The following is a 576,716-nucleotide window of genomic DNA, read 5'->3' as shown; positions in this document are numbered from 1 at the left end:
CCACTATAGGACCCTTCCTCCCTGCCTTTCAGAGATACTGGTAACAGCAGTCTTAAAAACTCAAGAGTTATTTATGACTCTTCACTCTCTCATAGTTCTTATATTCAGCTGTGCCCAGGTGTAGCAATTTCCTTCTTCAAAATGTTTCTCAGCTTTTAGTAAGGTGGGGCAAGGCCTGTGTTTTAAAGTTAAGCAAAAATAGAGCAGGACATAACAAAGTTCAGGCTGTAAAGGGCTCCACCTTTGGGTGAAAACAGCCCCAAGGGCACAGGGCTTGGTGGGCCTATAACATCTTTATTAGCAAAAGGCTTGCTTTCTCTGGGCCAGTGCTGCCCTGCTTTCAATGCCCATTTACTCCCTCTTAACTGAATTGTTGTATCTAATGCCTTCTACTGCAAAGAAGGAAGCATAACCCTTCCTAGGCTTCTTGGGGTTCCAGAGCACCACATTCCACACCTAGGAATACTGCTTCAGTCTATTAACTAGATAACACAGGATGCTGCCATGTTTGAGTGGAACTGAGAGCAAGACAGGGCTCTGCAACAGCCTAGAAGGCAGTGCTCTGCCACTTGAACCATATGATCTGGCAGACACCAGGCTGATGGAGACATCAGCGATGAAACAGAGATGTAGGGTAGAGTTTATGACAAACCCAGTGGAAGACTCCAGGGTTCTGCAGCAATACCATTCCATTTGCAGTGGAGAATTACATAAACACCTTTTGAAAAAAATGGCTCTTCAAGTGCTACTGAGCCATGGTGGAAAACTGGAACGTTTGAGCATGAACACCAAAGTGATTATGCATGCCAAACCTTACAACATGAGCTGGAGCCTACTGAACATACCAAACTGTATGTCCAGCTTGAGCAGAGGGCACAGCAAGCTGCCTGAGCAGGGAGCCCAGACCACTATGTTAACCATCACAGTTTCACCAGCATCCTGCTCCCAGCTCATACCTCTGGTTGTATCAGGGGACAGAGCGGGAGTCCTATATGATCAAATAAAAGAGAAAAAAATGCCCAAGCTTTGTATACAGATGAACTGGTTTGGCATATGCAAGCCAAAATTTGTATGGCAGCAGTGTTACATTCCCGCTCAAGAGTGACCTTCAGAGACAAATGCAAAGAGATAATCTTCTTGCTCATATTCACTTTGTGTGAAAGGGGAAGTAGCTTGAGATGGAATATGCTCAATAAATATTTGGCAAACTGGGCTGAGTTGTCTACTGCATCCTATGATACACTGTGTGCTTATTTGTCATGGTCAAGTAACATGGCAGATGCAAACAAATTTTTTCTTTTTTACTTTTATCTTCTAATTCATAAAGCTTTCAGGGATTTGAATGTAACAAGGATGATCTTTTTGTTGGGTTCTTATTCATTAAAATGAGACACCACCTAATTCTTCCAAGTCTTTTGCAGTTTTTTGAGGCAGAAAATTTTCCATGCTGGGGAACGAAGACAAATTTGCATTTATAGCACAAGGAATTTTCACTAAATATTTCTGTCAGATGACTAAAGATGTGTTCATCAGAGCCAGTCAAATGTGAGCTGCTCCCCGTAAGGACAAGGCAGTTGAAACAGCTCATCAGCCCAAAAAACCACATAAAAGCCCTCACTGCAACTCTGAAGCCACCCACATAGCTGCCACCAAGCAATCAGTCAAGACAGAGGCAGGAACTAACTCATGTGGTGGCTAAAAGACTATTTGAAGAGCTTGGCAAAAGCTTGTCGATTTTATGAGGGGGCCTTTAGGATGAGAAACAAAAAGTAATTTAGATCAGCTGCCCCCACTGTGAATCAAATTTCCTGTGTCACTTTATATGGCTCTGCAGCTATATATAATGTTTTGCTCCAGAGAACTAATATAAATAGAACCATCCAAATGTACTCCCTAGAATGAAAGCAATTCCGATAGTGCCACTAGATAGATGAGAATTGTCTCTCTCCAGCTCGAAGAGGTATTTAAAGGAAAGAACTCAGGCCAATTGTTTTATCTCAGAAATGGGAAGAAATGCCTCAATAAATTTTCTTTGAGCATATTGGTGACAAAGTGCGCGAAAAGCTGACCTCGGTACTAAAAGCCTGACACATTCTCCACAGCAATCTCTCCCTCGGGTCTCGACGTAGCTTATCTCGTAAAGCAGAATCAAAATTTGAGGGAGCTGAAAGAACTACTGTAAATTCCCACTAAACCCTTTCTATTGTTATGAAGAGTCCCACAGTCATTTTTAGTATGAATTTTGGAGTGACTTGTAGCATTGTTTTCACACATTATGCAAAGACCCATGGAAGCAACTAAGACATCTACCTGCTTCTTAGCTTAGCCAATATGCCAATCTTAAACTTCCTCTTGGACATCCATTGTTAGAAGTTGTGCTGAAGCTTGTAGTGCTTTTATGACTGAAAATAAATGCAGTTGAAGATCAAGACTACAAACTTCACTTGAGACATAAAGTACATATTATGCTTCCCAGAAAATAAGACCTAGCCAGACAATCAGCTCTAATGCGTCTTTTGGAGCAAACATTAATATAAGACCCGGTATTATATTATAAAGAACTGGTCTTATATTATACTAAAATAATACCCGGTCTCATATTATATTATATAAGACCAGATCTTATATTAATGTTTGCTCCAAAAGATGCATTAGAGCTAATTATCTGACTAGGTCTTATTTTGGGGAAACATGGTAAGTAAGCCCTTCATTATACTGTTTTAGGAGACATGGAATAACTGAGTACTCTTCTACCCTCAATTTATACTCGTTAAAATATAGCAATTTTCCTTGTGCAGAATTTCCTCACCCCTTTGTTTTATCAAAGCATAAAAGACTCATTTAACAAAAGAGAACTAAGTATACAAAGCACAATCGACTTCATCCAAAGAGAATTTTTTTCACAGGTTCCTGTGGATATTTGTAATTTGTTTCAACTTAACACATACAAACATCCCAGTTTGTTGGCACATTAAACAACTGTTACCATATGTCTGACACAATTCTGGGGATAAAGAGTGAATTTTGAAAGTAAATTTGATTCTATGTGATGAATTGCTTTCATCGGAAACTTTCAATACAAGCACTTTAAATGCAAATTGCTAGAGGAAACTGGCAAATCCCTTACCAATAATATACTTCTAATTTCTGTTTAACTGCAAGCAACAAAAACAGTTGCTTTTTAAAGGTCACAATGGTTAAAATATAGGTGTGCAACAGACTATGGTTTTAACTGGCATTAGATTTCCAAAAGTGGAAATATTACGTAATAGCAAAAAAAAAAAAAAGGCGGGGTGGTGGCGGTAATAAATAGTATTTATGGAAAATTTACATGTGTCTAACAGTTGCGAGGCACATTACCTTGTTTCTGGTAAGCACACAAAGGAGGGTAGCAAGTCTAGTTACTAATCATAGTTATCAAAACATAGTACATTGTATTTCTTGGATGTTAACAGCAATGTTTTAACATTCTGTTGGTATTAATAAGAAATCTACTTTTTCCTGATATCAATTAAAGAAAATCTCCATGAGCTGAGACACAAATTTTTTAGAAGTATTGTAATGAGCCTAATTGTTCATGCCATGCCAAGAAAAAAGGGCACAAAAATAGTGCTTTGGCACTTTTTGGTTCAAGTAAATGGCAAAATGTTCGAACAGTTGAATACTGAGCAAAAAAAAAAAAAAGTAATAATCAGTATATACTGGGCATATATATAATTAAGGAAGAAATTCTAATTTTGAAGACTGGAGGTATTATTGGATACCATAAAGAGAACACCTAGGAAGTCATATGACATAACCTGAAACTATCTATACACGAAAGATGATGTTCCAGTTACCTACTGAAACATAGCAAATTACTCCAAACTTTAGTGGTTTAAAATAACAATTTACTATTACTATGTCTTACTCTTCTGTGGGTCAGAAATTTGGACAGGACAACGGGGGGACAGCATGTCTCTGCTCTACATTGTCTGGGGTCTCTCGCTCTCACTCTCTCCCTCTCCCCATAGCTTCTCCAAGTGTCTACCTTAGGTCTCCTCATAGTATGGTCACCTCAGGGCTATAAAGCTTCTTCTGTGGTAACTCAGCATCAGACCAAAGCTTCCAGTCTCTTGGAACAGCAACTCTGGTCAACCAGGGTCAAGGAGAGGGGAAGCAGATCACACGTCTCAAAGGGGAACATATCAAGAAAGGTATGGCCCTTTTTTGTCAAGATAGATAATAGAGACATTTGAAAATTTCAGGCATTAAAAAAAAAAAATCATGATTTCTTTTTAAAAATATTTCAGATGGGAAAATAATTCACCTAAGTTGTCCAGACAATTACATCCATTCTGAATTCACATGAATAGGCACATTTCAAAAATATCATATTGGATCCCATTACTTTTATCCTATATCTTTGCCACTACTATTTTGGTTTTCTATGTCCTTGATACTTAATAGCAATGATATTTAAAACATGATATTTTAATCCACAACAATAGCATTATTTTCTCCTGTGATGTAAAATAACCAACCAAGAAAGGCAATCTATTAGGAATACCTACTGTGGCTTCAAACAATCCTTCTGAAGAAAGAATGGTTTTGTATTCATATCAGCTTTTAAGTGGATTTTTTAGAAATGCAACATAGTAATTTAACAACAGAATAACAAATCTGAGTTTGAAGGAATGTTGAACCACTTGATTAAAGATAAAATAAATTTGTACCTACTCACAGTCCGAGAAATTATCTTAAAGACCACATACTATAAGACTAAATAAAGTGAAATCAAGTAACAGTGTAGAAGCGTGGTAATCTTTTGGCACTAGGACTTCTGACAGTGTGAAATCAGGACAGGTGGTTGAGTTTCATGAATGTATCAGGAAGCATCAGCCCACCCAAGCTCTCCCACCTAAGATTACTGGCTTGGCAGAGAGCTACCTGCTCTGCCTGATACTCAGTTTGGTTCAACGAATGTTTACTGAGAAACAGGTTTTGTGCCAGGAACTGAATATTAAATGACACGGTTGCAGCCCTGGTGGGAATTACAATCTAACGATGATTTTAGTTCCCATCATTCTTGCCCTTCTTGAAACAGACGCATGGCATCATTTTCCCACTCAATATGTATGTGTTGAGTGCTTCATCTGCACCAATTATGTGAGCCTCTTGTAAACAAAAACAAAGATGCCGTGGTTCTATGGGCCCTGTATTCGTTTCCTAGGGCTGCCATAACAATGTACCATGAACTGTGTGGCTTAAACAATAGAAATGTATTGACTCACAGCTACAAAGGCTGGAAATCCAAGGTCAAAGTGTCAGCATCGTTGGTTCCTTCTGAGGGAGACCCAGTTCCATGCTTCTCTCCTAGCTTCTGGTGGTTTTCTGACAATCTTTGGCATGCTTTGGCTTGTAAATCTCTACCTTCATCTTTACATGTCATTCCCTTTGTATGTGTCCAAATTTCCCTTTTCTATAAGGACACTTGTCATATAGGATTAGGGACCTACCCGACTCCATCCAATATGACCTTGTCTTAACTAATTACATCTGCAAAAACCCTGTTTCCAAGGACAGTTACATTCTGAGGCACTATAGGTGAACACTTCAACATACAAAATGTGGGGACACAATACAACCTATAACACGTACATAGGGGTCTAATTTCCAGAGCAACTATCTACTTTTCCCAATAAATAAAACAACTTTACTTCTATCTAAGGAAAACGTATGGACACAGTGATTACAAAGGGTTAGCCAACTCTCAAGTGCTGTAAGCTTTGTTCTGTACGTGTTCTGGGCAGGCATAATTTGGAAAAAAGAAATGTTTTACACAAAAGAAATCAGGAGGATTTCATTTGAGGGCCTGAAATTTACCCATTTGACAACTATTTATTGGGCATTTTCCTGGCCACTGAGGATAAAACAGTGAACAAAATGGACAAAAATCTTTACACTCATGGAGATTATGTTCTATTAGAGGAAGACAGAGAGAAAAAACAAACAAAGTAAGTAAGTCACATAGTACTTTAGTAGATGTCAAGTGCTATGACGGAAAACAAGACAGGACAAGAAGGATGGAGAATGCAGGATTTGGCGTGGGAGCTTAAATGTTCAACAAGGTGATCAGTGAGGTCTTACCTAAAAGGTGACAATGAAGGAGCTGAAGGCCATGAGGGAGCCGGCCGTGTGGATAGCTGATGAAGGAGTGTTGCAGGCAAAGGAAATAGCTAGTGGGATAGGAATATGGCTGATGTGTTTAAGGAAATAAAGAGGCCAGTGTGGCTGGAGAATGAGAGAGGAGGAGAGTGGGTGGTGGGTAAAGCCAACCAGATGTAGGAGGCAGATCATAAAGGGACTTTTAGGCCATTATAAAAATTTCAGCTTTCTCCACATAATGGAGGAACCCATTGGAAGGTTCTGAGCAGAGGAGTGACATGATCTGATTTGGGTTTTATTAGGAACAGTCTGGTTCTAAAGGAAAGGGGGCAAAGAGAAGCAGGGAGAAGTGCTAGGAAGCTATTGCAATAGTCCAGGTGAGAGATGTTGTTGGCTGGACCAGTGTCTTAGAAGTGGAGGGGGTGAGAAGTATTTGGATTTTGCACATATCTTGAAAGGAAGGCCAATGGGATTTAGGATGGATTGATGTAGGAGGTAAAAGGAAGGAAGGAAGCAAGGAAGCAAGGGAGGAAAAAAGGAAAGAAGAGATGATAAACTTCGAAATTTTGGCTTGTATCTAATGGCAAATTCTCTTCACCTTTCATTGTTGCCAATTAATTATTTTACCGAGGCCATCAGAAAACTATTGAACAGTGAAATCCACAAGTGAAAAAGCCAGGTAATCAATTGCTTTAGACTTGAAATTTCAAAAATTCTCTAGGAAGATGCAATTGGCTAAATCTAGAATGTGAGGAATTCCACAGAATAAAATATTCAGGTTCTTCAATAAATAAATTATAAGGCAAAAAATGAAAAGAAAAACACAAGGAAGGTGAACCTATAGATTAAAAGACACTTAAGAGACATGCCAATCAAATGCAATGTGTAGACCCTCTGGATCCAACTGTAAAAAAGACCAAGAATTTATGAGACAATCAGAAATGTAAACATTGATTTGCTTGATGATTAGTCATTTTATAATATTAAGGAGTTACTGTTAATTTGGTGGCATATAATATAGTTACCATTTTTTTAAGGAGTTCTTATTTTTGATAAGATGCATAATAAAATATTTATAGACAAAATGCGTTGTCTAGGATTTGTTTCATCAGAATCCAGTGGATAAGTATTATTCATTTTACTTTTCTATTTATTTCATGTGTGTTCGAAATTTTATATAAATAAATATACACACAAATACATCAATATGATATAATGACAACACATTAAAAATTGATAACATTATCAATTTTAAGAAAGGGGTGGCTGGAAGCAGGAATAAGGGAGATTCTTCCTTGCCTTTTCTATCGAATATCAAACCATTGAAATGTATTGTCTATTAATAAATACAATAAAAAATGTTAAACTGCTCAGGCAGATGTGTGGAAGGAGCTGCTTGTACAGAAGTTATGTCTCAGGACAAGCTGCTGCTGATTTTCTCCTTAAGTCTCCCTATTTTGATCTCCTGCTGGCCTCAGGTTGTCTCATGATTGCTCATTCTGAGGCCATGCTTAATTCAGCAGAATATAAGCCAAAATTAGAATGACTCAGAGAGCAGTACCCCTGAGCATTAGAACGCATATCATTCTGAAGCAAATTTTTCCATGCAAGTTTCATTGGATCAATTCAAAAACAGTGCTTGCATTGCAAGGAACTGTAAGCTACTATTAACATCTGATTTAGGATGGGGGCTTATTTTCCTAACCTAAGTGATAGGTTTATATCCTGGTACTCTTGGTGAGCGGGTGAGATTTCATTATATGACCACTGTGTATATTATGGAAGTAACATGTATGAATGCAATGAACACATTATATCTTATCTGAATGATAAATATATTTTATTTTATATAAAATGTCATGCTACTCAGCATCGCTCCATTAGCTCTAAAGTGCATTTCTTTTTATATCTTAATCACAAAGTCTTCTGAACTTTAACACTCAGAAACCAATTTCAAGGACATACATTAATCCAAAAAGTCTTCCAAACTTCAACGCTTTAACAAATAGCTTTTATAGAAAGGTGTGAGTAAATTACTTTTCTCACCCTTTTTTTTGGGGGGGGGGGTTCTATAATCAGCTGACGTTTTACATTTTTAATTTCTTGGTCTAGGAATTTAATCATGGAATAAACAAAGTTAAATAGACTGAAGTCGCGAACACTATTGGGGTTTTTTATTTGTTTCTTCTTTTTACCCAAATGTTCGTCATCATCTAAGTTGCTGTCGCTATGCTTTAGGACTGAAACTTTCCTTCCCTGCTTCAAGAACGGAAATAAAACATAGAAAGCAAAGTGAGCAGACGCCACATTTAGCTCTTTGGGTCAGGGTTTTTTGTGTGTCTGGCACAGCATCAGCATGTAGCTTGGTAAAGAAATTATCAGGATGTCACCTTCTAAAGATGAACTGCACAACTGTGTTAGTTACCAAAGCAAGTATAATGGCAAAAGTTCGTATGTGAGAATCAAGGGCTCTGCCACTAACTACCTTTACAAACTCTGGCTATGCGGTTTACTCCTTTCTGACATTTATTCTTCAGGGATAAAATGAGAGGATTTGACTGGACGGCCTTGAGAGTATTTTTAGCTTTTAGATTCTACAATGTCTAGCTTTTTAGAGAGAAGCACATGAGATTCTATTAATTTAGGATGTCTTCATTTTACCCTATCTTAAAATTATTTATGAACCTCTAACTTAGTAAACGGATTACTGTGTTAAGCACTATTAGTGTCCACTCGATATCCATTTCCCTTCTTCCTTACTAAGAGAACTCTGATTTAATGTATGTCAACACTGTATTCAGCTAAAACATGGGAGCAGAAGTTGCTGAGTGAGCCTTCCAGTAAAGCTCTTTAAAAGACAGTAGAAGCTCCTGGCAGGTATCTTTCATTCCGTGGCTTTTCTCTTCTTCCTGCCTGGAACTTGGACACAATACTAGAGGTGGAGCTGCTGCTATGTGAATACATGGCAACAGGCACAGCTGACCAGAAAAGTGTATTAGTTTCCTAGGGCCGGCCGCTATAACAAAAAACCACAAACTGAATGGCTGAAAAACAACAGAAACTTTTTCTCTCACTGTTCGGGAGGCTAGAAGTCAGAGAACAAGATGTCCACAAGGCCATGACTCCTTTGAAGCCTCTTGGGAAGGATCCTTTCTTGCCTCTTCTGGCTTCTGGTGCTCCCAGGTGTTCCTTAGCTTGTGGCAGCATAATTCCAATCGTTACCTCTGTTTCACATGGTCACTGTCCTGTATGTCTCTATCTATATTTTTCTCCTCTTATAAGGACACTAGTCATAGATTACGGCCCATCCTAAAGACCTCATTGTAAGTTGACTACATCTGCAAAGCCCCTACTTCCAAATAAAGTCCCATTCATAGGTGCTGGGCGGTAGGACTTCTGCGTCTTTGGTGGGGGACACCATTCCACTCACAAAAGTCCTGAGAGCATTCTGGAGCTGCTTTACCAGCTCTGAATTTTCTACCTCTGAACTTATTACATGAGAAAAACAAAGCCCCCAATTTGTTTAAGCCTCTCTTTATTCATAGTTTTTTGCATTCACAACAGAACTCAATTCCTAACTGACACAATAACTTCAATGTGAAGACTCTGGTCATTAAAAAAGGATTTGTCATGTGGAACCTATCAATCCAAAGGATCGCTTGTAATTTTTTTAAGACAGAGACCATTGTTCTCTTATTTAGAAGTGGGGCAATGGGTGGGAACTTCTGCTAAGCGAAGATTTTTCCAGCCATAATTTAAAGATCAAAACTGTTTTCATAATAGAGTTTGCCAGACACTGAAAAGGTCAATGGACATGTATTCAGCAGCCAAATTTAGGCCCTAACCCTGCCCTGGACTCACACCCATCTCAGATATGTCTTCATTAGTCAGCACTACATACCTCAATGAATAAGAACATAAATGCAGCTTTTGTGCTTAAGTTACCAGAAGCACAGGTCACCTGTCCAACACAATCAGGTTCAATTTTATAATGCTATCTTGCTGCCAGGTGTGGTGCTTGGAAATAAATGTGCCCAAAAACACTTCAAGCAGCCAACACTGAAATTTGTCTTAATTTTGAGAGAGTTGTCAGGAGTCCTGAGACCATTTTCATGGCATCCATACCAGGAACATAACCATGATTCATTCATCTTATTTATGGTCTCCGGCAGTGGGGACAAGCAATTACTTCCATCATCTCTGTTAGTCAGACTGTCCCGAATTGTTCACTTTACTGCTCAGCACACTCAATAAAGGCTGACATCACAGTAATTAGATATTCCTACCACTTCCTAAGAAAGAGGAGGGCAAAGTTGATAAGCCAGGACTTTTTATCCTTCCATTCTTTCTCCAAGGAATATTTATTTAGTAACTATTTTGTGCCAGACGCATGCCAGATACTGAAGATTAAACAAATAAGACAGAATCCCTACTTTCAAGGAGCCTACAGTTTAGTAACAGAGATAGGCAAATCAACTGTTAATCACAAGACACTAATATAAATGCTGTGATAGGATTAAGAACAGGGTATTGAGGAAGCACGCAGTCAGGATAATTAACTCCAGGCAGGGTGAAGTTTCCAATTAAACTGGCGTCAAATGTTAGACCTGAATGTACACTAGGAGTTAGCCAGTTGAGAGGGACCAGCACATGCAAAGCCCCAGAAGTAAGAGAGCACATGACATATTTGGAGACCGGCACAGAGTTTGATATGGTCAGGGGCAATGTGAAAAATATCTATAAAAACAAATGAAATGCGGTCTATATTCTGAAGGCATTGGGGAGCCCCTAGAACAGTTGTGAGTCACACAGTGACATGCTCAGGTTTGTGTTTTAGAAAATGTTTTCCTGACAACAGTATATAGAATGGATTAGAACAGAGCAGGACCATACAGTGAGAAGTCAGTAGCAGTGGGCTGTGGTACTGGTGGGGAAGGAGGAGTAGAAAGGAATGGACACACTTAGGAGTAAAATTGATAGCATGTGATGAGTTATCAGATTCAGCAGGCACCCAAGGATGACACCAAGATTTATGGTTCAGTTAACTGGTGTGTGTGTGGACTTGAGGAGGTGTTCTTAATACATTTCAAATGAGGAAACATGCTAAAAATAGTTAATTTTATAATATTGATGCTAAAAATCATATTCAGATTTCATATTAATATTGAAAATAACTGAATTCTGACTCTAATCAAATTTCTAGTATAATGATTTATTGAATTTTTTAATATGTGAAAAGCAAATTTATTTTAGAAACTGCATATTGAGGGGTGAATGATGAAACAAAAATACGTAGAGTTAAAAGTCATAATGCGTAAATCAATAGTTCTTAATTATTTTCAGCTCAATTTCCTTGAAAGTGACACCCTCTCCCACAGCTCAACTCCTGTGAATAGTCCATATAACCCTGTACCACTAATATAAGGCATGACAATATTTCTTTTTTGTAGAAAATGAAAAGGTGATGTTTTAAAGCCAAAAGGAGCTTCAGAAATAATAAACTATGGATTTTCTAGGTTGGAACTATTGTATAAAAACATTAAAATATTTTAAGATAATAAAATCTCAGAATACCATTATGCTGAAATATAGGAGGTACAATGCAAGGAATACATGTGTGACAACTACTGCAAGTGAGGGGGCCTCAGACACGGAGTTGTGTGGATTAACTAAGGCATTATTTGAAACTGGACACCTATCTTACACCACTCACAAAAATTAACTCAAAATGTATTGAGACTTACATGTAAGATCTAAAATTGTAAAACTCCTAGAAGAAAATATAAAGGAAAAGCTCCTTGACATTGGTTTTGGCAAGGATTTTTTTTGGATATGACACCAAAAGTACAAGTGACAAAAGCAAAAATAAATAAGTGGGACTATGTCTAACTCAAAAAGCTTCTGCATGTAAAAGAAAGTCAACAAAATGAAAAAGTAACCTACAGAATGGAAGAAAATATTTGTAAACCACATACCTGATACAAGGTTAATATCCAAAACATAAGAAACCCATATAACTCAGTAGCAAAAAAAAAAACAAACCCCAAATAATCTAATTTAAAAATGGGCAAACGACTTTAACAGACATTTTCCATAGTATATATTCAAATAGCCAACAGGTACACAAAACAGTACTCAACATCACTAATCATTAAGGAAATGCAAATTAAAACTACAATGAGGTATCATATCACATATGTTAGAACTACTATTATCAAAAAGACAAAAGATAAGGATGTGGAGAAAAGAGAACACTTGTACACTGGTTGGTGGCAATGTAAATTGGTGCCATCACTATGGAAGTTCCTCAAAAAATTAAAAATAGAACTACCATACGATTCAGCAATTCCACTTCTGGGTATATATCTGAAAGCAAAGAAATCACTTTATTAATGAGATATGTATTGGCACCCCCATGTTCATGGAAGCATTATTTACAATAGCCAAGACATGAATACAACCAAAGTGTCCATCAACAGATGAATGGATAAAGGAAATGGTATATAGACACAACGGAGTATTACTTAGCCATGAAAAGAGTGAAATCTTGCCATTTGTGACAACACGGATGAACTCTGAGAACATTACACTAAGTGAAATAAGTCAGACAGAGAAAGACTAATACTATATGATCTCACTTACGTATGGAATCTGAAAAACCAAACTCACAGAAACAGAGTAGGTTGGGGTGAGGGTGGAGTGGGGGTAGGAGGTACAGGTGGTCGAAGGGTACAAGCATCCAGTTATAAAATGAGTATGTTCTGGGGATGTAATGTACCACGGTTACTGTTGTTAACAATACTGTAGTGTATATTTGAAAGTTGCTAAGACAGAAAAGTCTTCAAGGTTCTCAACACATACATAAATTGTATGTGAGGTGATGGATGCATTAACGACCTTTAGTGCGGTAAACATTCACAATATATACATGTATCAAATCATCGCTGAAATATATGGTGATGGAAGGAGAACTGACTCTGGGTGGTGAACACACAATGGGATTTATAGATGATGTAATACAGAATTGTGCACCTGAAATCTATGTAACTTTACTAACAATTGTCACCCCAATAAACTTTAATTAAAAAAAATTATCACATTGTACATCTTAAACTTACACAATGTTTTATGTCAATTATATGTCAGTAAATCTGGAAAAATAAAACAAACTCCGAAAGAGAAGGTTGGAGTTGTGGATTGTTTGTCAGGCAGAAAAATTTTAAAGTGTCAGTGTCTCAATAGCTGACTCTTTTGGTTGGACCACTAGAATACCTGACTCCCCTTCACCCAACAATTACTCTCTCCTTAAAACAACCCAGCTTCCTAAGTGGAAGTTGAAATCATCCTAAAAGTACCAGGAATTTTCCCGAAGAGCAAATGCCCCATTGTGATGTTTCCCTGTATGGAAGAACAATGTGTACCTTTGATTTTATGACAACTGAAAGATTTATGATTTTTGCTTCCTGGAGAAACTAATTCAATTTAGTATTATTTCAAAATGATAAAAGTTATCAAAATATTCTCGATAATATGGCAATTTAAGGGTATTGACAGGATTAGACTGGAACATAGATGGCTCTTGTAGAAAAGGAAATTAATTAAGTAAACCATTTTCAAATCAATTTAAAAGCATTTATTAAACACACGTGTTTACACCTGTGAGACAATGCAAAGCACTGTCTCAGGTACTCTCCCCTCCCTGTGAGCAGGTGATAGTCACTGTGTTTGCAACCTAGTAGAGATAACAAACGTGTAACTAATAAAAATTCATGGTAGAAATAAAATGAATTCTATGATACTTATATAAGCAAAATATATTTGGGTCATCTTGAAAGGAGAAATTAACTTAATATTGAGGAAGACAGGGAGGAAAAAAGAAGAGTAACAACAGAGAATAAAATCAGAGTTTACCTCCCCCCACACACACACCATTCCCACTTCTCAACTCCTGAGAACTCCTCAACTCCCACTTCTCAATCACCTTCCTCTAGGATGTTTCAGAAAAAGGATGTTTGCCTCACATTTGTTCCTGAGTCACTCTCTTTGCAGCTGCTTCCGTGAGTCACTTGCTCCTTTCCACTGGCCTCAGCTCTGTTCTGATTCTCCATCCTGTTTCCCACCTGGAGGATCTAGAATTCCTTTTCTCATAACGTGATGATGGCCTCCACAGGAGGATATAAGATCACACTTCTCTTTGTTGCTTTTTATTTAATTTCCCACCACACCAATACAGAACTTGTGTGTATCTAATAGACTTAATTAAAGGGTTGGTGAAAACTAGGGAGATTTAAAATATGGAAGAAGAAAACTTAAAATTGGATGACAAATGTGATAGCTCTCATAGCCCAAGAAGAAAAATTGTAAGTCCTTTACAGGAGTCCTTTTTTTGGAAACATTCTAGCTCTTAACTTTGCTCCCTTACTTGAAGTCCAGCCTCTTCTTTCCCCTTCTAAGAATACCTTAGCTCGTTAGTCCTCCAAATGCAAATCCTTACTATTACTGAATAAACCCATCCTTAACCCTGACCCTGCACCTGGACACAGCAGCCATAGCAGGGCATTGTTTTAATGCGGAGGCTCAGAGGACAGCCACAGTGAGCTTTGCACTTAGAAGTCCAATCTCTCCTTTTGAAATTTCCAGACCAATCCATTGTGAATCTATCCTCATCATTCTTGCAGTTTTCCTGTTGGAGAGCTTTTAGACTAAACAATCCCCTATATCTTTCCTAGTAGAGTCAATACTTTTCAAAAATAGTACACTCCAAATATATATTAAAGAAGATAAACTCTCTAAATGTGAAGTTATCTGCCTGATATTCACCAACTCACACACACACACACAAAAGCGTTTTATAAGGTTGTGCCAAAAAGTTTTGGTTTCTTTTTCACACTTTCACACAATTCCCAGAGGCTTATCTATGCTTCAGAAATAAAACCTATCTTATCAAGCAACAGAACCACCTATTTGATGGCCAACAATCATTACATAAAATGAAGAAAAGCTTTCAAAGTTCTTGCTTTCTTTGGGCCAAGTAGAATTCATGGGCAGGCCTTTTCCTCCTAAAGATCTCTGCTGGGGTAAGAGAGACAATGAAAGAATTTCAATAGACACCAGCTGGTATGGCTGCCTGGCACACAATGACCCCATACCCTTCCTTAGGATAGTAGAATCTACCCCCTTAATCTCAGAAATGGACAGATGACCAGCCTGAGCCAATCATGGTACTTTACATTCTCAGCCATAAGAATTCATTCAAGGGTTGGAAACATGGTTCATGCCTGGCCAATCAGAGTCCTGCTCCAGGATTTTATAACCCTAACAATGAATGAGACAAGCCCCTTTTCCTCTATAGACGATGAAAGCTCAGAACTGACTAAAACCCTGTCTTCCACCATAAAGAAAGAGCCTCCCCTCCATAGTAAGACAGAATAAAACCAATGTACAATGGACAGCATAAATGATATTCAGAAGAGTATGCGAGTCAGTGTTTGAGTGCTTGGTTCCAGTCACTAAGGTCTTCACCATTGCTACAGTTCCTACAAACCATCCCTCAGTCCTGAGTTATTCCAGTATTCTATTAATTTACTTGAGTTTTACTTAAACTAAATTGAATTAAATTTCTCTTCTTGCAAATAAAATGTGTCTGAGGTTATACCCAGTCCAGACCAAATTACCTCCCCTAAGGGTGGGGATAAAGATAGCAAAGTTTCCCTTCTGGTAAACATAAGCAAATTCTCCATATGCAATAAGAAAGTCCTTCTCTGGCTCATGGCATTATTTTACATATAGTCAAATGTGACCCTTCAGAAAAGATTTTCTAATGTGCTAGTATGATAACACAGATCCTTTTAAAATATCAGTTTCACAATAGCTGACTCTTCTGGCTGGACCACTAGAAAACCTGACTAAACATCCTAATCAAACAGTTGTTAAATAGAGCTCTCTGGGAGGCCCTGGCCAGTCCTGCTGGCCCCAGACCCTTCTAATATTGAACCAATTGCATATGGCACAGGCTTGTATTCAGAACATAACTGCAATACATCTACACATATGATGTCTAAGAATTTTTGGGTAACTTACGGTCAGTGAAGGAAAATGGCGATGTAGCATACTAAGAATTGTACTTGAAATGAGTTTTATCCAGATGATAAAGTTTGCTAGAGGCTTTTTTTCTTCTTCCAGCTTTATGAAAAGTATGAAAAATTTTTAAAGTTTCATGATTGATGAGAAGTTTTGTGAACCTCTAATTAGGGCTTCCTCTGATCTGAGAGAACTAACGATGGTTGTCGTGCAGGGTCTCAGCTCCCACTCCCCGCCCAAGAACGCAGGACACGGTAAGGCCAAACAGGAACACCCACGGAGCCATAGATAGGGGAGTCAAACCATTATATTCTTGCTGGCGGCTGGGCTGGAGACACAGGAAGCAGGATCTACATAATCTGCCTAACAGCAGTCTGCGCTTGCCAGCCACCATCTTCTTGCTAGCTCCCATTTTTTCTGCTAGCATAGCCACAGCCGTTATATTAGTGGCCAATGGCTTACGGGTTACAGCTGACGGCCAACTAGCCACAGCTGCTGGCCATCTGATCACAGTTGATGTCCATTTACTACCCGAGCCAGTACCTTTCTATGTGAGGCCGAGAGCCTGGAAACTGCTTTTTGGGGCTTTGTCCCCACAATGGTCATGCAAAATGCAACTGCCACTAACCCAGCCTATCTTCTATAAAGAACAAGGGAGACTCAAGGAACCACATTTAACTAATATCACCCCGCTTGATCTTCCTGATGCATTGCTGCAAGTGTTTTCTTTGGGAGTACCACAGTAGCATATGACTTCTATAAGATTTGTGTGTCAATTCACAAAGCCTCTGATCCAGTCCTATGAAGAACTACTTCAAAGCCACAGAAATCAAGAAATACTGGGAACTGTAGAATCTAGCGAGGTCTTTATCAATATCTAGACCAGACAGAGTTGGGTAACTTTCTAGACATTCACCCAAGATCCTAGTTGTTACTAAGAGGTGAGAAAGCTCAGTGTCTACATTTTATACCTTAACTACAACCATATCCTTCAAAAGCAATATGAGTTATTAACATGTAACGCAGATGTCAGTTGAGTTCCATATTTCTCCAAAGTCCAGGGTCTGTTCCCGCATTTCTGGGAATTCTCGGCAGACTTTCAATCTCATTAGTATTTCCGGCTCTGAATGCTGCTTCCGCTGATTAGTTTCATTGACAGATTACCTTGCCATGTGGCACACTCTCCCTCTTCTGCACCACATTCGCCCAAACATGGAACTCGGCCACTCTACTCCCACAGGACCCCTGCTTACACATCCCCTGCATTCACACAAGGCGTTAATGTATATAGCAGAATTTACTCAAAATTTGGGACAGTGGAAGTGGGGTTTACATCACAGAGATAAAAAGTTCATAAAACTCATAACTGCATATTCAACATCTTAAAGGATTTTAAAGACACATCACTGTATTGCAGCATTAGCTGCTCTTTCACACTCCCTGTGGGCTCAGTTTCCCCCCAACTCCAGGAGTGTATTGTAGAGCAGTTCAGCTCTGTGTTTTCTTTGTCTTCAGCTACCCATGCCCTCAGAATGTACCTTCCACCCGTGTAGTTGATGGATTATTTCCCTAAAACAGATTCTGGTCCCAGATGTCAAGAAATTCCCCCCTCGTATATACAGAGTGAATTAAATCCCGGAACTGGAAGATTCTCAAGCATTCTAGCTTTCTTGTGCACTAAATTCCATTGGTTCTTCCTCTGGAACAATAAAAGCTCTCAACTTCATATCTCTAATATCTGGAGAGTATTGTGCTACCCAGTCCATTTGTTGCAGGTAAGTCCCACCAAGCAATCATAATTGTTACTATTCCCTTGGAAATTGGCCTATTAGAACATTTAGGTCCTTAATAACGCATAATGAATTAATTTAACCCCAGATTGAATGTAAAAAGACACATGCGCAAGAATGGAAAGGGAGTTAGATTTCTTCCTGCAGCAGAACATGTGGGATTGAAGAATTTAAATGACATCAGAAAACAGCTGGTCTCCGGATAGATGTGTTGTTCTCTAAAGTGATTAATAACCACATCATTTTGAACTTTGAAATGGCTGTTTTCCCAATTCCACAAAACCATTCCAGACAAAGAAATCGTTTATTTTCTATTTCGTTATGAGCCGTGGTATAGGGAACAGGCATCACGCCTCCTCTGGAAAGGATGGGTAATGAATAGTATGGCCCATGAAGCCATGAATCTGAATTCTTTCCTTTGAATCCAGAAATAGCTGGCGTGGGTTGTTCCTGGGCTTGGAGGGCTGAGGTTTTAATGCTGTGGCCTAAGGTCCCAGCTGCCTAAAGCCAATTCAAGAATGGGAGAATCCGGTGACATGTCGTTAGACATCTTTCCTCCTCAGAACTGAGGAGACGGTGTCAGTGGCATCAGTGATGCAGGCCTCAACTTTGTCTCTGTTCTCCAACTCCTCCCACCCCCAGAATCGGCTTCCACACCTCCTAGACTCAGTATAAACTCTCTTCCATAGCTCACTGTGCTCCAGCCTCAACCATCGCTGTGCAGTTCCCCCAAACACACCAGACATGTTCTGGTCTTAGCGTCTTTGCACCGCAACTTCTCTAACTGGAGAGTTTGTCCTTCCTGTATCCCCATGGCAGCTTCACTCACTTCATCCACTCAGAAGGGCTTTCTCTGACCACCTCCCCTATAACTGCATCCTTGGCATCCTTTATCCCTCTTCCTTCCTTTCTTTATAGAATTGCTACCTGATATTACAGTCATGCTGTACAACGACTTTTCTGTCAATGACAGACCTCGTGGACAATGGTGGTCCCACGAGATTATAATGGAGCTGAACAATTCCTATCACCTAGTGACGTGGAAGCCTTTGTAAAGTCATGACGTCATTGAGTAAGGCATCACTCATGTGTTTGTGGTGATGCTGGTGTAAACAAACCTGTCGGTTGTATAAAAGTATAGCGCATTTACAATCATGTACAGTCCATAATACTTGATAACGACAATAAACAACTATGTTACAGGTTGATGCATTTATGATGTTATACTTTTTAGTATTTCACAGTGTACTCTTTCTACGTATAAAAAAAGCTTGCTGTAAAGCAGCATGCTGTGTTACAGCAGCAGTAGCTCGTGTTTACTGCGTCCCTTGATTGCATCATTTTCTCTTGCTCTTGATTTGATCTCATGCTGCTTTGTACAGTGACATACTGTATAGGCTTGTGGCCTAGAAGCCATAGACTATATCAGACAGCCTAGGTGTGTAGCAGGCTATACTTTGTAGGTTTGTGTAAGCACGCTCTATGTGTTCACACAACAGTGAAATCCCCTGACAACGCATTTCTCAGAACGTACCCCTGTTGTCAATCAGCAATCTCTTCCATAGCTCACTGACTGTATATTGTAACTTACTGTCTGTTACCCCACAAGAAAATCACTGAGGTCAAGGAGTTTATTCAGTTCACCACTATATCTCCTGTGCCTAAATAGTGACTCTTACACAGCATATCGAATTAATGAATAAATGAACGAATGAGTGATACCCCTGGAAGAAACTGGATAGCTTAGTGGTTTAGTGCATGGACTATTGAGATAGCAAGTCTGGCTTGAGTTCTGGCTCCTATATTTATAAGCAGTCTGGACTTCAGCAAGTCATTTATCCTATCTCACACGATTATTGTACAGACTAAAGGAGGTAACATATGAAAGTCATTTAGCAAAATAAACATCATTGTTTTCCCATTGCTCCAGCACTCTTATTTTATACGTGAGGAACCAGAGGTAGACTGAGGCAGAGGGACTGGGGCAGCATTTCTAATCTCAAGGATATCTTGTGCAAAGAAGGAAACAAATCTCCCATTCTCTCATAAAGGCAGTCTCGACAAACATCAAGGCCCTTAAAAACATACCTTCTCTTTGATTGAACTTTATTTCTGCAAATATATCCCAAGGAAATGATCACCTATGTGGACAAAGATTTAGCTATACAGATTTTTACCAGTTTAGTTTGTAACAGCAAGAAATTAGTAGTATACTGAGTGTCCAATAGGGAATTGACTTGATAAACTGCGGCACAGCCATATGGTGTAATATTACATGGCCATTTGAAATGAAACTGTAGAATAGTTAATAAGATGAGAAAATGCTTACATATATATACTTAAATTTAAGGTTTGGGTGGTTAGAATCAGAATAAATTGTGTTTTCTTTGTGCCTCTCTGAATTTCCCATAATTTCTTCAGTAACTAGGCATTGTTTTCACAACCAGTCTTTTAAATAAAAATAATAATAGCTTGTTAGCATCTTCCCAATAAAGTGTTACTACATTTCACTGGGAGAACAATGAGAGACGCGTAAACTTGAGGAAGTTTCCCAAGTCCTGATGGAATGAAATTCTTTCCAAAAGGTCATGATTTGAAGTGAGCAATTCCCCCAAAGGCTCTGGCACACAGCAGATTCCAGAGTATTCCAGCTTTGGGACCATTAAGACCAACTGCTGTGTGTTTTGAACATCTATATTTCTCTGTATTAGCACATTTAACAGATGACTTCAGCTATGCTGCATTTTTAAAAACTAAATTGATTTATAGTATTACTCATTAGATTTAAATACAAGGTGATTCATCATTTACAGTAAATCTATGAGATAGATTACACTGCAAAATTCACCCCGGTCAGTGTGGGAGGCCTGCCTGGAAATTAAGAATGGGAAGGGAAATTGAAGGAGAGAGATTCCTATCCGTGATTTGAAATTTAAGCTTAGATAGCTATGTCAAGCATCCAAGCCTCAGCCAAAGAGGAGAAGGCATCTGTCACATGTGTAAGATATTCCACTCTAATAATAGCCTACGATCTCTTTTAGAACAGGTTAATGCCTTGCTTCATGAGGAAAAACCTCGTATGTTAAAATACTTTTAGGAGTATTTCCTTACCCCGTAAAATTTTTTTCACAATGTAACTGGACTGCATATGTGATACATGCAACAATGATTGGGTTTCTGCTGGTTAAATATAGTCCCAAACCAAGAGCATGTTTAGCTGGGGGCCCTCGCTAACCAGATGTTATTCCATTAATAGTGAGTGAGCTCATCCTTGGTGTGGAAGGTTATTCATTTGGGAGAGAATAATGAAAGTGAGACAATCATTACGTCACCTTTTCCTGTACATTATTCTCCCCTGCATCTAGCAAGTAGACATGCTGCTGTGTTCATCGTAAGCTAATTCACATTCTTGCTTTCTTAGGTCTACGTCAAGTGAATCATGGGGAAATTCTAGTCCAAATTAATTTTTAATATATTATCTGATAATTTACATTGAGAGTTAGACTTTGGGACTGTCTTTGTCTCATATTCAAGCATCGTGACTTTCTGACGAGTGATTACCTGCCCTTGACTCCCAGAGGCACTATTCTCTCTTCACACCTTTGCAAGGGTTCTCCTTTTCCTCAGTTGGCCTTTTGGGAGGCAGACTGCTGTTTCTAGAAACATAAAGACTTCTGAATAACAGAGTAAACTTTAAAAATAATGTTCATGAGATCATGTCTGTTTTTGTTTGAATGACTCATTTGGCACTATCTATCAAACCACAAGTTCAAGTTCAGAGTAAAATTGATTTATAGATAATATACTGTGTTTCCCCAAAAATAAGACCTAGCCGGACCATCTAATGCATCTTTTGGAGCAAAAATTAATATAAGACCCGGTCTTATTTTAATATAATAAAATTACATTAAATTGTATTATGTTAAATTTTTGCTCCAAAAGACACATTAGAGCTGATGGTCTGGCTAGGTCTTATTTTCAGGGAAACAAGGTAGCAAAAGAGGCAATACATATTTGTATATATACACACATATACATACACTTACACACATATACAACACACATATATATATATACATGTGTATATGTTTTATAGAAAAAGTAATCTTTTTTGTTAAACTTTTTTTAAAAAGTAACCTTTATGTGAAAATTTTTATTTTTTAGAAAAAACATTTATCAATTAAGAATCTTAACCCATTACTGAATTTTATTGCAGCTTTCTTTTATATATATATATATATATATATATATATATATATATATATATACACATATATATATATATATATAGTAACAACTCAGCAGCAAGCAATTTTACTTAATTTCTTTAAAAGGCTTTAACTTTCTGCCAAGGGCCTAAACTGATCTCATTTTTCTAGCGTCTTGTTTATCTTTCTAGAACAAAGAAAAGTGAAACATCTAATAATAACCCATTTGATAAAGCTGTCTCTTTTTTTTGTCTTTTCTAAAATTTCTTATTTATTTTATTGAGGTATAATTGGCATAATTTATATTAGTTTCAGATGTACAATATAATGACTCCATATCTGTATATGCGGCAAACTGATCACCACAATTAGTTTAGTTAACACCTGTCACTATATGTAGTTACAGAATTTTATTTCTTATGAGAACATTTAAGATCTATTCTCTTAGCAACTTTCAAATATGCAATACAGTTATTAACTATAGTCGCCATGCTGTACATTATATCCCCATGACTTATTTTATGACTGAGAGTTTGTACCTTTTGTCTCTTTTCACCCATTTCACCTCTTCCTACCCCCCACCCACTTAAGCAACTACAAACCTGTTCTCTGTATCTATGAGCCTGGTTTACGGTTTTTTGGGGGAGGGGGTTAGATTCCATATATAAGTAGGATCGTACGGTGTTTGTCTCTTTCTCTCTCTATTCATTTCTCTGAGCATAATACCCTTGAGATTCATCCATGTTGTCACAAAATGCAGGATTTCTTTCCTTTTTATGGCTGAATAGTATTCCATTATGCATATATACCACAATTACTTTATCCATTCATCCATCGACGGACACATAGTTTGCTCCATCTTGCTATTGCAAACAATGCTGTTATGAACATGGGGGTGCATATATCTTTTCAAGTTAGTGTTTTTGTTTCTTTCAGGTAAATAGTCAGAAGTGGAATTGCTGGATCATAAGGTAGTTCTATTTTTAATATTTTGAGGAACTTCCATACTGTTTTCTATAATTGCTGCACCAATTTACATTCCCACCAACAGTGCACATGGTTCCCTTTTCTCCACATCCTCACCAACACTTGTTATCCCTTGTCTTTTTGACAATAGCTACTCTAAGTGATGTAAGATGACATCTCATTGTGGTTTTGATTTGCATTTCCCTGATGATTAATGATGTGGAGCATCTTTTCATGTACCTGTTGGCCACCTGTATGTCTTTGGAAAAATGTCTGTTCAAATGCCCATTTTTTAACTGAATTGTTTATTTTTCTTGCTATTGAATTGTATGAGTTCCTTATGTATTTTGGATATTAACCCCTTATCAGATATATGATTCACAAATATTTTCTCCCTTTCTGTAGGTTGCCAATGAAGCTGTCTTCAGCTGAGGTCCCAGCACTGTCTCCTTACTTTCCCTCCTGCTGTCTTGAGCTGTTTAAGTCTTTCTGGCACATAAGTGTCTCAGGAAGAAAGTTGGGTGCCTAAGGAAATAATCGGCCAATTATAAAGCCTTCCATATTTTTTATTTCTATTATGTTCTTCCCTATGTTGGTCTCTACCTCATATCTGCTGTCTCCCATGCACATTTTATGCAAAGAGCACTGAATCAGGACTGTTAGGGCAGTTAACTCTACCACTTTCTCTCTCCCAACTTCTTTTCAGGTTTCAGAGTCCTCATGTGTAAAACTGGGATATTAATATCATAGGGGGCAAAAAATCCCAGAATGCATGGCACATATATACTCGTATTTAGTAAGTTTGAATAGTTGGGACGTGCCACTGGATCCAGGGCCACGTTGTGATTTTTGTGGGCCCTAAGCAGTTTTGCCTTCATGGACCCCTTCCTCCATTAAAATATATTAAAAGTTGTATTAGGTTGGTGCAAAAGTAATTGAGGTTTAAAAGGTTAAAAAAAAAAATTGCAAAAACCGCAATTACTTTTGCACCAACCTAATGTTTTATGACTGTGTTGTTATAAGGATACGTATATTAATAATATAAATTAAAATTTTTTCTTGACCTAGGAGTTCATTTATTTTTCTTCTGATGTTAAAGGAATTAAAACATTTTCATGGGCCCCTAAAAGTATTGTGGGCTATCAGCATTGAGCCTGGTAGGTGAGTCAGCCCCACCTGCATCACAAAATCTCTACCATTGTATCACACTTCGTTCTCTCCTCTCCGTCCTGGACAGCTTTTGTTGTTCCTCCCTTCTTCTCTCTGCTCTTCCTTTCTTGTTGATTTTTTTCACTGGATATAAATTGCCTCTTCTCCTTCTCTTGAACCTCTCTTAGGTTCTCCAACTCTGGTGAGTCAAGGCACACTTGCCAGCAGACATACAGTTTAAAGAATTAAAAGTATCTAAAACTGTCACGGGAGAGTGGAGGATGATTCAAGTTCAGTCCAGGCTGCTGTCCTCCAGCATTTCTGGAGATGCTTCTAAGTGGATCAGAACCACTTCTAAGTGGAAAGGTACATATGCAGGCACATATATGGAAAGGTTTCTGGAATTGTGTGCACCAAATTTTAAGGATTTTTTTTTTTTTTTAGGTTGTAGGCTTTGGGTGATTTATCTCTTTCTTCTTGGGAATTTCTATATTTCTCGCATTTTTTTAAATAAGCATGATTTTTAATAGAAAGAACAAAATACTAAAATTTAATTTTAATAAGGATCAACTACACTATTTTTCTAGAACAGATGCTGACCCAGATTCTATTTACCCATTCCAGAATAGTTCCTCGGTCTCCAAAGCACACCTCACTAAATCCATGGCCTCAGACAGTCCCTTTCCAGGAAGAGTCTGGGCTTGGCCACATGACTTACTTTTGCCAGTGGGATAATAGCAAATATGCTGCAAGTATAGGTTTAAATAACTGTTTTCTTGAAACTATGTTTTGGGTTGGAGATTAAGGCACATCTTCAAGAAGACTTTCATGTTTCTCTTAGTCAACACAATCACCGAAAGAGAGAAGTTGTTTGCATTTTTCTTTAACACATTTTTTATTTGCTATCATCTAAAGTGGAAAAGAACTTCTCTAAGTGCTTAAGTAATTAAAAGGGAGTTGTTAATATGTTGAGACACAATAAGTTGAATATTTTTCTCAGTGGGTGGCCTTCCAAATAAACACACACACACACACACACACACACACACACACACACACGTTCTGAACTAGCCAACCATATGGTCCTCATTTTCTATATCTATTTCTATCTATGTTAACTCAAGAATTCTACCACTGTAAGACGGCTGACTAACCTTTTGCCCCTGTTCCTGTCTCATATTAAACAGACAGCTTAGCTTGAAACATTTCTTGGGTGCTGTTTTCTTCAGTTTTCCTCACATAGGAAAAAGAGTTTGAGGCTAAATTACTTAGTAAAAATTACATTCGCATTATTTTTTTCTTTTAAGGTGTTCCTCTATCTCTGTGTTGTCTAAATTCTTTTCCTTTTGTATTTCATTTATTTAAGGCCATAATCCTACTGTCTCCTTTGCCACCAAGAAAGTAAAAAAAAAGGATCCGGAATGACTTTAGCACATGAAGAATCAGAAACAGTAAACAATCAAGCAAACAAGAGAGCCCACCATGGGCCTTACATCCCACTAGACATTACAGGAAGTTTTAAGTGGTTCCTGGCAAATCCGAGAAGTCTGCTGCCTGGGTGTCCACAAGCTCTCCAGTCTCAGGGTGGGTGGGACTGTGGAGAACTGGATAATACAAGTTCAGGCTGAAAGGGCAGCTGCTACTCAGCTCCAGCCAACTGTTGCCATGTGGGAATGTAGGCCCAATCTTGCCAGGTCAGCTAGTTTTTCCCAACAAGCTAGAAATTAAGATTTTTGTATGAAATCTCTCCGTTAAAAAAGTTGTCAACTAACTCAAATTTTTAAAAAATGCTATGTAGGCCAACAAATGTGCGGGCCAAATCAAATAAGTCTATAGGCCTGATCTGGCCTGTAGTCTGCCAGTTTGCACCTTCTGTTTTACAGTTTAAACTCTCTCGGAACTTTAAAATGCTTACCCCTCAAAATGACTTGGTGACAATTATAATGATCTGTGTACATTTTATGCGGAAAAATACCTTGACTAAGGATGCTTGCACATAAATTCTAAACAATAAAACCTGCCACTCCAATCATTTACTACTACAGGGCAAAATAACTACTTGACAGCATTTTTCATTTCTAAAGAATTATTTTGATATCATGTATTAGTTTGGTGCAAAAGTAATTGTGGTTTAAGAGGTTAAAAATAATTGCAAAAACCACAATTACTTTTGCACCAACCTAATAGATTCACCCTAAATTATGTATGTATCAAACTTAACATATGATCGAGTCTGTATCATCATTCCCTCTATACACACACGTAACATACTATCCCATAAAAAAATGACCTTTATAGAAGATTATTTTGGATTCCTGCAAAATTGTTACTGCTAGAAATAACAAGCGGTTGGCAAGGATGTGGAGAAATTGGAACCCTTGCACACTGATGGTGGAAATGTAAAATGGTATAGCCACTATGGAAAACAATATAGTTCCTCAAAAAATTAAAAATAGAATTACCATGTGATCCAGCAATTCCACTTCTAAATATATATATATCCAACATATATATATATTTTGGATATATATATATATATATATATATATCTTTTGGAGATATATATATGTAAATTTTTATATATTTTATATATTTATATATATATATGAATTGAAAGCAGAGTCTTAAAGAGATTTTTGTATACTCAGGTTCATAGCAGCATTATTCACAATAGCCAAAAAGTGGAAACCAAAGTGACCACTGACAGATGAATGGACAAAATGTGGTATATACACACAATGGAATATTATTCAGTCTTAAAAAGAAAGAAAATTCTGACACATGCTATAAAACATGGATACATCTTGAGGATTTTATGATAAGCGAAATAAGCCAGTCATAAACAGACAAATACTGTATGATTTCACTTATGTGAAGAGTCAAATTCATAGAAACAGAAAAGTAGAATGGTGGTTGCCAGGGGCTGAGAGAGGGTCATGAGAGAAGTTGTTGTTTAATGGGTGTATTAATCAGGGTTCTTCAGAGAAACAGAACTGGAAGATATTTAGATACATAGAGAGAGATTTTTTGAAGGAATTGGCTCATGTGATTATGGAGGCTGGCAAGTCCAAATTCTGCATGGCTGGTAACCCAGGGAAGAGACAGTGCTGAAGGCTGTCTGCTGATATAATTCTCTTTTACTTGGGACATATCAATCTTTTATTCTATTCAGGCCATCAACTGATTGGATGAGTCCCACTCCCATTACTGAGGACTATCTGCTTTAATCAAAAATCTACCAATTTAAATGTAAATCTCATCCAAAAACACTCTCACAGAAACATCCAGAATAAAGTTTGACCAAATATCTGTGGCCTGGACAAGTTGACATAAAATTAACCATCACAATGGGTATAGAGTTCCAGTTTTATAAAATGAAAGGTTCTAGAGATTGGTTGTAAATCAATGGGAATATACTTAACACCACTGAACTTCACACTGAAAACAATGGTTAAGGTGGTAAATTTTATGTTATGTATATTTTACCACAGTGTTAAAAAAGAGTCTTGGGCCTGCAGCACCAGCAGGATAGGTAAGCATCAAGGTCTTTGTGCTGCCAGAAAGCTCCACAACCACCAACAAGACCAAAAGTGGCATGATAAGCAATGCAAGAAAGCCCATGAAGACCACTTCATGTGGAAAGGGAATTTTGCTGGGAAAAAAGTCAGGGTTGAAGCCAAACAGCCAAATTCTGCCATCAGGAAGTATGTCAGAGTCCAGCTGATAACAAACAGCAAGAAGCTCACAGCTTTCTTCCCCAATGATGGTTGCTTGGACTTGGTAGAAGAAAACAATGAAGTTCTGGTGGCTGGATTTGGTTGCAAAGATCATGCTACTGGTGACATCCCTGGAGTCCACTTTAAGGTTCTCAGAATAACCAATGTCTCTCTCTTGGCCTTGTGTAAAGGCAAGAAGAAAAGACCAAGACCATAAGTTTTGATGATGCACACATGATAGTAATGAACTTTTATATACCCCCAAAGGTATATTAGAGAGAGAAATTTCCTTTCACTAATTACCAAAGTAAATCTTTGTTAAGGGACATTAGGGTACAAACTGAATTATATCCTAATTTTAGGGTTTTGCAAATGACCCCAAAAGTGTTCTTCTTAAAGCAAACTTCTATAAAAGTTGAAAGAGGAAAAAAAAGTTAAAAGACTAAATTATTATATCTTAAAAAAGCTATTTCTGGGGGAAGTCAAGATGACATAATCCAGGGATATTGCTTCCTGGGAACATAATTTTCCTCAGGTATAGAGGATACAGAGTTAGAGAAATAGAAGCTAATACGTTCCTTTGATTGTTTCTCTCAAATAACAACTTTTCAACTGCTAATAAAGAGCAGTCAATTCATGGCTAATCATATGCAAAGGACTGTAATTTTAGTATTTTGGTGAACATTGCTATGTATGTACACAGGAGGTAGACTTTGATCTAGAGGATAACCAAATTCGTGTTTCCAATGCATTTCAAGTAGATTTTCTGGAATTTTACAGTCATACTTGAGGATTTTTCACAAGGTAAGTGAAGTATCATTAAATGACTATTATGTTGACCTTAACTTGAAGACTCAGATCATTCATGCAGGTTTCTGTATTCTAGAGAAAGTCTTCTAAGTACAACTTTCTAAAACTCAAGCTTAACAGATGAAACAAAAGAATCCCTTCTTTGACCCCACTATAATTCAGCCATTAGTTTATCCTGCTAACAAGATTATGAGTAATAATAGTTCTCATCCTAATGTTGAGGGTCAAAGTACGATCATGGTACTAAAATAACTACCAATTATAATTTAAAAAGGCAATATAAATGCTAAATTCCATAGGAAAGATCAATTTAGTTTTTTTGCATTTTATTAACGATTTCTGTAATGACTCTCCCCCATGAAATTAGAGAATTAAATAAAGGGGATAATTATTGCCGAGATAAAAAGTGAGCATTCCTTCTCCATTAGAAGGTAACCCCTCCACAAGCCTTTCAGTTTCCAATAAAAGTTCTCACTCTTTGAGTAACTCCTTTACGCCTAAGTAGAGCAAGTCTGATAAAGTGATGACACAGGTGCTGGCTGAAATGCTGAGCTCAGCCCATTGCAATTTCAGATTTTTAAGTATCCCTATTTTGAAAAGGAATTTATTATTTTCTTTCATTTTTACTTGACTTTTTTTCTAAATCCTCAACTACAAATATAAACTTGGCAAACGAGTGAATCATGAATATGAAGGAAATCTCGAAAACCACGTAGCCTATTTCTCTGTTTCTGAGTAAAAACAAACTTTAAACTTAGGTCTACTGTGGGGACAGAGCCCCAAAGAGCAGTTTCCAGGCTCTCAGCCTCACATAGAAAGGTGCTGTCTCAGGTAGTAAATGGCCATCAACTGTGATTGGATGGCCATCAGCTGTGGCTAGTTGGCCATCAGCTGTAACCAGTGAGCCATTGGCCACTGATATAACTGCTCTGGCTACGCTAACAAAAAATAGGGGCTAGCAAGAAGATGGTGGCTGAGCCTGCAAGCGGGGAAGTGAGGGTTGTGAACAGTGTGGCTCCTGCTTCCTGTGTCTCCAGCCCAGCCGCCGGTGAGAATATAGTGGTATGACTCCCCTACCTATGGCTCCATGGGTGTTCCTTTTTGGCCTCACCATGTCCTGCCTTCTTATGTGGGGAGCGGGAGCAGTGACCCCGCAGGCCACCCCGCGTGACATCTACCTTTCAAAATGTATCTCTAGGGAAGGCTTTTCCTTAACTGTCCCCCCAGGTTAGGTTTCTCTAGTGTACACTTTCACACCATATGCTATTTCTCCTTCAAAGCACTTACCACAGATGGACCCAAATCATTACAGCAGGTCGTTGACTAACGTCCTTTCTGTTCAATGTCCTCTCGTGAAAACGTTGAGGAGAAAAAAAAAAAAATCCAACATCCGCCGGGGCCACAATCTGCGTGGAGTATGCGCAGTTCTCCCCAAGTCTACGTGGGTTTTCTCTGGGGACACCGGTTTCCTCCCACATCCCAAAAACGTGCAGGTGAGGTGAACTACTTCGTCTACACTGTCCCAGTCTGGGTGCGTGTGGGTGTGGGTGTGGGTGTGGGTGTGGGTGGCCCCGCCGTGGAAGGGAGGCCTCTCCAAGGTGCGTCCCGCGATGCTCCCTGAGCTGCCAGGAGAGGCTCGGGCCAGGCCACCGCAACCCTGAACTGAAAGAAGCAGGTTGGAAATCATTATCTTACTTGTTTTTATTCATCTTTCTTAAATGTATGTATAGCTCACATTTATTTTAATATTTAATATCAGGAGTATTTTGGGTCTTTATTTAGAAGTTTGGGGATGTTTCTATGACCAGAAATATGCTGTGGGAACTTACCTGTTGCTTATGTCGATTAGCATGTGGTAAAATTGGTTTCCTTATACATCGTTTCAATGGAAGTGGCAGTTTCCGAGACGCTATCCATGACGCTAAATGAGGACTTGCTGTACTTAAAGGACTTTCAGTTTAAGATGGCTGACTAACCTCACACATTCACCTCTCTTCCCCACTCCTCCCGAAAAGCCCTACTGAGATAAGGAAATATAGCAAGCAATACAAATAAATCCACGACAGGAAGGGTACCAATAGAGCAGAACAATATGGAATTTCTAGAAGATGTAAGCCAGGTAGGAGAAAACTAATGGAGGCAAGCACCCAGAAACCCCACGTAAGTGAAAGGGGAGACTTCTAAACCCAATTTCCCAGTAGAGAATGGGAATAAGCCCCAATCAGAAGTAAATGGGGTCAGTAGAAAACTGAGTCAGAGAGGCAGCTAGCTCATAATTAAGGGTCTGAGAAATACATGCATCAGCTTGCAAGTCTCAGAGCCACTCACTGAGCCTCCGCCCTGGGGGAAAACCATGAACACATTTTTAAACAGCCAAAGAAAATTAGAATTCTGATGAGGTGGGCCCCCACTGTAAGCACTGGGGCTAGAGAAGACAGGCAGTAGCCCCTATAAGTGACAACTACTTTGAGGGACACAGAACACTTCCACACAGAAGACAAGGTACCCAGCCACACTAAATAAGATAAACAAAAAAAGCGCTCATTTGACTACACTCAGTGCCCCTGGCCCTCCTTTCCCCGCTAATCATCACAGCTGGCTCCTGTAATAGGAATCTGTATTCAAGGCCAGAAGATCAAACATCTTCAAATACACATCAGCCAATATAGATCTTTTCTACAAATATAAACAGATAATTTAAAACTGCCAGACACTGGAATAAAACCAAATTGTTTCATTTTGTTATGTTATTTCATTTTACTAGATTAACCTCTGACAAAATAATACAGGAAATGGAGACAATTTTTAAAGCATATGATTTTTATCATAAGAGAAATTAAGAGAACGTTGCACCCATTAAAACAGAGTAGGCTACTGTGGAAAAGAATCAATAACAGTTCTTGGAAATAAAATTTGATTTTCTAAATTTAAAACATTTGAACTTTTTAAATAAAAAGATTTTCCCATGACTACTAAAGATGTTGAGCATCTTTTCATGTTTTTTGACCATTTATAGCTCCATTTCTATAAATTGCCTATTTATATTTTTTATATATTTTTTCCTCTTAGGTATGTGCAATTTTTATTATTGATTTATGAGTGCTCTTTGTATATTTTGTATACTTACATGTTGCTTGAAATATATGGGGCATTTTCTCTTAACCTGATACTTATCCTTTAACTGTCTTTAAGCATCTTTCAACATTCAGGAATTAAACATTTTATAGAAGTCACCTGCAATTATTTTTCTAATAGCTTGTGGACTTTAATTTTACTTAGGAATGTCTTCTTTGACCCTAATATAATCACAGAACTCCTTCTGATATAACTATAAGTATTAAAACCTTCTAATCTCACTAAACATTTTACAGTTTCCTAATCTGTACAGATAAAAATAATATCTTCCCTTACAGGGTTGTTGTGAGAGTGAATGAGAAGACACATGTAAAATATCTGGCACACATAGGCACCCAAAATATGCTTAGCTGTGGTAGCCTTTTCATGGAGTTAAGAAAATTCAGAGCAATGAAATAATGGGAACCTGCCAAGATCAAATACATGCAATAATACAACCTCTGCATCTTTGATTCAGGGCAACTAAACAGTCTTTCCTTCACCTTCATTATACCGTGTTTCTCCGAAAGTAAGACCTAGCCAGACAATCAGCTCTAATGCGTCCTTTGGAGCAAAAATTAATATAAGACCCGGTCTTAAAATAAGGCCGGGTCTTACATAATATAAGACCGGGTCTTATCGGGGAAACATGGTAGAAAAGCTTTTACTTTTCCATGACTTTATGTTAAACAACTATACAGACGCCTTGAAAAGAGCTTACCCATCCACCCTGTTGAGTGAGGAAGATTGGTAGGTGTTTGGGATTTGACTGTCGTTTCCTTCTTTTCCACCTCCTTCTTGACCTGTCATAGGGTATCTATGGCTTTGTCTTCCCCTCTCCTCACTTTGTCATTTTCACCCCTGACCTTGCTTTGAATCTGTTAGTCCAAATGCCATGTCCCTAAAGGTTGAGACACTGATGGACATGTCACTAGTGAAGGATCCAGGATTGCCAAACTAAACGGGGAAGAAGGAACACTTTTGATACTTCTCTGTCCCCTGATTCCTAAGTTTCTCGTCTCATTTTCTTTCATATAAGTTACTTCAACAGCTTCCTTGCCTCTCGGCCTTCCTACGCACCTCCGCTTCCCTCCCACACACATATACTCCATTTTGCTGCCTTAATGATATTTCTAAAGCAAAAACTGAGCATATCATTTTTTACTGAAAACCCTTTGGTGCCCTGCCACTCACTAGCTGTTTGACACTAGGAAAATATTTACCTTCATTGGGTCACTTTCTCCATTTGAACAATACACATAATAATGGTGAGCCATTGCTTTTAATATAAAATTTCAATATCTTAGCCTGACCTATATGAAACTGACTTCCAGTTTCATCCCTGGCCATTCCTCATTTTGCATTTTTCGGTCCAATCGTCCCAGTCTTCTTCCCATTCCTAGAACATAGCACACTTACTCTTACCCTATAATTTGCACATGCTGTTTGTTCTGTTTGGATAAATATTCTCCCCCCCTGCTCCCGTTCTGCCCACCTTCACTGACCAATTTTTTTTTTTTTTATATCTCAAGGTTCAGCTTCCTCCTGATCTAAATTTCTGACACATAATATGCTCTGAATAAATATTTGTTGAACTATTACTGAATATTGAGTGCACGTTATCTCATTTAATGTTCACAAAATTCCTGTGAGGTCCATTTTGTTATTCCCATCACTGTGGATGTTAAAACCAAGGTTCAGAAAGGTTGAGCAGCATGTCCAAAGTGATAGTTATAAGTAGCAGAAGCGGTATCCAAATCCAGGGGTGTCTGACTCTAAAGGTCAAGTTTGAGTGAAATAGAGGTTTAAGCGGGATACGAAGGAAGAAGTAACAATAAAACCAAATCTTACACATAAAGCTCTCAAAAATAAAGCCTTCTCAAGCACAGACTGCGTAGGTTTTCAGAAGCAGCACAAAATACTCAAAGCCTAACTTTTTTACCAGCTCCTAGAGAGAGATGCCAAGGGCCCCCCAAGGTGGGTCTCCTAGCCAACAAAGAGATGTGGCAACATTCTAGACAGCTCTCCCCAAGGATCACTCCCACTGGGTCGCTAGTATGAGAAATCAGGAATTAGAAGGTTCCTTTCAGACTGTTAGATCTCCTTTCTGTGCCACAAAGTGCAGCTCCATTTCTTTTTGAGAAGTGTCTCTTTAAAAAAAAAAAAAGCTATCATGATACATAACTTGACCAAAAATTTATCCTATTAGATTAGAAACAATTTATAAAGAGTATGCCATGTAGGTATCCATTTCTAGAACTTGGGCCAGCCTGATCTGTAGTCATAGCACAGTAAACGACATTATTTTAGTGTGCTCTCCATGGGCACAGATCATAGCTACAGAAATAAAATCATGGAACAAACATAGATCTTTATCTTTTCAAAAGATTTTAATGCCTTCTTCTCTGCTTGTCATAAGAAAATGCAAAGAGTCACATGCCTGTGGTCCTGTTAAGTTGGCTGGTAGCTTTTCTAAGTGGTTTGTTAATAGTATATATCTAACAATTCTGTAATGGTTTGTCCTCAGACCATGCTGACTTCAAATAGGGAAGAATGTAACTTCGTCTGAAGATGAATGATGTATAGAGGGCTAAAGAGAAGGTCAGGAGCAACAATTAGATATGTAGTAATGATGGAATGGTTTGAACACAAGGACTAGGAGTGAGGCACTCAAAACATAATGGAGAGAGAGATTGTGAAGTGAAAAGAGCAGGGGGAAAACAATGGATAGCATATATTACGGTTTGTGGGAGTGTGGGGAGGGATGGGGGCGAGAAATGTGGTGTGGGTGTGATATAAATATCTCTAGAAAGACTCACAAAACTGATTGCCTCTGAGAAATGGGATTGGAAGTACCGGGTTGAAGGGGAAGGTCAAGGGTAAAGAGTAGACAGTTTTGCTGTGTGTGTGTGTGTGTGATAACCAGGTGCATGTATTTTTACTTCAAAATAAAACAGAAATGCCCCACAAATGCAAGGCTCAGGAGTCTGGGGCACACTCAAGCTCAGCCAAGCTACCTTGGTTGCAGTCTATCAGAAACACGCCTGGAGTAGCTATACAACTTTTAGAAAATTAAGGCTTAAATACCTCCACTGTGCTTTGCCTGGAGAGAGCCTGCTGGCCAATATGAGAGCCAAGAAAAGAGTGATGGGAAAACTGAAAGAGAGACGGGCCTTGTGGAGCCAGGGAAAGTGAGAGTTGGAAGTCAAGAATTTATCCCCATTCAGAGGCCAGCCAGCTACCAAGGTCAGTGTAAGTCTCGGTCTCTGTCTGGTCTTTTCTGAGGAGTGGTGGAAGGCATTTCACACCATCATCATGAGGCAGCATCCTCCACTTCTCTCTGCTTGCCTGATAGCAAGTTTCTTATGATCATTTGGCTGCCCATGTGTCTTGTCGACAGAGAAAATATGTCCCAACCAGAAGAGGGAGGGTAGTGTGAGGGGTGATTCCAGTTCACCTTGCAGTTATGTTTTTTACTGCATTTAAACAAATAAAAGTCATTTGTATACAGATAATAGTTCTGAAAGAATTTTCGTTTATTTCCTACTCTCTATTAAGGCAGCTAAACCGTTAGGATTCATTGGCTCAGGGAAGATATGTGATAGCAGAAAACGGGGGAAAGGGTGTAATCCTTTTATTTTTGTGTTTCAAAAGTTAGCTCCTTAGAACTAAAAACCAGAAAGGATCATAGCAATGTTTGACAGCAATAAGAGCAGGCCTTCCCTGTCCACCTTAACTACCACTAGAAAAGGATTCTCCACATCCGGTAAAAGAAAGGAGAAGTAATAAGAATGTGACACTAGTATGACCTGAGAAAGGGAGTCTGTGCCCTGCTTTCCAGGCTGAGCACTGAGACATGAGCCAGGGCCAAAACCCCAGACAGGATTATGGAGTCTGATAGCAAGAGACCTGTGCCCAAGCCACTGGGTAGAATCCTGGGGAGGTAGTGTGATCCCAGAAAAGAAATATTTCTTTTATTTGTGTAGGTAGATCAGCGTCTAACCTTCAAGTAATTTTGGTGGGGCTACAGCATGCATCCAAGGGAGGCAAATAAATAGTTGAGAGGGTCTGGCTAGAATTCTAGGGTTGCACAGATGGGAACAAAAGATGTCTCTATGACAACCTGCCTGGACCAATTCAGGAGGAATAGATTTCCCCCTGAGCCCCTGGGTGAAGCCAGCTTTCCTCCTACACTGCACTACCACCACCAATGCTTTGCAATTGTGTAATCCACAAAACTATATAAACTTTTATAAACCTTATCAAGTCAGAACTCAGATACAATCCCATGTAAGGGAAGAGGCAGGAATCCAAATTGGCAGAGATTAAGTTTCTGCCATCCTGATGGAATGGCAATTCACAACATACATTTAGCTGAGTTACAAAAGAATAAAAGTTGACATATTTCTTGTGCATCTAAATATGTGGCCTTAGATTCATGCGCACAATACATATTATATACTTCAGCTTCCTGTGAGTTGGAGAAGTTGATCCAGAGCTACTTACATGCCGTATGCCATTAGAATGTTAATTTCCCCATCAGCCGAATAAGGATTTTAACATCCATTGTATGGGGTAAATATGAGTCTCCTATGTGATAATGTATATAAGAGGCCAGGCCCAATGAGATGCTCTATAAATACGATGTGTTCCTTGTGCCAATATCATCATTTCAATCAACATTCATTGAATATTACAATTTCCAAGTTTACAGCTGGTTAGCATTAATTATACTTTAGGTTGGCTGCTTCATGATGCCATCTTAGCATCTTAATCTCAGCAGTAAAATGTGCTCACATCACATGGATTACTTCTGGGAAGGGTTTCTGCGGCCGGTTAGTCCCACCCACTGTGTGTAGTTTCCAGTAAGCTTCAATCAAAGAGAGTGTCCCCTCCCTGACCTGAGCATGCTGTCATTTCCCAGTTCTTTTGCCACAATCATCTCGGAGGCCATTTTTTGGCATTCTAACTTTCTGTCCCTTATACATAAGCTAAGCCGTGGCCTGCTTGTTCCAGGTCCAAGAAATGTGTGCTGCAGGACATCTTTTCCTGTCGCCAGGTAAAGAGAAGAAGGAGCATCAGGGCAGGCTCTTCAGATACGTTATTTCACTCAATCTTTGTAATTATCACCATTTACGGACAAAAATCTAAGGCTCAGAGAGACTAAGCCATTTCCCTGGTATCTAAGAACTAGCAAGTAACAGAGCAAAACTTGCAGCTAAATCTGGAGATTAAGCTAAATCGGGAGGTTAAGCTAAATCTGGAGGGCTCCAAAACCCATGCCCTTTCCACCACATAACCACCCATGAAGGAAAGGATGTGAAGGGCAAGTATGATTTGTACCAAAATGATAGTTGATTGGAGTACATGGCCGGTAATTAGAGGTATTTGGAATTGTCACCAAAATACACACATGTGTTTAGATAGTAGCATGTAAACAGAGAGAGAGTGTGTGTGTGTGTGAGAGAGAGAGAGAGAGAGAGAGAGAGAGAGAGAGAGAGAGAGAGAGAGAGAGAGATCATTTAAAATTTTCATTGTATTACAGTCAAACCTGGCTTGACATTTAACTGTATAGTAGTAACAATAATGATACTGCTTTGTGTATGTCTAGTACTCAGCTTTCCTAAGTACTTTCACATCCATTATATGATTTAAGTCTTACAACATTCCTGGCAAGATATGCAGGAAAAGCATCATTATTCCCATTCTAATAAAAAGGCAAAGAGGCACCGACTTGTTCCACATCCTTTGGCAATCTCAGAAACACAGAGCTGAAGTTTTGAATGTTTGAAGTGTGTGTAGGCACTTCGAGTGATGGCTGGGGTTATGCAGAGGTGTGACCTCCTTTTCCTTGGTAAAGCAGAAAATGAGGTGTACCAGTCAGGACCTCAGCAGGAAACAGATGACATTGTCACATTGGATAATTTGAGATTTTAATAAAGGGACTATTTGCAAAAGAATGCTCAGAGTATAGGGAAACCACAAGATATCAGTTTGCATCACATTTTGCATCAGTGAGGAACCATCACCACACATAGGATTGAAGGTCAAGTGCAGGGTGTAGTTATTAGAACAGGTAGAGAAAGTCTGTGCAGAGAGACCACTTGACAGGAGCTCTGGACTTTGGCCAAGGGACACAGCCAGCCTGCAGTCACCCCAAAAGGAGGGGTCCAGGAAAATACCTTGATCTTACTCCACTTCCTCTTTCCCTCTGATCACTTGCTGGTGCTTCCTGTTGGCCCAATCCATCTGGAACTGTGGTTAATACAATTCAGCTTCTTAAGCCACAGCACAGGGAGCAAAGGGGTAGGGTAGATCTGGAGAAGCAAACAGAAGACACCCTGCATGTGAGTTTTTCTACTAAGAGTTGGAGGCCACACTAGAACCGTGAGTGTATCAGTAAGACTTCAGCTTACTTGAAATGATTACACAATAAAGCAGGATTCCTGGACAGGCTTCCAGTGCAGTCAGATCAGGAGGCTGGCTCTCTGCGAAGGTGTGAGATCGGGTCCTCCTGAGAGTGCCAATTCTGTCCTCCAGCTGCCTTACCACCTGGTAGCAGAATGGCTGCAGCAGTTCCTGATGTTGCATCTGCACAACACATTGACTGGGAAAAGAGAGGGGCGGGCTATATTTCAGCATTCCCAGTAGAAGTCCAGAGACTCACTCTGATTGGATTATTTTGGGTTCTATACTGTGTTTCCCTGAAAATAAACCTAGCTGGACATCCAGCTCTAATGCGTCTTTTGGAGCAAAAATTAATATAAGACCCAGTCTTATTTTACTATGACATAAGACCGGGTCTTATATAATATAATATAGTATAAGACTGGGTCTTATATTAATTTTTGCTCCAAAAGACGCATTAGAGCTGGTTGTCTGGCTAGGCTTATTTTCAGGGAAACTGGGTACTCAACTATAAACCAAACATTATGGTTAGAATATAAAATGCACCAATTGGTTTAGCTGAGGTCAAGATCTTCACCCCTAGACAAAGGAATAGAATGGCTTTCCATAAATCACCTAGATTCTGGAACAGAAATTGGAGCTTTGTGGGATGATTGAAGAGGCCACCAAGAAGTGCCCACTCAAGTAGAATTGCAGACCTGCCACTGTTAGTAAAGGGTGGAGTAACATGGGGCGAAGGCGTGTTTCAGTCCAAAGTTTAATCAAACAGTGGAAGCCTAATGTGGATTAAATGGACAGGAATTTATTTCACTCAATGAAGCAACAATGGGTAGGCCATCAAGGGTTGGTATAGTGGCTAAATGACGCCCTTTGGAACTAGGATTCCTTCCTCATAATTATTACCTCATGGTCAAAAGATGTCTGCGGCACTTCCAGGCTTCCATCCAACTTGAAGACAGGAAAAAGCAAAAAGGGGCAAATGATGGTCTAAAGGGAAAACGTGTTCACCTAGGGAGCTATTGCTTTTCTATTTGCAAAGGGAAACCCTTTACTTCATTAGCCAGAACTATGCTGTGTGGGCATCTCTTAGCCACCAGGGAGGCTGGGAAGTAGGGAGTTTTTGTTTTCTAGTTCAAGTTGTAGAAGAAGATAAGGGAGAAGGGGATTGGGAATTGTTTTGGAGAGCTCATGCATGGTCTCTGCCACAGGAATGATTGCCTAACAGCGCTGAAGGCCCAGCTGAGGCTGGAAGTCATAAATCTGTGGTGGAGCCAATCAGCAAAGAATCACCCACTTAACAATAATATTGGTTAACTGGAAAAAATGACAGCTTTATACTAAATTTCACTGATTCTGCTAACTACGGGCCAAATTTTCCTAGCAAAGAGGGCAGTGAAGCCAACCACATTAGACAATTCAGGAAAATTGTTGGAACAGTGCTGTTATCTCATTTTCAGAAAAATTAAGAGCAAAATTATAAACTAAAGCCTATAGTCTGTAACATATACCAACCCTAATACTGGTTGTTTTTCCAAAGAAGTTCATTCATCTAGAAAGGGCCTTTCCGTCTAGTTTAAAGACTACTAACAAAGTTTTAGTGCATGTCTAGATGTATCCAAAAAACAAACAAACAAAAAACTCTATTAGGGCAGGTCTGCAAAAGGATTCCCTTAGTGTATAGGTTCTCAACTTTTTTGTATTATCAAAACCCAAATGTTTTTTGTTATATAAGCATCTAGAACAGGGTCATCTCCAAAGGTGTATCTAATGAAATATAGCTCAATTAAGTGAATTTGATGTATATGCTTGTATAATCCAAATATAGCAATCTTCTGATCTTTGGATCCCCAGTGATACATCCGAAAAATTGACAAATTCAACTCCAAGAGCCTTGATCTTCACAGGTGTTCTCATGGAGCAGCTAAGAGAGTTTACCCCCAGTAACACACCATGATGTTTCCTCAGTCCCACAACACACGGCAGCTGCTGTCCCCACAGTTTTCTTCCTGTCTCTCTCACCTATTTCAGAAGAGACACACCCATGTCCTTATTCATGTAGAACTACCCACTCCTTTTTCTAGTCTCAAGCTTGGTGTATTTTTTCCACCAGTACATGAAAGGTGCCATCCATCTTCCCAAGCAAGAAAGGACCTTCTTTCTTCAACAAAAGAGTCAGGAAAAAGATTGATAAAGGTCAAATCCTAGCAACGCCGAACTCCAGGTAAGTTCTTAATATAGCTTCATATAAAGTACCAGCAACTTCCCACCTTTAATACATAATAAAGTACTGAAGCAAAAGCATATTGACTTATTTTCACATGGCAGTATCTGGCAAAAATAACCAGCATCACAGATTTCACAGATCTTTAATATAACATGAAAGAGGGAAAGATAACTAAAAAAATATGAAGCAACACCAATAGTTACATTTTTGTTAGCAGACCATGTGTAACTAAGAAGGGACGGCTGGAAATACAAATTTTAAACTCTTGAATTAAAAAGTATGTGTTCTATTAAAAAATGAAATAGCTCCCACTGTAAATGTATAAGAAAAGTTGTGCTTCATATAGCATACGAACTAATGAAGTTATTTTGTAGTTTATTGATATCCTTAGATATCCTTAGATATTGATATCCTTAGATATCAATAAACTACAAATCACTGACAAGTAAAATAAAATGATTTCTATGTAAATACAAAAAATAGGGATGTAAAATATAGCGGAAGAAATATAGTCAATAATATTATAACTATAGTCAATAATGTCAGGTGGGTACTAGACTTATTGGACAGTTACTTCATAAGTTATATAAATATCTAATCACTAGAAATACCTACTCATTAGTTGTCTACCTGAAGCTACTATAATATTATATGTCAACTGTAACTGAAAACTAAAACATTTAAAAAAATAAAAGTAATAAAATTTAAAAAAATAATTAGCACAATTAAGCTAACCAACAATTCCATTAATAACTGCTTCCGATCTCTATGCTTGTTAACAACCACGTGTAACAAATCCCCATATTTGAGCTGGGTTCTCCAGTTTACAAGCCATGTGATTTTGGTCAAGTCATTTAGCTTTTGTCCCTATCTCTGCTTCTTCACCTACTAACCTGAGACAATAGCATTTGTCCTATTATCTATTCTCCAGGTGGCAGATGTTATTTACTGACTATCCACATAGCATCTAGCAAGATGATGCTAGAGGCATTCGATACATAATAAAATGTCCGATGCTCACTCTAAAATATTTAGCTTTAGTATCACTGTCTATGACAGTATAACATGCTCCGTGGAATTTTAATTCATAGATAATAATAACAGCTACCATTCAGTGAGCACTTATGAGGCACTAGTCTGAACACTTGAAATACTTTATGTCATTTAATGCTTACAAGAGCCTGATGAGGGAGGTGGTGTCTCATCATCTTTATTTTACAGAAGACGAAACTGAGGCTCAAAGAGTTTAAATAACTCACTCAATCTCAGTTCACAGTAGAATTGAGTAGCAGAACTCGGAATGGAATCCCGGTGATAGAATTGACATGCCCTGACATTTCCTTGTCGTTAGACCAGTGATGTGGATAGCACTTAGGCAACAAATGTGTTGACTGCCTGAATGAACATATATAGATCCCTATGTTTCCCATAGTTAGAACATTACCAGCTTCCTAAGGCATAGATTGTTATTTTCTAAATGAAGAAAGGGAAAAGAAACTTCCTCATACCTCTAATAATTGTCATCATCAAGAAATGAGCTTTCAAGAGCAGACTTTTCCAGATAGGCAATTAACTCTTAAAAGACTAGATTATAAACTTTTAATTAATTGTGATGAAAATTTCCTAAAATATACCAAAAAACCCAAACTTTCAAGGGTCCGTGGACTGGAGGTGGCTACTTGATCCCTCCCCCCCAAGAACTAAGTTGGTCTGCCTTCTAAATTATCCTTTCTATTTTCTGAGTATTGCGACTCATTGTTCCTACAACTGTGACATACCTCGACGGCTTCTTTTTTTCTCTCTCTTTGCTCTTCTTTTCCTCAGAGATTATTCATTTCCTCTTTTCTCTTTACTCTCATTTGAAAATCTGGCTTTTAATAGACAAAATCCGCCTTTTTATTTAACTATGGAAGTAAAAATCACAATGAATTTCACATGCTCCTGTCCTGATGTTTATTTGCCTTTCACTCAACATCTTTGTCTCCCCTTGCCCAAGATTTGCCCCATTGGCAACAAAGACTTTTTTTTTATGGGGTCAAAACCTTAGTTAGAATAAAGCGGACCATTAGCACTTCATGATAATCCTTCCATATTTTATTAATTTACTTTCCCACTCTCTAAAAGGAATGCCATCCCTTATCCTTTCTCCTCAAACATTCAACAACTCCTCCATGTCAGCTGATGATCTCACCTCTAATTTTACTGAGAAAATAGAAGCAATACAAAGAGACCCTGCCTGATCTCGCACCACCAAATATATTAACATACGTGTGTCCACACCCACATGTCCTCTCTTTTTGCTCTCTATGCTGTGTACTGGGCTATTCTTTTTTTATGATCATGCAAAGCACTAATTCTCCCTTGAACTATATTAGAATTCAAATCTTCTAATACATTTATGCTCCAATGACTATTTTTCATTTACAAATTTTGATCACATCTTTAGTTTCATTTTTGCTTATTTTTATTCCATAATGTCTTGTTCTTTTTAGTAGAAGGGATTCCTTTCTCTCTTTGATCATCTCAATCATATTTATATTAAAATTGTATCAAACTATGCCAGAGATAAAACTGATTTTGTCTATAGTCACTTTACATTCCAATTGTTGATTCTGTTGGCTTTCTTTCTAAGCAGTAAATACATTCTCATGTTTTGGAATTTGGGTTTGCAGGCTCATATTGAAGCATTTGGAAGCTTTTAACATTTTTCTTTCTATCTCTCCCCACACCTTCAACTATGAGCTCATCCCTCTCTGTCAGCAGACCCTCCATCAAAAGCCAAGTCTTATAATAGCAGCTTGGAATTCCTGCCTAAGGTGATATTTTGGATTCTGCAAACCCAGTCACAGGGTTATTAGACAGCTTGGCTCAATTTTTGATTGTAAGATTGTATCTCGATACCCCCATCTCCCTAGATCCACAGCTTTCTAAAAGCCATATCTCCAAGTAAAAGTCATCTGGAGTTTTAATATCTCTTCAGCCTCACTCCTGACAAGGGAGGAGTTTTCAAATTGTAATGTTGGATCCAGTTTTCTTACGGAGCAATTTTAGTGTCCTTTACTTCCTCCGCAGCTGATATCCTGGTCAGGACTCTGTGCTTTCTGGATTTTCCATAAATTTTGTGGCTTTAGCCTATATACTTCAACATTTTTGTTCTATTTCTATCTGAAAGATGTTTGTATTATTTTTTGAACCTGGATTTATTAGGTTGGTGCAAAAGTAATTGCAGTTTAAAAGGTTAACTATAATTGCAAAAACCACAATTAGTTTTGCATCAACCAAATATCTTTATTGTTTTTTTCTTATAGGTGTCATCTTTTATTGTCGTATGTTTGGAACAAAGTGGGTTATCAGAGCTTGAACTCAGGGCCTGAAAGTCATACCCATATACTCTGTCTTCTCTCTTGTTTCTGTCAAAAGCCAGTGTCCTCATTTGTGCACTGAGTTTCATCCACCCTTACCTTCCTGAGGACTTTGCTCCTGCAAATATTACCCCTCTTTCTGGAATCATTGGTTTCTTCTCTCCTAGATAGTTTCCATCATCACACAAGGGTGCAATATCACCCATTTTATTTTTAAAAACCCCAAAACTCCTCTTGGACTTCACATTCTCCTCCAGCTACTTTCCATTTTTCTGCTCCTCTTTATACCAAAACTCCTTGAAAGAGTTCTTTGTATTCACTGCCTTCGCTTTCTCTTTCCTTATTCTTCCATCTACTCATTCCAATCAGGCATCATGCCTGAGACTGCATTATAAAGACATCACTTTGCTCATGTTAAGTTTGAGTTGCCAAGTAGTCATCCAAACAGAGATAATGAGTAAATGGTCTTGAGGCTCAGAGAGAAGAGTGCGGGGTGAAGATATTAATATGAGACCCTTCGATATATTGATGTTATGGCAGAGATCACTAGGTGCTTATCAAATATTCTTTCTCCTCTGTCTCCTTAGTACAGAACTTCAATCTTAGCTGCTAAGCATACTGCTGCCTGAAATAAAGGCCACAACTACTAGGCTCCCTCTCCGTGAGATGTAAACACATGACTGAGTCTACCCATTGAACTAACGAGACAAACATGCAAATGCACGTGTGGGGTGGGAGTTAAAGGTGCGTCCAAAAGGCTCCTTTAAAAAAGCAGCTCTGAGAGAGGTTCCTTTTTCATTTCCTTCTTCCTGCAATGTGTAGATGATACCTAGAGCTAAGTCAGCCATCTCAGATCATAAGTTGGACCTGAGAATGTAAGCCACATGCTAGAATGATAGAACAGAAAATCAGAAATAGCCTGAGTTTCTCGGACTATGTGGTCTGTCATGTCAGCTCTGAACTGACTCCTTCTGACCCCTAGTATGTGAGAGAATTAACTCTTCCGTGTTTAAGCTGTTGCAATCAGATCTCTGTTATCAGTAGTGGAAACACGATTGATTAGAGAACAGATGATATTTAAAGCTATGGAACTGGAAGAGAAATGAGTGGTGATTAAAAACAAAAGAGAACCACGCCAGAGCCTATAGAACTCTAACATCCATAGGAAAAAGAGGGTCTAGGAAAAGAGACTGACAGTGAAGGATCAACAAGGTAACAGGAGAACCAGGCCAGTGTTTTGTCTAGGAAGCAAGGGAAGAAAATATTTGAAGTAAGAAGCAGTAATTGATTTAGCAACATGGAGATCACTGGTGACCTGGACAAAAGCGAGTTCAGAGGTGTGGTGGAAAAAGCCTGATTTGAATGGGTATAAGAGAGAATGAGAGGCAAGGAAGATAGAAAGTAAAAGCAACTCTTTTAAGTGGTTTTGTTTCAGAGAAGAGCAGAGAATTGGAGCAGTAGCTGGAGAAGTAGACTAAAGGTGTTTGTAATAAGATAAGAAGAATAGGGTGTTGGATTCTTGTGGGAAAGATCTAATTTAATGATGTAAGAATGAGAAGGTAGAATTGTTGATGCGATATTTTTTTTTAAAGATTTTATTGGGGAAGGGGAACAGGACTTTATTGGGGAACAGTGTGTACTTCCAGGACTTTTTTCCAAGTCAAATTGTTGTCCTTTCAATCTTAGTTGTGGAGGGTGTGTTCAGCTTCAAGTTGTCCTTTCAGTCTTAGTTGTGGAGGGCACAGCTCAGCTCCAGGTCCAGTTGCCATTGCTAGTTGCAGGGGGCACAGCTCACCATCCCTTGCAAGAGTCAAACCAGCAACCTTGTGGTTGAGAGGATGCATTCCAACCAACTGAGCCATCCAGGAGCTCAGCGGCAGCTCAGCTCAAGGTGCTGTGTTCAATCTTAGTTGCAGGGGGCGCTGCCCACCATCCCTTGGTGGGAGTCGAGGAGTTGAACCCACAACCTTGTGTTGAGAGCCCACTGGCCCATGTGGGAATCGAACCAGCAGCCTTCGGAGCTAGGAGCATGGAGCTCTCACCGCCTGAGCCACCCGGCCGGCCCGCGATATCTTTGTTTAAATCAAGTTGCTCCCTGAGCTTAACTTTAATAATCACTTTAATTAATATTTTATTATGTTTTCATAACTAGCTATCATGTAGTTAATGTCTTCTAGTTCTCTTTTATTTAGGATAAAAAAGTAATAAACTCAGTGCATTAAAAAATGGTACAAATAATTACAGAAAAGAAATTTAAAGAGAATGCTTGATTAAAAACCAATTAAAATATATTACAATTCAAATTTATTTAGATTACATCATTGAAATGCTAAATGTTTCAAATACATACACACATAAATCTCCAATGTATTAGGAGAAAGCATGAGCTAAAGACAAAAGAGAGAGAGAGAGAGAAAAGTGCAGTAATTTTACTTTACGGTACGCTTCGTATCTAAGGATAGGAACTTTGATCTAGAGCGTATAAGGCATGATTTTGAGTTTATCTTTCCTAGGAATCATAGTAAAAATAAACAAATACAATTTTAAAATAAGATTACTGTCTTCAAAAAGTGCTTAACGTGCTACCCAGTATTAGATAAGGATGGGGACGATGGCAAGGTGAGTGTTGAGCCCTCAGTATTTATAACGTTACAAAGAAGCTGGAACTATATCAAGATCAGGCTGTGGATTCTTTAACATGATAATGGGTGACACCCTAAGTCTCTCTGGGAAGGAACTAGGGTGACCCCTGCTGGGGAGATGAATTGAGGAGCTCTCCATACAGTGCCAGGCTTAGGGTAAATAGGAGGTTGCTTGCTATTCAAAAACTTATGTAGGTGAGAATTTAGAATGAGTAAAGAAAAAGAATCCAAGATAAAATGATCGTGAAAAACAGGCTGAAGTAATTAGTCTTCTAGAAAAATAAGAGCAGAGATAGGGCAAAAAAGCCATAACAAGAAAAGAATCATGGGTCATGAAACTTGAAATGGGTCAATTAATATGGAGGTTTTGGTTCCAGACTCCCTGAAAGGACATTTGTGAATTCTCTAAATAACCTGCATAGGTCAAGAAACCCTTCTAGGAAAAGATACTAGTCTCTGAAATGTGCAAATGGTTAATCTGACACAAAGACTCTTGTAGATTTCTCATAACTTCAGAGAAACACTGGGATTAAAAAGAAGTCTGAGGAGAGGAGATGTTGAGAGAACTGATAACCCAAAGGATGGGAAGGATGGGAAAAGTGATGAGGTTTTATCAGTGTGCCATCAGTAACCCCTTGCACCACAGTTTATAAATTACCATAGCAAGTTATTTTAGTTTCTGTCTCACTTCAGACAGTTATACTTAATAAAGTAAAGGTGAAATTGAATTCAGAGAAAGAGAGAGAGAGAGAGAGAGAGAGAGAGAGAGAGAGAGAGAGATTAGTACTGTGAAATTAAAGACTTGATAGACAGGATTGTTAACCTGGGGTTTATGACCCAGAGCATTTGAGGATGGCTTTCAGAGGATCCACAAACCTGGGGAAAAATATATATATTTTTTATGTCTTCCCCAATATTTAAAATTACAATTAGGGGAGAGAAAAATTGTGTATAACTTACATTTTTATTAAAGCATTTTTTCATGCTATACAAGTAAAAGGCCGCATGCAAAGCAATGTACAGTTTGGTATAATTATCATAATTCGTGGGTTATACATTAATATCTACCAGGCCTTCCTCTGATATGAATTGAAAATGCGATATGTCATTATAATTGTGAACATCTTTCTAGCTATGCCTAGGAAATATCACACAAAAAATGTACATATTTATTCACGTTTTATTTGTATCACTGAACATAATGGAACACAGAAGTCAGAAGGCATCTTTTATGGCAAAAGCCTAACTTATGGAAGTGAAAGTCAACAAAGTTGAAGTGGTCCCTTACATCCTGAAAATACATTGCATGACCTGCTTATTTTGCCTAGGTAGAAGGTTCAATTAGAAAACATTAAAATTTTACCAAAATTGGATTTGCTCCAATACAAATGGTGTTGTCTTGCGTCATCCTGCAAAATTGCTTGCTGCATTACCAAAAAACTTTGATGAAGCAATATGAGGTCTGCCAATTAAGTTCGCAACTCATCCTAGAAAAAGTGCTACATACCTCATTGCTGACTATCACTATGGTCACCTTCAAAGTACTCCCCTTGGGAAACTGTGCCGATGCCAGCGCCTAGTCCACCCTTCAAAGCAATTTTGGAACTCTTTTTCTGGAATGGCCATCAGAGCTGTGGTCGTATTACACTTGCTGTCCTGAATGTCATCAAAATGTCTTTCAATATTTCCTTTAACTTTGGGTAAAGAAAGTAATCACTGGGGCCCAGACCAGGTGAGTAGGGAGGGTGTTCCAATACAGTTATTTGTTTTCTGGCTAAAAACTCCCTCACAGACAGTGCCATGTGAGCTGGTGCATTGTCGTGATACAAGAGCCATGTACTATTGGTGAAAAGTTCAGGTCGTCTAACTTTTTCATGCAGCCTTTTCAGCATTTCCAAATAGTAAACTTGGTTAACTGTCTGTCCAGTTGGTACAAATTCATAATGAATAATCCCTCTGATATCAGAAAAGATTAGCAACAGCATTACAACAAGTTCATGAACTTAATTGTCAGACCTTGTGAGTCTTGGAAATGGTTAAGTCCATTTGTGCCTTGGGGCAAAATTCAAAAATGAAAACAATGCCTCTGTCAACTGTTCTCATCCATTCCAGAATCACTCAACTCCATTCCCCTATTTGGAAGCTGAGTGTAGAGGAATTGCCATTTCTCTTCAGTGTGTATTGAAGTATTGACTTCCCTCAGCCGAGCCAAATCCTGGTTCCCATGTTATTTGCACAGGACAGCATCACATGAGGGTTTCAGAATATTTTGGGAGTCCTTTTGGAAAGTTCAGAGGCCTCCTGTGGTTTTGAAATTGTAAAAACTTTATTTGCCAAACAAAACTTTAACTCAAACATTGGTACTGGGCATGATTGGGGAACCAGCAGTCCTTGGCAACACTTCTGGGTTTTCTGCCTTGGTGAAGAAAGAAACTCCACACGTCATTCCTTTCCAGATTGTCTTGCATTAATGTCAAAGACAAATTATGAATAAAAATGTTATTTACTCACACAAAAGTCATCCATCTCTTTAGAGTCAGAGTCTTGAATTTCTGTCTTGTCAAGAAGTTTTGTTAGGAAAGCAGAATGAAGTTCTCTACTGCTATACAGAAATTCCCTGGTTCTTCTGGAAAGGTAAGCACTTGGAATTCGAGGCAGATAACTCATACTTGGCCTTAAGATCTCAGATTAAACAACTCTTCTTTAGGGTCATATCCCTCCGTTATTGGTTCTCATAGTAGAACCATATACTGTTCCTCCATAGTAATTTTATATTTGCAGTTGTGATTATTTGATTAATATCTGTCTTCCCTACTGGACTATGGACTCAATGACGTCAGAGACTAATTCCATTTTAGTTGATCATTGTATCTCTAGTGCATAGCACAGTGCTGGGCACACAGTGGTCCCAATAAATATTCAGAAATCCATGAATGAATGAACCAAAGAATAAATGGCAGAAAACAATTTTTCCACAGGCTTCCAGACATATGTGTCCACTTGAACACTAAAATGTGGCTAACTTTATGATAAGGCTTTACCTAAATTAAGCTAATTCTCACAACAATCTTATCAAATACCATATTTTGTCGTACATAATGCATTTCCATGTATAATGTGTACCCACATTTTTGGCCCAAACTTTCAAGGAAAAAAATCTTTTGTTTTAATTCAAATTTGTATTTGTTTACATTTAGTTGTTTGTTTGTTTGTTTGTTTTTTAAGGAGGGCACATCTCAAAGTGGCCCATGTGGGGATCGAACCAGCAACCTTGGTGTCAATAGCACCTCGCTCTAACCAACTGAACAATCGGCCACCCTGTGTTTGTATTTAAAGGAATTTTAGCGTTTGTTTTTTTAAACATATTATGGTACAGGAAATTTTATGTAACAAATAATTATAAAACACAAGAACAAATACAAGGTACAAGAAATTTTACGTACCACTAACAAATTTACGATATTTGTTAGAAGTCCAAAAGCTCTTAGTCGTTGCAAATTCGTCGTAAATTTAACAAAACCGATTATTGATGTGGCCAGTTGATTCAGTTGGTTAGAGTGCAGTGCTCATAACACCAAGGTCGCTGGTTTGGGCCAGTAAGCTGCACCCTCCACAACTACTAGATTGAAAACAACAGCTTGACTTGGAGCTGATGGGTCCTGGAAAATGATTAGTGTATTCCAGGGTACTATTTTTCATATGGATATTGTTATTGATTTCTAGAGTTACACTTTTAACTCATAAGCATAAATAAAATAATTAAAAACATTTATATAGATACAGAATTAGTACTACCCATGTATAATATACATCCTTATTTTTCCCTCACAAATTTGGACAAAAAAGTGTGCATTCTACACGGCAAAATACTGTAGGTACAATTACTATCCACTGCTGAGGAAATCGAGGCAAGTCACTTAAGTTTTCAGTGTTAGTAAGGGGTGGAGCCAAGCTTCATGCAGTCTAAAATTGGAGCCTACACTTCTAACTCAAAGTCCCCAATGTACTCACTATTAGGGTTGTTGCTGGAAAACTACTTACTCTTTGGGTATAGCTACCTCTGTGGAAGTTAAGGTTGGAGGTAGATATCTATGGAAACTTCAAACATCTGGGGGGAATTTTTCTATCAGCTAGAATCCAGAGTAGCAATTCCTCTGCAGGAAGAAACCTCTAGAATTGGAAAACACGGCAGAACTCTGCATGTTACCTCTGCTCAAAATACCATATAGATAGTATCAGTGGAGCAGATCTTGACTAAAATGACCTCAAAGAAATGGTACAAGTGGAATCCAACTCTCAACATGTTTGAGAATTCTAAGATTTTTTTGATTCAAGCCAATCCTCATCTGGAAAAACAAGCAATGGGACCTTTTGATTTCATCTGAAATACCTACCGCTGTAATCAGGGATTTCATAATTTACTGCCATTGGAGTTAGAGTTAAAATTTGTAGAATGTCAAATATGACAAGTATCACTATGCCAGAGACCATTCTAAAAGTTAAAAATTCTTATCCAAGTTTAAAAAAAAAAAGCCATGTACTTTTGAAATTTCCTTTCAAGCAGAAATTTCCTATTGAATTCCTTTTGTATTTTAAATACAGTCTGGATTTATTTTAAAAAATTTTAGGTATTGGTTACCATTTTTTGCAAGAAGTAAGAAAGATCCAATTACTTGTTTAATAAAAGGTTCTCTGTATGTTAGGAGAAAAAACATTGTATGTAAACTTATGTGGGTGCTTATATGCAGTTTGTGGAGGAAGTGGGAATCACCACCAGTCTGTAGTTTGGAACTGTCTTTTATGATTTTGTAGCTGAGAAGTAGATAATTTAAGGGGTGAATGTATGTGAGAAGAATAGTATTTTGTTGGAAGCCTGTGTGTAGATATTCTCCATAGGTCCCTCCAGATTCACTGTCTATCCCTCCAGCTCTTCCTTGAACCCCTGGCAACTGACATGTATGGAATACAGCATGACTCCCCTGCCTTCTGGCTTCTAGTTGGTTCTTCTACCTAAAGCCACACTCTTGTCAGCAGCCCCTCTCTTTCAGCTTCCAGTAGCTGACTCTTCCCGTGGCCCCGTTAGGCCTAGGGCTGGCCTAACTGTTTATACTAGGCCATCACCTTCTATTTCCCTTAACCTTGACCACATCTCAGTAAATAGTCTCTTCACTATAATCTTTTCAACGACTTTTTGACTATGTTTCATATTAGCACTCTGATGAATGCAGGCTGCCTCTCTCACTTTACCTAGTTAAGAGGATTTTTTTTAAGGGCTTAAAAAAAAATAAGAGATACATCACTAAAGACCTGATCCATGAAAGAAATAATTAATAAACTGGACTTCATGAAAATTAAAAACTTCTGCTCTTTAAAAGACAATGTCAAAGGGCCAGCCCAGTGGCTCAGGTGGTTAGAGCTCCATGCTCTTAACTCCAAAGGCTGCCGGTTGGATTCCCACATGGGCCAGTGGACTCTCAACCACTAGGTTGCTGGTTTAACTCCTCGAGTCCCGCATGGGATGGTGGGCAGCGCCCCCTGCAACTAAGATTGAACACGGCACCTTGAGCTGAGCTGCCACTGAGCTCCCAGTTAGCTCAGCTCAGTTGGTTGCAGCCTGTCCTCTCAACCACAAGGTTGCTGGTTCGACTCCTGCAAGGGATGGTGGGCTGCGCCCCCTGCAACTAGCAATGGCAACTGGACCTGGAACTGAGCTGTGCCCTCCACAACTAAGACTGAAAGGACAAAACTTGACTTGGAAAAAAGGCCTGGAAGTACACACTGTTCCCCAATAAAGTCCTGTTCCCCTTCCCCAATAAAATCTTTAAAAAAAAAAAAATGGCAATGTCAAGAGAATGAGAACACAAGTCACAGAAAGAGAAAAACATATTTGCAAAAGGCACCTGACAAAGGAATGTTATCCAAAATATACAAAGAACTTTTAAAACTCAATAGTAAGAAAACAAACAAGATTTAAAAAATGAGCCAAAAGACCTTCATAGACACTTCACCAAAGAAGATACAGAAATGACAAGACGCTCCATGTTGTATGTCATGAGGAAATGTAAATTAAAATAAAAATGAGATCCTACTACACACTTATTAGATTGGCCAAAATTCACACCACTGACAACACCAAATGCTGACGACGGTGTGGAGGCAAAGAAGCTCTAATACATTGCTGATGGGAATTCAAAATGGAACAGGCATTTTGGAAGACAGTTTGGTGATTTCTTACAAAATTAAATATACTGTTACCATAGAATCCAGCAATCATACTCCTTGGTACTTACCCAAAGGAGTTAAAAATTTCATCTATACAAAAACCTGTACATAGATGTTTATGGAAGCTTTATTCATTATTGCCAAAACTCAGAAGCAACCAAAATGTCCTGTAGATGAATGAATAAATAAATTGTGGTACATCTAGACAATGAAGTATGAGTCAGTGCTAAAAATAAATGAGATATCAAACCATGAGAAGACTTGAAGGACCTTAGATGCATATTACTAAGAAGCAGATCTGAAAAGGTTACATGCTGCATAATTCCAATTATATGACATTCTGGAATAGGCAAAAGTATGGGGACAATAAAAATTGTTAGTGGATGCCAGGGGTAGGTGGAGGGGAGAGAGGAATAGGCAAAGCAGAGAGGATTTTTAAGGACAGTGAAAATACTCTGTGTGATATTATAATGATAGGCATATTTAATTACACATTTATTCAAATCCATAGAATGTACACCAAGAGTGAACCCTAAAGTAAACTATGGACTTTAGTTGATTATGATGAGTCCATGTAGGTTCATCCTTGGAAAATATATACAGAGGGTGCCAAAAAGGGTGCCAAAGAAAGTATACACATTTTAAGGAAGGAAAAAACTATTGAAATTGTGATACTCAGTGTATACCGATAACAAAAGATGAATACAAGTCACATTTGACTTCAAGAAGTGCTCAAAGTGGTTAACATCAGCGTAATTTTAATGCAGTTTTTTCCTTTCTTAAAATGTGTATACATTTTTTGGCGCCCTCTGTATATACCATTCTGATAAGTGTGTTGATAAGAGGTGAGGCTACGCATATGTGGAGAGAGGGGATATATTAAAAATCTCTACCCCCCTTTCAATTTTGTTGTGAACCTAAAACTGCCCCAAAAAATGTCTTCAAAAGATTTTAAAATTATTTTTAGTAATTTAAGACTGAATTTAGTACTTGCTCTACATTTCTCTTCTACCACTTCTTCTTCTCAGTGTAATTGTTTTTGTAACCTGAATGACATAGGCTTTCTGCCACCTTTTGACTCACCCCTGCCCTCTCTCTCTATACCAGTGGGGAGGTCTCCAGAAAACACAATTGAGCGCCATAAAGCATTAATGAATAGTGGTGTCTTTAGAGATATTTTCTTGGGCAGCTGAAGAAAACGGTTGTATCAACCTTTCATAGAATAATTTCCCCTAAATTCCCCTCTTTTGGAATATCTTTCCAAAGTTCCTCCCCAGGAGCAGCTTTCTCATCCTCTCATCTCTCTCCAGAACTCACCTGTCTTTTCAGATGCTTGGCCCTGCCCCTCCCCTTCCCCCATCTCCACACATTTGCACAGCAAAACAAAGACAAGCAAAACACTGCTCTAACACTACTCTCCTTCCACCAGATGTCCCTGATGCTTTGTTCCACGGATGTGTCCTTGTAATGCTGTCTGAGGGGAGGTAGCAGTAGCTATCTATAATCAACTCCTTTTATTCTAAAATGATTCTCTGAACCGTTGTCACCAAACCATCAAATCTCTAAAGATTGTCTTGATGTACATTTTTTTCAAAAGAACAACAAATCTCTTTTCTGATAAGAAACTAATGGTCCCTCATTGCTAAAAAAAAAAAGAAAATTCAAACGTTTCAGAAATGCATAACTTATAAAGTTAAACGTCCCTTTAATTCTAATATCCATAGATAGCCACTTTGTTGGTTTGAGGAATGGTCTTCCAGGCCTTTTTCTTTGAATATACTAACCAATATTATTTTATTTCTTTTAATTTAAAAAAACAACAGACAATTTTTTTAATGAGCAAAAGATTTGAACAGATATGGATGGCAAATAAGCATATGAAAAGATACTCAACAGTATTAGTCATTAGGGAAATGGAAATTAAAACCACCATGAGATACCACCGAGAATCTATTAGAATAATTAAAATTAAAAAGTCTGACCATATCAAGTGTGGGCCAGGATTCTAAGACTGGGACTTTCATACACTGCTGATGGAATGTAAAATGGTACAGTTACTTTGGAAAACAATTTGACAGTTTCTTAAAAAGTTAAACATATTCGTACACTTGCCTTATGAGCCAGTCATTCCACTCTTGAGTATTTACCCTAAAGAAATGAAAGCATATGTTCACACAAAGACTTGTACAGAGATGTTTATAGACTTTCTTTTTTCTTTTTTTTTTTTTTAATTTTGGTACATGGTGACAGATAACAGTACAGTTTCATTCTTTTGCACGTGGCTATCCAATTGTCCCAGCACCATTTATTTATTTATTTTTTTTTTTTTGAGAGCCCACTGGCCCATGTGGGAATCGAACCGGCAGCCTTCGGAGTTAGGAGCATGGAGCTCTAACCGCCTGCGCCACCGGGCCAGCCCATAGACTTTCTTACAAATAACCCAAAACTGGAAGCAATCCAAATGTCCATCAACAGGTGAATGGATAAATAACTTATACTGTATCCACACAATGAGTTACTACTCAATAATAAAAAGGATAATAGTATTGATAATAAATATTGGTAATAAAATGATACTACTCAATAACAACAATAAATAATAATACTATAATAAATGATGAATGATACTACTCAATAATCATATACTAGTCAATAATAATAAAAATTACTGATATATGCAACAACATTGATGAATAAAATACTGAGTGAAAGAAGCCAGACAAAAGCAGTATGTACTGTTTATATAATATTTCCATTTTCTTAAAACTCTAGAAAATGTAAACTAATCTATAGTGACAGAAAGCAGGTCAGTGATTGGGTGGGAGGGAAAGGTAAGAGAGAGATTATCAAACAGCAGAAGGAAACTTTTGAGGGTGATGGATGTTTTCACTCTCTTGATTGTGGTGATGAGTTTACAGGTATAGAGATGTAAAAACTTACCAAAGTGTACACAAATATGCAGTTTATCATATGTCTATTATATCTGAATAAAACAGCTTAAAAACGGAAACAACACAAGACATACAAGTTTGTTATTTATGGTTCTCAGTGAACATGTATGTGATTTTATTTTTTTTATGTAAAGGAAATGAAGGGCATAATTAACATCAGTTGTACTAAACAAAATGCCCACCAATAATAAAAAACTATCTATTCAACGAATATGTTACCAAATGATCCCTCCCTTTTTTTGCATATTTCACTTGTGTGATCTATAAAGTTTCTTTAAAACAACCACTGACTTAAGATTGGTAAAAGTTTATAGTATAAATGGAAAAGTCAGTTGTTGCTTTCTCAGCTATTTCTCAATCTCTAATTTGTTTAATTCTATTTTTATCTTAAATTAATTGGAAAAGGAAGTGCTTATTGATATATATTTTTAAATGCTAGTAGTTTTGATGCCCATATCTCAAAGTCAGACAATCTGAGTTTGAATCATTGTTTTGATCACAGTTTAAATTGCCTAGCTTTAGTTTACTCAGTAACAAAAAGGGATAAAATGATATCTATATATTAGGGTTTTCATGAAAAGTAAATGTAATAATTCATATAATGTACTTATCATATAGTAAGTACTGAACAAATGTTAGTGTCCTTCCCCTTGTTCTTCCTACTAAGCAGATTATTTTATACCAGAACATAATTTGCTATGTAGGTAGTGATAGGAAGACAAATGAAATGTTTCAGGTAATCTTGGAGTGGCAGATGAAGCCTTACAGTTGAAGCCAGTGGAAAAAGGACCCACACATTTAAAGGGAGAAACTAGACACATCACCTCGGACATAAGTATGTTGATTCAACAGCCAGCATCCACCAAGAGCCCAGAGATTCATTGGAGAAAAGAATTCCTTCGTGGAATTCTTGAGGGGAAAGAACACTGCAGTTGCATAGACCCAGGATTGCAACAAGATCTCAATGCAGTGTCAAGTGACTAAGAATTCTTATGGACGCTTGTCATATGTCCCTCAGGTTTGGGGGCAGAGGCTGGTGCCTGAATGACCCTGACCGCAGGAGACTGATCTGAGCTATCAGCAACATCAGGGTAAGGAGGCAAGATAGGAGAGGGCCTGCCATCTGTTTAGCCACCAGTTAGAAATATTTTGAGTTGTAATGAAGCTAATAATGTCTCCTATCAAAATAAAAATTACTCTCACAAACTGAAGACAAATATATATGCATCTACGAGGTGAAAGGGGAGTTTAGGGTTTCATTGGATTTTTCATCAATGTTTATATAGTTCATACATATATGAATTAGAAGTAATTAAACATAAATCCTTAGGTGGTTCTAGCGGGAGGCAGAAATATTTGAATATGTTACAAAGGGAAAATATGTGACCATAAGAAATTATAATAAGATTCTTTGAAAGAAAATTATATTTGAAGGTAGGGGTACTTACATCCCCTTAACTATAAATAAAGTTTGTTCTGTATACAAATACAGGTAAATAAAACCTTGGAGGGTAATATCACTGAACTCATAATCTGTCGGTTTAGTTGAGTCAGATAATTTCTATGATCAAAAGAAGCTATTCTCTGTCCTCAGAACAAGTGAATACTTCTAGTGCCTTTGACATAAATGAGTCAAAGACGGCCTCTGTGTATTGGCCCTTAGTTTATTTCTTCACTGCAGGCGGAGCCAATCTCAAAAGCCCGTGGTAGCAAACTTAAATTGGTGTACATCCAATTATTTTATAAATAGCAACAGTCATCATTTTAACCTTTTTGCATAGCCCCAAAACGTCAGGTACTTGCAGTGGTAAGCCCCTAGGGCAATGCTGCCAGGGGAGCTCTCTCACCCAGAGACTCCACATCAGCCCCCTCTGTCATCCCTGTCTCCCCTGGGAACTGCCTTGCCTTCCTCGCCCTCTGAAAGGTGGCCCCTAGCATTAAGTCTCTGGATGACCTCAAGCGGTGAGGGACTTCCCGTCTCATGCAACCTTTTTCAAGTGCCATCCAATAAAGCTTCTGGGTTACTCGTCATCACCTTTTCCTTGATCAGCCCCCTATTCCTCAGAGCCCTGCATAGACTAATTACAAAGTCAGTGGAAAAATTACGAAACGCTGCCAATTAATGATTAAGATACCACTATAGAAAACAATACTGTGAGATACATAGGTTAAAACAGAATTAAAGTGAATAAATGTGAAGATTACTTGGCTTTATTAAGCAATTCGTGAACCAGACAGCACACCATCTGGCAACTAGAAGGGAGCCCGAGGGGTTGTACAAAATGGAAGTTTTTTAATAGGAAGAAGGATGGGGCAAACTATTGACCAAAGAAAAGAAAGGATGACTTTTAGACCAGGACATTTTGGGGAGGGAAGGAAATGGCAAGGGTTTTTATCATGCAGATTACCTCTTTATTCTTGGAGGGAGCGTGGTGGGGAAGTCCCACATGATCTATTACCTTCCTGGTGCTTGACCAGAAAATTCCAGACTGGTTGATTAAGATTACATTTCTGGGAAAAACTGAAACTCCGGTTAGATCAGGTATTAAGTTTAGATTTGGTATCATGGGCTTTTAGCACAAGTGATGCTTTTTGGGGCCTGTGATTTTCTCTTTAACACATTTAAAATTTATTTATTGTAATGTGAGACTATTAAGGAGAGAAAAAGTGTGGGAATTTTACAAAGATTCAAAAGATGTCAATTTGGGCTTAACAACCAAATATGTTTCAAACTTAAGTAAATTTTTCCTATTTCCACCATATATTCAAATGGGAATGGACCATGATCTTGGTTCTGTCATTTACTAATAGTGCAAACTTGAGCACTTTTTAAAAAATCTCTTTGAACTTTCAGTTGTGTACCAATAAAATGGTACACAACTAATCATACTTAGTGTGAAGTTATTGTGAGTTATTGAGAATATTATTTGAGATAAATGTGAGTACCTGCTACCTAACAGAGTTTTCTAAATTTGTTAGCTCTCCACCCTAGATATAACGGAACCATGTTATTTCTTTACAAGGGTCATATTAATATGTATTTTGATTTATGTCATTGATCTTTACAAATAGGGGAGTGTTTCAGCAATAATTTACTACAGAAAAAGCTAGCGGTTCCAGAGATAGAGGTGGTCCAAGTCACTTGCTTATGAAAAAAGTTCTGTTTATAGTCTCTCCCCTCCCCCTTGCCTTAAAAGAAGTCTTCGCACAATCAATGAGTTGAAGAGTTTCCTTCCTGCTGGCTTTCAGCAGTACTTTGGGTTCGTTTGGAAAACAATGTGGTCTAGTGGCTAGACAGAAGAAAGATCTTGGAGCCAGCCGATTCCGGCAAAGTGTAGAGGAGGCTAGCCACAAAATCACGCGTGCTGAGACCCCAGACAAATCCCTTGACCTCCCAAGCCCCAGTCAAACCCTTGACAACAAAGTGCAATGTGCTAGAGTCAGGCTCCCTTTTTCTAAGAGTAAAGCATCCGTTAAAGGGCCAAAACAGCTTTAGAATTAAAATATATATGTATATATCATTCAACAAAATGAACTCTGAATGCAGTAGCAAAAAACAAGAACGCAAATGTCGTTGTTTTGCGTCAAAATCCAAATGTCAGAATCACAGAGATGGCAATTCCCCCTATCCTTCCTAGCTGGATATTTGATTTAAGCTTCTATGATGCCAAGCAGAACCAGAAATTCTGATGTCTAACGTGTTGATTCAGAAAAATGAATGCAAGGGGCTCCTTAGATACAATCCAAACTTTTACTATGTGTGGGAGAGAGGATGGTCTAGTTTGCTTAGAACCTCACATTCAACTTCGAAATATTTTAAAGATTTTTGTTCTAAAACTATCTAATCCAAAGCAAAGACCTGGAAAATATTTGCTGCAGAAAAAGCAGGAGGTCAGAACTTAGAATCTGCATCCTCAAGTCTCAAGATGAGCAGCTTCCATAGTGAGTCATTCTGCATTCTAGGTCTCAACATTTGAATTCGATTTTAAGTCCATCAGGCTGTCAAAACATATACATATACATGCAATATCTAAAAATCTCAACAACACATAACCCAGGATCTAATGCCATCTAAAGGCAGCTGTGGCAAATTGCAAAATAAATAGGAAACTTTTCACTCTGGATACAAACATAAATGAGATGTTTTAGCTTAATATATTTCTGTATTGATTCTTTTGGAGAGGGAAAATAATTTTCTTTCTACCCTCCTAAATTCTTCTACCTGGTCTAATAATATTTAAATGACATACAGCAGATTAACAGGAGGAAATTGCACGGGGATTTCACATAAATATGAAAACTGCAAAGATAGCAGGTAATGAGGTATACATGTCATTTTGAACTAAGGAGGGGAAGTAGGGGTTTGGACTTCAAAGGGAAGTAAGGCAATTCACAGGGAGATGAAAAGAGTTAACGTTTAGTAAGCAAATGTTTATTGAGTCATCTTAAAACAATGGGACACAGAAAGGACTTTGCAAAAATGGGCTTTACTGGGTTCCTCCCTGTCTATCACCCCGAGTTCATATTAAGCTATAGTTACCTAAAATGATAGCTCCCTTCCTGGAGCAGGTCCTCTATCTAAATTCTTGTAGGCAGTTAGGGGGGAGGTCAGAGATTTTTTCCTGAGTCTTTCCTTTCTTGAAAAGAACCAGCTTAAAATAATATTCCAAAGAGGCATATTTTGGGCTTGCAAATTTTGTTCACTTTTAATTCCGTATAATACTTATTAAAGTCCATGAAACTTTTGTCCAAAGATTAAGCATAAGCAAAATTACAAATAACTAATCAAGAGGGAAAAAATATGAGTGTATGTATGTGTGTATGTTTGTGTGTGTTCAGCGTTGCAATAAATCAAACAAATATAATTAAAAATACATAGGGAAAAGTCTTTTTTTGTATGTATGTATGTATGTATTTACTGAGTGGGGCACTTTATTTTTCAAAAGCCTCAGACGTTATTCTATTATAAAGGGACACAGTGAACAGGTAGGAAACAGACTCCCCATGGTGAATTTCCCGATGGCTTCTGCAAGAATGATGGAGATGTTGATCTCCTGTGTTTTGGAGCACGCTTCATCTTATCCTCCTGAGATGGGATATTGGTGACTACTACCGCTTCAAAGCACGCGTTGTCAATGCCAAAAATGGCTGGGCCAGAAAAGATTGCCTGAGTCAAGATGGCATAAACTCTGTTGGCTCCCGCTGAGGGAGGTTTGTCATCTGCATGGCAGATTGTGCCACAAGAGTCAGCCATGTCATCCACTAGGATGGGTGACCTAATCCTTCACGTCTCCCACTAGCACCATGCGTTCCATTTCACTGGCCTTCTTCCATTTGTTGTGAGTCAAGGGCAAGTCCACATTCAACTGGTCTGCAATGGAGGTTGATGTAGATGATGTTGGATCTGCTAGCAGTTTCTGAGTGTGGGCCAGGATCGTGTCTCGTGAAGCCAAAGAACGGAAACACAGACCAGGGAGAGGGAAAAAGTTTTTAAAAGAGGATAGTTTATTAGAGGCAGGAGAAGAGGTCGCAGCTCCTGAGCTGGAGGGGGTCCCGAATGGGGGCTGCCCCATGACTGAGGCAAAAGCTCCTACTTTTATAACTTCCCTTTGCCTGTTTGGGGGAAGGGGAACTCTTTGGAGAAGGGAACTGTTTGAAGAAGGGAACTGGCGCCTTTTCGTGAAATTCGTCTACCAGCTTTGTTCTGCTTGCCCATCCTAAAGAAATTAACAAAGTAACCCACTCTTATCTATCAGATCTGCTCCATTTGTCAGGACAAAATGAATTTTATGATTAACCTGAAGGCCTTGTTACATTATGTCCAGGAGCAAAGGAGTGATTTCAAGACATGGAGTTTTAGAATATGGCTGTCTTTTCTTTATTCCACCAGGGACCTCCCTGTCTACCTAGGGACATACTAACTCTCCTATATCACTGCCGCTGAAGATTTTGATATTCGGCAACTTGGCCAACTATCCTAGGCACTCTTTGCTCAGTGATCACTGCTGCTGCTGAGACCCAAACTGAAATCAGCCCAGAGACTCAGTACTACTAATCGCTTTGCGTTGCTACTCAGCAAGGCCATCTTACCTAGAAGAGTCTTTTTAAAATTTATAATCCAGCTAACTAAAAGGTGGAAGCAACCCAAGTGTCCAATGACAGATTAATGGATGATAAACAAAATATTGTATCTCCCTGTAATGGAATGTTATTCGGCTTTAAAAAGGAAGGATATTCTGACCCATGATACAGCAGTGTTTAATGGGTATAGAGTTTCACTCGGCAAATGAAAAAGTTTTGAAAATGAATGGTGGCGATGGTTGTACACTTAAAAATTATTAAAATGGTAAATTTTATGTTATGTATATTTTACCACAATAAAAATATTTCAGTAGTGGTTTAAGCGGGATGAGATGCACTAGGACACTGCTGACAAAGTGATGTAATATTCCTGGAAAATATGTGATGATATGTAGCAAGAAATTCTTAAATATTTGTATACTTTGATTTGTTAGTTGTGTGTCAGGACTCTACCCAAAATATACATATCAGCGATACATTCAGAGTATAATGTACAAGGATGATCATCAAAGCCTTATTTACAATAGAGAAAAACAGAAAAGAGCTTACAAATCCTATATATAACAGAGGAATAGATAAATAAATTATAGAGGACCCATATAGATTGGTGGGTTGCATTTATAATCATGTTTAGGAAGAATACTTAATGCCATGCAGAATTAAATGGAAAAAGGGGGATACTTGTCTGATTTATTTTCGTGTATTTTATGTATTTACATTCTATTATCAGCATTTCTGTGTTAATTGTAAAAATGTTTATATATATAAACAATTTATGACATGAGAGAGTTGAATTAATTCTCTATTTGAAATACATTATGAAGTTTTTTAAGCAAAGTCTCAGAATACCTCATGTCACATAATACTAATGGCCAAAACTACATTCTGTTATAACTTGATGAGAAATCCATTGAGAATGTTTAAAAATTTTTAAGGCTTTTCTTGAGATGTAATTAGTTTCACAGAAAAAGTTATTTGGATATTCAAATTTATTAAAAATTCACAATCTATCTACCATTATGAGAAACCTCTATGAGTGAAAAGAGCTTACAAATCCTGTACATAACAGGGGAATTATTAGGCCCTATATTAATAGCCCTTAATAGATTAAGTAAGTTGTATCTAAAACCACCATCTCCTTTCAACCACCATTAGACTTTGCTTGAACCTAAAGGCGTGATACAATTTTTAGATTAACAAAAATCTTGTTCTGTTAAAATAAAAATAAGCATTTGGCTCCATGCCAAAGACAATGTTTCAAAATATTGATTGTTTTATTCAATTTAATGAGTATTTACTAAGTACTGTCTAGGTAGGTATTTGAAATACAGCAGTGAACAAAACAGATTAAAAATCCCTGCCCTCATAGAATTTACAATGTAGTGAGGAAGAAAAAAAACAAACAATAAGTAAAATATATACTATGTTAGATTATGGTAAGTGCTGTGGAAAATAATAAAACAGAAAAAAAGGATAAAAGAGTTTTGAAGGAAAATGAGTAGGGTGATAAAGGAATGTGATCTTTGAGGAAATATGATGGAATTGAGGGAATAAGCCATGCATTTGGATATCTGGGTAAAAGGTAAAGGGCATTCCAGACACGTGCAAAGGTCCTGAGGTAAGTGAATGCCTGTATTGGACAAAGAAGAGCAAGGAGGCTAGTATACCTGGAGCAGAATAAGCAAGAAGGAAAATCAGAGATCAGAGAGAACAGGAGCTCATATAGGGCCTGCCCTTGTCTATCATTATAAGGACTTTGGCTTTTGTTCCACAAAAATGCCTGGGAAGCCTGGAGACATAATAACTATTTGTGTTATTTTAATTTTTACAAATTGAAGATGTCCTTGATAGCATTATATATATTAGCCTATGTTTTCAGACTTTTTGACACACCTCTGCTCCACACATCTCATCCTACCACAGGTTAGCTTAGAGATGTTCCCATGGCAAAGGAACCAGACACCAAGTGGCAATGGGCATGCGCTTTTTCTAGTCTCTACTTGAAAACATCTCATTGATCAAATCAAGTCACATGGCTAAGACCAGTATAGAGTCCTGAGGCAGAAAATTCCATCCCGAATGGGAAGGTACTACAACGTTACAAGGGCATGGATATGGGAAGGAGTGAAGAAGTGGGGCTAATCATGAACACAACTCGTGGTTGAGAGGGAGTGGCTGCAGATCCTTCTCCTTTCTGAGTCAGATGATAACCTAAGGTACCTGCACTAGAGGACACCAATACTAGCATCTAAAACCCATCGTTCTTGTGGGACGTGGGGCTGTCAAAGAAAGGTACAGCCCAAGATGAAGATCAATCTATCTAGGTCCAGCCAGCAGGGAGAGGATGAATAAACAGAATCCTCAGAATGATTCCTTATTGAAAGAGAGCTGCTGGAAGAGAATTAAAAGTATAATAAGAACTCAAAAAGAGTTTCATGAACAGCACAAATGGACTAGGAATTCAGCATATTAATACAAGAGAAGATGTTTAAAGTTGACAAATTACAGGCCTGAAGATCAAGTGAAAGAGGTCTCAAAGCATAGAACAAAAATACAAAGAGATGGGAAATCATTAGGGAAATGAGAATAGATTTGAAAGATAGGTCCTAAAGACCTAACATATGAATAATAGGCATTCCATGGAAAGAAATAATGGGGAGAAAAAAAGGCAATAAACATAGCATAAGAAAATTTCCTTGAGCTGAAGAAAGATATGCAGACTGAAGGGACTCACCGAATTTCAGATGGTCTTAATCAGGAAAGATACATTGCTAGGCATATTCTAGTAAACTTGAAACTCTAAGTATTTTGAATAAATAAAAGCTTCCAGGCACCGGCCGGGGGCTCAGGTGGTTAGAGTTTCGTGCTCCTAATTCCAAAGGCTGCCGGTTCGATTGCCACATGGGCCAGTGGGCTCTCAACCACAAGGTTGCCAGTTCAATTCCTCGAGTCCTGCAAGGGATGGTGGGCTGAGCTGGACCTGGAGCTGAGCTGCGCCCTCCACAACTAAGACTGAAAGGACAACAACTTGAAGCTGAATGGCACCCTCCACAACTAAGATTGAAAGGACAAGAACTTGACTTGGAAAAAAGTCCTGGAAATACACACTGTTCCCCAATAAAGTCCTGTTCCCCATAAAAATCTTTAAAAAAAAAAAAGAAAGAAAGAAAGAAAAGCTTCCAGGAATAAATTTTTTCTTTGTTTTTTCTTTTTCTTTTTTACTTACAAAGGAAGTAAATAGAGAAACTGCCATCTAACTTCAACTCTGTAATATCAGAAGCTAGAAATTCATAGGATAACATCTGTACATTATTATAAAAAGATCTGAAACTCTAGGATATTTTACATATATTAAAAAATATTTGGCCAACTGGGAAAGAAAGTTAAATGACTTGGTGTGAGCGAGTCCCAGAGTACAGATAATGTGTACTCAAAGCAGCCAGAGGAGGCCATTTGTGAGAACAGTGGGAGTCACACATTATCCAGTCTGAAATATAAAACAAGGCCAGCATCTATGGCTGCAGTTCAGGGGTGGAGAATAGGCTAAAGAAGACCTAGCAGCTTGCTCTTAAGCCTCTTCCAATGCAGGGTAGCCTCATGTTTGCTGGAGAGAGGAAGAGCCATCCTTCACGGCTTGTTACCAATCTTTCTTATCCTTCATCTGTCATTGCTTCCAGAGTCATAACTAACTAGAATCAGATGCCAGCATGCCCCAGGGGGAGAATAGCAAGGCCTGATTCAGGAGGAGACAGCTCTATCCTAACATAAAGCAACACATAATAGCTGCACTATTATGGGCTCCGGTCCTTCAAAATAAAGGTTGTAGTCACCCAATCAGGTAAAGAATTCCAACAGTGAAGGCACTGGGTGAGGACAAGAGGACTATGGAATGGGAGGTGAAGGAAGTAATAAATATCACCTTTGACCTTGTCATGGTTACAGAAATAAGAGTTGTAGCACATATGCAAAAATACACACACACACACACACACAGACACACTCACACACAATATCTATCTATCTATCATCTATTTAATCTGTGTATACATATACACACCAGATCTTTTCTTTCAGATTTTCCCCCTCTCGCTTCCCCACTTTGTTGAAAGAGAATTGGTAGTGCTTAATTTTACAATTGAGTTCATAGGTCAATGTCAGGAGCCACATTAATGAGGATTGCACGTCACCTGCAGAACCTTGAGATGGATGCAATGGCTGATAATACTTCAGTCTCTCCTTGCTGAGAGGATGTCAGTACCTTTGTTTGCATGATGGATAGTAGCTTCATGTTAGGCAGAGCATGAAGTTTCTCTTCTGTTGATCTAAGGGTTAAGAATGGATGCTAAATAGCAAAGAGGCTAGATTCTCGAATCCATTCTCTGCTCTTCAGATGCTCTACTCTCAGAGCGTAACTATTATACATCTCCCAGTTCCTTCTACCGCTGGCTTCAAGGTAGGTTCAGCCTATGAGAGGCACTGGCAGAAGACTGAAGGACAGGAGGAGGGGAGAAGGTAAATTATTTGCAGCTCTGCCTCATGCAGCACCTGCAGAAGTGGTGTGTCACATTCTTGGTTTGGGTTCCTGCCAGGCAGCCCATTCTGTCCCAGCTCAGTGGGAAGCTGAGTGCCCCCCATTCTAGCCCATTTTCTGGACTTTGGTAAGTACACCTCCTCCAGTGTTCCTGCTTTGGCGTGGTGGTAGCCTAATCTCTGGGTTGCGTCAATGTCCTATGCCTCTGCTTTTCTATCTTTGGTTTGTGACTATTTAATTCTCTGAATTATTATCCCCTTTTGTAAAAGACCTTGAGTGGTTTTTGTTTTCCTGCCTAGACTCAAACAGAAACGTACATATATTTCATTATAAATGACCTCAAACTCTTTTAGAAATAGATAGGGGTTTTAAAAAAATAAAAGGTATTATAATTATCTAAATACTTAAAAGTTTATCACAGCCATCTCTTTTAAAAGTCACCGTTATTGATTTTATAACATGTAAAAAAAAACTTTGTCCTTTTGTAAATACCAAAGCCCTTTAAATGTAAGATGGTGTTATTATTTACATGAATATTATTGAGTATTTTTCTTGTAATGTGGCGAAGAAATAACCTTTTAAATTTTAGTCTCTTGATTTACACAATGGATGTAGATAATCTTTTGATGGATGGAATTCCATGAACCTACCCCAAAAAAGCATATTTCCCAAATTTTATATTTGACCAAGCTCTAAATATATTCTTTCAGGCATTTTTTTTCCCTCCTTGAAATTGCATGTGAAGTTGTAAATAATCCAGATGTTACTGATTTGTTAATATTTAAGTAATCAGCATTGTTTGGTATAAAACATTTGAAGGCTTATGATGCTTTTCAAATATCTTTATTCTTTTAAGACCAAGGTTGAGGACTGCCAAGGCTACATGAAACTTGAACTACGCAAGACTGAAGTCCAGTGAACCTTAGAAATGTTAAATTTGCACAAAGCCCAAAGCTAACTGATGTTTTCACATCTGGCCTTTGATAGATACCATGCCACCAAGGAAGAGTGGGTTATTTTTTGTTCTGTTTTGCTTTGTTTTTTTGATGGTTAATTCTGCTCTTGTTGAAGGTTCCCATTCAATCACAAATTACATTTTATGATTCATGATTTTGACCAGATGGCTTCAAGATTACACTGCATTGGCTTGCAAGAAGGCAGCCAATCATATTTGGCCTCTATTCTGAAGCAATGTTTATTTTCGTTTGTTTGTGTTTTTTTTACTGATCAAATGAGATAACCAGTTGCCAAATAATACCTATACATTTTTTCCCCCCACTTACTCAATTTTAGTAAGCTGATTACAGCCAAAGGTTTTTGAAGGATTTAAGCATATTGAAAGAAGAAAAGATCAACAGTATGGTGGAATGATTGAACACAAGTTTTTGAGTCAGTAAGACCCAGGTGTGGTTCCTAGCTGTGTCAGTTACATCAATGTCCTTCTCTGTAAGTGAAGATAAGAATAGTAGCAGACTTATGTAGCTGTGGTAAGTAAAAGAGCAAATATATGTGAAGAGCTGAGTATATCACCTGGCACATAGCATATCTTCAATTAGCTATTGCTACTCGTATTTTAATACATTTTTCAGAACCTACTTTTTCCATGTTAGAAAATTATTTTATACAAGATGAAAGACAGAGATGATAAGACATTCCTACATGTGGGTAGAACCAGTGAAACGTCTGTGGGTCAGTGAATAGTTTGTTCACCTGTATAACATTTTTGTTTTGTTTACCTTTATTTTTTTCCAAATAGTACATTTACATAGTTTGAAATTCAAAAGGTACTAAAAATATACAATGAAAGAACTCCCTTTCATCCCTGTACCCCATTTACCTTGCTTTACTCCTTGTGAGGCAACTAATTAATGTTAGCACTTTTCTGGTGAATCCATACAAGATATGTTATGCATATATAAACAAATATTAATATGATTATGATATGATATGATATGATGTGTTATGCACATACAAACAAATATTAATATGATTAATATGATAAATTAATATTAATATGATTAATATGATTTCTTTTGCATAAATAGTAGAATGCTATACAATTTGCTTGTTACTGCACTTGGCATTTTTGCTTCACAGTGTATTTTGCCTATCGTCCCATATTGATATGACTGCATAGTATTCATCTATGCATTGTTTAGCATATATGTATATGCTATACATGTCAGTAGGGTAAAGTCTGCATATCTGTAGGATAAATTCCCAGAAGACCTGCTGGGTCAAAGAGTATATGCAATTGTAATTTTAATGGTTATTTGCAAATTGTTCCCCATAGAGATCACACCATTTTATATATCAATGAACAATGTATGTGGACATTTAAGAATCCATTTTCAGGGTTAGAAACAGACCAAAGCTTCAGCTAGCTCAACAGTGCCTGCTGAGATCTGCATGTACTTTGAGCCCCAAGTCTTTTTTTTAGTGATAAGCTCCAGGCAGAAGCATATCTCAGAGAGATGTCTTTTTGTCTCCATGGTGACACCTATTTAGAAACTTCAAATTATTGTTTCCATGTTACAAAGTAAAAATTTTGGATTAAAACATTCTGCCCACTACATGTTTAAATAGCAAAGAGACAAGAAAAATCCTCATAGGCAAACAATGGTACACACACGTGCAAGGGAATTCTTCCTTTTAGGAATTTTCTTAGTATGAATTTGGGGGTATATTTTTCTGCTCTCTGAGGCTTTTTTCAATATGCCCTCTGACTTTTGAGAAAGACTCTAATTAGTTTTGTTTATTGACGGAACATGGAAACGGGACAGGTGGGAGTGGGGCAGTTATGAGTTTGCACTTTATTTTCAGCTCCTCTAAGGAGAGAATTTTGCTGGTGTGGACTTTGATGACTTAAATGCATTTAATTAATTAATTAATTTTTTTGCTATTAAGAATTAAGATTATAATAAACAGTGTTTTCCAAGGAAAACTGTATGCCTACTTTTCTCATTTTCTTTTCAATTAAAACAGTAATCAGAAAAAAAGAATTCAGCTGAGCTATTGGAAAAATCTCACAGGGCAGAGGTAAACACGATCCAATCCTTAGTGTTATGAGTTACAGGAAGAAAAGTCCCTGTAAGATAATCCTTCAAAAACATCAAAGAGGTGTTTCAGGTATGTGTGTCTTCCTGTCACTTGCGGTCCCTATGTGAAAATTTGCCAATTTGAAGAAAGGATTCGATTGGCTGTGAATGTACTTGTTTGCAACACTGAGCAGTTCATTTGTGAATGTGTGCCCATTTAAAGATTAACTGTCTTCTGCATGTGGGCTAAACCATAGGAAGGGGTTTAAAACAAAAGGATTCTTAGGGTTTAAGCTTTCACTAGAATCTCCTTTCACAGCATTGATTTTAAATTCAAATTTATCATTAAGTGAAGCCTAATTTAACTGGTCCAGCTTTCTCATGCTTTTCAGAGTGAATACTTTTCTCTTTGTTTCTTTATTGGTACAGAATTACTCTTTGAATTCTGTATGAGTTGTAATTTCAGTTAAAAGAGAAAGAAAAATAAAAGCAAAACTTTGTCTATTGTGTGATAATAACTCAAATCAGTTATTTGCCATACTTGAGAACAAAAACTTGACTAATATAACAAGCATTTTGCTTTCCTTCTATCTGTTTTGACATCATAAATACAGCTACTGAAACATTTTCTGATTGCAAGTAGTCAATACAGCCCCACCAGTCTTTTCAAACTTCTAAGAACAGATGTAGAGTTGAAGTGTGAATTACACTTACATGAATTACAATTACTTTATTTACATCAATAATAATCCTTTTTAAAAAGCTAATTAAAAACTCCATCAAGTACATTTTTATGGATAATTGCTCATAGTAGCTCTGGGAAAAAGGAAATTGGTTGGGTCAACTAACCAAAAAATGTTTTAAAATTAAAAGTAATTTTGACTTATGATCAAAAATCTAATAAACCCACACCAAAGATGTGGTAATAATTCAGAAAATGCTACTTCGTGTATCTTTTGTTCATCAATGCATAAATTTAATTTGATATAATATTTTAAATGGTCTCATTGTATATATCAAGAAAAAATTTTAAAAAAATAAGAGAAGGCAATTTGGCCAGGGGCTATTAAGACAAGAATAGCTATCAGGCTTACTTGCATATATTTGTTTTATATTTTTCTCAGAAAAATAAAACTAGCTCTAGTCACTGATTTTATTTCAAGACTATGTCCAGGGCTTCTCTTCACTGCAAAATAGTAGCGTCAAAGGCTAATCAGGCTGATGGGACCACATTCCAGACATTGCCCCCATCCCATTGTGTGTATGAGATTACACAGGCAGGTAAAGAGGACCCTATCTTGAGTGGATTCAGTCTTTCCATGTCTTCATAAGGAAAGAAGAGGTGGATGTTCCTACATGTTACAGCTAGCAGAATGTAGTCTTGTATTAGCCAGGATCCAGTCAGGGAAACAAACAAACAAACCACTAGGTATTTTAATGGGAGATTTTAAGTAGTGAATTGGTTAGTCAAGAATTGTAGGCCTAAGAAAACAAGAGCGGAACAGTGGTGTTACCCAGAGCCAACAGCAGAAGCAATAGCTGTATCTATGTCTGGGGAAACAAAAGGAAGGATAATGGGATTACTGTTCCCCTCCTTGGAGGAAGGGCCTCTTTGGAGTTGAGGATCAGTACTGAGAAGTGCATGTTGCCTTGCTGCTTCTGAGGGAGCAGTGAATTGGGCCTACACAGTCAGGGACTGCAAAAAAATCTGGAAAGATGTCTCTTCTCTCTTCCTCCCATCTTCTAATCTCAATCTATTGCCTCCTATTGGCAGAATTTAACAGGCAGGTGGCAAAGAGTCTGGGAAATGTATTTTACAAAGTCCGAGTCCTACTATCAGAGAAGCTATACAAGGGTCAATTTCGGGTTGTAGGATTCAGTTACTTGAATTTTTATAGAAAACGAACGAAAATGCTATGTGGCAATAAAATTCAGACATTCTTAGGTTACTCTGTTTTTGTAAAGGATTTTATAAGTTGAAAAAATTCCTGGGGCAGCTGGTTAGCTCAGTTGGTTAGAGCAGGATGCCAATAACACCATGGTCGCTGGTTTGATCCCCGCATGGGCCAATGTGAGCTGTGACCTCCACAACTAGATTGAAACAACTAGTTGACTTGGAGCTGATGGGTCCTGGAAAAACACACTTAAAATAAATAGAAAGTTAAAAAAAATCCTATTTATTGACTAGTTTACCAGAGAACTAATAAAACCACTAAAGGTATTAAATTAGTGATTATTTTCATGAATTATTGCAATGTATTTTGTCTCCCTAGTAAAGAGAAACAATAGAGTATTATCTCTATTACTTATTAATTGCTGTATAACAAATTATTCCAAAATGTAAGTGCTTAATACAACAAACATTTATCATCTCACACAGTTTCTGAGGTCAAGAATCTCAGAATTAAGAATCTGAGTTTTGCTGGATGGTTCTGGCTCCAGGTTTCTCATGAGGTTTCAGTCAAGATTTCAGTGAGGGCTACAGTCATCTGAAAGCTTAACTGGGTTGGAGGATTTGCTTCAAAGCTTTCACATGGCTGCTGGCAGGAGGCTCCAGTTCCCTACCAAGAGAACCTCTCTGTAAGTCTGCATAGGACCCATAACAGCCATCATACACCAAAGTGAGTCACCCATGAGAGAGGGAACTACGAAAACAACCAGAATGCCGAAAGTGTCCGTTATAATCTAATCACAGTGTGAGCTACCATTACTTTTGCTCTACTGTACTCTATTGATCATCCAGACCAACCTTGGTACAAGTAGAGGCAATTATACAAGAGTGTGAGTACTAGGAGACAGGGATCATTGGGGGCCATGTTAGAGGCTGGCTACCAGAATACCTAACCTTTTTTTTTTTTTAATTTTTAAATTTTATTTATTTATTGATTGATTGATTGATTGATTAGCTTCATGTGTACACAACACTGTAATAGTTAGACATTTATCATTTATACCCTTCACAAAGTGATAATCCCCCTCCCCCAATCTACTATCTGACATCGCATACAGCCATTACATTTCCACTATCTCTATTCCTTATGCTGTACTCCACTTCTTGTGACTATATATACATACACACATATATATATATGTATATATATATATATACATATATATATAATTATAGTAGACATTCATTATTATTCAGCTTCAGCTTCAGGTGTGCAATGCAGTGATCAGGCATCTACAGCATCCCTGAAGTGGTCTCCCTAATAAGACAAATGTCCATCGATACCCTATAAAATCTTTACATTATTGATTATATTCCCCAAACTGACTTTCGTATCCCTGTGGCAATCTTGTGGTTACAGATCGTGCTTTCTAATCCCGTCACCTTCCCCCTTATCCCCTCCATCTAGCAACCCTCAGTTTTTCCTCTATGTCTCTGAGACTGTTTCTGATCAGTTCGTTCATTTATTCTTTAGATTTCACATATAAGTGAGATCATATGGTATTTGTCTTTCTCTGAGTTATTTCACTGAACATAATGTTCTCTAGGTCTATCCTTATTGTTGCAAATGGTAAGATTTCATTCTTCTTTATGGCCAATGTTACTCCATTGTATAAATGTACCACAATTTCTTAATCCAGCCGTCTACCGATGAGCATTTCGGTAATTTCAGAATACCCAACCTTTTATTGGAAAAAAACTCCAGAAAAGTCTATCATTTTTTAAAACAAAAAATCCCATCCAGTAGTTTTTAGCTCCAAAGTTTGTCAAGCAGACTTGAAGTATTGATTGTGTATAAAAAAAGAAAGGTGATACATTTGTGTAAGATGAACTTGATTAATTTCATTAGGTTCTCAGTAGCATTGTATCTTTCAGGTTTTATTTGATTAAAACGTCTGCTTAAAGAGTTCTTCACTTTTGCTTGTCATAAATGGCTTCCTCGGAGTGAAGATTTTCATTTTAGATGTGGTTTCTTGAAAAGTTTCGTAAGTTAATGTTAACAAGTAAATATCCTTTGAAAGTGAGTTTCTGTAAGTTTTAGTCCAGTTTCACGTCATAGGTTCCTTTATCGTTGCCTGAATAGTGAGCTATATTTGGGGATTTGGCATACAGAGGGTCTGTCTTGGACTAGGTATCAAAATACCTAAAGGATTTCCTTAAACAGGCCCAGGGTCAGATACAACAGGTGCTTTACTTCTAATTTTGGAACCAGAAGCAGATAGTTTAGAGTGAAGCTGTTCTGTTCTCATTCTGTAGGAGTGAGGACAATAAGTAATTTTGTCAAGGCATCGAGTATAGAAAAGACCAGAAATGTGTTATTCCTTCTGATAACAAACCACATTTTTACAAGATAACATAGAATTTTGATGAATTCTGATAAAGGCCTCTGTTTTCTTAGTGTTTAAAAATTCATTTAAAAAATTTGAAAGTGGACTTTAGTGTCAGGTTCTATACTAGAATATTTAAATGACTTGCTCAGTCTTATTTTGATTATACTATTGTCAGTGAATTAGATTTTTGTAATGGAAAATAAACATATTGTAGAATTAATGATGTATTTGGTTTCCTTTTTTCTTTGTTTTTTAACTTTTGTTTATTTTAAGTGTGTTTTTCCAGGACCCATCAGCTCCAAGTCAAGCAGTTGTTTCAATCTAGTTGTGGAGGGCACAGCTCACAGTGGCCCATGTGGGGATCGAACTATCAACCTTGTTGTTAAGAGCACGGCACTCTAAGCAACTGAGCTAACCCGCCACCCCAGGGTTTCTTTTTTTCAAAGTATTTTAAAAGAATTGTAGGACTTTAGAAGACGGTGATATTACTTTGTTAAAAATATATGAAAGCATATTTAAATAAGATTAAAATATGGATAAAATAGAAAGTATGCTTGAAACACTATGAGTCACCCCAAATGAAATTATTGTGCAAATAAAAGCAAAACTTTTGACTTGAATGACTTTTTAAAAAATGAAAGCAACATAGTCACAAACGTTTCAATTACAAAGAAAAAAGGTTGATAAATTTTCAAATATGAAGTCCCTGGAAATATATTTATTATATATCCTCAAGATATTCAATGCAATCTTACCACGATATATACAGTATAGTTTCCATTAATACATACTGAATATGAGATTAGCTTCAGAAATTCTGATTGAACGAATATTAAATGTTAGGAAAGGCATGGTTTTCTTTTGGCATATCAGAAAGTCTGTTGCTTATAAAATGAATACTACAGAACCTACTCATTTTAGGAATTCAATATTTAAGCTCTACAGTTTAGGTGTTAACTTTCTTTGAATTTTTCTGCGGATTGAAAGGCAAACCGTGCTTAAAAAAAAGAAAAAGAAAAAGGAAAAAAAGACAAGCCATGTTGTAAGTAGTGACAAATCGCAGTAATTCTTTTTGAGTGAAATGAGAAGTCTATGTAGTGTAAATATTTTTAGAGAAAAGGTTTGCCTTGAAACTAGATTTTTTCTACAAGTGATTCCATAGTGTTTATTTCTCTACTACATGCACAAAATTTAATATTGGGACAAGAAAATTTATTTAGGTCACACTAACTTTTGTAGTCTCTAAAAACAGCATGACTGGAGAGAGAATCTTCAAACATCAAGACATCAAATTGAGATGCTCCAAGGAAAGTGAATACACAAGATGTTAATTGCTTGCACTGAAAGTCCTGAAAACAAATTTCTAGAGTCTTCAGTAGTTTGCACTGGACTCACCCTCTGGCCTACCTGTCCCCATTCCAGAGTTTGACTACAGGTCTAAACCTACAGTGACCCCCCCTTTTCCCTTCTTCTGACCCACCCCTAACCTGCACCAGGGCCTTGAGCCTGGAGTACATTTCATGATTAACTATGTATTTAAATAATTAGGATACCAGCTGCTGTTGTATTTTAACAAAATAAAATTCTGGTGTCACACACACGTGCTGGAGAAACGCTGGGTTCTAAACATAACTTGACATTCAACCTCAGAGGGTGGGAAGTTGAGCTGGAAACCTCAAGCACCGGAACCCATGGCAAGTCCAGTATGTTATCAAGCAACTAAAAGATGAATTTTTTTTAAGAAAAAAGAATTCTGACATTTTCCGACCAGTGGCATCTTTTTGTGCCGGGGTGCGCAGCTCCAGTGGAAGGGAGAACAAAAGTGTCTGGGGCAAAGGCATCCTCTTGCCCTAGTGCGTGAGCTGTACTTTGAATTTCTAAGAGGAATCAGCAGTTCCTGGGTGATTTATGGACAGTCCGTGTCGTCCTACACGGTGCCAGTTCCACCAGCCTTCGCCAATTAACTGTATTTTCTCCTTAAGCCGTTAAAGCCACCTCCATGGAAACGCTTCGAGAAGAGGGAGCGGGGGTGGGGGAGGGAGCAGACAGGTGCGCCCTCTGTTTGGGAATACACAAAGGGCCCACCCAGCCGCCGCCGTGTCCCTGGCAACTCCGCGCACTGCTCAGGGCGCGCACTCACGGCGCGAGCTTCTGCGGCGGCCCCGCGGGGCAGTGGGCGGGCCGGCGGGCGGCGAGGCGCGCGGAGATTACTGCGCGTCAGCTCGCCGAGACCCTCGTCCAGCTCGCGGACGCTGTGCCCGGGAAGCGCGAAGCGGAGTCCGGGGGCGCCCGCGCTGTAGGGACTTGTAGTTCGCGTGCCTCCAGGGCGCCTCCTCCACGCGCAGGCCGGCTGCGCGTCCCCGCCCGTCGCCAGCCGACTTCCTGCTGCCGACAAAACTACATTTCCCGGCATCCTCCCCGCGGTCGGGCCGAAAGCGAAAACAAATTCTGGGCTGCGAGGGTGCTGTCCTCCGCTGAGCGCCCCCACCCGCTCCCCGCCCCTCCGGCGCCCTTCTGCGAGGTGGGGAGACGAAAGGCCGCGTCTTTCTCTGTTGGCTTTCTTGGCTTCCAGTGTAGGGAGCGCGGGGGACGCAGGCGTCGTTTCACCTGAGCCGGCCCCGCGTGTGGGGGGCGGGGGCTTTCTCGCCTCACCCCAGTCGGGACGAGGAAACTTGGAGGGAAGACGACCCCCGGCCCAGGTGCTGAGCGGGGCAGCAAGGCCGCCGGGAAGCGAGTTCTCACTCTCGGGCTTCCTTTAATTTCCACGCGGTTCCCTTGGGCGCGCGGCCCCTCGGGAGGAGGCCGCGTGCGCACAGCCAGGCATCAGGCGGAGCTCCCCCATGCGCGCGGAGCGCGCGGACCGCTGCCTCCGGCTGCCGTCACCGCCTGCCGCCCGCGGAGCCCGAGCCAGCGCCGCCGCTCGTGCTAGGCCGAGGCGTTGAGGAGCCGGCGCCGCGGCCATGTGGGGCTAGCCCGCGCCGCGCCTGGCCTGCAGCAAGACCGGCAACATGGAGGCAGCCGTCGGCTCCCTCGACGGCGGGGACCGGGGCGTCTCAGAGCCCCGCGAGGACGCGACGCCCATGGACGCTTATCTGCGGAAACTGGGCTTGTATCGGAAACTGGTCGCCAAGGACGGGTCGTGCCTGTTCCGGGCCGTGGCGGAGCAGGTAAGGGGGCGGGGGGGGCGTGGGGGGGTCGGGGGGGGCCGGGTGGGCGAGCGGCTGCCGGCGGCCGTCCCCGCCGCCCACGTCCGCGCCGCGCGTGGCCCCGCGGGCGTCACAGCCGCGCATTGTAACGCCGGAATGGGGCGCTCGCCTGTCTGCGAAGCTGCGAATCGCGGCTCGAACGCCCGTGCGTGAAGTGGGTGCCGTTCCCGCAGGCTGAGAGGTGACGGGTTGCGGACGACCTGGGAGGCCTGCTGGGAGCGCGTGCGCGTGACTGATTGCGGGGACTCGGCGGAGGGTGTTCTTCCATCCTCTGTTCCGCATCCACCGGCTCCGTTTTGTCAGCGGAGCCTTCACACCCGTTAACCACAGGTTTGCTGGGGGAGGCGGCGCAGCGGGCTCGGCGCGCAGAACGTGAGCGTTTCTGCGGCCGGACTTTGGAGGGTGGCGTGGGCGCCGCGGGGGTCGGCTGACGCCGAAGGGGGCAACGTGCCGTTTGGGAGAGGCGAGCTTTTAAAAATGGAGAATGTTTGAAACTCATAGTTCTGTGGGTAGACCCCACACTTGGTTATGTTCCGCAAGGCGATATCGCTACGCTGAACATCGGCTACGTTTTAAAAGTGTGTTTTGGCGTGGGAAGTCGGAAGGGTATAACCGGGGGTTCTTGAGGCCCGTCTCGACCGCGTTTTCCCCGTTAATGGTCCAAATAACTTTGTAACACAATTGCCTAGGAAGGCATTTCTGACTTTTCTGGTAAGAGCGTATTCTGTGTTACATAACACTGTAGTTGGTAGTTACGCGGTTACCAAAACCCATCCTCTAGTGAAAAATAGCGGTTGAAATAGCTGAATAAAAGTTTCAGGTTACCTCCCTGGTGTGTATCTCGTACCTTGCAGTTTGCTTTCCTTTCTTCGGTTTAAGATTCCTCCCCCCGCCCCTCCGTGGAGTTTTTATGTTTCTGTTTTCTCATCTTTTTTGAATGCTAAATAGCTTTTCACAATTTCTATTCGTGAGTAAGTGTTTTACTTAACATCTGTAGACCAGTCTATTTTCATTTTTTTCAACGTCGAAAGGCCAGCCATTTATTTACCAGAGGCCCTCTTGTTCACATCCGTATCATGAAATTGTTTTTTTTTTTTTAAAACAAATTGATTTAACTGGTACAAACCTTTGCATTATATTGCAGGCATTGTCATTCAGACATTTTTCCCCAAATCAAGCTTTGTCTTTTTCAGTTCATTAGATTTCTCTAATTTTTAGAAATTCCGGATGTTTCCGTCTTGCCACCCACCCTAGTCATTACTATTCGTAGGTAAACAAGTCTGTCCCATTTGTGAGTTTGGGGATCTCCATCTGCCCTACTTCCTCTGCCTCAGCCTCCCTGAACTCCTTAGCACCTCCAGAAGCAGAGGGAAGAGGTGGAAGGGAATTCAGCCTCTATTTTTATGTGTATTAGCACTAGTGAGAGTTTGGTAAGGGAGGAGGGAGAAACAAATAGAAACAAGGGACATATGGCACTTACTTGGAGTTGGATTATCCAGATCCTACTTTATATTGAAGCAGAAAAGAGTGTCTCATTTCCAGTATTCCATGCCATGGATAATTGGTGAACTTATTGTACTGTGGATCTCTATTTTTAGGTAGAAATGGGTAAGAACTAGTTATACTGAAAACTCATTGGTAACATCAGATAAATCTCATTACAATAAGATGCAATAAAGTAAGTTAGGCATAAGGGACTATCTCCTCCACTTCTGTGACTGATTTTTAGTATACTGAGCTTAGAAAACTTTAATACCGTGACTTTTGGGGAAATTTCAGTAGACTTGAACTAACCATGTAGCCTTGATGGCCAATAACAAATTGTGTGTGTGTGTGTGTGGGGGGGGTGAAGTAGCAGCAACCTCAGGCTGCTCTTTAAAAATATGTACAAAGGATTTAATTTTTTGCCAACATTCTCCAAAAATATCAAAATAATTGAACATTACTAAGAAGGAGTCACAGTAAATAATCTGAATGGTGTCTGGAGGGAGTGGGGCAGAGACTTGAATTAGCAGTAGTCGTACCTCTCCAAATTACCTGATTTAGATAGGACCTTCCCTTTTTACACTACTGGACTTGGGCCTGCAGGAGGCCTGACCTGAATCAGCTTTGTGGCTATGGAGCTAAAAATAGGGCACTCTTTGAGGACTTGTTAAAGCAGTGTATCTGAGCCTTTCTCGGTGTTTATCACTATCGTTTCCCAAGTAAATATTGGAAAGCCGCCTATTTCTAGCTTATTTTCATGTGTATAATAATTTGCAGAGATATTTGTAATAACATTTGAATTTTTCCTGAGTGTCCTTGAACTTGCACAATATTAATACTTTTTAAACACTTGTCATGTATGTAACCTTGCTTCTCTTGCAGTGCTTGGCTTTGTAAAGCACCAGCACCCAATACTTTATGGAAGTTGCTGAGAGTTTTGCTTCTGAGTAACAGGTTCAGATTTCATGTGCTAATAAAATCTTTGTTAAAAGGAGAAAAAACAGTAAAAGGAGAAAAAACAGGAGCTATGCCTACCATCGTTTTTGATGGAAAATAAGCTTTAATTCATTTATGTCTGCCACCTGTTGCTAGGTAAATCACTTTAAGATTAGCTTCACTTTGCTAACTGCAGGAAAGCCATATCAGATGACACTGGTTTACTCAAACTAGTAATTCCTTGATTCATAGTGGTGTCCAGTATAGCTTCTGTGAAAGAAGTGTTGTTAACTATCATTTGTTGAATTGGCAAATTGTGTAATGGTTGTTTTTTCGTGTGGACAAGCCTTCCGGTGCTGGAAAGTTACCAGGGTATAAGGGTGTTTTTAAATATTTCTCAGGACATCAATGTAGGTACACTCAGTTAAGCTGAAAACCAGCTAGTACACTGAACATAAACTCATTGCTAACCTCACTAGAAATAGTGCATCTTCAGTGTATCTCAGTGTAAAGGGACATACTGTGTTACCCCGAAAATAAGACCTAGCCGGACAATCAGCTCTAACGCGTCTTTTGGAGCAAAAATTAACGTAAGACCCGGTCTTATTAAGACCGGGTCTAATAGAATATATAATACTGGGTCTTGTATTAATTTTTGCTCCAAAGGACGCGTTAGAGCTGATTGTCCAGGTAGGTCTTATTTTCGGGCAAACAGGGTTACTAGCTGTCCAGACATTTGTGCCTCTGGTTCTGTGACTATAAATGAGTCTTGGCTGTTACTTATCCAGAGACCTATAAAATGTGCAACTGGAACCTCCCTTTAACTTAATTCTCTGCTCACCCTGACTATAACGAAGAATCACTCAGTTGGAGCTGTAGCTTTTCTTAAAAGTATAGTTGGTGTACAGTGTTATATTAGTTTTAGGTGTACAGTATAGTGATTCAACATTTTCGTACTTTACAATGTACCTTACAACCCCTCTAATTCTAGTAATTATCCGTCACCATGTAAACTTCTGACAATATTATTGACTATATTCCCCTTCAATTTTTTCATCCATCCCCTCATCCCCCTCCCCTCTGGCAACTATCCCTTTTTGGTCTCCCTGCGTCTGTTTTTTTTTTTGTTTTGTTTTTTTAGATTCCACATGTGAGACCATATGTTTTTGTATGACTAATTTCCCTTAGCATAATACTCTTTAGGTCCATCTATGTTATTGCAAATGGCAAGATTTCATTGTATTTTATTGTTGCATAATATTCCATTATGTGTGTGCGTGTGTGTACACACATATACATAAACATGCGCGCACACCTAGGTGTCGATGGACACCTAGGTTGCTTCCATATCTTGGCTTTTGTAACTAATTCTGCAGTGAACACAGAGGTGCGTGTATTTTCGAATTAGTGTTTTTGTTTTCTTTAAATAAACACCCAGAAGTGAAATTGCTGGGTCATGTAAGTTCTGTTTTTAGTGTTTTGAGAAATCGCCATACCTCCATACTGTTTGCTACAATGGCTGCACCAATTTGCAGTCCCACCAACAGTGCACAAAAGATTTTCTTCACATCCTCGCCAACATCTTATGTTGCCTTTTTGAAAATAGCTATTCTGACTGATGTAAGATGATTATCTTATTGTGCTTTTGACTTGAATTTCCCTGATGATTAGTGATGTTGAGCATCTTTTCATATTTCTGTCATATTTCTGTTGGTCATAATTCTGTTGTCTTCTTTGGAAATTTGTCTTTTTATGTCATCTGGCTTAAAAAGTACTACTGTTTTTATATGTCATGCCATCTTTGTGGTTAGACGAAGAGGTGGGAATGAATAAAGATCTAGAAATTAGATAGGGAAATGGAGGGAGACTAATGTGTGTTGGTTGTGAGATTATTTTGGTGTGAAAGATAGAACTAGGTTGCAACTTAAATCTTAACAAAATGCTTAATGATGTGTTGCTTTTTCTTTTTAGGTATTGCACTCTCAGTCTCGCCATGTTGAAGTCAGAATGGCCTGTATTCACTATCTTCGGGAGAACAGAGAGAAATTTGAAGCGGTAATTTGGAATTTTAACATGTAATGGTGTCTTGACTTGTTCAGCCTTTAGAAGTGGCCTAGTGGGAATTTCACAGGCTGAATCTTAATGCAGGTTATGAAAATCACCCTATAAAAAAGAACTGCTTTATTGAATTTGCATCCAGTTATGTTCAGGTTTTTTTTTTTTTTTTTGGCTGTTTTGTGGTATTCATTTATTCAGACATTTAGAATGCTTCTATGACAGATAAGACACTGAGTTGTGGAGGATGGAAAGGTGACTTGGGCAGGATCCTTGCATATTAAGAGTGAGCTTTGTCTAACATGGTCAGAGAATTGAATGTTGTGGTTAATAGTTTTCTGTGATTGTAACCCCTATGAATTTAAAATATTTCAGACAAAGTATAAAAAATGCTGAGTATAGCTAATAACTGTGCCTTTTATTTTATCAGCAGGCATTACTTGCTTTTTAAATTTTTAGGGTTCATAATTGTGAATCACATCAGAACACTAATTATGTAAATTATGATTAATAGTTAATAGAATTTTATATAGCACCTTATTGTAATTTTTTAGTAGTATGTATAGAAGGCTATGAAAAAAGATGAGTGACTTATTTTCATTTTACGTTGAAAGCCTTATAGGATTTACTAGGTATTGGGTTTATGACTAGGATTATGTCATCTGACAACTTTCAATGATATTTTCCCCTGTTGACTGCCAAAAGAACATTTACACTTGCAAATAACTCAGTTCTAAGACTTAATAGGTAAATAGTTCTCAGTTTGGATGTGCTCTTGGGTCGGTGTTCCTATATTCCAGCAAAATAATTGTTATTGGTGACATTTTTCTGGATGCCATCTTATAAGATGGACAGTAACGTATTCCAGAGAGAAGAGTTACTTGCCTGATCAGGAGATACGAAAACTTGTCTTATAAAAAGAAAAGTGGTAATGTGGAAGCTAGATAGAGAGTTTTAGGTTGTAGTAGAGAAGAGGGGCATAAGTGGAGTGGTCTTTTAAGTATTTGAAGAAATTACAAGTGAGTTAGTCACTATTGGCCCCAGAAGGTAAAAACCTGTTGTTGATAGTAATGGAAATTGTTAGCATTGGTTGAGCACCTACTGTGTGCTTGGCATTGTTTTAAGTGCTTTGTGTGTATTTATTTAGCCTTTACTGTCTTGTGAGGTATAATCAGAGGTTGAAAATTTCAAGGAGGTAAGTTTCACTTTCCTTATAGTAATAAGTACCTTTAGTTTCTATTGGCCAGATTGGAAAAGCCTGTCACGGGAAGCGGGGGTGTACCCTGTGACCAAGAACGTTCAGTCATGGCCTAAATGAATGCTTTCTGATTAGAAAGGAGAATCTCATACTGGATGCAGGCTTGTGTCAGAATACTGCTTAGGTCTCTTCCAACTTTAAATGGTTCCTTGGGTTTTTTTTTTAAGTCTGTTAATAATCACCTAGTACAGAACAGTAGCCTCTGATTGGTGGGATATTTAAAATATGTAGCCATTTTATTATAAGTATATGTTGAAACTTAAGATAGTTTTTGGAAATTTGACAGTATACTATCTATATTTTTATTTTTTATTAGATTTTTTTTTTTTTATTGGGGAAGGGGAACAGGACTTTATTGGGGAACAGTGTGTACTTCCAGGACTTCCAAGTCAAGTTGTTGTCCTTTCAATCTTAGTTGTGGAGGGTGCCATTCAGCTTCAAGTTGCTGTCCTTTCAGTCTTAGTTGTGGAGGGTGCAGCTCAGCTCCAGGTCCAGTTGCCTCTGCTAGTTGCGGGGCGGCGGGGGGGCACAGCCCACCATCCTTTGCGGGACTTGAGGAATCGAACTGGCAGCCTTGTGTTTGAGAGGAATTCTCTCCAACCAACTGAGCCATCCGGGAGCTCAGCGGCACCTCAGGTCAAGATGCCGTGTTCAATCTTAGTTGCAGGGAGCAAAGCCCACCATCCCTTGTGGGACTGGAGGAGTTGAACCAGCAACCTTGTGGTTGAGAGCCCACTGGCCCATGTGGGAATTGAACCGGCAGCCTTCAGAGTTAAGAGCACGGAGCTCCAACTGCCTGAGCCACCGGGCCTGCCCAGACAGTATACTATCTGTAAAAGAATCTGAATATTAAAAAAAAGAGAAACAAAAAAAAGACGAAGATCCATGGGCATTTAAAAGATTTTTATAGACTGGCAGTGTACTTTAATGTTTTTAAGTGTATTACATTGCTAAATTGACTGGGAGTGTACTTTAAATAAAATTCAATTTGGTGTTTCAAACTTAAGTCTTTTAGAGCTTTCTGAATTAAATTAGTGCAATCGCTCTTAGAAAAACAAAATATTATCACATAGCTTGAATAAACTCAGTTTTATTTTTGTTAAAGTAACAATGATTAAGCTGTATTAGAAAATTTTTGTTGATTCTTCAAAATATTTTTAGCATTATTCTTATCTCTGTTTTTAGTATAACTGACCCATGATACAATGACTGTTCATATCTGTGTTAGTAAACTAATTTCTTAGCTAATGTTATCTATCTTTATTTAATTCTCTTCTACCCATTGGCCATTAAATTAATCTTAACGTACTGTTTTTTAATCATGTAATTTCTCAGTTCATAATATCACCTGTAGTGACCTTGAATTGTCTTCTCCCTCTTCTGAAAGTCCTGCCTGGGCTCAAAGCCCTCTGTAAACAGGTGTCCAGTTGAGTTCCTCTCTCCCTAGGAAGTCGCCCTGTTCCTTCCAGCCAGGTCACTCCTGTCTTCCCAACACGGTGCTGTCACTGCCTCCATCTGCCACGTTGTCCCTGTGCCCATCCAGATTCTGTCCAGGAAGCCTTTTCTGACAATGCTTCCTTCTGTAAATTCTTTTGTATGTCTGTAAATTCTTTTGTATGTCTATGATCTTCACTTAGTGATTTGTATTTTCATAATTAGATTATACATGTATATATATTTTTTACTATTTCTAATGTATGCTAGGTTTGTGTAAGAACTTAGTAATTCACAGTGAAGAGGTTAATTATTGTTTTGATGTATTCTTAATAGACTTTCTTTTTTCTTTTTTCAGTTTGTAGAAGGGTCATTTGAAGAATATTTAAAACGTTTGGAAAATCCACAGGTATGCAGTAATCTAACATCTTTTTTATATTTAAGATTAATATAGTATATAGAGGGGTTACAGTGAGTTACCCTGTTTCTTTATAAACATTTCTTAGGTATACATTTTTTTTATTAGTTTCAGGTGTATAAAACAATACAATGTTAGACATTTATTCCTCTCACAAAGAGGTAACACCCAAAGTCTTACTACCCCTCTGATATCATACATAGCTATTAACAATACCATTGACTACATTGCCTATGCTGTGATTTTCACCTTGTGACTACCATGTTTCCCTGAAAATAAGACCTAGCCAGACCGTCAGCCCTAATGTGTCTTTTGGAGCAAAAATTAATACAAGACCCGGTTTTATTTTACTACAAGACCTGGTCTTACAGTAAAATAAGACCGGGTCTTGCATAATTACAAGACCCGGTCCCATATTAATTTTTGCTCCAAAAGACACTTTAGAACTGATTGACTAGGTCTTATTTTCGAGGAAGCAGGGTATATATACAGAGGGTGCCAAAAATATATATACACGTTTTAAGAAAGGAAAAAACTTAAAATTGTAATACTCAATATATACCAATAGCAAAAAATGAGTACAAGTCACGTTTGACTTCTGCAGTTACAAGAAGTGCTCAAAGTGGTTACCATCAGCGTAATCTTAATAGTTTATGCCTTTCTTAAAATGTGTATACTTTTTTTGGCACCCTGTGTGTGTGTGTTTGTGTATTATAGTTGACAGTATTATTTTATTTCAGTTGTACAGTGTTGTATTAGGCATTTATATAATCGATGAAGTGATTCCCTCCAATAAGTCCAGTACCCATCTGATACCCTACGTAGTCTACAGCATTATTGATTACATTCCCCATACTGCATTTCACATCCCCGTGACTGTTTTGTGACTACCAATTTGTGCTTTCTAATCCCTTCACCTTCTCCTCCTCCCCATCTAGCTCTAGCTCTTAGGTATACACTTTACACGGCATTTAATTAGAAGACAGAGCTGTGCATTGTGCATTGGATATTGCCTAAGGACAGAGTCATGGTGTCTTTATTTTTGTTATAATGGCATAGATTGTGGCATAAAAGACCTAAAATAACAGTGGTGATGAATTTGATGATGCTCTGTTTGTATGTGTATGGAGCTAGGTGGACAGGGCAAGATTTTTATTTTATTTAATTTTAATTTATTTTTTTAGTTTCAGGTGTACAAAGCAACTTAATAGTTAGACATGTAAACCCCTCAGTAAGTGATAACCCACCCCGCAAGCTACTACCTCTCTGACAACTGATATTGCTGTTATAATACCATTGACCATCTTCCCAATGTTGTACTCCACAACCCGTGACTATGTATACCTATATATTTAGTAATAGTTGACATTCAATATTATTCTACTTCAGCTTTCAGGTGTAGAGCACATTGTCAGGAATCTACACAGTCTATGAAGTGATCCCCCTGATAAGTCCTGTGCCCATCTGGCAACTTACATGATTTTTACAACATTGTTGATTCTAATCCCCATACTGCATTAACTACCAATTTATTATTATTTTTAAATAATTTATTTACAGCTAAAGCCTCCAGTCTTTGTTTTTTTTTTTTTTTTTTTAAATTTTTATTGGGGAAGGGGAACAGGACTTTATTGGGGGAACAGTGTGTACTTCTAGGACTTTTTTCCAAGTAAAGTTGTCCTTTCAATCTTAGTTGTGGAGGGTGCCATTCAACTTCAAGTTGCTGTCCTTTCAATCTTAGTTGTGGAGGGCGCAGCTCAACTCCAGGTCCAGTTGCCATTGCTAGTTGCAGGGGGCACAGTCCACCATTCCTTGCGGGAGTTGAACCCGCAATCTCTAGTGTTTGAGAGGACACGCTCCAACCAACTGAGCCATCCGGGAGCTCAGTGGCAGCTCAGCTCAAGGTGCCGTGTTCAATCTTAGTTGCAGGGGGCACTGCCCACCATCCCTTGCAGGACTCGAGGAATTGAACTGGCAACCTTGTGGTTGAGAGTCCACTGGCCCATGTGGGAATCGAACTGGCAGCCTTCGGAGTTAGGAGCACGGAGCTCTAACCGCCTGAGCCACCAGGCTGGCCCTTAACTACCAATTTGTATTTCTTAATACCTTCACTTTTTTCACCCTGCCCCCAACCCCATTCCCATTTATCACCCTGATAGATCTAGTACCTATATGGCACCATACCCAGTTGTTAACAATATTATTGACTCTATTCCTTATGCTGTACCCTACATCCCCATGACTACTGTGTAACAACCAATTTGTACTCATTAATCTTTTTCCGTTTCACCCATCCTTAACCCCTCTCCCATCTTAAAGAAGTCCCTCTAAGATTCCTTGTAATACTGGTTTGGTGGTGATGAACTCCTTCAGCTTTTTCTTGTCTGGGAAGCTCCTTGTCTGTCCTTCAATTCTAAATGATAGCATTGCTGGCAGAGAAATCTTGGTTGGATGTTGTTGCTTTTCATCACTTGGAATATTTCCTGCCAGTCCCTTCTTGCCTGCAAAGTTTCTGTTGAGAAATCAGCTGCCAGTTTTATGGGGGCTCCCTTATAGGTGACTGCTTTTCTCTTGCTGCTTTTAAGATTCTCTGTCTTGAACCTTTGGCGTTTTAATTACGATGTGTCTTCGTGTTCGCCTCTTTGGGTTTATCTTGTTTGGGACTCTCTGCACTTCCTGGTCTCGTATGTCTATTTCCTTCACCAGGTTGGGGAAGTTTTCTGTCATTATTTCTTCAAATAAGTTTTCAGTTCCTTGTTCTCTCTCTTCTCCCTCTGGTATCCCTATAATGAGAATGTTGGTACGTTTGATTTTGTCCCAGAGGCCCCTTAAACTCGCCTCAATTTTTTGAATCTTTTTTTCATTTTTCTGTTCTGGTTGGGTGTTTCTGCTACCTTATCTTCTGCATTGCTGGTTGAATCCTCTGCTTCATCTAGACTGTTGATTCCCTGTAATACAGTGGTACCTTAGTTTTTGAACATAATCCGTTCCGGAAGACGGTTCGAGTTCTGAAACATGCAAAAACCGAGGCATGGTTTCCACATAGAAAGTAATGCAAGATGGATTAATCCATTCCAGACCTTTAAAATAAACCCCTAAAACTGCAAATTTAGCATGAATTTTACTATCTAATGATACCATAGATCCATAAAATTTATGGCGTTCATAAACCTAAATGTTCGTCAGTGGAGATGTTGGAAAACCGAGGAACCAGTGTATATTCTTCATTTCCATTATTGTGTCCTTTATTTTTGACTGGTTCTTTTTCATGATTTCCATCTCCATTGTTATGCTTCCAGTGAGATCATTCTCCCTGAGATCATTGAGCATTCTTTTTATTTTCACTTTTATTTTAAGTGTGTTTTTCCAGGACCCATCAGCTCTAAGTCAAGTAGTTTTTTCAATCTAGTTGTGGAGGGCACAACTCACAGTGGCCCATGTGGGGATCAAACCGACAACCTTGTTAAATTAAGAGCACTGCGCTCTAACCAAGTGAGCTAACCGGCTGCCCCATTGAGCATTCTTATAACCAGTATTTGGAACTCTACGTCTGATAGATTGCTTATCTCCGTTTTGCTTAGTTCTTTTTCTGGAGCTTTGTTCTGTTATTTGGGATGTGTTTCTTTGTCTCCCCATTTGGTTGCCTCCCTGTGTTTGTTTCTATGTATTAGGTAGGGCTCCTATGTCTTCTGGTCTTAGCAGAGTGGCCTTATGTAGTAGGTGTGCTGTGGGGTTCAGTGGTACAGACTTTGTGGTCACCTGAGCCACGGGCTCTACGTGTGTCCCTTGTGTGGGGCACTCCTCCTCTTGTAGTTGAACCGTGGTTGATAATTGCACATCAGTGGGAGGGACTGACCCTTGGGCTCACTGGTTGTGAGGACTGGCCTTGACTACAGTGGAAGGGTTGTTGTGCAGGGGCTGACCCTACAGAGCAGGATCTACCTCAGCAGGACTCTGGTGCCTGCCCAGTCTGCCCCTTAGGTGTGTCGTACTTGGAGGCAGCTGGGTAATGCTCCGGCTTGTTTTGAAGCTGGCCACTGGGGGTGCCAGCCCCAGGACCATCTTGGAGAGCATCTACTGTAGGTCTACTTCAGCTGTGCCCCGCGCCCCGTTCACCCCCGGCCCCCTCCAGGCCACCCAGCGGGAGCCACAAAGAAAGCCGCTGCCACCAGTCATCAGTGCTGAGCTTGGAAGCGCCTTGAGAGGCCATGCCACAAACGAAGGCTGGCTGCCGCTAATGCCACACTTAGGGCTGCTCATCCAGAGGTACAGGACGCAGTCAAGCCAGATGCTGCTTGTCTGGGTTCTGCGAACCTTTGAGAGACCCTAAGAAAGTCTGCAGCTTGAGCCAAGGCTGGCCGTCTGCATGAAAAAGCCTCTGAAAGCAGCCTGGGTGTGCCCAGAAGTTGGGCGGAGCTGGGTCTTGAATCGCCAGGGCATGGCAAACGATAGGAGGAGGCAGATATGGCAGTTACCTGCGTCTGCACGCAGGGAACGGGGAGCCCTCAGCAAAGAAACAATGGCCTCTGCCAGCGCCAGCTCCCCTGTCCAGGAGAAAGCCGCCTCTCCAGTCCCTGTTCCAAGCCAGACAGCTTAATTCCCCACTGTATGTCCTTGCCTCCTTTCCAGCTGCTGCCCAGTGCTGGAGCTCAGAGCGAGTGATTCTGTTGGTGGTAAGTCCTCGCACAGTCCGTTTAAGAGGAGCGCCTGTGAGTGCAGCAGTACTTGGTCTCACTCAGTCACAATCTACTGGTTTTGACAACCAGAAATTATGGGGACTTCTTTCTCTGGCACTGGAACCCTGGGCTGGGATCTCTCGCTCCCCTGGGGGCTTGGGAGAACCTCCACAGCCAAAATACTCCTCCCCATCTTTAATGGTCACATGCAGGTGTGAGACCAGCCCGTTCCGGTCTCTGCCCCGACCCTCCTACGGCGCGTGCTTAGTTGAAAGGCTTCAGTTTAGATTGGTTTTAGGCGATTCTTAATACTAGTTTTGTAGATGAGGTGTAATTTTGATGTGGTTGTGAGAGAAGGTAAGCACAGCGTTTACCTACTGTGTCATATCAGTTATCTCTGGACAGGACAAGATTTGATTGCCTCCTCATGTAACTGAGAAGACAAGGTTTTTTTATGGAGGTTCCATTTCACATGATGAGCTTGAGAATAAGGAAGAATAAAAGGATAGGATAGTACTTCCACACTAGGTCCTGACGCCACACTTTCTCAATTATGTTGAGGTTAAAAGAATATTTTTTCTGTTTATGAAACTAATATTCTCCTTGTGAAAATCCAAATATTGTGGAATGTCATATAGAATGCCATGTAGAATGTTCCATCAGCCCCAGAGGTAATCATTGTTAAGTTTAAAATGACTTTAGGAAAGGAAGAAGCTACAAAGAGGAGTCAGGTAGGGATGAAAGGGGATAATAACACAAGATCAGGGTGTTTGATCAATGACTGGGGTCTCCATTTGATTCCCTAACCCTAATTTGAGTGCTTGTTGTGGGCCAACATTTGTCGGTCACCCTGGGAATACAGAGGTAACTGAGATTTGAATGCTATTCTCAGGAATTTCCTTGTGGTGGGGAAGAGTATCTAATACAAGTGAGAAAGCATATGTTTCATAAGAAGTATAGATATGATGCTGTCGGCATTCAGTTTTATTTGCAGCTGTGTAGGCAAAGCAGGAGTTGGAGAGTGAGTTGGCATTTGAAGTCTGAATAGATTCTGAATAAGAAATGCCTGGGGTGAAGGACATTTCCAGGTACTGAAAATTGTGAGCAAGGCAGATTCAGAAAGCGGTCCAGTTTGTGTGGAGCATGGAGCTTGGGAAGGTAGGAGGTAGTGAGAAATAAGTCACAGGGCAGGCTGTGGGTCAGATCATGGGAGATCCTTCGTGCTAGGCCCAGCAGTATGGAGCTTATGCTTTAGGTCAGCATTTCTCAAAGTGTGAGCAATATATCATCTACCTCAGAATCACCTGAGATGGCTGTGAAAATGCAAATTCCCTGGCCTCCATTCCTGACCTGAATCAAAGTCTCTGCCTGAGGAATTAGGCATTGGGAAGCCTTTCAAGTTTTTTGAGGCAGGAAGTATGTTTTGTTCATTGTTGTGAACCAGAGAATAGTGTGTTGCATTTTTGTTGACTGACTGGATGGATGGATGAAAGAATTTTGTGTAAAGATGGTTTGGAGGTGGCTCAGACCAGAGGCAGGAAGATCAATTGCAGTGGTTGAAAAAAAATGTTTAATGCATGGAAAATGTGCACACTATATTAAGTGTAAAAAGAAGAATAAGTATACTATGACTTCAGTTTGGGAGAAAAGCACCCTCTGAATCCACTCCTGACCATGATTTCAATACTGAGTTTTGCCTATATACCATGGTCACAAATTCATTTTCCTGAAGTTTATATTTTTTTCTGTCTTAGTTTATCAGCATCTTTGAAGGCAAGCATTGTATATTGCTTTTGGAATTCCATAGTTATCTTTCAATTTGGGGTGCCTAATTGATAATCAATTTGTATGTGTTAAATAAATGTTAAATCTATGTTGTGTTATATATGTCATAGATAGGAAAGATAGAGACCAGAATGTTAGAAGTTCTAATTTCTAGGTAGTAATACTACTAGTGATTTGTAAAACTTGGTAACACCCCGTTGGTAGATTTTATTGCAGTCAAACTTGTAGAGATATAAATCACACAATTAACATATTTTAGTGTCTGTCATGTCCTTGGGTGCCAGAAACCATGGAGAAAAGGACATGTGAACAGACATTAAGATTCTTTAACTTGATTTAAGGTAACTTAAATGAGAGTTACTGGTCATTTATACATTTATAGAAAATAAAGGAGATGACAAAACCATTTATTTTTTAATCAGAACAAACTCCACAGTGTTATTTTATAGTAATCTTTGTGCAGCCTTTCAGGCTGTTGGACTGTGAGGGTCTGAAAAAGGATAGACATACTGGGAGAGGAGCGAAGGGCACAGAGGGAGAAATGAGGTAGCGTGAACTGAACTGAGACTGATCTGAGAGCCTGGGAGAGGAAGGAGGGAAAGGAAGGAAAGTTGATGTGATTTAAGTACATAGGACAGGTGCCTCTTCTCCTGGCTGCTGGATGGGAAGATTTTTAATTCTTATGACCCACCCCCCCTTTCCATCTTATCAAACTTCTTCCCCAGATGTTTTTGGTACCTTCTGAACAGTTGTTTGTTCTTCATTATTAGCAACATGTTTATGTCTTCATTCGTTTTTCTTTCTCCCTGATATATGGGATGTATGAAATGAAAAGAAATACAGTTGACGGATAAACTCCATTGCTTCATCCAATTCTCAGAGAAAGCATCTTTATCCCTTTTTTAAAAAAATTTATTGGAATATTGGGAACTGTGTGTTTCTCCAGGACCCAAGCAAGTCGTTGCCCTTCAATCTAGTTGTGGAGGGCGCAGCTCAGCTCCAAGTCAGTCGCCCTTTTTAATCTTAGTTGCAGGGCACGCAGCCCACCATCCCATACGGGAATTGAACCGGCAACCTTGTTGAGAGCTTGTGCTGTAACCAACTGAGCCATCCGGCCGCCCCATCTTTATCCTCTTATTTATGAAAGCAGTGGAACATTATGAAAATGCCTCAAACGTTTTGCAAGAATTTATTTTTGTCCACTTTGCTAAGGTAAAATTGGCATACAAGAAAATTCACCGGTTGTATGAATAAGTGTATAATTTGATGAGATTTGACAAATATATTTAGTGTGTAACCACCAGCATAAACATCATATGGGACATTTCCATCACTCCAAAAGGTTCCTCATGCCCCCCCCTCCCCTTTTTTTAAAGGAGGACTCAGCTCACAGTGGCCCAGGTGGGGATCGACCCGGCAACCTTGGTGTTATTAGCACCACACCCTAACCAGTTGAGCTAACTGGCCACCCCTTCTCATGCCCTTTTGTATTTACTTCCTTCTCCCACCCCTCTCAGCAACCACTGATCTGATTGCCAAGTTTCACCTTTTCTAGACTCAGAGAGTGATTAACAGTTTGTAGTCTTATGTGTCTGGCTTTTTTCACCTAGCATAATGGAAACTTTGAGATTCAGCTATGTTGTCAAATGTATTAGTAGTTCTTTTTTATTGGGAAGTAGTCACTAGTTATGTGGATGTACATAATTTGTTTATCCATTTACCAGTTGATAGATATTTGGGTTCTTTCCCTTTCTGGAGCTGTTATGATTAAATCTCTAAGAACATTTGCTTTTAAGTCTTTGTGTGGATGTATGTTTTCTCTTGGATTAATACCTAGGCATGGAATTACTGGGTCATATGGTAAATGTATGTTTAAGTTAATAAGAAACAGCCACACTTTCCCAAAGTGGCTATGCCGTTTTGCTTTCTCATTAGCAATATATGAGAATTCCAATTGCTCTACATCTTCAATACTTAGTATTGTCAGCCTTTTAAATTGTAGCTTAAGTTTTAGTGGTCGTGTAATGCTATTACTGTGATTTTTAATCTGCATTTCTCATAATGTTGATCTGCTTTTCATGTGCTTATTTCCCATCCATATATCTTCAATGGTAAAATGTTTAGATTTTGCTAATTTTTTATTATGTTGGAGGTTTTATTGAATTATAAGAATTCTTTATACTGCATGGGTATACATTTTGTAAATATTTTCTTCCAATTTATATCTTTTCATTTTCTTAATAGTATCTTATGAGGAACAAAAATTTGCTTATGACTACGAACATTTAAATTATGCATTTTTGATGTAGTGTATTTCATTGGTTAAAGCAGATCTTTGCAGAAATACTTTACTCTCACCCACTGTAAGGAAGTATATCAAACATCATAAAAAGTGTCGAGTAAATAAAATTATAGCCTTAAGGTAGAAGACAGTGGTAGAACATAGATGTTTTTTTTGTAATTTAAAATTGATTGGTTAGAGAAGACAAGAGGATATTATAACCATTGTTTACTTAACCACACTACAGCAGAATTTATTCTGAAGATTAAATACTTACAAAATGGTACATTATTTAAGACGTAGTATTTTGTTGACATGAGTAGAATAGTTTTCCATTTTTGAAAGTGATATAACTAACACATTTTGCATAAAGCAGATGTGCTTGTGATCTATGCAGACTGGTTTCAGTGAAGGATTTCATCTACACCAGAGGGTGTTGCTTGTAGCAGTTTATGAGAAGCCATGATTGTTAAGCAGAGACCTATTTTAAGAAATCTATTTTAATATATGGCACCCATTTCATTTTGAAAACCAGAGCCAACTTTTAAGAACTATTAAAATGAAAAGTCTAGAGGGGAGGACTATTCCTTGTCTGAGATCAAAACATTGTCTAAAATCTTTTCTCTATCTCAAATTTATTTCAAGGAAAGTGGCAGCATTCACTTACCATAGTTCATTATTTTTAGTGAGTGTTGATTACTAATTTCATTGAATACATTGTCGTGTAGAATACATTGTAATAAAAGATTTAATACAGAATGAAGAGTGAAAAATCTTTCATTTTCTCTTATCTTGAATTTCCTGTCTGCATTGTCAGTTTAAGATGTGTCCTTCCAGTTCTCTTTCTAGGAATGTACACATACATATTAAACATACCTTTTTGTTTGTTTTACACAATAGGATTATTTTACTATGACTTCATACTAGTCTTGAGTGATCTTTCCAAGTCAGTTCATACGGGTTTACCTCATTCTTAATGATTGCGTGTTGTTCCGTGCGTAGTGCAGATGAAACATAAGTTACGTAATAATTCTTTACCTATTAGTGGAATCTTGGGGCTTAAACTTTTTTTTTAAACTATTACAGATAGGTACAGTGAACGTCCATCTATGTGGACACATGAAGTATTTCTTTAGAATAGATTTATAGAAATTGAATTGCTGTCTGAAGAGGTAATGGACATACTCTTAAATTTTTATGTATACTGTTCATTTCTTTCTTAAAGGCATAAAGACTTACAAGGACTGTAGAATTTGTCTCATTTCAAAAACGATTGCTGGGACACTGCTCTGTTTCTGTCTTCAGTCACCCTGAAGATGAGACCTGCTCTTTTTTTCCCTTTCTGCTTTCTGAGTTCTGCTTCTATTCCACATCTCGTTTTCTGGGCACATACCATGTGCCTCGGGCTCTGCCGTGGGTGCTAGTTTGGAGGATAGAGCTCTTGCCTTCAAAAAATTCAACAAATTCTCAACTGAGAGATATCACTCCGTGGTCTTACCACACTAGTACTAAGGATTTTTTGCAACAGAGACTTGGGCTTTTAAGTACATATTACAGCCTGTTTTATAGAAATGTTTTTGTAATATTTATAATAATGAGCTTTTGTAGTTTATTAGATATATTGTGTAAAAGCATGTTAAGATATTGTTTAGAGGTATATTGTAAAAAGCATGAGACATTTATCTGCCAACTTTTTTTCTTTAATACAGGAATGGGTAGGACAGGTGGAAATAAGTGCCCTTTCTCTGATGTACAGGTAAACACTATAATAACATTAAACAAAAATAAAGTTAGTGGGAAATTAATGTATTCCATTATACTAAAATTATTAAAATAGCAGTTTTATGCATTGGTTGTGAAGTATATTTTCTAAGTTGTTTTTTTTTTAATTTAAATTTTATCAGTTAGGTTTTGACAGATATGTCAACTTTTAGAAATTCTAATATTCAAAATATTTTTGGAAAAGCGTACAGAAATTTTTCCAGGCCTACAAACTATATCACTTACCAGCCTTACAGAGAAATTATTTCCTATTTTGTCAAGGCTGGCATTAAATGGCCACTAAAATAGGCAAAACACACGTTATTAATTTTACTACTACTGACTAATAGAGGAACAGGTGAATGCTTTATTTTTTTCTTTTCAAAATGCTTTTATATGTTTCATCCTCATGATTTCTGGGTTTTGAGGCCTCCTTTTAGAATTATATCTGAAGTCACACATATGCAAATTTTATTTGAAATTGTATTTAAAAAATACTTTTATATAGGTATTTTACAACTTATTCCATTACTGCCTTTTGTTTACTGCTATATCTTCAGTGCCTAGACCATTGCTTGACACATACTAGGCTCTTGATGAATGAATGAATGATTGATTGAATGAATGATTGAATCTCAATTTATTAAATATATTCCATAAGAAGTAATTTCTAATGTTATTTTCAGGAAAGATTTTGTAATTTATCGGGAACCAAATGTTTCTCCTTCACAAGTAACTGAAAATAATTTTCCTGAAAAGGTAAGAATTTCTCTAAGTGTGTCCTAAAGAATTTAAGTAAAAGAACCACTCAGTTGCTACCTTGACCTCCTAAGCTATAATTTTAAAGTGATTTTTGGAAATATTTGTACATGAAGATTATTACCTAATGAGTTTTTTTAAGTTCCTGTTAATCATCGAGCCATACTATTTTGTATATGTTTTTCTCCACAAATCTCTTTGTTGGATCCTGTCATAACATTTTACCAAAGGGAAAAATATTGAATGTGATTAATTAGGTTATTATTGTTTTACATCAGTATAAACATTAAATAATAAAATAACTTGTGAAAATAGGTTCTGCTATTGCATCCAGAAGTACTTTGGTAATTGTGATATATTTACCATTATAAAGATAATTTGCTGGTTAAGGTGTCATTATCTATTCACAAAGCAGAAACAATTGAAAAATTATGTTAAGTCTAGGAAGAAAACTCAACTGACTCATTGTAAGAAAACTGTGTTAATTAGCTGATTTGCAATCATTCAGGCCAAATTGAAGTGTCTTATCACCATTCTAATGGTGGTTGGGAGGCAGGGAATTGAATGAAGGACTATCTGTGTAAAGACTTGGACTTTCCAAGGTGCTTGGCTCTGGATCTCGCCTTTCTCAATATTGGAATATGACATAATTAAACAAAATTTGTGTGCATTTCTTTTTGCATTAGTAATTGACTAGTTAGGAAGTACAGTTGACCCTTGAACAACATGGGTTTGAACTTCATGGGTCCACTTACACATGAATTTTAAAAATAAATATACATTCTGTCCTCTGTGTCCCAGAGTGTCACATTTGTGGATTCAGCCATCCGCAGATCAAAAACGGTATTTCCCATCCAAGGTTGGGAATCTGCAGGTGTGGAGAGCCAAGTATATACATTGTTCTGTACCATTTTATATAAAGAACTTGAGCATTCTCTGATTTTGGTATTGCGGGGGTGGGAGATGGGGATTGTGTTCTGGACCAATCCGCTGTGAATATTGAGGGAGGGCTTGTTAAGTTTTGGCGGAGTTAAAAGTTACATGTGGATTTTTGACTGCGCCCGGGGTCAGTGCCCCTAACCCCCACGTTGGTCCAGGGTTCACTGTACTTAAAACTATAAAGAAGCAGGAAAAAAATCTTTTGAGTCTGCTTCTTAAAGGTAAGCATTAATAAGATTTTGGAATATTTTCTTAAAAGCTCTTAACTCTTGTTCTTTAAATAGTTGAAATCATGCTGTTTTCATATATTGTATTTTTTATGATCCAAAACCATTTCCCCAAGTCATTAAGAACTTATGATTTAATGACTGTGGAACATTTCAGTATACGGATGTTCCGTAGCTGACTGCATTGGAGCTTTAGGTAGCTTCTAAAATATTTTCTGTTTAATTTTCTGTTAAAATTTTCTTTCTGTTTAGAAATTACTTATTAGTACTTCAGAGATATTGTAGGTAATAAGTGGCTATATAAATATCCTATGTGAAGGACTGAAAGCTGTCTTTTATTTTTCCCTTTCAGGTTTTACTGTGTTTTTCAAATGGAAATCATTATGATATTGTCTATCCCATAAAGTATAAAGAGAGCTCTGCTATGTGTCAGTGTAAGTATCACCCTTGTGTTTGTATAGGAAATGATATTCCTAAGCTACTCAGTCTTAACACAAACAAGTCAGGGCAAATATACTTTTGTATAAAAAGATATTTCTGAGAACCTTAGGTTACCAATAATATTAATACTATAAGAAATGGGGAAAAAAGCTAGTAGCTTGAGTTTGACTTGTAAATACAATGTTTTCCTTTCCTGCAGTCATTAAGTTTAATAATAAGGATTTGTATGTGTTTTTAAAGTTGGTAGTGTATAGCTTGAAAGCCTGAATGACCGAGCAAATCAAACATTTGATTGTATTTAGCTCTAGAGCAGAGGTTGTCAACCTTGGCACTATTGATCTTTTGGGCCTGATAATTCTTTGTTGTGGGAGAGGGCTGTTCTGTTCGTTGTAGGGTATTAAGTAGTATCCCTGCCGTCTACACAGTAGATGCCAGTAGATTGCTTCCCCATTGTGACAACCAAAAATGTCACCAGATTTTGCCATATATTCACTGGGAGGATAAAATGCTTCCTTCTAGTAGTTCTTTGCTTTATCTCTTATCATCTGTTCTGACAAAGTGCACATCACTCATACAAAGCAGTAGTTGGGCATATAACAGCTTTTTCCTCTGTTGTTAAGCTAGTGGTGACCCGTAAAGATAATGTGTAATGCAGATTTTTAAAATTGATCTCTTTTGAGGTATGAAAGTCTAGCTGTCTAAATCCTGGGTTGTTTCCACCTCTCCCAGCTAGTCAAAATCTGGACATTTCAGCTTTGGGAAGGATAGCTCATGGAGCCTATCTTCCTATACTTCTCAATGTCTGTGGTTTTGATGATATCAGGGGTAGAAGAAAGATGATCTGTGAGAAGGAGGTCTCTTCGGGGACTCATTTCGAGGGTGGGCACCCATTGTTGATGAATTCTTAGTGCCCTTGTTTTCATAAAGATTAATGTAGTAAAACCAAATGAGAGTCCTAAATTCTATATGTGAGTGTTTTTGAATATTTGGTCATGTATATTTCCATGTGTTTTTTTCCATTTTGTTTTTGTTTTTAAAGCAAAACAATTGTGTATGCTTCTTTCCGGTTGCAGAGAATACATTTTATAAGTTTCTTTTTAGTCCCTTATGAACAGTTATCTTCTTTCTAGTAGTCTTATTGTTTTCCATCCAAACCTCTTAAGGTTGGGCAGATTGTATAGCATCTATAATTCTCGGATTCCTCGTCTATACCATTAGAATAATTCCTGTGTGCTGGGATTAAATATGAAGATATGTAAAGGCTTAACACAGTATATAGAATATAGTAATCGTTCAATATGCATGTTTAGCTTTTATATTTGTTTTGCAGTTGTGATACCTTTTTATGTTATTGTTTTTAAAATTGCATATCTTATGAAATTATTTCAAACTAATTAACTGCACAGACAGAAATTCTGGCTGCTCTCTAGGTAAATTTCTGATTGAATTGTGTTGTTGACCATGAGATGTTGCAGATGTCTAGTTAGGATTTTAGAAGCCTGGGCAATAGACACAATTTTATGTTAGAACATAAAATTAGTTAATGTTGTATAACATCTCTCTCTTGTTAATTGCAGCTCTCCTTTATGAATTACTGTATGAGAAGGTCTTTAAAACTGATGTTAGTAAAATCTTGATGGGACTAGACACCTCTGAGGTAGCTGATAAAAACAGCAGTGAAATATCAGATTCAGAGGATGACAGTTGCAAGTAAGAATGAATTTAAGTTCTAAAATATCATTATAGTGCCATACAAAGAAACGGTTCAATAAATGTTGCTGCATGGTGTTGCCTGACGCATTGCAGTATTGTGATACTCCTAACAGAGAAATGTGCAGAAGTTTCTTTTTCCCTGCCACTAATTTTACCTAATCTCTATTATCTGTTTCTTTTGAAAATTGATGTTTTGGGTTGATAAGGATCTATTTCTATGTAATCTAGATGTTGAATATATGTATAATAGATTTGGTCCTGTCTATATGTGTGTATATTAGAAAATTTTAAGGTTAACCTGTCAATTGTTTACATATCCAGGGATGAAAAAGAGGCCATTTTGATTTACTAGACTTTATTTTATTGTTTTCTTTCTTAGATAATGCCACCTCTTTTTAGATAAAAATCCAAAGTTGGGGTATAAGTGTGAACAGCCTGTTTAGGTTGTGAATAGCACGTAACTGATTCTCTGAGGCTTATTTTCTTTTTCCATGCAGGACGTATAGGTAGTGGTTAAAAGCTTGGGCTCTGGACAGACATCTAAACCTGGTTTCAATCCTGGCTTCCTTGCCAACTTACTAGACTTGGGGCAAGTTACCGTATTTTGCCATGTATAAATAATGTGCACTTTTTGGCCCAAATTTGTGAGGGAGAAATAAGGGTACGTATTATACATGGGTAGTACTAATTCTGTATCTATATAAATGTTCTTAATTCTTTTATTTATGCTTATGAGTTAAAAGTGTAACTCTAGAAATCAATAACAATATCTGTATGCAAAATAATATCCTGAATACAATAATTGGTTTTGTTGAACTTAAGACAAACTTGCAATGATGAAGAATTCTTGACCTTCTATGATGCGTAAATATTGTAATTCTATGATGCGTAAATATTGTAATTACTGGTACATAAAATTTCTTGTACCTGTATCTGTTCTTATGTTTTGTAATTATTTGTTACATAAAATTTCTTGTACCATAATATGTTAAAAAATAAATGCCAAAATTCCTATACAAAAAGCAAGTATCTAAATGTAAACAAACAAAAATTTGAATTAAAAAATTAAAATGAAAGATTTTTTCCCCCTGAAAGTTAGGGCCAAAAACGTGGGTGCGCATCATATACGGGCAAAATATGGTACTTAAGTTCACTGAGAAGCCTCGATTCTGCAGCTAAAAGATGAGGATATATTAGTATTTCTTCAAAGGGGAGAATTTATAAGAATTAAATGAAATAGCATTTATAGTGCAGTCTATTTCTTAGATAGTGTGTCCAACATATTAGTTTTTATCAACAATTAAGAAGTTTGTATAAGAACCAAGTCTTTTCATTCCCAGTGAAGCTAAATGTATATTATTCCTCTTGCATCTTAAATAAGGAAGTATCCTATTTTGTTACATACTGTGAAACTAGAGAAAGAAATGTAATTAAGCCTTAGGATATCAAATCTTTATGAAATACTTAAATCTTTTATCTGTAGTTCTAGTCATTTGCTGAATTAAATTTTTCTGATCCTGATTGAAAATTTGATGGACTACCATGTCTTTGTATGAAAGAAATGAATCATTTAGGTTAGAATCTGGGTCTGCCTTTGTAAATATAACACTAGAAAAACACTAGAATAGACTAACTTTCCATAGATAGTTCTGCTTCATGGTTTTCTCCAGGCACCTGTCCGATTAAGACATGTCATTAGTCATAGAGGAAAGTTAACCAGGGAAGGTGTGCTTCTTGTGCTGCTGTTTTTCTTTTTATAGTGTACTTTTGCAGCCCTTGGAACATGGAAGCCTTTCTGGTTAACTTTCTGTTGTATTATTAAAATTTCCTTTGATTTATGTCACGTCTGGCTTAGAGTGGACAAGCCTTCAGTTATGAAACACTGCTACATAGTTATGGCAAAATAGATAGGTAATGAAGAAGGACCAAGGATGTCATTGTACTCTTGTTCCTGGATTCTTTTTGCATTCATATTGGTCAGTTCTGAAGTACTGGAAATTATGGGTGCGTTTTTAGTGTAGACTGTATATACTTGGGGTCTCTTAAAGATTACTGAGTTTAAGAGTATAGACTTGGAAATTGTCCTGAAAACTGGAGATTGATTTAAAGACGAATTGTAGGACAGAAGAGGAGTACAGGGAGCCTCTCATCACATATCCCACTAGACTTGCGATCACTCTGTTGGCAGCCTTGCCAGTGCCTTGGCCACCCCAGGGTGTTTGTACTTGCTGTCTGTCGCCTCTGCCTGGAATACTAAATAGCCAGCCATAAGCTTTGCTGTCTCACCATCTTTAATTATTTATTCAAAAAGACATCTCCTGTCGTTTCCTCATTCCACTTTTTGTTACTTGCGCCTATAACTCAGCACTGTCATTTTTTCCTACCCACCCCCCCATAGCACTTACCAGCATTTAACATACTGATTACTTAGTTTGTATCTACTCTTACTAGAATGTACATCTCGTTATAGTGGAATATTTTCTTTAATGGAGCTTCACCTATGTATTAAAAAAAGGGAAATTTTTTACATTGAATGTTTTATAAACTCATCTGCCCACCCAAATTTCTTTTTTTTTTAATTAAAGTTTATTGGGGTGACAATTGTTAGTAAAATCACATAGATTTCAGATGTACAACTCTGTATTACATCATCTATAAATCCCATTGTGTGTTCACCACCCAGAGTCAGTTCTTCCATCACCATGTATTTGTTAGCAAATTTCAATCTACATATGTTTTCTTGATTGAGCCAGTAGGAATTACTGATAAAAGTCTTTGACTTATCTCCCCTCCCAAATTACTGATAAAAGTCTTTGACTTATCTCCCCTCCCTCCCTCTCTCTCCTCTCTCTTTTACTGACACACACACACACACACACACACACACACACACACACACACACACACACTCCCTTCTTCTCCACCTCCCCATACACTTTACTAAAACTTGTATGAGCTCATTGGAACATAGCAGGGGTGTCCAAACTGCGGCCCGCAGGCCGACTGCGGCCCTCAATCCATTTTTACTTGGCCTACAGCAAATTCCAAAACTATATTTAGTTTACTTAAATAAACCAGGTGAGGCAATACGTACTTCACCTCAAGTGAAGGGCCCGGCTGTTTGTGTATTTTACCGCATATGGCCCTTGGTAAAAAACGTTGAAAAAAGTTTGGACACCCCTGGAATATAGCTTTGACTTTTGGAATATAATTGACTTGAGATTTTTATATGAGGTTTGACTAAGTTAATTGCCTGCAACACATTTTGTACTCCTAATTACAGTTACATGTCTTCCTTTGTAGGAGTAAAGCTACCACTGCTAATGCTGTGAATGGATTTAAAACCTTGTCAAGTGATCAGGTATTTTTTTTCTGTTAACAATGTAAGAGCTTATGAAATGGTAATCTTATTTTTTTTCCTCTTTTCTGGTACATTTTCAGTAGTCAGGAGCACCTACTAGTAAATTTTTCAGCAACTTTAATTTTTGAAGTTTTGTTTTGATTTTATTCTTACACATATCTCAAAAATGTTTTGCAAGCATTTCTGTGTTGATTGGACTTCCTGACTTTGTTTGTTTAGCACCTGAAAAACAATGGGAAATCCTCAAGCCTTCCTTTGTCTAGAAAGGTTCTTAAGTCACTCAATCCAGCAGTGTATAGAAATGTGGAATATGAAATTTGGCTGAAGTCTAAACAAGGTGAGTTTAAAAATCTGCATCTTACGTAAGTTTGCTTTGTGGCATTGAAAATAATTAAATCAACCTGATATTATACTGATAATTGTTTACAGCTCAACAGAAGCATGATTATTCCATTGCTGCTGGTTTACAATATGAAGTTGGAGATAAATGCCACGTAAGTGATTATATAGAAGAAAAGATTTTACTTGAAATCTTGTTCTAACAGGAACCAAGGAAACAGATCAAGTTTGAATGTGTTGTTAATTTGGGATTTCAGAATATATTTATAATATATACATTATAATGGTCACAAATATTTGGCATTTTAATCTATTTAAATACATTACCAAAATTGTATGTATCTAAATTTATCACATGATCTTTAAAAAGCAATTTCAGTCTTTGATACTGTTTGCTTCAAAGAAGTAATAACTTTAGATTTTAAGACAAAGTTTCATTACGGTTGGCAAATAATTTACTGAAATTGAATCAAGCTTGACATTATAGGTCAATATGTTTTGTTTATAAAAGTCATCCTGAAAGATGATACATTTATAATCTTTCCTGTTGAATTACGAGAGTGAACAAGAAGGAGTTTTACCATTTACTTTGAATAAACTACAGCTCTGGATTTAAGTAGCTCCTTAACAAAGGAAAATGTTGGATTAGATGGATTAGTGTTTCTTGGAGTGATTTTGTACCCTGTCCCCCCTCCATTTAGCAATGTCTGCAGACGTTTTTTTGTTGTCACAAATGAGAAGGTGCTACTGACATCTAGGTAGCAGAGACCAGGGATGCTGCCAGACGACTTAAACTGCATAGGACCTCCCTGCCCCCCAGGGATTATCTGATCCAAAGTGCCAACAGTGCCAATGCTAGAGAAACTGGATAATTTCCAACGTCCCTTTTCTGTCCTTTGTTTATTTTTTCTTAAAAAAAAAGCTATTTCCCAAACAAAAACAACCCACATACACAAAAATGTTATTTGGAAGATAATTTTCATCAAAAAGTGTTACCTTTAAAAAGCTATTTTAAAAGAGCCACTGACAAGCATTTTTTCTTGACATGTGGGGGAAATGCTCATTTCTTTTGTGATAAAGTGGCTTACGTTTTAAGTATCTGATTGACGAGGATTATATCTGGGCACTTTTAAGAGCTTAATCATGTTCTGATTCTGGGGTATTTGAAAAAGGAAGAAGAGGATACGATTCACTTATGTTCTTTTTTACGGGATTATCAGAAACGTGTTCTAATTACAGAACAGAATTGTGGGATCTTTTACTATGGTGCTTTGGGAAACATGGAAGACAACAAAAGAGTAGAACCAGGAGGGCTTAGGGCTCCCTCTCCCTCGCTACCTCCTTAGCAGAGAAGAGAAGATTGCTTATCTTACGCTGCATCATTTAAGCTGTATTTCTTGTTATTTCAAATCAAGCATATTTCCTTTGAGGTTGCAGTTGCTTTTGGTAAAGTAGATGCTGTTGATAAAGTAGATGGTAAAGCAGATACTTGTTTTAATTTTTTCCTTTTTAGAGTATTTTGTTTCTATTTCTCCTACTTGACAATTACACTCGGATAAAATTTAATTGAAATTTTACTTTGGAAACTGCTAGGACTCAAAGGTGACTTGCTTACTGAAGTAAGCATGTAAGATGTAGTTTAAACTTTTGATAAATAATGTCAGAAAAATCTTTTTTATTATTAAACTGTTGAAGAGAGGAAGGCGAAGTGTGTCCTGATGTGACTGGTGAAAAATGAAACCTCAGCTGAGGACTTTCACTAATAATAAAAGTAGGAGGTGACTCAAAGCAGTGCTGCCGGCAGTGTTCCTAGTGATCCCATGCAGTGATGTACAGGTGCCCTGTTTTGACTAGAAAGAAACCTAAGGGGTTACTCTTGTGTCACAATTTACTATTGGGAAATACCAGTTTTATGTTAGAGAACAGATAATGGATCCGTTTTTAGGGAGAAGATGGGTCACAGTTACCCACTTTAAATATTGGAAAAGTGAGAAGATAATATAATAATAATTGATCTCGTGTCCTTTATATATATCATACCTCCCTCATCCCATCTCCAGAGTCCTATGACTTTGGCACTATTATTAGCATCATTTTGCATGTGAAGACATTGAAGTATGAGATGTAACTTGCCCAAGGTCGAATTGCTGGTAAGTAGAAAAGCCAGGCCTGGAATCCTGGTGTGTATGGTGCCACAGCCCTAAGTTCAGAACCAAGACACGCTGCCTCTCTTGTTTGGAGCTTTAGTAGTTTGTGCTCCATAGTAGATTCAACTCCACTTGAACTGTTTAGAAAAACAATTTAGAACAATTTTGGAAGGGTAAACAAAAAGTGTTTTAGGTTAGAGGTACATGAGTCTGGGAAGTCAGAGAGACATACTATACACTCTTTTCAATTTAGTTTGTGTTTAACAATATACGTTTCATTTTCTCTTTAATGGAAAACAAAATAAAATTTAAAAAGTGATCATTCGAGCAAGAAAGCAGGTGACTGATCTTTCTGGAATTGTTCAACAGGTTAGGTTGGATCACAATGGGAAATTTTCTAATGCAGACTTTCAAGGGGTTCACTCTGTGAACGGACCAGTTTTGGGTGAAGAACTTGGAAAGAAGTATGTACTACTTTTCATCTAAAACACTGTCTTTTCCATTACCCTAATGTAATCACGAGAATTTCTAAGTGGCCCCGTTTATTTGCAAATTCAATTAAAGGTGTTGCCTATGTGTAGAAAATACATTTATTTACGTCTTTTTAAAAAACAGTTTGAATTCAAATTCAGTGTCTTGCATGATGACATATTTTAAATAAAAATACTTGTTTTGTTGCTTACTATTTAAAATGTGCCATTCTTCACAAAGGCATTTTGGGAAATTAACTGTTCTTAACTAAAGTGGGAGCTTTGGAGGGCAGGCACCATAATCATTTCTAATATTCAGTACTGCATTGCATGGAGTTAATTTTCAGTAAATGTCAAATGGAGTAAAATTTTATGGTTAACTTTCTGTTACACAGTGTTACTTTAGAGCACCGTTTGTTTCAGTTGCTGCTGCCTTTATTAGAGGCACCTAAACTTTATATGGAAAATTTCAATCATACGCAAAAATAAGGAGGATAGTACAATGAACCCCAATATACAATATACCCATCACCCTATTTCAGCAATTAACATTTGGTAGTTTTTTCTAATCTGTTCTCCCTAACCCCTTTTTTAAAAATAGAAATGAAATTGGAATGTCTCAAAAAATCTCAGATATCACACCATTTCTTATACACACATAGATGCTTATGTGTGTCTCTAACACCGTAAGGACTCCTTTCCCCAACCTTAACTACAGCACCACCACCACATCTAACCGGGTAGCAACCATTCCTTCTTTATCTGATCTTTTGCTTTGACTATATTAAGGCATTTTGGTCTTTTTTTTAGGTTAGAAAATATGCTTTTGATTTATGTCATCTTATTTGATTAGAATTATATCTGGATTGCTAAATACTTTGTTTTTAATTTGTTTTTAATACAAGAATTAAAATTGGAAATTATTATATAAGTTGCAAATAAAATATTTATGCAGAATTCTTTAATAGATACCCTTATGAGGAATACTTCAAGTTATTACAAGGTTTTTTCTTCCTTTTGAAGACAATTACCGAAGAACCTCAAACCACCTCCCTCAGAAAGCTGGAACACAGTGTCAGGGAAGAAGATGAAAAAAACTTCCCTTTCTGGACAAAATTTCCATTCTGGTAGGAGCACATCAAGTTATTCTTTCTTTGGGAGAGGGATGATAGTACATGGGGTTGTTTATAATAAGAAAATTATGAGGTATTTTTGGCTTCTTGTCACAGACGTGGATTACAGAGGGCCAAAGAATTCAAACAAGCCAGTAAAAGCCCCATCAGCACTACCTCCTCGATTCCAGCACCCTTCGGGAGTAAGACAGCATGCATACTCTAGTCATTCTGCAGGGTCACAGTCTCAGAAACCCACCAGCGAGCACAAAAATCTTAGGACACCCTCACAGACCATAAGGTAAACTTTCTGAATATAAGAGACGTAGAAATTAAGTGAGGGGCATTTCTTTTATTTGCCGCGTTACATGCTTTTGAGTAGTTATAACTTTTTGTTAATATACTTGTCTACAACATATTAAGAGTATTGTTAGTAAACTACTATGTGAGGATTTCCGTCTTTATAATTCTCTTTAAACACATCAAAGTAATGTTATACGGCAAGACATTTTTAGTTTTGAATAATTTTTTTCAAATGATTTGGTAGATCTTATCCTAGCCAAATCTTACTTCTGGCACTTAATAGTTTTCTTGGTAGCCTGTAATATATTAAATACTGGATTCCAAATTGCATTCCAATATGCTTGCTTCGGCAGCACATATACCAAATTGCATTCCAAATTCCTTGGAGGACCTCTCCCAACAAACAGAATTCTTTGGATGTTTCCCTTTATATAGGAAGTTAAGTCAACCAAGATGGTTGGTTTACTTTGTACTGGTAAGTTTGGATTGTTTGTGGTAATGTGTCTTAAATGGGGTACCTGTTTTAGGTTTATGTAATCACAAATACCAGCATTCCGACTGAATATCTAGAGACAGATGAGTTTCCGGGTCATAAATTTCTGTGCTGTGGATTTTATTTTTTTCCCTAATCTGCCCTTCTGTGTAGTTTATAACCCTTCATAGGTGCTTTGTTTGAGAGTGTATCTTAAGTGCAGGCTGTCCTTTTCATGTAAACTTGGCCATATTTCCTGTGGGCGCTGGAGCCATCCTGGGTTACTGTGACCAGTGCATTCCCTGTCCAAGCTCCCTCTCCCCAACTGTCTCAACAGCTGTGGCATCATCAGCTTATGTGCTTGCCAAGCTCTAGTCTTTAGTTCCTTTATTTCTGGCATTTGGGCATTTCCCCTTTCTTGGGAATGTACTTAACATTTTGTCATTAATGATAGTTTATGAAACATCTTCAAGATAGTTGTAGGTTCTTAGTCTGATGTGTTACCAGTACTTTGTTTCCTTTGCCTGGCGTAGCAAGGTACCACAAACTGGGCGGCCTAAAACAACAGACAGTTCTCTCATAGTTCTGGTGGTAGAAGTCTGAAATCAAGTTATCAGTAGGGCCATGCTTTCTCAGAAGACTTGAGGGGTGGTGGCAGGCATCTTAACCAGTGCAGGTAAAGTACCTAAGAGGTCTGACTTATTTTGAATATTAACTTTGGAAACCTAAAAATTTGAAGTAAACATAGGAAAGTCATAGGCAGAAATGAGATTTTAAAAAAAATTCTCATTTTTTTTAACAGACTAGGAAAGGAGCATTATTTTCCCTTAAACACAAGGATACTCTTCAGTGTCTTAAAGATTAAAAAAGGGGCAGCTGGGTGGCTCAGCTGGTTAGAGCATGAGCTCTAAACAACAGGGTTATTGGTTCCATTCCCCCATGGGCAAGTGAGCTGCGCCCTCCACAACTAGACTGAAGGACAATGACTTGGAGCTGATGGGCCCTGGGAAAACACAGTTCCCTAACGTTCCCCAATTAAAAAAATAAAAAAATAAAAGATAAATTATGTAAAAGATCCATGTTATTTGTTAAAAAAAGATTAAAAAATAAAATACACATAGACTACTGAATGGCTAATTTAAATATACTTTTGTTTACCACAAACTGAATTTATATCCAGTGTGTTTCTCGTGTTGTAGCCAGTCTTCCAGGAATTGATAGAATGATCAGGCAAGTGTGAAATGTCTTTGTCTCATTAGGATCCTTTTTTCTTTTATGTGTTAGCTATATATTACTTGGTATATCAAAACACTGGCAGAAAGCAGTGGCTTAGACATGAAGCTATAATACATAGACATAATACATATAATACATAGACATGAAGCTTTAGAGAATTTTTGACATTGTGACTGATTACACAGGAACCTAGTTATATTTGCAGTTAGTATGCCTTCTTTGTGGGTATGAGAGTGGATTTTACTAGTGTATATTGAAACAAAGTTAGGGACTGCTGCGGATCGGATATTTAAAGTAAGACTTAAAAAAGACCTAGTCAGAGTTTAGAATTTCATAGTCAACAGGCCACTTGATTTAAGTCCATTAGAGTTTATCTTGGCTTTCTAATATTTATCACATCAGTGTTGAATTTTTCTAGTTACAAAAGAACTGTAATGTTGGGCATGAGACCTTCATGACTTCTCACTTTTTCTTCCTCATTGATTTCATCTTTTCCTTTGGAGAAAATAAAATACAGAAACCAAGCAGGATTGCCCTGTGTGGTTTCATTAAGCAAGTGTTGAAAATGATAGTAAAGTAATATTGCTGAATATCTCTCCAGCTAGATGCAAATAGGAAGGATTTGATTCCTTCTCGGGTGGGTGAGGATAAGATGGATGTTTTTGAGCAATAGGCCACAGTGATGTTCTGTAACTTTCCAGACACTCATGGTATTTGCTGAGTCTTCCACCACTGGGGTTTGAGGACTGGTCTAAAATTATGAGGCTCCAGATTTGCTCCCCTGCTTTTTTTTCCAGTATCATTGGAGTTGGCATCTGCCCTTTTGGAATTAGGTTGTGATTTTAAGTTGGACTATCTGAGGGCATTAAGAGACTAATCTTTACTTTGAGAGTAAATCAGATGGTATTACTGTGTTCTTCACACTCCTTAGGATGATTCTGTCTCTTCCTATTGGGACAACAATAGGAGGGTTTTGGATTTTCTGTAGGTTTCTGAAGAATTTCATTTGCCACTGTTGTGGAACTGTTAGACATGGTAGAAATAGTATTAATATCGCTTGTACTAGTTACAAGCCATATAAAAGCATCAGGGTTATATTAATAGGTGTTATTAAACTCTATTCATGCCTTTTTTGTCATCCTTTAACAAAATTATGTTGAGATAATAGCAGTCTTATCTGTGCATCTAGTATTTAGCCTGGCACATTTTAGTTTTTCTTTTCAGCTTTCCATCTCCCTTGGTGATGTCATCAAAAATCAGGATAGTCCTGGTGTCTCCTTTGATCATTGCCCTTTACTTAGAACAGAAAGTAAAGAATGCTTTTAAGACCTAAACTAATAACGCTCTTTCTCTTGAAAGGGAATTCTTATGAAGCTGTTAGAATATGGAGTAAAATAAATACAGTGCTTACATTTCTTATCTGATGAAAAGTTAAAAAAACCCACATTATTTCTGTATCACTTGGAAGTGAGTTGTATTTTTCTTGTTTTTCACCTAGCTATTGTAAATTTATCTTCTTGACTCTGTAATGTAGGGTCATGCTACAGGAGCTTCCCATTTGCTGAACATTTATTGATCAGGTTTCCAATAGTTCTGTAATGTCACAGTGTAGCTAAATTAGTCAAATTTGTACTGCAAAACAGGTTATTTTATTTTAGGTACTCAATACATTTGTCTTCTTTTTTATGACAAGAATGTTTTATTTGACAGAAAACCAGATCGTGAGAGAGCTGAGGATTTTGATCACACGAGTCGAGAACCTAACTATTTTGGCTTCTCCCCAGAAGAGCGCAGAGAGAAGCAAGCTATAGAAGAATCTCGTTTACTGTATGAGATTCAAAACAGAGATGAACACGCTTTTCCAGCCCTTTCTGTATGTATAAAAGGAAATTATTGTTTGGAAATCTCTACTTAATATACAGTTGATCTTTGAACAGGGGTTTGAATTGTGTGGGTCCAATTAATAGCAGATTTTTAAAAATAAATACAGTCGGCTCTCTGCATCCCACCACCCCCTCTGGTTTTGCTTCTGTGGATTCAATGAAACGTGGAATCTTTGGATGTGAAGGGTCGACTGTATACTCTATGCTGTTTATGTAAGGGACGTGAGCATCCACAGGTTTTGGTATCTGCGGGGGTCCTGGTACCTGTGGATACTGAGGGATGACTAGTTAAGTTTATGCAGATTTTCGACTATGTGGGAGGGGCTTCGCATCCCTAACCCTCATCTTGTTCAAGAGTCAGCTGTAGTATTTATATTAAACCACAGTTTATAATGGTAGACTAATAATTTTTAAACTGAAGGGTACCTTAATGATCATGTAATTCCCCCTCCTTTTCACATTTTTCATGAGGAGGGTGAGTTCTAAAGATATTACTAGCTGGTGGCAGGGGTGAGGCAAGTAAATTGGTTAGCTCACTTCTAGTTTAGTATTTTCTTTTGAACTGAAACATGTTTATTTTGCTAGCCAAAGTAATAATATACAGTAGAGGCTCACAATTCACTTACTAAGCCACAGGTATAAAGTCAGGAGAGTCTTTTCAGTGTTCCATATTAAACACACCAGGACCTGGTGACATAATGTGTACAGTGAGAGCTGTTGTTCAGATTGTTTGCTCTCGGAGATGGTGGTACATGTGTTCCATGTGTCAGATGCTGGGCTGCAATGGATGTTTCTCTGATGAAAGAAATGTTCTCTACTTTTCGGTTTCTTAATTCTTTTGGGGGAGTCACAAGGGAAAACGGTTCTCATGTAGAGTGAAGTAAATGCCAGGTGAGGAGGGTTCATTGGCGACTAGGTGAAGTGTCAAGTCAGTTTCGGGCCCTGTGCCTATGGGCTCTTTTTCTCAACAGTGGATGAAATGAAATGAAATGTTACAGAAGGCTACCCAGTACATGGTGTAAAACTAATGCCCCCTCACCCCCAATTCTCTTGTCTACTGGCCTCAAATCATTTAGAGGTACGAGATGCTCCCTTTAAAACAGTTCATCTGGAATAATAGGTCAGTCTGGCACAGGTGTTGGGGCTTAGGAATTATTGGGAAAAGTGCCCACATCCATGTGTGAATTAGGCATGGTCTGTATGCTAAGTATATTTATGCGATATGTTATTTTTCCCATAACTTTTAGATAAAAAAACTACAAATCATTTAAGTCTGTACTAATAGCATTTTGTCCTTTTTCAGTTAGTGAATGGAACAAATACAACTACTGTAATGTGGGAATAGATTGTGAAATTTTTTGATTGTTAAAATGGAGTCTTACTCATTTTTAGACTGGGCAGTTTGAATCCTGTCTTGGACTTGGTGGTTATTCAGGTTTGTCTTCTAGAAAACGCCTGCCACAGAGGGCTGAGATCCTCTTCTCAGCGTTTACTCACAGTGCCAGAGGAGTAAAGGACCCTCTGATAATTTAGCTTAAAACCTGATTTATTCCAGTCCCTTTGTTATACCAATTAGAAGGTTGGATCTCAGGCAGAGCTTATGTGAATTGCTGACAGTAGCATTTCAGTGATAACAATCCTAGTGACTCTGTGTCTACTATTTGCACTGAAGTATCTTTCCCCACAAAGGTTTGTGCCTGTATAATGGCTGCTTTTGAAGTCTGTATGAAATGAACGGTGCTGTTCTTTGTGCAAAGAATGTAAATTGTAAGGTGAAGTTTTGGTTAAGGTGACTTCTTGAAATGGAGATATGAAGAAGTCTTACAGTAATTTAGGCCAAAGGTCTGATTGACTAATACTTTGGTTTAAATAATTAAATATGACCCTTAGGGCCTATTTTTTGAAGTTTTGGAAGTATACAGGGTTATAAATTTTGAGATTTTTAGTTGGACGTATAAAGACTAAGATTAATTACTTTAGTTCATATATGTGGGTAAATCTTTAACACAAAGTATTGGGTTTTGTTTATTTGAAGAGCTCATCAGTCAGTCAGTCAGCTTCTCAGAGTAGCAACCCATGCGTCCAGAGAAAGCCATCACATGTAAGTGATAGAAAAGGAAGCAGGCGGAGAATGGATGCCGAAGAACGAAAAGATAAAGGTATGTTATTTCATCATTCAAAAGCAGGTGCTAGAAATCTGTGTCTAAAGTCATACATTGCGAAGAGAGAACCCATTTAAAATCGCTAAGCAATTTGATGTCACATCACACTGTAGCAGAGAAACCGACTCTAAAGTTCACTGTGAATGTTATTCTGAAGACTGTATTTTTCGCTGACTAAACATGATTCATATGGTACTTTTGGTTTTCTGTCTTCCTATTTTCTTCTTCACGTCTGACTTGTGGCTGATGCTGTCCTTTTTATCTTGATCTGTTTCAGACTCTATCCATGGACATGCTCACTTGGATAAAAAACCTGAGCCAAGCACATTGGAGGTAAACGTCTTAAATACTAATTGCATCTTTTCTTTTTCCTTAAAATTGTGATAATATAGCAGGAAGAAGTAGAAGGAGAAGATGATGACTTCATTTATAATGGGGAGGTAGAAAAAGTAGAAAAAAATGATAGTGCTTGAGGAGAATTCACTCACAGATTGTAACCATTTCTTCAAGGGTACATTATGATGACTTACCTGAATTGGTAAAAAGTAGTTTTTACTCTACAGTAGTTTTTTTCTACAGTAGATTGAGATTTTCTTTTTTTAACTTTTTAAAAAATTTAGTTTAAGTGTGTTTTTCCAGGACCCATCAGCTCCAAGTCAAGTAGTTGTTTCAATCTAGTTGTGGAGGGCACAGCTCACGGTGGCCCATGTGGGGCTCGAACCGGCAACCTTGTTGTAAGAGCACTGTGCTCTAACCAAGTGAGCTAACCGGCCGCTCCTAGATAGATTTTTTAAAGGAAGAGTGTGCTGTTTGAAACCATGCCCCCCAATAAAAACATCCCATTATTTTGATGTGATAAAGTTGTGTAGGCAGTTACCTATCTTTTGAGGACCAGACGTAATAAGAAACAAAACACCTCAGCTGTGAGAGGGTATAGTCAGGTGCAGGTTGGGGGAATTGTGAAGGCAACCATGATGATCCTAGAATGTGAGTCTTTGAAATAGCAAAATTAATTTTTATTTTTGCTTTTAAAGAATATTAGCGATGAGAAATGTGCAAGAGTTTCATCACCATCAAAGTCAAAGAAATTAGAGTGCCCACCTCCAGCAGAACAAGTAAGTACATTGTTGCATCTGACACTGAAGGCTCCATTCTCAGGGTTTCTCAGCTCTGTATGTGGTCATTTAAAAACAAAACATCTACGTAGGAAATAGAATGTATTTTAGTATCATAGTTTGGGTACAGTTACGATTTTTCTTTTATAATTCTGTTGGTTAGTCTAGATTTTCTCAGTTTTTATTTTTTTAATTTTTTTTTTAATTTTATTAGGGAATATTGGGGAACAATGTGTTTTCTCCAGGGCCCATCAGCTCCAAGTTGTTGTCTTTCAATCTAGTTGTGGCCATTTTAACTCTTTAGTTGCAGGGGGCACAGCCCACCATCCCATGCGGGAATTGAACCGGCAACCCTGTTCAGAGCTTGTGCTCTAACCAACTGAGCCATCCGGCCGCCCCGAATGTTCTCAGTTTTTATTGAATGTTGTTTTATAATCACCATTTTTTGGACATAGAAGTCATTCTTCTGAATTATTTCATAGAAGGGAGGGGATATAATGATTAGACTGTAATGACAAGTCTAATCATTTTTAAATGAGAGAAATACACATTTAAAAAGCAGTGTCATCAATTTCCAAATCTAATGAAGGAAGCTGAGATCTAACAGACATTTTGGTTCTTGGTTTAGTGCAGGAGTAGAAAACGTTTAGTCCTTGCCTTTCAGTCAGGGTCCTTCACGTCAGTCAAACAGCATGTAATTTTTTGGCGTGTCTTTGTGTGAGGAGCTCTTCTAAGTAACTCATGAGTTTCAAGGTGATTTCAATGATTTTGCTTCCTTGCCTTAAAAGTATTGTGTTCAAATTAGGATTTGTTTCTGTCTCTACCAGTGACTTTTACAACTTTCGACAGTCAGTCCCTGGTTAGGATCAAATTTGTTTGTTAGAATTTTTCGCTACTTTTTATTTCCCCAGTCTCTTTAATCTCCAAGACCAGAAAGACCATTTATATACTGTGTTTCCCCGAAAATAAGACCTATCCGGACCATCAGCTCTAATGTGTGTTTTGGAGCAAATATTAATATAGTAAAATAAGACCGAGTCTTATATAATGTACTGTAAGACCGGGTCTTATGTAATGTAATGTATAACGTAAGACTGAGTCTTATAGTAAAATAAGACCGAGTCTTATATTAATTTTTGCTCCAAAAGACACATTAGAGCTGATGGTCCGGATAGGTCTTACTTGCGGGGAAACACAGTAGGTATTGCAGTTGTATAAAAGATAGACAACGCAAGGTACATTTGGTGGTTAAAACTAATGTTAAGCAAAATGAATTCTTGTGTTTTTCTACTCTCTCTTCTTGCAGAAGCCAGCAGAGCATGTGTCTTTGTCAAGTCCAGCTCCCCTTCTAGTTTCTCCAGAGGTACATCTAACTCCTGTGGTGCCTTCTTTACCAGCCACTGTGCCCGCCTGGCCAAGTGAACCTACAACTTTTGGACCAACAGGTGACATAAGAATTTAAAAAACCTAGTGAACCATCCAACAAAAGCCTTCTATGTCAGAGACTAAATAAATTCTCGAGTGAGACCTTTACCTCAGAGTAGGGCTGGGTATGTGGAGCCTCACAGAGCTTTTTGTGACCAATGCTTTGCTGTGTTTCTAGTGTGGAGTACCGTGTTCATTTGGTATTATTCATTGCAGATATGCCCTCCATGTCTCAGGAACAAGATGTTTGAACTGGTTTGTTGTCTCCACTGCTTGCTTTGGTTGCTCAGCACTGATGCCACAGTTTGCATACCACATGGGCCAGCTCTTTCTGGCCCCGTATTAAACCCTTTGCCAGGCTCTGTGTTTACACATTTGTAAGAGCTACTGTTAGAAGACATTGACGCAAAGCTTGTTTCCTGGCTCATTTCCTCATGTGTGTCCAGGAGGGTTCTTGGTTGATATAAAAAGCACTTCTTTAGATTGCTTTTTACCAGCTTTTTCAATTGTGCAGCATTCTTTACTTTTTAGCTTAACGTAAACATATTTGTAGAGGAGAGAATTATTTTCATCTTTTTATAGTCTTTTGATTCCTTTCCCTCTCTTTTGTAGGTGTCCCTGCGCAAATCCCCGTTTTGTCAGTGACACAGACTCTGACCACTGGACCTGATTCTGCTGTGTCTCAAGCTCATTTAACACCCTCTCCAGTTCCTGTGTCAATACAGGCAGTTAACCAGCCTTTGATGCCTTTGCCTCAGACACTGAGCCTTTACCAAGACCCACTCTATCCTGGGTTTCCTTATAATGAAAAGGGAGATCGAGCCATTGCACCATCTTATTCACTGTGTCACACCGGGGAGGACCTGCCTAAAGGTGAGATTCTTCTCCAAGTCCAAATTGATTTTATTTATCAAGTACTGATAACAGGTTCTGCTTACTGAGAAATGTAAGTAGAGGTCAAGGTAATGTTGCCGAGTAAGCCAAAGGACTTACATGGGAAGGACAGCAGAGATTTGGCTATTAGTCATTCACTCTCCTGTTTCAGCTTGTGTTTGATTGGATTATGTTTTTTGTATGTTTGGTGACTACCCGTGTCATATTTTTCAAAAGCAGCCTAAAACCATTTTGAATTCTTAATAATGTTAATAACCAGATAACTAAACATTTACTGAGTTTTCTCATTGCTGTTCATTACTTCGTCCATGAAACTAGAGAATGGATATAATAAACAGCGTTCATAATACTTCATGCAACAGTATATATCTTTTTAAAAAAAAATTGTCCCTTTGTCTTTTAAATGAATTTGAGTTGCAAAATTTCCTATTTGTAGAAAAACTGAAAGTAATGCAGTGATTCTCTCTGTGCTCTTTGCCTGGATTTTTGTGGATAATTCTGTTTTATTAGTCAGTGGTCTGATGTTTGAGTCTGTGGGTAACTGGCTTAATGCCAAGTGAATACGTTGGCTGATTGCCGATTAATCTTATGTTATTAATGAGTTAGGTTTGTGTTGATTTTACTCTTATTCCCCAACATTTTGACTTCATAATTTTTTAAACACCACAGAGAAGTTGAAAAAGAACTACAGTGAACACCTGAGTTTCATTCACACAGATTTAATAGAAATCAGATAAAAATCTCAACTTAGCCATTTTGAGACTTAGATGTTAGCACACACAAAATATTGAACCCGGAATTATCCTAGAGTAACAGCGCCTAGTTTTGGTTATACTACAGTTTTTATCTGTGTTATATATCACAGGCTAGAGAGTATTGCAGTAGTCAAGATTGTCTTTAGAACTCTGTTGTTTGAGGATAATGAAGAAAAGCTTTTTGAATATATTTATCATTTTAGTGAGTAATTATTTTCTTTATTTTCAGATAAGAACATTCTTCGATTCTTCTTTAATCTTGGTGTAAAGGTATTTACATTTAATCATTTTAAAGTTAACACTTTCAAATTATTTCTGGTTAAATAATCTTAACTCTTGTCAGTCATAACCTGAGGTTTACTAAACCTTATTATTTTAGAACTGCATTTTCAGTACTGTGTATTTCTTTCTTTTTGGTGGTGATTGAGGCTCCAGTTTTTGCTTAATTTTCCTTTTATTTGGCAGTGATTTAACTCAGAGTATATTCAGGAAATAACTTTGTCCCAGGTAGCCTAGTGGAAATGACCTCACTGAGAAATTAAGTGAACCATCTGGGTTTGAAGTTCTGCTCCATCACTTTTTAGGTTGTAGATCCCTCATTTGTGGAATGGGGATAGCATTTTCCATTTACCTCGGTGTTGAAAAGATCAAAGGAAATCACGTGAAAGCTCTCCTTTGGAAGGGGTATGTTCACTAGTAGAGCAGAGGTGTCCTTTGGAAAGTGGTCAGCCAAGAACTAGCTCATCTGAGAAAAAGGCTGGAGAACTGTCCTTCTCAGTGCTGTGCTGTCTCCTGGCTTGGATTCATTTCTGTGAACCCTAGACTGTTAACATAGAAAATGAAGTGCCCTTCTGTAGCCTCTGACAGTTCATAGAGGAGACTTGATTAATTGTACCATTCGCTGCATTCTGTTGCCTAATTTTGAGTTTATCTAGTTAATGTTGGCTCTAACTAAATTAGCCAGTTAGCTGGTCAACTTCCTGTGTGTGTGTATGTATGTATGTGTTGTTGTTTAGCTGACCCTTTGCAGGAGAGGGGTTTGGAGGGCTTCATTTTCAGTTTTACTCTTCTCTGCCTGGGAGCCTCACTTGAATCCTTGTGGAGTGCTCTGGGGGCCCCTAGAACTATGGAGTCCTAATTAACATTGGGGGTCATCTACTCCTGTCAGCATTTTTCTGGTAGAACAGGCCCAGACCAGTTTTCTGGTAAGCGTGGGGTCACTCAGTGAGCTAGTGGTAAAGCCAGGACATGAGTGCAGGTCAAGCTAAACAGCCAGCGATTTGAGGTCGTCGGAGCTGGAGGCTCAAGTGCTTGCTGGTCTTTGTTTTTGATACTTGGTATCACCCATATTATTTCTGTGTAGTTGTAGCTAAAGGATGGAATTAATCGTCACGCTAATTGAGTGGGTTCATTATATTATTGCCTGTCAACCTTTATATAGGACTTTGGCTTGGTTTCAGGATAGGACAAGGAATGGAGTTTCAGAGCAGTGGCTTAATTTTGTACTTTGTTTTCATGTTGAGTGTCACAGTAATCTAGAACTTGGACTGCACGTTATATGGTCTTTGCAGGCATGAGAAACTTACCCTGAGCCCTCTCTAAACTTTGTTTTGCCCCTTTTTGTCTCTTTTAGGCATATAGTTGTCCTATGTGGGCCCCACATTCTTACCTGTACCCTCTGCACCAGGCCTACCTGGCAGCCTGCAGGATGTACCCAAAGGTCCCTATCCCTGTGTATCCTCAAAATCCTTGGTTCCAAGAAGCTCCTCCTACTCAGAATGAAAGTGATTGTACCTGTACCGATGCGCACTTTCCTATGCAGACTGAGGCCACTGTGAATGGTCACATGCCACAAGCAGAGATTGGACCGCCGACATTTTCTTCACCTCTGGTTATTCCTCCATCTCAGGTGTCTGAAAGCCATGGACAGTTGTCTTACCAGGCTGATCTGGAATCTGAAAACTCTGGGCAGCTTCTTCATGCTGAATATGAAGAGTCACTGAGTGGCAAGAATATGTTCCCACAACCATCCTTTGGACCTAATCCATTCTTAGGCCCAGTTCCCATTGCACCTCCTTTCTTTCCGCATGTTTGGTATGGGTACCCTTTTCAGGGATTCGTAGAAAATCCAGTAGTGAGGCAGAATATTGTTGTACCCTCTGATGAGAAAAGAGAATTGGATGTACCCGTGGATAATGTGGAACTGGCTAAAGAAAGTAGTTCAGTTTCAGCACTAGGTGAGTTTCACGAGGTCAAATGTGAAGACACACATTCTCTCCCTGAAGTAAGTGTGAGGAGGCATGAAGGCCGGGCAGAGCAGTCATCCCAGACACCTCAGGCAGATCCGGCACTGGCTTCCCTCCCTCCAGTAGCAGAGGGAGAGGCTCATCTTCCGACTCAGATCCTAAACAGGGAGAGAGAAACTGTGCCTGTTGAACTTGAGCTTAAAAGGACCATTCCAAGTCTGAAAGAGAAACCAGAAAAAGCACAAGATCCTAAGACTGCTGCTGATGTGGTCAGTGGGGCCAATTCTGTGGACAGCAGACTGCAAAGACCAAAAGAAGAGAGTTCAGAAGATGAAAATGAAGTTTCTAATATTCTGAGAAGTGGTAGATCCAAGCAGTTCTATAATCAGATGTATGGAGGCAGGAAGTACAAAAGCGATTGGGGCTATTCTGGTCGAGGGGGTGGATATCAACATGGAAGAGGTGAGGAGTCCTGGAAAGGGCAGCCAAGCAGAAGCCGAGATGAAGGTTATCAGTACCATCGGAGTGTCAGGGGGCGGCCGTATAGGGGGGACAGGAGGCGAGCAGGGATGGGAGATGGCCACCGGGGACAACATACTTGATGGTTGTTGCTGCAGTGTATTAGAGCAGAAACCCTTTCTTAGGTGGAATGTTTCCGACGGCTTTAAAAAAATACATTAAAATGAAAACCCAAATTGGAACTCTTTCCTCCCCTCCCCTTTACCCTCACTCCAATTCTGGACAGGAGATTTTGGATATGGTTCAAGGGGGCAGGTGAATTCTTAGTGTTGCCATTTTTCTTTGTTCAATATTTATCGGGTGACTGCTCCCATAAAAAGTAGAAAATAAGTTTGTTAAAGTATTTTTTATAAACAGCTTAATATAATACATAGATTTAGTGTTTGGTTTTTTTCCTTATCTAAGTTTAATTTCAAATGTTGGAAATGTGTGCTTTATAGTGTTTACTAAAGTGACAAGAAAATGTACCATTTGACACACTATAGATTCAAAAACATAACATTGCACCAAATAGAAATGTATATTTTATTATGCAATGCCTTAGTCATAAACTGGGCTCCAACAGTTCTTAGCCTAAAACACTGTTGTCTTTTGAAATGCTTCCAACCCAAAGGCCTTTCATCTCAATATCTGTCAAACTTGAACAATGTCTTCTCTTTAATATTACACATGAGACAGCCTATTAACCTGTGTCTTAGAAATGTTGTATATAGTACTTTTAATATTAATAGGGTATATTTTTGAATTTTGGTATTTGTTGAACGTTGAGATCGCATACAACAGATGTTTAAGAAATAATAGGAAATCTAATGAAATGGCTGTTTCCACCAAGGATTCTTAGCACTGGTGTAAATATCATGGTGCCTACTCGAAAGAAATGTAGATGCTATGCATTTTGAAAATAATCTGCATCTATTAAAACTGCAGAAATTTTTTAATGCCACTTTAACACTAATGCACTGACAGATTTAATATTTTGTGAGAAGAAAAGTTAAAAATTTTTAGCTTGACAAGTTTCTAGAGTTACTGTGTTTTTTTCTTTTGCACCATTGTTTATGTGTATCACTTTACATTTGCATGTTCAATTTGTCACGGCTGGAACTATTGTACAAAAAAAGGATGATTGTGACTTCTAGTTCTTTTCTAGAGGATGCTGCTAGAAAATGGTTTTGCTTCGCATTTTATAGCTGTTACCCCTTGCGTATATGTCTCTTGATCATGCTCCCTCCCGTCCAGTCTTTGCAGTATTCGCTAGAAGTTAGTTCCTTTTGCATGTTGCACTCTGTTTTCATTTGGAGATTTGATTCTCTGAATTAACACAGTATTCATTCATCTGTGTTACACTTTATAAATGACCGTAGTTTGTATTTCTTATTTGTACATACTAATGTGAAAATCTACCCTTTTTTATGTTCTTTTGATCAGGAAGTTTGAGTGCTATGCAAATAAAGTAGTAATTTCTCTTTGCATGCCATGTATAACTAGCCAAAAATAGATTTTCTTTTTGAAGCAAATTACTTTAAAAGCAAATACAATTCACTTGAATTTGACAAACTGAAGCAGATGAGTTTTCTGGGTTCTCTGATAACCTACAGGAATGTTTGGATGCCAGCTAGGCTCAGTGAATCTCCACTGTACTGTAATAATGGTTATTTACCTCTGTGTTGTTTTAATTATCTAATGTCTGTGTAACTGCTGATTTGATTAGTGATTAGCATTTAGATGTTTTGTAACAGGATTTTTAGAGAGCACTTTGAAAGATAGTATTTTATGATGGTGCTAGGTAAAAATTTTAAAGACTGGGATGGTTGTGTGGAAAAGAAAAAAATTCTTGAGAGAACCTGTTGAATTTCTGTTGTTACCTTCTAAGCTTGAACAATTGGAGAAGATACTGCTTTTAAGCCATTTTTTTCTTAGTTAACATCAACAGTTGTTACAGAATGAGATTAGAGGGTCCTTCACTTTCAGCTCATGCTTTTTTTAATATAGTTTTAGCTCACCTGACAGTTTTTATGAAAATCACATTTAGATACAGCGACCAGATTTAAAAGTTCAGTAAGTTTAATCTCAGGAGTCCAAAAGAAATAGCTGTTTCCAGTGTCTTGTTTTATTGACTAGGATTTCATCTTCTCAGTTTCTTCTGGAAATGTTTAAAAATTGGATAGGAAAGAATACTGTTCATTTCTTCACTTGTCAGTCTGTCTTACCTCAGTTGAGTAACAATACTGTATAATTCCTGAAGGAAATACTGATTGGCTTCCTGTTTCCTATATTTTACCTCCATGACATGATGAAAGAGAACTTTACAGATGGTACTTTAGTCGGTAACTTCTGGAATAAAAGAACTCTGACTTTTGGTAATGAGTTTTTAAATGACCAGTTTTTGCATGAAGGTCAGTTTTTTTTTCTTTAGGTTTGTTTTAAATGTATTAGTTCAGGGGATTTTGCCTTACGCTGAGGTCGAACTAGGGCCAAGCAAGCTTTTGTCCTTCATTTTAACTGAGTCATATGGTTTGTTGACCTGAGATATAATGTTTCTATAAGAAAAATGCTTGGAAGTGAGAATCATTTGTATTTTGAGTTAGAAATTATGGAACTTTATTGTGTTATGATCATACATGTTTTAAAGAACAAATGTTTAGAATGACCAAAGCTCACCTGTTCTGTTTGTTAGTTGCTTTTGCTAAACTTGATTTTTGTCCCTTTCCTTTTAGTATTGTGTATATTTGTCCTCTCAGATAAATCTTCGGCTCCTGCTCCATGTACTTGTTGGCAGCAGGATGCTAGCATCTGTGTAACTCCTCACCTGTTTCCTGTATCCCATATGTTCATTTTCATGTCTGACCTAAGCTCACACCCTGCCTTGACCTGGCAGGAGTAGGTTTTCCCAACCCACAGTGCTGATATAGCTTATTTGATGCAAACTATATATATTCTTGTATTGTTTCCTTTGTGACTCAAGGTTGAAATCAAAATGCCTGTGAACTGCAAACTTGCTTATGATTGACTTGGTGCAATAAAGTTTCTTTCTAACCATTTCTGGTTTAGAAAACATTCAGCCATCCTAGAAACTGGCAATATTTATTTATGCCTCATTTATTTTACCTTCAGTTTTAGATGGGGAAACCTTAGTCTTTCAGTTATGGGTACTAAGCAAGGTCCATTTTAGTGTAGCTCAATAGAATGTATATTTGGCTACACTATTTCTGTTTACTGTATTTTGCTTCCAATTTAATGTCTAAATGCTATTGTTTTTGTTTAAAATCTTAATGGCTCAGTTCCAGTATGTCAGTTTCAAAGAACTAAGGTTTTACTACGAGTGTTAGCCATTTACTCTCCCATGAATTGGGATTTCCCACTAACTGGGTTTTTTTTCTCTCCCTGAAATACTAAGTTTTAGAAAATCCTAGAAGAGGGGTGGGTGCATGTCTTAATGCTGGGAAACAGCACCTTTAGAGTTGATTTTACTTGAATGGATTGAAAATTGCATTGTTACAGAGCTAGAGAAAAATTTAAGTATGAAAAATAATAGCCTTACACTGAGTACAAATAATACTTAAAAGCATGTGAAGATGTGATCATTCGTGATGTTACTTGTAAAAAAAGTATATATACATATCTTTTGAAGTGTTGAAAGGAAAATAGTACTTTATATTCTTTATCATATCACTTTTTGTAAGTGTTGACTATATTCCTGTTTATTTTTCTATGTTCTGTTTTGTAGCCTTAAGAAGTGTTTCAAACATACCTGAATGTATAAGAGTAAATGCCCTACATGGTGTGATGCTGCATTATATATAAAACTGTGTGCATATATTAAATTTTGTCTCTTGATTCTGCTTGTGATTCTTTGGTTCCAGGGTAAACCAAGTACTATAGCATATAGATCTTAAAAGAAATTTAGTAAACTTCTAAAAATAAGAGATGGTTTCCATGGTTTTTATCCAGTCAGAAGATAACTCTAGTATGTGCAACTAAAGACCACATGGGATATAAACTATGGGGTAGGTACTGTTGTTTTCCCTACTTTATATGTATGTAGTAAAACTGACAGACCAAGTAATTTAACTAAGGTCATGCAGCTAATAAGTAGTAGACTTTGGAATTGAACCTAGCTGAGTGGTTTTAAAGCTCTGCCATTTTTTTAAAGCAATCATTAAATGAAATAGGAATGTAGAATAACTAAAGAATAATTTAAAGAGTAGATGGCCATTTTATTTTTTTAAAGTTAGTATTCAGTCTTTGTCTTCTGAAGACAGATAGTGTGTAAGTTTTTTTTTTTTTTTTGAAAATAAAAGTAAACCCAAGTTTCTTACGGCTGTATTTCTTCATTAAATCAAGTCACCTAAGAATATTACTAGTCAGTACTTGATTAACCTATTAATATGGACTTTGTCTTAGAATGGCTTCTCCAGGAAGCAGAGCCTGAAACAAAGGCTTCATTCAGTACAAGGGTTAGATAGAAAGAAAGGTGATTTAGAAACAGGAGCAACAAGCTGGGAAGAAAGATAACAAGTTGTTAGAGTACGGTTGATTGCTGTATCACAGAACCTTGGGGGGATGAGAGGGAGAAAGGAAGAATGTGGGAAGGAAGCATTTATCTGTTAGCTAGCTATGTGAGTGCTAGTGCCTTTCCCAATGAGTCTGTTGAGAAGCCAGAGTATGGGGAGGAAAACAAGAGGGGTGTTCGTGTTTGAGGGAGTCACTTAAAGTGGATGGTATAAAAAGGTGAGACAAGACCAGTGGGCCACAAGAAGTGCCCTATCTAGGGTTTCGCTGTACAAGTTTTGTAATTAGAAAGGCCTGTTTTTCACTTTGAATATTTGTTATATTTTCACTTTGACTTTTAGGGTCTATGTCTGGGGAATAATAAAAGTAAACACAACTTCAGAGATACTAAATTTATAAATTTTAAGAAACTTCCAAGAGTGAATCATTCACTCAGAATAGTGAAGCTACAGACTGGTAAAAACGTCATATTATAATATTTTGGATTGATCTATGAATTCATTAGAAAAACGAGCTTCAAAGTCTAAATACATATTCCTGTGATTAAATTTTATTTTTCACATTTATAAAAATCTTACAAAGATTAAAGATGTAAATACAGAAGATGAACACTGGTTAATTAAGGCCTCCTGTCTTTGACTATTCTAATAACTGAACTGGCAAGTTACTGAGTTCTACAAAATTCTGTGTAGTAAGCTGATTTGTGGACCAACTGCCTTCAGATGCATGAGAAAACAATGCTTGTACCTACTCAGGGATATACCTGTCACTGTGTAACTTGTTGCATGCTTTCAGTAAGTTATTTCCTAAATTAGGAGTTAGTAAGAAATGTAAGTCCTTTATAATTTTGTAAGTTAGTGTACAAATCAGGCCAAACTGGAGATCAGAAACCAGAGGCACACACATGATGTGACACGAAGGCTGTGCTGCTGCATAAGAGATGGATGAATGGGTGTGGTTACTAGTCTCAGCTGAGAACTGTCTAGATACGGGCAACAGCCTTGGGTATATGCAAGGTTAGGAACTGGAACACATTTACATGAAAGCCAGGAGCACCCCACTAAAAATGACAATTATGGTAAAAATTTTACAGATAAGCCTTTTCTGGCCTGGGTTTCAGATTCTTAAAGGGAAAATAAACCACTGAGAATGTTAACCACATTTGTTTAGGTTTGAGGTCCCAGAATCTGCACACTAAGATGAAAAGGGGTTCCAAGCTGGTAAGATACTTGGGTCACCTGGCAGAAGCAAACTGAAAGTCTTTGGAGAGACAGACCTCAGTGAAGGAGCCAAGGGGACTAACAAAACCAGTTTGACTTAATAGCTTAAACAAAAAGTGTTTGTTTCCCTTTCATAAGAAATCTGGAAGTGGCTGCTAGCAGTTATGCAGTGTTTGATGTCAGGACTAGCATCCTCGTGGCTTTCTTGTCGCTTGTCACCTGAAGGAACAACACATCCACAAGCAGTACCAGATATGTTTCCTTGATTAGGAAAGCTAGAGGGCTTTCCGAAATACCCTAAGAGATTTCTACTTTCAACTTAGTGGCTAAGTGGGTCAACATGGCCATTCCTAGCTGCAAGAGAGACTAGGGAAATACGAAGAGGACTGTCATGGTTGTCTTAGCCTAATTATGACCCACCACCTGGGGCTGGGCATGCTCCCTACCCTACCAAATGGGCAAGGAACAAGTTTTGGAAAGGAAAGGGAGCATATCAGGCACACTACACCTTAGAATTGACACAGATAAAGCCTCACAAACTAAAATACAAGGAAACCAAGAGCAAAAGGTATCAGATAATCCGCAGTAATGGCAAGAGTTAAGAGAACAAGCTCTAAATACTTCAAAAGATTAAAAAGCAATGGAAGAAAAATAAAACTAACTTGATAATTCTAGCTGCTTCTCTAACGGGTTTTGCTTGTCTCTTCTATCCCTACTTTGAGCATGTAAAGACATCTAATTTGAATCTTGAAGGCACTCAAGTTCACTAGAACCTGCGTGTGTTCATCTTTTCCTTTCACTAATCTCTTCAGTGACCACGCTGATTTCTGCCTCTGACCTGACATGTATTCTGCTTTACATGGATTATCATTTATCATTATAGGTGCTATTTTTCCTGCCTCTCCTACCCAGAACAATTTCTCGTCTGAACCAGAGTGCTCATGTACACCAGGTACTGGGGTAAGGGCTTGACATACACGTATCTAAATGTTAATATAAATGAAATTCTAGAACCAACTGAGTAGTTACCCTGTCCTACTTTCTGTAAGTAGATTCACTCCTTCAATACAATAGGGAAACTGTACACTAGACGCCAATGAGAGATGTGTGACTGGACTTCAAGATGCTAAAAAAGTGATTTCTAAACAGTTGATATGTACAGAATACAAAATTCAAAGGTAATTGGTATATATGTGTATGTATACTATCAAAAATGTATACATATTTTAAGAAACTTAAAATTGTAATATATACTGATAAGAATATGAATGCAAGTCACGTTTGACTTCTGCAATTAAAAGAGGTGCTCAAAATGGTTACCACCAGCGTAATTTTAATAGTTTTTTCCTTAAAATGTCTATATACTTTTTTGACACCCTCTATATGTATGTCTCTTCCCTCACCCTCTATATGTATGTCTCTTCCCTGTTCTTTAACGAAGCTATTCCCAAAAGCATCGTTTCTTGAGTATCCTTTTGTGTATTTTATTATTTTGTGTGTTTTCATATAGTTGGTGGTGTAATACGTAAACTGTTGACCATGCTTTTTTGCTTAGAGGTTTTTTATAATCAGGACATACTGAGCAGTCTCATTCTTTTTCTGACATCGCTGCATTGATGGTGTGTTTGAGTTGGTAATACTGATTTTACAGAAATTTTTTTTCTGATTATAGAAACTAAGACTTCTGTTGCTATATAAAATTTTAAGTAACATCTAAATCCATATTTTAAAAATCCCATCTAAATAAAAATTACAATTAACACATATTCTATCATCAGTAAGTAAAAACTGCTCTTAGTATATCATAAGTATTTTCTTTAGGGCAGAATACAGCATCAGTAAATATAAATAGCTTTTGGTTTATTTTATTCAATATATTTGAAATAATCATTCACAAATTTAACCTATCTTTAAAAATAGGCACTACTTATTTTAGTATAATCCCATTTATGTACAAAACAAACCTTTTACATATTCACACTCAGGTAAGTGCACAGAAAAAACAAAAGGATATATATTATTAAGTGCAAACACTGGTAACCTTTGGGAGGGTAATGTGTAGTAGGGAGATAACTTTATTCCATGTATTTCTGTATGTTTGAGCTTTTTACAAACGTATTTATGGATTACATTAATTTTTAAAAGGCCTATTGGGGCCCAGTTAAACCATACTTTCCACTATTTGCATATTAATCAGAGCTTCTGTTATTTCAAGGAGCTCTAAAAGTCTGTTCAATAATTTATACTTTTCCTCTCTATTTTGCTTGCTCCATTAATTTAGTAAAACTCTTCCTCAGTTGAAGCATGTTAGTCCCAGTTCACTTATTAGTCAGAAGTATAATCGAAACTGGCTTCACACTACAGTTACCCCATTGTTCAAATTGAGGGACTCGAGACTTGGATGAGTTTTACAATTCTTACTATCCAAAACTCAAAAGTCAAATAGATGTATACAGTGTCCTCTAATGTATAAACTTAGAAATGAATATAGGAATATTTGGTTCCAGGGGACACTTTGTATTGCTAGCTGGGCACTTGTTTGCATTAATGTTGCCTTTAGATAAATGGCTCACATTTCTTGGCCTGCCCATCAGAAATGCTTGGAAGTTTAAAAAAATACAGATGCTTAGGCACCACCTCTAAAGATTTTGAGCCTGCACTTTTAAGGGAAGCATTCTTTAAAATGCTTTTTCCTAAATGTTGATCAGTGATTATATAAATGTATGTTTAAAGAATGACATTACCTTGAGAATTACAGAACATGGAATCTAATAGAATGCTAAAACAGTAAGTTGTAGTAAAATTAGGGTTTTTTTTCTTGGCGGGGATAAGGAGTACTGAAGTAATTTTTCAGTTTCAAAAGCACCTGAAACACTGTAAACAATGGCCATTTTCTGACAGTAGTGTTTTGTAGTAGTCTTCCTCTGAAAGTCTAAACACTGACAATATAGTGCAAAGACTGAAAACAACAAATACAATCCTGATGTTTATTTATCAAATTTCATCAGTGTTGTCTACGACCAGCTTTTAAAATAAGGGCAATTTCATTATACTGATATACTTGGCAAACCACGAAAGTACAGAAACTTTTTCCAAGATTCTCCATATTTTAAAAGGGGGCAACACTGGTCAGCATTTGGTACATGAATATGATACACCTATTGAAAATCTTCCCATACATCATGAAAATTTGGAGGTAATTAGTATAGCTTGAAATGTCTTCATTTTAGAATGTTATGCACAAAAAAGGGCCTTATCATCAAGAACAGAAAAGTGGCATTTTCTGTGTTCAGACTACAATTTACAACACAACTGGCTTTTGAATAAATTATACTTCAGGCTTCAGAATATGTGGGGCATAAAACCTGATTAAAGTTTTAAATATGACAAAAACGCTAATGTTTCTTTTTAAATCAGTATTCTCAGGTTCAGTCTAATCATCCAAGAAAAAGTAGTTTCCACTCTTCTTTTGTTCTACATCCTAAAAAATAAAATAGAGAAGCAACAAAGATCAACAGCATTGTCCTGTATGTAGGGTACTTCTACTCACAATATTACTCCGCAGTAATAAATGTGTGCTTCTGGATGTCCTGGGTTTGCCAGTCAGAGAGGCACGATCTACCTTTGCTGCCGTCCCTACCAGAACACCTCCCTTGGTTCACCTCAAGTAAAGCTCCTTTGCATAAAATGCCTTAATTACACATGAAATTTTGCTATATAAAATACTGTTTCCAGGAAAACTATTAGATTTCATTTTCACCATTTTAACTTTAAACTCCTGGTCCAAAAGGTCCCTATTGTCAGTTTGAGAACTGCCTAATACACAAAAATGCATATAAAACTTTTTCCCAGTACTATTTACTGACTGGCCAGTAATGCTCCATCTACCTACTTGCCTAACTGCTCCTTTAACTAGGATTAAGGTATGACTAAGATGAGTGGACATAGAGAATGACGAACAGGTATACGTGGGGACTGAACCACGAGGTTCTACAAAACAAAATGACAGTACAAAGGTCGTAATGCTTTAGAAGAAATTTTTAAGAAAATTAAGCCGTACACAGTAAGTGTTCCTGAATTTAATTCCTCTTTTCTGCTTAATATGTTTTTCAAAATGAGAAAACTCTTCACTCTTAAGTCAGAATTTGTCATTTCATTATCCTGGCCAGAGAAGAACATAAATCCTTTACAAACAAAATACATAGTGAAGGTTATGACCTTGTTGTCTCTGCCTTCCAAGAGCTCACAGTTTAGTAGCAAAGCTAGGAGTACAAATATGAAAATAATAAAATTTAGTAAATGCAACAGGTATGTATAACATACTTGAAAAGCTTCTAAGTATTAAGGATAATGGCAAAAGGAGTATGAAATGTAAGCGCAGCCTTTTAAGGAGGTACTGCAGGGGATACTAAACATATAAAAAGGGCTTTTTAGAGTTCATTCACTTTTTCTTTTTTTGAGCGACCAAGAGATTATTGCCTTCTAAAAACAAACCATATTTCACAGACTACATCAAGTGTAGGGTATACAACTATTGTATGTACCCCAAAGAAAAACTTTGCCAATTAAACTGACAAAACGTTTTTCCACTGTTTAGAATTGTATACTCATCAAAGGAGCTTGTTTGAACTCTACCGTTTACTCATGTTGCTCCTGTGCATGCACAGAAGAAAAATACATGAGAAACTGATTAAGGCATTCATACAAACTTGTTTCAATGAATTAGTGTCATCTTCCTGAAGGCATTTTAAATGGCAATTAAACTCCACACATTACAACAGTGGGTACAACTCAGGCAACATCAGCAGCTCTCAGAGAGACAACTCAGGCAGTGACGGCAGCTACATCGTAATCGCTGACTATAACACTTAAGTATGACACCAGATATTAAAATGTGAACAACATGACTTATAATTAATGAAATACACAGATTTTAATGAAACAGTCTTCCAATTTGAAACATGCCTTTCAGTTATTTGCACTGAGACATTATCCATAATTTAACAGTTTTTCTACGTACCTTAATTGAATTGAGTTTGTTTATTCTTGGCCTATAGTTGTTTGGGTCCCTTCTGAATGTAATTTCAAGCTGAGATAAAAATTTATTCATGCCAGCCAAAAGGGTCTGAGGACTAGGAGAGAAATAAGATCAACTGTGATTAAGTTTACCCCCCAAATTTGACTACTTTTTGGGATACAGTGTATCATTAATCACTATTCCTTCTAATTCCCCAATCATAAGTCACCTGATAATAGTATAATTAAAGCACATTATAAACTCTGTTCAGAAATGAGTTTACTTAGACTTTATAGTTTAGCCAACCAAACAGTATTTGCAAAACAAATAGTATTTGCAAAACAAATAGTATTTGCAAAACAAATACTTTCTGATCTGGAAAAAGAAACTTAAGAAGTACCACTTTAGAAAAACAAAAGATAGTTAATTAGGAAATTACAGAATTTTAAATCTGACATTTTTAGGGGAGAAGAGACTTTAACAGAAAAGATTATTAACTAGAAATTTGGTGCCAGAGGGAATATGTACAATGCAATGGTTTTTAGTAATAACTCCCTTTAAAATTTCTATGCTTTATTCATCTTTTTCACCCAAACTAGTTATTAAATCATGCCAAATCACATCACACGTGGAAATTTTAAGCATTTTGTAAATACAAAGGGAGCATCATTACTTGAATAAATAAGCTTTATATAGTCTAAGAACTTTCCTAACTCTCAGAGAAATAAGTAATTCTCAATAATTGATATAAAAATTTAAAGTGAAAATAAAAGAATTCTGGGAAGAAGTTCAGTAAGGTACTTTTATTTGTTGGATGAATTATTCAAATAGCAACTCCATTCCTCCCTAATATGTGAAAACATTATGTTGGAATCGCATGAAATTGCTGTTTTTATAGGTAAAAAATAGTTGAATACCAGTAATTTCAGATGGTTCAACCATACACAAGGTTTTAGCACTAAAAATTAAATTCCTCATAAATTGATTTGAATGTTAGACTTCTCTACATCACAAGTGCTCTCAATCAAGCCAGTAGGAAAAAAGGGGAAAAGGTAAAATCATTCATTTTAACTCTGCTATAGGTCAATACCAGATACGTTGGGTCTATTGTGAACTTTACCACTAGCAGAGTAAGTTGGGCAAATCATGTAACCTATGTGGACCTTGTTTTCTTTATCTGTCATGTAAAACACCTATGGTTTTCAAGGAATTATTTGCAAATCCAAAATCCTAATGTGTTTTGGAAATCCAAATGATATGGACAAAAGTTAACCTGAAAGAACAGGTGAGGGGCTCAGAACTCTGCATGCTTATCCACGCCAGCGCCCGCCCCCCTGCCCCCAAGTAAGGATTTCTAATACTGTAGCCTGAAAATTATTACACCCAGTCCCATACAATATTCGATCTGAATAATTTTGGAAGTCAGCATCATTTCTAGAATTTCTGGCTCTTCTTAAAAATTAAAATGGTATGAGTAATGTTTATAAGCTTATTGGAAAATTTTAAATAATTTTCTAATTGTTAGAGCTAATTATTAGGTTTGAGTATTTTAGAAAGTAGTTTTACCTATTTGCAAGTGTATTCTTAGATGGAACACCATCAAAAACGATGACTCGATCTGCTAGGTAGGTAGCCATGATGAAGTCATGTTCTACAACAAAGGCTGTCTTCTTAGCATGGAGTATGAAACTAAAACACACAATTTTGAAATCTTTTAGTTTTTATATCATCAAATATTTACATGCTATATTAAGCAGTGTATGCCAGTACACATAATCAAAAGTAATAGTCTTACAAACAGCACATTACCGTTTGACAACTCGAGCTGCCATCAATCTTTGTTCAGAATCCAAATATGCAGATGGTTCATCAATTAAATAGACATCAGCAGGTTTGCCCAAACAAAGAGCTAAAGCTACTCGCTGCAGTTCACCACCAGATAATGTCTGTACCTATTTGGAGAAGAAGTTTAGCAAACCATGTAGACATCCAATTTAAAGTAATAAAACAACAAAAAAAATTTGAATACCTCTTGGTCTATGATGTTTTCAATTTGCAGAGGCTTCATTACATCAGTCACAAATTGTGGGTGAGTGTAAGCATCTCTTATCTTTTCATGTAGTAACTGTCTAACACTTCCCTGTTTTTAATGGAAAAAGTATTGAAATTTTATTTCAGTATAGAACCAGTCTAAATATGAATTGTAACAAAGTTCCAGAGCAAAAGTATATCAACAGGCATAGATAGTATTTTTATGCTTATTTGTTATCTATTGCATGTTTTAAGATTTTTAAGTTAAAAATCCATCATGTCCAACACGTTAAAAAAAGCAATAATTTTAAAATCTGAAAATAGTAAATAATGTTTCAGGGGAGAAACCATTTGAGAACAGGAATAATTCTACAGGTCAATGTGGGTTTCAAGTTACCTTAAGCAATCAGATAGCACAAAATATACAATAGGGACGAATCTTAAGATGCTGGCTGGTTGTTTTTTCAAGAGAGGGCTGAGTTTAAGAACTTGAAAGGTAAGCTTATCTTATTTGAAGGTATCAATGACAAAATTTTTATGGTAAGCTACGCCATCTCAAATAGGCCTAACATATAGTAAGTGTTGAGGTACTGTGTGTAGATACTGCAGTTAAACTCATTACAAACACCTGCAGAAACCAAAGGAGATTGACTTCATGTTTTTAAGGTTCATCCATATTGCATCAGTATTTTATTTCTTTTTATGGCTGAATAACGTTAAATTTTATGGATATGCCGCATTGTGTTTATCCATTCACCATTTGATCGACACGGATTATTTTCCACATTTTGGCTACTATGAATAATGCATCTGTGTGCAAGTTTTTGTGTTCAGTCTTCATTTCTCTTGGGTTTACATCTGTCTGTGTAGGAGTGGGAATGCTGGTTCACATGCCACTATGTTTAATTGCCTGAAGAATTGCCAGGTTGTTTTTAAAGCGGCTCTATCATCTTGCATTCCCAGCAGCAGCACACGAAGTTCGTATCTACATCCCACCAAGGCTTGTTGCTGTCTTTTTGATTGAAGTCATCCCAGTGGGTGTAAAATGGTTTCTTACTGAGGTTTAGATTGGCATTTGCCTAATGACTAACGATGCTGAGTATTTTTTCATGTGCTTACTGGACATTTATGTATTTTGTTTGGAAAAATGTCTAGTCCTATCCATTTGTCTATTTTTACATTGAGTTGTAAGAGTTTTTTTCATATATTCTGGATACGAGTACCTTATTAGACCTATGATTTACAAATATTTTCTGCCATCCTGTGGGTGGCCTTTTTACTTTCTTGATAGTGTCACATGCAGCACAAAACACTAGGTTTTTAAAGGTTTATTTTGGAAAAGGATGCCAATCAGATTTTAAAAGCATTTTCCCAGCAGTGGAAATGAATCAAGGACTGTAGTCCTAATACCTTCTTTAGCTACTTCTGATAAAACTGTACAGAAACTAATTTGGAGAAGAATTTTGATATAGTGAAAGATTTAAATTACAGGAAGGAAGTTATAGGGTGTATGTGTGTGTATGCGTGTAAACAAACTTTAATAACCCAATAACAGAGTAACACTCACAGTAGATTTGGGACTGATTTTCTGTGGCTTATAACTGACATTTAGAACTGGTACTTCTCCTGCAAAATGCAAATAAATAAGACAGTAAATTTTAAAGATGTGGACAGTTTCAGTGTGGAACAGAGTAAAAGGAGTCAAGATTGTAACAGTACCTCCTTCATCAGGTTTAAGTCTTCCAGCAAGCATTCTGATAAATGTCGTTTTACCAGTACCTGGCAATGGAACATACAACAAATTGACTTGAAAGATGCTTCACATTTCGAGTAAGTCACTATGTACTACTGGGTTTTAATTGAGAAATTCGTTTTATTTATTTATTTACTTATTTTTGAGAAATTAGTTTGAAAGATACATACTGACACTACTGAATTCTGAAGGTTATAAAAACAAAACCGTAAACATTCATGATTCATCGCTCAAATATCATCCTAAATTAGAAGGAAGATAAACTAGTTAAAGCTTATAATGACCATTTTAATAAATGGTAAGTCTATGAAGTATAAGACGGGTTACTTTATAGAAGACTTATATTTAGCTAAAATATCAATGCACACAATTTATTAAGGTAGTATAGTATTGTCATGATTGATATCATTATAAAGTCCATCTCTATGAAATATTTAAGTTAACTGCAACCCAATTCAAAATTCCTCCATTAACTAAAGACTGATACATTGCAACAATCCTAAGTTTTCTTCTACAGTTTTGTAAGCTGTAAGTATACAATTCAAATATTTTTTAAAATCATGAAAGCAATGCCAGATATATGACACTCAAATTCATCTCATATTTATAATGGCAATCTAATATTTAAAAATGCTGGTAATATAACTATTTACAAAGGTAGACTAGTTGTAATTTAAAATAAGAAAAGCTCCAAATGAAAGACTGCATTTAAACTAGATTGCTTCTAAATTACCATTCCTTTCATTCCTAGTTTCTAAGATGAATAAATGACCTACCAATTTGTACACAGAAAAACCAGCTTTTAAAAACATTATTATTACCAATTATGAATCAAAATAACAAATAGGAACCTGCCAGTGAATGACAGTGAGATTAAGTCATAAAATGTGACAAAATGTAAACTACACTGAAATGTATGGATTCAATCCAGGCCCCAAGCTTATAACTGGATCAGTTTTTCACGGAGGAGTTAAAACTAAGTTACTAGGTAAATGGAACAGACTTTCAAATATCACAAAAGAAGAAAAACTTACCATTTTCCCCCAACATCACCATGATTTCAGAATCTGTAAACTCTCCTGCTACAATTGCTAGCTCAAACTCGCCCATCTTTTTCCTCATTCCGGGATATTTATACATACACATCTTTTTAACCTCCTCTTCATTTGCTGTCTCAGCCACTTTAAAAACAAGTGATGCATCTCTGAATCTCAAATTTTCTGTTGGAACGTAGCCATCCAAAAAAATGTTTATGCCTGTTGAACAGTCATTGACAATAGATTAGTAAAGATTAAGTAAAGACCAGATTTTCCACAGCAAGAAATTATTACATAAAAGGCCAAACCCCAGGTTCTCTTGGGAGCAATCTAAGTGTAGATTTTAAATTTCTATGGATTTATGGTAACACGCAGTGAAAACATGGTGTTTTATGTATCTAATGCAAGTTTAAATAATTCATGCACATATATGAGCCTATCACATACACACATACAAAGCATTCTTTCATTATGATGTGACTTTCTATAAGACTTTTCATCAGGTTTTGTGCAAAAATGCCATTTCTCCTGTGATTTTAAATAAAAAAATTGCAATTTTTCTCTAAAATTTTTTTTAAGTAGTAAAAACGTAATTTTTTCATAGATTGACAAAGTAATAAAATAGTTTAGGGAATAATTTTTTAAATAAACAATTTAAATTATGACTATTCATTTTCACGAACTACAATCATACATTGAAGTTATAATTTACTGCATTTTCCCCAGTTCGTAAGAAATTTATAATAAACTTCATTTTTGCTTCACTATACAAAAATAAACACTATGATCTAAACTGAAAGTAAACTTACATATTATACATGAGAATCCCTCCATACTAAAGTTAAAATCCATAAATGGCAGACACACAGAAATGAAAAAGTGCATTACTCAGGAAACAACAAAAAGATCTGTTTTTCAATGTTTCCTATATATAAAAGAGTAAGAGGCAATAGCTGAAGTTTTGGAAGTTCTTGAAAGAATGTCTACGAATGTTATTCATTTCATCTGGAACTGAGAGCCACATCAGGGAGCCTGTATCCTCAGCCTAGAACATAGGTGTTCTATTAATATTTGCTGACAGAACAAATGGATACATTTATTCTGCTCAAAGCAGAATGTTTTTTAAACTATTTAAAAACTATAAATGTAAGATTAAAAAATTAAAACCAAAAACTAAGTAAAAGCTTGAAGGAACCTTTGTGGTTATTTAGTCCCAGTGCGTAATTTATCAGGTAAGAAAATGAAAGCTCAGAGAAACAGGTGACTTGGAGCAAAAAACAAAAAGTCAGCCTTTACATTCCTATTGGAATGTCTGTCTTGTCAATATAAAAGTGAGTCCAAGTTTTATCGCATTTACAGTTCAGAGAGCTTTTACATATACTGCGTTAATTTTAGAATGTTAAAGGAAAGCAGAAAGATTAAGAGGTTTGTTACTTGAATTGTTTTAACAGACGAGGCACATTCAAACGATCCCATTTCTTCAATGGCACAGCCTCTGAATGGCAGTTACATAAATATGTAGCATTTATATAACCAGAAGACTGCCAGATGCCCACATCATCGTCATCACGACTCTGGAACTATTACAATCATATGGCACGGAGTAGGTGCTCAATAAATACTTGCGAATTGAGGTAAATACATAATTTATAATTTTTTTTATATTATTGCATAAGACTACTGGAAAGAAAAACTGGGCAATCTCACAAATTTTTCCTTAAAATATGCTTCTATTTATCTCAATGTACAAGAAAATAAGTGATAGCAATTCCTTCTCTGTATCTTCTATATCTATATCTTCCTTCTCTATGTCTTAAAATATTTATGTACTTTTTATAAATTAAAAAAGCTACTACAGCGTTTTTATGTAAAGTATGAAGTAATATAAATTTCTTTTTCCAAAAGTTTCTTAGGTATCTCAAAAATTATTCCTTACAGAACGTGGTATTTTTTTCAAGATATGGACTAAATATAAATAGTCCTTTTAGGTGTGTTAGATTGTCAACTTAAGGCATAGCTAAAGAGAAGGAATATGAAGTAAAATAAAAGCAAGGAAGCAGGGGAAGGAAACGGGAAAGAAATTACAACGGAAAAGGAGTCCCAGGTAGAGAGTGCGCTGCTTATCTGTCTCAGGAACCACTTAGTGGTGGGCTAGTCTTCACTTTTGTCCAATTGCTTAGGTAGGAAGAGACATGGGAAAGAAAAGTCAGAGAGGCCCTCTTTCCTGAAAGTTGAAGTAATGAACATATACTTACTATGCTATTTTATAAGATTTTTAGTCACTGAACTATAATATACTTCTAAACTCTTTTATTTGAACTACTTTCTTTTATTAGACTTTTAGATAGTCTTGGTTCACAAACTTAGGGTACAGATAATGTATACCACTTGTATATAACCTTTATATAATTCTGTTGAGTGATTAAATTCCAGAAGAGCGAAGTTTTAGATAAATAATATCAGAGTGATATATTAACTATTAGGTTGGTGCGAAAGTAATGGTGGTTTTTGAAATTATTTTTAACCTTTTAAGCCGCAATTACTTTCGCACCAACCTAAGACTTAATGTCATCATTTCCTAAGCATTAGAAGTACGAGAATCCGGCACGGTGAGAAGAGTTTTTCAGGTTACCTTCTCGTACACTGAAAGGCATCGTGACCACGCCGTACGCACTGGGCACCCCGTACAAGCAGCAGATGAAGTCCGAGAGGTAGTCCAGGACACTTAGGTCGTGCTCCACCACGATGATGTACCTGCAAGGCAACAGTCTTCAGTGCAGCCTCCACGTGGAATCCAGGCTGGACTGAATTACCACTGCTACATGATGGTTTTCTTAACTAGTGTCCATTTCAGGAAAATAGATATATTTTTAAAAAATTAAATGTAAAGACCATTATGAACCAAAAGCCGTTAAATAAGATTCATTATCAATGTTCATATTTCAAATTGTTTTCCTAAACTAAAAGTTAACATGAAACAGTTTATGGATATATGAAATACATGTTTTGCTATAAAGAACGTATTTTTAAATAAACTTTACAAAGCCAAAACAATTATTATCGACCAACTTATTCAGATGTAGTGTGGACCAGTGGCTCAGTTGGTTAGAAATCGAGCTCTGGGCAATGGGGCTGCCGGTTCAATCCCCACATGGGCCAGCGAGCTGCACCCTCAGCTCCTGGGTGGCCTATGGCTCAGCTGGAGTGCGGGTTCGACTCCCGCAAGGGATGGTGGGCTGCGCCCCCTGCAACTAGCAACGGCGACTGGACCTGGAGCTGAGCTGCGCCCTCCACAACTATGAAAGGACAACTTGACTTGGAAAAATCCTGGAAGTACACACTGTTTCCCAATAAAGTCCTGTTTAAAAAAATTTTTAAAAAATCAGATGGAGCCTAAACTGTTTATTATTCTGTTTAACTTATGCATTATTAAGCCCTTCTAAGCGTCCCATACTTGCTGTATTAGGGGATACAGAGAATATGACAGAATCCTTAACCTGAGAGCTTTCAGTGTAGCTGGGAAAGTGAATAGATATGAAACAACACCAAAAAAGACTATACAGCAAAATATGTTCTATATATAATAAAATCCAGGGAAGGTCAGAAAGGAAATAAGTGTGTCCTGGAGCACTTTATAAATGGTATGGGATATGATATGACTTTTAAAGTGACAAAAGTATTGCTAGTGTAGAAACTATTAGGCAAATAGTCATTAACATTTTTTTTAAGACGTTTATTATTGGGGAAGGGGAACAGGACATGATTGGGGAAGTGTGTACTTCCAGGACTTTTTTCCAAGTCAAGTTGTCCTTTTTTTTTTTTTTCGTATTTTATTGGGGTGACAATTGTTAGTAAAATTACATAGATTTCAGGTATACAATTCTGTATTACATCATCTATAAATCCCATTGTGTGTTCACCACCCAGAAGTTGTTGTCCTTTCAGTCTTAGTTGTGGAGGGTGCACTTCAGCTCTAGGTCCAGTTGCTGTTGTTAGTTGCAGGGGGCACAGCCCACCATCCCTTCCGGGAGTTGAGGAATCGAACTGGCAACCTTTGTGGTTGAGAGCCAGCGCTCCAACCAACTGAGCCATCCGGGAGCCTAGAAGCAGCTCAGCTCAAGGTGCCGTGTTCAGTCTTAGTTTCAGGGGGCGGAGCCCACCATCCCTTGTGGGAAGTCCAGGAGTAGAACTGGCAACCTTGTGGTTGAGAGCCCACTGGTTCACGTGGGAATCGAACCGGCAGTCTTCAGCCTTAAGAGCACGGAGCTCCAACCGCCTGAGCCACTGGTACGGCCTGTCATTAACTTTTATGCAGCACTTTATTCCTTTTCGACTTACTTCAAAATGTTCAAAAAGCAATGTCCTGTAGACACCTCAAACTCCAACTTAATTTATCACCTTCCTGTACAAATAAAATTTCTCCATATTTGTATTAATGGAATCATCATTCTTATTAAAAACGAGTCATTTTATTCCCAATGATATATTGTTTAAATTGTCAAGTCTGTGGCCTTTCTCAGCATCATCTTATGTGTCTATTTTATACTTTTCTTTCTCTCCCTAAATTCTAGTTCAGGTTGTCATTATATTTCTTCAAATATTGACATAGACCTTTGACAAATCTCGTTTTTTCAGGTCCCCAGACATGGCTCTCAGTTCTAAGTGAAATGAGTAACGTAGACTTTCTTTCAACTTTGCAAAACTTCAGCGACTATTTCTCTTACTTCATTTATATATAGGACACACTGAAAAATGGATCTTTAGTACCTAAATAATCCACTTTTCCATTTGTGTGTGTCTCCTAAATGGACTCCTGCCTAAATCTTCACCTGTTGAAATCCTCCTTACCATCCATCTCAAATCCTAACTTCTGTAGGAACACTCTTCCTAATATTCAAATGAATTTTCTTTCCCCCACTCTTGAACCCTTGTCACTCTGGCCCGATAACTGGACTTTATTATTTTTTGAGTACCCCTACAAACTTGCATAAACATCTTGAAGACAGACTGCAGTCTGCATTTCTATGATCTTTAGTCTTATGCTATGTACCAAACAGATATTTGATAAAGTTGTTGAATGGCAAGATGAAGAATTTGCAGTTATTTTAATTGGCAATGGGGAAAGTGGTAGGTTCTTAAACAGCACTGACCAGTAGAACTTTCTGTGATTATGGAAATGTTCTATCTTTATGTTGTCTCATATGGTAGCAAGTAACCACGTGGAATGTGGAACACTTAGAAAGTGACTAGTTTGATTAAATAAATGAATTTTTGATTAAAATAGCAACATATGGCTAGAGGCTACAGCACCATTCTAGAACAAGAGAATATAATAAAACATCATTTCAGAAAGAATAATCTGATAAGAACAACCATAGACTTTTTTAAAGGAAGCTAGCACAGTAATCCAGGTCTCAGGTAGTAAAAGGAGGAATGAAAAAAAAAAAGGAGGCAAGTTTAATATGAAAAAGAAATACTGAGGAAATGTTTGCTACCATGATGGTGGTCAGCATTAATACAAATGGAAAATACCCACGTGAGTCAATACTCAGGATATCCTGCCTTGTGCCTTTGTTGGCAATGTTCCATTATCTGGAAAAATTCTCTAATTTTTACCATTAAAATCTTCAAGGCCCAGTATAAGGCAGCATAGTATTAGCTAGTGGCTTTTAAGTTGCTTTGAAAAGAAAATGGGTCAAACCTCCTGCTCTCCCTACCTTCAAATGGAGCTATGCAAAGTCCAAAAAAGACTTAGATGAGTCACTCTTATTTTCTGAGGGTTTGAGAAGAAACAGAAATCTGCATCATGAAAAATCTATGCTGTGAAAATTTACACCCTATATTTTGGTTTACCTATTGTTTTTCAGTCTTACCGAAGATGCTCTTAGAGATTAAATTCTAGAGAATCTCTAGCATTATTTTTTTCTTTCTTCGATCAATCCTGTTTTATTTACCTAAGTATATAATCTCCAAAATCTTTTTAAAGCATTGAAGACTGAATGTGTGCCTTCATGTAGAATTTCCGGATGCAGATGTAATTCCCTTAACTTTTATCAATCACTCCAGAGAGATTAGTTTAACCCTATACCTAAAACTAAGCACATTTTTGTGAAAATGTCTACCTTAATCGTTTTCTTCACTTTGCCAATAGAATGTTTTGACATCTTATCCCTAGTACAATTAAGGTTACTGCTTTGTCATATGAAACTAGTGATTTGCCTGAACATTTATAAATTGAGATACATGTCACCTGGTTGTAAATTACTATCCTTTTCGTTCTCCTTTTTATTGTGGTTAGGACATTACTTGATAGTAAAAAAAAAAAAATGTGACGGTAGATGATTATAACTTTCATTTCAGCATAATAAAGGGATAAAAAATATTTTATGAAACAGAGCTAGGGTTTAGAACTGCTGACTTGACAGCTTGTATATTCTTTTCTTTACTAGACTGTGAAGTCCTTGAATATTGGGACTACGTTTTATACTCTTTAATTCCCCAAAGAGCCTTTCATAATGCCAAGGTCGATGTGTGAAGTGAAAATTATGGCCCTTTCGTCCAAGAAGATTGTTTCTTTATTGCTGATGCTCTTTAAGTTTCACTTCAAAGTATGTATGTGGATCATTTCCTTCTTGAATCTAAGGAGTCAAGATTTTCATTTCTGAAAATTTCTTAGCCATGACCTTTCCATAACTTTTATTTTTCAGACTTCTATGAAGATGTTACATAGTCTTCTCATTCCATTCTCCGTGTTTCTGACCCTCTGTTCTGTATTTTAGTCTCATTCTCTCTGCTGTATTCTGGTAACTTGCTCAGATCAGCTGTTAGTTTTCTCATGCTCTTTTTAGCTGTCCCTAGCCTTTCTAATTGGTCCAGTGAGTTCTCAACGTCACGACTATACTTTTAATTTCCAGATTTGTTCGCATTTTTTGAACATTTACTTATTGCTTTTTTTTAAATTGCTTTTTTTGTTTTTATTGGGGAATATTGGGGAGCAGTGTGTCTCTCCAGGGCCCATCAGCTCCAAGTCGTCCTTCAATCTAATTGTGGAGGGCGCAGCTCAGCTCCAAGTCCAGTCGCCGTCCTCAATCTTAGTTGCAGGGGGTGCAGCCCACCATCCCATGCGGGAATTGAACTGGCAACCTTGTTGAGAGCTCGCGCTCTAACCACCTGAGCCATCCGGCCGCCCCTCCGGAAGCTCAGCATTCCGTCCTCGATCTAGCTGTAGAGGGAGGAGCCCACTGGCCCATGCGGGAATCGAACCGGCCGCCCCATACCTATTACTTTTTTGTAGTATCATATTATTAGGGTTTTGAATCCTTCATTTGTGTTTTTAATTATTTTAAATATTATTTTAGAGTCTCTTTGAAAATACCACCTGACGTTCCCAAAGGTCTAATCCTGCTGTCTGTTGTGTCTCATTTGTAAATGGTTTCCTCCTGTCATTTATAACCCTCGATTTGAGCTCATGAATCCTGTGTGACTGGGGTTGAGTGCATATCCCTCCAGAGTGGTTTTATATTTGCTTTTACGTTATCAGACTACAGATTCTAGGACCCTCTTCTTTATGTTACTTTCTTATCACGGAGGGTTCTTAGACTCTCGTGATTATATAAATTTCAATTCCATGTGAGCTGCTGGTCTATGAATAGATCTGAGGGGGCCCATCCCTCTACTCCCAGCAAGCTCAGTGAGCGACACATAGAGGTTTTCTTGACATCTTCATGGGCTTTCCCTTTTGCTGATGAGAAAGCAGTCCTTTGAGAGTTCTGGAATTTTATGTTTCATAATCCAATACAAGGGCTTGCTTTTTCCCACAAGTGGTTGTTAAAGCCCAAGACCTATTAGAGCGACCAGTAAAATTCCTCCGGAAAGCCACATCCTGTCTTTTCTCTTTATAGTTCTCTCTTTGGTTTCTGTTCTCTAGGGATTTCTCTTGCTTTCTTGTAAGATCAGCTGTGTATTAAATCAGTCACTAAGGAGAGGCATAGAAAATGTTGTGTAGGAAAAAACCCTGCATTCTGATCACAGCTTTGCCATGTAGTAAATTTATAACCTAGGATAGGTGACTAGCTTTTCTGAACTTCAACTTCATCTGCAAATGGAAATACCAGCTAAAGAATTTAACTTAGAAGATTACTATGAGGCTCAAATGAAATAATGGATTTAGAAATTCTGCAAACTACAAAACCACCCTATAAATACTGGGTGTTGTGATTACACGATAGAGGTTATCAAGAACTCTCTGGTGCTCAGTAAGACTCTAAACTACCAGAATTACTCTGGTGATCCTGATAAATGTTCTAATTTTTTTTGTGTTTGAATGACATATCAATTAAAGGATCTGTTAAAGTTAAGGATCTACTTCCCAGAAACCCATTCATTTTTCCAGAATTTGCTTATCATTTCAGAGTATTCCTAGTTCCCTGGGAACAGGCAGGGCAGTAAATGAATTCTGCATTAAGAACCTCTGTTTTGGATAGAGGAAGGTAAATTCAAGTAGTAGCTCCAGAAAACCAAAATGGAAAACATACACATGTATATGAATTTATGGTCCCAGTGTTTAATCTTTAGAAATCTGTAAAACTCGCCAATCAAAATAATACAGGCATATGCCAAATCTGTACTCACCTATCTGGATTTATTAGAGATCGTATAGTAATAGCAGCCTTTAAACGCTGCTTAACATCTAGGTAACTTGAAGGCTCATCAAACATGAAACTATAAAAAAGAAAAGCAAATATAATAATTTGAAAGACAAATATGACATAATTCTATCTTGCATGTTATTTTAAAGCACTGTAATATATTAATAGTTTCCGATTTAACAACAACAAAAATCCCCTTTTATCCTAATGAAGAGTCCACCCTGTAATGGTAATAATCATGCTGTGCAGAGGACCCTCTGTGCAGAAACAGAAGAAATTATGAAAAGCAGGACTGCATATCAGGTCTGGGGAGAGACTCCAAGATTAAGCTAACTTACAAACTGTTACCTTCTCATGAAAAATATTCTGATATAGTCTGAAGAAATTCACAGGGCTTTCTTTTTAATCAACTAAAGTCAGTTGCATTAAAGCACATAACGTTTTTGGAAAAGAAGCCAGTGCACAGAATTAGAGACTACTCTGTGAAGAGCTAGCCTGCTTTGGATGCCAGAGCAGAAACGTGGAAAAAGATGGGAGCAATAAATATTTGGGAGGAGAGAGGTACCAGAAGGCAGAAGGGAAACTTGTCCTTTTTCTTCCTTTGTTGCTCTCACATGGCATATGCCATCCTGGTTTAGAGGTATTTAAAAAACTTAGTTTACATCAAAAAGCCCTGAAACCCATAAGCTGTAAAGTACTTATCTAAATAAATGAGTTTTTCCCCTGCAGGAAAAATAGGGAGAACAGGCGTGGATGCACAACTGTTTCCACATGTTATCTCCAAATTAGAATCCTAGGCACTACCGTGTTTCCGCGAAAATAAGCCCTCACCGGAAAAGAAGCCCTAATGCGTCTTTTGGAGAAAAAATTTATATGAGAGCAAAAGTAATTGTGGTTTAAAAGGTTAAAAATAATTGCAAAAACTGCAATTACTTTTGCACCAACCTAATATTTCTATTTCGCTCAAAACCACTGCTTTATTAGCAGCATTACAAATAAGACTCTAAAATAAGGATCGAGATATATAAAAGTTGTAAGTAACCTACATATCAGCTTTCTGTATGCAAACAACAGCACAAGCAAATCTCTGCAATTCTCCTCCTGAAAGATCTTCCACATTTCGTTCTTTTAGATGAGTTAAATCTACAGAGAACATAGAGGCATTGCATTTAATGTTTTAAGTTTTATTTCACCTCTTCAAAGCAAAACATATTGCATGTCATTCTGAGTTTGAATATTTCAGTTGAAAATTGTGTAACATAAAAAGTAAATGTAACAACTACTAGCAATTTTCCCATTTATTTCAATAATCCATATAAAGATATCTTATAAGTTCAGGGCCTATTACAACACATACATGATGTGGTAAATATACACAATGGAATACTATTCGGCCATAAGATGAAATAGTACCATTAGCGACATGGATGGATCTTGAGATTATAATGCTAAGTGAAATAAATCAGACAGAAAAAGTAGACAACCATATGATTTCACTGATTTGTGGTATATAAAACTGAAAACAACAAAAGAACAAGACATAAAAGAAACAAAAACTCTCTATAGACACAATAGTTTAGTTACCAGAGGGAAAGGGGGGAGAGGGGTGGTAGATGAGGGTAAAGGTGATCAAATATATAGTGATGGAAGGAGAACTGACTCTGGGAGGTGAACACACAATATAACATGTAGATGATGTATTATAGAACCGTACACCTGAAATCTGTGTAACTTTGCTAATAATTATCACCCCCCAATAAATTTTAATACAATGAAAAACAAAACACACATGAAACAAGCACTTACCAAGCTGTTGACATACAATGGCTTGTGTCTTTGTTTCATCCTTTCGGTCCAAAATAGACCCCACTGTCCCCTGCCATAACATACCAAAAATAGTTATTACTATTTTCTTTCAATATTAAAATTAAATCCAGTATTAAAATTCCTTCAATATTTCCTCCAATATTAAAGAGTTACAAAGTAAAACAAGTTTAATTTGAAATATCTTTTATATATCTATAAAACAAATTACTCCTAAAGTCAACTGACCTTTGCAGCCTTGGGAATCTGGTCTACATATTGAGGTTTGATAATAGCTTTTAGGTCATCTTCTAGAATCTTGGTAAAGTAATTCTGTAATTCAGATCCACGGAAGTAAGTCAAAATTTCTTGCCAATCAGGTGGATCCTAGAAATACAAGTATAATGATCTGAATTTAATTTAACAATAGAATTGCAAAGAGGATGATTATTATACAAAACAGAACACATATCCAAATAGTAATAGAATACTTCTGGCTTCTAAGTTAATCTTAAGATTGAGGTGGATTTAATTTCAAATCAAGGCATACCAACTCATAACAATTTAATGAAGCTCAGAATAATCAGTTAAGTAACATCAACAGATTTAAAAGGAAGAAGTTTTATCTACATAGTTTTTCAGCATTAATTCCACACATAAACTCGGAAAAAAAAAAAATCACACATACACTCTCCCTAACAGTCTCATAAAACCGACCCAAGGTATTCATTTTTATAAGGTGGTAATACATACATCATACTTTCCAAGGTTTGGCTTTTGTTTTCCTGCTAAAATTTTTAAAGCAGTTGACTTTCCAATACCATTAGTTCCAACTAATCCCAAAACTTCACCTGGACGAGGGATGGGCAACCTGTCATAAGAATACAAAAATAAAACTTAGCCTCAGGTAGAAAAGCTACATATGAAGAATGATGTATTTTAACACACTCGCACTCCATACACATCCATTAAGCTAAGGGATATATGCCAGATATTATTGGCTATTAGAAAAGAACCCAGCCAAGATCAACTTAGACTGTTAATTGTTAGAAATGCGCCTATGACAGTATTACTCCAAGTTTTATTCAATTTTCATTCAAAGTACATTCTAAATTAATAGTTCTTCTTTACAGGCTTAGTTTTAATGTATAACAGAAATGCTTTGGTAAAAAATTACACAGCAGGTGCAATCTCACACTTTTTTTTTTTGCCTGCCATTTACTTACAAGGAGAAAAGTGCCACATCAACCAGAAATATTCCACTTCATTCTCCCTGCTGCAGCAGGCCCCTTAAAGCTGGCAGGTTGAGAAATACCTTTTTATTAGTTAGATCTAGACTCCCAGATTCAAAATATTAGTGTTTAGTAGATTAAAAACTTCAAAGTACTCCTGTGATTTAACAATGTATGTCCAAGGGCAGAGTAATATTCTCTGCAGATCATGAGAGTAACAGATAAATAAAATCAAAGACAAATTTCCTCAAAAGTTATTTTGGGAATAGGGGTATTATTAACAACAATTATTCTCAACCCCAGTTGTGTATTAGAATCATCTGGAAGCCTTTTCAACTTACTGAGGTCCAGACTCTTCATCCAGTGATATGATGTAATTCAAATGGGCTGAAACCTGGGCATTAGTAGTTTAGAAAAGACACCCAGGTAATTCTAATGTCAGCCAGAATAAACCATTGACATATACAATATGATTCTGAATGATATTACAATATTGTATTTCTCTTTAGTGGAAGTATAACACAACTTTTTTCCAATTTTGCATTTCTCTGAAAATTCCAAATGTATTTTACTCTTGACTGAAGTAAAGAGGAATGTTGACTTGAAAATATACCTGTGAAGTTTGAAGGCATTGGCACAATATCGATGTGTTGTTTCTTTTTCCAAGTTGCTTGGTAAATTGACAATTGATAAGGCGCCAAAGGGGCATTTCTGTTATTTAAAGTAAAGAATTAATTTTGTGTTAATTTTTAGAAGTATACACATGACTAAAATGGATAAAGAACTTTTTATAAGCAATCTTCCAAATGTGGGAGTTGCACAAAGATGTAAAATATCGTTTAATTTCCTTTTCTTATTTACTAAAAAATGAAAGTTAAGTTCCTAGAAGGCAAGAATCTTATCGATTAATTTTGTGTTCCCCTTTGTGACTGCCACGATCCTAGGCATTTGATCCTAGGCATTTAAAGCGTGTTCAATTCTTACTGAAAACCTTACAGAACTTGAGGTTGTGTGTGTGTGTGTTTTACATTATAAGAGAAGGCTAAGAGGCAAGATAAAACATGGTTATTGAGTACTAAACGATTGAATATTCAGCCTATGACAGATGCCTTCCTTCTACTTCCTTCTTCCTGTCTTCATTTGCATCCTTTTCTACCTTGCAAAGTCCTTTAAGGTCATGGATTGTATCTTTTTTGGTCTATTCCTGTCCCCTCAACAGATAGCGTACCATTTACACAGAGCAAGGATTAATGTCTTTCTGTTGTGATTTTTAACCATCCCACATAAAAAAGATGCTTCATATTCCAACTGAGTAAATTTGCATTAAAAAAGTCTTATTCATAGAAAAACTTATTCAAGTAACAGTTGACTATCGATCAGATAAATGTCTAAGGAACAAAAATGGCAAGAATTGGAGGGTCACTTAAGAGTAGTAATATGACTAGAAAAATTTCTCAGGAGTACTGATAACTTAAAAAAGGTACATCCAAAGAGTATAACTCAGATCAGAGATCTGTTTAGCAGAACTGTTCAATGAGCTCAGGGACCAATTTGAAAGTCTCTGTGTATAAAGATTTCCGTGAATTCCCATTTTATAAGTCACAAGAACCAGAGAAATTAAAACCAAACAAAGCTCTTGTTTTCTTTCTTTTCTTTTCTTTTTTTTTTTTTTAATCAAACTGGCAACCTAGTGGTTGAGAGCCCACTGGCCCATGTGGGAATCGAACCGGCAGCCTTTGGAGTTAGGAGCATGGAGCTCCAACCACCTGAGCCACCGGGCCGGCCCAAAGCTCTTGTTTTCTAACAAATTACCACCCTTTAACCAAAACTATTAATTCTTTACATAAGATATTTTTCTGCCAGTGTAGTTACCTCCATTTATAGAATTCTCTTTATTCCACCAATGTACATAAAATGCTTATAGATGGCATGTAAACTTGTCTAAATCTACAAGAAAAAAAATATCCATACTGTTTACATGAAGTGCATTATAATCATCTTAGTGTTGGATGGGGTGGTATATACTACCCCACCCAAGAAAGACTCATCACATTAGTATTTTTACAGCCACTGAAGTGCATACCCCAAATTCTGGAGCCTCATGCTTCTATAGCAGTGAAGAAAGAAAAGAGTTCTTCATAAAGTGAACAATGTATTGTTCAAAATCAGATTTCCAGCACCCCAGAACATTAGTAGGTATATAATTAGAGATTAGTAAATATTTGCTGGAAGAAATGCTTCCTGCTTATATTTTCAGAACAAGGGAAATGCTTTCAGGTACCAATACCAATAAAATCTTCTGGATAGTTTACTAAGGATTCAGAGACCAATGCAAAATATACACAAGCCTTATTAGAATGAGTAACAGGGTGGTAAAGGTTGTTTCTGAAATATACTATTTACAAACAAAAATATTTAAATTAAGAGCTTCATGCACTGGCTCCTAAATATCTTTTATGAACTAAAGTTGGAAATTCATTCTTAAGTCAAAAACCCTAATAAAACGTTTTGATGCAACAAAAACTAATTGAAAAATTACACTATTGAAATAAACCTAACAATAGAAGAATATGTAATACAGAAGAAGTACTTAAAGATTAGGTTAAATTTAAAAATTCTGGCCACGTGCATTTACGACTTGAAAAAAAAAAAGTCTGTACTATGACTCTTATTTTTTGTATTCGTACTTCCAAAAAGTTCTGGGGAAGGTATGCCACAGAATTTCCTTCGTATAAAAGGGTAAAGAAAGAGAGATTAATTCTGGTTGGAAATGGCTTTATAAAATTGAGTATGGCAAGGATAGCTTTTAAATAGGGTGGTTTGATTAAAAAAGCAACAATATTAGATTATTGATATAAAAATACAATTTTCTTAAATTTGTATTCTTTATTGCTTTATATTTTTGCCTCTTTGAAAACAATTATAATGTAGTATTCAGAATTTTCAGATTTCATTTTCGGGTTACAAATTTGATCCAATAAATAAAATATCATACCTTAATACAAATACCACAACCAATACAAAGAGTTTCAGAAATCCATGCTATTTTGCTCTGGGGAGTAACCTCAATGCATAATTTTCCTGGCAAAGGAAAAGATAAAATTAAGCCATTTTTCCTGACATCCTAATTTTTAAAACATTACTATTAAGGCAATTATGATTCAAAATTTCCATACAGAAACAGATTTTCAAAAAACAAAGGCCACACATAGAAATACACTGTCTTAAATTAGTGCTTTGTGGGGATAGATTTCTGAATTTATTACATACATGAATACTCTTGTCAGGCAAGAAGGAGACGACTCTAAATTTTTATTTTGTTTAATTTACTACTGGGGAAGAAAATATGCTAGTAAAATTGTGGCCGATCTTAAAACAGTTTTATTTTTAAGCTGACTGGAATATGTAATTCACAAAATATTGCCTTGGAGATGATAATTTGACATCAAAGAAAAGAATGAAAAATATTAGCTAGATCAGTGAAGTTCTACAAAGGTATGTATTCATCTGATATACAGACAAAATTAAACTTGGTATTAGGTATATTAACCATAGAATTTCTGAAAGCATGGTAGACTATAATAGATGACATCTAACATTTCTTTTAAGATTCTGTAAGCCTATGTACCTCACTAGTATATTTAAAATAACAATTACTTTAACAGAGCCCTTAAAGACTACCAACAATTCATCAGTTCTGAATGGCTATAAATTTATTTAATCTTGACTAGATAGCAAAACCTCATGAACAGTCATTTTTAAGCTCTTTATTCTTGCTTTTTGATGTGAAAATATTATCAAATACAAACATTGACATTCATTTCTCCATGACTAAGAGTAAATATAGGATTTTGTAGAACAGAAAGAATCTCAGTAACTTGAACTCTGGTTTGATTTTATATTCAATAAAGTTAAAGAAGTAATGATACTTATATATTATTCTATAATTAAAAACAACAGAATCATTTAGTAACAAGCAATAAAATAAAATTTAGAACAAAATTTGGTCTTTACATTTCAAAGAAACGAATGGCTAAAGCTGAGAGAATTATGAAGCCAATTATTTCTCTTAAAATCTTAAATGATTCACAGAACAGCTTACCCATTCGAACAACAGGGCAACTCTTTTTGCACTCCTGCCGACATTTTTTAGGTTTACATTTGTCGTGGTTGACAATAGAAATTCTTGTTAATTTATCCGCCATTATTCTAAGTAAGAATATCCAGCTCTCCTATTAAATAAAAATGAACAAAATTATGGCACAATGTAACTAGTTAAGAGAAATAAGTCATATGCATAAAAGTTAGCTAGGAACACAAATTATTACTATATTCAGATATTATCTGGAACTATTAGGTTGGTGCAAAAGTAACTGCAGTTTTTACAATTATTTTTAACCTTTTAAACTGCAATTACTTTTGCACCAAACTAATAGTAAAAAAACTAGTAAAAGTAATAAAATAATTTAATAAAGTTGGGAAACAAAAATTTACATATATACTATTTATCAAAAAATTTATATGAAGAAAGAAAAACCACCATTTTCGACAGTCACGAAAAAAGATACAGGAATCAACGAGATATATACGTATGTCAGGAAACATTCAAAATACCACTGAAAAACATAAAAGACCTGAACAAATAGAATAACATGCTGTCTCAGGTTTTACAAGAGAATTTATACATTTAATCCAATCTCAAGGAAAAAAAATAAACTGGAGAAACCTAATCTAAAGCTCTTAATTAAAATGAAAAGGAGTAATAGCCAGGAAAACTGAAAAAGAGCAAGGAGGATGGGGGAACTTACACCTGGCAGATGGAAGAAATGATGCAAGCCCTCAGTAATTAACAGTGATCCCAGTGTGTGAATACAAAATAAAACAATATAGAGACCTGACATGAAAACTAACACATATGATAAAGGTGTTTATTCCCTCCCTCAAACAAATGTAAGAGGTCTTATCCATCTGATTATAATGACACTACTGATGAAAATGGCAAATAATTATTAAGGTGCTGACCATCATGTTAACAAACTAGAAAAAGTAAAAACGCATTTCTCTGGGAATTTGCAACACAGGTAGGATGAAATCTATGCTAAAAGCATTGAAATGAAAAGGAGAACAAGTGACTGCATCTATAGACTGCTTACTTTTAAAGCTTTTATAAGTCTTAATATTTAACAGTGTCATCAATTAGGTAGCTAAGGTCAAAGTGAACTTAGAAATCTTTTAAAGTGAACTTAAAAATCTTTTACAACATTGGGTTTGGTGACAGTTTTCTTAGAATGATGATTAAAGTAAATAATTCCAAAAAGTACCTTAATACTCCAGTTTTTTCCAATACGTACAAAAAGCTGAAGCCAAAAGATTATGCATCAACAAAGACATTCTGTTGGCTTTTTCTATCAATGACTGTGATCCTCAATCCTCTTTTTCTTTTTTTTAACAGACTGCTTTCCCTTGTAGACCGCAAACATTTCTCACACCTCAATATCATTAGGCTTGGAGAGGGGGATAAGAGATATCTTGTTCCTCAATGCTGCTTCCAGACTATTACCATCTTTCCCCTTCACTAAAAAGTCAGCTTTTGCCTCTCAAATCATCCAGCTGCTTCATTTACTGACTGTCAGATCACTCCATTCATTGAGGATTTCAGACCTTGGCTAACTTTCACAACCCCTGTCAATTCTTGGTGATTTCAATATAGTCGCAGATGATTCTTCATTAATAGCCTATCCTCTTAGTTCATTAACCTCTCTCCTCCAGTGGTCTTGTCTTTCACTCTACCTCTGCCCTACTCATGCCTTTGGTCAAACCCTTGACTTTGTCATTACCAATAACTGCAATCCTTCCATAACCTCCATTTCAAATACCCCATTCTTCAACCACCATTCCTACCTTTTCAGCTCACCCTTCTCATGTACAATCTAATAGCCCTTTGATTTTCTGCATTTCTCAGACCTACTATCACTATCCCTGGATTCTACCACATTTCCATTGTTCCTCAGCCCTTTGTAACTTCATTTCCCTCCACAACCAGCTAAAATTCTCTTGTCCATTACTTATACCCCTAACTACAATCCTGGTTAAAGGCAACTCTTTATCTGCATACATATAGCTGAAATAGGGAGAGAAAAAACAAAGCTATGCTGACTGCTGTCATCTTAAGTAAACACTTATGCCAAGCAGCAATCACACTATATGTTTTTCCAGAGCTAAATCCATTTGTACACTAAAAGACACCTAAGGAGAATGTTCCAACAATTCTTCCTGTCTTTCACATCAACATTCTTTCCACTGGCTTAGTCCCATCAACATTCACACACTCTGTTATCTGACCCCATCTCCCCCAATCCCCCATTGCGTTATTTTTCCTTCCTTTTATAGCAAGACTACTTGACAGAGTTGCTTATAGTCAGTGTTTCAAATTTCTATGTATTTTCTCTGCAATCCATTCCAAGCTTTAGTGCCTATCATTCCATCAACACAGCTTGTCAGGCCATTACTTGAACAGCTTCCCCACAGATCTCTTTGCTCCTATTCTTACCTCCTCCTACTCCAACCCTTGACAGTTCATTCTCAGTACAGGAGCCAGAACAATCCTCTTGAAGTGTAAGCCAATTCATGTCTCACTCCTCTACTGCAATGGCTTCCCTACCCAGTCTGAATAAAAGCCAAAGTCCTCAATATAACTAACGGGCTCTGATCAGCCTGTTAACTTTCTGATGTCATCTCCAACTACTCTACCTGTAATTTTGCTCCAACCACATTGGTTCCTTGCTGTTCTTAGACATGCCAGACATGTTCTTGCTTCATGGTCTTGGCATTTCCCTCTGCCTATAATGCTATTCCCCCTAGTGATTTGCATAGCTCACTCCTCCAGTCTTGAACGCTTATTTCTCAGTGAGCCTTCTCTAGCTATACTGCCAAAAAACACACCCAACTGCCCTTCTGTCCCTCTACCCTGCTTTGTTTTATTTTCTTTCTTAGCTCATTCTATAATATGACAAGTATATCTTTTATATACCGTGTTTCCCCGAAAATAAGACCTAGCTGGACAATCAGCTCTAATGCGTCTTTTGGAGCAAAAGTTAATATAAGACCCAGTCTTATTTTACTATAAGAGCAGGTATGGTATAATATCATATAAGATAATAATATCATATCACATAACATAATATATAATACTGGGTCTTACTATTAATTTTTGCTCCAAAAGATGCATTAGAGCTGATTGTCTGGCTAGGTCTTATTTTTGGGGAAACACGGTATGTATATATGATATATATACACATTTATCTGTATATGTGTGTATATATTTATATGTACATGTACATATATTCTCTCTACATACACACAGACAGTATTTTTCCCTCCCCAAGTAGAATGTACTCTGTCATGAGGGCAGGAATTTTTGTCCATCTGTTCATCCTAGTGGCTGGACCAGTGCCTAGCAGATAGTAGGAGCTGAAACATGTGAATGAATGAGAAAATAAATTTAAATCTTCCTATAGCTTATTACAACTTCAGAATCTTGCAAGTTACCAGTATTTCATAGTGACAATTATCCACTAAAGCATATATTAAAAAGAAAAAACTCATCCAAAAGGAGACTAAATATTTACTTAATAAACAAAGTTATGTTAATATGTTCACTTTACTCCCTTTAAAACCTTTAAAAACCAGTTAAGGTCTCATAAAGATTAGAAGAGGAAAAAATTAAATGACTTTTGAATTGCTATGAAAAAGCCACCATTCTAAAAGTGACAACTCCCCCCAAACTGAAGATTCTTTAGTTAGCTATCAAAATAAAACTGGACACTATACAAATTACTTGGTGAATGACTATGATGAATTCCCCTCTATGGGATAAATATTTTATCATGAAATTGCTTAAATGAAAATTTATTTCTGCCGAACTACTAATATGTTTCACCTAATATTTTAAAAATCAAGCGACAATAAGAGACAATTCTTACAGAAAAATAAAAACATACCAGATGGTTAATAAGCTGATCGACATAGAAAATGATAAATTATAATGCATTTAAGAAAAATGAATACAGATTCTTGTAGAACTGTTAATTAACTGTGTAAACTTATTAAATTTCTAAATTAGTTTCAAGAATTGGGGAGCGGGGGATTCCTACTCTCTTTTTCAGTGAGAAAGATACAGCACAGTAAAACTTGGAGGGGGAAAAGTATAGCAGATTCCTGGGAATAAAGAGGGATTGGGAGACGTTTCAGATCTGAAAAAGTGCGTTCCAAATCATTCTCAAACAATGATTCATCAGTCATTCTTCCAGCTGGGAGAAAAAAAGGAGTGAGGCATATATGAAAAGCAAAATTACTGTAATTCTGTGTAAAAGCATTTAAAAGACAACTGTTATTGACTGTTGCTAAATATCACGTGAAATATTCTAACCTATGATTATTGTAGGTTACTAGTCTTACAAAACACATAAATTGGGAATAGAGCACAACTCTGACTTCAGAGTCTTAAACTGAAGACATTTAAAAGGAACACTAAATTCATATTGCTTTCTCCACCCCCAACCCCAGCAATAATATTAAATGTTCTTCCTAAAAAATTATTTTATATAGGAGAATTCCACTAAAAAACAAAAAACAAACAAAAAACGCTTTGGTTCAAATACAGGTAAGAGCCCTTTGTTAATAGTAACAAAAGCATTATTGTCAGGTCGCTGGTATAGAATGCATAGAATGTCCTGAGGACTGCAACACAAATGCCTAGTTAGCGGTCCTGTGGAAGAGAGGGTAAAAGAAAAACAAAACATTGTTTTGACAGTTCTCACTCTTACTGACTGAACCGCAAAAAAAAAAACACAACACAGAAAAGAGACTTCTGTAGTTTATGGGACGTGGAAATCGGCTTTGACCGTCGTGCCTACAATGTGGAACCATTGAAGGGAAATACAGGCATTTTGAGTAAAGACACCACCCCTGGTATCAAGGAATTTAAATCAAGGGGAAAAGGAAAAAGTCACCACGGGGGAAAGTGCCGAATGCTATAAAAGCGCACCAAAAAAAGCTAAAGGCGGTCAAATTGGGAGACTGCCTGGGATGACACCAGTAACAGCCCAGCACGCCTTGCTCTAAGAGAAACTCAGAGCGACGTGTGACCGTCATTTCTGTAAAGGCGGGGAGCAGACAAGGAGCACTCCACTTCATGGCGGCAAGATGCCATGACTCATTCCACAACCACCAAACAGTGGACAAGGTCACGGCTTTCCATAATCAAATACGCACATGTGAGAATGCATTCATTTTACTGCGAAAGGGGAAGAGTGGAGATAGTAAGGAGGATGCCGTGAATTCGGAAGGTGTCCTCCTCTCTGGAAGGTAAAGGGCGGGTGGGAGAGGTGGAGGCTGCACCGTGGCAGAGATGGCATCTAGGTCCCTTCTCGTAGCCCGTGGCGGGGGTGGCGGGCAACAGCTGCCGACAGCCCGGTTGGCTGGGCCGGGGCACGACGCGCCCCCAAGCCCGAGCTGGCTCCGGCGCTCCGGCGGTTCCAGCTGTCCCATCCCACCGGAGCCGGCTGCCACGCGCCGCTGCCATCCCCATCGCCGTCACCTAAGGCCTAACCACACGTTCTCGGAGAACGTCCCTGCAGCCTTTAAATCGGCAGACCGCCGCCCACGGCCAAACCCCTCTGGGCTATTCACTTACCGGGAGAGAACGATCCCCTTGCGGAGAGGTGCGCAGAGGCCAAATCAGTTCTTGCCGTCACTTCTCAGCTACTCAACGTGTTCCTACGGGCTCCAGCCAAAATGGCGGTGCCCAGCCGCCGCCTCGCGCGTACCAGAGGGACGTAGTGCGCGTGCGCAGGAGATCGCCAGGCGGGACGGTGAAAACTGACGTCATTGTGCTGCGACGCCAATTCAATGTCGTTGGGGAAGCCAGGTTGTCCAGAGAAACTGAGTGGGAGTGGCGCGGAGCTGCAGGGAATCCTAAACCTTTGAGCGGCGGCGAGCCGGGTCTGCTGGCTGTAAGTGCGTGAGCTTTTCCCGACGTGGAGAATGGTTCTAGCGTAAGCAGATGGGTCTCTTCCCCAACCCCAACCTTTTCTTCTGCTCCCAATCTTCCGAAGGCCAGCGGGTCAGGAGGGGAGCGTTAGCCATTGCCCATGCTAGCACTTGTCTAGCAAGACCAACAGAGTCTGGTACAGACACTGCTCGCGGTGGCGTTCCCTCTGTGGCCTTGGCTCCTTCCAAACCTGTGGCCAGGTACCCAGTCTTATCCGAACTCCGTGTTTTATCCACTTGGTGGCGTCCATTACCAAGTCCTGCAGTTGAATTCTGCTCAGTGATGAGGGATGAGCCTTTTTTTTTTTTTTTTTTTGACAATTGGACATTTTTGGACATTTGACAATGATAGGACAGTCAGCTTGTATAGGACAGTCAGCTTGTAATAATGGCCAGAGGTGTAATTGTCTCATCATAGACCTTACTTAACTTGCTGGTGGCAAACACTTTAGTTTATGATTGGACCTATTCATCCTTGTATTCATTCAGCAAATTGCTAATTGAGCGTTTAAGTTTTAGGCTTTTATGAAGTTTACAGTCCAGTGACTCTTCTGTTATTTAGTGAGTATCCAGTGCTTGTGTGGGGATTAGGGAACAACTGACCTCTAATAGGTGTCAAGGAGATGATATACATAATTATTGGTTCAGATTTATAATAGCATGTATAACACTGTGCAGTAGCTGTAACTCTGCATTACGAAGCAGTTTTACATACTGTTCACTAGCCAAGAAGTATTTTTTTCACGTTTGCTTAGATTTACGTGAAAGCCAAAGTAAACTTTTTGTTTAGAATAGGCCAGTTATTCACTTCTAGATCTTGAAGCCATTTTTCTTACTTTATCTTCTATGGTAAGAGCACATATAAGTGGAGCTTTTGACAACTAGTGGGGAGATGTGGTTTTTCTCTGCATCGCTTAATGGATTATTTTAAATGGGGACCAATATTTACATATTCTTGGGATAAGAGTATTTCAATCTTCTGAGTTTTCTATGGGAAAAACTCAAAGGTCTATGCTTTCCTTTGAATTAAGAATTTTTACTCATAGAAGTATAGGACTATATAGCAGTACAGAATTATAGATCAAATCAACCTCTGACAGGAAAAGAAATAAAGCCCAGACTTGGCCAAAGTCTACGCTAGAAAAGGAGAGGCTGAAGCTAAAACCCTGATTCTGTGCCCTTTTTCCTATTATACTCTCCTCTTTTGCAGATCTTGTAAGTCATATTGTATTTTAGAAATTAAAAACCAAATTCCCAAGATGTTTTAATCACAGTGATTGAGTTATTTGTATTTGAGAATTAGATAATTAATATCATTCAATGAATTAATATCAAGGGTATATTAGTGATCCATTTTGCTATTACATTTTTATTTTTACCTTTTGTAAAAAGATGCTCAGGTCCTGGTATAATGTGGATGTTCTTTTTTCTACGTAGACTATTTTAAAAATGACCACACCAAACAAGACACCTCCTGGAGCAGATCCTAAGCAGTTGGAAAGGACTGGAACAGTACGGGAAATTGGGTCACAAGCTGTCTGGTCACTCTCATCATGCAAACCAGGTAAAACAAAACAGAAAAACTGTTTATTAAGAACTACTTACAGGTTCCTTGTGTTCTGGAATGACTTTAATATTCTTTTTGTTTTTATGCTTTATTTTAACTCTAAAATAAATGTATTTGGGTTGTCATTTGTTATGTATTTCTTCCCCAATTGCTTCACTAATATCCACTGCAATTTAACTGCATATGTCATAAGGTCTTCTCTGTATCTCTCCCTGTCTCTGCTGTGATTGAGTTATTTGGTTAGCATTTTTTGTTGTTGTTGGCTATTTTTATAGATGGGATTAGTGGGTGGTACATTTTCTTGAATGATTACATATCCCAAAATAACTTTATTTTAGTCTTGGTTGTGATAGAATTCTTGAGTGTCAGTCCTTTTTCTCCCGAAAGTTTGTGGATTCCATTTCACCATTTCCTTTTTTGTCATGTTGCAAATAAGAAGGCCTATGCCTGTCTCTCTTTTTTTCTAAGTAACTTGTTCTTTCTGTAAGCATTTAAGCTTTTACTATTTATTTGTAGGATTCAAGACTTTTGCTAGGTTATGCCAGCATACATATGTATCTTCTCTCATCTGTCTAACCTATAATTTTATGGGCATTTTCAATCTATAGACTCAAGTTCAGGGAAATATTTTTAGCTTTAGCAACTTTAATTATGATGTTACTGGTTTAGTAGTTGCTTTTCCTTCAGAAACTTGTATTATTTACACATGAAGACTCCTGTAGCCATCTTTCCTATCAGGCCTCTTCTATTTACCCTTACAATTCCTTTCTCTCTCCTTTCATCAGTAATTTATTGAGGTATAATTTACTTACAATAAAAGTCACCCTGTTTAGGCTTATAGTTCTATGAATTTTAACAAACACACGGTCATGGAAGCATCATCAAAATCAAATACAGAATATTTCCATCATCCAAAGAAATTCCCTCCTACCCCATTGTAGTTAATCTTCTGTCCCCTGTTCCCCAAACCCCTGACAACCTCTGATCTGTTTTGTGTCCCTCTGGTTTTGCCTTTTCCAGAGGGACATATTAAATGTAGTCATACTGTATGTAGCTTTTTGGATCTGGCTTCTTTCACTTAGCATAATGATTTGTGCTAAGTGAAGAAGCTATTTGTGATTTTTCCATGTATCAGTATTTTATTCCTTTTTATTACTGATTGCCTTTCCACTGTATGGATCTAATACAGTTTATTTATCTGTTCACCAGGTAATGGACAGTTAAGTTTGTGGTAGCCAGCTTCCAAAATGCTCCCAGTGCTCTTTGTCTCCTGGTATTCATTCCTTTCTGTCATTCATTCTCATTGTGTCCAGGTTGGTCTCTGGAGCGGTAGAATATGGCAGAAGTGATGGGATGTGACTTTTGAAACTAGATCGTAGAAAACATTGTGGCTCTGCCTCACTCTCATTTGGATTACTTACTGTGGGGGAAGCTAGCTGCCATTTTGTGAGGAAATTAGTGTCCCTGTGTGGAGGTTGGTATGGCAAGAAACCATGGCCTTCTGACAATAGATAATGAGGAACTGAAGCCTTTCGTCAACAGCCAGATGAGTAAGCCATCTTAGAACAGATCCTCCAGGTCCAGTCAAGTTTTCAGATAATTGTTTCAGATAACCGAACTTCAATGAGAGTCCCTGAGCCAAACTGCCCAAACAAGCTGTTCCCAAATTCCTATCCCATAGAAATTGTGAAATAATACATGTTTAGTATTTTAAGCTGCTAAGCTTTGAGGTAATTTGTTATGCAACAATAGTTAGATAAGGTTGCTTCCAGTATTTGGTGATTATGGATAAAGCTGCTATAAACATTCAGGTACAAGTTTTTGTGTGGACATATGGGTTTGTTTTTTGGGCATAAATACTTAGGAGTGGAATTGCTGGATTCTATTGTTTGTCTTTCTCCTTTTCAATCTATACTCGTTATTTCCTTGTTTTTCTTCCTGTATTAGCTACTACTTCCAATCTGATGATGCATGGGAGTGGTGAGAAGGGGCGTGCTTGTCTGATTCTTGAGCTAGTGGGAAAGCTTCTAGTTTCTCACTATTAAGTATGATGTTAGCTATTGTGTTTTGTAGATATGTAAAGTTGAGGAAGTTCCCCTCTATTTTTAGCTTGCTGATAGATTTTTATCTGAATGGGTGTTGGATTTTTGTCAAATGCTTTCTCTACATCTATTGATATGATCATATGGCTTTTCTCCTTTAGCCTGTTGGTGTGATGGATTACAGTAATTGCTTTTAGAATGTTGAACCAGCTTTACATACCTGGAATAAGTCCCACTTGATTGTGGCATATAATTCTTTTTATTAATACTTTATTTCAGGGGTGTCAAAACTGCAGCCCGCGGGCCAACTGCAGTCCGCAATCCATTGTTAATTGGCCCGCAGCAAATTCCAAAAATATATTTAGTTTACTTAAATAAACCAGGTGAGGCAATACATACTTCACCTCGAGTGAGTGGCCCGGCTGTTTGTGTATTTTACCGCATATGGCCCTTGGTAAAAAACGTTGAAAAAAGTTTGGACACCCCTGCTCTATTTGGTATATTTTCTTGAGGATTTTTGCATCTATGTTCATGAAAGATACTGTTCTTTAATTTTCCTTCCTCCTAAGTCTTTGTCTGGTTTTGGTATTCCAGTAATGCTGACCTCATAAAATGAATTAGGAAGTATTCCTTCTGCTTCTACTTTCTGCAAGAGATTGTAGAGAATTGGTATAATTTCTTCCTTAAATGTTTGGTAGAAATCACAAGTGAAACTGTCTAGGCCTGGTGATTTCTTTTCAAAAGTTATTAATTTTTTATTCAATTTCTATAATAGATTCAGATGATCTATTTCTCTTTGTGTGAGTTTTGAAATTTAGTGTCTTTCAAGGAATTGGTCCATTTTGTTTAAGTTGTCAAACTTGTGCACATAATACTTCTTTATTTCCTTTTTTAATTACCTCTGGGATCAGTAATGATGGCCTCTCTTTTGCTTCTGATGTTAGTAATTTGTGTTTTCTTTCTTTTCTCTTGGTTAGGCCAGTTAGAGGTTTATTGATTTTTTATTGACCTTTTCAAAGAACGTGCTTGTGGTTTCGGTGATTTTTCTCTATTAATTTCCTGTTTTCAGTTACATTGATTTCTGCTCTGATTTGTATTATTTCTTCTGCTTATTTTGGATTTAATTTGCTCTTTCTTATGTAGTTTTCTAAGTTGAAAGTTTAGATTATTGATTTTAGATCTCTCTTCGTTTATATATATATTCCATGCTGTGAATTTCTTTGTAAGCACTGCTTTCACTGCATTCTACAATTTTGATAATTTGTATTTTTATTCATTCTCAAATATTTTGAAGTTTGTCTTGATATTTCTTCTGTGATTCATATGTTGTTTAATCTCCAAATATTTGGGGTTTTTTTCAGTTGTCTTTCTGTTACTGATTTCTAATTTAATTATTTGTGGTCTGAGAGCATACTTTGTGTGATTTCTCATCTTTTAAAAACTTTTATGTGTGTTTTAAAGCTCACAATGTGGTCCATCTTGGTGAATGTTACACATGAGCTTGAGAAGAACTGTGTATTCTTGAGACGCTTGGATATTCTGCTGTCATTGGATGAAGTGATCTGTAAATGTCAATTTGAGCCAGCTGATTGATGGTGCTATTCAGTTCCACCACATCCTTACTGATTTTCTGCCTAATAGATAAAGGCTGAGATTCAGAAGCTAAAATTCCTTTAGTGTCCTTGTTTTTATTTCCCCTTTTATCTTTGGATTTCCCTAGAGACTCTAAATGGAGTCTGAGCTTGCAGTTCTTTGACTTGTGACTTCCTGATATTATATCGGACCCCTGCTGATATATGGTGGTAAGTTGGGAACAAAAGTGTTCTATAATCCTGTGAGTAGGTCTCTGTCATTTAGTGGGACTATATTCATGGGTGTGACCCTTACAAGTGCTTCTCGCCTTTTCTTCTCCCCCTTAGGTGAGACAGGAAGGCTAGAGGAGGCTGGAATTAGGCATATTCCCTCTCCATGTTAGTTAGGCTGTGGTAAAACCCATGTTGATTAGGCTCTGCTAAAACAGTGTTCCTTGAAGTCAGGCCTTTATTAAGGAAAACAGAATGTCCTGGGTGTATTTTACAAGGTTCACTTTCCCCCTCCTTCTGCAGGGAGCACTGGAATTTATTTTCTTTATGTCCCATAGTTTTTAGGTGCTCTTTTTTTTCCTCCCCCTACTCTTTTTTTCCCCCCTCTGTGTTTTGCTGTGGATATTTTTTTTTATTGGCCTACTTTCAAGTCTACTGCTTCTTTCTTTGGCTTTACTGAGTCTACTGAGGACTCTGTATTCTAAGGGATCTCTTAAAAATGTGTTGGATAGGAAAGTCATGACATTATAAGTGCAGTGTCATACACTGTACTGCATGTGACTTCTAGCTTTGGGTCCATCAGTGAAGTATCATTATATGATTATCATTTTACACATTAAGAATGACTACTATTTATTTATTTATTTATTTATTTATTTATTTATTTATTTATTTATTTATTTTTATTAGTTTCAGGTGCACAAGGCAAAGTAATACTTAGACATTTATCATTTATATCCTTCACACTGTGGACGCCCCTCCCCCATCTACGATCCCTCTGACTGACTACTCTTTATTAATGAGAAACAACATGAGAAAGTTAATTGTATAATCTTTACTTTGCTTCTCTATGGTCAGGTATTTTTCTGCTCAAGTCAGCAGACAATTGCTAAGTCTGTAACACTGTTGGAGATTAAAAGATAAAAAAGACACAGTCCTTGCTGTCAAGGAGTTTGTGATCTAGTGGAGGAATTATAGCTTTAAACTAGTCATTATTATACAATGTAATAATGTATAACTTCTGTTTAATACTTAATAAATGACAGGTCCCTTTCTAAGTACTTTACTGTTTAAAATAACAATTATCTCAATAAAGCCTCCAAAAGTCATATGAAGTATGCCCTCTGATGTCTTTTTATCATTTTCTAAGTAAGGATACTGTAGTACAGAAGTACTAAGTAATTTGGCAAAGATCACATAAAAAGTGGGAATGCTGGAATTCAGGCAGCAGGCTCCACCATGTCATACTGCTTTCCACTAAGTATTGGCTTGGTGCAGCGGTGGCCCAAAGGAGAAAGTTTGGCGCTGCTTGAAAGGATCAGGGAAGTCGTCTTGGAGATGATGCTTATTCTGCATGATGGAGCAAGAATAGGATTTCAAAAAAAAAAAAAAGAATAGGATTTCACTGAGTAAGGACATAAATGCAAGAGGAACTTTTGTGTTTTAAGTTTACTCTGTCTTGTCCTGTGTGAATTCTTTATGGTACTTTACACAGTATGTGCAAAAATGTGCAGCTTAGACAAAATGTGGCTCATTGAAAGAATTGGAGGTAATCAGTAAGTTGAGAACAGAGGGAAGTGGCCCAGGTGGAGCTGGCTAGTTAGAGAGAGGCCTGACCAGAGAGGCTTTGTTCAACAGTTCATACTTGATTGTAGGGGTAGTATGAGGCATTGAAAAATTGTAAGTGTAAAACAGTCAGTGTTTATTCACATTTCAGAAGTGAATATAAATATATACACAGTATATTTAGATGTTCTTTAAAAATTAAAGCCAACAACCAAGAAAACTTGGTCCTAATAAAAGCATTTGTGTGTGCAAGTGGTATTGCTTTTAAGACTTGAGGTCTGGTTTAGAGGACATAAGAATTCTGATTCATTTTGATTTCATCCTATTTACCAACCTTTTTGGACAAATACATATGGTAATATTACATTTTGAACATATAGTTCTTTCTTGATTGTGAGAACTTATTGTCCCTTGTGGTGTTTTTAGGATTTGGAGTGGATCAGTTACGAGACGACAATTTAGAAACTTACTGGCAGTCAGATGGCTCCCAGCCCCATCTAGTGAACATCCAATTCAGGTAATACATTTTTGAGTTTTTCAATTTGTGTATGCTATAAGTGGACAAAGAAATCTATTTTGCTTACATAAAGTTTAAGAACATAGAAATTATGGTGAAGTGCACTTAACTCCGCTTTTGGTAAGTCTCAGAGATTATTTTTCTGCTTACTTAGAGATTGTTTTCAGTGTACTCTGTCTTATCCTTTCCGAATTCTTTATGGTGGCTTACACAGTCCTCTTATATACATAATTCTCAAATATACATTTTCATATAACTTATTTCAGAAAAATATGCTTTGCTTATAACCCAATACAATGACTTTAATGCATTGCAGCGAGTACACCTGGAGAGAAGATTGTACGTTCTTTAGCTATAGACTATTCATATAACTTCTCAAATTTGTATTTCTCTTTTTTACATTATGTTATTTATTTATTTATTTAAATTTATTGGGGTGACAATTGTTAGTAAAATCACATAGATTTCAGGTGTACAATTCTGTATTACATCATCCATAAATCCCATTGTGTGTTCACCACCCAGAGTCAGTGCTCCTTCCATCACCATATATTTTCAAATTTATATTTCCATTTGGGAAAAAAAAAAAGATTTTGCCTTAGAACTTCTAAGGACATTTTCAGTTTTGAAATGCTTATTTTGGGGCGGGGGGGTAGTAAAGGAAAATAGCCATATGTTTATCAGTTGCTTTCAATTTATTCACATAGATGGAAACCAGTTAACTTGGTTATCTTTTTCCATTTATGCCATTCATTTTAATACTCTGTAGCATTGTATTTTTAGTTTGTTTTTATCTTTCTAGGTTACAGATGAGCAAATTTCTTATGAAAAAGCCAGATAATAAATATGTTATGCCTTGCGGGCTATCGAGTCTCTGTTAGAACTACTCAGTTATCCCATTAGAGCGTGAAAGCAGCCATAGGCAATGCCTAGTGACTGAATTTAGCTGTTCTAATTCAACTTTATCTTTCAAGAGTAGGTGGTGGGCAGGGTTCAGCCATTGGCTTGTAGCATGCCAGCTCCTGGCCTAGGGTATTAAATGTATACACTAGAAATAAAAACAGCAATATATTTTTTTAAAGGCTTAGAATACCAGGTACATTGCTAAATGCCTTACCCATTCATTTCATTTAACTATAGCTATTTTTAGTCCTTATATTGTAGTCTCAGAAGTAGAGACTTAGATAAATTAGGTAACTTACCCAAGGTCATACAGCAAATGAGTGGCAGAATTGCAATTTGAACACAAGTGCTCTGAACTGAGAACCTGTGCTTTTAACCATTATGCTGTATAGCGTAGGGTAAATCGCTTCTCTGAGACAACAAAGGATATTGCTTATAAGTTGTATAATTTAATTGTATTATTTTAGAATGGCAGGGATTTTTCAGCAAATACAGTTTTATACAGAAGTCCAATGTATTGAACAAAGAATAATAAAAATAACTTATTGAAGTAGTGAAGAACAGAAGAATGTTAAAAAAATATATGGAAAAGGTCTACTAGGTTGTTGTGTTTTTGAAGCTAAAGGCTGATAGTTTAACAGTGGAGATAAAAAAAAATTTTTCAAAAAAAAAAGAGAAAAGGTCAGGCCCTTCACACCATCTTTCCCTGCTGCCCTCATGGGGCGCGCGAACGTCCTGGCCGATGCTCTCAAGCGCGTGGACAATGCCACGGAGAGAGGCAAACGCCAGGTTCTTACTGGGCGGGGCTCCAACGTCATCGTCCTGTCGCTAGTCGTGTAGATGAAGCGTGGTTACATTGGCGAGTTTGAGATCATTGGTGATCACAGAACCGGGAAAAAAATTGTTTGAACCTCACGGGCAGGTTAAAAAAAGTGTGGAGTGATCAGCCCCAGATTTGATGTGCAGCTCAAAGATCTAGAAAAATGGCAGAACAACCTGCTCTGGGCCCATCAGTTTGGTTTTGTTATACTGACCACCTCAGTGGGCATCATGCACCAGGAAGAAGCAAGACGAAAACACACAGGACGGCAAATCCTGGGATTCTTTTTCTAGGCAAATAAAACGCCTCTGGACAACAACAACAAAAAGTATTTACTGGAATCTAGTTGAATGAAAACATTGATAGCCATAAATGCCATTGGCATTTAAAATACTTTGTACAAAAAATACCAGTACATGTATGGCCGCAAATTGCTTAAACCAAATCATACAAATTAATTTTCCCTCCTCTGCAAATGGCAGACTGTCTGTAACTTTTATACCTTATAATTTTGTAAAGTTTTAGGTTTTTAAAAAATATTAGTTAACAGTTGAACACTAGGCCCCCTTGCATGATTGCACTGCAATTTCAGCCTTACACTTCTTTGTAAAAAGCACTTGTGCAATTATTGAATAGTTTATTACATTTCTCCCTGATTTTTAAGAAGTAGAGTAAATGGAAAAAATCAAAGTGCTGAGGCCACTTAAAAAATAATAGATACTAAACTTAACAACTTAAGACAATCGCGACTGTGTTAGAAATCATTAACCTCAACCAGATATTCATTGGACTTCATGAATCAACTTCACATTGAATGTGGGAAAACACAAAACAAAACAGTGGAAATGTTAGAAATTGATTGTCAAAGATTATGACCAAAATATTGTGGTGTAATTTAGGATTGGGTAATTGAGATTTCTCAGCTCTTAGGAACCAACTTTCACACCTCCATTATGTAGCCCCAGCATTCAACTTTCTTCATTTGATTTTCTATGTGTTTTCATGAATACATTATGAAGTAAAGAAAGGACTTTGTGTATTGAAAAGAAATTATATTATGAGTACGCTTGAAAGAAGTTCAGTTTGGACTTTATATTTTGTTGAGAGGAAACAAAATATTTAACTCCTTAGGTTATTCTCGCCTTCACAGGGAAAATAAGCAACTTAATTCTTACGGCAGTTTCTCAGTTAGTTGAGCGTTTAGATTTTAGAAATAATCAGTATGTATTCATGATGCATCAGGGGTGAACTTGTAGTGCACAATCACAAAATAGAATTTACTTTTAGATGTTATTGCTCCTTTAAATCAGAGGCGAGTTCCTTCTTGCCCTGGGTGAGAACTCGATAAAGAACAGGTACTACATGTTTGGGTAATATATATAGTTCTCTGTTCATTACAAATAGCAAAGGATAGGTTAGAAATGAAAACATTCAATCCTAGCTAATAGTGAAATTAGCTACCGTAGTAGTCCTAGATAATAGTGAAATATTTGCATATATATATAATACATCCCTGGAAAAAGACTGCCAGGATTTTCCCTCCTGTGTGTTTTCGTCTTGCTTCTTCATGGCCCATGATAGCCTCTGAGGTTGTCAGACTTATAAAATCTCTTCTTCTCCCTAAGCTTGAGTCTGTTGCAAGTGGAAGAAGAAAAGGGTGGCTTACTTCTCTTCTCCTACCTTGCTTTTATTTGTCTGCTCCCATATTCTTAACTGTTCCTGAACTCTCCAGGCCTGCTAGTATGGAAATGGAGAAGGAAAATTCAGAATTGCGCTTCTATCTTGGTTATTTATCTAGCATGGGTGCTCTCTGCACTTGGATGTGTGTTGAAAGCTAACTGTATCTTATGAGTGCTTTTGTGGTGGAGAGAATCTACTTCCACAATTAGTTAATGCTTTGGGTGATTCACTTTGGTGAGGATGCATTCATCATTTACTCCTCCCTCAAATCCGAGGCCTTTGGTGATACCTCCAGCTTCCTGCTGAGGATTGTCGCCCCTTCCTAGCCAGAAACTGATATACTCTTCAGGTTATCAGGTTGATTAAGGAAGTTCCCTTCTATTCCTACTGTGCTTAGACTCTTTTTTATGACTAGGTGTTGGATTTTCTGAAATGCCATTTCTGCATCTACATATATAATCACATGTTTTTCTTCTTTAGTCTGTTGAGATGGTGAATTTCATGGATTTTTTTAAATTGTAAAATATACATAACTTTTAAAACTTTGAAGTACACAGTTCAGTGGAATTAAGTACATTCACGTTGTTATACAACCATCACTATTATCCATGTCCAGAACTTTTTATCATCCTAAATTGAAACTCTGTACCCATTAAACAATAGCTCTCTATTGTTTCCCAGCCCCCTATCAGCACTGTTCTACTTTTGTGTCTCTAGGTATTTGACTATTCTAAGTATCTTATATTAGTAGAATCATACAATATTTGTCCTTTTGTGTCTAGCTTAACTTAGCATAATGTTTTCAAGTCCATCCATGTTGTAGCATGTACCAGAGTTTCATTCCTTTTTAAGTCTGACTAATATTTCATTGTGTGTATGTACCACATTTTGTTTCTTCATTCATCTGTAGATGGACATGTGGTTTGTTTCTCCCCTATGGCTATTGTGAATAATGCCACTGTGAACATGGCTGTACAAATATCTATTTTGAGTTCTGGCTTTCAGTTCTTTTGTGTATATACCCAGAAGTGGAATTGCTGGACCAACTGATAATGCTATGTTTTTGGAGGTACTGCCATACTGTTTTCCATAGCAGCTACCATTTTACATCCCCACCAGCAATATGAAAGAGTTCCAATTTATCCAGATCTATGCCAATACTTGTTTTCTGGTATTTTTTGTTTTGTTTTTTTGATAATAGCCGTCCTAAGGGGTGTGAAGTTGTATGTCATGCATGGTTTTGGTTTGTTTCCATAATGATCAGTTATGTTGAGCCTCTTTTAATGTGCTTATTGGCCATTTGATACCTTCTTTGAAGAAATGGCTATTCAAGTCCTTTGCCCATTTTTGAATTGGGATTTTTGATTTCTTGTTGAGTTTTAGGAGTTCTTTATATATTCTGGATATTAATCCCTTATCAGATGTGATTTCCAAGTGTTTTCTCCCCCTCTGTGGGTTACCTTTTTACAAAAGTTTTTAATTTCGATGAAGTCCAATTTGTCTATTTTTTATATTGCCTGTGCCTTTGGTGTCGTATTTCAAATTGATTGGTTATAACTGTTCTATTTTATTGTTAGTTATTAATCTCTTACTGTACCTAATTCATACATTAAACTTTATCATAGCAATGAGACGCCAATTACATACAAGTAGTATTTTGCTTTATACTGTCTCATAGGCTACTGATATTCTATTCATTTGAATGAGGGGTGAGAGCTTTTTCTTTTCTATACTTCATTTTGGAGAGTTTCTGTAGCTATATCATTACATTCACTGTCTTCTGCATTGTTTAAACTGCTCTTAATTGCATCCAATGAATTTCTTCAGATTTCTGTTTTATGTCTAGAAATTCCATGATTTTAAAATATCTTTCATCTCTCTCCATTTTAATCTTTTCTTGAATTCTTTGAACATGTTTATTACAGACTATATTTTCCAGTTTGCTCACAACATTATTTCCTATCATACACGGTCTTCTACAACTTTGCTGCTACCTAATCAAGAGATGGCATCTCTGTCTCCCTTCTTGAAACTGATCAGGCCTTGTGGATTTCTTGCTTAATAGAGTATGGATGTTATGATACTGTTATTTCTAAGGCTGGTACATAAAAGGCAATACAACTTCTGCCTTGTTCTCTTTCTTTTATGTCATTCTTTCCCTTGATAGCCATGTATAATACTGTGAGAAAACCCACATGAAATGGAGAAGCCCATAAAGAAATGAACCCAAGCCCAAGGCCTCAGCTAAGCTCCCAGCTGACAACCAGCACCAACTTGCCAGCATATTAATGAGCTGTCTTGGAAGTCCATCCTTCTGATCTCAAGGCAAGTTGCCACACCTGACGCTGTGTAGAGCTTTCCCTTCTGAGCCCTGCCCAAATTCCAGATTCATAAACAAAATAATGACTATTTTTCAAAGCCACAAAGTTTTGAGGTGGTTTGTCGTACACCTGTAAGTAGATATTTATATTTTTTATTTTTAAGTCCTTTTAATTCCATCATCTCTGTCTTTTCCATATCTGTCTTTATTGACTGATTTTTTTGCCTCATTATGAATCACATTTTTAGTTTTCTGATTCTTTGTAGTACGTTTTGTTGCTGGATATAGTAAATTTTAACTTGTTGAATACTCGATTTTTTTTTTTTTTAAGGATTAGACTTTGTTCTGGTAGGCAGTTAAGTTAGTTAAGATAGTTAAGGATCAATTTGGTCTTTTTGAGGCTTGACTTTAAGCCTCTTTACAGTGGATCTAGAGTACCCTTTGCTCTGGCATGGGGGGCAGCAAACTTCTTTTAATAGGATAGATAGTAAATTTTTTAGGCCTTGCAAATTTTTTAGGCCTCATATTTTACACTGTTACAACTGCTCAACTTTGCCTTGTTGTGCAAAAGCAGCTGGGAACAGTGTGTAAGTGAATGGATGTTGCTTTGTTTCAATAAAACTTTATAAAAATAAGTGTCAGGCCACATTTGGCCTGTGAGCTGTGGTTTGCTGATCCCTGCTCTAGGACACCAGTTCTCCAACTTTTTGGTTTCAGTACTACTCTATAAACTTTTACTGAAGTCCCCAAAGAGCTCTTGTTTCATTTTTATGTCTATCAGTGTTTACCAGATTCGAAATTATAGCTGAGGAATTTTAAAGTATTTATTTATTCATCTAAAATTAAATGATAATTAACCTATTACATATTAACATAAATAACATTTTTTTGATGAAAACTAACTGTCTCTCCCCAAACCAACAAAAAATAGTGAGAAGAGTGTTATCGTTTTACTTTTTTGTGTATCTCCTTAGTGTTTCGCTTAAGACAAGACTGCTAGATTCTGCTGGGTTTCCATAGGGCTCACTGCATTCGTTTCCTTTCCCTCAGGACTCAGTCCTGTCCTGTCTGTTGTTCGGTGTCGGCAGTTTTTTGTGCAGGTTGTCTGTTTATTCTAGTTGTATAGGGTGGGAGCGTAAGTGTTCTGTAACAGTTATTTCTTCATGGAGAGACATTCGTGGCTTTTTATTTGTTTATTTTTAACCATTATGTGCTGTTTTGCATTAAGGTCTTGTATGTTCTATTTAAACAAGGTCTTTGTTGTCTTAGTCTTCAGTGAAAACTTTCACTTTGGCATCCTATTAGGATTGGTTAGAAGCAAACTTTTATACACAGAGGGTATTTTCCACCTTGTACCAGGAACAAAGAAGAATGTAATCATTCATATACATATATACAAAGAAGAATGTAATTGTATATATATGTGTGTATACACACACACACACACACACACACACACACACACACACACACACACACATATGGTTGCATATACAGAGGGTGCCAAAAAAGTGTATATACATTTTAAAAAAGGAAAAAAAATGTATTAAAGTTATGCTGATGGGAACCACTTTGAGCACCTCTTGTAATTGCAGAAGACAAACGTGACTTGTACTCATATTTTGTTATTGGAATATATTGAGTATTACAATTTTAATACAGTTTTCTTTTCCTAAAATGTGTATACGTTTTCTTGGCACCCTCTGTGTATTTGATTACATTCTGTTCCTGATTTATACACACATACACACACACGCATGTGTGCACACGGTGCCAAAAAAAATGTATACACATTTTAAGAAAGGAAAAAACTGTATTAGAATTGTACTGCTCAATAGCTACCAATAACAGAAGATTAATACGAGTCATGTGTATACTTTTTTTTGCACCTTCTGGATATATATATGTATATATATATACATATATATTTATATATATGTATATATATATACATGTTATATATATATATATATTCAATGTATGTAGCATATTAACAGGAAATAATTAACAGAATTTTATAACTATTTTTTTAGTTTTGTCTTGTACCTCAGGAGTTTGTAGTTGTTCTTATATAGTGTAGTCATACAGAACTAGGTTCAGATTTTGGCTCTGTGCTTTACTAGATGTGTAAATGAAGACTAGTTGCTTAGCCTAATCTGAGCCCCAGTTTCCTCATCTGTGAAGTGGGCACAATGTTATATTAAATAGGAATGAGAACTTCTGGTAATAGAGCTTCTAACAACAGTGTTTTAGACAGTGTGGAAATTGATTTCTTCTGCCTCTTCACAGAAGAGGAGCCTGGCATTCCGGGAGAGGTATGGCAGCCCCAAAGCATGTTGTGGACCCAGATTCCTTCTCTTTCCATTCCACTGTTCTTAGCTCATGGATTCTATCTAAAAGGTTGCATCATGATCTAAGATGTCTACTAGAATTTCACCTATCATGTCCATATCCCAGGTAACAGGAAGGAGAAGGCAGGAAAGGTAAAAGGACATGTGTTCCTTTTAAAGAAACTTGATAACACACAATCATTCAGTTTAAATCTTACTGGTCATAACTTAGTCACATGGTCATACCTAGTTTTAAGGGAAGCTGGGGAATATAGTCTTGCTGGATGTTATGAAGAAAGAAGGGATAAAGTGCTGTTAGGTTGGCAACTAGGAGTATTTGTCGCTCATGTCTTCTCTTGTAATGTCATGGCTTCCAAATCAGTTGAGAAGTTATTCAAGAGTCAGCAGATGGAGACCAAAATATCACCCTTATAAAACTGACAGAGGGGCTTATAGCTGCAGTGAAGTGTTTCCTACTATGAACCCTAGAATTAAACAGACTTACCCATCCAGTTATGAAAGTGCTAGACCAGGTAGAGCCTGTCCCTATTAAATTTGTGGCAGGAAGGAACAAAGCAAATGTTTGCTTTCTGTCAGCAGCTTTCTCAGCAGAAAGGGAATAATGGGTGAGGGAGTAGAGAAGCTGGAAGTGTTACTTACAGCACCCGAAATGGGGAAGTATTACTGCAATACTCCCTTCCTATAATACCTTATCCCAAGAGTTTAGCTGCATGTCTGACATATAGTAAGCATTCAGTTTATGGTGATTATTTTTATAATGATGATTTGAGCAATTTCAGTTGATGACACTATGTCTCATAAGCTGTGCAGTTAATCTTCCCATGTACACTGCTATTGATAAATAACATCATTTTCTATGCAATATTATTTTTTAAATTCATCATGAGATAAAATTTATAAATAATTAAAAAAATATTTTATGGGTACATTTTAGAGTAATAGTTTTAAACTTTTGGTTAGGTCACAGTTTCCTTTACAAATTTAATGAAACTGTATAGCATAAATTTTACATATGATTTCTCAGTATACATAGACGTTAGGATAAGACAGGGTCTAATATAATATAATATAATATATAATATAATATAATATAATATAATATAATATAATAAATATAATATAGTACCAGATCTTATATAAGACCGGGTATAATATAATATGATATAATATAATACCTGGTCTTATATTAATTTTTACTCCAAAAGACGCATTAGAGCTGATTGTCCGGCTAGGTCTTATTTTTGGGGAAACACAGTACAAACACCTACATGTTACTGTAAACTGGTATTAATGACTGTTGAATAAGCTAAGTACAATTACTTAGTAGGAAGGTGATAGTGGTTAAGATCACATGAGGCACATTTGAATTCCGACAGTGACCACCTACCAGCCTTTTGACCTTAAACCAGTTATAAACCTGAGTGTTGGTTTTTTTAAATCAGTGAAATGAAGGTGATATACCGTGTTTCCCTGAAAATAAGACCTAGCTGGACAATCAGCTCTAATGCGTCTTTTGGAGCAAAAATTAATATAAGACCAGGTATCCATATCATATCATATCATATCATATCATATCATATCATATCATATCATATCAATTATAAGATCCGGTCTTGTATTATAGTAAAATAAGACCAGGTATTATGTTAATTTTTACTCCAAGAGATGCATTAGAGCTGCTTGTCCGGCTAGGACTTATTTTCCGGGAAACACAAGGTTGAGGAGTAGATGAGATGTAAAGCATTACCGCTGGGCCAGAGTATTCATTCATCTGCTGTTTGCCGCTGTTGCTGTTTTTATAATGATTAGTGTTATTATTTGCCTTTCTAACCTCACCCTGATTATCTTGTAGGTTCCAGTGACTAACTTATCCTGAATTTCATAACTTGGAGATAAAATTATTCGGAGCATAAAGCTTGGTCCTTTCATCTGCTTTTGTTAAAAGAAAAAAAAGTCCTTAGGAGTAATCTTCATGATCTTTGATCTCTCTCTAACAAGAAAGACCTTTCACTGCCTGCCTCTGGCTCATCAGGGGAAAAATCTTTTATATGCCCTTCAGAATTTCCCCTTCTTCCTTTGCTTTCTCTCATGTCTTCTTCCTGGCCCAGCAGAAATAGAAAGATGTCAGTTTGATACCTCTGGCCTTTTGAAAACCTGGTAATGGTATTTATCCTGTCAGCGGTTCCTGGGTATTTAGCGTTTTACATCTTCATCTGTCTTTATTATTTGAGGGAAAGTCCTTAACTTTCCCCATCCCTTTCTGATGAATAGCTTGGCCTACAGAAGTTTGGTCGTCTCATAAGAGCTACAGATCCCCTGCTGGTTTTATAGGTTGACTTTTGACACAGACTACTTCTGTTCAAGGATCTCATTGTTACTAAGTTAGTGCCAGTTTATACCAGAACTTAACTTTTAAAGCATGTTTAAATAGACTTCTTAATGGTTTTTCTGGTTAATGTTCAAAGTGTCTAATTTTTTTTCTAATGACCAAAATAACACATGCTTATTTTAAAAAATTATTCAGAAAACATAGAAATCTTACAGGAGAAAATTAAGATCTCCTATAGTTCCACTCCCCGGCAAAATAGCCACTTTAATTGTTTTTGTATAAGTCTGTCTAGGTCGTTTTCTATACATTTATATAGTTTTATAGGCCTTTAAAAAAACATTGTTTTTCCTAAAATGCGATCCTTCTGTATATATTGTGTTGTAAAATTTTTTTCCCTGCTTTATATATATGCGTGATTATTTTAAATGGTTGTATAGTATTTCATTGAATGGATATATTATAATTTATTTGATTAATTCCTGTTGAGATAGATATTTAGTTTGTAAGTTTTCAGTAATTTAACCACAAGACAGTGAACATTTTTCTGCATCCATTTTTAAGTAGTTGTATTATTACTGTGTTTTAATGCATTGTTAGAAGTTGCAGTTGTGGATCAAATCTGTGTACCAACTAACTGGCTATGAAAGTACCTTTTTCTAATCAAATTTGGGTATTAGCTGTCATTTAATTATTTTGCAATATGATAAAACTAACGTCTATGTGTGTTTTAAATTCTATTTCTTTGATTCTTAGAGATTGAACATATTTTCATGTTTTTTAGTCACTTGCATTTTTTCTGAGATTTATTTTCTCTTATGTAGTTTTTGCTTATCTAAATATGTATATTTTAAAAAACCGCAGAATTTTATTGCATTAAGGAATAGATGATACTTTCTACTTAAAAAAAATGCCTTTCTCTTTGCTGGACTTAATTTCTCAATTATTAACATAGGAAATTAAGTGAGTAACTAGTAAAGAAAACCGAGCTTGTGAGAGTAATTTCTTAGTCTAAAATGCAAATGAAGATTGAAGTTCTTAATTCTTGTTTGTACTCTGAGGTGCCTATTTTGGCTTAACTTTTCCTTCTTTGCTTTAGAGAGCAAGTTCTAGATAAGAGATGTGTGTGTAAATAAAACATATTATCTATATTTTTATGTATTCTTTGCTTTCATCGTTAAAAGTAAAGGACGTGGAAACTGTTGATTTAAATACTCATTTTAGCAGACTATGATTTTGAAAATCAGAAGATAAGATGTTTTAGATATAATCTTTCCACATGATAAAGGTCATGTTTTTACTTTATTACTTTTAGAAGAAAAACAACGGTGAAGACCTTATGTATTTATGCAGACTACAAATCTGATGAAAGCTATACTCCAAGCAAGATCTCAGTCAGAGTAGGAAATAATTTCCACAACCTCCAAGAAATTCGGGTATGTTTTTCAAATTTTAGAACCAGTTATCCTGTAACTCATGCTCTTTAGAAGATAGTTACATTTAACATTAGATTATAGAAATTAAAATGGTATTATATAAAAGGAAAATTGTTGGTATTTAAGAAAATATTTTTAATTTTTTTACAATCTGTCCATCAATCCATCTAATTTTTATATGTATTTCAAAGTAAGTTGCAGCTATCTGTACATATTACTCCCAACACTTCAGTATGATAGATAACTGGAGTTACTAATATTTGCTTAAAGTTCACTTTTTAAGGTAAAATTTACATAAAATTTGCACAAATCTTAAGTATATTATTTGGTGAGTTTTGACAAATGCATATGTCTGTGTCACCCCAACTCCGATTAAGATATAGAACATTTCCGTTACCCCAGAAAATTCCATCATACCCTTTTCCAGTCAGTCTCCATTTCTATCCTACCCTCAGAGGTAACTTATTCTGATGTATGTATGTATGTATGTATGTATGTATGTATGTATTCATTCACTCCTAGAGCTGTTTGCCTGTTCTAGAATGTCATATAAATGGAATCTTAACAGACTGTAACTTTTACGTAAGGCTTCGTTGACTCAGCCTGAGTTTTTCAAGATTCCGTCCATGTTGTTACATGTATCACTTCATTCTTTTCCATCCCTAAGCTGTGTTCCATTCTTTGACTATACCACAATTTATTTATCTTCTGTATAACTTTTGAAGCTATTAGGATAGTGCTTTTGTGACCTGAATTTTACCAGTTTCAAAATATTTACATTTGAGAGGTATTTTCAGTCATTTTGAATTATATACTTGTGAAGTTTAGGCCCTTAGCATTTTTCTTGTCAGAAAATCATTGAGCTCAAATAATCATCAAAATCTTTTAAATTAGTTGGTTCTGAGAGATCTGGGAAGCATCTGTGATTTTTGAAAGATTTCCAGTTAATTTGTGTCCTGGACTTTTATTTGACTTAGTGTATATATATAGACCCTGTCTCTACATTTTCTATTTATCTCATGATTGGATCACTCTTATTGAGAAACCCTTTGAGAGTAGAATTGCCTTGTTTTGGTTTAAAACTAAAGCTTTACTATGTAATTCCTCAGGCAGGTTGAAATATGTGAAACACTAGAAACAATGTTTTGATCCAAGATACGTGTGGTATATATTTGAAATGTTCGCTAGATGTCACTGTTGTCCTTTAATTGCTAGTCTCATAGCTGAGTTAGGAAGTTCAATGCCTCAAGCAGTGTTAAGTTGTACTAGTTTTTCGTATATAAACACAAAAATTCTTTGATGCATTTTGGGAAATTTACATCTTCACACATGATTTCTAGATTTATGTGTTAAATATATGTCTAATATTGTGTTGTAAATTGGAGAACCTTTAAATGTTATTTGGGCCATTGTTGGAATACTTTTAATCTAGTCTTTGCTTCCGTTATATCATTTAAGTGCTAAACATTAGCCATACAGAATAAGGGCTCTTTTAGGTAGTCTCTTAATTTTATTCTAAGTGTGTTTATATTTCTGTGTAGTGACCACATAGCCTCATGAGACCAGTAATACTAAATATTACCAGGTGATAATGTAAGTTGTTTTCCTGAAAAATGTAATGAACATACTGCTTTTCTGCCACAGTTCTCACTAAGGAACCATAATTTTTGGATTTTCCTTTAAAATATTAGTGCTGCCTTTGCAACTCATGATATAAAGGACACTTCATCTTTTAATTGCATATCTTTATATGTGATTTATTCTGTTTACCTTTTTTCCTTTGTAAGTTAAAGAAATAAGAATTTGACAGCACTTTATTTTTTAAGGAAAAATAAGCAAATCGTGTTTTTGTTTGTTACATTACTCCTCTATAAGATTGAAATTGTTATTTTTTAAAAAAAATCTTTGTTTCTTCTAACTCAGATACTAAATGATTAAAATAGTGTGAACTTTTATGAGGTTTCAGAGCCATCATTTCATTAGTTATAGGACTGATTTAACTGAGTGGAAAATCCAACTAAATCTTTTTATATTTTTCCATGGATGTTTGCCCACTGGAGGGTGTAGTGTGTATTGAAGTGTTTTAATAGGTTTTCCTTTTTTACTAGAAATTATGGATTTGTTTACTTGAAGCACTCTAAAAACCTATTTTCTGTAATTTTATTATTGATTTGAGTAATAACTTAAAAAAAAATTTAGTTCAGGGTGAGAAAAGTTAATGGCTATCCTACTTATCCCAAAATCATTCTTTTTCTATGTTTTCCTTCATTTCAGTTATGAAACATGAATTTTTATCTAGATCTTTGTTACATTTATTGAAAAATCTCTACAAAGAGATCAGGCCCTTCCTTTACTATTCTAGAATACATATTTTAACCTCTCTACATGAGAAGGGACTTAAAATGGAAGTGAAGTTTAGACTTCATGCTTAATGGCTATAAGATACTAAAGCTGGGTTTGGCCAGAACATTTTGACACCAAAGTTGAATTTATTTATGTGGCTCATTCTATCTTTTTCTTGTCTTCTTTTTTCAAAGTCATTTATCCTATACAAATCGGAAACCAACAACCTAAGAACATTCTATAAGATTGTTTATGATATATTGCTTCTAAACAAGAGACTATTTTTAAATAGAAGTGAGCTTTAACACTCATTTACATGAGTCTTTATGTCATTATCTTTTCAGAATTCTTTATTTTAATTGCGTTACTTTTATGTTGGAAGTCAGGTTGATGTGTTCAAGATGTTATTCAAGAGAAGTTTTCAAATAAGGATATAGGTGCTTTTTAAATTTTTCAATCCTTTGTATTTTAGCATTATGTTTTGGTTTTTAATGTTCTTTTCCTTTGTTTTTAGAGCATATGTGAAGGAGATTTTTTTGTTATTTAGAGTGAGGAACCAAATAATACGGTATCTCAGATGTGACCATGTTTTTTTTTTTATTAGTTTCAGGTGCACAAGACAAGGTAATACTTAGACGTTCATCATTTATATCCCTCACACTGTGAGATGTGACCATTTTAACATTTTAGAAAACATCTCCAGTTTTGTCTTCCCTCAGAACCCTCTCCCCAACCAAAATCTGCAGATGCCCAAGTCCCGTATGTAAAATGTGTGGTATTTGCATTTAACCTATGTCCATCCTTCTGTATACTTTAAATCATCTCTAGATTATGTATAATGCCTAACATAATGTAAAGCTAGGTAAATAGTTATACTGTATTGCTTAGGGAATAATGACAAGATAAAAAAACTGTACATGTTCAGTACAGTTGCAATCATCATAGGCCTAACTACAAAGTATATGTAACTTTTTATTTCCCCCCAAATATTTTCTTTTTTTTATCCCCCAAATATTTTCAATCTGTGGTTGGTTGAATCCATAGATGTGGAATCCGCAGAGGGTATTTTTCTTTTTAAAAACTATTGTAGAAATGTTTACTTAAATGTAAAACTAAAGCGGTTTATTAGACACGTAGTCACAGCTCTCAAAATTATTTCTATTCAGTTCTATGAAAAATAACTTCTTAAGGTTAAGTAGATATTTTCAGCGTATGTGAAAGTTGTCCTTTGGTTCATTGTTAGCATTTTGCTTCTAAAATTTGTGGCCACCAAAGGATAAAACATTGAGGGAGTACAAGATTGAGCACTTAAGTGAATTTTAAGCCTTGTTTTTTTCTGTCTTCAGATAATAAAGCTATTACTGAGTGATTTTTTTTTTTTTTTAAAGCGGTGGCTTGAAACAAGTCTTCAGTGTTAAGAGAACTGTAATGATACTTGCCCTTTCTTCCATGTGGGTGAGCCTTTTGGCTCTCTACCTTGTATATTAAATCAGTAGCATGGCAATGGGAGTCCATATATGGTACTTTGACAGAAGTGGTTAATAAGTTAACTTTTGTTAAAATAACATTTACTATTCTAATTTGAGCTCCATTAATGTATGTGGTAGAATAAGAAGCTGCAGACCAAGGCATTGACTATACCCACTGATCTTCGAATCTACTGGTATTGACTTTCTTATGAGAGGCCTATTTTAAACAACTTGATATAAAGTGGAATGATTTAGGCAGTATCTACAAACATAAATTGGTTTGATAAGAGAGAGTGTTTAATTTATTGAGCCTTTGGAAAAAATGTTTTTTATTGAATTTAACTAAAAAAATATTACTTAAAATTAGTTTTTATAACTAACTTTAGAACATCTTTGAAATGAGTATAGAGTGTTTGGTGTGATACACATAATTTTTAGGCCAGATATGTTTATCCTGTCTTAAAAGTAACATATGCACTTAAAAAAATTATTCATAATTATATACATTACTTATTTCCAAAATGGAGTTGAGGTAACTATGCATTTGGGCTGTATTTCCTTTTGAAACTAAAATGTTTTGCACAATAGGATGTCATAGAGAAATATTCTGTGTCTCTTTTTTTTGACCACCAAGTTAGACTACACATTTTTTTTTTTTTGACTATAGATTTTTAAAGAGATGAAGCCTGGCATTCCCATACAAGACTTTTTTCGGTAATATTTCTATTTAGGGCCTGCCAAGTGCCAGCACTGTGTTAGGTACTGGCATACAGCAAAGATAGTCACTGTTTCTGCCCTTAAGTACTTCGTCTTCTGGTGGAAGAGACAGGTAAATAAATGTCAACAGTTACCATAGTAAATACATACAGTGGGCTGTGCGAACGCATGGAATACTGGAGCAGTAGTTTAAACAGTTTTTCTCAAAGAGGTGATGGTTCAGCTAAATCTTGAGAAACATAAAGCCTACTCAGGTGGGGAATACAGTGGAGGCATTCTGAAAGGGGCACAGTGTACAGTAAGGTGTGGAAGCGTGAGGTCATGGCGTCATGGCGGAGCTGCAGGTAATTAGGTATGCCTAACGGGGGAGGGGGGGGGAGAGGGGGGAGTGCTGGGAAGACTGGAGACGTATTCATTCAACACATTTATTGTGATGGTAATGGTAATGTGGCCTCTGCGTAGAAGGAGTTTACATTCTTGCAGGGAAGAAATATGTAATTGTTACAGTGAAAATATATATGCAAAAGTCAGATTGTTCTGTCAGACTTCTAGGGAGTTTAAATGAGGAAACATTGATAAAGTTTAATCTTGGGAATGCTGGGGCTGGAGCCATGTGAAGACCAGGTAGGTAATACCCAGGTGAAAATTGTGAGGATTTAACGAAGGCTATAGGTTTAACTAAGTTGGGTTCAAGGATGTATCTGAAGTAGAATCAGAAGGATTTGTGACTGATTGCTACCCTGGGTACTCGGAGTATGGGGAGGAGGTTCAAGTAGGTAGAAGGGGACATCTAGAATTCTTATCAGGTTTGGCAACTGGTTGAATGTTGCCATTAATCTGAAATGGAATACGGAGTTAAGCAACATTGGGGTGGGGTCAGAGATAACAATTAAATTAAGCTAATGAGATTAATTTTTGTCACTGACTTTTGGTATCTTTTCAGATGGAGGGCTTTTCAGTGGATAGTCCAGCATATGGATCTGAACCTGAGGAAAAAAGTCTAGGTTAGAGGTGTAGATTTGGGAATCATCAGTATGTAAAGTAGAAGCTTAGGTGTGAGTTTGATTCATTCGGGGAGTGTGTATAATAGAAGAGTGCCAGGGCTGGAACTGTGAAAAGCTAATTTCAAGCACTGGGTAGAAAATGATTATCCAGTGAAAAAAACTGAGAAGAACTGCACGAGCTAAGAAAATCAAGAGAATATGATATCACAGAGGCTGAGAATGGTCTGAATATCCAGTTAGGGACGGAAAAGTTTTCTTCACAAGCCTGTTACATGTTTTTTAACAGGCAATTTATTTAATGCAATTCTGAACTAAGGCCGTCTTGCAAGTAGTTTAATCACTCTTTGGAGTAATAGACTCTAAATTTATAGATTTGAGACTAATGAAATTATTTGTTTTAATAGCAGGAATTCCAACTTTTCTTACCATAGTATTTGTTCCAAGTAAGAAGATAGTGAAGGAGATTCTTGTTTTGCTTCATAATGCTTTGAATCAGAAGGTTTTGTGCTGCTGATGCAAACTTAAAGTAAACTTTGAAGTTGATGAGGTTTCTTTCAAGAGCATTGTGCTGTAAGGTCATTTTTTTCAAGTGCTCTTTTGTAGCAATTATGGATGAACTGCACTTTTTCTTGTAGGCAGTGTGACAGTAGTAACAGCGAGGGGCACAGAAAATAAAAAACAGAATGGAAAAACCTTTTATTCAACCCTGTGGCAGGATATATAATACAATAGAAATATGTACTTTACTTATAAAAGTGAAAATGACATGGCTTTAGAGAGACAGATTATCAACTCCTTTTATATAAGGAGAGTCTACTGAGCGAGTGTGACCTGCTGAACAGGGTAGGGTGAGCACTTAGTTGAGAATCTAGCATACTGTTGAAAACAATAGGCATTTAATAAAAAGTTGTCAAATAAATATGTTTGCAGTCAGTCCATAGGTTTGTCACTGACCCTTGCTTGTTTACTTTGCTTCAAATAGATTATCTGGGCAAATCCAATTCCTTCTCACAATTTTTAATTGTGATTAAAAAAAAAAACGACATAAATTTGACCATCTTAACATTTTGAAGTATAAAGTTAAGTGGTGTTAAGTATATTCATATTATTGTATAACAGATCTCCAGAAGTTTTTCATCTTGAAAAATTGAAAATCTGTATCCATCAAACAACTCTCTCATTTGCTCTCCCCTCTGCCCCTGGCAACTACTAGTCTGTTATACTTCATTTCTATTAAGTTGACTACTTTAGATATTTCATATAAGTAGATGCATAAAGTACAGTAGTACCTTGGTTTTTTAACATCTCCATTGATGAACATTTCTGTTTGCGAACGCTGTAAATTTTATGGATCTACGGTATCATTAGATAGTAAAATTCATGCTAAATTGCTGTTTTAGGGCTTGATTTTAAAGATCTGGAATGGATTAATCCATTTTGCATTATTTTCTATGGGGAAACCACACCTCGGTTTTCGAACGGTTCAGAACTTGAACGGTCTTCCGGATGGATTACGTTAGAAAACCGAGGTACCACCGTGTTTGTTTTTTTGTGACTGGCTTATTTCACATAGCATAATTTCCTCAAGGGTCATTTAGGTTGTGGCACATGACAGAATTTCTTTCCTTTTTAAGGCTAATATTCTATTGTATGTATATCCCACATTATGTTTATCCATCCGTCTGTTGATGGACACTTGGGTTGCTTCCATCTTTTGACTATTGTGAATAATGCTGCCATGAGCATGGGTGTGTAAAATCTCTTTTTGAACCCCTGCTGTTAGTTGCTTGGGGTATATACTCAGAAGTGGGATTACAGGATCATACAGTAGTTCTATTTTTAATTTTTTGCCTCTGTTAGAGATACGACTCAAGAAATGGGCAAGTTAGAAGCAAGACTTGGTGCAGATAGATAGTGATATGGAAAGGATGGGTAAGGTGAAGGGCCATGTACAAACTGAAGTTTTAAGGTTCGAAGGATGTAAATTTTATGGGAAAAGGTAAGGTGGTGTAGAATGAATAGAGTCAATGCAAGAACAAAGACAACCGAGAGAGAAAAATAGAGTTGAACAAGTGACTGGTACTCCCAATATTCTTCATTTAGTCATCTCTAAATGAAGATATCTGGTTCTTTACGTTTTCCAGGGTTCCCCTGGGCCTGTAAACTTTTTAGTAAGCCCCTCTTCCTGTAGAAACTTTTGAGTGAATCTTTATTCTTGGAAACTAAAATGTTTGATTAGAACAATCTGATTAGAACAATCTTATTGAAAATTACCTGCTGAAGTAGCAGGAAAAAAAAATCTTATTGAAAATTACCTGCTGAAAAATTTTATCATAATTTTAAAGTATATCTTAATCTCCAGATATTAGAGGCAAATAGTTGGTGTTCTTGATGGGACCAGTGTTGCATTCAGAAGAGAAGAATCAGCATGTCATCATTGATTTAGATTGGATTGACCACCATAGAATTGTTTTTGAGTAATTGTGTTTACCATTATTTGTGTTTATTGTTACCTCTACTATTTATTAAACACTTTCTATAATACATGCATGTCACTGTGCTAAGCAGTCACCACTCACTATTTCATTTGGTCTCTCCAAAGCTCCATTGGTGGTTAGATGTTATTACTATCCCCATATTCAAATAACACTGACACTTAGAGAGGTTAAGTGAACCTCTTGCTATATGGTTCACTCTAAATGTGAGAATGTTGGAGCTTGAAACTTTAGGAGTAATCTATGAGATTTCATCAAAAAAGTTAGGTGCTAAGCAGCGAGGCAGGTAAGGTAACACCAAGAGTCCAGGCGTTATCCAAAGGGACAGCTTCTATTTAGTTTCAGCCTTTGCTGCCAAATGGGAATGTAGGGCCAGTGTTGCCAATTACATTTTTAAAAGAGAAATCAGAAACCTAGATTTGAATGTGAAATTTCCCAATTTTTAAAACGTGTTGGGCAAACATGTTATGTCCGCAGGCTGAATGAATGTGGCCACAGGGCCACCAGTTAGCAGCGTCTAATCAAATACAAGCCCCTTATTTTACAAATGAGACAGAGAGGCTATGTAAAGCTACCCAATGTCACATAGCAAGTCAATGTAGCATGGAGACAGCATGCAGTACATATTCCTTCCATTTTTTCCCTTAAAAATCACTTTAAAGTTGCCAAAACATTTCTTTACGTTTTTAAGAAAAATTAAAGTGCGTAGCTGAGGAAATGAGCTAGTGGATGATGGGATAGATTGACTATAGATTTTTGAAATGTGTTTAAAAATTGTTTACTTTTTAAATATATTTTATTGAAAATTGATTGATATTTGTAATGCTAATGATTTTGGCATAAACAGTTGTACGTCTAGACAGTGGTTGTTATTCACTGCTAAAAAAATGCTCTGTCAAGCCATGAAAAGACATGGGGGAACCTTAAATGCACATTATTAAGTGCAAGAAGCCGATCTGCAAAGGCTACATACATACTGTACAATTCCAACTAGGTGACATTCTGGAAATGGCAAAACTATGGAGACAGTTTAGATCAGGAGTTGCCAGGAGTTGGGGGTTGTGGGAAGGATGAATAGGCAGAGCACAGAAGATTTTTTTTTTTAAACACACCTTTGTTTTTAATTAAATTTTTTTATTGGGGAACAGTGTATTCTTCCCGGACCTATCAGCTCCAAGTCAAGTCGTTGTCCTTCACTCTAGTTGTGGAGGGCGCAGCTCAGCTCCCAGTCCAGTTGCCGTTTTCAATCTTAGTTGCAGGGGGTGCAGCCCACCATCCCATGCGGGAATTGAACCGGCAACCCTGTTGTTGAGCTTGCGCTCCAACCAACTGAGCCACCGGGCCGCCCCCGCAGAAGATTTTTAGGGCATTGAAACTACTCTGTATGATACTGTAATAGTGGATATGTGTTATTATACATTTGTCCAAACCCATAGAATGTACACCACCAAGAGTGAACCCTAGTGTAAACCCCGGACTTTGGGTGGTAATGATGTGCATGTAGGTTCATTAGTTGTCACAAATGGACCACTCTGGTGGGGGATATCAATCGGGAGGGGGTTATACATATGTAGCAACAGGGGGGTTATGGGACAGCTCTGTACTTTCCACTCAATTTTGTTGTGAATCTAAAACTGCTCTAAAAAGTCTTTAAAAAAAAAAAATACAGGTATTCCCTGCTTTTTGAAAGTATGAGTTCTGCTGCTTCGCTTTTACGAAAGACACACATTAGTACTTGTTTTCACTAAACAAAAGAAATCCGAAGAGGATTTTCACATTTAGGAAAAAAGGGAAAAAGCGGAAAGAGGGTTCCCTGTTTGTTTTGCACAAACCATTATAAAGCCAGCAGGCACCCTGACAGCGAGAGTGGCCCCACCAAGCTCCTTCCCCGAGAACCACACTCAGCATCTCAGTAACAAGCCGCCAGAGCTTTGAACTGCGTCTTTGAGCATCTGAGCTTTACGTTGATTTGTTTTGTGCATCCGTTAGCGAGACGTGTCCTAAGGTATCAGACAAGCCTAAGGGAGCTCTTAAGGGTGTTACACGGAGTATAAAACTGGATGTCAGTCAGTGTTCTGATAGCGGTGAATGAAATACAGATATGTGTGCGTTGAACTTGCCTGCGTCTACCATTTGTACTATTGACACTCAGACAGAAAGAATCTTGAAAGCTGCCGAAGTTATTCTTTATTCTGCTAGTGGCAAAGTGGTCTCTTTTAGTCTGCCATTATGCATTGCTTATTTTATTCAGTAATAAAAAATGGAAAGTCTGTTGCTTGAGTTGACTCAGTGGGGGTACAAAACATGTATTTATCATGTCATTCCTGATTTTACTATATATTACTGTTATTTAACGTTTTATATTTTAATGGGTATGATTTGGCAGGTTATTTTTGGGTCTGGGAATGCTCAAAAAATTTTCCATATAAATTAATGGTAATTGCTTCTTCGCTTTATATTGTCATTTGGCTAATGAAAGCTCTCATAGGAACGCTCTACTTTTGCATAGTGGGGGACCTGTGTAGAATAATATGCTCAACATCTCCTCCCAGTCACCCAGGATAAGAAGTTTTCTGAGGGTTTGACCGGCCCATTGAGCTCAGATAATAATTATAACATGCTGGCAACTTCTGTTTTGTCTGCTTCTTCTCTGAGATTACATATTTGCTGCTAAGCAAAGAAGATTTCATAATAATGAGTACCCCAGGTTTTTGGTTTTTGTTTCTGTAGGAAAACATCTCTAATTTTATAATAGAAATAAAGTAATTATAATAGAAACTTATAGCCAGTAACTACTAAATACTATTTCAGTATATTAATATATCTATTTTATCTGTATTTAGAAAGCACATTTGAAAATATATAGATGCTAACTCTGTGAATGTTTACTCTAAATAGTGTTATTTTACAAAAAAAATCAACAGTTAAAATGATCTTACATTCTTTAACTTAATGAATTTCAATTTTGTATGAATTAACCTAGATATTCAGATACAGTAAACTCTGAAATTGAGGAAAAAGTACTCTGATTATTTAATGATAGTTAGTATCCTTAGAGTAAATTATGTTTTTTAGTATATCATCTTTCAAGATCCCATTTTTGCTTTTCTCTCATTTCACTTAATTGTAGTGAATCTGGCCAGTCAATATATGTTGTTTACATATAGTGTCTCTTTTTATAATAATGATATACAATAACTGGCTTTTGATTTATTCCTCTAATTGCAGTTTCTTTGAGATTCATGAGAAAAATGTATAGCCTTTAAAAAAATATTGCATGTATTTTAATTGTCCAAGTATTACACTCACTTTAAATATAATTGCTAGAACCTCAGAACTTAATCTGAAAGCTTTATTTTACTATGTTTTATGAACGGCAAAACTTGTATAAGAAATGACTGTGATGCCAATAGTCTTAAAAACGTATTCTTAGATCTTCAGACTATTCTTCCAAGAGTCAGAGTTCCTATTTTTTCTTTTTTCTTTTGGGAACTGCTTGAAAGACATGCATGCTCTTTAGCTGTTATAAATATACTTTGGCTGTAATATTTCATTAAATTGCTTTTATAGACTTTCTCTTTAGTGTTAATCTATAGTCCTACATTGAAATGCATAAGAAATTACGAAGTTTGTTATTGTAATTCTGTTAGAAATATTGTTGAAGACAAAGTTCACTCTATCACAAAGTCACCTTTTTCTACAGAGCCAGAGTAAAAATTTTCTTCAGATCTGAATTCAGGAAAACCAAAATGCTTTTCCTGAATTTCTCTCTCTCTCTCTCTCTCTCTCTCTCTCTCTCTCTCTCTCTCTCTGTCTTTCTCTCTCTCTCTCTTTCTCTCTCTCTCTCTCTCTCTCTCTCTCTCTCTCTCTCTCTCTCTCTCTCTCTCTCTCACACACACACACACACACACACACACACATTTCTCCGCTCAAGAACTTTCAATTTAGGAACTTTGATAGATATGAAAAACCTACCTATTGTGAGGGGGCAGCTGGGGAAGAAGTATGTGAACCCTGTTAGTTACCAATAGATAGTATTAGCAGTTGCTTGTGTAGTTAATAATTTCCACCTGTGATTAAATAGACAATACTAGATCTGTGGAAGCTAATCTGTTTGTAAGAAGAAGAACCTGTGGATTGTATCAGAAACAGTAATTATGGGGCCAGAGTTCCAAAGAGCAGTTCCCAGGCTTTCGGCCTCACATGGAAAGGTGCTGGCTCGGTTATTAGATGGCCATCAGCTGTAATCAGATGGCCATCCGCTGTGGCTGGGTGGCCGTCAGCTGTTACCAGTGAGCCATTAGCCACTGATAGAACTGCCGTGGCTACGCTAGGGAGTTGGTTGGTTGGTTGGTTGGCAGAGAAGTGGACGGCAGTTATGGATCGTGTAGCTCCTGCTTCCTATGTCTCCGCCAGCGAGAATATAGTGGTATGACTCCCCTATCCATGGCTCCGTGGGTGTTCCTTTTTGGCCTCACCAAATCCTGTGTTCTTGTGTGGGGAGCGGGAGCAGAGTCCCTGCATAACAAAGATAGTGAAGGAGCATTTGTTTTAGCTTTATTGAGGAAAAGGGTCCAAAGAAAGGTTAGTTCCTAAATTGATTCTACCCTAGCAGCCCACTTTCTGCTATGAGCATGTGATTTTAGAGAAGATAATGACTAAAGGGATTGTAATTTATCTTAGGAGAATCAGGTAGACTCATAACTTGCCTCTTATCATGGCCCAAAGGTGATAAGCCCAGGTTAAATATGATAAGGAAGGCACTTTAGGGAATAAGAACAAGCTGAGGAATAAAAAGAAATCTCTGCCTGCCTTCACTGTTCTACCTTAGTATTTAGGTAGCTGCTTCCCATTTAAGGTAATAAAAGGATAAAAAGTCAATTTTTTTCTCAGCTAGTTTGTAAAATCTATTTGTTAAACGTTAGCTTTATCCATTTAAAAAAATTGTCATTTCTCTGAGAAAATTAGTGAAGGTATTGAGAAGTGTTCTTGGCTTTAAAATAGTGATTTTGTATGAATAGCTGCTTTGTGTTGAGAGAGAATTGTCTAAGGCAAATATGGAATTCAAATTTGAAAATTTTCTGTTGACTGAGATCAGGATTATCGGTAGCATGGAATTATCATGACTCACTGAACTCCATTTAACCTGAAGTTGTAGTCCTTTGAAACTTGCTGCTATTTCCCCTAGAATCATATTGTACTCACCATTGAACGGGGAGTTCTCTAACCTTGACTTATGGGGCAACAATCCAGTCTGTTTCATAATCTGCAATCTGGGTTTTAGATATCCTACTTAACGTGGGACAGAAGGACGAGACCTAGCCAAAGGAACATGTTTCTAGATTGTCTTTGCCACATGCTGTTGTAATTGTAGGTTTTGGAGTCGATCTGATCACAGTTGGAATCTTGGTACTATCAATTCTTTATTTTGTGATACAAAACAAATTTCTCTGTTTTTTGTGAGCCTCTATTTATTTTCAAAAATGTCAATCATAATACCTGTCTTGTTTGGGTGGTTGTGAAAATTAAATGAGATAAGCTGTGTAAAGCATCTGCGGTATACCAAATACGTAGTAGGTTTCTCAGTCAATATATGTTTATGTCCTTCCATACTTCTTTTTTCCTTTAGTTTTGTAATGACTGCTTGCTTTATCCTTACTCATACATGACTACACAAGATCAGGACGTGTGGGATAAATGTGTCTTCTCTTTATTGTTATGTTCCAGTAATAGACAGTAGATAGGTTGTCTTGTATTCAAGTTCTGCCAGATCTAAGAATGAAGTGGTTTTAAAAAAAATTGATGTTGATATTTGGCATTTCAATATCAATTGTCCAAAGTTGGACTGAGCATACATCCCATGTAGGTTTTCTAGTTTTTTGTTTTTTATTTTACTGCAATTTCCATTGGCATTGGGTTAAATATATGGATTTAATCCTCTGAAACTAGAGTAGCAGTGGCACAATTATTTTGTGCCTTATGGAAGGGAATACTTTACCAGTTTTAATCTTTCTGATATGACCCATTTAATAGCATAAAACCTATTGCATCACATGTTGCTCTACAGTGTCAAAGTATTAGACCTCTGTATTAGCTAAGGTAATAGTTTACTAACTTGGATACTTTCTTTGGTTTTTGCGTCTGTTCTTGAAATTTTTGTGTCTGTTCTTGAAATAAAGGCTCATGGCCTTTATTTTTATGTGATTTATTTTTTTAAAAAAAACAAAGCTGATTTAATATTGATTACTCTGAATTCTACTTCTTAGCCCTAATACTTTCTCTGCAGGGTATATTCTTTTAATCTAATACAATTTTTTAAAGCCATAAAAACAGATTTTATTCAGTACTATTGCAATAGGGGAAAAGAGACCTCAGTATAAATGGGGCTCAATCCCAAAGACAGCATAGGCAAGTGGAAATTTATAGTCTAAGAGCAGGGGGGCCAGTGGATGAAAAATTACTAAGAGGAAATATAAGGGGTAAGGGAGGATTCTAGCGGGATCTTTCTTTTGTTTTTTAAACTTGGGAGAAGACATTTATTTACTTTCCCATGTCACCATTCATTGATCTTACATATCTCCTCAGGAAAACATAGCACTAGTGAGTGACTACTGTATCGTATGGAGAACTTCAATCTTTGGTCACAGCGTTAAGAGCTCCTGGTTTTGATCCCACAAGCTCTCTTTGAAATGACCTATCTAGCGGGATCTTTGATGAAGACAGGTTACGTGATCAGACATCACCTGGAGGATGGTGGAGGATGAAGAACCTGATCGGATATCGAGATAAACTAATACAATATTCATAGTAATAAATTTATAGAGTAGGGGATATAAGTAGGCGTTTTTAAAAAATGTTATTTATACACACCTTAATGCCATGACTTTTAGTCAAGTCAGTATATTTCTTTTCCTTCTTCTCCTGCCTCCCCCATCCACTCCAGTTCAAGCCATTGTTTCATTGTTTCTCAGTCTAGTTGCATAGGATACAGCTCCCTGGCCCATGCTGGTGGTATTATGAGCCTTGCACACCCCCACTCCCCTTGAGGCAGTCGGTTTCCAGTCGTTGGTGAGAGGCTCACGGCAGATCTCGCTGGCTGCTGGCCACTCACCTGGCAGTACATGGTAGCCCACGGCAGCACACAGCAGCCTGTGGCAGCACACAGCAGCCCACGCCGACCTCCAGCTGCTCACAGCAGCCCAGCGTTAGGAGCACGGTGCTCCAACCACCTGAGCCACCTGGCTGGCCCTCAAGTCAGTATTTTTCAACAAAGCTCTGTCTATCCTAATTGCACAAATATTTTTGCAGACATTTCCACTAAGCAGTGAATTAAGCCCTGAGAGTCACTCTAGCCAATCTGAAGGCTCCCCTCACCCGTAGTAGTAGTCATTGAGTTTTGGAAATGCACAGGGTGTGCTCCTGTTCATAGACATTTGCTTTTAGAGCAATTTTGCCTAACAGTTGAACAAATTGCTTGAATTTGTAAAGAAAAAGCAGGTAATTACAATACAATTTCGCTAGAATATATGTTAAGTTGGCTCACTAGATCAAATAGTTTAAAAAATATTACTATATGAAGATGTTACTCAACTTATTTTTAAAAATCCTTTGCAAAGAAATTGATATACCTTGATGCCTGTGGTATTCAGACAACTTTTCATTTCTTTGTGGCCTAATAGACTTAATAGGACTTAATAGACAATACTTTTGGCTTCGAAACAGAGTAATGGGTTGACAGTTTGGATGAGTTTGTGTATATCTGGGCAGGTACTATATGGGAGATCACATATAGATTCGTATACGTGACAGTGCATTGGGGTTGGAAGTGATAAGAAAAACTGGAGTATTGTCTTACTGTTAATAAAACGTTAGGGCTGATATAATTATGTGCCTGTCAAAACACCCTTGTTCATTCATTCATCTTCTAGTTGTTTTTCAGTAATGATTGGACATCATTCTTTTACAGAATGGTTTTGAAGTTTGATAGCACTCTATGATTCAGTTACTACAAGATGCTGGGCGATGGCTAGAGATTAGCTCATATTTTTTAGGCTGAGTGATGCTGAAAGACCACAATTTAGCAAACTAGACAGTTCTGGTTTCAAATCTCAGTTTTGCCACTTATTAGCTGTGTGAAACTTGGGAAGCACATTTAGCCCCTTTGAATTCTGAGTTTCCTCATACACAGAATAGTGATAATAGTGCCTGTTTCATTGGATTCTTGAGACTAAGTAAGATAAAGTTTGCAAAGTACTTGTTCACAATATCTAACAGGCAGTAAACACTCAATTACTGTAAATTCTCTTTTGTGTTTTTAAAAAGTAAATAATAATTGACAACTTAAAGATTTTTTTAATACTTGAAGTAAAATTCAAATTTATTTCTACATTAGCTGTTGGGAGAGTAGTAGTGCTTTCTGCACCTTGGGAGAAATTTTGATAAGAGCACTGGAAATTGCATATTAAAGGCTTCTCATATTCTGTATTTGTGTAAACCACATAGGCAAATGTAAGCATAATAGGGGATTATTGTTTTTGAAACCTTCAATATTTTTATGGTGAACTTTCATAAAATAGAAATGACATAACTTGTATACCATAAATTACAAATTAATTCAGTTTGAGAAAAATTGATTACTTATTGATTACTCTGAATTCAGATAATATACCACCAATTTGGGGAAAATTACATCACTGTGGTATGTTAAAGTGGTATGTTAAAATCCCATTAAATACCAGCATTGTCATGTTTCTGAGGTTAATTGGCTGCATTCTGTTATAGGTTGTGAACGGTCCCACTGGAATAATTCACCAAGTTATCAGGCAGAAAGACTAATAGTTCACAAGACTAATTGACCTTGTCAGTATAATAAAAACACAAATAAAATTCTTTTTGCCAACAGCATTGCAAGTGAAAACCCCAGAAGAAACTGTTATGTCCTGTAACTATCTTGGAATGCTATGATTCAGTTAGCAGACTGTGGGTAGAGGTGGGTCGTGGTGGATGGGAGTTGAGGGCAGGGAAATGGGAAGTATAGGAGGGAGAATTTTGGAGGGAAATTAATCAGGCAAATGTTAGAAATACAGCCTTAGAAATGATTTTAACCATCTTGAATCTCCAAAAAGTAGTGTATTTTCACCCTTCTTGTTCTGTATCTTAAGCCCTATGTATACATTTGAGTCATTAATGCAATGAACTCTTTCTCAGGTAAGAACACAACTTTGACAAAAATGCAGTTCTGAGATAAGGATGCAGCATGTTTGTCACCCTGCATCTTGCTTCATTTACCAATATAAGACAAATATTGTCTAGAGCACCATTATATCCTTGAATCTAAAATGGCTTTTGGTTGGTTCGTTGGTTGGTTGATTGGTTGGTTGAGGTTGGGATTTCTGCCAGAGTGGGGGAAGGGAGGAATGTTGGGAGGCGACACACAGAACAGTCACTCCATGATAAATTTTGACAATTTCTCCAATTTCTCTCTCTCTGTCTCTCTCATCTTGTTTTTTTTTTTTTGGGGGGGGGGTGTAATGATGAAAACCGTGTATTTTGTTAAAGAAACCCCAGAGTAATATATCAATCTTTCTTAAAGAAAACAAATGTTTTTGAATGCTTTAAGAAGCTTAGTGAACCAATCAATATCAGAGTTTGGCCTTTAAAGGGGGGTGTGGGGGGAGAGAGAACTTTAGCTTAAAACTCATTTGGTGGCTATAGGTCCCCAAAGTTAGCTATGAGAAACTGTGCAGCAGATATCAGCCTTCATTGGAATACTGTAGGAGGGTGATGACATTCCTGTTGCAGTTTCTTTTTTAAAAAGGTATCTTTTACATTGTAAGCAAACGACAATCAAATTAAGTGGGCTTCAAAAATAGTAATAAAAAAGATTTATAATGGAAAGAATTGATGGTATATTTCACCTAGAGTAAGAAAGACAATGTGTAATAAGGGATTTTGTGGTTTTACAGCTCACTGCATGTGTTTGAAAGCTGTTCTCTCAGCAACGTGGGTGGCAGGTTATGCTACCATATAATGTATTGTAGTTGGCTCTCCACACTTGTCAGGGTTAGTGTTCAACCATTCGGAAAATTTTCCCATTGTTCTATCATGTGAACCAAGACTCATGTTGAATTCCCAATAACTTACAAAAAAAGGTTTAATTATAAAGTTTGAAATTTGATTACATCTTATTGTTTTAATACAGTGCTATGTATTTAATATTTTATCTACTATTGCAGTTATTTCTCAGTCAAAAAGATACCAAATCAAAACCTCATCTTATTCTTTAAATAGGTTTTACAGAAATCTGTATACTGAATCTTGCTCTTTTTTCAGTATTAACACTCTATTTCCATCTTAAGCATTTTGCTTTAGATGGACCATGGCTCTTGGCAGCTAGTGCATTTTTAGCAAATAATACTGTTTCTAGTAAGAGTTGCAGAGAAAAAAAAAAACTTAGTGTGAGGTCCTTGTAAACTGAACCTTTGGAACATTACTTTATTTCTTTTTTCCCCCTTTTGTGCGTCTTCTCTATTTGTGTAATGGTTATAAATTACATCCTTTGAAAAGAAGAATTAAAAACATTTTGTTTTGTTATTTTTGTAGTTGATTTTTTTTACCTGTTATTTTAAAGATACACAGAGAAATAAGCAATTATGGTATTGAAATTCCATTGTGCCAGCACCTCCAGAGCATAATCCAAAAAAAACAGAAAGCCGCCTGCTGGGGTTGTCTGCAGTATGCTTGTGTGAACATCAGTGTCTGCCGTTCACACATCATTTTTTTACTGAAAGTTCCTCTTGGAATAAAGACTCTGTGTTTTCTGAGTGTAGTGAAACATTCGTTGGTCCTTATATGTTAAATTTGTGAGGATTTCTGTTTATAGGATTAGTTGTCATAGATTTATATTCCATGATTGTCACTAGCACATCAAGAAGTAGAGAAAAGGCTTATATGTTTATATACTATAAAATAATGAAAAACTTTCAGTATCGAAGGTAAGAAATAATGAGCTTTTGTTGAAGATGTATATGAAGAAGGATTGATTTAAATATTGACTTTTGCCCTTAAAATCTATTTTATTTATAAAGTGAACTGTTTCTTGGCTAGATGAATATAAAAATATAAATTTGTCCTGTATTTCCCTTGAAATTCAGATCTTAACTATGATAGATTCTTGACACTATTGAGTTAATTTTTTTCAACTGACCTAAGTAATCAAGGAATGTATTAGAAAGTATATTTATGGATCCTTAGTTAATTTTAAAAAATGTTTTTATCTTATTTACTTCATTTTTATTGTTATTATGCTGCTGGGTACCATATTAGATACAGATAGCAAACTTACAAAATGTAATCCACTGTGCTGGCAGTCTGAACCTTTCACTCAGACTCATAAAACATCAAAAAGAGAAAGCATTTACCAGATAATAGGGAATTTCGGTTTTAAATTTGGTGAAATCAAAGTTGATGCCCACAGTCTCCTTAAAGGTTTATTTGAATCGTTTAACATCATTTGTTTTTTTCTTAGAAACTTGCACCACAGAAGTTAATAAAAGAGTAAACACATGTCTTTGCCGAAACTAGGTTTTTACCCATTAGAACTATTTTTCATTGAGAGATAATTTCAGGCTTGTTTGTTTCTGAGTTTTACTCTGAGTTTCTTGACCAACTAAAATGTACTTTTACATTTCATAATAATTGTATCAATCTTTTAATTATTGTTTCTTCTGATTATTAGAATGAGATTACTGTCTGTGTGGGACCAGTCATTACATTTAGTCAATAGGTCTCGTTAGGCAGTGACGCTTGCTAATCTCTCACCTGGTCTCCTCAGTTTGCTTTTTATTAGTCTTAACCTTTCTTCAGTCCTATGTATAGAAGAGATTGCCACTTAAACAAGATATATCTCACATGCGCCTCCTGGAAGGGGAAGTAAAAGCATCAAGTCCTTAACATTCTAGTTTTATAGGGGTCTAAGATGCCTGCATCTCCTGATTGCCACGAAGCCTAATTGCTCACAGGGCAACCTGGCATGCTGCCATTTCCCCACTGGGCTGTTGGTTGGTACTTGTGAATAGAACAAAAATGTCTTTGCTTTTTCTACTCACTTGTTGCTGACTGCAGTTTTAGGAAACAAGTTAACATTTTTCTCAAAATGATAGTAATTCACATCAAGATGAAGTCAAACTTCATAATATCTAAGGCATAAGTATTAGAGTTAGTTTAGTGCTTTTAAAATTCATGTTAAATAAAATTTATTACTTCTTACTCCAAATATTCATTTTGTATAATTCCACCTTAACTATTCTAGACAGATGTTTTAGATTTGGATAAATACTTTTAAAAGTAAATTATGAGGTGGATTTTTTTGTACGTTTTGTACTTTTATAAACAAATTTTGTTATATATATGAATTATGGGACCAATGGAAATCACAGATCTTGCAAGCAAAGTGTGCGTGCGTGTGTGTGTGTGTGTGTGTGTGTGTGAGAGAGAGAGAGTTCAGCTGTTTTGAAAACCTGTCATTGGGAGTACTAGAGATGTTTGCATTCAATTTTTAATATAACAGGAGGTGTATATTGAGTTTTCACCTCTGCTTAGACCTGTAACAAGAACTTCATGTTTTCCCATTGTCATCCTTTACGTCTAGGTACCATAACTATTAAGAAACAATGAGTATTGTGAGACTATTACATAATTGAGTTACTTTCTTCTTTTCTTCCCAATTCCCTTCAGAGTTCCACATCTCTTTAAAGCATATACAAGATTATAGATTTTTGAATTGCCAATATTTATTCACTTGTACTCATCTCAGTTATAGTAGTCTTGTTTTGATTTTGGACAGACATACTTTAAGACTATTTTATTACTTTGATATTCAGAGTCAAAGCAGGGAAATTACTTTCAAATCCTGACTTCATCTTTCACCAGCTGCTGGGTAACCCTTAACAAATTACATAACCTCCCTATGAACTTCAGGTTTCTTAGGGAGGTGGTGTTGGGATGATTAAAACAAATGCATATTACGTTCCTGGCATATGGTAGCAGCTCAATAAATGGTAGCTGAAAAGAGCAAAGCCTTGAAAAGTGGTAATGTTTTTATAGGCTGTAAAAGCACCCACTAGTATGCTTTCCTATGTAATCTCATGAAATTGGGGCATTTTAGGTACACAGAACTATTGGATATACATTTATATTTTTGAGTTGATCAAGATCCAAGAGCATGGGCTTTGGAGTCATCTACTGGAGTTTGAGTTTTATGCTCTTGCACTTGACTATGAACCTTGCAAAGTTAGCTTCTCTGTGCCTCAGATTTCTTGTGTATAAAATAAAGATGAAAATAGTCTACATCATAGGGCTGTTGCAAGGCTGGATTAAAATCAGTACTGTTAAAACAATGCCTGGCAAAAAGAAGTGCTCCAAACATGTTAGTTGTTGTTAACTATTATTATCTTATAGGAAAGATCATAAAGCCAGAAAACTCGAATGTAGTCAGCCTTAATTAATGGATATCTCTTTCATCCACTTCTAAATAATTCCCGTTACCTTTTTTCCAATCCTCTTCAGAGCTCCACATCTCCTTAAAATGTATTTAGGATTATGTTGCAGTTAGAATTATGCTTTTTATTTATTACCTCCATATAGAATTGTGATACCCTTGCAGTAAAAATCTTTACAGATCTCCTAATCAAATGTATCTGTTGACTTTGTCACCTACTTCTTAAAAGTCTTGCCTGAATTTTTTTTTATGTTTTCTTTTTATTTAAAAAAACATGTTTTTTAAAAGATTTTATTGGGGGGAGGGGAACTGGACTTTATTGGGGAACAGTGTGTACTTCCATGGCTTTTTCCAAGTCAAGTTGTCCTTTTAATCTTAGTTGTGGAGGGCGCAGGTCAGCTCCAGGTCCAGTTGCCGTTGTTAGTTGCAGGGGGCGCAGCCCACCATCGCTTGGTGGGAGTCGAACCGGCAACCTTGTGGTTGAGAGCTCGTGCTCCAACCAACTGAGCCATCTGGCACTGGCCCATGTGGGAATCGAACCGGCCGGCGGCCTTTGGAATTAGGAGCATGGAGCTCCAACTGCCTGAGCCACCTGGCCGGCCCTGAAAAGATTTTTTTAAAGTCTTCATTGCTATACTGAACATTTTTGAAAGAGGTAATTGGGTCTCCATGTATCCTTCTGCTTCAACTGGATTTTTAAAATAAGCAATTATTTACTTAGTTTTTAAATGATTTATATAAAAAGCATTTTATAGTGATTCTTTGGGATCTTAAATTCCTGATTCCCCCATCTATTTTTCAGTGGTTTATAATCCAGCGGTAGGCCATCAAACAGCCTGTTTCCTTAGATATATTACTGACATGTATACCTAAAGACTATCTTTAACTTTTCCTTGTTTTGAGTATTTATTTATTATCGAGATTTATGGTCATAGAATGACAGTATACGTTTTTGTTGTACCTTAAAAATTATGCACATGAAAAGTCTACATTTGTTTGTATTTGCATAAGGTTTTCTCATTACTACTGCACATACTTTTTGTTCTAGGATAAAAGAAATTAATGTAAAATGTCAAGGAAATATACATTCATTTATTTTAGAGCTCATTTAACAGCAAATTGTAATTTACCTAGAATATCAAGGACTTGGAAAAAGCTAAACCTCTTTTATAGCAGAAGTTCTGCAGCTGTGTGCTGGGGTTTCTGTAGTTGTTTCTTTTGTGTGCTTAGCGCTCCCTCCTCCCCAAAGTTCATAAAACACACATATACGGTTTATATGCGTATATAACTTTTTTTAACGTAAGGAATAGAACTTTATGAGCATCCCAGAAGGAGTATGCCCTTGTCCCTTCCCTATCACAGCCCCTTCCCTACCCTTTAGAGGTAACTACTATCCAAACTTTTTGTGATAATTTCCTTAGCATTTTAATATTTTTACCACCCTTTTAAGTTTAATTTTTTAAGTTTAAGTATATTTATACTACCGTAAAACGTGTACATAGGTTAAGTCTGAAAGGACTGCAGTAAAATTTATAAGAAATAGCACTTCTCTCCCTATCCCATATGCCCTGCCCACTCCTTGGGAGCAATCCTTAGTTATTTTAGCCTTTTTTTTTTGTTTTTGCTTCCATATTTCTAAATAACATATGTACACAGATATCTGTAATAGATATGTACAACTCTAAATAATATATATGTACATATCTATATTTAAAGACATGATTTAAAGACATGATATCTTACTATGAAACATCAGGATTTAGCTCTTCAAGCCTGTTTCTTCTCTCATTACTTCCCTTTCTTCATCTTCCTAGTATAGTTTTTTTTTTTTTTTGTGGCATTTGCTGAAATCGTTATGCACATTTTCATTATTATGACCATATAAGTATTGTTTATATCTGATTCATGTCATGTCTAATCATTAAATTTTCTTTTTAGGCATTTTATTTTTCTGGAATTAATACTTGCCTCGTTTTTTTCTTAATTTTTAAAATGTTATCAAATCATCAATATAGCCCTAATTCTCTGATAGATCTATAAAATACCTCTTGCAACAGTCACATATAGTTTCTTGGTTCCACATTTTTTTCTTGGAAACATCCCTCCTGGACATGCAGCTCAAATACTGTGTCAGTGTCAGTTCTATTAGAGAAGCAGAGCACTAGTGTGTGTGTGTGTACAACATAGATATAAGTATGTGTATATATATGTGTATAGAGGGGTGGGTCGCAGTATGTAATAAGGGATTTTTTACAGGGATTTGACCTTACACAAGTAGGAGTTGGTTAAATAAATCTTTAAAGCTGTTTCCATGTCTGATGCTGGAGCTTGAAGTCAACAGGCCTGGCTGCTGCCCCATGACAGAGAGGTGAGCCAGCAGATAGTGACATGTGTGATCTACAAGAGTGCTTACTTCACTTGAGTGTAAATAGCAAAATGGCTGCTACTTCACTTCTGTCCTCCAGATCTTGCATGGAAATATCTCTTGTGTCCCACCCAACCAGAAACATGCAAGGAGGGAATTCTGGGAAATGTAGTTTAGGCTAGCCAAGGTGATACATTACAGAGCCACCACAGGTGGCCTAAGAATGTTTCTCTCAGATCTCTGAGCCTAGGGAGTAAGTGACTGATGGCCCAGCTGCTGCTCTCTGTAGTTCATTACCACATTAGTGTCCAGGCCGTGCCTTCCACAGTCTTTCCCCAGCCAGTGAGTGAGCACAGCAGGGGTACTAACCACAGGCTAACTCCTGGAGACTCTGGAGTCTCCGGACAGGCTGCCTGGGCCAGGAGTCCCTGAAGCCCTGCCACACTTCCCCTAGACCTGCACTGCAGTCTGACACGGGTCCCCCCAACCTTCCTTCCGTGTCTCCTTCCCCTGGGCTCAGACCTGCATCACTGTCGGACAGCTCTGCCAGGCTCCTCCGGCTCCCTCCCCATTTTCTCTCACAGACGTTTCCCCTAATACATTACTGGTATGTCTGTTCATGTCTTGGTGTCTGTTTCTTGGAGGACCTGAGCTAACAGCTGTCTCCTCAAGACATCCCTTCAACATCATCCTGGGAATTCCCTTCACCTTTTCTTTTGGTAGATCTCTTGTTTCCTGGATCCAAGGTCTTCATCTTTCTTGATTTACTTCCTTTTTTGATGGAATGTATACTCCGCATGGGAGTAAAATTGTTGAATCCTTGCATGACTGAAAACTTTATTTTAATCTCACCCTCGAGGGATGATTTGGCTGGGTATGGAATTCTTGCTTGGAAATAATTTTGCATCAGAATTTTAACCACATTCTCCATTATCTCATAATTTTCAGGGTAAATGTTGAAGAATACAACGTCACTTTTGATTTTTGATCCTTTCTTTTGAGTGTGATCCGTTTTTCTTTGTAGAAGCCTATACTTACTCTCCTTATGCGTTATGTTCAGAAATTTCACAGTGCTATGCCATACGTGTGTGTGTGTGTGTGTGTGTGTGTGTGTGTGTGTGGGGTTGTGGTTTTTTTCACTGTGCTGTGTGCCAGTCGATCCCATCAGTGAGAAGACACCTGTGCTTCAGTTCTGGGAGGTGCGCTTATGTTCTTTGATATTTTCCTTCTTCATTTTCTCTGCTCTCTCTTTCTTCATATTTGTTAGCTGTAATACCTCCCGTGTTGAGCCACTAATTTTCATACTGTACCTTTTGTTTCCTATCTTTGAAGCAATTCATTTAATTTCAGTTAATTTAAAACAATGTGCATGCACACACGACAGATGACCCATTTTAAATGAAATACAATTACTATCTCTTTGCCATCTCTTGATCTTTGGGATATTTTCAGAGTCAGTTTCCTTTACAGTATAAATTTATTTTTACATTATTGCAGATTATATAGCTGAAGTGTAGGTGAAGGACTAGTCAAGACAAGGCTGAAGAGGTAACCAGGGACCAGCAGTGGTTCTAGATCTGTACTGGTCCCTCGCTGGTTCCTTCAGAAGTTGTCTCTTAAAACGGAGATATAAAATTTTAAATCATCAGCGTATATCCACTTGACAGTCAGACAGTGATACATGTCTGAGACCAGGGAAAGGAACTAGGTACCTGAAGTCATGGGTCTGGCTTCAATTATATTGGATAATTGTCTAGATTAAACTCTGTATTGTGAGACTTAATTTTAGGACAGAACTAGGAGGAAGACAGCACTTAAGGAACAGGCAGAGGAGTCTCCAGAGAGACAAAGAAGAGATGAGAAATCAAAGATGAGAAGAGAAGAGGTAGGAGGAATACCTGAAGAATGTGAAATCACAAGAGGCCATGAGAAGAGAACATTTCAAAAAAACAGGTTTCATCAAGTGATGTAGAAAGGATAAAAAAGTTAGAACAAAAAGGATCCCATGGATTTAGCAATAATGAATCTTATTACCTTTCAACTTTCCTATGAGGAAAGCATAAAAATTATATGGGAATAAAATAACCCTGATTTTATTTTTTGTCTACAAAAATGACAATTTCGTATGATTTACTTAATAGTTGGAGAAGTAAAGGTTTAGGAAGGAGAGGTAATTTGCTTAAACTCAAGACTAGGAGTGGTAATTCAAATATCGGTCTTCTTTTGGCATCGGATCTGATGTTCGCTCCTCTGTACTACGTATTTTTATCTATTGCTGTTTATTGATTATTCATTTACTTAGGTAAGACTTTTAGCCTTCCTTTTACAACAAAACCAAGGCATAATTTTATTATGTATGTATACATATTTTATATTTCTGGTTTTCTTTTTGATAATAGTTAAATCTGGTTAATTTGGGAAGTCTCTTTTTTTGTTGTCCAAAAAGTTTTTTGCAATTTCTTCATAACATTTCTTACTATTTTGGGCTTTTGGTGAAATTATTTTTTTTTAATTGACATTGACTTCAAATTAATTCAGAATTGTTCATGTAGGTCAGTCAACACTATATAATTCTTCTCATTTGTTATGCCTGTTTTTTAAAAACAGGTTAACTTTTAAGACCAGTTAAGCTATGCAATCTTAACTCTTCAGGGACTCTTTCTGGAGTAAATTTCTCTGTATAGAAACTTGTTCTGACTTGTCCAAAAATGAATGTCTTGACTACTTGTAGGAGGAGTGACTGATTTTGACCTTAAAGTCACCTTCGTAGGTGGTCGCCTTCTTCACTAGGGCAAGAGAGCTTGCTTTCCATACTGAGCTCTTTGAGTCAGATTCTGTCTTTCTTGTTAAGCTGCTTTTGTGGTATCCTTACATTTAACACATTTGGAATTCGTGAAGTTTCTTTTGGATCATATTAAACTTTCTTTCTGTACAAGTAGGTCATCATTGCTGTAACTGGTTCTGTTCCCTCCTAAGTGAAAGGATGGTTAAAATTCCAGAATCTGCTGCTTCATGTGTCGACAGTTCTCATTGAGATCCTGTAGAATATCATCGAGTCACAGCTATGGTTAATGAACGAGGAGAAGGTAGTGAGAATAGGGAGCAGGGGACAACTTTTGTGAAGTAACTATCAAGTAGTTGTTTCTTCTGTCATTTTATTTTCCAGCGATATCTGATTAGCAATACGAAAGGCCATGTAAACAACTTCATATCTCTTATTTGACATGATTTTTGTTGATGATTTTTTTTTCAAAGCTTTGTTTATGGTGGAGTTCATACTTTAATCAGTGTTTTCTCGGAGGGGTACACCTGTCCTTAAATAGAGTAGAGGTAGTGACTGATTAAATTGACTAAAAATCATGGTCACGTAATGAAATGAAATGTTGAAGAAATGCTTATTTCAAATTAACACTAGGAATTGTCTCAAACACTCATAAAATCCTAGACATTTTTTAGTGTGGAATTTTCACCAGCCTTATATAACTTTTTAAATATTCATTATTCATCTGCCACCCTTGTATATTACTTTTTTATTGCAGTGTAACAAAGTACTATGAACTTAGTAGCTTAAAACAACACATATTTATTTATTTTTATTTTTTTATTTTTTATTTTTATTTATTTTTTTAAAGATTTTATTGGGGAAGGGGAACAGGACTTTATTGGGGAACAGTGTGTACTTCCAGGCCTTTTTTCCAAGTCAAGTTGTTGTCCTTTCAGTCTTAGTTGTGGAGGGTGCAGCTCAGCTCCAGGTCCAGTCTCCGTTGCTAGTTGCAGGGGGCACAGCCCACCATCCCTTGTGGGAGTCGAACCGGCAACCTTGTGGTTGAGAGGATGCGCTCCAACCAACTGAGCCATCCGGGAGGCAGCTCAGCTCAAGGTGCTGTGTTCAATCTTAGTTGCAGGGGGTGGAGCCCACTATCCCTTGGGGGACTCGAGGAGTTGAACTGGCAACCTTGTGTTTGAGAGCCCAGTGTCCCATGTGGGAATCGAACCGGCAGCCTTCGGAGTTAGGAGCACGGAACTCTAACCGCCTGAGCCACCGGGCCAGCCAACACGTACTTATTATCTCATAGTTTCTGTGAGCCAGGAGACTGGGCATAGCTTAGCTGGGTCCTCTGCTCAGATCTCACAAGGCCGCAGTTAGGCTATGGTCTCATCACAGGCTAGAGTGAGGAAGGATCCACTTCCAAGCTCACTCAGGTACATGTATTTTTAAGCACATAATGTCAAGTATCCTATATAGCTTAGCATTAATTTCTTCATCTTTAAATGTATATATCTATACTGAGTTACCAGTTATTTTCTGTCAATTACAACCTTCTCTTACTATCTTTAGTAAACCATCTTACACATTTTGTGTACAAAACTATTTTTAAACTACAATATTATATAAAGCTTTATGTAGATCTTGGTCAGGCACATCATTAGATAAAATCCAGAATACAGTAATAAACTGTATCAAAGAACTGTTCTGACAGGGAATTGATATGGCAAGGTGGGGGTCACTGGTGACTTTTACAAGATTGGTTTCAGTGGTGGGGACAAAAATTCAAATAGGAAGGGGATAAAGGTAACTAGCAGGTGAAAAAATAAAAAACAAAACAACTTTTCAAGTGCACAAATATATGGAGAAAGGAGCCAAAATGGGAGATGGTAGAAAGAATAAAGAGGAATATAGAAAAAAATTATATCTTAGTGGTGATGAAATTTTCATTTATTGAGGTCCAAACCTGAAACAGGAGAAAAAAGTTATTTTGACAAAATGTTGCCTTTTATTAATTCTGTTTAAAATATAAAAAAATAATTTATGTTTTTGCTTAAAATATATTAATCTTTTAATCACTTACAAAAATTAAATTTATACATACTGTATGTACTTGAAATTTTTTAAATCTATGAAATAACAAAATATGGCAATATCAGAATAATAACTTTTTAGAGATGACTCTTTGAGAATTTCAAACTGGGCACAGGAGAACTGAAGGAGATACATGAGTTGGTGTTTGTGACTTCCAAGCATTATAGTTGATGGTGAAGCCATTGGAGAGATGTTAACAGCTATACATACTTTGTAATATACTTTTAGTGATTGAGATCAAGAAACTTTATGATATGTTCCAAAGAAATAGTTTATTAATTGTATTTGTTGAATAATTTGTTGAACATTTATAGTTCTGTATATATTATGCCAAAAATTATATATGCTATAAAATCTTAATACAACTTTTAATACACTGGAGCACTTAAAATATAATTACTCTAAAAATAACATTGTGTCTGTCAGAAATATGGCTAAATGTGTCAAAAACATTCTATTAGTAAGGAGTTGAATATAGGACCTTAGTTTTACTTCTTGTTTATCATTGAGATATATTATTGTACATTTACCAGGAGAATAGATTATTTTAACCAAAAGTACTTTCTCCCTCTAAACTCCCATGCATATCTATTAAAATAGTTTCCTATTTTGTATAACAAATTACTACAAGCTTAGTGGCTTAAAACAACAAACATTTATTATCTTACAGTTCTGGAAGTAAGAAGTCCAAAATGGGTCTAATGGATTAAAATCAAGGTGTCAGCAAGGTGGATTCATTTCTGGAGATTGTAGAGGAGATGTGTTTCTTGCCTTTTCTAGCTTCTAGAGGCTGCCTGCGTTCCTTGGCTTGTGGTTGTATCACTCCAATCTTTGCTTCTGTCATCACATCTCCTTCTCTGTCTATACTTCCTTCCTCTTATAAGGATCCTGGTGGTTAGGCCCACCACTGTAATCCAGAATAATCTTTCCATCCTAAAATCTTTAAGTCCCTTTTGCCATGCAAGTTAACATATTCACAGCTTTGGGGCAAGGATGGTGGATATCTTCCTATTGCATCTTTCTTCTTTTATTTAGAATCATTGAATATCAGAGCTGGAAGGGACATTGGATGATAACTTGTTCAATCCCTTTACTTTATACGTGAAGAGATTACATGAAGCCAGAGTGGATGTTAGTCTGCCTCTACTTTTTTTTTTCCCCACAGTTTGGAACAAGGCCTTATTTGTATTTTGTATGCTTAACTTTACTTAGAACAATACCTTGAACATTTTAAGTATTCAACAACTATTTGTGGCCTGAATGAATAAAAGCTTAATGATAGAAACCAGATAAAGTCCCTGAAGCACTCATTTTAAGTTATTGCTAATGGAAATTTGTAAAATGCTACTGACCAAAAATATCCTGATGGGTAGAGATTCAATTATTCTTATATTTTGTAGTTAAAAGGAGGAAATCATTCAGTGTTAAACACAATTACCTTTTTAAAGATTATGGTTCTCTTCCCCATCTCTACCCACCCTCATTTGCCATAAAAAACGAAAAGAAGGAAAAAAGAAGAGAAAGAATGAAAGAAAGTAAAAGGAAGGAAAGAAAGTATGGAGGGAAGGAAAAAAAGATATAGTGGCATTCATTTAATTGTTTTTCTAGAGTAACTCATGGAATCCTGATTTTTTGACACTCATTGCCATTTGATTATTGATAAGATAAACCTGTATTTTCTGTGATGCATATAGTCCATATGTGTTCAGTAATTAAGATAACTTAAAAATCAATATTTTTTTAAAACCTACTTCATAACTTTAGGAAAATTTTTAGAAACTTCAGTTTACTTCACCCCCCCCTTCATCCCCCTCCCCCACCCCAAGTCCAAGTCAAGCTATTGTTGTTCTTAGTATAGTTGTGGAGGCCGCAGCTCTCTGGCCCATGTTGGTATTATGAGCATTGCGTGTTACCTGGCTGAGCCAGTTGGTCACTGGCCGTTAGTCGGCCACTCACACTGGCCACCAGCCACTTGCGCCGACCTCTGACTTCCGGCCCCTCTTGGCAGGCCAGCTCCAGGCTGAGCTGCTGTTCACAAATCTGGTTGTAGAGGGTGCAGCTCAGTGGCCCAAGTGCAACCTCTGTGTTAGGAGCAGAGAGCTCTAACCACCTGAGCCACCGAGCCGCCCAGCTGCCCCTCAGTTTACTTTGGACTTACAGTTTTCTTTCCCTTGTTAAAGGACAGTTGGACTCTTCATTAAAACAAAATTAAAAATTAAAAAAAATGAGTATTTCTTATTGAAAAACATTAAAAATCTAGATTTCAGGTTTAGATCATGATTCAGATTAGATAAACCACTTACTATTTCCAAGGAAGAAAGCTTTGTTTGATGCTTGTTTAACGAATGATTTTCTTTTGTCAATATTCTCATAATTTATATAGAGTCTGATTGTTATATGAGTTAGGGTGTGTTATGCATGGTCCTTGAAATAAAATATACAAGAAGCATAATGTTAGACTGTTTTCCTGCTTGTGTCAGCATGGTCTTCCATTGGCTATGTATATATATATATTTTTTTTCTACATGTCTAATTGTAAACTCGTGTGTTATACAAGTTTCTATAAACACTAAGACTGCATACATGTTTTTTTATTTTACATACTAAGATGGTGCATATAAAGTGCTTGACAACTGTAAAAATGCACCATGGTAAAAGTGCACAATAACTGGTAATGGTTATGTCATCATATTATTCTTTTAGTGAGCAAGATGTTAGTTTTAAGTCAACTTTATTTTTATTCTATTAAAACATTTTAAAAACTTTGTTCTATACAGTTGACATACAATATTGTATTAGTTCCAGGTGTACAACGGGTGATTAGACATTTGTATAACTCATGAAGTGATCATCCTGATAAATCTAGTACCCATCTGACACCATACATAGATAAATCAACTTTTGAGTGTATTTCATTATAATAAATTATATTCATTGGGTAGAAACCTAATATGACTTTTCTTTTCCTGGCAGCAACTTGAATTGGTGGAACCAAGTGGCTGGATTCACGTTCCCTTAACTGATAATCATAAGAAGCCAACTCGCACATTCATGATACAGATTGCTGTTCTAGCCAATCACCAAAATGGAAGAGACACCCACATGAGACAAATTAAAATATATACACCAGTGGAAGAGAGCTCCATTGGTAAATTTCCTAGATGTACAACTATTGATTTCATGATGTATCGTTCAATAAGGTGACGGAAAACAACAAAAGTCATTAAACATACTTTTTCTCTTGTCAGTAAATACTATATCTGGTATCTTTATTGAAAAAGCATCATTTTATAATGTTTGAGTGCATTGAAAGGGATTTTATTATAGCTTTAATAAATAAATTTTGGATCATACTATCTTTATTTTCTTTAACATATAATAAACCTCAATATTTTACATTATTGAAAATGGGTTTGAAGCCAATCATTAAAATTTTCCTTATACCAAAAGAACCAGTTGAACTGAAAATTTTAATATATATATGTATATAATTTTTTACTAACCAGGTCATTATTTCATATAGTGATCATGCATTAAAGCAATGATTTACTTTATGCTTGGGAACAAACCTATTTTACCAATAGATATTATCTTTAATAGGCCCAAATTATTCTTCTCCTCCTCCTTTTTCTCCACCTCCTCTTCTTCCTCCTCCTTCTCCTCCCCCTCCCTCTCCTTCTCTCCGCCTCCCCCCCTCGTCTTCCTTCTTCTCCCTTCTCCCCCCCCTCCCCTTTCCTCTCCTCCTATGCAGACGAAGCTTATTCTTTTAATACTGGGCCTTTATAAAAACTGTCAAATTAAGCTCAGCATTAGGTGTCTGATGAGAGCAACTCTGATTTGGGGAATATAGTTAATTGTGTCATAATTACTTCCATGAAATACTTTTAGCCCTAGGGTTGTCTATATCCTGATATCATGGCAGAGACTGCCAGTATAATCTGTTTATTCTAATTCTAGTGCTGCAAAAGAGTTAGTTTCAAATTTGTGTCTGACACTGAAGCATTCCTGAGGGATAATATGTCTCATGAAAATTTTAAAAATGTTTGAAATTATTCTTTATATAGAAAAAGATACTAAAGGAGCTTAAAAGTGTTCTTTTTCCATGGTTTAAAGTGAGTAGACTTAGTTCTGTGTACCCTTTTCTATACCTGTTACTTTTTGGGAGGAGGATTATTTAGCCACAAAACTTCCCCAGATTTGGGAAAGATTCCTTGGTGGTTCTTGTATCACTGGATAGACTGAAGTCTTAAATAGTAAAGTTTAAAAATAATTATTTTTGCTTTATTCTAGCAAAGTACTAATTTACATGGATACTATAAAAAAAGTTTTCACTTTTTTACTCAGCAGAATCCCTGCTGTTGTTTCTGAGTTTCACAAAGATTTCGGCTTGTGAATTTTGTTGTCTGAAGAAGTGTGGTAGGTCACCAAATGGTCTGTAACCAGACTCTTTTGGGGTCAGCAATTAATCCTACTATAGATGTGGGATACTGGGAATGGTAGAAGAGAGGATTAAAGGAAAATACATGGATAGGAATTAAAAGCTAAGGAGAGAATTAAGAAAATTAGAAAAGCAATATACACTAGGCACTAGTGTAGATGTTTTGCCTTTTTCAGTCTGATAAGGAAAACATTCATGTAAACAAGAGTCTTAGTATAAGAGACAGATAATTCTAATAAAATATAGGAGATTTTATTAGTAATGTTACTACTTGCTATTTTTTTAAAATTTGCTTTAAAGAAAAAAGGAGGAAGACGAATTATTATTTATACGAACCAGTCTGTTATCTCCTACTAATAATTTTGCTAAGAGACTTCTACAATTAGGAGGGATTAAGAAGAATGTTGAGAAAATCAGTATGCTTTCTACTTTCTTTATTTTTCATATACTAGCTGGCTGGCCACCTTATTAGGCATTGAAAACATGATACCTGAGGTTTATGGAAATAATGCTATCCCTTACTATAAGCATTACTTAAAGATAGACGATTAAAGCATAATTATCTAAAGCAGTTGCATTTCTTTTTTTAAAGTACAGATTATATATCTGACATAGGATTTGTATCTAGATAAAGAACTCTTACAACTCAACCGTAAGAAGACAGTCCAATTAAAAGTGAGCAAGGAAGACATGATTTGTAAATAAGCATATGAAAAGATGCTGAACTTCATTGGAATTAGTGAAATGCAAATTAGAACCATAATGAGATACCGTTTCACAACCATTAAAATGACTCCAATTAAATAAATGATCACAGGGGTTAGCAAAGATGGAGGAACTGGCCTTCGTAGTGCTGGTGACAATGTAATGAATGTATAACCACTTTGGAAAACCGTTTGATAATTTCTTAAAAAATTAAACGTATACCTAATTATGTGACCCAGCCATTCTACTCCTAGGTATTTACCCAAGAGAAAAGGTAGCATATGTTCATAGCGGTTTTATTTGTAATATCTCCAAACTGAAAACAATCCAAAGTGGTATATCCATATAGTAGAATACTACTCAGCAATAAAAATGAATGAACAATTAACACTTGCAACAACATGGATAAATTTTTTTCTTACTGTATAGGATCTGAGAATCAAAAACTAAGATTGAAAAGTCATTTTAACAGTTAATAAAACGATAGCACATTCACAGATTCATTTGTAATGAGTATACATTTTTGAGTATTAGACAAACTGTACAATTCTAAGATTTACATTTTTAAATTTCACATTTAATTTAAGTATGAGACACTTTTAAAATCACTTTATTAGCTGAGGAAGTATTGTCACAAACTCTATAAATGCAAACTGGAATTTTAAAACACAGCAATTCATTGAGCACTAATAAATACATAGCTCTAAAAAAAAAAGAAAACTAATAGGTACTGGGCGTTAAATTAGATGTAATAAGGAAACCAAGATAAATTTGATGCAGACTTTACTTTCCAGTTCCTTACAGTCTACGAGGGGAAGTGATAGTTCTCTAAACAGCCAAGTCAGAAATGAGGTAAGGTCTCTAACTGCTGAATGGGAGTGTAGAGGAGGAGACAGAGCTGACTTCCTGTTCAGGAAGACTGAGGTGAAGCTGTGTGTGACACTGTGGAGGAGGGGGAATTTTGGAAAGCAAAACTATTTGTAATAGCTAGTTATTCACTTTTCAAGCCTATTTGGTCCAGATTGTCATTGTTTTTATATGCGTAACAACAATTAATTTGAAACAGATGATTTATGTGTTCGGAATCCAGTGATGTTTTGCAGTTTTACTCTTGTTTGACAGGTTCCAACGATTAAAACAGACAAATCTTGAAAAATAATTTTAGACACCATGCCTTCTGTTCTTTTAGCCATGATGACTACTAATTTAGTAGAGATTAATACACTGCAGTGTAAATTTTTGAGTATAAAATTTTATGAGTCAAATACAAATATTTGACACATTTCTAGTGTTTTAGAAAATTGTTACTGCTCTAAAATTCTCAATAAGATGTTGGCTTATGTATTTTTTATTGGATTCTTGATTATTAGTTTATTTTATCAATTACCACTTTAAAATGATAAGATTTGCAAAATATATTACATTAAAGCATTAGGGAAAATAATGCTTTGCAGTTGTGGTTCTATGTGGACACTTTTGCTTTGTGGATCTTTTACATCAAGATTATCTTCTTTTGTCCACGTTGTTCTGGCCTTCCCTACTATAACTGTAAAGTGTGGTGTTTGGAAATTTTTCCTGGGCAAGGCTGTTGATCAGCCTTCCACAAGGAAGCTCTGTGTGCCTTATGGTCTGCATTTACTTGGATCTGTTTCTGTGCAGTGGTGTCTAGAAAGCCTTAGAAAGAGGACCATGATGAAAAAGAAATCCTCAGGGATTAGTTTGTGAATAATCCATGATAATGATTTATTAACAATACAAACCTGAAGGCTAATTAATTAGAAAACTCCCCCCCTATAAATCTAAGAAAATGTCTATAATCAATGGCAATTTTATATGAAAAGTTGAAATTAGTTCTTCGTACTATTAATCTATTTTTCAGTTTTATCTGAAAGTATCCCTCCTTTATTCCCACCACCATTGTTCATCTTTTGTCTTTTCTGGTTAATAGAACCAAATTGCTATTTAGCAAACATAAGCAAAATTATAAGTCGACCAGTTTAGGAGAGTTCTACTTGCTTATGAAATCTTTTTCTGAGTGAATTTCTATTTCAGGAAATGGTATTTCACATCATGTATAATTTAAGCTCTAGGATTTATCATCTCAGTCATTGTTTAAAAAAATTTTTCATAGGCCACCCCCCCAGCACAGTCATTTTAATTGCTGCGTTTGTGGCAGTCAACTTTCCACTGATGCAGTTCAGTGATCATCATAAGATGTTCTTCTGTTAGGCATTTGCTTTTCTGATGTTGAGAGCAAATTACGCTTCTCCCCCTGTGGTCCTGGAAATAACTCCCCAAACTGTTTTTATAGACTTGCTTCTAAGACTAGCTCTCCTCTGTACCCTGGCATTCATCTATAGCTGGACATCCAGATTTTAACAGATCATTTCCTGTTAGTACTACAGCAGTATCAAAATACTGATCACTTACCAAGAAGCAAAGTATCCAAAAGACTGAAGCAGAAAGTTCAGCCAGCTGTTTGTTTTCAACTGTGAAAATTTATAAGAATCACATGTTAAATGGATATGGAGACAAAACAAAATTGAGGGTAGCCTCGGTAAAAGGAGAATGATAATAATCCATTCAACTGTTGTTATAACATACTCAGGTGCTTACCAAAGACAAAGCAAGGGAATTTTCCTATTTATTTTAAAATAGTGCTTATTTTTTAAGCATTTAGTAGCTAATAGGAGATGCAAAGAACCTAGTCTTCAGAAGTTTTCTTTCATTTTTTTAAGTCATCTGGTCTGTTTAGAATTTATCAATTGTTTGGTGTAATTTTCTGTAATTTTGGTGTAATTTTGACTCCTTGCCTTCATCTCTTCATCCTCAGTAACCCATCTCACCATTAATTATCACTTTTAGTTTCACCCCATTCACATCATTCTAGGCCAATTGCGGGAAGCTCCCAGATGGACCATTAGTCTTTATACTAAAATAAAAGTAGCCAAACAGTATTTCATCATATGGCTTTCTGTAAATATCTAAACTAAGTCCATATTATTTAGATAAATCTATCTGTATAGATGAAGCTGAAGTCCTTTGGCAGCCCTTCAAGGCCATTCCTCTCCCCTACTTTCTTTTGTTACTTTTTTTCATTCTCAGATTCTCAGACTTTCTGTTCTAGCCAAGCAAATATGCTTGTCTGTTTAATGCACCCTCATTTTTACCTTTTTATATGTAACATCTAATGGCCTTTGATCTTGTCACTATTCTACCAATGAATACCAATGTCCTGAACAGAAAGGAGCTCAAAAGTCATTCCGTCCAATGCCTTTACGTATTCGATTTTAATCCTATTTTTGTTCACTTTTTCATTCTAATTCCTCTCAGCATCTAATGTAATCTGCCAGTACTACTATATTAACATATGAATGTTATACTGTGTATATTGCTAACTCTTGAAGACAAGGAATCAGTCTTATTTTCTATATTTGCATTATTACATTTCTCAACATATAGTAGGCATGCAGTAAATACGCGTTGCTTTTCTAAGATCTTCAGTTGATATCTCATTTTCATAAAATCACTGTCAGGATTACATTTAGCTATGAATGATAGAAATTCCTACCACAGTGACTTAAGTAAGTTTTTATATTTCTTGTATAGTAAAAGATGTGGAGATCTACGGTTGCTTGATTGGCCCAGCAGCTTAATAACAGCAGAGACTTTCTGAGAACTTTTAGGTCATTTTCTCATGGTCAAAAGATTGTTGTAGTCCCAGCTGTGACATTGGCACTTGAGAGAAACGAGAAGAGTAGCGTTGTCCATATCTGTCCTCCTTTATCAGAAAGGGAAAAGTTCCCCAGAATTCTTCAGCATACTTAACATCTATCTCATTGGTCAGAACTGGGTCGCATGGCCCCCTCTGTCTGAAAGGGAGGCAGGTTTGTCTGGGAAGGCAAGGGGTGGGATTGTCATTGTTGACTGAGGCGAATACTGTCTTCTAGGGCTAAACACATTGTCTCTCTGGGAAAAAAACCAAAAATAAAAAACAGTATGCAAGGAAGAAGGGAGAATAGATATCAGGTGGATAATGAACAATATCTGCCCTACACAGCCTTTCTAAGCCTCAGCATCTTCAACTGCAAACTGGAAATACTCATAGCAGTACATCTCAGAGGATAAAGTGGGATAGTAAATGTAAGCACTTAGCCCAGTGCCTGACAGATAGCAAGTATTCAATAAAAAGTAGCTGGCATTTGGTTGTTATTATTTTGTCTTTGGTTCATGTAGTTTGATCCAAGGAATCTATGGGGGAGAAATGGCTGTTTTTCCCTTCTCCCTCATGAGTTCTGCTGGATTTGGGAAGATAACTGCCAGTTCTGGAACACGACTGCGTGTATGGCAACCTTGGAATCCCTTTTTGAGCAGCTGTATTATGTCATCTGCTATATGTTGACATCTCACTGTAATAGCAATTATGTAGAATTTTACCACACAAAACAAGAATTTCTAAATTCTGCAAACTGTTAACAATGAATGGGGGCTAAAACACCTCTTTAGCTAGGTTAACTACATTGTCCTTTTGAGCCCATGCAAAATACCGTGTTTCCCCCAAAATAAGACCTAATAAATAAGTTGCAGACAATCAGCTCTAATGCGTCTTTAGGAGCAAAAATCCTAAAGACGCATTAGAGCTGATTGTCCAGCTAGGTCTTATTTTTGGGAAAACATGGTATCAAAACTGTTTCTTGCATTTTTCTGTCTTACTCAAAAAAGAAAACATACCCGATAAAACTAATGTTGCAAGCTGGCATAGATGTTTAACAACTCTTAAGTTCTGGAAGACACATGCTCATTACCAGAAGTAGGAAATAAGCATCATGTGACCAGAGAATCTCCAACATACTCTTACTACATCTAACTAGTTCTAAGCCCTTACTAGGCCCATACTTTTGATTCTAGTTCTGAATTCCTCAGCTGCATATAGCTACTTCTCGTTTCTGTTCTTTCTTGGCCCTTTGGAATTTCATGATGAGCAGTATTTTTCTAGCTCCAAACTTGCCGCCTCTGAGTGTACTCTCAGGTCACTTTGGGTAAGTTTTCCCTTACTTCGATCAACTGAACAGAAGTCCCTATTTTAGACTATCTCTATTAAAATAACATATTTGATCATGTTAGTAACACTGTGTCAATGAAGAAAAGTAAATACACGTGGCATATGACTTTCACTAAGGCTGGAAAGCATGCAATACGTTTCATAAAGATAGGAGGGAGGAAATAATCCACAGTGTCATTTTTTAAATAAGGATATTTGATTGCTCATCTCTATCAAATAAAAAAAATGTTTACAATGCTGTGGTCAATTGCATTACATAAAGTTTCCGGGAGAAAAACACTGCATCTTTTTCAAACAGTATACACTGTTGAATGCCTTATATCCTGTGCAGAATACGAATAAGTAGAAAACACGTTTCCTATTCAGAAAGAATTTATAGTCTAACTAATGATGGTTAGGGACACACAGAGGTATTCATACTCCATGCTGGTAGGATCGAGTAAAACATAATAAGTATTATTTTAATAAAGGCAAATCTCACCGATGGTCAGGAAGGTTCTTATGAATGAAATTCATGTATGTAGGGGTATTTGAAGAGGCTTTCCTAGGTTCTGTGCAAATTGAGAAATAGTGAAGAGGAAGACCAAAATCTCACCTTTTTTCTTGATAGATGACAGATTGACAGGTGTGTTTTTAAGTCTTAGCTAATTTGAGCGTCTATCTCTGAGATTCTTGTCATAGCTGGTTGCACTGAAGGGTGGGAGCTCCCTCCAAGAAGGAGCATAGAGTCACATATTCTCAATTATTCTTCCTATATTTACCAATCAGATGTTTACCTCCTCAGGAATGGAGCACAGGGCCGGAGAGAGGCTCAGTGTAAAGGCATTGAGCGTCCTTCCAGTTATTGGTCATCAGGAGTCGAGAAGTATTCCTAAATTTACACTCTGGTTCCAGAGCAATGTGTAGATTTAAGGGGAAAGAGATGAAATGGGAGGACATTTTAGGCAAGGAAAACTACCAATTTGTGGAGGAGTTAGGAGATTATAATATTCAGACATCAGTACAACAGGATGGTACTACAAGTAACATGTGACATCCTTAAGTTGCAGGATGGACAAAAAGGTAGGGTCAGGTGGAGTGAAAGTTTAATCTTTCCTTGTTATGTATTGGACAACTGTAGTTTTATGCCCATACCCTTATATAATTCTTCTATTTAATGCTGTATTAAAACTTTGGAGGCTTAAAGAGGCAATATGGGTAGCCTAACACGCGCTACCATTATAGGTTGTGAAAGAGACTGGACTAAACGCTGTTTTTTGAAACAATTTTATGTAAATCAAAACATTTAGTGAATATTTGTCACATGTAATTATTTAAGATTAGGCGGTGTAGAAGGCTATCAGAAAGTTGCCTGGGTAAAAAGTTGGGTGGGAATCTGTGCTTTCCCAAAGCACATTCCTTAGAGGATGATGCTCATGGAATCATAGAAATGTCCACCCAATTTGAATCCATTGTTCCAGGTTTCCTCCTTCCATTCCAGAGATTTAGATAATACATGGCATTCTTAGAAAAATCCACTTGTAAGCAAGACCGTCAGAAATCATACACAGCTCCAAGTAAAGCTCTCAAGTGGCCATTACAAAAATATTTGAGTTCTTGGAATATGTCATGCTGTGTGTTTAAACAAAATCATCATTAGTAGGAACACAACTTGATTCCATTGGGTCCAATTTGTGCTTGTCTTACATCTAATTACTTTTGGATTCAAAATAAGAAAGACTTCTCTTAAAACTGAAGAAGTCTTCAAAACAGTATTATTCACACTATCATCCCTTTTAAACATGTCAGTGGAAGCATGAAATCTACAGTGATATGAAGAAACAACGTAGTGTAAGCGAAAGTTTTTTGTAGATACTCTGTGTAGCTAGTGAATGTGATGAGTAAACATTTTAATGGAAAGATTCTGTATGTGAAAATTTTTCTCTATTGCCAGCTAAGAGGAAGTAACACATTACTATGGGAGTTATAGAAGCACCTGACTCCTATCTACTGTAATCTTTGGCCAATTTTGTCAGCCTTTTGTGTGTGTGTGTGTGTGCGCGCGCACATGTGTGTGTATGAAGCATAATGTACATACAGTGAAGGGCACCAAGCACCAACTCAATGAATTAGGTCAAAGTGAATACCCATGTGCATGCTGAGTCTCTTGGAAGCCCTCTTCCTGTGCCGTCTCAACCACCATTCACCCCTCCTCTCCAAGGTTAGCCTCTACTCCAGGTTAGATGGTGTAGCTAAGTTTCAACTATGTGTAATGTATATATTATGTATATACAAATGGACAATATATTTTCCTTTTTGTTGGTTTTCTTTTACTCAGCATGATTTTTGTAATATATATCCATGTTACTGCATGTAGCTATCGTTTGTTCATTTTTACTGTTACATATATAGTATTGTAGGAATATATCATAATTTTTTTCATTCTGCTGTTGTTGGTTATTAGAATTTTCAGTTTGAGGCTATTACAAATATTGCTGTTATGAAAATCTAGTACCCATCTGTTGACTCATATTGCATGTGCATTTCTGTTAGATATGTACCAGGGGTACTAAAAAAATGTATACAGGTGGATACTTTGGTCAACGTTGCTCAAGCAGTAGTTCGCTGTAATCAGAAGTGTCTGGATGCTGGTAACCACTCTGAGTACCTCTTGTAATTGCAGAAGTCAAATGTGACTTGTATTCCTCTTCTGTTATCGATATATATTGAGTATTACAATTTTAATACAGCTTTCCTTTCTTAAAACGAGTATTAACTTTTTTGGCATCCTCTGTATATAGGAGCCAAATCTCTTGCTCAAAGGGCATATGTGTACTCATTTTTTTGGTAGATAATGCCAAATCACTTTCCAAAGTAGGTATACCCATTCACTTTTCCACAGCAGGATATGAGTTGCTGTTGCTCCAAACACTCACCAGTCTTTACCTTTGTTGGTCTTTTTAATTTTAGCCATTTTGATGAGTGTAGTGTTATTATAGTTTTAATTTTTCTATCCCTAATAACTAATGAAATCAAGCTACTTTTCATATTAGTTGGAAATTTGGATAGCTGGGAAGTATTGTAGTCTTTTGTTTATTTAAAAAATTTGTCTTATTGATTTATAAAGGTGCTTCATATATTCTGGACATAAATCGTTTGACAGTAATGAGTGTTTTTACTATCTTATCCTACTCGGTGGTTTGCCTTTTCATTCTCTTAAAGATGGTATCTCTTAATGAACAGAAATTCTTATTTTTAATGTAAAACAATTTGTTAATCTTTTACATGACGTTTAGCGTTCTTTTGTGTTCTAAGAAATCTTTTTTCATCCTGAACATCATGAAGATATTCTTTTCTATTATCTTCTAAAAGTTTTATTTGCTTCGTTGTTCAGATTTTACACCTACAATCCACCTTAGATGATAGGAGTTAATTTTCATATTTTTTCTTTTTTATGTGGATATTCAATTGACCCAGTACCATTTGTTGAAAACTCTTTTCTCAGTGTTCTGCAATGCCAGTTTTGTATTCACGTATTCATATGGGTGTTGTATGTTTTTGAGCTCTCCAATCTATTTAATTTGTCTATTCTTGCATCAGGATCACACTATCTTTATTACTGTTGATTTATAATATTTTTGACATGAGATCAATTTCTCACAGCTTGTTCTTTGTTAACCGTGTCTCAACTATTTTTGGCCTTTTTCATTACTATATGCATTTTAAATTCAGCTGATCAGATTATACACACACACACACACCAGATAGAATTTTTATTGGGATTGCTTTGAATCTATAGATAATTTGAGAACTGACGCTTTTACAGTACTGAGTCTTCTAATTTGCACAAGACTCCATGTATTTGAGTCTTTAGTATCTTTCAATAATATTTTATAGTTTCCTAGGAAGACATCTTGTACATCTTTTGTAGATTCCTAAGAATTTGATATTTTTTGATGTTATTATAAACGATACTTTAAAAAAGGTTAGTTTGGTTAATTGAAATAAAATTGATTTTTGTATCTCGACCTTATATTCAGAAACTTTCCAATGTACCTCTTATTTAGAATAATTTTTCTGTAGATTCTTTTAGATTTTTTACACCCCTAAGTAATGGCTATTTTATTTCTTCTTTTCCTTTCCTTATATCTCTTGTTTACTTTTTTCCTCATTGTATTAGCTACGCCCTGCAGTAATGTATTATACGGAAGTCTGAGATGTTAAATTGAACATCGAGAGCAGACATTCTTACCTTGTTTCTAATCCCAGTACAAATCTCAAAATCTCACCATTTTCAATGATGCCTTAGTTTTTTTCCAAGAAACCCTTAATAGAATTAATGTTAGTCCCTTCTATTTCTAGTTCATTGAAACTTTTTGTTTTTAAATCATGAAAAAATATTGAGCGTATAAAATGCTTTTCTTGCATCTATTGAAAGAGCCATATGATTTTCTTCTTTATTCTATTATTATGTTGAATTATTTTGTTTGATTGTTGAATGTTAAACCAACCATTGTCCCTGGAACAAATCCAACTTGGTTATAGGCATCATCCTTTTTTATGAATTACTGGTTTGCTAAAAATTAGTGTAGGAATTTTTTATTAACGTGCACCAAATGGTTTTTGCATTGTGAATGCGATTGGCCTGTGATACTACTTCTTTGTACTGTCCTCTACATGTTTTGGCAGTGGAATTACTTTGGCTTCATAAAATGAATGGGGAATATTTTGTTTTTGTTTTTCTATTTTCTGGAAGAATTTGTGTGAGATTAGAATAATTTCTTACTTATAAGATTCACTGTGAAGGTGTAATTATAGGTTTGATTTCTAACTCTAAGCAGATGGAGAACTATTCAGATTTTTATACTACTTCTTTTGTAATTTTTGGCAATTTATATTGTCCTGGGAGTTTATCCATTTCATCTACACTTTCAAATTTCTTGATACCAAATTCTTCATATTATCATTTTATAATCTTCTAATGTCTATAGATCTGTAGTTAGATCCCTCATCATTCCTGATGTTGGTTATTTGTGATATCTTTTTTCCTCTTCATTAGTTTCAGAGGAAACTTAACCAATTTTGTTAGTCTTTTCTAAGAACCAACTTTTGGCTTTATCTTCTGTATAGCATATACCGAGGGTGCCAAAAAAAATGTATGCAAGTGGACACTTTGGTCAACGTTGCTCAAGCAGTAGTTCTCCGTAATCAGACGCTGATGGTAACCACTTTGAGCACCTCTTGAGTATTACAATTTTAATAGTTTTTTCCTTTCTTAAAATGTGTATACTTTTTTTTTGGCAACCTCTGCATTTGTTCTATTTCATTAATTTCTCCTTTTTATTATTCTATTTCTTTGGGCTTAATTTGACTTATTGTTCTCAGTTTTTGAGATGAATACTTAGATTAATGGTTTTTAGCATTCTTTTTATCTAAAAACGAAGAATATGCCCTTAAAACTGTAAATTTCCCTTCAAGCACAGCTTTAGTTGATCTTACATGTTTTTTGTTGTTATTTTTGTTTTTGTTGTTCTTTTTTTTTAGATTTTTTTTAATTATTGGGGAAGGGGAGCAGGACTTTATTGGGGAACAGTGTGTACTTCCAGGACTTTTTCCAAGTCTAGTTGTTGTCCTTTCAATCTTAGTTGAGGAGGGTACAGCTCAGCTCCAGGTCCAGTTGCCGTTGTTAGTTGCAGGCGGCGCAGCCCACCATGCCTTGTGGGAGTTGAGGAGTTGAACCGGCAACCTTGTGGTTGAGAGCCCGGGCTCCAACCAACTGAGCCATCTGGCATTGGCCCATGTGGGAATGGAACCGGCAGCCTTCAGTGTTAGAAGCCCGGAGCTCCAACCTCCTGAGCCAACAGGCTGGCCCCGATCTTACATGTTTTGATACAAAATTATCCGTTATCATTCAGTTAGAATATTTTCTAATTTCTATTGGAATGTTTCTCTTTGACCGATGAGTTATTTAGAAGGGCATTTCTTAATTTTTTTTAGAAATATATGGGGATTTTCATTGGTTTCTAGCATAATTACTCTGTGGTCAGGGAACATTTTTTGAAATTTGTTGAAACTTGCTTTAATAGCCCAGCATATGCTCAGTTTTTATTAATGTTTTATAAAAATCATATTTGGGGTACAGTGCTCCATATATATTAATTAGTTAATCCATATTCTATGGATTTTTTTGCCCACTCGTTCTATCAATTAATAAGAAAGTTATGTGAAAACCTTATATATGATTGATGATTTTTCTACCTTTCCTTAAAATTCTGTCAATTTTCTCTCTATATTTTATGGGTACTTTATTAAGTACACATTACACACTTGGAATTGTTATAACTATCTGATGAATCAAACCATTCATTATGAAGTGTACTTCTTTGTCTCTAGTAATTTTTTTTGTCATAAAATCTACTTTGTCTGATTTAATAAAGCTATACTAGTTTTCTTTTGATTAGTGCCTGAATATTATGTCTTTCTCCAGTCTGTTACTTTCCACCATTTCATATCTTTATTTCCTGTATGTTTTCTGTCATAGAATATAATTTTTGATTTTTACTCATTTGACTCTCTGGGAGGAAGAAATCTATGTGGCTAATTTGGAAGATACTGCTTCCCAAACCAGTGCAAATAAACATCTAGGAGAGAGGTGAGAGAAAACTTTAGAAAGATCATTTCTGGCCAGATTTTGAAGGGCCGTTTAATATCGAGGTAAAATGTTTGGCCTGTATCTTTCAGGGAACCATTGAAGGGTGTTTTGAACAGGTGGGTGAGTGACATGTGTTATAAGAAGGTCAAATCAGTAAGATTCAACTGGAGCAAGAAGTACTGGAGGCAATAAAGATAGGTTCTGAAACCATCTTAATAATGTAGTCTCTAGAACAACAGTACTTGATGTATGGTAAGCTGGCAATAAAATATTTGATGACTAAGTAAAAAACCCAGGTGTCATGTGCTGAGGACCAGACAGGAATGAGGCAGTGGAAATGGCAAGAAAGGACTGGAAATATAAAAATAGACAGAATTCTTTAGGTTAAAGATAATCAACAGATATTTAAACCATGCTGTCTGTATTATGTGGGGTCCTCAGAATAATAAATTAAGAATGGTGAATACACTGATCATTAATTCATAAAGCATTACAAATAGTTGAATATAGGAAATAATTAAAAGATTTTTCCTCACCAACATCTCTTCCAACGTTCAAACTACCGTGTTAGCTTTGATGTATAGACCCAAATCCTGCAAATCTTATATACGTATTTGCTTGCTGCCCATCAATGAGTTTGCAGGTACTTTTGAGGAAAGAACCTCAATTTACACCTTTCCAAGAGGGGGCCATGTTTCTCTATAGTCGCTAACTATTAAGTGCATTCACGTCATATTATTACGTAGTGCTAAAATAATTCAGTGGCAAATAATTCAATGTTTCCTATTTCTGGTTTGGCCTCATCTTCCCTCCAAATGCAGTTATTAATCTTTCCCTTAACAGCTGCTTACCTATTTCTCATTTTTATGTATGTTAAGAAATGCAGAATTTGTAATAGTTATCAGAATTTTAGGGAATTTTGGACGAAAAGTTAAAATATGTGATAATTCTTTGAGTCATAATTTTTTAGTAGTTTCTATCAGACATTTCTATTGTGTTAATTTCTTGGGTGTTTCCATCTGCTGTTTTTGGCTGCTGAGTCCACTTAGTATAGATTGTTTTCTCTTCTATTTTAAACCTTGGATTGTGCGTCTATCTTCAGTAGGTCTTTATAACATTCCTGTGCAGCTTGGCTTAAGAATGTTCTTTCCGGAGAGTTTTGGGTTTACTTCTATGTACACTCACTCTTTGGGGATCCCTGGCTTAGGACTTAGTTCTTTGTGATTTCTTACTGTGCCTTGCTAGACTACATCTGACATAAATTCAGTCCTCACTGTTGTGCCATCTTATGAATTCTCAAGTGACTTATTTTCCCCACTTGGAGCCCAAGCACAGGTAAACAACTTTGCCTATTGCCAGTTGTCTTGTTTTGCTAATGGGCAGATTTTCTCCCCCTCAACTGAGAGTTTAGCCCTTCCACTTTAATGTGGGGATCTTGAGTTCTTATCTCTAACCCTTTGCATTCCCTTTAAAACCAAACTCTTAGATTGCAACCACTGCTCACTACCTGCCATTGAGGTAAAAACAGGGTAGCCTACTCATTTGCCAGTTCAGTTTTCAGTCGCTTCATTCTTCCTGACACCTGGATATTTTTCATTTATGTGCACTTAGCTGTGCAGTTTTTAAAAGAATGTGTAATTTTTCTCCAGCAGTTCTAGTTGATCTAGCAGGCGGGTTTTTAATGTATAGTCTCCCATATTGCTGAAATTCAAATCTTGAATTCTTTCCATGTTTATACAGTTTTATTCTCCCCATGTTTCTAAATATCCTTGGGTTTATTTATTTTATTTTTATTTTAAAAAAAATTTTATTGGGGAATAGTGTGCTTTTCCAGGACCAATCAGCTCCAAGTCAAGTCGTTGTCCTTCAGTCTACTTGTGGAGGGCGCAGCTCAGCTCCAAGTCCAGTCGCCATTTTCAGTCTTAGTTGCAGGGGGCGCAGCCCACCATCCCATGTGGGAATTGAACTGGCAACCTTGTTGCCGAGAGCTTGGGCTCTAACCAACTGAGCCATCCAGCCACCCTTATTTATTTTTTTTAAAGGGCATTGCAGTTCACAGTTGGATTGGCCTTAAAATGGCATATTTTCCCTCTTTTGATTTAATAGAAAAAAAGTACCTAATTCTGATATCATTAGACTGTGCCACACCATAAATTCAAAGGGAACAATTAGCTCTAAAGAGTCATAGAAAACTAGTCCTTTTATCTTGGCCTGAGAGAGTAACCTTGATAATACATCCCATGTGAATAAATAACACCAAATTCAGTATGGTGATTACCTCGGGGTGCATGAGAAAGAGGAATTGAGAAATGAGGTGGTGGGGGGATTAAATTACATTTGTAATGTTTTATTTCTCAAGGTAAGTAGTGTATATCCAAAGGTTTATTATATTCTCTACATTTAAAACAGTGTCTGGAGTATTTCATAGTAAAAATTATTGTAAAAGGAATTATCACCATAAAGAAATTGTACCATATCTTTAATTTCATATAACAGAAGATACACATGGCATCTGTCATTGTCATATGCTTTTGTCAAGTGAAAAGATAATTTTCCATCCTAAAGAGGTAAAGCAGTAAGCTGTTATTCCAACTACTGTTAAGATTTAGTTATTTCAACATTAGACTCTGTTTCCTCATGCTTGTTGAAGATGTATTATGACTGACCACAAACTCCAACCTTTCCAGGGGTCATGCTGTTTCCCGCACGGGGAGTAATTCTAGCATTATTCAGAGTGGCAACGGGATAGATCTGAATCATCTTCTGTTCTTAAAATGTCCTTTTAAGTGTTTTTGCAATCAAATTCTCTGCTGCTTTTTTTTCTATGTTAATTACAAGCGTTGCTGTTTAGTGATCTTGTTTCACTCACATATTTTAACACTGAAATGTGAAAGAGGAAAGAAGGGTTGGCATGTAGAGGGACCCAGGTTCTTTCAAATGTTGACTTAGGCCTGGCACTCTTACTTGATTCCTTGCAAAGACTGCCTCTTGTCCTCACAACAACATTAAAAATAGTTAAAATAGTTAACATTTACTGAGTGCTTTCTTTATGTCAGTCATTATAATGAAGAATTTTTTATGTATTGTCATGTTTAATCCCTATAATATTCCCTATAATTATCATTATCCCCTTTTTAAAATGAAGGAAACAGTTTGATTAATTCGACTAAGTTGCACAGGCCCTAAATGACTAAGTTGAATATTTACTTATAAGTAACTCCGAAGTACCTTTGTCTATCTGTAGCTAGCTATTTATCAGTCATCTATCATCTTCTATATCATGTCATCCAGTATTGCATATCACATACTAGAAATGATTTAATATTACTTGAGCATCAGAAAGAGTCATGTAGATCAGGGGTGTCCAAGCTGCGGCCTGCGGGCCAACTGCGGTCCGCCATCCATTGTTAATTGGCCCGCAGCAAATTCCAAAAATATATGTAGTTTACTTAAATAAACCAGGTGAGGCAATACGTACTTCACCTCGGGTGAGTGGGCCGGCTGTTTGTGTATTTTACTGCATATGGCCCTTGGTGAAAACCATTGAAAAAAGTTTGGACACCCCTGAGGTAGATGTTATGAAATGTTGGTAGCTGATTTCTATTTACAAATAGTTGATAAGAGGAAAATACAAGGAATTGATGAACAGTCAAAAGAAAGCTGGGTCATCAGGATATGAGTGGTTAGCGGGCAGAATACTTGTCAGAATAAACTGCCCATGGCTGTAGTGGAATACCGACTGGTATTGATGGTATGTGTGGATAAGATAGGTGTGTGGCCTCTGGCTTTATGTTTTCTGTCATACCAAAGAACATGAAAAGGACACTATTGTCCTGGGATTCTCACCTTTGACCTAATCAAATAAAACCTTCCCTCCCCGTATCATTACAGTTAGGAGAGTGGGGAGGGGATAGGCAGGACGGGGACACAAAGATAAAGAAATATGAAGATTAAATATATGGTGATGGAAGGAGAACTGACTCTGGGTGGTGAACACACAATGGATTTATAGATGATGTAATACAGAATTGTACACCTGAAATTATGTAATTTCTTTAACAATTGTCACCCCAATAAAAAAATTAAAAAAAATTAAAAAACAACAACAAAAAACATGAGTGAGGAAATCAAAAAAAAAAAAAAAATATGAAAAGTTGACCAGGCTGTGTTGTTTCCTGTGTCTTCACAGATTAGGTCCATTGCTTTTCAGAAAGAGAGAGAGAAGGCAGATTGGAGGGATGGATGGAAGGACAGAGGTGGAGAGGAGGAAAGATTGATTCAATACAGAGAAAAGTATTCACTTATGTTTCTTTCTGTGACTACTTAGAGAAGATTCATGCGTGACTATTTTGGGATTTAACTTCGAAAATACATCAGTGTGATTTAATGGAACTAAGCCTTGTAAAGAGTAAGGGATCTCTTTCCCCCACTCTTTCTTAGAGAAACATATCTCTAAACTTACTCTTGAACTATTGTTTCTACTGCATACTGAGGCTTGTGTTTTATTATTTTGGCCTTGTGTAAGTAATTCTGGGCCTGGGGCACTTAGATACTTAGGGGCCCTTCATTGGATTAGCAATAAATCACAAATGAATTAGTATAGTCTCAATGAAATAATACTTCATCTATACAATTTACTATTGCCATCTATATGTGGTCTCATCTAAATCCTACTATGATACTATAATAATTATTAATAAAGTAGTAATAACATTGGCTCATAGGACCCAGAGGCATAAGTAGGGGTGTGAGCAGATGTTTTCTTTTGCCTTCGGAATTTTACAGGTGTCCAAAGACATTGTAAAGATGCAAGAAGGGGCCAATCTAAGGACAAGTGCCCTGGGGAGGCCAATAAATAGCTCTGCTTGCTCAAATATTTTGCTGCTTTGTAGTTAAAAAAAAAAAAAAAATCAGTAAATTAAATTGAAATTAGGGCTTGTGGGAAATTGCGAATCTTTTTTCTTTATACTTGCTTAGGAAGATTCAAGTATTTTCAGTGCTCTCCCTGATGCCGGATTTTGAGCTCTCTGTTGTATGATTCCTTGGGCTGCTGCTAGCTTACCTTCTGTTTCTGATGAGAACAAGTAGGACTTTTACTGGGAATCTTTTGCAGTCCTTTTGAAACATTTTGGTGAAAATTTCTTTTAAAAATGTATTCTGGTTTCTGTACACATCACAAGAAAGTGAATTATTCAGACATTTGGTAAAGCCGTTTATTGTTTACAGAGAACCATGCCCATTGCCTCATTTAGATGCTTAAGGCAACCTTGCCAGGTAGATAAGGCAGGTGTTGGCCCCAGAAGGCAGATGAAACTGAAACCACAGGTAGTAAGTGACCTAGGTCTTCCCACTCCTAATGCAGTGCTCTTTCCTTATTTTGACTAGTTTCATGACCAAATGCCAATATAAGGGCTTCATTTTAATAAGGATTCTTGCGTTTTCATCTCTGATATTAACTTTTTGAAATTTTTTGGCATCATTAGAATAACTGTTAATCAGAGGGACAATTAATAGTTGATAACTTCTCAGTCAGTTCTCACTGACTTTGCTTTCTCTCCCTGTGTATATTCTGGGTCTGAAGTGTAGGATCAAGAGTGAATGGAGCCCTCATACTGAACAAACATTTAACTTATTGCTGCTGCGTGGTAAACATCGAGTAAATTGCAGCTTCAAAGATCATTTCAACATGATACAGAAGGAGATTCTTAATTCAGAATCATAGGATTTCAATACTTTCTTCATTAATGGGAATGATGTTGGCTGCATACACTCAAATCACTTCTTTTTACGACTTGGGTGCTCTGTGTATCCTTGTGTGGTCCCATATGAGTAGTGTTAGCCTGAAGTGTGCTACGCCGATGCCCAAAGGTTGTGAACTCGAAACCACTGTGTTTATTTTCTGAGAATCGGGTCAAGATTAGCTTAAGCAGAGGCACCAAATAACCTTGGATCACAAGCAAAATGGGAAATAAAATATATTTTATACTGCATCTTTACAGATGGATTTCTCAAAGAACAGTAATTAACTGTGGGCCCAACTGGGGATACATTTTTAATGATTTGCAGGTAGTCTAGAGAAAAGATTAAAAAAAAAAAAATTCCAGTCCCAACTGCTCTTCTAAAATGGGCTAAGAACTATAGCAGTGAATTAAAATAACCTGTGAATTTTTCTAACCAAAATAAAAATACCAGTTATGAAATATTTCTTTTACTCTTTGCCAGTTCTTTAATAGTCCATTAGGTATTTCTAGGAGGTAGAGTAGTTGAAATGAAAATTTGAGCTCAGAAACCTGAAAGGCCAGAATCTTGAATAAACTGACTGAGGCGAGATAGAACTAGGTGTGAAAGGAGGCTTTTTCTGGGGTAGATTTGCCTTCAAACCGGGCATGTGTTTCATTTGGAATAGTCTTTGAAAGTTCCAGGAATCATTGAAAAAAGAGGCTCAAGAACTTAGAAATAACTAGTTTAATCCTCCTGCAGCCTAAGAGTAGGCCACTTCACGGAGAAGGTATTCAATTGCTTCTGTATGATTTAGCGAAACTATTCTGTCCTTTTCAGATTAAAAGTTGTCACTCAACTTGGTTAAAGAATCCATTCTTTCAGCCCACTCCTTCTCCCCATTAGAACCTTGTTATAAAACCGGATGTCTTGTATACGACGTCTCTTTTGCCTGACCCAGAAATGATTGAATGTGTTATTCTTTATGTCATTGTTTATAGAGAAAGCCAGAATGAATATCTGGCCTTTACACTTTATTTCATTTCAGCTTCATACGCCAACATTTAAGAACATTTTAATCTTTCTGTTGCTTGCACTGGAAATGCTGGTAATAACATGGCTAATAAATATGATTAGTAATTATGTCCGACAGTGAAGCTGAATATAGTTTTATTCTGATACATTTTCCTCTAGGAAGTACATAGGAGTGATTTTCAATTCCCAGGTTCTTTTCAGAAGAACTAGGCTTTATTTATTTATTTTTTAAACCCCTTCACTACAGTAAAAATAGTTAATGGCCCCATCTTTTGTGGCCCCTTCTTTTGTGAGGCCATTTACATCACAGGGATACTGGCATGGTATTTATTCTCTGTAGATAGCTTAAAAGACGATGCACTTATATGTGGCATTACTTCATTAAAAAGAATTTCATTCTAAATTATAACTTTATTCTCTTTTTTAATGACTGCTTCTTTAAATAGCCGCCATTCCTTGTTTCATTCTTTAAATACCATTCTAAAGGAGTAAAGCTAAAATAGGTACCTTCAGCTTTTTTGTACCACAGAGATTGAAAAGAAAAAAGAAATCAAATTTCCTTGAGGCAAAAATTGGAAATTTGGCTTTGCTCTGGGTTCTTCAAACTACTAGTTACCCAAGGAAAAAAATGAGATAGAATTGTGGAATGTTAGCTGTAAAAGCCATTTAGTTTAATCTCTTTGTTTAACAGTCAAATAAACTAAGGCCCTATTGACCAACTAGTTCTCTAGTAGATTATATAGATGGGTGGTGGGGAAGTCTGTGGGGATTTCTCTTAATTCAGAGTATTCTGTAGAACCCCGTGTATTTGGTTGGATTTGGCTTGGGAAGTGGTGAAAGAAGGGAAGCTAAGAAAAAACAACCCATGACAGGTTTATGGCCAGCTCATTAAATTAAATCCTTTGCTTGACACTGTATTGCTTTCTTTGCTGGGTGTGGATTGACAGGTATTGATGAAATGTCTTAGGTTCTAATTCAAAATGCCTGGTGGCAAATTATAACTTTGACAAGTTGAGGTTATCAACAAGCCACAGGGTGAGTCTGTGGACTCCAACCTGCAGCAGCCATTCTACTGTCTCTAGTAAGCTTCTGTGCTTTTAACAGGGATGCACTTGATCTCTTCACCCGCAAGGACTAGATTAAGTACTTCAGTAAATATGCCATTAAGATACTTTGTTGTACTAAGCCATTAATACTCACCTCAAATACAGTGTAAGCTGAGGGCCTTCAGCCACCCAAAAATCATGGCCTACAGAAATGCCTAATGCTGTATCTACTTTCATACTTCATTATTAAATACAATTTAAAAATTGCTTTGGAAGTAATTTTTCTGTTGGTGTGAATAAAAATCAGAATGGAGAAAATAGCAAATTTCTTTTTAGGTTCCTCTAAATGATTTCCTCTGCTACCATGTCTACTTTGTTGGGATTCCGACTACATTAATTCCTTGACCTTGGACCTGTGTCTAACTACAGGTTTCAGAGTACCTTTTTCACTGCCAGCTAAGCCTCTTTGAGATTTCACTTTCTTATTGAGGAAGCTAAATTGGAAGCATTTTAGAGATGTGTACTATGGATGTACTATTTATGTTTGTTGTCTTGATATTTTATTTCTTTTCTGGACATAATTCTCATGATAATAGAATAACATGGAAATAGAATTTTAATACCACATTGGGCCCAAGAAATCATTTAACTCAGGTCTTCATTTTGGAAATTATAGATCAAAGACATGAAGGAGACATTCATATTGTCTTTGCTATCTTAAAGGGATGTGGTTTAAATTCTTTTCTTAAAAATATAAATGTATTTATCTTCTCTAACCCTTAGTCATGATTTGGTTATCATCACCTTCTAGTGATTGATAGGATGTTTTGGGTGATAAAACTTATGTCCAGAGGGATGACTTAGCCAAAGTCAGAGATTGAGGTAAGGTAGAGAAAAACCTGGTGTTGAATTTCCGGGTGCTAGTCTGCGGAGGGCCCTATTTTTTAAAAAATGTAAGAAATTAAAAACCTGCTTTTTTCACACCGATCTTTACTATTTCATCTCTTTCAAGAAAGACTTCTGAGAAGCCAAATACAACCTGCAATTTTTGTAAAACCACCCTTCGAATGGAGTGGTACATTGACTTACTAAGTTTAGATAATTTTATAAGTTATTTGTCTTTTGTGGGGGAAAAGCAGTGGTTATGATTGATTTCAGTGAAAGACTTTAGGTGAATTGGCAGAACCAATAATGAATATGAATGCAGGAAAAATATTGTCCATGGAAGACCTCTTTGAAAGGAACCATAGTAGTACTAATTTCCACCAGTGTAAGAAGTTGTCTACCTGACCCTTAGAATCATATGATGATCTCTGTATTCCGTAGACTCAACTCACCTGCTAAACTGTGATCTAGAAGCTCTTATCACTAAAAGCTTAAATAAAACAAAACCAAAGGCCACTGCTCTTAAGTAAATGCTTTTTTCCCCAGTTAGCTCTAAGGATATTACTAACATGATGAGTAGGTTTTGGTGTAATCTACTGACCATCATTCTCTTTATTCAGGAAAAAAATAGTTAAAAATAATGGGAGGGTGAAATCAGAATGGTGGAATAGGTATTATCAGCCTTAATATAAACTAATGAATCAATGTGAGTTTGTTCCTTTTCGTAAATATTCAACTATGCAAATCCCTCCAAAACAGTAAAATGATGGAATTGTGGATGATGTTTTTTCACAGTAAGCAGGTGTTACTTTCATTATTTCAACTAAAAAATATCAGAAGTAAAAATAATGATTTTTTTTATGGTGATTTTTTTTCTGATCAGATCACTTTTTAGTTTTCTCATAAGACCAGGTAGGTGTTATAATACCACTACTACATGTTATTTCATTTCAATTTAATACATTTTCAGGAAACCTAGATACCAGGAATACAACAGAGATTGACAGTCACAAGTCAACCTTGTGAAAACGTTTTAATACTCATTTGCACTGTCTTTTCCACTGTATCTTAAGTTCTTCCAGGACAGACCATGTCTCGCTCATCTTTGTATCTCTAGTTCATAGGACAATGATGAACTCACTGAAGATCTTGTGAATGAATTAAGTTCTATAATTCTGAGTTTCTTGTGAGTAGGATAAATTCCAATTCTAAATACTTAACACAGGGTAGTGTCCTAATTTGGTATCATAGTCACTCATGTATAAATACAGCTGTTAAATAAATGGGGGAGGACACCGCAAAGCATAGTAAATAGAGTATGTGCTCTTCTCGATGCTGATGACAATGTTTTATTAACACAAACCAGGATTTTCCTTTAGATGCTGCTGAACCTGTTGCCTACTCTCTGTCAGAACAGTTTAACATCAACTGTGCTACAGCGAAAACCATTGTATTTGACACACATTCTCCAGTATTTACATGAACAATACTAAGTAACCCCATACAACAGGTCAACTCATTCAGCTATTGGAATGTATATTTTGCAGCTAACGTACCGGGTGCGTCCATCCCATCGGGATACAATTCTAAGTGAAAAACAAAAAAAATGTAGACATTCACCAAAGGCCAGGCTGAACTGCTTTTATGGTCCAGGCAGCCAATTGGTAGTTTTTAGAGTGCCTGATCTAGGAACCACCCCTCCTCCCAGCTCTGCAAAGAGGATCCTAAGCCCTCCTCACAGCCGGTTTGCTCAAGATTACTTGAGTCTTTAGATTCTGAATAAAGCTGCCAGCTGCCTTGACAGGAAAACAGATAAGAGAAACATTCCTGAGAAGAGGGAGTGGCCTGCGATAGGAGGGAGTGGGGTGGAACTCCTGGGGCAGCTGAAGGGATGAAACACCCACAGAACAAGTTAAGATAAGTGAACAAAGGCTCCCCAGAGCCTGGGTTGAGATAGGATAACAAGGGGAGACCACCAGGATGGTGGGTGAGGAGGATGGCCAAGGGAGAGGTCACTTACTGTGCCTCAGGGGAGGATGACAGAGAGAAGGGCTCAGCTGCCTAACCGGTTTCTGCCTTGGATCTAGGGGCTCACTCTCAGGGATGTACTTTTGCTTCTGCCGTTGGGCAATTGATCTAAAAGAGCAGAGACACCTCTGAGAAGAGTTCTCAAGCTGTGTAAACAGTAGAGGCACATAAGGGAGATGCTGCTCCTGGAGGAATTACTGCAAGTACGAAGCCTGGTAACAGGTAACACCAACCTTCCAAACTTCTCAGACCCAAATGATCTTCCTATTTCATGGCACAGAACCCTAGTGTCTCAACTGAACATTTCACCTGAGTTTTAGAATGGGGTCGTTGCTACTTTTTGGAAAAATAATTTCGCCCTGTTTATAAGGAAAACCCCCATGTCCCATTTCTGCACAGAGATGGAGAATGTCAGGGTTTTAGGAATTTTAAAAACATAAGGTCGGCTGTGTCACACATGGATCCCTGATATTAAATGTTTGGCTCTTTTTAAAAAAAAAAAAAATTGTATTTAAGTGTTTTTCCAGGACCCATCAGTTAGTTCTAAGTCAAGTAGTTGTTTCAATCTAGTTGTGGAAGGTACAGCTCACAGTGGCTCATGTGGGGATCGAACTGGCAACGTTGTTACAAGAGTGCTGTGCTCTAACCAATGAGCCATCCGGCCTCCCCACTTGGCTCTTTTTTAATGAGCACTATGGATTGTTGACATCTCAGACACTAGTAGAGATTTCAATTGTGAAATGACAGCAATTTGCTTGTCAAAGCGTGGCTGAAATACCTATTAGGTTAAAGGGATCTTAGGGTGGAGGGCCAAGTAAACTCTATAGAAAAAATTTTTTGTTTCAGTGGAAAACTATGCCTCATCTATAGCATACCCTTCCAGATGATCAGATTCTAGCCCAATTCATTGTCATTGAGCCATTTTGTACTCTCTGTAAATTGTAGGTCACTGATAGATAATGGACATTATGTTCGATCAAGTAGTGATTTTAATTTACTTCTCCCCTGTGGATAAACTATAGTTTTGTCCTTATTTGCAATTCATCTCACTGTTCTTTTAGTCCTTATAAATTTGTGCTCTTTTGACTTTTCCTTTGAATTGTTTATAACATCTGATTCCCTCGTATCATAGGATTTAAAAAAAATTCTTTATCGTGTTTATTTTTATAGGTTTATGGGAGCCATGATTTTACCTTTGTCTGGAAATTATCTTTTAATAATTCTCTCTTTTGCTAGCCTCTCAAAGCACTAGTTCTTTATTAGGGGTTACAAGAGAATCTAATATTTACATATTTTACAAAATGTTCTTGAAGTGAATCTCTGAGTGACCCAAAGAATCTCTGAGGCAAATTTGTCAGAAAGAAAATTACGCCCGCTTAGCTCAAGCCCCACACTAGCCTGGTATTTTGATTGTTTACCTTGACATTCTGGTGTTTCTCCATGCCTCTGTTCTTTCCTTATCATCCAAATGCTTGTGAGCTGTTCTATCTCTGGAGAGGTCACTTCAGGGCTTCTGAGCATCAGTGACATGAAGCTAGCCAGTTCCTGCCTCTTCTGGCACATTGTGAACTTCCGTAGGTTCTTTTTGAAGAAGGTGGACTATATTAATCCCTAAAATCATTGCTTCCCGCCATTTTTCTGCTATCAAATTGCCAAAAGAACTCGTTTCCCCTGATGTTCAACATGACTAATTTTATCTAAAAATGACCTTTTCAGGATATAAGGAACTGTTAAGAATTATAAAGGAAATTTACTTTACAAATTTTGCTCACGTGTGTAGTATTTTTGGTATTGTGTTGTGACTTGGTTACTAATATTTGCAGTTTAGTCGATGCTTACTGAGGCCTACTATGAGCTAATCACCATGCAAGTACTCAGCTGCAAGTAAAACAAATCCTTGTCTTCAAGGAGCTCACAGGAAAAAAACTTACATGCACAACTAACCGGAAAATAAGTGTGAGATCACTGCCGTGTTTAGCAGTAGGAACACAATGGGAGAAGCAGAACGGGTCCAAAAGGTGAATATAATTGCTTGGTACAGAAACCTATTAAAAATTTATAATTGAAAAGAGTTGAGAGTTGTCCAGTCTCTTCCCAGATGAAGAAACCAAGCCCCAGAGATGTTATATGATCACAATTCATCTATAATATAAGCACAGATCTGTATTAAAATATGTGATAGCACTACGATTCAATAGCAAATACATTTCACCTCTTGAACTGTAGCTGCTGTTTTGTCAATACGGTGAATTAACCTGCAAAATGTGTTGCTGTGTTTCCAGTCTACTTGGGAAAGCAAAGAAGTCATTTGTAAAAGTCTTTTGGCAGGCTAACATCTCAGGCCTGGAGGAGAATGTCTCAAGTTTTTCAGGGTAGCCCGTTATCTGCGCTGTTGTCTTAGTGGCAGTCCTGGAAGGTCTGTCTGGGCTAATGGGGACAGCCTAGTAGCTGTGGAAGTGGTGCTGGTACCGAAACGGTCAGTCTCCTGGGCTGACATGAATTAAGTGGAGTGAGGGCTGCAACATTTTTGGCTGGGGTTCAGGGTGGGTTCCTATCCAACAGAGCTACGGTGAAAACCAGAAGCTGGGCAGGAAGCCATCAGATCAAATCGTAGCTCAGTTCCCAGAGGTCCCAATTCACCTCCAGGAACCCTGGATAAATGACTTCCAGATTCTGCTCTCTCATGAGAAGAAAGCTTCCAGCATATTGACAGACTGAGCCATCCTCAGCTCTAGGCTCAGGTGGGGAGCAGTTAGGAGGAGTTGGAGTAGTCAACGATTGACAAGGATAGACACTATCTTTCATAGATTTGGGATTTCTTATAAAAATATACCTGTTGATGGTAGAAAATACAGAAAAGGATAAAGAGGAAACGTTAGAATTAACTATGAATTCAGACTTCCAGGTCTCTCTCTCTCTCTCTCTCTCTCTCTCTCTCTCTCTCTCTCTCTCTCTCTCTCTCTCCATATATATACTGGGGGGGGTGCCAAAATAATGGATCCAAGTGGACACTTTGGTCAACGTTGCTCAAGCAGTAGTTTGCCGTAATCAGAAGTGTCTGGATGCTGATGGTAACCACTTTGAACACCTCTTGTAATTGCAGAAGTCAAACGTGACTTGTGTTCATCTCTTGTTATCAGTATATATTGAGTATTACAATTTTAATAGTTTTTTTCCTTTCTTAAAATACATGTTTTTGGCACTCTCTCTCCATATATATGATTGAGGTGTGATCAAAACATATGGTAAATGTTTAAATAAAAAAAATTTATTACAGCAAAAGACACATTGCCATTAATCCCCCTGACAATACTCCCTCTTACACTGAACACACTTAACCCATCGTTCTTGCCACTTTCTGAAGCAGTTCTGAAGTCCTCTTTTGTGAGTGTCTTTAGTTGCACTGTTGTGGCTGCTTCAATGTCCTGAGTCGATTCAAAACGTTTACCTTTCATGGTCATTTTGGCTCTGGGGAAGAGCCAGAAGTCGCACAGTGCCAGATCCAGTGAATAAGATGGATGAGGACACGCCGTAATGTTTTTATTTGACAGAAATTGACATACCAGAAGCAATGTGTGACACAGAGCCTTTCTGTTGTGATCGCAAAATATGGTGAATGCTGCTGCCGAGTGCCATCCAATGGAAAGGCAGGGATCTTCAATATAGGAAGCAGCGCATCGAACCCCAGTAACAGTGTGTCACAAGTTTCAACTTGTTCGGTGCAGTCAGGTGTGAGCTACAGTTGAGAGAAGGTGTGTTTTAATGTGTGCCATAAGTCATCCTCAATCGTGACAACACTCCATATCACACGTCATTTCTTATATACGTCAGTTTCTGTCAAACAAAAACATTATGGTGTGTCCTTATCCACCTTATTCACTGGATCTGGCACTGTACGTCTTCTGGCTCTTCCCCCAAGTCAAGATGATTTAGGACATTGAGGCAACCATGACAGTGCAATTAAAGACACTCACGAAAGAGAACTTCCAGAACTGCTTCAAAAAGTGGCAAGAACGAGGGGATAAGTGTGTTTGAAGCAAGGGGAAGTATTTTGAGGGGGATTAATGGCAATGTATCTTTTACTATAATAATTTTTTAATTTAAACATTTACTGTATTGTTTGATCACACCTTGTACTTTAGGGATTAAGTCTCAGGGACCCTAGAAATAAGACTTTATTGACCCTTTCAACGGGGCTCTACCATAAATGTGATGGCCAGTCACAGTGTCTTTCCATTCCAAATTTTAAATGCCAGAGAGAGACAAAGAGAGGTGAATGGCCAAGGTCATGCAGCTGCATGGCTACTGGACCCCACCCCTATAGCCATGAGCCATTCCCAGAGATAGAGAATCTTGGAGAGGCAGGTACCATTACAAAATTTGCCTGCTGTAATTTTCAAACAAAAGTGGTCACATTTTTCACTAATAATTGGACATAGAAATATGAGAAGAGCCTATTTCTAGTCTCTTCCCTTCTGTAGTCCCTGTTTCTCTGATTTTCTTTGTTGCTATTTCTCCTTCACAGAGAGCATACATTCTAATGATTTTAGCAATTCACATTTTGCTGGTGACACCCAAATGTACTTCCAGCTTGAATCTCTTTTCTGAGTTCCCCCCTCATACCTCCAAATGTTCTGTCACTACTTAAAGTTCAATGCAGCCAAAATTGGGTTCATCATATGTCCCTCCCAATTTCTTTATTTCTATCAAGATGTTACTGTTTTCCATGATAACTAGCATCTGTGGCTCCATCTTTGTTTTTCAAATACCAAATCCTGAACTTTAAAATGTGAATTTCTTTAATCTTTTCCTTCCCTCCTTACTGCCAACTAGAGTTCAAATCTTTATCCACTCTACTTTAGATCATGACCTGTAACCTTGCCACTCTCCTCCACCTGTCCAATCTTTCATTGCCGTGTAGATTTTTCTTAGACTCCACTTGTATCATCCCACTGCCCACCTCAGGAAATATTTAATATTATTTCAGGACATTTTATGTATAAGTCTGAGGTCGTCTCCACAAGATATCACTGGTAACTCAGAGATCCCCATTGCCAGTGATCTACTTAATAACTATGTGAAAAGAACATTTTTGTACAAATATTCTATGAGATAGGTAACCAACTCTATTAGAAATAAATAGCATAGTGTTGCCATAAAGAACAATATGTTTCACATAACCATTAACCTATAAAAGGAAAACCTGTTTACTCACACCAACTCTTCCTGACACCAAATCTGTGGGTTTTCCACAGCATGCAATTGTGTAACTCCCTGGGTACCAACTGGCTATTCTATAATTAAATTATGACATTACCTGTGCAGACCCCACAGAGAAAGGGCTCTGGCCCACAAGATTCCCCACCCCCCCACTTTAAATGGTAATTGCAAGTCCGGATTGAGACCTGTGCTTCTGACTGACTGGCTATAAATCAGAATTTCCCATGACCCCCAACTCAAGTTTGATAATTTGCTAGAATGGCTCACAGAATTCAAGAAAGTGCTTAACTTCCTAGATTCCTGATTTATTATAAAAGGATACAACTCAGGGACAGCCAGATGGAAGATATGTGTAGGCAAGGTGTGGGGGGAGTTGGTGCGAAGCGTCCATGCCCTCTCTGGGCACCCCCCCCCCCAGCACCTCAGTGTGTTCAGCAACCTGGAAGCTGTCTGAACCTCCATGGTTAAGGTTCTGAATGGAGGCTTTCCTATATAGCATGATTGATTTAATCATTGGCCATTAGTGGTTTACTCAGCCTTCAGCCCTTCTCCCCTTCCCAGAGGTGTGAGGGGTGAGGCTGAAGGTTCTGACCCTCTCATCACCTGGTTCGTTCCCCCGGCAACCAGCCCCCATCTGGAGTCTCTTCAGGAGCTCACAGCCCCCAGTCATCTCACTAGCATGCAAAAAGACACATTACTTCTGGAGACTCCAAGTGTTTTGGGAGCTGTAAGCCAGGAAACGGGGATAAAGACCAAAATATATATTTCTTTTTATATCACAATATAACATCTGTTAATTTTAATTTTTCATTTTGAAATAATTTCAAATTATTTCAAAATAAAAAGTTACAAAAATCATAGAATTTCCATATGCCCTTTACTCAGCTTCCCCAAATATTAACGTGCTATAAATATAGTACAATAATCAAAACCAGGAAATTAGCATTGAAACGATATCAACTAATAGACATACTTTATTCTCATTTTGCCACTTGTCCCATTAAAGTTCTATTTTTTTTGTAATTTTTTTTTTTTAAGATATTACTGGGTAAGGGGAACAGGACTATATTGGGGAACAGTGTGTACTTTCAGGCCTTTTTTCCAAGTCAAGTTGTCCTTTCAATCTCAGTTGTGGAGAGTGCCTTTCAGCTTCAAGTTGTCCTTTCAGTCTTAGTTGTGGAGGGCGCAGCTCAGCTTCAGGTCCAGTTGCCATTTCTAGTTGCAGGGGGCGCTACCCACCATCCCTTGGGGGAGTCGAGGAATCTAACTGGCAACCTTGTGGTTGAGAGGATGAGCTCCAACCAACTGAGCCATCCGGGAGCTCAGCGGCAGCTCAGCTCAAGGTGCTGTGTTTAATCTTAGTTGCAGGGGGTGCTGCCCGCCATCCCTTGCGGGACTCAAGGAATTGAACTGGCAACCTTGTGGTTCAGAGCCCATGCTCCAACCAACTGAGCCATCCCGGAGGCAGCTCAGCTCAAGGTGCCGTGTTCAATCTTACTTGCAAGGGGCAGAGTCCACCATCCCTTGTGGGACTTGAGGAGTTGAACCGGCAACTTTGTGGTTGAGAGCCCACTGGCCCATGTGGGAATCGAACCAGCAGCCTTCGGAGTTAGGAGCATGGAGCTCTAACCGCCTGAGCCACCGGGCCGGCCCTCTTTTTTTTTTTTTTTTTTTTTTAATTTTCCTTGGGGAATATTGGGGAACAATGTGTTTTCTCCAGGGCCCATCAGCTCCAAGTTGTTGTCCTTCAATCTAGTGAAGGGCGCACCTCAGCTCCAAGTCCAGTCACTGTTTTCAATCTTTAGTTGCAGAGGGCACAGCCCACCATCCCATGTAGGAATTGAACCGATAACCTTGTTGTTAAGAGCTGACACTCTAACCAACTGAGTCATCTGGCCCCCCCTAAAGTTCTTTTTATGGTCCAGGATCTAATCTAAGATTCTCACTGCATTTAATAGGCATGTCACTTTAGTTTCCTTTAATCTGGGACATTCTTCAGGTTTTCTTTGTTGCTCCTGATCTTGATGTTTTTGAAGAATTCTGGCCAATTATGCTGGTAGAATGTCTTTTGATTTGGATTTGCCTAATGTTTCCTCATGTTGAAACATGCATGTTGAATTATGCATGTTTGGCAAGAATACCACCAAAGTGATGTAATATCCTTCTCAGTGCTTCATACCAGAAGGTACATGATGTTGATTTGTCTCATTACAGGTGATGTTAATTTTGATCACTGGGTTACGAAGGTATCTGCAAGATTTCTGCACCTAAGGTTGCTATTTCCCCTCTGTGATTAATAAGTATTTTGTGGAAAAATATTTTGAGCTATGTAGGACTGAGAGAGGGCTCTAAGACTAAGGTGGGAACCAGGGTGGTGATGGTATGCCCACATAGAAGAGCATTCCTTGAAGGAAGGTTCTCTATGAGGTAAAAGTTACAGAAAAGTCAAATCAATTGAGGACTGAAAAGAAACCAGCAATTTTAGAAGATTTGGAGGGTCTTAAATAAGAACTCCTTTAGAGTAATGTTGCAGGGGGAGGATTGTGCAGATCTAAATGTAAGGGTTTATGGAATGACCAGGTGAGGAAATAGAAGAAGCTACAAATTTGGTAAGTAGGGGAGTCATGAGGGAATACCGTGTTTCCCCGAAAAGAAGATCTACCCTGAAAATAAGCTACAGTTAAGATCGTCAGCCAGACAGACACATTTAGTACATTATGACAATGTTCCAAAAGAAGATGACATGACTGTATTTGAATAAAAGTAGATTGCTGTACATGAAAAAATAAGACATCCCTTGAATATATGCCCTAATGTGTCTTTTGAAGCAAAAATTAATATAAGACCTGGTCTTACTTTTGGGGAAATACGGTATCTAGTCAGACAGTGATGGTGTAAAGAACGTCAATTCTAAATTCTACATATTGTCCTCATCTGTTAATCTTTTTCAGTAGAGTACTGAAGCAAAACATTAAGAATCCATTTGCTAGACTAGACAAAATAAGAAGGAAGTTTTTCTTTTCAAGGTATTTCCTTTTGTTCTGCACAGGTAGACCACAACTCTTTTGCATCTGAATGAACTTTGATGTAAGTAGTAGCACTACAGCCTAGACCCTAGACAAATGCAAAATTAAGTTTTTTATTTTTCCTTTTCTTTTCAAGATTTGTTTGCTTTTCAGCCCTAGTATTTTTTATAATCATTCTTTTGAATATTTGGAGGGTTGACTAACTGTACTTATCACTTTATAATATGCAGAGCAGGTGTGTATGTGGACATATGAGCTAGAGATAGAAGAGTGTGTCTAAATGCTAAGTCAATTAACATTGATCTGGTTCATAGTGAAGCATACCATGTTATAAGAAAAATAAATATAACTTAAAGGCAAAGAAACACTAAACACCCAGTTAATTTATGGTGAAGCATACTTAGTTTATGATTTTGGTTAATACATACTTTAACTAGAACAGTGTTCTGCACTCATTTTTATTAAATACTGTAGGTGTTTGCTGGGGCATGAGGTAATAACCCAAATACAATTAAAATGACCATAAAATTAGGGTCTCCACATAGGTTCCCAAGGATGGGTCTGTTTGAGGCTTCTAGTCATCAGCATTGGGTGGTCTGCTATTGGTGCATGATACCTAAATAGAGCTTTTTCCCCTTAGGTCTGTAAGGTGTTAAGGTGTTTTTATAAAACCCCATAAACCCTCGTTAAACACTTTTTTTTTCATAAAGAAAACTTAAATCTTTATTTGACGTGTTTTCTGTGGCACTATTTTGGCATTTTAACAAGTCCTTTAAAGAATCACTCTAATAATTGCATACACCTCTGGGGTGGGGTGAGGGGTATTTATTCAGGTTTTTGTACATCAAACTGCCTGACCCACTAAGCAACAAGTACAGAGTTTTGGCACATTTTAATTTAATAAGGAAAAAAGATCAAAAGAATCTCCAGGTGGAGAAAGTTAGGCTAATTTCGGTATTGCATATTAACTGATTGAAAGGAAGGTTGGACTACTGACTGAATTAACTATGATTCAAACATATTAGATTATTTACTACAACAAGGGTTTCCCTAAACACTATGAAGGAAATAGCGGCACTTTTCCCCACCCTGACACTTCTCGTTCCCTGTCCCTGATTTATATTTTCTCCATAGCACTTATCACCTTTGAACACAGTGTATGAATTTTGTTGTATCTACTACTTTTTGTCTGCCTGAATGTAAGCTCTATGAGAAAGGGACTTTTGTCTTTTTGTTCACTGTTGTATGTTAAATGTCTAGGACAGTGTTGGCATACAATAAATATTTGTGGAAGTGAAGAAGGAAGGAAAAAAGGGAGGGAGGAAGGGATGGAGGGAGGGAGGGAAGGAGGGAGGGAGAGAGGGAGCAAGAGGAGGAGTGAATGATTAAATTACATTTCATTTGAGTTCCAAGACAGAGCATGAACTTCAGCTCTCTCAGAGTCCAGATTTCACATGCGCGTATATTTCTCTTACTTAAAGATCTTATTTCTCTCTCCTTTCACTCCACATCTTGAATCACAAAATTTTGGCATCATTAGGAATAATATTTGTATGTTATAGGAATGATATGAGGTCAGACCATGGTTTCTTGATGATGTCATGAAGTAGTATTGCATATAAATGCATTTGCACTCTAGAATTTCTTCCAAGTAGAAACAGGTGGTTATGTTAACTTTTTTTTTTAACTTTAAGAGGAAAAATACCCAACTTCAGAGCAATGCTGATATTTGCAGCCTCTGTATTTCTTAAAAATATGTAAATGGGGAGGACGATTCTGGGAAGATGGTGGAAAAGTTAAGTACTAGATAGTATCTGTCTTCTCACCTAGAAAAGAATTGCATTGGCATAATCTATCTGATGTGACTATTTTGGAACACTGGAGTCTATTGAAGTCTTGCAGCTTCTAGAGAAAGGGTTGGCCAGTTAAGTGCAGTTAATTTCAATCAATTTCAACTCTTAGCACAGTATAGATCCTTCATCTCCTACTCCCAGCCCAAGGCACTCAGCTGTGCATGTAATCCTGGAACAGCTTACAGGAGCCAGGGTGGGCATTAAGGACCCTGTACTCTAAATATTGAAAATCTGTGTGTGTTCTTACTGCTGCTTCTGATCATGGAAGTGCAGACACAGAGGTGGCCAGCCATTGTTTCACCATCACCCTCCATTGTTACAAGCCTCTTCCCAACTGGCTCAAGTGACTTTCAGGGGATTTAATGAGTGGGCACTCCCTTTTTGTTACACTATCCCTTCTTTTTTTCCTCCTCTTTTGGGAGCCAGACATTAAAGACTAGGACATTCAAAAGCAGCTGCATATCCAAGGGAAATTAGAAAGTCATGCACATGCCCAAGGAACAGCTCAGCCTCAGAAAAGACCTGCGAAGACCTTATATTTGTGCCTCAAGCTGATCCTCAGCAAGAAAACAGCCTACAACAATGAAAACAAAACAATAGTAAACACTTGAGGAAGGAGAAGACTCTGGTTTCAAGAGATACCACATTATTAGATTCAAATATCCATTTTTTTTCAACAAAGAAATCTCAAGACATACAAAGAAACAGGGAATTACTGCCCATTCAAAGGAAAGAAATAAACGAATGGAAACTATCCTTGAGAAAGACCAGCAGGAAGACCTATTAGACAGACTTTAAAATAACTGTCATAAAGATGCTCAAAGAACTAAAGGAAGATCTGGAGAAAGTCAAGAAAACAATGTATGAAAAAAAATGGAAATGTCTTAAAGAGACAGAAATCCATCAAAAAAGCCAAAAATATTCAAAAGCTCAAAAGTACAATAACTGAAATGAAAAATTCACTGGAGAAATTCAAAGCAGATTTGAACGGGCAGAAAAAGACTCAGCAAACTCGAAAATAGGACACTTGAAATTATGAAGTGTGAGGAACAGGAAATAAAAAAGACTGGAGAAAAATGAACAGAGTGTGAGGAACATGTGGAAAACTATCAAGTGGCCCAACTAACAGTTTGTGGGAGTCCCAAAAGGAAAAGAGGGTGATAAAAGGAAGGAGAGATTGTTTAAAGAAATGTCTATCTTATGCCTGTCCCATCATTAGATTTTGGAAGCCCATTCACATAACTTTTCTGGTTTCATAGTTTCACAGCTAAAGAGGAATTTTGGCTCATTGTGAACTTTACTTCGAATCTCACCTATATATGATTTAGATGATATTCTAGATTAGACTTTGGACTTTAGACTTTGGAGTTGATACTGGACTGAGTTAAGATTTTGGTGCTCTTGAAACGGAATGAATATATTTTGCATTTGAGAAAGACTTGAGTTTTGGGGGCCTGGAGAAGAATGTTATGGACTGAAGGTTTGTGTCCCTCCCAAATTCATTTGCTGAAGCCCTAATTCTCAGTGTGGCTGTATTTGGAGATGGCATATCTAAGGAAACAAAGTTAAATGAGGTAGTAAGGGTGGGGCCCTGATCCAACAAGATTAGTGTACTTATAAGAAGAGACACCAGAGGGCTTATTTATGTTCTCTCTCTCTCTCTCTCTCTCTCTCTCTCTCTCTTTCTCTCTCTCTCTCTCTCTCTCCCTTTCCTTTCTTCTTTCTCAAGAAGAGTTTATGTGAGCACACAGTGAGAAGGTGGCAGTCTGTAACTCAAGGGGAGGATTCTCACCAGACACCATCTCTGCTGGCACTTTGATCTTTGACTTCCAGTCTCTAGAACTGTGAGGAAAATAAATTTCTGCTGTTTAAGCCACCTAATCTATGGTAGTTTGTTATGGCATCTCAAGCTAAGACAAAGACAAATGAAAATCAAAGCACAGCATACCCAAACTTTCGGGATACAGTGAAAGCAGTGCTAAGAGGGAAATTTATGGCTATAAATACTTACACTAAACAACAAAACAAAAAAATCTCAAATCACCAATTTTAACTTTACAACTTAAGGAACTAGGAAAAGGAGAATAAACTAAACCCAAAATTAGTAGAAGGAAAGAAATAAAGATTAAAGCAGAGATAAATGACAAAGAGAATAAAAAGGCAGTAAAGAAAATCAATGAAATCAAAAGTTGATTCTTCAAAATGATCAACAAAATTGAAAAACCTTTAGCTAGCTTGACTAAGAAAATAAGAGAGAAGATTCAAATTACTAAAATCAGAAATGAAAATGGAGACATTACTACTAATTCTATAGAATTAAAAGGATTGCAAGAGAGTACTATGAATGATCGTTTGACAACACATTGGATAACTTAGATGAAATAGACAAATTCTTAGAAACAGAAAACCTACCAAGACTGAATCATGAAGAATTAGAAAATCTGAGTAGACCTATAACTAGTAATGAAACTGAATCAGAATCAAAAATCTCATAAGAAGAAAATCACTGGATCTGGAAACTTCACTGGTAACTTCTACCAAACATTTAAGGAAGAACTGACATTAATTCTTCTCAAACTTTCCCAGAAAATTGAAGAGGAGGAAAAACTTCCTAACTTATTCAATAAGGCTAGCATTACCCTGATTTAAAAAAAGAAAAAAAGAAAAAAAAAGCCAGAGAAAGAAACTACAAGGAAAAAAAAGTAAGTAACATACCTAAATGTGTTATGAACCTTGATGCAAAAGTTGTCAACAAAATACTAGTAAACTGAATTCAACAGTATATTAAAAGGATTATACACCACCATGAGGTGGGAATTATTCTTAGAGTACAATAATGATTTAACATATAAAATCAACAATGTAATATAACACATTAACAGAATGAAAGGGAACGTAATCCATATGATGATCTTAATTGATGTAGGAAAAAACTGCTGTAACAAAGGACCACAAACTGGATGGGTTAAACAGCAAAAATTTATTGTCTCACAGTTCTGGAGGTTAGAAGTCTGAGATCAAGGTGTCAGCAGGTGTCTTCCTCTGAGGGCTGGGAGGAAGACTGGTTCATGCCTCTCTCCAGATTTGCTGACAGTCTTTGGTGTTCCTTGGTGTGTAGGAGCACCTCCCCAATCTCTGCCTTCATCTTCACATGGTATTCTACTGCATATGTGTGTCTTGTGTCTAGACTTCCCCTTATAAAGATAACAGCATATTGGATTAGGGGCTCACCCTATTCCAATTATGACCTTATCCTAACTTAATTAATCACATCTGCAGTGAACCTGTTTCCAAATCACATGCTGAGGTAGGGGGTTAGGACTTCAATGTATGAATTCTGGAGAGGACACAATTTAACCCCTAACACCACTCTTCAAATTCCTTCTTTGTTTTTAGCACCTGCATATTCCTCATTTTAAATGTATAACTCAGCTATTTAATTTTGTTTCATTGGACTATTTTATTCATCATAGGTATGTATTTGAAGTGAGGGGGCAATGTCCCACATCAGCACAATCCACTCATTGGCTGGACTTTTGTCCTTCCATGACTTAAATGGTGAGAAAAAATTCTATAAGAGTCACCAACTAATATTTTTTTTTAAAAATTAAATAATTAATGGCATAAACAAAGGAATAAAAATTTTTAAAAGATACTATCAATAAAAAAGGGTAGATTTCAAAAATAACTGAAGAAAACTTTTAGAAATCAAAAATATAGTCATTGTAAATACACAACACAAAAGATAGATTAAACTGTATGTTAGACACAACTGAAGAAAGAATTAGTAAAATGAAAGATAGATCTAAGGAGCTTACAAGGATGCAGCACAAGGGGTGGGGAATGAAAAAGTAAGAAAGGGGTTAAAAACCATGAATTTTAATTTAAAATTACTTTAATTGCAATTTAAAAATTAAAATGAGATTTAATATTGGCTTCGTTAGGAGTTCCAGAAGAGGAGTTGGGAGGAATAGAGAAAACTGGTGATTCCCGTATATGAAGAGATAATTTTTCAAAATTGAGAAAGGCATTGATTTAGTAAATGCCAAATGTGGCTAATTCCTAATTAATTAGGAGTTGACACAATTGGGTCTTGCTTTTCCCTATTGCCTAGGGATGAAATTCTTAAGGAAGACCCTTAATTTTGTGTTTGTATTTCTGGGAAAAGACTTTGTTGGCGAAGAGGTTAAAACTACTGGCTGTGAGGTAAAAAGACCTGTCTGAAGACTTCTCACACTTTTCTCCATTTCCAAATCACATTACATTATAATAATACAAGTTATGCCTTTTTAGTTATTGAATGATATATCATCAAAATAGACTTTCTTGCACTTGTGCAATTGAACAGGTTAATGAATAAAATAATGTTACGAATTCAACTTTCTCATCAAAGAACATTTAGAAAATTGTTTAGACTGAAACTATGGCCATACATACTTAGGGTGTGTTTTATAGTGCTTAACTAGTATGTGGTTCTTATTCTGAATGTAATGCTTGTTTTGAAATTTAAATAATAAACAGTATTTTATACACATTTTTGCTTAAAGTCACATTTTGTCATATTTGGCTGCAAAACATATGGTGGAATCCGCACGGTGCCTATCCAGTGGAAATATGAACAGGACCACACAAAATGATTCCACTGTGTCATTTTGTTCAATGTGGCTTCACGAAAATAAACTCTTCTCACCACAAAAACTTGCTTGTCATTTCCCACTTTTTAAAGAGATCACTTCTAGATTCCTTTCCAGCGTCTTATCCCTTTTTTAACCGTTGTCTACTCTAAAGTGACTTGAAGATTTGTTTATTTTCCTTTGGGATCCCTCATTCTTCATTTTTACCACATTTCTAACTATAAAATGCATATTATTAAAACATGTTGAGCCTTTGGGATAGTTTGATGTTGGTAATGTAAGATTTTTGGCTCATTCATTTAGAGTTTTGTGGTATTTGTATTTTCAGTATATTTGATATTTTTCTACGTGTTTTAACTTTTAGAAATTTTCTTTTAGCACATAATTGAGGACTGACTTCTCAAGTCTCCAGAACATTCAACTTAAACTTAATTCAGCTTTCTTTTTTAGCCTATTTATGAGACTGTATTTGTGAGCATTTTTATCCAGGAATCTTAGATTTTTCTTGATGCTAACCCAAGATACAGAACTTATCTTTAAAACAGGCATGAATTATTTCCAGATCTTCTAAATAGGTGGGAGGCAGAGTAATAACATAATGTTCCTTGCATAAGCAGAAGAGCAAGATGTGGGCAATCATCATAGAATCTATTTCCAATCATTCACAGCCTATACTTTCTAAAGGGTAATATCCTCAACAGGACACAGTATTCTAATAGGAATTTGGTACAGAATACTGTTGAGGGGGACTTTACATGCCTATCATCATTCATTTTGATATATTCCTGTATCATATAAGTTTTCATTGGTTTGTTTCTCGACTTCAGCACTATTGAAAATTTGGATAAGATAATTCTTTGTTGTAGAGAGCTTCTGTTGTGTGTATGATGTATAGTAACATCCTTGGCTTCTATCCAGAGATGCCAGTAGCACCCTTCCCAAGCATGATTGTCAAAAACATCTCCAGACTTTGCCAAATGTGCCCTGTACAGCTAAATCATTCCCTGGCAAGAACGACTGGTTTAGGGCATTATGTTGCTAACTTATTCTGCTCAAGGTCAAATCTAGTCTTGCCCCTTTATCTCCCAGTTGTTTTCTTTTGTACTTAAGGTTTACCTGTCAATTGTACTTTATTCTGCGTATGAATTATTTATTTTAGTTTCTAAATATATATGTATTTTTGTCTCTACATTTTCCACCTCATTTTGTAAGAAATTTACCCATTTCATCAAAGTCATCTGAAATTCTTTTTTAATAGAATGCAAACAACTGCATATTTTCAATTCCTTTTTTCTGAACACTAGTAAAGATAAGAAATGTAAGGTTTTCCTCCTATGAAACACAGCTTGGAAGGTTTCTCCAAATTGATATTGTATCACTGATAAATGCCCTTTGATTGCAACCCCCCATATCAGTCTTTACCTTCTTTAATGTACATGTGACCCAAAACCCATTTTTCTAAATGTCTTTAACTTTGTTTTGTGAAACAATCAAAATACCGTATCACAATTAGGAGAGATTGCATCTCTACTTCATCTCTCTTTGGTAGAAGCAATTTAATTAAGTCTTCCAAAGTTTCTTCTTCACACAGTCACCCTAGTTGCTTGCTAGTGATTGAGTGGAATAATTCCTGAATTATACAGGAGAGCACTATACAGTCTGTGCTATTTTGTGAAATGGAGTATACGGAGAATGGCCAAGATCTGTCAATCAATGCCCTTTTTATAAATCATGGGTGGTGAGAAGTGGCACTTCTCTTATAGATGCACAAAACCTTTATGATTGGGCATAGTTAATCATCTTTTCTCCCAGACTTCTTTCATCCCTCCCTCTCATTCTTCCTTCATGTATTTATTGTCTATTTACCTATTTATTCAACTAATAATTATTGATTACTCGCTATGTGTCAGACATCGAGAGTACAAAGATGAAAATAATAGGGACCTAGCGTTCAAGGAGCAGGAAGACTGATTTGGGCATTGGTTGGGGTAGAGGAAGGCAAGTGAACAGTTATTTCTACTGTAATATGCCAAATGTAGTGATAAAAGGGAGCACACCATTATAGGAGGGGTGCTGCCAGGGTGTGCTTCTCAGATAGAATGATGCCTAAATCCAGGATTAAACGTGGAATAAGAATTATTCTGAGGAAAAAATGGGACAGATATTCCAGATGAAAGCGGTGGTATGAAAGGAGACATGAATGGGAAAACTCAAATGGTTCAGTATAGACGGAAAGTTATCCTCTTTGATCAGAATTAACTTGAAGACAATTGAATAAACTAGAAGACCACCCATGATTTACGTAAATACAGTTAGTATCCATAGCTCATGACCTTTTTTTTCCCCCTCCCTAATTTCTACTTGTAATGGGAATGGCTGAAAATTGCCACATCATTTTTGAGTGAATATTTCTTAATGGAGACATAGTTTTTCTAATGGAGTATCAGCAAGGAAAAAAAAAACCTGTTGCTTCACATAATGATTCTGCTTTCAAGTCAGCATTAGTTTATTGTCATCTTTCCTTATGCTTTCAATACCACATTATGCTATTTTATACCGATATATATTTTTAAACTTTTATTTATTGAAGTGTTTTTTCCAGAATCCATCAGCTCCAAGTCAAGTAGTTGTTTCAATCTAGTTGTAGAGGGCGCAGCTCATAGTGGCCCATGTGGGGATTGAATCAGCAACCTTGTTGTTAAGAGCAACGCACTCCAACCAACTGAGCTAACCAGCCACCTCCTATACCAATATTTTTAATTAAGTTATACCTAGTGTAAAAAGAAGGCAGCCACTATATAATCACTGTTTAAATCCCAAGGAAATTAATGCTTCCTTTCATTTATTCACAATTGCTATGCTTTCCTTCCTAAATCTTTTTTCTTTTCTAAATTCTTATTTTCTAATTAATTCTTCCTTTTTCTCTGGCCTTAGAACTCCTGCCTTATCTTACCATATCTTGTTATACATTGGACTAGACCATGCTTGCTGTTCTCTAAAAGGATGAAGAATTAGATTACAGGGCATAAATAATTCTCATGTCTGCTTGCACATGGGCAGAATCATTTCTGTACCAGTTTATTATTAGTTGAGAACAAAAACTAATCTTGCTCATCTTCATTTAGTAATTAAAAAAAAAATTAAACCAAGACATTGATCGCTAGCTCAAAATAGGCAGCAGTGGCTATCATGCACTTTGCCGATAAAGAAAGGGGTGAAAACAAGAAGCGAACTTGTAGAGACTCTGTATAGCAATAATGAAGCATGATGCATTGAATTGACTCTGGGAACATCAAGGATATATAAAATATCCAATTAGACTTTCAAATGACCCTTCTTATAGTTGAAAAACTATGATACATATCTTTTTAGATTTCAGTGATGATATAGTTAGTATATCTACAATTTGCGTTGGGAAGATGCAATTTGCTGTCATAACAGAAACTCTCCTTGATATCATAAGCATGCACTGCAAAGCCTCTCTTGGGAAGAATTGGTTCACGCTGTTAGGCATCAATATGTAATGGAGCCTGAGAAAAGAAGTAGGCAGAATTATGGTCCCCAAAGACATGCATGTCCTAATCTCTGAAACCAGTTAATATGTTATATATATGGCAAAGAGAATTAAGGTAGAAGACAAATTTAAGGTTCCTAAACCACTAATCTTAAAATAGGGAGATTATCCTGGATTGTCTGGGTGGGTCTGATGTAATTGCTGGGCTTCTTAAAAGTGAAAGTGAGAGGTAGAAGAAGAATCTGTGTCAGAGAGGTGTGATGTGAGAAAGATTCAACCGGCCATCGCTGGCTCTGAGGGTGAAAGGAGGCTGCAAACCAAGGAATGCAGGCAGCCTATAGCACCCCACAGGAAAGAAAATGGAGTCTCGCTTAGATTCTCCAGAAAGGAATGCAGCCTGTTGACACTTTGATTATAACCCAGTGAGACCCATTTCAGACATCTGACCTCCAGAACTGTAAGTTAATAAATTTGTGGGGTTTTTTAGCCACTAAATTTATGGTAAATCGTTATAGCAGCAACAGGAAGCCAATACACAATTATAGAGAGAGAGTTGAGATGAGATGGAGGATTCATCCAAGTGGATTCAGCCAATACCCCAATTCTCTTATAATTAAAAAGTATATATATGTGAGAAGAATTAGAGTATTGGAATATCAAAGAAGATCTCTTCTAACTAGACACATACACCCTTTGGTAATAGCAAAGTCAGATTTGATGTAATCTAAATGCACCTGATTACAGTGCTTGCATTTTGCTAAATTCAGTGAACTATCTTCAATCATTTACTGAATTTCCTACAGTCGATTATTTTTTTTGCTGTTTTATTAGGAGGAAGAAAATATGGCCAACGGAAACCTACTGACAGCTGATTTTTGCTGATGCTCCGACCGTCACTGGATCAATCATCATACACTCATGGTACGTGATGAGTTCAGTATTTGCTGTTTGGAATTTTTATTGTCCTGATACTTTCCTATGTTTTATGGAAATACTGATATATAGGGTTGTGGTTTAGTAGGAAATGTTAGTGTTGTTTACTATGGGATACCCAAAGAATGACAACACGTGGAAGGACTTGGAATCCTATATCACTTCCATACAATTGGGCATAAAAACTGACACAGACATTTAGACTCGCCAGTGTCACTCTCCTCAGCTAACTCATCCATGTTGCTAATATTCACCCCACTAAATATATGTGCAATCCATGACGTTCTATTTCAATAACAAAGTGAGAACTTTCAGTTATATGGAACACACTTATTTCTTAGCATATTACCTTTCAAGAAAAAAAAAAAGCATTGAAGAAATCTTGCTTTGCCACTAGTATTCTGTTGGCTCTGGACTTGACACGAGCACCCTTTCTGGAATGTCAAGCAATTATTGATTTTTGCACTTGTATATCACAATAAAAACAAGCTCCTGCTTTTTCTTTTAACTCCCATTTCTACATTTTCATTGCAGGAAATTGCTAACCTAGGTTCATGATGGCTATGGTAAATTGATTGAAATGTTGATCCCAATTCTCTATCCCTACCTGTCATAGTACCTTTTGCAATATGATCATAACATCTTACATCAAGAGGTAGAGCAGGGGTGTCCAAGCTGCGGCCCGCGGGCCAACTGCGGTTCTCAACCCATTGTTAATTGGCTCGCAGCAAATTCCAAAAATATATGTAGTTTACTTAAGTAAACCAGGTGAGGCAATACGTACTTCACCTCAAGTGAGTGGCCCTGCTGTTTGTATATTTTACCGCATATGGCCCTTGGTGAAAACGATTGAAAAAAGTTTTGACACCCCTGAGGTAGAGTATATTTCTTAGCCCCTTGAATCTGGGCTGACCTTGTTACTTGCTTTTGTCAAAAGAATGAGGCAGTAGCAGCAATTATGAGATTAGGCCTTAAGAGGTTTTGAGCCTTTCAACTTTCACTTGGAACACCTGTCTGTACATGAGACTAAATCTAGGCAATTTGCCTGAGGGTGATAAACGGCATGAAAATGAGCCACGGCGTCCTATCCTCCAGGAGCTAGAGCCCAGAAGGATCAGCATCACCCATAATTGACATCTGACTCACCCAAGAGGTAGGGGGAGCCCAGATAAGACCAAAAGAATTACTTTGTTGAGTCTAGCCTAAATTGTTGAGCCAAAGAATTTTCAGGTAGATAGTGTTGATTTAAGCTATTACATTTGGGTTGGTTTGTTATGCTGTCAGTAATACCTAACTGATGCAGTAGGTTTTATGGAGGTTTATGAACTCTGAAATTTTGTGTAAAATTTGGTGTGTACTCGTATGTATGTTTTTCTGGGAAGAACTTTTAGCATTTAGCTATTCTCACACAGTTGTGGTCCACAAAAGTTTTACAAATCATTGCCTTATTGGGGTAGTAATAGACTTAGTCACATGCCAGATGTCAGACCCATTCATCTCTTGAATAAAACTACTCAGATTCTGGTGAAGACAACTTTTGTTAGAGTGAGAGTAAACACACACGTGGAAAAAAACAAAAAAACAATTCATGTGTGTATGTGTGCATGCCTATGCACCCTTTTGTTAATTGAACTGGAAATCTTTGGATCTCTTTTCTAGATAGTATGTCTAACATACCTTGATATCACCTGTTATGTAGTGCGTAAGTCTTTTGTGCATTACCTCTGACTAAATGCTGGAGTATTATATTAAAAGATAAATTTTAAATGCTAATGCCAGGCCGGCCCGGTGGCTCAGGCGGTTAGAGCGCCATGCTCCCAACTCCAAAGGCTGCCGGTTCAATTCCCACATGGGCCAGTGAGCTCTCAACCACAAGGTTGCCAGTTCAACTCCTCGAGTTCCGCAAGAGATGGTGGGTTCTGCCCCCTGCAACTAGGATTGAACATGGCACCTTGAGCTGAGCTGCCGCTGAGCTCCCAGATGGCTCAGTTGGTTGGAGTGCATCCTCTCAACCACAAGGTTGCCGGTTCGACTTCCACAAGGGATGGTGGGCTCCGCCCCTGCAACTAGAAACGGCAACTGGACTTGGAGCTGAGCTGCGCCCTCCACAACTAACACTGAAAGGACAACAACTTGAAGCTGAGTGGCACCCTCCACAACTAAGATTGAAAGGACAACAACTTGACTTGGAAAAAAGGCCTGGAAATACACACTGTTCCCCAATAAAGTCCTGTTCCCCTTCCCCCAATAAAATATTTTTTAAAAAATACTAATGCCCTAATTAGATTGCCACTACAGGTTACATATATATTCTTCTTTGAAGTGTTTGCTGTTAAAATACCTTATAAAATACCTCCATGGTTTAAGATAATATCTTTCAACCCTTGCCCCTTCTATCCTAGTTCTGATTTGATAACCTCCCCTCCCACTTCATTGACAAAAGGTATATCATCAGAGGGAAACTTTCTCAACTCTTACAGGACGGCAATTGTGTGAACTAAATAAAACCTGTAACACGTGACCGATTGCTTAACCAACAAAACTAATGGAAGCTTTAGCAATTGTTTCATTGTTATAACATTGAAAAGTTAATACGTGTGTGTGTGTGTGTGTGTGTGTATATATATGTATATATATATATATATATTCTTTTTTATATTGTTCTGTTCTCAAGGTGTTGGGCATGTCATTTCCATCTGACAGCTGTGGTGTTCTTTGGTGAACCCAATACACAGGGCTCTGCTTGAATGCGTAGCATGTACTTATCTACCATGTGCCAAGGCTTGAGAGCCGTACATTTTCCCCAAACTCAGATCTTCTGGCTCATTGTCAGTCAAGTCGTGCCAGAGCTGCTAGCCAACAAAAGCATATAGGGAAAATAAATTTGTCATAGGAAAAGTACAGAAAAGCGATCACTTTCAGGCAGGACTACAGTAAGAACACTGTTAGGCTGCATTTCACTAATGTTAAAAACAAAATGCTTTGCCAAATATCTTTAAATTGTGTGTGTGTGTGTGTGTGTGTGTGTGTGTGTCAATTAAAGCACAAGTGTTTGGATACTTCCACCATATAGTCAGAACAAAATTCAGTTACACACAGAAAACCATAGACATTTGCAAGAGTTATTTACCCAGGAACCAAGATGGTTATATTTTAACCCTTCCCCCACACCTGACCCAACGTGTTTTTGCTAGCCAGCTCCCAGGTGTAAGAGATGGGGGTAGGGCGGTGGGGGTGGTTTGAATTTCAGTAAAGCATAGCAGGTGTAATGGTGGTCTCAGAGAAACACCTCCTTTCTTTCCGCAGAATAACAGGTCATTTCACTGAGAAAAGAGCTGGGTTTTCTCCAGCACTTGCACCTTATAGCTTCAAATACATACCACATGGGGAGGATTTCCAGAAAACTACAGAATGGCTGCTATAAACACCTAGTGGTGGGGAGTGGAGGTTTCTGTCAGTTCTTTGTCTTTTCTCTGAGGTGGAACATAATAGTAATAATGTTATGCTCCTTCTTTTTGGTTCCAAAATTACTTTGATGTGCATATAAAAAGATAAAAAGGAGGTATGGCAATCTACAAAAGATTGATGTTCTAAACATTTAAATACTCTTTTTCAAAGACAACATTGTCTACTCTGTATGCATCAGATTATAATAGCTTTGTCACCCAAACATACAGAATGGAATAGGAATAGAAATCGAAGGTGTCCTTCAGATGCCGTATTTGCCACAGAAATCGTTTCTGACATTGCTATTGCAGGGACTTGGCAATTTGGTGGCCTCATATGCTGACGCTGTGAGGACGAGGTACCTGAATTTCCTCAGTGAGGTAATGGGAGGGGGCCAAGCAGGTGGTGCCTACCACTCAGTGAAAAAGAAAATGAACCCCACATAAAGTCTGTGCAATTTCCCAGCAGTCATGAGAGTCTCTTTGCTCCTTCTATATTCCCTAAGTCACGTGTCCCTTTGTTACATCTGCACCCTTTCTTTCCCCCAGCAACGTGGTCCTTACTGTCCATTTTCACTTGATATTATCTGTGTAAACAATTTGGATTCGCAGGATGGGAGAAACACACTGTGTTTTTCCCTGACAGCGTGTCTCCTTAAGGAAGGCTATGTTTATTACACATTATCCTCAGAAGGTGAACATGATTTAGGGGTTGCTGCTGTGCTTGTCCTGGGAGCTCTGTGTTGGAATGAAAAAATCCCACCCATAGAGATTAGGCACAAGTTGAGCTCTGAAGTTGCATGCTCTGTTCCCTTTTATTTTTTTCTTTTTAAGAAAATGTTCTCAAATTTCCCTCTTGTATTGACCCAAGATAGTCTTTTGAGCAACTTATAATTTTTCAGTGGCCTCCACCCTCTGTTTTTGGATTGCTTTTGTTTTCTAACTCATGTAGCCACTTAGTTATTTACTCATGGTTCAAGAAGTGTCATAAAGCAGCAAAGTTATTTGCTAGACATACGTAATTACTGACATACACACATAAAATATATACACATGTACACTTACACACAAATTCATCTCCAAACGGATTCTAAGGTGGCAGGATTCTAAGAGAATCCACAGTTGGTCTAATGTGGCTAAACTTGTTTTGACAGTTGCTTCCTTTAGCAAAAAGAACATTTAAAAAGTTTCTATAGTAGATGAACCCTGATAATTTTTTCTTAAATTATTTTGTGCTGTACAGATAAAGCTCAACTATTCTTAAAATGTACCTAATCTGTATTTCAATTCACGATTTACCGAAATTTTAAGTCTCAGCTTCTTCCCTGGTTTGTACAGTTGTCTACAGCTTAGAAGCAAGAGTACAGGCAAAGCCCCAGTTCCCAGTACAAACTTAGGTCTCTGCACTGTCATTACTGACTCTAAACTTGATCTGAAATCCAGGGATATAAAAATGTTCACATTTATGTAAAGTTGAGGGAATCGTATGTTTATGAGCTATATTTTAAATGCCATAGAATTTGATATTTGAAGAATTCTATGGTAAATCTCTCTCTCTCTCTCTCTCTCTCTCTCTCTCTCTCTCTCTCTCTCTCTCTCTCTCTCTCTCTCTCTCTCTCTCTCTCTCTCTCAAGAATTCTCACTGAATCTATTTTGGGTGTAGATCCAGACCTTCCTGTATTATTGGCTTAGGTGACACATACCTCTTATACGGACTCCTTTCCTCCTAGCCTATGATATCTATATAGTGAGTTCCATTTTATTACTTAAAATAAATACAATACTCTAGCATTACTTCTGAAACTTTTGCCATAAAGTACCCTCAGTGCTAGAGAACATGAACATTAAATTCGTCTGCCTCGGGGAAGTCTAGGCCTCAGCTCAAAGTGGTCTAAATCACGTTCGGACTTTCTTTGAACACTTTACCTTCCATATTAATGCAACACTTATGCTATGATTTATAGTAAGCCCTTGCTTCTTTTAATTTAAAATGTTCTAGATGACTTACCACTATGTAAAATCGGTGCCATAGGATGAGATGCCGTGTTCATTCTGTTCCATCTAGGTTGCTAAGGCAGCAAACAGAATTCTTTATCCACTCACTCATTAATATATTTAACATTAGCAAATGTTGTTGTTTTCCCCTGGTTTTGTTTTGTTTGTTGGTTGGTGTTTTGTTTGTGTGTGTGTATGTGTGTGTGTGCTTATTGGGTTTTCAGCACTCTGCAAGGTGCTAGGGAGAAAGAAGGCAGATTCTTCAGTTATCTAGTAATCTAGTCAGGGAGGATAAACATGGAAACTTATAAATATAATAAAGCCTATCAAAGCTATGATTGAATTGTGTAAACAACACAGTTCGACCCCAATGCATGGGGGAAAGGTTGTCAAGCAACTTTCACAGACAGAGGAGGTCACATTGGAAACTGAGTAAAATGGTCACCAGGAGCAGGAGAAAGGACATTTTAGACACAGGAAGCCACCTGAGAGGCATCCTGGAGGTGTGAGAGGGTTTGGGTTTCGGGACATGTTTCAGTGTGACTGGTGTGTGAGGGTGCAGGAGGAGGGCAAAGCGATAAGGTTCGAGATGTAAGTGGAAGCCAGATCATGGTGGGCTGTCTGTATTGTATTTCCGCGTGGATTGTAGCCAGTGAGGACCCCCTAAAGAGTTTTAAGGGACTTACATGATCAGTGTAGCAGCAGAGTGGATGACAAATCGATGAAAGTGACTTGAGGCAACAAGATGGGTTAGGTGACTGTAACAAGAGCCCAGGTACGAAGTGATACCAGCTTGAACTGAAGCAATAAACGTCAGGTGATGATGAAGGTACATACATGACAGATGTTATAGAGATAGAATCCACAGGACTTGGCGATCAATTTGATATGGGAGTTTAGGAGAGAGGATAATAGGAAGAGAAGAGTTTAAAATAACTCCAAGTTGTGGGCTTATGGGACGTGAGTTTGGCCTCTGTGGTTCACACATTACAGAAGGATTCCTACTGACTTCCTCCATGACTGAAGTATCCAAACTTCTCTAGATTCTGCTACCTCTGCTGTCAACCCGCCTCCAGCTGAGGTCCTTGATTCTGCCCCGACGTTTCCAACTCCAACTTCTCCTAATGCAATGCCAAAGTTTTTACGCAATATCTTGGTCATTTCCTCTTTCCTTCTCTAAGTATATAGCTGTCATGTGGCCAAACAGTTGCTAAGGGACAGGGACTCTGCGACTGCTGGGCTTGTTGGCCACATTCCCATAAATACAGTTGATAAGGAAAGACTGAGTCAAATGCACTGAGACAGTTGCTTGCTCACGGCACAGCAGGCAGACAAGCTTCCCATTTACATCAGTTCCTCTGGTTCCCCGAGTCTTATGGATAATGTGAAGGAGACCAAGTGAGTGCTAAGCATACAGGCGTCTGGCAGAGCCCAGAACTCTGTGCAAAGGGACTCGCCCATCTTTTCAAGAGGCCTCTAGCAAAGCTGCTCAGCCTTTATCCACGAGGGAGATCTTTATTTTCCTGGTCAGGAAACGTGGGTCCTCTAACCCAGAGAGAGACACACTATCTGTATCTTCCAAAGTTGTTTGCTGTACTAACGTCCTTGGAAAAGTAATCTGAGCTAAAAATGCCATAAAGAATTGTCTCCCAACAATAACTCCCATTTTCACCAATTGCTGATGGTGGACTCCATGAGTTTGATTTGGGGATTACTAAATTTGAGGTGTCAATGGGGTTGTTAAAATTGATACCCCTCAGCATAAAGCCAGTAAGCAGTTGGCTATATTACTTACAGTGCCAGGGAAAGGATTGTATAAGAAATTGATTAGATTTTCCTCCATAGGGTTTGTAGTTAAAGCCATGGGAGAAGATGAGTTTATCCAGAGAGCATGTACTATATGAGAAAAGGCTTTAAGTAGAAAGACATTAGGAATTATCAATGTTTACATTGGTTGGGAAAACAGAAGCAACAGAAGAGTTTCAGAAGGAATGGTTAGAAGAGAGAAAGAGAACTAGAAGAAAATTACAACTTGAAATTCAAGAGAAGGATACATTCCCAAAAGGGAGGAGGCAGTAATATCAAATACAACAATGAAATCAAATGTGATGAAAGAGTCCATTGGCTTTAGCAGTGTTGAGGACAGACATGACCTTTGCAAGAGCATTTCAGTGGAATGGCAAGTAGTGAAGTTTGATTGAAGCAGTATGAAGCATGAGCGGGAGCTAATGTGGAGAGGGCATAGAGCATGCAGACTGTTTTTGAAGTGCTTACCTACAAAGGAAAGAGAAAGGGGTATAGAGTTAAATATACACACACACACACACACAAAGATGGAAGAAAGTTGCAAGGATATATGGTGAAAAGGAAAAGAGACAGTAAGTAGAAGACTGAAAATACAGGAGAAAGAACTAATTGATACAGCAAGATCTTCCTCTGGCAAGGAAGGTATATTAAGTTCCTATGGTATATTAAACTTCCATAACAAGTTACCAAAAACTTGGCTTAAAATAACAGAATTGTATTCTTTGATAGTTGTGGAAGGTAGAAGTCTGAAATCAAGGTGTTGGCAGGGCTGCCTCTCTCTGCAGCCTGGGGGGTTGAGGAGAGCCCTACCTTGCCTCTTCTAGCTTCTGGTGTTTGCCACCTTTCGTTAGCCTTTCTTAACTTATGGCGTCATCACTCTACGTTTGCCACCATCTTTCTGTTGACTTGTCTTTTATGTGTTTGTGTCTCCTCTTCTATTTTCAATCTCCCTCTGCCTTTCTCTTACAAAGACACTTGTCATTGAATTTAGGGACCACATGGATAATCTAGGATAATCTTCTCACCTCAAGATCATTCACTTAATCACTTCTTTGAAGACCCTTTTTCTAAAAAAAGTAACATTCACAGTTCCAGGGATTAGGATGTAGACATATCTTTTTAGGGACCACCATTCAACCCACTACAGAAGGGATCAAGAGTGAAGGTAGAGGGATGAGTTCGGAACTGGAAATGGAATATGAAGCGACTGGGGAAATGCAGTTAAGATAACGGATGTAGGAATTGGAGTTGGTGGGTCAGAAGATGAAAGAGTTCTCATCTGGAAGCCTCAAATTTCTCTACAAAGCAGGGGACAAAGTCATCTGTTCAGAGGAAAAGCAGTAGGGACAGACCTGAGTATAGGAGGAAGATGAAATATTATAAAAGCTGTGAATATGGGAGAAGTCGACAAAGAACTGGTAAAGGTGGGGGAGCTAAGGCATTGGTGACTGCGTATTTCTAGATCTTACATTTGTAGATTTGATCAAACCTTTACACATCTCTGGTTGTATTTTTCATCAATAGAGTGCACTGAAGCAAAGCAACTACAACAACAAATAAAACAAAGCAAAACAAATGCCTATGAAAATGAAGCACAGTCTGCTTGGTCTAGACTAGCCCAGTGGATTCGCTGCTTTCTCATCATGAAACCCAGGGAAACTGATGGTGACTAACACATGGCCAGAATTAATGTGGGAGAGAAGGGAATGAAAGCCTTCAGTCATGGGGAGATCCATGGGGAGCAGGGCAAATTGAGCTGCATTTTCTTTGGCTTCTGATCTGAAGTTTCTCCAGAAAAGGCTTTTCGAGGAAATGAGAGAAATGCCAAGAAGGGGAGTGTGCTAAATGTGGGGCAGATAAGCCTGAACATACTGTGCTCGTCCAAACGATCAAACCATAGGAGCAAACTTCAGTCTGTAACTTTAGCCTTAGTATCACCTAAAAAATTTAACATGGTGGGTATTCACCATGCACCAGCCCTGGGTTGGCCTCCATGTTGCCCGAATTCACATTTGGTGGAACTTGTGCCAGAATTGATCTAAATGACTCCAAGCAAGTTCCGATCTCCAGTCTTCCCACTGTGTGTCATCAAACCCATGTCCAAATGGCCAGACAGTTTTAATGTGATGAGAAGAAGGGATCAGACATTTCTCTGGCATCCTTCATGTATAAGTTCATGAATTTAAATGGAATCTTGATATTTGGATTAATGGTTCCAGAGATAAGAGATGAACAGGAATTTTGTTTTCTAAGTCCATGATATTAATATCTTGGTTCCTCAAGTTCCAAGCTAAAGCGACGTGGGATGTAGTGTACTGCAGTTGCCAGATTTCATATTACGTACCGTATTTGCCGGCGTATAAGATGACTGGGCGTATAAGACGACCCCCTAACATTTCCACTCAAAATACAGAGTTTGTTATATACTCGCCGTATAAGACTACCCCCTCTTCCGCACACCTTCCACACACCAAATAACTTTCAGTTTAAAATTTGCATCATACTTCTTTCTTTTGGCTGGTGCCATGATAGGGATGATAGGGGTTTGACTGGTCGACATTTTCTATGCTGTACTGTACAATGGTGCAGTATTGTGGTTGGCTGTTGGCTGTATACAAAGCCTGATTTGATTGGTCCCTGCTCCCTGTTTGCCCGCCCTGTCACTATAGCAGTCTGGTCCACCCTTGCATTAGCATCTCCCTGGGACCTCACTAGTGCGCAAGTGCAAGCTCTTCAACATTCTAACAGGCACCATGATAGCGCAAAATCGCGAATCTTCAATGCATATGTAAAGAAATATACGGTAACCCGAATTTACCACACTCGCAAAATCGCACACAGCCGACCATACACCCAGTATGGTATCGCGATTCGCGATTTTGCGCTATCATACTGGGTGTATGCTCGGCTGTGTGCGATTTTGCGAGTGTGGTAAAATCGCATAACAGCAAAATCGCATAACAGCCGAGCATACACCCAGCAGCGCTGCTGATGCCTGAACGGTATGTGGAATGAAGTGGGCGGGCATCGGGAGGCCACTATGGCACGGGGCAAGCACTATGGGCAGTCTATCTGAAGTGTACCTGGCGTATAAGACGATCCCCCCACTTGGAGGCATATTTTTCGGGGCCAAAAAATCGTCTTATACGCCGGCAAATACGGTATATGTACTCTGCAGGCACCAGGAGCCAAAGGAGTGACTAAATATACCTTATAGTAGTGCTTCTCAAACATTAGTGTGCATATGAACCTCTTGGTAAAATGTAGATTCTGTAGGTTTAGGGCGGACCTGAGATTTTGCATTTCATACAAGCTCCCAGATGACACTGATGCAGCTGGTCCGAGGATGTATTTTGAGTAGCAAGATGTTAGGCTATTTAAACAACTTAGAGAACACATACACGGGATCCAAAAAACATGAGGATTGGTAGCTATAATATTAGAAAAAAATCATAGATGACAGCAAGCTATAAATGTTTTTCTTATATTTTGAGGAGGTCCATTTTTTTTTCAGCTGCTCCGTAAGTCTTCATATTGACCATCAATCCACTTAGCTTTCTCAGTGGTGAGTATCCAGCAATCAAAAGGAGCCAAAATATGTACTCTAAAGATAGTGAGTGAGAAATTTCTTAGTTTTGAGGTTGAATGAGCGCGGTAACTGCGTCCCTAAGATGTATAGGGTTTTTCTTTTCGTTTTCTTTTCTGTTCTTTTTAATATTAAACCTCATGAAAAAGCTGGACAATCTCTTGAGAAGGAAGAGCTGTTTGTTTTTATAATCAGGATTTCAATAGTAGTTTTGGAGCCACTTTTACTAAGATTTATTAAACTGCTATCAGATTTAGCTATCAGAGAGGACCAAATTGATTCCTCATTTAGCATCCATTTTCTCTTCCTTCTGTTCTATCAAAAATGAAATTTTGTGAAAGTACCCACTCTGCACCCCCGAACACCATGGAGCCATGTATTAAGGATAACTGGTGCCTCCCTAGGTCCAGCAATGGGTCTGATTTATTTAAGGGTAATCCCATTTCTTTTGCCAGTGGTGGTTTAGGAATGAGATGTGGAAGCTTCCGGGGGAGCCTCCTGGACAAATTTTCTTGCACCTAAGAGAGATCCACAGAAGAGAAAAATCCATCATCTGTGTTTTATTGGGACACATGTTCCAGAACTGCTGAGTCATCTTGTAACCAGCCTGAGAATAAAGTGGGCAACAGTTGAGAGGATAGAACTAACATCTTTAGCCCCTGACTTAACCAATCCGACAGCCCTCCCTCTTCCTGGACCTTTTGTTATGTGAAATAATTTCTATTTTCTAGCATTCTGGCTAATTTGTTTTGAGATCTCTGTTACTTGCAACTGAAAGCATCCTTCTTTTTATCTTCACACCAAATAAAGTTGAGGAGGACAAGACCTGGAGAGCACCCATCTCTGATTAGCTGCTCTTAGAATCCTCAGGAGGATTGCAATGTAGTGAAAATGTATAACCACCCTAATAAAGCCATATAAACTCAATTTGGTTACTTTGAAATAACCAACCACATTGATTTTCCTCTGCTAGGTGAATAGAGGAATTTCTTTCATTTAACTTTTTTTTTTCTCAAAAAAGTATTATTTAAAAAGTCAATTTTCAAATTACACTGATAAATCTTAGAACTGAGCAAGTTTTTAAAGCATTGATTTATTTATTTTTATTTTCCATTTTATGTATTTTGGGTGGCTTCTGATGAGTGGCCCTAGATTATTCATGACTGCTTCTACTGTGAGTAGGTATATTTTAAGAAAAACAAGTCACCAGCCACTCTTTCTGCACGTCGAACACACACATCGCCAGAGTGGATACTGTACAAACATGAAAAATTAGAACTCACATTACAGTTGAGGCTGCTGCAATGCTTTGACACTGGCTTCTCCCAAAAGTAAATAGTCTTACTTTGTTGATCATTTTTTTGTTAAAACTCCATTTGTGAGTGTTGTGAAACATTAAATAATCTGGACATTTGCACTGCTGAAGCAAAGGAGTCGAAGAATGACTTCTTTATAATAGCATATGGCAAATCTCTCTAATGAGAGACCGTGAGTCTCCTACGTGTGGTACTTGACAGCAGGTGTCTGGAGAAAATCCTGCAAACATTTTCAAGTATACTGTTACTGGCAATTGGCAAGAAAAGGTAAAGATCTGAATGTGGAGGATTGAACCAGAAAGGAGAATAAAATGCAAAATGATAATGAAAGAGAGAAAGAGAGAGAGAGAAAGAGAAAGAGAGAGAACCCAAAAAACCCCAGCTCACCAGCTTGTTTCTGCATTAAGGAAGTGTATAAATAACTCCATCAGAGGGCACTAAACATGACATATTACCTACACGGAAGAGAAAGGTCTTATTGTGCTCAAGCCACTAAGTTACCTAAGGCTCCTTTCTCAATAGAGAATGGATACAAGTGACTGGCTCACGTCAGTGTGGAGTTTAATTAAACCACTCAACGCTGGTCTGCAGAAGCTGAGAATGAAATTTATTGGGGGAAAATATTCATTTGGACAAGTTTTACATGAGATTTTTGCATCCCATGCTTAATGTCAAATGCAGAGCTGTCACTCATAATTGTGTTTTTATGCACTGAACAAAGGCATGTGGTCCAAAAGGTGAGTGGGAGCGGCAATCAAAGCCACACTGCACTTGCCAAGCTGAAACCCTGGCTAAGGGCTGGGTACCTTTGCTGGGAGTGAGGTCTAATTTTTTCATTCCACAAAGGTACTTTCTTTAGTTAAGCTCTCTGCTCTCAATCTTTTACGAATTCACCAAATGAAAGAGGGGGCATTTTTTTTTTTTTAATGGTGCTTTTTCTAATTTATCCACCCAGTGAGGAGACACCTTTTCCCTCTTTGGCAGAAAGGCACACACAGCTAGCAGCTACCCTGTTCAAGAAGTAAGATTGAGTCTCTGCTCCCAAAATTGGACCATAGGAAAAGACTAACATGGAGGGTTATTGGGCATTTAGCTATGATCTGTAGGCAGATAACTCTTATACTTGGAGCACTTTTATTATTGAAGGGTAGATGTGGTCTTATTACCTGCTTGCTCGTCCAGGAACTGGCCTAGTCTGCTGCTGAAAGTTAATCCACTGCAGAGGGAGGAATAGGCTTGTGTCCCTGAAAGGTAGACTCTATAGTCCTACCCTTCCATTGCCACCTGGTTTTGGTCTTAGGAATGCAAAGTGAGAAGAATTAATGGGGAACATTTTTTCTCTTATTCCATTGGACATATTACACTTTATATATGACCAGGGAGGGAGTGAAAAAAACAAAGCAATCAAGAACAAAAAGAAATCACACAGAGTCTGCATTTTCTTTTTATCAAAGTTTTACTGGGGATTTTTAACTCATTTACTAATCCTCTTGCTTTGTCAACATCAAGAGACAAAAACATACTCCTCAAGTAATTCTATTCTTTATCAGTGTGGTTGATTTTATTTTTTCTCCAATTATTTTCTCCCCTTCTCTTGTGAGAAAATTATACATTTTGTACCCAGCAGTTCCCAGCCCTCAAGGGGTATTGTTCTTTGCCCATTGCTAGGGGTTTTGGCCATGTGACTTCCTTTGGCCAATTATATTTGAGCAGATGTGATAAATGACAGGAAATGATTGGCTATAACACTGTCTTCCATGTGCGGTGAGGGTGGATGAGCTAAACAGATGGGCTGCTTCTCCAGCCTGGGTCAGAGTGAGAAGTCGTGTGGGGTAGAATCACTACCTGCCTGCAACCTACATGTAACATGAATGCTAAAGAAACCTTTATTTTATAAGCCTCAGGGATTTGGGGGATCAGTTGTTATTACAGCAAAGTTGACAAGGTACCAGGAGTGAAATGCTGCTTAACAAAAATTCTGAAAGATGTGGCATAGGCTTCTAGCCAGTATGTGACAAGAAAACTTTAATTAAGGACAGGAAAAAAATGACAATCTATGATACGGAGTGATGAATATCTGGTTTAACGCTGTCACAATAATTTGAAGGCAGATAATACACTTAATGTACGTGTGACTTTAGGTTAAGTTGTGGTAAATAGAATGTCATTATTGTGCCATGGTTGTTATTAGATGTGGTTGACAAGTAACTGTAAAGAAGAAATGAGTTCAGAAAAGAATTGGCCGAGTAGGGATGAGAGGAAGAAGAGAATTTAGAAGTATTGAAACTTGCAGGGTTGAATATGCTACTGTTTCTCTTACCTACCAATAAAAGATAAAATTTAGAAATGTACCTAGCAACAGAGGCCAATTAAGACTCAATCTTTGGTTGAAGAATAAGTCACAGGGTGTGCCTACCCTTGTTTAAACCTGTAAATGTATTAAGTTGTCCCCCTCCACACAAATAAATCCTTTCTGCTGGACAGAATGGCTCAGAGAAAAGAGATAAGAGCATGTCTCTCCAATAAAAAACCAGTAAGCTCAAACTGCTTGTAAGGAAGGGGGGGGGGTGTCTTGAAAAAAGTTATAGCTGTGGCTATTGGCACATGGATCTAACTGGAATCAAATAGATATAAAGCCAACTGCATTTTTGTGGTTTGAATGTGTGTGTGTGTGTGTGTGGGTGGTGGTGGTGGTGAGGAGGCTGTCAAAAGAGCCACCAGCCTAAATTTAAAAGGACCATGACTGTTCAAGACCAAAGCCAATGTTTGGGTCCCCGAATGTCTAGAGGCAGAAAGCAGGCTGAGAAAAATGCTGATAAAGACTCTTAGGAGCTCTCTTTTTGACTAGTTCCCTCCTCCCCACCCTACTCTGGCAAGAATTCCTCCCTTCCTTGATATCTGATCACCTTCAATATCTGATCAAATGATTCCTCATCTCCCACCTCTGCTATCTGATCACAGCAGCTTGCCTTCAGCAGAAATCCTCTTATCCTTGGATGGCTTCCTCTTATAATTTACATCCATTGAGCCCTCCTTTTGCTCATTGACTATCCTTCCAGTATTTGGAGTCATATTTGGAGTCGAGCCCAATTTCTCTCCCTTATAGTCTTGACACTTATTGCAAATGTCCCGAATAGTCTCCCTTACCATTTTAACAAATGTCAGAATCATTTTTTCTTTACCAATGCTCAGTCACAAAGGAGGGCATATTGTCCAGTACAATGCACTCAAAGAGGACAATGTAAAAGGAAGGGCCTTTTAGAAGTTGGAGCCAAGAGTCACAGAGGAAAACGGACTAGAGAATTACTTCCAGAAAGCAGAACTGGAGCCCAGTCAAGGAACATTTTCTCCCCACAGAGGAGGACGCCTTTGCAACATTGGCCCAGGGCATGGTAGAATTGCTGTTGATAAGTGACTGCTCCATAGCAGTCATCTCCCATTCTTCCCCTTTCTTAAGGGTGTTCATTGCTGTTATCTTACTCCTGAGTTAATACCTTGCTTAAATAATTGTGTTTTAGTCCCTGTGTCTCTGAAGGAGTAGACATATCCCGATATGAAATAGAGACTATCAAGTGTGCATTGATAATGGCATGGAATTTTGCATGCGGGGAGGAGGAAAGCAACTCTTCATGATCCAGACGGTGAACTGTGGTAGATTGTGTCATTGTCCCCCCACTATTTCTTCTCCCCTTCCCTCAAAGAAGATTATTCATCCTCACCCATTGCCATGTGATTTGCAGTAACCCTCCCCATCCCACTCTGCCACCACAGGAGGGGTATATATTGCGGAATAAGTAGACCACCCAAATGAGAACAAACAGAGGCTATTTATTCAGAGTTTGCTATATAGCAGGGCAGTCAGCCTCCATCACTTGCACTTGGCAGAGAGTCAAAGGCAGCAGGGAGTGGGAGAGCTATTTTATAGTGAAAGAGAGGGAAGGCTTCAGGTAGGCTGATTGCAGGTCCTGGGCCTGGGGAAGCTGGCGTCAGGCTCTCTGGAAGTGGGGGATGTGGTACGATTGGTCTGAGAGCACAGTTAGCTTTCTCTAAGTTGATCCTGAGGTTGATGCCGCAGTGAAAACAACCTAGTAGCCATTGGCCAAGTCCTGACCATTTGGGGTCGAATGCTACAGAGGTTGTGGTTTGGCTTCCTGGGCTGAGCGCTGCCGAGACTGTGGGTCAGAGTTTTAGTGCATACGTCTGGCCATTATCCACTTGCATATTCTGTCTCTCCACTTCTCTGTCTCCTTGACATCAAGCTTCGCAATGGGATTTCTTTGGCCAGTAGGATGTGAGTGGGCGTGATGTATGCCATGTTTGAGCAGAAGGTGTAAGAGCCATTGTGTGTTTAACTCTGGCCCTCTTTTCCCTCTGTCATGAAAATAGCATGTGCCACATAGGGACTGCTTCTTTAGCCTGGGTTCCAGAATATGGAGCAGAGTCTCAGCCTACCCAGTGCCAAAAACACAGCTGCAATGGACCTGGAGTCCATGTGAACTGTCAGTGAAAAAAGAAACCTTCGTTTTATAAGTCATTGTTAATTCAGGTTTGTTGTTTATGCAACAAAGCTAATTAATGCTCTGGTTTGGATCAGAGAAGCCTCTGTTAAGAGATGGTTTCACTTTAAGGAAAATCTAAATAAAGGGTTCAGGGCATGTTTTTCTATAAGAAAGAAAATATCGACACCAACGGATAATAATATTAATAATATTGATAATAGTAGCTACTATCTATACTTAGTGATTTTGAACTCTTCATATAGTGATGTGAAGCAAATGTAATTCACCAGAATTCCTCTTTTAAAAGGAGAGCTGTCTTTGCTAGAAAAATACTCTGATGACTAAGTGAGACAGGGATGGAGGTGGAGGTGTGGGCAGAACTACGCTTACTAAACGGAGGGAGGTTTGTTATTGTTGTTGTTGTTGAACCAAAGAGGAAAGAGGACTAGGCAAAAAGGCAGACAGGAAGCGGAAACAGGGAGTGGGGAGGAGACCTCAGGGCAGCAGGGTCCTCTCCGTGATCTCAGGTACATCTGTGAACTTTGTGCGACATCTGTGTCAGGAAACCAGGGGAGATTGCAGAGTGGCTGGGCTTCCCTGTAGGTTGATATGCTGAGGTAGCCTGGTGGGTGCAGAAATATAGAAGTACGTTATGGACATGAACCACTGGAAGTTACAGAAGTTGTGGGAAGGGCTTTCAATTGTCACAGGTTGGAGAGTTGGGCCAAATTCAACCAGTGTTCTAAGTCTCAGAGGGCTCCTGCTGGTAATAAATTATATTAACAAAAGCCTACGTGTAAATATTACTCCCATATCACTGATGAGGAAATTGAGACCCACAGCAATGCTATCACTTGCCTTAAATCAGACAGTGAGTAATTTGAACAGCTGGCATGAAGTCTGATATGAAGTCTCCAAAGGCTATGCTTTTGGTTCTCTGTGAATCTTTTCCATGCTAAACTTAAATTTTGATGATACGTTTGCAGCCTCTCAAAGATTTTTTATGAAGGTAATTATTTATGGAAATCTTTACTTAAATTTTTCTTTTATTATTGAAATTCTAGCGATGTGCCTTTTAAATGTATTCAACACATCTTTTTAAAAACTGCAAATTGTTTATGTCACCTCTGGCTTAAACCCCTGTAGAGGTGAAGGATCGAGTTCAACTTCCTTGCCAGGGCACCCCTGCCCAATCTCACCTGGGCCACAAGGTCCCTCGCTCCAATTTCAGCTCACACCACACTCTGCCTCTGTCTGAATTCCAGCTGCATTGGCTTTTTCAAAGGCACCACTGTAGTCTTGCATTTACCCTTTTCCTAGAAGGTTCTCCTCACTATCCCTATCCCTTTGTCAAAAAAGAAAAATCTATCATGGAACTAAGCCCTACTCATCATGCAGATTTCATTTTAAATGTTTCTTCTTCAATGCAGCCTGTCCCAACAGCTGCCACCCCTCCAGATTAGGTCATGTCTTCTTGTCACATATTCTCATAGCTCTTTGTCCTTCTTCTTCATGAGTACTTATCTTGGGTTGGAACTATAAATCTCTGTGATCGTTACTTGAACGAGAGGCTGTAGAATTGTAGTGGTTGGTTATAATGTGATGAGGTCACGTTGCCTGGGTTCAAGCCTCAGTTCTGTCATTTGTTGACAGGAAGTGCCTGGCCCAGTTACTTAAGCTCTCTGCGTCTCATTTTTCTCTTCTCTAATGGGCATGATATAATAGTACCTACTTCTAGGAAATCACTGTTTCTCTATATTCCCACAAAGAACACTTCTGACACAGGATGTGTGTGTATCCCTCCTCCCCCCAATAATGAAATTCAGTTCTCTGGTGGAGACTGATGGATGTCTTACAATTTAACTCAATTATGATAGTAACTGCCCAGAGTTAGTGCAGACCCCACAGGGTAAGGGCTGGGTCCCACAAGACTGCCTGCCTTCAGATAATCGCAAGTGGTGTGTCCCCAGGTTACCCGTAATTGCTGTCTGAAACCACAAATCAGGGGTTTCCACAACCCCCTCCTCAGGTTTGATAGCACGCCACAATGGCTCACAAAACTCCAATAAACACTTACTTACATTTACTGGTTTGTTATAAAGAAGACAGATGAACAGCCAGGTGAAGAGGTACCTAGCAGAGATCTGGAAGGGTCCTGAGTGCGGGAGCTTCTGTCCCTGTAGAGTTGAGGTTAGCCAACCTGGAAACTCACCAAATTGCTTGCTTGGTTCAAGAGTTTTTACAGAGCTTTAATCTCCAGCCCTACCTCATCCCCACCCCTTCCCAAAGATTGCTGGCTGGGCTGCAAGTTCCAACTCTGTAATCACATGATCTTTTTTGTGACCAGCCCCCTGAAGAGACTGTAGCATAAGCTCATGTGTGATCAAAGGACTTATTATGAAAAGCAAAAGACACTCCATCACTCAGAAATTCCAAGAGTTGTAAGAACTCGGTATAAATACCAAATGCTATAAGAAAAGATGCTCTTATCACCCTTATTACTCAGGAAAATACAAAGGTGTTAGGAGCTCTGTGACAGGAATCAAGAATGAAGACCAAATCTACATTTCTCATTACACACTACTTCATAGGGATATAATGAGAATGAAATGAGTCAGCTCTATGGAGTGCTTTGTGTAAAGGGGGATCACTCTCAAATTTAAATAAAAAACCGACCTACTCTTAAAATCGGTTACTTGGAGTTAAAGCAAATTGGAAGACAACTGGATTATCGCTACAGTCATCTTTGAAGTACTCCCCTTGGGAAGCTGTGCACAGAAGTCAGCACCTAGTCCACCCTTCAAAGCAGTTTTGGAACTCTTTTTCTGGAAAGGCCATCAGAGCACTCATCGTACCATGTTTCCCCGAAAATAAGACCTAGCTGGACCATCAGCTCTAATGTGTCTTTTGGAGCAAAAATTAATGTAAGACCCGGTCTTATTATAATATAAGATCCGGTATAATATAATATAATATAATATAATATAATATAATATAATATAATATAATATAATATAATATAATACAATACTGGCTCTTATATTAATTTTTGCTCCAAAAGACTCATTAGAGCTGATGGTCTGGCTAGGTCTTATTTTCAGGGAAACACGGTAATAGACTCAGACATAAATATATCATTTTGTAATACTTCTTTCTTATTTGAGGCTGAATAGTATGGTCATTAAAACATGAGTTTAGAAAAGGATTTCAATATTCACTGATCTATTTGATGAATTATGTATAATAATTACTTGTTAACCAGTATGAACAGAAGGTTATTGATGTTGAAGATCGAAAACTTAAAAGATTAATAATAAATTTAGTCAAGATAAAATATGTTGATAGAGTGTAGAATGCAGTTTTTCATTTGTTTAATAGCATGAGCCACATGGTACCCCAGATCTATCTGTATTGGCTAACCTCATTTTTTGTAGTCTACAGCTATAGCCTTTTGCCTGCCTAGAATAGCCAAAACAATTTTTAAGAACAATGTTGTAAGACTTATCCTATCAGATATCAAGACTTATAAAAATTAAGACAGTGTGGTACTGTTGCAAGTATAGAAAAATAAACAATCAAACAAACTACAGGACCCAGAAAAAGACCTTTGCATATGTAGAATTTCAGAATAGGACAGTGGTAACATTAAAATTAGTGGGATAAGGACAAACTACTTAACAAACAGTTCTGACATAACTGGTTATCTATATGCAGAACATAAATTGCTGTCTCCTATGTCTACAAAAATAAATTCCATATTTATTACAGAAATAAAAATGGAAAAACTCAAGACTTTTAAAAGAAGACATAGGAAAATGAATTCATGATATGTAAGAAAGGGTTTCTTAGATAAGAAACAAAAAACATGGAAAAGCTTGATGAATTTAACTGTATTAATGTGGAAATTTTTTTGTATAGCAAAAGTAACATTAGTAAAAAGGAAAGGTATGCCACTAGATAGAAGGTATTTCAATTGCACAGATTTAGTATCCAAAATATATGAAGAACTCATATATATCAATAAAGAAATAAGCAGTTCAATAGAAAAATGAATAAATCATATTACCAGACAATTTGCTAAAAAATAAAACCAAATAACCGATCAACAGATGAAAAATCAGTCATCGGGAATTACAAATTAAAAAGAGATCCTTTTTTGTACCCATCAATTTAACGAAAATTAAAAGTGTTACAATAACAAATTTTGGTGGAGTTTTCTGATGAGTATGTAAATTGGACAACAATTAGGAGAACATTTTGGTTATATACATATATATTCCTCATGACCCAACAATTACATTCCTGGGTATATACCCTGGAGAAACTTTCACATGTGTGCTTTGTGTCAATCAGGGTCCATTTTCAAGGAACCCAGTCTATTCTAGCCAGATGAGTGGAAGGCATTTATGAGAAGTTTGTGAATGGCTTTGGAATTAGTGAAAGGGCTGAAAACTAGGTTGTGCTCTCAGGAATGACTCCCCCAATCACAGAACTGGGCCAGCAAAGGAGCGGCTGCCTTCTCTGTGATCAGGAAGCTGCTGGCTCCAGAACCACATTGCTGCTGCCAGGGTCAGAAAGTTGTCACAGCAGGTAACTGTCACAGTCAGGAAACTGCCACGATCAGAAAGCTGCTGCTCTTGCTGCTGGATGCAGATCAATGCCATGCCTGCTATGATCCACGCCAACCAAACAGATATGCTGCTCCGGCTCGTGACACCTGCAAAGCTCACGACTAGCTGCTGGGACTCGGCCAACCCGCCCTCTGTGATCACGCTCCTCAGAAGAGAGCACAGAAGCAGCAGAAAAGCAGGTTCTGCCTCACTTCTACCTTCCCAATCTTGTTAAGTTCATCTGATTGGCGGAAGCTACAACGCTTCCAGAAGCTGTTTGTAAAGGCGAAGGGGAACGGTTTTTCGCTTTCTAGTTACATATGAATCTCAATGGGCAACAGACCACATTGCTCCTTGATGGTTATTCAACACACCAACATGCCCCACTTCCCTGACTTAGATTTCCAAACAACAGCATAACAAAAGCTTCTCTATCACTCATACAAGTAACTCACTCATCTCCATCCTAATGGGGGAAAACTCAAGTCCTTGCAATCCTTGCATCTAATTCTGGAGGTTACTCGTTCCTTCTTTATTTCAGTTACAATTCTATCTTGATCTCCAATGACCTATGGACTAGGATGTCAGGCCCTTGAATTTTTAGGAGGTTTATCTTCTACCTTGTAGCATACATCTGTCTTAGGAATAAATTTAGGGTAACTGCTACTCCTTGTTCACCAGGTCCTATCACTGTCATCACCAGCTAGATAATCGGGGAAGGTGAGATAATAACTGACTAGAGTTGGAGAGTTAATTAGCCTTGAGGCAAGATGGTAATGGTGCATGCCATCGCTCGCCTATGCAGTTGAAGGGCTTCTGGTGTGTTCTGCTTATTGGGATAGGGATAGAGAGTTGCTAGATCAATAGCTGCTAATCAGGTGTTTCTCAAGTCATTCCCCAATTAAGCTTGCATTATGGACTGGATGTTTGTGTCCCCCAAACTTTGTATGTTGAAACTCTAACCCACAGTATAATGGTATTAACATGGGGCTTTGGAGAGGTTAATTAGGTTTAGATGAGGTCAGGAAGGTGGAGCCCTGTGTTAGGATTAGTGCCCTTCTGAAAAGAGGAAGAGACTGGAGGTCTCTCCACCGCCCCCAGGGGAGCATAACAGCAAGAAGGCAGCTGCCTATAAACCAGGAAGAAGACCTTCAGCAGACAGTGAAACTGCAAGTCACTTTGTTCGGAATTCTCAGCCTCCGGAACTGTGAGAAGTAAGGGTCTGTTGTTAAGCCACACAATCTGTGGTATTTTGTTATAGTAGCTTGAGTTGACTAAGCCAGCTTATGATAATCCATTATCATGCTCCAAGAATGTCTTCTGCACAACCAAAACAAGAGAGTGAAATGGGGATATAGGAATCATCATCCTTGTAGCTTTCAGATCTTTGAAGGTGTACAAATCTGTGATTCTTTCTAGAGATGTGGTATGACCTTTTGTTTGCTATTGTGTAAAAGAGTGATAGTTCCAGAAGCTTATTCTTGGCTTTCCTAACAGAAATAATAGCCATACTCCACAGGTCAGGAAGCTATAGTGAGGATTCTACTTGTAATTTTATTTTATTTTTTAAAATCTGTGTACACGAATAGAGAAATAACCATCGATGTGTTTAAGAACACATCATTTATCACTTGACCCCAATAAGTCCCCCTTCTTTATAGTACCAATATAGAGACACAGTACCAACATAGCACCCCAGGGATTAGCATTTACTCAGAGCCAGGATCCAATGGTTCTTTAAATAAAGATCTGCTGATTCTGGTGGTGAACACACAATGGGATTTATGGATGATGTAATACAGAATTATACACCTAAAATCTATGTAATTTTACTAACAAATGTCACCCCAATAAATTGAAAAAAAAAACCATTACGGAGCAAAGGTTCTAAGAAGACTTAAAAAAATTTTTAAATTATAATAAACATGAATATGAAAATCGCAAAAATATCTAAAAGACTAATAACAGAGGCACAAAATCAAACGTACAATGTAGCCCTTTTCAAATAAAGAGATGATAAACAGGATAATACTTTGAAAATATGTAAATTACATGAATATCCTCGGAAGTTTAGGCCAACAATGGGAAAATACCCTTAAAAAAAGGTCTACAGACATGAATTACACCATTAGGAAACTGAAAACTTACAAAACTTCCTGAAAACACTGGAAAACGTTTAAAACTGACTGAGAAAGAGCTCCTGAGGTTAGGGAAAGATTCACAACAATTTGAGGAGGCAGATACCATTGTTATCTTTATTTTATAGATGAGGAAATGGAGTCATAAATGTTAAGGAACATGTCCTAGGTCACATGGCCAAAGTAATGAAAGGGCTGAATTCAGGTACTGTTGACCCACAACTTGAGTAAATGTTCCATCTCTGACACACTTCCCTAAATTGTTCTTAACAGCTTTTCACTCAGGTGCTGCCTAAGTAGATTCCTCTCTTCCCCCTAAATTCCACCTTCCAGACACATGCACCTTAAATGTTTTATACCATAGGAGATTTCTTCCATCCAGGGAAGAAAGTCATTCTCAAATATCAAGTTGAAGATTAGTCGCTAGGTGGCAAGAGGAAATTCTAATTTTACTCTGGAATTCAATAAAATTTATACATATGCGCACCCACAAATGTATTAAATTCTCTTTAAAAGGAGAATTTCTGAGTATTCGTTTCACATTATTCACAGAGTCTGGTGAATATAGTCTTTTAAAAATTCCAGACCTATGTCTCATTCTGTTTTGTGGTTTGCATAACTGATCGATCACTTCTGAAATTACTATCTGAAGCTACATTAAGGAGCCCACCTCAGACTTTACCGTCTAGTACATTTGTCAGAAAGAAAAACTTCTGGCAAATAGCAAAGTGCATTCATGGAAATATTATGTTTTCAAAAAGCAAACAAATACAAGCAATGAGACCTTGGGTCCTGGGTCAAAGATTTGGAGTATTTTGTGCATTGTTTTCATGGGTGTAGGTCAAAGGCTGTCTATTTTAATAGCTTTTTTTAGAGAGATTACAAATGATTTCTCTGAATGCTGACAGAGAAGGAAAACTCACAGAGGCCCTTTACACTCAACCTTGGCTCAGCAGCAGTAGCCAGGGGGGGTTAGAGGTTGCCGTAGCAATGACCTGTATTTCATAATGCCTCCCATCTGTCCACAGATGTGTGAGTTTGCTTAAAGGTTTTATTAGATTTTTATTATACTTTCATACAGCTCCAGCCCCTCTGCATTTGCCAGCCTGGGTGCAATTTCTAAAATACCTAATCCATTAGCTATTCAATATATGCAGATATATATTGAGATATGTTCTCTGACCAGGTCCCTGGTGCCATTTGGTTGATACTAACACATGTTTCATGGTTATAATAAGCAGGATTCATAGGGTAGGCATTGCAAGGCACTTGATGACGACGACGATGACAGCGATGGTAATGTCTGTCCGGATCAGCTTGGTGCCAAAGGTTGTCAGTGAGAGTTAGTGTTCTGTGGTTGGTAATACTAATCCTACTCCAATCCATTATAATTTGGTCTACAAGGAGAGAAGACAGAAGGAAAACAGCAATAGCAACAAAAACAAAACAAAATAAAAACAGTTTACAGCAACTCTGCTCTAGTTCAGGCTGCTATAACAAAACTGTCACACTGGGTGGCAGATAAACAACAGACACTTATTCCTCACAGTTCTGGAGGCTAGAAGTCCAGGATCAAGGTGCCAAAATGGACGGGTTCCTGGGAGAGCTTCTTCAGGGTTGCAGATGACTGATTTCTCCTTGTGTTCTCACATGGAGGATAGCAGAGAGGGGAAGACGGCTCTGCTCTCCGTGATTCTTTCAAGGGCACTAATCCCATTCACGCATCTCCACCTTCACGACCTCATCCAATGCTATCTCCCAAAAGCCTCACCTCCTAATACCATCTCATTGGGAGGTAGGGTTTCAACATGAATTGGGAGGGTGGGGGTAGGCCACAAACATTCAGTCAATAGCAAAATCCATGTACATATTTTTTTCACTCATAAAAACGAGTTAAGTATATTTTTTTTCTTTGCAACCTCATTAATAGTTTAGCCTTGAGAGAATTAGAACTAAGAGTCCTCTCATTCTGACACTAAGGAGAATAGCCCTTTTCATCCATCTGAGATGTCACTACCATTTATTGCTTGGCAAGCCCAGTGTTAGAGTCTGACCCTTTTTACTCTCCACAAGAAGAGCACCATTTCTGTCTTGCTCACACCTCAGCACCCAGCATGTGGTCTGCCCTCAGTCAGTATGCACGTAGTAGATGAGGGAACCAATGTTGGTATTGGGTGTGTCTTTTCCAGCTGGCTCATGGTTACTGAATGCTTGCTGACTGAATAGATTTCTAGGCTACTGTCAGCTTTATATTTTGTGGTAGAATTTTAGTTAGTCATAACCACCATTTGTCATGAAAAAATGCAATCTTGGAACTCCTTTGAGATCCTGAGAAAACTTTCTACTGCATATTAGAGATTCCATGCTGGATAATAGTGGCTTTCTTAGGCTGAATTATTCGTATGGTTAGTTGGAAAGGTCTGTATACTAAAGCTGCATGATTTTCATCTTTTGATTTAGAGATAGGATTTGTCAGAGACTAATTTTATCCCTTAACTTAAACTGAGAAAGCTTTTTTTTTAAATATATATTTTTAAACTTTTATTTATTTAAGTGCGTTTTTCCAGGACCCATCAGCTCCAAGTCAAGTAGTTGCTTCAATCTAGTTGTGGAGGGCGCAGCTCACAGTGGCCCATGTGGGGATTGAACCGGCAACCTTGTTATTAAGAGCACAGCACTCTAACCAACTGAGCTAACTGGCCATCCCTGCTTTTGGGTTTTTAAATATCCATTTCTGACAGCCCTCTATCAATGGATGGAGTTTCTCTTCTTTCAGTTGCATAAGCAACTGTTCCATTCAGATGCTGTTTGTGAATATAATACATTTTCAAGTTGTTTATTCCAGTTCAAAATGTGTTTCACATATATAGAAAGGTCAAGAAATAATCTCCCCTCTTTTATATTTTAGCATGTGCAAAAATCATTGTGGTGTTATCATGTGATTTATTGTTTCATTTTTATTTAAAAGGAAAGCAACAATATTGAAGATATCCAGAAATAGCACTCATTTGGCAGATAGGTCCCTGATTTTCTAGTTTTGATGCCATGCTTCTATGTGCCAAATCCAGTCAGAAGAGGTGAAACAATTTGCAGGTTCCAGGGAATGCCAGTGTTTCACTCACATTGGGTAACACTAGGAAGGATAATTTCCATACATGAAGCCAATGTTGATTGGTCCAAAAAAAGCATCCATGAGTCTCAGGCCCAAAATAAGGCATTTGGTTGTATGAGAGGATGAGCCCAGCAGTTGGTAACCCAGCAGGAGATTCTTCCCTGAGAAATTGTGATTATTTTCACTTGTAAGGAAAGAGACAAATGAATATCATTTTCAAATCTCTTTCTGACTAAACACACCAACCAGAAATGCATCTACCTACATCATTTTAAAAGAAATCCCGTGGGGCTTTGACAGCATGGGAGCTATTTCATTGACCTTCTTTCACCAAATGTTTCTCACACTTATTTGCTCTCTATTTTCATGTTTATAAAATGTGTTCCCAAGCCCTTTAGGATAAAATCAACAATAGTGCCCAGGGCTCCAGCTAAAGGTTCCCAGTGGGAGGGTCTGAGCCTTTTGTTCCCAAGGATCTAATAGAGTGCGAAGCTCACACAGAAATGGGAGGACCATTCAGCTAAAATTAAAGTCTTTGTCCCTTCATTAGTTGAACTTGAACTTCGCATTTCTGAAGTTCTGCTAGGTTACTTTCTCTAAAATTCTGATTTAATCAAGGTGAACAGGGAGGCTCATTAAAATTGCTCCCTCTTATTTTTAGAGAGATTGCAAAATAAATCCCATTTGTGTAGTGCAGCTAACATTCCTGATTTTTTTTTGATGAATTTTTGAGAAATTGATTTGAACCTCGAGTGTACATTATTTTTAATCATTAAAAGGTTTTTTTTAAAAAGAAATGTGACAGATTTCATTTATTTTATAAGTTTATTGACTTAGCCCCATTGGGAAAGGGGAAGGGTCAATAGCTGGGTCTTTATGTGATTAATGAGTTAATGTGATTAATTAAAATTTAATTTTATTACCTTTGATTAGGGAGAACTATTGAAAGTGGGAGGAAACTTTTGACTGTAAGTTTCATTATTGGTTTCCTTTCATATCAGATTTGCTATATCTTATTTCTAATATGAGCTCGTGTCTTGTGTAAAGTTAGAAAAAAGTGAGAAAATTAAAATACAGTGATTGAGGGTATGCAGATAGGCAGCTCTTCCATCTGACGATAGAAGTTCCTCCTCTTTCTCCTTCCTTTATTGCTCCAATCATCAAAACATAGGCTCTCAGTCCTCTATTATTTTTCTAAGTGAATAATGGTAGGGAAAATTAAAGAAAAGCCCAATCAACTGAAAAGTAAATTTCTTTTCATATTTTTTGAGGTTTTACTATATTTTTGCATGACATAGAACTCTGTATTACTTAACTCTGGATGTGTAAATTCTTGCTATTCACAGCAAGAGGTAAAATTCCATAAGACCCGCCAATTTTAAATGAATTAGATATGTAATAGGCTGTTACTATTTTATTACTCAGGTCAGAACAGATGTTTAAGGTGATGATGGTAGATAGGGGAAACGAACTATGAACATGCCACTGGGTAAATTCACATCAAATTCAGATTTTAAAAAGTGCAATTATATACAAACATTGATTTGTCCTTAGCCATGCCCCACCAAAAAAAAAAAAAAACTTCAGAAAATACTTAGGAGCTACCTATTATGTACAGAGCCATGGCAGAGTACTGTGGGAATAAAACGATGAATAATGCATAAGAGCTTACTTGTAGTGGGGAAGAGATAATGACTTATAAGCAGCTATAGCAAGAGGCAAATTATTCCATTTCTTAGACCTCTTCTCTGACTCTACCTAGAGAGTCACAAATTCAGATGCCCGGAGGGAGCAGACAGATAAATAAAATTAGGGAAACCAATGAGCGCGGTAGCTAACTGAAGGGCACGCGGTCTTTGTAAAGGTAGCCTTCGCCTGGCAGTTACCTCTAATTATTGCCAAGTGGAAACATGAGCCCACTGTTGCAATCTCTAATTTTTCAAGAGAAGCTAGAAATTGATTTTTTTTTAATGAAATCTCCCAATTTTTAAATATTGTCAGATAACAGTGTTTTTAAAAACAGTGCAGGGCGAACAAAAATCGTTTGTTGACTGAGCCAAAACCAGGCTGCCATTTTCGAACTCGACTTCTTTCCCTGTCTTCTGGTTGACTTCATCCATTGGCATGGGCTGTATGCCTGTAATTTACAAATTAGATATATCTAGATAGCCATTGATGCTAGAGGATCCCACTTGGGTAGCTTTTGAAGGTATCTCTTAGTCTTTCCATTGTTATCCTTGTTGCTCTGAGGAGGTGTTGGTTTAAGTAGCATTGATCTGTGTGGAGTTGGTGTGTAAGAAACGTGGGCAGGATGTCCCCGGCATGGAGTAGAGACGTATCTGCATTTGCAGTCCAAGTGGCAGAGCACTGACGTCAGCTGCAGCTCTGGCTCATGGGACTTGCTCCAGGTACTGAGAAAAGGCTGGTGATTTTTCTAGCACCGTGTGACCAAGGCGTGCATTCCTGAGATGACCTCAGTATTTTCCTGGTTAGAACATATGTATAACCCTCAATTTTCTCTCATGTGCTGCAGTTCCCCACTAGACACCTCACATTACTCAGATGCGATGGTCTGTAAATCCCAAATCCTCAGCCTTCACTGTTTTTGTAGCTCAAGGCTTGCTGCAATCGGACATGTCCAAAATGGGATTTAAAAAAATCTCTGATACACTCAGTTTGATATTCTCTCCTTAGTGAGTTTTATCACCATCGCTATCTGTGCAACCAAGAAACATCATCTCAGATTGTTTCCTCCTCTCTGTTCCTGGTAAGTAGGTCCTGATGATTTTGTCTTCTAACCTCTCTCCTCTACATCTCAAGACCATTGCCGGAATTCAGACCTCCATCATTTCCTGCCAGCTTACTTATTTTTTTCTCCAAGCAAGTCATTCTCTTCTATGCCACCAATGACTTCTTCTAAGATGCAGTTCTTACCATATTTTTCCCTTGCTCAAAAACTGTAAGTAGTGGATCCTTACAGTTTTAAAATTCCAATTCCCTAGCTTGGAGTACAAGCTATTATAACATCTTAACCTAAGCCTTCAGTTTTATCTTTCACATTGTACCTTATTCTGCAGCTGCACCAGCCAGTTTGCTTTTCGTTAAATAAATCAGGCACTTTAACTTCTGTGTTGTACCTGCCTTCCCACTGCCTGAAGGGCTCTTTCTTTCTATGGGACTCCTTTTCACACCTAGAAAGAATAATTTCTTTGAGAAAGAAAGCCTCAGTATTCATCAGAAGATTTAAAAGTTTTCTTCTCTGTTGCCATACTGCCTGGTATGTGCTTCCGGTATTGGATGCGATGCATTTTATTATAATTTTTAATAAATGCATCAATATCTTTGACGACTGCGCTGCATTCACCTTTTTGGAGGCGACCAACTCACTTGCGAATCTGATGAAAACTCTGAACTCCACTTCCCCCAGGGGAAAAAAACTCGAGTATACAAGCCAGATCTCACATAATTTCAGAGAAATTAAGATCTCTTCAAAGTCTATCGGTGGGCCCCAAATTAAACAACTTTGTCCAAGAAGACGAATTTTGAAAGGCTATTTTTTTGTGGTGCCTGTGTAGCTATGTGCTCGTGTACAAACACACACATGTATACTAAAATCATTGTATATTTAACTTTTGAAAAAGGATTAGCAAGTATCATAACCTGAAATATGTAGAAACACCTGTACATTCATTCATCTATAAATCAAACCCCAACATGGAATAACATACTTTAATTCTTATTTCTTAAAACTTTAGCAATTTTTTTCTATGTTGACAAAGGAATATACCTTTATTTGTTGCCAGATTGTTTTACATATAGTATTTTGCCATTTTAATATAGGGAAAATAAAAAATGAGGAGAACCCAGTGGAATGTGTTTTTTTGTTTGTTTGTTTGTATTTTGTTATTAAATAAGAAATCTCAAAGCAGGCTTCTACACATCTATCAACAAGGTTAATAAAATTTCTCAAAATAATAGATTTGGGTATAGCATGACTTTAAACTGCATGTAAAATTATAGAAGCTTTCTGCTTTCTTTTATGTTACTTAAATATTTTGCTAATTGTGATATGTTCACATTCTTATTATGTATCTATAGAGAGATTCTTTATTATGAAAGTGGATATAACTATACATTTTAAATAAAGTAAATTTTTTTGAAAAATTTTAATTTACTTATTTCTAGAAGTAATTTCATGGTCTTTTTCTTTCTTTTTTTTTAAAACCTCACATTATGGCTGAGAAGTAAAATTTAAGTGGCTTTAGCTTCGACCTCTTCTTGTTTTTGGCTTGTACTTGGATTATTAGTATTATCTTCAATTTGTGACTTTTTGGTAGGAGTATTTTTTTTTAATTCATTTCGTATCTATTTTGTTACATCTTCAACATCTGTATTTTTTATAATAGCATTATTACTTTTGTAACTGAAGTAAATTTATACATAAAAGTAAAAATATTGGAATAAATACCATCATTTTGAAATCCTAACATATTAACATAAGAGTGGTAGTCCTGCCTTCTCTTTTAATTTCTAATCTTTTTTGTCTTTACTTTTCCATTTCAGTTGCTTCTTCCTTTTTTTATTAAATTAGTTTCAGTTGTACAAAACAATGCAATAGTTTCACCCCTCACATTTCACCCCTCACAAAGTGATACTCCCCCTTCCTCTCTATTTTTCACTCTCTTCCTTTTATCTGCTTCAGGCTCTTGCTTCTCCTTTCCTGTATTGGTATGAAGTAAGGTTGTGCTGATTTTAAGAACTGTTTCATTTGGATGTTTGTTCATTTATATTGCATCTGTTCTACATAGCCAGGGAGGTGGAAAACAATTGCCCACTGTACTGGATAGCTTCCTCCTTCTTGTGCCGTTGAAGCCATTTGTCCTCAGAAAGCAGCTTTGTTTTTTCCTTTTTTTTATTATATATATATATTTTTTTATTTGTTTCAGGTGCACAAGACAAAGTAATATTTAGACGTTTATCATTTATGTCCCTCACACTGTGGAGCCCCCTCCCCCCATCCATTATCTCTCTGACATCGCCGTAGGAGTATTTTTAAGCCGCCCATTCATTTTAGGAGATTAAGTTTCATGAAAACAGTTAATCTGTGTAAGAACATGTGGACTGCGACGTATTGCCATACACCGAACCGATGAGGGCACCTGTGGTGGAGACTGCTGCCTGTTTCTTGGGCCCATAACCAGGTGACCTTTCCTGGCCTCCCTGGTGGTTGGATGTGGCTGTGACACTTAAGTTCTAGCCAATGGATGGTGAGCTGAAATAATGCGCGCCTCTTCTAGGCTGGGCCCATAAAAACCCTCCGAGGGCTGGTTCTCCATGTCCCGTCTACCTTCCGCCTGGAAGAGATGTAGATAGTCCGCTGACCACGAGCCAAAGGTGGCAGGGCTTCATTGACCTGAATACCTGAATGACTTGAGCTATCCTGCTGATTTGGTCACCAATATTTACCTGAGCCAGAAATAAAGTCCTACCGTGCTGAGCCATGACTACATGTTAGGTGCACTGATTACTGCAGCGCAGCTTACCTGTCCGATGCAGCACCTGTCACACCCTCAGGACTGTTGAATTCTCAGCCTTCCTTCAGGAAGACTCACAGTCGGGGGGGGGGGGGGGGGGGGGGGGATATGTGACCGTCCAAATCCGCACCAAGTGAGGATATCGTTCTCATTTTAACTGTTAGTGAGGCTAGTTTCTTTCTTATTGTTTAGATAAAAAGTCAATAGAAACAGAAGTCCTAATATTTCTTCCTGCATCCTGGAATATGTTGACTTCACTTAGCAAACTCTTGCTTAGGAAACTTGACCTTGGATTTCACATTTCTGTATTGGGTCAACTTTTAACTGCTACAAAATGACAATGTAAGTAAGAGTCTGGCATTGTAAGGAATACGTTCATTATTCCTTAAGAAGAGGACAAGAGATCTGATTCTTAGTCTATGGGGTTTCCTGACTGACCCTCTTGGCCATCACTTAATTTGCTACGTGGAAAGAGTTTCAGTGTTGCTACCATTTTTTATTTCTTTTTTTCCTTTTCCCTTTTCTTCCTCTCTTTTTTCTTTTAGTTTCTTTCTTTCTTTTTCTTTCACTCTTCCTTTTCTTTTTTCTTTTTTTCTTTTGGTGAGTGATGGGAAATAGAGGTACACTTGAGTTCCAATTCCATTTGCTGTTAGCCTGGGCAACCTGATCCATCCCAGGCTCTCTCACTGGGGTTAGTTTTTGCATGTGAAAGAATGTTGCTGCAGTTAGCCTTTTCCCCTGCCCTCCCACCCACGGAATAAATCACAAATGCAGAAGAGAACTACAATCCAGTTGATACGCTGCCACTAAATAGTTTTATCCTATTTTCCTGGCCCCTTCCCCACCTGCCCATCTTCGTCGTATATGAATTGATATTGAGCAAAATCTATAACCACCCAAAACAGACGGCACTTTTAAAATGAGTGGAGCAGGCTGGATCTCTACGCTCTGGTTGACAGAATTAAAACTGATGGGAAAGTAAAACATTACTTCAAATGTTTGCTTAAGGACCAGGAAGTTGGGCCCAACCCCTTTGTATTGCCAAATGTTTCATGGAGCATCGTAAAATCAAATTCTCACATCTTGTTGTCCTCCCATTAGCTCACATTAAACTGTGGCAGCCAGGCCAGCCCGCCTTGGTGGTTTTCTGATTTGTGGTTTGCACTTGGCTCTCCTCACAGGCTTTAAAAATGATTTTATTTTGTGAACAGTCGGTGATAGTCAGACTCTAGAGTAAACTTGCCTGGGCCAACATTTGCAGTAATAACATTTCACATTATCAAGAGTTTCCTGAAGGACTGCAAAGAATGAAAACAAAGCAGAGCTTTTCTGGTAGTGGATGTTTTCCTTCAGATGCTGGTAACCTCCCGCGTGGAGAGGCTGTGAATTTAGGCTTTGAAGAGCTCCTCACAAACATCTATAGTTCTGTGCCTTTAAGGTGAAACAGGAGAACTGGAACAGATTGGGGTTTTCTTGTGCCCTAGCTTGTTGAATTTGTAACCGATTCTCCCTTTTTCTTTTCTTGGGTGGTTTTTCTGATTATCTTGCTCCATCTTTTTGTGGTGTGGGAGGTGAAGGGGGGTTGGCTGGGGAGAGGTTGCCCTGGGGCAGGGGAAGGAATGTTGAGTTTAGGTACTTCCATCTAAATATTCCAAATAAGGACTTTCTCAATGCTCTGCTGAGCGGTTTTCACCAAAAAAAGTGCTGTTTGTATAAGGAAATGAAATGAAAAAAATGTATACTTTATTCTTAATAAAGTATACAACTGGTTTCCTAGGTAGTTTGATGGCGATAGTAATGATGAAAATGATAATTATGATTATAATGATTTATTAATGAAAAATAAATTAATGAGCTTATAGAATGAAAAATGAATGTCAGATAGGTACCCGTTACCTTGAAGTGTTTGAAAATCCAATTTCTTTTATGTTCAGGTTTTTTTATTGTTTATTTTTTAAATTGTGGTAAAACATACATAAGAAAATTTACCATTTCAACCATTTTTAATGCAGTTCAGTGGGATTTAGTACATTCACATGTTGTGCAACCAGCACCACCATCCATCTCCAGAACTTTTTTCGTCTTGCAAAACTGAAACTCTGTACCCATTAAACACTACCTCCTCACTTTCCCCTCTCCTCAGCCCCTGGCAACCACCATTCTGCTTTCTGTCTCTATGCATTTGAAATTGTCACTAGGTACCTTGTATGAGTGGAATCATAGTGTTTGTCCTTTCGTGACTTATTTCACTTAGTGTCTTTAAGCCTCACCCATTTCGTAGCATGTGTCAGAATTTCCTTCCTTTTAAAGGCTAAATAATATTCCATTGTATATAAATACCATATTTTGTTTATCTATTCATCCACTGATAGACAGCTGGGTTTGCAGACACTTGGGTTTGCAAACCCCAATTTTATCAATGGGGTTTGAATGGCAAGGACTAATGTTTTGGAGAGAACAAGTCCAATATATTTCGGTTTGAAATTCTGATAAGCGAAGCCAGATGGATAAACTATATCAATCAATTCACCAACATCTATTTACCGGAAGTCGTAAGTGACCTCTTTCTCTCTTTAAAATATAGTCACAGTCTTTTATTATTACAAAAATATGTCATTGTAAAGAAATTAGATAATACAGAAAAGTATGAAGAGAAATATAAAGGACACTTATAAAATTGTAGCCCTGTTGGCACTGTGAATATTTGGGGGTCCATTGCATCAAAAATGATATTTTAAATGTAAACATGGTGGATATAAATTTAGATAGGGATTTTTGAAGTTTTACAGCACTGGGAATATACTCACATGTTTGCAAACGATGTTTCTTGGTGTATATTGGGGATATAATAAATGTAGTATTATTTTGGTAGCTTTTAAATATTTTAAAGTACTGGACCCAATCTTTATATGAACTCTCAAAGTACTAATTTATTTTTTTTTAAAAAGGGATCTTTTCTAGTTAGAGTGGGCCAGAGAAGTCCAGAATTGTATCCCTCCAAAGATGTTGAAGACCTAACCCCCAGGACCTGTGACGGTGACTTACTTAGAAATAAACTTTGCAGACGACCAAGTTAAGATGAGGTCATTAGTGTGGACTCTAATTCAATATGACTGGTGTCCTTATAAAAAAAAAAAAGGACAATTTGGACACAGAGACAGAGGCACACACAGGGAGAAGACCGTGTGAAGACGAAGGTAGAGGTCAGGGTGGTGTATATACAAGCCAAGGAACACCAAAGTTTGCCTGAACACACAAGAAGCTAGGAGAGAGGCCTGAAGAGATTCTCCCTCACAGCCCTCGGAAGGAACTAACCCTCTGGATACCCGGATCGAAGATTTCTAGGCTACCGAACTGTGAGACAATAGGTTTCTGTTGTTCTAAGCCACCCAGCTTTGGGTACTTGCTATGGCAGCCCGGGGAAACTAATACAGAGTTCTTCACTAAAACAACATGATTGAAAAACCACTACTTTATACTGTTACTTGAAAAGCCTGCCGGCATTCCTCTGTATGGAAGTATATAATCTACTTAGTCATTCCCTTCTTAATGTACATAGTGAGAGCGTCCCAATATTTTAAAGAATAATGCTGTGAACATCCTTTTAGGTCAGTCTGTGCATATCTGCCCTGCTCTTCTCCTTAAAATAATTTACCAGAGAGGGAGTTGTTGGACGAAGTGATAGGAACATGTGAAATTTTGATACTTACTGCCAACATGCTGTCTAGAAAGTTCGTACTAATTTATTCTCCCACCCATAGTATCAGAGCATATACATTTCTCCACATCTTCACTGGGTATTGTCATTCTTCCTTTTTTAAAATCTAAATTTAACTTTAATTTTTATCAAAATAATACATGCAGGTATTTAAGTAAGTGAATGTGTTTTACAAGACTCACCACAAAACCCAGCGGTCCTGGCCACGGCCCTCTCTGTCCCTCTCACTGTTCCGTGCTATCACTTTCAATGCTTAAAGCTGTTTCTTCTGGTTTTCACATTTACATTTCTAAATGACATGCTTGTGCTCCTTTTTATTTGTTTTTCAATTTTAGATATTATCTACTGACTTCCTATTATGGAAGATAGAAGAATTCACTCTCTTATAGGCACAGCCCCTCCCCTCACCCCATGCCCCTAAGCAGGTTGTATCACTGTCGTGCAGGGATTCGAGTCCCGCTCCCCACATAAGAACGCAGGACATGGTGAGGCCAAAAAGGAACACCCACGGAGCCATAAGTAGGGGAGTCATATCACTATATTCTTGCCCGCGGCATCCGCCTCTCTGCAATCCGCTCTTGCTAGCTCACCCACCATCTTCTTGCTAGCTCCCATTTTCTGCTAGCGTAGCCACGGCAGTTATATTAGTGGCCAATGGCTCACTGGTCACAGCTGACGGCCAACTAGGCATAGCTGATGGCCAGCCAATCACAGTTGATGGCCATTTACTACCTGAGCCAGCACCTTTCTATGTGAGGCTGAGAGCCTGGAAACTGCTCTTTGGGGCTCTGTCCCCACAAACACAATTTTGGTTAAATCAATATTCAGAGTTTACATTTTACATTATGATGACTCTGTGTATTGTTTGCAATTGAATCATATAGTAGACTATAGTTCCATTATTTTTCTCAAATAACCCTTCCTCCTGAGGTAATCGTTAACTCGTTTTTTTCTTTGCTTCATGTTCTAGGTACCTATCACTAATTCATATGAAAACTTTGCCTGAAGTCTATCTCTTCTCAATACATTTAAACATGATTTTGTCCCTTTCTTTTTTTTCACCCGCCCCTTCTCCCCCCACCCCCGTGGAATTATCTTTCCTGTAGCCATTCAACCTCCTGCTCATTATTGTATAGATCTGTTGCACTTCTATCAGCCTGGATTTTCTTTCACCATAATTCTGGGGCTTTCCTTTGCCTCTCTCCTGTGTTGGATCACCTGTGTCCTGGATCATATGTCTTTCTGTTTCCTAATTTGCTGCCTTGCTATGGTGGAGTAGTTCCTGCTGAAGAGTTACAAGAGTGACAGAACCCCTCACTTTAATGGGAATGCGCTTTATGATTCATCGAAAGCATTATGTGGGTTTCTGGCAGTGTCTTCTATAATATCAAGTTGCTTAAGAAAAACTTTTCTTATCAGGAATGATTGCTAATCTTAGGGAAACTCCTTTTCATTTGTACTGAGATAATGATATAATTTTTTCTTTAAATCTCTTAGTGTATGAATTATACTAAAAGAGTAAGGTTAAATTATCTTCCCATTTCTCTGAAAAGACTACTACTGGTTCATGATGCAATTCTCTAATGCAATCTTGGGTTAAAATTTCTAATATTTTATTTGGGATTTTTGCCTCTATTTGTCTCTGAATTTCTTGTTTTGTTTGTGGATGTTTTTTCCCCTCTCTATTATTATCTGGTTATGATTCAGTGTCATGCTATACTTGTAGAATGAACTGAAAACTTTCCATCTTTTGCTATGTCTTTAACAGTGTAAATTATACAGGAATTATCTGTTCTTTGAAGGTTTAATACAATGTACCCATAATATTTTCTGGGCATTGTACCCTTTTTGGGGTTTTTATTTTCTCTTAAATTTCTTTTATGGTTTATTAGTCTTTTCAGGATTTCAGTTTCTTTTTGAGTCAATTTTGGTAACTCAGTTTTTCCTACAAAATAATCAATTTCAAATAATTTTCCAATTTGTTTGGTGTAAATTTGTATTTGATTTGCTTCTAATTAAAAAGTTATTACATTTTTTCTCAATCCTAATGTTGATTACTTAAGTCTCCTTTTATCATGATCACATTTGACAAGTTTATTTAATTGCTTTTTGTAAAGAACACTTATCAAAAACTAGCTTTTTCATTTGATTAATCAACTAGTTATTTTCGGTTTTTATTTTAATATTTATTAATTTATGTTTTTAGCTTATTTGATTATTCTGCCCCTCTACCCCAACTTTCTTTTTCTTTAACTTCTTGAATTGATACTTTATTTGTTTTCAGGATCTTCCCACCCTACTTCCAAAATGCGAGTTTTGCTTGATATTTGCATCATTGATAGATTCTGCAAGGGTATCGCTATAATGTATGCCAATATCAATATAAATATTCTTTTTAATTCTATTTGTCTTTTTTCTGTTTTTAAATGATATTGATGTTTATACTCCAGCATTAGTTTTCTAGTATATCTTTCTAGTTCTTTGCAGTAAATCTTTCTGTCATTTTCTTTTATGAATATCTATTACAATTGTCACATAACTGGTACCTGCTTCCTTTCTCTGCAGTTTGAGATTTGCTGTCTTTTAGTATTATAGTTAATAATATGTTTGGATTTATTGTTCCATTATATTTCCATACATTTTTTTTCTTCTTGATTTCCTGCCATTGTCTTCCAGCATCTGGTGTTGGTGAAGAGAAAACAAATACCAATCTGATTCTCATTTCTTTGTGAGCAACTCCTTATTCTATTCTGGACACTTTTAGGATTTGTTCTTTATGCTTGTTATTCTGAAAATTCACCCGGATGTGTTTAGGTATTCTTTCTTCATTAATTCTGAAACTTGAAAAAAAAACAACTATGGATTTATTCCTTTGGGTAATTTTTTTCTTTTATTTTTAAATAATCACTTTCATTCTCTGTTTCTTCAGGAATTCCTATTAGACAAATATTAGAGCTCCTACATTTATCTTCCATATCTCCATTTTTCTACTCACAGATCTTTGTGCTACAGTATTGTGTTTTAGGATAATCTCTCGTCTTAATCTTCCAGTTAAAATATTTGATATTCATCTATGCCCATTCTCCTATTCAGTCTACATATCAGTCAATAATTACATCTTAAATTTCCAATTGTTTTAAAAATAATTTTATATTATCTTTACCATTACCTGTTTTATTTATGGATGCAATATTTTCAAATCTCTCTGAGAGATTCTTTTTTCTTAAGTTTTCTGATATCTTCTTGAGGCAAGCAGGCATTCAGCAATAGAAGTTTCTGCATCTTCCCTCGTGAGAGAAAGTGCACATTGCTGAGCCATACATCACTTCCGCCTTTGCTATCAGAGCCAGTGTGTTTCTATGCCCATTGAGCAAACCCTAGGGTAGCCAAGGAAAGAGGCAGACTGAAATTCACAGAACAGGTTTTGTCCCCCCAACTAGGTAGGATTCTCTTCAATGAGTTACATTTGGTGAGCACTCATTGGACAACATATTCCCACTCTGCCATTTTAAGGAGCCCATTCACGGGCCTTTTCTCCAGAACTTCTCATAACCAGTGCTCTAATTTTGTTCTATTTTCAACCATGACCCTCTGGCCAAACCATTAGCTGTTGCCTGTGAACTGCTGTGGATCTGTACCTCTCTCTGTCTCTCCTTTCAGGCAAAGTGGAGAACTAGGTATGCAACTGAAAGTTTTGCCCATTGTCTGTTTATTTCTCTTTCTGATTTTCCTTCTACTGGGCTGACAGTTTTCCTTCTACTTCTAACTGGGGTTTTCATATACAGCAGTTCAGTTTTGGCTGGTGCCAGCATATCTTGCAAAACTGTCAACCAACCTGACATTTTTTTCCTTCTGCAGTCAGTTGGTGTAGGCAACTCCTCACAAGGCCATGGATATTAGTTTGAGGAGAGGTTGCAATGCAGTAGGAGTGGGTACCATGGGTATCTGAGCCACTGACTTATGTAATTTCAGAATCTGCTTGTACTCAGTCTTGCATACAGCCTTTCCAAGTATGCAACTTCATGGTTTTGGCATCAGGCACCACCATTTTTGATTGGCAGGTCACTTACTATTCCATGAGCAGACACTTTGTCATTACTAGGACCCCTAGCAAGCCAGAAACTATTCCTTGAAATACTTATTTACTGAAGAGAGTATAGCTTGCTCCAACACTACTATTTTTCTATCAAGGCTTGCTGGAGGACTCATATTGTATCTGCATATGTAGCAGATACTTTAAACATCACTAGATACAAATGACGTAAAGCCAAAGCTGCGTGAACTGCAGCCTGGACCAGCTATAGAGCCTTCCCTTACTCTGAACCCTGTTCAAACCTGACCGCTTTAAAATGTATTCAGTTTGACAGAAGAGTGCATTAATGGCCCCAGTTAATGGCCTACATTTGTCCATATACTTTAACGTGTAACTTTCTGGTCCCTTCCTAGTCTTACTCTGGGCTTGGCCATGAGACTTTCTTTTAAGAAGAGGCTGAAAAAAGTGCTTGTATGTTTCTGCTCCTTTCCTGAATCCTAAATTAGGCTGCTGGGAGATGAGAGACCATGTGGAAGAGAGCTGAGTTTTCCCAGCTGTCACTGTCCTAGAAGAGCCAGTTCCCAGTGGACTCATAAGAAATAATAAATGACTTCTATTTTAAGCCACTACATTTTGCAGTGGCTTGTTTTGCCTCATTATTGAGGCCACAGATAACTGATACTCCTGGTAAGTGGATAGGAGCAGCACACACATATGTGGCACCTACATGCATTGACTCCAAACTTAAAAGAGGCTACCAAACACTGCCTTGTTCATAGCAGCAAAGAGGTCAAGGTACAATGACTTATCTTTCACTTTGGGGGAGATACCTCTCTCTACATGCCTGCAGACGACTTGACTCCTGAAAGCTTCCCTGAAATTTTCAATCTTGTTAGATGGCACTGCTGTACAAAGCTGGCTTCTATCTCCTTTCTGTCTTTTCAATTCCATGAGAGTACATCTCATTGATGGCATCTACATACTATGTAAAGCCTTAGCTGCAAAGGAGTCTTACAAACATAATATTCAGCTTTCCGGATCTTGAAATATGAAGGCAGGATATAGAATAGAAAGGGCTGTGAGCAGATACCAAGTACCAGTAGAAAATATTTAATTCCTTCATAATCTGCATCTTGAGAAAACACTGCTAGACTGAATTTACCTTTCTAGCCTTACACTCAGTTTTCTTTTTACATATCCTTTTCCCCAGCCAAACAGGACCACTGGTAAATCTGTGACCATTCCTTGTTTGTACCCATCATACTAAACTGTTTCCTCTTTTCAGTCCTGCCTGTTAAAATCTGTTCAACTGTCAGTACTGTCACCAAAAACCATTTCCGTTAGTTAGGCTTTATGCATACCTCCAGAAAGAGATGCTTCCACCCTCCTTTAAAATTCCTTCATGTTTTATACTCCTCTCATGATACTCCTCTTATTTCATGTGGCATTATTGTAATATTTATAAATTTCTAATCACCTTACTTTGCAGTACCAAGACCTTAGAAATAGGGATCATTTCTTGTCATCTTTATATCCCATGTAAGATTAATAAAGTATGTGGACAATGTGTTTGCTCAACGAATATTTGTTGATACCCGTGTATCCAAAAATACTCTTATTGTGCTAAATATCGAGATGAATATGTACCCTTAACGAAGTTTATAGACTGCTCAAATTGAACAGAATCTCAGCTCTATACTTTCAAAGAAGACAAAGTTTATACTACTTTAAATGGGGCTACAATTAGTGGGTTGAGTTCTCTTATAACCTACTGGAGCAAGATTCAACAGCAGTAGTGTTGGGAAAAATAATGGAACTTATTCCTGTAGAACTCATTTTTCATGAATAACTTTTGGCTATAGGAAGTACTTGAACCATAAGAAAGACTTCATAAATACTCACACGTTTGCTTTACTTGCTAGCCAGTCCTAGCTTAAACACAGTGAAAAAGAAGCTTTTGGCTACGTTAGTTATGATAGGATGTACTCTGTCTTCTCAGTTCCTGCAGTAAATGCAGATGCCTGGTGCATGTTGTTTTCCGAGACAAGTAACTGGTGAAATCCCTTCCCAGCTTCCGTTCCTTTTTCTGATGGAAGATAGTCCTGATGGATTTTGACTCCAAATGGGCCATCTTTAATTGAGTTAGCTGTTGACTTGACATTCACAGGGCTTTTCCTCTGCCATGTTCTATTAATAGGGGGAAATGGGTGGAGAAGAAACCTCTTGTGCCATATTCTATTCAGCTGCTTGTTGTGCTTTGGGAGATGGAGGAAGCCAAGAAGGAAAGGGAGAGGTACAGTCTGTGGTGATTGAATCCACCAGACTGTGGGTATATAAATTTCTCTGCTGTATGCCTGAGTGAGACTGATGTTTTGCAGGCCCACATAGGATGATCTCTCTATATGAAAACATGGATGTCAAGTGTTGTATTCAGCCATGAGCGATGACTGCCCTCTGTTGTTTCCGAATTAGGAAAATGGAGACTCCAAAAGCTGGGTGCCAGTGGAAAAATCAACAAATATAGCTGTCACTGAGGAAAGCAGTTCAGCAAGATTTTTGTTTTACTCTTTGCCAAACTCAACTCACCAATGTGCAGGCTACATATGTTTAGAATTAGCAAGTAATGTTTTATCCTTCATTTCCCCATTTCCCATCCCCCACTCTTGATGTTGCTTGTCCAAAATGGAACTAAGCGTCCAGGCTTCTGAGGTCACCCATCTCTCAATACAGATGCAGTGGAAACAGCTCCCTCCCAGCTTAGCTCTGCCCACTGACCACCTTGCTTACCAGCTCTCATTAGGTCTGGAGCTGTTTTATTTTCATAGCTCTCTGGAGGGCTAATGAGCTTTTAAGAAAAACACCTGCAGCAACTCCAGATTCTACACAGCAACCTAAGTTTTCAGAGAATGTTTTCAGGAGTACCTTTTGGGGGGCAAATCCCTTGCCCAGATAAATGGAATTGCGGCTACGAGAGGACTTCATCCAACATCCACATTCACTTCTTTTTTTACTGATATGCCCAAGCTCTAATGCCTTCATTTCCCCTTCATTTACAACAGCAAAGCCTCCTTGACCAGAAAAATAAATGTGCAGTTGGCAAGAGCTGAATAGAGATCTGCTTAAATGATTTTTAATTTATGTTAAAATGCTAAGAGCAGTTTTCCAGGTCCCCATGAATCCCTCACAAAATGGAAGTGTTTCAAAGCCTACCTTTAAAAAAGGAACTAAGAGATTTTAAAACATTCCTTTTAATTTTAGCTGCCCCAGCTGTATCTTTTATTCCTGCTCTACTGGGATCCGGCTACTTTGGGGCTGATACTTAGCTATGTTTATGGTCAGGAAGCCGGAGACCTGTCTTCTATTCTTGCCTCCAAAACAAAAAGAGGTGTGAGTTTGAGCTTATCATTTACTCTCCATACCTCCACTTCTCTTTTAATACAATGGACAGTGACTTGATTTAATACAATGGACAGTAAAGTATTTAAAGAACCATAATCATGTCCTTAAAAACTAAGCATTTCTCAGTGTTTTCACATTTGCAACATGTACTATTTCTTTTGATTGGTGTCTTCTTGGAAAGAGAACACAAACTAATTGACAGTTTGAACTGTGCACTCTTGATACCCTTGATAGTTAATGGCCTGATTTTTAAACCGGGTTGACTTCTGTCTGCCACTCAAGATGCACCAAGGTTACAAAAATTGTTTACTGGACAAAGATACAGTCATGTAGGTACACACCAGGAGATAAGTGCTAAAAAAATTAAAATCATCTTAAATGTTGAAACTAGGGTAAAACATGTCCTATTTTAATGAAAATTTATAGGATTCACTCTCCAAATGAATAGAAATATTACCTTTTTAAATGATTTTTATAGCGATACCACTCTATTACTTAGGATAATAGTCATTGACCATTCTTCTTCTTCATTGAGATGGTTAATCATCTAATGCATTTTTCAGTTTTTAGATTTAGACTTTTGCCTAGCACTGTGCTAAGTTCTATAGAAAATGCTAAAGACATAGAAGTCTTGTCCCTATGGTATTCATAGTTTAGTTTCAGGCACAAGATGAATGTGTGTGTGTGTGTGTGTGTGTGTGTGTGTGTACAGAGGGCGCCAAAAAAATGTAAACACATTTTAAGAAAGGAAAAAACTATTATGTTGATGGTAACCACTTTGAGCACCTCTTGTAATTGCAGAAGTCAAAGGTGACTTGTATTCATCTTTTGTTATTAGTATATATCAAGGATTACAATTTCAATGCAGATTTTTCTTTTCTTAAAATGTGTATACATTTTTTTTGGCATCCTCTGTATGTATACACACACACGCACACAAAGTTAGACAATTAAGTTCTCAAACTCATCCTAGAAAAAGTGCTACATACCTCATTGCTGAATATCACTACGGTCACCTTCGAAGTACTCCCCTTGGGAACCTGTGCACCAATGCCAGCACCTAGTCCACCCTTCACAGCAATTTTGGAACTCTTTTTCTGGAATGGCCATCAGAGCTGTTGTATTACCTTTGATGTCCTGAATCTCATCAAAATGTCTTCCTTTCAATATTTCTTTTATCTCGAGGTAAAGAAAAAAGTCACTGAGGGCCAGATCAGGTGAGTGGGGAGGGCGTTCCAATACAGTTATTTGGTTACTAGCTAAAAACTCCCTCACAGACAGTGCCTTGTGAGCTGGTGTTGTGATGCAAGACCCATGAGTTTTTGGTAAAAAGTTCAAGTCGTCTGCTTTTCCTCACAGTCTTTTCAGTGCTTCCAAATACTAATCTTGGTTAACTGTTTGTCCAGTTGGTACAAATTCATTGCGAATAATCCCTCTGATATCAAAAAAAGGTTAGCAACATTGTTGCAACAAGTTCGCGAACTTAATTGTCAGACCTGGTGTGTGTGTGTGTGTGTGTGTGTGTGTGTGTAAAACACAACTGATCAGTGTTAAATGAGGCATGGTGATTCTAAATATAAGCAACTGTGGAGAAAAACACCATGAAAATGTAAATGATCATGAAAATCTAAGACTGGCTGGGTAAGAAAAGGGAGAGGGCATTTTTGGATGTGAAAGCAGCAGGAAAGACAAAAGGGAGGTGCTCTTTAGCCTGATACTCCACTCTGTAGTAGGCATGTGCACCTAGATGGCTCAAATCTAAACACTGAGCTGCTCTCTGAAACTCTCTGTGTTCCAGAATTCATCTAATGACATTCGCTGGACAGGAAGGACACCAGTATCCAGCCAGTTTCTTACCAGAAAACCAGGAGTCATCCTAAATTCTGCTCTTTCTCTTCCCTCCTACAGCAATTCTGCCGTCTCTCTGCTCTGGGGCGGGGATGCTCATTGCCAAGAACAGATAAGCTCAGCATTGTTGCTCACCCTGCGCCTTCCTAGTCATTTCACTTCTTCTCTTTCATTAGTTCTCTTTGAGAGGTTTGTCCTGAATTTCTCATCTTGGCCTCATGTTTTCCAGTCGGTGAACTGATTTAGATTGACTACTCACCTCTAATTAGGCACTTCCTGCATTAAAACTTCTGGTTTAGTTTCCTCACATGGCGTTCCCTCTCTGCCCAGCCGAGCTAGCTGGGACACCAGACTCTGGCTACGGTCTAAGCTTTTCGGATCCTCTCTTGACCCTTCCTACTCTATCTGCCTTAGTTTACATGCTCATCCTCTTTTACCTGGTGTGGTAGATTGAGTTAATATGTTCAGCAAATCTTACTGTTCCCTTCCACACCCTTTGGGTGCAGATTCCTGCTGTGTCCCCCAGGCATCGAGCTTGGCCATGTGACCCTCGCAGGTGGGATGTGGGCAGAAGGCTTAGTGTGCTAGCTCCTAGCAGAGGCTTCAGGAGTCTTGCCATGTTCCTGCCTGCCTCCCCGGCTCACCTGCCATCCAATGGAAAAGCATGGCCCATAGAAGCCCTTGCTCCTTTCTCATAGGTCCTGAGATGAAAGAGCCATGGAGCACACACAAATCCCCCTCGAGTCTGGAGTCACGCCCAGCCCAGTGCGGCTCAGCCCAGCTGAATTAAAACCAACCCACAGCTGACTCACAGACCCATGAGTAAAAAATAAATGTTTGTTGTTGGAAGAAGGTTTTGGAGGAAATGAATATTTGTTGTTGTGAACCACCAAGATTTTAGATTGTGTATCAGTGTGGTAAAGCTTGACACATATCAAATTTTCACAGAAACCTCCTACCTAATCTCCAGCCTCCAGTCTTCCCTTCCTCATATCTACCCTTCACTTTGAATTAAGTGAAAACTCTTCAATAGTTCCCATGTCCCGCAGGATAAAAATCCAGTATGAAATAAAAGACGTACTTGCCCAGCCTTACCTCCCACTATGTTTTATCTTGCATTTTAAGCTCGAGCCATATCTAACTACCCAATATTCCTATAATTCACATGTCCTTCTCTCTCTCTCTCTCTCTGTCTGTGTGTGTGTGTGTGTTTTGTAAATACTGTCAAGTCTTGGCCCCAAACCTCTCCTCGACCCCCTCCTTCTGCCACCACCCATCCAGCCCTTTCATCTGCAAAACCCTTATAAGGTTTAATGTTGCCACGTCTGGAAATTCTTCCCTGGCTTCCCTTACACTCTCAAAACAATTTGCACGATTCCATAATAGCACACTTTGTTTTGAAAGAGATTACTTTTATACCTCTGTTTCAGCTAGATTCTGAACAATTTGCTGATAGGAAGTTTTGTTGCTTCATCTTTGCACTCTGAAGATTTAGTGTTGTTTCAGGCATATTTCAGGTGTTCGATAAAGGAAGCAATGAATGTTTAGTTGACTTTGAAGGTGAATTGGCTTAATGTTCCTAATCTATCTGGTTGAACCATTTTCACTTAAGCTACACCATGAATTTGGATTACCCCATCTCTCTCACCAGGATACTGTTTCTCAAACTATACTTGAAACATTAAGTGAACACTCATGTTCCTCAGATTAAGTAATAAAGCATTCCTACGTTCCTAGCACCCTCCTTTTTCTCTTACCAGTCACTACAACCTCTTCCCAGAGATAAGCACTGTTCTGACTTTCATCACCATAGATTTGCTTATATATAAATGGAATCATAATATATACCCATCTTTGTGTCTGGCTTCTTTTGCTCAACATTATAATTTATGAGATTCATTCAAATTATTGTGTACAGCAGTAATTCATTTTCACTACTGTATTGTACTCTAAACATAACATAATCTATTTGTTCATTCCACTATTAATAGATATTTAAGTTTCCGGTTTTTTATTCTTATGAATAAAGGAGCTATGATGTTTTTGTTTGTACTTTTTGGTGTGCATATATGAATTTCTGTAGCGACTACATAAACCCAGGAGTGGAATTTCTGGGCCACAGAGTCTGTATATCTATAGTTATAGCTGTATCTATCTATCTATCTATCTATCTATCTATCTATCTATCTATCTATCTTCTATCTATCTATCATCTATCTATCTATCTATCTATCTATCTATCTATCTATCTATCTATCTATCTATGTTCACTTTTGGCAGAAACTTCTAGATTCTTCTCCAAAGTGACCATACCAGTTTATGCTCCCATCAATGGTGTGTGAGAACTCCTCTTATGTTACACCAACTCCTGATATTGTCAGGCCTTTTAATGTTAGTAATTCTGGTAGACATGCTATGGCTTTAATTTATTTGCCTTTCACTGGTGATTAATGACATTGAACACTTTAAAAATAAGTTTACTTACCCTTTGGATATCTTTTGTGAAATCCCATTTTTCTATCAGATTGCCTTTTATTTATTTATAAGAATTCTCTGAAATCAATTTGCAATATTTTCTATACTATGTTTTGTTTCTATCTTCCCAAGAGAGATTGGCTTGTAATTTTTCGGTTTTGTTAAAACCTTGTCAGGTTTTGAGTAAAGTTTATTCTGGTCTCATAAAATGAGTCGGAAAGTGTTCTTTTCCTATTCTCTGGAAAAGTTTAATAAAAAAAGTTTAATAAAAGTGCTGTTATTTCTAATTTCTTCTTTAAGAGGCTGTATACATAGTGCTTTAGTAGTTGGACCCTGGAATCAAACTGCTGAGACTGAATCCTGGCTTCGCCACTTTCTTATCATGTTGACCTTGGGAAAGTTATACCATGTTTCCCCATGTTTCCCTGAAAATAAAACATAACCAGAAAATAAGCCCTAGAAGATTTTTCAGGATGACATCCCTTGAACATAAGCCCTAATGCATCTTTTGGAGCACAACTTAATATGAAACCCGGTCTTATTTTCAGGGAAACACAGAATAAGCTTTGTGTCTCAGCTTTCTCATCTATAAAATGGGGGTAATAAAAGTACCTCCTTTATAAAGTCAGAATCTAATGAGTTTTACATGTAAAATTCTTACTATCGTGCTAGCATATAGAAGGAGTTTAATTATTATTATTTATCCATCTAATCAATGCTTTTGCTTATGGCGTAGTCTTTTACAGAAGCTGAAGCTGTATTCTCTTTATGGTGTTGGTTTAACAGCAAGCCTTCCATGGGTTGAGGAAGTAATAACCTTTTAAAGGGAATGCCAAAATCAAATTCTTCTTCACACTTGGCCTTTTCTCAGGCATTTTTTTCCTCTCCTTTTTCTCTATTTTGTGAAATGTCAGGGAAGAGACATAAGAAGCTTTCTGTGGAAATGGTACCCAGAGAAAGACACGGATCTTAGTCATGGTACTTTCTTGGGGTTTTGGCAACCTCCTAGGTGGGTGTGGGTCCTCATGGCAAATATTCCAGTGGTTAGAGGGGAGTCAGGACTTTGATTTTCACTGCCTGGGTAACTGACCTCAGAGATCCTCAGTTTTTCTTTTCAACAAAAGGAAGCCCAGCCTTCCCAGGGTGTGGTTTGAATTCCTGATTTGGTGGTTGTCAGGGGCTCTGAAAATACCATGCAGCTTTAAAGCAATGATAGAGTCGTTACTATGCAAATCTTTTTTTTTTTTCTTTCAGCCTTTGTGTCACTAAAATACCACTTAAGTGGGATGTCTGTTTTCATCTGGCTTATATCTAAGATTTAAGACATATGGCTCTCTGATTAACTCTGAAACCATTAACACCACATCTTCATCAGAAAAACCACAGAAATTAGGGTTAAACGGGGCCTCCTGTGATTTTCTCTATTCTTTTTCCAGCTTTACTGGTTTCTCTCTGCTTCCCCTGCATCTTCTTTCTGTCTGCTTTTCACTTTGGAATAAATTACCCATTCTAGACCTCCAATACCTCCTCCCACCCCAGTGTACATACATTCTTCCTCTTACACGGTTCCTGATGTGTAGGACTTCACATAGGCCGCGCTCCGCTGGTCCTTCTTTCTGAGCAAAGGAAAATAGATAACAGTGAAAAGTACTGTGGATTGCCACTGTCGACAGGTATCGGTCAGAGTTGCTCCTCTCTGCACTCCATGCAGCACCAGCAATGTTTGCCATTTCAAAAAACAGTTTTCATAATCCTGTGCTTTTACTGAACCTTAGTCGTTTGAAATTCTACTTATCTTTTGTAGTACAGATCAAATGTCAGCTTATTTGTGATGTCATACTGGTGTCAGCATGAGAGGATGGATTTTGCATTTTGTTTATATCCCTATTGTAATATTCATACAGGTCAGAGACTTTTTTTTTTTTTTTTAAAGACCATAGGCCCAACATGGAATCACTTATGGTAAGCCCCATGTCACTAAACCAAGACCTAACTTAATTATAGTTTCAACTTTCCCAGAAATGGAATCTTAAGCCAGTCAATCAGGAATCACCTTATCAGCACTAGTTAGGTGATTTGCCTGATGGGCCCCTGACATCCCCTGAAGGAAAGCGACCTTGCAATAACCAACCTGCTTTTTGCCTAGTCAATGTCTGATTTATATTTGTCATTTCTTGTTCGGCTTCTATCTCTGGATTTTTCTCCTGGTTATGTGTGACATTCTTATGCTTCTTTGCATGCTTGATCATTTTCTTACTGGATTTCACACACTGAATTTGACATCGTTGAGCTCCTGATTTTGTTGTATTTCTTTAAAGAATGTTGTGCTGTGTTTTGGCAAGCAGGTAAGTTATGCAGGTCAGTTTGAGCCTTTTAAGTATTGGTTGCTAGGCTGAGTTTAGAGCAGTGCTGGTGCTAGTTTAGCACAAGTATAAAGTTTGACCTTTCTGAGGTCCCTATTGAATGTTCTCCGTATTATGAAGTTTCTCCACTCTTTTTGTTGGGCTGCAGGTATTCTTAGCCCCATTCTGGGAATGCTTCTTGTCTACTGTTTTCCTACCCCCAGGCTCATGGTGTTGTATTCCACAGATGAGAAGATCAACATTCTGACAAACACACCAGAGGACTCCTTTGCAGATCTTTAAAGCTGTCTCTTTACAGTGTCCTCATCTGTGGCACTCTGCTCCATAAATTCTGGTTACTTTGCCTTTCGTGACCTCTAATCTCTGTCTGCTCAACTCTGTGAGGACACTAGGCCATGTATAATCCCTTCCTAGAGCCACCTAGAAACTGCCACCTAGCGGAAAACCAAGAAAATCATAGGGCTCATCTTGTGTGTTTCTTTCTTCTCGGGGATAACCGGCCAATGCTGCCTGCTGCCCACTGTCTGAAAAGTGCTGTTTCATATATTTTGTCTAGTTTTTTTTTAGTTATTTATAGTGAAATGATTTCACTATATATGAGAGCGATTCTCATAGCCCTTCCATGATATTTTTGTTTTCTATTAACCACATTTAAACACCATTTTATTCTTTTCTCTTTTTGGGGCAATGAAATTTTCTTTGTTTCATAATTTTATTATATGGGTTCAGAAAATGTCCTATTCTTCTAGTGGTTACCCTTGAACTTAGGGTTCTTTTAGTGAGGATCTGTGAATCAGAGCCACCCCATACACTGCACAGGATGTGCACTGAGCAACTCCAGGAAAAACTATTCATGTGTACTTAGTTCGGCAAAATTACTGCTGGTATACCTTAGGATCTTTATATATCAGATCATACTTTTATTTTTTCTGGCTGTTGAATAATCATTTGGATATAGAATGTTATGTTCTAGGTTATCCCTTTAGATATTTAAAGATCTCACTCCATTTTAAAAATAGTCGCCTATGTGACTTTTGGGATGTCTGATATAAATATGATTCTCTTTCCATTCTAGATAGAATTTAGTGGCTTTAGTTTTTATTTATCCTTGATGTTCTAGAATTTCAGTGCCAGTACTCAAAGTATAGATTTTAAAACACTTGTTTTTGCTTGGCAATCTGTTGGCTTTTTCTGTTTGAGGACCCCTGATGTTCTGAAGTTCTGAGAAAATGTTTTTGCCATTATTACTTTAGTTTTTGCCTGTCCTACAAGCTCTCTAGTATCTCCTTTTGAAAGTACTACTAAACAAATGTTGGTATATCTGTATCTGTTCTGGTCACTCAATTTTTTTCATTAAAAAAACATTTTATTTTGTTTTTTGCTGCATGCTAGAATTCCCCAGCTACATTTTCTAATTCTGTAGTTCTTTAACTCTGTCCTGTTGGTAATTATCCCATCTATAGATTTTTTTTGAAAGCATTTTTATTTTCAAATAATTTTAGGCTTATAAAAATGTTATAAAAATAGCATTTCCATACGCTTTCACCCAGCTTTCATTAATGTTAACATCTTACATAATCATAGCACAATTATCAAAACTAATACCGGTACAGCAATAATTTTACCAGTTTTTCCACTAACGTCCTTTTTTAGTGTTATGTTCCAGGATCCAATAAGGATCTCACACTGGATTTAGTTGTCATGTCTTTTTAGTCTCCTCCAAACTGTGACAGTTGTTTAGTCCTTCCTTATCTTTCATGACCTTGGCACTTTTAAAAACAGCTTTGTTGAGGTGTAATTTTCATACAATAAATTGAACATATTTAAAATGGATAATTTGATACATTTTGGCATATGTATACACCCAGGAAATCATTACCACAGTTTAAATAATGAACATATCCATTACTTCTAAAGTCCAAAATCTCCACATACGCCGTTAGAATCCCTCCCTATCGTCCCTACCTATTCAACAACCACTGATCTGCTTTCTGTCACTTTAAATTAGTTTTAATTTTCTAGAAATTTACATAAATGGAATAATAGGGTATTTTTCTGGTCTGGTATTTCTCTTTTTTTTTCTGGTCTAGCTTCTTTCTCTTAGCATAATTATTTTGAAGTTGATCAATGTTGTGGTGTGTATCAGTAATTCATTCCTTTTACTTGCTGGAGTATTCCATTATACTGATACACCATAGTTATATACTCAGCTGTTGATGGACATTTGAGGTTGTTCCCTGGTTTTGGTTATTAAAAATAGTTTCTATGAACATTCCTGTACAAGTTTTTGTATGGATATATGCTTTCATTTCTGTTGACTAAATAGATAGGAATGGAATGTCTTGATTATATGATAGATGTGTTTAACTATTTAAGAAAACTGCCAAATTGTTTTCAAGATGGTTGTACCATTTTAGATTCCATATAGCAGTTTATGAGATTCCCCCTTTTCTCACAACTTCGCCAAATTGGTATGATCAGTCTTTTAAATCTTAGCTCTTATAATAGATGCATAATGATATAGTACTGTAGTTTTAATTCACATTTCCCCAGTAACTAATGAGCACCTTTTAATGTGCTTACTTGCCATCTGCATATCTTCTTTGGTGAAATGTCTGTTCAAATATTTTGCCCATTGTTTTGTTGTTTTTGTGTGTGTTTTCTTATTATTGAGTGTTGAGTGTTCCTTAGTTATTCTGGATTCACGTCCTTCCTTAGTTATATGTTTTGTAAATATTTTATCCCAGTCTCTGACTTGTTTTTTCATTCTCTTAACAGTGTCCTTCAAAGAGCAGACATTTTAAATTGTGATGAAATCCAACTTATCAATTTATTCTTTTATGGATCACGCTTTTGATGTCTTACATAAAAAAAACTTTACCTAGCCTAAAGTCGTGTAGAATTTCTCCTATGATTTTTTTAAGAAGTTTTATAATTTTAGGTTTTATCTTTAGATTTATGATCCATTTTAACTTAATTTTTTTATATAGTGCAAAGTATAAATCAAAGTTCATTTTTTTCATTTAGATGTCCAATTTTTCCACCATCATTTATCAAAAAGATTATCTTTTCTCCACTCCGTGGCCTTTCTACCTTTGTTGAAAATCAGTTGTCCTTGTATTCGTACACGGGGACATTTATAGTTTTTAATTTTAGTAATTACATATTTAATTTCCAAGATTTCTAATTTTTTATATCTGCCTCATATATGTGCACATTACTTTTTCAAATATTTCTACCATTTTCATAAAAATTATACATTTATGTAGTTTACAGAATTAAATGATTCTATATTGTTACAGAAAAATAGTAGCAGATCCTGCATCCGGTCGCACATTCTTCCACCCAAAGGAAACTAATTTCTTCTAGTTACTTGTTTTGTTATTTCATTTTTATGTGTCTAATAACATGCTGTATTGATACCTCTTGACCCCAGTTGTAGGCATAATCTATTCACTTTCCTTGATGGAGAATGAGGATTTTACTATCTTTTCTCCCCCTTGTGTCAAGCATATATACATACTTTCTAGCCTCAACACAGTTTCTCTGAAGAGTTTTATAGTTATTTTCTTCAGAGCAATATTTATTGTTTTGGTCATTATGAATTTATAGAGGCTGTGAAGTAACCTATGACAACTGCTTGTGTCTTGTGCACTCTGGAGTTTAATAATTTTTTTTGGGGGGACGAGGGTAATTTGCTTAGTTTTCTATCCTGTTTCCCCCAAAGTAAGACCTAACAGACAATCAGCTCTAATGCATCTTTTGGAGCAAAAATTACCGTAAGACCCACTATTATATTATATTATATTATATTATATTATATTATATTATATTATATTATATTATTATAATTACTGGGTCTTATATAAGACCCGGTCTTATTTTACTATAAGATTTTTGCTCCAAAGACTCATTAGAGCTGATTGTCTGGCTAGGTCTTATTTTCTAGGAAACACAGTAGGTATATTTCCAGCTTCAAACACTGCCCATTGAACATCGCCTGATGTTTAGACATAACAATTTCACCTTTTGGAAGAAATTTCTCTCAAGCCTTTTACAGGTTCTAATATGGACAGGTTGCCCTCTGTTACTTCTGAAGAGAGGTCATTCTAGGATCCTGGCACCATCAATTTAAAATTCTTTTAGGCTCTGAATTTCTTGTTTCTGAAATCTTATGGATTCCTTTCTTTTTTTTTTCTTTTTTCTTTTTTTCTTTTTAAAACACTTTTATTGGGGAATATTGGAGAACAGTGTGTTTTTCCAGCACCCATCAGCTCCAAGTCAAGACGTTGTCCTTCAATCTAGTTGTGGAGGGCACAACTCAGCTCCAGGTCCAGTTGCCGTTTTCAGTCTCAGTTACAGGGGTCACAGCCCACCATCCCTTGTGGGAATTGAACCCGCAATCTTGTTGTTGAGAGCTAGCGCTCTAACTAACTGAGCCATCCGTCCGCCCCTCCTTTCTTCTTTTACTCCTTCAGCTTGGTAGAAAATAGCCTCTAATAACTTCCTCAGAAAGGATCTATGGGAAATACATTTATGAGATCGTGCATGTCTAGAATATTCTTTCTTCTACCCTCATATGTTATTGATAGTTTCGTTGGATATATATGTCTAGGTTGTAAACCCTTGTCTTAATAATTTTGAAAACCATTTATTGATTGTCCTCTAGATTCCAGTGTTGCTTATAAACACTTGGAAGGCTTTCTGATTTCTAAATATTTATATTTGTCCTGTTTTTTCCTCTTTGCAGTCTGTCAATCAACCTTTCTTTGTTTAGCACCATTCCCCTGCTTCTGTTTTCAGTGATAACTTCTGCATCAATCCATGAACTTTTTGGAGATTCTGTGGGATAATTAGATTGGTATTGGCTTTCTCTACTGGTAGCTTACGATATAGTCTTCCAAGGACAATTATGTTCCTCTTGTCCAGTGGCTTTCTAGCTTCATTAATTTTGTAGTCTCTTCTCTTATGCTCCTCGTTTTGGTGGATGTTTGCCTTAAAAAGCTGTTCCTTTCATTAAGTTTCAAAATGAAACAAAGAAGATATGCGTGCTCAATTTGCCGTGTTTACCCAGCAGTATCCTGTTTTAATTTTTTTTAAATTGATGTATAACATATATACAGTAAAATGTGTAAAATACACTAATTTTAAGTTTACAGCTTGATACATTTTTACATAAATTTATCCATTTATCTGTCTAATCATTTGATAAATCAAGATAGGAAACAATTCGAGCATCCCCTCAAGTGTTTTTGTGCTTCTTCTCTGTCAGTATCAATTCCCTATAGTAACCCCTTTTCTGACTTCTGTCATTTTCAAATAATTTTGCTTGTTATCTCAATTAACAGAAAGGTAATTATTACATACTCTTCGGTTTCTGGCTCACTTCACTCAGCGTAGGGTCGAGTGATTCATCCGTGTTGTTGCCTGTGTCAATAATGCCGGCGTGTGCTAACGCTTGTTCACAGTAGCTTGTGATCGAGTGCCTCTCTTTCCAGCTCTGTTTTCTATGATTTCATGTCGATAACTTGAAATAGGCCATGTTGGGAGTATTTACACCACAAAAATCAGAAAACACTACCAATCAGGACTTTTTTACCTCTCTGGAGAGCCAGTTGTTAATTGTTTATAAACACATCACTGCGGTAATGTTTTTCCTTGTACTGCCGTGGAGCGTTCCACCGTATGACTGCAAGTTACTTATTCACAATCTAGTTAATGGATATTTTGGGTATTTCTAGTTTCTGCCTATTATGACCAGAGCTCCTGTGAGCATTCTTGTTCATGTCCTCTTAATAACATATATATTTATTTCTTTGAGGTATATACCTTGAAGTATAATTACTGGGACAGGGGATGGGTAAATATTTAACTTTAGGAGATAGTGCCAAACAGTTTTCCAAAAGGGGTTGTACCAATTGATACTCCACCAGAAATCCAATTGCTTCATGTTATTAACCCTTGGTTTTTCAGTGCTTTTCAATTTTGCTGGAGGTGTGATGGGTCTTTGTGGTTTAAATTTGCTTTCCCTGATGAGCAATGAATTGAAGCCCCTTTTTATATATACATTAGCCATTTGTATATCTTCTTTTATAATACATCTGGTCATTTCTTTTGCCCAATTTTATATTGTGTTTTAAAAATATATTCTGTATATAAATCTTTTGTTGGATTTTTGTGTTGTAGATACCTTCTTCCACCCTATGACCTGTCTTTTTACTTACTGGTATGTTTTGATGAACATAAATTCTTAAGATTAATTGCATCCAATTGAACATTTTTTTCTTTTATAGTTAGTGCCTTTTGCCTATTGCTTAAGAAATCTTTGCCTGATCCCAGGTCATGAAGATACTCTTCTATATTTTCTTCAATCTTTCTTCAAAAATTTCTTTTTATGCTTTTACCTTCTATAGTTATGCCTACGATGAACTCAAATTAATTTTTGCTTATGGTATGAAGTAGGCATAAAGGTTCACTTTTTTTCCCATTTAGCTATCCAATTGCTCCCGAATCATATACTAAAATGATTATCTTTTCCCTAGAGAATTTCAGTGACTTTTTTTTTGTAAATCATTTGATTGTGTGTGGGTGGGTTTAAATATAATTCTTTTTTCTGTTCCGTGGGTCCAATATCACACTATCTTAATTCCTGTAGCTTTATATTAGATCACGCAACATGATAGTATTATTCCTCCCTATTAGCTCTACTTCAAGATTGTCTTTCTACGTCCTTTAAATTTCCTTATAAATTTTAGATTCATTTGTCAATTTCGAAAAAAAAAAATCCCTGCAGGGATTTGATTTTAAATTTCATCGATTGCATAGATAAATTTTGGAAGAATTGAAATTGTCATAATCTTGATTGAGTTCTTCCAATCTATTAACATGTTGCATCTCTATTTAGTTTAGATACTCTTTAAGTTTTCTTTAATATTTTGTAGTTTCCAGTGCAATATTCATAGCCTTTTGTTAGATTCATTTCTAGTCATTTGATTTTTTTAAATACAATTGTATGTAGTATTTTTAAAATTTTAATTTTCCAGTTGTTTTTGTTAGGTCATAGAAATACAATTAATTTTGGTATATTGGTTTTGTTTTCAATGACACTCTAAAGTCACTTATTAATTCTAATAGTTTGAAGCATATTTTGGATTTTCTCTCTATATACAGTTATATATTTCTGTATATATATATAAAGTTATACAGTTATATATGTATATACACACACACACACATTCGTGTCTTATGCAAATGAAGACAGAGTTTTTCTTCCTTTCCAATTTTTATACCTTTTCTTTCCTTTCTATTGCACCAATTGGAGCCTCCAGATCAATGTTGAGAATATGTGATGATGGTTCACATTCCTGTCCTTATGACATTACTGGTTGTCATCACTGAGGGGGTGGTGCTTAGTAAGTGGTGCTTAGTAAGTGGTACTTAGTAAGTAGAGGCCAGAGATGCTCCTAAACCTCCTACAATGCACAGGCCATACTTCACAACAAAGGATTATCCAGCCCCAGTGTCAACAATGCTGAGTTGAGAATCCCTTGTGTAAAGGAAAGTAGACTAACATCTCATAAAGCTTAGAGCATGGCTGCTGATATTTATAACCTCGACCCCAAATCATTAGGAAAACATTAGCTTATGATCAATGCACTCTAAAATGTTAGGAATTCTAGAAAGATTTATGCAAAAATCATTAAGATTTGCAATGATTTGGGACTTAAAGACATGTTTCAGTTGTTTAAAAAATACGTTTATGTGGAAGGCCTCATTGCCAAATTGTGCCAAATGTAAGAAGTATTACAGAAGGAAATACTTCTTTACAATTTTTATATTGTTCAATGATAATTTAAAAAATATTTCTGGCTTTGATATTTGCACAAAGAGACTGTTTTTTTGTTTTGTTTTGTTTTAAAAAAAAGTTCTAAAACAAACTGCGGTTTGTACTTCAGGGCCTCAGTGAACATTCTTCCTCCCTATAGAGATTTTTTTTACACAATAGTGGGCCCGGACTCAGCAGCATCTGGCTATCAGCTGGGAGCTCATTCAGAAGGGGTTTCTACTGCAGACCAATCATCCCTTTCACTTTCAGGGCTGGGGCATGGAAGAGCCAACTAAATTTGGAGTCATTGCAGCATATTTCTGGAATTCATCTGCATGTGGTAGAGTAGGGGAGAGAAGGTGGCATGGAAGGCAGTTATGCAGAAGTTCAGGAAAGGATAAAATGTGCTGGAAATAAAACAAATAAGCAACATCTGGAAACTGATTGAAAAAAGGCAACCACTGAAAGCGCATCTGGGGAAGAGAAAACAGGACCCAGATTGCCACAGATCTGTAAGGATCAGGAGCTTAGAGAAAGTTCTATTTAAAAAAAAAAAAAAAAAGACCATGTGGCCTGGTGACATGCGCCAGGAAGCAAACAAATATGGCTTGGCTTCCTGACCAAGAAATCTCTATCTGTATTTCAGCATGCTTTCTGAGCTGTAAAATATGTGCAGGAAGGAAGCCCAGAAGAGCCAGAGATTCCAGTGGTAAGGAAAGATAGCACTGCTTCGGCAAAATTCAAAAAGGTTCTGAGCTGAATGTAAATGGTTTCTGTAACTGACAGGTTATTTTTTAGGGAGAAATAAGCAGATTTTATCGTTCCTTTGATCACTGTATTCATTTCTTTACATTCCACCCATCTCCTCAATGAAATGTTTTCTTGAGTCCTGGATCACAATATCATCAAGCTGCTTGGATGACACAGGCTTGTAATGTGGCATAAGTGTATTTCTCAGTATGTTTATAACTGAATAATAGCCACGTTGACACCACTGGTCATATGCCATGCTATCACAACCATGCAGGGCCAATCATAATTCTCTCCATCCATCTACAGGATGAGGAGAGTCAAGCATTAGTCACTGGCTCATTTAAGTCATGGAGAAATGAATGTAGAGTGCAATCTTAAGATACAAAGTGAGTCTGTCTTATCAAATCTCCACAGGTGATGCAGTGGAGATTGCCAGAGCCGCTGGCTGGTGTTTCTTGTGGAGACTCAAAGCTAGGACAGAAGAGCTGTCACTGTTAGGACTGTGATAGGACTGTTTGTCAAGAACCTGGTCGTGTTACTCAGAAAGCTCACAGATGTCTTCCTCTTATAGTATTTTCATTGTTTGTTTTCGCTATCTCTTTCCTTTAGTTCTTTTGAGAGAGGAACCTTGGCCCACTCTATAATGCTGAGCCTTGAGGTTTAAAGAAGAAGGGACACTATAGCAGGTCCTTGAATAATGTCATTTCACTCAACGTCTTTTTATCATAAGGTTGATGAGATATCTAGGAACTTAACTCTTTTTCATATCAATTAGCCTGTGGTAAAACTGGTTTCATTATACATTGTTTTGCTTAAAGTCACACAACCAATCAACAAAATTAAGTGAGGACTTACTATATATTATAGTCCATATTATACTAGTCTGTGGAGAGGAGGATGGCAGGGAAACCGTCTATCCATAAGGCATTTTGCCTATAAAAACAAAAATGACACAATACACAGACACCCTATTATGGGTTGAATCCCTCCTATCCTCAAATTCATATATTGAAGTCCTAACCCCCAGTACCTCAGAATGTGACTGTATTTGGAGATAGGCCCTTTAAAGAAGTAACTAAGTTAAAATGAGGCTGTTGACATAGCCTACAACAGACGTAGGCTGTTGATGTTTCTAATACGACATGACTGGTGTCTTACAAGATGACAAGATTAGGATTGGGACACATACACACAGAAGGAAGAGCATGTGAGACACAGGGAGAAGATGGCCATCTGCAAGCCCTGGAGAGAAACCTTAGAAGAAACCAACCCTGCCGACACCTTGATCTTGGACTTCTAGCATCCAGAACTATGAGATAATAAATTTCTGTTCTTTAAGACACCCAATTTATAATACTTTGTTATGGTAGCCCTAACAAACTAATACACACATATATATTTTAATGTATGTTTCTAGATAAATATATGTATTTCTCCAAGTTTAAGTGAAGTATTAGACAAATACTGAGTATTGTAAAGAAAACCAAGAGATCGTACCAAGTAACCCTCACAAATTTTCTTCACTAAAACTGGGCAGACAACTGTGTGAATTCACCTACCATGATACCCATGTTATCTTAATTTGAGTTCCCATAGAAAATCCACACACTGGGATTAAAATGTATGTAAGTTATTTGGGAAGTGACTTGAGGAAATCATGGTAGGGGAGTAGAGAGGTGAAACAAAATTTGGGTTAGAAAGCAGGCTACCATTGTAGGCACCAGAAAGTTTAGGGAGAGGGCATGGAACATGCCTCAGAGTTGTCACTGTGAGGCAGGTTGAGTATTTACCCAACAAATCCATTCGTTATGGGTTGAAAGCTGTACCTGTGAGGGGGCTAAATGAGTGGGCAGAAAGAGGGAGGGGCTAGAAGTAAGAGAAAGGATGTTCGAGGTTCCTTTGACTTCGGAAGGCCAGTCCAGGGTATCTGAATTTACCATCCCACTAAGATGGCACACAGTGGGGGAGATGTAATCTCCCACAGGAAATTAGTATTGTTAGGAAGAAGGCTCCTGGGCTCACCACTTTAATTTTTTTTCACACACACTCTGAAATGGTAGAACGCAAAGTTTGCATTAGATCAGTGCTTCTCAAATTTTAATGTGCCTGCGAGTCACCTGGGGACCTTGTTAAAATACGGATTCTGATTTGGTAGATCTGGGGCAAGCCTGAGATTTTGCACTGAGCAAACTCCTAGGAGGTGCCTTCGCTGTGAACCTATGAACTACACTGTGAGAACAAGGCATTATAAAATTGTGTGTGTGAGCAATGGTTTGATGCTTAGGAACATCTTTTTATTTTTTATTGTTAAAAGGTCATTTAAATTTTCTTTTTTTGAAATATAATTCATATTACAGAACTCACCTGTTGAAAGCATACAGTTCAGTGGCTTACATGTTCACAAGGTGGGGCAAATATCACTATTATCTCGTTTCAGCACATTTTCATCCCCCAAAGAATCCCCATATCTGTTAGTAGTCATTCACCATTTCTTCCTTTCCTCAGCACCTTGTATCCACCAAACTACCCTCTGTCTCCATGGAATTGCCTATTCTGGACATTTCATATAAATGATATTATGCAGTGTGTTACCTTTTCCTTGACTGGCTGCTTTAACTTAGCATAATGTTTTCAGGCTTCATCCATTCAGTGCCACCTTGAGATTTCATACCTTTTAATGACTGAATAATATTCCATTTTAGAGACAATGTCACATTTTCTTTATTCTCTTATCAGCCAAATGACATTTTGGGTTGTTTCCAGGATTTTTTTGGCTATGATTTTTAATAGCGGTGCTATGAACATTTATGTACATGTTTTTGTATGAATGTATTTCAAATCTCTTGGGTATATATCTAAGAGCAGAATTGCTGGATCATATGTTAGCTATGTTTAACTTTCTGAGGAAGTGCCAAACTGTTTTTCACAGAGGCTAGCTACATTTTACACACCCACCAGCAATATACTCATATGAGGGTTTTAATACTCCAAATGCTCATCAACACTTGTTAATATCAGTCTTTTAAATTATAGTCATCCTAGTGGGTGTAAAGTGCTATCTTATTGTGGTTTTTATTTGCATTTCTCTAATAATTAATGATGTTGAGCATCTTTTCATTTACTTATTGCCCATTGACATATTTTCTTTGGAGAACTACTCAAATCCTTTGACTATTTGTAAATTGGGTTATTTGCCTTTGTATCATTTAGTTATAGGAGTTCTTTAAGTATTTTCAATATCATTTGTTGAAAAGACTTTTCTTTTCCCCATTGAATGGTCTCTGCAACCTTGTCTAAATCAATTGACTATAGACGTGTGGGCTTGTTTCTGGACTCTCAATTTTATACCATTAATCTGTATGACTATCTTTACGCTAGAACCGCACAGTCTTGATTACTGTAGCTTTTTGTAAATTTCAAATTAGCAAGTGTGAGTCCTCTAACTTTGTCCTTTTACAATATCATTTTGGCTATTTTGAGTCCTTTGCATTTCCACTTGAACTTTAGGATTAGTTTGTTTTAATTTTGTCAAAGAAACTTCCTTTGGGCTTATTTTGCTCCTTTTAAGATGAAAGGGTTAGTGATATTTGAAATCTTTCTTCTTTCCTACTACAGTAAGAAAGTATAGTATAGTAAGGCTTTTACAGCTATAAATTTTCCTCTAAGCACTGCTTTAACTACCTCCATAAGTTTTGGTATGTTGTGTTTTAGGTTCATTCATTTCAAATTGTTTTCTAATTTTTCTGTAATTTCCTCCTTGAAATATTGTTTTTTAAAGAATGTGTTGTTTGATTTTCACATGTTTGTGAATTTTTCAAATTTGCTTCTGTTATTGATTTCTAAGTTCATTCTATTGTGGTTGGAGAACATACTTTGTATGATTTCAGGCCTTTTTAAATGTGTTGATAATTTTTTTATGTCCTAACATACGATCTAACCTGGAGTATGCCTCATGTACAATTGAAAGAATGTATATTCTACTATTGTTTTGGGTAGTTGTTCTAGAGATCTCTGCTAGGTGTAGTTTGCTTACAGAGCTATTTAGGTCTTCTATTTAATTGTTGATCTTTTGTCTAGTTGTTCTATATATTATTGAAAGTGGAGTATTGAAGTTCCCAACTATTATTTTTGAATCGGCTATTTCTCCCTCCAGTCTAGTCAGTTATTGCTTCATGTATTCTGGTGCTCTGCTGTTACGTGCAGTTGTCTTTTAAGTAAGATAAGGAGGAAAAATGAGTTATGAACAAAATATGATTTATTCTTTTATTTTTACCCATGTAGTTACCTTTACTGGTGCTCATTTTTCTTCACCTACATTTGAGTTACTGTGTCCTTTAATTTCACCCTGAAGGACTCTATTTAGTATTTATTGGTTTCACATTTATTTTTCTCAGATGACCGTGTAACCATATATGTGGCTACACAAATCATTAGAAATGACTGATAAAATGATAAAACAATAATTACCTCTTGTTAGAAGAAAATATTTCACATTCTTTGGAAATACTATAGTTTTTTTTATTTTAAACCAGATTTCAAGGTTCTTTTGTTTTTAAAACACACACACACACAAATTCTTTTCTGTAAAAGTGATGGAAAAACCCTTCCTGAATGTAGCAATACAAATAATTAAATTATGAAAAACACTTCAGTCTTAAATTATGAAATAAATTCTTTGTGAAATCAAATCTGGGTCTGTAAATAATGGTGTTTGTTTTAAAAAACTGAACAAATAATGGAAAGTTTGAATAAAAGCACAGAACATAATGCTTGAATATTGAAGCGTAGGATTTTCTTTCATAACTCTTTTCAAAGTGTTTTATACATATTAATTTAAACCTCAAAAGTGTTCATTGGTAGATCATTTATCCACAAGTGTTTGCTAACAGATCATTTACCCCAGAGATGGGAGATGGAATTGAAGATATAACGAATGGAGTCTGGAATCATAATTTTCTTACCAGAAGCAAATGTTTCCCTCTGAAGAGTCCTGGACTTTTAGAACAAACTAGTAGGCATTTGCTTAATAACTTTTGCATTTAATCATAGACAAACAAGAATCTAAAATAGGCTCTGGCATATGGCAAATGTGTTAAGTGGCCTTTCATCATAGAAGCATGCTCGTTTGCAGCGTTCAGTAATCCCACTCTATTTCTGATCATGTCCATCACAGACTCTCATGTTTCCTCGGCCATCTTGGCAAGGAGGCAAGTTCACTCCTTCAAGTCACTGAGAAACTGATTGCTGCCATAACACATCTGTTGATAACACTGGGACCAAGCATGCATTGTAGGTCGTACTCAACAATAGTTCTTTGCTCAAAGCCTGTCTGGAACCTTCCTTTTCAGCTTGACTCGTCCGGAAGTTTTCTCAGAAACTTAGTCGCTTTCTGTGAGGTCCGGCCACTAATGATCTACCTTACTGTTCAGGTAGAATATTTTCCCTTAGCCAACTGAAGAAACCCCTTCTAAAAAGTGTCTTCCTGCTGAGCTTTTGGAGGATTGGGTGCCCACCACCAGTGACAGCTAGAATGGATTTGGTTTATTTCTTCACTCTGTGGAATCCATTTTGAAAACTGTCAACCTAAGCAGATTCAGAGAATGATTGCCATCAACTATTTGTGGATTCCACCCATTGTTCTGAGGGCTTGCATTGAAGTCTTTCCCATCTTGTATGTGATGATGCATTTGAACAGGGAAGAGTAAAATGACTCCTTTCAGTGAATCTGGACACTTTATGAAAATCAGCCAACCCAATATGATTTGTGAAGGGGAATCTTGCTGATAGAGCAGCTATTTTTCTCAATGTCTCTCCATCCGGCAGGTTACCTGAGGTCTAGTTTATTTACTTCTTCCACGAGGTGGCAGGACTTTTAAGCAATATTGTAAATGTGTCCCAGAAAGTTCTCTTGTTCTAACAGAGAACTTAGAATTGCCAACATTTGATGCAGGTCAAGGAGTTTAACTGGATTATGCCTCTGGGTTTCTATGATGACCTTGCTCTACATTCCTCCCTGTAATGCAGTTTATTTTTCCAGGCAAACATGCATTAAGAATGTGTTTTTGCTTTTGTCATCATGTCTCAATTGCAGAAATGATTTAAATCACAGATCTTTGAAACATCTGTGGTTTCTTGTTCTCAGGAGGAAAAGGGAGTGCATTCTGGACTTTGAACCGACAGGGGATAAAATCTTGCATTTCCATCTAAAATGGCAAGGGAGAAGGATGGAATGTTGGTGCTGGTGGAAGAAGGTTGTAGTGTTTGGGCCTGAATGGAATGAAAATACCTAAAAACAAATAACAGGAATGATGAGAGGTTGTGGCAAATACTACAAATGTAAGAGAAAGTGAATTGCTTCTGTGCATTAGGATCTTGTGGATTATTGGGTTCAAATTAAGTTTTACTTAAATATCATCACTGAATAATGGCCATTTTAGCCCATGATTCAATGTGAGAGGCATTTAGGGTGATCCTGGCTAATTGAGAAATTAGCCGGGATACTTTAGAAATCTTGTCATCAAATACAAGTGGAAAATATTTTCCCAGCTATCTGAAAATAAAGCAGTGAAAAATGAAAAGGTCAAATTGCCATAAACCCTTTGGCTTTTGTTTTGGGCAGTTGTGAATCGCATCACTCACTCTCAGATAACTAGAGCTTGAATTACATGAAATAAGCCTTTGGAATTAAGTTGATGGGTGGTCTTTACTTCAGTTTGTTACTCTGGCACTTGGGTACCAATACTTAATATTCATGATTAAATCCAAGGAGGAAAATGCTTGAAATTACAACCTCTTTTTGTGTTTGGAGAAGAATCTAGTTTCAGTCAAACTTTTCATTTAACTAAAATGTTGTAACCTTCCTTAATGGAGAAGGGGTAGAGTTCCAACTACTATTAAATGTTTACTTTTGGTTCACTTGCTGTAGAATGTGACAAGTTTGCAGATGTGTTTCCAATACAAAGACAAGGAACCCTTTTCTCTTTTCCTCTCTCCTGCAACACAAAACCTCACAAAAATCTACATACTGCAGATACAGCTGTTGGGAAAGTTCAGGCACAGAAACTCCCCAAACATGTAATCTATTGTCTCCTCCACACTCCTGTGAATGTCTGGCTTTCACAGACAGGTGCCCTTATTTATAAACACCTTCCATGAAGACAGCCAAAGATGTAAGGTGTGCCTGTCAGGGTGAGTGATGGGTGCAGTATGAATGAGTTAATGGGGGGGGGATGGTGGTGAGGTGTAACCTGAGCTCTTCTAATCCCTTGGAGCAGGACACCTGGAAGCTCCTCCTGCTGGGTCCCCCCTCCACCCCCCCCACCCCTACCAGCCCCTGGTTTTGTCAGATATGCAAAGGTGGAAAAAAGTAAATAGTGTGTGTCTATGGAGGGAGGTTGGGATGAGGACAGATTTGGGGAGTTCAATCCCAGCCAGTGAACTTCAAAAAGCCTCTCATCACTGAAAACAAAGCTACCACGGCGTGGTTCTTTGATTTCACTTTGGTGGTCCTTGCACTGTACAAGGCGTGCCTTTGACCCATTGCCCCTGCCTCCGACTCTTTTGCCTCTTGAAACTCTCTGGGTTGAAGTCAGAGTGAGGTAGGGAAATATTTGAAAGTAACTACCAGTGTGACGTCTACTCAGCCTGTTATGTAATTCCTTTGGTGACTTTTGAAGCATCGATTGGACCTTCCACGAGGGGGATCATGCATTGGTTTTTGTACTTGCAAAATAAGAATCTTCTCTTCTCCTTTACCTTGAATTTATGTTAGTACTCACCAAATCCAGTAGTTTGAGCCTGACAGCGTCAATAGTATTATAATTACATGCCTCTGTATGCAGTTTATCTTGAGAAAGGAGACTTTACTTAGTTATCATTAATAAGCTAATCTTTTCTAAGAGGCAAATCACTGTATAAACAAGCTCGTATGTTGTAGAGGAAAGGCTTAGGAATTAGGCACATTTAGTTTACATTTCTGTTCCAGCATTTACTATAAGTGATTTTGGATAAATGATTATACTTCTTTGTGCCTTACTTTTCTACCTCTGTAAGGTGGGGATATTAGTATCTCTCTTTAAGTGCTGTGATTAGATGAATCAATGGATATTAAACGTGAAGCATTTATTCTGATGCAGAGTGTAGGCTCAGTACATGCTAGCTTCTTCCTTCAGCAATTTGTGGTGAAACCTGTCTTAAAACAAGGATCAACCATGGAGCAATGCCTCCAAAATATTATCTTCTTGGTTGATTTTTAATCACCGTGGAAAAAGGTTCCCTGGATGCATTTGTTTTCTGCTGTTTTCACTCTCTCTTGGAAGAAACTCTGGTTCCACAAAGCAGCAAAGACAATATTTGGTGGATGGGAAATAAACAGAAACATGAGTAGTGTACTGATCAGGAAGATTTTTGTTTCTGGTCAAAGAATTTTTGTTTACCCTCATTAATACCCATCTCTAGATAGAAGCATGTGCCTTTTTCCACCCATGTGACAGCCATTTTTGAAGATATTGATGTACTCTTGCCTGTTTAATAGAAGTCTAATTTCAGGAATAATAAAATAAGAATATTAGAGCTGCAAGAAACTATCTTTATTATTAAAATAGGACATTGGAGAACCCAGAAGGAGTTTGAGAACCTAGAGATGCCACACATCGGGTTCACAGTAGAGTAGGGATTAAAATCCGGATTATTTGATTTTTAATCCAAAGCCCTATATTTTAGAAAGGGTATTTCATCATAAGCATTTGGCTGGTTTTTCTCTCAGTTGCTGCTCTTGGTTGACTGGAAAGATGAAAGCCAACATTAAGAACATAGGCTTTTTTACTGGTTTTCCAGTGATCCTTTACTGATTTGAAAGAGAGGAGGCAGGTGGATTCAAATTGGAAAAAAGTAACGAGAATGGACTCTCTAGGCTGGAATTCCCGCAATCGTTTCTGTTTGGGACAAATATTGGAATATTGAATCTTGAGTTTGTCATTTATTCTACCAATAATGATAAGCACAGATTCACTGATTTGAAGAACAATTGGTTAATGTAATTTATGGGAAATCAGAAGGTATATTTCTTTCTTTTTTTTTAAATTTTTTATTGGGGAATATTGGGGAACAGTGTGTTTTTCCAGGGCCCATCAACTCTAAGTTGTTGTCCTTCAATCTAGTCGTGGAGGGCGCAGCTCAGCTCCAAGTCCAATCGCCGTTTTTAATCTTTAGTTGCAGGGGGTACAGCCCACCATCCCATGTGGGAATTGTACTGGCAACCTTGTTGTTGAGAGCTCGCTAGCTAACCAACTGAGCCACCCGGCCGCCCCTCCGGAAGCTCAGCGGCAGCTCATTGTCTTCAACCTAGTTGTGGAGGGCGCAGTTCACTGGCCCGTGTGGGAATCGAACCGGCCACCTTGTTGTTCAGAGTTCTCACTCTAACCAACTAAGCCATCTGGCCACCCCAGGGTGTCTTTTATATGGGTTTGCTTTGATTATTGTATGAACTAAATCCTAGTGAGAGTTCTCAGGCTTTATAACTATTGAAAATGAACAACCAGTCTCTGGCTGAAATATCTCTAACCTGTGTTCCGCATCTTGTTCCAAGAGCAGTATACCCTGCCAAGCATACCGGATGGGACATCTGCAATAAGGACTGGAAAGGAGAATTTTGCCCTGAGTTTGAAGGTGTTATTTTTCCCATGGTTTGATTTGCCTGGCATTCTTTGCCTGGCATTTTTTCCTTTTCCTTTGCAAGGAAAGGGAGAAAAGAGGAGCGTTAGTTGCTGACGAAGTCAACAGGGCGCTGAGGCTGGTGGGGTTTATTACTTTTGGCAGATGGATGGTGTGATGTGGTTTTATTTCCTATTTGCAGAGCCTTTCTAGAAACCTGGGCTCTGTTCTTTAGTGAGTCCTCCTTGTCAGCTTATATATATTTAAAGAGACAGAATGGAAGTCCAAAAGAAGGAAAGGAATCCTGAGAAGCAGATTCTTAACGAGAACAGGAGACCCCACGGGAAAGCAATGGAATCAGAAGGGATAGAGTGGAAAAATGATCATCAGCATCTGAACATTGCCTTCTTTCCAGTGTAGAATTTGCATGGGTTGTGTCTCTCTTAGAGCCCAATGTAGATAATAGTGATAACAATAGTTTCAATTACAAATCACATGTGCATGGTACATCCCAGTTTAAAAATGACTTGTTTGCATGCATAATTTCATTTAGATAAAGAAGGTATGGAACACAAAGCGAACTTTTTGAGCATTCATATTAAAATCCTAGGGCTCTGGAATGACGGGCCAGAGTGGCATAGAGGAGGTGGACCTGGAATCTGGTTTTATTTCATCTCAATCATTAAAGCCTTGAATAAGGCATAAGCCCTACCCACGCCTGTTTTTCTAATGTTGCATAAGATAGCATTATATTAGATGATCTCTGGAATCCTCCTGGTGCTAATATTCTACTTCTATGATCCATTTCCCTGGATGGAGAGAAATGTTCATCTTAAACAAGGCACCCTTTGAATGGTGAAAGGCTCACTGCTCTTTGAGGAAGCCCCTTATTGCAGCAGCAGTTTTTGGGAGGTTTACAAAACCATTATCTTTTCAAGCATGCAGCTAGCTAAAAAAATACTGCTTTCATCACCACCATTTCTGTTTGGAGATGACAAATTCTCCCTGACAAGATGTAAATGGGAGCATGTATTGTACATATTGTGTAATTACCCCACAGTTAGTAACAAGTCTAACAAAAACAACAGTCACTTATTGGATGCCATAAGCTAAGTCTTCTTGAATGTAATTCTAAGCCAGAAATAGCTCAATCTGCACACAGGAATATTGTTATGTTACTTAAAGAGAAGTGTCTACATGGCCACGCCAATGCAGGAGAATGAAGAGTTGTGCCTACAGACAGTAAAGGAGAAAGCTAGCTGTGCTTCAGCAATGATCTGGTGGGGGCGGAGAGGGAGAGAGAGAGAGAGAGTTTGTGTGGTGGCAATGATTGGAAGAACAAGTGTTACGAATTCAGAGAGTTAAAAAATACAAAGGTGGAAATCTTACTTTTTTAACTTGGGACATGATTCTTCTACGCTCTTGTACCTTTTACACACACCTGAAAAGGAGATCTTAAAACCAATGAGAGCAACCTTAAAGTGGCATGAGAGAAAGAGGGAAAAATCCAGTGAGAATATTTCTTTAGTAGAATATCAGTTTCTGGGTTTTGGGTTTCTAGATATATTTCTCCTTGTACATATCATTGGGAGCTATATCTTTTTCCCCATGCCTACTATGTGCTTTTTTGGTTGTTGTTGTTGTAGCTTTTTATTCACTTAAAGGATTCTGTCTCGTAAGCAAACATTTTTAGAATAAACTTTTTATTTTGGAGTAGTTTTAGAATCAAAGTTGCCAAGATGGTACAGAGTTCCTACATTGTCCTCACCTCGTTTGCCATGGCACGTTAGACAAAACTAAGAAATTGACATCGGTATGTTGCGATTAACCAAACGCCAGAGTTTGTACAGATTTCACCTGTTTTTCCACATGCCCCTTTCCTGTTTCAGAGTACCACGTGGCATTCAGCCCACTCTACTTTCTTAGGCAAACAGAAGGATCTGGGGAAAGACCCACACATACTTTGAAGAGGTATTGACTTTGATCTGAATTTTCCTCATTGTTCTAGACGTAGTGTTGCACAAGGATGAGCTGGAGTCTGCTTTTGTGACTGGGCCCTGACAGACCCCAAGATAGGTTTGGCTCCTCCTTCTTGATAGTGCCAATTGCAGGTCTCCGCCAGGGAGGGCTCTGGTCAAGCTGTATGCAGTCTTACTTACAGATAACGGGAGTCATTTAGCATCAAAGCTGCATCTGGGACGGAGGAGACGTGCTGCCCATTCAGAAAACGTAGTTTTTTCACAGGGCTTTGGTAGTATTGAGTAAAGAAGTCTTGGGGCCTTTATTTATGGCTAGCCCCCATAACGATACGCCCCATGAAGCAAGGGATTGTTTCTGCTCTGGTCACTACTGTCTTCCCAGGTCCACCTGGCGCCTGACCTAAAGTAGGCTCTCCATCAATATTTGTTGAATGAACAAATGCGTGAAAAGGTGAGAAGCTGCAGAGCCACAGGAACACCAGCAGAGACAGGGAACACTGCGGTTGGCAAAGGAAGGGCGTTTGGCCCTCTCGGTCCCCACCCAGGTGGCCTTGGCAGTGAGGAGGAAGGAATCCTCCCCAGTGGGGGGCAGTTTGGAGTTCTTCAGCTGTTCTTAGCTGGAAGGCTCACTTCACTACATCACACCTGGCTATATTTCAAAGATTAATGAACAGCGTCTTGTCAGGTTTAATATATTGCGCTTGGGGAGTTTACTTTGACGATGTAATCATAAATTCCCTGAGCTGCGAATTATACCTTAAGGACTTAAATGAAGTTCTAGTGAGAACCAAAGAAACAGGAATCACCGTAAAATGTAAAAAGTGCCAGTTTTGAGAGAAAACTGTAAATTTTCTAGGACATTAGGTTTCAAAAGAAGGATTACACACAGACTAAACAAAGTAGAAGTCATAAAAATTTAAAGACACCACAAAACATAACAAAAATAAGATCCTTTTTAGTTATGACAGAATTCTAAAAGGAAACTTACACCAAATTATGCCACCCAAGCAGAGCCATTAATTAACCTAATGAGAAAATATGTTCCATTTCCATGGCCAAAGCATGTCAGGAAGCCTTTGACATTTTAAAATAGGAAAGAAAAAAGGAAGAAAGGAAGGAAGAAAGAAAGAAAGAAAGAAAGAAAGAAAAGAAAGAAAGAAAGAAAGAAAGAAAGAAAGGCAATTGCACCATTCTAAAACATTTTAAATATTGACTTATCAGTTCCAGAAATCTGAGATATTCTTGATAATATCCTCAATGACCCTTTGGGGAAATTTTTGCAATAATTGCGTAAATGAAATGTGGATTACAAAAGCAGTATTGGGAAAAAGAAGTTGGAGTCAATGGGCTAGTCAGGAAACTAAGGATCGGAATCTTCAGTGGAAGAGCCCCTGACCTGTAGGCAGAACGTCACAAGATGAGCTTGAGCATCGTGGAGAGAGAAAGCAATGATCAGATCCCCTCAACCTTTTTTCCCCCCCACAAACCTACATTGACCTGAATAAAGACTCAGGCAAAGCATGGAGATGTAAAAATAAGTATTCTGAAACAAAACAATAACAACGAAAGTTCCAAAAGCCAAGCCTCTTTGTGTGTCTCTAGAATCAATAGTGATTCTATTGATTCCATGATTCATGTTGCTTATATTCCAACCAAAGTTGTTTCCTCTCTGCATTGCCATTCAGTCTCCCTTCCTCTTGAGCCCTTTTAATGTCCCAAATCTCTCTACCTGCTCTTAGCCTTGAGCTTTGTTATGAGTACAGAGTGATACGTGGGCAATTCACAGACACTCTTTTTTCCATCTGAGAATGAAGATAATATTATTTCCCATATATTTTGAGAGTTTTTTCAAGGATTAGTGAGGTCATATGGGCAGAGTGCTTTGAGGTCTTCAGATGAAAAGGGCTATAGGAGTCTAACGTATTATTAGTCAGCATTATTCAAATGCTGCTCAGGCTTGTACTAGCACAGTTATAGTTGAGAAGGTATTAGTCAGGGGTTTATGTATTTCTCCCCAAGATTACTCTTAAAACTGAAATTGCAAAGTGGTCCCAGTTGTGAAAGTTGAAACCAGAGTAGGTACGAAGCCTGAATCACAGGCGTCCCGGGTGGTGTTATGTGGCCTGGACAGGCTCCAGGTTCCACCTTCTCCGGTGACCTGTGGGGCAACCTGCCCTTTTGCACTTTCAGAGGTGATAGACAGTTAATAGGGTCCTGGCAGCCCTGGAAATTTTGCCTCCAGGTCTGAGGTCAGAGATGTTTTTTCAGCCTTTGCTGGGACGGGAGTCTCATTCTTCCTAGCCTGTTGATCTGCCAATCATGTTAGGAGGTCATGCATTTGGCCTGCTCTATGGGAGTAGAAGAAGTGACTCTTGAGACCACCATTTTCCATCTGAGATGTCAATGAGCTGTCTCTCTACCCGCCCCCCTTCAGCACTGGAAATGTTCACAGATGTGCCTGGACTCTAGAACTCCTGGATTCCTTGGCCTGGTGTCCATACCTGGGCATTGGGAGCCTGGGCTTCAGGGTTTGGGACTTTTCCCAAGGTCGTATGATTCAACCCGAAGGTCTTTAAATGAGGGCTGAAGGGATTAATCTTTTAAGTGCGAAGAAATGCTGACGATTTTTATGTGGAAGTTGCAACTTGGTGATGAGGATGAAACATTTTGAAATGAATTTAAGCTCTAAACTCTAGATTTGTGTTAAATACATCAAACGTACTGATTTTTAGAGTTGATTATTAGATCAAAGTGTGGAGACAGTGGCTAAAATTCTTTAGTTCACCAGGGTGAATCCTGATTTTGTCTTGCTTCTCCAACTTTGGGGTGCATTAGAATCCCCTGGAGAGCCCATGAAAACACTGAGTGCTGAGCCTCACCACTGAAGTTTCTGATCCAGTAGGTCCCAAGTGGGGCCTGAGAATTGGCATTTTTAACAGGCCCCCAGGTGATGTTGATGCTGGTGGTCTGGGGACCATGTTTGGGGACCACAGTGCTGGGGGCATGGGCTGTACAGCCTGGAGTCTACACTAGACTTGTAACCCCAAGCATGGTCCACATCACGTGGGAAGCCTGTTAGAAACGTAGCGTCCCAAGCCCCACTCCAGCCCTAGTGTCTCTGAATCTACATTTTGTAAGGTGCTCAGGAAATGAGTATGGACATGAAAGTGTGAGAAGTGCCACTCTCAAGGCCCCTGTATATTTGTTTTTATCCAGTAACCTGTGAATTGTTCTGAATTTCCAGGATGAAAAGATCTCTGAGTCACATAGCTTTCAATCTGCCTACAGCTCTGATTGATTATGACCGAACACTCCCTGAGAATCATCTTAGCACAATGTAGTCTAGGGTTTTACTCACCTGTCAACTCATGTCTCATCAAAGAGTGGATCAAGGCCTATAACAATGGCCAATGACCAAAATCCAATGGCTTAAGTACACTGACAAGCTTGCTTTTACCCACAGGAACTAAAGGCACAAGGAAATACTCTTATACTTCTGTAATTATGAATGGGGTGACTCCTTGGGAGCGAGAACCCCATGAACCAGACGGGAGCGCATGGCTGTCCACCTTTTAGCCCTGTTGTACAATTCGGTAGAGCAGAAACACCAATGCTGCTCTTGGCAGGGCTAGCTGCAGCTCTCCCTGTGTGAAGGCAGGTGTTCCACATCAAATAACACTGCCCTGGACCTGAGAAACCCAGAGAAAAATGTAAATGAAACTAAACAGTTATGATAAGAACCAGACAACCACCCATCCACCCTGCCCCAACTCATCCCACCCCCCTCCACCTCACGTCTTTGCTCATACAGCCGAAATGCCTGGAAGTATCTCTAGAATTTCAAATGCTGTTTTTTAAAAAAAAGACTCCACAAACCTGGGAAATCAGGACAGATTTATTGGAGGCCCTGGGCAAACAGGACTTCACCCAGAAGATCCCATCAAGGTATACAGTTAAGGAGAGGGTTTGCAGATGACAGTTCACTAAATGTGCATATTTGGCGACTAAAGCAAACATTGGGTGCATCTTTCGTGGTTTTGCGTCGTCCTAGCGAGTCATTCATTCAACAAGTGTATACTCAGTGGTAGGGTCTGTGGGGAAATACAAAAAAAGAAGCTTCTTGTAGGGGAAGTAGTGTGATGATAAAAAGCTAGCGTGCAAGGTGTGGCGTGCAGGAGCAGACTGCGGAGAATAGGGTGCCAGAGCTCGCGGGAATACGGGCCGCAGCAATACGAGCATACACTGGTGATAGAAGTTGTGGATGTCTCTTGATGTCATTCAGTTTCCGTTTCCAATGAGCCCATTTTTTGGATTAATGATCATTTACCAAAGGAGCTGTGACCTAGAGGGAGAGCCTTGCAACCAAGGCTGCTGGAGAAATGCGTATGGACTGGTTTAGTGGCTTTAAATCACGCAGGGCTTTCTAGTGCACTTAAAACCCAAACTCTTTGTTGGTACCTACAAGAGGTTGCATAATTGTCTCCTACATCTCCAACCTCCGTCTTCCCTTTGATTCCAGTACTCCAGCTAGTCTGCCCTCCATGACTGTGACCAGTCCTTTCCTCTCTCCAGGTCTTGGTTTTTTATTCTCTTTATTCTTTATTTTGAGTCCCTTTCCAAACTCTTCACATCCTCTTCCTGAGTTGGGATTTCTGTGGCCTCCCTGTTTAAAGTAGCTCTCACTCCCAATTTCTCTCTATGCCATCACTCTGTTCTCTTCCTTCTTAACTGTCCTGTTTATCAATTACTATGCAACAAAGTACTCTAAAACTGAGTGATTTAAAGCAAAAACAATCATTTTATTATATCTCTAAGTTTCTTTGGGACAGAAATTGAGGAATGACCTGGCTGGGTGGCTTCTGCTCAGAACGGAGTCTGTCATGCAATTGCATTCAGGAGGTGACTGGAGCTGGAACAGAGTGGGATTGCAGCCACTCGCCTGGGAGGATATCACTCTCCTTCATGGAGTCTCATGGTCCCTCCAGAGAGGCTAGTTTTAGCTTCCTCTTAGCATAGTGGCCTTACAGAGTGACTGAAGGCTTCCGAAGCCACACGTTCCTGTGAACCAAGTGTAAGTTGCATAACCTTTTACGACAGTGACACGGAAAGTCACTCAGCATCATTTCTACTTCTTAATGGCTCAGATTCAAGGGTGTGGGAATAAGACGCCACATCTTGATGGGGATGACTCCAGGAAAGCATGTGCAATTGGAGATCTTGTTGCATGCAACCTTAGAAAATACAGTCTGCCACAATACTGTTTATTACCGTATGTATAGTGTATAGTGCGAATTTTTCTATTAGATCTCCCTCCTTAGAATGTATGTTCTCTGAGGGCCGGAGCCCTGTCTGTCTTGGTTACTCCTGTACCACCAGTCAAAGTGCATATGTAGTCATTGCTCAACTCAATGTTGAATGAGTGCCCGAATTCCAGGATAAGTGAATGCTTCAACTCAAATCTTTTATGACACTGACACATATCATTGGTGAATGTTGACCTCCCCACTTTCTAAAGGATGCAGCAATAACTACTCAGCAGCAATAAGAAGTCTCTCTTACCCCTTCCTCTTTTTACGTTGGCATTTCTCTAATGATGTTTAGTTCTCATTTGAAAGAAACAGACCTTCTGAGGCTCTGCTGTGTTCTGTGGCCTTCTTGTCCCAGGCACCGGGACCCAGACTCCCTTCTCAGAGATGCCCCCTGCCTTCCTCTCGTCTTCTGCCCTATCTAGTTTTTCCAACGGCACACCAAGCCCTCCCATGCAGGGCAGTGGGTATGTCAGGGAATTCTCTCTACAGATACCTAATTGAATGATAATTGGATCACATTTAACCTGGCCAGATGGTAAGACATTTGGCCACTGATTAGCTTTCCATATAATTTTTTCACATCTCAGTAAGGAACTATTTGATGAGCAGTTTTTGGCCCCCTTTAAGTTTTTTATTTTTGTTTTTTTTTCCTTAACTAGCTCAGTTCTCTACCACATATGCCTCAAGTGTTTTGTTAAATTGCTTAGAAAGGCATTTAGGGCCAAGTGGAGTTGAGATTGAATAGGTCCAGTCACAGTTTTCCAAGTGGATCTTCGTGATTCTCACGAACGTCCTTTAAAGATGCTGTACATGAAATGCACTTTGATCGCCTCCCAGGAGAAGAGTAATGATGTATCTTTAAACGGTGGTTTTCAGATGAGGATTCCTTATAAAATTCCTTGCTGTTTTTGTTTTATAACGAGGATAGAAGCAAGTTGGGTAATGAAGTAAGACAAGCAAACATGAAGTTCTAACATTGAGAAGCTCCGCGCTCCTGTTTTGCTGCTGTGCCAGTATTCAGGTCGTATCTTTTCCTTAGGGGATTTAACTTTACGGAACATTAACTGAATACATCATGTTTGGAGCAATATGAGAATGCCATATTCTCATTGGCCCAGGCTACCTGCCTGCAAATTAACTTTCCTGAATCTGACTATGTGTTTTGTTGCAGCTGCTTCTATTTCTAGTGAAGTAGCTTATAAATACAATAAAGAAGAGAGAAATCCTGAACTGGAGTTGAATGGACAGATTGACCAAAGAGATTGAAATCAGGAGCTCGTGACCCTAATGGTGATGGAGGGAAGATGCTTTTGGCTGGCCCAGGTGTCCAGTAGGCCTGGATATGGGTATGGCAATAGCAGGGAATCAATAATGCTCAGGGTGACAAGTCGTAATGCATTTATTTCAGGGACTAAGTGAAAATCTCACCTGGAATTTTCATTGTGACATGAGATCTCCCCCTTCTCTCTTGGCCCAGGCCCCAAACATTGGTCTTAAATAAATAACCAAGGTGGATTGGATTTAACTGGAAAACTTTTTGGCCAGATAAGTACTTTTAGACATGAATAGGATTATCTTTATTGTCCGAATATTGTTTCTCCTCCCACATTCTCAACATTTGGAGAATGAAAAACATGCCTTGTACCCACCTTTATCTTCCCAAAAGGACCTGGACTGGTCTTCAGTCATTATGTATCGATTGATTGGTGGATGGTTGTAAGTGCTCTTAACATTGTCCTGTGATGAAATCAGTGTTTCCTGGGCCCAGTGTTAGGTTTTATTGTGTAAATGAAAAGAGAAAGTATGTAAGAAGAAAACTGCCAAACTTCTTCTCTTCCTCTTTCCTTTCCCTCCCTTTCTTTTTCTCTTTCTCTCCTCTTTTTTCCTTGCTCTCCCTTCCTTCACTGTTCCCTTTCTTCCTTTTTCTTCCTCCCTCCTTCTCCCCTTCCCTCCCTTCCTCCCATCTTTCTTCTTTGATTTTCAGTCATTATAGAAATATAGGGCTGGGTTTATTTTATTTTATTTATTTTTTTTCTCAAACTCTGGTAGTCACACTTCCCTTTCTCCCTTTACATTTGTGGTAAGTATAATATGTTGATATGAATTATTTTTTGAAATGCAATCTTATAGAGGGAATCAAGTAGGGGAAGCACATTAGTATGAGATCCTAAGTCAAGACACGTAGAAGTGAAATACTTTAAAACAAGCCTCTGAAGACAACAGAAACAAATAATTGTTGCAATGAAACAAGGAAGTATAGAAGCCAGTCTTCACATATGTCCATGGTGGTAGGGAGATTGAAAGTAGGTAAAAAAAATGTGAGTTCAGGTCCAGAATGATGACATCACAATGCTTTGTGAAATAAGTGCAGCAGACCCTTGTGAAACTGCCTTTCACAAAATCCCTGATACTCTGCAGGCCTTTGAAAAGCCCTGTGGACTTGTTTTTACCAAAGTTGGTAACAAAGTGAGTCCCATTAGATAATGAACAAACTTATCAACAAAGCATGACTACATTAGAGTGTATTAAACCCATCATCAGAAATAAATGTTTGAAAACAAGATGAGAATAAATATTATCATTAACTTGGCAGTCATGTGGGAGGCAACACAAATACCTAGAAATTTGGAGTAATTAAGTCATAAGCTTAGTTTTTTTTAAAAATGGATAGACAAAGTTAAATAAACTCCAAGTTCCCTTCTCCTTTTCTCCTTACCAGAAACAACCAATTGTTGTCCATTATGCCAAAGTGGGCGAGTTTGGTCCATCAGACTTCTGATGAATTGTATTCATATCCAAGAAATACTATTTTCAGAGCACTTTCACTGTGGTATCTCCTTTGATGTTGGCAAAACTGTGGCAATTATCCTTATATCCAGTTTATCAAATGTAAAATAAGTATGATGATTTCTTTCAAATGCTAGCCTGCCAGTGTCTCTTGAATATGAATTGGAAAGACCATTGATGAGTGACTGCTGACATTCTGACTCAGTTTTCACTGCTGGTCCAGTGATCCCCCTACTATGCCATTATCTTGTCCAAATTATCTTAGGCCTTGTACTGTAAACACTGATTAATTTATGTAGTTATCATTGATTCACAGATGTCTGGTTAGAACAGTACATAACCTTATGTTTCCCTCTGAGCTCAAGGGAATATAAGAATTGCCATACCGACCCACCTGCTCTCTTACTCTTGCTGAGGCACGCTCCCTGGAAGAACACTGTTGCTCTCTTCTCAGCCATCCTTAAAATTTGGGTGTATTTCAGCTTCAGTCTCCATTTTCCTTTTGCACATGTCCATAGGAGAAAGAAGGCAGCATTTAGCTTATTCTAACAACCTTGAGGTTACTTTTGAAAGAGGTGGGATAATAAGTAGAATTTCCTAAAATTTTGCTGCTCAAAGAGGGGCCTGTGCAGCAAGGACATTGAAATTGCCTGGCAGCTGCTTAGACATGTAAACTCTCAGGCTCCACTCCATACTTGGTGAATGATAAACTGCCTTTCCCATGATTCCCAGGTAACTGGCATGGAAAGACATTGACGTTTGAGAAGCCCTGGCCTGCAAGATAGAGTGCGAATGAAGAGGGCTGGGGATCGGGGGTCAGGGTCACACACAGCATCTGAGGTGGAAGAAATGAACACATCTTCTCAGGGGGTTGCTATTCTGGAGGTTTGGTTGGCGACGTCTGCTGCTCAAGGTTTTTAGCACTAGAGGGTGACATTGGGCTGCACAGCTCCGTGAGCAAGACCTCTCTTCAGAAAACACATGCGCATCTTCAAACGATACACCATTAGACTTTTTGAGGGTCTCTCCTGTCAGATTTACTCTTGTTACCAAATAATGACTGCCGTTCATTTGGCAGGAACTGTGTGCCAAGAACTGTGCCACGCCCTGTACATGCATGGCCTCATTTAATCCTCAGAAGTGCCGTTATTGCCCTACTTCCGAGATGAAGAAACTGGGCTCCGGGAGGTCAGCAAATATGTTTCACACGGCTGAGAAGTGACAAGAAGTGATGGAGTCTGGATCAGACTGGGGCTGTGGCTATGAGCCTGGGCTCTGATCTCCCATTGCACCACCCCCTCCAACTTCTCACAGCAGCCCTGCAGGGCAGGCATAATGAAGTAAACAACTGTGACCCTGTTAAACAATTAAAATAGAAGAACAAAGAACTCAGTTAAAAGTCTGTGCACTTTTAATGTACTTTCTCTGTGAGGCAGAAGAGCACAGAGGTTACGTGTACAGGCTTGATAGTTTTCTGTCCGATGCAGGAGTCACTGGCCTGGGATGGCTATTGGACGCTGGGATGGCTATGGCTATGTGGCTACTGGGACTGAAGAACTGAATGTTTAATTTGCTTAATTCTAATTAGTTTATTTTTAAAACTGATTCTTGAGTCAGTTATTGGAAAACTTTTAAGAATGTTTGGAACTACTTGGGTACGTGAATCTACTTTTTGAACTGTCAAGTATTTTGATAAAAATCTCCTGTCCGAATTAAGGTACGCTGTAAGTGTGGAACACACACTGGTTTTCAAAGACTTAGTATAAAAAAATAAGAACGTAAACTATTTCATTAATGATTTATATATTGATTACATGTTGAAACGATCATATCCTGGGTACCTGGAGTCATATAAAATATATTATTAAAATTACTTCCACCTGTTTCTTTTTATTTTTTTAATGTGGCTACTAGAAAATTTAAAATGATACATGTGGTTCACGTACTATTTCTGTTGGCCCATGCTGCTCCAGAGACAGATCGTTGGGTTCAAATCCTCATTCTCCCATTTAATAGCTGTGAGAACCCTATGTTGTTCCATTTTTCCCTCCTTTGTAAAATGCTATAGGAGTACCTATTAGATAATGAACAGACTTACTGACATGGTTGTTGAGAAGTTTAAACGAGTTAGTATTTGTCAAGGGCTCATTGGATGCCAGTTCTCCAGGGGCCTTTTGTGTTTCCGCCCATCTTGTAGGTGGCAGCGCTGAATGCCTTTGTTCTGAACTGTCTTTTCAAGGATGCTTGTATAGTGAACAGCCTTGGAAGACAGAGGTAGCTTCTCCCTCTAATGCAAAGATCAGGTAGGTTTCCCTACTGTCCATTATAAAACACTTGGTATCCCTAAGCTCAAAGTTCCTCTTCTACAACTCAACCCGCTGCATGTGCAAGTATGACCTGGCCCTTTCTGTGTTACCCTGTGGGAACTGGGCCTCAGATAACTCGTTTTGGGTTATGGCAATTGCTGTGAGTAATGAACTGTCATTTGTCCCTGACCCGAGGTCTTGTGCCTTCTGCCAACATCCATGAAATCATGGCAGCCTAACTCGTTAGCTTCTAATTAGAGTGAACTCTTAGACCGCTCACAGTTCTTGATGGTACTGAGAAGAGACCTGGCACACAGTATCACATAAGTGTTAGATATTATTACTGTTAATATTATCCCCACTTATTTCCATTTGGATTAGCTGAATCACTACTGTCTTATGCCTTTTGTGTCAACTTCCATTTAGGGAAAGATCTTTTCTTCACTCTTTCTTTGGACCTCTGACATTCCCCTTAGCTGTACCTTATTGCTTATGCCTCTTGATTACTTCAGGTTGCATGTGGTGAAATGGTTAGACTAATGGATTTGGTTTTCTCTCTCTAAATATTGTTTTTCTATTGCTGCAGAATTCTTCTCTTTCAGAGCAATTTTATAGAACTAAATAGAAAGGCACATAGTGGCGTTCTCATGCCCCTGCTTCCTCTGGACTTTCTCTAACACAGAGAAGCGTTTGGCACATGACGAGTGTTAGCCACTGTCACTTCTATCTACCAGCAATTCTGTGCTACTTCTTTACTTGTTTACACCCAGAGATGTGTGTCCACATTATCACAGCACACAATTTCCATGCCTGCATAATGGATTTTGACTGTACTATAAAACTATACCTAGAGTTAAGAATTTTAATGGTTTTGGTCAGAGGCCAATGTAAAAAAATTCAGTGCAAAGAGTATGTAGAATATACTATTTGGAATGAGCTACAGGATAAGTATGAGACAAAGTTAAAGGGAATGTGAGATTTTCCTGTGTGAATGATATCTAAGGGATTAACAAACACAGACATCACCAAAACGTTTCCACTGAACTGGCGGAATTACCTTGAACTCTGATTTTTGAAACAGCTAATATAAAAAGACACTATTTTTATATAGGCAACTTCAACTTACAATGAAATAAAATGAAGCATTCGGTTCCTCAGTCACACCAGTCACATTTCAAGGGCTCGATAACCACATGTGGGTAGTGGCTACTGTACAGGACAGTGCAGACGTAGTACATTGCCATCATCTCAGGAAGTTCTGTTGGCATCTGTGCTCTAAAAAATTTCGTAAATGTTTGAATCAGATAGTGAGTATTGTTCTTTAGTGAATAACACTGACAGTTGCTTCTGGGGCATTTTGGTATAATTCTAGATGTGTTTACAACTTTAAATAACATGATTATATCTTGGTGTTAAGATAAAGGGATAAAACATTATTTCTGAAAAATCAATATAACACAGGAGTTCCTTTTCTGTTTTCAAGGTCAGTATTTTCGTTTAAATATAGTTATTGATAGTTTCCTTTTTAATTCTTTTTTCTTGATAGGAGTCTTTCACGGCATTTTGTCATTGTTACAGTTCTAAACAAGCATCTATTTTATTTTATGGTACATGTTGCTTTAGCAACCCAGTTTAGTTTGAGCATATAGATGAATTCCAATGTGCATGAACATATTGTACTTGTTTGATGATTATGATGCTATTGCTGAAAATAAAAACAGCAGCTGTAGTAACAACAGCAAGTAGCCCCAGTTTCATGATGGTGACTGACTGCCGTGCACAAATAGTTACTCTGTGTTGTGTCCATTCTACTAACTAAGCACAAACCTGGAATTAAGACACAGGACATATCATTGTTTGCTTTCTGGAGGCAGAAAGCCATGTTTCTGTGAAGTCTTTTCCAGTATTACTAGTCTGTCCTTGAAGGTAAAACCGCCTATAAACCATGCTTTAGATCCTTGCTCTTCAAAGTGGGGCCCATGTACCAGCAGCACTGGAATCCCCTGAGTGTTTATTAGAGATATGGAATCTGAGCCCCACCCCGGACCTATTGAATCAGATCTGTATTTAGCAAAGTCCCCAGGTGACTCGAAGTTTGCAGACTGAAGTTTGAGAAGCACTGCTTCAGACAATAAAAATGAGACCTTGGTAAGTCTGATGCCATTTCTAGGGCGTGGTGTTGTGGGTTGAATGGTGTCTCCCCCAAAATTTCTATGTTGGAGTCTAAACCCCAGTACCTCAGAATGTGACCTTGTTTGGAGATAAGGTCTTTACAGGGGTGATCAAGTTAACATGAGGTCAATTGTGTGGGCTCAAATCCAGTATGGCTGGTGTCCTTATAAAAAGGGAGAATTTGGACTCAGCGCCATGTATAGAAGGAGACTATGTGAAGACACAGGGAGAAGACAGCCATTTAAAAACCAAGAAGAGAGGCCTGGAACAGAACCTTCCCTCACAGCCTTCAGAAGTAACCAAGTCTGCTGATACCGCGATTTCAAACTTCTAGCCTCCAAAGCTAAACGACAACACATTTTTGTCACTTAAGCCACTCAGTCAACGGTACTGTTTGAGCAACCCTAGCAGACGTGTGCTTATACTTTCTTCTGTATCATGAATTGTCTGCCCTTTAGATGATATCTTCCAGGCATTTATGCTCCATATCTGCCCTGAATATGGTATCTGTCTATCAGTAAGAGTGTCTTTTCTAATTATTTAGCCATCACAAATTAATGAAAAGGAGTAGTGTATGGACTCCTATCCGAGACTTGGCAATTTCAAATCTGCAATCCACGTGGATCCTGGGATTAGTAGTATCCAATAACAATACCTGTTAGAGCTGGAAGGAACCTAAGTCTCATTTTATACACCAGGAAACTGAGTCGTAGTGCAGTGAAGGACTTACCCAATATCATCCGGTTAATCCTTTGGAGACACAAAGCCAGGATCCATGTTTCACAGCCCTGGCTCAAAGTTCCGGCCAGCACACCTGGCATGCGTGGCTTTTGGTAGCTGGAGATCACAGAACAGAGTGTCTGTGATAATCTAAATTGCTCTACATGAAACACATGGATTCTGCATCAAGTAGGTTTAATTATAAAGCTATAAACATGTCAAAAGGATCTGATGACATCTTATTAAATTACAAGAGTGAGCGCAAGTAGTTTCTGATGTGGGCTTAGTCCCAAGAAGAATGAGTTTTATAGTCAGGAACTACCCTGGCTTCTCCCTCCCTCTCCCTGCCCCATTCTTCCCCCCTTTTACATTCTGTTTTAATCCTAGAAAATATTATATAAAAATCAAACGTAAGTTATGAAAATACAGAAGAAATATTTCATCCAACTTGGCATTTTGTGTTTTTTTGTTTTTTACTTTTATCCTTTCATTCCTTTGAATGATGGTAGGATTTAATCTCCGGAGAGATCTCTTTGGAATGCCAAATTAAAAAAAAAAAAACTATATATTTTTTCTGATCAGATACTAAGTGTGGCTGTTATTTTACATTGTACCATCTCTCACATTAGCTTGTCAGACTCCTAGGCAAACTGGAAGCTGATAGTTTTAATAGTACAAATGTGAGCTATGAAAATTCTTAGTGACAACTGTGAGAGTAATGGCCGTTTCCACTGGTAGCCGCCTAAATAATTTAAGGGTTACGTATCATGTTTGAAGGTAGGATCCCTCTGACTGCATGTTGCTGTGATCACATTAGGATTCAAGGCAGTGGTTTGTTAAAGTGTTCCCCTGAAGACAATCTCACCATGTCCTTTTGTAATTCTACCATGTTATCTCTCTTCTCATCTGTGTCTTAAATATATATATAATCTCAAGCTAAAAAAGGAAAAGAGAAACCCCGTCAAGTATTTACAACAAAGAGAATTTAATGCAGGGAACTGATTATACTGATAATAGAGCTGAGAAGCCAATCAAGGGACAGTGAGGGAACCCAGTTTAGCAACAGCAAGAACCCACTTTCCTCTCTAGCTGTCATATACTTATTATTATTACTATTATTATTATTATTATTATTATTATTATTATTTTCTGATGGCTGCTCTAGGTCTGTCAGGGATTTTTTTTTTAATTAAAGTTTATTGGAGTGACAATTGTTAGTAAAGTTACATAGATTTCAGGTATACAATTCTGTAATACACCAGCTATATCTCACATTGTGTGTTCACCACCCAGAGTCAGTTCTCCTTCCATCACCATATATTTGATCCCCCTTACCCTCATCTACCATTCCCCCATCCCTCTCTTACTCTCTGGTAACCACTAAACTATGGTCTGTGTCTGTGAATTTTTGTTTCTTCATTTGTTTGTCTTGTTCCTTTGTTGTTTTCAGTTTTATATACCACATTATCAGTGAAATCATATGGTTCTTGACCTTTTCTGTCTGATTTATTTCGCTTAGCATTATAATCTCAAGATCCATTCATGTTGTCACAAATGGTCCTATTTCATCTTTTCTTATGGCAGAATACTATTCCATTGTGTATATATACCACACCTTCTTTATCCAATCATCTATTGAAGGACACTGGTTGTTTCCATGTCTTGACCACCGTAAATAAAGCTTCAGTGAACATTGGAGCAGTCTGTCAGGGATTTTAAAAGTAGGAGATATGCCCTCGGGAGATTTATAATCTGGTTGGAGAGACCAGACATGCACAGGAAACCAAGAGTGTGATTAGGGACTAAAACACTGGGAGGGCAGTGCCTAATGGAGAGAGAACTCTGGTGCTTCCTAGGCCACTGAGGAGTTAAAGGACACTTTTCACGGTGTCACTTTGCCTAACAAAACTGGAGAGTAACCTGAACAAAGGCACTCTGTCTGTGACTCTGTTTGTAACACATTTTATTTTCTTAGGAATAAACATCTCTTGTAGAGAAACTCTCAATGAGTCAAACAGATGTATTTATTCAGAAAGAAAGGAGACCTAGATGAAAGCATTTGTTCCTCTAAAGAATATTGGCAGATTTAGTATTCATGTTCAAATTAGCATATCTGACCTTACATAAATACTCTTGATAGGGTTAACTGGAAGCAAAATGGCAATGTCAACAAAGTTTGGGGGTGTCTGCAATCACCTTTTGTCATGCCCTTTCCCTTCTAGATGTGTCTGCCCTTCAGTTTGGGCTCTCAGTACTCCCACCTGCTATTTTACATTCTTCACTTATAGTTGTTATTTACTTGAAAGAATCAGATTTAAGTCATTTACGATTTAGAATCAATTGAAATCAATATATAACATGCTATGACTGCCTAATATATCTACCCAATTGAAACTGACCTTTAACATTGGCATATATTTTGGGCAGTACAATTTTAAAATTAGAATATGAAAAATGACAAAAGGCAAGAATATTTTGAAGAAGTAGTTTGGGTATAGACTATCTGAAAATTAGTGTTCATATAATCAGTATGAGTATGTCGGGAAAACTTTTTTAAAATACTGAAATAAGAAAGAATTTTAAAATAGCACATGTATATCAGGTCATAAGATAAAGTTTAATACATTTGATCATGTTAAAGGACACAAAACACAGTCAATCTAACGAAATTTCAGGCATGCATTTACATAAATATATTAAATTAAGAAAAGAAATTGTACACTTAAACATCCTTTTCACCTAAAAAATCATTAAATCCACAGATCAACAATAAAAACCAATTCTCTGCATTTACCACTTTAAGATACAATTGTTCTATTTTAAAGATAACACAAATACACTTGTTAGAATTTATATGCATTATACATATATTATATATTACATAGATAGTGTGTATACATATGTAGTGTTTGTACAGATAGATAAATATATATATACATGAGTGTGTGCACACATACAGGTACACACAGATGTACTTTAGGCCATCTGTACTATTATTGCTGGATTCTAATGTTGAGCTGAATTGGAGCTGGTTGGGTGTGATTGGTGTCTTTTGCTTCAAACATGTTCATCAAACCCATCGGGCTCACAATCCTCCACTGTAAATGTCCCTGCCTTTTCTATAGCACATAATCACGCTAGGCACTTCAATAAATATTTGTTGAATTCATGAATGGATCGATGACTGAATAATAGAATATTGATCAAAGAGACATGCATATTATAATAACTTGGTTAAAGAAGTCAGATCAATTCAAACTTGGATTATCTGAGCCAATGACTTTGCATGTTACTTTTCATCTGAACATTTATAGAAATTCCCACTAGTACATATATTAACTCTGCTTCCTTAAATGTGTGCTTTTATACGTATTCACACAGCCTTCTGCCTCTTATTAACAGAAATTCAAGCCAGGATTGGTTCTGGTATCTTCTGTGAGTGAGGTTACGGACAAATTGCCCTAATTGTCAACAACCTAAAGGAAAATGAACACTTAGGAAAACCAAAATGCGTTAGAGGAATGATAAAATTAACCATTCTTTAAAACTGGACAAAATTAATCATAGATAAAGCCAGGAAAGATTGGGGGGGGGTTCTTTGAATATTTCTCTTATGCTTATTAATGATAATAATTTGGTAATTTTTTCATTTTAATTAGATGGGTTTCTTTTAAATAAATAGTCTTCTTTCACATATCCTAGGGACTCAAGCTCCAAAAATTCCATAGACCTCAGTATCATGTTACTACATGGTTCTTGGTGAAATGCGTGTCTAAAAATGTCCTATAAGTATAATGAGATATGGGAAATATCTGATATCTGATAAGGTTGTCAGTTAGATTTCTCAATAGTAGTATTATGAATAGAATGTATTAATAGTGTTAAGCTCCACTATACATGAAATCTTACTTTATTTCAGGAAAGTCATGCCTCCAATTTTAAGGATCTGAGATAAAGAAATATCCATATATATTTTGAATATAGACTATACCGAACCTGAACACGTGTTGTTCTTGTGAATGGAAACTTGGTTAGTTATTTTTAGTTCAAAAAGAAATGTACAAGAATTAGTTTCTAACTGTGACGACAGAGCTTATATTTAGCCATTATGAATTTCCCATCACTGTTAATGTTCTGTTCTTTCTAAAAATATTTTTAACTTAAAAAATTATAATCAATTGAGATAACTCATCGCATATTTATGTTAATTTGCTTGTATATGTTTACATGTATTTTGACTTTAAGTAATAAATCATCTACATATGCAAAAAAAATCTCACCTGAAACATGATGTCTGTCTTAGTGATATATATGAGAAGTAAGCTTAGAATTCATGCTGGTACCTTTTTTTTTTTGGTAAGCCATTGTATAATCTGGCTAAAAAAAGCAATAACAGGTTAATAGGTTTTAGGCTTAGTTTTATGTTTATACAAGAGATCCCATATTTATTTTTTTATTTTTCCAACCAATTTATATATAGCCTATATAAAAGAAAGCAAGGTAAATGATGGATGTATCTTGGGTTCAGATTTAATGAAGAATCTAAGAAAAGTGCTAATCTGATAAGTGAATAAATCTCTTCATAGCAGCTAGGGAAACTACCACGGTACTGAAAAGAAAACAGTACTAGTACAACACTGATCATGTTCTCATGAATACATGTCTATCTCCGAAACATTGATTTTAAGGCAATTTCCCAAACTTAGGAGAAATTTAAGAGAAAGAAGGTTGAAGTTTGCTAAGATTAATGTTTGCCAGGTTCTCTGGTCGTGTTCTTAGTATTTTTAATATCAAAATGCTTCTATTCTTAGGTTTCCGACCTTCTTTGATATCACATGAAGTATTGGAGATAGGACTAATTTGTGTTGGTGTGATGAAGAGAAAGAAGGTAAGATAGCAAACATATATTTCTTTTGGATATTCTAAAGAGGAACTCTCTGAAAGTATTGCCAGCATTCACGATAACAGGCCCACTCAATTCCTGGGGCAGTATAGAAATATGTACATTTTCTGGGCATCGCACTTTGGTCTGACTTCTTTGCAAATTCACGTCTCATCTGGGTTGGGGAAAGAAGATTCTGAAGTCTCCATTGAGGAACTACTTCTTATTTTTCCCTCATAGATTTGGAATAACCTTTTTCAAAAGAAACTCCATAGAGATGGTTGTTGCTTGAATAGGAAATAGCTATTGACTTTCCCTATTGTTAGCTGGCTCTATACTGGGGATATTTTCGTGTCTTTCCTGTATCTATGATGGAACGAACACCAGCTGAACAGAAGCATCTGGGCTGGGGGTCATTTATGCTTTTGGTTACTTCTTTCAATGATTGTAATAGATTGGACTGGTATGTTCATATTTGTCTAAAGATATAGAGTCTGAGCAAATATGACACCAGGAAAGGGTATTTTTTCAGGAAAACAAAGAAAAGATCATAACCAGCAAAATCAATAGCAACCTGCCCCAGGCCATCTTCATCATGTGCGTACTGAGGACGTGTCTGTTTCGTTAAAAAACAGTAGAAAGAGAGGAGAAGGGAGCGTTTAAAAGGAAGAAGGATATATGGGGTGGGGGGCAGGAGAAGAAAGGGCAGGGAGAGAGATCATAGGTAACATTCTATAGAGATGTTTGGCAACTTTATTGAACAGACAACTACACTGTCTATTGTATACATTATCTTTCCTCTTAACAATTTGAACTTGGTTTCTCTTTTATGTTTCAAAGCTAAAAAAGACTAATAAAAATTTAATTAATGTATCCTTTAAAAGACACTAGGTGTAGCATCTAACCTCATGTCTAACACCTAGTAGGCTTTGTTGTATAGTAGATGATTCCGAGATAAAAACAATATTAAAAAGAAATATATTAAAAATTGTTAGTATGTTATTATGTAATTGTTCCCAAAGAAATAAATATAGAAGTGGTGCCTGCTCTGAAGTATGTAAATGAAAAAGATAATGGTTTTCTATTTAGGTTGTGTGTCGTATATGTTGTATGTGTAGGTTTCTTTGCTCTTTCTTGATGAGATAGTCCATTAATCTGAGAAAACGTCTGAGTATTCTTTATGATAAAATGAAAAATATATTTTATAATAGTCACATTGAAACAAAATTCCAAGAAGAAAAGGTATGGATTAAAGCACTTTTTATCACCACTCAAGTTTCTTAAATCTTCCCTTCTTTTCACTTTAATGATGTGCCAATTCAGTTTGCTTCTCATTACCTTATACAACTGGCAAGACAACAAGGTTCTATTAAGTAGGACAAGAGTTTGGCAGAAGCAGTGGTAGAAAGTTTTTCCCCCCAATTTTTTACAACTGCCATAACAGCATTTCACATTAAACTGACACCCAAATATTAATCTCTAGAATGAACAAAGCTTTAACAATATACATTTTTCTATTTCATGATTTTACCTTTATCTCACACATCTGCATTCATACCAAGGACATTTTTCTTCCACTTTTACTGTTTGCTTTATGAACTGAGTAGACATAGGTGTTGCCATTTGTGTGATGAAACATAACTTTTCCCTAGCTCATACTTTTCAACCAGTGCCTACCTGCCTGTCATCATGAATCCTTTAAGACAATTCTCCAGCCACATATTTTAAAAATCTACTTGAGAGAGAAGTTCAAAAGATTGTTTGAAATGACCACTGGAGTTTAAAATATGTAGCCATCAATCGGCCATTGCTATTTACATCTCTCTTAAAAACTGAAATGATTCCAGTGACTTTCCTTTCTTTGCGGGGGTGTAATATCCATGGATCTTGCTATCTTCTTTTTACAAGATTTTGGTCTTTTATTCTAATGACTCACAATAGGAAAAGCAGTGACACCTGGGGTACATATGTTTTTCTAAGTCATCTGAAGCTTTCACTTGGGAAAGGACTATATAAAAACTCTGGGTCTGGTCAATTTCATATAGATATTTTAAATAGGAGAACTAATGGCAATATAACACCTTTTATTTTGGAAGAGACAGAAAGATTAAGACTGTAAGAAGAAACGCTGAGTTTTTTAGATTTTGCCGAATATATAGCAGTATCCTTGTTGTTTTCAGTGGAACTATGAACAGGAGAATGTGTAATAAAACTGCACAATTTGACAGATTTAGACAGCTGGTTCTCTCACAAGAGGTTCACATTCTGTTAATGTCACCCACGCTGAATAAGGGATGATTAGATGGTAAGGTCCATTTACAAAAATGGTTGTCAGGACATTTTTTTTTTAAATTGTAAAACTTTCTGTGATGGAATTCAGTAAAAGGGCTACGAAGAGAAAGCAATGGAGACAAAAGACTGCTATTAACCTACAGATGCAGGGTTCAGTGCAAGATTTGTCACACTGTTGGGCCAATGAAGTGTTAGTGTGACTAGAAGGGACCACCCCTTTTCTGGGGTAAGAGGGCAATTTGGTCTCCATGCTCATTTAATCCTGAGACTTCTTTGAATGGACTGTCAATTGAATCTAAATTGTGCAAAATTATGCATGCACTTTTTAATGCAGGCTATTGTTCACTAAGCACTGAACCAAGATTTCTCAACCCATTTCCATTTGGCATGAGGTCACTTGAAACTTAAGTAATCATATATGGAAGACAAGAGCAGTGTACTTAACCAATCTTTCTACATTGTGGTTTCTATATAAATGCTCTCTGTGCTTTAATTGCAAATCTCCTGCTTTAAAACAATAGAGAAATACTAGTTACAAGATTTTATTCTTTTTAATTGAGGTTCGTATTCCTAAAAGTAAGGAGCAGGTTTGGAAAGTCACCCTGTGCTGCATAATCTATACAATTCTCCAATTTCGATTCTGGGGGAACAGATGTTTACAGAAGGACCACCTATCGTGGGTGTGCGTGTGTCATGGGTAGATGTTTTTTCAGTAGTGCAAGGAGGCCGTATAATTTTGTTATAATCCAAACATGGAGACCTGGCCTTGACAACCATTAAGAAAAATGTCTATACGACTTTTTGCAGTTTTAAGTTAGAACATAGCATTTCTTTCAAAACCTGAACAGAACATTTACAGAAATTTATTCATACATGAACCAAAGAGGATTTTCATTGAGTTCTGAAGGAACATATACACGGAAAGTCATATTTGGCAAGCAAATTATTATATTAAAAATTTGTACAAGTGACAGCTTACATAGCCAAGATTTGTTAAAAACGAGTGAGCTCTTCTCCAGTGAGGTTCGATTAAGTGTGCAATCTGCAACATTCTAATCACATATACTCTGACAGTCTTGCTATGGTGAAAAGCACTTTACAAATGTTTAATGCTGGAATTTTATAAGGATTGGCTGTTTTCTTGCTTTTTCATCCGTCGTTAATGATTACATGTTGGCACAAGGATACATTGCTAGATTAGATCCACAGCACATTAAAGCTGTTTGCTTTCTCACTCCCCTTCTTTCCAATTAAGTTGGTGAAAAATGTAACTTTAGTATTTTACAGGACAGGGTAAAGGTGTTTCATCTAGGTGATGTCTATATTATAAAAATAAAATAAAAAATATAAATATGTAACACAAACCCAGTGCCTATTGTTAAATAAAATATACAATAAAAGCAGACCTTTTAGGAAGATTGGTTTTAGAATATGCTGTTATGATTTAATTATAAAACACTTGAAAACAATCTTGATATTAAGCTAGAGTAACCAGATTTCTCTGCCAATAAAAAAGTAAGTGCATAACATTCTGTAATTGGATACATTGATAAAAATGAAGATTACAATTTTGTATCAAGTTGCCCATTTAGAAATTCATCAGGGAGTTCTGAAACATTCTCACATTATAGTCCTTTAATATAAAAATATTGCCTTTTTTTATTAGATCCATCAGATTGCACAGTAATGTTTCAAAACTCTATTAAAGTTGACTTTAGTTATTACAGACAGAAAATTCCTAGGAAGTCAAATAATCTCTTCTGGTGATATAAAAATTCCGTTATCAATTTACAATGGAATTTCTGTGTAAATTACTCCACACAAGGAAATATATAATTTTAAAACCCATCTGTTCTGTAACCATGCGTATAGGGGTTGTGAGTGTGTGTGTGTACATGCGTATGTGAACAAACGTGCCAACATACACACACAGAATCTGCACATTTCTGGAAATTATTTTTAAATTAATAAAAGAAAATGAAATCACAGGAGTGTGTAGCAGGATAACAGTCTTTCTTTTTAATGACAGGATAAAAAATAAATGCCCATTGGAAAGGAATAGTCAAACAGTCCCAGAAACTATACAATGTAACTTGTTAGATCCAGCAAATAAGATGTCATGTCAATGATCTGATCAAGGATACCTGCCCTGGTCGCTCTGCGGATGTTTCTGTCCACTTGTTCACATTGAGGACCAAGATATCCTTTTTTACAGAGGCATTTGTTCGGCCTAACACAGACGCCTCCATGACGACATGCTGGCTCACATTTTGCTGGGAGAAAAAAAAAAAAGCAATAAAATCACACTCTCACTGTGTATGTCAGAAACAGCACCAAATATGAGGCCAACAAATATGTGATGAGTAAGGGAAGGGAGGGAAAGGAGAAGGAACAGAAAATGATCCAAAAGATAAGAAAGATAAGAAGGGAAGAGCGCTTTCAGACCCACAGTCATTTGGGGGCCGGAACTCAGCAGAGAGTAGGAGACATTTCCAGACAAGTATAGCTCACGGGAAACAATTTCAATCCCTTGCAGAACTGACTTATTTAAAACGATTGTTTCAGTTCTTTCAAGTCTCGGCTCCACTAGGGCACTTCCAACAGATGACCTTTCAAGTAACTCTGTGTTCCCACTCCTCCGGGTTCGGACCTCAGTGTGGGAAGGGCTGGTCCATGAGAAAGGTCCTGTAGCTCGAGCATCTCCAATGCAGCATAAAGGGATGGTCAGTTTTTGATTTTGGTTAGCTGCAGTATCTACCACTTAGACTCCATAGTATCTCTGCTCTCTGCTCCTGGGTAGGGGGTAGCCTATGCTTCATCTCTGTTCACTTTGAAGCCCCTTCCTGGGTCAGTGCAGTCAGCCATCAAAGGAAGTTCTTAGTTGTCCTTTTCAGGGTTACTCTGCAGCACAGAACCTCTTCATAAAAGGATTTTTACGATGACAATATAGGTGGGAATGTAAAGATTTACAAAATGAGATGGAGAGAGAAAATTGGATATATAACTTAATTGTCCCTTACTGATAGAATAAATCTGGGGTGTGCAGCCCCAGAATCAAATTCTTTGAATACATTTCCTTATAATTTCAGGGAACAGGGTCATTTTAACCTTTGCAAATGCATCAATCAAAATCCAGGGGTCTGTGGCTGACACATGGAAAAGGAAGAACAAGATGAAAGTAGTTAGACATTTTTCTTTTAAATTTGTGGGAAATGAGCAAACTATGTGAATATAGGAATAAAGTTCTTGCTTGGGTCAAAAATATCATGAATGGATTACTTTTATAAAATGGTGTGGTTTATCTTACATATGCAAATTATTTAAATTGATTTAGTAGGAAGATTACTTTATTTCAATAAATGTTAACTCAAAGGATATCTATTTTCATTTATATCACATATTATTATTATTAATATTGACTATGGTGTATATAATGCTATCCTTATTCAAAGTAATTTGTTTACCCTCAGTTTAAACATACTATTATTAGAAGCACTCAATAAATTTTATTATCTGGTAGTTTGAGAAGTTAAGCAAAATACAAGGTAAGGAATAAAACACAATGGACACTATATAAAAGAAGTGGAGAGAATATATACCATGTTTTCCCGAAGATAAAACCTGGCTGGACCATCAGCTCTAATGCGTCTTTTGGAGCAAAAATTAATATAAGACCTAGTCTTATATTGTATTATATTATATTATATTATATTATATTATATTATATTATATTATATTATATTATAACAGGTATTATATTATATTATGTTATATTATATTATACCTGGTATTGTATTATATCATATTGTATTGTATTGAAATTATATTATATTATACCCAGTATTATATTATATTATACCTGGTCTTATGTTATATAAGGCTGGGTATTATATTATATTATGTTATATTATGTTATATTTTGTTATATTATATTATAGTATATTATATATTACATTACATTATATTAATTTATTATATCATATTATATTATATTATATTATATATTATATTATACCCAGTCTTAAATCAGGACTGGGTCTTATATTAATTTTTGTTCCAAAAGACGCATTAGAGCTGATGATCCGGCCAGGTCTTATTTTCGGGGAAACATGGTATTGTTAGGCCTCAAAGGAAGCAGAGGGAAGATATATCACCAGGAATTAGAATATTAGCATTTGCAATTGAACACTCAGTCTCATTTTTCTGCCATCTAAGGAAAAGGGAGTCAGATTGGGTCAACAAAATGTAAGCAGTTGTTTTAAATAATGTAATTACTTAATTTCTGTTGCGTTTTAATTATGATAGCTCTTCCCTAGATATGTAACCATAGAATAAATCAATCGTGGAATGTTATTAGTGCTGAAGCAATTTAAGCTTAAAATGTATACTGCATATGTGAATTTAAATGTTGGCTAGTTTTTGTCGTACAATATAGAAAGTAGACAAGTATAGTTGTAACTTTTTTGAAGCAAACGCGTTTTTAGGATAAAGGAAAAAGATGAATTAAGGATAATATTAATATTGGGAATTTTAATTTTCATCGGCAGGAGATACTTTAATATTTGAAATAGCGGAGATGAAAACTTTTTGTAGTAATGCGTATATGCTGGTTATTGAAAATGCATTTTTTTATCCTGATGGCAACTTTTTTTCCCCCAGTTTTATTGAGAAATAATTTGCCTACATCACTATAAGTTTAAAGTGTACAGCATAATGCTTTGATTTACATAGATTGTGATATGATTACCGCAGTAGGTTTAGTTTCCATCCATCATCTCAAAGATACAATGAAAAGAAAGGAAAAAAATTTCTCCTGAAAATGCATTTTCAACATATACATCTTAAACTCTCTGTATCTAAATTTACTTAATTTTCTTACTTCATACCAAGTAGGATTTAAACATCATTGATTGAGGAAATCTCTGGTTAAAGGACAGAGTAACCGTGACCTAAATCTCCTTTGCTCTCTCTGAGCATCTGCACACCTGCTTGAGGGTTCACAAGAGACTGGCAAAAAGAATTTAAAAATCTCATATATGCCTCTAGATAATTCAGTTTTCCCCTCTTGTTTAATAATGACCACTGAAAACCCCTGTTTTTAGTGCACTGTAGCCAGAAAAGCAGTAAAGTTAGGGAGGGTATTTATGGGGTGTCTGGAAAATGGTGGCACTTGGAGAGGGGCTTTGCAAACGCGAAGTCACTGGCTGGTGTGAAATCGCAAACCCAAGACCTGAGAGCCCATCGAGATGATCTCGGTGCTGTTTTTGTTTTTTACTTTTTAAAAGAGACTCAATTATTTAAAAGTCTTTTATGATTATAACTAAGTTATATACTCATATGTGCATTGCTTACATTAAGAAAACGGGAAAGATCCCATTTACAAATTAAGTTCAGGAGCAGACTGAGCATTAACATATTGTAAATGGCTAAATATCGAACACTAGGTAATTCTAGAAGAAATAACTGGTGCTAAGTTCTTGAGTTCCTAAGGACTGCTCCATGCCCAGTCTTTCCCAGGGAACAAAAGAAGTACTAACCGATTCTGCAGAAGTCCCCTTCCCATCCGGGGCTGCAGCAGCACGTTCCTGTGGGGGTACAGTAGCCATTCCGACAGAGCCGGGAGCACTCTGATGTGAGCGTCTGGGCAGGTTGTACTGCCGCTCTGCATTCCTCAGGCACCAGAGGTCTGCAGCAAAAGACAGACATTGAAGTGTATTTTTGTTGAATATCAATACTGGAATGAAATCTAGTGATTTTGTGGCTTACAAAGCATGTCTCTTGCTTTCTAAGCAGACCTTTCTTTTAAGTGACTCAGAAAGATTGACAACTTTGTGAGAATAGAAAGTAGACACTGGTAAAGACACAAACTAGCCAGTTTTGAACCAAAGAGAACATAGCAAACATTGTAAGAAACTTTATCATGATCAAAATCCATTGATTAAAAATGTAATTACATTGATATTTTACATTTGGTAGCTAAGAACCTCTAGCAATTACAAATTTTCAAATACAGATGGATAGATATTTTAAAACCTTTTTCCCCCAGATCTACAAAAAGTTTTAGGAATAGTGTCTGAGATAGGTTTCATGTGTTATTGCCATTTTTGGCAATTTCACAGGGCTGAAGACCTTCATCAAAATGAGCACTTACAGCCTAAAAACCTGGAGTATCCATTTGTTTCAATTTTACATTTCTTCTAAGTTTTTTTTAGACTGATTTTTCTAGAAAGGATATCACACTGTGTGTGTGTGTGTGTGTGTGTGTGTGTGTGTACTATTGACTCAAAATTTCAACTCTATGAAAGAATGATACAAATATAGATGAATATGTGTGTGTGTGTGTGTATATATATATATATATATATAAACTTTTTTGATTTTTTTTTCCTGCTATGAAGAAAAAGAATTCTATTGATAGCAAACAGAAACATCTTATCTGCCAAGTAAAAAGTCGTAGTCTTTCTTTTAATTGCTCTACAACTGCCGACACTTAGAGAGGGACAAAGATGCCTTCGGATTTTTATGGTTCTTACTGTTTTTGATATAAGAGGCTGTCTCTCAAGCTGGGTCAGGCTGACATCATGGTCACGACCGACTATTCACTACCTGATCTTTGGGAACAAATGTGCAGTGGTACTCTTCTTATCAGGCACGGTTACCTGTGCCACACTGTGGTGAGAAATTTCTTTTCAGCTAAGGAATGTAAGCAAACCCGTCATCACCAGTCCAATCACCATCTTTAGGTTGTCAAAGCAGTTGGACTCTATAAGTTCCATAACAAAGAAGGTGATAATTATAGGCCAAAACCACCACAAGTGGTAAATGATATAGCTTTCTGAGAGAAGCAAATAATTAATCCCTTTAGACTCGGGTTTTCCTGAGATGGGTTGTCCTGTTATGGCCCTGTGACACTGTCAGCAGCGATAGTAATTTGGGGCCTGACCTCAGGCTATTTCTACAATGACTCAAAGCCATATTAAAATATGTAGTGACTTCTTTAGCTCTTCTCTCCAATAAAAATCCTACTCTAAGTTGAAAGTACTGTGTTTCACAACTAAACATGACAATTCAGAAAACTCCCTTAACGCTATTCAACCTCTTACTCAAACCTAGAAATGGTCAATTTATGTGAAAGGTCCTAAAGCATTCCATGAACTGAGCATATTTTCACTCAGAAAACATCAATGAATATTTTCCATATGTAAACGAAGGGAGTCTTTGTAGGAGTAATGGCAGGGTGGGATAAGTGGAGAAAATGTTAAATGGTTATGCCAACCAAAGTGAGGGCATTATTTTTTTCCTTCTACTACTTCTTGTTGAATAGCCCTAGTCTGCTCTCTCCCTTCCTCATACAAAAGTCTGGCTTTCTATGTGAGACATGGTGGCATTTTTGACCCTCAGAAGAGCCATGTTTCAGTAGCCGTGAAGTTCTGAGTCACAGGCCATCGTCATTTACTAAGCTGCGTTCAGTAAACAGGTGTTGTTCAAATTTTACTGGTAACTGAAATTCCATTTATCCAATTCTACTTGTTAGTCACTCGTTTGCCCTCTTTCTGACTCATTCAAGAAAAGAGACCCAGAAGTAGAGTGTGTCAAAAATGTATTACATGTTATGCATGATGCAAAGTACGCAGGCACATAGCTCATACACCACTTGGCTATGTGGTGTATGCCTCAGCAGAGGAATCTAAAGAGGAGGAGGCGCCATTTACATCACAAATGTAGGTGCCTCCTGTCAAACAGCAACAACCAGAAGATGCCTGTTTGAGGCCGAGCGAGGCTGACAGGTGCACTGGGGAAGGGAATGAGGACATGATATAAGGATCCCGAACTGAAGTACAGTTCTTCAGGTGGGGTCTGATCCTTGCTTCTCTGCTGGCCTTCCAATTAGATGCTTTGCTATGTTTCACCAAACCTTCAAATATGTGGAAACTCAGACTATAGAAGGAATTCTACGGGTTTTTGTTGTTGTTTTTTTTTTTTTTTTTTTTTTTTTTTTTTTTTTTTTTTTTTTTTTTTTTTTTACCTAAGATTTAGTAAATGCTCACCAGTGGATGGAATCATTTCATATTTGGGCTTGTTGACCTTAGCTTATATAAGATTGTGTGGCTGTCATATATAAACATTATGATTCCCTTAAGTTTTTATTTAAATACCTGGGAAAATATTCTTTTTCTTCTTTCATGAAGTTGACAACTAACATTTCCCACTTAGCATGTCCAATAAATCCTCTTCCTGTCTTTTAAATTGTTATTCTATTGGCGATCCTTTAGCATGAAAATTATATGAAACATAGCCTGTCTCTTATAGGACTTCACTTCTCTTAAGGAATGGGTTATCCTATGTCCTTTTCCCTTTCTAATTGAAATGAATGCCTTCAGAGGGGAAAAGCTGCGTATTCAAGCCTCTTCAAGCCCAGTCATTTACTCGAGCAAGTACTGTGCTCTTCATGGGAATAAGACATAAACAAAACAAGGTTCTGAGACACATGGAGACACCATGGGGAAGACAGACATACAAACACAAAAGAATAATTCTGTAAAATTGGTGCAAATGAAGTAACACAGGAATACAGACAAGGGAGCACTTAGTTTAGGATTGAAGGATGTTATAGAAAGATGACATTTAAGCCATCAAAGTATTTTATCTCTTTCAACTACTTATATTCATAGGAGCTAGGAATATCCTATATAGGCATTCAGTAAATGTTTGTTAAATTGAATTGAATGCATACAGTAGAAACTTTCTCAAATACTTTTCCTGGAATATAAACTCTATGAACACAAATATTTCCCTTTCTTCTCCTGTGTCTCTCCAGGACCTAGAAGAGTGGAATAGCACATGGGAGAGGCTTATTAAAAACCTATTGAATAAATGAATGAATGAAATTATTAAGAATATGGAATTTTAAAAGGATGTTTGTTTCTTTTCTATGCTATTGACTGAAGATATTAGGAGTATATGGACTATTTAAGGGAGGGATAGCATTAAAATCTAACCGCTACACTTTTATATCATAAGCATAAAACTAAATACATACACTTGCTGTATTTGTATTGCATAAACTAACTCAAGTTTTACAAAATTCTTCTGTTAAATTCATTTTAATTCATTCTAAAGGAAGCATTTTTATACTACAATCACAGTAAATAAATAACATGCTAAGAAATAAGTATGACATAATGAGATATGATTGTTTTCTCCTTCATGTAGGAATTAAGTCGGTGTATTAAAATTAATTTTTCTGGTATTATATTTGGTGAAGTGTGACAAAGATTTTTGATGAGCCCAACTACCCCCCTCCGCTCACACTTTGTTCTAGTGACATTTCTTCCTTCCATTGAAAATAATAGGATTCCTTTACATGGAATGGGGAGAAAAGGAAATAAAACCAGTAAACTTGAACTTTGTTATTATTGTCACCTTACAATAAACCATCGTATGTATACATAATTACTACATATACACACCTAGATGGGAACTAAACAAAAATCTAGGTTTTGTTTTTTGTTGTTCTTTTTTTCTTTTTTTTCAGTCTGGATAATTTTCTTTAGTCTAAGTATTCACTAAATTTTTCTTGCTCATGTTGACATTTCTCTTTTCAGTGTCAGTTTACCCATGAAGAGTAGAATTTTGGATTTCGATGGATTGACAGCATGTTTTGTGACTATACATAGCTCTTTCGTAATAGCTAGGAAAACAATAATACACAAATTCAATTTGGCTGTAAAGAATCTTATACATTCATAACAATCATATTCCAGGTAGGAGAACAGAGAAAATGGAATCTATTTTTGTGTAATGTTGTAGAATTTGTCTCAATATTACCAGTATTTCAATGAGACCATGCAATATTGGTATCACTGGGACTTCATGGCAGAATGGACAGCAATCACATTTCCTACCAGTATTTTTAAAGTACAATTTAAAGTATACCAAAAAATTGAATGTTTTATGAGCTACCTCTTTCATTTCATTCATAAGGAATGCTTTCTTTAACATTATATTATATGGAGTCTGCAGAAATGTTTTTTTATATATGTCCCAAGTAACCCTGGTACTGGGAAAGATAAATTCAAGAATAACTCAGAATTTATGTACATTATGTATTGTATTAATTTTTTAAATTTGTTTTGTACATTTCAAGAGTTTGAATTTAGGCTGGGTAAAGCCAATGTTTTGTCTTATTTCCAGACCGTGTCTTGAACTACTACATTTCTCCGTTCTGAATGTGCTAAAAAATATAGCTAGCTGGCTTTGGCTGTTTTCTCTGTGACTGATGTTCTCTTCATTTTGAGGTCTTTAATTTAAATGCTGAGCATATGCTCACTCAGAAGTAGAGTTGATTGGCTTTAATACCTGGGCAGGTTGTGACTGAGGGGACGCTAAACTCTAAAGGGGTCAGAAGTGTGGCAAAGTGAGCCATGGGATTGGCTGCCTAGTACTAAAAAAGATTATCAGAATTTTTACTAAATTTTGTTCTATGGTTAAAGGTACAACCATAATAAATGCAAATAATGAAGCCACTTAAACTTTTCAGTAATTTCATAGTCAACTTTATCCTCATGAGACAGGGTCAGTCTTTTTATTCGTGAATTTAAGGATTAGAACGTATGCAAAGAGATTAAATGGCTTTCACACAGCTAGTTACAGATAGTCTGCAACTCTTATTTAGCCGAGCGTTCTTTCCACTCTACTGGTCCCCGTACTTTAGGGAAAAGGGAGCAAGGCACCCATATTTCAAGCCCTGTTAATCTCACAATCCAAACACCACTACCACAATACACAGGTTTCTAAAACGGTGTGTGGGTCTCCTTCATTCAATTTTATCAGGTTAACTCAATGTATGGTATTTCCATGGGAAAACTAGGAAATGAAAAGTTATGTATTTCCTGAAAGGGAAAACCTAGGAGAAATAATTAATGAAACTAGATGATAACATCATCTGCTTTTAGAAAAAACAGACAAGGTCCAATTTTATTAAATTGCCATATGTGTTTTGTCTTCTTATGTTTGCAATGTCCTAAATTCAAAAACTGATCTACTATAATTATTAGTGGTGAATATATAAAAATAGGCCTTTAATTTATTGTACATGTTCTTGAAAAATCTTGTACTCTACGAAATCATATACTTATAGGACTTATGGGAAAAATAGGGTTGGGGCAGACCCCTGAAGATCTTGCAACTTTGTGTATACAACAACAACAAAACTTGGTGCCTTGAAAGAGAATTTGGGCAATCCAATAGGCAGCTAGGCAGTAGCTGGAGGCTGCCTCAGGGAATATTAGAAACACACAAAAACAAAATGGCGATGGAAATGAAGCTTTGAACTCTGGAGGAAGTGCAACCAGCAGGGAGCCATGCCAGGCTGGAGGAATGCCTCCTGGGGGTGGGAAACCTAGCACAGGAACTTATTTTTCATTTTAACACTCAGCTGAGAAAGCTCCTTCTAGGGCTTGTTCATTTTCTTATAATTGTTGCTATACTTGCTTGAAAATCTACATAATTTCCATGGTATGCAGTCACAATTCTCTTTTATGTGTGAGCTCATCAGTGTTAAAGAAAAAACATCATAATGCAGCAGAACAGACTAGACCAAATCACTGTGTCGTACCCACCTCAGTTCACATAGCCTGCTGGACCATTCATTAATACAGCAACTTACAATGTATGATGTTCTGGCACAACTTTTTTGTTCCAAAGTGTTCTATCAGGTAATATTATTTACGTTTTTTTATAATGTGTGCAATCTTCCAATTTAGGTAAAAATAAGCTCCTTAGAGGATGTGACTAAGTTCTCATTTATATTCTCCGTCCATAGTACTTAATACAGTATCTTGAACATAAGAGACATGTAAAAGATACTTGTAGACTGATTTAATCCAGAGTATAATTGTACTTACTCGGATATGATAAATAAAAACACTGAAAAATAGGGTACAAGAAAAAGCCATTGCATCCCAGTATAAATAAATACATTCTGTTCAGAAATTCATGTCCAAAATCAAGTTTTAACTTATAAACCATAATTATTAAAAATGTTAGACACTAAATAAATGTCTGTAATTGGGAAAATGGGCATTTTAAATATTAGTTTGATTACAACATAATTTAACAGACTTAAAGTATTTTTTTCTTTTAGAAATCATCTAAAAAATCTTTTTCCCACTTATCTGTGTAAATCTACTCGTGTTTTAATTTTACGTTATATGCAAGGAGGAGTTTTAAATATCACTAAATGCTTTAAATGAGAATTGAAAATTTGAAACAAGCCCTGTCCTTTAGAAGAGCACAGAAATGTCGGCTTAAATTCTTTGACGAATAGTGGGATAGCAAATCCCCAAATTTTGATGTTACACTTTTTGATTTATTTGTCAGAGTTGACCAAAACAGGTCATTTAAGGAGGAACAGATTTAACTTGACTAAAATGAATTAGTAAAAAAAAAAAAAGAAAATGATGCTAAAATGCAGTTTTTTCATTAGAAAGTACACTTTCCTCTGGAAAACATCTTTTTACAAATATATGTGGCTGTTTAGAGTAATTAAATCTGTCTTGCTCTCAAGTACATGCAATATCTGATGATATATTGCCTTGCAATAAAAATATAAGATTTTCAGAAGGTTTAATACTATCAGACTTCCACCATTGTCCCAAGGGGAGAGGATACATGGGGATTAAAAACAAATGCTTTTAAGAATTTCCTACTCTTAACAAATGAGTCTTATTTTGAAGAATATAGTCTTCACTATTCGTATTCTCCATTTTATGTCTTTTTAACAAATGCCGTTTATTAGTGGCAGTTCAATCAAGGGCTTATAGCAATTTGTACAATTGTTCTAGGAACTGATATTCCAGCATTCAAAATTGATCATTTAAAAGAGACTATAATTAGTACAAAGCAGAAAATTCCTTTGAATGCTGTAGTCATATGTCACATGTCCAGCAAATAGATATACATACATATAAGAAAACACAAGCATTTTAAAATAACATAGTCATTTAAATAAAAATATTTTTATAAATTATTATGTAACATTTATTATTTACTTTGAAACAGATGATGGCTCCACGTAGCATTGTAGCATTGTATGGATTGAGTATGTTTAAGTGTGTGTCCATATATAAATATATGCAAATCTTGGTAAAGTAAGAATAACATTCCAGTTATGCTTAGGTCATTGGCATATATTATGTATGCATGCTCATCCATTCATTAGAAGTTTTGACTTTGATCTCACCCCATTATTTGTAATATATCTTTAAAATTTCAGGTGCTGTCTGGCAGCTTAGAAAGGATTAGTTAGTTAAAAAGGTATGGTGCACCACAACATAAAACAGAGTACGTTAAGAATAAAATATAAACTGGCACATAAGTATATGTCCATTTTTAGTTATTGGATATGTAGAAAAATCATATTGGCAAAACTGTGGAGCATGCTTCCTTGTCTTTTAGACTTTAAATCCACCATGCTGAATGGATTTTTATAGGGCATATACTTGTTCATGACCTCTAGTGTTAAGAAATTCTGTCATGTTTGAAAACTAGTCCCTGGTGGAGCCTGTGTCCCTGTTAATAGCTGAAAGGTCAATGGAGCTGCTAAACAGTTTGTATTACTGTCAGGGTGGCCGTGGAAACACCGCCTACAGCAACAGGACTTGGCAGCTGGGTCAACAGGCACTGTGGGGATTTATCAACCTAGGGGGGCCACTTGCATAAAACTTTGACTGATGAATTGGGACTAGACTGGCTCATTGGGCTAAAGCCCCTCTATTATGCATGACTTGCTTTTGGATGGCAGAACTGCCAGCCTGGTTCCCTGAGACATATGCAAAGGATAAACAGAACCGATTTCCTCTTACGAAGTGATCTTTTCTTTTTTTTCTGAGAAAAAGCACTCTTCAGCATACAGTATAATAAAGAGTAGGATGAAGATATTAAAAATAAATAAATAAACAAAGGGTAGTAAGTGGGGCCTGGAGGGGAGGAGCTGGGAGGAGGCAGGAGGGGCAGTTCTTGATATTGGTCACACAGGGCTTTGGGGTACATGGGGTACAACATTGATGTAAAATGACCTCTCAAGCCTGGAATTTGCATTGTTAATTTATAGGCCTCTTGAGGGAATGTTGTATATGACTTGGTTGGGTAACAGATAAGCAGTATGTTAAAATACAGTAAGACTGGGTACATAGTGATTAAATCAACATGATTAAGAATGATGTGGTTTTATAAATTCCTGGAGAAATAACGTGGAAACATTTCAAAATTAAAAAAAAAAAGGTCATTTGATTTAAGTTTATCTTAAACATTTTTATCTGAAACAAAAATGAAACAAATTTGTGTTCTATAACAGTAACGTCTGGAAAGTGAGTAACTCTATTAGAATTCTTTAGTTTCCATTCCCAGGAACATTTGTTTGATTCTGCAAAGATTTTTTAATAAAGAGCGAGATTCCAAGGCATGTCTTGGACATCTGAAAACTAGGTATGAAGAGCTCTTTACAGCTCCACAGACACCTTTACCCCAGTTTTGGAACTGAGAAACCTTAAAAGTTGAGAGATCATGCGAAAATAATTCTTGAATACATGGACTGAACACTAACAATACTAAAGAACGTATTATGTTGTAAATGTATGATTTAATGATCTCCACAGCGCTCTGCAGAAAGGGGGCAGGGCATCAGCACTTTATGGATGGACCAAGGGGCACGCAGTGCTGAAATAACTTAGTGAAGGTCCCACACCACGAGGGAGCATTCAGAGACAAGACCCATGGACTCCCTGCTACCAGGATAGACTCGCCCCTAGTCTTGACTAGAATAGACGGCCCTAAAACGATTGCCCAACTGTTGTGCTCAGTACATTGGAATCTGTTTTCTGGAACGGCTGGCTGAAGGACTTCCCCAGAAGAGGGCATGGAGAACCCAGTTCTAGAGACTTTGGGGGACCCACTGAGTTGGCCCAGGAAGCTGGGTGATTAGTATCGATGGGATCTTAACTCCACTTTGCCCTGACATGTGACCGACTACCCCACCTCTGAACACGTTCCTGAGCTGTGTTCCGTGGTCTAGTATGGAGGTGAAATTCATCACTTTCCTGCTTTTTCCTTAAAGAACTCCCAAGTTAGTTAAGCCTTAGGGAAACCTGGCTGTATTCTTATTTCATGGTTTTTCATTATAAGTAATGGCATTTGATTTTTATAACAGGTATCTTGCCATCCTTTTCTGAGGAGGAAGCCCACTGTAAATGATTTTAGACTTATGTAAATGATCATGTAACATATAGCCTTAGACCAAATTATCCTACAGACTGAGCTGGTAATGTTGGAACCTTGCCTGCTTTTGTCAAAATGAGATAAGAATATTCCATATAGTTTCTAAACTCCCTCATCTTTCTTAAATGTGAGTGTGTGTGTGTTCAGGGAAAAGTAGAAAAAAACATAAATCCTATGGTGAGTAAGAAGGTAACTTCTATGACGTCTAATGTAGAATATAAAAATTTTATAATTTGTTGTTATTATCCTCCAGGGCCAGGAGTCAAATGACGTTTGAAAGTTATTCTGAAAACATTATTCTAACAAATCTGGGGCTCCTCCCCAAGAATACAATTCACCTAAGATTTTAATTTGAGTTAGATTTTTGATATAACAAGAAATGTCTATATATTGTTTTTTCAGTTGACATGGCTCTTTCTTCAATTTCTCCCTCCAAAGTTTTAAAAACACAGTTTTGCTTTGAAGCAGACATCGTGAACACTGTGAGGCTAGTAATTAGCTTGTTTCCAAAATAATCCCGCTCACATACGCTAACGTGTCTACTTATATAGAAATTCAGCTCATCTAGGGAGAAATACTATAATAATAAACATTGGCATCTAAATCAAAACAGCATGAGACTCCCAACAAATGTTTATGAAAACACATGTTTTCTTAAAGTCCGTTTAATTTTGAAATGTATGCCTATGCCTACATACAAGGACAATGTCTTTGGGACTCTGTTACTCCCCCCACCTTCTGAAAACCAAACACAGATCTTAACCCTGGCCCCACACATGACACAACTCACCAGAAACAGGCACCGTAATGAGAAGTCAGGCCTTTCAGGTATGTCACTCTGAGACCACCCTACTGGAAGAGGCCCTAGGATCACAGAGCCAAGGTCCCTTATGGCAACCCTGGTAATTAGACACTAATAATGGGTTGAAGGTGTAAAATTCACCTCAATGCACCACCAGCAGACTAAACAATCCAGATGAAGAGAGATTGTTGTGAGGGGGAGGGAGAAATAATTATAATATTACCAGGAAGCTTGCAAAAGCATATCAACATTGACAAACATAATGCAATAACAATGCCTATTTCGAAACTAATGGCATTAGATCTGAGTGGAATCCCTAGACTCCATTATGAATCATTAGAATGCTGCTATTTTATGAATTAACATTCGTTTGATTTTTGTCCTTAATGTTGCCAACTTCCACAATCACTGAAGTATCTGATTTTTTTTTCACTCATTACTTTGATTTACACAAAGAGAACATTCATTTCACTCTCAAGGAGTACAAGAGCCCCAGTAGTGGATAGATGGGTACTTCTCTTACTGTGAAAGAAAATGTGTACTGTTCCATAGAGAAGGAATGCTATCATTGTATGATAGATGAGTACATGGGATACTGTGGAGCGGCCATTTAGAACTGACTATTCTTTTTGTTCTGTAGTACCAATGTTATTTTCCTCAGAAAATATAGTGTTTTTTGGTATGGTAAAAGGACAAGAAGCTCTACTTCGTTAGTGACTTTTTCAGAAAAACATACACAGTTTACAATTTGCAAATAATATTTTAAAAATGGAGTTAAATTATTGTTTATAGTAAACTTTTCAGGTGACTAGAATTTGTACTTCTAAAAAGAGTTGAAATTCAGAATTTAAATTTGCAGATGGATTTATGAAGATAAGTGAGTGTAGAAAGAATTTAAGATTTATAGCAAGGTATAGCTAGAGTCTGACAACTACTGGTGTTCAACAATAGCATCTGTGAGATTACTTAGATTCTGTAGCAGTTGGTTCTAAACTTATTACTAATCACTATTTGACAATATATAATTTTAGCAGCCTCTGACAGTCCAATTTTTATCCATGAAACTAACAATTGACTAACTACGAGTCAAGATAATTTGAATCTTGTGTGTGTGTTGAAGTTGTGATGGGTGAGTGGAGAAGAGCAGGGGAGGGAGAAATATACTCTTTAAAGGATTAAAACATTCAAATCTTTTTTTTTTCTGAAGTAAATAACAAAACACTTTTTCAGTTTTCATTTGTTTAGACACAGAAGCCTACCTGTGAGCTGTGAGCTTCCATAGTTTTGAAATAAGGCTCAGATGTTGACCTGCCAAAATAATATCCTACTTGCCTAACAAAAATCATATCAAGCAGCTGTAATGCCTGCCAGTATGTTTCTAGTTTTCTCAAAAGAAAAGGAGCATATATTGTTTCCAACTTTAGAGCCAAAGCTACTGCCTCACACATCCGGCTCCTACTCTGACATTTAACTGAGGACTCTCATCCCACAAATATAATGCTGCTCTCTGATGACAGCAAGAATGACATGAATGTGTGATCAAAATAAGGCTTATTATTAAAGTTCAGCCTAGTCCAGTCTCGCCTTCATGGATAGGTGACGTGGGTCCTCTCAGGACAGCACTTAGCATATGGACGGGGCAGAGGCATTCCTCTTTCTTGATTGCTAATTGCAATTTCTCTATCACAACTTTGAATGCACTAAAATAGCATGGAGAAGAATATTTCTTGATTTAAAGGAATGTAAAAAAAAAATCTCACCTTTTGGGATCCACAATTTTGTAGAGTTTTCCGTTGTGAGTGTGGGTCATACTTTTACTACTTGATAGAATGTAAACTTCGCCTATGAAGAGAGAAATACAGCAAGTGAATTCCCAGTACCACAAGGCCTTACTTCCTATTGCCTAGCAGAGAGTTTATATATACAGTCTATGTATTTGTATGTGTGCATATGTGTGTATACATATGTGTATGTATATGTATTAATATATGTGTGTGTATAAAGGTCATGCCTAAATAAAGGTCATGACACGTCTGCCTTCACAGTGTATCCAGATGTCGCTCACTGCTTCCCACATCCCACCACTAAGCCAATGCAAGCAGATACTAATCTCTCACCTGGATTATGGCCACAGCCTCCTAATTGATATCCCTACTTCAATCCGTGTCATTTTGTGTTTCCTCTCAACATACCAGCCACATTGATTCTTTTAAAGCTAGTTAAGTCATAGACGTTGGATCACACTCTTTTATTTCAATACCTTCTACTAACTTCTAATCCCAGAGCAAAGGGAAGTCCTAACTGTGACCTGTGCTGACCCTCCTTAGTGCTCTGACCTCACTCGCCATGTTTTGCCCTGTTGTCTCTCTTTCTAGCCTCACTGGCCTCTTGGCTTTGAAGACATAAGGCAGGTTCCTGTTCCAGGCTTCTGCCTCTCCCAGGCTCTCCTGTCAGGCTAGGCTCTTCGCTCCGTTCCTATCTCAGCTCTTGTCCCAGGTTCTTTGTCAGGCTTCTGCCTTTCAGTAGACCCCCACGAGGTTTACATTTTCCCTTACTTCAAGTCTGTGCTTAAATAATGTCATCTTTCTTGACTGTACTATTTAAAATTATACTTATTCCAACCCCTAGCAACTTCTATCTCTTTTCACAGCTAGATTTTTTTCCTAAGCACTTATTACCAATTAACATACAGTATATTTTTTAAAATTTATTTTTATTGTCTTCCTTTAGAATATAAATTTCACGACAACAGCTTAGATCTTTGTCTCTTTATTTGCTGCTGTACCCCCAATACCGAGAACAGACCTTTGCACAGAATAGATGTTCAGTAAATATTTGTAAAATGAGTGTTGAATGTCAAGGTTTACCCTGATTTATTCTGTCCAAGATTGAAAGGTTTGATTACTGTGTTGTTACTGTTAATTGATAATTTGATAATTTGAAGTCAGATGGAATTGGGGCACTCCTTTATAATTTTTAGCTTTTTAAAACAAGATATGTTAATATAAATATTTGGAAAGAGAGAGGGAAAGAGAGAAACCCTGATGCTCAATTCCAACTCTGCCTCTCTAATTCTTAGTGCTAGGCTGTGTTCATCATGATGAAATATAACAGATGGAGGCCCCTTTTAGGAGAGAAACACTCGTTTTTTTACCACTACTTCCATATAATTCAATGTTTAGGGTGGATCACATGAATAGGGAATTAGAAGCGGTGCTTATGATTACATGTTTATTAGACTTTAAAATGTATATTTGGTTCTCATTCATGAACTAATCCTTGCTTTAGTCTATATTTCTCTATTCCACTCTATTATTATGTACTAAGTGAACCCTACTACTTTCTTCTGCAAAGGATGTTGTAGGGTTTACACTAAAAACACAGACAAAATAAAAACAGAGAAAAAATAAAAATGAAGTTAAAAAGCAAAAGAATGTAAATTAAACAAAATCAATGTTTCATCAAGAACTTTATGTAGTTTATCTCATTTGATACTTTCAACAAGCCTATCCTGATTTTATAGTTTTAAAAAAAAAACATAGAAAAAGCAGATCCTCGACATTTTTTTGTTTCAAAAATGCAAAAACGTATTTATTTTCTTATGTGACTCTTAATTAAATCAAGCTTCACATTAAAGCATAATTCAGTACAACTATATTTATTTTTAATTATGGAGTATACATGATGTTGTAGCTTTTGGACAGTCAGGATTGTATGTGCTTCATTTGTTGGTTCTGCTCCCAACACAGTATTAAGGGTAGGTAGACATTTGGATATTTCAACCAATGGTGGTGACGCTAATAGGATGATGGATGGTGAGTCATTTGTAGTATGGTCTGGGGAAATCTACATGATTCAGTCACAATGTCTACATATTCATTTCTAATTCTGCCACAAACAATTTAATCCCAATTTGTGTTTTAAAAATCAGAGTTTGCCAATGAAATTTAAATTACACTAGAGAGAATTTAAATGAGAAAGGGTATCTTTCTGGTTCCTGTGAGTGGGGTAGGAGAATATCAAGGGAAAATTAACTGAAAAATGTTTTTGATGCTGAAACAAGAAAAGGACAGACTGGATTTCTCTTCTTTGAATCATATTCCTGTGGCTCTGAAGTATGCATTATGTGTTTCAGGAATTTAATCTCAGTTCCTTGTTAACCTCAGTAAATGGCATGGAACTATTTCTGATAATTCTCCATTTGATATAGGAAAACCAAATCTGCACTTTTATATGAAATATTCTGATTTAGATGGGAAACACAACTCTTCTTTCTTAACAGGAGGAAATGCATCGCTGAGGCCGAAGAAGCATAGTTACTGTTTGCATGTTGTTCATTATGATGCCCTAAAATTTATCTCTGAAACTTAAAATTAGTAGCATTTCTACCCTTTGATCACATTCCAATTTCAACATCTTTTTGCTTTTTAAGCTGCATACATTTCGATAACATACCAGCAAATAAATTGTACGTTATCCAGTAGATCATCAATGAGAAGATAATTTCCATTTTGTTGGAAGGCAGATCTGAAAACTCAGATTATCTTGCACAAATTTTATGCCCTGACGTACAAAAAAAATTTTAAAAATGAGGAAATAGAGGATAATGTGAATGTGAAATTTAGACTGCTACAGATTTTTAATTTATTCCAAGAGACATGGATAAGTGGAAAGGTTTTTAGTAGAAAATATGAACCAATGACTCAGATGCATCAAAAATATCAGTGGACATTTAAAATTTTCCCCTCTCTTCAGGTCTCAAAAATTCTCTTTTTTTCCTGCCTCCCGTTTTTCTGCTTTGATTACTTTCATATTTCTGGAGTGGAAATATCATGTAAAGACCCCCAGAGAAATGTTATTGGAAGAGAATACATAAGTGGACCACCTCAAATCTCTATAGTAGGTCATCTTTGCTGTAGATTATGTTTCCAACAAACAGAGGATGAGATAGTTATATTTATTCAGAGCAGAACTTTTGTGCAAGGGAGTGAGATTGGAACTTAATAGAAACAGTTTGTACAGTACCTAATTCGTCTTCTCCGAATCCCAATATGTGACCTGAAAAGTAACCTCTACAGGAACCACTGTTGCCAAGACAGAGTGGTTTTTCTTGCCATTGCTTGGTCCCAGGACTTTGCTGGAGAGTTAAGAAATTCCTACAACACAAACAAACCATAAACCTACGATAAAAACACACTTTTGCTTCAAAAAGACAATCAGGTGTTTAAAATAAAACTCAATAAATAATCGTTGTGCCATAGACCTGGCTTCTAAAGGGAAAGATATTATAGCCCATAATGTGTGTGAATACTGTGAAATTCCCATGTGGGGAGAAAGTACTTAATGATAAGATTTTGTTTGTTGCGGGGCACTAAAAGTACCTGAGTATGAGAAAAGCCCTCCCCTTCATCCAGAGAATGATACTTCCTCTCCAGGACTAGACTCCATGCTGTGCTAGTAATCAGAGAGAGGGACAGGGGAAGATCATGGGGTCAGTACACTTTGCTAGTTCCTTGTAGCAACCAAGCATATCAGCTCTGCCATAGGCCTGAATGCCAGCAACTTGGAAAATAAGATTCTTAATTTGGGTTTCATCACAGAGTTTCTTATAATTATCCACAATGTGATCTCTAAACTTTAGGCTAAAATTTAATTTTGTAGTATTCCTACCATAGAGACAAATTAACTTGCCAAATGTCCTGAAAGTCTGGCAAAAGCAAAAATTCTCAGCCTTCCAAGATAATTTAAAAAATATTTATTAACTCATATAAAACAGTAGTTTTCAAATCACTCATTATTATGGTAAATTTAAGTTAAGGATGAAGGGAAGAGCCTAAATAATATGAAAAAGCCTTCTGAAGATTGTTCTGCACTTAAAAAAATCATTTTATGAACTTAATCAAGTCTTTTTAAAAAGCATCTCTTAGGAAGTTCTTTAATTAAACCACCATACATAGTGGAACTAAAAGTAAATATTTATGTGTGTCCTAGACCTGACCCCCAAAGGGAAACAATCATTTGAATATTTTATGGCAGTTTGCCCACTAATCAATGGATATGTCATTTGGTATGTTAAATTGTGGTATCAGGAAACCTACCCATTACGGTCTCCAAACACGTAACTTCCATACAGTCTTTCAGACTGGCAGCCTCGGTAAACAAATCCGCCAACCAAAGGACCATTACTGAATGGTTTGAATTCTAAAAGTGATGGCTCACTTTCTGGAAAGAAATAAACAGCATTAGATGAAATGAAACATATTTTCATAAAGTAAAAGTAATGTAGGCCAAGCAACAATTATTACAGTAATTTATCTCTGAAGTGTGTTCCATGATTCAAGAGATGGATCCTTGCTAGAGATATTTAGTGAAAATAATTACTCCTTTTGCTTCAATTGTATACATGTAAAGGGCTTCCATGTACAGCTTAATGAAATGGGAATGCTCTGAAATGCTAATTTTCAATGAAATTAGAATCTGAATATTTTGCAAATCATGGTTATTTACTTTAGAACCAAAATACTTTTAAAAGATACTTAATTTTTTAATATTGATGTATTTTTGTACAAATGCTTCTCCATATATTTAGTAAATTGAGCCAGACCTCTGTCAACTTATGGAAAATGTTTAAAAGTTCACACTTTAGTGAAAATAAAACTATAGTACATAAAAGGTCTTTAAAGCCACATTTGCACATTTAAAACATTGTCACTTAGTCAAGTAATATCTTCATTTACAATATTTTAAAAATTTTGTTTACAGAGCTGTATGGTTAAAGTCTATTGCAGTCATTGCTTTTAAATCACTTGTGTATAGACATGTATCTCAGTTTTTCCATGAACGTCATTATACACTAGCATACACTATGCCAATTGAGATGGAAATGATCTAAAGCTAGTTGCAAATTAACCTGAAAATTACTTATCACTTATTAAGTACATTATATGCTTAATGTCAAATACGTCTCTATCAACAGGCAGTATTTTAGGCAAAAGCTTTTGTGGAAAGACAGTAATTTTAAAGTCCTTTCCAGCTCCCCATGTGATTATGGGGAATATGAGATCATAAAAAGTAGAAAAGATAGATTTTAAGTAACCAGTACACTGAGACAGAAAAATTGAATGATTGAGGTTGTAAACTCTGGATTCAGGCTGCCTGGGTTCAAATCCAGGCCCTACCACTTTATGTTATGTGATAATTAATATTTCTGTGTCTCAGTTTCCTCATCTGGCCAATGCATCCAATAATATAGTGCCTATTACATAGGGTTGTTCTTTGAATGAAATGAGTAAAGTTTATAAAGTGTTTACTACTGGGGCAAGCGTGTAATAAGCAGTGTGGAAGTGGTTATTTGGTTGTTTTGTTTTATTTTCAGTTTTATTGAGGTATATTTGACAAAATTGTAAGATATTTAAAGTGTATATCATGGTCATTTTATATACGTATACACTGTGAAAGGATTCTATGGATGTGTTTTTAATATTAACACATAAATGTAGGGCTGCCAATATTTTAACCAGTTTTAGTTACACCCCAATTAATGTGCTTGTAGAATTTAATTTAATCTATAAATATGGCTGGAATTCCATCATACTAGTGACTCATTAATTTTTTTTCAAACCACATTATTCTTTGGTTTGGCTTTTATAAGCTGCACACATGCACATACATGAATACCTGAAAAAAAAATAAAGTAAAATAACTGAATGCCACATGAACTAACACAGCTGCTTCATTCCTGGCACTAAATAAATATCTGTATTGAATGAGTAAATAGGAGAAGCAATCAATTTAATAATCTTAACCTACTGTTCCTGAATCATACTGTGTTCCCTGAATCATAATAATATTTGATATATTACTTCCTACAAAAGGAGTAAATGCTAAAACATTGAAAAATGTTAAGTATCTTTGACTTCATTATTATCCAATTTTATGTTTTATATGTATCTCTAAGTACTCTAATAATCATATTATTAAAAATAACGTCTAAACTTCCCATTTCCATGACTTGAGTAAATAACATGTTTTTACAAGGCTTTCACTTTTTTTTCTCTAAAATAAACACATTAAACATTTCATTCTTATTTGAAACACATAATTTTCCTAATTGCTGAGACTAGCATGGTGGATATTAAGAAATTTCTTACCTTTAACACTTGTTTTTTTCCTCTGTATATAAGATGTTAAGACAAGTTCTCCCTTATATGTTAAATAAATAGAACTTATTCATCTTGAATCTCAGATGAGCAAAATATAAACTGCTAACTTTTGAAGGTCCATTAAGTTTTTTGGACCTACAGAGCACCATTCAATTCCTGGGAAAGGTAATTACCCAAATGGAACCCCGAGGGCTTGTAAGAATCACTGGACCTTTAAAAAGTGAGCAATTTACTACCTCACCACTGTTAGGCCAGTGTTTTTATGCTTTCCCAATGCTCATTTTGTAGGAATCCTTTTCTCTTCAATTAATATATGAAAATAAAATAAAACCCAAACTAAAGCAAAATCAACAACTTATGCTCTACTTACTTACCGTAATCTTTCCCCTTTATTATCTGTAGGATTCTGGCTGATGATCTGTTCTTTCCATTGGAGTCTGAACAAAGTATTGTTAAATTGATGTTTATATCAGTGGGGTGTCGATCCACAGCGCATCTGCATAACAAAAGGGGGACCCATGAATTCCTACATGCCTGTCTTCCCATCTCAGACTGGAGAGTCCTGACACAGGAACTCTTTGTGGGCTGACAAGGATTCTATGGAATATTTAGTTTGGACCCTCTCGAGAAGGCTGAAGGAAATTTCTTGATGTGTTTGTTTACTCTGCAGAAGCTTAATGATCTCTGGAGAATATTTCTTAATTTTTCTTGGTATCCCCCTCCACTATGAATGTGCACACTGACTAAAAAAAACACTTGCTCATTTTTCTGTTGTTAAGGAATACCACGTGTAAAGTGTAAGAATCAGCAGCAGTGTATCAACCCACATCTGCAACACACAATATAAAATTAGTTATATTACTAGCTTTGTGTTATCTGACATGGACCCGCTACACTCTAGAGCTCAGGCTGCTCTCCCAAAGGAAAGTGTGCACGCCAGTTTAGGGAACAAAATCAAGCTGGTCTCCCAACCATGGAGGTGCTTGACGTTGACTTTGTCTTCATGTTCTGGGACCAGGCTTTTTCTGTGACTTAAGCCACTACTACTACAAACTCTGTGAGGCCAGGAGTCACTTCCCTCTTGTTCATCTCCATGTTTCTGTCACCTGCTTTCAACCAGGCAATATAAATGGGGCTCACTATTTGTAGAATGTTTAAGTCAATGAGGGACTGGGTGTTAGGAGTTTGGGTTGTGGGAAGAATAAAGTTTAATAATATAATTTTGAAGTTCTCACAAATGGGGAAAATAGTGTTGCATTGTTTTTAGTTTCTCAAACTTGGCATTATTGACTCTTTGGGCCCGATAAATCTTTGGGTGGGGGATGCTGTCCTGAGTATTGTAGGATGTTCAGCAGCATCTCTGGCCTCTCAACCCGCTAGATGTCAGTAGCATGATCCCTTCCTCCCAAGTTGTGACAACCAAACATGTTTCTAGACATTGCCAGATCATCCCATTAAGAATCACTTGTTGTTGGACAAAAAAGCACATTGACTTAAAAACAAAACCAAACCCTTGGGGCAATTAAATAATTAAAAAACAAAACAATCAGACAGTAGGTTCTGGGTCCTAAGGAGCCTAAGAGTTGTAGTAGCAAGTATTTAAACAACAACAACCAAACAAAAACTGCTGCCTCCAAATGATCCCATTCATAACAGGGAAGCTATAAGCCTGACCTGCCAAAGATGAGTGAGTTGTTCTGGGGCAACAGTCCCTTTATTGTCCTCTTGAATTCAGTGATTCACAGAATACAATGCCTGGCAGGGATCAGGACACAGACACACTGTGACTTAAGGTGGAACGAAATCCACACAGGGTGAGAAAATTGTTCTGGATTGCCTTTCTTCTTAAGATGAAGAAACTGGGGTGAAAACAGTGTGACCTGTTTCTAACAAGGAGCAAATCTAGAAGAAAAGGCCAGGTCTCCCAAAGGTTGGGTTGTGTGTGTGTGTGTATGTGTGTGTGTGTGTGTGTGCGTGTATGTGGTGTGCAGGGGGGACATGAGGTTTAGCTCTGGCTGAATATTAGGTCCCCTGAGAACCACTTGACCCTTCTAACTTTTAGTTTCTTATGTAAAAAAGAGGCCTGACAGTGAAACGTCTCTGTATGATGCTATAAAGGTACGTGTTGGTATACATTTGTCCAAACCTATAGAATATACACCACCAAGAATGAACCCTAGTGTAAACCCCGGACTTTGGGTGGTGATGATGTGTCCATGTAAGTTCATTAGTTGTCACAAATGGACCACTATGGTGGGGGATATCATTCGTGGGGGGGTTAGACATATGTAGCGGCAGGGGGTATATGGGACAGCTCTGTACTTTCCACTCAATTTTGTTGTGAAATGAAAACCGCTCTAAAAAATTGCAGTCTTAAAAAAAAGGGGGCTGCAGGAGGATGGGGAGAATGATGCCAATGACCTCAAAGTAATGCTGAGAGCTATAAATGAGATAATATGCATAAGATACTTAGCTCAGTACTCTGCATCAAGGGGCTTAATAAAAGTCAGCTTTACTTTTAGCCAATAATTATTTTAGTTTCCTTTCTGCTTTATTAAATCTTCCTCTGCTTAAAATAATCTTGGAGGAAGGCGGACTGTTCCTTCAGCCCTCTGCCCCGGAGAAGGTCAGACTGCACGCACAGGCAGCCTGCCACACGTAAGGTCTGTAAAGCGCCTCACCCTGTGTTTTTATACTGAGGGTGCGGGACCCCCAGGAAGGTTGTCTGCAAGCGCCAGTGGGATTGTGGTGACTCAGGCTGCTCGACTTCAAAGTGCTGCTTTGTGGTGGTATCTGCGAGTTCTGAGCTATCGGAATGGAATGTGACAGTTTCCTCCACATCCTGAACCCACCTTAAGTATTCCCTGTCGCACAGATTTTAAGATCTGCTGAGATGCCAAAAAGGAAATGAACTGTAGAGTTGGACTTTGATGGAGGGGAGATGAAGGGCATGAGGGATTATAAAAATAAAAAAATTGAAAAATACTCACCTTGCACACAGTGAACACTCAATAAACATTAAATAGCAGTAATGCCTTAGCTAGTAAATGAATGAATGTGGCCAGATACCCCTTAGTATGGCTACCAGAACACAGATTGGCATGACGCTTTCATCACAGGATTGCTATATTATACTTCATAGCTTTTTTAGAGTGTACCCCAAATTTCTCACTCGCCACACTTCTTAGTGTTCCTTTCTTTACGGTTAATTATAGTAAGTAGTCAGTATGAATTCCTTTAGTATGTGTTAACTTTTTTCAAGGAGAAGAATGTTAACATTTAGTCAACTCCTTACAAATTGATACTCTGCCATCATATATATTAAGTGAGGCTATGATAACAAGAGCTATAATTTATTTAAAATTGACCAGGTGTGCCAGACACTCTATTTCATGCTTTACTTATAGAAATGCACTTAATCATTACAGCATCTTTGTAAGGTAGATTTAGGGAGGTTTAAGGAGACACATTAAAAGGTTTATTATCTCTCTGATTATTCAGGCCGAAGTCTGAATCATTACACTAATTTAACAGTTATCTAATAATAGCCCTCCAAAACATTCAGGCGATTTTCCTCTATGAATTTGTCCTTTTCCATGTCTAATTTGCATCCCGCGTTAACAGAAGTGAGTGCTAACTACTGGCTTGGAGCATAAGCCAGTGTGATTTTTAGAGGCACACACTTGCACACCACTCTTGGCTGCTCTGTGGCTGGACCCGTCTTTCTTTTCCCAGTCCCTGAATCCCAGTGTGGCTTTCCAGCAGGTGAGGGGGCAGGCTGGTGTTCTCACCTGCCTGGATCGTGGAGGCCGTGGGCAAACACTTCGGGGGGCTGGTTGGTGCTGTTGAAGTGCGGGTTGCTCCGGGGGATAGAATACGGCACATTGCACATATCCGTGTCCACGTCCAGCCGGAGCACCGAACCTGTGAAATCACTGAGAAAGTGGAGAATGACATAAGTGCTTTGTGGTTTTGTTTGCATTACTCCTAAACTAAATGCAGGGAGGTTGCTCTGTGGAACACCTTCCTATTTGAGACAAAATTGTTCAGGTTCCAAATTCCATACGGTAGGAAATGAAACGAGGGGCAGTTTGGTTTCAGACAAGTGGCAGCACCAAGACAGCTGGACGGTGGCCGACGACTACAGCATCAGTAGGGCACTGCTGTTTGCATCTGTCCTCTTAATTTTTTGCCAAGCCATGTATTTTACGTCCCCGATGAAGGTCCACTGGAGTATGTTAGCCCATTACGCAGAGTGTGGAAAGCTGCATGGATTGCAGGGCAGCTACACAGGGGAGGAGGGGTTGCTTGCTTCTCAGGGCTGTGTGTAGCCCAAACTACACAGCAGCAGCTTGTTTTAGGACATCTCGGTATAGTGACTTTCAAAAATATTACATCAGCATATGATTGGATTCCTCTTCATTTGATAAATGCAGACATTGATAACCAAAGTTAAATATCTAACCAGCGTGATTTAATTCAATGACTTTTTCACTCACTGGATCTGATCCCTTTTCCTTGCACTTAAAACATTTTAACATCAAGAGGAACCTGTTTTTTGTTGTTGTTGTTTTTTTTTTTTTTTTTACCTTAATCCGTCCATCTCTTCCATGTCATCCAGCGTGATCATCCCATCACCGAGAATGATGTACAGGAAGCCATCCGGGCCGAAGAGCAGCTGTCCTCCGAGATGCTTTCTGTGGAGTTCCGCAACCTCGAGGAACACTCTGGCAGTTCTCAAATCAATCTGATGGGGGTTTTTTCTACATGGTTGGGGGAAACAATACCATGATTGTTAAAGATGTAAGGTAATCCATCTAAAGAGTAAATAGTACACACATAGGGAAGCAAACAGCTGGCCTCTAAATAAGGAAACACATACTTGCTATGGGGCTGATAAAAATTGCCAGAAAATTATGTGATTTTCTAAGTTTCAGAAGTAGCATTTCAGTTAAAAGAGAATTGAGAAAAAGTCTCAAAGATATCATTTTCCCCACATGGGCTTTTAAACAAGATGGAGATTATGGTTTAATCATTGCCACTTTATGGCTGTTTATTTGTAACTTCTAAACAACAACAACAAAAATTATGAAGAGATACAGAGAAAATAAGATTTAAAAATATTTGTGTCTCCATGTGTTTCAGTGATACCTGGATACTGTGTACTCCACAACTCTGAGAATGTGGTCATGAGGCCCGATAGCCCACCGTTCTTGGTTGGTGGTATAAGACACATAGAGCTTTCCATTTTTCTTGTAATTGGGATGGAATGCAAGGCTTAGCAGTCCTCTTTCATCTCCTCCCTGCAGTCAAATGAAAAACACAAAGAATTGCGAAGTTAATTATGTTCTTTATTGTGTTTCAACTGGAACCCCAAAAGAGTCTCTTTCTTTCTTCTGGATAATCTTTGCCCAAACTCTTTTCTTTTCTTCCTTGCCTACTGCACAGAAAAGGATTATAAAACATTTCACTTTGCGGAACTCTTTAAGGGTTAGAACAAGCCAATTGTCTTGTGTGGTTATCTATGCACAAGACCCTCCCACCACTTTTGTCAAATGATTTGTGTACGTAATCTTGGGAAGCGAGGAAGACAAGTTTAAGTGCTGTGAAGAATTCTCTGCTGGGTGACTAGGTTGCTCGTAGTCCATAGAAGATAAATAAAAAGGTTCATAATCAGCAGTCACTTCTAATCCAAATCTCCAAAACCTAAAACACAGTGTGGGCTGCCAACTCCCACTGTCTTGGCAATATGTTTAGAAAACAGTTAAATTGCTTGTGTAATATGTAAACCTTTGTTTCACCCTGGAGGCATCTACATCAGTTGTCACAACGATGGTGGTCTGTTCATCATAGCTAAGTAATAAGCAGCATTGGCCTAGCTACATAGAAATGAGGTATTTTTACTTGTATCCCTTTCCTGCATAGAGTTTTTCTTTATAGAAGGATGGGGAAATGGGAGAAGAGCTAAAAGCCAGGGCTGAGATGGGGGTGGAAGAAATCCTAGAGAGGAAAGGGGACACTAGGAAATAAAAGAAAAATCCCAAACAACTTTCTTTTGTTATTATATGAATGTCAAGGATTGTGTACATTAGGCATGCCAAATGCTGTAACAATTAAAACATCATCATGTTCTTAAATAGAAAGGCATTTTATCTTTATTTTCTGCTAATTCAGCTGGAAACTCAGTATGGTCTTAGCATTTGTTTTATCCCACAAGCATAGGAGTTTCTCTAATGAAATCACCGTATCCAAAATTATCTAGATCAGAAACTTTTAAATTCATATTCTAGGAAACCAGTGACCACTTTCTCTGTAGTCTGAGGAGTTAGTTATCTACAATGGTGAAAAAAGGGACATGAAATTGAATGCTGCAATGCCTGCTAGTACATCATCTTATACACACTATTTCATTAAACAACACATCTCCTATGGCAAAAAGCTGTAAATTACTCCTTAGAAGAAGAGGGGAAAACGTCTCTAATAGTGCAACTTCTTCACAAGGTTATGCTCAGTAATGGCAGGACTCTCGTGCTTTGGTCCCCAGAATAGCATGTGCTACTAGCAAAGCATAAAGCTATTAATAGGTTGGTGTTCTACATGGATTTGAGAACTTCAAGTTTTAGGCATAAAAGCTCACTTTCAATAAACACTGATTGATTGCCTGGGTTAGAGAAATACTGCTTTTAGATACGTGCCATCCAAAGTGGGAACATCCAAACTTGAAGAGTGTATAAATAAGAAAATCAATGCAAATAATGCAAATCATTATTCAAATGTCAAAAAAGTCAACTTCTTTATTTGCATAACACAATATGCTTAATATTAGCCAAAAGAACAATCTCAGTGAAGGGTAAGGCTCTGATGACAATGATTTATGAATGGGCCTCTATTTTTCAGATTATCCTGTTAGGATGATTTTAATATTGACTGGATGTTGCTGGTTTTCTTCTTACATTTTCATTAAGCAAGTATTTCCTGCCTTTCTCATGAGACATTGAAAGCTGGGATGTGTAACGAAGATTCGATGGTAGAAAAGCCACCGTACATTTTCATCTCCTGGATGGAGGTATGTACGGAGGCCTAGGGGTGGATTTAGTTTGTGATGAATTCCTCTTCCACATAGATCTCCCTCTAAAGCTGCAAGTGCAGGGGAAGTACTGCATGCCCCCTTCACACATGTTTGTGCTCCACCATAAGAAGCTTTTGTTGAAAGTAGCTCTTTTGTAGTTTTTAATCAAATCCTCTGAAATACAATTTGAGTTGGAGAGCAACATGGTTTAAACTTGTGTTGGTTGCTTTTCAGGAATTAGAAATGGAGAATCCATGCACTGTAGAAAGACTGATGGGAACAGAGTTTTACACGAATCCATAAGTGATAGAAGACAATTGCTTACTTTGGGATTCTCCTATCACATGAATGAATTTGGGGACGTCATTGACATTTATTAAAGTACCAAATATGGAAACAGAATGAGACATTTGAATGACAAGAAAATAAATCGAAAAAGCAATTTTAAAAAATGTCAGTAATTTTGAAATTTTCAGGTTATAGGATTTACGTTTGTTTAATCATTACATATGATTTCATAATTTTTATATGCAGGATATTATGTGTGTACATTTAAAAAATAATTTCAACCTTACAGAAAAATTGTAGAACAGTATAAAGAGGTTCCATATATCCTTTACCCAAAATCACTAGTGGTTAGCATTTTCCCCCAAATATACATGTCTATCTCGTATACATACATATGTATATCTATTTCTTTTTGTTTCTTTTTACACTTGTTTAATCATTACATAGGATTTCATATTGTTTTAAGTCAACATCAGATGAAAAATAGTGTCCTGGTTGGTTTAGAAATATGACAATTACTCTTATTTCAAAGAAATACTTTCATAACTGTATTAATGAAAAAATTGAATGTATTACATAAATATCCTAGAGTGTATCTTAAAATTAGCTTTTTAAATTACATAGTATAACACAACTCCTGAATGTTCAGAGATTGAGAAGGAGGAATATGCTGCTGTTGTTGGGAGATGAAAGTATTCATAGGCTCACATTTCACTTGAATAAGCATTCAGAGTTATGTTGTCTGTTTAAAGTATGTTACTGACAAATCATGATTTACCTCTCTAATGCAAACCTATCTTTGAGGTTGGGGTCATCTTTCACGATCTATATGGAAAAGTACATTGATTGGGCTTCTTGGAGGTTGACCTTTGGACCAGGTTCAGAGGCCACAACCCCAGAAACACCAGCAGACGTTTGAGGCCTCCAGGCTGCCTCCTGTGGCTGCTGCGATTACAGTCTCGCCACCAGGACATTCCCTGAGCCTGGGCTTTGGTGCCTGGAGGCAGGACTGGCCAGCAGACCAGCTCTCCCCAGCTCACAGAAAGCCCTGTGCCAATTTGACTGATTCTCTTCTGATGCCTTCCCATGCCTTCCTCTTATTATGTGTATTTTTGTGGAATTAAAATCATGCCCTCCTTCCAGAAATGTCAAGTTATTGAACTATTTCTCATGAGTATCTGGAAAGAATGAACCTCTAGGGATTAGTTCAGCCAGGATACTGAAAACGGAGAAAAAGACATTAATAGAATGGCAAGTGGAAGATTCAGGGTGCAGGGAGCCATGCTTTTCAAAAAGACTCTGATTTCTAACATTATACTTTTGAAAACTGTTAACCACTGTCCAGAATGTTTATCCTTACCCATGTGAAAAGCAGCAATCTGTCCAAATATGCACGTTATACTTTGTGCATCATTATTCACACTGAACACTCCAAGCATACGTTGTGCTTCTAGGAATATAATCACTGCTAGAACCAAACGGTGGCAAGTAACGTACAAATACATTAGGGTTTCCTCTGTTCAGGTCGTGCTCTTTTTTAAGCTCACTGAAGTCTTGCTCCCCTGAGCTTCCTAGTCTCCCAGGAGACGCTGCTGCCCTCTTTGCTTAGCCCTCCCAATACCATATCAACTTCTAGACAGCCCCACACCTAGCACAGATGATTTCTCAAAATCTCGTGGGTAATTTGAAAATAATGTCCCTATATACTTTGGAACCTTGAGATTTCAGAGTAAACCATAACCCTCCCACCTTTAAGGACTCAAGAAGTAAGCTGCCACTCAATTATCATTCAGCTCTCGGGAGCAATTTCACGGGGTCAGCAGAAAAGAGGCAAAACCCACAAAGAGTATTGATGACTTTAATATAAGTGCAAGGTCAGATCTAGTCTTATAGTTTGGGGGTATGTACTTTTCTCTGGGGAGCAGAACAAAGTTCTAACCAATTGACTAAAAGTATTCCTAGTCTTTGAAGAAAACGAAGTATCTAGTGTTTGAAAAGGAGAAATAATCAATCACCAAATGATTGTAACAGAAAGCATTCTTTTCTTTTTTAAGTGAAATTGTGGCATGGTCTGTCATTATGATATTATTTTGAAAAAAAAAATTCCCTTCATACTTCCAATGTAAGTTTACTTTTTCCTGATTTCTGGCCTCCTTAAAGTTTGCCTTAATCTTTTTCAGGGAATACTGACTTGTATATTTTAGGAAACAGGACTGGGTAGCACTGAACTGGAAGCACAATTTCTCATTTTTACGTAGTTTTTCTTAGTGACCTTTTCGTGAGTGACTGTCTTCAAGTTTAGGAGTCTATTGTCAGCCCAGTGGTATTGAGAAAGCAATGAAACACACATTCAAGTAAACAGTGCAGTACTAAATGAAAGATATTCCTCGTGACGCCTTGTCAAAAAAAATTGTATTTAACATTGATTCAACAAATACTTAAGGAATACCTGCTGTGTGTTAGGCATTATGCTGGGCGCTAGGACTAAGACATTCAATAAAAACCGATTCCTGCTTTAGGAGCTTATACATAGTAAGAGATAACAAAGTGCAGTTCTCAGTTGTTTCATTCCCACCACACTTCTTTATGAGGCTGACTTTGGGGGAGGTTAAACAATGCTATGCTATTAGAAATGTGCACAACCCAAAGAACAAGTGTTAAACAGAGTAATAAATAAATTCTGGGTAACCTTGACACAAAGGCTAATTAGTATAGGTAAGGAAAAGAAAAAAGCTTGGTTATAAGAAAACTAAATTACATGAAGAATTAGGCAATTTCTGCAAATAGTAAGACCATCTTCTAATTTATTTCATGTACATGACACAGGCACACAGATAGGAGTGAAGACCTCTAGTAGAATTGTTGTTCTCCTGATAATGCAAGAGCTTCTAAGAATTAACATGAGAACAGAGCAGTGGTACTTTTAATTCTCTCTAAAATATATACTTTTATTATAAGGTAGGTCACCATATTCTTTATTAATACATTTTGCTGGCACAAATAAGGAAAGAAATATGAGGATTTGGAGACTTACATAGGCCCCTCCTCATGCAAACCTTTGTTTCTCTTAGACTGGAACCTTTTGCTGTTCAGAAATGAGAAATAAGTTTGTTTTAGAATTATTAGTTCAAACACAATACCAGATTGTATTAGTTTTCTATTACTGATGTAAAAAATCACCACAAATTTAGTGGCTTGAAACCACGCAAATCTATTACCTTAAAATAGAGTCCAACATGGGTCTCATTGGGCTAAAATAAATGTGTCGGCAAGGCTGTGTTCCTTTCTGAAGGGTTTTGGGGGTGATCGTTTCCTTTCCTTTTCCAGCTTCTAGAAGCCACTTGCATTCCTTGCTTTGTGTCTTCTTTCCTCTATCGTCAAAGCCAGCCACAGTGGGTTGCATTCTTACCATATAGCATATCTCCTATTTCTGCCCTCCTCTGCATGCTCTTCCATTTTTCAGAATTTGTAATGACATGGAACCCACCCAGGTAACCCAGGAAAATATCCCTGGATTGTTTGGCAATCTTAATTCCACTGCAACTTTAATTTCCCTTTGCCATCCATGTAAGGTAACAGTGTGCACAGATTCTGGAAATTCAGAAGTGGACTTTTTTCCGAGAGGGGTATTATTCTGCCTACCACATGACTATAGTAATCTGTGTTTTAGAAAAGGATCCATTTATGACTGGAGCCATCTTGGCCATGCCAAGTGAGCCCCGAGAAGAGTTGACTGGTGTCCACCTATAAGTTACAGGGATATACCTAAGGCGAGCTCTGTCATTGCAAGCATTTACTTCAGAATGAAGTGGAAGCACCTTTCCGAATTAAGGAGAAGGTGAAGGAGGAGATAACATGTGGGCATGTGATACTTTGATACATGAACTCAGTCAAGAGCGAAGCTCCTGTGTTAATCGCAGGACGCAAAGACAGTAAAGTTAAACATTACTTAAAAGTGTGTTCTACTAACTGGAGGATTTTAAGCTCACTGAAACTGTATCATTTTGCTTTGTTCATAAGTCGTGAAACACTGTAGAATATGAATTTCTTCACAACTCCTGGAAAAGATGAGAAGCGTTGCTTTTCACTAGTTCCAAAGTCTAATTTGGTCTCAGAAGAGGAGTCAGTTTCCTGAGGATCTCCAGTTAGCTTATGGGAGTTGCTGCATGATTTGATTCTGTGATAGAATGAAAAATATATTTGGTTTTTGTCCCAGATCCTGGCACACAGCTCCTAAAACCAATGGGATTTCCTGAGTGATGGGAGTGTCTTTTATTATTCATAATGAACCCCTGTCAGTCTTGTTAGAGTTTATGCTAATGAGGTGACACTTGGTGGGTCCCTAGAGAGCTTCAGAATGGGGGTTGGTAGCCAGAGGAACCCAAAAATGTGATTAGAGGGTTGAAACTTTCAACCTCCACCCCTCAATCTGCTGAGAGTGGAGAGGGAGTAGAAGCAGAGTTCAATCACCAATGGCCAATGATTTAATCAACCATACCCAGGTAATGAAGCCTCCATGAAAATCCTAAACAGTGAGGTTCGGAGAGCTTCTAGGCTGTTCAACATACTGAGGTGCTGGGACACTGGCACACCTGAAGAAGGCATGGGCACTCAGCGTCTCCCTCACCCACCCCACTGTATGCGTTGCTTCCATTTGGGATTCCTGAGTTGTAGCCTTTAAAATAAACCAGTAATAATAAGTAAAACACTTTCTTGAGTTCTGTGAGTTCTACTAGTTATAGAGTCCAAGGGGGGCTTCTGGGAAACCCTGAATTTATAGTCAGTTGGGCAGAAGTGTGGGTCCTGGGGCACCCCATTTGTAGCCGGTGCCTGAAGTGGAGACAGTCTGTGGGGTCTGGGGTAACTCCTGATAGTTAACGTCAGAATGGAAGGGAATTGTTGGACCCAGTTGGTGGAGAACTAACTGGTTGGTGAGAGGAAAAAACCCTCTTATTTGGTGTCAGAAAACACACCTGATTTTACTGATTTTATCAATGAATAAGTAAAAATAAAACCCTGAGTGGTTCCTTAGCCCATCCTCCTTTCTAGGGAGAAGGAGATCATGATCAACTGAAGTTAAAGAATACTTAGAATAATTTAGAAGTCTTCCTTTCATACAAATCTTACCTTGGAACTTAACATTTTAATAAAATTTTATTATTCACTCTTGGCTTTTCTTACCTTAGCTCTTCTCTGAGGATGAAACCAGCCACAGTATGCTGAGGACCTATCACTTATAGTACTAATTCTCCCCTTTAAAATTTCCTGTATTTTTCCACATTTGGCTTTTACTTTCAGATAAGTCTTTTACTTAACTTGGATTATTCTCTGGTTTCCTGATAATGCCTCAGGTCATCTCTTCAAGGCCTCATTTCTGCTTAATTGTATTTACCCATTGCTTCAGTTCTCTAAGAAAGTACATACAAGTTTCAAAGGCTAGCAGGACCCAAGCCCACCTCCACCACACTCCCCTGACACATGTATCCTTCTTCAAATGAACTTGAGAGCTGCAGAACATACCCAACAATTCAGAATTTTTAGGAAGTATCTCAGAGTATATATTTTCTGGTATGTAGCAATCAGTCCAAGTCAAATCTGTGTTTAGAATTGTCCATTTTATCTTCTGGAAGTAGCAAATGACATGTAAAGACTAGAAAAGTACAAATGGGAGGATGAAAGATTCTAGATGGAGACCAACTATCTAAAAGTCATGCTGGCTTTCTTCAACAATTCTCTCCCAGCCCCCTTTTCAAACATAAACAAAATAAATTCGTCACACTGGCTCTAAGTTATGGCCTACACAGAGGAAATATATTAGAAGTAGTTATTTTCTAGAATTTGTAGCTTCCTAGCTAGCTGCTACTTATTCCATATACTAATGTTCTCGACATCTCATGGGTATGGAGACATATATATATATATTTATATACACTCAGTTAAAAATCATTATGGTTACAATAGTTTATGTATGTATGTATGTATGTGATTTATTTTATATAAACTTTATATTTGTCAAATGGAATTAATTTTATATTTCTACTTTCCCTAGACTTTTTACCTGTTAGAACTGTGATATTTGGTACAGTATGGCATATTAGATAATGGATTGACTTGTATCTTTTACCTTGTCTAGGCAGTGGTTAGCTGCTGTCAATTCCCAGGTTAGGTTAGCTGTCCAAGGAATTGAATACGATGTCAGGGAATGGCTTGAACATTAGGGACTATTTGTCTCTCAATATGTGTCAAGTATTAACAATATCTGTGGTGTTCCAAAGTTCAGTTCTCCAATACATCTTATCTAAAAGATGCTTCAATACAATTAAACTGTGAAATGTCTATTTCAAATAAGTAATAAAATAATAAGACTACAAAAAGTATAAACTCTTCTCCAAAACAAAATCCTAGCACCAAACATTTTTGAAGAAGGAAAATGTATAGAAAAGTTGGCAACACTTACAGAAAGCAAAGCTCTTATGCTCGTATGTTTAGGCAACATGAAAATAAATGAAAGGTTTAAAAAAGCTACAAGAACCTTCATGGGAATTAAAAGTGAATAAAAATGGCAATGAAGAAACGGTTTGTAATTATACTAAATGCTTCTATTACAACCTACAGGTTTAATACTTCTTAAACCTTAGAATTTACAAAGTACCCATTTCCAGACTGAATTGTAAAAGGGTAAAATATTGGGCAGTTACATGGTTAGACGTAGCAAAATCTCAGATATGTAAATGAAGAGCTCGATCAATTCCACTAGACTGTAAGCTTCTTGAAGGCAGGGACCTCATGTTGGTATTTGTGGTGTCTTACAGAAGATCTCCCCTGTAGTAGAAGCCTTGTCATAAAAGGTAACGTGTAGTGAGCTCTTACTAGGTGCCAGAGATGATGCTAAGTAATTTGCAAGCATTATGTTCTTATAAAGTTTAACAACTCTAGAGTTTCATGCTATTTGGTTGGTGCAAAAGTAATTGTGGTTTTTGCAATTGTTTTTAACCTTTTAAACTGCAATTACTCTTGCACCAACCTAATATTTTTATATTATCAGCATTTTCTGGATAGTGGAGATGAGTAACTCGCTCAAAATACACAACCAGCAATGGCAAAGCAGAGATTGTCTGTGATTGGAGGACACATAATATAAACTATTGTTACATCACCCCACCAAATATTTCCTAAATGAAGAAAATGAACAAACAAAGAACAGATTGTATTCTTTCATCAGTACCCATTGTTCATGAACTGAGGCAGTACTGAAACGGTCTTCCTTAGGTTTACAAAGCTCTACAGGGGAATAAAATGAAGCCTACATCTCAGCTATTTTAACTTCTGTATGTTATCTTAACTTACATGAGATGTATTGAAGCTTATACCTCAGTTATTTTAACACAAAGGTTAATTGAGGTTTTAGGGCAATGTGCTGATAAACTGACTATGTGGAAAAAACAAAGTCCTGATTTGTGTACATTTCCATAGTGTAAATACTCTCACCATGGCCACTTTCAAATTGGCAACTTGATTTCACTGACTGTGCTATGTGAAGAGACAAGCACAATTAGCTCTCGCAAGCCCATGACCGCCATTGTAGAATATTTCTATTCTCCTTCAAACTTTTCATATTCTTTCTCTCCATTACTATTGTGCTTTTTTCCCTCCTGTTTTAAAATTTTTGTCATATCTCTTCCTTTCAACGTGAAGCACCCAAATAGTTTGTGAATTAAACGGAAGTTTAAAATAAATAAATTATTAATTAAACATGAGGGAAAAGGTCTTTTGTTCCTGAAGTTTTAGATGAAACATACATAAAAACTAGCATACCACCAAAAAAATAGAACAGAACACCTAACAATCCTTTCAAAGAGTTTACTTGGTTACTTAGTGGGGGTGAGAAGCAAATGAAAACTCCTTGGTAAATATCTTTCCTCCCTCTCAGAAGGTTGCTCAGATCATTAAAGAAAGCACTGAATGTAAAGTTAGTCTGTAAATTCCAATATGGCATTTGAGCTGAAGATGTGGCTATTACAACAGGCAGAGAGGAAAGAGCCATCCTTAAATTTAATTGATTGATAAAAATAAGATTTTGGAAGGGAATGTGATTTAGAAGTAGAGAATATGTAGTCCTACATTTTAATTGGATGAAGAATGCATTTAAATTATGTAGAAGTATTATCTTGCTGCCTAGCATCCGAAGAACTTTTGGATTTCAGAAAATTGCAGGCATGGAAAGGCACATTTATACCTGTATTTAGCACCGGACTCACCACATAGTTTTGATAAAGTTCTGTCTATCTCTCTTTGGGAGATTTAGATGGTATGCGTTACCAATAGCTATTAATGAATGATTTGCAAGACTTGAGGTAATCTGAATTTTTATTCTAGAGTTGAAACATACATACTTGGCTACTGCAGCAATATTTCCTTTTTTTTTAAGTTAAAGCATTATATAGTGTTGTATACTCTAAAGTTAAACATAATCTCTTTAGTAATCATTGAAAAGGGGTGATAGGAACAAATCAACCCCAACATTTCTGTGTTCTCTAATAATACTGATGGCAAATCACAATGATATTTTCTCCCTACCCCAAACTCTATGTAAACAAGCACTTCCAAGGTTTATGACAGAAAAATATGAATTTTTTGATATTAGTAAACAGTTGTGAAAATTACCTCTGAGCAATATTGACTAACATAACACATATTTATGTAAGTAAGATACTGAGTTTAGATTCAAGTTTGGATATCCAATTAGAAATTAAGGAAGTATACAAGATTGTTCAAGAAGTATGTAAAAAAATGCACATCATTAAAAAATACATATGTATATATAGAGAGCCCCAAAGATTAGATGATGCCAGAGAACAAAAGAAATATTTATTTATGTTTGGGGATTTTAAATTTTTCCTTTTTTCACTCTCTTAAGGATTTCCTTCTTAGGATCCTTCTTGAAATACAAACAGTTTTTAAAAATTATTAAATTGACAAATATGGGGCAAACCTTGTTAGAAAAGAAAGTGATTCCTTTGGAACAAGGAGGACAACTTAAAAATGCATCAACAACTTCTTCAAATCCCCCAAATTTATTTTACTTGATGGGTAAGAAGAAGAAGAAGCTGTCCTATTGTCTTGCAGCTTGGAAATAGCTTTCTTAGAATGAACTGGTCTATAATCAAGAAAAATCATTGTTCATAGTTTATTAATAAAAGTTATGAATGTAAGGACAATTAACTTTTATAAGAATGAAAGCAAAAATTTAATGGAATTATTAGGAATATTCAATTTTTATATTAAAATCTAAGGAAATAAAATGGACTCATAATTCATTTACCATCTTGAAAGCTAAAATATGTGAGGCATAAAGTCTGACCATTTTGTTTTAAAGATTAAACCCCCAAATTTAAAGCCTGTTTCCTTGAGAGTTTCATCTGATTTATACCTTTGTACTTTGAAAAATAATTTTTTCTCCTGTCAGAAAATAGAAGATTCGGGGTCCTTCCAATGAAAGAAAGATTGTAATATTAAAGATAAATGCTTAACTATAGCAAAGGGAACAAAATTGGTTTTAATGAATTTGACCTCTTGCTTTTATAAAGTTTGTTTTTTATGATGTGTGGCTAATATGGTGGTCATGCAGCTAAAAGCATCATCTTCACATCATTATACAGAAATATAACACTAGTATACTTGAGTTTCCAAGTCATGTTTCATTGCTCTTTACTATATATTTCCTATTGTTACTCTAAAGAACTCAAATTGACTTATATGAGAACAAACATTAAACAATTAAGATTATTGCTTTGAAAAGAAACCTTGAAAAAAAAACCCAACAGTTTAGACCACCAAGAAGCACTAATAAATTTAAGAAAATATGAGGTTTCCTCTATTTGACTTCTCTTGAGAAGTTATGCAATAGATTGCTGGAACTTCAAGGTCATATAAAAATTGTGGTACTTTTAAAATTATTCTCTGAGTAGAGTTTGTGTTTACATGATTTATATGTCAATTAAACTTGCAATTTACCAAAATAGCAAAATCAAATTCTTTGCATCTTTGGTATTTTCATTAATCACTATTTTACAAAATGATCAACTGAATTCTAGCAATACAGCAACACTAAGACTAAAAACACGATCAATCTAAACATCCAGTTTTACATTAAAAATCATTCTTATTTCAAAATAACAGTTACAAACCAACATTTAGAAAACAAACATTGGCTGTGCCTCAGATATCCAAATTAAGCAACTCTTTTTGATGTTTGGTATATTCCATATTTATACTAATTCTGAATAAAAGCAATTAATCTATACTTATGAAAAATGCATCTTTACTATTAAATTATATAAAATTTAAAATGTGAAGTTTTTGCAGTTCCATGTATGATACTATTCCATTAAGGTGAAAGAAGTATAAGAACTATATATTATAGTCATCTGAAACATCTGAAGTCCATATTAAAGGTAGGAAAGTAATTATAAAATCAGAGTAGGATTTATGAAGAAAGACTAAAGGCTTGGATTTCTTAAGTTTAAAAAACAAAAAGTCTGAGTACACATAACTGGCCTTAAATATATGAAGATTTATTGGAAGGAGGACAGTGTCTGGCTGTTCACCTTTTCCATGGAAATTTCACCAATAGGTATTTTCAATGCAAAGGATGTTGTTTTCCTTGTAATTCTTAATATAATGGAAAATTTACTTTAAATAATAAGGAATAATATAATTTTGGACCAAAAGGCAGAATTTGGGGAATTTCTGATATTCAAATTGCTTGAGATTGTGTCCTTAGTTAACTCAGGGAAGAGCCAAACAATGAAAGACAGATCTGTTTTCTAATAGGTTCATAATTTAATGTGTATAGCAATTTGGACAAATCGATGGCATGTTAATACTTCCCATTTGAATTTTCAGAATCACACTGTAGAGACAAATTCCTGGTTCTAAATCCTAGGACAGTTGAAGTGTTCATAAAAGTTCTACTTTCCTGACTGCCAATACCCACTGTCTTCAACATCTATAACGTCATTACCATTTATCCTCACTCACTGCACAGCTCTCACTCTCAGATTCCAGCACTCCACTCAGTCATCGGGGGCAAATATGGTAAGCCAGTTGCTTCCGTGTCATTGTGCATCAAATTCCTATTTACCTGTGTTTCAGAATGTGGGCTCCCGGGTTTCGATTGCCTAGGTTTGCAACTCGACGCCTCCACTTAGCTTTTGGACATAGGAAAGTGACTTAGCCTCTCTGCATCTCAGTTTTGTCGTCCTCAAAATAGGGGACATTTCTTATCTCGTAGGTTGTTGTGAAGTAGTTAATGGACAGATGCAGAATGGGCCTTGACACACTGTTGGTACACAACAGAAGTTAGCCATTATTATTGTATGCCATGGCCGGGCTAATGTATTCTGGTTGGGAAAAAAGACTTTAAACAAGTAAGTCTACAAACAAATACAGAATTGAATTTTGAAGAAGACTATAAAATAAAAGAACAAGGTGTGTGGGAAAGCCTATTAGGCAGAATCTAATTTAGACCAGGGATCGGGGAAGACCTCTCTGAAGATGCACATTCAAGCTGAGGCTTCAAGGGGCCAGAGAGTGAGAGGGAAGAGAGAATGGCATCTCCCAGAGGGACGCTTTTTGAGTGTGATCTTCTGGGGAAAGAGAAATATCGGGGAAGAGTACAAAAGGACGTACACTTGTTCTCCGTGGAGAGTGTTAGGAATCTAGGGGTGCATGCTAATAGAGTGGAACAAATGTGGATTCCATAATACCAGAGCTGGCTTTGAACCTTGCTTTGGGACTTACACGCTGTTTGACTTTGGGGAATATAGCACCCTTGAGCTTCAGGTTTCTTCTACTATAAATGAATTATAATTTCTACTTCATAAGGTTTCTTTTTTAATGAAAAATACACAAAGTAAACATTTTCAATTACTAACACTCAGCTGGCACAGATTAGCAGCTCCCTAATCAGCTCTTTCCTTTTCATGGTGAAGGGCAGAGGGATGGGCTTGTAGTTTATGTATGTGACAGTGGACGGTAGGAGTGCTATCCTCAAATAGAAGGAAGAATGGGGGGTTTAAGATGGGAGGGATGAGTAATCATTTGTTCATTTACTGATTAATGCCTCTCTTGAAATGTATAAAGTCAGCTCTAACAGAAAGGATAATTCAATTATTCCTCCTAAGCAGTTACATTTTTTATCTTAATAGGAAAAACTGTTTTTTTCCCCCCGTTTTGATGGTATTGAGTGGAAAACGATAGTTGGATAAAATCTTTGATTGTTTTCCTCATGGCATGTGTGACAAAGTGACTTTAGGGGTGAGGGTCTTGGAAGGGGCATCACTGATGGCACTTAGTCTTGTATGTGACATTTGCAGTAAAGCAGCTTGTTTCTCTGTATATTTGAATGTTTGAAATCAAAGGAACCAATTTAAAAAGGCCTTTTTCTATATGAAATCTAAATTTGTATATACTTATTTAGTTATGAAAATAAACAAAGATACTTATGTTTGTATTTATACATAATGTGTGAATATAAAAAAGAAAATATAAACACAAACACATTAGCAAAAACTACAGAGATATTTCAAGAATCATCATATGGTTAACAAAGCAAAATTCTAGAAGCAACAATTCATCAGCCTAATTACGAACACAAATATCAGCAGTATCAACAAACTGCCTTGTTTCACTCTTTCTTAAATATTTCCAGATGCAATATATATTGGCTTTTATGTTACACCTATGAAGCTTGGATAGCGAGAACTAGGGAATCAGGAAATGTAAAATTACCTATCAAAATTAATATGCATGATATAAAACTTTTTAAGGACTTTTTTTGTTACACTTATAACCAAAATGTGAAGCCATATCCATATGGATATTAGAAATCCAGGTATCTGGCAACCCCTATTTTATTATTGTAAAAATGATTTCAAAATTTACTTTTTTTAATTGGAAAATTGGCAAGCTCCCCAGTGTCTAATAAGCAGTAGACTATCACAGATACATGTAAACATTTTTGTAGAACCCTCAAATACACAATGAAATATTATTTTGTATAGAACCACACATCATTCTAGGAAAGGGCCTGAGACAACTGCCCTTATTAATTCTGGAGTGACCTTATTAGCATCCATTGTTGTTGAACTGGTTAGAACACAGATAAAGCTAAGTTTTCTTTGAATCAAGTAATTTCCTGATATAAATCTAAAATGGAGGTAAGAAAACTATGGACAACACAAAAGACAGCTCCTTTTTTTTCTTTGTTTCTTTTGGCTGTGTCTGACAATAAGAGCCTTACCCCACTTCCTTTAACACAGATTGTAGAGAAGCAAATCTGATTATTCTACCTTGCCTCCTTAAAACAATAACAAAACAAAACTTTCTGACTTTCATCACCTAAAAAATAAATCCAAAAGATTAAACAGGGAACATAAGACCCTTCACAAGATGACCCTACCCTCTTTTTCCAGCCTCAACTTCTGCCATTCTATCTCATGTTCTCGTTATTCCCACCACAATCAACTTCGATGCTCCCTAGTTTCACATCCTCATAATGCCTTTACACTTGGTTATTCCTTCTGGATCCCCATCTAATTGCTCTGGAAGAACTTACTGATCTTTTAAGACCAAGCTTCAGCTCTTTTGCAGTCTTCTCTGACTTGAGTTCAGCACACCTCTTTCTTTTCTTCTGAACACTTTCTACGAAATTGCCAGGATACCACACCACTATCATATCATTTTTGCATTGATTGTCCCTACCAGTTTTCCTATCCTATAAAGAAGAAATTTTTCTATGGAAATCAAGTCTTAGTATTCTTTGACTATATCCTAACACTTAGCCCAATGGCTGACCCCTCATAGGCAATCAAATTTTTGTTCAGCGTATGAATAAAAGACTGTAAGACTTACAGTTCCATCTCATGTATTATGTATATCTTCACCCCACAGTATTCTAAGGCTCAATTTTATCAAGTCAGTCATTTAAAAGGATTAATTTAGAAAAGGCACTAGAGTAAAGCTTTAGTAAAATTAGAATGTTAATGACTTCTCCTTGGTATGAGTAGAACAAAGGAGCATATTGCCAAAATATACAATAAACATTTGCAAAAAAAGCCTTCCTCTGATAGCAGGAAGTGATGCGCTATAAAATATTAGTCTAAAATTGCTTTTTGAGTTGTAGGCTAATCCAAGCAGTAGTTCAGACAAAAATAAGAGGTCATTATTTCCCATTATGAATTTTAAGAAATTTTGTGCTTTAGTACCATGTTGTTTTTCATGATAAACGTGTAAAAGAAAACTAATGATAATACAATAGTCCCAGAATTACTTCCTAGGATTACTGTCACTAGAAAAGACCAGGTAATGTAGAAAGGGATAACACTAGATGATTTGTTTTTCTTCATAACTATTTACTTAGAGCTGTAGAGCAAAAACACTAATAAAAGTCGGTCATCATTATGATGTCATTCTCATAATTTCCTAAGAAATAAACTAGCAAGTACAAAAAATATTTATAATGTACGACATCATCTATGTGCCTTTCCATTGCTTAAACTTTGGGTCATGTTTAGTGAGGCTTCCTGTTTATTATAAAGAACACCTTCTGGGTGAAATAAAATACATTAATAAAAGCCCTCTGAAGTCAGACTGTCTTTGTAAATCTCATGAGTGCAGGTGTAGCTTAAACACTATGAACTGAGACAATTGTATGACCTAATCCAGTAATTTAGGTAAAGAGTGTTTTCATTTTTGCAACCCAAACTCTTTGGAAGGTATTTGTCACTGAAATGGTTTCAGTATCTAAAATCAGCTCCCGAATGACATTTCCCTACTGGTATGGGATGGGCCCTAAATGACATTACACACCAAACTTGTTAGAGAAATGAGTGCTCCAATGACATTTATATAGTGTTTGATGCTCCCATTTTAAACCCATAAAACATCCATGGCCCTTATCCACATCCAATTTGTAAGTAATTACAACTTGCGCAGATGGGGGACACAGGAGAATTGAATTTTGTGTAATGAGAATGAATTCTCAACTCTTCCATTCTTCCATGTAACTTCTTAGATGATGCATTTCCTCATTTTCCCATTCTGCAACTGTTTCATCTGGCAGAGTTAATTAACGTCTACCAATTTACAGTTTCTTTGACATTTAACATGCTCCCCATGGCGTGTGTCTTTTGGAGTATGGGTATGGACTTGGGAAAGCAAAAGAACAAAAGAGCCTCAGGTTTCTTCAAATACATTAGAAGGACATAACCCTTCTCCATAAGTTGTAATATTTAGACTCCCAGTTCATTTCTGCAGAAAAAAAATCAAACTTCCCACTCATCCAGGATAGGAAAAGGCTTATCTCACCACAGGTGAGCCTTTCCTCCAAGACTTGCATATGTAATGTATTTTCACCTGTTGGCTACCTGGAATTTTTCCAATTAATTCTATAGGAGGACACTCTGTCAACCAGTATCAAATGAGGCTTTTCTAGCAAGCCACACTTACAATTCATATTGCTCGAGGCCAAATCAAGCGTAGCTGCTTCTTCTGCTTTAACAAGCTGTTCCAAGGTTGACCCAAACCTGAACAGAGGCTGACCAGAGCGGGAAGATGATCTGAGTCTAACTTTCTATTAATTTATTATGTAATGTTCATAGAAGACAGCAGAGTTGGAAATCAGTGCTGATTCTGGAGCAGAATTTCTTCAGATGTTCACAAGTTGGATTTTGGATGGCTATTGGGTGGATTTTGCACGGTTACTTGAGTCAGGCAGACATGAGTTTGAATTCTAGTTCTGCCAATTACTAGATACAGGAAGATTACTTAACTTTTCTAAACTTGAGTTTTCTTACCTATAAAACAGGAACAATAATACCCAGGTTATAGGACTATCACATGCATTAAATGGGGTGTGTCTTGTAAAGTCTCTGAAATGTAGTGGAACTTCAAAAAGTTAACTTCTCCTTCCCTGTCAAGTTAACAGGAGTATGCAAATAGAGTGCCAGGTATCAAATTTAGCTTTGGTAATGTTGAAATGGCCTGTAAGCCAATAGCAAAAAACATTCCAAAAGTTATGAGGCACCTGGAACACCTAAAGTGCTCACTAGACCAAATGACTTTTCTGGCTTTGTTGTGGAAGAAAGGAAGACACCAAAGCACCAGTTTAATCTAGGGCAACTCCGTATAGAACCAAAGAATTGAAATGTGCTGGCTTCCCCTTCCCTCGGTAAGGCTCACTGATGCTAGAGCATATCTAATAAACTTCCGTGGTTCCTATTTGTAGGAGATGGAAGTATCCTCCATGAAGTTGGTAGAAATGAAGCAGGAATGCAGCATTGAGTTTTATACCAGATACTACATTCAGTCCCTTGATTTGCCTGACCAGCACCATTTTGGGGTCATACTTCACATCGAGTGGCAGTTCCTCCCCTCTACCCCAAAGCACTCTACTTATATGAAAGCAATGTTTATTGCAATATAGCCTTCTTGGGCAGGACACATGAAGAGAATATTATTACGATATCAAAGAAATTATTGAGTGGATGGTTGATGCCTACACAGACAGACATACATATAAGTAGGATGACCTAGTTACTCAGCTATACCAGTGAATGATATGAGGACTGGCTGCATATGACAGGCAAAATGAGTGACAAAGTTGTGGTCATTACCAAAGAATAAATCGCCTTTGCCCTTGATCACAAAATAAGCCTTGATTGTTTATTTTAAGCCAATCCGTCATAGAGCCTAAAAGATAAAGAGCAATGCCTTGAAAAGCAATAATTTGGGAGCAAATTCAAGCTAAGCATCTTTCTTTTTAGTGTTTATGCTTTCGTACATATTCTGAGAAACTCTTTGGCCCTGTGACTGGCAAGGCCAGTCTAAAGTCTCACTGGGAAGCTCTGACAACACACAAGCTGTTTTGCTGAGAATGCTGTGGCCTTTTGGTGAGCCAGAACCTCGCTCTACTTTGTCATTCCTTTGTCCTCTTCTTTCTACTTGGAGTCATTTATGCTTTAATAACCTTTTAATAGTCTGTACTAACTGTATAACTTACAAGTCTAAGTTGTTATTAGGAACTTTATTTTTAAGTACAGTTTAACTCGGATAAGCAGAGAGCAAATGTCTTCCTAATAATTTCTTTTAGGAACATTTCCTATTTTTCCTTTGTTTTCAATATTTTGAACATATCTTTAATCCCCCATTTCTTCCCCATTCTAACTCCAATAGTATCTTTAATCCATAGACACTTTGCTCTTTTGACAGATATTAATAATAACTTAATGTACTCGGGATCACAGAAAACAAAATATTGTATTTTGACCAGCCTTTTTTCCTTGAATAACTTTTATGCTGTTTCTCCTGATTTTTCTTTTTTTTTTTTTTAACTTTGCAACATTTCCCGAGAGACTGCTTCTCACTAATTTCCTGGCTCTTAAAAAATTCCTTTCTTGAAGTTTGGTGTCATAATAATACTTCTTAGAGCCTCCAGGGAGGATACTGAACTTAATTATATTACGGCCACTGTAATTTGGTGGGTCAGCCACACTTACTTCCTTAACCAATTCATATGCTACTCAAGGCTAAACCAAGAGTAACCTCTCTTTATGCTTAAGCAACAAGCTGTTCCAAGAAAGCCGTTGTTTATAGTATTGAGAAACTGTTCTCCAAGCCACGTCCCAGTGTAATGTTCAGTTGGCAAAAAGAAAGTTGTATGTTGTTTGACAGGGAAATCTGCCTCATTCGACCACCCAAGAGGGCAGCAAACATAAGTCACCTAGTAAAGGTGGTCTTTTATACAAAGGTCAAACAGAACTTTTCCTGGAAACCTCGGGTGGACCGAAAGTCCTGGCTTAACAGAGTGAGCAGCATCATTTCACATGTGCTCAAGTTTTACTGTGTGAGTGAAGCTTATTGAAAGATCAGTGCACGCTCAATTATACTTTTTCTTTAAAAAAACAGTGATTTAAAAAGGAAACAAGGTGGCTTGTGGAAGATGCTGCTTCCTAACCCTGACACCTCCCTGGATCAGCCTCCTTCTTCCTCCTGCTTTTTCATCTTCTTTTCTTGGCAGTTGTCTATAGTGACAGCCACCTGCTTTCCCTGATGATTGAAAGGAGAAGGTGCTAAGGCCGTAGGAGAGCAAAAGGAGGCTTAGTCATCCTGCTGCTTATATCAGGCACAAAATCCTAAGTTCGAATTAACTGACGATCCCTCAAGTTTTAAAAATTTTTGTTTTTTTTGTCATTTTGTTGCCATCATCAAGGTCACTCTGACGTTTCTTTTATGATAAATTGTTGATGGTCCGAGGTGGTATAGTTAAGGACATTTTGTAACTTTAAAATTTTTTAAACTTAGGCTGACCGTATATCCTGGTTTGCCTGGACACAGTTCTGGTCTATGTTCTGGTAAAACGATTAAGAGACTGTCCTTTTACCCTCAGGAGTATCCCAGTTTGGATGACACATTAAATGGTCACCATTACTTTAATACGTATTTCAACTATTGAGCATGAGCAGAGGAGGAAAATTTTCAAAGTACACCTTTAGATGAAAATATCAGTTTTGTATAGTAAATGGTGCCAAAGGCTGGCAGACAGGAAGATAACGAGTCTCCCTGTCTTCCAGGCACTTTTGGCCCACAGGGAGAGACAATGGCAGTGTAAGGTGGTTAGTGCCACAGTAAAGGACGCAACTTACAAAGAGCGTTCGTGGGCTGTTTTGCATAGTGCAGAAGGATGCTGTTATGTAGACAGCGGGGCACGGTGAATGTACAGAGCAGCAGTGTACCCAGAGGGTGAAGACAGGAGGTTGGGATTTGAGATACGTATAAAAGCTCCGGGGTGCCCATGACTGATGGAAATCCTGTATGTCACTTAGAGTAGGACATTGCAGGATGCAATCAAAAGTACCCGTACCACTTTCTTTTCACTAGTCCCATATATGGAAATCTCAAAAATAGTTTTTTGTACTGATGCCCTAAAAAGTTCAAAGCCTCGGAAATATAAACCAGAAAAAACATTAGGATTCTTTTTGATAGAACTAAAATGTGCATTTAGAGAATTATGCCAACTTTTCAAGTTTTCCTTAATTTATTAAAATATCATTGTATAAATGATAGTCTAATGTCTTCAGGGATTTAAAGAAACATAAGTTTTCAGACAGGAGTGTATTGAGAATAACTAATTGGCCATCAAAATCTGAGGTCAGCCAACTTTTTCTTAAAGGACCATATAGTAAATATTTAAGCCTTTTTGGGCCATATAGTCTGTCTGGCAACGACTCAACTCCACTGTTATAGCTCAAAAGTAGCTATAGATATATAGAAACAAATGGCATGGCTGTGTTCCAATAAAACTTTATTTATAAAAATAGGCAGCGGGCCAGATACTGTCTGTAGTTTGCCAACCCTCAATCTAAGTCATTACTACATCACATGTCTTAAGTATACTTTATTCTGGCCCACAAACTATATAATATCCACATATGTGGAAGCAGTTGGTATAATTTATTACAACCTTTATATTAAACTATTTAACTATAATCTTAAATTTAATTCCCAAGAACCAACCATTGTAACCACAGGATCTTTTGTTAATTCTTTAACATTACTAAAACAAAAAGAAAATTATGTAATTAACTCCAGTTTTTTAACCATGGTCAACTTTTATATTCAGAAACTTCTCATAAATATACCATACTTATTGTTTATTTCTTCCATAAAAATGAAGAATAAAGTAAATAGTATTTGCTCTGATCATTTATCCCAAGTGAGGATCAAATTTGAGAGACTGTTTTTATCTCTGTTCAATCTGATCCAAGGTTCTTTATTTTGAAAAGAAAATCAAGGAGCATCAGATTGCATATCAATAGTCTAAGCAAATTAACAAGGTTTCAAAATTCTTAGCCAAGAACATAAAATATTATGATCTGACAAAGGAGCTTGATTCCGGAAGTTACTATTTTAATGTGGGCCAGATTACGAAACCAGAGATTTGTTTTCAGTGCCTACAGTAGACTCTCTCAGGTTTTACCTTTCTCTGCTTAAAGCTACTTATTTCTACCTCTCTGCACTCCAACATTCTCAAGATTTAGCCCCATCAAAAATCTACATTTGAGAAAAGAGCTGACATTTGTTCTCACAAAACTAAAAAAGACTAGTAAGGGTAAGAATCGGCTTTCTCTGGGCCATTTGCATTTTAACAGAAATCAAGCTGTAAAAATTGGATTGATGATCTTTCAAAGATGTATTTCATACATCTTCGCTTTTGTAAATACAATTTAACTTTTTCTTTTTTCTTTTTTAAATTTTAACTTTTTCTTAATCTCTTGGTGTCCTCTAAAACAAAGTGATCTCATTGTGTATTTTGTTTCATACATTTTTTTTTTCCTTGCAAATAATTCTAATCATCAACAAATAACACTAAATGCTGCTGTTTCATGTCTCTCTCTTTCATTTAACTGAAATATCATTGAGAAATGGATGGAATTCTCTTTTTTACCTTTGATATTTGGGGATGTTTTGAAAGAAAGAAATCTAACCCAGGGTGAACCGGCTGGCCACAAGTGGTTCACTTTGGCTCACAGAAAACCCTACATCTCCTTTGATTAAGAGCACCTGAACAACCGATAGGTACTGTCTCCCTGACACGAATCCATTCGTCCTGCTGTCTAGCCTTCAGGGGATGTTATGGTATGAAGTTTCTCCTGCCATGCAAATCTGCTGCTTCTTACCCTGCTATCAGTTTCCACTTCTCAGTTAATCAGCCTTTAGAGTCCCCTCTGTATCCTCCATATTTCTAGTCCACTGTTCACTGTCACTCAGAAACAGGAACATTCTGGGAAAACTAATAGCAAAACATCAGACTTGTTAAATAATGAAGATTAATTTTACATATAATTCAATGTCAGTATGGCTCTGTGTGGCTAACCACTCTTGAACAAGTTATTTGGCTTCTGCAGGCTTTAGTTTCCTAATTGCAGAATGATTCCAGAGGTCCCTTCGACTTCCAAAAGTTTTATGATTTTATAGCGAAAGTACTTAGTGACAGCTGTTTTCTTTGAAGGTCAGAAGCCATTTTTGCTTACTTTTGCTTTCCCAGCTCTGTCCCTAAAAGCTGATGTTGAACTGAATGCCAGACCAATGAGACACTCACACACAGTACTGTGCGCTAAGCGGTCCACAATCTCTTCTAGGCAATTTTGAAACCCAGAAGCTTTGAAAAGCAAAAGCTTTTGTATGAGTTTAGTGCAAATTTATTTGCCAGCAAAACTAGACCTGAACTGTTGAAGCAGTTTATATATAGTCTTTATTTATTCCACTCAGTTTGAATATTCAGGCGTTTTTCCACAGGTATATTAATAATATATATATTACGAGGTGCTATTCCAGACCCCAACATGGTTGTCAAGTAATACGTAATATGTGAACCAGATTAACTTAGTATAAATCTGAAAATCCTTGAATTCTGAAATTTATCTAGCTTTATGGGTTTCATGTAAAGGATGGTGAGGAATGGCAAACCCAGTATATTTCTAAAGATGACGGGAATACGACAATATTTCAAATTTTGCATCTACGGAGAAATTGTGTTTGGTACTGTTTTCATGTTTTTCATGAAATGTCATGTACATTCTTCGAAAATTGGTATTTTTCACTATGTATCTTTTAATTTATTAGTTAATCAAACTATTCAGTTAATCAGATGTCCCCACTCCCTGTTATGGATTAATGGGAATTTTATTAACTTTCGTATTTTGCTGGTCAATATTGAGAACAAGGAGACAACCTCATGCCAAATAAGTAAACAAGTAATTGTGGAGGTATTTGAACCTACCTAGAAAGAAACCCTGAGACATTAACCCAAAAGCCTTCATTCCTTCCTTCTTTCTCTCTTTCTAATACTAAATCTCTATCTGAATGATTACAGTTAATTCATCGTAATCCATCAATATATAAAGACAGAATTTCTGGACTTTTCCCAGTTTCTCTGGCTCATTTAGAGGAAGTCCAGAAAACATTAGTTTGATGAATGAATCCATCAATGAATGAATGGCACACCTATAGCCCTCTCCCCATGTGGAGCTGAGCCATATTATTTTTGCAGATCTATAAAGCACACGGAAAGCAGTGAGTTCCTACACAGAGATCTCCAGAAAGTAGATTATTCCTCTGAGCTGAATTCCACAACTCTGTCAAGTTTTTGATCAAACAGAAAGTAGCTTTATTGCCATCTTCTGGTTAACAGTCCTCTGGCTGGATTCCATCTGGACCTTCCATGAGTGAAAAGCTAGTTTCAAAGGAAAATGCCTTCCCATCATTTGACATCAACTGGCAGAATGAACAGTTTACAAGGGGCCAGTGTGGTAAAATAAAGCAGAAAGGTCGTGTCATTTTAACTTTCTACATGAACAAATTAAACATTGCTTTTAGAAGGAATGGATATGACAGACAATGGCATAATATACACTAAGGAAAACAAGTAAATTTTTTAGTGAAGGGTAGTGAGTACATGTTTTTAGGCAGAGAGGACTAACGGGAAAGACTGTCACATGCATATATGTTATATTATTCCTATTTAAACTCAGACATATAAGACATAAACTAGTTTTTTTCCCATTAAAAAGAAGTTAACTTTTTATTTTTAAATCCTTATTGCATATAGTTAGCATTAATTTGAAGAACATATTTAAATGTGACAAAAGCTTTCAATGAGAAAAAAATGACTAATTTAAAGATTTTCCTAACTGTTGGAGGTAACACACATTCTTGGGTAGAGGCAGGATTTGTGCTTTTCAGACTTTTCATTTAAGTGAATAAATAAGGACAGATTTTAATATGTATGTTAAATACCTAGCAAAGGCATACTAACAGACTCATGTAAATGAATATTTGAAGAGTAAGACGATGACTACTACCCTTTAAGTAGTCTACAACACATTAATCACACTAACATGACTAAAGACAAATTAAAACATGTCATACTTGTTTACCAAAGTTAATTAAATTGCACATAATGGAGCTCAACAGGTTTGGAAAGAAAATGTGAACTTTAGAGCCACAGGGTGCAAATACTCCAAAATTATATGTTACAAAAAATATAAAACCTTATCATTAAATGCTTCATATTCTCTGTTTAAACATTTTGGAGGCAGGTTCCTACATACTTCTAGTATTCTTGCAGGTCTGCATGCAAACTCTACAGTAACCCAGTAATAAATATGATTCATGGATGGAATTGAAATAGAAAGTTTACAAAAGCCTTTTACAATAAGGAGAGGACTGGGATTGTGTAGATGTGTTTCATACAGGGCCTCGGCTACCATTTTTTGGAGATGAGTCATTTTCTGCAACTTAGAAGTTATTAAGTCAGTTTTTTTGACCCAATTGCTTCTGGTAATTCAGCCACGCTTCCTAATGCATATTTTATGGTATCTTGGTTTACGTGTTTTAAAAGTGAAAGTACACATAAGCAAGAAACTAGTATGTGAACATCAAGAAAGCACCACCTTATCAGGTTTATTGTACCAACAGAAAGCTTTCATTGCGTTGCTTGACAAACCCTTGAAGGTCCCTAAGATATGCCACAGAGGAAATCTTCGTAATAGGAAGCACAGGGGGGAGGGAAGGCAGGATGGAATATTAAGAGCTTGGCCTCTGATTCAAAGTAGTCGGATTTGTCCAAGGAGTAGTGATGACTGCTGTTTCCACTGTCCAGCATCCACTCCCTAGCCTTTGGTAACAACACTCTGATTTTCCTTTGGGGCATCACCTCCTCGACCACTGGGTTCAGTGCTTTGGACTGTGCTGGTCCCTGTCCCTGGCTCCAGAGAAGGGCATATAAATGACTCAAGCCCATCCTGGGAGCACATGTTCTGAAAGCCATGCATGGTGTCAGTTAGGAGATTTCTGTCACTACTCTTTGGGAAAACCAGCTCTTGCTCCTCAGGAGTTGCTGAGCTGATAGGATGCGAGCATGGCACTGCTGCAGGATGTGCCCCAGGAAGAAAGTCCCCCCAAGAATGAAGCCAGTACAGGGGAAACAGAAGCCAGAAGTGGTTTGGTTTTGTTTTTTGATTAAGCCCATTTGAATTGAGTTTCTGTTTTTCCTAGGATCTCTCCCTTACATTCATTTTTCAATTCTTTCTAGACTCATTTCTTAAGGTGCCTTGCCTTCCAGACAAGGAGAAGCTCCCAAATTCCCAAGGGGAAGTAGGGCAGTCACAGTAGCGTGAAGAAACCAACTGGTTCCGGGAGCCTAACACGTTGCCGGGGGTGCTGGCCATAAATGTGCTGTCTCCCACAGATGGAAACTCAGATTCCTAGCTGAGTATATCAGAGCCTTTCTGGGTACTGTCCCTTGTCTCAGGTTACATGTCTGGCCTGACCTCAATCCCTTCTGATGTTTTCTGCATGAAAGGCTCTTCCCTCGTTTTTGCCCCTATGCTTTAAGAGTCATTCCCTGTGTGAGATGCCACCATCCTCAGATGCTTGGAGTTAGCTGCTCTTTCCTCTGAGATTTCCCAGACTCTGCTTATACTTTGATTATAGTAGGTACTGGGTCATTTTTTCTACGTTCTCTCCCTTATTAGATTTGAGCTTCTCATATCCATTGCTTTTCCTGCCCACCATCCTTTCCTTCTGGTCAGAGCACTTTAATTTTCCTGTAGGGAACTACCATCCACACTCTAGGTCCTGGGTTTTGGGTTAGGTTCCAGAGATGACTCCAGAGAAGGGCCCTGCTCAGTATCTAACACGTTATGGATGTGTCTCTAGGTCCATGTTTAATGGTAATCGAATACCAAGTCTCCAAACAAGGATCATGTGGGACAGGCTGTAATAGTTCAAACAATCAAGATACTTTCAGGCAGAATTTTCAACAAAAACCAAAACCAAACACATAAACAAACAAAAACCACCAAGTCATATCTCAGCAGGAGCAGACATGATGACAAACAAATGGTTTTTGGTGGGATTAAAATAAGCAAGCCACCTAGGACAGGTTGAATATTAGTGTCTTAGTGTGTCATCTATTTTTTTCTAACTATTTTCAAATTTGTTTCAAAATTATGAGTTTAATTGCCATGTTCTCAAAATCTTCCTAGGGTTATCACCAAGTTACGACTACATTCTGTGTTACTATTATAACTTCTCCCAGATCCAAAGAGACAAACAACTGGGGACGGGTGGGAGGGTGGGGAGAGGTCATTCTGGGCTGAAGGTTTTGGAAGCACGTGCTTGCGTAATCCTAACATTAGTGTCACCAATTTAATATTTTCCCCATCATTTAAAGAGAGCTTTCTGTCTGTTGACAACTGTTTTACCATTGAGCTTCTCTCCTGGGTGGCATTTAAGCTATATTTAAAGCTTATATCTTGTTTATATACGCTCTTGAGCCAGATCTTTTGGTTTACAGAAAAGAAGTTGCTGATCTATTTCTTTCCCCCCTAAAAATTACTGAAGTTACATTAATTGCTTCTATGACTGCTTAATGTTGATCTCCTCAAAGGGTTGATATCAAATGCAGAGCTCTGACTGCTTGGTTTTGCTTATGCTACAATATAAGATGTAAATCAAAGAGATTATGGAAATAGTCTACATTTAGTCTATGCACTTATATATCTAAACACTGTGATTAAAAATTAGGTGTGTAATATTTTTGAAAAGCTTATCTTTCATTCAGCCACCCAGTCTTCTCTCTCTCTCTATATATATATATACACACATATACTTATGTATGTATACATATGTATATGTATATACATAAATATATAGGTATACATATGTTTAAATTATATAATACACTTATAGACAGTAAAACTGAGCACTGAAATACTTTTCTTTAAGGAAGAACTGAAACACCGGCCTATTAAATGTCATCTAAAACTAACGAGAAAAGAAGGAAAATCAGACATTCACGGAACTGAAATATAGACATCTGGGTCTACCTAAATTGTGACCTAACCTTTAATGGGAAATTAGTAATCACTTTGCATTTTATATCTTGTAAAAAGCCTTACTTCCCAGTGTTTTCAGTCTAATGTAGCCAAATAAGAGCATATTTCTTCTCATCCAAACCTGAATCAAAATTCCTATTTGTTAATTTCGATAAACATTACTGTCCCCAAATAGCACAAGAAAAACTTTCTCATAAAGGAGACAACAAAGTAATTGACAAGACTTATTTTCAGTAACTAAATACCTTGTGAAAAATAAATTTATTCTTATGCAGTGTCATCATTCATCTTTAATGGCTTTTACAAATTTTCAAGTGCCACAATAAATTCAAATGAGCAAAATTATAGGGATTAAATTTTCTACGTTGTTTTCCAAATGGCACCCAAGGCAGTCATAATTTAACTCTAAATCGGTTTTGAACTCATTTATATTCCAACACATTAAATGTTTGCTATTTTAAATTAAATTGTAGAAATAAAAAGCTTATAGGCATGCTTCATCTTGAAGTTTTAACAACAAATGTGTGGTCAGCACTATGGGTGGACACAGGAGAGGTCTCTCTTTTAATATGATATCCAACCATGTGACTAAATGCCTCCCAGAAATTTAGGATTAGAAATGCAAAGGTTAGATAAAGTTAAAGGTCATCCCCCTACAGGCAAGAGGGGGCCAGCTTCCAACCAAGTTTCTAGCAGACCTGCTTCCCCAGGGCACATCATAAAAGTAATTTACTGACAACTCACCTTACCAGGGGTCATTTGGAGCCTCGAGTCTTCTGGAATTCACTTTTAAGAAGCATGATTAAGTGGGGACAACTATTGGCCCTAAAGTATTTATGCTGAGAACAAATGTCTGTCAGAATTAAATTCTTTGTGTGTGGTGGTTTCAGACTTAAAAAAAGATGCGTGACCTGATGAAAAGCACATATATTCTACTCACCAAATTCAATCTTAGAATGAATATTGGCTAATTGATTTATTAGGTTTTAAAAAAATACTCCAGAAATCCAAATAGCCAAAACAGCCTAATAAAATGGAGAATGTATTTATTACTAAGTTAGTTAAATCCTTTTCAATCTTTTCTAGTCCAGTTTTGTCTCACACTGGAGGGAAAATGCAGTCACAGTATTTCAAAGAAAAATGAAGATGCCATTTAAACCACGCCAAGAAAAGTTAACTTATTTTAAAATTTTTGCAAGAAAAGCTATTTCCTGATTAAAACAAATCTCCTGCTTTAGTGTTTTTGATAATTTTGACATGAAATATTTGGCTTAATATTAGGTAGAGATGGTTTTTCCACATTTAAAAAAAAATTACTGCAAGTTAAAATGTGTGTGTGCACTGGACAAAATTAAAACAGATTACCTGACACTGTGTGTGGGATACAGCTTGAATCTACACAGTGCGTGGAAACGAAGCTGGTACTTTCAATTGCACAGCACACATCTCAGTAATAACAGGGGAGGAGGCATACAATTTCCAGGAACACCCACAATGAAAATTTTTCTTTCCAAACAGAGAATTGTTTTGGAATAAGTTAGGTTAATTGGCACCATGGGACTTCTCTCAAGGAAACACAGAGCACTGAAATCCTTACGTATTCAAGTAAAATGATCAAGCATTATCCTCCTTCCCTTTTCAATTTTTCACATTTAGTTTACTCTGTCTACAACCAAATTAAGTTTTGTAGATTCACATGCAGGTAGAAAAGGAGCCATTTTCCCCCCAGCTTAATTTACAGCCTGAAAGATTGAATAAGTAAATGAGGTTCAATTGCCAACAAAAAAGAAGAAACTCACTGAGGATATATCTGGGAATATTCTACTTTTGAGAGTGAATGATGGGTGCTTTATAAGTAAGGTCATTATTTTATAATTTAAAGAGTTAGAAATTGCCTACAACAACATTTGCATATCCTCCTTATTAGAAGTCCATAGTTTTGTATTCTGTTATCATTTCAATCCTCTCTGACGTCAAGATACCTGGATCTGGGCCTTTTATACCCTAAATCCAAGTATAATTATCCTTTTTAAAAATAACCATCTGACCCCCCACCTTTTCTATTTAAATGTGCATTTCCCCAAGGAGTCTTTAGTTGTGGTTACCATTTTCATGAATTATTATTTATAATTACCATAGAGAGCCATCTTCTTTATATTACATAATTGATGTTTTCCTATTTTACCATAATCGATATTTTACAACCTTTCACCAGAACCCATTAAATTCTACATTGCTAATGTACTGAATTTCAAAATTTGTGCCTTAAAATTATGGAAAAAAAGGTACTGTAGGTTTAATAGGGCGAATTTCTAAATACTCCTTCAAGTATTAACCCACTGAAAGTTGGAATTGAAAAGAACTTCAGCTATTACAGATCCTCTCATTGTACAGATGAAAACTTGAGGCTTGAGTGGTAAGTGACTGGCCTCTGGCCAGAAAGCACATCCTTAGCAGAACTGGTACCTGGACTCAGCATCTATCCTCTGTCTGCTTCCACCCTTGTCCCTCCTACTCTACTTTCAACATGGCTTCTATGTACTTGTTTCAAAGTTTAAGTCCGATCATGTCACTCTTCTGTTCAGAATCCTCCAGTGATTCCCATTTCACTCAGAGTAAAAGCCCTAAAGACCTTAGTTGAACATATAACACCCTCTAGTATTATCTGACACACACTTCCCGCATTCATCAACACACCGAAGCTCAACTCTGAGCATTCATCTCCTACGACCACTGTCCTCTTCCTTCACTCAGTTCCATACTGGTTTCCTCCCCAGTGCACCAAGCACTGCCCGCTTCAAGGACATTGTACAGCTTCACCTTCAAACCCAGATTTGGAAACTTACCACCTTATTATCTGTGCACATAAAAGACATTCTCCTGCCATTAACTAAAACCTGGTCTCACTTAGGCAAAGTAATGCAGCTTTTAAAAGTTGAACTGGAGCGATGGTGACCATACAGAATGGAGAGTGCCCTGTTGGTCAGTGTGGTAGGATGCCCAGTGGGCTCTGCACTGGTAGATACTGACCAGATTTCTGGGTCAGACCAAAGGGGAAAAAAACAGAAAAAGGCAAAGTAAGCCCCACGCTCTGAGCCTGGGCAGGTGTCGAGTTCCAGTGTCTGGGCCACATTGACCGCTCCTCTCTATCATAGTTCTCTTGGAAACAGCTGGGGACTTGTACCGCTTTCTCCTTCTCTTTTAGAGCTAGAAAGGACTTAAGTTATCATTTAGCCTAGTGCTCAGACTTCAAAGGTGAGAACACAGGGACCCCAGAAGGTTGAGAGATTGCTCCAAGTCACACAGAGACTGGCAGAACTGGTGCCCCTGTCTTGGCAGCGGATGTGTGCTCCGGCCACATCCCGCTGAGGTGGGATATTCCAGGAATGCGACACATTAGGATCAAAGGTGTTGACAATTGATGCTGTCACCAGAAGTTTTACTTAATAGTACCTCTAATAATTATTTACAAGAGAAGACGCTCACCTAGTCAGTCATGCCGAGAAGACTTTTTCTGTTGTTTTTGTGCGAAAGTTTTATATGCATTGACATTTAATCTAAGTCAAAGTCTTAAAACACACGCATACACACACACACACACACACAAACACACACATTTCCTTGGACAAGGAGACATTGTCTTTAGGTTGCAATTAAGAAACTTATGCAATTAAGGAACTATGCCAGCGATTGGGTAAATCTTTTCATAGCTAGCCACGTTACTGCAAGTCCCCAAATCCTAACTAACATCAGCCCGAGGGTGACGCCTACAGAAACCCAGGGCGTAAATACGTTATTAACGTCACGGGGTCAATCTGACCTTCCAAACCCCTGAAGATTTAAACAGAAGCTTTAATGGTGGTACAGGGAAAAACCACAGACTGCGCAAGAAGGAGAATGAGCTATGTGGCTTTTTCAACCTCAGGTCACAGGATTGAGTCCAGTCTAGGCGAGTAATTGATAACTTATGACAGATGTTTGGTGACCTGTGTGTGGAAGGAAGTCAGTTCAGGTTTTGTTTCACTTTTCCTGAACAGGTGTGTTCACATCCATCCACAAATATGTTTGCACTGTGGGAGTCTTCTCAGCAAATCTTTCATGGAAAGGCTAAAATTTTAATGGGAATTAAATTCGGTTATCTTTTTATCCCCTTAAGAGTAATGCTTTCCTAATTTTTTCCAACCTCAGGCATCTTCTATTCACACTGTGTACACAATTTTTTCTTTTTCTTTTTCTTCTTCTTTTTTTTTTAAAGAAATTCTGAACAGTTTCAAATTGTTGGCTAAGGGTTCTTAGAACAGATGCAGTTTCCCTACCTAGTAATAGCCTGAGGGCTATCATTTTATTTAAGTTTGTGATCCATGTGGATCAAAGGTGCTTGCAGATAAGAGGTTGGTTTAGAAACAGTTTATTAGAATTCAAAAAGAAAAAAAAAGTTAAAGAATTTAGCTACTCTGAAAGAGAAAGCCAGAATATTTGACATTTGACTATTTGAAAGGAATGTTCTTTTCTCAAGAATACTGGCAATATATAAATCTTTAAGATCTTTTGTCACAGTGTGTATAGCTGTATTAGCTTTAGTTTATTGGGTTCAGTTCTATATTCAGATTAAATAATTTCAACTGCTAGCAATGATGGAATTAAGACAGATCAAAGTCATTGATGTTCTCTTTTTCTGTTCTTGTTCTACCACATATATGTATGATAGAGTAATGACTATATCTTTTATCTTAAACCAATAATGATTTTTTTATAGACTTTCTGTGATTTGGTCTTTAGGCTTATAGAATTAAACAATATTTTAAAATGAGGGAATGGATGAACTTAAATTTTGTATAGCATGCCTAGATAGAATAAAATGGAAATTCACTAGCTAAAGGATTCAAATTTTTGCCTCCAGTTTGGTGGTAATTCCTGAGTCACTGTGACCGTATGCATTGTCACTTGGAATCACAAAGTCATGCTAAGATTAAAAAATTACATGATTTAGAAAACGCTTTTCTCAAGCTTTTCTCATTATAACACATTACAGAATGGTCTTGATAAATAGCACCTTATTTTTCAAAGCATATTTTGACTGAAAAGTCCAAAGTTGATTTTTAATTTCTAGGCAGTGATCCAGTTTTTTAAAAACACTTCAGATCTGTCTCCAGTTTTGGCTGCCTTGGTATTATGATATAGTTCAGTATAATCACAGACCTTACAGACTTTAAAATAACTAAATGTCAATTGGTGAATACAGACATATTAAAATATATTGTAGTAATTGATAACATTTATTGTATATAACTATTATATATTGTATAAATAGGTCTCCCTATATATTTATTATATATTTATTATTATATATGTAAAAATGAAAGAAACCTGGTAAAAGCAAAATGCTACGTTAAACAAGCTCCCAAAATTGGTGATAGAAAGGTAGACACAAACAAAGAGCAAACATGTTTACGGACTTAGGAAATTTTCTATTAAATATTGAGTTAATATGATAGGAAGAGGAGGAGTGTCTTTTATAGCCTGGGTTCTGAGAGGGAGATGGCTGAGGTCTTTCACTTATACAGCCTTAACACCTGATGTCCAGCACATTTCACAAATAAATTAAATGATGTTTGTTGCTGTTGTTTCACTTTGAAAACTTCTTTTCAAATTCTCCCTTCCCTGACAACCTGGAACATTTTATCAATCTGTTCAAAAAAATTTTTGTTGTTGTTGAGTAATGCACTCTCTGTATCATGACACTACATGTTAATTCTACAGCAACTTTGCCCAATTACTTTCCTCCCAGATCCTGAGATTCTAAATCTGTGCTGTGAGCAATAGTTGCTAGTGGGCAAAACTATGTGCCTTCTTAGTTTTCAGTCCCAGTGTATTTCCTTTGCAAATCCTACAATTTTTTAAACTCCAGGGCAGATTGACACAAACTGTGTTCCAAAATAAACACACAAAAAAGACATACATTACTATAATATCCAGGTTGAGAAAAAGTACTATGAAAGCAAGGAAATTCTGATGAAAGGTTGCTGCTGTCCTCATGGGTCAGCTGCTTTGTGCTGAATCATAGTTAGGCCTGTGCTCTGACAAACTCCAGACCTGAGGGCTTTTGCATAATGCGGTAGGTAGCAATGCCATATGCCTGACGTCAAAAGGGGATGCTGTAAAAATGAAGGTGGTGTCTTCCTGTAGTAAGACATTTAAATGACAGTATATTCTAGGTTGATCTGTTTCAATTAAAGAAAACCCACACGTATACATCAATATAACTTTGTGTCCAAAGGATTGCCATATAATTTGGGGGCACATGCTAACACTATCACAGAATTTCCATACATTATCATTCAATCCCGTATTTAGGGGGACCCTTTCTACCAGGGAGTATAGGTTTAACAGTGGCCACTGGAGCCTGTGAGTCATTCTGGGGGCTGGCACATCTTCCCCTCCTTTCAACGATAGGGAGATCGATGATGACAACAGCTAATGCTTGCAAAGTACTTTAGTTTCATGTGAGATTATGCTTGTAAAGTGTTAAGTGCAACCTTGACTATCTCTGTTCTACAGAGGAAGACACTAAGCCTAGAGAGGTGAAATAAGGTGCTGGGGGCCAACCACCAGTACACAGTGTGGACGCAGTGCCTGGAACCTATGTCTGTGTGCCTGACCCTAGATCTAGGCCCTCAGCCTCCTCCCAGACCCTCCAGTCAGGATGAGCAGTACTGAGTACACTAACACCAATTGGCACCAATCTGTTTCTGGAACATTTTCCTTTGTCATTCCTCCTATGCAATGCTGCTGATCAAAGGCTTATAGCAGTAGAGTCCCGTGGTTGAGAGCATCAGACAATTGCCTTGGAAGTCCGCTCTTGTCATTTGCTAGCTGTGTTATCTTGGACAGTTTACTTAAATTAACTTCTGGACCCAAGGCTCTTCTTCTGTGAAATGGGATATTAACATTTGCCTCATGGGTTACTGTAAGGATCACAAAAGTAATTTATGTAATAGCTTAGCACAGGAGGTGCTTAAAAAATGGGGGTTATGATTCGTAATAAAGAAGACCAAAGTATCCTTGGAGACTATAGCGCTGGGAAAGAAAAGCTATGGAAGGTCTCTACAAGGGGGTGTCGTGCTACCTTCTACCATTGAGAGAGTTCTGTGAGGCCTGCTGTTTCCTTTTCATTAGGTAAAATAACCATTGGAAAACAGTAACAACTAGTGTCACAATAGGTCTCTTTCTCTTTCCAGTCAGGTACAGTGAGATGGTTGGTGCCTTCCATATTCAGTCAGATGTTTTTTAACGGTGACAGAGACCTTCTCAGGGTCCAGACTTCTTGGTTTTTTTGCTTGCTTTAAATTATTGCCATAGGACTTGTCAGATTTATAGACTCTATTTCCTCTGCCCTTCAAGTCTTAGATAAATATAAAGACATTAATGTGAAAACTTTCCTCACCTCAGCTGTGACTTATGGTACCTAAAATGTAGGAGAAGGCGGCCTTTCTCTGCTTAACTGGAGGGACACTGCATGTGCCACTTCAGTAAACAACATGACGCAGGATGGAAAATAACTTATATTATATTTATAAACTGGTATACACTGGCATACACCATGTATATGCACATTCATATTTATAAAAAATGTTTTATTAATGGAATTGCAAACGCCAAAATTAACAAATAAGAACACCAGAAATGAAAACTAACTTAACAGAAAATTACACTGAGATTATTTCGTGTCACTAAGGGACTTTTCGCTTCTCTCTGTGGATATTCAAAGTAGATTTAAAATGAAAATTGATTTAAAATTCGAAACATTTTTCAGAGTACAGGGCATTTTGATGTAAAGTGTAGGAAATAGTCAAGAAAATAGAGGTAGTTGGGTTTAATACCATATCATTACTACCTAGATATAAAAAATAGCTGCAGTCAAAATTTTGCTTATAGATCAACATTTTGTAGACGTTTTAACTTAATGGTTTGATGCCAGAATTTTGAACTACAAAAAAAGAAAGGTATTTAAAAGTTTTTATTTTGGGGAAGACTAGTCAATTAATTTTCTAACACTTTTAGGATGAATTTGCCTAGTGGTTACTTCTACCACTATAGCAATTGTCTTTTAGATGAAGTTTTATAACTTCTAATGCAGTAATGTGATAGATGAAAAAACTTTTTAAATGTCATGTATACAAAAACATTCCAGAATGGTGATTCTTCTATTGTAATCTTTAACCCACATATACTTTGCTGCTTTCTTCCAACCTAAAGCATGCTTAAAAGCAGAGTTCTAATGATTTTCCTGATGAAGCATTTGATACATGGCCCAATCATCACCATATGCATGTGGGTATATGCTATGTTTTCAATACCAGTTTTGAAAAGTACATTGCTTCTAACTTATGCTGATTCATTTCACTTTAACAAAATTACCCTAACATCTCATGGGCTGCCATAAGATCACAAGGGAAAGAGAAGAAAATATGAAAGGTTAGGTCTCTGACAAACTTCCGAAAAGTAGGACATCAACCCCAAAGGGTCGACAAGCCCTTGGATTTCACTAAACTTTCGATGCTCAGAATTATGGGTGTGATTTACAAGCATGTGAAATCAGAGGCTGCCCCACCGGGGCTTGCCCCCACTGCACCCTGCGTCCTCCCCACATGCCTCTGGCTCCTGGGCACCCCGGCTGCTGTCTCTCGAGAGCCTCCCCTCAATGGGCTCAGTCACCCGGACAATCAGCAGCTTTCAACCTTATGTCCTCTCCTCCCCCCCGGTAAAAGGACCACTTCAAAAAGCATCTTTTGAAATGAGGATCCAAGTAGATAGAGAAGGACAGGAGTCCAGTCACACTTGTTCCAATGACAGACAAGTCTTTCGGCTTTGTCTGCCGCACACTGCAAGCCAAAAGGGCTGCTGTGGGTGCATGCTCACCATCCTCTGCCCATGCTGAGAGCTCAGTGGCAGAGATCAGTGCTTATCGGTTTCCTGGAGGGGCCACCCTGTAGTTGACAGGTGCAGGCCTGTCGTTACTGCTGCACACATGCAAAGCTAAGACTGACTTACAGATCCTTGGTGGTCAGGGAAGTTTGGTGAAATTACACTAGAGAAACTTCTGGTGTCCTTGTCATTTTTTACAAGGGTTTTTCAGATAGTTTTAGCAAATGACATATTTAAGGAACAGAAATGATAATAGTTTTGCCAACTAGCCGAATACCAGATTCCAAAAGGGAACAAAAACAGGAAAAATGGAATGGGTAAAACAATGGTGCAACTAGAATTGTTGAGATTTTTAAATACCATTGTTTTCAATACTTTATATCAAGAATATTACATGCTGCCAGAGTTAACTCATCTCCTCACTCAAAGAGGGCAAGTAATATGTGGAGGCCGAGGAAATGACAAAAGGTACAGGACAAATGACAACTGGTGTCCAACCATTTGACCATAGTGGTCATTTCAGTAACAGGACTTGGACACAGACTGGGCAGAAAAAATGTGTCTCATTTGGTGTCTAACTGGGCCAGGGCTTTGGCTCAGTCTAGACCCCTGGTTTTCAAATTCACTGCACACTGAAATCACTTGGAAAATCTCTAAAAACATAGCGATGTGTGGGTCTCAAGCCCAGATAGTCTGATTTAATTTGGTCGGTAGAATTTTTTAAATCTCCTAGGCAATTTAACCATGTGGTCATTTTTGAGAACCACTAGTCTATCATTCCCAAGGACTTCAGATAGAAGCTGGTTCTAGTACTTTCCAGTAGTTCTGATTCAGAATTCATACATAAGCTCAATGTAAAGATTTCAGATCACTGGTGTCTTGGAATTTCCCCTTTGGGATAAAACAATAATAGCAAATAGTGCATATGCCTCCTTGCCTGCCCGCCACCCCCCCCCCCACACACACAAAATGAAAATTTTAAAGTTTGCTCACCATTTGGGACTTGAGACATTCTTCACAGTGTCAGTATCAGTGGTTAGCTTGTATAGAGCACTATCACCAAAGATGATCCAATCACTACGTATTTTAAAAACACATTTCTGACTCACTCTTTTCTTGGCAATTTCACAAAGCTCAGTCTTCTAGGATTTGAGCTGTTGTGAATGGAATCATCTCTTCCTAAATGAAATGGCGGTTTAAATCCATATGGCATAGAATTTATTCTATCACTCCAACCCCACAATTGATTTCCTATAGCAAAAGCAAGTCCATTCTTTAGCCTGTTTTTGGCATTTTTGCACATAACGTTTGCTCTTAGTGAAACTATACAGTTAAATTCACAGGGTACTGCAATTTCCTACAACATGAGTGTTGAAAAATAAGACATCATTTTGAGCTTCAGTTAGGACCCGTTTATGGCAGAGCTGTCCAAGTGCCCTGAATGGTTGGCTCTTTGCTGGTAGATAAAAGAATCAGGGCTGGTTTAAGGCGATCAGCTGAGTCCAACTCTTTGTCACAAAAAGATCAGTCCTTTACTGTTTGACAGAAATCACTGCCAATTCTTAATGGACAATTAGCAGGAAAGAAATTCCAGATTTCCTTACAGCCAGCACTAGCTTTCAGAAACTCTTATAATGAGGAATTTCCTCTTTATGTCTGATTTCATATGCTCGTACTGGTTATTAACTAATATCACGGGGGATCCGACTGTGGTTTGCCTTGTTTTCATTTCAAACACACGAAGGTTAGGTTCAGTATACATTATTAATTCTGTGACCTGAGTATTGCAATCAATACTGTGGTCTGTTAAAACAGCTTTATTCCCTCTCTTGGGATCTTAAAGCTTAAAGAATAGTAAAGAAGTGATCTGCACAATAATTTCTGAAAATTCCTATTTGCATTACTTATGCAAAATAATTGTTGACAAACACAGAATATTGCCATAACTATTCATGAATCAAGAAGCCTGAAAAATTACTGTGCAATAGCTGTGAACATGTTTTCGTTTCAGAAGTGTCGGAGGGGCATACCACAAAACTCAGGGACCATGATCAGCTCTTGAGCCTACTGGCCTCTGCTCCATCATAACACCAGTAGCCTTTTCTGACGCTTCCAACCTGCGACTTGTGACCAGGGTGTCATGGAGACTGAGAAAAAGGTCAGCTGGATAATAGCATTGCCTCCTTGAGGTGATAAGGACGTGGTATCATGACTCACTATCCAGTACACACTCAAATACCCATGGGGGACATTTGTATCTTATTGGTATCACAAGTGTCAAATACTAAGGGAATTCAAAATATTGCACTTTAAACTGTCATATTATGTAACTCATTCTACATACGCAGAAGAATGGAGTTCGAAGTTTATCTTAAGCCCCAGAAGCCCTGCAGCTCTCCTGGGAGAGAAGGGCCAATGGGGGTTCTGCAGAATTCCTAGAGGCCTTAAAACATATATATGGCACAGTTGTGGCACTGTCATAACCTGGCTTGTGCCATTTTATTGCACGGTGCAATGTTTCAATGTCAGAGAAGATAAACTTTCATTCAACATCCCAATGAATGGGCATACATTAAAAAAAAGAGGGACTCTGAAGTAATTCAAATTAAAAGGAAGACATTTTTTAGGCAGTTCAAGTAGGAATAAGAACATCAGTTTTTTTTGTTTCTTACAACAAAATTTTCAAGTATTCCGAGCTCATTTCTTTCACTTATACTTTATCATACATATTTTTTAATACCAAAATTTTTACTAAAATACTACTTGAAAGCTATATATTATTCTTTCAAATACTTGAAAACATTATATTTTAGAGCAAACTGACAATGTGTGTCATGGTATATGCCCTTCAACTCAGTAATGCTCTTTCTATGAATGAATTTAAGAAAGTCATCCATGGTCAGGTTAAATAATATACACAAGAATGATAAGTAACATTATTCACAATAATAAAGAGAAAAGACTGGAGTCATCCTAAATTATCTCATGAAAAGGAAATGGAACATCCAAAAAAGATAAAAGCTAAGTTTTTGAGAAAGAGTTCCAAATCTGATAATATATTCATTACAGTGTTAGGTGGAAAAAAGGAGGCTAAAAAGATGTATATATGGTTTGATTTCAATTTTATTTTAAAGCTTTTTAGGAAAAAAGCTAAAGAAAACGTGTTCTTCTTGTGTGTTTTCACATTTATTAATATGGACCTGTATTACCTTTGTAGTCAGAAAAATTCATTTAATTTTAATATAAAAGGAAGAAAGTATATCAAAATGTTAACAGTGATATTCTTTAATAAATGGGATTATAGATGATGATTTTAAAAATATACTTTTCCCAATATTTTCTTTTAGAGCGAGCATGCTGAACTTTCGTAGTAACAAAAATGCACTGCTGGTGAGGAAAGTACTTGTTACTGCATCTTTATTCTTTGCTCATTAGGTACCATGGGCAGTGAGTTAGAACACATTATTCAGAACACATTTCAGAATTATGTATTCGTTGAACTCTGATGTGCAAAACACTGATGCTTTCTTTCAAGGGACTTTTGATTATTTGCTGTAAATTCTAATGAAAAAATTTATTGGGAGAAAGTTGAAACTACTGAGTTACACAAATTTTCCAAACGATCTGCATCTCGGCACCAAAGTCCTTTTTTTTTAAAGGACCATAAGTACCCTAACGCACTTCCCTTATTCAGTTTGTCTTGCTGACACTGTCCCATTAGCTTGAGGTTGGGTGGTCCCAATAATATGGCATTCCCTATTTTCTCATTGAGTCATTCTAATTATTTTACATGGTAGGTACTGAATACATAGATATCAGGAATATGTTTATATTCTTTCCAACTTGTTTCTTCTGGTTTTGATGTTCTTACGTTTGAGTAGGGCACCACAAAGCCTGGAGGAGTCTATTTCTATAGGAGTAGAAGAGTATAAATCTTCCTTTAAATGTTTCCTCTAGTTAAGAAATGGAAAAGATGCCCAGTTCTTCCCAAATCATGCAGTTACTTTGCTTCATTCCAAAATAGTCATGAGCAGTTAAATGTGTCTTAATTTTCAAATGCCACAATTGCTTTACAGCTTAGTACTGCTCATATCATACTGTGTTACTCTCTTGTGAAACAAATTTGATAATATTATTTACATACCTACTAGAGTACTTAAGGTGAGAAATCAAGGTGGAGAAATGGGAAAGAAGGCAATAGATGTGCTAATATATTATAAAGATGGCTTATTATAGATAAAAATATTTGACTTACCTGTAAAAACATTGTACAAGGAAGTCACAGTATAAGTAGCATCATTTATGACACAGATTCAAAAACAGAGTGGTAACGAATGATTTGCAATTGCCAAAATAACCAAAGATCTCTTTGTTTCTACTAGCAAATGTTGATATACAATTCTAAGTATTATGTCTGTTAAACACTTAAACAAATACGTATAAAACCAAGAATTATTTTAAATGTGTAAATTACATAGGGAAAGCATGTAAAAATACCAATCTGATTAGGCACTGCTTAATAGTCACCAAATAACATTAACAATTTAATTGTCCCAATTCAGTTGCCATAGTTATTATTCCCTTACGTTGTCTCCTTATTTTCTCCTTAAACATTCTTTTATTATAAAGAAATACCTTCAGTGAGGATAAGGCTAAAATAAAATTAACATAGCCAGAGCAAAGATAAATAAAATTTAAAAAGCCAACCTTTATTCCACTTTGAACAAGTTTGTGAATGTCCAAATAAGGCTCCTTGAAAATTTCTCCCTCAGGGGTGAGTATCTTCACGTAACCTTCTTTTTCCAGAATGAAGAGCCGCTGTGAGCCGTCCCCACTGTGCAGGGCGCTGACAGGCTGGCGCAGCCCGCTCACAACCTCCTGAATACAGAAGCAGTTGTGCTTGTGCTTTCTAAACAAATTAAAGAAAACCAGTGAGCTTTTCTTGAGACGAAGGAGGCAAAGCATGCAACTTAGCATCCTTTTGAAAATGTATTTCCTCTAGGAATCAATGGTTTTAATAATCACGAGGGGCTGCCAACCCAAGGGCACAATAGGATTCTTTTAAATTTTTTTCAATGGGAAAAACAAACAACAAAACAAAAAAAACAAAAAAACAGCCTTCTATCAAAAAGTAAGAGAGAGAATCAAAACACGTCTATGTTTTAACATTTCATAGGCTCATTATCTCATCTTTCAGTGACTATCATTAAAACTAGCTTTACGCACAATAATTAAACCTTACAGAAAGGAGCTCCGAGAGAAAGTTCTATGATCTATTTACGAAACTCTGATTTGCTAATCATAATTGTGCTGAAGATTTCCACAGAGCCATAAGCTACCAACAATCATAAAACTCAAGTTAAAACTATACTCATAAAATTCACATGAATCATAGAGAAGCCAAGCTCATAACAGAAGATGAGTAGGCTAAGCATGAGGAGTACTTAAGCTAATATGCTTTTAGAGAAGCAAACTACTAAAAGGGGAAAATAAAGCATCTGAAGGATATGGCTGCTGGACATAAGCAAAGACAGATGATTCACTTTTAAAACCACAAGGTTTGTCAGTTTTTTTTTTTCTTTTTTAAAGATTAAAGAGTATTATCTTTAGGAACCTGCTGATCTCTTCCACTTTTTCATACTCTTCCATCTGGTCCAAGTAGTTGGATGCTGGTCCTCTGATTTGTTTTCTCGGAAAATCTGGAAAGCACAACCCACCATCTTTTCTTGCATAGTAAAAGCAAAACTCATCAGCAGTCGTTTGAAGGAAACCTTTAAAAAAAATGTAAAAAGACTCATTAGAATTATTCAGTGTCACAGTGGAAACATCCTATTTGAAAGATAAAATATAGGAAAAGAATTTTTAGAAACTATGAATATTCTAGGAAAGCATACAGATAAAAATAAAAGGAAAGAAAAACATTTTTTTTTTTTTGGTTTCGGATTTCCTTTTTGTTTTTTAACCAAAATTTAAGAATTGCAGTAGAAGTAAAATAATATTGTATTGGATATTTTAGGAGGCTCATGAAATATACATTATATAAACCCGGCCATAATGCTGTAAATACACTGACTTATTTTCAAGCTTCTTCAGTTACCATATGTTGCCCTTGTGAACTGATCTGTTGGTTATTCAGCATTTTTTCTCCTATAGTACTAATAACTTCCTAAGAAGAACATAGTAGAATCAAGAAAGAAATAGACCGTTAAGTGCCAGTTTGGGCCATTTTACACTTCGTATTGTACTGTCACTCACATGTGATTAAATAAAAAGTCCAATGATTGTCACAACGTTATTATATAATAACCTTATTATATAATAAATGGCTGATTCACTCTGACATGATCAACAATGAATGGATGCTATTAACAGCCACCATTTTCAAATAGGTGGGTGCTTTTTCCCTGCATCTCACTTACAGGAGATAAGGATTATTTTATAAGACAAAAATTATACCTAAAATATCCTTTCAGTCTTCTCAAGCAGAATAGCTGACATATCACCCTTCACTGAAAATAAATTATAAGGAGCCAAATCAAAAATGCAAAACAGATCACTTAAAGGGACCTGAAAGATATTTTCTTTCCTTACGTATTAATAATTTTTGTCAAATAAAATTTGGCATATTTGAATGCGAAAGAAATGGACTTTATGAGAAAACAGAATTTTGACATTACTTTTACAATTTGAATTCATAAGGAGGGTTTTTTGGGGGGGAGGGGAGTGCATATCCATTAATGATTCACTTCCATATTCTGATGATTTTTGCTAACAAAAGTTTCTTGCTACCAGAATTGACTTTATATGAAGTCCTAAATTTCTGCTTCTGTTCTCATACCTTAAATTATGTTTCATGTCTTGATTTTTACCTAACAAATTAGATGTTATTGTACCCCCATATCAATTTTAGATATTATTATACCCCCATCAAGGCACTTGGTAACTTAGTTGAAGTTCAGAAGTTGTATAACATTCACATTTGCAAGGATTTCTAAGAATAAAAATTTGGGGACATCCAAGTGAGGCATATTTTAGTGAAAGAGGCTAAAAGTTTATTTTCTGTGAGCTTGACCTACATCACCTCAAATCTAAAACTAATCTTGGAATCTGAGGGTCCCAAGTGGCTAAAACGTGATGTAGATTTTGACCTTTGGGTGAAGTGTATCACCCCTAAATTTCTGAGACAGACTCTTCAAGGCCAATAACTGGCTAGGCTATTGGGAAACATCTTATCTTTGGGAACCAGACAAGTAAGAGCAGATGTCCTTGGGAGTGGGGAGGAGGGGCAAAAAAAGGAGGCATGGCAGCTGGAAAGGGTGGTCCATGGGCGGGACAAGGCAGCTGGAAGGAGGTTATCTTTCTCTGAAAAAATTCAGGGATTAGAAGTTGGGCAGAGGAATGAAAACTACAGCAGCATTTACTCATCTTTAGCAACTTACTGTTTGCAAAAGATAACTTTTCTCCTCTATTATTTAAAGGCTGAGCGTACAGATGAAAGAATCCTAGTGGTGTTAAACAAGCCTGAGACAAAAAGTAGAAAAACTGAGTTGCTAAATCAAACTTAAAACCGTTTGTGCTAGATCTTGCTTTTGGTATATATGTATGACCAAAAAATGTATACACATTTTAAGAAAGGAAAAAACTATTAAAATTGTAATACTCAATATATACCGATAACCAAAGATGACTACAAGTCATGTGTATACATGTTTTTGGTACCCCCCAGCATATCTGCCATCAAGCTGGGAAGATCTCCATTCCAATATTTATAACCAAATGTGTGAAGGAGACATTTTGTGTTAATGTGATATTTGCCTGTGGGTCACAGAAAACTTTCAAAGCACAATGCAGAAGAAATTTCGATTTTGATTATTAAAAATATTTGTATTCCAGCATTACAGTCTGCAAACCAATACCATCTTAAGGGGAAATTAATGAACCATGCTGGTGGCTGTTTCCATTTTATAAGGAATTATTAGCTGGGGACGAACTTCAGGAAATGAGAAATCATTTTGAAATGGAACATCTGAAGATTAATGAATGCAAATTCATACATTGTAGCTGCAGAGGTACTATGTTCTTTTAGCGAACTCAAAACAAAACAAAAAAATGTTAACAGTGAGTTACCACAAACCTTTTAGGGACTCCCGGCAAACTGGATCATGTAAGTTTGAGGGAGGGAGCCACCTCAGAAGACTTTTACATAAAAATATGGGCATTTTTCTTACAATTAATCCTTTTATTAATACTGTGCCTTAAATGATCCAATTTTGTGGATAGTGATGAATAAGACATAATTTTCTGTGAAGAGCTAAAAGGGACCTGGTTTCTGTGCATGGGGATGACATTTATTGCCAGGGAAGATGTAATCTGCCAAATGGTATCACTCTGTTCAGAAGACTGAATTGAAGAGAGTTTTACTGAAAGTGAGTGTTTAGCTCATCCTGGATCATTACAATATGATCAAGTCTACTCATGATGGAAGTTCACTGATTATTCACGCGCATTTGTGTGTGTGTGTGTGTGTGTGTGTGTGTGTGTGTGTGTGTTTAACTCCCAATAGCTTGTCAAATATCTTGGATCTGGAACTGTTCTCCTGGATCATGGACCCAGTCATACTATACCACAAAGTACCCGATAAAACACTGCATGTAAGCGAATATTCTCTGTGGAGGAGGCTAAGCTTTAGCTTTTCTCTCAGCATGCATGCGAGAGAAAAGTTCTTTTTCCTCCGTACCTGTGATGTTCATTATGATACGGAAAAATGGGAAAAAAAACAAAAAACCATTGTCAGTGAGGCCTGAACTCAAGAGCATTTTCTAGTCGAGGTAATGGGTGTCCATCCATCCATTTTGGGGACTAATAAGACACATGTGTGAGGTATCTGATGGGGTCAGGAATGGCTGTGGACTAGAGAGACTCAGTAGAATCAAATCATTGACCTTGGTCTCATTAGCAATGGGATTAAACCAACTGAACTAATTGTGTACAGACATTTCACACTACAATAATCTACAGATGACTCTTTAATAAGAGTGATAAAAATCATTATGATAACAAGTGTGAAGGAAGACGCAAGGCCAATAGATATCCTTTTATATGCTTTCCACAGAGTGTATTATGCCATTATTTAGTGAAAAGCAAAGCATCAACTATATTCATCATAATTTAGGAGGAAGAAAAGACCTGTGGTGTTGAGAAAGGAGCTCGTGAGTGCGCACGTGTGTGTTTCAATTTTGTTATTTTTAGAAGTTTTAAGAATTTACCTCCCGAAGTAAATTCATAACTTGAGAATATTATGATTAATAAAACTAGTGTATCCTCACTATAGTGATTGTTAACTTTTTTCATTTAAAGGAAAATAAGCAGACCTTGAATATTTCTGAATTAAAGTTTCTAGAAAGCAACTATCTTTCCAGGTGTATGTGTATACTAAAGTGACCGATGCTTTCTTTAAAGCCATGAAGGTGAAGCAACGGGATAGATCATTTATACATTATTTATTTATTTATTTAGTATTGGGCAATGGGGGAAGAAATGAAGATACCTCTGGAATTATTTTCTCCCCCCCCCCCCCCCCGCAGCATTTGCCTTCTCTTGGCAAAATACATCCCTTAGGGTATTTTCTTCTGCATGTTTCAGATTTGCAGAAAGATGAGGCTGTTAATGAGGATAGTCAAAATATGTTGCCTAGTTTTTTATTACAAAAAAAAATCACAAAATAGCTATTGTTGGTTTTTGTTTGTTTGTTTTATAATTTTGACTTCAGAGATAAGTAAACCATGTCATTAAATAGACTTAAGGTGAAAATATTGCAAATTCACTTTTTGAGCTATTGTTAAAAAATGAGTGTTCTAGAATTCTAAAGAGCCTTCTGGGTTGGAGGCAAGGGCTGAGGGAGGGAAGGATTACCATCTTATTCATCATACTTTAGGAAACGGTAATCTACATGCCCAGGATCAGTCTGGTGAACAAATCGATCAACATTAGTAACACCGAGAGTCTGTTATTACAACTTGCTTTGGGGACACATATTTGGAATGCTTATTAGTATTTGATGGATACCGAGGAAGCGCCCTCTGATTGTTGCTGAAGCATGCTAGCCGGTCCCCGGAAAGCACCCTTGCTGCTCCATCCACCACTGGAGTGGAGCTTTCATCTGGTTATTTTTCAGGGCAGCCTGGGTGGCCACCAAAAGCACTTGACATCTTGATGCACTTCAGCAGTTTTACATATATACAAACTCTGTAGAAAAATAAATTTGTCATTCGTCACCACACATGTTGATCTGGGGAGTGAGGTGCTTGCCCTTCTGGCTCCTGAGCTGTTTGCTGTGCTCTCTCTCTCTCTTACAGTGGATGTTGCTTTTGGTTGTTTGCTTTGGAAGCTAAAATAACGTCAGCTATAGGAAGGATCCCCGCAGATGAGTCCTGAAATCCAGCATGGTTGGTTTTATCTCAAGGAGATAGAGGTAGATGAAAATGTTAAGCGTCGGGATCACTTTCAGCACCCAGTGGTATAGGCAAACCTTCAAGACTTGAAAATTTTCAGCAAACCTTTATGGGACCTAATCTGTTATCGCTTCTCGACAGGCCATCTAGGCAACCGTGACCTATTATTCTACTTTGCTTTGGGGAATGTGATAAAGAGGAAGAAACAGCTGGTTTAAGAAAAGCCTTAGAAACATGGCTGTAGTTTATAAAGACAATAATAATATTTTCACATTGAATGGGTTTAGATACACGTTATGGTACACCAAAGGAAGCAAGCAACCCTAGTCAAAATGTTTTCTTAGGTTATTAAGAGAGCTCTATAAAGAAAAATACAAAAATCTACACTTTTCTGGGTCAGAGAAAAAAGTGAAATGTGCATAGCCTTAAAAAAAATTTCACCAAGTGCATTCTAGAGCTCGTCTTTTCCTTCAATGCCATTTAGTGTTATGAACTGTTAGCTTCAGTGGATTTGTTTGTGTGTGACTTTGCCTAACTAAACAGAATCTGTCTCGTTAAATTCTTTTCTACCTCTGTGTTGATTCTTCCAACTAAACCAACAACCAAGTTTACAAACTTTTGATGGTAACATTAATCAATGCTCAAAAATTTATCTGTATATTAGGGTCCAAAATATGATAGTGACCAGGTATGTTTGGGAGGCTATAAGCATTAAGAACTTCTACATCTACCCTATCACTTTCTAAATGTACAACTTTGGTTAAGCCATTAAACACCTCCTGAGGCTCAGTTTTCCTCATCTGTCAAATGGATATGACTCCACCTTTCCTACCTACCTCCCAGGGTTTTTGAGGAGCAAATTGGTCATTATATGTGAAAATGCTTTGGAAGGTGTTACTTTTTTGGATTTTGAATCATATTTTATTTAAGGAAATACCTTAAAAGTCAGTGGCCAGTCTGCAATTAACGTAGAAGGGGAGCCTGTCTTGATATTGACATTGATGGGTAAAGAAGACACCAACGAGAAATTCGTACTGATAATCCAATGTGTGTAAAGATTACCAACTGTATTATCGGTGTAACAAGAAATGTAAAACATTTCAACAAAACCAACATACTGTGTGTAGACTGAAATGACAGTAATCCCTTTGAGCAGTAATAATAGGTTTCAAAGTTGAGAAGGTTAATTATGAAGTAAAAATAGGTATTTTGAAAGATGAGATAAATTTTACACTCTTGTATGCAAGCACTTAAGAACAGGTATCTTGTAAGGATATCCCACAGTAGTTTATTTAAATTACGCATTTTTTTTTTTTTTTTTTTTTACCTGGAATATGGCCTCGGCACGTATAAAAGAATTCTTTGCAATAATCTTTGCAGAGCAGGGGAAGTACTAGGTCTCCTTCCAGGGCCTCTCTCTCAGGTGAGTGGAACAGACTCTGCGAATGTGGAGAGCAAAGCGCACATTTGATTTCTTCCAGTAACTTCCCACATTCTGTGTTGTTGGTAACAGAAAATATCTGAAAGCCATAAATCAAAAAACAAACTTCGTTTTAGTTATGTGAAGTTATGTTTAACGTTTTTTTTTTTTTTTGGTAATCATGTAAGTAGAAAAGTATAATTTAGCCAAGGCAGTTGTCTGAAAAGAATTACCATGTCACAATAGAGAATGCCTTTATAAGGACACACATAGTCTCTTGGGTTGAGATGGGAGAGCAAAGGACAGGGATACAGAAAAATACTTCTCACTCTTGCGAATCAAAGTCTGTTTATTTGTCTTTCAGGTGTGAGGAATTAAATGACAATTATATTTAGTCCCTTTCACACTCTATCACTTCACTCTGCCTCAGGGTGTATACTGACTGATACTTAACTTTAAAATTTCTAATACCTGTATGCAACTATATGTAAAGCAGAATTTTTTAAAACATGGCTTACTTGTGTCTTAGATAAAAATCTATTTCACTCCTGAAATTCCTAATACGATATTCTCAGAGATGTTACTTGAGTTACATTTTTCTAATTTCAATTAAGTTTCAATCTACAGATTGCATAGGGAAAGTTTGCTAAAGTGGGAAACTGTCTCCCTTTCATGTTCTATAAAAATAATACCTGAAGCTGAATCAAATAGCTTTAAGACGATTTTTTATTATTCATTATATCTTAGCCAGGAAAAACTTCCTAACTTGCTCTTCAGGTATGTTATATGCATGAATAAACACGAGTCTAATAAAAGTGCTTTTGTATAGTATTTAGTAAGTTTCAATGAAAAAAGACATACTTTTATCCTTATTTATACAGTATTATGTCTTTTACTTCAATAAGACCAATTTGGGAGTCATTGATTCATTGAGGTTAGAAATTTGTAGATAAAATAGGTCTCAGTATCTAGTACTAATTTTAAAAAACCGACTTCAGGAATCCCTCTAATAAATCTAGAGGAACAATATCTGCACAATATTTGAGACGTGAAGTGCAGTGCTGTCTAAATCAATAATTGATTTTTCATATTATAAACACCGTAATACACCTTTTCTCAGTTTATGTAACTGTATTTATACTTAATTATGTCTTTAGAACTATGAACTGAAATTAACGGTTTAAACCCTAGATGATTGTTTAAATCAAATATTTCATTCAAAGGTTGAAGTTCTAATTTGAGTAAATTGTATGGCTCTCTTTTCATAGAACTTTTTATCTTTATAGGATAAAGATATTCTAGGTAATCACAAAATTTGGACCTGAAAGAGCAAAGCAACTAAAAAAAAAAAAAAAAATCTTTGAATACAAACATGCTTGAAATTGTAGCATGCAGTAATTAAAAGTCCAATAGAAATTACCCTATTTCAGAAAAAAATAAATATGTTGTAACTATCTACAACAGTCAGAAAAGTCATTAATCACAATTATTTACATTTTAATTTTTATCAATTTATTTAAATGACAATTGCTTAAATGGTTAAAGATTTCTAAAAGGAAACATACACCAGACACTTAGAATTTGCATTCCAAGAATGTTTTAAATGTCTTTTATTGTCTATACTCTGGCAGACCTCACAGATCTATTCAATATTAATACTGTTCAAGTTTGTTCTGTTTGTTTATCAGACAGCAGTTCTCTAAGAACAAAACAACTGCAGGATGCTGAAACCATCTCTTTTGCTGGCTGAAAAACTGGAATGTAATTACCTTTGGTTTTATGGAGAGTATGCATGCTTCCATTTTTTATAGCTGAAACAAAATGATCCACATATACTCTCCCAGCTGCTATCCAGGAAGAGCTTGATTTTAGTGCCTAAAGAATTTTGTCTTTTACAATTTTTGGAATGTGCCCTGGCCACAAGATCTCTCATCAAAAGTTTCAGAAATAGGATTCAATAAATTATCTGAAATCAAGTATAATATTATTCTTTGTAAAGTTTCATGCTGTTCCGGCCCAGCAGGATGGTAACATTTTGCTCTGTGTGAGGTCTGCAGTGTAAATACCTATTTGAAGATAGATAGAGCCATCATTCTGGCTTTGGTTTCAATGAACCAATAGTCTTACTGAAGTCAATTAAACTCAGTCCACGCTGCAACAGTGTTTTAGACAGATGCGAACTGGTGTGTATAGGGTGTTTTTTCTTCTTTTCGGCCTGTGTGTCTGTGTCTATATAGGTCCTTAACTTTATGTCTGACAATGTCATCAATCTTAAGAAGAAATTTAGGCTAATTTCCTGTTTCGATTTGTAAAAGCCATATATGAAACCATCAAATTATAGTGGTTTAAACTAAATATACTTTGGAAATCATGTAAAACTTCGAAACATTATTACAGCATGCCTAGTAATGATTGTGGCTGCTGCTGACTAATTTATAACATCTGGCAGGCCATCCTTTAATCTTTAGCCACATGAAAGTGAAATCCATAGAAGAAAGGTAAGATAAATCCTGGAATACACAGAGCAGCGTGGCCTACAACCATAGCTTATCAATAAATAGTAAAATGGGTGACAGAGACCTTCTGTATTTCTCTTTATTTATCAAGTAACTAAACAAAAAGGATAAAAAGGCATCCACATGGGTGCGATGAGCGGACAAAAGGAGAAAATACGTGACAGTACATTAAGATGTCGCCTTGAGATCACTTGGTACACAAAAAGTTATTTCTAAAAATCATATGCCTACAAGGTTCTTCAGCTGTTGAGTAGAACACATGCGTCTCTGGACTATAGTGCTGGATTATGTCATTAAAGAGTTCAGTTTCAATTTTAGGCTAATATGTAAATAGATCATTGTACTAAGGCAGCTGTTAAAGGGACCCCAGGATGAGTTATTTGTTTAGTTGGATGTGTTCAACAATAGCCTTTGTCCCTGAAAGAGCCAGAGCAAACAAATGATTGTGAAAGGGCACACTTGAAAACAATTACTTCTCACCCATTCCTTGACAGCTTTGGCCGTGAAACCACCCAAGGTAGAGAGAGCTTCTATGCCTCTGTGGCTGCAAGTTAAGTTTTAGAAATGGGGCTATTTCATTTGGTTGTGGATTCAGTTTGGCTAATGGGAATTAGATGCTTTTAGCATGCTGTATTTAGGAGCTGCAAAAATATTGCTAAGACAATACAACTTCCTAAATTTTGGCAATAACTTATTTATAATGGTAGTTAGCCACCTCACTACAACACACAAAATTATTAAAATATACCAAAAAATTAGAATATCAAAGCATAATACCATGGCTAAAGAACTGAACTCAATGCTAGTTCATTACATTAAAGAAAATGTGTTAGTATGGAAACTGGATTTATTTGTTCAGCTGACCATGCTCAATATTCCTACCTAGTTTGCTACTATTTGTTTGTCTATGAAGTTTCTTCCCATAGGAAAGGGTATTCCTGTAGTTTCTTGAAAAGTTGCAGAAATCTTTCTGGGGAAAAAATTTTTTTTTTCATAAATAAAAAAGGGCCCTTTCAAATAGCCATCACTCCCCTGTACACACATTATGAAATAAGACCCTAACGTATATTATAAACCAGGAAGGCTTAGAGGAAGAAGGGAAACACTGAAGTTTATTATAAAATAACATGTTTTAAAAACTATTAAAACTTGAGAGCTAACATAGGTCAAGAATGCATAGACATAGCTATATCAATCTCTGATTTGAACAATTTGAGTATTGTTGGCTTATAAACCATTTGTGATGAAACCAGCAAAGTCTAGTGTACCCAATTTAATTCAGAGACATTTCCCAAACGAGTAGGGGTTTGTTGGGAGATTGGAAGCACGTAAAACGGAAAGGAATGTGGATAGCTAACGTGGCAGATTGCTTCCTAAAGAATGGTTTCTTTAAAAAAATTTTTTTTAATATAACTTCTCTTTTATATAACTTCTCCTCAGCCACCCCCCTCTTCATCCTCCACTATATTTAGTTAAGAACAAAGTTTTCATTCCTCATGTTCCTGGAAGAGTTCAGTATTGCAGGGGTCTGCAGATCATGGGTGTACTCGGTGTACATTGCACACAGGAAGATTTAATAGCATATATTTCTAAACCTCCCTCTGAATTTCCTGGTTCTTTGGGGTCCTGGTAAAACCCTGCAGATGATGTGAATGTAGCTATTCTGTAATTTAATTCAATTATAACACAGGAGCTTAATGACATTGTTTTGAATAAAATGCTGGAATATCTGTTCCCTGAATCTCAGACTACTGCTGCATATGGTAAGAATAAAGAGAGAGTTGCAGCTGAAAACCTGCAGCAAGACAGTTCTCACTCATTGGGGAATAGAGGGAGTTGGACAAATGCTCCCTCAAAAGGCATGAACATTTGGACAGAGCTGGGGACTGAAAGAGAATGATGTTCTCTAGTTTCACCCATTAGTGAACCAACTAACAAACACAATGGTGTTGTTGTTATTCTTTTGCCATAAGCAACAGGACTCTGTGTGTGGGCAGCAGTTTAGTGGGGAGGAGGATAAGTCGACCCCTTTTTGTCCTATTGATTTTTTCCTATTTGCATGACTTGAGCAAATTAAATGATGCAATATGGCTTTTTGTTACAAAACAAAGTGAGAGATACCACCCAGACACATATGTTGATTCGTAGGAGCTGTTTACATGAGAATAGAGTGAAATCTACCGTGAACTGAGCATAAAAATTAGATTCAGCCTGGGTATTTTTTTTTATTATGCCTGGGCCAGCAAGACTGAAGCACAAGTTTTCCAAGAGTCTCTCAGACCTTGACAACTGCTGTGTTTAACAGAGGAATTCTTAATTAAACCTAAAATGGGGAAAGGGAGGGGGAGCAAAGACACCTGATTGTTTATTTCACGTGCAGTGGTTGTTAATGACGGGATCCCCCAGTCTTTCTTTGGAGTACAGTAGACAGCACACATGACTGCATCCCATGGCAAGAAAGATGTTGCAAACTCAGAAATAAGCATGTCTTTTCACTCAACCAACACTATTTTCATATTTGTGTAAAGTTATTAACACAAGGAACATGTAATGCCCTTACTCCTGAAACGAGTTTCTGGAGATCTTCCTAGACAACTAAATACCACTGAAAGCCTGCATCTGTAATACTACAAAACATTACAAACGGATCGTCTCCGTTTTATGTGATAAATACGGCCAGCAAACTCTTCCGCCAGTGTTTCGGATTCTCAACTAGAGTACCAGGAGTTCCCTTTTCCCTGTTTAACGATTGTACTGTTGGACAACCCCCTCTGACGGGGCTGGGGATCATAAACCAACCATGCTTCAATATCCTTTACGATGCAGTCCTCTGCCTAACCGAGCACGTGGAGAAAGCTGCACAAATCTTTTTACCCTAGAAAAATAAACCGGAAACCACAGCCACCTTAATTTACAGTTTCACCACAGCCAATGCCCGATTCGATCCAAAACACACTGTTAATCGCGATTCTTTTAAAATATTTACCCAGCCCCGAATGCGAGTGCCACAGAAGGTTCTCTTTTCCGAGACAGGCAGTTCTGCACCGCATCCCGACCGCGGACCCTCGGGGGCGGGAGAGGTGTCTGCGCACCCCGGAGGCACACACCATGGAACCGGGCTTTGGAACAGTTATTAAAAAGAACTGCCCAAACAAGTTTCGCCCTCCTCACAGACACCAGCGTTGCTGGAGCCACAGGGAACCCCACCCAGCCAATCTAGCATCGGTGAGGCGGGTGAGCGCTTACCTTGTGATCCAGGCGCCCCAGCCCCGGGCTGTCACTCCGCAGGCAGCAGGACAGCCGAGGGTAGAAGCCACCGCACAGCATCTCGCCCCCACTCAGCAGCTCCAGCTGGGACATCATCCGCCTGTCTCTCCTTTTCAGGCGCTTTGGGGGATTCCCATTCAGGCACCTTCTCCTCCTCACTCCGCTCCCTTCACTTCTTTCCCCAAACTTAGCATCTCCTTCAAAGAAGCCCAGAGCCACGGCCAGCAGCAGCAGCTTAAATGACAGCATCTTCAGCATCGTCTGCCCGGAGCGGCCAGGGCTGGGCGCGGGCGGATTGGGGGGAACGCCACTGCCCAGCAGGGGCACCAGGACGCAGCTCCGGGAGGAGGCTGCGGGACGGCTGGACACTCAAAAGGCAGGGAGGTGGCGGGGCCGAAAATATGTAGAGCGATGGAACTTTGCAAAAAATAAAAGACGAGGCGAGGGGTCCAATGCCTTAGGGGAGCCCGAGGAGCGAGCGAAAGTTGTGCGGATGACACCGTTTGTCGTTGTGCCAGTGTCAGTTGGGTTAGGGGCTTTCTGCTGCGGCTGGGAAGTGGGAGGAGAAGGAGTTGGAACAGGAGGAGGAAGAGGAGGAGAAGACGGCCACAGAGGTTCACTTGTCCGTGTAACGAGAGTTTAGGGGAGACAGTAGCAGAAACAGCACCGGCGGCGGCGGCGGGGCAGGCGAAGGCAGGGCCAGCGCTGGGCTCTAGATGATGCTGAGGTCTCCTCTGCCGGCGGCTGCAGCTTCTCACACAGCCTCTCATGTTTCGTTCCCTCTTTTCTTCTTCTTTTTAACTAGCGCGCGGGGAGGTGCCGCCACCGCGCGCCCCTTGACGTCACCGCTTCTCCTGCGCCCCCGCCCGGGCTGGGGGGAGGGGAGGGGGCGGCCCCGGCGCGAGCGCGTCCCCCGGGGCCCCGGCCTCCGGGATGAGCAGGGAGGGGCCGTGGGCCTCGGCGGCGGGCGGAGGTGGGGGGCCCCGCGGAGCCCCCGGAGCCGGCCTCCAGCGCGGATCCCAGAGCGCCCGCCTCGCCGGGGCGCCCGGCCGGGGGCGTCCACGATCCCACCCTCCGGCCCGCCGACCTGGAGCGAGGGCGCGGCCCCGAGAGTCCGCGCCGGTTCCTTTCTCCTGCTCGCGGCCCCTCGGCGCGACCCCGGGCCAAAGGCGGTGGAGCTGAGGCTCCGAGAGAAAGTAAGAGTGGGCCCGGGGAGGTGAGAAGGGAGGGGCCCCTTTCAGGGCCTCCCGGCCCCGACCCGCCCCTCGCCCCAGGGGAGGATGAACCGAGTGGGCTGGAGTTGGCGGGAGGGAGCCTTTTTGGCCCCTTTCCTTGCCCTGGCCCGCACGGACTCCCCACTTCCCCGGTGATTGTCAGTGTGAAGCTCGAGCCGGTGGAGATCCTCCTGGGGGGTCTGATTTAGAGGCGGGGGGACAACCCAGATGCTGCGAGCCGCTGAGTACGTTGAGATGGTTTGAAGACTGTTTGGAGAAGAGGTACCCATCCTCGCCTAAGGTCCTGCGCGCTCCTGAAATGGCGTGAGCGCGTGCGCGTGGGGTGGGGTGGGCTCTCCGGCCGCGTCTGCCTACCCGGGGGGCTGCCCCGCCCGAGCCGGCTGGCCTCCTACGCCCCCTTCCAGGGCCCCACCTGCGCCCTGGAGCTCGGCGGGGCCCTGCTGGCTCCTGCCCCGGAGCGGAGGATCACAGGTTCCCCGGCCCCAGGTGGAAAAGCGTTGAAGCTGGCCGCGGAATCAGCGTTCATTTTAAATGAGGGGGGGAAAAATCCTGGGGAGATCTCCCCGGAGGTGTAAATACAGAGATATTAGTTCTGGAGAAAGAATTCCTAGCAGTTTTGCGGGCGTTCAGAGGCGGGATGCCCAATGTATCCTGTGTACCTAAATAAATCAAACTTTGCCCCAGTTAGACAAAGTGTGCCTAAAGAAAGTGTTTTTTAAAAAGATCGTTATTAAGAATGGTAACTTGACGTTTATGGGATCCCTGCAATTTGGCATCAGGACAAACCTCTAAGGGATTGCGCACAAAATGTGCTTTCTGCCCACTTGACTGCTTAACAGGGGAGCTGATTTTCTGGCGGGTGGATTTTGAAGAGGAGATAAGGCAGTTTTCCCATTTGGGCAATGGAGAAATGTTCGCCATATTTGGATTTGCTTTACTTCTGGGACATGGACTTTGCCAAGCTAACGCAAAAGTTGGTGATGGTGGAGATGGATAGCTGACAGAACTAATTACAGTTAAGTGGCAAGGTAAGGCTTCCGCCCCACTCACTTACTGGGCCCCGATTTACAAGTGGAACTAGGTTTTCCCCCCAAAAGGTGACCGTTTAGAATAACTGAAAGAATGTGCTGGCATATTTGGTCCAGTCCCTAGCTCAGTGTAGGGTCCCTGTAACAAACTTACCATTTTTCCCAGGGGCTGTTGCATACCCTTGACTTCTGTATACTTGTGATCTCAAATCTCTCTTCGGACCCACATACGTTTTATCTGATATTCTTCCTGCTTTGAGCACTTTTAACATGAAATAAATCATAGAGTTATGAGGAATTTAAGACTTTAAACTTTCATTTAATAAACAGATCTGAAGATGAACTGCATCAAGATGAAATCGGTTTCACACAATCTCATCTAATTAGGTAGTTTAAAAACCAGGACACAGGGGCCCAATCTAGATTGCTTTTCACTATCCAAGGCTTTATTCCCAAATACCAGTTTTATGATCTTTTTCCAAAATAAAAATCCTTTAAAAATTATATTTCAGTGGTTTGAGATCTCCAAGGGATAAATTCATCTTAGTAGTTTGAAACAGGCCTTCTTATGGTTGTACTTGAAGACTAAGGGCATCATAAATGTAAATTAATTTTGGTTGCAAAAAATTATGCAGCTGTTATAACCTATGACCCTAAGTTTCAAGGTATAGAGAGTTTATAAAGGATTATGGAAATGAGACAAACTTGTCCTTTCTTGATACATGGGAGCTAGAATTGATCCCATCTGTTGTTAGTCACAACAGTCAATAATTAGGGTCACTGATGAGAGGGCTGGGCTTATTCTCAGTGCCACATAGAATTTCCAGTCACCAAGCAGTGTTATACAAGTGAACTAACTTGTATTCGTTTTTTTCCGCAGAGGGAAATTGCAAAGCTCACCTACAGCCAGACTGACAGCATACTTTTCTAGGAATCAAGAATCACCATCAGGTTATTTCCTAAGATGAAACTTGGAAAGCCCAGTTGGAGGCTGCATAACCATCTGCACACTTGAACATGAAAAATGGTCTTCTTTCATCAGGGAAATCTCCCTCCTTAGCTACATCATCAGAAGTGACGAGAAGAAGAAGAAGGGAGCCCTACCCAACCAAACTCATCCAGACAAATGAAATCGTTTTGGTTGGTTTGTTTGCTTTTTAGCAAGGAGCGGAGCCGCACCCAGGTGGCCAGCTCACCATCTTCTGCTCCCACCAGCACTGAGTAGCCCCCTCCAGGACTGCCATCTACATGCAGGTGGTGCCCTGAAAAACAGCACGTGGCTGAGGCAGCCAATGGGAGCTGAAAGCCTGCTCACCGAGTGGAATGTATTGGTGCATGGCCGTGTCTACCCACACAACATGGCTCCTTTTTTAAAATTTGCGCCAAGGCACCCTGTATGGGCCAGGGGCAACTCAGACCATCCCACCCCCACCCCCCAGTCCTACCCAGGCTTACCTCTGATGCATTGAAGAGTCTCATGAACAATTTAGGTTTATTGTAAAAGATGAAATATTTGACACAATTGAAATTAAATAGGTAAAACTCCAAATATTACCATGTATATGAATTATGTATGTACATATTTATAAATATATATGTGTGTATAGTGATGTCAATACATATCCCTATGTATCAGAAGTTAGCACAACTTAAATTTAGTAAGTGTTTAAAATAAAATTATTTTGGATATTGCAATCAGTTTTATATATGGATTTCTGGCCTTCACAAAAATAGGCGCTATTTCATTCCCTTTCAACAAATATATATTAAGTGCCAGGCATTGTTAAGCAATATGTAGACAGTAATGAAAAAACATCTAAACACCCTGCCTCTAGGTAATTAATCTAGTAAGGAAGACAGAGGAAGGGCTATGAAAGAAATGCCAAGATGGACAATAACAGGGCACACTGATTTCAGACTTAGTGACTGGAAAAAGCCTTTCTGTGAAAATAACACTTCAGCGGAGACCTGAGGATGAGTTCAAAGGAGTTTATGAAGGGACTTTGTCCTGCCATTTAAAGTACAGAAGCATGTGAATTCAGAATAGAATATGATACATTGAGAGGAACGCACAGAAAAAAACAGATAACCAAGAAAGGCCAAATTCATAGTGTAATTTGTAGACTCCAGGTGACTAATGAAGTTATGCTGATGTATTTGTCATTTCCTTTGGCAAGTACCCTTCTTTCCAACCTTATCCTTATCAATCTTTAAATTGTGGCTTTTCATTCAACTTATAGGAATTATTCTAGTTTGAAAGACACTTCGGCCATTGTGTGTCATCTAACCAGCACTTATATACTATAACTTCTTTTTTCATTTATGCATTGTTAATAACTCTGAGATTTTCTTCATATGTGAGAGTTGAGTATCCATGAGATGTTACGCTCCATGAGGACAGGAATTACATTTCCTTCTTTGGTCACCTCAGCAAAAAGTCTAGTTCAGTCTCATCATACAGTGCCAACCTCAATAAATGCTGCTAATTGGCCCATCTTGTTTGACTTAATACTTTTTAAAGACTTGAAATGGAGGAAATATTTACATTATAAAAAATTTTAATTGTTAAACAGAAGGGAAGACAGAACTTAAAGTGCATTATCACTAAGGAATTTCAGAAGACATTGCTGTAAAGTGTGATTTCACAGAGGAAGGGCAGCCAACAAAGCCAAAGAATAAATACACATCTTTTAAAAATTAAACATTGGTTACAGTTCAAGTACACTGACACAATGGTAGTGCTGCCAGTAAGGGTTTTTCTAGTTATTCAGTCTTTCTTTCAAAACTTGGCACCTGCTGTGTGCCAGACCCTGCTCTGGGTATTAGGGACACGGCCGTGAACAAAACTTGTCTCGTGGAGCTCAAGTTCTATGGGGGAAGACAGGTAATAGTCTGCCAGAAGGTGACGAATGCTGTAGAGAAAAGGGGTCATGTGGAAAGAGTGCAGGGAATTAGGACGTGATTTATATGTAGTCACGCACCGCTTCACACTGGGGATATCTTCTGAGAAATGGGTCATGTGAACCGCATAGAGCGCGCGTGCACAGACCTAGAAGGTACAGCCTATCGCACACCCGGCCATATGGTCTGGCCTTCTGCTCCTAGGCTGCAAGCCTGGACAGCACGTCACTGTATAAAACAACACGAGATTAAGTCAAGTACTAGGGCAAGTGATGCGATGAACAGGAGTAGTAAGCTCGAGTTGTGTGAGACTGCTGCTGGGGTAAAGCGGATGCTGTTTGACAGCAAACTTTATAAATAGAGCATATACTCATGTTAAAATGTACGGCATAGTAAGTACATAAACCTGCAACAGCCATTTACTATCATTATCAAGCATTCTGTACTGGACAGAATTGTATGTGCTGTGCTTTTACAGGACCGGCAGCACGGTGGGTTTGTTTCCACCCGCACCACCACCAGCACGTGAGGAATGCCGTGCACTACGCAGGGCGTTATGACAGTATCACGGCTACCAGGTCGCAAGGCAATGGGAATTTTTCAGCTCCATTCTAATCTTACGGGACCACCTTTGTATACGCAGTCTGTCATTTAACTGAAACGTTGTCATGTGGCCCATGAGTACACAATGTCAGGAAAGGTGTCTGCAGAGGGAGGGGTAGAGACTAAGGGCATGGAGATTTGAGCCAAAACGTGAAGCAGCAAGCCTTGTGCCTGCAGATGTCTGTAAGCGCAGGGACCAACAAGTCAGAGGCCAGGAAGCAGCATGCTTGGTGTGTTTAAGGATTAGCAGAGACCATTGTGGCCAGAGCAGAGTGGGTGACAGAGGAAATGACAGGAAATGAGAGCAGAGAAGGAGCCAGCGGCCCAGGTAGCATAGAATCTCGTAAGCTATGTTGTGGATTTTGGCTTTTACTCAGAATGAAATGGTGATCACTCAGGGGTCTTATCAGAGATAAAGGAACTCTGCTAGCTATTTCTTATTTCCACAGAGAGAATTAAGTATAAGGAATTGGTTACATGGGTGTCTGGAAACTGAAAAATCAGAAAGGGGACACTAAAGTATAACAGTGACTGCAGGGAGCGGCTCTCGTCCCTAGGGACTGAGGATCAAAGGAAGTCAGGGCTCAGAGCCTACATGCTGATTAGAGGGCCCTGCTGTACTGTGGAGATGGGGCTGCTGCCCAGCTGGTGGGGATCCCCCCCAAGATGCGAAATGAGTCGACTATGGAAGTGCTGCAAGAAAACTGGAGACTGCAACCAACTGCCACTAGCAGGTTGCATTAGCTTTCTGGGCTGCCATAACAAAGTGCCACAAACTAAGTGGCTTAGAGCCACAGAAATGTACTCTCTCAGTTCTGGAGCCTGGACATCTGAAATCACAGTGTAGGCAGGGTTGGTGCCTTCTGAGGGATGTGAGAGAGAATCTGCTCTGGGTCTCCCTCCTAGTTCTGGTAGCCTCAGGGGTTCTTTTCCTTGGTTTGTAGATGATGTTCACTCTGTGTCTTCATATCATACTCCCCCTGTGCATGTCTGTCTCTGTGTCCATATTTCCCCTTGTTATAAGGACAACAATCATGGTGGGGTAAGATTCACCTCATCTTAACTTGATCATCTACAAAGACCTTATTTTCAAATAAGTTCACATTCATAGGTAAGGAGGGTTAGAACTTACACAGTTTAATCCGTAACATAAGGTGTATTGCAAAGGAGATGCAGACAGGACCAGCAAGGTAAGAGAAAGGTAAGAGGAAGAAGCAAGTCCCTTCTCTCATCATGTGCCTTCCAGCCTCCCCTTCGTACCCTGTCTTAGGTCACGTTGCCAATAAGCTGAGCCCAAAACAGGGAACCTTGGGCAAATGATTTCTTGAAGGAGAACTCTGGGAAGCAGGATAAGGCAGGGGGAAAAACAGTAGGGATGAAGCCGAGAATGTAAGCTGGAGCCTAGTTTCAGCCTGGTCCCACAGAGACCTTTAGAACAGGAATTGCACCACAGAATTGGTCCTAACTTGAGGCAAGATTGAGTGGGGGAGGATTGATTTTTCTAACCCATGTATCAATTGGTTATTATTTGTAGGTTGCCCGCTAGAGGGGCACAAAACCCCCAGGTAGCTAGGTCCCATTCTGCCAAAAACAATTCTCTGGAGAACGGGCAGCTATGAATCTTTAGCGGCCTAGTAAACTTGAGTAGCTTATATATTTTCAAGGAATGTCTCCTTTTCACTTGTTGACAGAAAATTGTTCATAACACTGTTTTGTTATTCTTTTATTCTATAGAATCTGTAGCAATGACATTAATAATTTGTGTCTTCTGTCTTATTTTCTGATCAGTGTGGCTGGAAATCATCAGTTTTATTGGTTTTCTCGAAGAACCAGCTCTTGGTTTCGTTGATTTTTCTCTATTTTTTTTTTAATTTAGTTGATTTCCCCTCTGATCTTTTGTTGTTGTTTTGTAAAGGTTTTTATTAAAAACACAGCTAACATACAACATTATATTAGTTTCAAGGGTACACCATAGTATTGAACATTTATGGACCTAAAGCAATGATACCATAAGTCCAGCAACCTCCTGACACCGTACCATGCTATTGCAATATTATTGACTACATTCCCTATGCTGAATATTACATGCCCATGATTTATTGGTTTTATACCTAGAAATTTGGACCTCTTATTCCCCTTCACCTTTTCCCCTTTTTTAAATGTTCAATTATAGTTGACATTCAATATTATTGTATATTAATTCTGGGTGTACAGCATAGTGATTAGACATTTACATAATTTAAGAAGTGGTCCCCTTGACTAGTCTAGTACCCCCTGGCACTATATGTAATTATTACCATATCATTGACTGTGTTCCCTATGCTTTACATTCCTACGACTATTTAATAACTACCAAATTGTACTTTTTAATCCCTTCACCTTTTTCACCTGGCCCCTGAACCACTCTCATCTATCACCCCAACAAATCTAGTACCCTTCTGACACCATACATGGTTACTACACTATTATTGACTATTTTCCTTATGCTATACCCTACATCTCCATAACTACTTTGTAACAACAAATTTGTACTTCTTATCCCTTCCCCTTTCTTCACCCACACCCCAACTCCCCTCGCATCTGGCAACCATTAAAATATTTTGTATCTATGAGTTTGTTTCTGTTTTGTTTATTTTGTTCTTTAGGTTCCACATATAATGAAATCACATTGCATCTGTCTCTCTCTGACATATTCCACCAGCACAATACCCTCCAGGTCCATCCATGTCACTGCAGATGGCAAGAACCCATTTCCTTCCGTGGCCGAGCAATATTTCATTATTTATTGTACCACCCCCTCTTTATCCACTCATCCATCGACGGACACCAGGCTGCCTCCATATCTTGGCCATTGTAAACAGTGCTGCAATGAACATACAGATGCATACATCCCCATGAAGTAGCATTTTGGGTTTCTTTGGATAAATATCCTGAAATGGGATTACTGGGTCCTTCATTGTCTCTTCTTATAATCTTTCTTTTAAAGTCTTTATTGTCTGGTATAAGGGTTGCTATCTCAGCTTTTTATTTTTATTTTTTTACCATTTTTATCAAATATCTTTTTCCATCCCTTTATTTTCTGTCTGTGTGTGTCTTTCAATCCAAAGTGAGTCTCTTATAGGCAGCACATGTAAGGGTTTTGTTTTCTTATCCATTCAGCCACCCTATGTCTTTTGATTGAGCATTTAATCCATTTACATTGAAAGTAATTGTTGATAGATATGTAGCTATTGCCATTTTATTATTCATAATTATGATTCTTTTTTCCATCTTAAGTCCCTCTAATATTCCTTGTAATACTGTTTTGGTGGTGATGAACTCCTTAGCTCTTTCTTGTCTGGGAAGCTCTTTATCTATCCTTCAATTTTAAATGATAGACTTGCTGGATGGAGCAGTCTTGGTTGCAGATCCTTGCATTTCATCACATTGAACATTTTCTGCCAATCCCTTCTGACCTGAAGAGTTTCTGTTCAGAAATCAGCTGACAGTCTTATGGGAACTCCCTTATAACTTACTAGTTGCCTTTCTCTTGCTGCTTTTAGGATTCTCTCTTTGTCTTCAACCTTTACCATTTTAATTATAAGGTGTTTTGGTGTGGGCCTATGTGGGTTCATCCTATTTGGGATTCTCTACACTTCCTAGACTTGTATGTCTATTTCCTTTGTCAGGTTAGGAAAGTTTTCAGTCATTATTTCTTCAAATAGGTTCTCAATCTCTTACTTTCTCTCTTCTCATTCTGATTCCCCTATGATGTGAATGTCCTTATGCTTGATGTTGTCCCAGAGGTCTCTTAAATTCTCCTCATTTTCTTGAATACTTTTTTTTCTTTTTGCTCTTCTGATTGCTCTTCTGATTTTCTGCTGCCTTGTCTTCCAAACTGCTGATTTGATCCTCTGCTTCATCTAGTCTGCTGGTGATTCCTTCTAGTGCATTCTTCATTTCAGTTACTGTATTCTTCATTTCTGACTGGTTCTTTTTTATGGTTTCTATTTCCTTTCTTATGCTTGCTATTTCTTTGTTGAAGTTCTCACTAAGTTCCTTGAGCATCCTCAGAACCATTGTTTTGAACTCTGTCTCTGGTAGGTTGCATACCTCCATTTTATTTAGTTCTTTTCCTGGATTTTTCTCCCTTTCTTTCATTTGGGATACATTTCTTTGTTTCCTCATTGTATAGTGTTTCTCTGTATTTATTTCTATGTTTTAGGTAGATCTGTTATATCTCCCAGCCTTGGCTGGGTGGTCTTATATACTAGGTGTCCTGTGGGGCCCAGTGGTACAGTCTCCCTGGTCATCAGAGCCAGGTGCTCCAGGAGTGTCCCTTGTGTGGGTTGTGTGCCTTCCAGTTATAATTGAGCCTTGATTGCTATAAGCACATCAGTGAGTGGGATTCACTCTTAGGCTGACTGGCCGTGGGGTTTGGCCATATCCACAGCTTATGGTCTGCTATGTGGAGGCTTACCCCACTGTGTGGGATTTACCCCAGTGGGTTCTGGTGCCTGTTGAGACCACCCTTTATGTTTGCAACCTGTTGGACTAATTGGGCAGTGTTCTCCTGTGGTCTGAAGCCAACCTCCAAGTATGTTGGTTCTGGGGTCTCTTGGGAATGGCTCTGGTGCAGGCCCAAGTCACTCACTGCCTTGACTGTTTGGAGACTACCTGGTAGGAGCTACAAAATGATCAGTGGGTTGCTCGTTGCCTGTGCTAAACCTGAAGGTGTGTAGGAGAGGCCACATTATGAACTGAGGCACTGAGGATGTCTGGGGTACTCTGGTACCCCAGAGTACCAGTCCTGGGGTAGCTCTGCAAAAAGCCAGGACACCCAGAAGCCTGCTGCCAGCTGCCAGCTCCCTTAAGGTTCAGCTTCGTGCAGTATGTAAATTGGGTAAGGCAGGATCTCAGGGAGTCAATAGATTGGGAAAAGGTGTGGTCACCACATTAATGTAAATTCTGGTTTGGTGCCAGCACTGAGCCTAGAGCTACCCAGCAAGTCTCAGAGCACACAGAGACCATTCACCACCTGCCAGGGGCCTGCCAGACTCTAATAGTTTTCCAAGAAATAGTGCAATATGGGTGGAGTTGGCTGCTCACAGAGAAAGTGCTCCAGTGTTGGGGGAGTTGGGTGAAGTGGGGTGAGTCAGCAGGATGAGTCAGCGGAGTTCACCAGGCCAATCAGATTCAGATTTGGCCATAAGCATGGGGGGGTGGGGCTTAACAGATTGAAGATGGCAGCCACCTGCTGACTTCACGGGAGAAGGACCTCACAAAGGAAGATGCCGACTGTCCTCCAGACCTCCCCTCAAAACCATACATCTCAGTCTGCCCCCCCCCCAACCGTAGGACTCCGACGTCACCTGAGTCACCGTTCCTCCGCCAGAGCCCAAGGTGAGTGCCTACAAGCGAACAAGTGAGCTTGTGCGAGGGCTGTTTAAGAGGACATCTGGGTTTCCTGAAGTCTTCCATCCTACTCGTATAGTCGGAATCCTCACTGTTTTTCACAGCCAGATGTTGTAAGGGCTCCCCTTTCTGGCACCAGTACGCTGGGCTGGGGATCCTGGTGTGGGGGCTGCGGTCTCTCATTGCATCGTGGGGAAACTCCATGGCTGAGATATCCCTCTTGATTCTCAACCACCACACGGAGGGAGGTATGAGAACTGTTCTGCGTTTCTGCCTCCCCTCCAGTCTCAACATGGCTTCTTCATGTTTTCAGTCATAGGACTTCTGTTTGGCTAAACTTCAGATGGTTCTCCGGGTTGATTGTTCTATAATTTAGTTGTAATTTTAATGTGTTCACAGAAGGACGCAGGCATGGTGTTTATATACTCGGCCATCTTGAATCTCCGATTTCCCTTCTGATGTTTATTGTTTACTCTCTTCTGCTTCCTTTGGGTTTCATTTGCTCTGATTTTGCTAGTTTCTTGAAATGGAACCTGAGGTCATCAATTTGAGACCTCTCTTGTTTTCCAATGTAGGCACTTAGCACTACACAGTTTCTTCTTAGTATCTCTTTAGCCATATCTGACACATTTTGAAATGGTGTGTTTGCAGTTTCATTCAATTCAAAATAATTTCTCATTTTCCGTTTGAATCCTTCTTTGACTCATAGGTTACTGAAAGTGTTTTGTTTAGTTTCTAAGTACTTGGGGATTCTTTTGAGACCTTTCTGTTGTTGATTCTAATCAATTCCATTTTAATCAGAGAGTATAATGTGTATGAATTGATTCTTTTTAAACTTTTTGGGACTTTTTTAATGGGAATGAAAATAGTCTATGTTGGTAAAGATTCTGTGTGCAATTGAAAAGAATGTATATTTTGCTGTTGTTGGGTGGAGTGTTCTATAAATGTGAATTAGGTTCATGTGGTAGATAGTGTTGTTCAGTCTTCTGTCTCATTGATTTTATGTCTACTTGTTCTATCAGTTATTGAGAGAGGAATATTGACATCTCTCATTATAATATGGATTTTTTAGTTTCTTCTTGCAGTTCTATCAGTATTTGTTTCAAATATTTTCAAGCTCTGTTAATTGGGTGCATAAGCAGTTAGGATTGTTATGTCTCTTGATGAATTGCCCCTTTTATTTTTATGAAATATCCTTCTTTATACTTGGTAATAATCTTTGCTCTAAAATCTATTTTGTTATTAAAACAACCACTCTTTCTCTTGATTAGTGTTAACAGATGTTTTTTCCATCGTTTCACTTTTAACTTATTTCTGTCCTTATATTTAAAGTGCATTTATTGTGGGGAGCATATAGTTGAGTTTTGCTTATTTTTGTCAATGTGACAACTCATAACTTTTAACTGAGGTGTTTAGACCCTTACATTTGATGTGATTACTGATCCAGTTGGGTTTAAAATCCATCACACTATTATTTTTCATTTGTTCCATCTATTGTCATTCACATTTTATTCTTTTTCTCTTTTTTGGATTATTTTTATTTATTCCATTCTTCTTTTTTATTGGCTTATTAGCTATAATTTTTTTCTTTTATTATGTACTTTATAGTTTGGAGTATCTTTAGCTTATCACAGTGTATCTTCAGTTAATATTATACCACTTCATGTATAATATAAAAACCTCAACAGTATACTTTCATTTCTCCCTGCCAGCATTTGCTCCACATATGTTATAACTTAAGTGTGTATTATTGTTTTTTTAGATAGATATTTATCTTTTAGAGATATTTTAAAAAAATAAAAGTCTTTTATATTTACACACATAAATTTACCATTTTAGGTGGTTTTCATTCCTTAGTGTAGAATTTTTCTTCTGCCTGAAGAACAGATATTATCAGTTCTTGTAGTAAGGGAAAGATACTGGTGATTTTATTTTCAGCTTTGGTATGTCTGAAAAAGTCTTTATTTTGCCTTTGTTTATTGAGAGACATTTTTGCTGGGTATAGAATTTTGGGTTGAGGAGTATTTTCCTCCCAGTACTTTAAAGATACTGCTCTACTGTCTTCTTAATTATATTTTTCCAATGAGAACTATTCTCATTCTTATTTTGTTTCTTTGTATATAATGTGCTTACCCCACCCCGCCAGTTGGTTGCTTGTCACATTTTTCCCTTAAAGGGTTTAAGCCCTTTAATTCTAATGTACTCTGTAGTTTTCTTGTTTCTTGTGCTTGGGGTTTGTTGAGCTTCTTGAATTCGTGTATTTATAGATTTCATCATTTGGAAAAATTTTGGCATATGTCTTCAATTTTTCTCTCCTCCTTTGGGGACTCTAATTATATGTATATTAGGCCAGTTCAAAGTATTCCACAGCTCACTGAAGCTCTATTCGCTCTGTATTTTATTTTAGATAGTTTCGGTACCTTTAAATTTACTAACCTTTAATTCTTCATTGTTTAATCTGCTATTTATTCAATCCCCATTTATTTTTCATCATTATTATTTTAAACATTGTATTTTTTATCTCAAAAATTTGACTCAGATCTTTTTTAAATGTTTCAAGTCTATACTTTACCTGCTCAATTTTTCCTCTACATTCTTGAACATAGAGAATATAGTTAAAAGAATTGTTTTAATGTCTTTGTTTGACAATTTTATCATCTATGTCAGTTCTGGGACTGTGTTTATTCATTGATTTTTCTCCTTATTATGGTTTCCATTATCATACTTCTTTGCATGCCTGGTAATTTTTTAATTAAATGCCAAACATTGTGATTTTTTACCTTGTTAGATGCTTAATATTATATTCTTATAACTAGTCTTGAGTTTTGCTCTGAAATGCAGTTAAATGACTTGGTAAGAGTTTGATCTTTTCAAGCCTGTTGTTAAACCTTGTTAGGTGAAACCAGAATCACCTTTAATCTAAGGCTAATTTTCTCCACTACTGAGGCAATGCCATTGTACCGGTGCTCTACCCAATTTTTCTTGAATTATGAGGTTTTTCCCTCTGGCTGTTTGGAACATGAAATATCCTTGCACCTGTCTCAGCTCTGAGTATCTGCTCCTTTCAAGTGGTTATTTTCCTTTCCTCAGGTAATTTCTTCATAGTCATATGCTCCTCGTAAATACTCAGCTGAAAACTTGAGGAGTTTCCTCTGTGGATATCCAGAGCTCTTTTCTTTGCAGCTGTCTTTTCTCCAGGAATCTGCATTTTGAACTCCAGTTCTTGGTCTCCCTAGACTCTATGTGTCTCTCCTCAACTCACGGTTACTGCCTGGTTCTGTTTGGATTCCTCCTGCCTGTATGGCAGCCTGGAAAATCTGTCTGGGCAGTAAGCTGGGATGGTGATAGGGCTCACCTTGTTTGTTTCCCCCTTTCAGGGATCAATGTCCTCTGCTTACTTTAGTTGATGTGCAATGCCTGAAAACCTTGTCCAGTTTTTTTTTTTTTTAGTTCTCATTAACTGTTGAGTTATTTCAGATGGCATGGTAAATCTGGTTCCTGTTACTCCATCTTGGCCAGAAGCAGAAGTCTTACAAGTCTTACAATATCTTTTTTTGGGGAGTGTTAGGGGGATAGGGGGTTGATAACCAACTCAATTCCTTTAAAAATTTATGATATAACAAGCTCAGTCACCAAGTCAGTGGGGGATTCATTTCAGTTTTTTTTTTATTGTCAACCTATGGTTATGTCTTTATGCCTCCTTAGACCTATAGCTTAATATAGTCCGTACCCTCATGAAGTAGTTGGCGGGAGCTTATTTCAGTCATTTTCCATGTTTGCCCTTCATTATGAGTAGTAATCCTAATTATATTTCCCCTTCTTACATCAACCCCTTTTAGCCCTGTCCACCACCTTTTATTTCTTCAGCCCTGCCCAGGTCTTCTTCCCCACTCTGCCATTGCCCTGTGGAATGCTGACTCTCAGAATGTTTTTGCCTTATGCTCCAAGAGCAACAGTTACTTTTTTTGTTTATGCTAGACAGTATGTTAAATTTATTTAGAAAACACACAGAAAAACCCTTCTTCTACTTTTTTCTTTCTTTTTGCCTGGAGGGTAACACCTGGCTATGGTGTATCCTGAATATAAGGATGGGGAAATCAGCAGCACACTTTCAATAAGTGCTTCTGTTTTCAGCCCTATGTTGTACCCTGCTGCCCATCACACCTGGCATCCTTAAGTCTATAACCCCTCCCAAATTCTGAAGGGCAGAATAGCTCCCTCCTCAGCTGTAGCCTCTCCATATTTTTTCTGGGTTGTGTCTTTTCTAAGCCTGCTCTACTCCTCCACTTACTTTCCACATTCTAGAACTGTGTTGAAATAGTTCATCCATTGATAAACTCCCTCCTATTCTTCTCACTGCTCTGTGTTTACCTCTTCATTTAAAAGATTGCTGTATTTGTATTTTAATGGGATCTGAGGAATGAGAGGGGATAAATTCATATATTCACTTTGTAAATTTGAATGGGCACTAATAAGATTGGAAAATAATGATCTTGTTTTTATTAATCTTTCTTAAATGTATGGCTAGGTCATGTTAATTTTAATGTTTAATATTAAAAGTGGTTTGAGTCTTTATTTAGAAATTTGGTGATTTTTTTGGTGACCAGAAATATGCCGTAGGAACTTAAATTTTGTTTATATATAATTAGTCTATAGGAAAATTGATTTCTTTATACATTGTTTCACTAAAAATTGTAGTTTCCAAGAACTTATCAATGATGTTAAGTGAGGATTAACTGTATATTTTGAAATGATAACCATAATCACACATCCATTACCATTTTAGGTTATGTTTCCTTTTCAAGCTTCTTTCCCATGATATTTTCTCTTAAAGTTACTATGTAGATGTAGATAACTGTGGCTTAATTCATTAATGCATATGAAATAGAATTGTAATTCTATAATTAATTTATTTTCATTATATTACATTTAATTTATTCATAATTCACTATAGTTGTTATGCTATATATAATTCATCATAAAACAACTTTTAAAGACTATGTATTAATTATTCCTTATTCCTTTACACATTATATTTTCTAATTCAATTCAACTGAATAAAATTTTATTGCTAGATAACAAATTTCTTAAGAGCACCATCACCAATTAGCAGATGGTCTTTACATGAATTTCCTTACAGATAGTTGGCTTTTACTAAATGTCTACAGTTGGTCCTCGATGTTGTCGGATAGAATCATGTCTAAATCAGATGGATTCTGTCTGTACCATTCACTGCCCCTGGCTACATACAATTGCAGGGCTGTGAAAAGTCGTTATCTCCTAGCCCCTTTGGTGCGGCCAGCCCCACATCGCATAAGTGTTTTTGAGTCTCCAAGACTGATGATGCACCATTAAGCATCCCCAACTCAATGATTTGCTCTCTGCACATTGACTACAGTTGGTGTCAATGAGAGGGATTAAATTGGAATGGAGACCTCTGGGCATTTGCCACAGGAGTCTCTCATTAGATTTCTTCTGATGGCTGGAAGTTTTGTATCTTGGAATTGAATCTTGTCAATTCAAACTTTTTTTTTTAAATAAAAAATAGCCTTATTTAATGGTAGTGACTTAAACTGTTATTTTTATAGCGCACGCTAGAGTTTTTCCTTGGTAAATGTCAATTTCTTATAATACCTGAATCAGCTGCAGTGGTGTAATTTGCTAATACATTTTCCTTCAATGAAATTGGACGGGTGAGCTAATGGGACCAGAGGGTGTGCAGAAATGGTACTTAATTATAAAATAATGGAAAACAGTCCGCATCATGAAATTACCTCATAAACAGAACGATCACAACTGAGATGATTCAGTAATTAATGATTACATCAAGTAAATTAACTCATTTGTATCTCAACCTTATGTAAATGATATGAGAAAGTATAATACTTTAACTATGTAAACAATTAATAAAATGTGGAAGACATTATAAATTCACAGAATTGAAAGCCCACACAGCTATAGAATTACTTTTGTGTGCATTAGGTGTTTTGGAAACTAAACACTAATTTTCTGGCTTTGACTCATATGAAGACCACCCTGTAGGAAAGTTTAATTCCTCAATGAGTATCTATTTATCATTTAATGAAATGTTTGGCAACTAAGCCATGAAAACAACATATGCAAATGAACATTTACTAATGATTGAATGAAAACATGCTTTATTTGTAGATCTGTTTAATTCAAGTGTAATGTAAAAACGCTAAGACTTATTTATTCAAAATAGTCTACCTTAATCAAGACACAGAACTAATCCTCAAAGATACTAAGCTGTGTACAATTTTGGCAATTCGACAATCTGGGAAAGCAGTTCTTTAAAATATAAAAGATAAATGCAATATGAAGTTAGTTAGATCAAACCTAAATATATGATCATTTCAACGTTTTCAAATACACGTTTAAAACATTATTTATCTTGTAAGTAATTGCCCTGGAAAAATGTTATGTTATAAAAACCTTTATCGTGTAGTTAAAAATGTGGATTTGCAATAGTCTTGTGGTTATTTGGTCTGGAAGGGGACAGATATATTTGTGAAAGAATGTTCTGAAAGACTGAAACAAAAATGTAGCCATTAAATTTTAGGACCAAAGAAACCATTACATCTAAGGCAACAATATATCTGATTTGATAGAATGTGATATAATTAAAAAATTATTTGTGTGGTGTGGTTTGAGACCACAGATTCTACCTTATTCTAAGATTTGTAAATTGCAAGTATCCATTTATTTTCAAAATGAGTAGCCTACTTATAAAGAAGTTCTTCAGTTCTTTGTTGGAAATATGTCTAAATTTTATGTCCTGCCCAAGGGCCTGAATTTCTGCAAACATTTTCATTTATTAACCGTTGTAAACACCTGGGCATTTTGTAGACATTACATATATTTTTACATGCATAAATTTAGAATATGTGTTGAGTATAAGAGAAATCTTTTTAACTTTAAAATCTGTTTGCATTTCATAAAACCATAGGTTCATCAAGATTCAACCTTTTGGTGTTTTGGTTTGTTTACGTTGTATAAAATGTGATTTTGCTATTTAAAATATCTGAAATATATATTCTCAAATATTAGCTAGTTCTTGAAATATATTTGGATAGTTATAAGTGTAAATTAACTGAAATGTAAGGATTCCACATCCTTTAAAACAGATGATTATTTTTTTCCTTTTTGGTGAAGGAATGGAGAATTGTGGGTTTATTTTTGGGAGCATGAATCCAAAACATATGGAGCCAGACTTTATTTTCCTATGAAAAATAATTCTCTCCTGATCACCATATGTGCATTGTTTATTGCTTTTAAAGAATAACTTAACATGATTAATATGCACCTGAGAAAGAATGGTTTTATTTTCATCCTGAAAAAGTAAGAGACTCTCCTTGTGAGACCAACCCAAAAGCCAGCAGTAACACATGAAGACAGTCATAAAATAAAGTCCACTCACAGTTAGGAAAAGAAACTTAAAAATGTGTTGATTTTGTGAGGTGAGAATAATGATTTAGTATCTCTTCAGGGGAAAAATGAGATCACATTTTTGAAATTCAGTGTTGCATTCTATAAGTTTGTAATCCTGCCTTATCTCATTTCTTTTAAAACTAGCATTTTCCTCTTTCTTGATCTCTGCCGGGACATAAGGCATTTCATAGATGAGTGGCTATTTTTTTCATATAAGTTCTTCTAAAAGCTTTCTCTCTTCAACCACCTATGTGACATTTCCCGTTAGTCTTTGAATTCATTTGATCAATTATTTTTGTGAAGTGAAGTTTCTTGTGTGAAAACCCTGTGTCTGAGCCCCTTTACTGTATGCCAAGTACAGCAATAAGTGTTTTACATCTATCATCTTATTTAATCGTATCAACCCTACAATGAAATAAATGCATTTTGCATATGAAAAACAAAACCTCAGTGAGCGGAAGAAAATTTCCCATGGCCACATGGCCACTAAATCAAAGAACTGTGGTATAAACACAAACATGTCCAAACGCCATGCCCAAATCAGTTCACCACGGTGCTTTCAAAAGAGCTGGGCTGTGATGACTGTTTTATCCCAGCATTGTGCTTACCTTCTCATGATCAATCTGAGGCACATCTTTCTTTATATGCACTGCTAAGAGGTCTCAGTACCTGCTTTTATCATAAGTCTTTAAAGTCTGAAATTCATTGCATATATGACTTATTGGTCATTGCAGAACAGACAACCCAACCTGTTCTCTGTGTTGACCTCATTTCCACTGACCCCTTCCTTCCCTTCACCTCCTCTACCACCTGAGGTAATTCCCTGTGCTTTGTCATCACCTATGGTTTGACATTTCTCCCTTTGACTACATCATCTCTATTATTATGTATGCTTAATACATAATACAAACTTAGCAGCTTAAACCAAAACATATTTGTTATATCTCATACTGTAGTTTCTAGGAGTTAAGAGTACAGGCTCCGCTTCAGTGTCTCTCAATGTTGCTAGGAAGGTGTTGGCTGGAGCTCCAGTTTCAACTAAGGTAAGACTGGGGTAGGGTCTGTTTTCAAGCTCGTGTGGTTGTTGGCAGCTTTCAGTTTCTTACAGGCTATTGGACTAAAAGCTTCAGTTTCTTGTTGACTGCTGGCCAGAAGCCCTCTTTAGTTGCTTATCATGTGGCCCTCAACGTGGGTCAGCTCACAACATGGCAGCTGCTTCTTCAAAAGGAGAGAGGGTGTCCTCTCAAGATGGCCGTTACAATCTTGTCTAATTGTGTACATTCCATTACCTTGGCTGTATTCGGTTGGTTAGAAGTAAGTCACAGTTCCCACCCATGCTAAAGGGAAAAGAATCACACAAAGGTGTGAAAGGTGCCACAGGCTGCTTAACTAATACTGTTTCTTAACTAATACCATTTCACATTTGCTATTTAGGTAGAGATTGATGCCCCTGAACATAAAGAAAATAAAATGGAGGTGAACTGCCCTTAAAAAATGTAGTTGCATAAAGCTTAGCAGCTAATTGTCTAATCAAAAACCTCATGGGAAATTTTTTATTTTACTTTTGCTGCATTACTAAGTTAATATCCACTGGCAAAGTCAGACTTTTATGTCTAGTCCAAGTGTCATGTTGATAATACAACATATATTAGAGGGCAAAATATTGACTCATATATTTAGAGAAATAGCACTTGTTGATTCCCTAAGAATAGTTCCTTATGGAGCTGGGGGAAAATGATGAAAACCAGAAGAACCTGACTTTGAAGGTTTATTCATCAGGTTTTAAACTGTTAAATCAGGTTTTATATTGTCACCTGAACCAGCGGGGCTAATGTCAACAGGAATGAAGAGGAAAGTTGTAAAGGCAGTGAAAAAGCTGGGTTTTTAATTACATTACAAACATGTAGAATGTTTTTTAATGGACACCCATTTAAAAAGAACCTTAAAAAGAATAAAGAAGAGGCTTGTCCATGTCCCAAGTTGAACAAGTAACATTACTATGAATGAGAGAATCAAATGGATGTATAAAGCCTTTCCATTTTTCTCAACTGTTTTGTGTTATGAAAACCTCCCTGCATGCTTTTTCTCTAAAGAAGTCCTCCTCAATTTAAACCCACAGGCATTTTAAGGAAAATTTAATAAACAAATGCTTCCCTGGTTAAAAAGAATCCTGTGCTACGCAAACCATGAAGAGAACCATGACAGAAGATGCTGGATGCCTGCTAGGCCCGGGTTTAGTTCCATTCCCTGGATAGCTTGTTCATGAACAGAACTCCTTGGAAGTGAATGAGAGGAAACTAATGCACCACTCAGAGCAGAGAAAATTAAAGTGTGCTGAATTAATATTTCAGATCATAAATGTCACTCAAAGAAAAATTCTTTCAATAGGGTGCCAACCAGAGTCTGGTTATATAATTCTTATATAAAACTTGTTTTTCCCTCCTGAAAGGAAATTTTGAGTTTTCTCAGAAAGAATAATGGTACTGCTTAACATTCCCAGAGTACAATGTGAATAAGCTTACTTTACAAATAATTTTTAATTTTTTCTTATTATAAAAGAAATACATTCTTAATGTGGAAAATACAGAAAGCCACAAAGGAAACCAAAATAACAATACTCCTCCTCTAACCCCCACCCCAAGATAAAATCTGATAATGTTTTGGTATGTGTTTAAAAATTGTTTTGCTTTGAAGTCAATGAAGTTGGTACTTACTATTGTTGAAAATTGTGAGTATATTTTATCTGAATGATGGGCATGTATAATTTTTAAGTAGAAAGATCCATTTTTTAAACAGACACTTCAAAGCCTATAAAGGCAAGTTGGTATTGTACCCTTGAAAATAGTCACCTTGGAAAACTAGACAGTGATTAGCTCACAGAATTTAAAGTCACTTTCTTGGAATTGTCTTCAGAACCAGTTTATGAGCCATAAGACAAAACCGTCTCATAATTTTATAACCTAAGTTCTGTTTAAAAACAGTTGTTTTTCTTTCTTTTTTCATTTTTTATTTTTTAGGTCATCTTTATCTGGGGAAGCAAAGCAGAGTTACTTATAGATCACTTGTGGAAAACAAATGTCTTTGAGTAAATTATTATGGGTTTTATAAGTGTATTTAAGGTAGATTCAACCTCAAATATTTCTGCTAATGTGAAGTGGCATCTTGCATAAATACTTCATAATTTTATATTAGTCATTGCTTTGAAACTGCAATATATCTTCCTGTCACATTTGCTAAAGAACAGCTCAGCAGTTACAACACTAACAAATTTAAAATTTAGTTCTCAGTGAAATATTGATGAAGGTAAACAAACCCAACTCCTTTAGAGGTTAGTCATGTCAAGCACAGAAGTTGCAAAAGTTTTTGAGAAAACTGAGGATACAGGAGACTGCATTAACGTGTCTTAGCTAACAACTATGAATGGCATATAGCTGTGGTTGTGAAATAAAAAGTCTGATGTACTCGTATATGGGTGAATTGTAGAATTTCTCCATAATCACACTGTGTACCAAGTGGCCAATGGATGTGGTGGTTTGCTGGTGGGCAGTTTTCAAATCCAGGGTCTCCTTTTAATGGAGGAGATAGAATTGAGAGACACAAAAGAGATGAACACTTTGAGAAAAGAAGCCATGAGTGAATTCAGCATTCAACTACTGCCATTTTGAAAAACACCTTCTTGGGTCCCTGTGGTGGTCAGGACATTCTAATTATTTTCTTACTTCTCTGATTACATTCAAGCAGATTTTATTCCATGGATCGAGAATTCTCTTAGGAGTGTCAACTAATTCCTGAGGAGTGTTAACAATTAGTCATGACCCTACCTCATGAAAAGCACTGTTACATATTCCTTGTCTGTATTCAGGTGGGTGTGGCAGTAGAAAGAACAATGCAGCTAAAGGGCAGAGGACTAAAGATTGGGATTCCCACTTCGTTATTTGCTAACCTATCTGGCGGTCAGGAAAGCACTGCCTTCCCTAATAATAAAATCACCTCAACCACTCCACAGTTATTAATAGAGAGATTTTCACTTCGAGAATAATAGGTAAGCCTATCTAAGACTCACCTTCAGCTAAGACACCACCACAAATGTCTCAGGAGTACAGAAATGGATACATGACCCTTTTTTTTTCTCTGTAACTCCACTGAGAGACGAAAAACACGTTTAGATGAAATGTTGAAGCTTGGGGTAGAGTGAGGGTAAAAACGGGTAAACCAACCAATCAACCCAGAGAATTATTACCATGAGTCGAGTTGGTGAGGCTTACAAAATGTTGTTTGCCCTCTGGGGCTGGTTGGCCCTGTCACGTTTGATCTCCTGACGAGCCACTTTGTGGTGCACATGTTTTATACCAATTGTCTGGAGGTTCCATCCTCCTTGAAGAGTAGGATCGACATGGTGGTGCCCCAAAGAATAAAAGTTCCTTCTCCCATGGGCCAAAAGCCAGAATTCTGGGTTCTTGTCTGGAGACTTGCTTCTTTTCCAGTTGCTTGACTCCGGCAATGCTCAGACCCATCAAGGGCGATCCTGTCTACTCATGGCTTCATCCGGTGTTCAGAATCTTAGTTCTATCTCAACATAGCACAATAACGCAATGACCTTGTAAGAGCAAGAATATCAGAGAGGCTGCCTCATTATGTGACTGTGAGAGAGTGACATTTGCACTTTCTGGGCCATTGAACCCTCATCTGTAAAAGAGAGAAAACAGTATCTGTTTCTCAGATTGTCAAGATTAAATCAAACTATGCTGGTGAACATTTTGTATACTCTGATGTATCCTACTAATTTAAATCTATTTTTCTTTCAATAAATTCTCTCCTTACTAACCATTGGTGAACCTCACCCAGGTTTTGTGTTTTAAATTTTAATGTGTCTGTGGCTTCTCTTTGGAACTGGTTTGCTAATTTCTTGAGGACAGGAAGATTATTTTGTACCCTGCCCTCACAGTATATCACCCACAATAAACACTTGGTACATAGTTGTCCGTTGATGTTCTCTGTTTAACTTTGCTATTGTTGTTAGGAAAGGACATGCACTTATAATTTATAATCATTGCTACTTTAAATGTGCTGTGGCATCTGGAGAAATGATAATCAGCCCCGGCAGCTTTTCTTTCTTTCTTGACTGTATGACTCAGTCCCATGTTGTCATCATTCCCATTAGCAGCCATGACTCAAAGGGAAAGAGGGAAATGAGTCTCACCCAAGACAACATAAAAGCAAAGATAATATAATAAATTCAAGCATTTGCTGAAACTATACAGGAGAAGTGGCAATTCTGAGAAACATAGATGTTCCGTGTTTCGCAATTTATTCCAACTACTCCCTCAACCCTGTTCATTCATTTCTTTCTTTTTTTTCTTCTTTGCCTTCCAGCGTCTTTTTTCTGAATGAAAGGGTAGAGGTACCAGAATGGTCTTAGTGAGTGATGGCTGTGGAGCTTGTTATGATAATGTCACTACTATGTGTGTGTCTTCTGGAATCTCCTTTGGAAATTCTGATGCTATTAGCCAAGAATCTCCTAGTTAATGCAAGAATGTCATGTGCAGGGTAGATCATCTTGTTTAAATTAGCAACACCCTGAGCAAACTAAATTATTTTATGAATAAAATTATTACCGAGCACAAGTATTTCTGGTTAATCCACATTTAACTAATTCAAAAGATGCATTATTATTAAATTTCTTTATTAAATGAACAGAAAATCATCAATTTAAACTTGGAAAGAATACTAACACTCATGTGCTTCATTAAGGTTAAGTCCTAATTGTTTTCTTTTCCATCGGGTTCTTTAATATACAAAGAGAAAATTTAATCTTGCAGTCACACGTCACATTCTAGAGAGGCCATTTTATTTAATTACATTTAATTTTGCTTGCTTGGACTTTTTAGTATTTTATTTACAAAATACCAACAACTACTGTCTTCCCTTTGCTGCTTCCTAAGGATAATGGCTTTGTTGACATAATAGTATTAGCATAATTTGATGATTCCCACCTTTGTGCTGTCACTTTTCCAACCATGATTGTGCTTCTTACACCTTATTTTACAATTTTTTTGTTCTTTTTGTCTTCCCTTCTACTAATGACCATATTTTATTCTTTTTATATACTTAATGGTTAGTATAGTCCTGGTCAGTTGTTACTTGCAACTTCCTTTACAACCTAGAGGAAACTACTGTTGGTGGAAATTAGATTCTTTGTAGTTTTAGTTCTTCTAAATCATGCTTCTATGAATGTTCTTGTACCTGTCTTTTTGTACTCATATGTGTGCTCTTCTGCTGGGTGTGTATCTAAAAATTGAACTCCTGGTTTAAAAGGTATGTTCAACTTTAGTGAATGTTGCTAAATAGTTTTTTGAAGTGATTTTATTAATGTATACACTCTGCGTTTGTGAGTTTAAGTTGCTCTTTGTCCTTACTAAACTCTTGGATTTGTTATGAGGTTTTAATTTGCTCCTTTATGTGCTTATTGGCCATTTGGATATTTTTGTGTGAATTTCCTGTTTAAAATTATTTCCAAGTTTTCTATTGAATTACCTTTCTTTTTCAAACTGTTTTGGACTTTTTTATATGTTCTAGATATGAGCCATTTTTGTGTCATAAACCTCTTTTCCCATTATGTGCATTATCTTTTCACTCTGTCAATGATGCCTTTTAATGAAAAAGAATTCTTCTTAATTTTAATGAGGCCAATGCAGTAATGTTCTTTTTAAAAGATTTTTATTAAAATATAGCTAACATACAATATTATATTAGTTTCAGTGTATACTAGTTATTCAACATTTATATACCTAAAGCAGTGATCACCCTGATGAGTCTAACAACCATCTGACACATGTTATCACAATGTTATTGACTACACAAGGTGTGATCACAAAATACAAGGAATGTTTAAATTAAAAAAAAATTACAGTAAAAGACACATTACCATTAATCCCCCTCAAAATACTCCCCCTCGTTTTGAACACACTTATCCCATCATTCTTGCCACTTTCTGAAGCAGTTCTGGAAGTCCTCTTTTGTGAGTGTCTTTAGTTGCACTGTTGTGGCTGTCTCGATGTCCTGAATCAATGCAAAATATTTACTTTTCATGGTCATTTTGACTTTAGGGAAAAGCCAGAAGTCCCATGGTGCCAGATCCAGTGAATAAGGTGGCTGAAGACACACCATAATATTTTTATTTGACAGAAATAGCTGTATCAAAAGCAATGTGTGACACGGAGTGTTGTCATGACAGAGGATGAAATAAAGACACTCACAAAAGAGGACTTCCAGAACTACTTCAGAAAGTGGCAAGAATGATAGGATAAGTGTGTTTGAAGTGAGGGGACATATTTTGAGGGTGATTAATGGCAATGTGTCTTTTACTGATATATTTTTTTATTCAAATATTCACCATATCTTTTGATCACCTTGTATTCTATGTTGTATATTACATCCCAATGACTTATTTCTTTTCTTTTTTTTTTTTTTTGACTTATTTATTTTCTACCTGGAAATTTAAACCTATTATTCCCCTTTACCTTTTCCCCCTTCGTTTTAATTTTTAAATTACAGTTGACATTCAATATTATTTTGTATTAATTTCCTGTATACAACATAGTGGTTAAACATTTATATAATTTAAGAATTGATCCCCCTGACTAGTCTAGTATCCACCTGGCACTATACATAGTTAATACCATATTATTGGGTATATTCCCTATGCTTTATTTTGCATCCCCCTGACTATTTTGTAACTACCAATTTGTACTTCTTAATCCCTTCATCTTTTTACCTTGCTCCCTAACCCCCCTCCCATCTATCACCCCCACCAAATCTGGTACCCGTCTGATGCCATACATAGTTAGTTACTACAATATTATTGACTATATTCCTTATGCAATACCCTGCATCCACATGACTACTGTGTAACAACAAATTTGTACTTCTTAATCCCTTCCCCCTTTTTACCCACCCCCTAATTCCTCTCCCATCTGGCAACCATCAAAATTTCTCTGTATCTGTGAGTTTCTTTCTGTTTTGTTTGTTTACTTTTTTCTTTAGATTCCACATATAAGTGAAATCACATTGCATCTGTCTTTCTCTGTCTAACATACTTCACTCAGTACAGTACCTTCCAGGTCCATCCATGCCACCCCAGATGGCAAGAACCCATTCCCTTCCATGGCCCAACAATATTCCATTGTGTATATGTACCACCTCCTCTTTATCCATTCATCCATTGATGGACACCCAGGCTGCCTCCACATCTTGGCCATTGTAAACAATGCTGCAATGAACATATAGATGCACATGTCCCCTCGAGATAGTGTTTTGGGTTTCTTCAGATAAATACCCTGAAGTGGGATCAGTGGGTACTTCTTTGTCTCTTGTTATAGCCTTTGTTTTAAAATGTATTTTGTCTGGTATAAGGTTTGCTATCCCAGCTTTTTTTTTTCATTTTCATGAAATATCTTTTTCCCATTCCTTTACTTTCTGTCTATGTGTGCCTTTTGATCTGAAGTGAGTCTCTTGTAGGCAACATATGTATGGGTCTTGCTTTCTTATGCATTTAGCCATCCTATGTCTTTTGATTGGAACACTTATTCCATTTACATTGAAAGAAAGTTTTGATAGATATGTAGTTATTGCCACTTTATTACGCATATATATATACACATATATATACATATATATGTGTATATATATATGTGTGTGTATATATATATATATATATATATATATTTCATCTTAAAGAAGTCCTCCTAAGATTCCTTGTAATACTGGTTTGATGGTGATAAACTCCTTTAGTTTTTTTTTTTTTTCTTGTCTGGGAAGCTCACTATCTGCCCTTCGATTCTAAATGATAGCTTTGCTGGGTAGAGTAATCTTGGTTATAGAGTCTTGCTTTTCATCACTTTGAATATTTTGTGCCTTCTGGCCTGCAAATTTCTGTTGATAAATCAGTTGACAGTCTTATGGGAGCTCCCCTGTAGGTAACTAACTGCTTTTCTATTTATTGCTGCTTTCAAAGTTCTTTCTTTGTCTTTAAACTTTGGCATTTTAATTATGATGTGTCTTGGTGTAGGCCTGTTTGGGTTCATCTTGTTTGGGACTCTGTGATTTCTGGGCTTGTATATCTATTTCTTTCATCAGATTAGAGAAATTTTCTATTATTTTTTTTTTCAAATAGGTTTTCAATTCCTTGCTCTCTCTCTTTACCTTATGATAACCTTATGATGCAAAAGTTGGTACAATTTGATTTTGTCCAGAGGTCCCTTAAACTCTTGTCATTTTTTTTTGGATTCTTTTTTCTTTTTGCTGTTCTGATTGGGTTGTTTTGCTACCTTATCTTCTAAATCACTGGTTTGGACTTCTGCATCATCTAATCTACTGTTGATTCTCTGTAATGTATTCCTCATTTCAGTTATTGTAGTCTTCATTTCTGACTGGTTCTTTTTTTATGTTTTCTGCCTCCATTTTTACATTTCCTGTCTTTTTGTTGAAGTTCTCCTTGAGATCGCTGAGCATCCTTATAACCAGTGTTTTGAACTCTGAGTCTGATAGATTGCTTGTCTCCATTTTGTTTAGTTCTTTTTCTGGAGCTTTGTTCTGTTCTTTCATTTGGGACATGTTTCTTTGTCTCCTCATTTTGGCTGCCTCCCTGTGTTTGTTTCTATGTATTAGGTAGGGCTGCTATGCCTCCCAGTCTTAGTAGAGTGGCTCAATGTAGTCAGTGTCCTATGGGGTCCAGAGGCACAGTTTCCCTTCCTGGTCACCAGAACTGGTCCTCCAGGTGTGTCCATTGTGTGGGTTGTGTGTGCTCTCCTGTTGTAATTGAGCCTTGGTTAATGTTTGCATATCAATAAGAGGATTTAACCTTGGGTTCATTGGTTGTGAGGACTGGCCATGATTATAGTGAAGGACCTGTTGGGGAAAGGCTGACCCTACAGAGTAGGATTTGCTTTTTAGCAAATCCTCTGGTGTCTGCCCAGTGTGTCCTTTGGGTGTGTCCTTTTTGGAGGCAGCCAGGTGATGTTCCAGCTCAGACTGTAGCTGACCACCAGGCATGTCAGCCCCAGGACCTGCTGGGAGGGGGCCTGCTGCAGGCCTAGCTCAGCTGTAGATTGTACCCTGCCTGGCCCCACCTTGCATGAGCCTCAGAGTAATCTTCAGATGGTCACCACCTGCTGTACTTGGAGGTACCTGAGAGGCCAAGCCGTGAACCGAGGCCAGCTGTTACTAGAAGTGGTTTAGGGCTGCTCAGCCAGAGGCAGGGCACATGCTGAAGCCAGACGCTGCTTGTTTGAGGTTTGTGAACCTTGGAGAGATTTTAGGAAAGTCTGATGCATGACCCAAGGCAGGGATATGGGAAAGCCACTGGAAGCAGTTGGATGGCTCTGCAAGTTGGACGGGATGTGGGTCTCAGGAAATCACCAGGTTGGGGCGGCCGGTGTTAGCTAGTTTGATGGAGATATGGTGGCCATCTGCCTCTGCACACTGGATCAGGGGAGGGCTTGACAAAGAAACTGTAGCTCCTGCCAGTACTTCTGTCTGGGAGGAAGCTGCCCCTCTAGCACTCGTCTGAAGCCAGACAATTCAGTTCCTCCCCATATGTCCTTGGCACCTTTGGAGCTGCTGCCACAGCATTGGATCTCAGAGCAAGTGAGTCTGTGAACGAATAAGTGTGGGAACTTTAAGAGGAACAGCTGGGCTTCCAGCCTCCCTCCAGTTCATTCAGCCACAATCTCCACTTGTTTTCACAGCCAGAAGTTGTGGGGACTTCTCTGCATGGAACTGGGACACTGGACTGGGAAGGCTGGTGTGGAGTTGGGGTCCTTTGCTCCTCCATAGAAAACTTCTGCAGGCGAGATATCTTTCCCAATTTTTAATGGTCATATGCGGGTGTTGGGCCAGCCTGTTCCGCATCTTTAGCCCTCCTACCAGTCTCCAAATAACTTCCTCTGTATGCCCTTAATTTTAGGGCTTCAGTTCAGCTGGACTTCAGGCGATTCTCAGTGATGGTTGTTCTATAGTTTGGTTGTAATTTTGATGTGGTCATAAGTGGAGGCAAGCACAGCATTTACCTACTTCACCATCTTGAGCAGAAAATCGCAATATTCTTCTTATAACTAGGATACATGAAAAATCTTGTTGAAAGTAGAGTTTGTGATCTAATTAATGAGACTTTGCCATACCAGGTGAAGAAGTTGACATGGTATTGCTGTAAGCAATAGCAAACTTTTGAAGATGTTAAAGATTGTACTGAGTGATACGTACAATGAGTTGAAAGACAGAAGAGAAAACTTTAGTCTTGGATACCAGTTAGAAGCTATTAAAGTAGTCATGGGAGAGCAATAAGGCCCTTAACTAGATTGATCACAGGAGAAATAGAAAGTGTGAATGTAGACTATATTTCAAAAGAGCACAGAAGCTACTTGATTAACGATGTCAGTTGCACAGGGCAGAACGTTTTCTGGTACTTCCATTTCTCTCACCTGTTCCATCTGATCACTCATGATATCCTGTGAATTCTACATGCTAGCTGATTCTTGAGTCTATCCACTTCTCTTTCCCCACTCATTATCTTTGGCTAGGACTTTTACAATAGCATCCTCATTGCTCTCTTTACCTCTTCTCCTTTCAAATAATCCTCAACTGGACTTGCCTTTCTAAAATACAAATTGAATTATCCAATTTATCTGCATAAATGTCTTCAGTAGCTCTTCATCATTAAAAAATGAAGTTCATAGTTCTTATATGACTTATAAGACCCCTTTTTGCTCCAGACTATATTTTGTATTCATCACCCATTCCTACATGCAGTAGGTGTTCTAGTCAAACCAGAGATTTGAAGTTCTCCAAATACACCATACACTCCTACCTTGCCTACCTGATAAATGTCTGTTCACCTTAAACTCTTTTTTTTTTCACCTTAAACTCTTAATTCAGGTCTCTCAAGAATTCTCAGACATGCCTGAAAACTTCAACTTTTCTTTTCTGCATTTTGTACATTGGCCAATGAAAGTGGTTATATTATTACGTCCTGGCAGCTTACATGGAGCAGAACACTGGTGATGCCATTTACAAAAATACAGAAGTCAGGAAGGTTTGCTGCAATATTTGTTGTGTTGGATTGGAGATTCTGGAAGGACATCTAGTCAGAGATGCACAGCAGGCAGTTAGAAAGAAGGACTATAGGTGAGATGCTGAGTTCAAGGATACTATTTTTGCATTTGTAGACTTTCAAATTATAAGGATGTATGAGCTTATAAGAGGAAGAATGTAAAAGAGAAGAGGTCAGAAGGCATATACTTCCTTGTTACTTTAAATAGAACTTGTATATATGTCTTCATAATCTGCAATAATCTTTATAATTTTAAATGTCTTTAAATATGTTTATTGTTTCTGATGATAATAGCACATAAACTCATAAAACATTGGAAAATATAAGTAAATAAAAATAATCTATAGTTCCATCATTCAGAAAAAGCTATACTTAACATTTTTTCCCCCTGTTCTTTTGCTAAGCAAATATACTTTTATTTCAAAGTTAGGTCATTGTGCTCTAAAATTCTTGTGTCCTGACTTTTGTTTTATCCAGAAGTACAGAGTTGAGTTATTTTATTTCCTTTATGTCCTATCTATCTGTCATCTATCTATCTATCTATCTATCTATCTATCTATCTATCTATCCATCCTTGTTATCTATTACCTCCTTCCTCATTTCCTCTTATTTTCTTCCTAGTACAGACGACCATTCTAATACATTTGTCATATATTATTTGTATGTGTTCTTTAAAAAATGTGTTGTATGTGTATGCATGTACATTTAACCTGAAATAATTGTAAATCAACAGTAATTTGCACAAAAATATACAGGAAGGTCCCATGAACCCTTCACCTAATCTCCTACAATGCCATGGTATGCTATATCCATAGTACACTATAACCACAGTACTTAACTCAGTACTTACACTACTTAACTCAGAAAATTGCTATTGGTGCAAATCTACAGTTTATTCAAACTTCACAAGTTTATAAGCACTTGTTTGTATTTTTATGCATGTGCCTATAGTTTCACACCTTTTATCAGCTGTGTAGCTTCATGTAACCACTTCTGCATCCCAGATACTAAATTGTTCTATCACCATCATCACATGGCGCCCTTCTGCTCCTCCACAACCTCCTTTGACAATCTACAAGCCCTGATAACTATAAACTCTTCTCTACCTTCATAATTTTAGAGAATGTCACATAAAAAATTCATATTATGTGTAACTTTTGAGATTTTTTTTTCACTCAACATAATTCCCTTGAGATCCATTCAAGTTGTATGCATCAGTAGTAGTTTATTCATTTTTATGACTGAGTAAAATTCTGTTGTATGGATATACCACAAGTATGTGTATTTTAAATTTACATAAATGGGGTTTTTTTGTATAGAAATAATTCTGTTATTTACGTTTTGTTTCCCCCAACATTATATTTTAAAGACCCATCCAGGTTGTTGTGTGTTCTTCTAATCCTTTCATTTTTAACCTCTACATAATATTTTATGGTGTATATCTTTCACATTTTACTTATCCATTCCCTCAGAAATGGACACCTAGATTGTCTCCAACACTCACAGATAAGATTGACATGAATATTACTATATTATTTCACTTAAGGTTATGTGTAAAAATTTCTTTGGAAGATTCATACCCATGAATGAGATTGCTGGGTTATGAGAATTATGTACGAAGTTTGACTATGTACTGACATTGAACACACTGTTTCACCCTCCCACCAGGAGCACATAAGGTTCCTATGTCCCCACATCTCCAACATCACCAGGTATTATTCTGCTTTGTGATTTTGGCCAATATGATATGTGTAAAATAAGATCTCATTGTTGATTTCATTTGAATTTCTGTAATTCTTTTTTTGGGGGATTTATTTATTTATTTATTTATTAGTTTCAGGTGTACAAGACAAGGTAATACTTAGACGTTCATCATTCATATCCCTCACACTGTGAACCCCCCTCCCCCCATCCACTATCCCTCCGACCTCACACTGAGCCATCACATTATATATATAAAATTATAGTTGGCATTCATTAATGTTTAGCTTCTGGTGTACAATGCCATGATCAGGTATCCACAGTATCCCTGAGGTGGTCTCCCAAATAGGACGCATGTCCATCGGATACCCTGAGGTGGTCTCCCAAATAGGACGCATGTCCATCGGATACCCAACAATGAATTTCTGTAATTTTTATTACATTTTATTTCCTCACAGTATTTGTGTTTTGGGATATCTCTGCTGTGACTTTTCTTTTGACCATTGTTTTGTGGATTCCCGTCTTTTTTTGTTGTTGTTGATTTGTCACATATTTTAGATATTTAAGACTTTCTATTTAAGACTTTCTCACATATTTTAGATATTTACTACAGTAGTCCCCCTTTATCTATGGTTTCACTTTACATGTTTTCAGTTACTGTGGTCAACTATGGTCTGAAAATATTAAATGTAAAACGCTACAAATAAACAATTTGTAAGTTTTTAAATTCTGTGCCATTCTGAGTAGCGTGATGAAATCTCATGCCTTCTGCTTGGTTCTGTTTGGTATGTGACTCATCCCATTGTCCAGTGTATTCATGCCCTTCCTCCTCACCCATTAGTCACTTAGTAGCCACCTTGGTTATCAAATTGAATGTCATGGCATCACAGTGTTTGTGTTCAGGTCCTTGTTTTACTTAATAATAGCCCCAGTGCTCAAGAGTGGTGATGCTGAATATGGATATGCCAAAGGGAAGCCATAAATTTCTTCCTTTAAATGAAAATGTAAGTACAGTATAATAAGACATTCTGAGAGAGACACAACATTCACATAACTTTTACCAAAGTATATTGTTATAATTATTTTATTTTACTATTAGTTATTGTCGTTAATCTCTTACTATACCTAATTTATAAATTTAACATTAACACAGGTATGTATGTATAGAAAAACAGACATAAAATACATAAGGTTTGATACTATCTGTGGTTTCAGGCATCGATTGAGGATTTTGGAACACAGTCCCCACGGATTAAAGGGACTGCTGTACCTGTTAATTTTAGAAATTTCAAATAATTTCTCCTAAACTCTCATCTGTTTGATAACTTTTTCCGTTGTATAATTCATTTAATTGAAATCTTTAATATTTATATAATCAAGGTCATCAATTTTTGGCTTTCTCTTTTGTACTTTGGGGCTTTATTTAAGAAGTCCTTCCCTACCACTAGTTCAAAATATATACCCTTATATTGTACTTTATTAACTCAATTGATGGCAATTCTATTCTTCTAATTGCTATGACCAAAAACTCCGTTCATGCTAGACTTCTTCTTCTCTCATACTGCTCACTCAATCTATCAGGAAATCTGGTAAGGTTAGCTTCAAAATGTATCTAGATTCTCACCATCTTGTTCTACCTCTATTGCTACCATCAAAGCCACCATGCCATCATCTCTCACTTGGATTAATGCAATTACACCTACCCCCTTACTCTATTTTGCAATACAGCAGCTGCAGGTTTCCTTTAAGAGTATAAGTCAGATGATGTCACTCCTGCTCAAAACCTGTTAAGGACTTCCCACTGCGAGCCCCTTACTCTGCTCCAGCCATGCTAACATCCTTCCTGTTCCTAGAACACGACAGGAACATCTTCCCTTAGAGCCTTTGCACTGGCTTCTTTCTCTTCCTGTGATACTCTTTCACAGATAGGCACATGGCTATCTCCATCACCTCTTTTGAGCCTGTGTCCTAACATCATCTTCTCATTGAATCCTATCCTGAGGACTCCTTTGAAAAATTTTGACTCCATAACTGCACTTCCTACCCATCCTTATTCCTTTTTCCTCCTTCTCACTTATTTGATTATTATTTATTATGTTGATTCTCTACTGTCTGTTTCCTCTTCTAGAATATAAGCTCCTCCAAGGAAGGGATCTTAGTATGTTTTGCAAACCAGTGTGTGCTTAGGACATAGAATAGTGCTTGGCACAGAGTAGGTGCTCAATAAATCAATGTATAAATAAATACATTTTACAGCATCATGTTTCACATTTAGGTCTGTAGTCCAACAAGGAGTTCCTTTTTATTTCCCCCCTTATACTAAGCCAGTTTTCCTACCACCATTTACCAGTTTATACTTTCTCCAATGGTTTATGGATACAACTTCGTTGCGTATTAAGCTTCCTTTTATTTACTTTTTTAGATTTATAGTGATATTAATGACATATAACTATTTAAGTTTAAGGTATAATGTGATGATTTGCTGCATGTATTACTAAACGATCACCACATTTTTCCTCACATAATTCCCTTTTTTGTGTGTATGTGGTGATAAAATTTAAGATCTACTCTCTTAACAACTTTCATGTATATGAGGCAGTATTGTTAATTCTAATCGCCAGGCTGTACAGTAGATCCCGAGACCTTATTCATGATATGGTGATAGTTTGTGCCATTTGACCAATATCTCTTCATTTCCTCCATCCCCCAGGCTCTGGCAACTACTATTCTACTCTCTATTTCTATCAGTTCAGCTTTTTTAGATTCCACTTGTAATGGAGAACATACAGTATTTGTCTTTTTCTGTCTGACTCATTTCACTTAGCATAATGTTCTTGAGGTCCTCCTATGTTGTCACAAAAAGCGGTACTTCCTTTTTTTTTTTTGATAGCTGAATGATATTAGTACACACATACACACACACACACACACACACACACACACACACCAAATTTTCTTTATCCATTCACCTATCAATGGACATTTAGGTTGTTTCTATGTCTTGGCTGTCGTGACTAATGCTGTAGTGAGGATGTAGATATCTTTTCAAGACAGTGTTTTTGTTTCTTTTGGACATATACCCTGGGTGGGATTGTTGAATCATCTAGTACTCCTATTTTTCATTTTTTGAGGACCCTTCACACTGTTTTCCATAGTGACTGTACCAATTCACATTCCCACCAACAGTGCAAAAAGGTTCCTTTTTTTTTTTCACATCTTATCTTTTTTGGTAACAGCCATTCTAACAGGTGTGAGGTGACATTTCATTGTGGTTTTGATTTACATTTCCCTGATGATCAGTGATGTTGTAAGCTCCCTTTATATGTGAGTCTGCTTCTGCCCCATTCATTCTGCTTCACCGGTTTTAGTGTCTGTGTTATATTGCATTATTTTATTTATGGCTTTGTGGTATGTTTTTATTTTGGCAGGGTAACTCACCTCCTTTGCTAATCTTTTTTTCAAAATTATTTAGATATTCATGGACCTTTTCCCTCCCATATAAATATCAAAATAAACTTATTGAATTCCTAAAGGAAAAGTGAGCTAAAAGGCCATTGCTCTGGGCATCCCAGCACTGGAACTCTGAAACCAGCTCAGGTCTAAGCTCATTCTGAAATAAAGTTTAAGCCACTTCACTTCTCTTAGCCTCATTTTCATTACTCATCAAGTGAGAAATAGATGGCTTCCTTGGTCCCTTTTAGTTCAGGGGTTTGGTGACTATCTGACACCTGCTCTCCAATTAATTCAGGCCACTATTAGAGATTGGCTCTGGTTCTCTTTCCCCTAAACAATTTCCCTCCACACACTCTGTCAGGCCTTCCAGTGGCTCACTGGTGGCTCTTTCCTAACCATATATCAATCCTGCATGGATTCTAGTAGGCAGCAGAAATACCATTGATGAAAGGAGACATTTTCTAAAATAAGAATCATTGAAAGAGACTTAAAAAAAAAAAAAACTCCCTGAAAATCATCAGAGGAAGAAGAAGACAAACTACCAGGTTTCAACCCTTTCTTTTCTCTGTTACATGGATGGTTTAGGGATGATGCTCAACCTCTTTGAGTCTTAGTTTTCCCATCTGTAAAATAGAATAATCACCCTCTTCATCCTCACAAATACGTTGTGAGGCATAATTAAAATTTATAAGCTTTGTAGTTTTGATGGGCAACACCATGAAAGTATAACATGTCATTGTTATTAATTACAGAGCATCTGCATGTAAAATGCACTCAAAATGACAATATTCTTACCTGGAGACAGAGAAAGAGGGGTGTGGAGATGGACAGTGAAAAAATAAATAAGGAAGGAGAAATAAAGGAAAAAAGCAACAACAAAGAAGTGTGATAGAATGGAATAAGACAAAAGGAAAATTATTTTTAAAAGTCAAGTAGAAAAAAAGAGATAAACATAGTATCTGGGAGATTAACGGGACAAGTTATTCAGAATTTATTAGGAATGTATAATAGGTATGATAACTCTAAACAACAATACAAATAATAGGTAAAATGTAATAGCACACAAGGCAAGCAGAATTCTAAGATGGTGCTATAATCTATGCCTGCTGGTGTTATTCCTGTGATTATGTTATCTTATGTGACAAAGGGATTTTGGAGATGTAATTAAAGTTACCAGTCACTTGATATTACGATAGTAGATTATCTGGGTGGGCAAAATCTAACCACAGGAGTTCTCTAAAAGCAAATGGTTTTGTCTGGCTGGTAGTAAAGGAGCGGGTCTCAGAGATGCTCACTGGCAGGCCTTTCAGAAATTAAACAAATGTCACATGAACGGCACATGGGGGTACATGGAAAGCACCTAAGAATGGCCTCTAGTCAGTAGCCAATGAGAAAATTGGGACTTCAGTCCTACAATGGCAAAGAACTGAATTCTACCAACAACAAATACAAGCTTGAAAGTGAATTTTTCCCGGAACTTCCAAGCTCAGATGGCTGACAACTTGGTTTCAGCCTTGTGATATCCTAAGCAGAAAACCCACTCATGCCATGCTCGATTTATGACTTACAGAACTGTGAGCCAATAAATGCTCATTGTTTTAATGGAAAACAATGAAAAAGAAATATAACATACATGGTAATACAAAGTAGAAATAACAACATTATAATATTGCTCAATCAGCTAAAACACTTATGATTGGCTTCTGGGCCTCAGGTGTGGTTAAAATTTGACAGTTATAGTAATAAAATTGTGGGTGTCCTAATACTGATCATGGCAGTCAAGGAGAACAAATATACACGAATTTTAACATAAACACAACTTTGATCTTATTTGGTGCAATTTTAATGTACAAATTAAGAGTATTGCTATATGTGTGCAGGTAATACTTTTGAATGTGTATTTATAAATTAAGGCATGTTGGGGGGAGTACTCATAAAAGCTATTTTGAAAGGAGGAAATCTTTTTGCTTATCATATGACTTTCACCAATTTATTTCTGTGAATTTCAGTATTCCTTAATTGGGTTTCCTTACGGCAAACTCCCCTTGTAGTCAACACCTTGGTTGACAAGTAACGAAATGGGCTTATTTGAGTTATACTGTCTCCATATGTTTTAGTCCATACAGTAATGGAGCAATTGCCAAACAATGAAGGGACTGAGGAAAGGAAATCAAAGACATATTTGGAAAGGTGGAAAAACATAAGTATTTGGTGTGTCTCTCCTCTTTCAGTCTATAGCACCAATCTTTCCTGTTTTGTTGTCTCAACTTGTGCTGAATATCAAGGTTCTGTTCAAGGAGTTTTAGGATGCAAGTAGTAAGCCTTGCCCTTCCTCCCACCAGCTAACCAACTCTTCTTGATGTCCCTTCTAAAGTGAATAATGCCACCATTTGACCAGTTTCCAGGACTTCAAAGTTCTGAGTCATCTTTCACTCCACCCTCTCTCTAATCCCTTATATCCTACAATCATTTGTCAAATTCCAAGATTCTTCTTCCCCCCACACTCCACAGCACCACTGCCATTAACTTAATTCAAGTCCTTCTCATGATTTGCCAGATTATTGCCATAGCCTCTTAGGTCATTCAGTTGTCTAATTTCCTACCATAATCCATTCTACAAATCATGGATAGGATATTCCTTCCAAAATATAGTTCTAATTTTGACTTTTTTTTTTCTTCCACTCAAAGATTTTTCAGTCTCTCCTTTGGCCTATGGAATAAAATCCAAATTCCTTATTTTGGTATTAAATTCTTCCACAGCAGAGATCCAATTATTTTCTATCCTTATTTTCCAGTGCCCTCTATACATGTCCCCTGTTCTTTAACTGAAATAGATTCCTGTGTCCACTAAAATATGAATTTTGGAATCAAATAAATCTGCAGTTAAATTCTGATTCCACCACTTACTGGTTATGTAAACTTGGACAATCTCTTAAATCTCTTGTCAGCTTCAATCTTGTCATCTATAAAATGGGGGTAATAATATCCCTCACAAAACAGTCATCATGACAATTAAATTTGATGACATATGTAAATTTATGGGTATAATGCCGGGCACATAAATGCCTAATAAATGATACTTTTCATTATCATTTTTCCTTTTCTTTCTTTTCCTTCCCCTCTTCCTATATCTTCTGTATCTTATTCATGGTCATACATTCTTATTTTCATACCCAGTATTTTCTGATTCCTGCTGTTGTTTGTGATTTTCTCTTCACTGGGAACATGCAACCCCCATTTCTGCCTGTTTAATTGTGTATGATCCATTGTGATGACTACCCCAAAGACTTTCCACTTCAAAGGATGGGCATGCTACTCCAATCTTGGGAATGCCCTGTCCTTTGCAGTGGTTGGTTTAGGAAACATTATATGGCCTAATCCTGGCCAATGAGATGTACAGGAAATCCACTGGGAAAGTCTTTATCTTTCCAATGAAGGTGCCCCTCACCTTTCTTTGGAAGTGACCGTACCTGGATGTGATACTTAAATTATTACTACCCAACCAAAGATAAAAGTGAAGATGGAGAATGCATGATAGAGGAGGAGATGGAGAGAACCTGACCAATATCATGAAGTTGTGCATGCTGAACCTAGAGCCCTCTCTGCCTCTTGTCATGTGAAACAAAAATCTTACTGAAGAGAGTCTGAGTTGCAGCTTTCTTGTTACAGCCAAAACGATAGACAAAAATTTTTTTGGTAACTTTGTATGATGACAGATGTTAGCTAGACTTACGGTGGTGGTTATTTCACAATATATAAAAATGTCAAATCGTTATGTTGTACATCTGAAACTAATATCATGTTACATGTTGATTATATCTCAATAATTAAAAAAGGATATCTATGGTTCTTGGCATTTTTCACTATATCTGTCAGGAATGCATTCTCTCACAAAGAGCTGAAAAGCTGACTATTGTTATGTAAATAAATGAAGATTTATTTTTCTTAAAAAAAGGCACTGAAACATTTGCTATCATGCAAGGCTAAGTTCTGATGCCACTTTCTTGGTAAGGCTGTCTGCATTTTCTTTGGCAGATGTAACTTGAGTGTGTTCTCTCTTCCATGGCACATTGTGAGGTCTCTGTCTCCCTGGAAAGGTGTTTGTCTGGAGGCAATCACTATGTCTTCATCCCCTTTGCGTCCTCTGATGGGTGTACCCTCATGCCTTACATATGCTGTGCTGATTCACTCAATAGCACACTTGTTCAGATAGATCATTTGTCATTTGTTGGGCTTTTGTATATTGATTTTTATAGTTTGGATATAATTAGTGATTTTTTTTCTTCTTTTTTTCTTAAGAACAGTGGTCCTGGCCGATGGGTGTGTAGCTTCCCTTCCAAATTTTCTTGTATGAGAGTACTTTTTAAAAATCAGCTCATTATTGGGCAACCTCAAATATACTATAATCAGCAGTTCTCTGATAGAAGAGCACCTAAGCGGTTAAGGGTTTAGGAGCAGACGGGAGATGAAATGTAGGTTCTTTGCTTCATGGCACCCGCTGGCAATGCCAGGAGATAACCCTGAGCAAACCTCTGGGCAGTAATGTCTTTCAGATTTCTGATGATCTAATTTGTGATCAAGGTGAATGGTTGTCCTTTTGCTGATATAGTCGCAGGGCAGGAGTATAGAAAATTCACAGTATTTTTCTGAAACCAAAACAGTCAATAAATTCTATGCTTTCGTCTATTTCACCCATGTCCTTATTTTGTTTTCAGTCTCCAAACACTGATCATCTTGACATTCACATGCAGGCACACAAAGTATTTACAGATTTTGACTTTACGGCCATTTAGCATTCATTCCTTAATATAGGCCTCCGATGACTTTTAAAACTTTTAATGTTATTAGATCTAATCAAAGACTGTGTCATGATCTTCATTGCGATGAAAAGCAAACCACCCACCACTGTCAATAACTTGAGTTATTATGAAAGATCATGGAATTTCTGCCTCTAAGGCTTAAAATAATATAGGTGGTAGATTCTCCTCTTGTAAAGTTTGTTTAAATGTGACTGTGTCTGAAAATGGGGAAGCTTTGACTCAAGTTGCCTCTCAATGTTTCATTCAGCCTCTGCTTTTATGATCGATGTGTCTATCACACCACAGGGTTCCCGAAGACACTTGAAGGAATTCTAATGAGGAAACCTCTCAGTGGAACATGTAGGAAGACGTAAGGCAAAGCTGTGAGGTGCTCTAGGGAGGGGGGTTTACTTTTGGAGACTCTTTCTCTGATGTAAGGTTTGGCACATAGCAATATGCTCTGAACGAGTGATGCAGTGTCTTCCCACTGCTGGGCAGGTTGGGTAGTTTAGCATGCTATGGCCAAAGGGAGAGCCCATTGGGCGGGGAGAGAGAGAAGGGTGTGGGCCTGAGTTGGGGGGAGGGCGCATTTATAACCAACTGGGCATGTCTGTTAGTTATGACTGCATCTCGGCATCTGCTTTGCTCTTTAGCAAGCACTGCTTGTTGCACCACTGGCGAGCATCCCAGAGTGAGGGCTTTCTTTCCTCAGGGTCTGCTGGTGGAGAGGCACTGCTGGTAAGCCACGTGCACAACTGAATGGCTCCCACGTTTAGTGGACAAAGCAAAATGGTGGAAGTTGGAGACAACTGAGGGGCACTTTTACTAGTTCCCCTGTGGTCTTTACGATTTTGATCTTCTTCTGCTACATTTGGATCTTCCCTGACCTAACACTTTAATAATTAGTTTCTGCATTTTACTTTGTTCACAACTTATTTTTCTTACTTCAACAAATGCTTTGGAGCATGTACTCAGTGCCAGGCACCATTGCTGGCACTGGGACACAATGTCTCAGTGGACTGGAAAAGCATGAGCTCCACAGTTAGTGAGTTTGTAATGTAAAATAGGAGGCAGGAAATGAACAAATTAATTAAAATGTCACTTCCGACTTTGGGCCATTGCTTGAGAGGCTCCTCTGGGTTGGAGTGCTCTGCCCCCAGACTTTCACATGTCACACCTCTTTGTGCCTTTCCCATCTCAGCTCCCATGTCACCTCCCCAGAGAGGCATGCTTGGATCACTCAGTCTCAACCCCCAGGCCTCTCAAATCTCTCTATCCCATCTTCCTCTTCTACGGTTCCTGAATCCAAACATCTCTTCAAAACGAAGAATCTTTCCTCTTAATTTGAGTGCCAACTCATTTGTACTATGATCTTTTTTCAATGTATTATGAATATTTATATTTTTTTTACTGTGTACTAATTAGCTAACTTATTTATTTTTTTGTTTCTCCACCTAGAATGATAGCAGAGACCTTGTCTTTCTTGTTCACTCAGCAACTGGATGCTTCATAACTATTTGTTAAGTGAGTGAGTGAATGCTTTTGTATGTAAAGTACCTAGAGTTCTGGTGTGGATTTAACTCGGGGGGGAGGGGGGGGAGAGGTGATGTCAGAGAAAGCTTGTTGGAAGAACTGATGTCCAATCTAAGGCTTAAATAATTACCTAAGCCAAGTTAAGAATGAGGAGGGGACGAAGAACAGTATGTACAAAGAAGACTGGTATGTTTGCGGAAGGGAAAGAAATTCAGTGTGGCTGATGCGCAGTCTTTAAGGGGGAATGGCAAGGGATGAGACTGGAGAGCACCTGAAGGGTTTTTAAATCATGTTAAAGACTTAGGATTTTATCCTTTAGGCAAAGGGGAGTGATGTTGTCATGAAGGTATCAAGTCATTTAAACCTGCCAACAATCTGAAAAGTAGTATGTTATCCCATTTAAAGATAAGAAGTTTGAGAGTCATGGACATTTAAGTGACTTGCCCAGCATGGCATGTTTAATTCATGGCAGAGCTGTGACTGATTCAGGTAGTCTGGCTCTGGCCTCCATGCTTCCTTTTAGAGGGATGATGAAAATTCTTTATGGCAAGTGGAAAACCTTTGAGGATGAAAAGTCACCACTATCACCATGAAATAACACCCCTCAAGTGTCTTGGTTGGCTGGGACACTAAACTGATGATGCCAGCATCATGGATTTTGCTCTAACAACTGATGTGTTAATTGGGTTTGTTCCGTGCCATAGACTGACTGTACTTCTACCTCTGTCAGCAGTCTTACCAATGATCACTGATGCTTTAGTGACAGAGAGGATGGCTGGGTGATAGAGAGCAGATGAAATAGTCAGGTGTCATTGTAATAGAAAAAACAGCCTACTGTATGTCAGCAGCGCCATTCATGTGCATAGAGAATGACACATATTAGCTACTATGCTCAGATACAATGAAAGGTATGAACACTCGTTGGTCACGCCTAGAGGTGGTAGGTAACTAGGAAGTAGAAAAAATATGAACACTGTTAGAAAAGTTTAAAAATCTTATCCAGACCCCTATATTTCTTCTTATTCCTTATTAGAATCTACTGGCTTTTACTTTCTGTTGCCTTTCAAGCTTTAAGAATTCATCCTGAAGAACTGTATGTTGTTCAAAACCTACCTTATATGAGAATGGAAATGTGTTATTCCAAAAATGCAAAATGCTGAAGGCATATATATTTGTCATAGTTTATGATGTCTATTATTGCTAACAACTCATATTCTTCAAATGTGCTTCTATGAGTAGCATATTTCATGGACTGCTATCTCCAACAAAGGCTCACACTTGAACTTTGTAAGTGATTGGGGTCAGCAGAATCACTGCCCTCCAAAACAATAAAAAATAAAATGTAACCCCCTACAAATTGATAATGACTCATCTTTGGAATGTTTTCTAAGACATTTGGTATAGCTTTAAGTTTTTCTTTGTCTCTCTCTCTTTTTTGTTTTTACCCTGGGAACGCTTCCTTTAGGGAAAAAAAAAAGACATATTTTGACTTGTGCTCTAGGTTCTCATGAAGATCTAGAAAGGCAGTATCTGCTAATTTGGTACCAGGCATGTAGTATAGTAACAGCGGCATTGGTTTTGGAGTCAAATGACCCAGGCTTGATTGCCAACTGTATCACTCCCTGGCTATGAGTTCTTGGAAAGTTATCTCATCTGTCTGAGTCTCAGTTTTCCCACCTATAAAATGAGATAATAACATCTACCTCATAGGGATGTTGTGAGGATTAAGTGAGATTATACATGTGAAATATACATTGAAGGAATTGTACAAATATGTCCTATTAATATTAATAATTGATACTGATGGGAGTAGGAAATGTCACAAAGTCTTTTAAATATCATGGTATGGATGGTTTCTATGTAGAAATCGACTAAGTGGGTTCTCTGGAAGGAGAGAGTAGTCTCAATTGTACAATTTTACGAAAGTTGTGCCATTAGAGGTAAGGTTGATTTAATGAGGAATTTGAGCAAATGCTAAAGCGTCTTAGGAGAAAATCCCGAGAGCAATACTGTGGTTAACATTTAGCACGTCAGGCAGGTGACACATTTGAAATAGTGTAGTGATGTATTTGTGAGAGTTTTGCAACTGTCGGGCTGTCAGTCTGATATAATGGGAGAAATCGTGACACTGATACATGACAGGCCATGGAAAGGGAAGGCAATACATGACCCGAATTCAGCATGTAGGCCTTACATAGGTAAGGAGGGGCAAAAGCATGTTCAACTATCCTGAGGATCAGTAGCCCAGATTTAAAAAACAAAAAATGTTGATGGGGAACTAGAAAAAAAAATGCTGGCAGCTCTGGTGCTTTAATTTCTAAATGACCATAATAAAAGCTTGGACAACTCAAATAACAGAAGTTTGTCAGTAAGGGAGGCTCTTTGGCCGGGCAGCTAGTAGCAGAGGTTTTGGATTCAATAAAATCTATACTCATTCTTCTGCTTTGGTATTTTCTTGTTTGAGACCATAGTCAGGTTACTTAGTCTGAGCCCATTTATACATCCGTAAAATGGAAATAGCAATAAGATTATTGAATTCATTAAATAAGGCAGTGCCCAGTGCCTGAAGTAAGGACTCAACAAAGGGTCACTATACTTATAGATTATTTCAAAACTTTAAAAAAACGAATCTTTCAATCTATTTTTGAAACATCCTTTCCATAAAGAAGAGACTTAACCAACAAGTAGCAAAAATCTAATGCTATAATTTTGATTCCTTTTCTATTCCTTTTCTAATCAGAGAGTAAATAAAAGTGCATCGGTACCTCATCCCTGAACAACTGAGTCACTGGTACCATTGCACGGTATTGGCCTGGTGAGAACCCAGTCATAGGCAGGTGATGATACTCATGTGCCTGAGGTTTTCCAAGTGCTTGTACTAAAAAAAGAAAATCAAAAAAGACGAAGAAAAGAAAAAAGCCTGACATTGCATGCCATCCAGTAGCACTTGCTGTGTAGTGTTTTTTGGGGAAAGAACTGAGTGGGGAAAAGAAGTATAAAAAGCAGTGGGGTTTTACCAAACCTACGAGAGTGCAAAGGAAATCTTTTGTTTGTTGAAGAAACGACACTCTTACTTTTGCAGAAATGGGCCAGAGGCCAGAGATTTTTTAAAAGAAGAAGAAAAAAACCAGGAAAGATAGGCTGTGATAATAAGCAGAGCCTGGGGTGCACCACACACACAGGAACCTGCGTGCCACCTGTAGCAAGAAGCAGAAGCAATGACTGGAAACTTTTTGTCACAATTGACCTATTTACTACCCAGAGGGCCCAGCCAGAGACAACTGCCATGTTGACTGAGTGAAGAGACGTCTCAGTAGGGACTGTAAAGGGAAGGAATCCAAAAGAACTTTGGGGTGGTGCGGGGGAGGGGGGTGGCTTTAGAAAGACAGTAAAACACTTATGTTCAGAGGTAGATCAACTATAGCTCTAGGCTCTGTTCCCTGGGGAGGCCTGGAAGGGAGACCACAGGCTTAGCTGCTGTGGAGAGCGCTACCTCTGCTCCCTTGCTTGGCTGTGGACCTGGAGCATGGTTTATGGGTGGGTAGAAGGAGAACACCGTTTTGTACTTCCTGGCTCTGCTCTGCAATGCCCAGTGGTCCAAAAGAGACACATGCTCCCTCTCAAGATGAATGGGTATGAAACTGTGAAGGTAAATATGAGTTGCCTTACCCCTTTCTATTTCAAATATTCAATTGAAAAACAATCTTATAAAGAGAGCTTTATTGCATAATAACATGGGAAAAAAAGTTGAAAGCTCCTTGGGATCAAGTATACAAAGATATTATTTTGATAGGCCTGTAAGTAATGCTGTTATTAAGCCCCCAGTGGGTAAACAGCTTTGCCTGGGCACAGTTAATTGAATGGATCGAAGCAGCAAAGGCAATGAAGAGGTGGATTAAAAAGATTTGGCTCAAAATCATTTCTGAAATGGGCGAAATGGCAGAGTGACCTTGTGAATCTTGGTTTTGAAACTATGGGGGCTACCATTGGAACCAGTTTTGAGGAAGCCACTGGCTGCAGGCAAAGGTGTCTGGGAAGTTTGGTGGGGAAGGATGGACAAAGGAGCTGGTGGACAGGTGCGGGAAGTGTGAAGAAGCAGACTGATGATCTTTCTTCCCTCCACCATCTTCCATGGGTTAGACAGTGTCCCTACCTTAAGATATACTATATATTACGTTCTAAAGAAAAAGCGATGAGGAGACAAGGGAAGGGAAAAAATGTAGTTCAGGTGGAGGAAAGATAAGAAGAGTAAATGGAGAGCACTTTGAAATCTTTCCAAACGCAAAGGTGTAGTAACATTCAAAGAACTTAGATGTTATTCTTCCTCTCTTGACCCCACTTCAAGCTTTGATATTGCTATTCTGTGTTGCAACCTCCAGTCATATGACAGCTTTGGGAGTGAATGATTGACAGCTCTGGATTGTATCCAACTACTGCCCACAGTCAAAAGCAGTGAGCTACTGCAATGGCTGCCCTAGTGTATTTCCAGTTCTTTCTGCAGGGAAAAGTTTTCTTTTTCCTCTCCTCTCCTCTCCTCTCCTCTCCTCTCCTCTCCTCTCCTCTCCTCTCCTCTCCTCTCCTCTCCTCTCCTCTCCTCTCCTCTCCTCTCCTCTCCTCTCCTCTCTTCTCCTCTCCTCTCCTCTCCGGTCCTCTCCTCCCCTTTCCGTCTCTGTCTTTCTCTTTTGTTGGCATTGATTTTGTATTTAAGTTTATTTTAAATCCCACCACCCAGGGGGACAGTCATTTATTTTCAAAGCTGTTACCTAAGGAAAGAGAAATGGACACTCTGGCTTCTGGACTATGGAGAAGCGACTCAAGGGGCAAAGACCTTATGTGATTAACCACTTGGGCTACACTCTGTCCTTTGCCACTTGCTCCTTAGTCTTGCAGAAAGTAAAGGCATCTTTTAACACATACTTGTGAGAAACGGTAGGCCATAAAGTAGGCTCTTTGGCATATGCTATACTCAGGAACAACACAGTTTTTCTTCACTTACCATCATGACAGCTAAAGAAAGGAATACAGAGCACTTGAATAGCAGGGCACTGGGGAAATGAAGACAGTTAAACAAATATTAGTTCATACGTGGTGATCCTTTCCTTTGTGTACACTTTGAACTAAAACAACAGCCTCTTAGTAGAGTGGTTGAAGTTCAAGTGTTCTGACACACTTTAAAGAAAGAACATTTGAAACAGCAGTCTGCCTCTGTGCTATACAAAGCTTCCCAAAGTTTCCGTCGGATGAAATTAATGTGCTCTTCAGGTGTCTGCTGGTACTAAATTAAGTAGAATATAATTCGTTACTCAGTGACACTGGAATTCAGAAGGTGATAAAAGAAAAAGAAATATTCTGGAGTCAGAGTTCTTGTTTTACTACTGCCAGGGAGTTAATACATTAACGAGGAAATACTGGATTGAAATGGACTAAATTCATTATTTTTTCTGCTGCTAAAATTTTATTTGGATAACTGAAAAAAGATGAAGTGGAAAAAGGAGACATTCATGTCTCATATGGAGGGAAAGGCCTGGTTGTGTCTGATATTGGAGCACAAATTTTTCTAGGACTATTCATTCTAGTGAAAATATTACCTTTGTGTTTCTGCCAATGGGAGTGTTCTCATTAGTGATTCAGGATTATTTGTCCTGTTGTGGTTGTTTCATTCTCCTTTAAAATTCTTCCCTTTTTCTTTACTACTTGTTTGGCTTTCAAATGCCAGCTGATGTACATGGCTAAATAGTTTTCCAGAAGATGAACGAAGCTAAAACCTCAGCTGGCCCTCAGTTACAGGACCATCGAAGTTACTCCAAGGTTACACAGTGTTTCCCCTTTGAAAATACATTTGTGCATTTCTCACTTGGAATTAGGCAGTGAGAAAGGCCTCTTCCTTGGAATGAAGCCGTAATTTAGTGTCTTTTGTTGTACATCAAATGGAGGCATAAAGATGACATTTAGCAATACATCAAGGACAGTTTGCTCCTGAGTTGATCAGTGGGTCTGTCCCAGAGACGGAAGGTCAGATGCTGGACCACTGGGTCAAAATTGCCCAGTTGCATGGCACTCAAGGCATCTCCGGAAAACATCAGGATCATGCTGGATCCTTGGGGATCCCAGGGATACACAGCTGCCTTTGTGACTTTGTTTTGACCTTGGCCTTCTCTTCTTCCAGAAGAACATCTACTCCAGGTATTTTGAAATGCAAAGGAGAAAAGACAGGAGTGGCAGTCATTCAGAGAATCCCACAGGACACTGATGGAAATTTAGTTTTATCCAATTCTGCACGTGTTCTTCTTGCTCATGTAGGTTCCTACATTGTTGAGAATTCTTCCTTCTGTGGTAGTTGCAAAGCAGAATTAATTTTTGGAAACTTCTCTGATCCCAATTTACATCCTCCAGAGATCCTCCAAATTTCCAGAGGCTCAGCTCACCTGGGTATTAAGAAACTGAATATTTATTTGGTTCACAGTCATTTATCTGGCTTTTGGCCCAAAGTCAAGGGTCCTCAGTACTTTCCAGTCTCTCCATTTGCTCTAGCATTTTACTTTGAAGGCAATAGTGAGAAACCTAAAGTTGATTTCTATTTGAGAAGAAAAGGGTATATCACCAAAATACCTTCTTCTGAAAATAATAAACCACCCCCTTTTTATTCTCCCAGGTGGTAGCATAGCTCAGTAGATTATTAGTTTCACTCTATTATTAGCAAAACGTTAGAAAGCTTGTTTTTGTAGTCAAATTAGTCCTGTATTTGTGGGTTTACACTGCTTACATTTCCCTTAATAATAACCTGTAAGTTTACTCATTTAAGAGTCACGATATAGTTCTGACATCGGAAGTGAGATCTGACATCTGAATTGAGAAACTCTTGTTATTGCTGCTATTACATTTCTCTAACACGTAGTTTTGAATTTCTCTATTAAGTAACTATGATATATGATTTATAAGCATAATGTCCTCTGGGTTCATTTATGTTGTTGTTTGAGGTACTTTGAGATACTGATTTCAATTTTTTTGGATATACACTGAGGAGTAGGATTACTGAATAATATAGTAGTTCTAGGTTTAGTTTTTTTGAGGAACTGTCATACTGTTTACCATGGTGACTGCACCATTTCATAGTCCCACCAACAGTGCACAAGGGTGCCCTTTTGTCCACACCCTCGCCAACACTTATCTTTTTTGCTAATAGCCATCCTAACAAGTGGGAGGTGATAATATCTCATTTGGTTTTGATTTATATTTTCCTGATAATTAGTGATATCGAGTACCTTTTCATATATTTGTTGGCCATTTGTATGTCTTCACTGGAGAAATCTCTATTCAGTTCCTTTGCCCTTTTAATCAGTTTATTTGTTTTTTGCTAATGAGTTATAAGAATTCCTTATGTATTTTGGAAATTAACCCTTTATCAGATATATTGTTTGTAAATGTTTTCTCCAAAGTGACCTACATATTCAAAGCAATCTCTATTGAAATCCCATTGGTATTTTTTACAGAAATAGAAAAAAACCAATCCTAAAATTCATAGGGAACCATAAAAGATCACAGATAGTCAAAGCAATTTGAACAAGAAGAACAGAGCTGAAAGCATCACATGCCTTGATTTCAAAATATATTACAAAGCTATAGAAATCAAAATGGCATGGTACTGGCATAAAAACAGACGCATAGATCATAGAACAGAATAGAGAGCTCAGAAATAAATCCACACATATGTGGTCAACTGGTCTTTGACAAGGGTGACAAGAATATACAATGGGGAGTCATCTTCTGTGCTTTTCTGGCTTTTCCGCCATTCACCCTGTTCTCTGGCTAGTTTCTTTCTTGATGCTCCTCAGATTGCTGCTTTATGTCTCTTCCCATTTTCTACCCATACCATCCCCACACTCATTTGTTTCTGATTTATTTAGTTTCATACAATCTCTCCTTTGGTTATTGAAATGATTGTTTCTCTTATCTTTCTCTCTAAACAGGCTGTAATCTCCCTGGGAGTGGGCCAGGAGCCATGATTTAGATTCTAAAGAAATGCTTATTGAATAAATGCATAAATTTAATGAGGTCCATGGAACTTAGAATAATAGAAGGTCAAAATTGGTAAACAAATAATCAAAAACTTGTACTGGATATTTATTGGCTATCCATATAGCATGTTTTTCCTACTCCTCCCTCTAACAAATGTCAGATTTTCAGGGGGCAGACACACTTTTCCCACACAGCTGACGTATTTCTGGGGTAGCAGTCCCCATTAGTCTAATCAGGGTAAAAATGCAAGTGTTTTGTTTTAAATGTGAGGCAGACACATTGTCTCTGAATGTGTATCCTCAGATGTTGGCAGCTATCTGGTGACCAAGAGGACGGACAGGCTGAGGAGGAAGCTGACACCAGGCTGGAGAGATGGAGAGAATCATGTCCTTAATGATATCACTGAGATGGCGGCTGAGTCCAGCCCTAAAGCCTGTCTCCCTCTCCCAACTCTCACACTCCCTAAATCAGAAAATCCCTTATCCTTTAAGCTAATTTGAGCTGGGTTTTTCTGTCCTTGTAACATGAATCATTCAAACTAATACAGAACCTTATGAATCTTCCCCTGCAAGCAATGGTCTGAGAACAGGAAACCGAGGGCCTGGATCATGTAGCATATTTGTGACTAAGTGGACACCGAGAAACCAGGTCTCTGTACTCCTAGTCCAAAGCTCTTTTTATTAAATCATATTTCAATCAGGCTGCTACTTTCACTTCTAATCAGGGATGTGATAATTTAAAAAAATCTCTTCATGGATTTACTACTCAATAATGAATTTGAGTATGTAGACAATATGGCCCAACAATGATTTAAATTTATATAGATGAGCCTCATGAAGATAATATGCAAATTTATGCAACATAATTTTCAAATGAGACATTCGAGACTTGTCTTATTTATTTATTTATTTTTTGGCAGGTCTTTACTTCAGCATTTCTGGCCTTATTGTACCCCCAAATTACCGAGACAGATTATAGGAATATTGTTTACAATTCTGAGTAGGAAAAGTCTAGTTTTATAAAATCTGATGGGAACACAATATTACCTGTTATATCCATAGTCCTGTGTTTAAGATGAAACATGGATCATTGAGAGTTTACAAAAAGTGCTTCAGATAATTAAACATGTAGTCCATTTTAATCAAAATGTTGACAGGCATGCGGAACCATGTTATCAAAGGACCATAGAGGTGCTTAGGCGTGTATATTATATGTTTGGCTATGAAACATCATAGAGCATTTTTATGTTTTCTCTGGAGTCGACACACCCCATTTATATTATATTATTTAGCGATGTAAGTGCCAACTGGCCAGTGATCCTCTGAGGAAGTGTGTATGGCAAGTCATGCGCACCATGATAAGCTCTGTTAAGTGTTTTACAGTCTAAATAAACTCACCACAATGACTCGGGAGCCAGTATGAGGCAAAGTTTATCATTTTTGGTTCCTTGTAAAGAATCAGTAAGAGCATTCTGTTTACTTCTGCAAAGAAGTGCTTTTGATGGGTCCACGTTCCTGAAGGCTGTGGGGAGACCCAACTGTTTAGTGTTAAGAGGCTCTGATGGTCCTTCTCTTACCTTTGCTTTCTTTCTAGGATGCTATTCCTTCCTGTTCTTCACCTGTCTCTACACAGCAGCTGCACACACATCACTGACCCTGACACTTGGAAAACAGACAAGTAGTTTTGCTCTATTACTGCCATAAATGCCACTCAGTGAACCAACCACTAGGTCATGCTCATGTGCAGTGCAATCTGTTTCCTCTCCCTTGGGCTCTAGCCTCACCTTCATCATGACTTGAGCCAGAACCATCCCTCGGGGAGTCTGCTGTTCTTCACTTAGGGTTTTGGTGGCTGGTAAACATAAAGCTATGATTTTCCATTTCAGCTGGTTACACAAACATAAAACTTCCAAGTAGGAAAATTGTGCCAGCTAGGATCAAATTCAATTGATGAAATTAACTTCTCTATAATTTACAAGAGAATATTTTATTATGGAAATATTCTGATGTTTTTTATTTGCTCATGTAGAACATAATGCTTTTAAGAACATCTCTACCCTATATAATCCTTCTCTTTCACATATTTTAAGGGAAAGCTTATGCTCTCTTTCCAGGCATAATAGGGGGCATATTACAATACTCCCAAAGTCGATATCATGAGAGGATGGAGAAACTTGAAGTTAAAGATTAGGAAGCAATGCCAATATAAGACAGCTCATAGTAGAAAATAAACAGCTCTGAAGTTATTTTGCTCGTCACTGGGAATATAGGAATAAACGTACAAGGAATTAAAGCAGATTTCACATTTGAAAAGTAGGCTGCATCTTCCCATTCCAAAATTATGACCTAGTGCTATTTTCTTCAACTGTTCAGAAAGCCATACCCATAGTCCAAATGTTCCACCTCTCAAAATGTACAGGGGTTAAATTTAGACAGAAAGACATGTGTTAGATTTGTGGTTTATCATGCTTACTATGCCAGGGCAAGAAAAGGCTTCTTTTTTTGAAGGCACGCTTGTCCTTCATTAATTCAATCTAAAAAAGCCGAGAATGCTCACCCTAAGCAATCCTCTGTGCCCTTAGAAACTGATGCTGAGCTTAACATTCAATGCCTAGCACAGTGCTTAGTCATCGCTGTGGCGGGGCCTCAATAAATACTTGTTGGAGATGTGACGAAGTGGATGAAAGGCTCCTTTTTTGAATCTGTTGTGCTTTATCCTGCTCTGCCTCCGGAGGAAGGGAATCCCGCTGGGGCTGCCCTGGATCAGATTACTTGACCTTGGGTTTTCCTCTGAAATTTGAAGGAGTCTCCCCGAGGTCTAATATGTGGTAGGCCAGTCCATGCTTCTTGTTTCCACAGCCTAAAGATGCTAACAGCTAAGTGAATGTGGATTCAGACAGGCCCAGCTTGGTGTCCCTGCTCAGTCCTTACCAGCTGTGTGATCTCAAGCTCAGAGACCCATTTCCTCACTTGTAATATGGGGGTGAGAGTACCTCCCTCCTAGGCTAGTTGGGAAAACTAAATGGGGTATCATATTGAAAGAATTCAACACACTGCCTGGCTCACAGTAAACATATAGTACATTTATTAGTATTATTTTAATTTTGCCCTTCTGAGAAAGAATCTTACTTTCTAAAGTTTATTTTCAAAAGCCTCTCAATTCCCGAGATCGTTCTATTTTCCTTTGGCTCTAGAGAGTCAGCGACCATCAGTACTGCATATATTCGTGGGCACTGTCCACTATGGCTTCAAATACCATTTCCACATTTGATATCTAGTATTTTATTGCTTCTTTTGTCCACAGTCATATGTTAGGATCTTAGTCAGAAAACAGCATACTGTCATTTTTAGAACTCTTAGTTTCAATTGGTGACTTAGAAGTGTTATTTGGATTTTTTTTTTCTTCCCAAAAGCCCTTTCTTCCCATATGTCTAAACTATAGCTCACCTGACTGCTTGAATATTCTGTGATATGATTTAGTTACCCATTTCAGTTTTATATTTCAAGTCTTCCTACTGTCTGGAAACAATTGAGTGGCATTTTCAATGCTGAAGATTTTAAGAAAATGTAAATCAAGACCAGCACCAGTATTGGTTCCAGGAAGAAACATTGTGTTAGCATGACTCTGTTTTTGGTCTTTAAGCCAGTTCCCTATCATGGTGGTTAAGGTTTGTTTTTTGGTTTTTTAAATAAATTTCTGTATAGCTAGAACATTGACTATCTGTTGTCATGTTTATGCAAAAATTTCTACTTTGCTTGGTTTTGATTTTGTTTATATATTTTTGACCTATAGAAGTTCTATGTTTTATCTAATTAACTCCCTAGTATTATTTCCTCTTTGTGATTTTTTCCTTGCTGTTAAACTTAGAAGTTCCACGGGTACCAAGTTCAGATAAAATAGTTTCTTCTAGATATTAATGGTTGCCTTTTAAAAATTGATCACATTAAATTTATCGCTCCACCTACCATTCCTTTGGCATATGTAATGGCTATGAATGACTTAAAAATAGGTAATGAATAGCACCATTTATGGAATAATTCTTTCATCTCCACAGATTGATTTATAAAGCCAAGCTTATTGTATGCTCAATTTAAAATACACACATACCTGTTAATGAGTTATTTCTTATATAGGTCTAGTTACTGATTCCTGCACTGAGCCAAGATTCTACTTTTGTTTTTGTTTGTTTGTTTTGTTTTTGCAGCTTATGGGATGTTTTACTGTCTTAAAGTATAAGTTTTCCCCATCCATTAGCAAATCCCGTCAGCTCCATCTTCAGTATGAATCCAGAATCTGGCTACCAATATACCGAAAGCCCTACCACTTTGCTATTTCCACTGTGAGTGCCCTGGTTTCAGCCACCATCATCTCTTGCTGGGATTATAGCAATGACCTATATTGAAGTTGTTCTTCCAGATTTCACCTTGTACCCGAGTCTATGCTCTACATCACCATCAGTGTGGACTTCAAATGTGGGTTAGATCATGTTAGATTAAGACCATAGTGACTTTCCTTCTAACTCAGAGTACAGTGCCTCTGAGGCCCATGTGACATGGGTCTTACCTCTCTTGCCTGCTCGCTCAACTCCAGGCACCGGCACATGCGTTCATCGCAGGGCTCTTCCACCTTCTGTCTTCTCCAGAACCAGCTGTGCTCATTATCTGCATGCTTTACTCCTCATTTTTTTTTCAGGTCTGCTGCTCAGATAACACCAAAAGGATTGTCCTTGACACCCCGAGGGATAATCATCCATGGGCTCTCTTTCTTATTCCCCTCAGTCTGCTGTAGTTTTCTTCATAACACCTATTTGGTTATGGTTTACTTTTTCCTATTGATAATAAGAACAGAACTTTATGAAGACATTTGGAGGAAGGGTGGATGGATATTTTTGGTGTCTAGAGTAGTTCCTGGCATATAGTCAGTGCTCAGTGTTATGGAATGAGAGGGTTTGGGAATTTCAGGTAATTCTTTGGTAACATAAAGTATTCTCCCCGCCCCCACCACGGTTGTTGATAATTTCAGGCTTTCTACTTCTTGAGACAAATAACATTCTATAAGATTTATGTATTCACCAAATAGTACTGAACACCTCCCTGTCCCAGGCACTATTACAGATGATGTAGATTCAGCATTAAATACTAATACTTAAATTTTTATCAGTATAGTATTTTCTACAATTTTTACATTTTTAAATTAAAAGAATTTATTCCTATGTATTCCTCCATCTTTTTCATACTAAATTTGTTATTCAATATAATTTTTCCTTGATTAAATTTTTATAGTTTTTAAAATAATCAGAACTAGAAAACAATATAATTTATAAATCTAAGAATTTACTCTTTTAAAAATAGCATTATGTTTTTTTCTAATATTTTGTGTGCAATTTTTAAACTGTATTTTTAGTCTTTATTTTTTTAATAAAAGTATTTACAATTATGAACTTATCTCTACATAAAGTTTTGGTGACAGTTGACACATTTTTCCCTTGTTTCAATAACATTTTAATTATCTTGTAATTTTCTAACCAATTAGACCAACATTTCTTTCAGCTCCATCTGGCAGTGGGGCTGGATGGAGTGTAGTGAAAGACAAAAAGGTAAACCTGTTGATTCAAATGTATTTGTTATATTATTCCATGATATATATATTTTTTGGAAACGTAGATGTTAAAGTTTGAGAGGGGCATGCTAAGTTCAGGAATAAGGAGGAAGCAGTAGGCCAGGGCCAGAACATACAGGGCTTTTTAGGACACAAAAACCCATCAGCATTCTATTCCAAGAGCAATGGGAGAATTTTAAGGATGGTGCATGTTTTATGGTTGCTGTGTGAAAAGCTGATTAAAGGGGGTTAGGGCAAAAGTTAGTGAGATTAACTAGAAAGTTATAGAAACCGTCAGAGGTGGGAAGAACGATGGTGACCTGCTAAGGTTGACTAGAAATGCGCAAATTGGATGGAGAAGAGACATTTTGTAAGTAGAGCTGATGAAAAAGTAGAGCTGATGACCTGTTGGATTAAATATGGATTATGCAGGAAAGGGAATAATTAAAAATATTGTCTGGGTGTGTATGTATGTATTTATTTATGTATTTATGTATTTATTTATTTTTTGGCTTGAGTACTGGATGAAAGGTGAAGCCAGTTAGGGAAATAGTGAGAGCTGGGGAAATAACGATTTGGGGGGAAAAAAGAAAGAGTGAGATTTTAACCACATCCATTTAAGTGAAAATCTAAGTAATTTTACTACCCTCTTCTCCCAATGTATAAATTAAAAAATCTGAGTTGTAAATTCAGGCTATTATATCCAGTTTCTAGTTGTATAGCCTAGAGCAACATGTTCCCTGTGCCTCAAGTTTCTCATCTGGAAAATAGGGATAATAATGGCACTCATCTTGTATATTTTATTGCTGAGATTGAAAGCGTTTCCAGAGTGAGACTATCTCGCAACACTAACAATCAAGATAAGCTATTATTATTATAGTTAGCTTATATGCTGATCTTTGAAATTTGCTTGGGAAAATTGTGTTTCATTTTTCAACTGATTTATATTATTATTTAGACAACTATGTGTAACAGATTTCAGGGTATTCTACTACAAAGGTGTTCTACGACCATTCTATTTATAGACTACTTGCCAACTGTGAAGCTTTTATTTTTGAAATAAATCTTGACAACTATGTCTTATAATTTTTTTCTGGAAGGACATGTGACTTTTGTTCATTTGTTTTTAGACCTGATGTACCAAGGAATATCATTGTGTTGCCTTCTCACACTGAAAACATCTTAGCTGGGATAGCACACTTCTAGCTCACAAATTTTTTTTTCTGCAAAGCTGTGTGCAGCTATGATTCTATTGTCTTCTGACCTTTCTTGTTTCAAAGAACGCCAACCAGATTTCAGCCCCCTTCTAGCTAACCTGCATTTTCTATCTAGATATGTAATAGAATGTTTCCCTTTGTCCTTCTATTTTCAACACTTATTAGCTCACATCGGTGTGGATCTTCTTTCATGAATTTTGTCTCAATAAACATAGGCCTTAAAGGTTAGTGAAGCGAGTAAAAACTGCCAGGTTCCTATATCCATAGGTTATTCTTTCACACACTACACCAATGGCACCCAGGAAACCATACTTCTAGCAAGTTTTGCCCTTGGCTTCTCCCATCTCTGTCCACCCAGGAAGCAGTGTGCAACCAATAGTACCTCTTTAAATCACTGCTCCTTTATTTTCTGGAAGATACAGCCTTAGAATGGATATATTATAAAAAATGTGATTGGGGCTGTCGTACTCTGCAGGTCTCAGAAAACTTGTCTGCCCCAGAGAAAGGAGAGTCGCTCTGCTTTCTTATTAGTAAAGAGCTCTGGGTCACCGATCCTGTTGTCAGTAGGAAGGTCTTCCCTTCTTTTAGGTAAATGGACTGCTCTGTTTCAAGGCATCAAGCCTGGGTAGGCTCTGAATTTTTGTTTTTTCAAGGGAGCTTCATGTATGAAAATTCGTCTCCAACTTTAATAATAGATAATTGGCCTGCGTTTTCATTTTGCATGTCGCTGTGGGAATTGAATGAGAGCTTGGGACAAATTGTTTGGAGCTGCTTCCTTGACACACCATTTTAAACTGCAAAGTCTCTTTGATTTTAATTTATATTTTAGTGTTTCCATATTATCCAGTTCCAGAAAAACTTTTCTCAGAATTTGCATGCCATTTTAGGTCTCTGTGTTTTTTTAGACTAAACATGTTTTTTGTAATTTTTAGGCCTCAAACTGCAATTTACATTATCTGAATTGTTTGCCTACTTAGATCACATTCTCTAGACAGTTCTCAACTCTTTACTATGCTGCAGATAAATAGGCTTATATACAAAATCTTCTATTTATAAAATCTCTTTTTGGGACAACAGAGTGCTTTCTGAGATTCATAGGCTTCTAGCTTTGGATGCCTAACTTTGAATATTCTTAATTACAAACATGAATGTTCCCCTAAAGGAATATCTAATTTATAGTGATGCAGAATACATACATATATATATATACACACATATACATATATATATATGTATATATGTACGCCATCTATATGTAGAATCTATATATATATATATTCTACACTAATTTTTATTTTTACTTTAGTTTTGTTTAAAATAAATTTGCTCTCATATGTCTATAAATTTGATGCCAGAGAAGTCTTTTAATGCTGTTAGGCTTTCACTGTAATGTCTGTGAGTCCTACCAATTGTTTATTTCATTTCTGTGCCTATTCCTCCGAGTGTATGAAAAGGAGGGAAGGTAAATTTTTTTCTTTTCAATGAGTAGAATTCAAACTGGGCAAATTTGGTGCACTCAAGCTTTTAACCATAAATAGATAAATGAATGAATGAGTGAATGAATGAATGAATGAATGTTTTGTAATAACAGTAAGGTGATTTAAAAAAGGGTAAAGTGCAGCCCAGAGCAGAAGGTCTAAAGTGAAGAAAGAAGACCCTAGGGAGAAGTTTTTTTCTTACCCTGCGCACAGACTCTAGCTTTGCCGAGATTTTCTGTCTTTCCCCCATTATCATGACACTTCATGTTCCCATCTATTAAAAACATGTGTATTGTTTGCTCTCAAAAAAGGGAGTTTGTTTAGAAAGTATATATTTAAGGCCAAGAAATTATTTTTCTCTTTTCAAAATTCTGTTCATTTATTCTTTTGGTGTCTTTTAAAGCATATGTGTGTGTGTGTGTGTGTGTGTGTGTGTGTGTATAATTTACTTTTAAAAATATAAATGTTTAGATCTTTGTGTCAATTCTGACTTCCTATTATTCATTCTTTCCTTCAACAAACACGTATCAGTCATCTGTAAGTTCTAAGTATATCTTTGACCCTGAAAGTTCCTCAGTGGTTAAGATATCATTGCAGAACTTAAGGCCTTTGTATTTTTGAATTGAAGACAAACATGTAACAAGTCAGTATAATGATCTATACAATAAAATGTTGTAAGAAATAGAACTGAACGATCGACATAGTAAATATTAGGTACCATGGACACAAAAGAAAGGTGGTCAATATAATTAGAATGGTGGCAGAAGGCAGTTTTGGAATGTTATAAGGGAATCCAGACCCCAGAGGTAGTTTTTACATCACAGTATCTTAATGGACGGGTGTGAGTGTTACATTTTAGTGACTCCATAATTAAGAAACATTGCATGAGCGCTTTTCATGCTGATTACTGAAGGAGGAAGTAGACTCAGCTCACAATTCTCCAGATGCACAAAGTTGACATATTCACGCCTCTTTCCTCAGCATGTTTTTAGTGCTTGGGGGGAACACTTCGAATAGCTGAGATTCTTCAAAAGCTGGGCGATGAAGTTAATCCCTATTTTTCTATAAATATTACAAAACACAAAAGACCATGGCTATTTTGAAGGAAAGAGTGTGATCATTTTGTGCAGCTATGAGGATAGGCTACTCTGAGCTACATAGAATATATTTCCCTTACCTCACATAAAAAGATAATCTAACATTACGAGAAGCCTCAGAAAATGGAAAAAATTTCTTTTGATATTTTTTATTACGTTTAACAACAACAACAACAAAACAACAAAAAGCCCCTTTGAACTTTGTTGAAGATTTCCCCTGAAAATATGCCTTCAAACACGAATTGCATTTTTGTCACACTGGAAAATAACATGACTTCACTCCCTCTACCCCATAGGTTGCCAAAGTAGAAGCCGAAATTACTTTGTGGCCCACCACCGTGGAGAGAAAATGGTTCTTCTCGCATGGCATAATGCAGGCCTCAATCATTCCAACTCCCCGGCACCCTTGTTTAAGTATAGCTTAGGAGCTCATGCTAGGTGGAGTTGTTGCTAAATAGGATGTACTATTTTCCACAGAGAGCTGTGGGACACCCAAGTAGGCCACCAGGGTGTTGGGGAGAACCAGAAAAACAAAGGTATGAGGCCTCTCCTCCCACCCCACCCTCCAATTGCAGAGTTATCAAACCAGGGCATGGAACAAGCGAATGGCTGAAGGTTTTGGGGTTTGGATGAGGGAAGACAGGAGGGTGGGGAGCAATGCTACAGAAAATTGATCTGAAGCAAGTTCAAGACATTTTGAAAGATGTTCTGTTAAACACACACGCACGCGTGCGCACACACACACACACACACACACACACTGTTTTGCTTTCCATGAAAAATTCATGAAACAAAACCTAGGAATTTCTCACAGTGCACGCAGGGGGACGGGTGTGTCCACTTCAGAGCCAGCTGAATGAGAGACAAGTAATGTGGAATACTGTTTCTGTGAACATGAATATAGAATATGCCTAAACACTTAGGAGCTCTTTGTAGTCATATCCTTTTTAAAAAAATTCAGCAAGCTCTTCTGCATGTCTGAAGGCAGTTCTCCGAAGCACAGCCTGAAAACCCAGAAGAAGGTATCAAGGGTTCCATATCTCTAAACCTGGCAGATGCCCTCACTGCTCAGAAAAAAAATGCTTCAGTTTAACAAACGTGTCCAGCTGCAGAATTCCATTGAAGGAGTTCTCTGACTATTCCTTGGGCATATATAGAATTGTTGAGTTAGGGCCCCTTCCTCAGGTATGGGACCCTGCATCCCTTTGTGACAAACCACTCTGTCTCCATCAGTATTCCCGAGGGAGCACCTGAAAGAATTCACAACATAGTTGTTGCTTGGGGCTAAGTACACAGATGGGAAATCAGAACGTGCAGAGAGAGGACGTTTCCCAAACATCCCGATGGGCAAACATCCTCTTCATCCTTTGTCCAGGCGCCCTTTTAAGTGTGAGCGAGCACAGGCAGCTTGTGAGAGGTTTAAGATAATTAAGAAACCATTTGTAGGAACAAAAAGTTATGAAAATAGTTTCTGCTTTTAACGTTATGGTCTGATTCCTCTGATTCTTAAGTTAAGGGTCATTCTGCATTTTTTTAATCCCTTTTGTACTTCTCTGCCCAACCACTTTTCACCCATTCAACTTCCTATTCCTCTCTTGCCTCCAGTTCTTTGTATGATTTGGCATCTTGTACCTTCACATGTCCAGAATACTTTCTGAGCAAATATTTTATTGAACTTCCTAAAAATACACAGGTAGGATGAAAATATGGCCCTGTAAATAAAGGTGGTGGAGTGCTTATATTTACTAGAAAACGTGCATAAATCCTGGTGTAGGATTCTCTGATTCTGTCTCCACTGTGATTCTTTCCAGTGTTAAAAATGCCATTGAGACAGAAATAAACTCATGGCAATTTCCACTTGACTTTCTGAACACCAATTTCCATAGTAATATGTTTTTGAAGTTCAGAATAGTCTGTTCTGCCATAACATGATGGTTGGGTTCCTCAAAAATTCTCTGTTATCAGAAAAAAATTAAAAAAATAAAAATCCCATGATGGAAAGAATTGCTTCAATGAAAAACATATGATTCAGAGCTAGAGAAATAGCAAAGTTAATTTTTTTAGTGGTAATGTAAATAAGTATTTGGGTGCATGCTTTAAACAAATACCTATAGGTGCAATCTAAAGTTTATTGAGCGAATCCAACATTTGATTACATCTAACTTTTCCGATCACTACAATACTATCCTTAACCCAGGATCTTTATATATTTTATCATCATTTTTACTTTTGTCATTCATCAGTAGGGTAAACCAAGCAAGAAGCCACTGTGACAATATCTGTGTCATTAGAGCAATGACTTTTTTCTTACCTAGGTGCTAATTCCTGTTCACAATTGTTCTATTACTTAAAGCAGTCTGGTAAAAGCAAGCCATGTTTCCTCATGAGTCAACTTCAGTATATCTAATGGGCTTTATGGATTGTTGTACTGCATTTGTAGATGTACGATGCAAGTTATGAGGTTAAATAACACAAGTTGATTTTGGATCAAAAGAAGCAATCTGTTTGAGGTTGAAATATTATCTAACTGTTGACATTCACTGAGAATCTTTTATTCTTTTGCATGCTATAAACTACTGAGACAGGAGCCCCAAGTGATCTTTTCTAAGGAACGCTTCATCTTTCTTCTGGAATGTTTATTTCTGTTTTATTTTTAATGGGATTAAAATAACTTTGTATTTGCCTATTTGTAATTGTTTATGACTGCACATTAAAAATAATGGGACTTAATGACTGTCTCAAATTCTGATGATTAGGATATCTATATACTTTTAAAGTATATTTTCAAGTAACTCTGCAGTACTGTGGAGAAGCTGCACAGATTTAATGAGGGTGAACCAGGTATTACTAAGCAGCTTTTCCAAAGAAGGGGACTCTGAGTTAAAGGAAAGCAAGCAAAATTCCTTTTTTCCCTTCTAACGAAAGAGACCAGTTAACTTGCCAAGTGAAAACTCTAAGTCCCAAGAAATACCCTACGCACAGAAAAATAAGCACATAGATGAATGCCTCCCCTTTTCCTCCTTGGTCGGAGGCCGACTGACAGCACCAGGTGGCAGCCCTCGGGAGCTGCCCACGGCAGATGCCCTACCTGACAGCCAAAAGCTGGCAGGAATTAAGCAGAAACATGTGCTTCCTGTGGAGGGCAACGGTCAGCAGGTGGGATCGGCAGACGGCGTTACTCAGCCCGTCCTCCTGTGTGGTCATCTGGGCCGCCATCCTCGCGGGCACCGAGCGCCCAGAACATGACATTTTCTCAGGGCTATGCTGGAAGCTGTTCAAATGCAATTATGCTGTATGTCATTGCGGAATAGATGACTTAGAGGTTCCACACAAATTGAATTTTGAGGCCAGCTTGAAATTACATTAGATTTGGGGGCTTTGACCAAAGCCTGTCTGAATCCCCTTGCATTCCCCTTCGGGTCATCCATCTTTAATCATTCACTAATGTTTTTCTGGTTGGGTCACTGATTAATGGATGACGTAAATTTCCCCCACCTCCCATCCCCTTTACAATACTGTACATGATGTTTTATTAATTTGTCCTTTTGGGTGGCTGAGACAGCAAATAGGAAACTAGTTTCTGAACCTCAAGAAATGGACATTTTTAATTCTGCTTTGTATTCTAAGTCTCAAATGCCAAGAGCTAAGACTAGAATATGGTAACAGCTGAGGTGTGGTATTTCTTTGCTGTTGTGTGTAAGCACACTTTTACAAACAAAAGGAGACTAAGGGAATTAAACCGATTCTTGCTCCTGAGAAAGAGAAGACCTTGCCTCCCCCCCAACCCCCGGAGTGGGAAGCGCAGACACCCAGATCAATAGCATCCTGTGTCGGAGATGATTATTTTTCTTGATATCCTATGAAAGCAATAAACCAGAATCTCAGAAAATTCTTTAAAGTATAGCAAAGCAAGAAAACGTTCTCCATCCTGGCTCTGTCTCTGCAAACTTCAGCAGGTCACATCAGTACATAACTAAAGCATATGTTAGGTTAGACTAGTTCTCTGATAGGTTACACAGTCAACTAGGCTAAATACAAAAGCTTTTTTTCGTCTTTTAATCACAGAATCTAGTAGGTAAATCTGATAAGGGAAGTACAGCTCATGATATCTAACCAAAGAGCTTAGTTAATAATATTGCAAAGCCAGGGAAAGGTGGTGAGTGGTTCGGGTAAAATTTGAAGGGAGAACTCAAAAGACAGTTGACATAAACAACCGGGTAGCCCACTTCACAAAACTGATGTTTCTGAAAACTTGCCACCACAGTGTATTTCTATAAAACATAAAGTAAAATGTATCTCACTGCCCATGAGTTTTATTTTGCATCCATTCAAGGAAACTACTGTGTGCCAGGTTCTGTGTTGCACAATGGAGATATAATGATAAATAAGATGCCGTCCCCAGCCTTAAGCAGATTACAGCTGAGTAAGGGGAGACAGACATAAACAAGCGATTTCAACACACTGCATTAGGTGCCATGGGTCAGGTTTAATTGGTGGCACAAAGCGGTGCCTGGGAGGTTACTCTCGCAAAGAACCTGTTTCCATTTACAATAGTTAAAATGCTCAAGATTCCCATTTGCATTTAATATTTTTTGAAGTTTAACACATACACACGTATATGTAATTTTGAAGTTTACAATATATTCACATGTATGAGTATACATATATACATATTCTGTATGTGTATGTATACATGTATGAATGTGTATATATATGGATGTGTACATCTTGGCAAATTTTTGCTGCGAACACATCCAGATAATCTTCCCCCAGATCAAAGAACAAAGCATGAGAACTCGGGGAGCCCTCTTGTTCCCTCTCCTGTTACGACTTCACTCCAAAGATAATGACTATTCTGATTCCTAACACCATAGTTTAGTTTTGCATGCTTCTAAACTTTATATAAATGGAATCATAGAGTAATCATGCTGTTTTATATCTGGCTAATTTTCTCAGTATTATGTTTTGGAGATTCAACAATGGTTTATTCATTCCCTATGACATATAGCATTCTATTTTGTGAATATACCACAATTTATTTACCTATTCTTCTGTGATGAAATTTGGGTTGTTTCCTGTTTGGGCTGTTACAAACATTGTCTCTAGGAACATTCCTGTACATGTCTTTGGTGAACATATATATTTGTCACTATTGGGTATATACCTAAGAGTGAATTTCTGGATCATAAGGACTGCACATGCTCAGCTCGCATAGATACTGCCAACCCATTTCCAAAGTGGGTCTCAGCATTTTACGTGACACCCTCTGTGGACTTGAGTTCATTTGCTCCATGCCCTCCTGAATGGATGCTTGGAGGCTTGGCATTGTCTGTCTTACCTACTGGAGCCATTCTCTTACATACGAAGTAGTCTTTTACTGTAGTTTTGTTTATGAAACCTGGGAGTTTCTTAAGTTATAAAATCTGAGATGTGTTCTCATGGTCAAATACTCTGAATAGAGAACTGGAAAACTTTGGAAAGGCAGAGATTCAGTGATTTCGTCTGTTGTTCTGTGGGACTCAGAGTACTGTGGAGTTGCTGCAACACTGTCAGAATTTTGAAGCATCTCCCAAATTCATGCCTCTTCCAAATTTTCGCTGCGAACACATCCCGATAATCTTCCCCAGATCAACGAACAAAGCATGAGTACTCTGGGAGCCCCGTGTTCCCTCTCCGGTTACCACCTCACTCCAAAGATAATGATTATTCTGATTTCTAACATCATAGTTTAGTTTTGCATGCTTTTAAACTTTATATAAATTTAGCATGCCCAAACTCTGGGAATAATAATAAAAGTGATAATAATAGCTGATAATGTTTGTGGGCGACTATTTGCCAAGTACTGTCCCAAAGTACTTTATATATACTTTATATATATTTTAAACCTCCCAACAACTCCATGAATTGGATGGTGTTATTTTTCCCATTTTACAGATGAGAAGAATGAGGCGCAAAGAGGACAAGTAACTCATTTAAGTCATACAGGAAGTCATGGAGCCTAGATTTGAACTGAGGTGGACAGACTCTGAACCCAAATTCTCAGTCATTATATTACCCTGTGCTAGTAGAGCTTGCAGCTTGCCCCTTCTCTCTGTCGTGTATATTTATATTTTCCAGTAGAAGTAGATTAGCGAATCATAGGTTTTTTGTGTGTTTTTGGTACATAACTTCATCTCAAAAAACTGCTCCATCAGTTACAGGATATTTATTGAATGTGTCCCAAGCTATTCTTAGACACTGTGGTGCATGTAAGGTGAAGAATTTAATAAGATTTTGCCCTTGAATAAAACCTGCAAACTTCTAAATCATTTCCATCTATCATCTAATTTGATCTTCACGAAATTTAACTGAGGAGAAAATTTAGTACCAAGAAGTTAAGGGAGTTGCCAAAGTTCAAATGATAACATTAATGGCAGAAGCAGGATCTGAGCCTAGCTTTGGACCCTGATAAACTTTAGAATGCCATGCACAGAGAAGAATTTAAGTACAAGGTGAAAAAATACAAAGGGTAAAATTCTGTATAATCCAGGTGTGGGGACAAAGCCCCAAAAAACAGTTTCCAGGCTCTCGGCCTCACATAGAAAGGTACTGGCTCGGGTAGTAAATGGTCATCAACTGTGATCAGATGGCCAGCAGCTGTGGCTAGTTGGTTGTCAGCTGTAACCCGTAAGCCATTGGCCACTAATATAACGGCTGTGGCTATGCTAGCAGAAAGAATTGGGGGCTAGCAAGAGCGGATTGCAGAGAGGCGGATGCCGCCGGTGAGAATATATTGGTTTGACTCCCCTACTTATGGATCCATGGGTGTTCCTGTTTGGCCTTACCGTGTCCTGCGTTCTTATGTGGGGAGCGGGAGCAGAGACCCCGCAGGCTGCCCCGCCGGACGCCCCACAGGACACCAGGTCAAAAGTTCCTCCATGTTCTACTACTAACTCTGTGAGTCAAAACCATCTGTTGATTTTAATTTGCTTTTACCATAGCATATTTTAATTGGTTTTCTCCCCAAATTTCTTGTCTATTTTTTGGAAGGTAGAGGTTGTGTTTTTAATAGTTACTAATATTGAAATGGCTTTATAAGGACCAAATTCAGTACTTGAATTACTAATGAACTTAAATATATGTAAAAGTTTGACTTAATTCTGGATAATAACCAATAATTAAAAATAAATAGGCTGGCCTGGTGGCTCAGGCGGTTAGAGCTCCTTGCTCCTAACTCCGAAGGCTGCTAGTTTGATTCCCACATGGGCCAGTGGGCTCTCAACCACAAGGTTGCCAGTTCAACTCCTCGAGTTCCGCAAGGGATGGTGGGCTCTGCCCCCTGCAACTAAGATTGAACACAGCACCTTGAGCTGAGCTGCCTCCTTGATGGCTCAGTTGGTTGGAGCGCAGGCTCTCAACCACAAGGTAGCCAGTTCAATTCCTTGAGTCCCACAAGGGATGGTGGGCTGCGCCCCCTGCAACTAGCAGCGGCAACTGGACCTGGAGCTGAGCTGCGCCCTCCACAACTAAAACTGAAAGGACAATTTAAAGCTGAATGGCACCTTCCACAACTAAGATTGAAAGGACAACAACTTGACTTGCAAAAAAAGTCCTTGAAGTACACACTGTTCTCCAACAAAGTCCTGTTCCCCTTCCCCAATAATAAAAAAAAAATGAATAGCACAGTCCTATTGTTTTTTGAGACATAAAAGTCTACTCTTTTCAATTAATTACTCCAGAAATAAAAAATAAGAATCAATTATTAATGACTTTTGTATCATCTGGTGGATAATACTGTAATATTCCTAACATTTATTCACTAAAGAAAATAAACCTAATTTTCATGTGCCATCATGTTGATAAATGTTGACTCTAATAAGGGAATTAAGTATTTCAGTGCCACCCACCATGTAAACACCTATGTCATGTTGCTTCCAAACTTAATCTGTAATGTTGACGGAGAAAGCAGGATCAAAATTAAAATGTGAAAACTGGCTGACTCCACCACAATGATATTCTGTTTCCTTGCAAGGACTCCTCAGACATTGGAAAATCCAATTTTTTCATACTTTCCCGACACTTTCCAAATTTCTTATAGACTTTTGTTTGAATTTGATAGGAGTTCCTTGTCTCAACTACTTACACTTGGCTCCCATGGAGACCCAGAAGTCACCCACTCCTCTTTTAGATTTGAGGCTTTTCTAGGACACGAATGAGTCATGAAACCATTTTGGGGTGGGGGGTAACCAACATTAAAAAAATAAAATGAAATAGAATGTAATAGAAAAGAAAATACAGTGCATCGCATTGATGCCTTAATGTTGCTTCAGTTGGACATGCATGAGGTGTTGTGTACTGAGTCCTGGTGTGAAATATATTTCTTACTGTGGTTGTGTCTGTGCCAGATATTTACCTTTTGTCTCTCAACTCCAAATCCACCCTCTGTACACTCCTCTGTGATATTGGTATTGGGAACCTCTTGTGCCAGCTGCTTTTCTGTTGGGTTCTGCAAGTAGGAGGCACTCGAGGTCGATGAGAAGGTGGGAGGAGCAGAGGAGGGGTTCCCTTCTATTTTTCTGTTTCCCTTACGGTGGTTCCAGAACTGCATTGGCTCTGGCCTTCAGCCTCTTTCAGCTTCTTTCAGGAGCGATCTAGAGAACAGGTCACAAACTGGTAGCCCACGGGTTTTATCTGGCTGGCAAATACATTTTGTTTGACCCATACAGTATTTTTTAAAAATGTGAATTAGTTGCCAAGATGTGAGAAAAGATCTTATTTCCAGGATCTCTCGACAATTGGAAACTCGTAGAATACTTGGTCCTCATTCTCACAGGGTAGCAAGTATTTTATGGAGCATTTGTTGTCTAGTTTGTCATAGTCCCCACTAATCCTTTATGCCTGGACTTCTATTCTTTGTTTATATTGCTTGCCTGGCTCCTGTGGGCATTTGCATTTGACTCTTGACCTAGAGGAAGCAATGTAAGGTAATAGGGGCTAGAGATAATGTGGCTAGAGATAATAGAAGGGAAGGAGGAGGAGATGAAGAAAAATAGATAAAATAGATGCAAACTTTTTGGATGAGTGAGCTAAGAGGTATGAAACAGCTGCCAAGGGAAAGGGCCTTTGGGGAATGTGTGAAGACGAGTATAGGAGCTGTTTATAGAGTTATGTTATTATATGATGTACCTCATTCTCTTCTATACATGAGATTGTCAATAAAACTTTCTTACTGGTGTGTGTGTGTGTGTGTGTGTGTTGTTGTTGTTGTTGTTATTGTTGTTGTTGTTTTCTTTTGTGGAGAAATCATTGACAGTGAGCTGATGAGCGGAGACAGGTAGGACAAGAGGATAAATGGCTCAGGAAAGCCCAGGCACAGGTCAGTTATGTGATATTTCCTGAGTAATTATTTTTTCTCTTTTAAGAAATAAGGTTTTTGAAGTACCTAGCTATGGCTATCTAAACATTTGGTATTAGGAAATTGTAATTGATAAGATCCATTAATTTTAACCAGTGGAAAATATTGCTAAAACAACATTTCTCAACTATTGCTTGAAGACGTCGCTCTTTTCACTAGCTCTCACATCATTTTAAAAACTTTTTAGAGTCATTTAGCACTCAATCTCAAACTTTTAAATGTACGTTAATTTATGAATAAATAAACTGTATGTGTAATCTATCTACATATTAATATAAAGCTATGTAGAGAGTTATAAAACTATGTATAAAACTATATAGCACTATATGTAATTATGTAAAATATATAAAACTATCAATCTATAAATAACCTGGCCTTGGTGATATAGTTGGGAATATGCATTTTTGCCCTCATGAAGCTTTGTAATTTCTCTCAGATTAACATAAGTATTAATGTATTCTTTAAAAAAATAAGTAACAATGTAAAGTCACTTCTTAAGATCATTTATAATCCAGTGCCAGAGGTAATCAGTGTTAAAATTTGGGTATCTTTAGCTAACATCATAATCAATGGGTCAAAACCAAAAACTTTTTCTCTAAGATCTGATGCAAGGCAAGGATGTCCATTCTCATCACTTCTATTCTTCATAGTACTGGAAGTCCCAACCAGAACAATTAGACAAGAAAAATAAATAAAAGGCATTCAAATCAGAAAGGAAGAGGTAAAATTATCTGTTTGAAGATGACTTAATCTTAAATATAGAAAACTGCAAAGACTCCACACACACAAAAAAACTGTTAGAACTAATAAATGGAATCAGTAAAGTTGTAGGATACAAAACTAACATACAAATATCAGCTGTGTTTCTATACACTAATAATGAACTACCCAAAAGAAAATGAAGAAAATAATTCTATTTATAATAGCATGAAAAAGAATAAAATACTTAAGAATTAATTTACCCAAGGAGGTAAAAGATCTGTACACTAAAACTGTAAAACATTAATTCAAGAAATTGATAAAATATAAATAAATGGAAAGATATCCCATGTTCATGGATTGGAAGAATTAATACCGTTACAATGTCCATACTACTCAAAGTGATCTACAGATTCAATGCAAAATTTCAATGGCATTTTCCACAGAAATATAAAAAAACAATGCTAAAATTCATATGGAACCATAAAAGACCCTGGCTAGCCAAAGCAATCTTGAGAAAGAACAAAGTTGAAGACATCACACTTCCTGGTTTCAAATTATGTTACAAAGCTAGTGATCAAAATAATATGGTAGTGGCAAAAAAACAGACACATAGACCAATGGAATAGAATAGAGAGTCTAGATATAAACCCACACATATATGGCCAACTAATCTGCAACAAGGGCATCAAGAATGGGAAAAGGATAGTCTCTTCAGTAAATGGTATTGGGAAAACTGAATAGCCACTTGCAAAATAATGAAATTGAACCCTTACTGTACACCATACACAAAAATCAACCCAAAGTGGGTCAAAGACTTAAAGGCTAAGGCCTGAAACTGTAAAACTCCTAGAAGAAAACGTAGGGGAAAAGCTTTTTGACATTGATCTTGGCAATGATTTTTTAATATGACATCAAAAGCACAAGCAAAAAAAAAAAAAAAAAACAGACAAGTGGGATTACATCAAACTAAAAAGCTTCTGCAGAACAAAGGATTCAATCAACAAAATGAAAAGTAAACCTACAGAATGGGAGAAAAATATTTGCAAACCATAAATACAAAAGGGGTTAATGTCCAAAATATATAAGGAACTCATACAACTTAATAGCAAAAACAAGAACCAAAACCAAATTACTTGAATAAAAAATGGGCAGAAGATCTGCATCGATATTTTCCCAAAGAAAACATACAAATGGCCAACAAATTTATAAAGAGTATTCAACATCACCAACCATCAGGGAAATACAAATAAAAACCCCCGCAATGAAATATCACCTCATACCTATTAGAATGACTATTATCAAAATGACAAAAGATGAGTGTTGACAAGGCTGTGGAGAAAAGGGAACCCTTATGCACTGTTGGTGGGAATGTAAATTGGTGCAGTTATTGTGGAAAACAATACGGAGTTTCCCCCCAAATTAAACTAAAACTATCATGTTATCCAACAATCTCACTTCTGGTTATACTGTGTTTCCCTGAAAATAAGACCTACCCGGACAATAAGCTCTAATGATTCTTTTGAAGCAAAAATTAATATAAGACCTGGTTTCATTTTACTACAAGACTGGATTTTATATAACATAACATAACATAACATAATAAATATAATACCGGGTCTTATATTAATTTCTGCTCCCAAAGATGCGTTAGAGTTGATTGTCCGGCTATGTCTTGTTTTCAGGGAAACAGGGTATATCCTGTGATATTATGATTTATAATAAGAAATATATACTTGGTCTTCATCTCAGTTCCTGATACAAAGCTTTTAAAACCCTTGGAATTTCCTGTGATGAGAGCTATAACTGTGTCTTTCGTTATGTTAATGAAAACACATTTGGAAAACACCTAAAGATGGGGGATGGTTGTCAATGGAGCCAACATGTGATTAGGTTAAAACTTTCAGTTCTACCTTCCAAACCTCCTGTGAGGGGACAGGGGCTAGAGGTTGAATCAATCACCAATGGTCAATGATTTAATCAGTCACTCCTATGTAATGGAGCCTCCATGAAAAAACAAAAGCTCCTTTGTTTGGTACTTTACCTTATATATCTCTTTATCTGGTTGTTGATTTCTATCTTTTAATATCCTTTGTAATAAACTGGTAATCGACTGAGTAAACTGATTTGCTGTGTTCTGTGAGCTGCTCTAGCAAATTAATCAAACCCAAGGAGGAGGTCATGGGAACCTCCAATTTAGCCAGTTGGCCAGAAATATGGTAACAACCTGGACTTGCAACTGACATCTGAAGTAGAGGCAGTCTTGTGGAATTGAGCCCTTAACCTGTAAAATCTGATGCTATCTCCAGATGTGTGTCAGAATTGAATTGAATTGTAGGACTCCCAGCTGACATCAGAGAATTGCGTGGTGTGGGGAAAATAACTCACACACTGGAGTTGGTATCAGAATCATACATCCCAAAGGAAATTAAACCAGTATCTGGAAGAGATATCTACATTCTCATGTTCATTGCAACATTATTCACAGTAGCCAAGATATGAAAATGACCTAAGTATCCATCTACCAATGAATGGGTAAAGAAATTGTGGTATAGCTATACAATGGAATATTATTCAGTCTTAAAAAAGAACAAAATCCTGCTATTTGGAACAACACAGGTGGGGTCTACCTCTCCTCCAGCTGTGGGGTGGTTGAGGGGGGATAAAAGGTGTCACACCTTCTTGGATACAGGAATTGGTTCATGGCTGGGAAACAAGAAACAAGTTAAACAAACCAGGACCGCAAACTGGTTTTTGTTGAGACTGACTTTCCCACAGAAGTTGAATGAGGGTACACATAGCAGCAGGAGGATCTCTAGGGTAAGACCTACCTGAGAATGGGAGAAATGCCACAGAAAGAGTGGAGAAATCTAGTGTGATAAATTAGGTCTTAGCGGTCTTTGAAGTTTGGGTCAAGCTTCATGTGAAGCCAATTCTACCCCTAAATTGTTCAGTTATATTATCAGTCATTCCCTGTCTTACTCAAGACAGATAGCTTTAATTTCATTTCCATGTTTGTAACATAAAGGGTGTGCATATGTGTGTGGTGTGTTTATAACAAAACTCCTGTTATCTTGAATATGAAGTCTATGTCCTGATTTCTGTTGTCTTGAATATGAAGTCTATGTCCCTCCAGCCCCAGATGACTGCTAAAACTTTGCTGATTTCTCACATTCCCCTAGTGAAGTCCCTCTGTGCAGGCCAAGCCCCATCAACAGCCTATGTCTAGAATTGGCAAATCTTCTACAGAAAACGGTCAGTGATAGATTGCTCATCTCAGAAGGGTTTTCCCTTCTATGGGTTGCTTAATTCTCCTTGACTCCTCAACTTTCCAAGGTTTTTTAAAGAAGCGTTTTTGGTTTTTTTAATGCAATGTTACTGGTTTTTAAGTTATCATAGTAGAAATAGTGGTCCTTATCACCCATTATGTTCTATTTGGAACAAGAAGACTAAACAAATACACTTGAATGAGTGAATTTCTCAAAAGGTTGTGAGAATGCAATGCACGTAAATTATGTATCATCATCACATTTGTTGATATATTAAATTTGTTAGTTATTGTTATAATTGGCTGATGGTCTTCAAATTTCTACTGGTCCTAATTTTCACTTTGAATGTGGCCACATTTTTCTCCTTCAGTGTATAAGAACATCTAACTCTACTTATATCTTATGTTTCTATGGGTCAGAGTAATTTTGTACCTTTGCTTAACTTTTGCATAATTTGAAAGTGTCTCACTTTCTTGAATGTTCTTTTTTTGTTTTCTCTTTGCATGATGCCACATCAGGCTATATCTGCCATAATGGGGTCCCCACATGAGATGATGGGTCATGTGTCAGAAAGATTATGGCAATGTTTTCTACGTGGCGATCTTGAGCAAAGCAGGTAAATGAATGGATCTGGTGTGTGGTTCTATTCATTTTTCAGGAATAAACATACTTCAGAAACATTGAAACTACTGCATTACTGGATGTAGTTTGAAAGAACAGAAAGGGTCTGACATTTGACTTAGGAGACACAGAAACCTAGAATTCAAGGGAACAGAACCCAATGTCCATATTCATACAGCATTAAAATATTCTCGGTGTACTAACTATGCTAATTATCTTTTGGTTCTGTTACTAGTTTGCCATAGTCATGGAAGTTTCTTCATTGGCCTGATATCTTTAATGACTCTCCCCCTTCCTATATCAATAAAAACAAACAAACAAAAAGCCAGGAGATCAATGACTACTATTACTTGGCCTAGTTGCTCTATTCTTAAGCAGTTTTCAGTAGCACAGAGAGGTTGCAGGCAGCTTGAGACAGGAATTACCTATCTTGGATAATTCTTTCAAATTATTTAGTGTTATGTTAGGCTTCTTACCCCTTTGGTTATCAGTAAGGTAAAACAATGAAACGGTTAAGGAAGTAAGTAGGGTTTGCTTTCTATCATCTTTAACATTAAATCTGATCCAAAAATCTCACTGCATTTTCATTTGCTTTTGCATAAAAGTGGCTAAATAGGGCTTTCCTATTTTGTAACACATCATTATCATTTATGCTCATTTGTCTAGTATACTGTACTTTCAATGCACTGAATCACTAATTAGCTGTTCAATACAGCTGAATTATCTTCACTTTAAAGACAAGCAAAAGGAGACACTAAGAGGTTTAGAGATATGCCTAAAGGTATACAAGTCAGAATAGAGAAGCAAGTCAGAACTTGTGAGTTCTTGATGCTTAGTCCCTGTATGACACTAAATATCTATGTACATTTTAGGATCCTGACACAAAAGGAATTTCTTTTTTTGGGGAGGGAGGGAGAACAGGACTTTATTGGGAAACAGTGTGTACTTCCAGGACTTTTTCTCCAAGTTGTTGTCCTTTCAATCTTACTTGTGGACGGTGCCATTCAGCTTCAAGTTGTTGTCCTTTCAGTCTTAGTTGTGGAGGGTGCAGCTCCTCTCCAGGTCCAGTTGCCTCTGCCAGCTGCAGGGGCGCAGCCCACCATCCCTTGCGGGAGTCGAGGAGTGGAACCGGCAACCTAGTGGTTGAAAGGATGCGCTCCAAACAACTGAGCCATCTGGGAGCTCAGCTGCAGCTCAGCTCAAGGTGCCGTGTTCAATCTTAGTTGCAGGGGTTGCTGCCCATCATCCCTTGTGGGAGTCCAGGAGTCGAACTGGCAACCTTGTGGTTGAGAGCCCACGCTCCAACCAACTGAGCCATCCGGGAGATAGTTCAGCTCAAGGTGACTGTTCAATCTTACTTGCAGGGAGCAGAGCCCACCATCTCTTGCGGGACTCGAGGAGTTGAATCGGGCAACCTTGTGGTTGAGAGCCCACTGGCCCATGTGGGAACCGAATCGGCAGCCCACGGAGCCAGGAGCATGGAGCTCCAACCGCCTGAGCCACCGGGCTGGCCCCAAAAGGAATTTCTTGCCAATGCAATGCCAGAGCAATGCCAGAAAATTGAAAGGTGGTGGCATCATACTTGTACTTGGATTTTAAATCCGGCTGCACTTGAAGACAAATGCAATGTGCAAGTTTTTCATTGAAATATGATTTTGAGAGACTTCATTGATGTTTAAAATGTGCATTGACCTTTTTAACATTATCATTAGTAGGTCACAATAGCCCAAGCAGGAAGAACAGAGGGCCCTCACAATTTCAAGTTCAGGGATGAGTAAAGAACTCCAACTCCCATTTCAGTTTTGATTTGCCCACAGAAAAACCCTGCTATTACTTTGGTCAGCCTTTCAAGGGAAAAGCCAGAAACCCATTCACTCATTAACCAATGTGCCAGGCCCAGTGCTGGATCCTAGAGAAACAATTCGGAAGTAAAGGACGGTTGAAAACAAATAAAATAATGTTCAGAGTGTTTTAAACAATTCATGTTGTGTAAGCACATTAGCTACTTGGCCTATAATCAGTGGTTTCCTTACTTGTTGCATGTGCCATGCCCATTCTGGCCTCAGTGTGGCAAAAATCCTGTGATTAACTGGCTACAGGAAAGGCAGCTGCAGCAACCAACCTAATTTTAAACCTTTTAAATGGCAACTCGACATTGAAGCACAACAAATACAACCGATCAGAGGGCTTTTTTTTTTTTTTTTTTTTTATTAACCACTCTTGATGAGAGGAAATGGTAACTCTTCAGAAAGAATAGAAACCCCTTTGGGCTTAAAGCAGTTATTTTGCTGTAGATCTCAAGGCCGGGAGGGATGACCACACAGGAGGACGAGCAATTCGAAACGGGACTCTCTGTGGAAGTGAATCATGCTCAGAGTAACAAGTATTTTTTCTGCTTTATTGTGTGGGTACTCTTGAGCCAAATAGCAGAGGGGAACGAGTGAGCAAAGAGACGGGGGTGGGAGGCAAGGCAGTTGTCCAAAATGGTGCCAGTGAGTGACTTGGGGCCATTTCAGAAAGAGTAATATTATGGCTGGTTTTTCCGACTAATTGCCTCAACTCTATTTTGTTAAGAGACATCATTGGCAATTTTGTGCTTGCATCCAAAAGAATGTGGAAAAACAACTACAAAATAAGCCAACTGTACCATTTCCTTTCCTTTTCTGAGTAATAATAGCTTTCTATCTTTTGATGTGCTGATTTTTTTTAATCCCTTTTTATAACTCGTGTTTTGCTGCTAGCAGCCATTGATTGCATGGAAGACCAGATCCATTCAAACATACATAAGCTCAAACACAGCAGTTTTGAAATATTTGGTCACTCTCATGTTAATGTTTCAAATTATGAAGAATTTTTACCTACTTCATCTCAACCACATTGAACACTCAGATGGTTGCTTTTGTGTCTTGGAATGATCTGTAAAGAAATGTGATTTAGAGAATTGGATGTATAGGGCTAAACTATTTTTCTTGCTGTCCTATTTAGTCCCTGCCCCGAACTAACACCAGCCCAGAGGTTTACCCTAAACATCTTATCGCCTGCAAGTTTCCTCATTTCTTTCAGAAACCCAGAAGAAAAAAGATGGCATACTGACCAATAGCAGTAGCCGTTGTGCTGCTAGTCTGCTGGACCTGGCCACTGCTTTTAGTCTTAGGGCAGAGCTAATAAACACTTTCTTCCCCATTATGGGAGGATAAGGGAGGGAAGTAGGCCTCCCATTTGGTCCTCTCTTCAGGAGCCTTAGAGGATATTTCTATCTTGTACAGCCAACCAGCTACAGCCTATTGGTTTATCTCACCCTCTTCTCTGCCTTATTAAGATCTGATAATTATCCGATGCTCATCACTTTCCACTATACTTTTCTGAAGTCTGAGGTGCTAACACTAGTCTGGCCAACTCTTTCCTCCATCAGTACCCGAGAAAGGGATCACTGACATTTGCCTAAAATTCTCAGTAGGCTATCCCAGCCATGTTTGGACTTTGTCTCTGATGGCTGGTGTGACATCCGTAAGTCAGAACGCACTGTGATATTAAAATTTGGCTGCATAATTACATCTACTGACATAACAGAGGTTCATGATATGTTAAGTGGGAAAGGTAGATTACAAAACAGTATATACACACACACACACATATATATACATATATGTGTACATATATGCAGTTTTCTTTGATTTTACAACTATATATGCATTTTTAAAAGCTTAGAGGCTTGTATAACACTCTATTACTGGAATGTCTTTCCTTTTATCTTACCACTATTTAAAAATGTTTATAAATATACATATGTAATAGTGTAATATAATAAAATCATTTTTTTCTTATTTCAAAGTATGTTGTAGTGATAGACAAAGAAAGAGAGACATTTATCAAGAGAGTGTATGTATTCTTCAGTCGCCTAGAAGAAAATGTAGTCAGTGTAACAATGTTTTCCAGGTGAATAATATTAATAATCATATATAGTCTTGTACCAGCTGCTCTGTTAATATTATCACTGACTTTCATAATAGTTCTGCAAAACAGATATTACTCCTATTATTGTCCCCATTTTACAGAAAACTGAGGCTTATAGAGCCTATGTAACTTGTTCAAGTTATAGCTAAGCAATTGTGAAGCTGAATCTAATTTGCCAATTGGTGAAAATGCCTGATCATACTTATGAAGAGGAGATTGTAACTAACATCCGCTTCTCAAATAGATTATCATCATTAATGAGGAGGGCTTGGATATGAATGGTTAATAAGGTATATTGCTGTATTACAGCCAAACCATTGCATTATATTGTATTATACTGTAGTCTCTTCCCTGCAAGAAATTTTCCTAGATGAGAAAGATGACAAATGCGGATGCCTATAAAATACAAAGCAGACAAAAGTACATCCTTTCATTCACTTGTAATTCCTCAAGTATTTTACAGGCACTGGCTATGTGCCTGGAAACCAAAAGGACTGGATGTATGTGTCTATTTGGGTATTTAATTTTGCTATGCTAGATTTAAGAAAAAGGCACAGGGAGTTGGAGAGCCTGGATGGAGAATAATGTATAGAATGGGGAAAAGTGGGTAATTATGACAGTTGAGAAAAAAAGAAGGAAAATAAAAGAGAGAAGTAAGAAAGACAGAAGATTTATGGAAAGCAAAAATGAGTCAGTTTGTTTCTAGACCAAGCTTTTGAGCACATTTTATGAAATAGAAATCTTTTAGTTATTTTAGTGAGGAAAAGAAGACTTGGAAATGGTTTTGGAAGATGGAATTGCAGGCAGAGGAATTAAGCAACTTGCTATGAGGAGAGTCATAAAACAGTGGTGTGCTAGTAAGTATTTAACTACTGACTCTCAGAGGGGAAAAAAAAAACCCACCCTGATTTGTTGCCTTGCCCATTTCTGTGGTGTAAACACTCCCACCAAGGCTAATTTCAAATTACCAATATTGATGACAATGGAATTGAGAAGATATGCACAAAATTGGCTCTTGTGAGTCAGTGCTTACCACCGAATTATGTTATTGAAAAATGAGGTGAATAGAATAAAACTGCTAATTTCATGCTGTAGGTTTCGAATTTATTATCTCTTGAAATAGGTGTTAGGCTTAACATTTCTCGTAGCTCACCCTTACTTCATGAAAGTATGCAACAATTTAAACAAGACTGTTTGGGGCAAATATATACTTATAAAAACAACGTTTTTAAAGTAACATCAAGAATCCTCAATCGAGGGTTGCTAGATGGGCGGGGAGTGCGGTGGGGATAGGGGGAATGTGAGGGGATTAGAAAACAGTCGGTAACCACAAGATGGCCACGGGGTTTTGAAAATTAATTTGGGCAGCGTAATCAATAATGTAAAGATTTTGTAGGGTATCCGAGGGACACGTGTCCCATTTGGGAGACCACCTCAGGGATGATGTAGAAGTCTGATCACTGCACTGTACACCTGAAGCTGAACAATAATGAAGGCCAACTACAATTTTATATATATGTATATGTATATATATATATGTATATACTTAGAAGAAGCAGAGTACAGCATTAGGAATAGAGACAGTGGAAATGTAATGGCTCTGTGCGATGTCAGAGGGATAGTGGATGGGGGGGGGTTCCACACAGTGTGAGGAATACAAATGATAAACGTCTAAGTATTACTTTGTCTTGTGCACCTGAAACTAATTTTAAAAAAAAGAATCCTCAATCGAGTTAGAAGTGTTATTTTTATTTTTTAAATATCCAACTAGAATACACTAACCTGAAAGATTTAGATCATTTTCTCAATTTTGGTTGGCCTCTTTGGTTGATCTGGGTCTGAGGTTTTACTGAAGAGAAACAATAGACAGGGAACAAAGATGGGATTCAGCAAATTACCTGAATTAGTTGTTGGAGAGAATGGTTACATTGGCTGATTGTAGCATATAGTAAGTGCTCAATAAATGACGATGCCTCTCCTTCACATTTCCCCTATATACATACACACAGACAGCTTCTACCCACTCGACTCACATCTTCTTTGACCCAGATTAGGCATACTTATGCCTTCCTTAGCAGCAGCTACCCTTGCCCTCCTTCAAAGAACTTATGATTTGTAACAGTTTATTCATTACTTTTGTATGGAGGTTTACAGTGTCCCAGCTCTTTTGCATACCTTATCTCATCCTCTCTCACAGAGAACTGTTAGGGTATGTATTTCATGCAGTGAAGATGTATCTCCATTTCACACACAAGAAAAAAACTGAGACTGACAGAGATAATGCAATTTATCCAAGTGTTTATGTAGTAGATATAACAAATATCTGGGTCTTTCAATTTCTAACTCTAGTGCTCTTTCCACCACACCTTTATTTTTATGAACAAGTTGAAAAATGGAGCATTCATCGCAACAGAGGTAACTGACAGCAAGAGAGTAGTTGGGTACTAAAAAATGGTATTTCCCAGAAATGTGGCAAAAATGAGTTTTCCTTTCTTTATAGTGGCCTAAGTGTACCTCAGTCTTTTACATTTGAAATATAAAGAGTAAGGAATAAGGACGAACAGAATTTTTGAAGGCTTTGCTGCTGGTTTACTGTCATGTTGGGGATGGTTGTAGGTTATGTATTCATTTCATTTATTTTATTCATTCTCACATTTCTTAAAAGCCTATATGTACAAGTTTGTACAGGAGAGGCATAGTTCCTGCCATCATTGGAACAAATTAGGAATGACCAATCATACCCATGTGGAGCCACTAAACTTTAAATAAAAAATAAAAAAACCCACTAAATTCTTATGGAGTTAAAACATTAGAGCATGAAAGTGATACATGTGCCATGGGAGGAAATTGGGAAGATTCTTGGGCAAAGTGGTCTTAGGCTAGGAGGTCATCATTTTTACATTTCTTAATAAGCTTTGTTTCGCAAGTTGTAGGGGGGACAAATGTTAATTGAATGCCTACTGAGTGCCACTATCCCCCTCATGCCCTATGAAAACTCCATCCTCTCTATATTAAGGAAGAGGTAATTTGTTGCTAGGTGCAACAAATTGCCTTGCGCAAGTCCACACATCTGTTAAGTGGTGAAAGCTAAACCTGAGCATGACTGCCTTTTCCAGGACACCATGCCGTCTCCTCTGCCCAACTCTTAATCTTTAAGATTTTAGTCCTTTGGTATTTCATGAATATGGAGCATTTAGCCTTCTCTAGCCAGACAGATCTCTGTGTGAAAACTACCTCCTTCCCGTCCACACACATACAGGTCAATGGGTGGGATACACAAAAGTGAAATAATCCTGCTGCTTGGAACTTCCACTAGAAGTTTGCCCATTCTTTCTATATTAATCGTCAAGACAGGTGGCAACTGACCCAACCCCTCAGACTGTTATGAACACCAACATTTCCATTGTATATACTGTGTTACTTAAGTGTTTCTGGCTTGAGCTGGTGTCAGTGGCAAGATACACTTTATCAGAAACAAGAAAGAAGGATTAATTTCAGAATAAAATAAACAGTTACAAGAAGTAAGACCTTTTCACTCATGGGAGTAGCTTGTAGAATTAAATCTGTCTTTCTCTTCTCCATCTTCCATGGGATGGAGACTTAAGGAAATTATAGTTCTGACCTCTATATGATGCTGGTCATGTATAGTGCCTATCTTATTTCTCTTGGATATGGTCCATCCGTAGCATTACCACCCTGTCACAGGGGGAAGTGGTTCCAAACAGCAGTACAGCCCGGTATTCCATAAATACTCTGCTGACCTCACCTGAATATGTACACAAAGGTTATGCCTGAATGTTAAGTGTAGGGAATGCCTCTGTAATTGGTGATATTTAAATATATGTTTTGGACATTCATGGGTGTTCTCTCTCCCTCTCTGTCAAGTATAGACAGACAGACAGACACACACACACACACACACCAACATACACACCCCTGCTTCTGAAATTCACAAAGCTTCCTTCAAAAAAGAAATAAGAAAGAATATTTTCTAGGCAAAAACTTACCTTTTTTCTTAAGGAGTCTTTCGCAAATTGTTGATAAGGTTCAGCTTTAAATCAGCCTACTCAATTTTTTAAGGCAACTCTAAAATTAAAAATGCAACCTAGTTGTAAGCCTAGACTAGAATCATTTCTTGTTACTTACAGGTGTAATTAAAATATAACTTGATGTGAAAAAATGTTGCCGATTCAACTTTGAATGTGCTATTTGTCTGAAGAGTTAGATTTGAGTGTTTTGTTTTGTTTTGTTTTTTAGAGTTTTGTTCCTTTCTTTTTCACTTAGAAAAGAGCTATGATAAACAGTTAGATTCATTACTATTTAGGGTTCCTCAAAAAAAAATATGAAGCTTGTATATTAACCATATTAGATAAAAAGTTTAAATGGTTAATGTTTTTAGCTAAATAGATTTAAATCACCCAAAGGTTAATTTTAAATATAAAGGTATCCTCAAAACAGAGTGCAGCCACTTAGGTGAAGTATGTAGCCTAAAAAAAAAAATGTATCTGAAACCACTCATTTAAGTGTATGATGGTAAATATCATCTTCTTGACTGAATTAAGGATTGCCAAGCTCAGATCATCTCAAATTCTACAAAACTGCCAGCACAGCAGTTGTTAAGTCCCATGAGGAAAAAGCATGTGTGGGCTCAAACTTTGAACTTAAAAAAATTAACTGTCTGATAAAAATGATTTACTAGAATAATTTGTTAATTAAAATTATTTTACTATTTATCTAAAATAGCTTTGGGCAATTGCATAAGCAGGGTTCATGTTCATTCTTTTCTTTTCAAAATAAGAGAATGTTTTGCTTCGTGTGCTTTGTGTTTCAGTGTCAGGATATCGGGGTTATATAAATTAATCGTATCTTTGCAGCCCTGACACAAATAGACTCTTTAGGAATAACGTGGTGGAGTAGGGATGGTTTTTTTTTCTTTTACCACCCACATTATGTTATGAGTAGCACAGGGTATTTAAGTGCTTTGGCACCGAACATGAATAAAGAGCTGATCTTGAAAATACCATTATCATTATTTATTTTGAAATTGACACTGTGCACTATTTTAAGGCTTACACCCAGTTTTATCTTTGTATTTTAGATAATCCAACACACACATAAGAACCAGCCCCAAATGTCTTTCTTTCTTCACCCCAATCCATGGGTCTTTCCATTTAATTTTTTGAGGAAAAATAAAAGGTGAAGAAAACATGGGTCCAGAAAAAGACATCAACTGAGGAATTTTGTTTATTATAATTGGACAGCTGCTGTTGGCCTCGTAAGGATCATTTTATGTTTTATTTTGATCGAAGAGATATCACTTTGCCAACCATAATTTTTACAGTTCAGCTTTTCAGTCGAAATGAGATGACCTTTTGATTTTTCTTTTCCTTTCTTTCCTCCCCCCCAGCAGATGGTGATTCCTAAAAGTGTCATTGTCTGGCAGATGATTATACTATTACCTTAAAAGTGACTCATTTGATGTTATATTTAATAAATTCTTGTTTTAATCCTACCTGGTTGAAACCCATGTATTGGCTAAATATGTTTAATCTAGTAACATGAAAAGTCCTGTGGGGGTTCTGAGGGAAGGAATCTGGCCCTCAGTCCTCGAGAGGATACTCCTGATGTCTTTATTTGACAATGATTTCACTTTTGAATTAATGAGGTATTTCAAAAATATACTCTACAAAGTGATGAACATGAAATAGGCCTATTGACCTGCTCCAAACATTGGTTTTGGGATACTGTGGGCTGGGCCTATGTCTCTCATCTCTGTTCCCATTATAAATAATAATTATGAAAACTTAAATAGAAACACTTATACTTTCACCCACCTCTGTGTCTGTGGACATTTTGGAGAGTCACATTATTTAGATATTGTGGGATTGAATGTTTGTGTGCCCTCCCCCAAATTGATGCGTTGAAATCGTAACCCCCAAGGTGATGGTAACAGGAGCTGGGGCCTTTAAAAGGTGACTAGGTCATGAGAGTGGAGCCCTCATGAGTGGAAGCAGTGCCCTTATAAAAGAAACCCCAGAGAACTCCCTTGCCCTTTCTGCCATGTGAGGACACAGGAAGATGGCCATCTATGGACCAGGGAGCAGGCCCTCACCAGACACTGAATCTGCTGGTGCCTTGTTGGACTTTCCAGCTTCCAGAACCATGAGAAATAAATTTCTCTTATTTATAAGCCACCCAATCTGCAGTAATTTTTTTTTTTATAGCAGCCCAAGCAGATTGAGAAGGGTTACTGTACTGAACGTTTAAGAGTGCTGAGTTGTATAGCTGAGGTTTATCTTGATATACCGAACTGAGCTCAGGACAAAAGCTGACACTGAGAAATAACTCATAACCATATTGGATGGACATCTTTCCTGGGTAACTGAAGTCACGGTGATTCCATTTTTATTGACCATATGCTCTTAATTCCTGAAGTGCTAGAGGACACATGTGGCATCTTATGCAGGACTATTTTTGGATAAGGTCTGGTATAAGTATAATAAATAGAAATAGCACAACAAGCGAATTTTGCCAATGACATGCCAACATCTTTGCAAATGAATATTAGTGTCTAGAATAGTTAGAGGAAAGTGAAAATGGAAATTCCATTTATTGGCAGGATTTCTGAAAAGGGCAGGGCAGAGGTGTGTGTGTGTGTGTGTGTGTGTGTGTGTGTGTGTGTGTTTGTTGGTTTTTTTTTTGAGGGCAGAGTTTTATAGATCAATTGGTCAATCTTCCAGAACTACCTATGTTTGGGGTTAAAGGTAAAGATTTTGCTCAGTGTAGAGCTTCATTTCATCAAATAAAATGCTACGATATTTTCTCTCAGAATCACCGAGTGTTTCTTATAGAGGTAAGGTATTAAATGGCATCTTAGTCTCCTAAAAATAGGTAAATTCCAAAACACCTAGTCTCGCACACTTGGGAGATTAGAACTCATTAGTTTATATACTTCTAATTTGGATGGATTCAGGAAGTATTTTATTTAGTCATTTACATGCTAACGTGGAGTCCTCCCAAAAGTTGAATAATTGGTACCCAGCTCCCCCAACCTGTATAGATTTCTATAATATTTATAAACCCAACCCTGATACTTGTTTTTTTCTCTGTTTATGCTCCCTACGTCTATGCTCCCAAAGCATTAAATTTCATTTTAATTATTTTTTACAGTTCTGTTTTCCCCACTAGAATGTGTCTTTTGTTTATGTTTATCTAGGAAGAACCTGGTTTTATTTTTTCCAGTTTTATTGAGAAATAATTGACATACATCACTATATAAGTTTAAGGTGTACAGCCTGATGGTTTGATTCACATAGATTGTGAAATGATTGCCGCAATAGGTTTAGTTGACATCCATCATTCATAGATAGACTGAAAAACACCCTTTATTTTTTTTAGCCTAGTTGGTAGAGTGGAGAGCAGGGCTCTGAAGTCAGATCACCTGAGTTGTAATCTCAGCTTCTTCAGTGACAGTCTGTGTGAGCTTTGGGTGAGTTCCTTCATTTCTTTGACTCAGTACCCAATTCTATAACATCTGAAAGACAATATATTTGACTCTTAGGGTTGTTATGGGGATTAAACAAGTCAATTTATGAAATTAAAACTGTTCCTAAGACATAGTAAGTGCTAAATAAATATTAACTGTTCCTGGTACATAGCACTCGTTCAACACATGTTGATTGAATGAATAATCATTAGAAATATTTGAAAAAGTATCTCTGACTATTGAGATGTTCTAATCTTTTTACATTGGTCTTGTTTGGCACTTAAGAGAATGAGAAGGTTCACTTGAAGATATTTTGAAACTGTGGCTATTTTCTTATTTGATAGTGTGAGTCACTGTCTTTATAGATGAAGTCAAAATACTCTTATGTGGTCAGATTGGTTCTTTGTTTGGCCTCATCTCTAAAGATGTTAGGTTCTGTTCAGGAGCTATGCTATCCGTATTATTAATTAAGCGGCCACACTGCAATGCTGTGCTAACACATATCCACTGAGTGCCTAATTGTGTCTCCTGCTGCGTCACTGTAACACCTCTAGTTGGGCCACGTGTGTTTAATTCGGGCCTGGATTTCAGACTAATCAGATTCCTTTCAGATATTGAAGTGGTATCAGTGACAGAAGAAGCTATTCCTAGATTTGACTCAAGACAAAGTGGCTAATCTCACAGATAATGGAGGGTGTGCATGGGGGATTAAGACAAAGAACAATTAGCACATGTATTAGTTTGGATTGTGTTTATACTCTGTTGTCAACTGTCATCATTTGTTTGAAATAAGATCTCCTGCAATTATTTGACTCATAGAGCCAGGCAGAGAGTGATAAGGTGTTTAAAATTCTTCAATTATGTTTAAATATTGATCTCCTTATATTTCACAGCAGGAATCTACTTTCCCACCAGGGTTTTACAAAATGATTCTTATAATCATCACTGGTCTTAAATGATTCATCTTTGTGACGGAACTATAAACCTCAAAGAATAGAAGGTCATTTTTATATCTTAGCTTCTGATTCTCCAAGAAATTACATAAGCTTTGAGGATGAGTAAGGTTCCATCTAGAGCTAAATTAACACGTGTTACAATACATTTTATCTTTTTCTTACCTTTAAAAAAATAGTTCACTGTTTATAAATGATCTGTACACATCTTTTTAAATGTTACTTAGAATTTCATTGTATCACCTTACTGTGATTCATTCAACCATCCCCCCTCTGCAGACATTTAAACTATCTCTTTTTTTCACTTACAAATAATGCTACAATAATCTTCTCTGTCTCTCTTTACGTATTTCTATGATCATATTTCATACTATGATATTGGATTGATACAGGCTCTAGTGGATTTCTATAATTTTGTAGGATTGTAGTGGATTGCTAGGTCATAAATTGGATATTTTGGAAATATTACCAATTTTTTTTTCCTCTCTCCCTCTTGCCCTTGCCAAATTCAGGCAGCTAGGGTCTTCTATGTTTATTGTCATGGAGGAGGGTTGTTCCAAGTCCAAAATCAGAGGGGGCAAAAACGTCTTTAAGGCTTTTGGTTTCCAAAAGCCCAAGTCCTTAGGGGAATGAAGAAAACTGGCAAAGACAAAATGTGTGGGAGACACATCATAAAAGACCGCAGAACTTCTGTTTTAGGTTAGAGAATGTTTCTCTGGCATGGTGGAGAGGAAAGGAGGATGGAGGGAAAGTGAGGACAGCGAAGGCATTTGTAGGTCCTAGCTGCAGCCCAGGCCCTGTGTTTCCCAGGTTATAATCTCAGTGAGGAAGCCTTCCCCAGGCCAGAAGGCAGCAGGGTCCGAGAGAAGAAATGCTGTGTGTTGCATAGAAGCCCACAGATAACTTTGCCACAATTTCAAGGCTCCAGCTTAGCAGGGGGGCAACAGAATTATTCTCAGGCTCTCCAGCATGGCATGAAAGGAGCAGAGAAAGTAGGTGCACATAAAGGGACCATGCCACCAGGAACAAGGGACAGCTCATCAGTGACTTGCCTGGGATAATGGCTGAGGACAGGGTGAGCCAATTCCTGGGGATGTGTGTGTGGACTCATGACATTGAGGATCATGTCCCTCTCTCCTTCCTCCCTGACATCTTGATATGACGTCAAGTCTTAGAAATACTCAAGGGGAAGGCAAGTAACCCTGAATTGGTTGAGAGTGAGTTTCTGTGATTCAGCAAAATATCTGAGTTTGGTGACTGAGATTCTTACCTAGTCTATAGGATTTGTGCGTGTAATATGTTTTATAGATGCTACAATTTTTTTCTTCTCTCCCCAAAAAGTCATTCCAATTTTATTACTCGTATATTACTCCCATCAATAATATACGAGAGCGCCCATTTTTTATATTCCTGCCAACACTAGACGCTACCACTCTATTGAATTTTTGTTAATTTAATAGGAGGAAAATGCCATCTTGTTTTAATTAGTATTTACCTGGCTATGGGGAAGCCTCTTTTCATGTTTATCGATTATTTCTATTTCTTCTTACGTGAAGTGCCAGTGTAGTTCATTTCATTCTTTTATATTGTTTGATGATGCATTTTGTCTTCTACTTAAAGACCAACTGCTGGCTAATGACACATGTGTGATATTTAGTATTTAGACATTAGCCCTCTACCCAAAGGAGAATTTATCATGCTCTCCAAAGATAATTCTTGCTTCAGTATAGAATCAGTGATTTTTTTTTAAAGCATTTCCCATCTCATTAGTCTTAATGGTTACAATGTCTTAATGAAAAACGTTATGATTTTTGTATAGAAAGAAATTTAGGTCACGGAGGAGTTGGAAGGGACATCAAGAAATATTTTGTTATTCTCCAATTTTTTTATGTGTTTCTCATGGAAAAATAATACTTTTAGAATGCATCACTGATTTCTTAAGTCAAGAGCAAGATGATAAGGATTATGACTGGCTGCTTACTAAATTATCGTTTTTTAAGTTCCTTTCCAGTGAATTTACATTTGATTTTAAAAACCATTTATTTGTGTTGTTTTATTTAAAGTTTTCTCTTGGGGATATTCTTTCTCCCCATCTTCTGAAAAATTTTTGATATTTTGGTGATTTTTTTTCCCAGGTGTAACATGCATCATTGGCCAAATCATGATTCACTCAAAGTGTGTACTCCAATGATACAGCACTTAGACATTGTTTATTTTAAAGGAAGGAAAACTGATGTTTGGGTGATGTCAGCCAGTGGCACCCCCAATCCGGCCATTTATTTTCCCTTCACTTCTGTCTAGTACTCAACATATTCTCTATTCCTTAGCTCTCTTTCTGTTTAATAGACTCTGGGAATTAGACAGTTTGAAGAGCTGCTAGCTGTTCAAATAGAGGCTAGGTTGTTCGCCTTTGCCATCTGAAAGCGGCTTTGATGGTCTCTGTAAAGTGAACTCGTGGACACCCACCACACCGCTGGCACCCCTGTGGCAGTCTCAGCAGAGATCAAAGCCTGCCCGTTGCATAGAGGCAGTTCCCTGAGGACAGTGTTGAAGCTTCCTGGCAAGCTCTCTTTGCTGGCTTTACAGTGCCACTACCTGTGCTCTGCTGGCTGGACAGCACCTCTACCTGTCCGGGGTCCACGGATTAAAGAGGGCTTTCAGTGTTGAGATCCATTCTCTGGCAGCTGGAATTCCGAGTGTACTTAGCAACTATAACCAACTCTAGTAATTTCAAAATGAAGCAAGAATACCACTGCTTTTCTTTCTCTAACACTGTCCCTTTGTCTCTTCTGAGCTGAAGCTGTTATTTTGGCCATATTTACCTGGCTGAAATGATTTAAAATGTTATGCCATGGGGCACCAGGATGGGCAGCCAGGAACAAAGAGCTCTCTGGTTATCAGAATCGATGTCAGCCAAACTCTCTGCCTAATGCTCAGTAGAAGGATTGAGGACATATATTTATTGTCCTAAAACCACTTTTATTTTTCTTGCCAGCAAGATCACATATTCTTACCTAACCTGGTAAATGCCTGGCATTTGACGTGGTAAAGAGCCTGTTCTATTAAAGTGACTGTCCCCATATGGGTAAAGACTAGATCCTAAGCACTTTATAAAGGTACTTTTAATATTTTTGAACATATCCAATATAAGGTAGTGATTATTAGACCTTGTCTTTATTCTTAACAGAGGACAGGAAACCTGAAGGTTCCCACAAGGCAGATGCCCCACTTGGTAACTTGGCTGGTCATTTTCCTATGGGAACGAAAGACTCTTTTTGGGTGATCAGACAATGGTATCATCCTCTCCAACTACCTGAGAAAACTTGTTTCCCCCATGGAAGTCCAAGTTGTTTTCTACAGTCTTGAAAGCCAAGAGACATGACTCAAAAACTAATTTTGGGGCCCCCACAGCTTGGACAACTAAATCTTCAGATATCAACTCTGTATTAGACTTCCATTTTTTATCACTCTGGGGATTGGAGCTAGATATGCAAGGGGGAAATGCAAAGATGAAGGAACTGTCCCAAGTAGAGGCTGTGGGGGGAATTTTCTAGAGTAACAACTCACAGTATCGTGCATTTGTGATGTAAGAGCTCTCCTGTATGTGGCTATTGTGACATTTTTGTGGCAAAATGAAAACAGAGCACGTTCTGTACACCAGAGCTTATTTAACGCCCGCCGACAAGTAAGGGCTTCAAAGTGCAGGGGAATTGTCTGAAGCAATTGACCCTGCCCGTGGGTAGAAGCAGCAGGCTAACTGGGTTATTGGAAATGAATGTAGGAAAACACAGGGCCAGCCTTTGCCTCCTGCATATCTATTAGTGCTGAATTCAGGAACGGAAATAGAGAAGCAAGCTGCGTTCTGAAACTGGGAGGCGGAATTCTTTGTTAGTACAGAAGAGAGGCTGAGGCAGGTGAAGCATGCACACGATTAGGACAATACCCCAACGTTGGATTAGCCTGTGAATTGCTGTTTGAATTGTCTGCTGGTTCCTGGTTCTTCTATTCACCTAACATGCTTAGGCTTGTCAAGCCCTTTACTTATATAATCTTACCTGATGCATGTAATAATTCTGGGAGACATATAGGGTAACATTGTTGTCCTCATTTAAAGGTGGGGAAACTGAGAGCCACAGAAAGAAAGACATTTGCTGATTAGCACTGAGTGAGACCGTGTAGGCAGAGTCAAGTGTGGGTTTCAGGCCTGAAGCCAGGTCCAAAATTCCTTTTATGACCTAGCTCCCCTATCTATGCAGACAAGTTCTACACCAGACCATTCAGTTTCAAGCTTCAGTTGACTTCATTTACTTGAGAAACAAAACATAACAACCCTCTAGGCCCCCGCTACCAAACTTTAAATATTTTTTATTACTGGACAAATATATGTAATTAAAAAAATGCAAATAAAAAAAGGAAGAAAATCAACATCACCCATATTGATAGTAATATAGTAACTAATTAACATAATAATAACACATAGTAACTAATTAACATCGTAATAAAATAATATAATAGAGAAAAGTGTCCATATTTTAGGAACTATCCTGCTGTTTTGTGCAAATGCATACATTTAGGCAGGTTTTTACCTTTATTTTTGTTTTAATAAAAATGATATCATTAGGTATAGAATGGAACTATTTAATGAATTCTCCTACATATTGAGAAAATCTATCAAAGTCAGTATTACAGACACTTTTACGTATATGTGTTTCCATGGCTGCCTACTTTTCCATTCTGTAAGCCTAAGAATGTATTTAAGTTTTACACTTATGTGTTTGCAAGTTTGCTAAACCATAAACAATGCTGAAGTGACTATGCCAGTGATCAACTTTTTGCATATACCCTTATTATTTTCTTAGGATGGGTTTCTAGAACTGGAATTGTCAGATCATCACATTTATTTATTTATTTATTTATTTATTTATTTATTTATTTATCTATCTATCTATTTATTTATTTAATAGTTCCCACCAGGACGAAATGCATACAGTGTATGAGAGGGCCTATTTCTCTACCCTTCAGCAGCACTGAGTTTGAAAATTAGAAATAAGACTCCAGATAACTTGCAGAGAAGCAAGCCCCCAGAACATCATGCAGGAAACTCCTCTGCTCTGTGCCAGGTATACCATTTATAAACAAAATAAGCACAACACATTCTTTTTCCACTTTCCTAACCCCAGACCATCAGCTACTGTAACAAAACAAGATCCAGAAGAGGTAACATTAAGGAAGATTGTACTCAATCCACACTTCAAAGGCTCTAAGAAAACACAACCAAAGGAAAGTCTAATCCATCAGTGGCCCATGGCCATATACCTTCTCCTATGTAATCCCTTCATTTTTTACAAGTTAAGTAGGGTTAAGCCAGGTCAGCACTGGGATCAAGGTCCTCTAAAGCAATCCTAAGTACCACATAAAGTGTTGTTCATGATTGTGTGAATGTCAGTCCTGTGCAAATAAGCTTGTGTAGAACTTTCCAAAACACCTATTTCATAGTGGAAAATAGTCCATCTTCTGGAATATTGCCGATGAAAGAGAGAGTAAGAACTAATTGGGAATGAGCTCTGCTTGGTTTGTTAGATTTCTTGAAAAATGTGTGAAGCAATTGGTATGGCTGCACCTAATGACTCAGGGTGGTGAATTAACCGTGAAAGTTCCTGATCCAGAAGGAAGACCACCCATTTTTACAGTCACAAGATGGTTCAGGAAAGCACTAGAGCCTTCTAGCTGGGAGGAGCACATTGCACTTGTAGGCTGTCAACACAAGCAAAATGAGGAGCTGATGCAATTATATAAGTACTTCAAGAAAAGAAAAAGAAAGAAAACTAGAGAAAAAGACTTCTTTTAGGAGGGGGTTGAAATATTCAGTGGGCTCTCTCTCTGTTCATAAACTCCACCAATAATACCTTAACATTTTCCTGCACCTCTCATGCTTCTACAGAAAAATGCAAAGTGAAACAGGGACAGGAGAACATTTCAAGGGAACAACCTTTTGAAGGGTCAGTTGTGATGGAATCCAATAGGAGAGCTGTTTGGAGAGCTGAGGTAGGATATATGAATCCTCCATGTTTTAAATGTGCCTGTGTTTTACAGAACTGTTACATTATGCAAATCCAATTTGCAACCCCAGTGTTGTCAATAAGAATTGTGACCCCTGAAGTACTATAAATAGAACCTGAATTAAATTTTTAAAAATCCACTTCAACGGTTGGGTTTATATCTTAAAAAGATATTTTTCTAATAGTTCCCGTCCTTCAGTAGAAATGTTTCAGGTACTATTAACAAGAGTAGATGAACTATAGCAGTTTGTTGGCAACTGATAGGTTCCAAAAATACTTGAAAACAAAATACAACAAATGAGTGGAGACCCAGTATACAGAGAAAAGTATTTTTAACTGTAAAGGCCAATGTTATTCATTTGATAATTCTATTGACTTTGTACGTACTAAAATGAATTCATTCTAGGATGAATTAATAGTCAAAGTCAGTAAACTTGACTGTAATTTTCCAACCACATATTTTTAAAAAATCAATGTAAACTATATGTGGTATTTTTTAATATGGGAAGGTATTTCATAGCACTTAATTTTGAGCATGGGGAAGAATATTGTTCAATGAGTTTCCATTGAACTAATTAATAATTGAATAAATGGCAGGTATGAAAGAATTCCTAACTTGAGTAACACACGGATTAACAATGAAATATTCATAGTGCACACTTAATTTCCAATAGATAAAAGAAATGTTTTAAAGAAAGGACCCTTTGGAAAAAGAACCATGAATGCATTCATTTGTTTATTCATCATTTCTTGAACATCTGCTATGAGCAACATACTGTGTTAGATGTGGGAAACACAGTTGAAGAGACACTTTTCTCTGTCCTCAAGGAGTTTGCTTATTGTCCTCAAGAAACTTTGCAACTTTGTCAAGTATCTTCCCCAATACAAAATTTCTCCCATCTTTGAGTAATTACACTTTTTCTAGTTTAATCTTTTTGCTGTTGTATTCAATGAGTGCCATAAAAGTAAAGAATCTACTTTTAAAGATTGAAAGATTGGGATAAATACCTTTAATGAGTTGATGGCACTCCAATTCTCAGATTCCTTTTCCAGAGGCTTTAGGAATAGATATAAGAAAAATGGATGGGGTGGCCGGTTAGCTCAATTGGTTAGAGCGTGGTGCTAATAACACCAAGGTTGCTAGTTCAATCCCCCCATGGACCACTGTGAGCTGCACCCTCCGAGAGAGAGAGAGAGAGAGAGAGAGAGAGAGAGAGAGAGAGAGAGAGAGAGAGAGAGAGAGGGAGAGAGAGGAAAATGGATGGTCAGCTAGCTTTGCAGAGTTTCTTGGAGACAAGTTTTGAGGTGCACAGTATAACCTCAAGGTAGTGTTATTTGGATCCCATCTAAAATAACTTGGCAATACTCTTCTAATCAAACATCAGAGACACTAATCCTTGTTTCCCAGCAAAATTCCAAAATGGCTCTGCTGGCTCCCTCAATTCCTCTTAGGAGGATTAACAGGAAAAAGACTCATTTTCTTTGCTTCCTGTCCTCAACAGCTGGAGGGAGTTGAGTGGGATTTTGAGGCATATTAGAAATCCTAAGTATATGACTTACACAGAATTTCAAAGCCTGCGACATTTCTAGGTTAGAAAGCTATTAAATAAATGGGATATATTTTATGACACCATGATTATCTTATATAACGTCACCATTTCTAGTCCCTAGGAGGAAAACATGTTGTGGGGAAATAAGCTCCTAACAATAAGGGAAAGGCTATTAGCCTAATGTAAATTGCCCTTACATTTCTCAATTTCTCTACGGATAAGATATTCCAAAATAAGTAATTTGATACCAGTGAACAGGCCTGGCACGTCCAGGGCAGCAGTCAGAGTATATTCAGGTGTGGGTGGCTTTGCAGACTGGTGACTTCACAACCAGTGCTCCTACAGAGGGTCCCACTGATGCTATTACACTTTGGGTGTCTTCCTGGAGTGGTAGATTAGACATGTGAAAATTTGGCCTGTTTTCTTTTTGAAAAATATTTTTTTTCAATGCTGAAAATATCAAATTTATTTTCACAAGCAAAATCCTAGGGGAAATGAGGAAATGGGCTATAAATTCCTTTTTTAAGTATCCACTAGTACCTCTGTTCTGTTTATTTTAGGTTTTAGCTAGCAGTGGGTCCTCCAGTCTCTTGCCGTTCCTCAGTTAAGTTGTCACTATGCGCTCTACAGAGCAGACATGCCAGTTCTTCAGGAATAAGATTGAGCATTCAGCTGTCCAGGCCTGAAAGACAACAAATATAACAGGAAGAGCCTGGTCAGACGGTGAAATAAATCAGGTTCATTTCAGTTGACAGAGAGAAATTTTCTTCATCAAGGAGAATCTAAACAACTTTATTAGACTACTAATATTTAAAAAAATTCTTCTTGCTTCTATAATGTCCATCTTGCTCTCTCTGATGGTTTACAATTCAATTTATTTCTCTGCGATACACAATTAACTTATGATCATAGGTCTTTATTTTTTGAGATTTCATCTTGATTTTCACTTTTACTCTATTTTTTTCTTTTACATTTAAAATAATTTTAATTTTATTTTTTATTCTCTAACTGCAAATAGACTTAATTCCCATTCTTGAAAAAATGGTAATCAATGCTTCTGCAATTTTCCTCTCTATTCTCTCTTCTCAAAAATATTCTCAACTGCTTTTAAAATATTCTCAAGCTTGCTATAAGAGTTGAGAGTGGAAACTCTGAGCAAGGCATTAAATCTTACAATGACAACACATTTGTCATTTAAGTCACTATGTAGCAAGCAGAGACCATTTTATATAGAAACCTTGTACTGTTGATATTGAACAACAGTTCCCTAAAAAGAATGAGACCTTGTGACTGTCTCAGAATACTCTTTAACAGGTTTTTGTGCCCCGAGCTGTTAGGACATTTAACTTAATAACACTTCTCCACCCCCATCCCCCACCCTAAATCCCCTTTCCCAATGATCCCAAATGTTGTTTGCTGACTGGTCCACCTGTTTCTCTCCCACTATTTATTATGAGCGAGAACAAACCTTCTGCTTCCTTTGAACAGAGCCCTGCACTTTTCATGTCCCACCTGTGCTCTTACTCAGTTTTTCTTCTCATGCACCACCATACCCTTCAGACAAATTGAACAATGTTCTATCCATGCCTTTTCTCTCTTTTTAAATTTTTATTGTGGTGACAATGGTCAGCAAAACTGCATAGGACTGAAGTGTACAATTCTATAATACATCATCTATATATTGTATTACATGTTCACCACCTAGAGTCAGTTCTCCTTCCACGACCATATGTTTGACCCCCCTTAGCCTCTACCATTTTCCCTCCCACCCTTACCCTCTGGTAACCACTAAACTGGTGTCTGTGTCTATGAGATTTTGTTTCTTTGTTTACTTGTTTGTCTTGTTCCTTTGTTGCATTCAGTTTTATAACCCACATATGAGTGAAGTCATATGGTTCTCTGTCTGACATTTCCCTTAGCATAATAATCTCGAGATCTATTCATGTTGTCGCAAATGGCACTATTTCATCTTTTCTTATGGCAGAACAATATTCCATTGTATATATATACCACATCTTCTTTATCCAATCATATATTAAGGACACTTTGGTTGTTTCCTTGTCTTGACCACTGTAAATAATGCTGCAATAAACATCTGTCTGTGCTTTCATTCTACTTGTAACCTTGAGCCTTCTCCAGATTCACTTTGCATTTAATTATGTATGCACATTCTCCCCTGGCATGAGAGTGTCTGAGGTCTTTTCTCTTTAAGAAGGGTGGTAGCAATTCTCCTGACAGGAAACATCAATGACTTTGAATACTTGGCTTTCATTTTGTATAAATAGAAAACTTTTTTATTTAAACCAAATATTTGTTTGAAGTGCAACTTATAACAATTTTGCTTAATTTTTGCTATGTTCCTCGGTGACACATGGAAAAAAACTGAGGCAGAGTCAGATGATCTGGTTAAACCTAGTTATGAGATGCCAGTTAGGGGTGGATGATGGGTGTGGAACAATGCCATCTCTAGGGTGAGATATTGGGTATATATTTGGGGTTCATAGTGACATCCTCAACCCAGTTAAAAGAGGGAAGGAGCCATCGCCAAGAATGAAGTGTCCATTGTCTTTATGGGGACAACAGGCCTCATTGGAAAATTCTCCCTAGGGTACGTATGTGACCTCTCTTTGGTAATGGAAGAGTTGTTTGGTTTTCCCAGGCTTTTTGATGCAGCTGTCAAGGAAAAGGTGCAGTGGTGGTTCCTGGAGTGGGGAAAAGGAGACTGAGTTTACCCACCCGACTTGCAAAGGCTCCACTGGATGTGACTGCCTTCATTCATATACCTGAGGGGACCTTGCAAACTTGGAGTAAGACATAGGAAATGGAGCCACGGGTGCTTGGTTTGCAGTTACAGCGTAAGACATCATCAAGAAACTGGAATTGGGAATTACTGGATAAGGAAGGAAGGAAGCAAGGATAAAGAGAATGTGCACATGGGAATGAAGCTTAAAATGCACACACATAAACTTGAGACGAGATAACATGCATTTATTATGATTCAGGCTTTCTAGAACCAATGCAAAAAGGAACCATGCCAATTATCCAGATGTCTCAACTGAATTAAAAGTGAGATATACACTTTATTTTCTCAGGAGTTTAATATGGGTTTATTAAACAAACAAAACAAACAAACAACAACAGAAATGGGCAGAGAGAGGAGGGTTTTGGTGGGCACCTGGGTGAGAAGAGGGTATTACAGGATGGTAAACAGGCTATGACCACATCCAACTTCAACATGCTCTCATTGTTGTAACTGGGAATCAGAATAGTTAAACAAGGGGGAGCTTTATAAGAGGGAATTTCTGAGGACTGAATGCTGTTATTTTTATAATTGGGATGTATGGTAAGTTACCATCCAAGGCAGGGTAGAATTTTCCATCAGGAGTAGTAGAGTGGTGAAGGGCTAGTGAGATCTTGGCCAAGATGGCAGATTTCCTGTGGTCATGGTCAATGTCTTGTGGACAGACAGATTTCAGATAAGCCTTGGTTGGAGGCTAAGCATACAGAGACTGCATGCTCCTTTTTTAATGCTCCTGAGACATCTATGGGACTTCTCAGAAGTATTTGATGGTGGGAAAACATTACAGGAGAATGAATTCTTGAAGGAGTAAAGGTATAGGCTATAGAGGCAGTCAGAATTTTGTGTTCCCTCCAAACCCTATTAGTACCCATAGGATGTTGGATCAGAAGATATTTGAGTTAGACACAGTTTTACAATGTCTGTAAGACAAAACATAGCAGTTGCTCAGGAGATTGTCAACTATTCTTGGTTCAGAGGTCACACAGGAGTTTCTGTTTCAGGTCTTCAGAAAGAGATGCTGTTATGGTAGACATTTGTTGGTGACATTTTTGCATGATTCCTTTCACCTTTGCCCAACAGTACTGATTTCTGTTTGGGAATCTGCATGATTCAGAAAAAAATGATTTCTACCTCTGGGTGAAATGTGGAGCATATGACCTAGGCTAATCTAATCAGTGCATTGTATTCACAGGTTATAACAAGTAGTTAAGGTTTGGGCATGTGTGTTAAGATATCTAATTTAAGCCATCTAAACAGATTAAATCTCTTTTTTTTTTCCTGGAAAGTTAGAACATTGATGCTTTTTTGAAGAAATTGATGAGGAAGTATGTTACTCTGGGTGCAGTTGTAGCCATCTTGGGACCCTGAGATGGGACAGAAAGAAAAAAGATCTTGGATACACAAATGAGTAGTTTTATCAAGGTTTATCTGTAGCCTAACTTCCTTTTTATTTTTAATTACATGAGTCAGTGAATCCTCCCTTTTAGGTTAAACACATTGAGTGTAATTTTCTGCTATTTATTATTGAATGTATTCTCACTAGTAAAGGTGTAAAGTAGTAAACAACATCCTCAACGACATTGTTAATGCAGTATAAATGTGTTCTATCCTTAAAGAGACAAGGATAATTCCCATGATGCCATGGAGCTGGACAAAAATGATAAAGGTGAGTGGGTTCATTCACAGTCTAGGCTACTCCATTCCGCCCTATAAGAAGCTAGGGAGTAGAGAACATGCCTACTTATTTTGTTTTAAATCATACTGAACATAATATTATTTCCAAATAAACGTTTAATGGTCTTGGTGACATTTAATTTAATTTTTAATTTCTTTGGCTAACAATAATAGTAATAGACACACTACCAATTTTGTATTCAGCAAACTGCCTTGCAAATACCTATTACCAGGTAACTGGTAATAGACATTATTACCAATTTTGTAGGAAAATAAAATAAGGAAAAGGAGTTAGTTAAATGTAGGGAACTCTTAGAATTAATGGCAGGGTCAGACAGTTCGGCTGCATTCAATAAGTGTTTTCTGAGGCCAGGTATGTACCAGATACTGAGATAGGTGCCAGAGACACAAAATATGGTTCCTGCTCTTTTAGCCCCTACAGTTTAGGCCTGAGAAGGCCAACGAGTTTTGTTGTCCTGATGGTAACTTGGATTAATTGGTCATGGTTACCTGCAGGCTCGTGTTGAGAAAGGGCTCAGTTAGTGTTTTGATTCAATCAGAAAGGGCTACTGGAACAAGGTTCCCCTGAAGTTTGTACTCCTTCCGTGACCTATTAATAATATCTGCTATGAGCACAGTGGTGGAACAGACTCTGCCGTTTGCTCTCCCTCTCTAAGCTTAGGCACAGAATTTAGGTGTCATTTCCAAGTCTCTTGTGCTTCTCACTAAGTCATTCCAATAATAAAGGTTCACGTTTCAAATGCTAATGGTACTATGCTCAAAAACATAATACTTTGGCTATGAAACTATGCTTGCACCCAACACCAAAAGATTCCAGAAAGGATTTTGAAGAAAATCATGAAACAAATACAAGAATATAAGAAAAGTCTTCTAAAAAAAACTACACAAAACAGCAGTAGACACGGTCTTTCTTTTTTGGCCTAATTTTATAAGGAAACTATTGGAGTTTGTGAGTAAGATGTTTGTGTTCTCCAGTGACTTCTGAAAATGATGGACCCGGGTAGATATCATAAATGTGGGCAGAGCCAAAAACAGACTTTGTTGGCCCTGATGATTTTGTACACTTTGGTTTTTGCAAGGCAGTTTGCTGAATACAAATTTCCTGAAGAAGATCACATTTTCTCTAATGGGATGTGGCCCAAGAAAGCAGTTCAAAATGGTTAGTGTGGATCAAGAAAAGAAAGGGTATTTTAGTATTCTCGTGTCTCTAATTTAATTCCAAAATGTGAGTTCTGTACCCCCAGCACAGTTAAATGCTTTTTGTAGCATGATGAAGGGGAGAAAGAAGGAATTCAACCTGCCAGAGCCACACAGATTTATACCTCATAATAGCTACCAATGCGCAGCAGTAAAATTTTACGTTTCAGCTAAATTACTAATGACTTTCAGGCCTGCGCCAGAAATTTTAGAGCAGGCTTATAAAGGGGAGATGAGAGGACGTAGGGTCTTGAGAGTGCTTTATGTGTGTCCGTGTGTGTGCCCATGCGGGTTTTTCGGCCGGGATTATGGGACACGTGCGCATCATTTTTTGCCATCTTGATTCAATGTAATTAGGTTCTGGCAAGCCAAGCCACCCTTCCCCTCTCTTGGAAGCTGGAGCTTTTTTTTTTTTTTTGCATTTTCACATGGGGTATCCGCAGGAGGTTAGAGCAAGAGGTTATTTTGTTGCCTTTTGCCTTTTCTCCAGGGGTGGCCACATTTTTTGACGTATGGGGCTTCACAGTGATTTACAGATTAAGGCTCTGGCCTGTACCAGGGCCAGCAGGGCTGCTGTTCTCTCTCGCTGACACATCTCGCTGCTGGGAACCAGTGGCCCTTTGCTTACCCTCTCATTATCGTTCTCAGCCCACATTTCCTTTTGGCACAGAACACTAGGTTATTTTGACGATGTGCTGGATTTGCCTCCTGCTTCTACCCCTGCTGGCTTGTGAAAATGACCACAGAAGGGGGAAGCAGGTGACGCGAGGGAGCTGCTATGCTGCAGCCACCCCCACTCCCAATCAGACCCCTGAAAATTTCTCTAAGCAGGAGAGTTGCTTTAGCAAAAGCCTTGGAGTGGCAGGTTTGCTTTGCTGACATGGATCTAGTCCACCCCGCCCCTCATTCTTTGTCTTTTTTTTTTTTTTTTTAATTGCAGGGTCTTTAGAGAACCGAGGTAGCTCTTGATAGAGAAGAGGGCTTCCTGGGCTTTTTCTGCAGATAAGACACTGACCACTTCCTTCATGTCTCAGGACTCTGAAAATGTGGGTCCCTTTCACTTTGACAGTGGTCTGTATGAGTGATATTTACAAAGGTGAAAATTAAAATAGAGCTAAAATGATCAGAGATTAAGAGCAAAATCCACCATGACTTCTGTATATAATAAAAAGCCACAAAGCCCAGTGTTCAGAGATATATGGATCTATCCCTTGGTTTTTATACTTTAGCTTTTACTGGCAATTGCCAACATATAATGCTATTTTGATTTTATTCTTTCTTATTTTTTTTACTGCCTAAAATTTTTATATTAGCCTTCTACGAATCATTTTCTGGAGTCTTTCAGACTTTTATCCTTCATGCTTAATATTTATTTATTTGTTTTGCTGAGTCATTTTCACCTATTTCCCTTGTATCTTTATACTTTTAAAATTAAGGAAGTCCCATCTTAAGTTATTACCGTGCAAAACTTTTCCCCAGTAAAGGACGCATTTTTAGTGTGTAGGAGAGCCCAGTGATACGTATTAGCTTCTGTGGCATTAATTTCTCGGGGAGTTTGTACTACTGGCTTGTGGTAGAGGGGTAGAGATTTGAAAGTTATTAAAACCTGGTAAATTATTAATGTATTTAAATAGTCATTGTTCTTTTGATATTTTGACTTTTCTCCAAGTATGCTTTTTTAAATTTCCCAAATATGCTTTTAAGAAAGGCCCTGCATCCTCTCTAACTGTGCTCCCACATTTTACAAATGAGGAAACAGACGTAGGCAGGTCAACGTGCCTCTTAAGCAGCCCATTTAAGTGACCATGTTTGGGCTGGAACCGAGCCCTACCTAAGTTCAGTATTCTTTCCACTTCACTGTAGCTGGCCATGATTTTATCATTCAGCTAGTATGACAGGTCATGTAAATCATGAATGCAAAGAAGATATTTTCATTTAAAATATAATTTAATTTTGATAGGAGGGAAGAAGAAGAAGGGAATTCAACTCTTTCCACACGTTTCTGGCTAGTGTTAAAGCATTTCTTTCAAAATCTACGTCCGTCTGAGCTCACGTCTCCTTTTTCTAGGGTAACCTTCCTAATTCCTTTTCTGCCATTTCTGGGCCTGGAGGCAGCACTAGAATTGTAGTATCTTCTACCAAGTCTGCCAGACAGGCTGTGTTGACGCTCTGCGATGGAAGCAGGAGCCCTCTCTTTGCAAGGCTGATGTCTTCATGGGCTGACTTACTGAGGTGTCTGCTCAGGGATTTACTCAGCAGGTTACAGGAGGGCAGCGGACTTCTGAGACTTTCCTCAGTACCGTCCTCTCCGCTGCTCTGGGTTTCTTTTGAAACACCCAAAGGTTTGGCCCAGAAGGTAGGCCTGAGTGGTACCAGGGGGTTCAGATAGATGTCTCCTAATTATTCCCGGCTGATACCAGCTTATGGAGCTGCTGGCCAGAAATGGTGCTGAAAAGGAATTTGGCAATTGTGATGAGTCTGTCACCTCTCTGAATATTAAATGCCCCAAAAGGTAGCCGAATGCTTTTTGCATCAATTTTCTGTGAAGAAGAAGGAACAACAGTGGACCTGTGACTACCGGAAATCCATCAGAGTGACTCAGCAGCATTGGAAATTGTGGGCTATGCAAAGGTCACGGAGCCCCATTTGCAGTGAGGGTTCCTGTTCATTATTTGGGTGCAATGTCCACGGGACAGGAATTCATACAAAACCTCTTTCTTTTCCTTTCTTCTCTAATCACGTGAGCCTCTTTTCATGGAGCATTATTACCTGAAGCTTCTTTTCACAGCTATTTATTATTATTATCTCATGTTCACCATTTCAAGACCCCTCTGCCATGAAGTACAGAGGGGCATGATAGAAAACTCGAGACCCAGACTCTACAGTTAGGGACAGCAATCACCTCAGCTTCTGATTCCCAGTTCAGCTGGCCTTCCGTATTCTTCTGCTGTCTGTGGAATGATGCCTGGGAGCAGCCATGTCTGAGACCTCTGTGTGCTCTGAGAACACAATCTCTGACAGAGCCATTGTGGACCTTGCCAGTGGTACCTTTGTGCACCCTGGAATATGTTCTTGTTAAGCTATTTCATCCCTTGTCAGTTACTTTTTTTTTTCACGAAAATAAACTATAATAAAAACAGACTGTAATTTTTTAACCTTAAAATATTAAAGTTTTCAGATGATGTAGTCATCTCCTATGGCTGCCACAAACAAATTACCACAAACTTGGTGGCTTAAAATAACAGAAATTTATCATCTCACAGTCTGGAGGCCACAGATATGAATCAAGGTGTTGGCAGGGCCGTGATCCCTCTGAAGGCTCCACGGGAGAATCTTTCCTTGCCTCTTCCATCTTCCCAAGGCTCCTGGCATTCCTTGGCTAACGGCAGCATAGCTCCAATCTCTGCCTCTGTTGTCACATGGCTTCCTCCCTATGTGTCTGCACCTATCCCAGCTTCTCTTCTCCTAGAAGGACATGGCATCCTATTCAGAGCCCACTCTAAACCAGTATGATTTCATCTTGAGATTCTTCATTACACCTGCATTTACCTGTTATTTACCTGTTATTTACCTGCATTTACCTGCATTACACCTGTTATTTACCAAATAACGTCACCTTTACAGGTTTTGTGAGTTAATACATGTACATATTATTTTGGGATTCACCGTTGGACCCACTACACATGATTAAGAAAAATCCTTTGTATTGTAATGATGTGGGGGTGAAAAGTATTGAGTCAGTATAACTAGACAGAGATATGATAAGATTATGCCGTTCAGATTACATCGCTATTTTAGGTGAGAAAATTCCTCTTAAGGAATACAATCTGACCTTCTATGGTCTGAACAGATAGAGAAGAGGATGTGAAAGAAGTCGGGAAATGGGGGAGGCCAGGACAGACCAACATCCTCAGGTGTGTATTGCTTTGGAAGATTTCTGATTCCACATTCTTGAGTGGCAAGAAGGATCCTTCACTGCTTGGGGTTTCTGAGGTATTCTGTGCCAACAGAGAAGTCGCTTCACAGAACTTTAGGTCTGAGGCCAATTGCACCTGTCCCCAAGTTCCAAGGGGAAAACCTTTCTCTCCTGTGGTTCTGGTCAGTTGTCACAGGGGAACCTTAAGGATAATGTAGACGTCTTCCTGCTGAAAGCTGCTGGAGAGTAAGACAGAATCTGCTCTAATAGATTATACACATCAACGGGAACTTTAGCAAAACCAGAGAGGATAGAGCCAGTATTTTTAGGGATAGTCTTAACTATAGTGTTCCCACAGCTGGCTCCTTTTCACCCCTTCACAAGTCATCTCCTCAATGATGCCTTCCCCAGACAACCTTTCCAAAAGAAAAACAATAGCCTATTTTCCCCTCAGCTCCTCATTTGTTTCCTTTATGGCAATTACCACAACCTGTAATAGTTTCTTTTCTTGTTTTGGATCTTTCCCCTCGATGAAACTGTGAGCTCCATGATGACAGGGATTGGATCTGTCTTGTTCATCATTGAATCCCCAGGGCCTTTGTAAATGACTGGCTCCTAGTACCTAATGAATAAATATTTGTGGAATAACGAACAAATGAACAAGTGAATGAAGGAGCTTTTCAGTTGGTGTGCTACGAGGAGGTAGAAAAATATCCTGGGCAGAAATCAAGACAACAACATGTGATGTAAAGAACATTGGTGAATTCAATGATCTGGGAAGGGAAGAGTGACAAAAATTCTTCATCAATTTCTTCCTTCTTATTACTACCAATATCCCTGCTACAATTTCCCATAAATAATAGTATAATATTAAAAGACTCTTGGAGAGTTTTAAATTTAAGAGAAATACCAGAAGCATAATAAATAAAACCAAAAGTAATTAATGGGTTATGAGTTAAAGCTACTGAAAATATTATATATATTCATGGGAGTCAAATTTCCTGTTAGGAATGATAATAGGAGAAAGAGAGCACTTTGATGTTTTGCCAAAAGCCACCAGTATGGTGATCCTAGTTACTGTGATGTGGGCACCTGGCCTACAGATTTCAGAATTCTGTGTGGTTTCCCTCAACCAAATTTCTGAAGGAGCCAGCAGAAAGGGGTAGGGGTGGGAAATGTGTTATCTATAAAAGTAAACCACAAAAATAATTTCCAAGTGCCACTAAAGGCCTCAATTTAGGCTGTAAAAGCCAAGACATTTAGAATAAACTATTGTAACTTCTCCCAAGTGTGGTAACACATGGCCAACAGCATGCTGGATGAGGGGGGAGTGTGGAATATGTCAACATGGGTGGGGAAGGGTGAGGGGCAGCAAGGGTGTGGTGGGGAAGTAAGCTTCCTGGGTTTTAAGATTTGCTCTGTCTTTGTGGAATTTCACTTCTGACTCTTAAAATTAATCTCACTCAGTAATTTGGCATTTATTGTGATATGCCCATTGTGTTTTTCAAAAAAACATCTGTGGGTGAAAGGATACATATACCACTGAAAAAAAATATTTAGAAACTTTGATAAACTATGTCAAAATCTAATTTCCCTTCTGAACACAACTAAAACCATTTACTTACTAATGGTTAGGAAGATCCAGTCTACTTTCTTGATGACAGTTCTTCCAAATCAAGAATTCATCATAAAAGCTACACCCAGAAGTATATTTACCCCAGATTCGAAAGTGGTGTGTCTAAATGGATAGATTAATCGATAGATTCCTCCTTCCCATTTGGACAAGATCAGCATTTCATTTTTTAAAAAATCCTCTATTGTGCAATGGATGAGGTAGTGAAGAAACTTTTCCTACCAGCTGTTGCCTATACATACTGTGTCAAGATGCTTCTGGACTAAAGGGGGTGGGGCAGGGAAAGAAACAACTAAAAGTGGGTTTGGGAATAAAGAAATTGCCTTAACTCACTCACATACCAAATTCCCAGGTCGGTGGCTTGAGAGCTGACTCTTTGGTGGGGACAACTTTCCACTCTGCCTGCCCTCGTCAGCTTGTGGATTAAGGATGGGTGGCAACAGCAATTCTGGGCATTATGTCTTCACCCAGCAATGTCCAAAGGTACCAGGGGAAGAAGACATGCTCTTTCTTTGGCTTCCCTTATAAAAGAAAGTAAACTATTTTCATGCATCCCATAGCCAACTTATCCTTACGTTGTATTGGCCAGATTTACAACTCTGCCACATCCCAAACCAATCACTGGCAAGGGGGATGGAATGACCTTGACTAAATTTACCCAAACTTACCTTCCTGAGTAGAGCTCTAATCTCCCCTGAAGCACGTAGTTGCCCAGTTTTTTATCAGAATTGAGAAAGAATGTCTGCTGGGGAGGCAAGCCACACAAGGGAAAAGATTTAGAAAAGGCTTTACTCAAGAGTTCCTTTGTATAAGGGTCAGATTTGGCCATATTTTTCTTCTTGAACTTTCCTTTTGTCCTCATCCTAAATGATCTAACAAGGCCAACCATTTCTCTAGACCAGGGCTCTTCAGAATTTTCCTTCAAGTATGGGACTTGAAGTATGGGACTTCAGGCTTTGCAAGTCCCATACGATCTCTGCCACTACAGCCACTGCTCCCTTCTCTTCCTCTTCCTTTCCCTTCCTCCTTCCTCCTCTAACCCCTTAAAAGTATATATAAAAAAAATTCTTAGCTTATGGCCTGCATAAGAAAAGGCTGGGATATCTGGCCTGAGAGCTTTACTCTGTAGACCTCTGCTCCAGACAGAGATGCAGAACAAGGGGAAATACAACCAACATATTAAGGTCTAACATTTTGACATAATTGAGTGAGATCAGGTAGACCCAGTGACATGAACCAGGAAGGAGGAAAGAGTGGAAGAAGTCACCACACATTTGTAGATTGGTTTGCTTCGAGCTGAGCACAGGACTTGATGGAGCAGGGAAAGCAGCAGTGAAGAAAAAAGGCAGCTGTCACATTGAGGTCAAGGGAGGTTTGGCTCTGACGACTGTGTGACCCACTGGTTTTTACAGGTTGGGGGAGTCTGGGAAATCTGGGGTATACATCAGCTTTGGAACTCTCAGGTTTTATCCCCCCCCCTCCCGCCACACACACAAATTTTCATTTTATTGCTAACAGTAAATGTAACAGAAAAGAATTCAAATTCTTCATTATTGATTGAAGAATGTATTATTCACACCTCGACTCCCAATTTCACACTAAGCTTTCAGCTATGTCCTAATAATGACGAATCACTTAGCTATATTTTTTCAATTATGTTTTGATTTGTTTATTGGAAAGGAAATAAATGCAAAAGCTGTCTCAATAGTGTATGAGACTACAAATATTTCTGATGTAAATCTAGCAGTTCAAAGTATGTAAATTTTCAATAAAACACTTTAAACTATAATGCTCAAAAATGTAATGAATGCATCTTATATAAATGAGAAATAGCTTTAAATCTTGAATGCTATCTCTTCACTTAAGTGTAGCCTACCTGTTATAATTAAAAAGAGTACTAGAGGCTTAAGACAAGAAATTTAATAACGCTGGCAACCAATTGTCAGTTTTAATTTGACCTTATTTCTTCTCTTATCTAGTCTGGTAGGCAAGTGGGGCAGGTGGGGAGGGTGTAAAGTCCGTCTTAATAAGGACATGTTTACTAAATTGTGACAGAAGATCTGAAATGTGCCACGCAATGTGGCTTTAAGGAATGATATGGAAACTGGAAAGAAGTTAACTCATGATTTGGCATGTGGGAAGAGCAGGATGGAGAAAAACTAGAAGGAATTCTTATAGGTTGCTCCCAAGTCAATGGGAAATCTGTACGGGGCTCTTGGAACTCTGTAACCACTGTGCTTTTTCAGTAGTATTAAAAAAGAAGTTTGAAAAGTTCCCATGAACCATCCTCATTGGGCTGGCAAAAATGATTACTAATGAATTGTAATAAACTCCAGATACTGAGAATGAACTTTAAAATTACAGCCTCTTAAAAGAAGAAAATGTGTTTCAGGTCTTCTACTAACAGGTGAAATTTTTACAGGAAGCTCAATTGTGATAATTGTTATTTTTTAAATACGGTCTGATTGCCAACTACTCATACTTCACTGGCAACTTGGAGGGTGTCTGAGTGGGCTAAGGGTTTTTCTTGCTTATTCGTTTGAGGTTTATGGAGAATTTAGTTTAAGGAAGAAAAATCATTATAAATTCTACTATTTACAAATTTCACATTCTTGACTTTTGGGGTCATTACATTTGCAAACCAAATTGTATTCGGAGAATTATTGAGCTCAGAAATGTTAGTAAGTAGAATGAAAACAAGTTAAAAAGTTACTTACATAGAAGAATAAGAGCAATAGCCTTCCTGAAAAGGTAAAAATAAATGAAATTTGGGGATCAGGGTAAATCTATGTGATGTGCTGAATTCTGCATTAAACAGATGACATGTGACAGGTTGCCAATGTTCCAGGTCACTACCTCTACCTCTCCACATGAATGGCTGGACTTAAACAATGGGAGCTAATACACTGGGCTTGGGTACTGTTTACATATGAAGATCCCTTAGTGGTTTCCAGCTGTTGCCTCTCTTTGCATGGTCACTGTTTGTGGTGTACTGTCTGCTTTTGTTTATGCTCCATGGCCCTTCCCTCCTCACACCATTTGATTGATGGCCCCTTTGCCTTATTTCTTTCGTCCACATTTCTTAATATGCAGGGATAAGAAGTTCTGGTCTTACTCTTTCTCTTGCTGATTCACTTCAGAAGGCTCCTCTATCCCTTGGGCTTTCTCCCCAAGCCTTCTAGCCAGGCAGAGGTTCTAGTACATCCCGGAACTTCGTGTTGTCATGTACTTAGCAGGCTGAGGACCCCCCTCTGCTGGTACCCAGATAGAGTGGGAAGGAACCAAACTTTCTGTTATTCTATCCACTCAGTCTCCCAAAGAGTGGGAGATGCAATTATATTGGGGTAGATGCAAAGTGTTTGGGTAGGTGCAATTATATTTTATCCTAACTTGTCAGGGCAATTTCCTAAAGGACTTACAATAAAATAGGAAAGAGACTAAAGTTGTAGTTCATTTGAATTTTTTCTTGAATTTCAAAAAGGACAAATTCCTGAAGGTTGAGACCCACACAAAGAAGGGATCCTGTGGGTAGTACTCTCACCCAGGCTTGGACTCTGGTACTTCTACCACTTCTTCCTCTCTCACCTTGGTTGTTTTCTCCCTTCCAAAATCTCTTTTCTTGCCTTTGTGCAATCCCACCCTTTCCACTGGAAGAGACCCTGGGTTGGAGACAGGCAGTCTCAAGTAGCACCCCTAGGCTTCAGTGGTGGTGGACGGGGGACAATGATACTTACTGTCACTCAATCTTGCTGGCAATTGTGGTGAGGATTACTTTCTGTCCCATGAGTGGTGACAGACCAGGGTTCTCCAATTTGTTTCCTCTTTTAGAGTGAGCTGTGGGCAAGCTGGTTCTTTGTCTGAGAGGTATTTCCACTGGCAGATGTAGAAATGAGGCCCAGAGAGGGTTAGTAACTCACCAACACAGCTAATAGATGGCTGTTGTGTACCCTGACCTAGGAGAAACGTTCTGGAGCCCACAGTCTTCCTTTCCACTGCATACCGGCTGCTTTTCACTGCACAGTTGTGTCATGCATTCGTGTGTATTTACCTTAGAAATAATGGAGTTAGGGTGGAATTTTCATTCCTGTTTTAATAGAGGAAACAATTGAGGGCAGAATATTAGTAACAAACTAGTGTTATCTTGCATTATCACGTGAGAATACAACAACAGATATACTAAAATTTTCAAAATAATATAGTATTAATCAAATAAAAAGAAGGAGAATACCTCTTGTATTTATTTCCTAAATTTTTGTTTTTACTAAGTTTGGATTTTTCTCTCTTTTTCAGAAAAGTAAATTTGCCACATTATCTTGGACTTATCTATCACCCAGAGATAAATATTTATGATAAACAGTTGTGAATGAATGTTGGCATTCTTCAGAGTTCTTAGGTTATCTATACCCAAATTGCTATAGCACGCACTTCCAACACACCCAGGAGATAATGCACAGGAGAAATGGCTTATTTCTAAGGAGGAACAAGGGCTTTTTGGTTTTGCCACAATCTGCAGTGATAGGTTTGTCCCTCAGTCAGGATTTTCTCTGTGCCACATGACCTCCTTGTGTAGCTATGTCAGCTTGTCACTCACTACTTTGTAGGGAGCATGTTTCCTGGTCTAAAATCTGTAGTTCTGATTGAAGAGGTAAATCATTAGCCTTTCTATGATTACCACACATGTAGCCTTGTAAGAATGCTCAGTATTTTATTCCTTTTGCTTGTGTGTGTATGTGTGTTGTTGTGTGTGTGTGTGTGTATGTGGAGAGTATATGTGAATGTGTGTGCATGTGTGAACATGTGATGAGTATGTGAGTTTGTGTATAAGTGTATGTGTGAGTTTGTATGAGTGTGTGTGTGTGTGTGTGTGTGTGGAGAGTATATGTGAATGTGTGTGCATGTGTGAATATGTGATGAGTATGTGAGTTTGTGTATAAGTGTATGTGTGAGTTTGTATGAGTGTGTGTGTGTATGTGTGTGTGTCAGCCAGAATCAACAGAGTATAGCCATACATAGACACTATCCCAAGGACCTAAGGTAAAGATAGCTGGAAGATGCTGAGGTATTGTTCGTAAAAGTTCAAATCCTTATTAATATATCTTTATAAGTAGAGGAAATAAAATTTTACTGGAAAAACATCATTTCATTTCTCCACTGGCTATGAGGATACAATTGGAGAGCTTCTCCTTTATGCAACCAACTGTCCCATTACAGTGTATCTCAAGAAGCTGTGTATTTAATACCTATTATGTGCCAGGCAGTGTGTATAGGAAGATGAATAAGAGCTAAAGTCTCCTGGAGGCCACAGAGACATGAATAAATAACTAATATGATGTGATAAGTGAAATTCTTCAGTATAATCAAGGGATTAGGAGATCATAGACAAACCATTCCCGACCCAACCTAAGAATAAAGGCTATGTCTCTGAACCTTCCTCAAGAAGCTTTATGCCAGAGTTGTTTTAATGGAGAAGTGGTAAATTTCCATGGCCATTTAATCCTCATTTGAGCCTTGCTCTTAATAACCTAATTTGTAAGAATGCTCATTACTAAGATTCTTTTTTAGTTGCAATGGGCCAAAGAGGTTGTCCCTTTTTTTCTTCCTTCCGATCTTGCTGTATTTGGAGGGAAACACCACATGCTAGTCTTTCAATGTATGTGATAGGATAGACCCACTTAAAAAAAAAATCAGCTATGAAAACAGGAATCCTTAACAAGAGTGAATAAGGTCATTTTCATAATGCAATTCTTCCTCTATGATTATGATTGAGAAAGTTTCTAAATGACTTGTCCAAGGCCACACAGTAAGTGGGTGGCCGAGCCAACTTTAGAAATGAGAAATTCCTCATTCCTGGTAGGGTATATGACCAGCCCACAAATGAGTGGAAAAGCTAAGTGATATTTATGGGTCGTGATGATGGAAACCTCAAGAGGGCTGGGTGATCATTCAAAAGAGTGGATATTTCTCTGTACTTATTTATACCTCATGGGATTGAAAATTGGGATGGCTATTGCACACTAACCATCTACGAGCTTCACTTTTGCAATAAGAATTTTCTTTCCAGTGTCACTAAACATCTCTGTGAAAGCCATGTCAGAAAGCACTGTAGTGTGTGATATTTTCAAAACTTCAGGAAATGTTTAGGTTATTTCTAGCTTGTAGTTATAGCAGGACAGTGTGTTTGAGGAGATCTAAAACAGCAACTCAAAAAGAGCCCAGAGTTTTGAGAAGAGACATGGGTTTGTGTTTTGGCTCAGACCTTCAGTAGCTGTGCAGATCACATACCTTCCAGAGAGCTTCAGTTTCTTCTGTAAAATGTAGGGATTAGACTCTGAAGTGTCCAATTTCATTGTTATAAATTCTTTGCTTTATTTTATTGGCTCTCTACTGATCACTTCTAGACAAGCTAGAGCTTCCTTTTAGCCTGGATACAACCAATAAAACTTCTGTCAATGTTATAATGTTAATTTAGAGGGACATTCACTGCTACTTCTTGATTAGAAAGAACTTGGGTCTACATGACTACTCGTATTATTAGGAAATGATTCCTCAAACTGTAAGCACACAGTGTAGTGTTCGCTCTTTATATTACTTTTATGTCATGCTTTGACAGTGTGCTCTGATTCAGCGTGTGGAGTCTGTGTAGAAATTTAGTCATTGTGATTTTTCCAGAGAAGTATTTGTCAATTGGAATAAAAAAAAAAACAGCAAATGAATAACTACAGGACCCACTCCCACATAAGACAATAATGCAGAATAAAGTAGAAAACTTTTAAATACACTATGCAGTTGTCAATACCTAAGTCAGAAATTGTAGAAGCATGGTGAATAGTAAGATTAGATTGCTCTGTGTCATAGGAAAAATAAAAAGTTGTAGAGTCCACTGATTTTGCAATACTCTTACTTTACGGGAATGGGTGAAGAAGGAACTAGTTTGCGCTGGGATGATCCAAATACATAGCCAGTCATTTGATACACCGGGGGTGCCAAAAAAATGCATCCAGGTGGACACTTCGGTCAACGTTGCTCAAGCAGTAGTTCGCCGTAATCACAAGTGCCTGGATGCTGATGGTAACCACTTTGAGCCCCTCTTGTAATTGCAAAAGTCAAACGTGACTTGTATTCATCTTTTGTGATTGGTATACATTAAGCATTACAATTTTAATAGTTTTTTTTCCTTTCTTGAAATGTGTATACATTTTTTGGTACCTGCTATATATATATAGGATGATGGTGCCACTTAAAAAATCAGCTTTGAAAATGGGACTCCTTATAAGAGCAAATAGGGTCATCTTCATAACACACGTCAAGATTCTTACTCTGTAATTAAGACTGAGAAAGTCGCTAAGTGGTCCAGGCCCTGAGTTGCTGATTTGCCTCCTTTCGTTTAATCTTTACAACAATGCTGAGAGAACATTGACAATGTGTCAGACTGGTCATGGTATGAACAATTTTCATGTATAGAAGTACAAAGGCCAGTGTTACCTCATTTACCGCTTCAAACAATACTACAAGGTATGTATTATTATATCTATTCAACAGAGAGAAGGGAAGCTAAGAGATTTACCCAGGATCATGCAGTCAGTAGGTAATGAAAATATTCCAATTTGGGTCTGTCTGACATCACAGCTCTAGCTCCTTCTGTGAACTTCTTCGCCTCACTCCAAGTCCCCTGCCCATCAGCTAGAGGAGATTGTGATAAATGCAAATTAAAAATCCAGATTAGGTTATTTAAGCCCATTTCCCCCTCCTATTTAGAAGCCAGCCTTTTCTGCTGCTTCTTCTGTCAAGGTTCAGTGTCCCTCAGATTGTTAGGCTGAGAAAAGACCACCCCTGATATGTTGACAAGAAATAAGCTTCTAATCTGCAACACTTCTTTATATGGCTTGTCAGCTCAGAGCTCCTACCAAAGAAGTATTTCACAACAGGCCTGGCCACCTTATCACATTCCAAACAGAGTTCAGGCTTTCTGGGGCTGCAATACTTGAAAACCCTCACGGTGAAGACTTATTTGCTCTTTATTTTAATGCCACCAGTACTTATTAGAACCTATTCCTTTCCCTTTTTTCCTCTTTGCTTCAAAGAAGTCATATAACATTTTATCACACCCCAGAGGTCATTTTGCTTTGGGTTACAATATAAATCACAATATCCAGCAGTTTATTGTTTTACCTCGCCCTTCTGCACACACAGACAACACAAATAGCAAACTTGGTCATTGTAGGTGGCATGCCATTGGGCCAGCTATGAGAAGAATTTTTCATTTGGTTTATGTCCAAAGACTGTTTTGTGAAATTTGGGTGAATTTTTTCTCTCAGCTGGAATGAAAGACCACTGGTTTTGTTCTTCCCTTTCTTCTGTGGAGGGCTGCTGCTTCTCCTGTAAGCTATCTAGGGTGTGCCTGAAAAAGGTTAAGATGGTCTGCAGCGGGGGGGGGGGGGGGACTTCTCATCAGAATTTATTACTGTTCAAAACCTCTACAGAGGCTCTTGTTTAACATTGGCCTTTGTACTTCTATACATGAAAATTGTTCATACCATGACCAGTCTGATACATTGTCAGTGTTCTTTGTGGAGTGCTCCAAACAAGACCACAGTGATCCAACTCCTCAGTGGGAGCAAAGGGGGAGATACTGGGGTAGTCTGAAAACTAAAGTTTGCTTAAATACTTCGTGGCATATTCCATCCAGGTCATAGCTCCCGTAGGCAAAGACTGATAGAAATTCTGTTTTGACAGTTAAAAGAATAACTTGGATAGATGCTTTACCAACCATGGAGATTCTTACAGTGAATCAAATTTTCAGTTAGACCCTAGGAAAAGAGTGGATCTAAAAGGTCCAGTCTTTTGTCTCCACTGAAAACCCAGCCACCTGCCAATTACAAGAGGCAATCGAATTTGTTATATTTTTATTTATCTTTCATTTAGCAAAAATCTTTCTTAGCATCCATCAGAGCTGTGTTCAAAGAGAAGAGAATGTATACTCTCGTACTCCCTTTTTAATGCTTTGATTTAAAATATCTCCGGGTGCATTAAACACACAGACGCATCTCACAATTACACTCAGTAGTATTCAAATCTGCTCCAACTACAAAAAGAAAGGAGGCAGGAAGAAAAAAAAGTTCTTACAAATAAATAATAAATCATAAAAACTGGTTGTACATTAGTCTTAAAACGCAATTGTTGTTCGAATCTGCAGTTGAGTCCTGTGTAGACTGACTCTGGAATATGTGGTCAATTTCTGTAATTATGCTGCAGCCGCAGTTCTAATGACTTCAGGGCTAACAACAAAGGCTTGGGGAAAATCTGCATTTTAAAAGCACACACTGTAAATCACAAACTAAAGGGGGGTAATGTGAACGGGAATTGGAATGTGGGGACCGGGAGAGCAGAGACATTAATTACTCCAGATTTTGCAAATATCACCCTTAACAATCCGAAAATTGTGCCCTTCTGGTCTGCAGCTTGCGCCTTGACCTCATGTTTATAAGATCCTCTGGGGATCATTTTTGATCTAGCCTTCCAGCACCCTAGAAGAAATTTGTTTCCATTACCTCAGTTGCACTGTGAGTTGGTTAGTAATTTATGTTCTTTCCGATAAAGGGCCTTGGCAGCTTTTAGTGATTAACTTTGTAAAAACCTTCTCTGCCATTCACCACCTCCAATCAGCTTGCTCTGATTACCCATAAAAAAAAAAAAATCAATCTGAATACTGTAGCAGCAACCTTTCCCTTTGTAACTGCATTTGTGCTCCGAGTACCCAAGTGAAGTCTATATACTGCACTGGGCCTGGGCTGGGCCTTTTCGGACTTTTTTTTTTTTTTTTTTAACCCAGTTTTTAGCACCGTGTCTAACATAGAATAGTTTGCAGTGAATGCAAACTTTTTTCCAACTTTTGCTATGAATTGTCAAACTGCTTCCTGGCAAGGTAATCAAGAGTGGCAATGAAATTTAGTATTATCTCCTAAGTATTAAGAACCCCATCTCCCAAACTTGCTTGCATAAAGGGTGTAGAAGAAAAATAATACCTCATTATTTCCATTCTAAAGTTGCATTTTTTTTTTACTTATTTATTGGTAATTTATTCTTTTTTTGTGAATTTCCTATTCTTGTCCTTAGTCCCTTTTGCAATTGCTTGTCTTTTTGACTCATAAGAACTCTTACCACATTAAGAATTTTAAACTGTTTATAGCACAAAAAGTTGCAAATGTATTTTCCACTTTGTATCTCGTGTTGGTTTTTTTTAACCAGTCGACTGTCAGACGCTGTTCACTAAACGGATTGGGTGATAACTTGTAAAGTGTCTCTTGGAAAACAGTCGAAGTGGCTGTCCCTCAGCCTTGATGAGTGAAATGGATCTAATCCCACTGGTGCTAATAAGTCAGCAATTACAGAATCCTATAACTCAAAATCTCAAAGTGAGAGAGTTTGCATTGTTTTCCTATCCTCAATATGTTTTGCCATATACTCTCATTTACAAAAATACTTTCTTTCAATGTGCCCTAGTGAAGAAAATACTAAAAAAAATTTATGGCTTATTAACTTCTTTTCTTGGCATTAATATAAGCAGTTTACAAAAACAAATCTACCTTGATTTTAGGAAGCAGATTTCTCCACGTGCAACATTTTAAGGACCTTTTTAATTTAGTGATTTTCAGAAACTATAATGGCCTCTATAATGAAAATGTATTTCTCCTGATCCAGTATCCCAACTCAGCTGCCAAGACAAAGATCTTTGGTGTCTGCAACTGACAACCTCCCGACTGTTACTTTGACCAGCTTAGTATTAGGAGTCTTGCACGTCAAACACTGTTCATTGTACTGCCAAAGCCTCATTCATAGAATTCTAGGCAGAGAAAGATGGTTTCCTTCGGTTTATCTCAAATGATAACGAAAATGTCTATATCTAATATTTGTTACTGGGATCTATGATTTTTAGCGTCAGCGTATACGTTAACTCTATGGACCATTTCATTGTTTATTCTGTTCATAGATTCAGTATTAGTTCTGTGTAAAGAGGCTTTTTATCCTCAACTTTGATATAATAATTTTAGACCTTTAGTATTATTGTTCACAAATCTTATATATATACTAGTACATCAAAGTTAGGACAAAAGGTGTGGTGCTGGCTTCTTCTCAACTGCTATACCTAGGAGATACAAAATACTGTAGTGTTCTCAAGTTCTCTTTTAGGTACCAAATCTTTATTACCTTTGTAAAAGAAAGAATGTATTTATTTTTCTAATTCACATTAAATCTGGAATGGTATCCTTGTACTAGGGTCAGAAGAAAATCCACTCTCACCCATTTTAGTGGGTCCCTCTGAAGTATCTTGGTAGGGAAACTAAGGTATTATACTATGTGGAGATATGGGAAAGGCTCTTGTTTTCAGTCGATGGGAACTGACTGCATCAGTGTTCGTTGCACATGGCCAGCATGGTCCAGCTAAGTCAAGCTCAGGCCCTGAGATTCATTAGCCGAACATCTAGGGATGAGCCTGGCTAGGCCCAGCAAAGCTTAGGGATGTGATGTCCCTTCATGAGAAGTGGCACAAGATGGAAGTGGCAGAGGTTAGGGAGCAAGGGAAGTTATTGTATTTGGGGCTGGCCTCTCTGAGGAGGGGACCTTCCTGATGAGAGCTAACGCTGAGAAGGAGCCGGCCTCGAGCAGATTCCAGGCAGCAGGAAGAGCAAGTACAAAATCCCTCAGGGAGAGGGTGAGCTTGGTGGGTGTGTAGGAAGAGGGCCAAGGAGGCTGGTGTACAGTGGCACAAGAAGGGGTTGGCACTAGGTGGGGTTCGATGGTTGGCAAAGCCATGGAAAGGAGTTTGGGTTTTATTTTAAGTGACTGGGAAGATACGCGAAGATTTGAAGCAAAGAAATATGATCTAATTTGTGTTTTGAAAGACTACTTCTAGACCATTTCTTACAGGATTAAAAAATAGGAATCTACAAATATATGTGCACAAGAATGATCATTGTGGTATTGTTGGTAATAGCCAAAAAATTGGAAACAATCTAATGTTTATCAGTAATTAATTATATGATATGGAATTATAACATATCCATATCATAGAACACTATGTACTAAACAAAGCGAGACTGTTTATCCTGATCTAGAAAGTTGCTGATTATGTACATTGAAAAGAAAAAGCAAGTTTCAGCCTAATATGTAACATAATTTTATTTTGCAAAAGTGATATATATAATTTGAATCATTGAATATATTTAGAAAAAATGGGGGGAAATGCTTACTGAGTTATCATGGTTATCTCTTGATCGTGCATTATTTACTAATAATGACACAAACTTGGTTGAAAGGAAGACAAATTTCACTCAAATTTAATGACATAATATAATCTTTCCAAATATTTTAATTCCCAAATTCTCCTTATTTTCAATCACCTGAAGTAAAAATAAATAAATAAATAAATAAATAAATAAATAAATAAATAAAAGAAAAAAATATTTGAAAGTCTCTTGCTATTAGAATTATTTTGAACTTATCCTGAAATTAAGTCCTCATTCTTGTCTAATTACCTAATTAGATTAAAGGTATGTTAGAACACACCCTCCTGAAGATTTCATTAGCAACTGTTTTTGGTAAGTCAGTGTCTCTAAAACAATTATCTTACTTGAGGAACAAGCAGATATTTGCTGGGGTCACTGCCTCTGTGTCTTATTTCCCTTGAAAAATAATTAAGAAAAACATAAGATTTTTCTCCAGCATATTGATATGTTATTAGTTTTTCACAGGGATTTACTGAAGACAATGCAGCAATTTCCGTGAATTGGAATAGGAATGTTCAGGGTTTTGGCTGCTCAATATCTTCCTGGTTTGGGAGGATCCTTCATTTTGTGATTCTCGGGTGGGAAGTAGAATCCTTAACCCCTCTGCTGAGAAAGACACTCTGGATCCATCCTGCATGAGTATGAATGTCAGTGACTCCACTTCCAAGCTGTGTGACCATGGGAGGTTACTCTTCCTTCCTCAGCTTCCTCATCCCTAAACGAGAGGTAAAATAACTCTTCCCTCATAGATTTGGTGCGAGGATTCACTGAGTTAATAATGAAGTACCCGGCACACAGTAAGTGCTGAGAAAATGCTACACTAAAAAACAAATGTAGTTCAACGTGATGAAAAGATTCTGGTACACCATTCTGGTACACCATTGTCAGGTTTAAACTGAGGGGGCAGAGTGTGCCACACCTTCATTCTCACAGAAGCCCCAGTTAGTCCACCTGGTTCGAATGATTGCTGTATTAGATGGATTTCAGACTTAAAAAATTTGATTTTAATTTTTATAAAATTTGCACATGTCCATGGTTTAAATAATCCTATTGTTCTACATTTCATAATAAAAGCACAGAATTCTGCCCACTTTGCCTCCTCATTTTCTACTCCCCAATGACCACCCCTTTCAATTCTCTTGTTAAATAACATGCTTAGATTGCTTTTTCTTGAAATTTCAATTTGAAGGATTGCCACCATGGAAAATGAGCATTTAGCTCCTTTTCTTTTCTTTTTTTTTTTTGTCAGCCCTTCTCCTCACCACAGCTCGCACATCTTCCCATTCTCCAAATATAGTTATGCTTTTGTTTTAGATCAATATTGTGTATTTATATTACTATAACTATGTAAATATTTTCAGAGCTGAGCAATGGTATATACTGTGCTACTTCCTCCTCTTTTCCTCGGAGAACTTTTTGTCCCAGAGTTAATAAATGTCACGGTTTTTTATTTGCTTGCTTTTTAATATACTCATCAGTTCATCCTCAAATTCTTCCCAGCTTTCTAAATCTCCTCCCAATGTGTTCAGACTTTACAATTCTATCAGCTTCCTTGTTTGATCTCCTCTAATCAGAATAGGTTGGCTTATTCCTGAAAAGCTCTGCTATGGGATCAGTTTGATCCCATTTCCTGGATGTCTTGCCTTTTTTCTGTTCACATTCTCATAGTGGGGACACACCTCAGCTTCATGGGTAGCTTTTCCATTCAGTAGCTTACTGAGAAAATGTGCGTGGAAAGAAGTCTGAAACTACATGTCTGAAAATATTTTTCTACATCTCACCATTAAAATCAACAGTTTAGCAGTATATAGGATAATTTTTCTCATACTTTTGAAACACTGCATCTTTGACTTCTTGCTTCCCATGTGGCTCTGAAAAATGTTGAGTCTTTTTTATTCCTGATCCTTTGTATGTGACCTGTTCCACCCCCCTCGCCCCTGCTCCAACCCCCAGCATGGAAGCTTTTAAGACATTTCCTTTACCCTGGTATTATAAAAGTACTTTGATGTAAGTTCATTTTTATCCATTTACTGAGCATGCAAAGGTCTGTTTGAATTCTGGGAAATTTTTTCAAATTATTTCTTTGATGATTTCCTCATCTTGATTGTCTCTGTTCTTTCTTTCTGAAACTCAGATTGTCTGGTTATTGTCTGGACCTATTTCTTAGGTTACCTCTTCTCTCCTTTATTCTACCTACGTATTTCAAGTTATACTTGTATTTTTTAGGTATAATTTGCATACAATGAAATTCATCTTTTCAATTATATAGTTAGAAGATCTTTGGCAAATATATACAGACAGGCAACCACCACCTAACATAAGATATAATTGTTTTGTGTTTGCCTTTTTCACCTAAAGAAATGCGGGTATCTGTTCATTCCTTTTCATTGCTAAGTAGTACTATTCCATTGCATAGATGTACCACACTTTGTTTATCTACTTATCAGCTGACAGATATTTCAGTTATTCCCATTTTTGGTATGAATAAATCTATCGTGAACATTGGTATGCAGGCCTTTTAAAGAATATATAGTTTTATTTCCTTAAATACCAAAGAGTGGAAATGGTGGGTCAGATGGTAAGGATATATTTATCTACTAACCTATTTTCCCAAGTTGCTGTACCATTTTGCATTTCCAGCAACCTGAGAAATCCAATATCTCCTCATCCCCTTCTGTTCTTGTATTGTCAGTCTTTTCAATGTTAGGCATCCTAGAGGCTGTATAGCGAAACCTCATTAAATTTTTTTGTTGTTGTTTTCCTGATAACTAATAATGTTGAACATCTTTTCATGACACTGTGTATGTTTCGTTCTGTGAACTGTTCAAATATTTTGCCCATTTCTGTTATTGGATTATTTTTTTTGTCATTAGTGAATAGTAAGAGTTCTTTATATATTTAGATGTGTCTTATATCAGATAGGAGTTTTGCAATATTTTCTCTCAGATTGTGGCTTGTGTTATAATTTTCTTCATAGTAGCTTACAAAAAGCACAAGAATTAAAATTTTTAAAGTCCAATTTATAAATGTTTTCTTTTATAATTTGTGTCCAATGTAGGAAAATTTTACCAAAGCCAAATTCACATAAATTTTTCCTAAGTTTCTTCCTAGGAGTTTTCTAGTTTTTTGCCTTCAGGTCTATGTCTATGATAATTTCAGGTTAATATTTATATACAACATGAGGTAATTGTTGAGGTTCATTTTCTCACATATGAATATTCAGGTATTCAGCACCATTTATTGAACAGATTTTCTTTTCCTTACTGAATTACCTTGAGAGTGTTATTAAATATCATATGCCATATGTATGTAGGTCTGTTCCTTTGACCTTTACGTCTATTATTAGTCCAGTACCATTCTATCTCGATTGATGTAGCTTTATTTATTTTTTTTTTATTTTTTATTTTTTTTTTTGGTTTTTGAGAGCCCACTGGCCCATGTGGGAATCGAACCGGCAGCCTTCGGAGTTAGGAGCATGGAGCTCTAACCACCTGCGCCACCCGGCCGGCCCTTGATGTAGCTTTATAGTAAATCTTGAAATCAGGTAGTGTGGGTGCTTCGACTTTGTTTCTACTTTTTCAAAATTGTTTTGGGTTTTCTAGGCATTGTCATATAAATTTTAGATTCAATTTGTGGATTTCTACAAAAGGAGCAGGTGGGATATTAATAAAGATTATGTAAAATCTATGGATCAATATGTGAGAAATTGACAACAATATTGACCCTATGGATCTATTAATGTATGTCCTCATTTATTTAGTTCTTCTTTATTTACCTCAGCAGTGTCTTGGAGTTTTCAGTGCTTAGGTCTGGCACATATTTCGTTAAATTTATCACTAAATGATGTGTTTATGATTTTTAAAATTTCAGTTTTCAATTTTACATTTCTATGAACATCCACATACTGGTCTTATGGAAATATGTGGGGAATTTTTTTCTCTTGGGTAAATATCTAAGGGAGAATTGTAGGATGGATGGGAGATGTATGTATAATTTCTTAAAATTTTTATGTATTGTGTTTTGAAGCTGCTATCATGCTAAACTCTTCTATGAATTCTAGTAGCATTTTTCTAAATTTCATAGAATTTTCTACATACACAATCATGTCATTGGCAATTAAAGACAGTCTTCTTTATTCCTTTCTAATCTGTATGCCTTTTTCTTTCTCTTTCTTTACTTACAATGTTGAATAAAATTTGTAAAAGTGGAATCCTTGCCTTATTCTCAGTCTTAGGGGAAAGCACCCAATTTTCTATTATTATGTAAGATATTAACTGTAGATTTTTTTTAATACATCCCCTTCATCAGGTTGAGGAAGTTCTTTTATATTCCTAGTTTGCTGAGAATTGTTATCATTAATGGATGCTAAATTTTGTGAAATGCTTTTCTTGCCTCTCTTAAGATGATCATATAGGTTTTGTTAGTTTTTTTTAATATAGCAAATAATGTTGATTTTGAAATGTTGAATGAACTTTGAATTCCTGGGTTAAACATCACTTGGTCAGAACATTTTTACATATTGATGAATATTATTTGCTAATATTTTGTTAAGGATTTTTGCATTTAGTTTATTGGCCTGTAGTTTTGGGTTTACCCCCCCTCCCCAAGATATCTTTCTTTGGTTTTGGTATCAGATTATGCTGGTCTAGTAGAATGAGTTGGATAATGTTCCCACTTCTATTTTCTAAAAGAGTTTGTGTAGAATTTGTATTATTTATTCCTTAATTGTTTGGCAGAACTGTTCAGTGAAGCTACATGGGCCTTCAAATTTCTTTGTGGGTATTTTTTTTAAAACAAATTCACTTTTTAAAATAAATATTCAGGTTGTGTATTTCTTCTTGAGTGAGCTTTGATAGTCTGTGTCTTTCAAAAAATTTGTCCATTTTATTTACATTGTTAAAATTGTCAATAAATTCTAATACTCTCTTTTAACTTCTGTAGAATCTGTAGAGATGTTACATCTTTCATTCCTGATAAATTTTATCTTCTGTATTTTTCCTGATTAGTCTGGTGGATAAACCTCCATTGATTTTTTTCTATTGTTAATCCATTTTCTATTTCACTGATTTATGTTCATATCCCTATTATTTCCTCCTTTCTGTTTACTTTGTTTCTACAGTAGTACCTCGGTTTTCAAACATCTCCATTGACGAACATTTCGGTTTACGAACGCCGTAAAGCCTGATCGTAAACCTGAAGTAACTGCTTCAGTTTTCGAACATGCCTCGGAAGTCGAACATGTCATGGTGAGTGCAAGATCCTGAGGCCAGCTGTCGGCTGTTGAGTCCTGAGCACCCGCTCAATACGGAGGTGATATTTGGGCTTATTTGTTGACTGTGTGCAATCAATCTGTGCTCATCTCATCTCAGGAGCACTCTTGCAACCAATTTGTTTTTGTGACTGTGTGTAATCAATCTGTGTTCATGTCATCTCAGGAGCCCTCTGCCAATCACCCCTTGCTGTGAGAAATGGATAAAAGCTGCAAAGCCAAGAGAATCATTAACAGAACAACAATAGAGGTGAAGAAGGAAATTATTTCCAAACATGAAAGTGGTGTCCGTGTATGTGATCTGGCACCGCAGTGTGGTATTGCCAAATCTACAATATGTACCATCTTAAAAAATAAAGAAGCCATTAAAGGAGCCAATGTTGCAAGAGGTGTTAAAACACTTACAAGACAAAGAACACAGACAATTGAAGAAGTGGAAACATTGCTTTTTGTATTGATAAATGAAAAATAGTTGGCCGGTGACAGCATTTCTGAGAACATAATTTGTGAAATAGCTTTATATTTGCATGCTGACCTCATCAGAAACATCCCTGGAACAAGTGCTGTGATATTTTCAGGGCAAGTAGAGGGTGGTTTGAAAAGTTGAAGAGGAGAAGTGGCATACACAATGCGCTGAGACATGGTGAAGCTGCCGGTGCCAACAAAGAAGAGACTGACCAATTGGTTTTGAAATTTAAAGAGTATGTAGAGGCAGTGGGTTTCCTTCCCCAATACGTTTTCAACTGTGATGAGACAGGCCTCTTTTGGAAGAAAATGCTAAAAAGGACCTACCTACCTAACAAAGGAGGAGAAATCATTGCCAGGACACAAGCCCATGGAAGACAGGCTAACCCTTTTGTTTTGTGGGAATGCAAGTGGGGATTTTAAGTTGAAGCCTTTACTAGTCTACCATTCTGAGAACCCCAGGGCATTTAAGAAAAACAATGTCATAAAAAGCAAATTGCATGTGATGTGGAGGGCAAACAGCAAAGCTTGGGTAACCAGGCAATTTTTTATAGAGTGGGTTCATGAAGTGTCCGGGCCAAGTGTAAATAAATACCTCTAAGACAAAAACCTTCCAATGAAGTGCCTGCTTGTCATGGAGAATGCTCCAGCTCATCCTCCAGGCTTGGAGAAAGAGCTGATGGAGAGTTCAGTTTTATCAACGTAAAGTTTTTGCCTCCCAACACGACTCCTCTCATCCAGCCCATGGGCCAGCGGGTCATATCTAATTTTAAGAAGCTTTACACCAAAGCACTGTTACAAAGGTGCTTTGAGGTGACCTCAGACACAGAGGTAACCCTTAGAGAGTTCTGGAAGAATCATTTCAATATCCTACATTGCTTACATCTCATAGACAAAGCATGGAGGGATGTGTCTCATAGAACGATGAAGTCAGCATGGAAGAGACTGTGGCCAGACACTGTCCCTGAACATATATTTGAGAATGTTGAAGAGACTGCTCCTATTGTTGAGGATATTGTGTCTCTGGGAACGTCCATGGGCTTGGAAGTGAGTAGTGATGATGTGGAGGAGTTAGTGGAGCACCACAGGACTGACCTCACCACAGAAGAACTTCAACACCTTCTGACGGAGCAGCAACAGGCAGCAACCGAGGAACTGTCTTCAGAGGAGGAAGAGAAAGTGTTTTTACTGCACTGATCAAAGAAATGTGTGCAAAATGGGTTGAAGTGCAAATTTTTGTTGAAAAATATCACCCTGATAAAGCTGCTGTAAGTCATGCCACTAACACTTTCAATGATAATGCTGTGTCTCACTTTAGACAAATTTTAACACGTTGGAAAAGCAAATGTCAATTGAAAAATTTTTAGTGAGGAAAAGACCCAGTGAGTCTAAACCAGGTATCAGTGGTGTGAAAAAATCAAGGGAAGGAATGGCAGGAGAGGAGTCACCTACAGTGATTATGGAAGAGAGCTACAGAACACCTGAACAACACTCACCTGTTGTGATTATTGAAGGGGACTCTTCCATCCGAACCATGACTATCATCATTACAGGTAAGGAAAAAATTACATTTTCATTTTTATCATCTACAGTACTGTTTTTACATTGTGTTTCTTTATTATTTGTTTTACAGTACAGTATGCTGTGTTTATTACTTTCATTGTGTATCATTTCATGGATCTATGGTATCATTAGATAGTAAAATTCATGCTAAATTGCTCTTTTAGGGGTTGATTTTAAAGGTCTGGAACGGATTAATCCATTTTGCATTACTTTCTATGGGAAACCGCACCTTGGTTTTCAAAAGTTTCAGAACTCCAACGGTCTTCTGGAACGGATTACGTTCGAAAACCGAGGTGCCACTGTAATTGGCTTTTCTTTTTCTAGTTTCTTAAGATGAGAATTTAGGATTTTACACCTTTCTTCTTTCTCCATTAGGCATTAAAATGATACATTTCCCTCTAATTTTTTTTTATTGCATCCCACAAATGTTGATGTATTGTTCTTTCATTTTCATTCAGTTCAAAATATAGTGCGATTTCTAATATCATTGTTTCTTCAATGAAAGCTTATTTTAAAGCTTAACTTCTGAATATTAGGGGATTTAGAAAAACTATTGGTTTATGGTTTAATTCCATTGACATGAGAGGATATACTTTATATAATTTCATTTAAAAAAGAAAGTTAAGATTTGTTTTGTGGCCCAGAATTCTGTCTATATTGGTAAATATTTTATTTGCATTTAAACAGCATATGCATTCTATGTGGCTTTTAGTTCAAGTATCTCATAATTATTAGATCAAATTGCTTAACAATTTTGTTCAAATATTGTATAATTTTATTGATATTTTGTCTACTTATCAGTTATTGAAAGAAGAGTGTTGAAATTTCCAGCTATAATATGGATTTGTTTACTTAGCCTTTCATGTCTATCACATTTTTTTCTTCATGTATTTTGAAGCTTTGTTTTTAGGTTCATACATATTTAAAATTGTTGTCTTCTTGATAAATTGACCTAATGCCCTTTTATATTTTTATGGGAATATTCCCGTGGATAAAACCTATTTATCTAACATAAATAGAGCACATCAGCTCTCTTTAGATCATTCTGTGCATAGCAGTTTTCCCTTTTTAAAAAAAACCTTGAATTTATTAAACCAAAGAAAAAAATAACAAAAACAGTTCATCAATTTCCCCCACCTCCCCTCCACCCCACACCTGTGGCAGTGGCAACCACCAATCTGCTTTATTTGTTTATTTGTTTGTTTGTTTGTTTGTTTGTTTATTCCACACATAAGAGAGATTATATGGTATTTGTCTTTTTCTGTCTGACTTATTTCACTTAGCATAATGCCCTTGAAATTCTACCCATGTTGTTGCAAATGGCAAGATTTTATTCCTTTTTTACAATTGAATAATATATATGTATCACAGTTTTATATATATATATATATATATATATATACATATATAAAAAATCACAGTTTCTTTATCCATTCATGCATTAGTGAACACATACCGGTAGGTTGCTTCCATATTTTGACCATTGTGAATAATGCTGCAATGAACCTCAGGGTGCATATACAAGGTGTGATCACAAAGTACAGTGAATGTTTAAATTAAAATAAAGTTTTAGTGTTTTGTTTTTGTTTTTGGATAAATACCCAGAAGTAGAATTACTGGATCATATGGCAGTTCTATTTTTAATTTTTAAGAAACCTCCATACTGTTCTCCAAAGTGGCTGTACCAATTTATATTCCCACTAACAGTGCACAAGGGTACCCTTTTCTCCACATCATCTCCAACACTTGTTATTTTTAGTCTTGTGATAATAGCCATCCTAACAGGTGAAAGAAGATATCTCGTGGTTTTGATTTACGTTATGCTGATATTGAGTATCTTGTCATGTACCTATTGGTCATCTCTATGTCTTCTTTTTAAAAAATGTCTATTCAGATCTTTTGCCTATTTTTTAACTGAGTTGTTTGTTTGTTTGCTTTTGCTACTGAGTTGTATTAATTCCTTTTATATTTTGGGTTTTAGCCCCTTTTCAGATGTATGATTTGCAGATATTTTCTCCCATTCAATGGGTTGCCTTTCATTTTGTTAATGGTTTCCTTTGCTGTGCAGAAGTTTTTTAGCGTTATGTAGTTCCACTTGTTTATTTTTGCTTTTCTTGCTTTTGCTTTTGGTATCAGATTCCAAAAATCCTTGCCAAACCCTATGTCAAAGAGCTTTCTGCCGATGTTTTCTTTATGGTTTCATGTCTTACATTCAAGACTTTAATACATTTTGAGTTAATTTTTGTGTATGGTATAAGATGGTGTTGTTTCTCTCTGGATGTTTTCAAATTTTTTTTATTTCTCTTTAGTTTCCAGAAATTTAATTGTGAAATCTTGGCATGGATTTCTTTGGATTTTTTCTACTTGCGGTTTGCTCAGGTTCTTGGATCTGTAGGTTTCTGTCTTTTGGTAAATTAGGGGAGTTCTCAATAATTATCTCTTTAAATACTCTTTTAGTCCCACACTTTTGTTAGTGTTCCATAGATCCCTAAGGCTCTGTAGTGTTTTTTTTTCCTAGATGATTTTCTCTATATTGGTCAGATTGGGTGAATTTCATTGTTTTGTACTCAAATTTACTGATTCTATCTTCTGTTATTGCCACTTTACTTTTTAGTCCATCCAGAGAGTTTTTTATTTTTATTACTGTATTTTTTCCATTTATGATTTATGTTTGGTTCTCTTTTATAACTTCTCTTTGTCACTGAGACTTGTCTATTTTTTTTTCATTTGTTTTAAGAGAGTTTGTAATTGTTGAAGTGTTTGTCTCATTGCTGCTTCAAAATCCTTGTTAAATAATTTCAACATGTGACTCATCTCAATGTTGGTGTTAGTTGATTGTCATTTGTCATTCAAGTTGTGATTTTCTTGGTTCTTGGTATGACATAATCTTCTACTCTACCTTGTACATTTTTTATTTACAAATGTAGATGAAAATGAGACTCTGGGTACCATTTAAATTTTTTATTTTAGCTGGCCATCACCCTGTTTATGGTCAGCATGTGGGTCTTGCACTACTTTTGTGGGCTTTTATTCCACTAGACATTTAATTTTCAGAGGCTTTACAATGTTATTTTGGTCTGATTGGTTAATCTGGTGCCACTGTTCCCTATTGGTGCTACCTGAGGGTGAAGGAAGGATTTCTCCAGGCATGGCTCCCATATGTCTCTCAGTGGGTGAGGGTGGGATGGGGTCTTTCTATTGGTGCCTCTTGGTGAGTGAGTAGGGACTTAGGCCCAGCAACAAAGAAGTTTCTTGGATTGGCCTTCTTTCTGTAACTGGGTCCCTCTTATTGATTTCCCCTCCTGCCTTGGTGTCTCTAGGTGGGGAAGCAGAATCTCAGGCCTGGTGGGCGAGGAGAAGGCTTTTCCTGGCTGCTTATTGTTGGAGAGGCTCCCAGTAAATAACCCTGGTAGTATTGTGGTGGGCTCACCTGACGTGTCAGAGAGAGGCTCATTCAATCCAGAGCAGTAACAAGATTATGGGGGTCATCTTCTATGGCTAGTCAGGTATTAGATTGGGGTAACCTTCTTTGTTGGGTGAAGGGATATAAGATGCCTTTTGCTGTGTTATTTCTCCAGTCCTGTGGTCCTAAACAAGTTCACTTTCTTCATACCACTTTTTAGGGTCCTTCTTTGTTTGTCTCTTTGTTATTTACAGTGTTCATAGTTGTGTTTAGCAAGGAGGAATAGGGGGAAAATGGGTTTACACTATTTTGTCCAGACCAGAAGTCCCTGTACTCTTTGAAACAATAATTTTTTCATTATTAACATTTGACTCCTTCTAGATCCTACTTAGATTGCAATGATATAAATGCCCTTTTTTTCTGAACTATTCAGAAACAGTTTGATGTCTCCAAGACATGCATTTCCACACATACTGGATTAGAATTATTTACAACATTCTGAGGGTTAAATAACTGACCTTGGAACCTACCTGACACCTGCATAGAAATTTCCCCATTTTTCACTTTCTTCTTTTGTTACATTTCCTTATTTTTCTTCTGTATATTTAACATCAACACATTTTATTTTTATCCATCTTCCTATTTCTATTTTACCACTCCTGCTTTATAATGTGTGTGGCTCTTTTGAGGATATGGTTTCTCATTGGACACTAGTCAACATTCAGCTTCCCTATTCCTGTACCATCAGGATATGTGGCTACTACAAGTGAAGGGGGGGGGGGTCCAAGTGGACAATAGAGATGGGAGGAATGAAGGCTGCTTGAAGAACTCAGATTTATTCTAGTAATCACAGCAATATTTTTCTCACCAGACAATCCAGGCTTGTTAGTTAATTGTAAAGATATCTCTGTGTATTCCTTTATCACGGCTTTAGACGACTGGGAAAAACAGGAAATCATGATACAGAGAAGGAAGAATTTGGGAAATCATATAGAGAATGAGGAATATGGTTAGATAGAAAACTTAATATGGATACAAAAGGATTATAAGAATAGATAGTGTATCCCGGCAAATTGAAAGTATGTGGGACATGCTGCTATTCCCTGCCAATCTTTTACAAACCATGAAATTGTATTTTAGCCTTTCTTTCCTTTTTGTCTTTGTTTGCTTTTTTTTTTTTAATAAGCTCCTCTCCCAACCCTGGAAACATATTATACCAATTTATATGTGCTCTACACATTGTTTTTGTCCTGAGTTTCACAAGAGTATTTATAACTAACTTCTCTTGCGTGATCCAATCTGTTTAGTTTTGTTGCCAAATGTTGCCCTCCAAAGTAGATATTTCCGTAGAAAATGCTCAAAATAAAAGACAGTGTACTCAGATTGAATTATGACCTTACAAATATTAAAAATGTTGAGTGCCAACATGTATGGGTTATGATACCAAATTGTTTTAAAATCCACTTAAATCATGAAATGTTTCCTTCATGGGAAGAAATGGTAGTTGATTTTAAGTCACATTAAATAGGATGGAGTAAAGAGAGCCCTTTGTAAGCCAAGTGCATGAATTCAATTCAACAAATGCCACCATCTTCAAATAACACTTATTAAGTACATAAGTGTTTGAGGTCTGTTCTCTGTTTATTAATAGAAAAAAAGACATATGTTCTAAAGAAGATGTGAGGTGTCCCTGTGCTTTTGTCATTTAAGTGATATGCGTGTGAGGTGTAAATGAAATTTTATTGATAAAACACTTCTTCGTTCATTTACTTCATATGAGATTTTATACCTGTCTGATCCTTTTCCTCCTCAAGTCAGAATACAGGGAGGCTGGAATCACAGGCGGGCATAAAAACTCCACCGGCTGGGCCTGTGCCGTGTTCCCAGGCGCACTGAACAGGCTGTTTACAATGAGCAGCCATTTGGAAAGCAGAGCCGAGCCTCTCGCTCTATCTCACAGAATGGCCCCAGTTGCCCCAAGCCATGCCTGTGTTGCTCACACAGTACACTCTTTATAAGCCCAGAGAAGGAATTTCAATGAGGAGCACTGAGGTATGTTTTTCCAAAAGTGGCATCTGGCTCAAGGATTGGTTACGTGAATGGCCCAGCAGCTGGTTATACCTGTGGTTTCTGCTAATTAGCCTGAGGTTGTGCTGGCGGCCTCCCTGGGCTTTCAGAATACATCTAACCTTTCGTCATCGTCACAACTCTAAAGATGGCCTAATGTGTGTGTGGTGAAGTCCAGGGGCCTTTGAACTTGGTGCGGATACCTGTCTTATTGTGGAGAGAGTGGATATTTACTCCCTGGCCTACACTTATCCACTAATGATGGGTCAAGTCATTTGGATTTCAAATACAGTAATAATTAATCCGGAGGAAGTTTAGCCTAAGTACAGGTTTCCTTTCTTTTAGAACCAACAGTTTCTCTCCAAAGCAGGCAAATGTTTTCTTAAAAAATTAAAAATACTTCTATATCCATCTGTCTCTGTCATGCTTTTTCTTTCTGTATTTATCTCTGTGGACACAGAACTGCTCTGGACATTTGAGGGATGTATATGTTTGCGTATGGGTGAATCTATATTTATAAACAGGGTTTTACTATAAGGGGAAAAAAAGATTTCTGGTAGAACTGTGGCCGGAAGGGCCCACTTCCTGCAGTAAAGGCCTCCGGACCACACAGAGAATAGCCCCGTTCAATCCTCCTCCCTATTTCTCTCCTCTGTTCAGAAGAGGACCAATGTAGAAATGGTCCCTCAATCAACGGCAAAACCATATATACATAACCAATATACACCTATACCCCTTTCCTCTGTCTTTGGTGGCCTCTGTGCCTCCAAGAGCTTGTTGCACAGCCACATAAACATTATCTGGAAGAAAGAGCACAGAATCAGAATTCTGAAGACATGGTTCTACTTTCAGGTTTATCTTGTGCAAAAGAGATGCTTGTGGACGAATCCTTTTCGTTTCTTTGTTCTCCATTTTCCTGGTTTATATAAAATGGTGACAAATCATATTTGTATGCATCTTATCTCACAGAGTCTACTTGACTCTACTGTGAAACTTTTTCAGGTAAAATTCTGGGAAAGGAATTCAGAAAATGTAAATAATTTGTGAAGTTCTATCTAGAAGAGATTCTTATCTACTTAAAATTGAGTGGCCAGTTATGATTAGAAGGCTCTATCAGACTGTATCAAAATTGGATCCATTTTTGCATAGAGATCATAGAAAACTTGGCTAGTGATGTCATAACATTGTTGGTTTAGCCATATAGTCCCAAATCCAATGAAAACTCATGCATTTTATACTATCCTTTCCTCTGCCTTTTCTCTACCATTCTCTATGGCCAGCCATATAAATTGAAACTCCCTCACAAGAGAAAAACAAAACAAACAAAAAAATGCTCTGTTTCTTCTTTCTTGGAAAACTTCTATCCACTCTAACTTCTAGTTTTTGCCTTCTTACATTTCTTTTAACATGTAAGTTTACTTCCCCCACAATATCCTTAGTTTTAGTCCTGCATCAATCTTGAAACATGACCCAGCAGTTTTTAGCAACTCACACTCCCCCATCCCCACTCCACAAAATTCATCCAAAGCATTAATGAACAATGTGGAATTTACCAAAGATTTCATAGATGAGGGTGTTTACATATAGCTTCCCCTCTATACATATACACAATAAATAACCTAATAAGCCACAATTAGCTATTTTTCCCCCAATAAAATCTGTTTAACCTCTGCTCAGGCAGTTATCCCTTCCCATCCAAATTTCTGTCCTTGCTTCCCTACCACATTCTTCTCCTTCAAAAGTCTGGTGCCAGCCTGAGGCTCTCTTCAACCAGGCAATAACTTATCAAGTCTCTTTTTCAGGAATTCAATTCAATGGTATGCTGGATTCTATTGGGACATCTGTGCACATCTCCTCCCAACTCTGCACACAGCAATGTTCCATATATTGGTTGCTTGAAATTGGCTGTGGTGGGAAACCAGGGAAATTGGCAAATGTTACACATGAAGACTTCCTCTTCCCTCTCCTCATTGGTCCGAGAGAGCCAATGGTTAAACATCCACCAACACACAACTGGGTGATATGCAAAGATCTGAACAACCCATGCAGCATGAACACTGAACAATCAAAAGGAACATGTCATTTTTGCCCCATTAGTGCATCCAGCTCAACAGTCTCCCAGTTGATTCAACAAAGCAGGTGTTTCCTTGCAAAAGAATGTTCTTCCAAACTTCTAAATAGTTCAGTGTTTCTCCGGATCTTCCATAAATGCTTTCATTAGCATGCCAGGGAAGAAATTTTATAATATACAACCTTCAAAAATGTAGAGGGATTGTTTAAAATCTAAATAATAGAAGACATTGAACATCTTACTAGGATTTTTTAAATATTGTTTTTATTTTTCCTGTAGTGGAGAGATTCATCCTTTGAAGAAATAGTTTTGTGGTTTTTTTCATTAAATGATGCTTTATATTTTACAAGTTTTACATTAAATACAATCTATGGTCTTTATTAAAAGGACTGCTGCATTCCAATTAAGGTAATGAGTAAAAGGTCATAAGGAAACCTTGGCAAATTGAATCAAAATTCCAATTTTAGAAATATTAAGAATGTGAAAGGTATTGTGTTTCTTTGAATTCAGGAAATAAAGCATAATTGGGTTGCAGCAGGAAAATGAAGGGAGATGGGCAAATTGAGAAGTACCTTGAGACTGGAAAAAGCAGCTGAGAAGTCCATACTGCTGACATGGGGATGTTCCACCTAATCTCCTTGTAGATTTCTTCATACATGCAGGAAAGAATTGGACAAAAGTAATCTCTTCCCTAATTAGCTGAGAAAGCATATGTAGGAAAACTTTTTTGAATAAGAAAGTTAGCATTATTAATTAGAGTAGAAGAAAAGAGGATTGGATGTAAGAAAAAGCTCTGGTGTTCCTGAGTCAGACAACTCAGGAAGCCAATTTAACTTAAAATTAGAATAGGGTGAGACAAAATTGCACTTTACCTTAAGGTAAACAAAGGAATTGGAAATTGAACCAAACATTTGGGACAGAATATTGCCAAACTGAATGGAGCTGCTTTTTAAATCTTTGCTAAACACAACTCATCTTTAACATATAGAAGTTTTAATATTATTACATTCAGTTATTTTAGAAGATTCTAGCTTTTCAATTGAAAAGAAAAAGAGGGAGAGAGAAATCCAGCGCTTCTTTCAGAGTGTGCAATTTTGGTTGTGTCAGCCTTAGTCTGTTCAAGCTGCTAAAACAAAATATCATAGGCTAGACGGCTTATAAACAACAGAAATTGATTTCTCACAATTCTGGAGGCTGGGAAGTTCAAGATGAAGACACTAACGTGGTTGTGTTCTCTGGTGAGGGGCCTCTTCCTGGTTTAGAGCTGAAGTCTTCTCACTGGGCGCTCACATGGTGGGAGGGGCTAGGGATTTCTCTGAAGTTTCTTTTATAAGGGCACTAATCCAGTTCATGAGGGCTACACATTCTTGACTTAAGCACCTCCCAGAGGCCCCACCTCCAAATTCCATTATCTTTGGGGTTAAGATTTCAACATAGGAATTTGGTGGGGATACAAAGTTTCAGCACATAGCTGTGTCAGATCACATCTTTTGGATTTGTCAAGTCAGTTCCTACTTCATAATTAGAACATAAATGTTGGTTGCAGATATTACTTCTGTTTGCTTTCTGTTTTCTTTATTATTAGTATCAACTTTTAGGTTAACTACCTAGATTTCCTTCTTTATCCTCTTTTTGATTTATAAGCTTAACAAACAGTTATTGAAAAATTTTATGTATTTGAATATGTCCATACTTTCTATATTTCTTCCATTGTTTTTTTTTTATTCCATTAAAGACTTTATTCTTCCAGAGATCAGATAAATTCTTCCAGAGATCAGATAAATACTAACCTATTTCACAGTTTTATGTATACAGTTAACTCTTTAATACAAATCAAAAGAATTTAGTGAAAGATTTGTGATAAATCTCTAATTTTATTATTAATTCTTTGATTAATCAATTGTGTCCGTATCTTGTCATTTCTTTTTGCTTCATTGCTTTGCAATGAGGCTTTTGTAATATAATATTTCTACATGTAACAGGACCTGTCTTTGACTTTTCTTTCTTATACTACTTATTACATTGTATAGTCTTATGTAGATACTTTTAATTACTGCACGCTTGTATTTTAACAATGAGAACTTCATGCACCTTCCCATTAGTCTTCATTTCCAGTTGGTCTAGTTATTTTTATTCATTTATTAATCAATAAAAATCTCACTGAAATTTTGATTAGAAATGTATTAAACCAAACATTTTATTTGAGAAGAATTTCTATCTTCACAATATTTATCTAGAGACATGGTACCCTTTCCATTTTAAGATGACAGGGAATTTGTCTGGTTTACTGCCCAGTGCGGGGTAGATTCCAACAAATATTTGTGGAAGAAAGTAATGTTAATTAGTAAGCACAGCCTAAGAATGTTTGCAGGAAGCATCTAATCTTCATAAAATAACAGAAAATTAAGGAAAGAGTGGGGGAACAATGGACTTTTAATCATCAGCTCTGTTAGTTCTTGTGGCCTATTTCTTTTTGTATCAGGTTTAAATTTCTCTGCTTAGATCTGAAGACTTTGAATAACCAGTTTGTTCCTTCCTTTACATTGTTTCTCGAATTCCACTTTAACTAGACCCTCCCAACCCCATTCATCAACCTAACACTGCCTACTATCTTTGCCTTTGCTCTTTTTCCTTTCCTTTCCTTTCCTTTCCTTTCCTTTCCTTTCCTTTCCTTTCCTTTCCTTTCCTCTCCTCTCCTCTCCTCTCCTCTCCTCTCCTCTCCTCTCCTCTCCTCTCCTCTCCTCTCCTCTCCTCTCCTCTCCTCTCCTCTCCTCTCCTCCCCTCTTCTCCCCTTCCCTCCTCTTCCCTCCCCTGCCCTCCCACTTCTCTCTTTCTTTTCTTCTTTCTGGATTGTCTTACAGAGACCCTCCATGGAAAATACATACTTTCTCCTCCCGTGTTAAGAATGTGCAGATGTAGATTTCAGTAGTTTGAGGAGGTTTAAATGGAACTGCATGATCAGTACAAGCTAGATATTGACAGTCAGACAACATAGCCTGGTGATCAGTGACCGTCCAGGACACCATCTTTGAATTTCACATCTTTGAATTTCACAAAACAGTAGAGTAACAAAGAATGAAGAAACAAACAAATGTGAGAGAGAAAGGAGGAGAAAAGAAGGTGAGAGGGAAGAAGGAAGGAAGGAAAAGAAAGGAATAACATGACTTTCATCTTTATATTTAGTAAAATAAGGATGTAAAGGAATACTTGCTGTCAATTAAACACCATCCCTTTTCAGAAGAAAAGACACCAAAAAGTAGAAAGGTAAGCAGTACCAAAAGTTAGGGTACAGAATAGCCTCTAAAAAGTATACATTTAACTTTAGGGGAACAATGAATCACTATCTCACCCTTAGTTTCCCTCCTAGTTTTGCTGCAAACTGGTAAAATACTTCAACGTAGATGGGTGCTAGTGGCTGGACTGGCTTTTAGAAATCTCAGGCAACCTGCAATTTTAGGAGCAAAGTCCTTGACTCTGAAGGATGGAGACCCATAGGGACTAGAAGAACCAAGGGAATGTTCTTAGGGTGCTGAGTGTGAAGAGTCTTTAAACGCAAGGAGGGAATAACGAGGGAAATTGACCCCAATATAATGTAAGGTAATGTGCGGCTGCCCATGGGACAGACTCCTTGGAATGGTGACGCCATCCGCAGAATCATTATACCTGTAGTAAATGTGTGGGCAGACACATGGCTCTGTCACTGGTAACTGGATGCGCCAGTGTGGGGGACCAGAATGAAGGTGACTGGGTCATCATGAGAAATCAGGACTGAAACCTCAGCTCTTTCTAGGGAGATACATATGACCCACACCCCTGTCACACAGGTGCAGTTTCTGTCAATATATTTGAACATGCATTTCCTCATATAATTATTTTTACTGAATACGCTGATTTGTCATAAGCTCCTCTTTTTTTATCACTTGTGGGAATGTCTGAAATATGGACAGCAATCATGTCTACAGAGTTGCTTTTAGTATCCCTAGGAGCAAAAAAACATTAATTCCAGGAAATAGTTATATGAATCTAGCTAATTCCACCTTTTCTGGTCATTTAGGGTCGATTAACATAAAATGCTTGATTATGGACCATCTTTCTCTTTGGATAGTGGATGATTTCACCTGAATACCTGTGGGGGTCATTCTACCTGCTCATTAGATTTCTGATTTCCAAGCAAGTGTTTTGCAAAAGCAAACTTTTGGAAGTGAAGTATTTAAGGACAAGGACCTTTTGCCTTGCTATTTTAAAAATCCTATTTCCATAGTCAACAGAGCTGGTATCCTCGCTGATAATCTTGCATTTCATTGAAGACCAGAGGAAGCAGAATCAACATGTATGATTCGCTGCTGAAAATTGCTATTTCATACTCACTTTCTTCGAAATCTTAATTAGTTGTGATGGCAGGGCTTGGACAGGGAGACCATCTTGCTAGAGAATCTCTAGCTTCCAGCTGGCAAGTAAGTATTTGCATTCCATAGCATTCTTTCAAAGAGAATTATACTTTCTTTACTGCTACCTTCTTGCCTAATTTATTGTGCAAAGCTGAGGGAACTCACCAAGACTTCCTTTTCTATTCATTCTCAAGTGTGTTTTCTTCCTTTTACTTATATTCAATCCACCTCCTTGCCTAGAAGTGTTGAACTTACATAGAGAATCAAAAGTTGCAAAATATCAATGGGCCCAATATACTTCTTGAAAAACTCAGTGATTCAAGCTGATGAAAGGGCTTGGGACCACCAGCCTAAGCCCGAGGGGCCCTGAGGATTCAGAGACACTCCAGTCATGTCAGCCTATGACTCTGAACAACTAGAAGACTGATGCATTCTGTACCAACAGCTGGAGTTTCTGGGAGGTCTTTAACCATAGCCCTGAGCAAAGGGCATTGAGGTAATCCAGGATGGAGGTCACCAACGGATGGAAAACTGTGGTGGGATTCTCACTGGTGAGGAGAGAGAAGAGGTTACAGCCTTTTTGCCAAAAGCTCTGTGGCTGGATTCAGTGCCCAAGTGATGATTTCCATTGCGAATGTAGTCTAACATTGGTGGTATCTGTCTTTGGGAGAAAAACAAGTCCTGATACTGAGTACCACTCTGTAGTTAAGAGACACTGTCAAAATGTGTTCTCTAGGCTTGATTTCGCAGAGTTGTGATGGAGATTTCTTATCTGGAATAATTACTTCAGTAACAAAAATGTCTTTATGAAGTTAAATGAATGGTAAAACTTACTGCACTGAAATGGTCCAGGAGGTAGAAGGTCCTGGATTCTTATTAGTCACAATTTCCAGGTTGAAAGAGAAGATGAGCAGCCTCTTAATGTAATTAAGAAAAATATAGGTGTGGCCAGTTAGCTCAGTTGGTTAGAGCACGGTGCTAATAACACCAAGGTTGCCAGTTCGATCCCTGCGTGAACCACTGTGAACTAAGCTCTCCACAAATATATATATATACAAATATGAACATATATGAATATGAATATATACACACACACACATATATAATATGAAACAGAAGCACCTTTTTAATGCACCCCTCCAACCTGCACATTTTTCTTTGAGATTTTAGCACTAGATGATTAGTTGATAATTCAACTCACACAAAGGCTGATTCAGGATGCACTCAGAAGCTCCACTCTACACAATAATCTCCAGCAGAAAGCCATGACCATAGACTTTTTGAATTTATTTTTACTTTTTAAAAAATATTGATTGAGTTAGTTTTAGAGCCTACAAATATATCGAGTAAAAACGAAATCAGTGTCAGACATATTAAATTCGGTTTGGCTCCAATGACCATAGACTTTTGACATGGTGCTGGCAAGAACCGAAATGTATAGGGTCATCCTCTTCAGGGTCTGCTTCCCCAAATGAGCAGGGAGGCCAGGTGTGTGGAGGAACAAACACACCCAGCCATGCCTAATATTGGACAAACACACACAATTCAAGTATTTGTAGCCATATAGGCAATGATCTACGTGAGTTGTGTTTTGTTGTTTAGAAATATCTGCGGTCCTGTGTGTGATGAGGAGAGACATGAGAGTTATGTATGCAACTTCCATCTCTTCTACCCATCTCTGGTGTGCATGCAAGATGGTCTTTGCCACTGACAGCCAAGAAAGCTGAAGAGAATATTCACGTTCCAGCAATAGGGTAATGCATCCAAGACCTCGCCAGATAACCAGAGCTGGTGTTGGTTTGCCTCCTTCAAGTCTCATCTCGCTTCAAGCATTCTTACCAGAAACTGTGGTCCTTAGGACTTATTTTGATGGCCACTTACCTTCTTAGAGCACAAAAATGGTTCTAATGTACCTTTCTTATCAAATTGAAACTGGTGGTGGTTGTGTTTAAAAACTTTTCTAATTGCCCTCTCCCCAACGTGTCTCAAAGGTCCATTTCACCACCTATGCCATTGTTTCTGTCTGTTATTGCTTAATAGAGATCCTCGTTTCCTGCATAACTCTGCAGAGGTCTCATGTCTAGCCCTCTGATGGCTTAGGGATCAAATTAAATTCAATAAACACCTATTAAGTACCTACTTTCCAGGCTCTATGCCAGGCTCTATCCTCTCATTTAGAACCAAATTACATACTGTTTTTATTTACACATTTATTTTTTTATTTTTTTATGTTTCCTTTCGGTATGCCATCTCGTCAACCAGAAAGAAAGCCTGCTCCCTGAGGTCACAAGCCTGGTCATATACCTCTTGGGGCAAGCCTCATACGTGCTTGATACAGGCATGCACACACACTTCTTGGCTGATCTAGTTACAGTCTTTCCTGATCACTCTGTACACTACATAATTCTCCAGCTCTCTAACCCGTTCTACCACCCTGACTGCACAGAACTGAGAGCCCAGCAGAGCTGAAGTGTATGAATCCTATTACTTACATGTATGCTGCTCTAAGCATTTGATTATAAGCTCCTTTGTAGTGGAAGTGATATCCCCTGCCTTCTTTGTCAATTCCCACAGCTTCTTGTCTGCTATAGCAAAATTTCCATATAGTGTATTTTTGGTATAGTACACTTCACTGCTGTAGCAAACTTTTCATAAATTCTGGTTTCCCTAAAGAGAGAGGCTTATGGGGGAATGGAGACCAGGCACCTTTCCTGTCTCTCTCTTGTCTGTCTGCTTCTGGCTGGGGTGTGACTTCCTGCTATCAATTCTCCTTTGCCCATCTGCTGAAGGGAGGGAGAAACCCAGTGCTTTTTCCCACTCAATCAGGAAAGACACATTTAGATTAAACTGCATAGTATTTGGTCAGGTGCCTAAAGTTGGTGTTTGGGAGGTAAAAGCATGGGAATACTTTGTCTTTACATTTGGCCTTCTTGTTACATACTGTAGTAATTATGCAGGTGATTCAAAGCTCAGTTCAGTGGATATTTTTCAGGTGCACCAATTAGGAGTAGAAATAGGAGCCTGGGGCACTTCCCATGATATTAAATATTCAACGTTCAATAGCCAGCATAGCGAGACAGGGCCGTCACTCACTGAAGGTGTTTGGCTCCTGTTATATACTGACAAAGATTTGAATGCTTGGAAACTTTAGAAAATGGGTCATACTCTTTGTGCCTTTTCCCCATGCCAAATAAAACAATACTAAGCATTTTAAAAAATGTTATCAATAATGTATTTTTTGTTAACAAAAATATGTGTTAGGAAAAAATAAGGAAAACAAATATGTAATTACCTTACAAAAATAGATCATAGCGTACATATTTTATGACTTTTTTCTTTTGTACCTTTTCATTTAATTTGTTATTATTTTTCTATACTAGTATATTCAAAAGTGAGCTCTATGTTCCCTGAGTTATTAATAAATATTGTGTATTAAAAAAAAGAAAAGACTTTCATTATGAAATAAATTTTAGCAATGCTGGGTGAAATAGGGTTTTTCTGTTATAGAAGTTTTTTAAAGTCTTTAATGAACTAATGTGCATTGTGACTCTTAAAAATAAGGGATGTAGTATCAAATTTATCTAAATTACATTACCATGCACATTATTTATATATTAATATGTATGGATGTATGGATGTATTTATGTAATTTTTGTAGAGCATGTGTTTTCTTGAACACACTCTGGGAATAAAAGGAGAAGTAGAGCATAGCACTGTGACCAATCTAAGGGCATAACCTGGACAATTTACTAAAAGAAGTTATAAAAATGTCTGCATTGAGCTTGTTTCTTATGAATATCTGTAGATAGGAGCTTCTTTATTAGCAAGGCAGTGAGAGATTTGACTATAGAACCATTAATTTGGCATATCCCCTGCTACGATCCAATGGAACTAAAGTTCTGGACACCATCATTTGAGAACTGTGACTCTATAGTGTTCCCTGATGTTACAGGGGTGTTACATGAGTGTGACAACACTTACGATGATTTGGGGCGACATGTTCCTTATGCATCCCAAGCGTTGATGCCGGCCTTCTACACTTAACTGTATATTCAGAATATGACATGACTGTTAACTTGCTTTTCCAGTTTTACTTATGGCTTCATTAAAACGCATTGCCAGAAGGAAGTTATTAATCAGTACTCTAAAATTTCAGTTTGGAATGTCTTATGAAATCGAAGCAGACATGCTCTTTATGGGAGAAAAATAACTACAGCCTGAGTTTCTAGCAAGGATTCACCTCCACTCACAATGGTCCATGTTTTCTTTGTCTTTGTGCCCCGCTCAGGATTTTTTTCCACCCAGCCAACATCTTTGTTTGCCTTCTAATAAGCATATTTGTCTCTTGCTCCCACAGTTGTGTATGTCCTGTGGTTTCCCATTTGCTCTGTGTTTAAATGAAAAATGTATATAGTTTCTCTCTTAAGTTAAGTTGTGCTTATCAGCATTTTACAAAAAACAGTTTGAAGGCAAATCTGCAGCAAATGAGCCACTTGGTGCTGCTGATACAGTTTCTTTAAAAAGCAGAAGTTTCAGAAACAGCTTATCCATCAATAACTCCAATGGCACTCTGGTTGCTTTGCACAAACATATCCCCTTTCTCTCCCAATGCTAGCACCACAAAAGATAATTTACTTGCCAGGTAGGCTGTTTTCCACTTGATTGTTCAGAATTATCGCTTTCCTACTCTGTTTATCATAGGTAGTGCTGGGAAACTTGTATAAATGTACAACTCAGTGATGGGTGAGGCACTTCATGTTAGGACCATAAGGAGAAAGGTAATGAAACTATGGTTTGGACTCTATTCTCAAGCAGAATGTAAGGGTGGCTGAGCCTTTAATGTTAAACTATCTTCTCCTGACGAAAAAATATTTGTCCAGTGAATTTTTGGTATGCAAGTCATAAATGTCTGAAATCTGTAATATTCATGTAAAGTAAATGCTGAGAGGGCTGGTTAAATCCTCCATAGGGTGATCTTTTAAAAAAGATACTCCTTTGTGTTCTTAACTGCCTTTTTTATCCGTTTATAGCAACTTCCCCCTTTTTTTAAATCTTCATTCACCATTCGTGAAGCACTTACATTGAATGCCATGCTCTACAGAGGGGATAGTTCACTAGACAGATGTACCCAGAAGAAATTCATTATGCTCTGCATAGAAACACACCCTGAAATATCACTAGCAGGGTTATATATTTGTTTAGTAACCATGTACAAAGGATTATGCTGGGCATTGATGGAAGGTGTAAGATTGGGGCCCTGCTTTCCAGCAGCTGGGATGAAGTTAGAGAAACAGGACCAACTTGCAAAGAGGGAACTATGCAAGTGTCACCTGAGTGGTGTAGTCAGGTATCCAGCAAAGGGATACCTGACCTGTGTTTTGAAGGAAGGAGGGTAATATTTAAATAAGTGAAGAAAAGCAATGCATGTATTTTAGTCAAGGATAACAATTTGAAAGCAGTTATCCTTGTAACTTTGGAAAGATAATTTGGCTGGAACAACTATCTTTTACTTCAGTGATACTCTTAATATCTTCAAACTTATTTCCATCATTCCAGGTGCTTTTAATTGTTTGGAGAACTCTTGATGAATGTTATGGACAGTTCTTCCCAGGAAGTTGCTCATGGGCACTGAATTTCCAAGGTCTCAGTGACCCCTTCAAAGGCCACCATTGTCACATAATTCTTAACATTTCCTGGGCATGAGGCCCAGATTCATTATATACATATATACACACATTATCTCATTTAATCATCATGTCACTCCTGTGAAGCAAACACCATTGCCATCTCTGTTTCATAGGAAACTAAAGACTAGATAAAGTAGATTGCTGGGAGTCACTCAACTAGTGAGAATCAGACCTGTGTTTCAAACATCTTGGGAAGTTGTCCCTCCCATGAATCTCCTTTCCTTCTTTCTGTGACTTGCCAACATACTCTCCTAACCAACTTCAGGGTCAACCTGTTATGGTCTCTTTATCTGGCGTCTGGCTATTGTTACATATAAGTAATGGCAAACAAACTCTTTACTTCCTTGGAGGTACTTATCAACCAGACAGTTCCATCATCCTGCTTGTTTACAGGAATCAGATATGTGTTTGTGTTGGCACATGAGTGACAGTGTGTGAGAATTTAAGTACCTCTTCCAAGGATGGCATTAAATAGAACAAGATTGCTCTCAATCTAATACAAGATATGGTATTAAAATGAAGCTTTAGTATATTCCTATATGCACTAAGGACTATATAATAAAATGCCAAGTAGGGAAGTCAGTTCCAGGCTTGGATCCAATTGTCCAAAGCACCATATAAGTTATGAGAATAAGCACCAATTATTACGATATCTGGGGACGTGAACTTGTTGGAGAAGCTGTTATAGGAAAAAGGAAGTTGTAGAGAAAAAAAAAAAAAAAACTTTCCAAGCTCCCTAATACATCACCTTAGGGTACTAGGGAGAAATCAGTGAGAGGAGGTTTTACTGCCCCTGTCAGCACCTCCATGGGACCTTTTCCGCATCATGTTCTTCCATTTCTCCTAGAGGCAGCCGATTTTAGGTTGAAAATTACCATCATGTAAGTTCAGCCAAGTACAAGTTGCATCTAAGTCATGCCAACCCCACCCTGACAGGACTGTGGGTGAGTCAGGCTTTCCCTGGGATTCAGGGAACCTTCTGTGAATCCAGAGAAAATCCCTCAGGAAGTCACGCCTAACCATAAAGGCTGCTGGGCCAGCGTGACTCTATCACAGGAGAAGAAAAACACTATCTCCTCAGTGATGAATAAAGGGTCTGTTCCCTTACCGCAATGTCTCTTGAAGTGCCACCCAGAGCCACTCCTCAGTGGTGAAATGACCCACTTTCAGCAGGGCTGCAGGCTGGCTGGGAGACGCTGGCTCTCCTCAGAACACTTAGGCAACACGATCCAGCTTCTCTGTTTCCTTGACTGAAGTCACTCCCATTAGCTTCTGCAACACGAAGGAATGGAAACCGCTTTGGTGGGTCTGACATGACACAAATTCAGCCTTTCTGCTGTCTCTAACCACTCCTGTCTTTTGCCAACTAGAGGCACTCTTACGTAGTAATGCCCTGCTTATCTGGGGAATCAGTCAGCATCTCAGGAAAAAAAAAAAGGACTGGGAGCAGCCAAAAGGAAATATTGTTCTTAGAACATATAGGACAAGGAAGCCATTTTGGTGATTTGCTAGGAATTGTTAAGCAAAAATTTAAAAACATGATAATTTGAAAAACTGGGTTAAACAATATCACATAGATTTCTTTACTGCACAATTTCTTCATTTATGTCTTTTATACATTCACATTTGTAGTGAATATCTAAGAAGGGAGTAAAATAGGCAGTATTTCCCAAATGTTCTTGGTCATGGAATACTTTTTAGGTGAAACAGCCCATATATTTATTTAAGTGCAAATGTCCAGAGGGTACCATGGTATCACATAACAGAACATTTGATGTTCACAATAAGAACTCTGAAAATATAGAAAAGCTGTTTTGTCCATAAAATAAGTTTTATGATAATGAACTAAACTGTTAAAAATAACTCAAAATGATTTTAGAGTAATAATAAGCATTTAGGTATATAGCTGGTGAATATAACTATTAATATGTAAACATACTATAAAGCACTAATAATCTGTGTAGAGTTGGCTCAAGAATTGTTTAAAATAACAGAGGAAAGCTAGATCATACTCTATAATAGATACTAAGTAGTTAATACTTATTTTTATAAAGAGGCATGTCAGATCATTGAGAATGAATGAATTATGCAAAATATTAATACAGCAGAAGATTCATTATCTATTTAGAAAAAAATCGATTTAGATTCTTACTGCCTCTAGATGTTAAAATAAATTCCAGATCAATGAGTGGTAATGTAAGCAAATAGGACCATGAAAACCAGAAGAAAGTAGAAACAGATATCTGTTTCTCTAATAGGTGAGGGAAAAATTAAAAACATTCAAAATGTCAAAAGAATAAAAAAGACATGCTTGAATATCTAAAAATTAGAAGTCTTTGTGTGTACAAATGTCCCCAAATCAAAAAATGATCAATAAGCTGGGAAGTGTTAGAAACTAATTATTAAATGTTATTATATAAAATGTAGTGGGAAACATACCCAGACTCAAACAGTTACATGGAGAATAAATATAGACAATTATTTCCCAATAGGAGAAATATCAATGCTACTGAATATTTTAAAAGATGTTCAACCTCACTAAATATTAGAATTTTTAGAGATTAAAAACATATTTGCTAATCGTATTAACAAAAAGAAAGTGCATTCAATGTACATGTATATGAGGGTTTGGTAAAATATTCAAATTTCTAGAAAGGTAATTTAATATGAATTAATTTGGGGAGTGGCCATATCCTGTGGTTTAGTATTCATTGTTTTGCCATTAAAAATAGCAAAGATATGTTAAAATTGAGAAATTTGATATTATTCTTAAGTTGAGATATGCATTTTCTTTGAATCTTGATGCTATTAGACAGTAGTCCTACTTTATAAATCTATTTTTACCATAAATTTAGCCAAACAGAGGAATCTTCTAGAAGAAAAAAAGATGAGATCTTGATGACTCCTTATTTTGGTTCAAAGATATAAAACAGTGTTTATAGAACCAGAGTGGTTCCATTGAGACTGTCTTATTTTAAAAATGTCAAAAAAGCCACAAATTTGGGGGTTATAGAGGAGAGTCTGGATTACTAACTACTACTCATTAAAACCATAACAGTAATTAAAAAGAAGGAAACAATATTTCTACTAAAATTGTTAAAATTTTGTTTGTGAAAGGTTAATCCACTAATTTACAAAATTTGTTTAGATGGACAGGTAATTCCCCAGCATGAAGAAGAAATAAGGGTTATTATATTTTCACTTCCTTCACAATCCTGTTTGCAAAAGCAAATTAACTTACATATTTTCCATGGTAAATTTTCCATTTGACTTCAAATACAGAAGTGGCATTTGGTTGACAAAATATAAATACATTTATACAATGTCTAACAATTTATAAAAACTATAACTATTTTGTTAAACTAAAAGTGCTTAAAACAGAGAAAGGACATGCAGATATTGAATCTCTCTCTATAGGGAAGCTCACATATAGGGAAGCTCTATGGTATGACGATGAAAAACATCTGTCATTGATTCAGAATAATTTGGGGTTTCCATACTAGCTCTGTCACTTTAAGGCAGTTTTTCAAACCTTCAAATTCTCTGTATGCTTTTCTGTACAATGGGAATAATAATAGCACCTACTTAGAATGTTATTATTGAGATAATGCACATAAAGTGGCATCGATCCTGTCACATCGGAGAGCTCAATGAATGGTGACTCATTAAAATTATTTGCACATAAGGTGTTTCCTTGTGTGTGTGCTTGTGTGTGCTCAAGTAATAGGCAGTTATATTTAAAAAGAATACTGACCAGATTTTCTAGAAAAATCTGTATCAATCAAATGTATCTATCAGAAACAAAGAGGGAATTGAAAACCAGAGTAATTAGCAGATAGCTATTCCAAGAGTTAAAGGGATGTTGTCAGTCTTGGTAATATGAGTTTATTTACCTCATGCCCGGGTAAAGCAAGAACTTGGAACTTGGATTTTCCCATATAAAACTCTGGATGCTCAAAGTCTGAAACCTCAGTGCAAAACTGAACTATAAAAATCCTTTCATCGGCAGATGGATATAACAAAGGAAACTTGTTTGTTTCTAACTGTATTATTGCTAGACAAAAGGAGTCCGCTTGAAAATTTGTTCCCAGGGGCTTACATCACACTTGGGTTTGATGTTCAAATGACATTACTTGCATAATTTGTGCCCCTAAAACAAAAGAATTAACATTAAAATTAGTTCCAAGCTGGATATGTCTTTGGGGTGTTTAGAAGAAGCAAATACAAAATAACTTTGGAGGGACATGCCCTTAACCTAAGCCACAAAAGCTTCTGCTGTTTAGAGCTCCAGCGTAGATCAGCTCACATTCCAAAATTATGAAATATAATTGAAGAATTGAAGAATACATCAAACTGTAGCATTAGGTCCTCAAAAGCTTTAGAAAATACAGTTAGCCCCAATAATATTAGTATTTTTCTAAAATAAGTATTTTTAAAATAAAGTTATACAAGTAGGAAGCAAAAACAAAAGAAAAGAACAAGGCACTATAAGTAAAGAAAAGGTACCTATATAAAGGACCAAAAAGAATATCTAGAGATGAAAAACATAAGAATTGTTATAAAAATACTAAATTTGGGGGTTAAAGACGTGAAAACTAACTGAGGAGAAAATTCATAAACTGAAAGATAGTTGTAAGGAAATTCCTAAGAATGCAGTACAGAGAGATAAACAATAAATAAGAAAGAGAGATTATGGATCTGGAAAACTGAATTTCAACATACATCTAGTAGAAGTACCATAATGTCAGAATAGAAAAAAAATGGTAGTGGGTAGGGTGGGAACAAAGTGATAAAGATAAAAACTTTCCAGATTTGATTAAATATATGAAATCTCAAATTAAGGGATACAGTAAGTCCTAGCCATGATAGAAGAAGAAGAAAAAAGTACTTCCTAGACATATTGTAGGAAATCTTCAGAACACCAAAGGCAAAGATGTTAAACCAACCAGAGAAAAAGGATGCAGTTCTCAGGAGAAGTTGGCAGATGATACCCAAGGTGAGGATATCATCTGAGTTAAAAAGTCAACAATCTGTGATAACCATCTGTGGGAACAGGTGCTATTTGGTCTACATGAGAAGGCTGAGTGAAAAATACAGACTGGATTGAAGCCAACTCTATACCAGGAAAGTTTCACACTTGTCTGGCTTTTGTTATCATAAGCTGCTAAAAAGACAGTTTTGAAGCATGTTTATGATTGTTTTCTGATATCTCCCCTTCCTGTACCTTCCCAGACTTGAACTTCTGGTTTGGGAAAGAAGAAGTCTGTAGTGTCCACAGCAGGGTCACTCGGCAGGATTCAGTTTTTTAGGAGGTTTATACATATCACCTATGATCCATCTGTGACTTGGGAGAGTTCTTAGAATGGTGTGACTGGCTGAAGAAAACAAAGATCTTTGCCCTAAACAAGCTATCTCTGATTCTTCAAATCGCACAGAGTAGTGCAAATTAATAATATAAGAACTTTTGTGGCTGATTCTTGTTTTGTGCTAGCTTACACATTGAATGTAGATAGTCACGATGTACCTAAAAGCATATCTATAGTGTAGTCAGCCAAACAGTTAAAAAAAAAAAAAAAGGAGGGCAGGGGAAGGGTCTATGGAGAAGTGGGTAAAAGCAAAAGACAATAAATCTCAGGCCCATGGGATTTGGATAACAAACTGCACTGGCAAATCTAACAACTGCCAGCTCTGGAATGTGTCAGCATAATATCATACTAACTGTTACCTGGTAGGTTGTCAGAATTCTAAGAAATGTGAAGATCAAAAATGTTGCAACTGGGAGGTATTCCAAGTGCCTTTCAATGTATATCTGCTGAAACAAGGAGGCTATTAAAATGCCCTTTAAAAAGTCCCATTAAAGTAATAATCCAATAAAAGGAGCATATAATCTGAGAGCTTTGAGGTCAATAGCAAGTGAGTGCCAACAGAGCTTACTGACTTTACTGGAGCTTTTTCCTCTTCTGTTTTCCTCTTTGTGTGCTGAGCAATGACTTAGTGTTGCAATGCAACATAACCATCTCCCCATCACAAAACTATAGCATATGTGTGCATCTGCACATATAAATACCAACATGACAATTATAAACTTTTGTAGAAAATGGAGAATCCCTGAAATAATAGCAGGTTCCAGAGAAAAGTGAGGTCTTGATTCATTGTTCCACAGAATATCAATATTGTGCCCTAAAAACAATCTAATCAATTTTAAGTTGCCGCAGAAACATTACAGACACACTGGAAAAAAAATTACATAAACTTTCAATTATAAAACTACTTAAGAATTGAATGCCATGATTCATGAATAGCTGAGAGAAAAATTTTGGCTTTTTGAGTTTTAGAACATTTAAAAAATCTTATCCAGGATTTCCAGTCAAGATGGCACAGTGGGTAAATGCTGTGCTTGCCTCCACTCAAAACCACATCAAAATTATAACTAAATTTCAGAACAACCATCACTGAGAATCACCTAAAGTCTAGATGAACTGAAGCTCTACAACTAAGGACATACAGAAGAAGCCACCTTGAGACTGGTATGAGGGACAGAGGTACAAATGGGCTGGTTCCACACCACACATGACCATTAAAAATTGGGAGGGATATCTTGTCTGGGGAAGTACCCCTAAAGGGAACAAGGGATCATCAGCCTCCCGAGCCAACAGTTTCGATGGCAGGGAGAGAAGTCCCCATAACTTCTGGTTGTGGAAACCAGCAGAGATTATGGTTGAGTGAGATAGATGGTGGCTGCAGTCCCAAGCCACCCTCTTAAAGGTCCCATACATGGATTTACTTGCTGATGGACTCATTTGCTCTGAGCTCCAGCACTGGGGCAGCAGCTCAAAAGGTGGCAGGGATATATGGGGAGGAGCTGAAGTGTCTGGCTGCAGGGTGAGAGCTGGAGGGGTAGCTTTCTCCTGGATGGAGCAGCTGGCAGAAGCCATTGTTTCTTTGTCTAGTTCTTCCCCCTCCCAGTATGCAGATGCAGGCAACTGCCGTATCTGAGTCTCCACCAACCTGGCTAACACCATTGTTCACCCTGCCCTGATAATTCTGAGACACTGCCTCACCCAACACGTGGGCCCACACAAGCTACTTCCAGTGGCTATTCCATACAAACAGCCTGCTCTCATGCTGCAGACTTTCTTAAAATCTCTCAAAGGTTCACAAAGCCCAAACAAGCAGAATCTGGCTTCAGTGTGTCCCATATTTCTGATGGAGCAGCCACAAGCCTGGCACTATTGACAGCCAGCTCTGGTTCACAGCTTGGCTTCTTGAGGCAGCACAGGTGGTGGTCATCTGGGGATTGCTTTGTGGCTCATTCCAGGTGGCCTCAGGCAGGGCACAGGCTGCGGTTTCACTTGGCCTGCAGCAAGTCCCCTCCTAGGAGACCCCAGAGCTAGCATACCCAGTGGCCTGCTTCAGACTGAGCTGGAGAATCACCTGGCCACCTCCAAGGATGACACACACAAAAGACAGACTGTGCAGGCACCAGAGCCCTACTAAAGCAAATCCTACTCTGTAGGGTCAGCCCCTGCACCACAACTCCTCCACTGTGGTCAAGGCCATTCCTTACAACCAATGAACCTGGGGGTCAATTTCTCTCATTGACATGCAAACAGCAAGTAAGGCTCAACTACAACAGGAGAGTACACACAACCCACACAAGGGACACACCTGGAGGACCCAGTTCTGGTGACTAGGAAGGGAGACTGTGCTGCTGGGCCCCATGGGACTCTGACTACATAAGTCCACTGTACTAAGACTGGGAGGCATAGCGGCCCTATCTAATACATAGAAACAAACACAGTGTTTCTATGGCAGCCAAAGGCAGCCAAAATGGGGAGACAAAGAAACATGTCCCAAATGAAAGAACAGAACAAAGCTCCAGAAAAAAAAAAAAGAACTAACCAAAATTGAGACAAGCAATCTACCAGACTCCGAGTTCAAAACACTGGTTATAAGGATGTTCAATGATCTCAGGGAGAACTTCAACATATAGATATGAAATATAAAAAAGAACCAGTCAGAAATAAAAAATACAATAACTGAAATGAAGACTACATTATAGGGAATCAACAGTAATTTAGATGAAGCAGAAATTTCAATCAGCAAGATAAGGTAGAATAAAATACCCAAACAGGGAAGCAAAAAAGAAAAAAGATTCCAAAAAAATAAGGACAGTTTAAGGAGTTTCTGGGACAACATCAAGCATGTTTATTTGCATCATAGGGGTACCAGAAGGAGAAGAGAGAGAAAAAGGAATTGAAAACATTTTTCAAGAAATAATGACAGAAAATATCCCTAACCTGCTGAAGGAAATGGATATTCAAGCCCAGGAAGTGGAGAGTCCCAAAGAA

At 37.5% G+C, this 576,716-nt stretch overlaps 5 protein-coding genes and 2 pseudogenes across 15 annotated transcripts; 4 read left to right on the top strand and 3 right to left on the bottom strand.

The window, feature by feature from the left end:
• Positions 1-27,787: 27,787 nt before the first annotated feature.
• On the top strand, positions 27,788-28,273 carry LOC308509368 (small ribosomal subunit protein uS12-like; the record flags this gene model as incomplete). Its single annotated transcript, XM_081077355.1, has 1 exon — positions 27,788-28,273. The coding sequence occupies one exon, from the start codon at positions 27,788-27,790 to the stop codon at positions 28,271-28,273; it is 486 nt and encodes a 161-aa protein (XP_080933481.1).
• A 32,448-nt stretch (positions 28,274-60,721) lies between these two features.
• LOC308509367 (ribose-phosphate pyrophosphokinase 1-like) lies at positions 60,722-61,095 on the bottom strand (annotated as a pseudogene). The gene has a single exon. The product of its transcript is annotated as a ribose-phosphate pyrophosphokinase 1-like (transcript).
• Positions 61,096-76,140: 15,045 nt separating this feature from the next.
• Positions 76,141-123,446, top strand: OTUD4 (OTU deubiquitinase 4). 2 transcript variants are annotated; one of them, XM_081075688.1, is made up of 21 exons: positions 76,141-76,887; positions 81,319-81,402; positions 84,453-84,503; positions 94,964-95,010; positions 95,702-95,774; positions 97,293-97,374; positions 98,959-99,091; positions 102,398-102,455; positions 102,675-102,792; positions 102,885-102,949; positions 105,311-105,405; positions 106,435-106,538; positions 106,641-106,824; positions 110,245-110,407; positions 112,453-112,576; positions 112,857-112,912; positions 113,614-113,694; positions 115,001-115,139; positions 115,732-115,992; positions 116,998-117,038; positions 118,402-123,446. In XM_081075688.1, the coding sequence occupies exons 1-21, from the start codon at positions 76,729-76,731 to the stop codon at positions 119,614-119,616; spliced, it is 3,333 nt and encodes a 1,110-aa protein (XP_080931814.1). In that variant the 5' UTR covers positions 76,141-76,728; the 3' UTR covers positions 119,617-123,446. The 2 variants fall into 2 exon arrangements, with proteins under 2 accessions (XP_080931814.1, XP_080931815.1); XM_081075689.1 differs by lacking the exon at positions 76,141-76,887 and adding an exon at positions 77,071-77,256.
• Positions 123,447-124,571: 1,125 nt separating this feature from the next.
• ABCE1 (ATP binding cassette subfamily E member 1) lies at positions 124,572-156,621 on the bottom strand. Its single transcript, XM_081075693.1, has 18 exons — positions 156,478-156,621; positions 150,886-151,015; positions 149,779-149,864; positions 147,397-147,494; positions 146,305-146,422; positions 145,801-145,938; positions 145,555-145,624; positions 144,795-144,891; positions 143,732-143,821; positions 137,733-137,854; positions 135,098-135,319; positions 134,030-134,089; positions 133,878-133,936; positions 132,309-132,419; positions 132,089-132,231; positions 131,846-131,968; positions 130,283-130,394; positions 124,572-128,743 (listed from the first exon to the last, which is right to left on the bottom strand). The coding sequence occupies exons 2-18, from the start codon at positions 150,986-150,988 to the stop codon at positions 128,696-128,698; spliced, it is 1,800 nt and encodes a 599-aa protein (XP_080931819.1). The 5' UTR covers positions 150,989-151,015; positions 156,478-156,621; the 3' UTR covers positions 124,572-128,695.
• Positions 156,585-429,604, top strand: ANAPC10 (anaphase promoting complex subunit 10). Of its 6 annotated transcripts, none has more exons than XR_013995059.1 (7): positions 156,687-156,796; positions 158,271-158,397; positions 164,237-164,327; positions 176,043-176,163; positions 251,542-251,631; positions 339,835-339,911; positions 429,478-429,604. XR_013995059.1 is itself a non-coding variant. In XM_081075696.1 (6 exons), the coding sequence occupies exons 2-5, from the start codon at positions 158,283-158,285 to the stop codon at positions 251,590-251,592; spliced, it is 378 nt and encodes a 125-aa protein (XP_080931822.1). In that variant the 5' UTR covers positions 156,687-156,796; positions 158,271-158,282; the 3' UTR covers positions 251,593-251,631; positions 339,835-340,861. The 6 variants fall into 6 exon arrangements, 4 of the variants coding, with proteins under 4 accessions (XP_080931823.1, XP_080931820.1, XP_080931822.1 ...); XR_013995060.1 differs by lacking the exon at positions 429,478-429,604 and adding an exon at positions 371,059-372,570; XM_081075696.1 differs by lacking the exon at positions 429,478-429,604 and having other exon boundaries at positions 339,835-340,861.
• Positions 165,933-166,343, top strand: LOC308508880 (small ribosomal subunit protein uS8-like; annotated as a pseudogene). Its single transcript has one exon. The product of its transcript is annotated as a small ribosomal subunit protein uS8-like (transcript).
• Positions 342,255-427,148, bottom strand: HHIP (hedgehog interacting protein). 3 transcript variants are annotated; one of them, XM_081075691.1, is made up of 14 exons: positions 426,314-427,148; positions 420,459-420,651; positions 414,295-414,451; positions 413,388-413,589; positions 371,589-371,740; positions 371,027-371,200; positions 370,229-370,372; positions 366,812-366,933; positions 364,374-364,497; positions 363,301-363,431; positions 360,036-360,117; positions 347,735-347,883; positions 344,342-344,470; positions 342,255-343,516 (listed from the first exon to the last, which is right to left on the bottom strand). In XM_081075691.1, exons 1-14 carry the CDS (start codon positions 426,590-426,592, stop codon positions 343,506-343,508), a joined length of 2,049 nt encoding a protein of 682 aa, XP_080931817.1. In that variant the 5' UTR covers positions 426,593-427,148; the 3' UTR covers positions 342,255-343,505. The 3 variants fall into 3 exon arrangements, with proteins under 3 accessions (XP_080931817.1, XP_080931816.1, XP_080931818.1); XM_081075690.1 differs by lacking the exon at positions 342,255-343,516 and having other exon boundaries at positions 343,624-344,470; XM_081075692.1 differs by lacking the exon at positions 342,255-343,516 and having other exon boundaries at positions 343,624-344,470; positions 420,459-420,570; positions 426,314-427,128.
• Positions 429,605-576,716: the final 147,112 nt, after the last annotated feature.

This window comes from Rhinolophus hipposideros (assembly GCF_964194185.1).
Source record: "Rhinolophus hipposideros genome assembly, chromosome: 16".
NCBI classification, from domain to species: Eukaryota; Metazoa; Chordata; class Mammalia; order Chiroptera; family Rhinolophidae; genus Rhinolophus; species Rhinolophus hipposideros.
This window is presented reverse-complemented; position numbering and strand designations above follow the sequence as displayed.

Coding starts and splice junctions, on each gene's coding strand:
- OTUD4 (XM_081075688.1), top strand. CDS start 76,729: ATGGAGGCAGCCGTCGGCTCCCTCGACGGCGGGGACCGGGGCGTCTCA. Junction 76,888..81,318: donor TCCGGGCCGTGGCGGAGCAG/GTAAGGGGGCGG, acceptor TTTTCTTTTTAG/GTATTGCACTCTCAGTCTCG. Junction 112,577..112,856: donor CGAAGAACGAAAAGATAAAG/GTATGTTATTTC, acceptor GATCTGTTTCAG/ACTCTATCCATGGACATGCT.
- HHIP (XM_081075690.1), bottom strand. CDS start 426,592: ATGCTGAAGATGCTGTCATTTAAGCTGCTGCTGCTGGCCGTGGCTCTG. Junction 420,652..426,313: donor TGGGGCGCCTGGATCACAAG/GTAAGCGCTCAC, acceptor TATGGCTTTCAG/ATATTTTCTGTTACCAACAA. Junction 360,118..363,300: donor ATTCGGAGAAGACGAATTAG/GTACTGTACAAA, acceptor CTCTCTTCATAG/GCGAAGTTTACATTCTATCA.
- ABCE1 (XM_081075693.1), bottom strand. CDS start 150,988: ATGGCGGATAAATTAACAAGAATTTCTATTGTCAACCACGACAAATGT. Junction 132,232..132,308: donor AAAACATCATAGACCAAGAG/GTATTCAAATTT, acceptor TTCTCCAAATAG/GTACAGACATTATCTGGTGG. Junction 131,969..132,088: donor GCAGCTCGAGTTGTCAAACG/GTAATGTGCTGT, acceptor TGTGTGTTTTAG/TTTCATACTCCATGCTAAGA.
- ANAPC10 (XM_081075697.1), top strand. CDS start 158,283: ATGACCACACCAAACAAGACACCTCCTGGAGCAGATCCTAAGCAGTTG. Junction 164,328..176,042: donor CTAGTGAACATCCAATTCAG/GTAATACATTTT, acceptor TATTACTTTTAG/AAGAAAAACAACGGTGAAGA. Junction 176,164..207,888: donor ACAACCTCCAAGAAATTCGG/GTATGTTTTTCA, acceptor TTTTCCTGGCAG/CAACTTGAATTGGTGGAACC.